This window comes from Balearica regulorum, chromosome 2, assembly GCF_011004875.1.
Source record: "Balearica regulorum gibbericeps isolate bBalReg1 chromosome 2, bBalReg1.pri, whole genome shotgun sequence".
Lineage (NCBI taxonomy): Eukaryota > Metazoa > Chordata > Aves > Gruiformes > Gruidae > Balearica > Balearica regulorum.
The window spans coordinates 113,274,820-113,814,034 of NC_046185.1; the positions used below are offsets into that span (position 1 = coordinate 113,274,820).

At 40.6% G+C, this 539,215-nt stretch overlaps 4 protein-coding genes and 1 long non-coding RNA gene across 33 annotated transcripts; 3 read left to right on the plus strand and 2 right to left on the minus strand.

The window, feature by feature from the left end:
- Nucleotides 1-972: 972 nt before the first annotated feature.
- On the minus strand, nt 973-59,663 carry LRRFIP2 (LRR binding FLII interacting protein 2). 21 transcript variants are annotated; one of them, XM_075745420.1, is made up of 27 exons: nt 59,397-59,663; nt 47,789-47,893; nt 38,244-38,330; nt 36,715-36,765; nt 35,164-35,217; nt 33,337-33,402; nt 31,376-31,417; nt 30,351-30,416; nt 28,845-28,919; nt 28,083-28,130; nt 27,952-27,996; nt 26,536-26,583; nt 26,381-26,434; nt 23,595-23,702; nt 21,141-21,185; nt 20,334-20,447; nt 19,825-19,896; nt 15,211-15,381; nt 14,527-14,619; nt 12,379-12,471; nt 8,384-8,485; nt 7,987-8,119; nt 6,981-7,030; nt 5,536-5,656; nt 4,419-4,498; nt 2,645-2,749; nt 973-1,898 (listed from the first exon to the last, which is right to left on the minus strand). In XM_075745420.1, exons 2-27 carry the CDS (start codon nt 47,876-47,878, stop codon nt 1,788-1,790), a joined length of 2,124 nt encoding a protein of 707 aa, XP_075601535.1. In that variant the 5' UTR covers nt 47,879-47,893; nt 59,397-59,663; the 3' UTR covers nt 973-1,787. The 21 variants fall into 21 exon arrangements, with proteins under 21 accessions (XP_075601535.1, XP_075601533.1, XP_075601539.1 ...); XM_075745418.1 differs by lacking the exon at nt 59,397-59,663 and adding an exon at nt 58,417-58,974; XM_075745424.1 differs by lacking the exons at nt 33,337-33,402; nt 59,397-59,663 and adding an exon at nt 58,417-58,974.
- On the plus strand, nt 59,169-79,737 carry LOC142600506 (uncharacterized). Of its 2 annotated transcripts, XR_012834028.1 has the most exons (4): nt 59,169-59,413; nt 66,958-67,130; nt 68,159-70,627; nt 71,085-79,737. It is a non-coding gene; the product is annotated as an uncharacterized LOC142600506 (long non-coding RNA). The 2 variants fall into 2 exon arrangements; XR_012834027.1 differs by having other exon boundaries at nt 68,159-79,737.
- A 221-nt stretch (nt 79,738-79,958) lies between these two features.
- On the plus strand, nt 79,959-156,089 carry GOLGA4 (golgin A4). Of its 7 annotated transcripts, none has more exons than XM_075745387.1 (26): nt 79,959-80,280; nt 91,408-91,503; nt 101,229-101,327; nt 106,730-106,795; nt 107,954-108,268; nt 110,299-110,346; nt 110,776-110,832; nt 114,403-114,501; nt 115,012-115,150; nt 116,618-116,805; nt 117,795-117,878; nt 118,797-118,944; nt 126,077-126,255; nt 127,324-127,455; nt 128,429-128,584; nt 129,502-133,796; nt 134,554-134,675; nt 135,748-135,878; nt 138,551-138,664; nt 140,157-140,177; nt 140,356-140,424; nt 141,044-141,119; nt 145,366-145,469; nt 150,557-150,643; nt 153,174-153,237; nt 155,346-156,089. In XM_075745387.1, the coding sequence occupies exons 1-25, from the start codon at nt 80,194-80,196 to the stop codon at nt 153,201-153,203; spliced, it is 6,942 nt and encodes a 2,313-aa protein (XP_075601502.1). In that variant the 5' UTR covers nt 79,959-80,193; the 3' UTR covers nt 153,204-153,237; nt 155,346-156,089. The 7 variants fall into 7 exon arrangements, with proteins under 7 accessions (XP_075601502.1, XP_075601505.1, XP_075601503.1 ...); XM_075745390.1 differs by having other exon boundaries at nt 126,077-126,180; XM_075745388.1 differs by lacking the exon at nt 153,174-153,237.
- Nucleotides 156,090-173,554: 17,465 nt separating this feature from the next.
- On the plus strand, nt 173,555-410,268 carry ITGA9 (integrin subunit alpha 9). The gene is made up of 28 exons (XM_075745395.1): nt 173,555-173,896; nt 183,191-183,318; nt 184,615-184,721; nt 191,985-192,108; nt 200,378-200,445; nt 202,314-202,443; nt 204,003-204,088; nt 206,701-206,769; nt 209,988-210,125; nt 212,277-212,382; nt 213,854-213,948; nt 216,877-216,967; nt 217,519-217,564; nt 220,591-220,745; nt 233,104-233,264; nt 299,474-299,629; nt 312,843-312,919; nt 328,481-328,631; nt 352,652-352,738; nt 354,164-354,243; nt 357,534-357,623; nt 360,366-360,474; nt 363,230-363,337; nt 379,721-379,846; nt 380,448-380,567; nt 382,290-382,391; nt 389,397-389,516; nt 405,279-410,268. Exons 1-28 carry the CDS (start codon nt 173,727-173,729, stop codon nt 405,375-405,377), a joined length of 3,099 nt encoding a protein of 1,032 aa, XP_075601510.1. The 5' UTR covers nt 173,555-173,726; the 3' UTR covers nt 405,378-410,268.
- A 70,024-nt stretch (nt 410,269-480,292) lies between these two features.
- Nucleotides 480,293-506,684, minus strand: NEUROD6 (neuronal differentiation 6). 2 transcript variants are annotated; one of them, XM_075745367.1, is made up of 2 exons: nt 506,591-506,684; nt 480,293-482,225 (listed from the first exon to the last, which is right to left on the minus strand). In XM_075745367.1, the coding sequence occupies exon 2, from the start codon at nt 482,202-482,204 to the stop codon at nt 481,191-481,193; it is 1,014 nt and encodes a 337-aa protein (XP_075601482.1). In that variant the 5' UTR covers nt 482,205-482,225; nt 506,591-506,684; the 3' UTR covers nt 480,293-481,190. The 2 variants fall into 2 exon arrangements, with proteins under 2 accessions (XP_075601482.1, XP_010298481.1); XM_010300179.2 differs by lacking the exon at nt 506,591-506,684 and adding an exon at nt 483,641-483,910.
- Between the last annotated feature and the right edge of the window lie 32,531 nt (nt 506,685-539,215).

A 539,215-nucleotide genomic window follows, 5' to 3' on the forward strand; every position in this document is an offset into this window, starting at 1 on the left:
CAGTTTTCCCTGCGCCACCTGGGGGTGGTTTAGGGGAAGTGAACCAGAAGGAGCTGTGCTCCCTGCTGTATGCTATGTAAGGTTTTAGCAGAGTTTTGTACATGTGAACACTCTCGAAACCCCCAAAGGATCCCCTTTATCTTCAGAATACACACCATTAAGAACAATTAATAAAGACCCTGATAGTTTCTTCTGAACAAGTACACAAAGGAATGCAAAGAGTTAACAGCACTAACAAGGATCTGTGATCACCAAACTACATTTGTAGGCTCCTATTTAGTGAGCCTAGGGAGATTTGCTACTCAGAAGGAGGTTTCTCAACAGGGAAGGCATGTTCTCCAAGTCCAAGAGGCATCCAGCATCCAAACAGAAAAAGACAGAAAACTTCAGTTTTGCACTGTAAAGACAGCTGTTCCTTTGGAAAGCAGGTCTGGTACAAGCAGCTCTAAACCTCTGGATTGCAAAGGTCCTGAAGCCTACATTGCTTTGAGAAACACTCCTGAAGGCTAGCAGTTTGCAACAGCAAAGCATCGGATAACGAGTCCGAAAGAATGATTCCTCTCAGATCAAATGTTGGGCTCCTACTGGCCTCAAAGTCTAACACAGGAGCAGCACCACTTTAAATACTTCGGAATTGCCAATGCAAGTGCTGCTTATTTCCCACTTGAGATGTGCCAGCTTGAAAAGAGTGGAAGTTCCTAATAGCATTCACTGTCCATAGAAAGTGGGCTACAGACAAAACTCCATGGTTCCAGAAAGCACCTTCTTCCTTGTACTGCTGCCCCCTCCATGGCAGTACTGTCAGAGTAGCAGACCAGGTTAAGAAATCAGAAAAAAAATTGTCAAACTCACTATTTCAAAGACAAAAAGATACTTCTCAAGAATACGAAGATCAGAATTTACTATTCTGCAAAACTTTTCCTCTGTCCTGTTGGTATCTCAGTATTTAAAAGAAAACACAAAACATCTGGGTTTGGTCAGTAATGTGTCCATTTAATAAACTCCTTAGCCACATTTCCCACCCCTTCCTCCCACCCTTAAATTTCAATTCACACTTAAGCAGCAGATGACATAATTTGATGGTGTACAACAGAAGTTTTTAAATCCACACTCTTAATACTAAGAGTATCAGAGCTAGTATTCAACAAAATTACCTAGGAGCTCAGATGTGCCCATGCAAAAAAAAGCAGATTTTTATATACAGGCCTTAGTTTTTCTTATAAATTTAAATATTTTACAAAAATGCATTTTCAAAATGTATAAAGTTTAGTGAATACCCCAAATGTATCTTAAAATAAAATGTTATCTGATTTCAAAGGTTATTTGAACAATGAAGTCTAAATTGCACCAGATAAAAGGCACTTGTGCTGTGTGATGTCTTGAGCAAATATGTTAGTTTACAATACAGTAAAACAGTGTCGTCTTGAACTCATGCAGTTGTCTCCGAGCATCAAGCATCATTAAAGCAGCCAAAAGAGATCGTGAGTAAACTTGATTCCACAGTTATAAAAACGTTTTCTGTCACTAAGTTGAACATACAGCATTGTGCTCCAGCTCTGACTCTAGAATCAAACGCTACAGAAAAATTGCTGTCATTCACATGGGAATTCAAACTACATTTCATTCTCTCATAAGTTACAAAAAGATGTATGCCATTTAATTATGAAACTAAAACACCAATGAACAGCTCAGTGTTCAAATAGTTTGTGCCAATGAAAGTCTGTATTTAAAAACAAGATAGGGGCTAGTTATTCAAGGAGCAGTGCATCATATTTTCAATTTCCACTTCACTGCTGAGCTAAAAGCGCAGTCCTGTTTGCCTTCATCTTCTCCAACCTTTTCATTAAGTGGCTATTGGTCATCTCCATCTCTTCTATCTTATCCAGTGCTGTTCTTAACTATAAAATGAAAGCAAAAGTTATGATTGCTTTAAGTTTAATTGGACTTTCTGCTGTTTTTAAGCTTTGACAGAGGAAATAAAATTAGGAATACAAATATTGTATTATTTATAAGACTGCCACATAATTTAAGACAATGCTGTCATTATTGCAGCCAGATGAACCAGAATTCAACTATTAAAAAAATAATTGGGAAGCACTTGAAACATGAAACATGTACTCATGTACAAAAGAGCCAGGTGCCTGCAACTTCCCTATTACAACATGCTATTTAAAGGTAAAATCCTCTCCGCCACTGTTACTTGCTGATGGATATATATTCTCATGGGTAGCAGGCCTGATGCTAGTCATACAGCAGCTCTTAAGCAAGCATGATCAACAGTGCAGTGAAATACAGCTTCTTCCCAGCTCCCTGCGATGTGCATCCTGGAAACCTCCCAGGCTGGCACTTGATATAGGGAGCATTCAGGTCCCCGGTAATTTTTATGGAGGGATTAGTTTAAAATAGTACAAGTTAACACATTTACAAGAAAATACAACTTTAGATTGTTCCTGTCAAGGAAATACAGCATTGAATTGCAATTCAGTATTACTTTTATGTGTCCAGTTGTCTTCTGGACACAATACTGATAGACTCAGAGGCCTTCTCAAAAACCACTTAGAAGCTGTAACCGAGGATTACAAAAAAGAGCTTGGAGACAAAAGACAGAGCAGTTCAAGGCTGAAAAGGAAATCCAGTTAATTACCTCTCGCTGAAGCTTCCTTTTCTCAGCTTTGAGTTCATCTTCTACTTTTTCTGCATTTTCTGCTGCATTTTTATACCTTGCAACCTGCCCCTCAAGTCGTCCAATCTGCAAACCCAAACAAGATAAAAGGTAGGATTATCCAGGTGTTCCACCCTGAGCTAACCTGCCACCTTTCTGAAAAACCACTGTAACAGAAGGCATCTTGTGAATTATGCATATCTCCCTCTGGAAAAAGGAGGTTTAACTGTGTTAGCAGCAGCCATAACTGCAAAGAGAGTATTTAAAAACTAATAAAATGTTAAAACAGTAAAATAAATTGTGGGCAGAAACTTGGAATACCCTTCACTGCCTGTCCTTCCCTGGTGAGGGTCACAGGAAACAGTAGAGAATGGAACATAGTATAGGACACAGCTGAGAAAGTATGGAAGGTTAAAGAGCTCCTCCAGAGAGAGGAGTTGGAAAAAGAAAAATCAAGAATTGGTGAATATATGTGATTAAAGACAAAAGCTGGGAAGTTGAAAAGCAGAGAACACATGAAAAGGTGCAAAGTAGAAAGGAGACTGTAACTGTTAGCAAGACATAATGCAGGAGGTCTTGAGCTCAAAGCACAGAGTTCAGCAGTAAAGAGGGGGCTCGAGACAAATCCTGGTTGCGATCTGCAGGCATTAAAGCCCACTTGCTGGATTGTTACGTTTACAGCTCTCTGCTACCTGCCAAATCCATAGGACAGGCTAGTAGCCTGCTGCTGTGCAAGGGACCAACTATGCATCTCTGATTATAATCCTTCAAGAGATTTTTAGGTGATCTACAGAGATGCTAACTATAATATCATGTTACTGACTTACACCGATTTACTCACACTTTGAGATTATGTGAGATACAGATTTTATACGTAAACTACTCAATTTCAGAGAGCGATGTACCTTCTATAGTCCATAACTTTTTTACAAGTAATTAAGCTACATAAACTGATTTTCTTGAAATAGTAAGCTTCAGTCATCTTCATATTCTGCTGTACATTCATGTCTTAGTAAATTAACTCCAGATTATCTTCTCTTATGGTAAGACTACTACTCCACCTGGAGTACTGCGTCCAGCTCTGGGGGCCCCAGTACAAGAAAGACATGGAGCTGTTGGAGGAAGTCCAGAGGAGGGCCTCAAAGCTGATCAAAGGGCTGGAGCACCTCTCCTGTGAGGACAGGCTGAGAGAGTTGGGGTTGTTCAGCCTGGAGAAAAGGCGGCTCCAGGGAGATCTAATTGCGGCCTTCCAGTACCTGAAGGGGGCCTACAGGAAAGATGGTGAGGGACTGTTTATCAGGGAGTGTGGAGATAGGACAAGGGGTCATGGGTTTAAGCTGAAGAAGGGTCGATTTAAATTAGATGTTAGAAAGAAATTCTTTACTGTGAGAGTGGTGAGGCACTGGAAGAGGTTGCCCAGAGAGGTTGTGGATGCCCCCTCCCTGGAAGTGTTTAAGGCCAGGTTGGATGAGGCTTTGGGCAACATGGTTTAGTGGAGGGTGTCCCTGCCCATTGTAGAGGGGGTTGGAACTAGATGGGCTTTAGGGTCCCTTCCAACCCAAACCATTCTATGATTCTATGACTATGCATTGGTATGGAATTGCAGGAAATAGGAAAAAAATACAAACGTAGTGCCATTCTGTTCGAACTAAAAAACAGACAGTAAATCAAATAATGAAATATGTTTTCATAGTATTGTAAAAGCCTGCAGAACAAGTGTAATGATAAAAATAAATATGAAGAAAGATACACTTACATTTTGTTCCAAGGTAGTTATATCTTGTTCAGCTTTTGAAAGCTTAAATTTGTATTCGCTAATTTGTCTGTTGGCATCTCCTAGACAAAAATTAACATAAATGTATTACTCAAAGCAACTCTCTAAACTGGCAGTTTTCCTTTTTAATTAAAACTCATTTAAAAAGACCATTTTATTGAGAAGCCTGTATACTGGACTATAAAGAGGTAAATGATCTTTCAGAAATCTTTGAGAGTAAGGAAATATTTTTCCTGTTATTGAGAGAACACAACTACTGTCTCTGTAAGAGTGTGCATTAGATCTCAGATGTATAAATGAGATTCAAACCTTTTAACACACACGTATATTTAGATCAGCAAACTCACCTCTTAGAAAAGATAATCAACACAATAACTAACACACTGCAAAATGGGTCACATCACCATAGATGTAATACCAGTAGCATTTAGCGTAGACATCTGGAATAACATTTGCACGATAGGGAATGCACGATTTGAACCTGCCTGACAAACTCCAAGGAGCTTTGCAAATTATTTCGGTGTTACGTTTTAGCCTTGACATTGCCAGTGCTCTGTTCACATTCATTGCCACAAGTGTATTAAATGATAATCTGTCAAACAAGTAAAGTTTTCAGCTAAAGAAATAGCTTGCTTGAAATGGAAAGTAGCTTAGTGCTTCTGTGAAGCAACACTGAATATTGTATTAAACCATAATAATTTTTCATGTTTTGCTTCAGAGAATAACAGTATTTTAGATTAAGTTTCTGTATCAAAGATTCAACAAAATAAAAAAAAATCAGGTAGAATATATTAACAAAATATCTCAGCTAAAATTCTATCATCTAAAAATTGAAATTGTTCAAGTAGTGGCACCCATCCTAGGCAAGGTCATGAACTGAAAAATAACTTCCCAGAATACTGTTATTCAACACTGAAAGAGACATTAAGTTATTCTGCAGTAAGAAATTTCCTGCAAGGAGATACACCGCCAAAAAACTAGCTGCTCAACAATATATTAATTCATGATATTACTATTGCAGAATAATATAGGAAAAGGAGTTGGAAGAGCGATTCCTCTCCCCAGTAAGAATACCTTTAAATGTTAACCATATACCTACTCTGCATTTCAATTAACTGCAAGTCAGAACCATTCTCTAAGCTTAAGATATCTGGATTCATGCCATCACTTTTAGAATATTTCTGTCGTTCTTCTTCCAACTGCATCTTCAGTTTTCTAACCTGAAAGAGAAGTGTTTTCTTGTGAAAAAGAGACTCCAAGTAGTTCAGTAGTTGCATATTTATAAGCATTCAATGCAAAAAAAGCAGAGCAGTCCTGAGATGCCACTGGTCACGATAGCTCTGTAAGAGGGAGTAGGCAGAGCCACACAGGGGAGACAAGGAAGCCAGTCCCTGAGGCCTGAGGCTGCAGTCCCCCATCCCCATTGCTGGGCACGTGCCCCCTGCATGTCAATGCACAACCCAAACCCACCAGTTTGGCCAGTGCTGCAGGGATCTCAGTGCAATGCGGGGGCGCTCCGTAACTCTTAACAGAGCTGCCTTTCCAGAGGAGGAGGTGGCGTTAAACTTCTACAGTATACCTTTTACACTCTGAACAATAATAGTGACTTTGCAGAAAGAATAATCCACAGCTATTTTGGGGTCCTCTCTTTTACTCCACCTGGAAGGAAAGGTCCTAGGCAAGTCTGTAGTGCACAGTAAACAGTTCCATTTTATGCTACAGCAGCTGTCTCCAGATTTTTCCAGTAGTCAGGGAACATAGATTCTGCAGCTATATCCTCAGACTAAAGTAGTAGGGGCTACTTTTTTGACTCTTACCAAAATATTGTCCTATGGATCAGCAGTATGGGTGCTATACTTGCAAAACTCCTATTCATGATATAAATTATTTTAACCATGAATTTTACAACGATATGGGGATAAATATGCATATACATTTATATACATATATTTAATAGCCTTGATTTAATACTAGAATTTATTGGCATTCTAAACCAAGCATCTAAAGTACATTCCCAGCAAAACCAAATGTGACATCATTTTAAATTTGCAATTTGTATTCTTAACAATTGTTCAATGGCTGTATGTTGCCTTGAGTCCTCTGTTCTCAATACTGAACTTTATTAAAATACAGCTACTTTGATAATATTAATTTTCTATTTGAGTAACTGAAATGATCAAAGAAATAGTACCACTTAGCAATTTGGAAAAAAAAGCCACTTGAGCTTATGAGAATGTCATTTCACTGACTTTAGTATTTCTGCATAAGACAAAATAAAACAACTGTAAGTACATGCACTAATAGTAAAGCCAGCAGCAAGTTAGATTTCAGCTAACCAGTTACTAAAGTGAGGGTGCTTTAACTAATCAAAATCAGTCACGTGGTTAAGGACAATAGTGAGAGGAGCTGGTAATTTCTGGTAGCCAGTCAGGTAAAAAGTTGAATATTTTATTTTGCTTTGGTGCTTAATATTTGTTTATTGCTAATATATTACTACAAAAGAATACACAAAGGTCTATTCCTGACAAGAATAGCTTATTTTACCTGGGACAGTAATTCTTCCTTTTCTCCAGCCAGTTTTCGTAGCCGGACATCTAAAAGCAAAGAACCCAATTAAAAAATCAGAAAAATCGGTAACTAAGAACATATTTTTCCATAATTTTTTGTTCATTTTCAAATCAAAATGCTCTTCAAACTTAAAGCTAATAGCACTGGAAACATAAAACCTTGGTATCTCACTAATAACATACCAGTCTTTAGTTAACAACAGAAAAAAGGGAAAAACATTTAATTTACATTATTAGTATAAGAATTCTAAAAGTAAAACCTCTGAGTTAGCAGAAATATGTATCAAGACTAATCTCTGTCAAAAAAAAATGTAGCATATGTACAAAAATGCAAGTGTATAGAGATGTTTCTTTGCATGTTAACTAACGAAGTTTTACAGTGGATTGACTATAACAACTTGTTCAACTTTACAATAAAAGCAAGTTAAAATAAAAGCCCCCCAAACCTGTATCCTTCTGTTGTCTGTATCATTATTTGATTTTTTTAAAAACTTTTTTCTTCCTAATGAATGTGATAAAGGCTGCACTTGCTTTACACTAATAAAGGCAGAAATATTTTAAGAAAAGGCAAAGAACATACCATGCATTGTTTTCTATAACAGAAGTTCTTTCATTGATTATACATACTTTCAAAGAATTTTCATGAAACACAATGGAAAACATCCTAATCCAAAAGACTACACTTTTAGGCAAGATATTTTCTGACAGTAATAAAACAGAAACTGGACCAAGAGATCTAATCAGTTACAAACAGCCAAGCACATACTGTTGTTTTGTTGGTTTTTTGTTGGTTTTTTACTCAAAAGATACATCTTTTTACTCAGCATAAAAAAATTAAATGAAAAATAAAATTCACAATCTTGAAAGTTGTGTAAGCACGTATTCCATAAGCATCACAGGTATCTTTTGTGGCTGTAAATCACAACACACTGAGAACAGGAGGGAAAGACTTCACTCTATAAAGCATGTTAGGATATTTTTACCTAGTGGTCCTTCTCCTGCAGATTCCAAGACTTGAGCAGCTTCCTGCGATACAACTGTTATTGCACCAACCATTGATTCATGGTTTACATCACCATTTGGCGTGCCATCTGGAATTATAACTAATCCATGTTTCTAAAAATACAAAAGAAAAAAAAGCTACTCATACAAGAGCAGTGCTAAAATATAGTAATTGGATAGAAAAGTTTTTAAAAAGCTTTTCAAGTTGAACAGTTTGTTTGTTGAACAGTTATAACAAAATGCGCCATTTATCCTAGTCTAAAGTCAGGTTTTGAGACTGCACAAGAATAGTCACCATTCTTCCTCTTCTTCATTGACCTTGATTTCATGCCCCATTCCTGGATTTCTGTTACTGTAAAGTAACTACTACCAACATACCTCTCCTCTCTTCATTGTTTCCTTCAGGTCAGCCAACTCCTCTCTGAGCTCATCTCGCTCATTCTTAATGCAGTCAAAGTAATCTTTCTGTCTTTCTAGGGCCTGGGTTCAGGCAGATAGCAAGAAAAAGAACGGCACAGAGAAAAAGCATATGACAGATAGCAGAGAGATTTTCTACAAGTAAATACAAAGAGCTCAATAAAAGTCAAGGAATTAAAAGGGGTATTTAACATATAAAGCGTACATCTCTGATAACTACCTTCTATAAGTCACATATCTAGCCTCATTGCTGCATGTTTCTCATGACATAATTTTTTTTCCCAGGTGAGTCTTAGTAGATTCTGTAAAAGCTTTTGATTTAGTGGCTTCTATTTTTGGTAGGTTTTGATAAACTAAATTGAATACCAAAACAGAAAGTGAATCGTGTTACTACAGGCACTCTGTGGCCAGAAATAAAATTTGCTGGAACTCAACTGGCAAAGATGCTAAAACATTACATTCATTGAACTAATTTCTCTACCTTTTATAGGCTATAGAATTAGAAATTATACCTCATAAAAGACCTTGGATATATAAGTCTGTCATCCACTTACAAATACTAGTTTATTTTCTACTGAAGTACTACAACCACCCTTTACTAAAACCAAAGCAATCAGTTTTAGAGGAGAAAAAAAAAAACAGCAAACACTAACAGCACTATTTTAGCACAAGAAAGGATTGCAGCTAAGAACAATATGGACATATATGGGTTTGCCTACCTATGCTGGAGCTGTGTTACCTGGCAGTTAATCAGACATTTTCACTTGACTGGGCAACATCCCAGTAATCAATTCAAATTTAATATTGCATGCATTACAATTAATCCTGACCACACAGCAACTGCAAAAGCGTTCACACATTTTGCCAAGAAAATTATCCAACTAAACCTTGCGTCATGCATGTATGTTTAGGAATGGACTGATATCAAGAAAGAAATGAAGGTGTATACCGTTGTATTGTAATTGCTCCACATAACAATTGCAGTATGCTGAATTTTAATCATTATCTAGAATCTGTATACTACAGCAATGCTTTAATGCATTACTCAATTTCAACAGAAAAAATAAGAAGTGCCATTGTACTTGATTTATTAGCATGTAAATGTAACAATTAAAATATAGGTAATTCAATGTGTTGTGAAAGCATCAGCTGTCACATCATCGTTTAATAATTCATAAGATGTCCTTTTAGTTCCTAGCACAAACTAGATCTCTGTAACTACATCTATAAACAATGTGAAGAACCTTAAACATTTTGTGTTCCACTGAAAGATACATACACCTTTGCCATTTCTGAAGAATAGCAGCAGAGATGGAGGGGGAAGTAGGCTCACCCACTTCAAACAACAGACACAAAGGCCCAGAATCATGCTGCAGATGCAGATCCTGTGTACTTGGCAGTGCCCTGGGCTGCTGCTGACCTTCCCAAAACATCCTTTCTATCCTCACCCCCTATTCACAAGTGTTGGAAGTCAGAAAATTTTGATGGGGAATAGAAGTGAAACTGATATAACCACATATCTACCTATGAAGAGATTAATAATCATTCAATTCTGAAAAACTTTACTAAAACTGCTAGTGTTTGTATGCTCAGGAGTTACAATAAATTACATGGATTTTGTACTAAATCTACTCCCGCAATTCTTCTGTCGTGGAGCAGGGAATAAAAATCAACACAACTAAGCTCTGCAGGCATGTTTTAACATATCAATATCATTAAAATCTGGTCACTTGGCAGAAAGCAGATTTGTCTGGAGTCCTGTTTACTAAAAATACCAAAAACTTTCAGGAAAGCTATACCAAACTCAGACACATCATTGCTAATTTCAAATTGGCAATACGTGTACAATTTGGAGCCACCAAACAGTTAAATAGCTGTACATTTCAGGAATCTAATGTGGAAATTATAGTTTAGTGTCCTCAAATTGATCTAATTTAAGAACAAATACAACTGCAAATTTCAATCACTTTGTAGAAACAGGACAATAGAAGAGGGCAGATGTAAACCAAACTCATGCTACCTCTGTTCTGCTTGCCTCCCTTTCTTCCGCTGAGGCAGCATCAAGTCATACATGAGGCAGCATCATACATTGTAAAACTAGGTTACAATTCCAGTTATAAAATACTCCTTTGTAAAGCTTCTCAGAGACTTATGAAGCTGGAATAGAGTAAAAAATTAGCAAAACTACTCAGTACTGGGGAGAAAGACGCAAAACTGTGCACTAAGAAAAATATGTAAATGTTTTTAGATAACAGAAGTGAGAAAGGAAAGACAGCAGCATTTTTATGTTTTAAGAAGGAAGACATCTCAATTCAGAGAAAAAAACTAGTAAAAATCCAATTATGGTGTTTACAAGAACACAGAAACTGGCAGGAAACTTTTGGCTAAAGGAAAAAATATCTTGTCAATCTGGCTGGTAGCTACGCTTTTGAACATTAGATAGATGGTATTCTCTGTACTAACTCTGGCAGTTTATTTGAAAGAAAAAAGTGCTTGCACAAAAATTTGCACAAATTGGGACAGTTCAGTACACAAAGGTGATGACTAAGTATGGAAAGCATATGGTTAAAGATAAAAAAGCTTTCAGAAAAATGTTCAGAAAAAACTTAAAAATGTTGAAATACTATTTTATGATGGAAGAGAGGATTGTAATATGGATTGAAGGACTGAAACATGAAATAAATATGGACTGATAAAAGACAGTAAACCGGGGCTTTTTTAACTGGGCACCACTGGTAAAGAGACAACTTTTCAAAGTGACTTGAACTCCAAATACAGCAATTTTCAAAGAAATCTGTGTATGTTAAAATCTGGTGTAAAATTAATTTAGAAAGAAACAATCCCAGTGTTACTGAAAAGCAGGCAATTCCTTTCTAAAGGCTATCCAGTTATCTCCCTCTCACCACCAGGCAATCTGCTTGTGGCCCAGAACAGCCACAAGTTCAGAGCCATGTAGTTATCACCGAGGATCAGGCTGACTCAGACAGTTGTACCACTTCTGTGCTGCCAAGAAGCAAAGCTGTCAAACCCTGCCTGACCTACATTAACGACGTAGTGAACATTAACACAGTTTTTCCTGTACCACCTTCATTTCTATGCAGGAGCTCCTCAAAAGGTCCCACACAACCACTGTTTTGATTCCAACCCTCTATTCCAATAGTTGGCAACGCTGGTATTTTGTGTGTAGTAACACAAAATCAGCTTGGTTCAGTGTTGCCTCTAAGCTAACCAGCCTTAGAAAGATCAGAAGTGCAACACAAGTTGGCTGCAGAAGTCATTTCAAGATCAGATTTTTTTAGTACTAGCTGTGCCAAATGCAAGCATGATCTACAAATATTCACTAGGGCTTCTCCGCATTCTGACCTGCAGCTCTTGAGGTTTTCCATGATTTGGGGGTATTTTGTCTCTCTCATGCCAGGTAATGTAAAGTTGACCATTTTAAAATCCACTAATTCTTACACAAATTGTTAAGATGACAACAGAGGCGGGAGTCAAAGGCGAGCAAGGTTTGAACTGTTCAAGTTTTGAAAATTGTACTTGCCTCTAAGGAGATTAAAAGCTTTAAAACCAATTTCAAATCTGTATAAAATTATATTATTGCTATGTCACTACAGATCAATATAGAGCCAGGCCATTGTTATGTTTGTTAAGAATACTGTAACGATGACTTTTTCAAGCCCTGAATACAAGTAAAAAAAATATTTTGTAAGAATTATAAAATTGTATGCATAACAGTTTATTATGTTACGGATTTCATTAGTATTATTCATCATTATGGAAGTAAAGATGAAGTGGAGCTCATTTTCTAAATAGGAGAAAGACTGCAAAACATTTTGAATATTTAAATTGGGAGTGACCTTCATTTCTTTGGAGTACACAGCATTCCTTGGGGTGTGGGGGGCATCCATCTACTTCTAAAATGAAAAAATACCTTTCCCCACATATTTGATTCATACCCCTATTTTTTTATCTTTCCAATTAATTGTCTCCTGGAGATCAAACACCTCTTTGGTTATGGAGTCTATATTCTGCTGCATGCGTTGATTCTCCTGTAGTAATTAGGATGAGGGAAGAATAAAAGAGGAGAGAAATAAGGAAATGGAAAAAAACCCATTCAAATACATAAAGGAAATTAAATAATAGAAGTCAAACGAAGAGTTTATGAGCATGAAGAAAAAGGTTACAACTGAACGTAATATATTCCTTATGAATTCATGCAAGAGAATGGTAATTATTTTATTTAATCAGTGTTGATCAGATAATTTAGTGCAGCTAGAGCTACTTTTCTTTAGTAACAGTTCCCACTGCAGATCAAGAATAACATCCTTTCTATAGGAAAGTAATCACCCTGTTGCAATTTCTAGATACCTTGAAGTACTATTTGGAAGTGAACGCTAATGTTAACAAGTAGTTTTATTAATGTTTTACAAAATACAAAATCTTCTTGAAAGTATAAAGAAGGAAGTTTGAATTACACATCCAGGAAATGAGATACAGCTGCTAACTGCTTTCTGATACTATATTAACACATATCAAGTGTGGTTCTATTTTTTAATCTAACACTGCATTTTGTTGCTTGCCCTGCAAACATAACTAAAATTCTTTGCTATGCTCATATAATTATGGATTAAGATGACATAAGAATTTTTAGGGCTAGAGACAGTTTTTTGCCCTCCTAATGAATGAACTTCATTTTACATCTGGGAATGGAAAGCCATGTCTTTCTGCATAAAGCTAAATGGCTTCAGCTAGATTTTCTGTTAGTGTTAATAGATGGAGAAGTTGCTCAAATAAATGGTAAATATGGGTCAAATCTTTGAAGGGACTGCATGCATTTGGTAAATATTCAACATATATGATACATTCTATGAAAGCAAACACTCCAGACGAATCTACTGTATATTCTTGATTTTCATACTTAAAAAACCCAACAAAAACCCAAACAAAAACAAGAACTAAAGAAGAAAAAGTGTGAAGTTTTTTTTTTAATTTGCAGTGAAAAAGAGAATCTGGTTGTAGCTCTGTTGCTTGCTCTGAAATTTGGGTTTTGCTTGTCAGCATTTATCTGCCACAAAATGCTACTACTTAGGATAATCTTACTCCTTTTCTTCTGCTAGTAAGTCATATCAACTCCAGTTAGTGAAGCATATTATTTTCTCAGTAACCATAACAGATCTGGGACTTTTCAGAGGTCTTTTGGAGTTACTGTACTACTACCTGGAGAGCACAAGACCTTAATGGGGAAAGAAATTGAACAATGAAATGCAATATTATATAGCTTTTGAAAAATCAGGTAGTGGAAACTTTGGCCCACACATTTAAAGATCATCAATTTTTACTGAAACCAAAAAGCAGTGGGAAAATGACATACTAATTGAACTATGACTTATAATGCTAGAACTAAAATCAATGGGAAATGGACACCTGCATATTGTTGACTATGTAAATTTGTGGATCATTTTAAAATGAAGATTGATAACAGCTCTGGGATTTTAGGGCACGTTGATTTGTTTCCATAAGAAAAGGGTGAGAGGGGGGAAAGAAAAGGGTGAGAGGAGGAAAGAACAGACCGCACACCGAGCAACATGGTTATGACCCGATAACATGCTGACCAGCATTGCTATATTTATGCTTGACTGGTAAGCAAACAAGCATTCATGACTGCAAACTTCAATGGCTGATGCTCACGAAAATCTGAAATAGCTGAAATGGAAACTTTTGGGAAAGGCAAAGAATAACATTTGGTATTATCCGTGCATCAAAACTTCTGCCTATATAGAAAGATTTTCACCATATGAACATTAGTTCTACCCCCACAATGAAGAAAAGATGCAAGAAACATTCTTGAGAACACCATGATTCTCACAGCAATTAAGGATTTTACAAGATGTAACACATTTAAAACATTTGTAGAGGCATTTTCAATTTTATAAATTTAGAGAAATTGGTAACTTGAATTCTACCTACTAAACCAAGATAAATTCTTTCTTAAAAGTGCAAGATAATATTTAAGCTCATTTTGTGTATGATGGCTGTTCCCATTCAAATCTTACACTATATTTATTTGCACAAGCTCTATCATACTCTATCTCATACGAACATACCTCTATCAATTCATCTCTCTGTCGAAGGCCCTCTTTAAGTTCATCCAACTTATGCTGCAGAATACTGCATGTGTGTTTCTGTCTTTCCAATTCCTGTATTAAATAATGATTTATTTTTATTTATTTTGGGTTTAACACTCATTTTCAATATAAAGTTTAAAACAGTTAAAATATCACTTAACATTAAGAAATTACTGCAACAATTTGAGAAATTCTGCCTACCAAGATAAAGGCTTAAACACAGTATTAATGATAAAAGCTCAAATATTGAATTTACGTAAATATTACTGGAAAAAGCTGCCACATGGGTCTTCCCTTTCCAAGAAAGTTGGACTGAACATGTCCTATTCAATTTAAATGCATATTTTATCTTTAGTGTATCACATTAAATATTTTTTTCCTAAAAGATGGTGTCAGTGTGTGTGGGATGGGACGTGTTTTGGGGGTTGTTTGGGAATTTTTTTGGGGGGAGTAGGAGTGGTGGGTTTTTTTGGGGGGAGCAGAGGGGAATTTTTTTGGTTGGTTGGGTTGTTTTTTAAAAACACAACACTGAAAACATCTTTGGCCACTGAGATAGACTCTTCTACTAATCCAAAAGTTTTCAACGGTTCTTACTAAGTAGTCCAGGTTTCTATAATTTATCTTTATCATCAGAAAAAAAAAAAGTCTTAAAAAAATCAGTACCTTTGACTTCTCTTCGTTCTCCCTATAGTACTCTGCTATCTGTTCTTCTTTCTCCTCAATGACGTCCTTTAGAGTATCCACTTGGTAAACCAAGTTGTTTTTCTCGTTGTCTAGTTGAGCATTGGAAACCATAGCTTTCTTGTACTTCTCTTCAACTTCAGCTAGTGAATCCTGTATGTATTAGAAAGGCTTACATTAATCTAAATTTTTGACTCATTGTTATAATGTTAAAATACCACCATAACACTGAAGAGTGCTATCCATTATAAAGTAAAATTACACAACCATTTTTGTTTTTGAATTATATTCGTGTCTTCTCTTCAGATACCAAGTCACAGTTCAACTTCCATTATTCAGGTTAGGTCATACACAACAATGAAAAGTTATCATTACAGAAGTATGAAAATTAGAAGATAATATTCCACTTGCATTTTCTACTCTCCCACTTTCACAACTCACAGGGATAAAGTAGTAATATCACAGCTTTATTGTATTTTCAGTGCATGCATGAGAAAATACTTCAGAATGAGGCAACAAATCTGACAGAACACAGACAGTTAAATGACTAAAAAATATCACAGAATATCTCGAAGAGTAGCTTTAACTTAACGCTCATTATTAGTGCTCTATTACTTCAAAATTTTAAGGTAGTCACATTTTTTCAGTAATAGTACTTCTGTTTAAGACATCTTATCTTTCTTTTTCTTACTAAGATTAAAAAAAAAAAAGCATGTAAAGATTGACATGCTTGATTCTCTTCCTGAAGGTGCACATATGCCTTGCTATGTACCCTCTTATGCAATTCTCACATTTACCAAAATGATTTTATCCTATTATATTTTTCTATACTGTAACAAATGTCAACTATTCAAATACTAGAACAACTATCACTCCAGGCACTTTTAAACATGCAGTGATTTCAATATGCATTCTTTTAAAAAAATACAAAAATTGAGTTTCATAGAGTCCTAATTTAGAATTGAAAAAGAACTATTAATCTGTTCCCTTTCGAAAGTATATCTGTGCCTACAAATGCCCGAGTATTTAACGTAATTTGTTCTGTGAAGGCATAAGTAGCATAACCTCCATGTTTAATTATTTGTATTAAGACAGCAGAAGTACTAGCACAGGAAGGGCACCAGGCTTGGGTTTTCCAGAAAACAGTACAGTAGGACTGAGGACTAAGATTTTAGGTGAGAAGGTGGTAACAACATAAGTTTCCTAAGAAAACCAAAAATGCCCAACCCCTAAACACTATTCCATGTTATAAATGTCCATTTTGAGAAAGCTGTCCTTAAAGTAGATATTTTACCTTCTATAATTTTATCGTAATTATATGTGCTTATACCTCTCTTCCATTCACTGAATTCTGGAATTTTGTGCTGAGAAATACAGTATTTTAGAAACCTCAGAAAAAAATAAAGACATACCCTGATAGACCACAGATCAGAAGAGACAAGAAAGTATATGTAGTGAAAATGTAAGAAAGGTACCATTATCAATCTGGGAAGCAGTAAATAGCAAACAGCAAAGAAGATTCAGGATAAGAGAGAAGAAAATAATTAGGAAAAAATAAGAATACATGTAAGTGCATTCAAGTAATTCTTAAGATTAAAACTGCAGAAAACATTTTTTGTGATGTTGTAAACATGATAAATCTTGTAAAGATTGATAAAACACAATGTCAGTGATAGCAAATGTTCCAAAGAATAATTCAATTTAGAGGAAAAAAGGAAAATACTAGGATTAAAATGAATGCTGTAGTCCTTTTATGGGGAGATACAAAATCTAATGAGAAATACAACTAGGAAAAAATTCCGATTTGATTGTTTCTGTGAGTGTGGAGTCACAGTAATTTAGGTCAGCACAGATCTTTGGCTGCCATCTGGTCCAATCTCCTAATTAAACAGGGCCAACCAAGATCAGGCTGCTGATAGCCAAAATGAACTGGACATGAGCTGTCTCCAGGGATGTAGGCTGCAGCACCTGGCTGGACAGCCCATTCCTGTGTTGAACTGCCTTCCTTGTGAAAAGTCTTTTTCTTGAGGTCTAAGTGGAATTTCTGCCTTTACAATGCAACTTCTGTCTGATGCATCTTGCCCTGTCACTGTGCTCCTCTGAAAGGAGTCTGCCCTGTTTTTTTCTACAGCTTCCTATCTGGCAGCTGAAAACAGCACTGATACTGTCGCCCACCCCCCAAGACTTATTAAATCCCGTTGTCTCAGCCTGTTATTCTATGCCATGTGCTCCAAGGCTCCAGCCTTAAAAAGGAGGCTAGGTTGAGGCTTAAATGATTGGATTAAACTGCCTTTAATCAACACGGGGATAAAATTTGCATTTATGGAAGAGGAATACATTTATTTTGAGACAGAAAAGTAAGAATTGTTTCCCAGAAAGAAACCAAGCTATGCCTAACAGTCTCCAACCAGTTAAAAAAACAGAAACCAGAAAGGAACATTGCTAAGGCTTCTTTCGATTTGTTCCTTCTTTAACTATTACATATGTTCCCTATGATTCAAGAATTCCATGTAGTTTCAGTAATCTTGCAGTTTGGTGAGAAATATGGATTTGAAAGAATTTCTGAAACACTTGAATGAGGCAGTGGGACGCCTAAGGATGAAGGAGCGGGAACAGGCTGGAATGAAAATGAATAATAAGGCTCTGCACATAACCTAAAGCTATGAGGAAATACCACCCACAATTCTATCAAGTAAAGCCAAAGGGCTATGCAAATTAGCCTGCTTGGCTAAAACAGGATGATTAAATCCAGCAGACATCAAGAGTGCTCTGTTAACTACATAAAAGAAAAATTTTGAAGAAAGAAGGAGAATTCCTTTCTAGTTGATGCAAGGGAATACAGAGAGAATTAACAAAACTGAATCAAGACCTAACTAAATCAGAACTATCCACATTCTGCTCACACCCAGCACATTTGTACCCAGGTAAAAACCACACTCTTAGCAACACAAGGGATGGGCAGCCACAGAGATATGAAGGTAGTATGATTACAAATCACTTACTCAACCACTGAAAAAAACACAGAAGACATGTAAAAGCAGGTATCCTAGTAACTCTTCTAACGTACACAGGACAAAACTGCTAAAGCAGAAGCTGAGAAAAAGGTAATGCCTTCCTAATTAGAAAGAAAGGTTCCTGAAAGTATCTCTGTGGAAGGCAAATTAACTTAGGAACATATTATTCAGTATTAACAATAAAAGTATTAACAATAGTATAAAATGCATTTTAATTTTGTAAGCCAAGCATAGATCAAGATCTTACTGTCTATTGCACGCCTGTGCTCTTTGGTAACTGCAATGGATTACAATAAATAATAGTGCATTAGTAATGATTGAGAACAGTAGTCATGAGATGCTGGCAAACACGCAAAAGTGTGAGAGTTAGATCCGTTCTGAAAATATGATGCAAACTAATGTTTTATTTAAATTTAGTACAACTAGAGCATCTTGTAATCTACTGCTCTTTGAAGTCCTTTTAATATTCATATGGCAGTATGATTAAAACAAGACGTACTTCATCTGAGCATATGGCTATGAGATTCAAAGTTACTTATCCTCTAAAGAGGAAATAATTTTTGCTACACTGAACAGCTCAGATTACGTATTTTCTCTTTACTATACCACCTAATATGTCATTTAATCAAGGAAATCCACAGAAGCTGTTAAATGTATCACTGTTACATGCTTTAGTACAAGCAGCATTCATTAAATTCAGTCTATATGGATATAAAATAAATATGGAAAGATGTCTTTAGTTTTACATGGAACCATTCACAATTAGATAACAGGAAAGACTCGAACAAATATCCTGAAAAAGATTTGTAATACATTTGCTGTATTCACTTTCCCTTGAACACAGCAGAGGGGAAAACAATAATACTTTAACTGCAAACTGTTAATTGTGTGAAAACTTACAAAAGAAAAGCAAACATACTAATTTAAACAAGTGAAAATACAGACAAATCTCATTAATCTAATACTAAAAATACCAACCTATAATTTAGACAAAGAAAACAGGAATGTAAGCCATAAGAAAAAAAAATCTTTCATAATGGCAAAGGATTAAATCAAAATTAATCTTCTACAAGCAATACGCCTGCCCAGATTCATTGTGGTATCTCTTTCAAAATTATTACTTTGGTTTGGCTTTATAGGATACAGTATTTGCTGAAACTTGGAAGACCAGTTCTTAATTTCTTCAGGTCTTTGTCATGACTATATCATATTTCTTTCTTCCCCATTCAACACACAGTAATTATTTTGAATATCCATTTATTTGCTAACAAAAATCTGAAAAACATAAACTGAACCTCTCATCTTACCAGAAAAGACCCACTAAAAATGTGGAAGTTTAATACTATTTTAACATAAACCAAATAATGGACATATGATTCAAATGTACATGAGATAGTATATCTTAATAATTTATTCACATGACAAATTTAAGCTGATACTCTGTATGCATTAGAAGTTAGATACATGCTTTAAAAAATTTAAAAACTTGTTAGTAAAGCCATATGAAGTTAGTAGAACCAGTTCTATCTCCATTACCCAAAAATACCCATACAGAATGCATGCTTGGGAGGAGCCCTGATACCTTTAGTTCTTTAAGTCCCTGCATGTATCTCCCTTCTACATCGTGTATCTGGTCCTTAAGATCATAGATATCCTGCAGGACATAGGAATGAACCATTGCATAAGAAGTATGGGGACGTAACGTATAGTTTAAAAAGCATTAAAATGTTTACATGCATTTCTGTCAAATGCCAAAGCCTGTAATATTTCACAGAAATTATAATTAATTCACAATAACTTGATGGAAGTTAAGATTTTGTTTATATCCCTGAATCCAAGCCATCTCAAATAGGACAGAATAGTTTCAAATTTGACATAAAGTCATATTTTAATATAAATGAAACAGTACCATAAATATTTATGAACACAAATACCATTACCAAGATACAGAAATCTTTCATGATTAAAAATTACATCCTCATAACTTTTTCGTACTATTAAGAAACCAGAAGTTCTGTAGCACAGAAAAAACTCCTCCTAACCACAAGTATGATTTTAAACTAGCTCCAAATTCTCTGAAAATGCAGTTACCCGTAATTCACTGAGGGAGGCATCAGGATCCACCAAACTGCTTGTGTCTCCACTTCCTCTCCTAGATGAGTTGCCACTCAGAGGAGTTGCACTTGTCGAATTGCGAGATGATGGCTTAAAAAGGGAAAAACACCGTATCAGGAACCATACTGTCATTTCTGGTATACCTGACATTACTCTTTATAAATTGCTTCATAGTCATAGAACTCTTTTCTCTCTTGTTTTTGCTGTTTCTTAATATTAAATTATAGGCAAAATTTTCCATTGATTATTTTCCAGCACTTATGTTTCATCGTGGTGAAATGTTAGTTTGTCTTTGATGACTTATCAGTTATCATAACATTACGGTTTTGAGTCTTCTGTTCAGAAGACTTTCATAAGGAGGCTGTTAGTGCTGAAAAACTGTAGAAGTTTAAAATATTTCTAAAAATTATAATTTCTGCCACCCAGGATTCAGAAAGCCTCCAGCGGAATCTACTATATGATTTTTTTTAGCCCTAGCCTCTTAAAATTCAAGCTCTTCTGCTAAATATTTCTCACACAGAAAATAAATTCTATAAGAAACTAATGCTTGCTAGAAGTAAACTAAAGCATAAAATTATTTCCTTGGGAAATAAAAGATGCAAAGCATTAATTTTGTAGATAAAAGAATATGTCTAAAAATATCTCTTTCCAAGCTCTTAAAAATGACTAAAATACACTCTACTAAAAACACACACAGCATTTATACTTTTGGAACTATTTTTATACTTGTAAATTTATGGATGAATACTGAGTTTCAATAATTTTTAAATTAAAAACTCTTACCCTTGAAAATATTTCTGAATGGGATTTTTCACTCTTTTCTTCCAGCTGAAAGAGAGATGTGAAAGTGATCACAATACACCCTTTAAAATAACGGTCTACTGAATCACCATCTTCTGTTCAAAGACACTAAGAAATATTTAAGAACAAAAACTGAAACAATAAAAAAAGAAATTCCAGAAGTTAGCATAGATCAAGACAGGAAGAAAAATATTCAGCCTGAAAAAGTAGTTTGCAAAATAAATGACCGCTTATAAAGGAAAAAAACCAGAAACTTTTAAAAATGTTTTTAAAAGGCATTACCAATATTAAACTACTTAACAACAAAACTTGTTTCACTATTTTAAATTTCAACAGAGTAGTGACTACAACACTCAGTGGCATAACAAACTGGAAGCTTCATGCAAGTGCACTTCAGACAATCAGTGACACCAGTGTGAACATCCTAGTTATTAGAAAACACATTTGTTCCTTAAATCTCTTTGGTGAAATCTGCAATTGCATCAGGACAAAAACAGTTTGGGTAAAAGCCCATAACTAAAGTGTACTAATTAATAGCAATCAACAAAATAATTTGAATACATATTTTATGTGTATAACCCTAAGGAAAAGAACTATCACCCTCTCCTCCCCCTCTTTCTTATTTAAGAAACTCTGATATTGCAAACTTATACTGTAGATATCCATATTTTCTACATTTCTATGAATCAAAATAAGTGGAATTACATGAAGACATTAACATGTTGCCATATTTCCTAAAACCAGTATGATACATTGAGTGTGGTATCTCAAATATCTGGCTTCTCTGAAAACAGCTGTTTTTCTCCCAGCCCAGGGACAAGAGATTTGGAAGTCTGCTAGAATCACAGTAGAAATAAATGTTACTTTATGAGATCTCTCTTCTTCCTTCTATTGTGGTTTCTACAGAAGCAACACTGCACTTCCATGGCAAACTCACCATCTCCAATCATGTACTGAAATTGTAAATTGCAGATATTTGTTACCACTGTGACGGTAAAATGATGTTAAGAATCCAATTGATCTGAAGTATCCATTTAGAATAACTTAAATGAAAATATAATTTTGGAATCTAATAATACATAATAATGATGATGATAAAAGCAACTGAGAAGGTAGCATAATTGCCAGTCTCAGATTCCACATTTTCTTTTAGCAGAGCATTAATTTTATAAAAGCAGATTTCTTAGAGAGGGAAATAAAGCGCTAAAATTTAAACTGGAGAAATGATTGGTCTCCGTCATGCTTTGAGCATGTACTGATGATATATACTGTGCATTATTACAATATAAGTTACATAGCACTGTAAGAGTATTAAATCATCTAAATGCAGAATCACAGCAGCAGTGGTTGGAAGGTACTCTAAGCAGTTACCTAGTCCAGTCTCCCATGCAACGCAGAACTGCTGCCAGCAGTCCAGGTGAGCTGTGGCTTTATCTAGCCAAGTTTTACCAGCTCCTGAGGATGGAGGCTCTCCAGCCTTGCCGTAACCTGTCAGAGTGCAACGCTGACCTCCTTATGGAGCTTCTTGCAGTGGCTCATCTGAACCTCCTAAGCTGCAGCATAAGGCTGCTACCCCTTGTTGCACAGCTTGGCGCAGGTATGAAGAGTTTGGCTCTTATCTAATCAAGCAGTTGCAGGCTGCTGATCACCATGTAGCATCCCCTTTGCCCAACTAAGCAAGCCTAGTTCTCTCAACCTCTCCTACTGCCTGTGCTAACCCTGACTGTTATTTCAAAGACCTAAGATGCCTAAGAACAGAAATTTCCCTATTTTTTCCCACTATTAAAAGTTTTGTCTGCAAGTAACAAGAATATCTAGAACTTACAGTAGCATAAAGAGAAGGCAGCTAGTTTTGTTGTGAACAATGTTCAGACTAAAGGGACACACAGGAAAACAGTCACGATAATTTTCCTGTAACATTTGACTCTATTGACTTGGGATTGAGTACAAGAGCATAGTCAACAATGAGTAATCCAGTAATGCATCCTGACAAAATCTCATCTTGGATGAATGAACACTAAAACGCACTGAAGAGGGCACTGTTGTAAGCATTTATTTTTGTCACTAAACCAAGTAGTAATATTAAAAAAAAAAAATACACAACCCCCGCTAAATATTGTTAATTTCCATAAGAAAAAACCCAAACATTTTACATTTAAGAGATGCTTAAGCTTATCACACACAAAAAAAACGTGAAGTGTCACATGCTTCTAGGAACAGGCAAAATTCTTTCTAAATAAAGCAGCATGCTTTTTAAAAATTCAGACTCCAGACATTTTTATGCAAAAAACCAGCCCCAACCCTTCAAAGCTATTTGCCATTAAATAACTCTGAATGCTTTTACAGTATTTATCTTTCAGAGTATGAAAAAAAAAAAATCCATGGTTAGTAAGTTTGCTGTATTCACCACAGTATAACAACAAATATTACACTCACACTATTCAAACCTTGGACATCATCTGCATCGGAAACAATGCTTCCTCTGCGGTTGGAACGACTAAAATAGTCAGCAGCAGTTTCACTTTGATCAGAAAAATCAGAGGACTTCAAAAGATAAGGAGAGGTGTGAAAGAGAAATGAAGATGATACCACAGAATGAACAAAAGCTTATTTAAAAAAAAAAAAAAACAAAACCAAAAAACAAAACCAAACAGGAAATCCTAACTGAAATCTCCATTATTGCCATTTATTCTTGCTTTTCTAACAGTTCAACAGTTGTAAAATCTTAATTACTTTTCTGGATTTATGCTGTTTTAAATGTGTCTACATGAATAAAACATGTGCCACACTGATATGAGTACTTTAGTCAGCATATGCATTGTTTTTAAACACTCTCTTCATATATTTATTATTCTTATAGTTTACAGTATCTAAACCTAAAAGCAATGAAGATTATCGGTTCATTTTCCTCATCTGGAGTAATATAAAAAACACAGATACAAAAGGGTTTAGTACTAATATAGTGCCAAACAAGCTATAAAAATAACTTTTAAAAAATATTTCTATATCATAAAAACAGATTATATAATATCAGAAGTTGATAAATAAAAATTATTTTTCTCTACAAATGTTATCTTTCTTCAAATCAACCCAATCCCAACACTACTAGTTTTGCATAAGATCTGGACTTCATCTAATTTGTAATTTTAAGAGGCCTCACAATAGAAGACAAGCTCTACTCCCCAAAGCTGTATGTCAGACAGGCATCTAAAAAGGTCAGGAAAAAATACTAACGCTACACAACACTGGCAAGAAAAGGCAAAATACATCTAACCACATGGCAATCATTACAATGCCATTGGGAATTCAAGTGAAATATTTAACTGAGAAAACATTATGCACATTAAACGTAATATTTAATGAGAAGGTTTATCAAGTGTTGTATTAATAACATTCTACTTCAAAAAGCAGAAAGTTACTATGAACATTAAATTTAGTTTTAAACATGATTATAAGAAAGAAAATCTTTAAATGAAGTTTGAAAATATATTGTCCTTATTGCATTCTCACCATTTAAAAAATAATTTCTTTGTACTTGATGTACAAAAGTGATGTAGCCTCATCATCTTGTGATTAAAATACAGTGAGAAGTCTTTCATGCAAATGTGACCAGTTACATACAAAACAGTTTGCTGATGAACACCTGTGTCAGCCTACAAATTTGTATTTTTTCCTCACTGCTATGTTATGTTCTATTTCTCTGACAAAGAATTTTCTGGCTATAACTATATCCACATTTTAAATATCTTTATTTAAAAAAAAACCAACAAAGTAAATACATTTTCACAGTCAATAATTTGGCTAAACTTTCTTATTTCACAAAGTATAAAGATGCTGAATAGAATTCTGCTTATATGAATTATGTTTACAGCAAAAGAACAAACAACTCAAGGGCTATGAACACAATCTAGGACAACACCGCGCTCTTTCATTCAAAACCAATTTATCTTTGCTGTTGAAAAGTCCATACATCTGGGAAATCACCTTTTGCACTTCTAATAGCTTTCCCAATGGGTTTATCAAAACTGATACAGTTTAAGAGGGAGATGCACCATGCAGTTTTTCACCAGCTTTCTCTACTCTGTTTCCATCTTCTCTCCTACTTTCTCTTTTGATTTCCAGTGAGTACTGAGCTGACTTCCAGTGCACTACCCACAGTGCAAGCAAAATATTAACTGTAGAAAATGAAAGTTAAGATTTTCACTTTATCTAGTGTGAGTGAATGGTCCCTTGGCATTATTGGTATCACATTACATACTCAAATCTGATTTTCTATATATTCCTATATATGTATAAAGTACATACTTTTAAGAAATGAATCTTAATGTTAAGAGAATCTAAGGAGACAAGTAGTATTTTCACAGTGCAAGAGACTTCAGAGATGGATGTTATTACCTCTTAGGTTTTGGAACTTCATAAAGCAACAGCAAAATTCTTTTTCCTACATGCTTAAAAATTCACTCTGGCCATCTGTTGTAGCTAAAAAGATCCAGTCTCTGACAAACCTGTTTTTATTTGTTTAGTCTTTATAACATTGCTAAGAATATGTGAAAAATGAAAACAGAACTGTTTCAATTTAACCCATACCAGAACACTGATCTACTTTTTTTGCGTACCATGACAAAGGAGCAGTTGTACCAATGAAACCAAGAGAGTTGTTCTGCAGCAGGAACAGCATAGAACTACTTAAAATCACTTTGCAGCACAAAAAGCCATCTTTTGAATGACCATTTTAACACGGTACAGATCCAGGAACAAATTTCTGTCAGTTTTGAATACTGGTCACCATAAAAATGATTCAGCTACTTCTTACTGCATGATGTAACAAAGTTTGCATTAGTCCTCTTCCCAAAAAGAAAGACTTTTTCCACACGTATTGTAGTAACAGTTTCATGTGTCTGCCCAGTTACGACATAACATTGTGGTAACCCCAACAATGTACTATACTCCAGTTTCCAACTGCTTCCAATTATTCACATTACAAACATTTAAAAGATGTTTAGAAAAGCAAATTCCTTATTGCTTCCATACTTTACTGTCTTACTGCTAAAATTTTACATCTTGCTAAAAATCACATCTCTGAGAAACTGCTTTTTTTTGATGCAGAATCAAAGAACTGAGTCTGTGTGTTGGGTCAGTAAAATGATCCCCAGTGTAAATACTCATCATCCTTGTGCGTTAGTATCAAAGCATTCAGCAAATCATGCAAGAGGAACGCTCACCACAGGACTGCTTCGAACTGAGCTTGCTCTTGAAGAATAACTGTATTCAGATGGCTAAAGGAAAGTTATGAAGTAAATTTTCACAATTTCTGTAGATTTTTGACTCCAGAAAACAAAGATAATAAAAGAAACAATCAAAAGCCTGTTACACTTACAGTGCGAGAACTATATGAGCTATGTAATCCATCACCACACAAAGATGCCTGAGAAAGAGGGAATGAAATACCATTTATATTCAGTCTCAGAAATAATTATGCCACTCATACACTGTAATTTTTACGCACTGTACTCTGTCTTATGCCTTCTGTGCATTTTCCAGTTAACATTAGACTTTTTGAAAGGACAAACAACTTTAAAAACATTTCCAGCGTTCCTACTACTAAGGATGTCTACTTCTAAATATAATTTCAAGAATTTCCTTGAAAAATAGCCAAATAGTTCTAAAAAAAAATCAACTTAAATATTTTCAGAAGAAAATTAAATATTTAAACTGCAATCTGGTTTTCACTGTTCTGAAGCCTTCAGAAGTTTTAATCCACCCTGTGAACTGAAGCCATGTTGTATGTACACTTATCAGCTTTACTTTGTGCTCACCCATGCAACTTTCCTTGAAGGAGAATGTTTCAAGGTGCAAGGCTAAAATCTATTTATGCAGTGGATAATAAAAGCAGCTTTAAGCAATACAAATGAAATTTTTAGAAAATTACAGTCTCATGTTGCTTTCTCTATCTATGAAGGGATTCCTAGCAGAAATTAAGAATTATACGTATACTAGAATTATATGTGAGAGCACTCATTATGGTCTCGTTCTTTCAATGGATCTTCTAATGTTTTCTCAAGAATATGCACAAAGCCAAAAAAAGTAAATTACCTGTTTGCGAGGAGTGCAGAACAAGACCTCACTAACTACATAAAAATATTACATAAAAATACTTGTTGATTTTCTACATAGGTTTAGCATGTCTCTAAATGGCAGTATAAATTGGATTTGAACTACTTCAGCAGCAAAAGGCATAAAGTTTCAGGCATGCATGTCACTTTTTAAAGATGGCAACTTTTTGTAGGGCTATCTTAGCCATTCTTATGACACTTCTAGCTACTTTTTTATTTTGTAAAGATGCAGATTAGGTTTTCATCCTATTACTTTTTATGATTACTAAATTTAAACATGGCATTTTATTTGAAAGTCTTTAAAGTGCATTTACCACAAATTTCTGTAATCTCCTGACAATTATTTTCCCCATTCAAACGCTATACCTTTTTTTAGTATTATACATGCAGTTGTTATTTAGTATGTTTGGATTAACTTGTTCTAATCCCAGTGTTCTTCATTGTTGTATTCATAAACTTTATGCTTGTCTGTAAAAAGATCAGTAAAACAGCAACTACCAAAATACTTTAGAGAGGCAACTTAACAGTGTTAAAAACATTAAGCTGAATGCCTCTGCAAAATGACACACACAAGCTGCAGCTTTGTTTAAAGATATGAAAAAAATGCACATATAATACTGTCAAGCCTCATGGCCATACAATACAAATTTAAGGCAACCATGCAAATGGCGCTTACGGACCAAACTGATACTTCTTATCAAACCAGTGTTTACAGAAGGAGACACCTATGAAGAAAAGTGTATTTTTTTTTATTTCTGAGGGCCATTCAAACATGTAAAGATAAGCAGACATTATTTTACATTGTACTAACCCTGTAACTCCTAGTTGTTGCCACTGGATCACTGTATAGAGAAGATGACTGTAGTGTGAAGAATAGAAAGTCAGAAACACTTTTTTGCGTACATTAAATTTTTTTATCTATTGCTATATATTCCCCAAAAGTTCTAAATATGGAAATACTAAATTTTACATCTGTAATAGACAGGAACTTTAAGAAAAGTGTGGATAAACATTCCAAGAAAATCCATTATCTTGGAAATCATAATCTAAAACATGAAAGCAATCTAGCATTTTTATCAGATTTGTAGAAGAGAATGATAAGAAATTAAGTAGTTTTCAAGACACATAAATTTCCTCTAGCTACTTATTTAAACCTGATCATGACAGTAGCTGCAGGTACTGGAAGATACCACCCATCTCACAACAGACCATTGATTTATCATTTATATTACTGTAAAAGAAAGTAGGTGGTGGTTTTTAAAAACAGGACTTTGAAAAAGCAAGTGTTATAGCTGCTAGTTGTTTCCTTTATATCATACAGCAACCATGAAACAGAAGCTATTTTACATTTTAAACCCTATATATGCAGAACACAGTAACTTGCATGTTATCCATTCATTTTAGAAAAGGCATCCCTTAGAAGCAAGAAATACAATTGTAACTATTAGCTGTAATAATTTGCAGTGTTACAGAAGGAAAGAAAGAAGTTTGCTTCATATAGCATAAGTAAGCAAACACAAATACAAGTATGTTATGTACATTTTCAAAATTAATATAGGAAGAAGAGACAGACCCGAGTATGGTAGGAAGGAACTGGTTTACTATATCTAAGGCTGCTATAATTTCTTTGATCATAGTAAATTCCACTCTGTGGGGGTGAAAAAAGGAAAGAGAAAACAAAGGTCACATCTGTAGATCTTGTAAATAAAAGTTCTCTCTCAACATTGCTCAAATGTTCCCAAACTTAGAACTTGTACAGAACATTGTAAAAATTTTCCCTGTGGTTGACCCCAAATACATACAACTTTCCGAAGCAAGTAAAGCGTAAGAAATCCAAAAACTACTTATGTACTCTGTGTATCATCATTATCTGTATTTTTAAATGCCCTGCCCAGAGTAGTAAATACTTTGGGTTTTTTTTGTCCCTAATAAATAAGAAAACTCTGAAAATTTTATCTAAATCCTGACAAGTGCAGCATGAAATACATGAAAAACATATTGACAAAACTTGCTAATAATTAGCTTTTTTTTTTTTTTAATTAGATACCATCCTGAATCAGAGTGTTTGGGGAGACAGAAGGACAGAAATTTCTAAGACTTTAATGGGGGATGGATGTTTATGTGATCAGCATTAATCTGTACCCTATCGCTGTTCTTCACCCCATGCATGCACACTGAAAGCCTAGCGATTATACTTTGGCTTATTTCTATTGGTTTTTGACACTGCCTACAGATTGCATATGTGAGGAAAAAATTAACATACACGTATAAAGAAGGAAAAACAGAGAGATGAAGATATGGCAAATAGTAGTGCTTTCAGAACGTAGTACTTTGTATCTCAGTAGGAGGCAGAAAGATTCATATTACTCATTTATTTAAGAACTGAGGGAACAGGAAAATAGTACCTCAAAAGCGCACAGAGAAATGCTGTAACACACATAAGTAAATATAAAAATTATTTCAGCCTTGTCTCAACACAGGCACCCACTGCTGCTTTAACTCCCCCAACGCCTGATGCAACTGCCAATTCATCAGTGCCAAAACCCTCCAAAAAATGACATCAAAAAAATTTACTTTCTGGACACTATATGCACATAAGTTACACAGTGAACTTTCTAGAATAGTTTTTGGAATATCACAATAATACACATGCCTTTCTCAATGGTTCACTGGGTTAACACCAAGGTTTATGTTAAATCAAATCAGCCTTACTCTATTTTACATCTCCAATTAAAATATCTCTAATTGATAAGGGACAAAGTATAAGTAAAACACCTATCTCCATCCTGACTGAATAAACTTTAACACAAAGAAGTGCCACTTTTTAATATTTCCTAGAGCCTTCCCCAGGCCTCCAACAGAACATCGTTTCTACTCAGCTGATTCCATTCATGCGATTCCACTGACACAAATGCAGTTTCAAACACTCAACTTTACGTCATAATTTGGTCAGTACTTTTTTCCCCCTGAAAACATGTATGCATATGTCAGCAAGCTAATAAACTTATCCATAACTGTATTAGTATGTAACTCTACACAGTTAGTATATTTATAACAAATATTATTGCAGAAAACTAACCAATAAATCTTTATGGGAATAAGCAGCTTTCTTCTTTGAACTATGAGATTCACTGTAAGCATGACTCTAAGAATAAAATTTAGAAAATTATTATCGCCATATAACAGCATCTTCCATCTTAAATATAAAGAAGTCAAACATAAGGATTTAAGATATTTATCACCTACAATGGAAACATGACAGAAAATTCTAACTACGTGATTAAACTAACAGGCCATACTTTTATCTCTCTGTAAAAAAGAACTATTAAGTGAAACCATAACCAACCTTATCTCTCATTAACAGTCTTGGCTTAAGCCAGCATTCACATTTCACAAAAAAAATGTAAACCAAATAAACTAAAAAAGCTTAAGATTACAGACTATTTTAAGCATTATCCTGCATTTGCCTATCTGTGGCTAATTCAGCTAACACTGCTGTTTAAACAAATTCAGTTTAAGTTGCTTACATATTCCTTTTAGTGGTACTTGGTGCTTGTCTCTGCTTAAAAGACACATACAAATCTTACTTGGCATAATACTAATGAGAATGTAATGCACTTCATAAGAATAAGAAGGAATTTTTTTTAAATTTTTGGTTTTTTTTAAGTAAAACTATGCAAACCACCTGCTTTTTCTCAGGACTGAAATAGTTTTCCATTAGATTAAGTAAAAGTTTGTATATGGAAATTGAGAATACAAATACATGCACATATACGCTTTTTTTTTAAAAAAAAAGTATGTCCTCCAAGTCTAGTCTGTATGTCACTTCACTACAAAATTTAGAAATAACAGATAAATACTAAAAAAGTGCTTCCTGTAAGACAGCTGTCTGTAATATATGACTTCATTAGATTTTTCTCCCAGAGAAAGTTTATACATGCATTCTATGGAAAGTGTTAGAATCATACCACTATTCTAGGTCTGAAAGTGTCATAGTCCAAATTTATATATTTTAAAATCAATAATTTAAAGTATCCAGTTAGTCATTACACTTTAAAGCACAAAAGCAGTCTTCACTCAAACACATGCAAAGTTTTAACATACAGGAACTGAGTATCTTGTAGATCTATCCTTAGCACTGTCGTACTGAAGTAAAAGAAAATGAAATTAAAATCATGAAGTTAAAAAAAAAAATTAGCTGTTTTTTCTTCAAAGTATGACTAAGACTTAAAAGGAAATTACAAGAGAATGTGTTCTAGTAATTATGAAAATGTATACATGAAGGAATGCCATTTTTCCACTCTAAAGGGCATTCTGAGGCTGGAACACTTTTCCATAAAAACTGTTTCTTTTCTCAACAACATGAGACACTGATAAGTGAGATAATTTTGGACAGCAGTAGGTTTAAGAAATGAACAGTAGGTTTATGAAATATTTCATCTGGTCTTGGCAACAGAATTTTAAATAATTAAGCAGAGCACGGTAGATTATATTAAACTGAGACGGTATTTGTTAGGTTATATGATAAAAGGACTCATTTCCACACAGGCAAAGGAGCCTGGAGGACCACCAGTCATCCCCACTGTCGAGGTGTGAAACCCATCATGATACGAGGGCTCACCAGGGCACCTTAAAGGCTGAGGGAGGTTACTGCCTACAGAGGATGCATCTTGGGATCAGCGGAGGAATAACGGTGTTTTCAAAAGGAGCAAGCATGTGAAAAATGAGTAACAGTGGGATGAAGGTGCCACCTGTGTGTAAAGAGACTGCTTGTCTACCAGATTCCACAACTCTTAATAATATACTTATGAAAACAGCTTTATAATAATAGCTTAGCCAGTGTCCCCATGTTTCTTGTCACTCAAGAACAACAACATTTGTGGAGTTTATACTTTTTAACATACAAATCTTAAATTTCAAAGCAAGCTTGTTTTTTCCAGTTCATTTAAAATTTCACAGGTATAACTTAACTATTCTGACTGTAGGTAATGCACAATCCAAAGTGTTATTTAGTATCACTCTAAGCTTTCTTAAAAAAACAAAACAGAAATTGAAGGTAGTTTGAAAACATTACATGATATAGTATTAGTACACTAGAGTATTAGCCAGTGTAATTTTCAACATGAGAACTACTGAGAGGATTACAAGAAAAAAATTATTCTTGTCTATTGATATGTCTGAAAACTCCTTCTAGAGATCAAAACAACACCAAAAATTCCCAGGGTTTAGATTTTATATTTGTTTATAATTAGTATAGGTCAGGTTTAGTTCATATTATTTCATATAGTTTTCGTATTATTTCAATAATTCCAATATAGCCAATATTCATAGTAAATTAAATAATAATTTAATATTGTTAATGTAATTTACAGACTATGGTACCTTTTTGTGTTGCTAAAAGTATTACTACACAAGACCCATAAGACACTGTACCTGTTTTAACCAACTTAACCATTTTTTTTAAACAGTTTTTATCTTTAATTATTACCTACCGATAAGTAATCTTGCTATCAGAAAATGGAGATAGATCACTCAGATAACAATTATCATCACAACACTTAACTTACACCTTAACTAGTAACAGCTTAACAGTCTACTAACAAATATTTCAGTTGCCTAAACTAGGACTACCACAAACTGTACAAAAATACCCATTTCTGACAAGGTAAAACTTCTGTTTGTATTCCAGCCTTGACTGTAGGACTAACATGGCAACACAACTGAGAAAAAAGGTTTCCTGCCATAACTTTTAGCAACATCTTTGTACTCATCAAGGTTGATGCACAACCTTTGCCACTATTTTACTTCTCTTTTGAGGACATTAAAAGAGAGAGACTGGACAGACTAATTGCCTTCAAACTTGAAGTTATCTTCAAGACAGAAAACACTTTAAGCCCTCAAACTTGCTATCACAAAGTGTTCAATTACATCAGTCATTGCAGCAGGCCAATTAATACTGTTTTCCATAGAGAAACATGCTTTCACCAAACTACTGCTTTGGTAAGTAGACACAGAAAACGTTATAATGTGAACACATCAAAGCATGCTCATCCCGGGCTACACACCACAAGATCTCTCCTTCTGGAGGTACTTGCTCTGCTCCTGTGAGACCCACTGACATCCAAAGAAGTCTTAGGAATGAAATTGTAAAAATATATCAATATATAAAATATTTTTAAAGCTCTAAAGGTAACTGTCTAACTTCACTGAAAGGCACAAAACTGAGGCAGTCAGAGAAATTCTGGGTAAGCCACCCCACCCCCCAAAACGAACTCAGTTATCTGCTGAGATCAAGTCCTATTCTTTAGTCAAGGGTAAAATATTTAATCTCCTCCTTAGCATATTTTGTCTGTTAACCAAGGCAAGAGCCGATCTGAGCAAATCTGTACCAGCTCGTAAGTTTATAAGTGTTGCCACATAGTATAACACTACATACTTTTTCTGTAAACCATTTACTGTTTGCAAAGTAGTCAGCAGTACCTGATTTAAATGATTTGGTAAAAATACCTATAATCAATTGCAGAAACATTTAACACCAGAACTGGCAAGACATTACACGAAATTCAGTTAATCAAAGATTATATTTAATTGCTGAAATCTCTTAGTAAGTGACAATCACTTTTTTTTTTTTGAAGTCACACAAAGAAACAGCTTATTCCACCTTCCAAAATAAACAAACCCAACCCTTTTATTTTAATAATTTGTCCCTCTCCTGGCCTATATATCCAGATTAATGACAAGCTGATTTCTAGGCAAATCTACTAAAATCAGGAAAGTATTTGCAAACCCTCAATAAAACTTTTTTTTTTTTTAATAGCAACATCTATTAGCAGTCTTTGGGATATCTTACATCATTCAGGTAAGACTTCACCACTAACAAATAATACAGCCCCACATTCTCAAAGAAATAAAACCCTGCATCATACCAAACTCTTCTGCTATCCTAAGGTACTACTACTTTTTCTTCCACAAATATTATAGAAACACAGTAATACTTAAAGTGCAAGAAAAGACACAACAGTGAGCAGATGACCTTCAGCATCAGTTTGGAATGAAAGCGCAAGTTACAAATCAGTATTTACTCATCTTCAGTAAGTGGCATTGATTCAGGATGACTGAGTCAGCAGTAGTATTTACTTTATTAAATAAAATTTGCCTTTTTGCAGAATTTATGAGAGGGAAAATGGAAAAGAGATTTCCCCCCCCCCCATTGGAATTACCTAAATTAGACTGGTGTTTGATCATTAATAGCACCTTCAAAACTGACCATGAGATTTAATGTGTAGTAAGTAAGCATAAGACAACTGACAACTTATGTAGGAATCTTAATACTCTACCATTTCAAGACAAGTCAATTCTTACAGTTGGCAATATCTGAAGCCTAAATGAGTACAATTACTCAGTTTTTTAAAAAGGAAATCGATCATATTAGACTGAAATAAGACTAAAAGATGACACTTAAAACTCATCATTAAATATGTTATTCCAAATAATCGATTGTTGAACTACATACATTTCCAAACAGTTTCCAAACACATATGCAATTATTTTCAGCAACGAAAATAGACTGTAAATAAATGTATGCAGAAGAGGAAAGAAAGTACGAGGTATTTATAGTAAAAACTTAGTCAAAGAATTAAAATGCAACAATTGAGATTCTTTTTAAATGCAAAGATTGAAATACATAAAAATAAACTACCTTGTTAACATTGATGGAAATAAAATACCAGATGAACTTTAACATTATATATGACTTAAAATACTGACTCTAAAACTGCTACTACTTGGAAGACTTAAAGCATCATCTGCTCCCTAACAACATGAAACCAAAACACAAACTTTTTTTTTTTTTTAAAGGCCATGATGGAAAAATATACAGTTTGAACACAAACCAAATATGAATGTCGACTGGACCGGTGAGAATACCTGGCCCTCTCTGAATCTTCCTGAGAAAGAAGAAATGCAGAGTTATTTCACAGAAAGGAAAAAAAAAAAAAAAGATGACGACAAAGTAAGAGCAAGCAAAGGTGAGAAACATGCTTTTAATGCTATATATTATTTTGAATAATCCATTGTGGCAAGTGAACTCCTTAAAGTCAGAACAACTGTAATTTCACCTGATTCGGTTAAGTATAACAACACACTACATTAGGAGATGTAAATAACAAAGGTTAATATAAGTAATAATTATTGTTCAGTAGTCAATCTTTCTTCTGTTTACTGTATTAATACAGAAAAAAGTAAAAGATTTTTTAAACTAAGAAATTAAAGTAAAACAAAAAAAAGTAAAAGCCTTACAAAATTACAAGAACATTAGTAAGAAATTTACTATATAATTACTACAGTCAGATTGTGAACATTTTACAAAGTTACTTTAGCTGTAATAGAGATGACCATTCTCAGTTTCCTCATACATGTTTCAGATTTTCTCCTCTATTATAGGAACAAGGCTTCTTAAACAAATTGATCAATTTGAAGTTCTATAGGTAATTCTGCTTTACAATGACAGTTAAAATAAGTACTACAGTAAATATTGAAAACAAATAACTTATATGTGAAAGGCGCACAGTTCTAGCATTTCTCAACAAAAATGCTGATTAACTGCCATGGTAGTTTTAACTATTTGAAATGATGGTTACTCTCGGTATGAATTACTTAAATCTTGATTCAAAACATTCACAAAGTCAATGCTTCTATGAAAACATAAAAAGGAACTCGTATCTCCCATGTGCCTTTTTAAGAGTTTGTGAAAGGAACTTTAAAGAAACATCACACTAAATTAGTATAAATTGAACTGCAGCTTTCTCCAATTGTAACTCAACTATCTCTACTCCTTCCTGCTTAGTGGATTTAATCTTAATAGATGAACAGTCAAATATTTTATCATTATTAATTGAAAGCAAGGGGTAAAAGGATGCAAGTGATGCATGGGGTGGAGTCTTTTGGATTTGGGGAGGGGGGGTGTCTGGTTTTGTTTTGTTTTAAAATCTTTTACAACTAGTTTTTGTAAGTCATAGAAGTGACTTAATCATCAGTGAAAAGACTAGCATTTGCCACCTTACTTAAAGGGGAAACATGCAATTCTGCTAATAAAGAAAGAGTAAAAACCCCAAACTGTAGAAACTGAAATAACACTTACTATTGGAAAAATCTTTACCCAGATTGAAACTAATGTAATTGCATTTTAAGTAGATTCGTGACTTTAAGCAAGCAAATGGTGGAAAAAAAAATATTTCAAGAAAAGTACCTCATTTCATAGTTTGTCTTTTGCTGCCATGAAGTACTCAGCATATCCACATCCATACATAGTTTATATGTAATTGTTTTCAATAATAAAACACTTTGACATGACACACAGCAAGCCATTAGTAAATTACTTCCTCCAAATCCTGTGTTAGTGCTCTGAGTGGCAAAAACATGCACAACAGGTGGTTTTAGCCTACCATCCATTTCTGGATATGAGCCCATTTTCTATCATATGAATGCTGAGAAAACTACAGAATGTAAAAACAGAAACCAGAAAGACATTTACAATATAGATCAGTCACCAAACAAGACTGGCTTCCTATATAAAAAAAATCGGAAAAAGTTAATTGCCATGTAATGTTCAGTATAATATCAGATACCTATAGCAGTTACAAAACTGAAAGTACAGAATAATGAGAACCATGTAAAATTGAGGCAAAACCATGTTTTGTAAGTTGCACTTGTTATTACCACAGGAAAAAAAAACCCCAAATATCAGCATTTACATGGATTTGAATGTAATCATGATAAATAATAAATTCTCAATCTTTTGCATGCTATGTCAAAACCTGAATCAAATGGAATAACACTGAAATAATCAGACTGCAGAGAATCTAATTTCTAGGTTTTTAGTTCAAGAAATGCAAACTTTTTTTTTTTTTAAGGAGAAATGTGTGGAGCAACACACAACTGTATGTGGAAATGTCTCTATTTTTTTTAAAAAAAAGACTCTGAAAATAGGTATTTATTGTGAACACTTTTGTATAATCCATGAGAAGAAATTGACTGAAAACTGCACATACAAAGTCACACATCCAAATCATCCAATTACTAAGTATATTATAAATACATTAAAAATAGAGCAAAATAATTCTCTCTACTTTTTCATATAGTTATTTATCCTATACAGAGGCAGCGTACATTTTGGTTATAGTCACGTTTATTAATTATGCTGTGCTGCCAGGTATCCGTATTTACATGGACCTTTTGCATGGCAACAAGAAGCAAAGAAACTGCCACACGTGTTAAGTAATTGTTCTTATAAAAGCAAAAAAGTCACCAGCTGACTCAGCCACAAATCTAGTAATTCAAATCTAGACAATATTAAACTTCACATTAGAAGTTGAAAGCTGTTTCTCTCTATGCAAAATTATTTATGCAAGCCTGAATTCTGGACATTGTCATCATGTTCTCTCTACTGCTCATTCAAAAATCAAATGAGCAGTAATAAGAAAGCCTTATCCTTTTAAATATCTAAAGATAAACATTTAGATTAATCTTTGTCCAATCTTGATTGCTAGCATTGAATTTACTGCATTTGTTAAAGGTAAAGCATCCAAGCATCTGAATTTGCCTATAAAGCTAGAATTTAAGTCACATTAAAAATATTTTATTTTTCATTTGAAAGCAAGAGTGCTAACATGTATAGCAGATTTTTTCCACAATATGAGCATAACTATTAAAGAAGTTCAAAATGAACGTTCAGATTAATATTTTCTGAGGTGCTATCCACAGGTAAATACAAAGCAAGTTATCCTTTTAGATATAAAACCTAAGGGGAAAGAGGAGGGGGTACGAGGAGAGAGAAGCTAACAGTTCCCTGATGCTGAAAATACTATCATGCAGCTGAATTACACCAAAAGACAAAATGCAATGCAAGTACAGAAATAAAATACACTAAGAACTTTAGTAAAGGTTTGCAGTAATTCCTGATGATTTATATTACCTCTTTTTGCTGTCGTTCCAGCTCTCTCATACGTATATCTCTTGCTTCTGCTCGAGCTGCCCGCTTGGCTGCAAGCCTGGCTTCGGCCTACAAGCAAATTGAAAATACTGGAAGTTAAAACCACATTTTTTTGTATAATGGTTTGAATACTCAATAATCTCATCACAAAATTAAGATTCTAACATCACAATACATAAGTAGTGAAGAAATCAGAGTTCTCAGAATGAAATTTCAGAAAGGATATATACCCAAGTCTTTACAGATATCATTACTAGTCAAAAGAATTACATGTTGATAATAGAACTGAGTTCAGAAAAACTGTTACTAAATCTAAAAATTTGTGTCCTGCAGACTTTAACAGGGCTTTGCCTATGCAAATGTGCTGGTTTCAGCTAAGATGGAGTTAATTTTTCTTTCTAGTAGCCAGTATAGTGCTGTGTTTTGGATTTAGAATGAGAATAATATTGGTAACACACTGATGTTTTTAGTTGTTGCTTGGTACTTGTAGCATCTACACTAAGTCCAGGACTTTTCAGCTTCCCAGGCCCTGCCATATGCACAAGCAGCTGGGAGAGCACAGCCAGGACAGCTGACCCAGGCTGGCCAAAGGGATATTGCCTACCATATAGTGTCATGCTCCGTATATAACTGGGGAGGCTAGCCAGGAGGTGGGATTGCTGCTTGGAAAGAAACAGGGCATCAGGTTGGGTTTTTTCCTTCTGCACATGGTAAGCAATTGCACTTGTGCATCACTTGGTTTTTAATATATATTATTATTCTCTTCCCTTGCTATCCTATTAAACTGTCTTTATCTTAACCTCTCAAGTTTTGGTTTTGTTTGGTGTTTTTTTTTTTTCCATTCTCCTCCCCATCCCACTGCAGGGAGAGGAGAGTGAGTGGCTGCGTGGTATCTAACTACCGGCTGGGGTTAAACCACGACAGCATAGTATTTAACAGGCATGTATGCAGCTGCAGAATCTTTGGCCACAGAAAGACACTAAAACAAAAAAGAAAGAATCAAAACAGAGATATTAAACCACTACTGTTCATGTCATATTTAAAGGCTCTGCTATCATTTGAAATTATTTCAAAAAGTAAACATAACTTAGAAGTCAAATTACTTCCAACAGCAATCATAAAATCAAATCTATTATTGGACAAAATGTAAGAAAGAAATTTAAGGTTACAGTTCCACAAGACCTAACTTAAACATTCACCATCATCAAAAAGGGACTTCCCTACCTCTCTATTCAAGCCCTTATACTCCCATCACCTTCCTTGGACACAGCTCCAGTGTTCAGAATCTGCTGTAAGCCAATTTAAATAACTACCATAGCCAAAAGTCAGCAACAATAACAAAAAGTAGTTTTCTGCTGTGTTAGTGAAATGAATTGTCTTGTACTGGGATCCTACGAACACCAGCCCCAGCAAAAGGGATGGGCAGGACAAACAGTAGTGAGATCTCCCCCCTTGTGAGATTTTTTTTGCCAGTGACATCTCCTGCACTGCTTGTGAAACCTGGTTATTGGCAGATACAGCTATGTATTTTCTTCACTTTCTATCCAGCCTCAACCAAAAAAGAAACACACTTTCAGACCCTAAATGCTACCTCAAATTTAATCAAGTTAATTAAGTACATAAGGCAATGATTTTTGACATAAAGCTAATAGTTGAGAAAACACAAGCTCGATTTTTTCATGTGTGAATAATGAGTTGATGAAAATTTTCTCTTAAATTCTTGAAATATTAAACCATTGAAGACAAGTTTTCCACTGCAAATTCCAGTTGTCTATCTAATGCTAATTAAAAACTTATGAGAAACACCAGCAGCCAAAAAATCAGAACTCTTAACATCCAAAACATTTGATTTTATAGAACTTTTTAAAAATGTAAAATTCAATGGAATTTTGCCTTTGGTTAAGGATAGTTTTTTCCTGCTTTTGCCACTATCACAGCATAGGTTTATGTAAAACATTAGAAACCTGCAAAATTCATGACAATTGCAAATAACTATCTTTTACTGTGCTTCATGAAAAAGAAAGAAGTATTTAACTCAGTTTAAGATTAAACTACAGGTACAAAGATATTTATCAAATAACGACAACAAAGAAAGCAAACACATTATAGCTTTATTACTTAAAACAGTTTGGTTTAACTTCAAATGACTCATTAAGACTGTTTTTCTATATTTTGCATACTCAGATGAAATGATTCCAAGTCTGTGTCAGCACTTTTGACTGCCACGATGTAATCCTTTTTTAGAGCAGCATAAAGCTACTCTTATTCCTACCTGATGACAGCACACAAGAAAAGCAAGGGAATTCCCATGCAACAGGAAACCTTTTATTGCTTGCAGCCCTACTCTGTAATTGTCCGCAATCACAGCTCTATCCCACAAACTATCTGTTCACACAGATATGTGTGCAGCACAAGAAGAGAAAGGACTCAAACAGCTGATATGCCTGGGTTTAGTTCTGTCTATAGATCAGTAAATAGACACGTGTAGCCTTTAGACTCTGGCAAGGCTTTATTATTAAAGACAAAAAGTTCATTTGTTTACTGATTCACACACGCATACACACACACAAAAAAAATCAATTCACATTTCACCACTCTCTCCTAGTCCTACAGCCAAAGACCTAACTTTCACATTCCTACAGTAAAGAGGGGAGACTCCATTTCTTCCAATTTACTAAACCCTTGACAAAATACAGGAAAATTCTACAAACATTTGTCATAAAATAGGTGCCTGACATGAAGGAAGAAAAAAATATTATCTTTTTAGAGAAAATTTTTAGAAAAAAAATGTTTTGGTATTACATTAATCTGAGCAACTAGATTCCTCTAAAAAAGTACAAAATTTCAAAAATACAAAGAAGTTGGCAAGTTAACTGAAAGAGCAGTTCTTGGGCTTCTTTCACCAAAACTTAAAGCAAGAGACAAATTGCATTATTGTTTGAAAGGTCATACCAAATAATTCTTTAGTCTCAGCAGAATTGTTGGAGAGCAGACTTCAGGTTATTAATAGAGCACTCATACAAATCTTCATAACTATGTAATTGAAATTCAAAATTAACATTAATAAAGAAGTAACCATAATTCAACAGTACATAGTTTTCTTCCTGGGTGCTACTGTTCACTGTTGTATTACTGAAGAAAGCCCATAAAAATTGTGAAACAAATTTCTACCAACAAACTCTTCACAAATTAAATTCCTCAGCTACATTGAAATAAAGTGTTTAAATATCTACTAAGGGAAATACAGTGCCACAACAGCTTTGGCGAGTGAACTGAGTTGAAAATATGAAGCTGTTTGAACTATAGAAGCAGCACAGAAAGGAGATCTAGACTATTTTTTATTTTTTTGGAGAAGGGAGAGGAAAAACCAGCAAAAGGACAGGCAGTCAAGTTATAATTTGATTGAAATACTAATTTAATTAGAAAAAAAGAGTATTCTAAAGACATCACTAATCCTTGCTCAGAAGAGCTTGGGAGTCAGAACAGGTTGCTTTCTACAGCTAGCATTAAACAAATTATAGCCTTAGAAAACTACAGACTAGCCACTACAGTCTTGATTTAAGTTTCGGTCATTATTCTCTACACAGTCTTTAGACCAGACACACTTAAATAAAATATATTATTTATGATAAAGATATATTACAATATCATCTAATTGAAGTACAGCTTGTTAAAATGATATAACAAATCAAATTCCTATTTTCCTGAAGTAAAGTTAATCTGTGGACTGTCCAAGATGTAGCAAATCTGACACTTTAAAAGCTTCTTCCAGCTGCTAAAAAGGAATATGATAGCTGAATTTACTTAAAAACTTCAACTGCAAATAAGAGATGAGGTTTCCAAACCTGTTAGAGCCATACCAGTACACTTACACTGGTGGCTAAAATGGAAAGAAATTGCTTGGTTATATATTCTGCAGGGCAAGTAGGAGCCATTAGGTATAGTTACAACAATTTTGCATCGAATTTTTTAAAAGAAGTGATCGAGAAAGGAAATAGAGGACTACAAAGATCTTTGTAACAAAAGAATAGGAAAAAAAAACCACAAGGAAGAAGCCCTCAAGACTTTGTTTGGAGAGGAAAAAAAGGATTAATAACTCAATCTGTAATTTTTAAATTTTTTTTTGTGTATGAACACACTCATACTACTCCTTTTCTTTTACCTTCTACTCTAAGGACAAATATGTGAATTTAAACCAAGTGCCATATCTGTATTTCTTCGGGTATTAGCTCTGAGTGACAAAACAAAGCCATCTGCTCACCGCTGAGTTCTAGAATTCTTCTTTTCCAAATAGGTATCAAAAAGCATTACATGCAAAAAAAAAAAAGGTAATGTTTCCTTGCACCTGCGTAAGCAGCATTTCATTCTAGAAGAATATGATGATTCTGGCTGTTTTCAAGCAGTTAAGCTACCACCTTGAAGCAGTACTCACTTTGATTAGGTTATTTTATTGCATATGTTTAGTAAACATATGGGTAGCAGGAGAATGTTCTCCTGCCATTACAGGTGACATGGTCAGTTTCCTTATTTTCACTGAAAACCCAATTACTAACAACTACTTACAGTCATTTAGAAAACCATCTCTGCTTATTCCATTTTCTCTCTTTTTTTTGTTAATACATAGTCTGCCACAATCTTTTGTAAACCTTTCAAACCATGTTATCTCAACTTCCAAGGATAATATTTAGTTCTTCAGTTAAATCCAAGGTATTTTGGCAAGAAAGAAAAGAGAACAGGAAAAAGACCAGATTTTAATTTGAATGCCTTTGCGAGGCTGAGTCTGGAATCACTCCTTTCTGGTGTGTTTTTCCTTAGTCTCTTCACAGCAACAATCTAGTTTTTCACCAAGATAAGCGTAATAGTACCCAGAATTGATATGGTAGAAGCTTCCCCCCATGTTGAACAAGGAGGAGCATAACATCTGTCTCCATACCATAGACAGGCATCTTTCTCCTTTCCCTTGCTTGCAAGAAGGAATTCACTAGAAAGAAATAGTATTTCGGTTTTAATTTTTATACTGTAGAGAAGGCGATTCATTGATTAGCTCAGATTCAGGATAAAAGCTTTGTAAGGACAAAATGTAGGCCATACTAAAATATGTTATTCACCTCTGAAAATAAATGAATGCTCTTCATTGAAAAATTACAATTATTTTGTCATCACGGGCTACAATACGTATAACTTCTCTCTCTCTCTCTGTCAGGGATACGCCGTTTCCAAGGCGGGAGGCCCAGGCAAGTTAAGTTTTTCTTGTGCCAGGAGATGGCAGCAGCGACAGCACCGCCCCCGCCCCAGAGTTGAGGTACCTGGCTCCGTTCTACCGCGGGGAATCTGACCCAACACCAGCACGTTCTGCCAGCTCCAGCAAAGTATCCGGATGGGCATTTTCTATTTCTTAAATACACTAGTACATACTGCAATATAAAGTTTATTTCATAATTTTCTACTTATTCTTATTTCTCTCTTCTGTTGCTCATTTCTTCTGTAGTCTCATTTCCACACTTTCTACCCTCATCTCCTCATGGAGCCAAGGCAACACCATCACTCATGTGCCAAATGTGTTTCTTATATCTCCTCGGAAGTATCTTCCTTCCACTTATTTCTGATGTGCCTACTCTTTCTCCAGTCGCCTACAAAGCAGGACTAAAAACAACAAAATCTTAAGGTTCACACGATTTAAAGGTTTAGGATTCTTTGTTTCTGATGCTTCTTATTCTTTTTCGTTATTATACAGATCCACATATAGATCAGAAAATCTCTAGAATACCTTATCTCTTATAAAACATTCTTAACCACTATTAAAAACAACAAAGTTTTGAATTAATACTAAAGTAGAAATAGCTTAAAAAATTAAGTCATCTCTTATTAAAAAATACATTGAAAAATCATCCAGCATCTACAAAGACAAGATGTCAAGAGATGACAAGAGTCAGATTCTTCTCACTTTCTGGCATGATGTTCATTGTATCTGAGCTTGAAACGAAGTCAATGTAAGAACACAGAAGTGACCGAAACCTCTGTTCTTGCATGTAAGGCTGGTCTTGGAGAAAGAGGTCTCAAGTAATCATAAGAGGTACCTGGTGACAACAGGTTACTGACGACTGTTTTACAGACAAATTGTGATCATTTTAATTACAAAGGCAAGTGAAGCAATGATGCAATGTCAGCTGAAGATACTCTGTCCACAAGACAGCTTTATAGGCAGAGAATCTCCACAACAAAACTGCAGAGAAAACAGATCTTGAGATCATGTCAGCTGTATCCAGCATAGACCGTGAATATAACCTTAAGAATACAAACCTCAGTTTTTATTTATTTAGTTATGTGTTAAACAAAAAGGATTCCCGCATAAGAACCTAATCTGGACAGGAGCCTGAAGTCACACTAGACAAACCCTACCTGTTATTTGGAAAGGCAGAACTTTCTATGAGACAGAAGAAACTGTCTTCTGTACCAGCTAGTTTATATTCTTTGTCAATCTGAGAAAGCCAACAGATTCGGAATCCATTATAACAGCTAGAGAAGGAATTCTTCATATTTTCAGGAGATAGGCATTTTAATTTATTTTTTAAATAAGAGATGAGCCTACTTCAAATTAACCTTGCTATAATCCGAAGACACTTGCCAATACTCCACTTTAAAGTACTTGGGTGCATTGACATTCAGAGTTCCTTTTTTCCTTGCAGTGAACACCTGGACAATATAACCTACCACCTGTTTCTACAGCTTTTGAAACAAACATGATAAACTGGTAATCCTCCCTGTTGTACCAAGGTAAGACTTCCAAATTGATCAACTGCAATCAGTCTCACAAGACACTGAATAATATAAAAAGTGCATTGTTTCCAGAAAAGGATGCATAGATCCCTGTCCCTGGATATGTACATCACCTTTACTCTTCCTCAGTTTCAGTGAACACAGGGAATTCAATGCCAGGAAGGATAACACACAACAGAATACAGAGTAGGTCCTGAAGAAAGAGGTCTAGTAACTCAGAATTCTTGAAATAAGGCAGTAATTCACTCCAGTGTTGATGTTTTAGCATACTTGTGCGTTGTTTTAGTGCAGAGGCATTGCAGAGCTTGTCTCAATGCAAACTCCTACAGCAAGCAAAAGCTATGAAAGAGCTCTCAAAGTAAAGGGGTGGAGACACAACCAACAGGAAGAGTTTTCTGATGTGGAGGAAAGATGGAGAAAATGAAAGAAATCTCACAAGGAGGAAGTAGTTTGACCAAGCCCCTCAGATCCTTTGATAGTGCCCTTGTCTTCTATAAAATATTTTTATATAAGATGACACATCAGATTCAATCAGTGCAGAAAAATGAATACATAGAAATTAATTTATTGATCAGTACCAAAGAATTCTTTACACAAAATTTCCTAGAAAGCAGATGTTTGTTGGTACCAAAACAAGAATATCACATTTTTGACATGTCCCATAGTACAAGGAAATCTCCATTTTGTCAAATTAGAGTGGAGAGAAAGAATTAGATTAGTGCTTTCTGAAATCTGAACTTTTGGGGGAAAACCCCTGAAATTTCATACACTACACTAAAATTTTTGCTAGTATCACAAACTCTGGTAATTCCTACTGCCATTTTGTGACTGCTCTGAATCCCAGAGCACTTTCACGCAGTTTTTCCATGCAGATCACCCTAAGTGCCGGACTTTTGTTTCAGCATATTCTGTTCATCATCTCTTGATACCTAGAACACCTTTTATGACTGTTTTCCTCACAAGGCATCTGACTTCTGGATTACAGGACTCAATTCAACTGTTGTAAGTAACATCTGCTAAAAAGGTAATTTCAGAAGAGGAAGTTGAAGAACAGAACACTCTTTGACAACAAAAAGATAAGCAAGCCATGTTGCTGAGATAATGGCCTCAGAATGATAAAGTACATCTACTCTATATATTCATGTACTGAGAACTGGCATGCCCTATGTCAGCATGGTAACTGAAAACTTTTCCCCAGCCTCAAATGATAAGGCATATGTATGGCACAGTAAAATCAGATGTTACGTGAAGACAGAACTTAATTTGGTTCACTGGCCTCTGCTGTTGTATCCTAAGAAAGGTATTCCGTTCCTTTAAAGTAAGAGTTTTCTCCAGAGTAAGTTGGTTAATACTATGAAATTACAGCTACCAATTCAATGACAACAGTTGCTGTCTGACACGGGATCTAAGGACCAGCTTATCCTACACAGACCTCTGGCTGTGAGACCTAGTATTAGTTTAATTCATCATTAAGGGGGGAAAAAAAAAAACCCAAACCTTCACTTTTGTTTAATTTACCCTCATGCTCAAATTTTCATTGTGGGGCTTAGCAATGTAAGAGAACAAAGCCCCACAGTAATTTTAAGTAAGATAATACTTATTTCACCTTACTATTCAGACCTTTTTTCCCAGGCTAAGTTGCAAGCTGATGTTACTGTACTGGAACCATGTAGAGAATACTCAAAAGAAATTTAAAGCCAGATTCCTTTTCCTTCATTAACCAAGTGAGACTGTACATGACCCCAAGCCCCACACAGAACATATCTGGTAGGGCAAGAACTTCCATTAGATTTGGTGTGAACATAGCTTTCTGAAAAGTTACCAACTAAATGAAAACTATCTTTCTTGTGACAGAGCATTCCCTTTGCCTTCAGTCACATATATATCTACATATACTATACACACACACATATAGACAACAATTTATATTACAAGGTCAATTAGAATTTGCATTTTGCATTCATTTATGTCAACTAAGGTGAACAGCTTTGTAGATAGTGTAGCTCAAAGCTTCTGTATCCGTTTGTATACAAACAGTACTAAGGCTTTTGTTTCCAAGTCACAGCATTTCCTCCCAGAAGAGCTCAAGTCCAAATAGACATCTGTAAGACTCTAAATTCCAGCTGCCTCCCTCCTATATCCGGTGGGATAAAATTCCCCTTTGTATACAAAATTCCCCTTTATATCAACTTCTTGTTAATTGCATTTTGGCCAGTTACCTCCAGCTCTCTTTTTCAGGTGGTGACTCTGATAACAAAGTCTGGTAGAGTGTATGTATTAGGTTTATTTTGACAGAAATGTGACTTTTCACATTTAAACACAGTATATGACAAATATCTTTTAATAATGACTATTACTCATTCAATGCTAATACACTATACTTACCATCTCAAGAATACTACACACTGCAATAGGATAAATGTGATTTTTTTTTTTAGTTTTAGATCTGAGACAGCAACTAGATTTCTCATTTATCTTTAGCTAACAATTATTTAAAGTATGTAACTATCTGTAGAAATATCTGCTAAGCTTAAGTGTGATCCTGTGAAGTTACATTAATCATACAACTAATGTATCATTGTAACTACATTTCAGTAAATGATTTTTTGATCAAAAATACTCTTTGTATTAATTCTCACATTTTTGGCTAATTACACTTTATAATGCACAGCTTAAAAAAACTTTTTTCTAGATAATGAGATTGCTTTCATCCCTATTTCTGAATTTAAAACAATTTGAAATTCACAAACCTCTCTGGCAATGTTACTCAGAGCTTCATCTTCTGCAGAAAACCTGTCTTTCACTGGAGTTCTCTTCCGTCCTGATCCAGGAGTTCCCATGTTTATTCTCTGGTTCTGTATTTGCAAAAACAGACAGGAAAAAGCTCAGTTTTCAGATCTGGAATTGAAAACAAACAAACAATCTACACCCCAAAATGTAATAAATTTTCCAGTTCTTTAGCTAAATAGTACTCAAGAAACCTACATGCCACTGGCACAAGTTTCTCCAACAGTTGTATTTCTGGGAAAACTATCACAGAATCTTGTGGCAACTTTATAGAACACCACTGCACCCTACAAGGTGCACACACAGTGAAAATTTCTACTGAACAGGACCCATCAGTTTACCTACAGCTTCAAGATTATGCACAACTGTGAACTGCTTCTAGCTCAATGATACTTACGTATCCTGTCACTTTTCACAGCTCCTGAAAATAAGTATCCATTTAATTGTATGGACTTGGAAGAAAACCCACATGCAACAATGAGCTCAGAAATTAAACTTACAAGATCATTAGATCTCTCCCTTAAAAATTTAAGATATATTCAACAGACAAACTTTTCAAAGCAACCAAGCAGGTAGATGGGGCTTATCTACATTTTAATGCAGCTGTTCTCATTCAGCTGCAACAGAATGAGAACTGCAGTCTTCTACTACAGTAGAAATAACAACATTTCTCAACAAACATACTTTTGCCTAACAAGACTCCTAATTTGGTAAATGAAGAAACATGCTAGCGTCATACATCCAGAATAATACTTAAGATACCCTCTTAGTTTTCTTCCAGACACCTTTGTTATCAATTGCAAAAATACAAAAATCACCAAAGCGTAGCACATACAGCCACAGACAGCAAAACTTTACTCAAAAAATCTAAAATTCTTTTTTTCAAATATCCTAAAGAAACCCTACTTCCAAACATCCAGGTGCTTCCAAATGTCAGATCAGAATTTGGTGGTAGTCTGGCTATTTGATGTAAATGAGGAGAGTGCCCCACAGCAGGTTGGGAAAACACCTTATTTAGAATGAAACTTTCTTCATGCAAGTAGGGAAGGTCTAGTAGGGAACTACTATTTGCTATCCTTTTGAAACTGAGCTGGTGCAAGAACTATCTTTCACACTGGGTCTAATCACACTGGGTGAGGAATGGATTGAAAGCAGCCCTGAGGAGAAGGACTTGGGGGTACTGATTGATGAGAAGCTCAACATGAGCCGGCAGTGTGCGCTTGCAGCCCAGAAAGCCAACTGTGTCCTGGGCTGCATCAAAAGAGGCGTGACCAGCAGGTCGAGGGAGGTGATCCTGCCCCTCTATTCTGCTCTTGTGAGACCCCACCTGGAGTACTGCGTCCAGCTCTGGGGGCCCCAGTACAGGAGAGACATGGAGCTGTTGGAGCGAGTCCAGAGGAGGGCCACGAAGCTGATCAGAGGGCTGGAGCACCTCTCCTAAGAGGACAGGCTGAGAGAGGTGGGATTGTTCAGCCTGGAGAAGAGAAGGCTCCAGGGAGATCTAACTGCAGCTTACCAGTACCAGAAGGGGCCTACAGGAAAGATGGTGAGGGACTGTTTATCAGGGAGTGTAGTGACAGGACAAGGGGTCATGGGTTTATTAAGCTGAAGAAGGGTCAATTTAAATTAGATGTTAGAAAGAAATTCTTTACTGTGAGAGTGGTGAGGCACTGGAAGAGGTTGCCCAGAGAGGTTGTGGATGCCCCCTCCCTGGAAGTGTTTAAGATCAGGTTGGATGAGGCTTTGGGCAACATGGTTTAGTGGAAGGTGTCCCTGCCCGCAGCAAGGGGGTTGGAACTAGATGATCTTTGAGGTCCCTTCCAACCCAAATCATTCTATGATAATCAGCAAACGTTCAAGAATTCCTTGCAATTTAATCAAACTGGAAAAAAGAACATGAGAACAGGGGTGGGGGGTTTGTGCAAGTACCTTTTTTTTGTTTGTTTGTTTTTTTTACTTTGTTATTTTTATACAGCAGCCACAAAGCCAAAACATCCTGGGGTACTCTCTGGCACTCAAAGACATCAAGTAGCATCACAGCTATCTTTATTTGTGTTTTAGCTTCTACACTTTTTCTCCCCCACCTCCCTGCAACTTTATGCCACTAGTCCTCTCTTTTCCATGCAGGCAGGCAGTCTTTTATTGTTTCAAATTCTGCAGGTATTTTACTATTCATTATGTGCTTAGCAAATAGAATATTTCCCTCCTCTAATGAGAGAAAAGACATCAAAGACTTGAAACTAGATTTCATTTCCAGTTGCCATTCTAAGACCAGAACTAAACATACTCAGTACTGCAGGTGCACAAGTCCATTGTGTAAAATCCACAAAGGAGAGTTTGCAGATAAGTAGTAGAGAAATAAACTCACAGTATTTGAAGGGGTCAGAGAAGATGCAGTTCTATCATCCAGTAATGAACACACTCCTGATGTAGAAGGGTGGACATAAGTACCCCCCTGGATTCCATCCATTCTTCTACAGGCTGCTCATTCATTTTGCAGTGCAGAGTGTTTGGATAAAATATAGGCATTTGGACCAACAGACAGGACTCACCTGCCAAGAAGTGTTTTTACCATCTGCCTGTGGCTCATGGTTCAATTTATTTGTTACTGACCCACAAGATGAATTTTTTGTTTGTTTTTTTTGGCTTTAATTCTGCTGTTAGATAGCAGCCCACTTTCAGGAAGAAATACAAGATTCCAGCCTCATTCTTATCAGAGGTTGGGATGCGTCTTGGAGGTAGGACAGTAAAGCTGCCCACACTCGGAAGAAATGTCTCCAAAAATCTGCATCTCTCTTCATTAATTCTTATTGGCTGGCTTCATTTTTTTTTTCCTCCTTAAAACCAAGATAGGGCCCAAAGTAGAAGTTGCATCAACACGTAAAATAATACTCCCCTACTACAGAAGGTTTTCACAAGGTTATATATTAGGGGAAAAAAAATAAATCAAGAGATTATGTTATTACAATAAATCAGTTCATGTAAGCAACACAACTCAAACCTATCTACAAAAAAAAAGGTCACTAAGCATGAAATGAAATTGTTTTCATGTGTATGTTTAGAGTTGTATTTCTTAACTAAATATTTACCACATAAGTAAAAACTGCAGAATAAGGGCACAGACTTGAACTGCATTTGTGGGCATCCTTTAAACAACATACCACTTCTTTCTAATAGGCAAACAACTTTGTTTTGTTAATTCAGTGAGACTCTCTTTGCTGGCAGACTGATTTGGGGAATGGAATGTAATAGGTTATATAGCTATTTTTAGTATAGTTATATTCAGACTAACAATAAGTATTAATGTATATACATAGAGTAACAAACTTAAAATTAGACACTGATGCTTTAAATGAGCAAAAAATACTTTATGTCAGTCTCACTGTAGCATAATTGTGCCAAAGCCACTGTGGAAAAAGGCGAGTGTCGCATCCCTGCCGGCCATCTGCCACGCTTCTCACCTAGGATGAGCACATAACTCCTGACTGAGCCCAAACCCAAAGCAGGAAGCAAGGACAGATTACCAAGAAGGTATACAGAGATGTTACCTTCGCATACGAGGATGACTTCGGAAAGCCAAAGCTCAGCTGAAATCAAAACTAGCAAAGGCTGATAAGGACAAAGAGAAAGGCTACTCTAAGAACACTGGGAACAAAATGAAGACTAAGAAAACTGTAGGGCCATTCCTTAGTGATGCAGGGGATGTAGTTGGGGGGTGCTTGCAAGGCCCACCCTTGGCAAAAGGATCTGGATAATAACAAATGTAAAGATAGGAATTTTTGTACATGTGAATCAAATATGCAAAATTGTCTGACAGGATAGTTACCCAAAACTGTTCATGTTGAAGAGGATCATCAGTTAGACTGAACAGTAACTGGGGATTTAGAAAGAAACATTAGAAATAAAGGAGCCCTCTTGCAAACAAGCATAAAAAAAAATATGAAAGTCTGTACCAGTAGGAGAGACCTTGGAGAAGAAACAGCATCAGTCAAAACCTGGTTTGACACTGCCAGAAGTCACCCTGACAACTGCATAACAATCTCTGTCCAGGTCAGACAGCACAGCATCCCTCCTGGAGGATGCAAGGTCCTGCTCTGCAGCTAGCAGGTGGTCAGTACACGGTGCAGTAAAGGAGGAGAACCCACACCTTAGGCACATGAATGTGAGCTTGTGAGTTGCGCTCTCACCAGTATGTGCATTAAGACATTGCAGAGAACAGCACAAGTACACACAGATCTAGAGCATCTACATCTCCAACAGGAATCATGTGCTAATTAGGGAACCCTGGAGTTGAAGAACAGAGGGTAGCTAAACATTGGCCTAGAGAGGTTGTAAAATCTCCAGCCCTGAAGATATTCAAAACTGGACTAGACAAGGCTCTGAAAAACCTGCTCTAATTGACCACACTTCAGGCAAAGGGTGACTTCCAGACATCCCTTCCAAAATAAAAGATTATATGATTCTGTTGCTGCCAGTTTTGAAACTAGACTTCAATATAAGCTTTCTTTCATAAGATGTTTTAATATTCCTTCAAGGGTCTTGTCACAATTTCTTCCATTCCATGTAACTTCTAATTGAGCTGATGCATGTCAGACTATTTCATGTCTTATCGTACAGTTCAATACTAAATAGATCTAGTCCTATTGCTAATAGGCTAAATATACTAAATGTATATTTTTCTGCAAAGTAATATCATAAGGTGCCAAATATTTCACATGCATGCAGAAATACTTCTTAGGTGGGAAAACTTATTTTGCTGCTTGTTGTAAAGAATTTAATATATGCCGTAATATTAGAATTTTCACAGAAAATAACTAAAGAGAACCCCAAACCAAAACACAACCACACAAAGAACAGTTTGTTACACTGGCCTGCCTAAACTATAAAAGATAATAAAAGTAAAGTACATTATAATCTGCTACATTGACAGTTCAGAATTCCTGAGTCACATCTATTATATGTTTATTTCTTAATAAAGTAGGCTGGGTTACATGTCCTATTACATGACTGATGAAGTGACATCCTGTTGTATTTCATTCAAAAAAAAAAAAAAATGAAGTGTCTGAAGTCCCCAAACAAACCAGAAGACCTGTGAGGAAATCCCTCAAGTTCCCTCTCATTTGTCTTCACTTCAGGCATATATAAATTCTATCTCTTCCAAGTCTTTGCTGTCTACTTTTCTTATTATTACTTCTGACTGAAGGTTCTCTTTGTTTCTTTTAACTTCCTAAAAAAAAAAAGTGTGACCTGTCTTACATAAAAGAGAAGCTACACTACAATTTAAGGCCCCATCACTCGTCACCTTCAATGGCACCACCTGTTCTGACGCCTGGGTCTATGCCAGTGTATTTGGCATCACATACATGCAAGGCATTCAGATACTACAGTGTGAACAGGCTATAAATAAACAGACTGAAACTCTCCTTTTCTCTTTCAAGTAAGGCCACAAGATAATTAAAATTTACCTTTGTAGAAACAAACTCTGTTTATTTGATCCAACAACAGAAAAGAGCAGCCCTGCTCTAGAACACTGGCTGTTAAAACCACCTTCAGTTTCCTAATTAATATCGGAACATAAGCCAGCAGCCCCTGCATTTCAAGCCCAAAGCAACAAACACAGCATTTTATATCTTTAAAGTAGTAAACAGTTTTAATCCTGAGAAGGATTCAGTTTCAGTTGGTTACTTGCAAAGTTAGTGTTTTTACCTGCTATAGAGCTTTAAACATCTGAATCAAGTGGACCATAAAGGAGGCTCTACGGGATACTGCAGTGGTGCGAACTGCCCCTGATGCTGGAAATTGATATCTTTGACATATGATAAGACAGATAAACACTACTGGGAAATTTTTCGTTATAAAATATCATCTGAATGTAATTTCACAATATTAGAGTACATCAATGCCTGGGTTTGTTACAGAATTTTAACTGCCTCTTAAAGAAGGCACAGTATGAAGCATTTTCTCAAAAAAAACACAAAGATCTTATAGAATATGTAGTAATAGTTTGTGTGATCAATTTCAGTTATAAGTTGATTCAATTTAAATTAGCGGCTAAATTCTTTGATAAGAACAAAAAGGCAATGAAGCCAGTGGGAGAGGGGAACATTAACAGAGTAAGGCTGGAATTTCTTGAAATCAAACAGTCTAAAAACCTAAAAGAATCTGAGTGAAGGTTTTTGAACAAATAATGTTAGAAACACGTTAATAAATGAAGAAGATGAATGTAAGAAGCAGGAGGAAAAAACCTATTCCTCACCAGAGAGCCAATCATAGGTTGCTGATAAAGCACAAATAGTAGTAACTCATTTTGATTTTTGACAGTTCCACAAATGTTAAATATAGTAAAAAAATATACTTGTGAAATAGACTAAAAAGAGCAAAAGCTTTTTCAAATACCTAACTAAAAAGAATGATCTAAGAAGCAGAAGTGCTATGCAATGATGATGGAGTTGAAATTAAAGAATCTAAATATACTTCATGAGTTAACTGAACACTTGCTCTTTACTTCAACCAACGAATACTGCTGAGCGAAGGTATGGAAGCTACCATACAAGCAATTAAAGCAAAAGTTCTAAAATTTAATGTGCTCAGCACACTGGAAAACCCAATCCAGCCATTTTAAATAACTGTCTCATGAAATTGCAGCCCCAGCAACACAAAGCTACGAACAAGCCAGAGGTATTACTACTGTAAAATAGTAGAAGTAGCATTCGTATTTGAGAAGGAGCAGAAAGAATCACACTGGAAATCAATCTTATTTGCTTAAGCTCCAGTACTTTGTCAAAGTAAACTCTAGAGACGACACAGAAATAAATGTACCTAGAATAAAAATACATGACTTTACTCAAGTTAAAATCATGCAAGACTAACGTAAGAGTCTTCCCCAGAAGAATGCCCCCATACAAGGGTACACTCTTTGGAATTAGCATGTCTGTCCATGGGCCAAAAAACACCTGAGAAAGAAGAGGCGCTGCATGACCACAAGGTGACCATGACGCAACAAAGTTTATGAGGAGTGAGACAGGGAAAGACAGGGTTTTAATGCAATAATTTTAAGGACTCATTAGAATTTTCATTCAGAATAACCTTGTTCAGAAAAAGATTAACTGAAACTAGAGCTATTGCAAAAAAGAGATGAGTAAAAGAGCCTAACATTAAAGGGAAAAAGAAAAGACTGAGAAAAGCATATAATTACTGTCTGCCAAAAGATTACAGTGCTTACCACTATGATGGAGGCAAAGTTATTCCAGTTCATGAATAGAGTTTCCATTTCAAAAAAAAGTTCAGCTCTAATCACGGCACACTTCGGAAACTGTTGGCACAAAGTTTCTGTTCTGAGCGGACAAACTCATGTAAGCTTCTTCAGGAAAAAGTTACGCTTTGGATAGTTGACAATTAATCCGGTACAAGCTCTCAACTGCACAATCTACCCCTTTAATGCAGCACATTTGCAGTTTATTTGACATTTTAAATTCTGAGAAACGCAACTTTTTATGGTTCATGGCATTTAGCAACTGAATGACAGTTCCTTAGAGGGGGCTGAAATCCCTCAGTTTGTTGGTGTTATGAAGCTATAGATGAACAGAAAGTCACCAGTTAAGACAATCAAAAAATATTATGCAGTCTGCAAAAGCGTTGTCTGATGGAGCCATAAAGTGTGCCTGGTTGATGCTGGTAAACTTACAGCAATGCAAGACAGTAACTGTACCAATGTATTCTACAGCCCTGTAGTCTTTGCAAATTACCAAAATTGCAAGACAACATCACACAGCGATGCAACTTCAAGCAGTAGCACTTATTTTATGAAATATGAGTTCTCTGCCAGTCAGTTGCTAACAGTTGCACTTGGACATGCCATTACTCCACAAACATTACATACAGGATATTATCAGCAATGACAAGAAGCATCTGCAAAGCTTTTATAATGGTCGCTCACCAGAGAATCTCTCAGGGCACAATGTAAAGCATACGCAGGTTTCAGAGAAGTGGTGTAATACACTTGGACTTTTCTAGAATCGGTGCTACCATAAATGCTGACAATCTAGGAACAAACTATGAAATCAACCATGATTTTAAAATATGAGGAAATGACAGTACTATAATGAGCACCATGAAAAGTGACAGGAATGCATAATAAAAAACAAAGTCACAAGAATCTTCCATAAGAGTTTATTCTAAAATGGATCAACCATCATTTTTACACTGTCAACTTTTTCAAAATGAGTGTCCTTTCTGTCATTTTGCAAAAGAGTGATTCATTACTCATTAAAAAAATCCCAACCAACCAAAACAAACCACAGCTACTATACTGAGGCTCCATTTTTTTTAATGAAACAAACAGAGCACCCCATGGCAACAGCCCACAATCAGTAACAAGCTGCAACTATTTAAGCTATTTTTCCATTACCAACTTAATACACTCCTACACTCTTTTCTACTAGTGCTACAGTTACAGTACAACACAGAAAAACTACTGAAGCAAGCAGGACAAATTCTCCCAGGTACCCCTTAGAGCTTTCTCCAACTGCTGTTTCCTCTATCAGCTGGCATCACTCCTGCTGATTAGCCCTCTGCTGTGGTAGCAGGCTGGTGGGATGAGAAACACTTGTTCCCACCTGGCCCTTTGGGAGGTGCCCCTCCACCTCTTCCCTTGGAGCAGCTCTAACTCTACATGCCTAATACAAAAAAAGCCAAAACCCACAAACTTTATCATCTTCACAAGCAGACAGCACTATTTACATAATTATTTTCAAGGATATGTAATGCATAAACACAAACTGTTCATTACATACACTTACATGTTACCTAGTTTCCAAATACTCAAGATAACAAATTTGGATTACTGTCTCAGAAAGCATGCCTAATCATTTTTATAACACTACTAGACTGTAATGACTCAACTCATAACTATCACCACACACCTTCACATCAGGATCTTACAAACACAAACAATATAGTATCAAATCTGTTACTGGTTTCTAATCCTTTGCTGGCATGATATATCAGAGGTATTCACTTATATGCGATACCTATATAGGTTTTTTGGGTATATGCACATGACATCTTGTGCGCTATATGAAAATCTAGACCTTAACATGTTCTACAGATCCTCCCTACTTGGAGTCCAATTTAAAGAGCACTTTCTAAAAGTTTCCATGTGTTAAAGTACTATGCCATTTTCTGAGACAATGAGCCATTAAAAAAAAGAAAAAATAAGCTCCTTTGGAGTCAGTTCACACAGAGTACTGATGTTTAGGGCAACAAGCTTACACCTGACACATTTCACACAAATCTCTCATATTCACAAGTTGTCAGCTACAGTCAGGAATTCAGGTAAGACTGACCTCACACTCCAAAGTAAACATCTCCAAACCCACACAACACAAAACAATGGAAAAAGCACGTCATTTACGTCAAACTATTTTGTACTGCTAGAGCACCTTTCATCTGTTCTTACATCATCACTAAGCAATTACATTAACCAAGGAAGCAGATGTATACTAAGAAGATAACTGTTTCTAGGCCCCAATGCATTTTATTACATCACTTTACAGTCAAGACACAATGAATGTTTAAAGGATTCACCAGACAAGCACTGATTTAATCCTACAGGAAATTTGTAACAAAAAAACTGCACACATCTCCAAAGATGTTTGGTGCTAACACTGTTACTTTAAAGGGGTAAAACTTATCCTAGACCTTCCTCATTTCAAGCCAAAAATGTCTGTAAGTCTCTCTGCAATGAGGGAGTCACTGAGTAGATCATACAAATTCAACGTAGCACCGCTTCATCTATAAAACATTTTTTATTATCAGTGAAATACATAATACTACCCTTCAAAGTATCATGCTAGGATTCAAACTGGAAATCACTTGGAACACACATTCCAGATCACAGCCCAGAGCCGTTTTCAGGCTCCTTCCAAACTCACAAATGTGCCCATCTCTCCTATCATCATCAACAGTCTCTTTGCAATTATAGCAGCAGGGCGTACTAAGAATAAATAAATAAACGTGCTCTGAAATAAGTAAAAGCCTGACTAAGCATCAGAAAGCCTTACTGAACCCTACCATAACTCTCTACCAAGGAGGCACGCCCTACTGCTCTGGGGAACACCGAAGCTGTGGAAACGTGCTTCGAAGAAGTGAGAGAGAGAAAGGCACCAAAATAGACACAGCTGTGATTTCAGGGCATCTTCCTCCCCCTCATCCCGCCGTTTCCAATCGGTATCGCGAAGTGAATGGCACCTTCCCGCCGGCCTGCCGACCGGGGCCGAGGGATCGAGCCCGCCGGAAAGGCTCGGCGGTCCCGGCTTCCCCTTGCCCGCCCGCATCAGGCCTGACAGCGGTCACAAAGACAGTGGCCGCACACCACCACCCCACGCTGCCGCCGTTATGGTTTCCCTTTCTGTTCACCTACCTGACAAGGGAGTCCCGGCTGAGCCGCCGTGCCCTCCCCGCTTCTCTAAACCCGAAGAACCGGGTTCCCACCCTGCTTCCCCGCCCCGTCCGGGTTTCTATGTATATGACACCCTTCCCCCCACCCCCCCGGCCCTCACTCTCTTCTTGCCCGGGCCCCAAGGAGCCTTACCTGCGGGCCAGCCTGCTGCAGCACCGGAACGCCTTAATAGGGACGGAGGGGGTTGTTTCACTTTCCCCTCCCCACCTTCCACGGGTCCGAGGGGCTCGTGGGTCCCGGAATCGCCTCAGGCTCCTTCCTTCCCTCACTCCCCACGCCCAGAGTCCAAGGAACAGAGGCAGAAGCAGCCCCAGGGCGAGCGAGGGTGCCCACCGGGCACGGTCCGCCCAGGGGCCGTGGCAAGGCAGCTGCTTACTCACTTCACCCTTCCCTAGCCCCCCTCTCGCCCCTTCCCCGTGAGGGGGCCGCAGGAACCGGAGCTTCAGGCAAAGACGAGCCGCACCGCTCCAGGCCGCCCTCCTCTTCCCCGCCCCGCACTATTGCCTCCTCCCCTTCAATGCCGGGCGGTTACAGCCACATCGGGAACCCGTGTAGCATACAGTAGTTAATTTCAAACCTCCCGCAGGATTCTGCGGGAAGAGGCCAGTGCTAAGGAGAGGGAGGGCGGCTGGCAGCCCTTACGGCAACAGCACACAAACCACGGTGCCTCCAACACCGGCCCGCAGCCCCTTCCGCAGGCCGGCGAGATGAGAGTGCGCAAGCGCCGGGTTCGCGGGGGGGGGGGGGGGGGTACGCGCGCATGCGCAGAGCGGGCGGGCGCGGCTGCGGGGGTGTTGGCGGGCGGCGCTCCGGTGGCGGGGTCCCGGCTGGCGCTCGGGGAGGCATGGGCGCCGTGTCCTGAGGCGTTCTTTCAGCTCAGGGAAGGCAAGACAGGGCAACAGTCAGCCCCCGACGTTAATACGCTGCCGGAGGAGAAGCGCCTTCTTCTCTCTCTCCGCCCCCCCCTCCGCCATTTCTCTTTTCCTCAGCAGGCAGCGAAGGGAGGGGGACTGCACCCTGTGAGGAGGGCTGCGGCGCCCGCTGTCGGCGGCCAAATCTCCGCCTCGCCCCCCCCCCCCCACCTTATCACCCGGGCAGGCCGGCTGACTCACTGCTGTGGCGGGGAGAGGTAGGTCTGCGACCTTCTCCTTTGCGTTTGCTTCTCGGTTTTAGCTGGGATTTGTTTTTATCGAGCCTTGTTCCCCAGGGAATGGCCCAGCGAGAGGCCCGGGAGGCTGCAGCTGCCCCTGCAGAACCGTAGCGTGAGTCGCTGGCTTCGGCCGCCGCCGGGCCCGTCGTAGCAGCCCCGCTGATTTTGCGCCCTACCGAGTTGTGCGCCCTGCTCCCTCCATTTTCACCTGGCACGCCGCACAAGGGTTGCAGAAGATTTAGGTGGATGGGTGCCAGTCAGGGTTTATGGGTAAAAATCCTGTGCAAGCATTTACACCTTATCTTATGCTGGCCCAAACACAACTGGACTTCTGTACTATCAAAACTTAAATATAAGCAAGCATCAGAGTCCCTAAGGGTAACATATAGAAAAGAATTACTATACCACTAAATGTACTCCCAATTTATACACAGAGAACCAACTACTGTTCATGAACATATTGATGAGCCTCTGCTGTGAAAGACTTGGGATCAGATCTGTAGTCATTTGCTTTTCAACACCTTTGTCAGTAAACACAGGGTGTCTCTAAGAAAGTAAAGATGATCAGAGATGTGGAAGAGATGGCATTTCACATATTAGAAATCACATGGGAGTGAAAAAGCAGTATTATTTTCAATGACAAGCCTAGTGGTAGGACTCAAGAACATTTCACCAGAGCCCTTGGCAGAGGTCAAATGTTGTCTTACTAAAATAAGCTCAAGTGGATGGGCATAAAGTAAACAAAAAGAGACATGCAAGTGAATTAAATCTAGTACAGTAGACATAAAACAACTTCCTTGAGTTTAATTAGTATTTTATAACTTTCTGTCTCAGAAACCCTATACCGTCTCAATCTCTTTCCTCACTTGATCATACAGCATAGCCTCACCATGCTTATTTTTAACATCACATTGATTTCTGTAGTTATAGATGATGATCTCACTGCTGGGAGATGAAGTATAAAGTTTTTCATGGAACGTCAGTAGGAAAGACAAAAAAAAAAGCACTGGCTTAAAAACTACATCTTTATTTGAAGTTTATTCTTATAGAAGGACTCTTCACTGAGGTTTGGTCTAGCTGGTGGGAGAAGTCTTTTGTTCCCTCTTGAGTGGAGGGGTTAGTGTGGAATCTTCTGAAGTGTGGGATGATTCTCTGTTAATATATTGCTGTATAAATGGGTAAATGTTTTCAATTGTTTGTACATTTTTCTCCAATGAAGTGTGGGTATTTGCGTACGTTTAGTTGTTTGATATTATAGGCTGCACATTTTTCTTTAATGATATAGCAAAATGCATGTCTCTGAGAGCAGACATGCATTTTTGTGGCTTGAAAGAGCAATTGTTTACTTGACTGAAAAACGGTGCACGGTATACACAGTGCAGTTGCTACAGGGCAGTGGTACAGGATGTCACAGTAGCAATTCTGAGTTCAGCATCATTAATGAGTAGTTAAATGGTCAAGTTATATACAGTTTCGTTATAAACCTTTAATTAGAAGCCAGAAAATGAGAAAGTTACATTTGAACTTTTGCTGTGAAATGGCTGCAGTTACAAAATATACAAGTATTTATGAATTTGCCTTGAACAAATTCTTACTGAAGCTACTATAAAGCTTGTTCTGTTAATAATGAATTTCTGCAAAAAATAAATAAATGAATGAATGAAGTATAACTCGATCTGCCTTTGAATATATTTTCTCGTCACTGTTGTCTTTTTATACAGCGGGTTACTTCAGATTCCTCGTCATACAGAATTGAAGCTGCTGATTTACTCTCTCCTTTCCCTTTTCTCTGGAAATCTCTCTTTAAAACTGTTTTGCTCAGTTGAGCCATGGGTGAAATCTTAGTTCTTTTTGGAGTGATGGTATAGAAGGTATATCTAGGATGAATCTGTAAGCCAGTTGTATGGAACACTTTCAACAATGTCAACTTCCTGCAATAATTTGTATACAGTTTTAAAGAGATTTTGTCACTGAAACAACTTTGATGAGAGAAAAATGTGTTTTTCTGTGTAATGTTTGCTATTTGTGCAGTTTTGAATATGTTCTTTTTTTGTCCCTCTCTTTAGCATTTCTAATCTTCCCATGAAGCTTTTGTTTCATGATTATTGCAGCTTCTGGTTAAGAATGTAATAGTGATGGCACAACTGTAGGATTATAGTCTAACTTAATCCCCGATGCCATGTGATGTATTTTCCCTCCTGTGTCCTCCCTCTCTCCCCCATCCTTATGGAAAGAATAACTTCCAGCTATAAGTTTAACTGGTAGATTGGTTTAACATATCATTTTAAGAAGTTCTGACCACCTCTGTCCACTTATTTCTCTCCTTCCCATTTTGTCCCCTTCCTTTGCTGTAGTTTGCATCTCCTCAGTTCAGATACCATCACTCAGCAATTCATTTGGCACAACTGAACACACATCGTTTTTCCCAGCTGTAGTAAATCCTCTTTTGGAGATTGCTCCCTCCCTCCCGACAAAAATGATGTTATACTACTCCCTTGTGACAGGTAGAAAATCAACTTTGTGTGGCTATACTGTAAAAGAAGTGCAAACCCCTTTTGTAAGGCAGGGAGCAACTTTTGCTTGTTTGTTTGTTTCAATTTTCAAAACAGTTATTGGACGTGTTTACAGGAGGCCCTTTCACTCCTGTCCTCCCCCACCTTTTGTTAAGAGTTTAATTTCTGCTAAAGATACATTTCTGTCATCAGATACACAGACACTAATATATATTAAATAGATGTTTTCAATCTCAGCATTTATATGTTTTTTTAAAAATTCAGGAGAAAGAAAAAAAATGCATTGGCTTCCTTGGATGACCTTTTGCATGTGATCTTCTATGCACTGATTTTTTAACTTGGAAATTATTAGGACCCAGAATATATCTACAAAATATAAGGTCTGGGGAACCATAGCAATCAGACAGTTTCTACTGTAAGTTAAATGGAAAAGTTACAGACACTGGGAAGTTTATAATTCAGTTACTAGACTAGTAAAATACATTTTTAATTACTGAAAAACTAAATAGATACAGCAAAAGAATGAGTAATCCTGTGGCACAGTCAAAAGATCTTTAGAATGATTCAGTACCATCTCCATTGAGGCACTTGTCTTTATTCAACGTAATACTGATTTTTCAGTTACATTCAAAGCAATAAGTAATGGATTGCATGAATTAAATGTAAATGATGGGGAAAAATTAAGATTTTAAAGAGAATATTTGAAATAGTTATAAGGCAGAATGCATGCTGACTGTATGCTGAACATAATCACGAAATTCTTTATTTAAATCTTTTGTAGAATTCAGTGGAGTACTGAGGGACTATTATCAGGCTTCCTCTGTAAGGTTTTTGCATATATATGGAAAAAAGCATTCAAAATTCTTGAGTGTTTGTTGTGGGGATATGCACATTTCACAGCTGTTTGTGTAGGGGTTAATATAGACTACAAGTTACTGGTAGTGCTAGGTAACTGCAGGTCAGTGAGATTTAGTTTTTCCCTTTACCTCATTTACTTTTAATAGTGTAGAAATCTGTAGGGCACAGTAGAAATTATGCACATATAATGCATTTTGATGGGGATTAGCACACACCAGTCTTTTTGGTGCTCTCCAGCAGTAGAATTGCATTGAGTTCTGGTTCAGATCCATTGTGTCCTCAGCAGGGAAAGAGTTAGACTTAGTCTGTTGAATAGCTGTGGGTAGACATAACTGAAAAATTTATATGCCAGTGTTTTCCCAGAAATCTACATTTCCAAGTAAATGCAGTCTTTTTTAGAAAACATCTGTTTTAACACAGATTTGTTAATTGACCAAACAATTGAAAACAGAATGCTCCTTGCTTTCTAGATTTCTATTTTCACTGTTTTGCTTGGGTTTTGGTTGGTTTTTGGGTTTTTTAAGTCTTTTAGAAATAAGGTAAACACTAGAATATTGTGGTTTATGTTTAGAATGTGTTTATAGGAAGACTTCTTTGTAATTGCTATGGATTAGTATCCATTTTTATACAGTAACATTTTAAGCACTAGAGTGCTCTGAACAGTGTCCAAAGATCAGCTTGTTAAATAAGAAATAAGGGGAAGATACTGGCATTATGATGTTCGATCCCATTTCGATGTAGATAAATTATGAAATATCTTAATAAGGTTTGTGGACTGAGAGTTTGCGAGAAACTATTTTTTATTAAAATGAGGCTGTATTATGAAAAATTAATTTTAAAATTAAAGTTTTACTTTAAAATTTGAAGGGTTTTGTATTATACATAGCGGTATATTTAATTTTCATAGAAAGCTTTTCATTATTATTCCACTGTAAAACCAACTAGAGTTCCAAGTATCGTTATTCTGACAGACCTGATAGATGTACTTCTAAATGTCTTTACATTCAGTTTGATACACACAGAAATACGGATGAGTTCCTATGCTAAATATAATTATTGGAAACTCAGTCTGAAGTTATGATATATTCTCTGTGTATTATATATCCCCCAAAAGAGGTTGTGTAAATGCTAGTTGATTTTACTGTTAACACACAAGCCGCATAGAGGAAATCACCTCATCCTTACACAGTTGTGTTGAGTTTGCAAAACTAACAAACAGTGTCTATATTAAGCATAAGTGAGTAAACACGTGGATCTTTTAGTATGTACTCATATGTTTTTCTTAGTCATTTTTCTGATGCCTGGGTTGTTTTTTTTTTAAGTAGAAATGTCATTACAATGTAAAGTTTAAATGTTACTTTTCAATACATTCAGATTTTATAACACACTAAAATCTAATGGGCATTTATCAGAACTCTCCTATGCCTGATATCCCCACAACCCAAATTATCTTCACCTACTACAGTGTTCCCACCAGGTATGCAGAGGTGAACAAATTATTAATATAAGTAACTAAGATATATCTACTATTTTTTTGTCTTTTTTAGAAAATACAATAAATATTAAAATACTCTTTTATTTTTGCTTCCTACCTGAAGGAACCACTTTTTTACAATTCTCTTCAAGATCTCAAGTACACAGGCTCTCCATATAACAAAAATAGCTTTCACTAAGCCTTCATCTCATTTTCTCCAGCAACAAAGTTGACCTTCTAATGCATTTAAAAAAACAACCAAATGGAATAATTGAGAGCCAAATTGAGAGAGATGCTTCTTTTCCATTAATATAGAGCCTGTATGCTGCTGCTTGCTGCTTCAGTGCACTACTTCTCTCTTGGTGTGTATCTGACGTTAATTTGCATAATTATTTGAAGGTGAAGGTGGCTGCTTCCTTCATACAAGTACTGTTAAATTGGAGAAGCAAGAGGATGCTGAAATTAAAATTTTAAATGTCAGGCTCTGCACTGCACTTTACTATAGAGATTGTCAAATCTGTATATTGCTCAGAGATGCCAGTCAATGGTAACTTTGTATCCTTCGTCATTTTTATCCAGTTTTTTTATACCTTCTGAGCAGACAGTGTCACTTCAGTCAATAGCAGCTCTGGATACTCAGCACTCCTGAGAGAAACAGCCTGTTCAAATTAAGCAGATTTGGTTTAATAATTCCATTTACTAAATTGAAAATCAGCATATGTCTAAGCTTTGGATGACTGGAAATTAAGTAATATTTGTCTATAAGGTACGTGCACCCAAGATCTAGAGCAAAACCAGCTTTGCCAAGCCATGATTAAAGCAGATAGTAGCTCCAATGTTTGAATTTTTAGGACTATCATACTACACAAAAAAAAAAAAAAAAGGTAAGTTCCTATTCTTAACATCACAGAGAAATGCTATGCTAATGGGACTCAAACACAAGAAAACAACGAGGAAGAAGAAAAATTCACAAAAATGTTCATAATAATTCATGTAAATTAAATACAGTTTAAACCACGTCTTACTTGTCTGTAAAGTCTAACCTGTTGACATTTTTCTTTAATCATTTACTTTACACAGGATTGTAATATAGCATATACCTCTTCAGTCTTTCTCATGACAATATGTGGATCTTTTATTCAGCTAGAGAGTGAAGCTACTAGAAGACTCCAAATGTCTAGTGTAACACTAGAACTGGCCAAACTGAAAAGTGGATATATAATTTGAAAATACTTAAGTTAACTAAATGAAGTTGATAATATTCCTTTAAATGTACATTGCATTTTAGAGCTTGAGCATAGGATTACTTCGATTTTGTAGCAAATTTATGTGTACTTCTTGTTGAATCTTCTGAGGGCTATGGCAGCTCAACCTTTGTGACCTAGCCAAAAACCTTTGTGACCTGACCAAAAAGAAAGTTTTGTGTTTCTCTATGTAATGTGCAGTTCTGATCTAAAAAGCCATTAACATTGTGGAATCCTGTATTTGATACATGAACAAGAAAAGATTATTTGCAATTTCTAAAGTTTTGTTGAGCCTTTACAAGGGCTTTTTAAGACAATCATGCAAGTAATCATGATTGTTAAGGGATGTCCTAAATTACACCTATGCAACTCTCTGAGATTTCTTGAATTATATTAGCAAAAGTCAAACTAATTGAAACAGAGTAAACAAAGCTATAGGTGATGCAAGAGAAAGAATCTGTTGTTTCTAGGCTGAGCAAATGTAAAAGCAGTATAAAAGCAAGCAAATGTCACTCCAGGTATATACTGGGCAGTTCTGCTTCCAGGCATGATTTAATTCTGAAGGGTGACACGTCAGCCTTGCTCAACATTTCTGTAGCATTTGAAAGGAGGTCCAGTAACTTTTGTGATGATTCATCCCTGAATATTTTGTACACTTACTATTCCAACCAACTCCACTGAAGAAGAGAGAGAGAGCACACTCAAACTGGATTATAGTTTCTTGTGCAGACTTGTTTATTAGCATCCAGTTAAGAGAGCCAGTTGGTTACTTATGCAACCTCAGCTCAGCTTGCGCAGGTGTCACCAAGGGCATCACTTTTAAAAAAAATGGGATTGCACAACTGTAGTGAGGACACTGTCAGGGAGAACTTTTGTTATAGGAAGTGAGACGTGAGCAAGAAATAATGCTGGGTGACTACAGGGAGCAAGGTTTAGTTTGTGGCCCTGGCAATTTGGGGAAAAAAAAAAAATCCCCCCCAAAACCCCCAAACTCTCTACACGACTACAAAAAGCATATCTGGTGTCAGAACCAAGGCACAATAAATACAGATTTTTTTCATACTGTTTTTACAGTAATTTTTCAGAGCAAAGCTATGCTTTGAACCACACCTTAAGCTTTTATGCAACAACTTAGTTTTGCTACTTTGTTATAGACATCAGATTCTTTACTTACTGAGGGCTGAAAAATATTTTTAGGATTTATTCATAAAAATAGAACGGGTTAATCCACCAATTTAAGAATCCTTCAAATCACCAACAGAAACTGTAACTTTTGTTTATATATATAAAATACGTGTACATGCAAAATATATGAATAAAACAGAACATCAAGTACTAATAGATTAAATATTAAAACTAGGCTAAGTGGAATCTCAAACAGTTTGCAGTGTCTAATGAGAAGCAATTATTTAAATAACCATTTCATGCTGTTAGGTTACTCCTTCTCTGAAGATGTCACAATATTCTCCTAACTCTCCATGTCTGCTTTACTTCAAAACCTCTGAGAAGAAATTTAAATAGTCACCAGACCAGCGTAAGAAAGATGTATGCTGACTTTTCAAGCTTTGCCGGTTTCCTGAGGGAAATACCACAGTTCTCAATTCCTGGTAAGCAAGACAGCCACATTCATTTTTAGAACAACGAGTTCTGCATCTGCGTTTATCTACATTTTGTACATTAGAGAGAGGACATTTGGCTGCGTTGCTTGTAAAAGATGATACCAAACATAACCAGTGGGATGGTAACTGGCATTTAAACATGAAGATCTGGGTCAATACAACTGAAATTTAGTTGCTTGAAACTACATAATAGCTGTGTCCCTTATAATCTGTCATTGGTAAGTGTAGAAGTAATGTCTGGAATATAGCCTGGAACAGGAAAAAAACCTGGCTTGTTTACTATAATACATTGTTACTGTTAAAACATGCATGGCTTTTCCTCACCAAAAAAAAAAAAAGGGGGAGGGGGGAAAAGAAGCTTAAGAAACTTTCATACAGGATGAGGAAAAACAGTAAAAACTATCTTATTTCAAATTAGGTATTTGAGGGTTGTATTGTTTGTCTTTGTCAGATTTAAAGGAGTAGCATCCAGAATGGCTACTAAGAGAGGTTTTGTAAAACATTACCCCAGAAATTACTGGAATCAAGAAAACAGTTGTAAAGATGACGTACTGAAATTCATCTAAGCTTTTCTTAGGTGGCATTAGTTTACTTACTGGCTCTTTTTTTTTGCCAACTTAATATAAGATTAAAGGGCAAAACTGAACTAAACTGTCTTACATCTGCCTTTGACTGTGCTAGGTTAACATGAGAAACGTGAGAGTTTGACTTGGAGATTTTGTAAAAAATCCGGAGTCTTTTAATTTGAAATCATTCCCTTGATAATGACAAAAGTGAGAGCCCAAAGTAACACCAGTGGCTCCCCCAGCTGCTCTGACGCCAGCCCAGGACTGGCAGGGTGCTAAGTCTGTGCAAGGGCAGCAGGCAGTGGGAGGCACCGTGGCCTCCCAGGTGCCCCGACCCACGAGCGTGAGGGTTCAATGCCATTTCTGGCTGGCCACCTGGGAAGCAGCTGCTCACCACACTAAGCCAGGCAGCTGGCCGAAACCCAGGACTGAGAACAATTTTTACTTTAGCAGAGAGAAGACAAAGGAGTGGAGTTTGCAAGGGTGTAGTAAAGGTAAGAAGAGAGAGGAGTAGGTGCAAAAGTATAAGCTCTCCCCAGTCAGCTGATGAAAGCTGCTGCCGTTTGCGGCCTCTCACTGGCAGGGAGTAGGCTCTTGCTGCAGGTGGCTGTAGTAACAGCGCTTGGAAGATCAGGATCACAAAGATATGAAGGTTGTTACACTGGGGTACTGAAGACCTGATACTTGCATCAGTGTTAGGCAGTACCACTGCTCTCGTCTCTCAGTACTGTGCTTATCTCTACAGTGATGCTATTTTTCTGATCCTTTGCCTCTTCTGTATTTGTACTGCGAGGTCTGACTTTGAGCCACATTTTGAATTCTGTTAATAGTTTATATTTTCAGTATTTTCCCATATTTCCAAATATATCAATGAACAAAAATATACTTCAGTATATAAAATACAGCAGTCAGTAAGATGATGTTAAAAAGCAAACAATTCTTGGGTTTGATTTAAAAACTAGAAATATTTTCTGTGTTGACTAATGTACCTGATATGTTTCTGATTCTCAAAGTGTTTAATTTCAGTCAGCAAGCCTTTTAAGTGTATTCGGTATTTAGATTCTTCTCCCTTCCCTCCTAAAAACCATATTCTCAGGAAATATTGGAGGCAAACCTCAGTTTTCTGTGCTTTCAGTATTTCTGTCCTTGAGCAGCCTTAAGCTTTGAGCAGTCTTTGTGTTAAGCAAAACAATAAAATTCTTCCACTCCAGCAAAAATGAAATCAGTTTCAGTAACTAGAAATAAAATTACTAGTTGTCATTAATGGAGTTTATTTCATAAGAGTTACATTTCTTGTCTGCAGTGGTAATCTTCTTAAATAAGCATAAGGGAACTCTCTCTCCTTCATTATTTCCTTTGCACCATATAACAAAGCTTTTGGCTTGATCCTTTCTGCTTTTGTCTTCTTAGGGCGTCTGCATGAATGATGCAACTGGATTTATTCCTATGTAATTTAGTGCTAAAAGACCCCAAAACTTCATTCAAAAAGTGCAAATCTTTGAACTTAAAAGTCAGAAATTTTATTTACTTTTGGACAAAGAGTGATTTGAAGACTGTTCGTGTACCTGTCTCTCTGCTCTGAATTGTGTTTGCAGTCTACCACCTATGTTCTCTTCACTCTGAGGCTCGTGTTGAGCAACTGCTATGTTTACCTGTATGAAGTCTGCTTTTCCAGTTTTGCTTTGAAAGGCTAGGTATTCTTGCTGAAACAGCAACTTCTCCTTTGAATTCCAGAGAAATACCACCTTGATTCTGAAGTATTTCAGGCTGCTTAGGTAAGAGAAGGCACTTCCAAAACTGCTTGATATCTTCATGGCTGTTTTGCAGGGTGTAAGGTGATGGCAACAAGAGAATGCTTTGTAAGTATGACTCTGTACTCTAGATTACTGACACCACAGAAGCTAAAGCAGCCTCATTCACGGTGGTTTGTTATTTCATAATAGTCTGCAGTTACCTCCCTACACCTAACTTTCCTAACTTTCCTGTGTGGCTCCTGCTTGAGCACATGCTAAATGGACTACACCAGAAGACCCCAAGCCCCACATGGCTTGTGGGCAGTATATTACCCAATGAGACTTTCTGACATTGTTCATAGCTGTAAGAAATGAGAAGGTTGTAACAGAGGTTGGCAAGAACAAAATTTGATCTTACCTGCAGTATGTTACTTGCTTAGTATTGTCCCTAATGGACTAGCAAAAGTTTGGACCACTAGACTATAAAGAATTAAATATCTAGAAAAATATTTTGAATAATAAAATTAATGAATGTATGAACCTTCATACTGTGCTTAATTAGATTAACTTGAAGAAAGCAATTTTTAGTACATGGAGGAAGAAGAGAAAACACTGCATGAAACATTTTCAGTGCAAACTATTAGAGTACGCTTTGAACAAGAATTATATAATAGCATAATGTGTTACGACAGCAAGTGAAGAGTTATCTTTCTTAGAGTATCTGAACAGAGCCAAAAGGAAGTTGTGCCTTCCTTTTAAGTATTTGTGTGCATATTTATAGTATAATTGTGAAATTTTAACTGACTGCAACGCTTTCTCTGACCATAATGGGCCTTTTCTCTTCTCTCAGCGTCCTAACTGCAAGATTATCTTGGTGCTTTGGATTGTGGCAGTTTATATTGAAGAATGAGTTGAACAGAGGTCTAGGGAGCTACATGATGTAGAAATAACATTTCTTGCTATTTTGGGTAGTTACAGAGATGAACTGAATAAGGTAGGATAATAGAAAAACAATACGTGATACTTTACGCTTGGAAATCAAAGACTAAATAACATGTTTCTATTCTAGTCATTACCAGTAGGAGATAGAATTACATCTCAGTGTTTCCATGAGTTCTGTGTTTTCTGACCCAAGTATCTACAGCAGGCCCCCCTGCCTGAGCACAAGGTCTGGCCTTCATCTCTGGTAAGTAGTTCAGTGTAATACTTCTGTGAATAAGTATTATCACATACATTTAATATAAAAGATTCTCAGAGTAAAAAATCATACTGTAAATTAGTAAACAGTGACTTGCATTGTAACTCTAAGTTTCATCGGTTGCATGCAAATTGGTGCTATATCAGAATAGAAGCTCACAGTGTGGCTCCTGGTGTCATAAGAAGGACCTGGCAGTGTTGGAAATAATAATCAAATTGCCTGAAATCCTTTAATTTAGCCAGACAGAGTAATAAATGACACAGTTGTCTTGCTCTTTTTATGTCAAGCTAGTTGGCTTTATGTTGTAGTACCAAACTTGTACAATTGCTAGTATCTTTCTAGAGCTCAGCTTTCAGATTATGAAGATAATGTCCGTCTGGCCCAAAGACACTGAATGCAGTTCAATACTGAGGCAGTCCCCATCAACTGAGCATCTGTCTCACAGGTATTGTTCCAAATGAAGTTTCAAGTGCTGGAGGACGAGGTTAGCTTAGTTTTTCTTGATGTGATAGTTTGAGTACATACTGCATTTACTATGAATTGAACTGTATAATTGCAACCCTTAGGTTAACACCCTCTCCCCTTTCAGAACAGGAAAGTCCAGGTGGTTCGAAGCAAATTAACAGAGGACGTACTTATGTGAAGACTTGTCACTGTTTTGTGGGTTGTTGGGGTTTTTTTAAGTGTTTTTTGCCTCTGTAAATGTAACATTGTAATACTTCAATTACAAGCATCAGAGTTTATTTTGGATAGTTGGAAAACTGGTACTTTGCCACTTAGAAGGTAAGTGATCCATTTTAATAGATACACTCATCAATAAGGAATATTTTGTATTACAAATTCAATAAGGAATATTTTATATTAATAATTAAACATAACTATACTGTGAGCTGTACCTGGTATTTGTTAAGCCAAACCCAATGTCTCTGGCCTTTTTAAAATAAGCAGGGAAAAACTTCATGTGTGCAAAAGAGGAGTGTGGAATCAAAGTGACAAAATAAGGTGAGCAAAGTCTGAGAGAGAACAATTTGATGATTAGAATTTGAGTTTAATTTGAAATAGTGCATGTTAACAGATGAAGATGCAAAATCACATAGTTGGAGCATTCTGAGCAGTTTGGTAATTGCTTCCTTTTAAATAATAGTTTTGTCAAGTCAAAGAAGTGCTTCACATCTCAAGAGTCTGCATTGGCAGTATTTCTTTGCAGACAAGAGGGATAATAAATAGGAAGTATGCATTGTGGTTTAACCCCAGACGTCAGTTAAGCACCACGCAGCTGCTTGCTCACTCCTCCCCACCAAGGGGATGGGGAGGAGAATGGAAAAACAGACTCATGGGGTGAGATAAAAACAGTTTAATAGGATAACAAAGGAAGAGAATAAATAACAACAACAACATCATTAATATTAATAACAACAATAATACAAGCGATGTACAAATGCAATTGCTTACCACCTGCGAAAGGAAAATAAAACAATCCGACACCCAGTCTGTTTCTGAGCAGCAGTCCCGCCTCCTGGCTAGCCTCCCCAGTTATATATGGAGCATGATGCTATATGGTAGGAAACATCCCTTTGGCCAGTCTGGGTCAGCTGTCCTGGCTGTGCTCTCCCAGCTTCTTGCACACCTGGCAGGGCGTGAGAAGCTGAAAAGTCCTGGACTTAGTGTAGACAGTACAAGTACCAAGCAACAACTAAAAACATCAGTGTGTTATCAATATTATTCTCATACTAAATCCAAAACACAGCACTATACTGGCTACTAGAAAGAAAAATTAACGCTATCTCAGCTGAAACCAGGACAGCATGTCAGCCTGTTATCCTTATACACAGGTGAGCTCCTACAGATGATGAAATAGCATGAGAATACAGCAAGGGGAGCATCTTTTTTGATTATGTGTATATGCAGTTAAGTAGGGATTTTTTTCTAGACCACGGGGTTAAAAATATTTTAAATGCTATGTCTGGCAATGGTATCAAATGGTCTATGTTTCAATCCCATATCTGCCACTAAGTTGCTGTGCAGTATCTTGAGTTTTCCAGAACTCACTTTACTCGCCTGTAAAATGACTCATGTTTATTTTATGGGCATGCCACCAGACCTACCATGCATTTGTTTCTAAAGCACTTCAAGAAAGCCAGGTATCATGTATGTAAATCAAGACTGAATAATAACTCTGCTCCTGTAGTAGTTCAGCAGAGTTGATGAAGTATTCACTGTTTTCAACTGAAAAGTAAGTTACTTTTCTTTATGTAGAAGTGCCCTGTGGGCCTGTCATTGAGAAGTAGGTCAGACATGAAAGGGACTTCAGGCCTAAAGCCCTCAGGTCTCTTCAACCAGATATTCCACCCTACTCAGTGGGTGGCAAAACTTGTAGTAAATCCAGGGAGCTAGAAAAAGGGGTTAAGGAGGATGAGAAACACTTCTCTCCAAAACATTTGAAAAGTAAGAGTAGTAGGGATTTTAGAGTATGACAATACTAAAGCAACAATATACCGGTATCAGGATATTCTCTTGAATGCTGACAAGTTCCTAGTCTGCAATTGGTTGAGCATTCTTAGAGATATGTTACATTCATAACCTTTGTATGTCCTGAATTCAAGCAGTAATTGATAGATCTAGCTACATAAACCTATTGTCTTTGTGCTTTTATGTGTAATGGCTTTGTGTAATGTAAGCACAGAACAAAAATGTGTATTTGTTCTGTTCTGTAGGTTTTAGAAACTGTGATGCAGGAAAGTAGTATAATTTTTCCTAAATCACTGTTTTCTGTATTCTGCATCCATCAGTTTCATAAATTTGATGCTGTAGAAGGAAAGTGAATGTTTTCCTTAATGACCTATCAAATTATACAGTATAGTAATTGGGAATAATACTTCCTGATTCTCCTTGAAATAGTTGCTTACCTTGATAGTTGCAAATGTTATTCAGTAAGCTTTTTTAAGAATCTGTCATGCTATGACTCAGTGACTTTCCTCAGCAGTGAATTCTGCTGGGTGTAGTGTCTCCAGTGATGTGGTTTTAGATGTTCTGCACTTTAGTTAAAGGGATCACACAAATTAAATTAGTTTTTTAGCTCTTCCCAACTGAATAACCTCAGTGTCTCAAGATCCTTGCATGTATTCTTAGCCCTGCTATCTAGAAATGATTAAGCAAAATCATTTGCTGTTTCTTAATGACAGTGCTTAAGGGGAAAATATTATCATAGAATCAGAAAAATCCCAGCAGGGAGATAATTGTGTTTCATGAATGCGTATCTCAGTGTTCTTAAAAAGCATCTAAGCAATAAGCAGTCATTCCTTTGACCTTTCTATCAGCAGTTGGGCAAGCAAAGAGGAAAACTAACCATTTGTTTACAGGAAATTGGGTAGCATCACTGTTCTTCATTAAAATACCAATAGAAGCACCGAGATGCAAAATAACTTGCCCAGGGTGGGTGACCAGGGCACTAGAAGATCTGGGAATAGAACCCAAGTCTCCTTGAAACCAGCCCACTCCTCTGCCTTCAGGAGCAAAATATTTTCTCTTTTTAGATACAAGGTCCCTGCCTATGTAGATTTGTTGGGATTTTCTTTTTTTTTCTTTAAGTTTATATTGTGATTGCAGAAATAAGAAAGAAAGTACTCAAATGAGAGTCTGCTGCCAGCTAATTTAAAATCAAACTCCTGACTAGCATCACTGTTGATATAAAGGATCTGCTGTTTTACAGTATCATTGGCTCCCTTTTTGCATGCAAAGCTTTTAAAGTACAATTAAAGTGAAATGGAAGTTAGGAGAAAGGTTTTGACACTCTAGACAAAGCAGAAAGGAAACGCCACTTAACAAGGTAGTGATAAAATGAAGATTTTTGTTTTAGGGGAAAGTAAGACTTTTTCAGGATCAAATCCTCGCACTCGCTTTTATATCTCTCCATGTCTTATATGCCCATTCCCAAAAAGATGGCTCACGGTCTTTCAGCTGAATAAATCCAAATAATTTTCCTCCTCCTGCAGTCCTAACTAGTGAGCCAATTTTATGCAGTGTTTCTTAGTAGTCTTCAATGCCTGAGCTTGCACTTTGAACTTTTGGAAAGAGAGGTGTGTGGTACGAAATGTGATCTCTGAACAACTTTCTCACTATAGCAGAGAGGTTCCTGTCCCTCCCAAGGTGCAGAACAGCAATGCCTGTCAGCTTTTCTTCACTCTGAAGTGAGTTATTCCTCGTCTTGTCAGTTTGAACAACTGCAGCCTTTAGGCTACCTTTCAGCTTTCTCAGACAGTGCCCTTGCTCTTTTCATAGCCTTGTGCATTTTAAACTCACAAATCTGACTTTTCCCTCAAGTCACTTACTATCTTTATTCAAATGACTATCAATGAATTTTTTTGCTCAGTTTTACCTTCACTGAGATCAGACCGATATCTGGGCACCGCAGGTGAATATATGACTACAAAAATAAGCAGCAAATAGACTGTTTGCTAAGCAACCATGAAGTCAGCTACACGGTAAAGAAATTTAGTATTTGATATCCAGCAAGTTACTTAGAGCAGCCTATACTTTGTACATGGGAGGATTATAGAGCTGATATATAAACTTTAGTTTTTGTCAATTCCCTGACCTGAATGTTTGTAAACTCTCGTTCCACTGTTGGTATAGCTTTGCATTTATAATACTGACAATGACTCTAGAGAGGCATAGTTATAATCTTCTAAAACACTGTCATCTGGTGGTGGTTGTAAGTCACAACATTTAGGTACAAAAGTAAAAATAGCAATCAAATCAGGCTAGACAAATGCTCTGATTATCCATTTTATTCATATTAAAGTTTTTAGGGTTCTAATCACAGCACTATAAAGGTTTTACTTGCACAACTATTTCTCCTCGTTCATTGGCTGCAGGTACAATGACTTGTCACAGTTTTCACTGCACTATCAGGTAACATGCTGTCATTTGTAACCTTTGTACTGAAGTTGATCAAAATACTTCCTAACTGAAACTGATTACCTGTGCACCTCTGTATGATACACTCTCTGACTGCTTTAATGTCAACATTAATTAGTATTTTGAATTTTATTAGTAGGAATAAAAACTGGAATTATTACCAAACACAGCATTCCATAAACTGTCTGTAAAGAACCAAAGGTCTGGACAGCAACTCCTGTTACATGATTAGTGCTCCCATCTGATTAGGTTTGTTTATTACCAGTTCACATTCATTTATTTTTTAAAGTAATGTCAAATATTATCCAGTAGGAATAATAGGAATATTTTAACAGCATGATGATGATGTAAAGAAAAAATGAAATATGGCAAACCTTTCCAAACAAAATATGAACCAACATTAAAAAGTTACCAGAAAAGCTACATATGTTATATTGCTTTATGTCTTTTCATATTTGTGATGGATGACTATTGAAAGAACTAGCTGCTAGCAAATTCGTACATTTTTCACAAAGTAATTGGAGTTGTAGGTGTGGAAAAGAGTGTTGAAAGCCATATTAATAATTTATGCCCGTGGCTTTTTTGTGACTTCCAGAAAGCTGCAGTAATTTAAAGACAGCATTTTAAAAATCAGATTAGACTGGCTGGAGGCCATGGGCATGAATACTTCAACCATCACTAGCAATTGAGATAGTCACCTGTTGAGGTATTATCAATTCTTTCAGTAACAAGTTGCTTGTTAGCTGAACTTGAAGTAGCGCTTAGTGGGATTACTTCATTTTAAAGTTAAGCAAATTGCTCAGGAACATACAGTCTTTGCCAAGCAATCTGAAATAACTCTGGCAATGTAAAGCTATCCAGCTCCTGCCTGCCTCTGTCTCTTGCAGCAGCTCCTGTGCTCAGGGGACTCAGTGCAGTAAGTCAGCAGAAAATGATTTGCTCTTTTGTCAGGTTAGTTTTCTGCAGACTCAACACGCAGAAATGACTAAGGGAAAGGTCTGGCACACACTAGTGCAAGCAAAAGGTATGGAATGGGACTGCAGCTATGTGCGGGCTACTGTCGCTGACAATTAGAGAAGTCTAGACTGCTATGAAAACAGTCTTTTACATTTATGCTCTATTCCCTTTCCCATGAAAATACATTTACAACTGCTATAGATTTAATTTGGAACGGACCTTTATTCTTAATTATCTACCATAACCAGTGCTGTTTGCAGAAATACATTTATCTTTCACAGACACTACAGTGAGGTGGTTTTTCTTTTGTTTTGCCTATGTTAACTGGTGTACTGAAGGAAGATAAAAAAGGAAGGGCAAATCTTCACTTTCAACTACTGCTTTTAACTTCACAAAGAAATCTACTAAGATCATATTGACCTTCTAGAAATAAGGTACTATTCATTTAAGTAAGGGATTTTGACACCGTGTGTGTGTGAGAATATGGTTCCAGACATCACCTCCAAGACTTCTGTGGCGTTTAGAGTAAATGCTTTGTATATTGCAATATGTTTTAATCAAACTTGCCCAGGTGCTGAAACATTTAAAGCCTTTTTAAAAGGCTTATTATAGTATTTTGCAGAATTATTATATATTTCTTCAGAATGTGTATACTACCACTTAATGTGGGATACCACTTTGTATTATGTAAGCAACACTAGACACATCCGTGTATCACAAAATATCGCTGGTTTGTACCAATTCAAAAGCACAGAAATTCACATTGTCCTTGATTTTTTTAAATGGCACCAATTTATATATGATTAAATGATACATACAAATATTACTTCACCTCTTCCTAAAACCCAGGTTAGGCACCTCCTGCAGAGAACAGGAGGTGATTATGTACATTGCAATTTACACAACAAAAAACCCTTGCTATAGTAAAAAAATCCCCATGAAAATATCTAACTGCAATATGATTACTGTGTTGGGTTAATATTATTGCAACCCATTAATAGAGTTCCACTTAATTAATTCATCTTACCATTTTCTGTAGTAACTAAGACCTTAGTGTAGGAAAAAATAACCTATCTTTTATCATTATTTTTAGTCTCATATTTGTTCTCTTCTGCATAGCCTTTAGTCCTTTGCAAGCATCTGCATTATGAGAAACAGTCAGAACATACTATCTCAAGCTTTAAATTTTCCAGGGAAATACTACAGAGCTCTCTTTTGTGTTGGATAAATTTTATGAAAGAATTAACAAAGCTCTGCTTTTCTATTTGATAGCTGTCGGAGCTAGTGTCCTTTCAATTATGCATCTATCCATCAAACTCACATACTACATTTAGTGACTTAGGTTTAAAATTAGAGTGTAATCTGTGGATGCTGAAGAGAAGAAGAGAACATGAGCTAGCATTTGTAATAGAGCACATAGGTGTGAGAGAATCACGGATTTAGTAGGAGTCTGAAGGTTGTTAAGAGGGTTTCCCAAAGCATTCATCAGGCAAGGCCCCTCTCACTTGCTAACCTCTGAATTGCACAGCCATGCTGCTGCATGTTGTATTTAGAGGGAAGAGGCTACCTGACTGAAGTAGAGAATTTTTGCTTTTTATGGCTGCAGTAAACTTAATTGCCCATTTTATCTCATTTCCTCATGGACTGCTATTCAGGTGGTTTGCCCCTTTAGTCCTGGAGACTTTTTCCTATACCTCTGTTTCAAGCTCACCTATAGAAAAGAGAACATAAAAAGCTTCAAAATACTTACCTATTACAGCTTGTAGGTTTGGATGAGTTTTTTTTAAGGTATTCCAAATCAACAGTTGTTCTCACTAGAAATCAGCGTGCACAAGTCACTGCTGCCATCTGATGTATGCATAGATGTCTTAATGGGAACACAAAAAAAGGATCATTGCCAGTCTCAGTTTATCTACAGCTAAACAGACTGCTGAAAAGTACTTTTTTTTTTTTTAAACATGTAGCAAAAAATTAGGAAAACTTGGAGCAGTTTATGTTTGCTGTAGATGTATCTTGGTTATATTTTTTTGGTCAGTGTACAGGAAGCGATCCATTTCCTATCCACTTTTTTCCTCAAATTACTTAAGGATGGGAGGAGTGTATTTCAGTGAAAATATTTCTAGACGTTTGTGGTTACCACATACAGGCTCCTTAGTCTGGTGCTGTACAGAAGACGACATGGTTCAGTGTTTCTTGCAAATAGCATAATGTATTTCTAGCCTTCATACCACATCACTGTCAGCACAGCAAGTTTCAAAATACCCCCCGTTGTTGGAGAATGAATACCAGCTACTGCTGACAGCTCTCTGCATCCACGCTGACGGGACTGAACACACACACACACAAATCTCTTCCAACTGGGGCCCTAAAGCCATAGGTTTTAACTTAAAGCGGCCAAGAACATTTCCTCCCCCTAGTTTCAAAGAATGACAACGGTGGGAAACGCTGCGTTTCCACCTTTAACGGTACTCTATTTGTAAACAATATACCTCAGGTTTACAAACAGAAGGGTACTCCAAAGGTTTCAGGGTGCAGTAAATGAAAGCAACGTCGCTTTATTATCAGCAGGTAGGTTTTCAGGCGGTTTCAAAAAGCAACTTCGGAGCATTTCATAGTCAGAAGCTTTCGTAAGCCCTTGTAATAACAAGGTGCCCGATTCTTCGGCTTGCGAAAGCTTGTGCCAACGCAGAGACCCTGCGCCACGTAAGGGCTCACAAACCCCTATTACCAGCGTTCTGGCAAATGACGTCTCTGCACTGATTTCCCATGCCCCCTTAAGATGAAAATGATGTCTTGGTAATCGCTTATCCAGCCATCCGGAGAGCAGTCCCTATGGAAGCAAAACAACAGAAAAAACAAGCGGCCGGGGCGGCCGCACCTCCCGCTCCCCGGGCGCAGGTGGAGCTCCCCACGCCCGCTCCTCGCACGCCCCTGCCCGCGGAAACGCGCCCGTTGCCCGTAAGGGAAGGGGGAGGTTGGGGTGCACCTTCTCCCTTGCGGGCCGCAGGAGCGGGGGGGTGCCCCCCGTGCGGCCTGCCCTCCCACCCCGCGGGTGGCGAGGGTTACGGTAGCGCATCGCGCGGTCACGGCGGCCCCGACACCGCTGACAGCGGCGGCAAGGCGACGGTTGTCGCGGTGGCCGTTACCGCTCCGTTTTCCCTCCCTCCTGACGGAAAAGCGGTGACGTGATCGCGGGCGGGCAGTGTCTCTCCTCCGCCCGTGCTATTCCCAGCAGGGCACCGCCTCCCGCCCCGCGGCCGCCCGGAGGGAGGTGGAGGGAGGCGGCACCGCCCCGCCGCGGGCCCAGGCGCCCAGTGCCGGCCGGGCAGCACACCGCCGGCGCCCGCCCCCGGGGCTTGGGGAGGGATGGCGCAGGGAATTCCGTCGGGAAGTTTGTTCCTCGCTGCGCCCCGTACTGTGCCGAGCGCTGGGCTCCACGTTGGCTGCGCAGGCGCAGTAGGCGCGGCGTTCACCTGCTCCGCGGTGGGGGGATCCAGGAAGGAGAGGCGGCGGCGGCGGCTACACGGGGCCGGGGCGAGCGGAGCTCAGTCTTACCACCGCCACCCTCTCCCTCGGCGCCCCTCGCCCGCTGCGTGGGAGGCGCTGCTTAACCGGCGGGGAGTCGTACCCCGCTCCTCTCGCCGCCGGCCCCCGACTCCCCCCTTCTCCCTCCCGCCACCATGTTCAAGAAGCTGAAGCAGAAGATCAGTGAGGAGCAGGCGCCGCCGCGCGGGGCGGGGGGACGCGCAGCCCCCCTCCCGCCGCAGGTACCGCGGGCGCTGGGAGCGGGCCGCGGCGGGGTCGGGGGAGAAAGTGCCGGCCGGGTCGCTGTGAGGGGCCGGGACGGAGCCCTCGGTGGCTTCCAGTGTCCGGCCGGGCGCCGGTGGCCTTTCACCCGGAGGAACGGCGTGCCCGGTGGGGTAGGGCTGTGCTTGGCCCGGGAGGGCCTTGGCGTCCAGCTGACAGCGGGTCGGACCGGTCCCGCCGGCCTGGCCGCGGGGGAGGGTCGCGGAGCGCAGGCTTTGGCGTCCTGCGTGTGGTGGCCGGCCGATGGCTGCGGGATGGGCCGGCCGGCGAGCGCCGCGCCCCGGCTCTCTGTCAGCGCCGGGCGTCTGCGCTGTAACTTCGACAGGCAACTTTGTTAGCGAGCCGCCTCTCCAGAGGCTTCTGAGACTGTTGTTCTCTTTGGCCACTCTACAAAGACTGCGAATGTACAAGCCATCTCTTGCTTGAACATCAGACAGAATGAGAGAGAAGTGGGTTTCTTCTGTAGCATTAAAGGAATGACATTTTTATGTGCGTTGGGTAACAATCCAGCATTGAGATCGCTAGTTTTCTTTTTCTCTTATCTTAATGTTTGTACTTTCAATTCCTGTGACTCCCTTCTGTTTCCATCGTTTAGAGGGCTGGTCTACTTATCTTGACCTTATTCTTACTAATTTTTTAGCTGTGGAAAAAATGAGAGTATAGTATAAAACTGAGAGCAAAGCATTTTTTCCTTTTTTTTTTCATTAATACTTTAATTGGCTGGTTTAATATGTACTTTCACAAAATTATGAATACTGTTGGATTCTAGAAACTACTGTTTTTAAATGGTAGTAACGCACATTAGATATGCTATAGTGCAGAGTATCTCTGAAAGTGACAATGGCCAAAAAATGTTTTGATGACTTCATGCATGTGTGGAAGCAGAATAAACTCTGCCAGTTCAAATTTGGGTAGAAAGACTTTGGCAAAGTTAACTTTGTATTGGTAAACTTTGTGCTGAAAAATAAAATGCCTGTGTCTTTTTGGCTTTTTACTGGGTTAAGTGTCCTTTGCCTCTTGGAATTATAAAAGAATAAAACTGGTATAAATTCCGTATCATGTGAATGTTAAGCTACAGGCAGATAATTTGGTTAATTTTACAAATAGGCGATCAGTTAGCTGGGCTTGATCTGAATGTAATTTGAACCACTGGGAGATCTGACACTGCATAGTCTTGGTATTAGACCATGGTTTCAAAACTGCTGACATCCAGCTATGTAGTATTTTTTAAATCACTCATTTCTCAAATAGGGTCAGTATTTTTGGAAATGGACCTACTGTAAAGCTTTATGTAGCTTGTTGAGTTTTATTTTAAGCCCTTTCGTAGCTGTTAATTCTGGATTTTCTCTAGTTAGTGAAGGTAAGTACTTTTTTGTCAGTGACAGTTTAGAGTGCTGTCTGGAACTGGCATATTGTGGTGAACTTTTAGTACAGTGTAAAGAAATTGAGCTGTAGAGCTTACTGTTTTCAATAAGCAGCAGCTAAATTATGATACCTTGCACACAATGTTGTAACCCACTTAGTTCAGGATACTCAGTGCATGTGTTAAAGGGTCAGTGCTTGCTGAAAATCAGCCTTGTAGATAAATTTGGGCCTGAAGCGCACACGTGCACCCAACAGGATAATATATTCAAGTCTTTATTTGGCTGTTAAAACTAACATTGACCAATTAAAGAAACCTAACACAAGAGCTTATGATAAATGATACTTTCACCTAGGCATACTGTGAGCAGAGTAGATGATGTAACTCAAGGTTGCCATGAATGGGAAGGCAGAAAATGAAAATGGATTTTTACTTTTGTGTGTAAAAAAAAAAAAAAAAAAGTCTTGGAGTATTTCTTACTCTTAATTGCTCTCAAGGAACACTAGAGGGAAACTGGAGTTAAATATTATCCTGGTTTACAAGAAGGGCATGAGAAAAGACCCAGGAAACTACAGAACTGTTAGTCTAACCTCAGTTCCTGGAAAAAATATGGAGAAGATCATACTGGGTGCTGTTGACAGGCATTTAAAGAAGAACGCAAACATCAGGCACAGTCAACATGAAAAAGTCCTGTTTAATATCCATCTGCAATAAGGTCACCTGCCTAGTGGATGAAGGGAAGATGGTGGATGTAGTTTTTCTGGGTTTCAGTAAGGCTTTTGATACTGTCCCTCACACCATCCTTCTGGATAAGTTGTCCAACCGTGAGATGAGCAGGTTCATGGTGTGCTGGGTGAAGAACTGGCTGAAGGGCAGAGCTCAAAGGGTTGTAGTGAATGGGGCTACATCTGGGTGGTGACCAGTCACCAGCAGTGTTCCTCAGGGCTCAATTCTATGGCCAGTTCTGTCCCATATGTTTATCAACGATGTGGAGGCAGGAGTTGAATGTGGCGTTAGCAAGTTTGCTGATGATCCTAAACTGGCAAGTGCTGTTGATTCTCTCAAGGGACAAGTGGCCTTGTAGAGGGATTTGGACAGATTGGAGCATTGGGCAATCAACTGAACAAGACCAAATGCTGGATTCTGCACCTCGGACGAAGTAACCCATGACACAAGTCTAAACAGGGAGGGGAGTGGCTGGAGATCAGCCCTGCAGAAAGAGGTCTGGGAGTGCTGGGTGATGGGAGGCTCAGCCAAAGTCAGCAGTGTGCCCTGGCAGCCAAGAGGGCAAACCGCATCCTGGGGTGCATCAGACACAGCATAACCAGCCGGTCAAAAGAGGTGATTATCCTGCTGTAATTAGCACTGGTGTGGCTTCACCTGAAATACTGTGTGCGGTTCTGGGCCAAGGTGTCCAAGGAGGGCATCAAAGCTTGTGAAGTGGCTGGCAGACATGTCCTTTGAGGAGCAACTGAAGACTCTGGGCTTGTCTAGTTTGGAGAGAAGGAGGCTGAGGGGTGACCTCACTGTTCTCTCCAGCTTCTTGCGGAGGGGAAGTGGAGAGGGAGGTGCTGATGTCTTCTCCGTGGGACCCTGTGCCGGGGTGTGGGGGAATGGCTCCAAGCTGTGACAGTCAGGGGAGGTTTGGACTTCACATGAGGAAACATTTCTTTACCAAGCGGGTGGTCAAACCCTGGCAGAGGCTTCCTGGAGAAGTGGTTGGTGCCCCACGCCTGTCAGTGTTTAAGAGGCATTTGGACAATGCTCTTAAAGCATGGCATTAACATTTGGTCAGCTCTGAAGTGGTCAGGTGATTGGACTAGATGGTCATTATAGGTCTTCTCCAGCTGAACTATGCTATTCTATGTGCTCACCATGAGTCACGTAACGATGAGACTGTTAATTGCCTGAAATGCCAGGGGTTTTTCAGCTGCAAAAACACTTTCAAGAACACAGAACACAACGGTTACAAGTGGAAACAGGATTTTATTTTTTTTTCCTGAATCTTTTCAGAGCCAGTACTCACAGGCATTAAGACAATGCGCATGTGTAGCCAGGAGCAGGCTGATGCATTCTTCCATTTAGAAAAAACATCCCTTGCAGTCTGGCAAAGGCAAGGCACAGAGCTGCAGAAAGGAGCAGCAGCAATCCAGGACAAGCAGTCCCTCTTTCCTGAACAATGACAACGTGAAGAATGAGGATCAGGACTGACCACAAGCAAAAGAAGGAGAAGCAGAGGTGTGTGGTACCATGGGCTATTTTGCAAAGATTAGTGCCTAGCGATGACAAAAGTGTACTTTTGGCTTTCCAAAGCTTGCTGCGCTGTGCTTCTCGGTCAGCGATGCGTGAAAAGCACTTTTGTGCCTGCCCTGCACTTGGATTGCCCACAGGGAGAGCTGCAAAGTGGCAGCTGCTGCTGGTGGTGGTGCAGCAAGGCTGGAGCCCTTCCAAAAACACAGGCTGTCTTGCAGAAGCAAGAACCCCTGGGGAAAGGGAGCCAAGGGAAGAGCAGAGCTCGCTCCCACGACGAAGGTGCACCGGGCAAGCGAGCCCGAAAGAGCCAGGGGCCGAGAGAGTGGCACCTTGGAGGTGCAAGAGCAGCAGGCAAGACCCTAGCCGAAAGGGGCCAGAGGAGACCCGCCAAGGGGCTCTGCTCAATGCTACAGAGGACAAGAAGCAAGCCCCGGGGGCCTCCCTTGGGGCCCGCCCTGCGGGTCTAGAAGGCTTCCTCCCCCCGGATGCGGGGCACGAGGGCCACCTTCGTGGAGCATGAGCAGCAGGCACCTGGCCAAAATGGCCCAAAGCAGGCCTGGCAAGGGGCCGGTGCTCAAAGCCGCGGAGGAAGGCAAAAAACCCCCGGGGACACTTGCTAGCCCACCGGGGGGAAAAAAAAGCCTTCCTCCCCCCAGCTGCAGGGCACGAGAGGCCATCTTCGTGGTGCATGAGCAGCAGGCAGTGACGGAGCCCAAATGGAGGGGAGGAGCCCTGACAAGGAGTGGTCCTGCTCAGTGCTGCAGAGGAAGGCAAAAAACCCCCGGGGACCAGTGCCAATCTGCCCCGGGGGAAAATTCCTTCCTGACCCCAGCGGCGCTGGCGATCGGCTATTCCCTGAGCACGTGAGCAAGACCGGCCTCCTCCTCCTCCTCCCACAGGCAGGCTGGTCACGCCTCCCAGGAGAGAGATGCCCCAGCCCTGGTCTCCCTCAGCCTGCAGCCATCTCAGGGGCTTCCCAGAGTGGCTAAGTGCCCCCGGCCTGATCGACCTTGGGGGCAAGAATCCTTCCCGTGGTTGTCCGGCGGGACACCAGCGGGTGCTCCAAAGCACCGGGACCCCTTGCAACCTCTCTGCATCCTCCCCTTTCTTACGGCTGCTGCCCCTGGCTCCAGGGGGATGAAGACGGCGAGCTCTGCAGTGCGTCTCAAGAAGGCATTCCCTTGCTCTGGCCATGGCTATCCAGCGGAAAAGGCCTGATAGCCCCGGGCACCTCCAGGGGTTGGTGGTGGTTCTCGTCTGCTGACGGGCTTGCGTTTGTTCCCCCAAGGCTGCAGCAGGATTTCCATCCATCCATGCATCCATCCATCAGATGGTCTTTGAAAGTGGCCCTGCCAGGAGCTGTCCTTGCAGCAGAGAGTCTCCATCCAGCAGGCTCATCCAGCTTCTCTTCTTCGTCAGCCGAGGAATTCCACTGTCTCCACAAGAACTTTCTCTCAGATGGCTTAGAGCTGCCCGTGGGCCAGCTCTGGCAGCGGCACACGGGAGGATGCCCCTTTTATCCTGCCCCGGGGCATTGTGACTGCTGCGTTGCCGGGCGCTGCCACTGTGACATGGGGGTGCTGAGGCCCCCCATGCGCAGCCCCGCCCACCGCAGCCCCGCCCAGCATCCTAGGGAGGAAGAAAGGAAGCCTTTTGGGGTGCTGGCCCCGAGGCGGTCCCCATGCCCAGGAGGCCCAGGGAGCTGTCCCTGCCCTTGGTGGCCTTGGCCTGGGCACAGCTGCTGGGCATCCCTGGCAATTCATCTGTGCCTGCAGGCTATGTCAATAAAGAAGGGCGTTTGTACCACAGGCATTCGCTTGGTCGTGGTGATGCTAGAGCTTAGAGAAAGGGCTTTAGTTCCCTCTGCATGACCTCTGCAGAGACACAGAGGGCGTGCATGATGTCCTCAGCATTCCTTACCAATGCGCCAAGGGACTTGTGCTACTACACTCTTTACGGTGAGGTCTTCTTCTGGGAAAGAAGTCCTGAATTGCTTTGTCTTCTTGACCATATTTTCCCTCGCGCTTCAAGAGCTCTTTTCCTCCTTTGGCCTTCATCCTTGATACCTTTCTTGAAAGCCCTCTCAGCCTTTGTCTTGCTCCTTCCAGTCGTCGTCTTCTCCTGGAGGCCTGCCATGCCGCTCATCAACTGCTTAGTCTTTGTCTGCCTTTGTCCCAGAATTGGGGATTTTGTCTTTCTCGAACCCGAGGAATGCGAAACGGCCGTAGTGGTACGGGTACAGGAGTGCTCAGCAGGGCTTTGCACACTGCTTGCCTTTCTTGCCTGACACACCAGAATGCATTTGCCTGGATCACACTGGTGGTGGCTCCTAGTACCCCTGAGACCTCCTCATGCTGCCAGCAGGAGCATTGGCCTACTCCAAGGTTTCCAAAGGGGAGCAGAAACTCCTGGTGCTCCACCTGACGTCGCGTTAGCTCTTTCTACCCTGCAGTTCTTCACGCAGGGTTTACTGATGTTGGGGCTATGTCTTCTGGCAGAGCTTCAGCTGGTCGGGAGGGTGGGGGCCGTAGAAGCATACCATGAGACAGAGCCTTTTCTGCCTCAGGGATGCCATGGAATCCAGCATACGATGTGGCCAAGGAAACCTACCTTTCCTGGGCGATGCTTTTCTGCAATCCAAATTCAAAAGCCCTGAGCGTGAATGTCACTCTCTCCTACAGCTGCTGACAGCCAAGCGTGAAGGGTGGAGCCCGAGAGCTGTGTTAAGGGGGCTTTTGCCCAGCGGTAGCCTGCTGGAGTCCAGCTCCAGGCAGTCAGGGCCAGCAGATCCAGCCCCGCACGGGCCCGCAGAGCACCAGACGGGCTGCCTGGGTGGGCTCCGAACATGAAGCTGGTGCTGTCAGTCCCGTCGCTTCCAAAGTGGCTGTCTGCCTCCTGGGGAAGCAAATAGCCCCAGCCGGCACGCAGCCAGCTTCCGTTGTGCAGGTTTCCTTGGCAAAAGTGCCAAAGCAGCCCAGGCGCTGCAAAAGCTACAGGAGAGGTGTGTTGGGTTTGTGTGGCAAGGTTTTGGTAGTGGGTGGGGGCATGGGCTATAGGGGTGGCTCCTGTGAGGAGCTTCTAGAAGCTTCCACAGTGTCTGGTAGAGCCAATGCCAGCCAGCCCCAAGGTGGGCCCGCCCCTGGCCAAGGCCAAGCCAATCAGCGCCTCTGTGATAACATATTTAAGAAGGTGGGAAGTTTTTTTACATCCGGAGGGGGAAGTGCGGAGATGTAACATCAAGGTCAGTGCAGGAGGAGGGGGGAGGAGGAGGTGCTCCGGACACCGGAGCAGAGATCCCCCTGCAGCCCGTGGTGAAAACCATGGTGAAGCAGGCTGTTCCCCTGCAGCCCATGGAGGAAGGATGAGGGGGTGTAGAGATTTCACCTGCAGCCCGTGGAGGACCCTACGCTGGAGCAGGTGGAGGTACCTGAGGGAGGCTGTGGCCTGTGGGAAGCCTGGGCTGAAGCAAGTCCCTGGCCGGACCGGTAGACCCGTGGAGAGGGGAGCCCACGCCAGGGCAGGTTTTGGTGGCAGGACTTGTGACCCCGTGGGAGACCCACGCTGCAACAGTTTTCTCCTAAAGGTCTGCACCCCATGGAAGAGACCACGCCGGAGCAGTTCGGGAAGGACTGTAGCCCGTGGGAGAGACTCCATTTTGGAGCAGGGGAAGGATGAGAGGAGTCCTCCCCCCAAGGACAACGAAGCGGCAGAAGCAACGTGCGCTGCACTGACCGCAACCCCCATCCCTCTCCCCCCATTTCCCCCCCCCGCTGCTGAGGGGGGCGGAGGTTGAAGCCGGGAGTGAAGTTGAGCCCGGGAAGGGGGGAGGGGTGGGGGGAGGTGTTTTAAGGCTTGATGTTATTTGGTTTTTTTTCATTGCTCTATTCTGTTTAGTAATAAATTAGATGAATCCCTTTTTCTAAGTTCAGTTTGTTTTGCTCGTGATGATAATTAGCTCTCCCTGTCCTTATCTCGACCTGAGCCTTTTGTTAACTTCTCCTCCCCATCATGCTGGGGAAGGGGTGAGTGAGCGGCCGCGTGGCGCTCAGCTGCCGGCTGGGCCTAAACCACGACAAGAGGCAACCCTGGCGGGTCAGGGCGACACAGTTGGTGGCACTGCTGTCTGCGGGGATCTGCTTTAGTCTCCAGGAGTGTGACTGACGGTTGCTGACGATTTGTGAAATGACCTGTGCAGGCGGTTAGTGAAGAGGAAGGTTGTTGCTGGGAAGGCTGATAGGGGTGAGGAGGTGGCTGGCCAGGTGGCCATCCGACACTAAAAGGCAACAGCCTCTCTTTACGAGGCCCTAAGCGCCCGTACGATAGCTGCCCAGGAGGACTGAAGCCTTTGCTTTTTAGATGTGCACCTGACACCACCTGGGACTGTCAGTGTAATGACATTCGTGATGACATCATTCAGGTAGAAAGGAACTTCTTTTTTTTTTCTTTAGTAAATGAAAGAAACGATGACAATCTTCTAGCACACCCATGGTAATGAGTTTGCAAAACTGAGGCAATGAGTGCAGAAAGCTGCCACACTATGTCTGCTCATTTAAAGAATCTTAGCATTTTGATGCAAGCTCAGTTCGATGAGACAGGCCCTCGTGTGTGTCTAAACGTCGATCTGAGAGATCAGGCACAGCAAGACTAGAGATGAACTCCCTTGCCATGAATATCCCCTGTCCAGAGGGCTTTGAATAGGGGAATCTAATTAGCGTATAACAATTTAAAAAAAAAAAAAAAAAACAACTTGGCAATACTTGAGTCAGGCCCCACAAACTCAGGCTTCGCCTGTCTCATGCTCCAGTACAAAAGAAAACAATTAATAAAATAGTTGGAATGCAGAAGCAGGATAAGAGAAGCCGTAAATTAGGGAATAGTCCTTGGGTATGAACTAGAAAAGACACAAAGTTTGAGGCAACCTGATAAAGGGAGGCCCAACATGCCAACAAGCCTGGGACCATCTGGGCAGGATGGATAACAAGGTCGCTGAGCTTGCAAAACGGGGATAATGAAGAAGAGGTCACCCAACTCTGTACACTGAAGAAGAGGAGAAAGAGGAAGATTTGAGGAGGACGACCCCTGACGACCACCTGAGAAAGAAACTGCGCAGGCGTATCAGGACATTAGCATATATTCAGGAGTTCCCGGAATAATAATGAATATGTATTAAATGTATCAGAAACCTAATGAATATGTAAACTCTTTTGTAATATAAATCACGAACAATTTGTTTCTCGTCGAGACGCACGTTCGTGGAAATATCCCGGTGCGACTCCCAGCGCTGCAATAAAGGATACCTGCTTAATAGTCACATTGGCTATTGAGTGAATTTTCTTTGATTCAGCTTTAAGAAAAACATGGTCTCTCAGTAGCAAGGATTTCCAACAACAAACCTATGCTGTGAGTTATGCTTGAAAATAAACTGGTAGCCAGTGCATTTTAGGACCGTGCTTTCCACTCTGCAGAGGGCCATGCAAGTGAAATTCATGCTGACATAGCACATCCTGAAACAATTAGCTATAGCCCTACTAATTGCCTTCCCATACTGTGGGAGATGCAATCCCATCAACTGGGCCCCACTACTTTAAAATGATGTTAAGGTACTTGAAGGTGTCCCAAGGAGGGCATCAAAGCTTGTGAAGGGGCTGGCAGACATGTCCTTTGAGGAGCAACTGAAGACTCTGGGCTTGTCTAGTTTGGAGTGATGAAGGCTGAGGGGTGACCTCACTGCTCTCTCCAGCTTCCTGCGGAGGGGAAGTGGAGAGGGAGGTGCTGATGTCTTCTCCGTGGGACCCTGTGCCAGGGCACGGGGGAATGGCTCCAAGCTGTGACCATCAGGGAAGGTTCAGATGTGACACAAGGAAATATTTCTTTACAGAGGGGGTGATCACACCCCAGAAAAGGCTTCCTGGAGAAGTGGTTGGTGCCCCACGCCTGTCAGTGTTTAAAGGCGTTTGGACAGTGCCCTTAATGCCGTGCTTTAACTTTTGGTCAGCCCTGAATTGGTCAGGCAGTTGGACCAGGTGGTCATTGTAGGTCCCTTCCAGCTGAACTATGCTATCCTGTTTTACCTTCTCTATTCTAGGCACCTTCATTTACATAATCTTTCTGTTCGTTGCATAAGATCAACGAATATTTGTGATGCAGAGATTAGTGCCACTGAAACAGCTGTAAATTGACAAGAAGCTTGGATGCAGCAGTGAAAACTTTAGAACCATTAATGGCAGAGTGAAGAGATACCTTCATATTCTTTCTAAACAGTAGCAAAATAGCCATGAACGTTTGGAAACCATTTTCCTTCTGCATGGTGAGGGCTAGAAGCAAGCTTCTTTGAATCACTGGCATTAGGTTAGGGAGGAGGAATAAGGAGAGTAGGCTGTTGGCATGAATAGATTATGGTTTTTCAAACCTTATGAATACTTTTTGTGTGAAGTTTTTCAGCAGGAGATAGGGTTTTCGTGGTGAATGGTCATTTTATTCTAGATGAGGTGTTTGATTTTTGAGTTATATTTTCAGGTGGGAACACTGGGTCCCACCTGAAAATGGGATACATTTAACTATGACTGATTTTGGAATAATCTTGTGTTTTGTATGATATTGGAGTTAATTCATTACTATCCAAATTCACAAAGTGTACTGATAAATTTAGGCTATAAAGTGATTGTAATTCTCGAAAAACCTGTCCTTTTTCGTAATATCTTTTCAGTAATCTGATACTCTGTCATTCATATTTTAGAACATTATATTGTATAATGTACCGGATGAGAGACCTTGCTAAATAGTTTCTTTGTACATAACATCTTGTTGATATTTTAATATTCAATACATTTATACTGAAGTTTTATATTTTAATTTTGAAGTATGAGGCCAGCAAGCTATGTCTGGGTTGGGTTGGTGTGACTTGTTGCAATCTCACTCAGGTTGAAGTTGTTCAGTTTCTTTGAATAGATGTTCTGTGCTGACAGGAGGAAGTTCATATTGACATCCTAAAATGTGTCGTGTTCTTCTGCCCTTTTTTCTTTGTTTGGATTCAATTTTACAAGGTTGTTTGATCTCTTGTCAGTTTTTTGTTTTGTTAATTTCTTAAAGGAATAGGATGGTACTCCTTATGTAAATGTCTGAATCCCTGTCAGTTTGCAAAACTGTTAAACCTTAAGCAACTGTACTGTGTTGCTAAAGGAGGATTGAGTTTGAAATATGGTCGAAGAGGACTATGGTCAGAACTAATAAAAATAATTTTGTTGCATTCTCTTGTGACTGATTCATGGCATACTCTGTTCTGGAGACTTTCTAGTAAGGTAGAACTTGTCACAGACAGTACGTGGAACTGGTTGTTTTCTTTAAAAGGTAGGTCTAGACCAGGATTTACTGAGATGTTATAGTTAATAATTGTTGAAGTAAATTATGATAGGGAATAATTAGTTCTGGACTTTAATATTATCACTTGTTGATACATGTGATCTCCGTGTAGGTCCCTTCCAAATCCCCTCCACCAACTGGCAACAGAAGCAGGACATCTTCATTTACAGATCAAAATGATGAAGGCACTTCAACACCAGACAAAGAGGTCAGTTGAGAACTGTTTTTCTGTGGTTTTGAACTTTTAACTTAAGAAAAAAAAAATAATCTAACTTTGTGTCCTTAAGGTTTTTTTTTGTTGTTTTTTTTTGATTCCTCAATCTCACTATTTTCTGTGTATTAATAGATGTGAATAGTCTAATTTTTAGGTTAAATACTGAAGTGTTTAATATTAGTGAGGCAGAACTTTAAGCTGTAGTGGTTAACCTCCAGATTAGGAAACCTTTTAAGTCCTTCTTTAGGTCTTAAAAATCTTACCCCTGAACTGAACTCCGGAAGATATGGGATGGAAGTTACATTCAGAGAGACTAACTTTATTTTTCATGCCTCTCTTGGTTGAAAAGTTGGGGGATTCCAGTTAACTGCACAGGTAACTTTTGGTAGATGAACTTAAATGCTTAAACTGAGCCCTTGTGAATGTTTCTAACCATATCAGTAATAATTGTCAAATTTTTAAAAAACAACCAAAACCCCAAAAAGACCCAGACAACAAACCAAACAGGCTAAATTATCAATCATAAAATATCATAAAAATCACTGTCAGAATGATGGGTAACCATGACTCCCGTAACAGAGCAAACAGAGGAGATAATCTGCACTTATCTTTGTTCATATTTAGCAGGATGACTTTTTTCAAGTGACTTGATTAATAAAGAAAAAACAAACAGCCCTGACTTGGTTAATGTGAAAATAGGCCGGTGGAGTAAAATGGGAAACTTCTGTGTTTGTGTGACTTTTTGTCAGAAGAAATCTTGACTTCCTAGCCAGAAAATTCAGTTGCTGGGTTTTGCTACAGATAAGATGTATTTTCTTGCAGTGGGACCATCAACTTTATTTTTTAGCACCATTTTCTTCAGGAGATGATCAGTTATAGCTGAAGTCTGTCTTAGATTCTGTTATGAATGATACCAATGATTACAGCTTGGCAGTTTGCTTCCTGCAGTGGTAATAAAAATGAAATGAAGAGTACCTCAGGATTTTGGTTTGTATTTTGGAAATGCAGTATTGAGTTTTCTAATACATGCTTTTTTAGTCTACTTTTATATATGTATATGTGTAATGACTTCCCTCTGTCCCTGGAGAGAGGTTTTTTTGTTAATTGATGCTCTGTAATGTCAGCAAGTGGTGTCACGCAGGATAAATTATTGAGTGTTTCAGTAAGGAGAGTTTGCTGGTTTGTTGGGTGTTTTTGCTTGTTTTCCAGGAAAAACAACCTGCATTTCTATTCTTAATGCACAGTACAGAAGTGGTATATTGCTGCATAAGAGCTACCACTGTGGTCTAGAAGGAATGCGTTGATGCCGAGAGTTGGTGTCGTCAGTGACCAGTGCAAACATAAAGATTCCCTCCTTTTACTTACTTTTTTTTTTATTTTATTTTATTATGTGTATCCATTGTAGAATGTGCTAGAAGTTAAAGGACTGGTTTGGTCATGGTTTTCACACTTTTTAAGCAGCAAAAGCTTAGTGGAATATGAAATATTGAAGCAATGACACACAGTGATGTTCCTCTCTCGACTGATTCACTGATTTTTGTCTGTCATTAACTTAGTGCTGCCTACACAAAAGGAAGAAATCTTCCTCTCTCTTTTCATTGGGAAATAAAGGGAAGGACTAAATGATAACATTCCTCATCATTTATTATACAAGTACCAACTGCTTTTCTGCTCAAATGGTATAACTCACACATTGAGTGAAAGGGAGAATACTTTTCCTTAACTTGTATTTATTTTTGAGAATGTCTGCTTTTATTCCAGATATGAAAAAGGTTTGTGAGCCTGAAGGCCTATCTTATTTTTTAGTTTTATCAGTTGATTTAGTAAAAAAAAATACTAGCTCTCTTCACAATTCAGATAACATATTTAAAAAATAAATTTCCAAATGTTGACGTGGCTACTGACACGTCATCTGTATGTATCAGTGCTTTCTGTAGTGTACATCATTACTATGGAGAACTACATTTTCTTGTAGTGCTTCATTAGATTCTTGTTGCCCCCCAGCAGACTTTTTTTCAGACTCCTTTTCCAGACAAACAGGAGAAGCAAAGAATTCCCCACAGGGCATGCCAAGTTATGTTGGAAGAACATTATGCTCTAAATGCAGTGGTTACACTGGAATAATCAGAGAGGCAGAAGGAGAAATAAGATTAAGAATGGAAACAGAGTACTAAAGTGACCTCAGATTTACAGTTATGCTTGGGCTTGGGGAGCTACTAAGAGAATTTTACTTGTGAAACATATCCTGTAATTAAAAATACAGAAAGTAGTGAAGCTGCTAAGGTAATGAAAATCTCTTATTTTTTTGTAAGGACTGGCTTTACGTCGAATGGGAAATTTTACTAAAATAAAGATAAACTTAAATGATCAAGACATGAAATCTCCTTTCTCCAAATATTTTTCATAAATGTTAACAGAATAATTAAAAGCGAATTTTCTTTGAAATTTGTTTGTTGCATTAGATCTTCATAAAAATCAGTTCAGTGGCAGTATTACTATGCTTAGAAAAGCTGCAGATATTACACGTTATCTCTGTAAATATATGTCCTAATTATATGGGTGTGTTAATGTCTTTTGGGAGACAATTTTTTGCAGTGTTCTCATTTGATCAGGCAGATGTTTTATGTACAGGTGGCAATGGCATTACAGTGAACTAAAGTTGGACAACACTTAATACGCTGAAAATGCTTGGTTTTTGAAGAGTATCATATGCTAAAATGTTCTTGTGGTACATGAATAATTGCTAACCTTTTTGGTACTGAAAGCTAAGCAAAATTACAGTGTTTAGTAGTTCTCTTGTATGTTCTCTGTCCTCCCTCTGGCCTATTACGTTTTAGTATGTCTTTAATAGATCATGTTTTCAAATTTTCAGTGCTATAATATCAAAGCTGCAAGTATTGCACGTGAAAGCTTTGATTTAAACTCAGAATATGTTTAGAATAAAAACAATATCAGAGTGAATTACAGTTGTAAATGACAGCATTAGTCTGATCGAGGAATTATAATAAAACGTACAGACAAACAATTCTTGCTTTATATTCTGCAATGATAAGATTTTTAAATTTTTTTTTAAAATTCCAAAGAATTCTCAGTTTAAAAAAAGTAACCTTGTGTGCTCCATTCATGGAATACTAGGTAAGTTTCTTTTTCTTGCCCAGTTGCTTCTTCAGCTTCTGTTTCAGTGGAGCTGTGGATCTCCGGAGGCAGTGTTACAGAGAAGCTCATAATTTTTTTGTGTGTAAGGAAAAAACAGAAGTCTGTCTAGTTCTGTATTTTGTTCTTGCAAGTAGCCCATGAAATATGACTACAGTGTGAGGTGAAAGAATATATTGGTGCTTCCATAGAACTTCTTCAGACAATTTGCATATCAGATGCTTTCTGAGTTGCTGTTGGTGCCATTTGAAACAGCCCTGGATGATTAAAACATGTTTACTTAGTGCTTCCAGTCTTTTCTAGGGAAATATAATATTTCATTTTCAAACTGTTACTGTGTTGAGTCTTGAACAGAATTTAAGGTGAAATACATCAATCACATTCCGTATAGTTACTAAAAGTTCAAAATTTTCTTTCTGTTCTATAATACACTTATTACAAGTCAGGCCCACCTGCAGAAGATAACAAAGCTAGTTCAGAGGCATCTACTGAGAGCAAACAGCTGATAGCTTGCTGTGGATGACTTACCAGTCATGCAGATCCAAATATCACTCACAACCTCATGAGTGTTATGGAAGTGACAGCAGAGCACTATATATATATATCTATCTCTATATATCTTCTTAGAGCTAAAGATAAACTAGCCAATGTACTTTTCTATCTCCTTTTAGTGCTATATAATGATTATGTTTTTAAATTAATTGAAATGTTTTTCTAGCATGGGCTGTTAGTAAAGTAGGACAAGTAAAACTGAAATAATATTCCTTCAGTACCTCTGTTAATGCTGCATCTTTCCTGTATTCATATACTTAATTTGAAATACTTCTAAATAGACATTGGCATGCGAAGAGGGCAGTGGTTCAGATATGTCTTTTTTTTTTTTTTTTTTTTTCTTTCTGAAACTACATTTTAAACTAAATTTTGGAGGCTGTATAACCTAGTTTGTTTCTAAAGCCTGGATTTTACAACTCCTGATGTATCCACCAGGATGTTTAGGTTGCTCATCAGAATGAAAAACAAGAAAATAGTTGTATTTGGTTTCTGTACTACTTCTTTCTGAAAATGTAGTTCTGTACTCTTAGATTCTGGGGCTTTTTTAATTGCAGAGAGAAACTGTGAACTTTCAGCTCTTCCTTCAGTTTTTCCTATTCTCTGATCACAGTAGGGATGAGGCTTAAAAGGTTATATTGAAAATTGCACAGACCTTCTGTAAACAAATATTTGTGTAAATCAGCAAATTACTGAATTATTCATGACTTTTTTTTGATGTTCCTTAACTTGGACAAATAACCACATTTATTTTTTTATTTTACCATGAGGAATGAGTTACTTGTCAGTAAGAGTTGAAACTCTAAACCTTTAGCCTGACATCCCTGGCTCCTTGAACTAGATGAGCAAATACGGGCTTGTCTCTTACAGGCTTATAGTCTGATCCCTTTCCCTCTGTCTTGCTGCGCTTGTGTACAACATAGCAAAACTGTCCACATAAAATTATAGAAGCTTTTAAGCATTAACATACTACAAATGCACATATACCATGATGTACTTCACTAAATGTATGCGTTTTCAAATTTGCTTGATACCAGGTTGATCTGAAACTTGGAACCACTGGTTCTCTTCTTGTTTTTTCTGAAAGGGAGTAATGGCTGCCTTTGGCAATCAAACATATGTGTATGTAACATGCATTGACTCAACTACTCCCATCACCACAGCAATGAGACTTGAGTCAAACTCTAACCCCTGTTAAATTCTGGGGTTTGTTTTACAGCATGTGAAGGAAGCCCTTTGATCTAGGGAACACATGTACTATGGCCTTTGTGCCCCAGTCATCAGAATCTTAGCAAAGGAAGATTTGAGCATGGTAATTCTTCAGAGAGGGGAGGAATAATAGCAAGAATAACATGAACATGGTTCTGAAGTTCAGAAAGTCCATAAAGAATAAGTAAGGCTGCTTAACATGGGCCAGACTTGAGGCCTATAAAAACTGTTCAGAATTTTAGAAATACAAAGAATATTAAAAAAAATAATGTTATGTATTGTTTTTTAGTAATGCTGGAGGAAACATAGCATCATCTGGTGTCAGGCTTCATCACCTAATTTACCTCATTTGTAATTTTCTCTCCATGATAGGAATGTTTGTTGGTCACTAAGATTTTACTGGGGGGGGGGGGAGTAAGAGTTAAATATTGTGACAAAAGATCAGCAACATCATAGCCTTAATTTGGTACCTGAGATAAAGGTCAGTATGGGGTAGGGAATTCATTTACCCTGTAGTATGCTTGAAACAGAATGTTGGAAGATCTTAGTAGGGTTTCTATAGCAAGCTTCAAGCATGATTTGATGGCATTCAGAGAATTAGAGATTTGTTAAAGGATTATTCAGATCTTTGCATATTCTGTCTGTTTCCAGTATGCTTCAGCCGAGTTGGATTCCCTGCTTGTCTCTTTTTATTGATCACATTACTGACATAATCCTAGTGATACATTAGACAGTATAGCACCAGATGCATTTAATGTTTCTGAAGATACTGAGATAATTCAGAGTGGGTTTTAGGCCAAATCCTGAAGTGCAAGAAGCCATTGTGGAAACATTTATATCTGTTTAATTTTGGCAAACTAGCAGGTTGTTTCTTGCATTTTTTCCAGGTGTAGGTGAATTTTTTTAGTGTCTTTGTAAACCCTACCCCAGTTAGCCAGACAGCTAGTTTTAAAGCCATACTGAATAGTTGATTAAAAAAAATTAAAAAGTACAGATCAAAACACATGTATATTTTGGAAAGCATTAGGTAGTCTAAATATATAGGGCTCATTAGACAGCTCTGCCTTTAATATAGCTGTATAAACATAGCAGGTAATGATCTGCTGGAGTAACAAAAATACTGTGAGCAAGTATTTAAATATTTTCATTGCTGGGTACCCAACATCCAAGAATGGAGAATGAACTGAGGAGATGCAGCCAGTTCAAAATGTGCTAAGGAAATACCACTCTTGGACCATCACTGAGTATATTCTGTCTTTGGTAGCTATTTGAATTGTGAAACTCTTGTCTTGGCTACTGGGGAGGAAATATTTTTGCGATTTCATTTTGATACAGTGATTAATGTTCTGCCTCAGTATTGTCATCTTCTGCCCTTCTTTATTCATAGAGTTGGCTCCTTCCCTTTTGTGTTTGCCTTTACTCAAGCAACAGTAGGGTGAAGCTGAGATGATTTAGTGACGTTCTTGCCTCAGGGTTTTGAATAACATCTTTGAAACTCAATAGTATTGTTAAATGCATTCTACTGTTTGGGTAAACTATTAGTTGTGATAGAGAACCTAGAGTTGTATGTCTGCAAATTCAAGCAGTACTGCATCAATTTATATTCTTAAGGGATTTTTTTCTTTCCTTTTCTCAAAACCTCAACAATTAGTAATGTGGATTGGGATATTTTAGGCTATGGATAGCTTGAATCTCCTGATCTTGCTAGAGAGGAATTACATATACTCCCTATAATTTGCCTACCATGTAGTTTGAGTGATTTTTAAAAATTGACTCTTTCCATTGTTTAAAGCTCTTTTGTCATCTTACCATAAGTTTTGAATTTTTTTAATTAAGTTTAGTGTTAAGACACTACTTTTAAAGCTTCTTGTTAGAACTTGGCTGCACTGATGGTCATGGACTTGAGGTTGTGATTGAAAATATAACAATTCATGAGTGCTAAACATACTGACAGTCAATTTTTTTTTTTTTATTTCAGGTGAAGAATAATTTATTAGAGATTAAATAGTAATTCTTTTTAATACAAGTTGCTTGTACTATTTAATGGAATTTGGATTAAGGAAAATAATGCTATGGTGAAATTTCACTACTTAATATTTTGAGAAGCAAACATCAGCATACTGTTACTACAAAGAGATAATTTGAACCATCTATGATTCCTGAAGCTCTTGATGGTCATGTTTTTAAAGGTGACCTAACTAAGCTGAAGATAATACATGTTACATGTTGATAGCATTCATAATCCTTTGGTTAATAGTATTTGCCATAATCCATTTATGATTGCCTTGCAAATTGTGTTTCACCATTGTAACTGGTCTTCTCTAAACATAAAAAGTAATTTTTGTCTTAAAGATTTCATCAACATTTTACTTGTGGCTGAGAATTTATGTATTTCTAATTCACAAGGCCACCAGGCTGGCTTGTAGTACTGCTGCTGTATATGTGTGTATACACTTGTGTATACCTAGCATTCACTGTTTCTTTTTCTGGTATATACTTTTTCAAGAGGTACATGTACAAAATGCATAGCAAGGCCAAGGCTATGAGCTTCTACAACCACTTAGGAAGATTGTCTGGAATCATTAATACTTCTCTGTGTTCATTAACACTTTTCTTGTCAGCTTCCTTTTTGGTTTTTTGGTGGGGTTTTTTGTTTTTGTTTTTTTACCTAAAAGCTCAGATGAGGAAAGAAACTTAATATGGGTTTTACACGTTTGAATAAATCTATAGCAGCAGTTTTAACACAGGTTACTCTTAGAAATTAGACTTAGACTTTTTACATCCACTTCGGAATGTGGTTAGAGTTTCACATTACAAAGGTTTAGGTTTTGTTTTGCTTTATGCTTCATTGGTCAGATTGCAGGTTAATGCTTCAAGAAGCAGTCCTGCCTACCCCCAGCCAGCGGGGCCTCTGCCTCTCTAGTATCTGACCATACAATTGCGTGTCAATTTATTGATTGGATGGCAAAGTTTATCTTCTAATGTGTTGAGAGAGGGGGACTTGGTGACCAGTCTGACCAAACTCAGCATGTGGTTGCAACCACAGGGGATGTACTGGGCAAGTGTGCCCAGGCTGGGAGGAAGAACATTGGGAGCAGGAGAAATGAGACCATCTCTTTGTTAGCAGTTCATGTTTGTAGTAGCTTAAAAGGGAGAAGTTTAACCTGAGTTTCTCAGACCTAGCTAGTTCATGGCAAATCAAATAAACTGTTGGAGTACTTGTCCCATGCCAGCTTTGGGAATGCTGTGACAAGGGCAGCTGAAGAATAGAAGTTGGAATTAATTGTCGCTGTACTTACCAGTTTGAGAAGTAAAAGTTGGGCATAAATTTTAGAATTAGTGCTCTGCAGATACCCTGTCTGTAAAGAAAGTTTACAATTTTGGAGTGTTTGGGGTTTGGGGGTTTTTTTGACCATAAACCAAAGCTTCTTTCCCTTTGTAGCTCTAGAAGATCTTCTGATGTAACTCGCAAAATTCTTCAGTAATGGACATTTGTACCGGGTGTGTGTGTCTGTATATAATATAGTGAATCACATAAGAGGCAATAAAAGCACATTGTTTAGGTTTTATTTTGCTTTGTTTTCTGCAGGATTGGTAATTTAGGTCTCATTTGCTTGGGTTTTTCAGTAATTATTTGGGTTTTTTCAGTAGAAATAGATTAGAGAAAAGACAATAGGGAGTCAGTACCAACATTCAGAGGCTATTGTGTATGGCTGTCACTGAGCATTATGCACTTAATACATTTTCTGAAAGGGTTTGGTGGACGCAGATTGCAAGTCATGTAGCATTCCAGATCTTACACATGAAAATATTTTTCCCCTCTCAATTTGAATTTAATTCATCTACTGGAGCACTGGAGTCAATGTAACAGTCCCTAAAAAAACCCCAACACCTCACCAAAAAAAACCAAACAAAAAACCACCCCTAACTTACATTATAATAGATTTGATTCCTAAAAATACTATTTAGTAACTTGAAGTAGAAAAAAATTATTCTGAAATAATAAGAAAGAAAACCCACATCATGTTTTGGTTCAGTCAGCAGACACCACGGTTCTGAAATCTCAGGCTATAAGAAAGATCAACCTTGAACTTTTGTGTATAAGTGAAATCATGAGAGGAATATTTTTTGAAATATGTTCTATCATCCTAACAGTTTGAATTCAAATTCCAGAATCTCTTTCTCATCATGTTTTTAGTCTCTAGGAATTTAAATCTCTTTCTTAATACTGACTTGATGAAACGGTTAATTCAACTTGTGGTGTTTTTACAAAATAGTAGTCTAGTAGCTTGAAAAATTTTGTAAGGATTTTTTTTTTAATGTAGTTAGAATTGTCGTGTATAAGAGCACTAGAAGGAAGGTAAATAGTCGAAAGCATGCAATTTATATTGTTTATAACTGAAATACTGATAGAATTTTTAGAATAATGAGTTTTTCATGCATAACAGAGCAAAGAAGGCTCAGAGGTATCTGAAGATAAGTCAAAAGTTTAGAAAAAATTACAATATCAGTGCCTGAAACATTGTCTCTATCTTTGGCTAAATGAGGATTTTTTTTTTATTATTATTATTTTAAATTGTGTGTTTCTCTACTTCTACATGATCAAAACTGTATTTTGGCTGTTCTGAAATGGTCTAAATGCGTATTTTCTGGTTATGTCCTGCCTTTATAAATATCTGTTGTCTCAAACTGCTGTATTGTTTTATGATGTTTTAAATAGCATGGAAAAATTGAGTAAAATCATGCAACGTTCTTTACCTTATTACTTGATTTATTTTCGTTTTCCTACTTTTTGCATTGAATGACAGCTGCTAGCCGGGATGATAGCAGAACCTGCTTTTCTCTCTGAGTATACTATCTTTGCTTTGGATCCCACCCAACAACCTAAGCCACAGAGTGACGGTGTGGTGAGTCCTCCCACCCCTCTTAGTGATGCCTAGCAGAGGGAGGAGAGTACTGTACTAGAAGGCAAACCTAGTGTTGCTTGTGGCTTGTTCTCACAAAGACATCTATCTTAACTACCCTGTCGCTAACCCTGCACTAAATTTCACAGACATAGTACCTGATAGCTCCTGGCTGGTGTGCTGTACGATTTGAATTTATCGTAACATAAAAAATTAACATGTTTTCTGTTATACAGGTAACCATACTCTGCACAGGTCTTAAATAATTGTTGCACAAGTTTGTACATTTGCTTAGAATTCATTAATGCCATTGAAAGTCTTCCTGTTCATTTTTATGTATGTCTGTATGCATTTCAAGATAAATGGAGATGATAAACATTGAGATTGTTTTTGTCTAAAATTTACATGCTTTTTGCTGCGTAGAGTGAAAACCTCACAATGTCATTCACTACTAATGGTAGCAGGAAATAATTATCTCACGTAGAGACTTGAAATTCAGCTACTTCTAGTTGGTAACCTGGCAGCTATTATTGTGAGGATAAATAGCCTTTTTTTGAATAACCAGATTTTATTTTAAGTATACATTTCTTTGCCTGGAAATGTTGTTTTCACAGTATACAAGTGGAGAAGCTCAGTGGGAAGAGAACAAGGAGTGGAGAAAAAGAAGCAGGCATAGGGAGGAAAGGAGCCTTCTACCTTCTAACATATGCACATACAAAGCTGTATTATTCTCATTATCGTCACAGGACTGTGATGGCATCTTTCACATGCTTCAGAGGGATGGCATTCCTAAGTCCATAGTGATTCAAAACACATGTTTCTGATCATTTTTTCACTTACCCTGTGAGGCAAGGGGGCGAGCCCTGAGGGGGGGCTCTTGCTTCTGGCACCAAACGTCCGGCTCGTGCTGGGCATGACCTGCTCTGGGGACAACAGCAGGTGGGGAGTTTGACTGGGGCAGTACACCTGTCAAAGCATAACGCAGATATCCTAAGGCGAGCTCAGGGAGGACAGAAACCTCCCGTGGAGCAGAAGGGCAAAAGCTGTCTTGATCTTGATTTTCTGAACAAATACAGACCGTGAAAGTGGGACCTCACGATCCTTCTGGCTTTTTGGGTTTTAAGCAGGAGGTGTCAGAAAAGTTACTACAGGGATAACTGGCTTGTTTGTTGGAGTGCGGCCAGAGGAGGGCCACGAAGTTGATCAGAGGGCTGGAGCACCTCTCCTGTGAGGACAGGCTGAGAGAGGTGGGATTGTTCAGCCTGGAGAAGAGAAGGCTCTGGGGAGACCTTCCAGTACCTAAAGGGGGCCTACAGGAAAGATGGTGAGGGACTGTTTATCAGGGAGTGTGGAGATAGGACAAGGGGTCATGGGTTTAAACTAAAAGAAGGTAGATTTAGATTATATGTTAGAAAGAAATTATTTTCTATGAGGGTGGTGAGGCACTGGAACAGGTTGCCCTGAGAGGTTGTGGAGGCTCCATCCCTGGAAGTGTTCAAAGCCAGGTTGGATGAGGCTTTGGGCAACCTGGTCTAGTGGTGAGTGTCTCTGCCCGTGGCAGGGGGGTGGGAACTAGATGATCTTTGAGGTCCCTTCCAACCCTAACCATTCTATGATTTTATGATTCTATGATTACTTTGCTTTTCTAGTTTAGCAAGTGCTTTTTTACCATTCTTACAGAGACTGGAAATGACAAGCTGTAACAGGATAGAAATTTGATAAGCAGATGGACATAGCACAACACATTATGTTATGTTGGACTTGTCTCTCTCAAGCTAAGCAAGATTAGACTGAAACAATGATTAGAAGGTGATTTGTGGAAAGCCTTCATTTGTTGTAAAGGGTTGCACTTGTTTAGAGCATGCCCTTAGACCACAGGTTCATTACTAGCCCACTCATGGCGTTCTCAAGATTGAGCTTTTTGCTGGGGAGCAAGGAGAACATTCAGACTGTGCTGAAATCTGTAGTTTTGAAAGAGTTACTAGATTTATTAATTTTTTTTTCAGTTCTGGGTATTTAAACTATATTCCAGGTACAGTGATCATTACTTAAAGTTTCACTGCGAATTTATTTAAGCTTTTCTACACTTACAGCAGTAAACAGTTGTGGGCTGTTTTTCACCACACTACAGAATATCCCTAGTACAGTTGCATTTCAAAAAACATATTTCTGTGAATGCGAAAATGTTGTCTTTATCTTTTAGTATAGACTTTAGTGACAGTAATCACTGACTTGCATATTTATATACAAGACTGCATATATAGCAAATAATTATAATGTAAGAGTTGATGTTAATGTGTTACCAATGTGTGTTAATAATGTTACCTGTAAAACTGATTTTGTTTCTGAACTTTTTGAAAGTTCAAGAGGTGTACTTTCACAGTAAGAATTGGGGGACTGGAAAACCATAATGCAAAAGTTTATAGGGAGGAGGAGGGTCAATTATATAAAAATATATATTAAAAAACCCCACCATTATAGACATATGGGAAACCTAGGTAAACTAAAGATGCAGGAGAGGGAAAATTTCATTAACACACACAAATTCATATTAATTCTGCTAAAACAGACTAGTATTTTAACTGTGTGCGTGCAAGTGATGTGTGATCCAAGAGAGTGAGCATCACAGGAAGTGACTATAATTGTGGATTTTTTGGCATAGGTGAAGTTAGTATAAACTCTTTACTAACTAAACTATGTGGGGTTTGTTGCATAAAGGAACAGTTCAAATATTCTTGGACAGAGAGGCTTTTTAAAGAAACATTAAAGGAAAATGAGGGAAGAAAATGTGCACTAAGCTCTCCTTCCTTCCTCCATGATTTATTCAATTTTGGAATACCTGAGAAAGAGGGAGAACAGTAAAATGTTTTTAAATGCAAACATATAAGCTTTCACTATTCAGGCTTATGAATCTATTTATACATTTGAGAAATAAATGAGATGAATTAGTTTGCATTTCAGAAATAGAGAAGTAAGGAAGCACAAGTGTCACTAGAATGCCTTGATGTGCTCCAGTTAAAACTGAGCTCTAGTTTATACATCTTAATAACAAAAAGCAACCTTTTAATTAGAGATTGTAAGTATAGCTCTCTTTGGATAGAGAGATAGTTGCGTATGTTCTGTGGGTTCATGGAGGAAAGACTTCTGATGTTTTCCAGAAACCCTGACATAACTCTGCTGGTTTTAAGACTATCAAAATGCCAGCCTGTGCTCTGTGCTTCTAGTTTTGCTGAAACATATCTTAAGGCTTATGAAAGGCTAGGGCTTTTAAGCTCTTCAAAGCCTCTTGAATCTGTACTTATATATAGCAACTTCCATTCATGCTTACCTTTCACTGTGTGGACATTAGAATATGACCCTTTGCCCTAGAGCACAGTAACTTAGAATTGCAGCAGCCAGATGCCTCTGGTGGTACTCATTTTATATAAAAGTTTATCAGTGCATCCTTTTTATGATTTATGCCAATAGAAAGTGTAATCCCAAATACAGGTTTTACTTTTTTTTCCACACAGATTGAGTACAAAGATGTCAGCAAAATTAATGGGAAAATTTTAAAAGTGGAGACAGTTTAGATTTGAAATGGCATTCTTAGGGATCTTCATAGATCCTTAAATGGCAGCTTTTTAGGTATCTTCACAGAAAAGAACAGCATCCATGTTTTTCATATTCATAAATACCTTATTAGATTTAATAAATCTCCTTATCTTATGTTTTTAAATAGATCTTAAGTGTTATTAACTTAAACTTATGAATTAGATGTACAAACCATTCCTTTAATTCTTTTTGTGGGTATCAGAATATATGATTTTTGAAAGAAGTGTTTGTAGTTAGTTTGTAATTCTTGGTGAAGTATTTGTCTTCCTCTGTCAGTCCAGTACTAGCACAGTAGATGCTCTGTGAGTTATAAAGCAGAAGATAAATTTTTATTTGGATTACCCTTTTTATCAACTTTCCAGTTAGGAAATGAAAAAGAACAGGTAATGGAGCCGGGAAGAAAACATAGGAGTGCTTTAGTTTAAAACCTGGTAAGAGCTCTTAATCCACTAGGGAATAAATCCACCACAACAGAACAGTGCTCTTGAAGCACAGTGCAGATTTTGTTCAAGCCAGGTGAAATGCAATTTCCAAATCCAAACAGACTTCTTGTATGGCTGGTTATTGCTCATTTCACTTTGTCTGTATCTGGGTGACTGCTCATTTCTCTGGCTTCCTTAACTGTCTGGATTTCTCTTTCTTCTGTGGTATTTTTGTACTTCCTTCATTTTGCTCCACGTCAAACCTTTCTGAAGCTCTTTTACACTGAGTCCTTCCTCTTCTACATTGATGTTTATATATGCTTATCTGCGTATCCACACAGAGTAGAAGCTGTGAGGGTAATCATGTAGCAGATACATGGATGATTATGATTGATATTTTAGTTGTATATACACCTTAGATTTTACAGCTTGCATATAACTATCAGAGTGCATCTTGATCAAAAACTAAAAGTTACACTGCTTTTAGCTGAATTCCTCATACTTTGTTCGATATGTCTCAGTGCTTTTCTTCTATTGGAAAAAAAATTGTCCAAGATGGTTTCTAGCATGTTTTGTTACTTCAGTTTGGCCTGGTTTAAACACCAGAAAATCATCTGGATTTGTACAGGTTAGAAAACACCTGAACACAGGACATAGGAAAAGCAGGATAGACAGCCTAGGAACAGAAATGTCTGACTTCTGTTTAAAACAAAACAAAAACAAAAAACCAACAAACAAAACCACACAAAAAACTCCAATCCAAAACTATTGTTTTCTCTTGTGTTGGTTTTGGAGTTTTTTTGATGGGCTTGTTTGGTGTTTTTCTTTCTTTGGGAGTGCAGAGGTATGCACGTGTGAAGTTTTGCACAAGGTGTTGCTAAATTTTCTTCCTGTGCTGGTTTGGAATCTTAAACAGCTTGTTGCCAGCACTTATTTTTCCAGGTAGTTTACATACATACATACACACACACCCCCATCCCCCCCAAGGTACTTAAGCAGACAGTGTGATTCCACTCTTACTCACGTCAGCTGTAAACACTACTGGTCATCAATTACATTTTTCCTGCTATCATTTTGTCTTTTTGGTGTTTCTTTGATTTGTGCATAAATGTTACATAAATAATCATTATGAATAATTTAATTGGAGATGTCAGCATTTGCAGATGTCTCATACTAATCCATGCACACATAGCTGCTTTGTAGTTCTGTATATTGCAGCAATCTGTTTTGAATTTAACAAACTAGCTTGTTTGCATGAAGACATCTTAATAAACATTCAAAAGAAAGTACTAAAAACACAGGCAAGGAAAAAGCACAGATGCTATTTGTGGGAACCAGTGAATTACAGTCCTTGTCTATTCCTTCTAACAATTGTTTTTCCTCCTGTAGAACTTAACTAAACAACCACTTCCCAGATCCACAGAGAACAACGGAAGTGGAGCAGCTTCCCCGCAGGTATGGGGAGGATGTGGGGGGTTTATTTCCTCATTTACTGCCATGTTGTCTCTGCGTTATGTTGGCTTAAGTGCCCAGTATACATCTTCATGTGGGAGTAGGGATGACAAGTACTAGTCTGTCAGGGTACTAGGGTGTTTTGTTTGTGTATAATCCCATTAGTTGGTATTAAGTGTTGTCACTGATGCGTGGAGCCTTTTTTTTGTAGGGGCAGGTTAGCAGTATCTGACGGCGTGCTGCAGGCTGCCTGTGTCAAGGTGCGCTTGTTGCTCACGGACACAGCCAGCGCAGGATACGCTGAATTAAATTCACTTTCAAAAGTAGAGGGCATATTGCATGGCTAGAAAGCTAATTTCTAGCTGAAGGAAAATAACTGGTAGGCTTAAAAAAAAAAGTTGCTAGTGATAAAGGTGGAGGTCATTCTTTAATATGTCTCAGAAAAAGTTAAGCTTGCTGGAGTGGGGTTAGCAGTGGATCCTAACACGTATGTCCCAGCATTTGATTGTGAGGGCAACATGATGTGGTAATACTTTCAAATCACTTCTGTAGCCCCAGCAGTATGCGGTACCATAGCACAGAACCTTTTGTTTTAGAACAGCACAGGTACTTTAGCTGCATAAATCAATAATTGCATTTTATGTAAAAATCATAAAGCCATTTAAAATAAAAGGACTGTTTAAGACAGCATGGTAGAACTAGCTATTATACAAGGACTTTCACAATAAATTTGTTCTCTTAATCATAGGAGAATATCATTGTGTCTTTGAGATAAATACAGTCTTCTGTTTAATACATCAAGAAGTGAGTCACACTTTTTTTTTACATTTGGGTCAACAATAAGTGCAACTATTAGGTACATATTCTTCACTTTTTTAAAAGGGGTTACACAGAAATACCTTCTTTTAGAAGTTTAAATTGAAGCTGTAGTTTATTGGATTCAATTGCTATCTGAAATTGCCCACATCTGGTATTTGCATGCTTGATTTCTCTGCACAAGGAGATTATTCTTCTAAGGGAGTGGTAGCTATTTGGTGTCATGCATGTGTTAGGCAACAGTTGTTCCTTTGCCCAGGTCAGCTCTCTCAGTTTCCTGGGCTTTAGTGTGTCTGTCTGCCTAAAAGCAGTGCAGAGGTAATTACTTCCTTTGAATTTTTGCAGCCAAACGACACTCAGTCTTTTGCCCAGAGGCTTCAGCTCCGAGTTCCCTCCATGGAGTCTTTGTTTCGAAGCCCAGTAAAAGAGTCCCTGTTCCGGTCTTCTTCTAAGGAGTCCCTGGTACGAACTTCTTCAAGAGACTCATTGAATCGACTGGACTTGGATGCATCTGGTCCCACCTTTGATCCACCTTCTGACATTGAAAGTGAAACAGAAGAGCCTCCAGGAAATATGGACAGCCTCAGCAAAGAGCAGTTGCTGCAGCGGCTGCGCAGAATGGAGCGCAGTTTGGGCAACTATAGGGGAAAATACTCAGAGGTAGGCAATGTTATTACTGACGTACCAGGGCAGAGAGGGGAAAAAGATGAGGCTAACAGATAACTGTAGTAGCAGATAATCTTTTTGTTTTCCTGTTTGGAGCAAACGGATCAATTTACAGCTAACATGGAAGTTAAGTTCTTGTTGTAAGTCTAGTTATTTTTGGCCTAGATAGGCCAATATTTTTCTGGTAATAAATATGGAAATCCTTTTTTTCTCTTGTTTGTAAATAAATTCATGTCATCAGCAATAGAGATTAATTAGTAGTTACTCATAATTAAGCCTATGATGGTTTCTACTAAAAGCCGATAGCAAGGGCTGGAGTTCAGTACAGAGGTGAGCATGGCTTGTACTTGCATCACAGCAAATTTGCTGTTTTTCTGAAACTTGTTCTTGAAGTACACACTGTATATTCCATGTACATGTGATGAGCATGCATTTAGTTTTCAATAAAGAAGTTCTACTCCCCATAATTTCCAGGTATTCCCTGGAAGGAATTCACTGAAGGACTATTTCTTTTGCTATTTTAGTGAAAACCAATCATGTGAGTAGTTTTGCTACTCATTTTTCAAATTGTTGGGAAAAGTAAAGCTTTCCAAGTGGTGGTATTGGATATTTTTTTTTTTAAGTATGAATGTGTTTTGCATTTAAAACTGACTATTTGCATTGTTTTTTACAGTTCTCTAGATGTTTGCTGCCCTCAGATACAAAAATTACTATGCAGGCTTTAGGCTATTACTGTCAAAATCCCTGGAATCTAAAATATGTATATGGCAATTACAGTATTCAGCATATGCCTGAAAAAAACAGTTGTTTTCCATTAATTCAGGAATTGTCTCCCATTATTTTTTCCTTCTCTTCTGGCTAGTATAATAAGATATATTTTCTAAAAGTCTATGTAAATAGTGTTGTCAAAATGAGAATTCTTCAGTTTGTAGGTTTGTTTTGGGATTTTCTTGGTTTTTTTAGTGTAGTCCGGCCAGCATGTCTTAATTTTCTCTATCAAAAAGGCCTGGGTTTGGGGTTTTTTCTGGTTTTGTGAGTTTCTTTAGATCACTTGGAAAAAAATTGTTTTGCTGCAGCTTGGAAGAAAGTAGATTCAGCGTATAATGAGAAAGATAGATAAAACTTTATTTTTCTTGTTTAAAGTAGGATACAAGTAGGATAGCATCTCAAAAAATTTGGTAAGGGAAACCATCCGTACTAGTTCTAGTTTTAAGTGCAAAATAAGTATGACTGAAATTAAAAGTAATTTTGAATTCTGAAAAATCTTAATTTATTTTAAACAAGAATTTTAACTATCTTTTGACTCAGAGATTTCTGGGTTTTGGTGTTTTGGATTTGTTTTCCTTTAATTTTTCAGATAATTTGTAAACGGAACATTCTGGTTCCAAGTGCCGTTATGCTACTTCAGCTTTGGACAGCTTAGGCAATTGTGATCAAATTGTTAATTAAACTAAATTGTGCAGATACTCATTAAGTTCTTTTCTCAGCTTACAATGAGAAATATTGTCCTCTTCCAGTCTTTCTTTGCTGGGTATATGCAAAGCACATGGGAAGAGAGCATTCAGTATTACACAGACTTTTTTGCTACACTTGTAAGTGTATTTTTTTTCTTAATGCATACTCATTGTAAATTTAATTTTAGTTAAGTTCTCTGGGGTGTGTACCCTTACAAATGTACATCCCTGTGGGGTAGCTGTTTGGGATGTAACTTTCTGATACAGCTGGTTTTTTGACTGGCCGTATTGAAGCATGGTTGTTGTTAAAGGTCTTTTTAGTGGAGGGAAAACTGCATGAATGCTGAGTAACCTCATTGTTTGTCACACAGGCTTTATTTTTTTTAACACGTTGCGGATGTTTTATAAATGGAAAAAGGAAACATTGAGGAAAATTTAGGTATGTTTCTGTAAGAAGAGCTTTTTCAAGTGAAGAGTTTGAAAATGCAGATAGTGATACAACTGAGCAAGTTATTTTCATAGCTATAAGCAGATGCAATATCATCATTATACCCAATTTGTGTATTTTAGCTGGTGTCAGCTTATCAAGTTATCCAGCGGGAGAAGAAGAAGCTACAGGTAAGCATTACTTTTTATCTTCTCTTACCTGAATGCTTTTCTGAATCGTAACATGTAGTATGAATACAGATGTAATTTTCAGTGCATTGTGTGTGTGTTTATACAATATGTTGTGCATATATATGCATGTGTGTGTATAACAAGAGACTCTCTTAGCTGGGATTTCTAAGGAAGCCAAGATAATATTGTTTTGTCAAAATAACTGAAGCTGTTGTACTGTATTGTATTTTATTGCATCAGCTGAATTCAGGTGGTAGATTGCCAGGCCACAGTTGGCAGTTTGTGCTAATACTTCCACATCAAGTTTGATTTGAAAGAGAAATACAAATCATTAATTCTTCTGCTGAAATACAATTCTATGAATTTATTTATACTTTATATATAAAGTTACATTTATTACACCTGATGTTTATTCTTCCTTTTTTTAAGGGCATTCTGAGTCAAAGTCAGGATAAAGCACTTCGCAGAATTGGAGAACTGAGAGAGGTAATTTCTTTTATTGATTATTTGCTTTATACCACACATACGTAAGATCTTTCTCTGCCTAACTTTTGATTTTTTGGTTCACTTTACAAAATATATTCTGTTGCACAGCAGGGTTTTTTACCACTTCTTTTCATTGGCTTGTTTCCCTTTCAGCAACTTATTGTCATACTCTAAGACAGAGCAGTTTATCGTACTGCCTGAACTGCTTTTCTTTTCATTGTGAAATAGGTAGAAATGTGTATGGTTCTTACAGTATTGTTGGGCCCAGCAGTAGATGTCCCTGTGCAATTTGTTGCTCTTCTAGTATTGAGAAATACTAATGTTAGGTAAATACAATAGGCACTCTTTAATAAAGATTTTAATGGCTCATCTTGATCTCAATTATAATATTTACAATTTTTAATAGATTTTCAGTATAGTTTAATTTCAATCATAAAATCAGGTAGGTTGTGTTATGATTATTGTCTCCTTAGGATATAGTGAAATTAAAAGGAGAAGTTCTAATGTATTTGGTAATGGTAATAAACACATTGGACATAATTAAAAGACATGTACAAATTATCCGGTAGAGCAAATTAAAAGGGCAAATTCACAAAAGCCACATTGTCAAACCCTGGTGAAGCAGAATGTGAAGGTAGAGCCTTTTTACTGCTCCAGGAGCCAGGGTGGCATCAAGTTCGGAGACAGGTGTGCAAGGGCCTCTCTGTCCATGCTCTTACCTCGCTTGGGAGCTGGGTACCAGCTCACTCAAAGTCACGGGCTTCCTCTGTGGCTGCACTCCTATTTTTGGCATGTGCCGTGCAGAGCAACAGCCCTGGTGTGGAGACTGGAAGAACCATCAGACCATGGCGAGGTCCCACCTTAGCCTGAAAGCAAATTAGCTCCAGGCAGTTGGGCATCTTGCCCTCAGACAGGGGCCTAGGTTGGTCCCTTCAGGGCGAGGGATGGCAACTGAGCGTCAGACGTGCAGGTACCCGAGGCTCATGCTCACCTGCGAGAGACTGTCCCTGTGTGACCAGTCAGGCAGCTAGTCACTTCAAAGGAGGCCACTGGCAAATTGCGAGGGGCTCTTCTTCAGCGATGCAGGGTGTGATCCAGGTGAGCAGGCTGTGAATTGTGTGTGCCACGTGGGTAGCGTTTTGGTTCAGATCCATGCTGCTTCTGCCCCAGTAGCTGAGAACAGCAGGCCAGTACTAGGTGTGCTGTGCTCATCCAAGCCAGAGCCTGCACCTGGGCTGTCGCCCTGTCCTAAGCTAAACTGTCAGCCCATAGGAGGGGAAAATCCACAGCATTACTGACAGAAGTGGCTTGCCAATGTTTTTTTTTTTTTGTTTCCAGTTCACTACAAGGTCAAATGAAAGAAGCTTATTCTATGTTAAGTCTATATCAGCATGCTCCAGTAGGTTTAGTTTTCCAGCTCATTGGTACTTGGTAAAGTTTGGAAGGCATAGATACACCAGAGTTAAGGCTTTTGATTATGAAAAAGGGTTGGATGTGTGTGTACTTTTTCTTCCCACTTCTTCTGTCATAGTCTTTCTGATTCATATATATGTATGTTTTATATATATATATTTCTGATTTGTGTGTGTATATATAAATTTGTATATATATTTGGCATAAAATTTAATTTTATTCTTATAAATCTTGTAGATTTAAAGATTTCTTGAAATCTAACACTGACATTCTTTTTTATTAATTGTAAAACCTCAGAAAGTAGTTTTTTGGTCTTTTGGAAGCCCAAGTGTTATAGCATTAGATAAAATGGATTTAAAAATTACAAATAAAATGGTATGTTTCCATTGTGGAAGCTAAAATGGTACAAAATAGATTCACAGAATGGTAGGGGTTGGAAGGGACCTCTAGAGGTCATCTAGTCCAACCCCCTGATCATTCATTGGTGTAATAATATGTTATCAGAAATTCATTTTAAAAATACTTTTCTTCATCATACAGTCCATTTTCCCCATAAATATGTTGAATCAGTTTCTTCTGAGGGCCATGCAAGAATAAACTAAGTCTCTTTTGAGACCAAGTTGACAGTGTGAAATAGCCCCCTGCCTTTTTGCTTACCTTAGTTTTTTCCTGTTAAGAGTAATTCCTCAACAGCAGTCTTCAAGCAGTCTTCAGTGTTATCCTTCTCAGACAAAGATCAGAAGAGACTTTGCGATCTGAGGAGGACTATTTCTGTGTTGGTTTCAGTAAATCTCTTTGGCACTTGTTCTTGCACTGAGCTGCTTTGCTTTGAAGGAGCTGCTTCTAAAGCTCAGAAGCACGAGGCAGAAGTGTGATCCTGAGGTAATGCAGCGTTAAAAAGTGGATGTAGTTACATGGGACGAGAGAGGAATAGTTTTCCCAGTGATGCCTTCTAGCACAGTCCTGCCTGTGTGTGGCTGGGCAGGCTCAGCTCGCGCAGCTGTGGTTCTCAAAGCTGGTATCAGGCTCAGCCATGGCAGCTAGGATTCACTGTTGGAGGTAAGGGATAAGCAGCAAGAGAGTATAAAAGCAAGATTCGGAGTTGGAGGAAAGCAACGCAGGAAGCATCCATTGCCCTGTGTTTTGTCTCTTTGCTTTTTCATCCTTTCTTTCTCTATCATCCTCTATCTTTGCCTGGCTATCAGAACACATGTTTATGAGTGGCACTTGCTTTTATACAAGCGGTATTTGTAGAATAATGGTCACAGAAGCATTAGTTTACTGGGGTGAATCACTGGGAAGTTATATATGCATGAAGTACATATATTAATAAAAAAAATAAAGTACAAGTTTGGGAAATTATTTACAGTGCATGCATGAAATGTGTATGGTTCTGATTCAATAAGCAGATGTGAATTAATTTAACTATAAATACATTTATTTTCTATTAGAACAATAATTATTTAATGATATTAAAATATTTAAACTTTGAAAGCCTAGGAAGTAAATAAACCTCCCTAAGGCAGTATTTTACAAGATTATGTAGATCCTAATGATGCACTTAAGCAACATCTACAAGTTTCTAAAGGTGTTCAGCCAAATGAATGCAAGTAAGTGGGAAGTAAGGCCACATATTTAAGTTCTTTGGCATTCTCTGGCTTTCTCATTTGACAAGCGTTTGAGAATTAAAAAAGCCAACTTTCTGCTCTTAGAAATGGCATTTGTCATATTAGAATGCTAACATATTGAATGAGCATAAGAGAAATTTACATTTCTACTGTTTATGTTGACTTAATTTAGTGGCTAAAAGAAGAATCTTGTTTACCAAAGTGCAGTCTTTAACTTCCAGGAGAAATGTGTGCATGGAAAATGGTTTTCAGGAGCAGGCTTGAAGTGATCCTTACACAAATTTATTTTTAGGAAGAGAGAATCCTTGGTAATTTTGCATAAAATCTAGACTCTTACTGGTTTAATGCTGATATTATAATGGGATGTTGTGTGGAACTTTATATAGTAAAAGAAATACCCACTTTATGGTTGTATTCTGGGGTTGCAACTGCAAAGAGGTATTTTTAATATTCTATCATAATGTTTTGATAAGCCTTTTAAATTCACATGTCAGTTTTCATTTGAGACACGTTTATTTATGATTCTCAGGAGCTCCAGATGGATCAACAAGCTAAGAAACATCTCCAAGAGGAATTTGATGCTTCCTTAGAAGAAAAGGATCAACTTATCAGTGTCCTGCAAACGCAAGTAAGATACCTTACCCAACAGATGTTCTTTAAAACTGCTCTTCCTACTTTTTTTTTTTTTAAAAATATGTATTTCCTATAATGCATGTCCATATTTTATTATAATTGCTGCAATGTTGTAAAGCTTCTTGAGAACTTATGATTATCTAGAAATTAAGTGCATCTTTGTGGGAGAGGATACCTTTGTAAAATCTCACTCATTAAATATGATTGTTTGATCTGCACTTAAATACCTTTGTAATCAAGAACATAACATTAGCAGATGTCTGAGCTAAAATTGCTTTGGCAAAGTTTGTGTTTTGCTTAATTGGTCTTTGTTTCTCCACTCATAATGGTACTATTTTTGTTAATTGGAAACATAATTCTAATTTTAAAAATACTAAAAAAATTCAGACAGATTTTTGCTTTTTCTGCTTGCTGATACCAATTTTTAACTCTTCCAGTTTTGAATATGAAAACATGATCTACTTAGAATCCTTGGTTGTATTAACAAAAAGAACATTTTGTTCAGGTATCATTGCTGAAACAGAGGTTACAGAATGGTCAGATAAGCACTGAATTGCCTGATCCAAATATCCAATCTGAACCACAAGCTCAAAGTCCAACAGAAGGAATCAGTACAGAAAATACTGTGGAACCAGGAAGCAATGGTAGGTATTGTGGCTTTTTCAAGAGATCTTGAATTTTGGGGAATGAGCCTCCTGCTATTTATGATGGAGTAACAATACTTAGGGCTGAACATGTCATAGTAAGGATATATTTTCTAGGAGACAATTGTTTTGAAAACAGTGTGGCAGCTAGAGGACAGGATAACCCTTCTAAGCTACTAAATTTTCATAAGAATTCAAATCTGATACATCTCGCCTTTGTCAATGATGACAGTATTGTAATTATTGCTTTTGCCAGTACAGTTTGTTACTGTCCCCACTTACCATTATTAAGAGATTCTGCCCCCCATAAGCAAGGACCTATCCCTGGAGTTGAGAGACCAGTTGCCAGTCTATCTCTTTCTTTTTTTCTTTTTCTTTTTTCCTTTGTCTTTCTTTTTTTTCTTCTGTTTTGTTTTCTTTCTTTCTCAGGAAAAACTAAAAGCAAAGATCAATTTTAATATTCAGACTATTGAATAATCTAATTGTTTCTCACATCAGGAGGTTATTTGAGTTATGGGACTCCCAGTATTGTGTATATTTGATTACTGAGCGAGGGACATTATAATGCTGATATGTAATGTATATAATGAAAGTGTAATTCCTTGGTATCTTTCATAAAGGATAGGCTTCTGACAGCGGTGAACACGCATCTTGAAATGATCTTTGTTCAGCATCTGCCATGATTTTTGTATGTTAGGATGATATGAAGGGTTGGTTAGATCAGAGATTTTCTTACCCAGCGTCATGTCTTTTGTAGTGCTTAGTAAGTATCCAGTCCCTGAGAATCAGGGTTCAAGATGTTTCCTGTGCTGGAGTCTGTTTTGGGACAATAGTGTGTAAGACTTACGGTTGCGAACTGAACGTCTGAATTTGTCTGATCCTATTTTCATGCCAAGTGCTCTTACAGCCTCCAGAGCATCAGAGCAGAACACACAGTGAAATACTAGGCAATGTGCTAGCTATACAGAGAGGAGTACAGCTTGGAAAGATGCTAAACGTGGCCTTTATCCTGACGAATGTAGTATTGGCAACCTGGATATATTAGAATTAACATCATACTCAGGCCTGGGAAAGCAGGAATCTGTGTGCTTGGCACTTGAGAAACGTGATTTCATTTGCTTTGTGTTTTTTTTTTCCTGCTTGTGATGATTCTGTTAGTAGCAGCGGGCAGGTTTATAAATCATGATGACTTTTTAATTGCGTAGAAAACCTTGTTGAATAATAGTATGTTTTTGAAGCTTGTATAGTAACTGGGGTTTTGTAAATTAATTTGGGGTAAAAGACTGTATTTACTATTCTGTGTATGTGTGGCATGTTTCTGGCAGATACAGTAGTCACTAGGAAGTTTTGCAGACTTTGCACAACTTTCTTTAGAGACCTGTGAGTTGCCCACAACGTGAATGATGAATGCAGATCTACGTTTTGGAAACAGTGTGCATATGATATTGTTGGTATGTTGTCTTGTAGAGGGTAATGAAGATTCTGTTAAAACATTGGAAACTCTTAATCAGAGGGTGAAGCGCCAGGAGAATTTGCTGCAACGTTGTAAGGAGATGATTCGGTCACATAAGGAGCGCTGTGCCCAGTTAACCAACGAGAAAGAGGCACTTCAAGAACAATTAGAAGAGAGGCTTCAGGAACTGGAGAAAATGAAGGTATAGAAAATGCTCTTTATGGGTAGCTACTAAAACACAGTAAGAACTCCAGTATTTCTAAGATTTATTAATAGGGCAGACCATTAAACAAACTGTCCCTGTATTTTTATTTTTTTTTTTGAGTTAAAGGTGCAAAACCCACCTGGAATGAACACATTGAGCAATTACTCAAAAAGCTGTAAAGAATAACCATCAAAATGGTATCAGAAATAAAGTAGCTGTGGGAAGCTGGGGTGAGGAAAAGACTCTTAGCACAGAAGCCAGGAAGTGAGAAAAGTGGAGCAGAGCTAAACTGTTAAGACATAGTGGAAGAGGCATGAGTTACGTAAATGAACAGAAAGCACAGAAAGGCAGGACAGTAGAGAGCACAATATAGTGAAGGTAACATAAGTGCAGTCCCAAAGCCAAATCAATATTTTGTTCAATTTTCTTTTTAATGCCATTAATGCCAAGTGTGGAATAAAAGTAATGTGGCTGATGGTAATGGAAACATGAAAATATGAGAAGTATAGCTGTACTCAACTTCAGTTCTGGAGATCAGATTCTCTTCTCTGTGTTGGTCTCAGTTTGAAAGAGCTCTGAAAGACTTGAGTATTTTAAGGACCTTTTCCAGAACAAGGCCAGTAATGAGCAATTATGTTTCATTGCTGAGATCCTCTTGTAAACCGATATGCAGGTAATAGAGCAGGTGCCTTAGACACCTTTTTACTGACCATTTTGCTGTAGCAGCTCTGACATCCATGTGAGAACTATGGAGGCTGTAACAAAGCCTCCAGATATCTGAATTAATATGGAAGCCATGAGGCAGCCTAGCACTGGGAGATTTAAAAGTAATTTAAAGCTGCCTGCTTTAATTTCCCTGTTCTGTGCTCTTCCTCCAAGGCATAGTCCAGGGTAAGAGCCAAACTGAAGCTGTTTGTCAGAAGAAGGTATTTTCTTACAGATGGCAGTGCTTTAAACTGTGGTTGGGGTCTTTTTTTTTTTTTTAGGACCTTCACATGGCTGAGAAGACTAAACTGATTACACAGCTGCGTGATGCAAAAAATTTGATTGAGCAGCTAGAACAAGACAAGGTAAACAAAAAACTTTTTTTAAACTTTTGTGTAATTTTTGAAGAAGATTGTTTAGAACTCAGAATATCTGGCTTCTTGGTATTAGAAGCTGTTCTTAGTTGTCTGACGTGGTTTAGTTTATATTTTAATGAGCAAATCATTTAAGGTACCTGAAAATTTTATTGTATAGATACTTTAGGGTATTTGTCTGTTAGGTTATACTTAATACTGCAAGATGATGTTATCTAGGATGGAGCAAGCATGTTGAATACACTCCTCAATGCCAGCTTTAAAAACAAACAAAAAAAAACCCCCCATCAAAAAACCCCCAAATCAACCAACCAAAAAAACCCACCCCAAAACAAAAAAAACAACCAAACCAAACATTAATGAAGATGAGATACTATGTAAATGAATTAAAAAATGATCAATGAAGGAAAAGTAACTGTAACTCCTTAGGAATATGAAGACTTTCTCAGTTTTTTATTCCTTAAAGTTGTTTTTTTTTATCACAGTCTTGGTACTTGGAGTAACTTCTGGTGGTGTAATAAGCAACATCATTAACACTTATTATATGTGCATGTTATCTAAGGAGAAGCACACACACTACAATGCTTTTAGTTTTAATTCGTTTACAGAGTGCATATTTCAAAGAAAAGTATCTCTACCAGAAGGAGAAATTTTTCTGATGGTCCTTAGTTGCTGGAGGAGTTCTTTTCACCACTAGATAAATTTTGGCTACTCTTCAAAATAATTCCTATTCTTACCTCCTTTTTGTTAGCATTTTCTGTTTTCTGACATAGAAAAATACCATGATCTCTGGTCTTGTAGTAATAGACTAAAGTTTATTCCTGACAAGGATGCATCCTGGCTTGAAATTGTTTTAGCTATATGTTTTATTTATTTGCTAGCTTTTTATCACAAGGACCTTTTCCATAGGGCATGGTAATTGCAGAGACAAAGCGACAAATGCATGAGACTTTGGAAATGAAGGAGGAGGAGATAGCCCAACTGCGTGCTCGGATCAAACAAGTAACTACAAAAGGCGAGGAATTAAAAGAACAGAAAGAAAAATCTGAAAGAGCTGGTAAGAAATTCTGGAGATGACTAGCTTTCACATTTAAACGTGAGAAAGCTTCAGCGTGGTCTTCTTGCACTCTTTCATCAGTTGTTGTTTGGAATAGATATTAAGAGATGCTCTCTTTCCTGATGTTCTACATATCACCCCTGCTAGTGCCATTACTAACTTCACTTCTGGTCAGCAGAGCTTAGGGACATTTTTGACTGATTTGTGTCTGTTACCAATTCAACTGGAGTTAGGAAGGAAACTGCTGAAGGCAGCTGTACTTTCCTGTTTGCAGGAGAATGATAGAGTTTTCCACTGGTATAACTTCAGGAGGAAAACTTGTAACTATCTATAAATTATCAATATAATGCCATCAGTATTTTACATAGAAAACATAGCAGTGAGTGTATAAGAGTTTGGGAAGAAGTAGAAACAAGAGGATGTATTACAACCACAATAAGCATTTTATTTCAATAATCAAGGTGGAAGCATTTCCTTTTAGTGAAACAGCAGTAAGGATTCCATTCACTTCAGGCTTGGAACCTAGCAGTTATGTAACTATTACATGTAGTTTGCTTTTGATGGAAATTAGGTAACATTTATTAGGTGTGCTTGCAGTTCCCCTTTTATTTGAAACTAAGTTAAAAGGTCAATCCACCCCACCTTTGTTTTTTAAACAGTGAAATTGTTTTGCACTATATCTATCAAAATTCTTTTAGAAGAATTTAGTTTGCTCTCACAGGCATCTAAAGGAGTTCACACTTTTGGCAAAAGCTCAAGTGTGGTTAGTTTGCATAAAGCATTATGCATATTTTCTTTCTCTAAAAAGCTACGAGAAGTTCAAACAATACAGTTCATAGCAGTTTATTTTAAATCTATGTAGATTTAGTTCAGAACTTTCAATTTGAAACACTAGTTTGGGTAGATCGTTCTGCTGTGATACGGAAAAGCAGCTTGAACATCCATCTTGTGAAAGTAGGAAACATTTTGATTAGGTGCCTACCCTTTCAGGTTGTATGTGTTTCTTTAGCTCTGGAAATTCATATTTCAGAAGTCAGTCCTGCTAAAGTTGGATTTTGTTCAGTTCTTGGAGACTAGGAAGCTTTTCTTCATGATGAAAAAAAAACAAACTGAAGAATATTTTAATACTTCTGTAGATACAAAGTTATTGTCATAGTTGTTTGAAACACAGCATTTTTTTTTTTTAAAGCAGTAGAAACCTCTTAATTATGAACTAATATCTACATGCTCTGGTTAATACAGTAGTTTCCTCAGGTTTGTGTAGCCAGAAGCTGAAAATGGGTTAGATATGATGCTCTGGATACCTGGAAAACAAGTAATTTAACTTATGAATAATGTGTTGAGTACACTGCACTCCTCTAGAGAGAGATTTGTGTGTTAAAAATGCTCTCTTTTAAATAAAATTTTAAAGTACTTCTGGTAACTTTTATGGTGCATAAGCATCCACTTTACTTTTGAGTACATTTATTTTTGTACTCTGTTAAGCATGCTTATATAAATGTTGGAAACCTTGGAAAATTACTTAATACTGCCTCTAAGAGAGGCAAAATTGTAAGATGACCTTTGTTAGGTTCTCTTATTACTTCCTTGGCTCTATGCATTTCACAAATGTTGTGACGTACAGTGGAAGTGTAGTTCAATACAGTTGAACTAAATTGTTCAGACATTTGAGAAAACCACCATCAATGTTGGGAGAGCCTGAAATTACTTCTAGATCACAATCTTTGAGTTGTACCAGTTTTAAGAATTTGGCGGTTTCATGTTTTGAGGTCAACATGTTTAAAGTTCTGTTTCTTGGATTGTTAATGTGGGATTACTTTAAATTCTAGACTTCTCTTTTTCTATATCATGATTTAGTGAAGCATTGACTTCATGGAATATTGTATTTGTAGAAATACTAATTTCATTTATGTTATGGCAAAATAAGGATAAGCATAATGCACTCACACTTGGAATTTACTTTCATAGTGCTACATTATAGGCTAAAAAGTGGTATATTTTTCCACTTAATGTTTTTAACTTGGCTAGAGTTACGTGTCTGGCTTTTTTCTTTGTAATTCAGTGACTATAGTGAAATGCTCTAGTGTTTGATTTAATGTTAATGCATTTTTGTGTACTGAAATAGTGAAAAGATATGTATGCTTATTTTGTGCGTGTTGTGTAAACTGTAACTTGGTCTCCCCAGTTGAAGTTCATTTTTTTTTTGTAGTTAGAGGTACATTATGTTGAAATCTCACAGAGCATCTTGTTTTTGTGCATCCACACATGCCAATAAGTGAATCATGGTGCCTTTCCCAAGCCTTGTATGAACAGGACTGGGGTAAGGGCTCTTTTTTCTTACATCACACATTGGGTGCTTAAACTGGGCTCTAAAATGTAAATTCTGTGCTTCTCAGGCACTTTTACTTGAAGTAATTGCAACTGTTTTTTGGATTATTTTTTTAATGCTTTGCAATGTACATAGATTATTTATGTTCTACTTCACCAAACTATTTATAGTATTTGTAAATTTACTGGTAAACTGAAGTTTGTTTCTCCTGAGACTACTTGGCATAAGTCCTTTCTGACTTCTCAGGATGCAGATTATTGACTTATATTCTCTACAGTAAACAAACAAAAAAGTCTTTAGAAAGCAGATTCATTCTGCTTTACTTCGCCATTCTTTGTAGGTGACATTTCTTTTGCAAATTTAATTAATGTTTGCTTTGCACCTTTCTACAGAGAAACAAGAAGCTTGGACTGCGCATTTAAAATCGTGCCTAGATGCACAAATCAATTATACGAAATGAAACAAAGTTTCTCAAACTTTTGACAAGATGCCTGCTCTCAGCCCTTAATAAGAAAACATGTAAATCCCTCCTTTGCCATCCCATTTAGTGCTTTCTTTGCAATTTTCAGCAGTAGATGGCACTATAGTTGAAGATAACACATCTGCAGTGCCAGGAGAGTAAGCAAGAAGTCTTTCCAGTATGGACTGGCAAAAGGAACTGAGACTGGTACTTTGGATTAGTATATGTAAAGCAGTCAACTCTTTAGCACGTGTTTTATAAAAACAAGTTTTTCAACCTTGTACTTCTTAAACTCTGCTCAGGCTCTTTTTGTGTAATTTATATACTGCACAGGAAGGTTTCCGATTTGTCTGGCTCGATCACATGAATGGGATTTTGCAGGACTCGCCTGACACCCCATTGGTGTGCTTGCTACTGTTTCTGATTTGCCGCTGTGTCTTTGTGGGACTTCATTTCACCAGTACCTGAGTTAGAAGATCTTCCCTCAATAGTAGCTCTGCTGGTTGGGGAAGAACGCGGGCAGTGCCTTTACTCTTTGCATTCAGAATAGGTATATTTGGATAAAAGCACAGACTGTTATTCCAGGCTTTTATCTATAGTAAAATTAAAATCTCCCATAGATAAAAAATAATAATTTAGACCGTGTTCTGTCTAGTTGATGACAGTTTAGCCCTCTGCTGGTTTGAAACTCGGTTGTGTCATGCTACACTAGAATTAACTACTTCAGATAAAAATGTTCTGTTTTGCTGAAGCGCTAAAAGTGCCTGAGATGCATATAATTTAACTTTTAGAGAGCTAAGTGTGTTTCTGTGAAGTGTTGCTTCTTTGTGCTTTCATACCTCCTTGATGTTTTATCCATCAGCTTTTATCTAGCTTTTATATTAGCATCCTGCTTGCGATTACAGTGATGCAGCTGTCATACTGCATGTTGCTCAGCTGTTACATAGCAGTAGTCAATCCTAGTGTGAACCTGGATATTCTTCTTGGCAGATTTATGGACTATGGCAAATGCATTCTCTTTCCTTTTGCAGAAGTAACAGGTTTCCCAAATGAAAATAAGGTATATGTTGCTCAGAACAAGAAAACGTGTGTGGAAAAGTGAAATAATTTAATCTTTTACTTACAGGCTTTTTTTTCAAACTATACTTTGCAAAGGTCTGTAGGGTTAGTTTTTGTTGTTTTGTTGCACTCAAAGAGTTGTGGTCAACGGTTCAATGTCCAAGTGGAGAACGGTGACGAGTGGTGTTCCTCAGGGGTCGGTACTGGGGCAGGCACTGTTCAACATCTTTGTCGGCGACATGGACAGTGGGATCGAGTGCACCCTCAGCAAGTTTGCCGACGACACCAAGCTGTGTGGTGTGGTTGACATGCTGGAGGGAAGGGATGCCATCCAGAGGGACCTTGACAGGCTAGAGAGGTGGGCCTGTGCAAACTGCATGAAGTTCAACAAGGCCAAGTGCAAGGTCTTGCATGTGGGTCGGCGCAATCCTAAGCACAGCTATATGCTGGGTGAGGAATGGATTGAAAGCAGCCCCGAGGAGAAGGACTTGGGGTGTTGGTGGATGAGAAGCTCAACATGAGCTGGTAGTGTGTGCTTGCAGCCCAGAAAGCCAACCGTGTCCTGGGCTGCATCAAAAGAGGCGTGACCAGCAGGTCGAGGGAGGTGATTCTGCCCCTCTACTCCGCTCTCGTGAGACCCCACCTGGAGTACTGCGTCCAGCTCTGGGGGCCCCAGGACAGGAGAGATATGGAGCTGTTGGAGAGCGAGTCCAGAGGAGGGCCATGAAGCTGATCAGAGGGCTGGAGCACCTCTCCTATGAGGACAGGCTGAGAGAGTTGGGGTTGTTCAGCCTGGAGAAAAGGTGGCTCCAGGGAGATCTAATTGCGGCCTTCCAGTATCTGAAGGGGGCCTACAGGAAAGATGGTGAGGGACTGTTTATGAGGGAGTGTGGAGATAGGACAAGGGGTAATGGGTTTAAGCTGAAGGAGGGTCAATTTAGATTAGACATTAGAAAGAAATTCTTTACTGTGAGGGTGGTGAGGCACTGGAACAGGCTGCCCGGAGAGGTTGTGGATGCCCCCTCCCTGGAAGTGTTCAAGGCCAGGTTGGATGGGGCTTTGGGCAACCTGGTCTAGTGGAGGGTGTCCCTGCCCATGGCAAGGGGGTTGGAACTAGATGATCTTTGAGGTCCCTTCCAACCCTAACCATTCTATGATTATATGAAAAACCATTTATGATGCTGTAATACTGAAGCATGGACTGAAGACTTGGACAGTTTTGCTGGCTGTGTGTGTTTTTGTTAGGGCTGAGAGGAGCATCAGGGAAGTCGATGACGTTCTCCAAATGTACTTGCACAGGCTGAGTTCAAAACTGAGTTGTGCCTGGGGTGGCGAGGGGGAAGGACTTGAGTCCTATAGGTCCCAGGTGGCAAATACCTTGATGGAGACTGTAAAGAACTGTGCTTGAAAAGTAAGGAGCTGTAAGCCTTGTGCATGCTCACATTATGTTTTAGACTGTTTTGCTGTTTGAAATAATCTCTAGTGCTCTTACTTTTTTGTATTGAGTTTTAGTATTTATTATTTAAGTAGAACCAGGAGTGAAAAATACTTCGGTATTGCCAGGATCAATAACAATCCTGTTTTGCCCTAAAACATGATTGTTGCTGTGAGTAGTAAGAGAAAAGCTTCCTCCAGAAAACAGAAGAAAATTCTGGAAAGGTCAGAATTTGAGTGAATGCAATTTTATGGGTTATATTACTTGAAAACCTATTTGCAGCATTGCCTCAGAAGTATAGATTGTGGTTAAAAGCTTCAGTTTTGAATGTTATCAGAAGATGTGGAATGGAAATTATTATTCACTTCTCAGACTCATGCCTGAATGTTATTAAAGATAGTTTAAAAAAAACAAGGATTACAAGATTTGCTGTGAATGCCTACTAAGTAATGAATCACTAAGTAAGTGAATCAAGGAGACTAGAGATATATGTGTCTATTATGATTTTTTGGGGGGATAGAACTAAGTGGAGGAAAGCTTAGCATACTAAATAACACTTTAAAAATTACTTTGTTCTGTCTTCTCCCAGAATAGTATCCAAGTAGTCCAGGGTATAGTAGAATAGTATACTTTTAGGGTTTTTGTGCTCTGATAAATTACAGTCTTGATATTGGCACTGTGATTTTGAATTTTACAGAGGTGTTTTGCCAAAGTTCCTTTATGCTAAAAATTTAACCATATAATAGACTGTTCTGTGACTCAATTTTCCTTTCGTATGCAGCAGGGGTTTTCCACATTCACGATCTATTCAGGAAAAGAGATTTCCCTAATAGTGATCAAATTCTAGTCTTGTGTAATTCTGTATAGATTTTGCCATCAGTTTCAGTGAGGAACTCTGATGCTGGTATTGAATAATAATAAATAAACCAGCTCACAACACAGGAATTAATTTGCTTTCTTTTTATATCTAAATTATCATCTATGAAGTGAATAAAGTATGTTAGAATACTTCTCCTTAGCATGGGAAGAAGCTGTGGAATTATTGCTTCCGATTTGTAAATTAAAATGTATTTCAGCAGACGTGTGCATCTTATGCATATGTAAGTGAATCTCATCACTGCAGCTTGAGTGTTCTTTTGAAACATCTTATAGATGTTCTAGTTTTCTAGGAGCGAATCTTAATCCTTTTTTCTTACATTTTATTTGTGAAGGTTAGAAGCACAGGATGGTTTTCATAACACACAAGCATTTTTTCAGTGTCTCTGAATTGCGGATAGTAGTTACATTAAAAGTAAATAATGAAATATGAAATTATGGACTACACTAAAGCCACAGTTTAGGGATTACCTAGGTTGTACAGTTTGAAGTGAACAACTCTTAAAAACTAAAGTGCCTGGTATTGTACTTCAGCGTTCTATTCAAGAAGAACTCTTCCTTGATTCAGTAAAAACTGACTTAAATAGCAATCATTCCTGGTTTATGCTTCCATCTGCTTGTTTTAGTGGAAGAACAACTGGTGAATTGCCCTTTTGTCATGCATCTTTTTTCTTCTTCTTCAAAGTTATTCAGCACTTACAGCCAGAAGAGGAACCGTAGGTTTATTTATATGGTTTATGTATTTTATGGTGGTTTTAGGGAAAGAAAAAGAAGCTACAAAATGTATTGGAAGGCATTCACAGCTATTTGTCAGTTCTCTTTCCTTTCTAGATAATAAACCCATGTGAATTCTTGATGGATTCCTAGGTACATTCTTCTGTTACTTGGGTAACTTACAGTTACTGAGAAGTCTGTTCTTCTGTCAAGGGACATAGGTATTTCTTGACTATCATACACTTTTTTTTTTTTGCAGCTTTTGAAGAGCTTGAGAGGGCTCTGAGTATTGCCCAAAAGACAGAGGAAGCCCGGAAAAAATTGCAGGCAGAAATGGATGAAAAAATCAAAGCAGTAGAAAAGGCAAGTGAGGAAGAGAGGGTAAATCTTCAACGGGAGTTAACCAGAGTGAAACAAGAGGTGGTTGAGATTATGAAGGTAAAAGCTGAAACTCACCCTGTATTATTGGCTTTTAATCTAATCATTCAATTACAATTAAACTATAGTTGTAAAATACATTCGTATATCAGAACTTTGTTATAATTTTTTTGCTATGTAACAAATTCTGTAAAAATTAATTTCTAGGATTATTTATTTATAGATTTATGTAAAACAAAATGGAAAACTCCCTATACAGATTTTTTCTTTAAAATCAGTGTGTTTAGAGGCATGGAAAAATGAACAGTATTACTCTTTGTTTCACAGTATTTAATAAAATACTGACTAGAAGTACACTTGAAGGGAGTCAAGAAGAAAAAATTAATGGCAGTCAGATCACACATCTCCACCAGGATTTTGGGTTTTAATACTAAGTACTTTTAATGATTATCCTAGCCCAGTATGTGTCAACGTTTAAGAACTTGTTGCCAAACTGTTTGCTAGTTAAGAATTGCTAAAATTTGCTTCCTCTGGTGTGTTCAGGTAGGAACTGCAGGAGTACTGCACATGCCTTTAAAAGCTGTAAATTTGGACACCTTTAAATTGCAGTTCTTGTGCTGACATTTGTTACGTTCTTAGTTTTTCTAAGTGAAGACACTGATGATTTAGGGAGATGACTGACTTGCATTACATTATTCTTAAATAAAGCGCATATGTAGGTTGTAGGTAGCTGCCTACATAGAGTATCACCACTTGACTCTCTGGATCATGAAATAAGAATACAGGGAAAGCTGCAGACAGAAGTTCCTTTTCCAATTTATTATCACATTTGAACTAAAATTGAAAATGCTAAGTTCACCTTGGTAGAAGAGTCTTTAGAAAATGCAGTGTTTCTTGTAGTAGAACTGTGAAAGACTTGAGAAGGAAGATGGGTAACTTCAAACTTGAAAATAAGAACTGTCAGGGCTTAATATTAAGCACTCCCAGTAATTGTTACTTATTCAGAGGGAGCAAAGAGATGGTTGTGGTTTCCTCTCTCTGTTGCACTGCTTTTCTTATTAAGAAATAATACAAAATGTTTTGTTATTTAATATTTTTAAATTAGTTTTTTCTGACTTTGATTCACAGAAGTCTTCAGAGGAACGTGTTGCTGAACTGGAAAAATTCCATAAAAAAGAAATGGCTACCAAAGATCAGGAGCTACATGACAGATTACAGGCCCAAGAAAAGGCATTCCAGGAGAAGATGAAGGCAGCTCTTGTAAGTATCCCTAAGATGTGTAGAAAGACATTTCTCCAAGTGTGAGGTGGGGCTAGAAGTCTTAATCTCACCCTAATCAGCAGTGAGAGTCTTTCTGCACTCAAAAATATGAGTGTACTCCAAAAACCAAAGAGCTCAGAGACTTCAGCAACATGAAAGGAAAGCAACTGCAATGATCCAGACTGAATAATGATAATTAATTGCTGTCACTGCTCACTAACAGCTGCATTTTGTGGGAAAGACTTTTTTTTTTTTTTAAACTCTTCTTCTTAATTTCTTCTTCTGGATCGTTGGTGATTAGTCACAGCAACTATAGTGAATGAGGCTGTTATTTGAAAAGTGTTGGTATCGTTATGTCTGGTTATGTTATGTGTCAGGATTAACTTTTCATAGTATTTGACCTCAGAAAAGAATTTTCTTCTAGGTCAGACTGGTAGGAATTGTTGGGATTCTTTGCTCTTTTTCATAAGCTGTAATCCACTTTAGATCATCACGTAATTTTACCTAACGAATAGTAGATTCTCTTTTGTGCTCCTCCATGATGGTTGGTGACTAGAACTGAGGGATTTTGACAGTCCCTTCCTGACTACATTTTTCTACCTGTTTCTCAGGTTATTTTTGTAATTATAAGGAATAGAAGCTTAAAAAACTTTAGCAGTGGAATCAAGTGAAGACAGACCTTTATTCCTCTAAGGTGTTACTCTCAATTAATCATGCTAAACCAACCAAATGAAAGGCTGGATTGCAGTATGTTTTTCATACAAAGGGAAGTAGACAAATGGTTCCCAAGAAGAGAAAATGGAAGTGATTTATCACGATTTCATTTTCACAGATGAAATACAAACTATATGTGGAGAAAATGCATGTGATTAGTGTATGACTCCTATTAACTGGTTTGTAAATATCCTATTATACTGTTTTTTGAAGGTGTGATGGACATGTTTATAGTTTGTTTTAATAATTTTTGATACAGGAAAAAAATCAGAGTGAGTGTTTAAAAACCCTTCAAGAGCAAGAACAGCAAGAATCCCTAGCCTTAGAAGAATTAGAGCTGCAGAAGAAAGCGATACAGTCAGAGTGTGACAAGAAGGTTCAGATGATGCATCAAGAAGTAGAGACTTTTAGAACTGTGAGTAAAGATTCCTAAAGGGTAAACGTTTACAAGAATTCCTTTCAGTATATATTTAACTGTGACAGGTTTACAAATACTATGGATTCATTGTGATTGGGCTGTTTTAATCTCACAATGCTTCTTGTAGTGACAGAAATTTAATGTATTGCCATGGTATGCTGCAGCCCCTAGTTTTTCACAAGATTAGATGGCAAAAATAGAGATACATTCGCTTTATATCATGGCGTGGGATATGAATTTATACATAATTTTTATGTACATTATGCAGGAGAGTTAAGCTTTAAACTGTTAAACTTCTGGGTACTGCTACTATACATACACTTACAAGGATACTTGAGTAAGTAAAAAATTTACTTAAATTTTTGAAGTGTCCTTGGCTTTATGTAATGGGTAAGATTGTATTATCTGTTAATACAAGTTTGTACATTATTCCACCACTCCCAAATATTAGTTTGGAAGTTGTGCCTGTAGAAGCATTTTAACTTTACAGCAGCATTTCCATGAGGGCTGGAATTAAGATAGATCAGTAGATATGTACAAGGCTCCATGTAGACTTCCGATACCGTTCTTCCTATGTGTATTAGTACTTTAGCTTAATAAGAAAAAGTGAACATATCTCTCATAAATATCATGTGAATTATTTTATTTGAATTAGTTAAATTTGTACAGGTTTTTATTGTATCTATTTTTACTGCAGTGAAAGAGATTTTTTTTTTATTTATTAAGTAACTCACATAATAGAAGCAAAGTTAACAACAAATGAGATGAACGAAAGGCTTATATAAAAGGTTGATATTCACTAAAAAGAATGGAGTGACTTGTAGTTATGTGAACCTGCTGGGATTTTTTAAAAATTTCATCAACTCATTACCTTTTAAATATTCATATTCTTTTAAAACTGTATTCTCTAACAGAGGATTCTTGAACTGGAAAGTTCTCTTGCAAAGTATTCGCAAGATGACAGAAAACAATCAGAGGAATTAAGTACTCTGATGGAGTCTGAAAAAAAGCAGCATAATAAGGAAATCAGTGATATGGTTGAAAAACACAAGAAAGAATTGGAAAACATGAAACAGCAGCAGGAAAAGCTTTGGACAGAAAAACTTCAAAACTTAAAGCAACAACAAGCAACTGAAATAGAAAAAATTAGAGAGAAACAGGAACAAGAGATAGATACAATTTTGAAAGAGAAAGAAACAGTTTTCCATGCACACATAGAAGAGATGAATGAAAAAACATTAGAAAAACTTGATGTGAAACAAACAGAACTAGAAGCTCTGTCTTCAGAGTTATCAGAATCACTAAAAATGCGTCATGATTTAGAACAAGAGCTCTCAGAATTGAATAGTAAAGTGTGTGAAGCAAAGCAAGAGTGGGAAGGAAAGTTGGAAGAAGAGAGGAAACGGCACAAAGAAGAAGTTGAAATGATGTTAAAAGAGCACGAAATATCTATTCAAGGAGTTGAAAAAGAACTCAGAGAGGAACTCAACCAAATCAAGCAGTCATTGGAGGAGAAAGACAGACGTCTGGAGGAACTAAAAGCACATGAACAGAAACTAAAGGAATCTGCAGAAAGATCTGAAGCTGAACTTGTCCAAGTGTCTACAAAGCTAGAGGAGCTTTCGGAGTCTCATCGGAGTACTTCTAATGAGCAGGCAAAGACTTATGAAGAGGAATCAGCCAAATTGCAGCAGAAGCTGACAGATCTTGAAGGTGAAAAATTGCAACTTAGAGATCAGCTAGAAAGAACTGAATCCCAGCTGGATAAAGTCAAGAATGAATTAGAGGCATACATCTCTCAGGTACATGACCTGAAGCAGCGTTTGCAAGAGCAAAGCAATGAAAATACACAAAAAGTAACATCTCTAACACAACAATATGAATGTCAGCTGGAGGATCTACAAAGAGAGGCTGATGAGATAAAGAGAAGTCTAACTGAGAAAGAAAATGAAATTGAACACGTGAAGAGGTTACAGGACAAGCAAGTGGAAGAACTTAAACAGAAACTGTTAGCTGCAGAGGAGAGAATCAGTGCTTTACAAGGAGAATATGAAAGTAAACTGAAACGTCAGGAGAACAAAATGGACAAAATTAAACAGAAATCAAAAGATATGCAGGAATTGTTCAAAAAGAAACTTGCTGAGCAGGAAGCTAAACTGAAAAAGGAACTTGAAAACAAGCAGTTGGAGTTCAGTCAGAAAGAGAGTGAATTCAATGCTAAAATGTTGGAAATGGCACATGCCAGCTCAGCTGGAATCAATGATGCCATATCAAAACTGGAATCTAATCAGAAAGAACAACTAGAGAGTCTTGCGGAGGCTCATAGGAGGGAGTTGGAAGAAATTACCCAGAGTTGGGAGAAGAAACTCAATCAGCGGGTTGAAGAGCTCCAGGAAAAACATGAAATGGAACTGCAAGAGAAACAGCAGGAAGTTGGAGACCTGAAACAGAAACTTGCCACCTTCAGTGCTGAGAAGGAAGGCTCCAGAACAGAAATAACCCAACTGAAGGAAGAACAGGTGAAAAAGGAGGAGTCCCTGAAGGAATTGCAAGAACAACTGAGGGAGTCAGTGGCTAAGGTGAATGCTTTGTCAGGTAAGGAAAGTGACCTGAAAACACAGTTGAAAAAATTGGAAAGAGATCTTAATCAGTCCCTGAAAGAGCAGTCAGGACTTCAGGAACAGCTCAGTAAACAGAAAGCAGTTGAAGAAAAGGACAAAGCCAAAATTACTGAGCTGGCTGATACACTGAAAACACTTGAAGAGAAACTCCAAACTGTGCAGTCTTCTCAGTATAAAGATCATGAAAATTATCAGAAAAAAATAGAGGCAATTCAGCTAAAAGAAACTGAGTTTAAAAAGCAGTCAGGAGAACTTGCAGCCCAGTTAGATGCTTATTGGAAGAATGCTGAAGCTTTATTGCAAACAAAAAGCAATGAATTAATTGAAAAATGTAATGAAAAGATTGGCATAGTAACATGCAAAATTGCAGATTGCGAGCGCCGAACTGCAAAAGTTAAAGAAGCAATATTAACTAAAACAAGTAAGATTCCTGAACTAGAAGCTCAACTTAGAGAAGTAACAGAGCATCATTCTGCTGCAACTACTTCTTTGCAAAAGTCAATGCAACAGCTGCAAGAGAAGGACGATATAATTATGTCCATGAGAGCTGACATTGAAGGACTTGTAACAGAAAAGGAACAATTGCAAAAAGAGGGAGGGCATCAGCAGCAAGCAGCATCAGAAAAAGAAACTTGCATAACACAGCTGAGGAAAGAGTTATCTGAAAATATTAATGCTGTCACCTCAATGAGGGAGGAGCTCCAGGAAAAAGAATCTGAGATCTCTGCTCTGAACAGAACAATTAATGACCTTAATGTTAGACTTGAAAGCATGATAAGTTTAACGGAGAAGGAAGCAGCCATGTCTCTGTTAAGCAAGCAACATCAAGAAGATCAGTTGCGGTTATTAAACCAGGTACAGGAGTTAACGTCCAGAGTTGAGACACTGAGTCAAGAAAAAGCATCGGCTCTTGAGCAGGTAGATCATTGCACGTCCAAGCTGTCAGAGTGGAAGATGAAAGCACAAACCAGGTTTACACAAAATCATGATACTATTAAAGATTTGCAGAGCAAACTTGAATTAAGCAATACTGAAGGCAATAAAAAAGATGAAGAGCTAAATAAACTGAAGGAGCAGCTGGCTAAACAAAGCAAGAATCTCGATAGTTTAAAAAGTGAATTGGAACAAAAGCAAAACAGGAGGGAAAAGCAAGAGAGTGAGTTAACAGCAAAGTTAAAAAAACAAGCAGCAAGAATTGCTGAGCTAGAAGAGCACATTGCGCAGAAAACTTCAGAAAATGATTCCTTGATGGAGGAGCTGAAAAAGTATAGTGAACAAAAAGATACAGAGCAAAAAGAGATAGCTTGGCAACTCCAGCAAGCAGAGAAGGTGGCTTTTGAAAAGGACAATAGATTTAAGGAGGCTGAAGAAAAAGTGCTTAATCTTGAGAAGCAAATAGATTCACTGAAAGCTGAATTTGAAGCAAAGGAGAGGGAATTTGATCAAATGAAGTCAGCGATACTTAAAAGTAAAGAGGAAGAACTGAAAGAATTAGAAGAGAGACTGAATGCAGAGAACAGTACTAAGCTGGCAGATCTGAAAAAGAAGGCAGAGCAAAAAATCGGTTCTATTAAAAAGCAATTAATATCTCAGATGGAAGAAAAAGAACAGCAATTTAAGCAAGATAGAGAAAATCAGTTAAGAGACTTGGAACAAAAAGTGCAGGAGAGGGAGGCCAAAATTGAGTCCTTAGAAGAAAAAATTAAGTCAACAAGAGATTCCACAGAATTAGAGAAAGAAATGCTGCAAAAAGTAGAGAATGTGAAAGCTGCTGTAGAGCAAGAAAAAAATAACATGCTTGAGAGTGTCCAACAGATGTATGAAGAGAAAATGCACGTGTTACAGAAGGGCTTAACCGAGAAAGATGAATTATTGCAAAAGTATGAAAAGGAACAACGAGAGAGTAATGACTCTCATCTAGAACTGCAAAACAAACAAGAACTCCTCCTTAAAAAACTAGAATGTGTTGAGAAGAGCCATCAGGAGGAGCAGAGTAGGACTGAAAGCCTCAAGAAAGAACTTGAAGAGCAAACCAAAAAATATGCATTGTTAGCGGATGAGCATGCTTGCTGTGGCGGTGATTTAGCAAGCAGTAGGGAAGAGTTAAAAGCTAAAAAACAAAAACATCTTGATATGGAGAATGTAATTGGAGATTTGCAGAAAAAATTGCAGGAAAAGGAGACAGGCAGTCAGTCTTTAGAACAGAAGATAAAAGAGTTGGAAAATAATCTAGTGAAGGAAAATGAAGCACATAAGATTGAGATGGAAGATATGAGTTTGAGATATGAAGAAAAGCTAAAAAGTTTACAGCAACAGTTGGATGAAAGAAATGACAGTCTGAAAGCTGTTGAGGAAAACGCTGAAGAAAAGGCTAAATCTAGTTTGGAGCTGCAGAAGTTACTAGATTATATGCAGAACCAGCAGAAAGATTTGCAGACTAAACTGGAAGAGACTGAAAGGGAGAAACAGAAATTACGCAAAGAAGTGAATAATCTTCAAAAAGACTTACGTACTCTACGAAAAGAACATCAGCAGGAGCTTGACATAGTAAAGAAGGAGTCCTTAGAAGAAATGGAGCAGAAAATCAGGTAAATTCTTTGTTCCTGATCTTGTTATTTCTTTGCTTTATCTGTAGCCACTAAAACCTCAATAATACTTTTTAAAGTTCAATTTGTAACAATGAAAGAATGACCGGTATTTTCCTGTGATTTTTCTAAATAGACTTGGAGAGACAGCAAGAAAAGAGCTACTTGAAAGTAGCACTTTGTGAAAACATAAAACACTATTTGAGTCATCAGTGTAAAAAGTGGTTTGTCTTTTGGCATAGTAATACTGCTTTTGATTTGGTTTAGTGATGGTCATTTTCAGCAATGTCAGAACATAAAATATAGTTCTGTTTTCCTCAAACAGGAAACCAAAGTTATTAAAACTTAGTACTGAGAGCTTCGTGTTCAAATGATATTGAGAATTGTTCATATGTATTGCACAAAAATGTGATATACTGCTTGGCACTGTAATGGTTTCTCAAGCAAGGAATTCCCTAAAAACTCTGCTTTTGTGCAGCACATTCTTTACTTCCAGTTCTTCATCTTCCTCAGCAAAAACTCCATATCTTTTTGAAGGGTTCTATTCTGGTTGTTTTTTAAATGAGACACCTGTGCCTTCCAGGTGAATTCCATAGGAGGGGAACAAAAAGCCTCCCTGAATCCCACAGAATTCGTATAATTCAAAACTATCCCATTCCAAAATAATTTTGGAGAAATTCCCAGATCTCTTACCTTGCTAAACTGTTCTCACATTCTCTTTAAATATTTCCTCATTGTATTTTCTGACATTTTTGTACAGATGTGAACAAGAAGACATTGAATTAAAGCACAACTCCACCTTAAAGCAGTTAATGAGAGAGTTCAATACTCAGCTGGCTCAAAAAGAAAGAGAATTGGAAACAGCAGTAAAAGAGACAATCAGTGAGTGAAATACTAATATAACTGTAATCAGTAAAATAGCCAGAAAATCAAATCTTCAGATGTTTTGGGGAAGGGTTTTTACCTGGGACTCTGATAAAGACAACATGTGATAAAGAGAACATGTGTGTTATGACTGCCTAGATAGCTCAGGAAAAGAACTTCTTTTGCTCAGGAAATAACATACAAATGTCAGTTGTAGCACAATTAGGAAAATGCATATGTGGCTGTTCTTCCTGACCCTACAGGATGGATCTTTGATCTAGCACTCTGTTTGCATCTGTCATGGCAAGAGTTACCCGTGATAGCCATACGTACCTATTTTTTTATCATATGTACAAAAGAAAAAAAAAAGCGAGTAAGGTTTTAGAGGTGAAAGCACATTGATAAGTTTTCATTGTAATACTACTTTGGCTTCAGCAGTGCAAACCTTTAATGCTCCATTGTGGAATATATGACCCTGAAGGGTGCCTTTTAGAGAAACTTGGATCCATCTGGGAATCAGAATGGAATTTTCTTAGCTGCACCTTGCAGACTTCATTCACTGTAACCACTAACAAGTACCAACTGGATACGATGTGTGATTGCTATATGATGTACTTATAACTATAGAGTACAGCATATTTCAGCTTCTCTGTCCATCTTTAGCCACCATAGTGTAAGTCGGAGGTTGGAGAAGTGAGCAGAAGGTATCTTTTGACTCAACAGTTAATGGAAGTACTCCCTACAACTGAGGAATTTCTGAAGATTTGCAGATGTTTCTATCACTTCTCTAGATAGAGTAGGAGATAGAATTAGTTGATAAATACTGGTTGTGATCTTAAATTTTAGAGAAAAGTTCCAGCATCAGGTAGAAAAAATTGGTCTGGATACCAAATGGCAGGCAACAAACTTCACACATGTTAGGATCAAGTGGCATAATTATCACTGACAGTGTGGAAAAATGAATTTGCTTGACAAGTTTTCCTTACAGATGCCTTCCACAGTTGTCTTTAAGCTTTTTTGTAATATTGTTGTGACATAATTTAACAAAATAAGTATGATTTTCTTTTTATATTGCCTGACTTTTTTATAGGTAAAGCCCAGGAGGTAGAAACTGAATTGATAGAAAATCATCACATAGAGACAACACAGTTACATAAAAAAATCGCGGAAAAAGACGATGATCTAAAAAGGACTGTGAAAAAATATGAAGAAATCCTTGAGGTATCTTTCTGAAAAGTGATATGACTACATACATTTCAAATTAATGCTTCCCCTTTTTTTATTGCACAACTAGACAGAAAAACTGTAATTCTTTTTATTAACGATCTTACTGCTTTAATTGCACCTGATATGTGAAGTCATGCAGATGTAATTCCTCTCTTTTTTCTGATGCATTCAGTCTGTACGTGTGTCAGAAACATGCATGCTGTACTCAATGTATGATCTTGAATGTTTAGGCTAATTTGACTTCCGTGCAATTGGAGGATATGAACACTGTTATTTTTTGCATCTCATTGATGATAGCAATGACAGTTGCCTGAAATGGCAATAAGCTGTATTTTGATATTCTAAATTTCAGACTCCATGTTTCTTTTTTAGGTAATGGTATATGTGTGAGTGTTTTGTTTCTATTATTTTTAGGGAAGAAAAAAAGTTTAGAGAATTTGTTACCTTTTTTGCTGAAAAAGTATTGCAAACATCTCAAAAGTTAAGAAATATTTATGTTAAATTGAGTGTATTTCATATTCATTGAGATCTTTGATAGCAATAGAAACATATGCATCAGTGGATGTATGGGTTTTCTCATGTTACCCTAAAGTTACCAGTTATTTTCCCACTTATACCTGACTTGACTCATGATAGGTTTGAGAAATTTCACATCAAGACTTCAATGCAGAGGTTTCTCTGTCATAAATGGTAAGAAATTGAAGCAAAGATAATGCCAATTGCAAGAATGAATTTTGTTCCTATAAATTTGTAGCTCTTTGTTGCATTTTAAATGTGGTTAATGATGCTAAAAATTAGTCTAACTTGATTTGAGTCTATATCCTTAAAGATGAGCAGGAATCATTCAGTCTGTTAAACTTAGTATGATTTATTTGTGAAGTGCTCCCCTGGTACTTCTCATGCTTTATCTGTTTTTTTCTTATCTTTCATAAAAACTTTTTATCATTTAAGATTTCATGGAAGTCTCCCTAATTAAAGGACTTGTAAATCAGCATAGCCTGTAATTTGAGGCCTAAGTCTTTTTTCTTCAACTAAAGTATAGAATTAGAGAAAAATGAATGTTTTGCTCCAGTTAGATATTTTATATTTAGCTCATGGATAGACGTAAAATAAGCTAGCTTCAGGTGTGTATTCTTTCATTTCTTGTAATGTCTCCCATGTGAATACAGGATAGGCCTTGTGGTTAAGATTTGGGAAATTATGACTTTATTGAAGTCTTAGTCTATAACTGTAATTAAATCCAAAAAGCATGCAGGTTTTTTCAGAGTATGCCAGATGCTGTACAGAACGTAAGTTCTTATTGTAAATACAGATTCTATAGAATGTGGGAACCCCACGTGATCTCTAATTATTTCAGATTTTAAATTATAATCTCTATTCAGAGGTTTATAAAAATAATGGCTCACAGGTAGATCCCTTTTACAGAAGTGTCATTCATTGTTTTAATTTCTTTTCTGCATTTCAACTACCTTCTATGCCTAAGAGTGATGTGCATGCAATTTGTGTTTATTCCACTGAACAGTTAGTCTAGAAATTGCAAGATTTTAGATTCTTGATGTAAAAATCCTCAACCAAACCCCCCCAAAACTCTCCCACAAAAAAACCCCAAAAAACCCCCAAGCAAACAAGCAAAGGAGAAAGAAGCAGCTGAATATGCCAGGTATTGAGGGTTTTGAGCCTGGACCAGGTTCCTAGTTCTGCAGTTATTTTCCAGTGAATATTCTGTGTTTCACTATAGTTTGTACTCCTGAGATTTTGAATGGAACAAAATCTTGATGAGCAGTTATGTTCTTGATAACAGTTGATTAATTGTACTAATTTGATCTGAAGTACTACTGCATAGCACAGGGGGGCAGCTCACTGCCCCGAGCGGTTAGCATGAGTGAAACTAGACTTTTAGTTTTGTTCAGCAGTGGAGACATGCGGTTTGAGTCAGAGTGCTGTTTTATAAGCTCCCGGACATGTTATCTCACAAAAAGGCCAGAGGGGACACAGTTTGAAAAAATACTTCTTTTTGAAAAGTGCCATATGGGTAGTTTAACTTGCTAGGATTTAGGTCATCGTATTTTTCTCCTATAAATGTAGTCTTCACGCGGTCATAAAGCATACAGGAAAAGTTCATTTCCTCCCTGCCATTGTTGCCACTGCTTCTGTCCTCCACGTTGCACAGTGCCCTCCAAACCCTTGTGAACGAGAAGTCATTGTTTCTGAAAACGTGCTTAAAAATGTTTTAGGAACATCTTCGTGAGAGGTGGTGAGGAAAGGATTTTAGTCCTTGTCACTTCCAGAGTATAGGAAGTAACTCTGTATCATCACGTGTCCCTTTCATTTAGGTCATATAAGTAAGCACAATCTCTCCAGTATTACACTTACTGGATTATATTCAAATGCTGGTTTAGTGCCTGATAGAAATAGGTCTTTTTTTGTAATTTTCAAAAAACTAACTGTAATCCTAACTATGTAATCTTAATTGCTGAAAGCCTGCAAAATCTTAAGTTTGTTTCTTGCTCTTTTCTGTAGTCCTGTGGTGTAACTAGCCTTTACATTGAATTTCAAGCATATTCTTTGTGTAGTATAACTCTTTTGTTGATTGCTTTCTGTCCACTCTAGTTAAGATTTTGAGTGGTTAGATGATTAATTTTTTTTTTTTTTTCTGTATTTTGAAGGCTCGTGAAGAAGAAATGACGGCAAAAGTTCATGAGTTGCAGGCACAGCTGGAAGACTTGCAAAAGGAATACAAACAAAGGATGGCAGAAGAGGAATGTTGGAACAGTGACAAAGTGAGCTGGCACTAACATTTATTTTTATATCTTTAGGTGTGAAATGCTTAGTCTTCATAAAATTCTGTAGTTTGCCCTTAATTGTATTTTCCCTTACAGTTTCTATTCTTTTAGATTTTAACTTCTTCAAAAGTGAACCTCTTTAGAATCTGCAGTATTTGATACTACCTTTTGTAATGGTGTGTTAAAAAGTCCAGTTGTGTTGTGATTATTAAGGTGGGGGGTTTTGCCCTCTATGTGTGGTTTTTATGTTGATTTTACTGGAAGCCCTTTAGAAGGAATGGAAATAACATTGGGTCATATTTAGTGTGATTTTTTTTTTTCTTTTTTTAAAAATCAAATTCCAAAGGGCTCTGAAATAGTGCCTTGAATATGTCAATTATGGACAGAGAGGCCTTCATTGAAAGAAGACTGAGTGCATGCTTTTGAGACCACATGTTAGTGTGAGGAATTCTTTGTTGAAAATACTACTAGTTATTACTACACTGAGAAGAGGAAAAGTGTTGGGATGTAGAAGTATCAGAAACTTTCTCTCTCCATGGGAAAATAAATGTCTGGCCAGGTGACTGAGCTCTTCAGAAGCAAGAATTACACTTCTGAGTTTAAGATCCTGTCCTGGTAGCCCCCCCACTACCAAAACCTTGCCACTCAAACCCAACACAGATCCATAGACGAATAATTTTTCCCCTTATGTTCTGTTTGCGGAGTGTAGGAAAATCTACAGGTTTCATGAACCTACAGACATGAGGAGTAGTCTTTCTTTTCAACATAATTCCAAACAGGCTCCAGAAGAAACAAGTAGTACGCACCACTTCTGTGTTAAAGTTTAGGCTACCTTAAAAAAAAAAATTAAAAAAAAAATTCACACACAAATTATTTGATGTTAAAATGATTTTACAACCTTGAGTTATACACATGACTACTAAAGCATTATTTTCCTTAGAGTTGGAACATTGAAAGATTGAAATTTCAGCTTAGAATTGTCTCTATACTTCATAAACATTGATATTTTTGAAAGATGTAGAGCTCATGAAGCTCTTAGGCTGAAGCTATTTTCAGATCAATGTTTGAATTTGCAAATGCAACTTGGAGAATTAAGGAAAAAGATACAATATTGTGAACAGTATTATGTTAGGATTGTCTGGCATGTGCTTCATATTCATTCAGTTATCATTCATCTCCAATATACATTTTGTAAAGATATAGAAATACTAGGTTCTTGAAGTTACATTTATGGTAATTGTCTTGCAGAATCAAATGAGAGAGCTTAAATACAAGCTTTGTGTACTGTCAATACAAATAAGTTAAACTGTGTTATAGGACTACTTATTTTTATATGTGTGATTTGGTTATTTCAATTTTTATCATCCTCAACGCACCAAATCAGAATTGATTGAATGATAGTTGTTTCTTTTTTTAGCATGTCCTGTGCTTGATATACTCTGTATTTTTCATACATTTTAATATACATTTTTTCTTGTTGTTGTTCTAGATCACAATAACAGAACTTCAGGTAAGTCTGAAATTGTATTGATTTTGCTCTCTAGATAATTCTGTTTCACAGCAATTTGAAAGCAGAAATACTTCCTAGAAGTTTGTATGTGTGTTAAAAGAAGAAAGAGATTTATTGAAAAGGTACCTATGACATCTTCAGCAGTTTCTTGATGATTTCCATATGTGACTTCTTTCAGGCACAGCTTGCACAGAAGACAACACTAGTCAATGATTCAAAACTGAAAGAGCAGGAGTTCAAAGAGCAGGTAAGGGTGCTGTTTGAGCAAGTAAAAAGTATTCTTGTTTGATACTTTGTGCTTGCAGTATTAAAAGGTTTGTTCAAGTGATGATGTAGCACATCTCCACGCAGGTGCTATGGAAATAATACGCATCTAGAATAGTTTTGACTTACACTTGCTCTCAAAAGATCTGTGCACTTTTCAAAGTACTCCTCTATCCCCTGAGAATGAAAATACCACATGCTTGTGATGCAGGTTATCAAAATATTTGCACAGTGAGAAATGGAACAACACACTTGATGAAATAATGGATCTTTTTCTAAACTAAACCTTTTCTGGTGTCAAGTACAATCTTTGTCATGTTTTCTTTTTTATGTATGCTTATGTCTATAAAATATACAGGTGTATAAATACATATATATGCATAACATTTGCTGTAGATACATGTATAAACACATGTACACACATTTTCTTGAGTAGTTTAGGGACAGTTTTTAATTACACAATTTCTAGTGTTTTCCTTCCTTAAAAAACAACTCTATTTTGCTTTCATAAAAGGAGATGATATTTAGCTGAAAACTGCTTCAATTATGATTATATTAGCTGCTTGGAATACCATTTATCATTTTGACTGTTCTCTATTTAGATTCACGTACTGGAAGACCGGCTGAAAAAGTATGAGAAGAATATGTACGTTACATCAGTTGGAACACCATACAGAGGTAAGCATGCAGTTTTTGTCAAAAATAAGTTATTTCTTTGTTTGAAAGATATGCTTTGGTTGAGATAATTTATTAAAATGTCAGTCTCTTTAAAACACTCATATATTTTTGACATTTTATCCTGGGTTTGTCTTGTCTGTTACAATAGATGTATGATTTCAGATGAGCAAATCACACAGCATTTTGTTTGATGGTTTTTTTCATGTCATACAGTTAAGAGCTCTATATCAGAGTTCTTCAGCTTTCTGTATCTCCAGGGGGAGTGGTACAGGCAGTGGCACTAGAAAGTGCATGGGGAGGCATTACCCATTTGTCTTGGCTAATTAAATATGCATTTTATGACTCTCTAAAATTCTGAACAATACAAATATTACATTTTATGGATCTTACTTGTTACTTTCTGGGCATTTACTCTTCTTGAGATTAGAGTTCCTTTGCAAGATCTCCAGCTCTGACACAGTAATAAAAAAAATAAAGCAAATTAAAATCCTGTTTCCACTTGTAACCTTTGTGTTGTGTCCTTCAAAGTATTTTTGGAGCTAAAAAAACCCCTGGCATTTCAGGCAAATGACAGTCTCATTGTTATGTGAATCGTGATGAGTGCAGGGAATAGAAGAGAACAATCATGCTGTGTTATGCCTACAGTTCCACATGACTAGCTCTGACCTAGGTCTGAAGGCTCCATCCAGGACTGCAGTGCAGGTCCCAGGCCCATCCAGGAGTGGAGTCAGGTGGGCATCTAAAAAGCAAAGGCTTCAGTCCTCCTGGGCAGCTATCGTACGGGCGCTTAGGGCCTCGTAAAGAGAGGCTGTTGCCTTTTAGTGTCGGATGGCCACCTGGCCAGCCACCTCCTCACCCCTATCAGCCTTCCCAGCAGCAACAACCTTCCTCTTCACTAACCGCCTGCACAGGCCATTTCAAAAATCGTCAGCAACTGTCAGTCACACTCCTGGAGACTAAAGCAGATCCCTGCAGACAGCAGTGCCACCAACTGTGTCGCCCTGGCCCGCCAGGGTTGCCTCTCCTGTAGCTTTTGTAGCGCCTGGGCTGCTTTGGCACTTTTGCTGGGTGGGGCTGCAGTGGGTGGGGCTGCGCATGGGGGGCCTCATCACCCCCATGTCACAGTGGCAGCACCCGGCAACGCAGCAGTCACAATGCCCCGGGGCAGGATAAAAGGGGCATCCTCCCGTGTGCCGCTGCCAGAGCTCGCCCACGGGCAGCTCTAAGCCATCTGAGAGAAAGTTCTTGTGGAGACAGTGGAATTCCTTTGTGGAGGCTGAGGGAGGAAGAAGGGAAGCTGGACGAGCCTGCGGGATGGAGACTCTCTGCTGCAAGGACAACTCCTGGCGGGGCCACCTTCAAAGACCATCTGATGGATGGATGCATGGATGGAGGGAGGGAGGGATGGAAATCCTGCTTCAGCCTTGGGGGAACAAACGCAAGCCCGTCAGGAGACGAGAACCACCGCCAGCCCCTGGAGGTGCCCGAGGCTATCAGGCCTTTTCCGCTGGATAGCCATGGCCAGAGCAAGGGAATGCCTTCTTGAGAAGCACTGCAGAGCTCGCCGTCCTCATCCCCCGTGGAGCCAGGGGCAGCAGCTGTAAGAAAGGGGAGGATGCAGAGAGGTTGCAAGGGGTCCCGGTGCTTTGGAGCACCCGCTGGTGTCCTACTGGACACCTTGCCCCCAAGGTCGATCAGGCTGGGGGCTCTTGGCCACTCTGGGAAGCCCCTGAGATGGCTCCAGGCTGAGGGAGACCAGGGCTTGGGCATCTCTCTCCTGGGAGGCGTGACCAGCCTGCCTGTGGGAGGAGGAGGAGGAGGAGGCCGGTCTTGCTCAGGTGCTCAGGGAATAGCCGATCGCCAGCGCCGCTGGGGTCAGGAAGGAATTTTCCCCCGGGGCAGATTGGCACTGGTCCCCGGGGGTTTTTTGCCTTCCTCTGCAGCACTGAGCACGACCACTTGTTGTCAGGGCTCCTCCCCTCCATTTTGGCTCGGTCACTGCCTGCTGCTCATGCACCACGAAGATGGCCTCTCGTGCCCTGCAGCTGGGGGGAGGAAGGCTTTTTTTTCCCCCCGGTGGGCGAGCAAGTGTCCCCGGGGGTTTTTTGCCTTCCTCCGCGGCTTTGAGCACCGGCCCCTTGCCAGGCCTGCTTTGGGCCATTTTGGCCAGGTGCCTGCTGCTCATGCTCCACGAAGGTGGCCCTCGTGCCCCGCATCCGGGGGGAGGACGCTTTCTAGAGCCGCAGGGCGGGCCCCAAGGGAGGCCCCCGGGCCTTGCTTCTTGTCCTCTGTAGCATTGAGCAGAGCCCCTTGGCGGGGCTCCTCTGGCCCCTTTTGGCTAGGGTCTTGCCTGCTGCTCTTGCACCTCCAAGGTGCCACTCTCTCAGACTCCTGGCTCTCTCGGGCTCTCTTGTCCGGTGCAGCTTCTTAGCAGAAGCAAGCTCTGCTCTTCCCTTGGCTCCCTTTCCCCAGGGGTTCTTGCTTCTGCAAGACAGCCTGCCTTTTTGGAAGGGCTCCAGCCTTGCTGCACCAGCAGCAGCAGCAGCTGCCACTTTGCAGCTCTCCCTGCGGGCAATCCAAGCGCAGGGCAGGCACTTTTCACACACCACTGGCCGAGGAGCGAGCAAGCAAGTTTTGGAATGCAAAATGATGCTTTTGTCATCGCTGAGCGCCACACTTTGGGAAATATCCAATGGTACCACACACCACCTCCTCCTCTTCTTCTTCTTCTTGTGTGTGTGGTCAGTCCTGATCCTCCTCCTTCACATTGTCATTCTGGAAAGAGGGACTGCTTGTCCTGCATTGCTGATGCTGCTTTCTGCAGCTCCGTGACTTTGCCAGACTGCAAGGGATGTTTTTTCTAAACAGAAGAATGCGTCAGCCTGCTCCTGGCTACACATGCGCATTGTCTTCATGCTCATGAGCAGTGGCTCTGAAAAGGTTCAGGAAAATAAAATCAAATCCTGTTTCTACATGTAACTTTTGTGTGATGTGTCCTTGAAAGTGCTTTTGGAGCTGAAAACCCCCTGGCATTTCAGGCAAATAACGTTCTCATTGTTACACAACTCATGGTGAGAGCAGGAAATGGAATAGAATAGGTTATGCTGTGTTATGCCTGGAGTTGTGCATGACAAACTCTGACCTAGGTGTGAGGGTTCCATCCAGGAGAGGGGCTCTCTGCAGTGCAGGTCCCAGGCCCATCCAGGAGACAGGGGCAGGGACGGGCACACCTACAAGATGGCTCAGGCAGGGACTGAAGGCCCCAGGCTGAGCTGAGACACGTCCCCGGGGCCCTTGGCAGGAGACGGTGCAGGTGGGGGTCCCAGGGGAGGCAGGTTCTTGGTATTCAGTGTCTTCTGCTCATGCAGGGCTGGGAAAAAATGGCTTCAGAGATTTCCTCAGCATTTTCTGGTAGTGAAAGGAGGAGTTAGGAAGAAGTGTAGCATAGAAGCAGTATGATTCAGCTGGAAGGGACCTACAACCACCACCTAGTCCAACTGCCTGACCAATTCAGGGCTGACCAAAAGTTAAAGCATGGCATTAAGGGCATTGTCCAAATTCTTCTTAAAAACTGACAGGTGTTGGGCATCGACCACCTCTACAGGAAGCGTCTTCCGGGGTTTGAGCACCCGCTTGGTAAAGAAGTATTTCCTCATGTCAGGTCCGAACCTCCCCTGACGGTCACGGCATGGAGCCATTCCCCCACGCCCTGGCCTTGGGTCCCAGGGAGAAGATATCAGCACCTCCCCCTCCACTTCCCCTCCTCAGGAAGCTGGAGAGAGCAGTGAGGTCACCCGTCAGCCTCCTTCTCTCCAAACTAGACAAGCCCAGCGTCCTCAGCCACTCCTCAGAGGACATGTCTGCCAGCCCCTTCACCAGCTTTGGTGCCCACCTTGGGATATCTTCAAGGACCTTCTTGTTCTTTCCAAGTTGTGGGGCCCAGAACCACACGCAGTATTTGAGGTGAGGCTGCACCAATGCTGAATACAGCAGGATAATCACCTCTTTTGACTGGCTGGTTATGCTGTGTCTGATGCACCCCAGGATGCGGTTTGCCCTCTTGGCTGCCAGGGCACACTGCTGGTTCCTGTTGAGCATCCTAGCACCCCCAGACCCTTTCTGTATCTGCTGTTACTCCATTTCAGGTGCACAATCTGGGGTTTGTTCAATTTTATGCCGGTTGGTGAAACTTAGATTGATATGAGTGACTCTCAGTTTAAACATTCTCTTATTTTTGTCTACACAGATGGAAACCTTCACCATACTGACGTTTCCCTCTTTGGGGAGCCTACTGAGTTTGAATACTTGAGGAAAGTGCTCTTTGAATATATGATGGGTCGTGAGACAAAGGTATGGAAAGTTGTATAAGGTGACATATGATTCAGGTTAGAATACAGTTTAACATCCTTGCTGTATAAATTTGAAGTACTGTGTGTTTGGGAGTCATTACATGCTGTTTATTACTGACACAGGAGTCGATAGGCTTTCATGGTTTTTTTCCAAAGAGGCATGATCCATACCTTAAAAACTTTGTCAGCATGCCAAGATGACTGGCAGGGGGAAGGGAGGTTGTCACATCTCTCACCAATGTAACTGTGAAGACAAAAACCTTTATAGGTAGGTGTGGTTTTACTACCAAAAATCCTGTGGTCAGTCAAGCTCATGCACAATATTGTCGAAAGTCCTCTTTTGATGTTACCTTGACACAAACATAAGTAACAGTTGGATTAAATAATAGTTTGTTAGCCACTGTGAAGGTGGTGAAATATCTCTTCATTTGTTTTTTGAAAGTTGTTTCATAGGGCTCCTACATCTGTATACCTTCTCTAGATTAATTTACTCCTAAAAATAGTGAAAACACTGCACAGTAAGCTTCTTGTTTTATGCTGCAAGCTCGTGAAATCATTCCTAAGTTGGAGTTTTACTAGCTTGTAGCAATACTGATGCCTACAGATTGACCAGGTTCAAAAGAGGTATGTCATAATACAAATATTTTTCTTGGATAATAAATGCTATGTGGATGAATTTTTTTTCTATTTGTTTCTTTCTTCTCCCTGGAGTTCTTCCATTCTTTGTTGCCCTGCTTTCAACTTGGACTGCTATTAAGCACAGAGGTTTTATGTAGGTTTCTGTGTTAATTAGCATTTTTCTATTGTGCTGTGTACAGAAGAAAACTTGATCTGTTCAGGACATCTTGTCCCTATGGGATTCCTCTTTCTCTCTTTTTATCCCATTTTTCACTTTGATATTAATTCCTTTTTTATTAAAAGTACAAATCCTTGATCCAAAAAAGCCAGAATCACTAGTTACCTTCTGTTCACAAGCCTGTGGCTCATTGGATGGCTCTCCTACTTTAATAACAAGCGACTGAAATCAGTTAAAAAAATTGGTACTTTACTGGATTTTGTGATTTTGAATTGTGAGAGACTTAGACAAGTGAAAATGCTAAAAAACGTCAGTGACGTTTCAGCCTCAAACAAGTCTTGAGACAGCTGCAGATGGCTATTGCAGATAGCTGATGCACGTAGCAAATTTGCATTCAAGAAAACCTAATTTCAAACCCCTTTTTCATTATAGCTATTTGTTACTGATCTTCAAAACATTACTATACATGCCTCAAAACTTTGGATTATAAAGTTGTGGGGATTTTTTTTCTTTTTTGACAGTGATACACTAAAATTTGCAGTTGATTTCTTCAACAACAGCAACAACCAACAGTCAGTGCTAAAATAAATTGACTTTAGTGACTTTAGTTCTCTCTTCTGTTTTTCTTTTATTTGCTTTGATTAAAAGCTATATGAATAAATATATATAATAAATTTCTGTATGCATTTGTTTATTTGCACTGGAGATTACATTGTATTTAACCAGAAGATGCCATTACAACATTGTCTGCACACTGGCTCCCAAAAAAAGGATGAATATTGGGAGGAGAAAAAATAAATCAGAAAAGATAGACATTTGGTTCCTACAATAACTTGAGAAGGCATTGTTTGAAAGTTGATATGATTGAAAGGGGAAGTATATTTAAAGAACCAGCAGAAATCATTTTCAAAACACTACAATTTTTAGCTTTGGAAAGTTAGATGTGGATAGATAAGGGAGAATGACAAAGTTCTTAAAATTGAATGTGATTGTATTCCTCTCTATTGTGTGTTCATAGTAATTTGATTACCCCTTAGCATTTTTTAATTGAAGGTAAATGTTCTGATGTATTGCAAGAAGGGAAGAATTTCTGATGTTACCTTGTTCTGTGTTACTAGCTGATCAAGATTGTAGCTGTACTGGCATTTACTAATGGCAAATTAAAATGGAATGAAGGCTTACATTTTTACTAATTTAAATATGAAGATATTTTGATCTCTTCACTTTTGATTCAAAAAGTACTTTCAAGTTGATTTCATCTGCTAGTTTTCTTTCAACCATTGGATGTGTTCTTGGAAGACACTGAGCTTAGTATCTGCTCTCATAGGGATTGTACCATATAATCTTAAATGTATGGAACTGTGTCTTGAAAACTGGTTTCATCCTGCTCCACTGACTGGAAAACCATAAACAATGACAATGTGATTGATAAAAGCTTTAATACACAGTCTAAGTGTGTTAGTAAAGTATTAACATGTGCTTTTTTCCCTGACAGTCCTTGAGTTAAAAGATCTGTATTGACATTTACCTCCTCGGTACAGACATACCTTACTCTCAGCTTTTGTTTTCCTGTACCAGACAAGGCATATTTTTTCTAATTTTCTCTGGGAAGATCATTCTGGTGGCCTTTCTCTGTGCAAGGTCTCCTTTTATAGTGGAAATATGTATGCCAGGTCTCAAAGGTGGTTCAGCAGTGGAATTGGTAATTGCTATAGACATTATTTCCTCTTTATTGAAAGGAGTTGAAGACAATCTGTAGACTATCTGGGATGGATTGCCATTTATGCAGCCTGGTAAATGATCCTGGAATATTAAGTAGAACCATTAATGAATACATCAGTTGTATTATAGTGCTGGAGACATAAGGGAAATGTTGAGGGCAATGGCTCAGGATCTAAAAGTCAGAATTGTGGTCATAACGTGTATCCTGTAGCCTATCACATTCTTTGTAAACTGCATGAGTCGTCTTCACTGGGGGATTTTACTGTCTTGCCCTCCAGTCCAACTTTATTTTTTGCCTCGTCCTTGGTGGGATATATGAAATGAGAGTGCCAGCTTTTTTCTGGGCATGCCCCTTGTTCAGAGTATCTGAACCTGGAAATACAGGGCATAAATCACTAGGTCAAATAAAATAATATTTTCTATAGGCACGTGAACAGTTGTACTGTCTAGCTGTACTGCACACTAAATCTTGCATCTTGCAGAAATCCTAGATGCTCTACTTGTAACTTCATTGTGCTGTTTGGAGTCTGTTCTGAGGCCAGAAAGTCAGTCCAAGGGTTGTGTATCTGTAATAAGTGTTTGTGTTGATACTAACTAGGTACATGGAAGAATGTAATGGAATATATATGAGTCAGAGATAGTGAATGTATGCAGGTATTTTTCTGGCACCTCAACCCGCTCTTGTACATTGCAGAAAAACAAGGAGTATTTCTGTAAAACTTTGATTTTGAAGGTTCCTCCTTTGACCAACAGCTCTTGAATTATAGAGGACACTGATCAGTATCATTATAAAAATATTATTTTCAGAGATGACATTCAGATATGCCAGCCTCACAGAAAGAAATGGGAATGCAAACTATCATCTCTTATAGGAGAACTAACTATTACGTTTGGGAAAGCTCAGGGCCTTTCTATATGTAGATACAGAAATGCACACAGAGGAAGATATTTAAGTGTGTACTCACACATTTAAAGAGCTATTAGTTGTTTGGGTTTTTTTAAATAGTAGAATAGACTTAGAGTGATAAGGTAAGCCTATAATAAACATATTATCCTAAGTTCTTGTAACTTTGTTTCATAACTATGCAACTGTGAACAACATTGAATAATTCTGTTTCAAAATCCCCTGGTGGCCTCAGAAACTTGTAGGTGATTTCAAGTCATTGCTAATGATAAATTATGAAATGAATGTTTTCAGGAAAGAAGGCTTTAAATAGCTCCTATTTAAGTTGACACATAAGTATCTGTGCTTTCGTAGAGTCTTTGCAGTGTTTGTAGATTATTTTTTCTTTAATATTTGCATGCCATTGTGTCCTGTGGAAAACTGTCAGGAGAGGGCTTTCTTGATAGCGGTGTTACAAAGAGTTTGAATAGATTATAAGCTCAATATTTTCTAATCTTTTAGTCCTAAGTAATTGTGATGAGGATTTTGGCAAAAAAAATCAGAAAAGTGTTGTGTTATGTTTGTGGCACTGAACACATTCCTTTGTGTATCTGGCAGCTGCAGTAGAGGCATTTACTTCTTAATTGTGGGAATTAATATGTTAATATTAATATTAATTAATAATAATATGTTAAAATTAAGCTTTTTAAGCCAAAAGGATTCAACAGGGCTCGGTTTGTTTTGCTTTCTTTTCATTTTTATCCCTAGTTAAGTTATATACTCAATTATTGCGAATGAGGGTTTTACCTCTCACTTTTAGCTGCAATCATTTTTGTCCTGCAACTGCTTTGTTGCTACAGCCTCCCTCTTGATTCCACACATGAGACTGGTAATAAACAGTAGACATTGAGAGCAGCAATCTTATCTCATCCACATTCTTTAAGAGCAGCAGTTACTGCTTTTGTAGCAATCACCTTCTGTTTGAGCTACACTGCAGCTCTTACTTTGACCTTTCTTGTAAAAGTCACCTGGACCTTGTTTTGTGCCTTTTGGAGTTTCCCACTCATCTGTTTATAAAATGGATGTAATCATTGCCTGTTTTGCACAAAGCTTTGTTATTCTTGCATTTCTGTCTGAGGGTGTCTAAATGATTTGCTATTTAAATATGGGGTTACTGTAGACCCACTAAAAATATTTACACAACTGGAGTTCCACATCTGACGTTTGGATCTGTTTTCTCAGTGTTTTGTTTCTTTACAAAATATTTGGATGATGTGAATATAGTTGAATCCATAAGGACTCTCTCGGGTGCCATTCACCTGAAATGGGCTTTTCAGAAAGGCTGCATTAAGATCAAATGTGGTAGTACCAGTATTTGTAACGGTACGCTGTCTTAATAATGAACTCAATTATTTGAGCATAGATACCATGGAGCTTACATCGTACTACAGTAGCTGAAGTTTGTGACAATGTGAAATGAAGACCCTTCATGGTTTTCATATACTTGACATAACATGTCATGCATATACAGTGTGAAACAAGTAGTTATTTCTTACTCATTTCACTGTGTTTTCCATTGACATTACTAAAAATAGTGTCTGGTATTCTTAAATGATACACATTTTAAAGTATTGTAAAGCATTTTAGTGCATATGAAATTACTTATAGATGACCTATTTCTTTTTAGACAATGGCCAAGGTTATAACAACAGTGCTGAAGTTCCCAGCAGATCAGACTCAGAAGATACTAGAACGAGAAGATGCTCGACCGTTGGTAAGTTATCTGAGTAAACCAAGTTTATGCAAGAGATTAGGTTGCAAGAATAAGGAATTGGAAACTTTTCCCTGTGTCTGCATTCAAGAGAACTCTTTTTTTCCCTCCTTCCCTCTTCTTCAGTGGAATGTCAAATTTCAGCTGTAGATTTGAGTTTATAGCAAAAGTGAGGAAAAAAAAAAAACCCAAGCAGATTTTCTTAACTAGTATGTCTCATTGGTTCAGCCATATTTCTGATAGCTATGGGTACAACAGAACAAAGCAAGTTTAGTCATCACTATTCTGCAGATGAATTTTCTAATCAAAAAAGTGATCTGACAGAGAATTCATGTTTCTTTAATACAGAAGTTTCTGTGAAGTCATACCAGTTTTAATGATAAGTATGTCAAGAGACATTTTTCAGCCCTGGAATAAAATTTCTGGGAAAAAAACCAATAACCTATTTTGCTTGTAGAATAGAAAACTGATTAGCTCAATCACCTGGGATATGTGTGTTTGAAGTGAGATACGTACATTTTTATTTTAAGTGAGTATCCTAACAAGACTGGGGTTTTGGTTTGGGTTTTTTTGGGTTTGTTTTGTGTTGTGGTTTGTTTTCTTTTTTTTTTTTTTTTTTAAGACCTTGCTTTAATTTCGTACTGAAAAACCATCAAAATATGTCAGGTTCACTCTGGGTCAGGACAGGGCAAAAATAAGAGTCTTAAACACTTCACGTTGATTTTGTTTCATTGTTTTTTTTCTCAGTTTCAATACACTACTTATTATGTGGCAGTTACTTAGTATTTACCATCTGATGTATTTACCAGAAAGGTGAATTGGGTTTGAGAAGCAGACCAAAAGAGAAGAGGATCTGAGCATAAACGTTTCTTTGATATTCCTGTTACTATTGCACGTATTGAAACTATTTTTTATTAAGATAAAAACTACAGTAGTAGTTTTCTCTACATTTTATCTGGAGTCAACAGTGATCAACAAACAACTCTTTGTGGATCAGCTTAGTAAAATATTTAGGAATTAAAGTGAGAGGAGGAATTGCATTCTGTGTCTCTCACTGGCCTCAAATTTATATTTATATTGCACTTGCAGAAACAGAATAAAATAAAAAATTTAACATTTTTACATTTCAGTTGAAGTAGTTACATTAAAGTCCTGTTGATCCATTGAAACAAATTTTAAAAAAACTTCTACCATTTCATCTGCTTGAAGTATCAAGTCTGAGGAAAGTGTTAAATACTTCAACATTTTTCTGTACACTTAGTAGGTTTGAGAGTGTCTTGCAATCTTGAATACTTAAAATATTTTTAGAATGATATAAATGGTTATAATACTGCAGCTCCAATAAGTATCGTGCTTCCCAAACGTGATTTTCTCTTAATGCTCTCTCTCTGACCTCCAAGTAGAAAGCTAACGTCTTTTTTTTTTTTTTTTTTTTTGGCAAGCTAGAGTAATATTTAGGAAATATTTTGAGTTCTCTGTTGGCCAAAAGTGAGGTTAGAGATACGGACCTTATTTTACAGTCCCTTCAGCTTTTTGATACTTGAAACCTGGTCTTCCTAAAATAGACATTCACAACTTCTGATACTACATAAAATTTTAACTTGAATTCATCCAACAAGTTTTAATCCTTGGTATTAAATTTTGGCTAGAACATACAGTGAGTTTTTTTGCAGGTTGCATGTGCTTTGATTGTTAAGGATATTGTCATTCAAAGAGCTTCATGCCCTGATCAAAAACTTCTTGGGTTTCACATAGAAGTCCCTTCTTGGCTCAGATCTAACCAATGAATTTTCTCCTTTCCTAATCCACAAAGAGATTAAATTAGACATCTAAGGGAAACTCAAATATTAGGATATATTATGGAGGATGTAGTAATTTTTTTTCTTCACTTTCAAAGTTACTAGGCTTGTTTACTGAAGAACAGATTATTTTTTTGGGGTGAGTCTTTTGTAATTCTGTTTAGGACTAAAAAGTTGGAGGGATCTTCATAAATTATTCTGTCAAGAAATATGCTTGGGTTTTTGTATTTTATTTATTGACATTTGCTAACATGGCAGTAGTGTTTCTCCACACTTAATATTGGAGTGATGCTGGTATTTGAAAATGTCCAGTATATAGATCTCATGAGCAATAAAGTTCTGAACTACATCATAAATGTGCATTGTTAACGTTAAGCTTGGTTGTTTCTGTATGTTTGTTTATGGGCAAGACATCTGTAACTAATTTTAATGTGTAAATTGTTAATTAACTGTGCTACTGGAAAAGAGTAAGTGTGTGTAGTACTAAGTATATGTGAGTAATTATTTACCCTCTTAGTGGGCATATATTTAACAGGTTTCTGAAAAATTTTAACAAATTCCTAGGTCAATAAACATATGCTAGATCAATGTGTCTCCTTCACTAATCTAGCTTTTACTACATAGTTATTGCAATCTAACTGTAGCAATCTCCTCTGTAAGTAGATGTCCACAGAGTTCTTATCTACACTATTAACAAAGTAGTCCAATAAGCTGTTTTCTTCCTGGCTTTGTAGTTTGCCTCACCTCGCAGTGGTATCTTCTGAATATCCCATCAGTCTGTGCTTAGTTAGCATGTGGGTGAGTGAAGCCTAATACATACTTGTTTTATTTAAAGCTGAAACCTGTAGTATGAGATTAATAATTTTTCTGCCTTTTTTTCTCGCCTGCTTTTGTTTGTTAAAAAAAAATCAATTTTTTTGCTCTATATGATAAACTTTGTTCTACTCTTAATCATGTTTTGCTTTACAAAGCCAAGTTTGAAAATTGTAAATATTGATTCAATACCAATCTTTTTTGAGTTGTAAGCATAACTTCAAATGTTGATTGAGCTACAGAAATCTCAGTTGTAGAAAAAAAAATATCAGGTTTTAAATCAATTAATATGTAATACTGAATTTTATTGCACTTGGCTTTGTTCTGTCTTTATTTACTTTGTGAGCTCCTTTTTTGAATAGGCAAACAAGATTTATGGGAGACATTCTCTACTGCTTGAAATGAATTATTACATAAATATGATAATAGATTATTTTAAAAGAGATTGATGAAATACTTTCTGTAGAGGAATTTAGGATATAATTGCATTTAATCATCAGTACCTTTCTGAATCAGAGCTTTGGCTTGTTATCAAGAGAAGCTAGAGCAGAGAAATTAAGGAGAACAATTTGGGGAGCTTTATGCTCTCAGTTTATTGTGCCTTTTTTCAGGTTTTATTAAGCTACTTTCATTATGAATCTGCAATGCTAATTGTAGCATTATGGAAAAGCCTCAGCTGATTTCGGCCTAAAGATGCAGGTTGCATCAGACTAGCCAAGTTAAACAAGCAACGCACAAGCAATAGCGCTTGAGAGAGGAGTAGGATATGGAAATACCCAGGTAAAACTTTCTGCGCTGCCTGATAAGATTATAATCATCTGAGTTGTTAGTGTTGTATGTTATTTAATGAACTCTTCAGATGAATTCTATAGGATACGATCAGCCCAACTTTCCTTTTCCTCCTTTGCAACTGAAAATCTTTGCGCAGTTGCCAGGAATTGATTCGGTGCCTGTGAAGCAATCACTGTCTGTGGGCTGAAATGCAGCGGTTGGCCCGCACCACCGCTGGAGCCAAATGGATTAATTTAGGCTGTTTCCATTGCCAGTGATCACAATGCAGTTGACAGGCTATCTTCCTCTCTTGCAGTCACGCAAATATTGCCTCCAATACAAAATAATATCTGTTTCAAAGGGAAAAAACCTATTCATCTTAGCAAACAGTCATGGTTTCTACTTTATTCTGTGTTCTTTTAAACTTTTGAATACAATAGCAGATGCACTTTATTGCACTTAAAACGCAAGAGAGTTTGGAGTGCTTGCCTCCTAGCCTTGATCACTTCTTGACAAAATCAGCAACTTTTTTTTTCTAGCCCTCTGTTGAAAATAATTGAATTGTTGGTAATGACAGGACAAAACTATTTACAACACTGTTGCAGAAAGCATGTTTGAAATTTAAATTCTCGTTGTGCTGTCTGTAACGCTGGCGTAAAAGGTTCAGGCCTTCTCAGCTGCATTTGAAGCATATTGCAGAAGGGCTTGATTTTGACCTTAATGTCAGCAATTACCTCTTTTACTTTCATAACAAGATAATGTGTATGGAAACTATTCAGACCTCATTATTGGATTGTAGTTTCTTACCTTATCTCAAATATTTTTGTGACTTATATCAGTACATAGCCAGCAAATGGGATAACAATCTTGCATGTATAAAACTTATAATTAAAATTAAGGGGATGCTGACTTCATTGTGAAAGCAATAAATATTTTCCTGGTAGAGGAGGCTTTTTGCTACCCCCAAAATTTTACTTCATCATTTCAATTTTGATGACAGACCTTATGCAGAGAAGACAACTTTGTTTTTCATTGGATTAAGATGCAATGATGTGATAGACTATTTCCGGTGAGACTCCTGACTGTTTTGCTATAGGTTTTTTGGTCTTCATCATGCTTTCTCAACTGTTCTGAAGATACTGGAATAGAATTACTTGCTTGAAATCAGTTAAGAATTTCACAGTTTGACTTACCTGAAACTCTTCCATCTCCTATTCCTATCAATAAACAATGATGTCATTATTATTTTAATGTTAAGTGCTTCTAAGTTACTCTCAATAAGGTAACATTTGTTCATTTGTTCTAACTTTTCGTTCTTCTAGTCATGGCTACGACCATCTTGAAGAAGTTGTGATGAGAGTGTCTCATGACACTGCTGCTTAGAAATAAGTTCATATCTCTGTTGTCGTCCCTTGAGAAGGGACACGAAGAAAAGCTATTATTCAAGGTCACAAATGGAACAGCAAGAACCAAAACTCAGCACCACCTTTGGACCGTGAATATAGTTAAAACTGCCTTGACAAGAAATGCTAATCAGGGGTTATCTGGTGATGAGTCTTTCTCCTCTTCTATTGAACACTGTCTTCTATTTTGTGTTAAAGGTTATTTTTTTAAAGGAGAGAAAAGACTTTATCCTAGGAAGGAATTGCCCACTACTGTATCACTATACAGGCTTTACTGGGTGTTTTTTAAGAGTTGAAATAAATGGTTTGTTTCTTCTATTTATTTTTTTATTTTTGAATGAATTGTGCAATACATTTTTGGATGGGTAGCGGTTGAGGTGATTTTCCTGATGAACTAGGCACTCTTGATGACTACTCTCTCCCGATTTGATCTTATGATTGTTTGCTAAAGGTCACTCCTATATGCTTTTGCCTACAATAAATCCAAATGGCAGTACCTCATTTGTTTACTCCTAGCTTTTGTACTTATATTTTCTGGAGAAAAAGTACGTTACTGTAAATTGTAAATAGTTAATACATAACTGTATCATATGCTGATCTGTGACTGTTGACAGCACTAATCTGACAAGAGCTGAGATGAAATAAAGTTTATTTACTGTATAATTTTGGAACTTCTTTGGTATTATTTTTCTTTTGAAAGGATCCACCAGTTTTATTCTTATTGCTGTTTGAGACATCCTTAGCTGAGACATTTCCAGGCTGAAATCCCTCTCATAAGAAGAGCTCTTCAAGTACATTGAACTGTAAGAAGTCATTGGAGACTTTCAAATTTTCAAGGGATCACAACCTGTGAAACAGACATGTGGTGCACCAAAAAGCTGGTGTGAGAATATAGCAAGTAGGGAAGTTTGCTCTGTAAAAGGTTTAAATTATCTATTTTTGTTCTTTTAAATAATACCCATCTGGTCATTTTGGCATCTAAGTTGTGATCCTCTGAAGCGATATGCAAGTACAGATAAATTTAACTTGTTCTCCAGCTACTTTGATACTTACCATATCAATAATCATCATCTGTACTGCGTATCCTAGTTTGCCAGGATGGCTCAAGATGATCAGTCCTCCATGAATATAATTTTTAACAAGTGTTTGTAGGAGCAGCTGTCTTCTAAATAGCTCATCTCTGAACATAAATGGGCCTTCTAAGTATTCCTCCTGCCTGAAAGAGACTTCTGAATACTGTTAGGAAGGGATGGTTAGTTGCTGATGCTGTCCAGCCTGGAACGTGCATCCTGCTACGGGGATGCTTAGCCTGTTCCTCTGGATGCTCACCTGTTGGCCAAGGAAAACTGTGGGTCCTCCTGACCACAGAAACAGGTTTGGCTAGTGTGTGGTGTCTGGTCCAAACTGACAGATTTGATTTGTCCTGCTCCCGGTGTCGTGCTGAAGGGCACTACCCAAAATTTTGTATTTCTCATACTGCTCTCTAGATAGTCTCAGCTTCATACAATATCAGAGTTGCGATTACCTCGGCATCGTTGGCATTTCAAGACTCTGCATCCCCAATATTCGCCTTTGATTATCTGTGAAGTTCAGCCTTTTCTCACCGAACTCCCCCCTAACCACCCATGAGATCCAGCCATTCCTCACAACATGATCCCTTTTGTCACCTTCTTGTGCTGTTACCTGTCAAGTTCAGCCATTTCTCTTGTCATGTCCCCTGGTTTTCCATGTCCTGTCAGTTAGCTTACCCTCAGGCCAGGGCACAGGTAGCAGCCTAATATTTGTGTGTGGCTCCAAAAAATAAGTGCAGGCCAATTACATGTAGGATGTTTGATAGAGTTGGGTTTGTTTTTGTTTTATTGGTTTTTTTGGGGTTTGTTTTTGCAAATGCATTGGGATTCACCTTTTTTTTTTTTTTTTGTCACCTGCAGGAAAAGAAATTAAGAAGCTGAATTTAATTGCGCAGTTTTGTATCCTAACAAAACTGGGAGTAGTGCAACAGTTTGAGTGCTCCAAGATCTGTTGTGGCCACCAGGTGTCTAAAGAATACATTTGGCTTTAAATTACTGTTTACAGTCTAGAGGGACATGGCTTGCCCTCGATAGTTAAGGATCCAGGGTTCCATTTTTTATTTCCTACTTTTCATGCTGGTTTATTATTTATAGCTGCTGCCTTTTTTTTTTTTTTTTTTTTTTAGCTTTTTCCTTTTATCAAATGTACCAAATTTGTTTTAAAAATATTTTTCTTTGTAATGGTTTCAGTAATATGGTCTTCTCTTTACTTCTGTTGTGTAGCAGTAGAACATCCTCCAGCACATTGCCTGACAGAGCAGCAGCCTGGACCAGACTTGACGTGGGTATGTTTGGCTGTGAAAAACGCCCGTTCCTCTCGTAGCTGGCCGAGGATTTGTAGGATTTTGCAATTGCTATCATTACAGCAATCTAAAATGTAGATTTGAGTTTCAGGTTTCCATGTAAGGTATACGTTGTCTTAGGCTTTGGGAAATTAAATGCAGGGATCTGGCAGTGAGTATCACTATGATCACTTACAGTTCTCTTGTCCTCACAAATAGGCTATTTTTCACGTTTTCTCTTTTTGTTCTTTTCCCTTTCCATGAAAGATACTAGTTAGAGGCTGTACTTTGTCAAGCATGGCCTCAGTGCAGTAGAGCAAACTGAAATAGTCTGTATAATATTCATACAACATTGGATGGAGTAAATAATTTTTTTTTTTCCTTAGGTGACCTAATTAAAGAACACAAAGGAGATTTAGAGATATCCTTGATTTATTTTTTTTTCAACTAAAATAAGATTACTCCCCAAATTCACAGTTTGGAAAAGTTAAATGTGGTGGGTTTTCCCTTCTATGTATAACTTATAAGCAATCACATAACTATTCCTTAACATAACAGGGAAGAGTGTTACTAAGTACAAGAGTTTTGTCAGACCGAAGTTTTAACTGCTGATAGATTTTATTTTTTTTAAGAGAATATGTAAATAAGGCATTTATTTAGAGTTTAAATAAAGGAAATGAGTTAGAGTGAAAGCATGAAAATGAGAGCTTCACTTTGAGTAGTGGGTTTTTTTGTTGTTGGAGTGTCATAAAATAGTGCTAGTAGTGCCAATGTGACTATAAATTAATATACTCCAGGCCACAAATACTTGTGATTATAAAATATCCTTGTTTAGACATGCGTAGCTAAAAGCCAAAGACTGTGTCAAAGTTTTGGCTGCCTTTTTAACAAAGGTTAGAGGATCTCAAGCTTGTTCAGACTGGATTGTTAAAAGATGCTGCTGCAAGAGAACGTATTTGGATTGTCTTGTGTTGAACTTTCCCCCAGTTTTACATGCAATATACATCGTATTTAGAATTTTATGGACCCATACACGTGCATAGAAAAAAAATGTGTGGATCTATTCGTAAAAATAGGACTTAAAATGTTTATCAAGTGTCTTCTAGTGTCCTAAGGATTGTTAATTTAGATGAAAAATACTAGGTTTTTTATTCCTGTATTATTTCAGTACCTAGGCTGATATTTATTGGCAACGTACTATTTCAAACTTTTTATAAAATATTATGTATAAATCCATCCAACTTCCAGTTCTGCCATTTATAGTCTGTCTTTCTGTAAGCGATACTAAAATTCATTTTTTTTCCTACATAGTAGGTGATATCTGGTTCTCTGCTCTAGAATGAGGATTCCAGACTCCAAAAACTAGGATGAATACTGGGAAGATTGGTTTCATTTTGTAATTCATACTTATTGTCCATCCCTATGTGCTACAGAAAATATTTTTTTTTCCTCTATATAGAGAGTTTGTTAAATTGAGAAACTTATTTTTCGTTTGCTCTTTCACAATGCCATTACTGATTCATTGTGGAAATCAAGATGAGCAGAAGCTGCTGGCAGCCTCTCCCCTGCGTGTGGGGTATCCAGACACAGCTCTATCTATATGAATCCTTGTGGTTTTTCCTAGACCCTGGTCCTCAAAATCACTACTAGCATGGGATTTTCAAGCTCTGGTTGTGTGTATTCGTAATGTTGCAAATTAGAGATGCTAGAACAGAAGCAAGCAGTAAGTTGCATGTTATTCTACATTGCATTTATGATCTCGAGTTGCCACCTTTACTTTTCTCTTCTCTTGCAGGCTCTCATTTATACTGATTTTAGTCTCTTCCTCTGTTTAACATTTAGTTTCCTGTATGTACTAGAGTAATTTTAAAGGCACATTGACTCAGAGAAATCTCTAGAGATTTCTTTCATTGTGGAACAGTGACAGCTATTATTTCCTATTGCCACTTAATGCCCTGTGACATTTCAGAGCAGCGGTAATTAAGCCCATGGTAATTACATGTTACCTTTATGGCTGTGCTAGCACATCGTGGTGCAGCAATGGATGATGATGGAGTTAAGTGTGGTGCAGACATCTGCTCTGACACATGACTTGCTCCTCTTGGTTGCAGCTTCTAGAGCAGCCCAGGTCACGTCATCACCTGGTGGCCATGGGGCAGATGAAGCAGGTAGTTGTTTTCTAACTAGGTGTGTTGCCAGAACCAAAGCCACTTCGATTTGGCAGGTGGCTTTTCCAAACGGAGACCGAGGCCTGTGTGGTTCAGGGTCTGGAGGGTGCCTTGGGGGCTGATGCCGAAGCAGATCAGCACGCCTGTGGCAGAGACGCCTTTGCCCACTGGGCTGTACCAGCCTCTCTCTCTGGCTGGGCAGCTTGAATCTCCAGCGTTTCTGTAAGCATTTAACTTCACTGAAAGGAAAAGGGATGAATAGCAGAGTGTATGCTGTAATCTTTGCCACTGTTTATATTTTGGAAACTTTAGTGGTCCAAGAAAGTATTTAGCCTTCTTATTTAGATCTATGATTCCTGGTTGTTATAGTGCTGATGTCTGCAAGAAAAATAGCCATCACATTTAGCGGCATTATGCATCGTCCAGTTTTATTGGAGTAAGGGAAGCACTTAGAAGTTTTCTAACTTGGATGAGGCAGCAGTGTATCTTTTGCAAATTAATCAAAATGATCAAACAAACATGTACAAATTTAGAACAGGCATCTCTGTGTGCAGCCAACATGACATACGCTCTGTGGTTCCTTAACTGCGAGTTTCTTCTGCTGCTGTGTCTTGCCAGTCTTTCTCACTCAAGCCACAGGCTCCGGAGAAACAGCTGAAATGGAAAACTAAGAGAACGAGTATCTGAATGAGGAAGAGAGAAGTAGGTACAGAGTAAAGTTATTTGGGATGTAAGATTCATCATGGCAGATCAGATGAGAAGCATTGAACACACTACAGGTTTTGTGTAGAAGTGGAAGTAATCTAGCGTGAGCGGGCACAAGCTGCTGAGAAGTAGACCTCCCCACTGCCTGTGAGATTTTTGTGCCACAAAGCATGAGAATTGCTGGAATGGAATATCCTGTTTTAATGTAACTGTAGATATTCTGGTTCACTTACAAATCTGTATATCTTTATGGATACTACCAAATTATCATCCTTGCTGATGAAACCAATTATTCTGGAAATGAACTGTGGAATTGAAAATAAGAGACTTTTCTTTATCCCTTAACAAAATGAGCAGTACTTCCCTGTGCCTAGAAGTGAAAAAGCCCATAGATTTGAAAAGCCCATAAATTTGGAGGTGGTTTATAAGCTGAAACAAATTGCGAACTATACAAAAAGAAGACATAGCCAATCTAACAATTCTTATTGGTGTATGTTGCAGTGGTGGCTATCTAGGGCTTATAATATAAAGACTAGTATGCCTTAAAATAATGGTAATTATTTCCCCTCCTCATAGCCTAGGCTAGGACCAGAGTTACATGGCCCTTTTAGAATTGCGATTAAATCAATGCGGAAAAAAAAAAGGAGGCAGGAAGAGGTGAAAGACTAGGGTCTTCCTTTATGGTAATGAAAACAATAAGTAGGCTGGGCTATCTTCAGAGAGCAAATGTTTTGCTTTCCCACACTGAATTCTAGCTTCGACTTCCCCGAAAAGCATTTCCACGTAGAAAGAAACGGCCCTCACCTTGAAGCCCTGCAGCCATGGCGAGTGTTATCTCCGTGTTATTTAAAGCACAGCAGGCTTCAGCCCCAAGATTCCAGTGCTGTTACTCACTGAATTAAATCTGATCCAGGCTCAAATTCAGTACAGGAGGAGTCTTGCTTAGTTAAGTGTGGATTCTTTTTTTCCTTCAGCTTCACAGAGCACGTTCAGGACGTGATGATTCTCAGGGTATTAAACTTTTTGAGATGAAGTACAGTTTTGTCTATTTTTATGCAGGTCCTGCCATGGTGGGAACCTCATTTCTAAGATGGACCAGCAGGCTTCTCTGACAATATTGCTATAAATACAGGGTGAGCAGGAGAGATCCAGGTTGCCTGTACTTCTCAAGACGAGGATATCCCCATGCTACCTAAAAAATACTACAGGATTTTTGCCAGTCTTACAGCGCTCTCCTTATTCAGCCAGTGAATAAATATGAAACTGCCGTGCCAGTCCCTGGGAATCAGGATGTGCCTTTATCTGTGGGCCTGACCGACCTGCATCTGTAGGGAGTTTTATTGTTCTTTTTTTTTTTTTTTTTTTGAATGTCATTTGCTTAATACAGTGACAGAGGAAAAGGGGAGAATGCACCAGTGTGAATGGCCAGCATGAATAAGGTCTTAGAAGGAGATGCCTGGTTGCTTTGTGCACGGCCGTGCATAGACCTGCCATTTTTAGGCTTTTAAGCATAGGCAGATAGAAACACCTGCTTTAGTGACTTGTAGTGGTATGAAAGTGGTTTTTTGTGGTTTTGGTTTTGTTTTTTTAAATTTAGTGATTAGAGACAGCCTTTCTGCTTGGAGAGCTAGACTTGACCTCGCACTTTCTGGATGGGTGTGTGTGGACACCTCGATAAACCAGCAGGGCAAGCCAGAAGTTTTGGCAGAGCCAGCGACTTCCTCCAGGCAAGAGCCCTGCCATCCTAGGGAGCTGCCGGGCGACAGCCGGTGTTGCGCTGTACAGGTGGTCTCTTCAGCTCCTCTTCTGTGTGCTGGTTATGTGCAACTATGCATTAAACACTTTATTTCATTTGTCTTTGCTGACCCTTTCCAGGGCTTGTGCATCAGTGTCTCCTTGGAAATAAGTTTTTTTAAACAGGCAGAAGGTAAGGGTGACTTTCAGTGAGCTGCTAGACAGCATAGTGTGGGGAGACAACCTAAGGGGCAAATGCATGAAGTCACTGGCTTATTTTTAGGTTGAGAATAAGAGTGTGTATTTCTGGGAGGGATGCTGACTACACGGAAGCCGGAATTAATGTTTACTTTAGATAAGCTCTAATATTGACTAAAAATAGAAGTCAATTTATGTATTGTTATAGACATCCTTCAGCAGGATCCTGATGGTTTTCAGAAAGCCCTTTGTGACTGCAATAATGGCATACTATAGTTAGGGAATCAAATAAACGTGGTGGACAAGAGGAGGTAAAAATAACTTCAGTTCATGCCCTTTTGACAAGGTGACAATTAAACTTTGCTTATACCTCATGTCACTGCTGCTGCCAACTAATTGTGAGCGTAGTTTGTTTAATGTGTCACTCTGGGATGCCTAGACTAATTTATCATGTGTCAGGGAAAGCAAGGTAATTAAACATCTCACCTGATTTCATGTGCACTGCAACCAGCCCAACCAGGCTGGTCCCAGTTTTGTCAGGGATGTGGCTGAGGACAGAAGCACGTCTCGCTCTCACCTGGGATGCACAGGTCTGTAGGCACTCACAAGGAGGGTGAGGAAGCATCATGTACTCTTAATTTTTTCCGAAGGTTCTGCTTTTCTCTGAAATCAGAGATGAAGCTGAGCTTAGGCTGTTTATTTCTTATGGAGGAGCCTCTACCAAAACCCCAGTCTCACAGCTTGGGCATGACAGTGGCTGTCTCCATGTTGGAAGACATCCCAAGCCTTTCCTAACATTGCTAGTGCCACCTGGTCAGTCCCCATCAACTGAGCGAGAAGGGTAGGGGTGGGCAACTTGGTTTTAATAGAGTGGTGAGTGACTTAGTGGAAATCAGCACGTGAACCACGAAAATTTCCTGTAGACCTCCAAATTTGTCTTATTTTCTTGCTGGTCTGTGGGACAACAGGGTTGTTACTGCCAAATTCCTCCCAGAACCTCTCTTATACCAGGGCCAGTCACTGAGGTGTGTGAATAACGCCGCTCGTAAGCAAGAGAGCCTGCTGTGTTACCACAACTGCTGTACTTCTCACATTATTTGTAGTGAATATCAATCTGGAGATTGCAAATTCTTTGCCTTAATAATTCCACTGATGCAAATTTAATTATATCTGCAAAAAATTTTGTCCTAGGGAGTGGAGGGTTTGAGGGGTTTGGGCTTTTGTTTTTTTGGTGGGGTTTTTTTGGGGTTTTTTATTTTTTTGTTTGGGTTTTTTTTAATCACTGGCATGAACACAGCATCGTTCTTGCTATCTGGATGCTGAAATTCAGTGTTTTTCACATTACTAAGCTGGATAATTATGCCTCTTCTGGCATATTTCATGCTGATAACAAGTCCTGTGGAGTCCCACAGTTTACTTTTCTGAACTGCTGTGTCTGTGCAGCACACACCAAATTAAGCCATAGCATAGTAGATGATTTGGGACTAACTGGGTCACAGAAGAGTCCTGTGTATCCCAACTTATTTGGTTAAGGGCTCAAGCTTTGACTGCCTACACACGCCAACTGCAAAAAGTGTCTTTTCTGTGGAGGGAGAGCAGGTTTGGATCTCTCAAAGATAATAAATAGGTTATTGTTCACCTGAACTTTTCACACAAGCAATGTATGATAGTTAACATGTGGAATAATAAACATTAAGTGGCTGGCTAATGGAAAGCACATGTGCCAAGAATGCCAAGAAAAACCTTTGAAAGCTGTGGTGCAAACTGGACCTGTCGACAAGTGGCGAAAGCTTGTGTGACCAACCAGGGTCTCAGAGTAACAGATTTAAAAATGGAGGCTAAAAAGGAAAGTAGACATACCACTTTGATGTGTAAATCAGTGAGATTTAGTATCCTGTAGAAAAGTGGTGGATCACAGGATCCACCATCTGGCCAGTATTTTATGACTTTCTAATATCTACTACCTGCTTCCCACTTGTGATTTTTGTTTTGAGATAGTGAAATGAGATAAAAGAGAGAAAATCCACTTGCATTAGGCTTAAAAAAAATCTAAGCAGTCCAAGTCCATTAAAGCTTCTGGGAACCCTCCCCTGAGTTTCAGTGGGTTAGGTCCAGGTTGTTGGAAAAAGCCTCTGTCACTAGACGTTCTCTAAGAAAGGAAAATCAAATGAAGGACACAATCAACAGTGTCTTTTAATTATATACCTAATAGCATTGTGTTAAGCTGTAATTTTAGAGAAAACTAAGACACATAAATTTAATGGCATGTAAGCTGGTATAATCTTTAAGTCTAGTTAATTCTACTTAGAGAAAGATTCAAAACTCTCTCTCTGAAAGTAGGATAGGTCCTGTTTTATACTCCTGCATTTGTTTTGCAGGTCTTGTCATCAGCTAGCCCTTTGAATATGGTCACGGTGCAGCTAGAAGGAAGGGTTAGCTGTCTGTGAAGCAGCGGTTCCGTAAGTTGCTGTGATAGCATTGCTGAAATACAGGCTGCAACATGGCTTTCCCCACCCTGGGGAACAGTAGACTCTAGCTGTGCTAAGCATCTGGAAGTGCACAGGTTGAAATCGGTGGGATTTTTGTATGGGAAATGATGCTTGCAGAACTTAATTTACAATTTATCCTTTTCAGCACAAGGTTGCGGCATGTTGGGTTTCCTTACGAGATTGCCCCGTTGTCCTGGGGATCCTCTGGGAGAGGGGGAAGAGCTGTTGGTGGTTTGCAAAGCAGATACTGACCAGGGAGAAGGCTAAGCTACTTAAGGAAACTGTGATAAGGATCCATTGTGTCTCTATGTCTCGCATACCCAAATTCTTGTTAGCCTGAAGTTGATGTAGAAACAGCAGGTTTTGCAGCAGGTCTAATCCCCTCCTGGTGCCAGACAAAGAACAGCAATCAGTAGGGGGATTTGATTTATCATTTCTCTTTGATGTATTTCTCCAGGTAGCCGAGCACTTTTTCCAGAAGTCCCAAGGCTAGCAGTAAAGAATCAGTCCTCTGGAAAACAACAACAAAAAAAGATTCTTTTGTGAAAATTCACAATTTCAACATTCACCTTTACTTATAATCCCCATGAGGATATTAAGAAGACTATGGAGAAAAGCTGTAGGCTGGGGCAATGCCTTTTGAAAGCCAGTGACACGTTTTTTCTCCAACTTATTCGATACATTCAACAGCCTCTGCTAGTCTGAGTTTAAATTTCAGGCATGGATGACATCTTGCTTGTTAGCCAAGAAATAGTGAGTTAGATGAGCCTGGCACGATGCTGGCAAGTAAGTTCAATTAAGAACATATCAAACTTTCTTAAGTATGGGGGTATTCATGAGTTAAGTTTTAGGGCTGTTGTTAGGCTAGCTTTGCCGTAGTGAGGTTAGTGTTTCTGGAGTTTCTCTGTAGTCATGGATGAGAGAGGGCTCTTGTCTCTTGACCGTTTTTGAACACCCAGCTTCAGGTGCTTTGAATTCTCCGCTGGTGGAGCTTCACTTCGTAACCATAGCTCTCGTACCTTGATAGCCTGTCCCCATCCTCGCAGCGGTCCTGATGGGCATCTGTCAGTGGAGATGAAGGAAACAGAATTTCTTCAACGTTTCCTTTAAGAGAGGCGCGGTGGGACTGGCACAGCGATTTTAGGGGTAACTACCTGAGTCTCGTTGCACATGCTTTTAGAATGCATGGCTTGGTTTTGGATTTACCTATTTTTATCCACAGGTCCTCCTTATAGCCTCTCTAACATATATAAATCAAAAGAAATAGCACATAGAGGATTTGATTGCAGCATATTGCCAAATAAAGGTGCGTCTCATCTCGTTATGGTGATAAAAGCTTTTTGATCCATTGATCCCTGGGCTGTGGTAATGAGGTTCGATTGACTCTGAGTGACTGATCTCACTGTTGTCGGTGTGAAATAAAAACCCATAGTGACAGGCCTACTAGCAAGACCAATGCTAGCAAACAAAAAGCAATTCAAAGGAAGCCTGTGTGTGTTTGGTTTGCAACGCGTGGGTTGTGTGTACGTTTTAAAATATATAGTATATGAATATGTACAACAAGGTTGTAATTCTAACCACGTGCAAACAAACATATGACGGCTGTCAGAAAATACGAGAGGTGTAGAATGTGACGACCACTCGGTGTCAGCGGTGTATCCGAAAGGTAGCCTGAGTCCCAGTTCGCCCTAAGCATGTGCAGAGCTTCACGTCTGTCGTTCAGTTCCCCTCAGGTCAATAAAGCACAAGCATGCACTCATATTTAAGCATGTACTTAATGAAGCACATAGCGTAGCTGAATAGCGACTGCTGAGTGGAGGTCTGTTACACAAGTATGAAAATGCAGAGATCTGGATGGACTAAAGGAAGAAAAAACCCCAAACCTTGATCAAATGGGAAAAATTTACCTGATGGATTTTTTTTTTTTCTTTTACTTGGCTCAGATAAATTCCTTCAGTTACTGATATACAGCATATGATAAATGTTTTACATTATATGATGCATTTTCATTTGGGCACAAACTGACTATAAATCAGGCTGAAATATACCCCAGTATTGAACACCAGGGCAAGTATTTAAGTGCAATGGTAATGCATAGTTTTCAAGGGGGTAGAAAAATGGTGAGGCAGGATGACTAAATAAACTGGATCGCTGCTGAAACAGTACAGTTTAAGAAAAGAAATCCCTTAAATACCTAAAAAGGGACAATTGATTTTTGCATATGAGGCTCTGAAAATTTTGGCTTTCCACTCTATTTTAGCTATTTTTATGAGAAGATTTTTTTTATTATTATTATTCTGTGCCACCTAAGATTTGCATTGGTTTTGCCTTCCACCCAGATAAAACTTTTTGGATTCTCAGTCCTTTTGGAAAAATCTAGTAGAGCTCTACGAGACAGGTGAGAGACAGTGGTTGAAGAGCTAACAGCAGCAAATAACAGTACCAGTGAGAAAATAATTTTCCTTCTTCCTTATTTACTCCAGCTGGAAAACTAGCTACAGCTAACAGAAGAACAGACCGGTAGGAATTAAATGTATGTATTACGTGAGGAGATCAGCGTAGGCACCTCGTTCAGTTTTCCAGTGGGAACTCAACCTGAACGTGCTACCTAGCAAAAGTAATTCCTCTTGCATTTGATGTGAAAATTGAGGGTGACATCTCCTTAATTTAATGGGAATAACGTAGGAAGGTACAATCGCAGGCTAGATTTGCTGGTAAATCTGGATGCTGCAGACTGCTGAAGTGGTACAAGTTGAGATGTAGGCAGCTCCTCTCAGTGCGACTGTAGTCATTTTGGAAACACAAGCTTCGTCTCTGTCAATCCAACCGTTTCCTACCTCATTCTCTGTTAGGCAAGTGAATGTGGGGAGTTCCCTCTTTATCCAAAATATGTGACATTTATCATATTTTATGTCTATATATTAATATTTTTGTCTTTTGTAGTTACTCCTTTTACATATTTGTTACAAAGCAACACCCCTTTCCCTGACAGCTTCAGCAGTGATGAGGGCTTGAAAAGAAAGGAGGGAAGAGGAGAAGTCTTTTCCATTCTCCTTCCAGTGCAGTGAAAGGTGGCAGTGCTCTCCTCTCCCCTTCAATGGAGGAGGCAACCACAATCAATCTTTTGCACGAAGCCATGGTAGAAGAGGAATTAAAGAGGATGCTCTTTACCTGGTAGGCAAGAAAAGCTACCAAAAATGTCTGGAAAACTTCTCATCCACTGAAAGACTAAAGAAGTTCGGTGTCCTGAGCTCCTTACAGCTGAGTCTGGAGGTGGATTAGATCACACAGCTCTGTGGGAACTGGCTAAAAATAAACTGCAGTATTATCATGAAGACCTGATTTACAAACATAGTTACTGATCTCCTCGTATCGAGCTCTTACCACAGAAATACGGAGCATGCACGTGAAGAATCAGCAAGCTTCACAGCCATGATGGGGAAGCTTTAACACAAGTTCATTTAAAACCCCCTTGCTAAGCACCTACTGATATAAACGTATGAACAATGACTGGGAGAGGCAGCAGCCTTTCTGTTAATGAGCTTATGGGATGCCTTCCCATCGTTAGCACATCCCTTCTGGTGGATGCTGGGGCGGGAAAAGGGGATATAGCCCCATCCCCACGCAGGAGCGCTCTTTTTTGGGGGCTCAAAAAAGCTGGTGAAATAAGCTCACAGCAACTGTATTCATAAGTCGTGGGGAAGTCACGGGAAGTCAGTGAAAATGCAGAGTTACTTGTGGATATAGCCTGGCTTAAAACAGACTGTAAAACCTCAACCACAATAATACCACGGGAACGCCACACAGCACTTCGATACAAATGCGAGGAAAGGCAAATGATTAGCATACCAAAAAGCAGTGTCTTAAAAATAAGTAAGGTATTGGTAGAAATAAGGAAAACTATATTCAGTTCAGTATGTGCAGCACAGGAGCAAAATTATTTTTCTATGTATACACACACACACATACATATGTAAGAAAAAATAAAAATTATGTGCAAAGTGGCATTTTGAGAGGAGAAGCCTCCAGGAGGGAAACTATCTGTTAACACCCAGTCTTGATGAACCAGGTCTGTAAGCAATGCAGACACAGGGCATTTGCTTGCTTTCTCTTTCCACAATCAGAACATTATTGCCTTGTTGTTTGGGTTTTTGTTTTCCTGAGCTCTACAATTCTAGTTATTAATTAAAAAGTATTGTCGAGGGTACTGTTTCACTGACAGTCCTCAATTTACAGATAACTTTTCTAATTTAAAAACTAATCTGGAGACTGAGCCCTGCCAAAATACAGCATGTTAAATTCCAGTTAAGTACTTAATTAATATAGGTGGGTGTAAACTACAAATGAGCCCTATGGTGCAGGCATGGAGCCTCCCTAGACGATGCAAACATCAAGGTTCAAGCAGCGAGAACAGGGATATAGAAATGCAGGTGCAGCTATTCCTAGTTTGAATGGTTTCTTCACAAAGGATTGGCGTATGATTTAACGTGTTACTCCTTGTTCTCAGCCCTTACTTTTACCATCGTATTCAGTTAGCAGTACATTATTACGCTTGTCGCTGCAGTTGGATGCTTCCCATTGCTTTCATAAATGGCATGCCAGGATTTTATCAGCTAAACCTATGCCAAGGAGACAGGCAGTTTCTGTTTCTGCTCGGACTGACAAAATTCCCATCGGATGAAATGTTGTGAGATGACTTCAGTATTTGGATGCACAGTAAAAGAAAGAAATGGATGGAAGTATGGTGTTCCTGGCCTTCCTCTGGATGGTCTTCCTTGCCAAGAATGGAAAGCTGAAATTTTTTATGGACTGACACAGTTGCGTATTGTATCACTTCTAGTTGAAATAAGTCCTCCCGAGAGCGCTCTCCAACATGGGAGACAAGTGTTTCATTCACCTCATCTAGCTGCTTTGCCTCCCTCCTCCCTCTGCAGATGGATGAACCCGTCGCTCTCTCCAGCACGTCAGCCCGCGTTTCCTTTAATTTTTGTTGGAGAGCTGTCTGAGCATCATTCAGCACCCGGGTAATTAATTGAAAAGCTCCATCACTTTCTTGCTTCAAAAGGCAGAGGATTTGGCTTGGTAGTGCTAATGGGATTGCATGTCATTTGTGGAATTTGCTTAATCACGGCATATTGACTTTCTGCCTAAATCAGATTACTTTTATCCGTATTGATTGCACAGTTATAAAACCCCCGTGAAAATCTTTTCATTAAATGTTATAAATCTTCCTGATAATATGATGTAAATGCCCCGTTGTTTTCACCTGGTGTTCTAACGAGCAAATCGGTTCTTTCAATTTGATCATCCACCAAAGGCTGAAGTTATCGATAAGTGACTTTTCCTTTTTATTTGATATTGAGCGCTGTGTCACTTAGATTTAAGACTGGCACATGTTCACTTCTCCATAACCCTGGACATCATACACGAAGAAGAGAAGACTTACACTACCCAAACCTTTTTACAAGCCACCTTGAACAAGAGCTTTAAATAATTATATTAGGCTTTATGCAGCAAATATAAAATACCTTGATGTCTGGAAACCCCCCCTCCATTGATTTTTTTTTTTTTTTCACCACAAAATTCTGTAGTTATTACTTCTCTATTAAAATTGTCCCTGGAATATTCCTATGCTAATGTCCGCTTCCTGGCATCATAGTCAATGTCAAAAAATGGCAGTTTCTAAACAGCAACATATACATATGAAACCAGGGAGCTTGCTCTGAGGGTGATGCTCAAGGGCGAAGCTTACGAACAATCCTCATGAGGATGCTCCCCTGCAGAAACAGGCTATGCTTTTGAAAGAGCCACGTGGATATCATGAAACAGCTTACCACAAGATTCCCTCCTTGCCGAACCCTTTGCAGAAAATCATTAAACTTTCACCCAGAGCTTCCTGCACTGAAAGACAATTCGACCTGCATCAGTGTTTTCCCATGCCAGCTTTCCAACAGCCCCAACATCCAGCACTGTTCCCTGGAGATCGCTGTTGTCATCATGTGTTGGTTTTACGTGGCAAGGTTTTGGTAGCGGGGGGGGGGGGGGGGGGGGGGGGGGCTACAGGGGTGGCTTCTGTGAGAAGCTGCTAGAAGCTTCCCCTGTGTCTGATAGAGCCAATGCCAGCCGGCTCCAAGACGGACCCGCCGCTGGCCAAGGATGAGCCCATCAGCGCCTCTGTGATAACATATTTAAGAAAGAAAGACAGTTAGAGAGCGCTTTTGCAGCCAGAGAGAGGAGTGAGAAGATGTAAGAAACTCTGCAGACACCAAGGTCAGTGCAGAAGGAGGGGGAGGAGGTGCTCCAGGCACCGGAGCAAGATTCCCCTGCAGCCCGTGGTGAAGACCATGGTGAAGCAGGCTGTCCCCCTGCAGCCCATGGAGGGAGGATGAGGGGGTGTAGCGATTCCACCTGCAGCCCGTGGAGGACCCCACACCGGAGCAGGTGGAGACACCTGAAGGAGGCTGTGACCCCGTGGGAAGCCCACGCTGGAGCAAGCTCCTGGCAGGACCTGTGGATCCGTGGAGAGAGGAGCCCGTGCCAGAGCAGGTTTGCTGACAGGACTTGTGACCCCGTGGGGGACCCACGCTGGAGCAGTTTGCTCCTGAAGGTCTGCACCCCGTGGAGGAGACTCACGTTGGAGAAAGTCGTGAAGGACTGTCTCCCGTGAGAGGGACCCCACGCTGGAGCAGGGGAACGATGAGAGGAGTCCTCCCCCTGAGGATGAAGAAGCGGCAGAAACACCGTGTGATGAACTGACCGTAACCCCCACTCCCCGTCCCCCTGTGCTGCTGAGGGGGGGCGGAGGTTGAAGCCGGGAGTGAAGTTGAGCCCGGGAAGATGGGAGGGGTGGGGGGAGGTGTTTTAAGATTTGGTTTTATTTCTCATTGCTCTACTCCGTTTTGCTTAGTAATAAATTAGATGAATTCCCTCTCTAAGTTCGGTCTGTTTTGCTCGTTATGATAATTAGAGAATGATCTCTCCCTGTCCTTATCTCGACCCATAAGGTTTTTTTTTAGTTATACCTTTTCTCCCCTGTCTAGAGAAGGAGGGGAGTGATAGAGCGGCTCTGGTGGGCACCTGGCCCCCAGCCAGGGTCGACCCACCACACATCAGAAGCGAATTCCCCATGAACCGTCACGTGCCTTCGCAAGGAGGACTGGACGTGGCCACCTCTCTGCAGCTGCCTGCCAGAAGCCGCCGTTCCCGTCCTGTTGGAGTTCCTGGCCTCTCTGCTCCTGTGTTTCCGAGGATCTACTCCACTCCTCCCAGTGCACCTCCTCATGGATGAGGGGGGCACATGGAATTAAATAGCCAAAGCCAAGGCTGACAACAACCGATGGAACTCCCAGTTACCTCTGAGGGAGCATTTCTCCTCCACGATCCTGGTCTTGATCCTCAAGAGGGATCTAAACATGATTTCTCACCGATCCAGACTGCTAAAATGTATCACTTTTTACTGAACAGTAAAAGGATGGGCTCTGTGGGCCCAAGGGTTTTCTAGCACGTGACTCCCTTCCCCTTCTCCCGCAGGGTGATACGTTACCCCATCTTACGCACCAGAGGAGACAGGCTTCTTGGCTTTGCTCTTGCTCATCTTGTATTGCATGCTTGACTGATTATTTTTGCTCTCAGGTAGTCTAACTATAAAAATATTAGAGCAATCATTTTCAGCTTTTACTTTGCCACGAAGGTTGCTGCTTCTTTTTCGAACCCGAAGGACTTATGCTGGAAAACACAGGTCTGATTTCCCCCTCCCCAAAGCATTTTCACTCCTGTTGCCGTGATAAAAGACACCGCCTCTCCTCATGGCTTCCCTTTTCCTGGGAGGATCTCCCATTCGTCTCAGCGTGATGCGACTCAGGCCCTTCTTCTGTCACCCTGGACATGAAGCGTTCCTCTCCATGTCCCAAATTGAAGCAGGGCTGATGGCCCCAAAGGAGCGGCGGGAGGCAGGACCGGTTCCTCCACCATCTCTTTCTGTCCCTCGGCTTTGTCACTTCCCTCTTCTCCCTCCAGACCCTCGACGGCCATCGCTCCAGAGGTGCGTGTGAGGGCAGAACCGGAGCGACACGCGTGAAAACGGGGCGGGGGGAAGGTGGGAAGGTGAGATTAGGCCACAGCTGAGGGGCTGGTTCGTGGAAGAGGGGGGTGCTGAGGGGTGGCGGCAGGGCCTCGCGGGACACCCCCGGGCGCCGCGGCGGGAGGAGCCGGGCGGCATAGACGAGGACCGAGAGTTTCGGAGCAGGGATGCCAGAGGGCGGCGGGGGCGGGGGGGGGGGGGGGGGGGGATCAGCACTCCGTGTCCCCCGCCGGGGCCGCCTTTACCGGCGGGCGGCTGCTGCGGGGCGCTGCCCGGTCCCGCGGCGGGTCCCGCCCGTGGCCGCCAGGGGGCGCCGGAGCCGCGGAGCGGACGGGGCGCGCAGTCCCCGCGCGTCGCGGCGCGGGGCGCAGCGGAGCCGCGGCGGGGCCGGGCCGGGCCGGGCCAAGTGGAGCCGAGCTGAGCCGAGCCGAGCCGAGCCGCGGGGCGGGCACAAAAAGCGCCGCGCCCGGCCGCGCCGCCTGGGAGTTGGCGCCGGGGGCAGGCGCGGGCTCGGCGGGCCGGGGCTCAGCGCTGAGCTGCGCCGGGACGGGCGGTTGCCCCGGGGCTCGCAGGATGCCGGAGGCTGCGCGGCGGCGTGGAGCGGGGGTGCTGTGGGCGCTGCTGTGGGTGGCCGTGGTGCGCTGCTACAACGTGGACGTAGGTCGCCCCGTGGTTTTCCAGGGACCTAACGGCTCCTTCTTCGGGTACTCGGTGCTGCAGCACTATCACGACAGCACGCGGTGGTGAGTAGCGCGGACTCTGCGCGCTCGGGGGCGGTGAAGCCGCGGGGCGCGGGCGGCGGCGGGGATGCGGCGCGGTTATAGCGCGGCCGGGGCATCCCCCGCGGGAGCCGCCTCTGCCGCCGCCCGGGAGCGGGACCCCGATGTGGCTCCGCGCCCCTTGTGCGCGGGAGGGGGAGGGTGGGGGGTTCGCCCTGATGTAAACCGGGGTCCCCCCCCGCTGGGCGGTGTTTTTTAACGCGGGAGTGACCTCCCCGGGCTGGCAACTGGCGCTCGGCATCGCGAACTCGGTGTCCTCAAGCGCCAGCGGTCCCTCGGCCGGTGGTTCGGCGCTTTGCGCGGCCCCGCTTCCTTGGGGGAAATATTTAGCAGCTCCTCTCCTTGACAGAAAACGCATGGGGTATGAAAGATGATAGGTCGTGCCGTGTTAAACGGGAAGAATTTTAGTAGCGGTAACCTCCAGCGGGAGCAGCGCGTTTAGCATCGGCAGTGCCGATCTCTCCGTACTTCGCCTTGGGAGGAAGAGAATCCCTCCGGTGACTGGAGAGACGTTTCCAAATCAGGAGGCGTTTGTCTGTCTCCCCTCTGTGCCCGCTCTTGGCATGAGGGACCGCAGAGGAAATGGATGTGTAATTTTATTCTATTAATTTTTTTTTTTAAAGAACAATGATAGAAAGTTTGTCTACATCTCAAAAAATTATGCAAACTGGCAAGCTTCTTGTTTTTCCCGTTGACTGAAAAGAGCCTTGGAACAAAGTCTGTCTCTCTCTTGTCTGGGTCAGAGGCTCTTTGTTAGAATTAAAACTGATTTCTCTTAATTGGACCTAGTTGATGTCATCTGGTGTGCTTCTAATGTGAGTAGGAGACAGTGCTGCCAATAAATGTCCACAAAGCCTGTCTTTATCTTTTACACTTAGATATGGCCCGATTACTCAGCTGTTGATGTTGGAACTGTGGTGCACTGTGATATAAATAAATGTATTCATGCCAGCGTCTAGTTCTTTAAAAATGAATTTCTTTCACACCCTTTAGTTCACAAGTAGATGTGTGCTCAGCCTTTCTGCATAGTGGCTTTCATGGAGCGTTCATTTTTAAAGACTTATCAGAAGACTTCATAGAGGAAAAGCGCTCTGGGAGGAGAAAAGCTCTCAGTTTAAAGCAATGCTTAACTTGGGGCAGGAACCAACAAAGGATGTGAAGGCTGAAAGCGACTTGTATTCAGCAGAAATTGCTGGGGATTCATGGCGATGTGAATGAAATGCTGATCTGGTGGGGTATGGTGGGATGAAAATGATATAATTTGTTGCTCCTTGTGTAGATGTCTATCATTCTGATCGGTAACGTGAATTATCTTCAGATAGCACCTGTTGGTGCGATTTTTTTTTAATTTTTTTTTTTTTTTGAAGGGGAGGTTGAACAGGGAGGATAATCTCTGTGGTATCCCACTTTGTTTGGAAACGATGCTGGACTAGCAGTGTTGGGTGTCTGTCTGAAGGCAGCCGTCTGCAAGAAGTCTGGTGCTCAAAAGTGAATACTCCAGCTATGCAAACTCCAGTTTTCTGAAAATGGATCTTCTTCACCCAGAAACAAAAAGTATCTAAGATTGAGAAGTGGTTTGAGATAAAAAACTTGTTAGCCCTAACACCTAGAAATGTTAACAGCAGCTTAATGTGGTCACCATCAGCACTGGGCTGCCAAAAATCATGAAGGTGGGAAAACTTCTCTCTTCACTGTGGAACCAGGGAGCTTGTTTTCACGGGTGCTTCAAAATCCTGCATCCAACAGAGGTTGAGATAAAAAATTTGGGAGATACGATTTTTACAATCTCCTTGACTCTACTTTGCCATATGCAATTGTGCTCTTAATGTGTGCGTGCAGCCCAAAAGTCAAGGGACAGCAATGAATCTCTCTGCTCTTGAAAGTATATGCAGCCTTTTTCTTATTTTCTGAAGATGCCATCCCCTGTACTGGATGGGCATATTCTGAGTGCAAGTGGGGTTTTTTTACATACTGCAACATAATATCAATTTTAAGTGTTTAACATATTTCTTCTGGAAGGCTTAAAGGATCTGGCCAATCTTCCTTGGCATTCAGACCATCAAAGGGCTGAACCCTTGTCAGTGCCTTTAGCTATGCCCATTTCAACTGAGTAGGGCATAACGGCTTCCAGTTTTATATAGTTCTATTTTAAAGCATATTTATACTATACAGAATCTTATACATCCCTTTAGATCATGAAGTCTCTGATTTCAAGTTTAAAGTGGTTACCAGTTGCAGGTTATTGAAATACAAGATACAATCCCATTTTATTGGATGGGTGCAGAGGGAAATGCTTAGTAGAACTCACGCCGTTTTTCAGATTTGTCAGGGTTTTGTGTGTGAAGCTTCTGTGTGCAAAGCTATAGAGCTATTTTCTTAACTGGCTTGTAGGCTTACTGGATGATTTTTAATTAATTTTTTATTCCCTTGTCCTTCAAATGTGATATTCTGGGGCAAAGCTGAAGTCTGCTATAGGGAATATGTAGTAAAAAATGTTTTCTATTCATCCCATTCTAGCATATAGGTGCTCTTAATAGTCATAAGGTTATTGTTTGGTTTTGTGTGCCAGTTTTCTTGGGCAGTAGTTAAGCTAAGTAAGCTTTAGTCAGTGATATTTTGGGCATTCATGACTTGTCTGGTGAACTGTGCACTATGTGAGCCTGCAAAAATGGGATTGATCATATCTGAGGCTCACAGGGCTCCCGCCTATCTAAAATTATTTGACATGTTAATATGCTCTCAAGCATTTGAGAGTGTTGTCATGATAGTTCAGGGTTTCTTGTTCTGAATATCGAGGCCTGGTATTCACCTAATGTACTTCTGACCAGGAGAGCTTCTTAGCTGAAGTGTGTTATTCTCAGTAGCCTGTGGAGGACCCGGCACTTGGGTCACAACAACCCTGTGCAACGCTACAGGCTTGGGGAAGAGTGGCTGGAAGGTTGCCTGGCAGAAAAGAACCTGGGGGTGTTGGTTGACTGTGGCTGAATACCAGCCAGCAGTGTGCCCAGGTGGCCAAGGCGGCCAACAGCATCCTGGCTTGTATCAGCAATAGTGTGGCCAGCAGGACCAGGGAAGTGATTGTCCCCCTGTACTCAGCACTGGTGAGACTGCACCTCGAGTATTGTGTTCAGTTTTGGGCCCCTCACTTACAAGGAGGACATTTAGGTGCTGGAGTGTGTCCAAGGAAGAGCAATGAAATTGGTGAAGGGTCTGGAGAACAGGTTTTAGGAGGAGCAGCTGAGGGAACTGGGGTTGTTTAGCCTGGAGAAAAGGAGGCTGAGGGGAGACCTTTTCCCTCTCTACAACTCCCAGAAAGGAGGTTGTAGCCAGGTGGGTGTTGGTCTCTTCTCCCAAGTAACAAGTGATAGGACAAGAGGAAATGGCCTCAAGTTGTGCCACGGGCAGTTTAGATTTGATATCAGGAAAAATTTCTTCACTATGAAAGTGTTACCAAGCATTGGAACAGGCTGCCCAGGGAAGTGGTTGAGTCACCATGCCTGGAGGTATTTAAAAGATGTGTAGATGTGGTGCTTAGGGACACGGTTTAGTGGTGGACTTGGCAGTGTTAGGTTAACAGTTGGACTTGATGACCGTAAAGGTCTTTTCCAGCCTAAACAGCTCTATGATTCTATTTATATGAGCTAAATATTCTTGCAGGAGGAAAGAAAAGGGGGATATTTGGTTTGAAATATTACGTCAGATAAATGTGAATAGCCAGGCCGGTACGCAGCCCTCGACACAGAAATTATAGTGGAATATGGGTATTCAGCCTCCACAGCGACAGTGCCTTTAACCTGTCTGAAATAGTCAATTGCAACAATGCTTCTCTTTCAGAGTTGTTTTTGCACAATTTTCATCTCAAGAAAAGTGTGTCATCACAGATGTGCTGGGGTTATTGTATTTCTGACAATGTCTCCTTTTCCTTCCTTAAGCAGGTTTTATGACTGTAAATCTTGAAAGGTTTATGCGGTTCCCTGTCACTGCCATTTTCAGTCAAGTAAGGAACCAGGTGTCTGCTTGCATTTGGAGCAGAGACAGGCTGAAGTGCTTCTGTTCTCCGGATATAATTTTGAAGCTTGGAGTAAAGACCCTACAAAGCAACAAAGAATGCTGCTTTCTCTGCTTTCCTTCAGACAGTTTAAGAAGAAACAAATGTCAATTTTGCCCCAATAAAAAAATGTTAATGATATGACATCTCAGATCGTTCTTTTTTAAAATAGGATGTTACCTTCTCTCTCTCCTTTCCCCTCCCTATGCCTCCTTCTTGCTGACACCCCCAAATCCCTCAGCAATCCTGGGTAACAACTTTATCCTTTCTGGCAACGTGATCTGGCACGAAAAAGTAATGGAGTCAGTTTAGTTGCATGGTGTCCTACTGTGAGTTTTGCAGTAAAGAATGAATCTGGTTTCTGTACTGTTGCTTCGTTCCTTTGGCTCTGCTCTTCACTGGATTGCGCTGCTGCTGAAACATGAAGGCTGTTCTGTATCTCAGGCTGATGGATATGCGTTGTTAGCGCATGATGTACTTGTGTGCAACCGGAAGGAAGACGCGGGAGCAGACTGACCCCATGGAGGCTGGGTGTTGTGTTAACAATGCCGTGTTGCATAGACAATGTAGTGATGCTGTAGGTGTTGCTGTAGCATTTCGGGGAACCTGGGCTTGCTGTTGTTAGTCACAGGTCATCCATCTTCCACCCAAATAACAGCCCTCCTGCTTCTTGCTCTGCATTTAATGGATGAACCACTGTTGGTTTTATTTTGAGGGCTTAGCAATTGACAGAGACTTTTGTGATGAGAAGAAACTCAGCTGGGATACGCTGGTGGTGCACCCTCTTCTGGTGCTGCTTTTGAAATCAGCTGTGGTATGCAAAGATATTTAAAGCCTTTTTTTCTCTGCCACTTAACATTGCAGTGAGGTGAGGTACCTACACTCCCCAGTCCTTGAGCTGTGATTGCCTAATCGCCGCTGGCATGCTGTAGGCTGATGCTTAATGTGCTTGGCATCTCTCCATGCCATCGGTCAGCTCGACACTTTCGTTCACTGTTCCTTCTGCTAAATGCAGCACTTAATTTCCAAATCTGTATGTCCCAAGGGTCAGTCATCACAGAAGTGATAGTTACTCTTCTGCAGGAAGTAATTTTAAGGAGGTGTGGATTTCCCTGTGGCCAAGAAAGCTTCTTGTCATCCATTAATATTGGCTGCTGCGGCTCCTGCAATGTGATGGTTTCTGGCCATGCAGCTGCGTAGTTGTCTCCATATAGAGGAGGGTGTTTGTCCTTGATCGTGCGAGTATGAATGCAAGAAGAGAAGGTTAAATGGCCTCTCTGCCGGCTTCTCCTCATGTTGGCTTAGAGCCCAATGCTTCGTTCACAGACCCAGTGGGATGCGGCCCATTCTAACAGATTTCTGTGCATGTCAAGCAAAAGCAACCCTAATGTAGCCCCAAACCCTGCTCCTACGGCCCTCGGTTCTCTTCCATAGAAGGTAATCTCTTTCTCTTGATGAGGTTTCCCCTGCAAGGTGTCTTCATGTAGCTACTCACAGATATCCTAGGGGCTTCCTGCAGAGTATTATGGTTGTGGTGAGAACCTGGACTCATCAATCCTCTCTGCAAAAAGCACTGCCCACATCATAAGCCTTTTGGCAAAAGGCTGGAGAACTGCTGGTGCTTGCTTGCTGACAAACCAAGTAGTCCTATAGCAGCACTGGAAAACTGTACCACAGAATTAGGCTATTTTAAACGAGAGCTGGTTAAACTAGTTGGAATATGTTGGAAGGTTGCCTGATAATAGCAAGAGGACAGGGTTGTACTTATGCTGGTTGTTTACGTATCTTATCTTCTGTGTTTATGCCAGGCAAGACTCCGCAGCCCTGAAATACAAGACTGTATTAGTCTCTAAGGCTTTGTTTTAAGATGTATTTCTGTTTCTATATGGTACCAGAGAAAACCACCTTCTCTGGTTGCAGCATTGTTTCATAGAGATTGCAAAAGATTTCAAAGGTGTTTTGATATCTGGGGGAGATAGAAAACAAGCGTTTGTTTTGCTCAATGAGTCCCAAAATATTCGGATGCTAATGAGTCTTCTATCCAGGTCTTCTGAAAAGTCTCACGACAGTTAAATAGGAGACTTTCTTCCAACAGTTAAGCTGTTACATACAGAAACTAATGAAAGGACTCTTTTTCTTGACAAAGGAAATATTCCAGTCTCAAACCTTTGAATAAAACCAGAGTAAGTGGTTGTTGTGGTTTAACCTGGCCGGCAGCTAAAACAGCCACACAGCCATTTGCTCACTTCCCCCCCTCTCCAGTGGGATGGGGGAGAGAATTGGGGGGGGGGGGGGGGGGGGAAGGTAAAACTTTTGGGCTGAGATGAAGACAGTTTAATATGACAGAAAAGGAAGAGAATAATAATGATTGATAGAATACACAACACAAGTCATGCACAGCACAATTGCTCACCACCCACAGATCACCAATGCCCAGATAGTTCCCAAGCTGCAGTCTAAACCCCTGGGCAGCTTCCCCCAAGTTATATACTGAACATGACATCATAGGGTACGGAATATCCCTTTGGCCAGTTGGGATCAGCTGTCCTAGCTGTGTCCCTGTTCAGCCTCCTCGCTGGTGGGGTGGTGTAAGAAGCTGAAAAGTCCTTGACTTGGTGTAAACACTGCTCATCAACCAGTACATCACTGTGTTATCAACACTATTCTCATCCTAAATCCAAAACACAGCACTATACCCACTACTAGGATGAAAATTATCTCAGCAGAAATGAGGACAGTGATATGTGGCAAATAACAACTTGATCAGCCGAAAAGCATGTGAACCAACAGAAAACCTCCCATCTCCCTGAAGGTCACCGTCTCAGGGCAAGGGTGAGCATGAGTCATGCCAGACGGAACAGGAGATCTGCAGAGGTTTCACCGGCTGGGGTCTAGGTGCAAGAGTGAAAGAATGAGGCAAGATCCTAAGATGACAAAGTGTGTGATATAGGTGAAATATCAAATATGAATGTATGGACATTCAGGACAATCCAAAATAGATTTGCTTTTGGCACACACCACCAGTTGCCTTTACTGGCTGCTTCCTTCTGCTCAGTCCACATGAAACAGCAACAGACATTTCCTTTTTGAAAGGGATATTTGCTCAAGACAGTAGTATTATCTGTGCCAGTAGCCTACTCAAACCATTAATTACCATTTTACCCATTAAGCTTTTTAAAGAGCCGAAGAATCTTTGTGATTTAGGCTCCTTCATCTCCATCTTGCATTCTGCAACCCAAGGTATCTTGTGCGCTTATTGCTGAATCATATTTACTTTTCTTAGGTTAGAGCAAAGCTTCTTTTAAACTGAAGATCAGTGTGGCCTATATTATCTTATTGTTATAACAGGTCATAGAAACAGTTTCTTGCCATTTGCAATTTGAACCCATAACTCTTTAAGCTAGTAATATCCTCCCTTATTTATTTTTGTTAGACCTCATGAATGTCAATAACTGAATGACATGCATTCATCGCCTGTGTAAATGAAATGATTGGCATTTGATTTTCTGCCTGCCGCCTGCCTAGTGGGATTTCCATTCGGAGCTATTATTTCAGGCTCCTTTGCGCTCACTCCCCAATGTGTGCAGGCTTTGTAGGTTTTAGCAACTTAAATATTTCAGACATTAATTCTTCTCACTTGTGAAAACATGATGTGCATTGTAGAGTGCAGCCCCATCAAACTTCTCCAAATGTAGTCTGGGAGAAAACGATCACTTAATGTAGGGGATTCTCTTCTTTTTGTAACCGTATTTCCAAATGCCGTGGGATGATTTTGTCACATCCAGGCAATTGTGTACCACAGCAGTAGTGGGGATGTGCTGCTTAGGCTGACCCTGGACACCTGCATGCCTTGTGCCTCGGGTCTCCCTGTGTTTACTGGAATGGTGATGATGGGTAGTGGTTAGGGATGGAACTTTAAATTAGAGGATGAAGGAGAAGGTGTTTAAAATAGGGAAAGGTTCCATGTTGGGGCTGGTGCTGGGCTGCCCATCTGTGCTGTGGATGGGCTGTGTATGCGGACTGACTTTGCACCAGTAGCTCTCTATCCCTTTAGTGGGTAAACCAAGAGCAAGGAATGTCTTCCTGGTCAGCTGCTGCCTCCCAGGTAGCAGGCTGGATCCATGCAGGCAAGTGCTGGAGGCTCAGTCTTTTAGAGATGGTCACCCTTAGTTTCAGCCCTGGGCTTAACTTCACCAAGGATTTTGTTACACACAGAAGCTCTACCCTGCCTCACAGTGTAAGGGTATTGGCAGAACTGATGCTGAACTACCTGGTGGCCTCCACCGCCCTCCCTGGAGCTGCCTTCCTCCTGCTTAACCTCCCTCCTCACCCTCGTGTGCCCAGGTCCGGGCTGACAATCAGATGAGAAAGATTGTCCCTTTAATAAGGAGGCAGTAAAAGGCCTCCCTTAATACTTGTGCTTCCTCTGTAATCCTCCTCAAAAAGCATCCCTTAGGGCATGAGCTGCCTCCAGCTTCTAAACAGTTAACTAGATAATAACACAAGGGATTAAAAAGTGCTCATCATCTTTCAAGGGTATGTTAAGGAACAGTATGGTCAGAGCTGTGCATTGGTGCTTCCCAGTTCTCATGTGGGATAAATAGTTCAGGTAAAGGCTTCACAGCCTTAATGATGAATGTTGGTCGATGGCAATGCATTGTGGAAGAGATTTACTCCTATGTTGTTGGTTAGGGGTTTTTGTCTTTTGGTTTTTAAAGCTGTAATTACATAAAACATTCTGAGAATGGGGTGCCTCAACTTTCTCAACAAGCTTATTAATCTTTGGCTGGCTGGCAAGCCCGCAGGTTCAGGTTTCATCCTCTCATGGGTGTGTGTATTAACTCTTGTGGGTTCTTGGATTGATAGGGATGTAGCTAAAACTGAGGAAAAATGGATGCAGCTGCTGTTGTCCGTCCTAATACTTTCCTAAATGCTTTTGGGGGGTGGGGTAAGGAGGATTGCTTTAAATGTGTGACAACCCTAATGGAAATTTAACTTGTTAAAGTATTTGAGGCTTTACTGGGGAAAAAGGCCTTTATTGTGTGTGGTGTTTTCAGTTTGTGAATCAATGTCATCATTTTACAAGGTTGCTGAAAAAAGTCCTTTTGCTGAGGAAGCTCTGGCAGTGTGAACCTTGCTGTTGTTTATTTATTTATTTATTTAATTTTCTCCTGAAATTAATCATTTGTTACTTTGCTTTTGGTTTCCAGGGTCTTGGTTGGTGCTCCCAAGGCAGAATCTAAATACAGCACGTCTGTTCAGTCCCCAGGAGCAGTGTTTAAATGTCGAGTCCATACCAACCCTGACAGAAGATGCACAGAACTGGATATGGGGCGAGGTGGGTAGTTACGATGCTTGGAGGGGAGAACGGGGGAACAAAAAAACCCCTGAACCATCCTAAATGGCTAGCCATCCTCCTGCCAACTTCAAAGAGGCCCCAAGACTCTGAGAAGGATTCATCAGCCTCTCCTGATGGCTTTTGGATTTTGAGCACCAGTAGCAAAGATGTCATATTCTCTTCAGCATTGTGAAATAGCATCCCACGTGGTGCTGGTGTCCTCCCAGTGCCCCTGCTCATGCTTTCCAGCGAGTAAATGGGCAAAGGTGGACTTTTTTTCCCCTGCTTACCCTAAGCCACTGCCTTTTTTGCACCTGCTTCAGCGTGACTTTGCAGTGTGTCGGTGGGTATGTAAGCAGTTGGGAGCACTGCTGCCTACTCCAGGCAGCGCTGAAATAAGGGTGCATGGGATGACCCTAGGCTGTGGGTGCATGATACGCGGTGTTATTAGGAACGTGGAGATCTGTGAGTTCCCTTGTAATGCAGCAAATCATTCCTTGGGTTTGCTTTTTGGGCTAAAGGAAAAAGTTTCTCTGTGAGAGCTGCGCTTGTATGCTGTTGCACCTGATCAGGATCAACTTTGGTTTCTCTGACATACTGTCTGAATCAGGGGAAGGTGGAATCCTAAAGTAAAACTCCGATTTAAAACTATATGTGATGGATTCTGATGGAGAAAATTGAAGCCTTTTAATATTTTGGTTTGCTTGGTGACACGTGTGTTAAAAGGCATATTGGTATTGTTCACCTTTGTTGGTTCACCTTTGTTGTTCATTCATGATTGGGTCAAGTAGAATTTATTTTTATGATGCTTACATATGTTAAAACAGTGTTTTGGCTAAGCTCGATTTGTCCTGCTACTGTAATGTAAACTGTCTGTCATGGATTAGTGAATGTTGCCTGACAGGACTAAATATTTAGGCCTCAATTTTTCTTATGTGCCCCAGATCTCATTTTCAAGAGTAATTTTTGCTTTGATTGCATTCTGCAGGCAATCCCACATCTCTTCCATTGACTTCAGTTGGATGGTTTATTCAGTTAGAGCTGTGGATGTGCTGTAATAGCTTCCACCTGTTTGGGACAAGGTCTGTCCTCTACTATGTATTTGTACAGTGCCTAGTGAGAGTGAGAGCATTGCCCCAATTAATGCATACAAGAACTAATAGTCAGAATGAAAGGGAAAAGAAAAGCTTGGTCAGGCAAACGTTTGATGGGCAATCTCTTTTCTTGTAGGGATTCTTTGGTGGGTATTTAAAACTCATGTCTCCTTGCCTTGCTCTCTTTCCCCTCTTTCTGTAGGCAATTCTCGGGGCACGCTCTGTGGAAAGACCTGCAAAGAAGACAGAGATGATGAATGGATGGGCGTGAGCCTGGCTAGACAGCCGAAGGCTGGTGGAAGTGTGCTGGTAAGTCCACTCTTTTCTTTGATCTCATTAAAACCATTGCTGCTGTCTGACTCTAATGCTAAACACATCAGGATTAATGTGTTCGGCAGTGACTGACAGAGTCCAGCTTTACGGGCAGCAAATTCTGTAGTCCCTTCCTTCAAGCGGAAGGAAAAGTGAGCCGCAGCCAGAAAGCTTCATTTATAGAGGGAGGACTTCAAAGCCGTCACACCTGACTTGTGTCACCCAAGGGCTTCCTCCTAAATCTGAGGGATTAAATCTTTGAACAGAATAAATAGAACTTTGTCTGGGAGATACCTGCTAGCTTGTTGTTTGCCTGTGTTTGTGTAGGGAATATTTATGCATCCATTTTCCCTGAGCATATGTATTGTGTGTCAAAACTCACCATGAAAAGTGTAAGATGAGTCTTTGTGGTGATATTTTTTCTTTACGTATATTAATTTTCCATTAATGAGGCAGAAGTGTTGACAGTAGAGATGACTTAGTTGTGTGTGGGTGGCCTTGTTGTCTTTGATATGGTTACCATGCACATAGACAGGTCAGGGAGAGCAGATGCGATCCTTAGAATGTGGAATTTCTCTTTGCAAAACAACATTTCCTGTGCTGAAAAAAAATTGTAAAGAGAGCTGGGCAAAAGCCTTTCTAAAATACATGGATATATTATGATCAATAGTTGTCTATGTTTATATCCGCGGTTGGGTTCTGACTGTCTACCCGAGTGAGTCTGTCTGCAGGAATGTTAATTGAAATTAAAAAAAAAAAAAAAAGCATCAAAATGTTGCACCTATTATATGTGGCAGGCAAATTTCAAGCTCATCTCAGAGTAACCATAACAACAATCGTAAACATCACTGTTTGGGAGTTGAAAACTTGCAGTATGACCCCATCTTTCCAGTGAGATAGGGGACTACCCCAGTACGTGTCACCAAACTGTCACAAAGCTGCTAGTAAGAATGATCTCGTACAGTGATGACTGTGCCAGCCACCTGTGTAAGCCAAGTGGACAAAGCTGCTTCACTCAAATGTGTTTTTCTTAATATGTGCTTAGAGACCAAACATGCCCCAAGTCCTTGCACACCCAACTTCCCTATGGGGGGGCAGGTGTTTTTTATATCTTCCTGCGATAGCACTATGGTATTTTATCTGATTGTCTCTTTTGGTGTACAGCTTGCCAGTGCTACAGGGGCTGGCTGAGGCTTTGCTTTTCCTGGATGTTTTAAATGTGCTCAGCAATAGAGGGGGAGGGGAAAAACAGAGTGGCATACATAAAATACACTGTACAGCAGAGCACAAAATTAAGGCATTCGTGCTAGAAGAGCAGTGTAAGCATGTAATGTTTTCATAGAATCATAGAATGGTTAGGGTTGGAAGGGACCTCAAAGATCATCTAGTTCCAACCCCCCTGCCATGGGCAGGGACACCCTCCACTAGACCAGGTTGCCCAAAGCCCCATCCAACCTGGGGATGTTCCCTCGAACACTTCCAGGGATGAGGCATCCACCGCCTCTCGGGGCAACCTGTTCCAGTGCCTCACCACCCTCACAGAGAAGATTTTCTTCCTAATATCTAACCGAAATCTACCCTTCTTCGGCCTAAGGTCTTTACCCCTCGTCCTATCACTATGTCCCTTTGTAACCAGTCCCTCTCCATCTTTCTTGTAGGCCCCCTAAGGTCTCCCCAGAGCCTTCTCGTCTCTGGGCTGAACAGCCCCAACTCTTTCAGCCTGTCTTCATAGGAGAGGTGCTCCAGCCCTCTGATCATCTTTGTGGCCCTCCTGGACTCGCTCCAACAGCTCCATGTCTTTCTTATCCTGGGGATCTCAGAACTGGAGAGTGGAGTAGAGGGGCAGAACCAGCTCCCTCAACATGCTGGTCATGCTTCTTGTGATGCATCCCAGAACACGGTTGGCTTTCTGGGCTCCAAGTGCGCATTGCTGGCTCATGTTGAGCTTCTCATCCACCAACACCCCCAAGTCCTTCTCCTCAGGGCTGCTCTCAATCCATTCTGTGCCCAGCCTGTAGTTGTGTTTGGGATTGCCCAGACCCATGTGCAGGACCTTGCACTTGGCCTTGCTGAACTTCCTGAGGTTCAATGGATATCCTGGTCTGTACGTGTGCTCAGGGTCCTGCGTGACTACTGAGGAGTAACGTGCACTGATCAGGATAACACTACCTCAAGACACAGCATCCTCACCCTTTTCCAGTCATTGGCCTTAACTAGACAAATTGTTGTCCCATTTTCAGAAGATAGCACATAAACTTCTCAAGGCAATGCTGAGACATTTTTGTCAAAATTAGAGTTACCTTAAGAATAATGATTTCATTTATTTTGGTTCAAACAGAAGCAGGTTGCAGCTGATGTCTAGAGAGGCAACACCTAAGTGAAAACAGCAAAGGAAGGGAAAGCTGGTGGAAAAAAAGCCAGGCATCTAGCAAGGCTGGGGCTGGCTGCTCGCTAGCTGAGGAAAGGCTGCAAGCGTGAGAGATGTGGGCAACCTGTGAGGGCTTAGTTTTGGGCTGAGTGGATAGAAATTTTAGACATAAAGCAGTTAAAAGCAAAATGTAGCTAAAGTAAAATGCACAGCTGGTGGTGTGGTTATTCTGGTGCCACTTAAGCTGATAAAACGTCTCCACAAGTTACACTGATTTAAGGAAGTCCTAAACCAGCCTTCTGACAAGGTTATTCTGCCCTCACCACGTAGATTGTGTCTGGATGCTCAAGGATGTTTAAATGTCTAATTCTCATTGATTTCATTAAGATATTTATCACCAAAGCACTCTGTCTAAAACGACTAATTAAACATCTGTGCACATCTGTGTGTAGACAGAGCCTGGAATGAAGGCATACAGATTCTTTTGTGGATGGAACATACCTGGCTGTTTCAGGACATTGTTACTCTCTGTTTTGAGATACCTTTTTAATGAAAAAGATTCATGAATTTCCCATAAGCAGATGGTATTTAATTCATGTGCTCTTCTAGTTTCAAAGATCAGGATTTCTTTAAAATGCAGTTGTCTTTGAAGCGCCTGTGAAAAGAGCTGGTGTTATGAGAAGATGTGTCTGAATGTGTGTTCAGAGCCGCATCTGCCTATTTTAGCTTTTTAACAAAATTACTAGCTAACTCTTGTGAGCGATGCCCAGTAGTTATGAGTATGTGCAGTCTATATTGTCAGGCATTACAACTCTATTTACTGCATTTCTCTCAGGGATTTCTTTAAGTCAGAGTGGTATGTCTGTGTTCAATACCCCTGGATGGATATTTTTTTGGGGGGGGGTATAAATATAGGTAGTCACTCTTGACATCCTGTGTTTGAGGAATTAGTCCCACAGTTTAACTGTGACTTGTAGGAAGAAGGTGTTCCTTTTGCTTTGAAACTCCTTAGTGGCTAAAACTTCTGTCTTATCAGCCTTCCCCAGTTGCCTGATAAAAGTACAGGCTTCAGTGGAAAGATGGCAGTAGGGAAGGTGAGGAGTGTGCAGGGGGCTTTAGCTGATTTTTGTAAAGTCGATTGTGTTTGAGCCCATAATGTGCCAGGATGTTACTGAACCAGAGTTTTATGTTTGTGTGGTGGACTAAACAGAAAAGCATCGAACAATGAGGATTTAAACAAATGAAGAAGTAAGATTAGCTAAAAAAGCTCTGACTTTGCAATTCAGTGGCTTCCTGTCCTTGGGTATGCCGTCAGTCAATATTTGCATTAATCTAAGTGCTGCAATAATACAGCCAAGATTGCCAGCTCTTTCCAAACTGAAACGGCAAAAGTCCTCCTTTTACTTCTGTTGGGACAGGAACCAGGGACAGTGCATTACGATTTGGAGATAAGCCACATCCTTCAGTCTTGCTCTTCCTAAATACCTACCACATCTGTCATTACTCTGATTTTATGAAGTGTCACTATTTTTCATTTTAAGTGGTTGACTTACTGGCACATTTAGTAATTTTGTGTGTGTCTGTAAAAAACCCATCACTGCAGCAAAGCCAAAGTCCTCCTAGGGAAGAGCAAACCAGAAATGGTCTGACAGTGGTATTCTAAAAGTCCCTTGTTTGGGCTTTGACTTTAGGAGTCAGCAGAGGGCTCTGTAAGGACTGTGGGCAGTCGGGCTCGGACGTGAAGCCTGGGTCTGTCATGTTGCTTTTCCTGTGGTGCAAAGCCTGTGCTGGCATTCAATATGCAAAAGAGGAAAGTGGCTGCAGTTCTGAAATGGCCTATTCATTATACTGCGGTAATGCAGTGTCTGCCATCACTAGAGACCTCTGTGTACTTTGCCCAGAAACTTTTTATTTTGCTTCAAGAGTTTGCACCCTTTCTCTCCTGTTCCACGGAGCTGGAGCCCATGCCCCAGCAGCAGCTGCTGAGCACCAAAGCGTGTCGATGGCCTCTTCGTTGCACAGGGGCACACTGATGGCTTGCATCTAAAAAGGGTGTCTAAGCTGTCAGTTATTTGCAATCACCTTAGGAAAAAACAAAACAACAAAACCCCAAACGTCTCTGCAGCATCAAACTCGGGCAACTCATCTCTGTTCCCAAGACCTTTTGAGACATGTCCCATCAAAAAAGGAAGGCTGTAGCCACCTTTGGTAGCACATGACCTTGCCTCAGCAATGTTGAATAATGCAGGGACCATGTACTGTAATCCAATTGAACATTTTTTTTGGGAAGGCAGGAGAACCAAAAGCATCTATGGACAAGTTTTGCTGTGGCAGTGAGACAAATGTACTGCTTGCCTGGCTGCAGGGAAGTGAGTTTTGAGGAAGAGGAGCTGCTGAACTCCTGTCCACTGCAAATTCTGCAGCTGTGTAGAATAGTAAAGTCTGGGTAGTCTGGGGCAACCCATGCTGAGATAACCAAGGTGGAGCTCATTGCTTGCAGCTATGGTTACGAGCTGTCCACAGACTCAGGCAGTCAATGGTAAACTGTAGTGAATACACAGCATGCTGAAGGTGCAGAAAAGTGATCATTAGAAAAACAAACAAACAAACAAACCCCAAACCCTAACAGATTAGGTAAGTGTGCCCAGAATTGCTAAACTGAGCCCATAGCCTCCAGTTGATTTTGTACATATTTCTTATGCAGCAGCTCCTTTTTTTCTCCTTATGCTGTTCTGTCTGTCTCGGCCTCTGCACCTCACTCCTGAGCAAAGCCTCCTGCTTATGATGAAATGCTGCTGCTTTCCCTGACTCTGTCATTTGTGCTCCTCTGGGAGAGATTAGTAGGTTAATTTATGTGAGTCCCTTGCAGTTTCCAAGATATAAAATGTCAAGGAATTTACAATATCACAAACCTTTATTTATCTTTCCATAATTTTAAAAAGTACTCTTGGTCTGTTTCCGTTTTTAAGTTTATATCTGGAGTTGGGGTTGACTTGACTGTTGCTTTAATGGTATGTGTCTTCATGGTACTGTCTTTTAAAAGGGCTGTGCATGTGTCTATTTGTGCTCGCAGCACAGATTCCGTGGGAGAGAAGCTATTTCCTGGTTACTCTGAAAACAAGCATTTCATGTGTTGTTTTATGTTTTATTGTTGAATTTTGAATGAGTCGTGCGTGGGGATTAAAATCATAACTGAGCTTCCTTAAAGCCAGTCAGGGAGTCCTCAAAGCTGCTCCTTACAGGACTCCCCACGTACGTTTGGCTGTCGAGCAGAGTGCCATCAGAAGCATCCTTCGTGCCGTGCATGGCAGCCCGCACCACACAGAGCAGCACAGAGCTTTCCATAGCCCCCAGAGTCACTTGTTAGCCCTCTGTGATAGCCATCTTCAGGTGATAACGTGCTTCTCCTCAAGTACCAGAAATTAGGAAAACAATAAATACCACGCTCCACATGTAGCACTGCTAGTAGCAGAGCAGGCTTTTGCACAACTGGTTTTGCTCTGTTTCAATTAAAAATAAGAGAATAGTATTACCCTTATATGTCTTTCTGGGGTTAAGTATATGGCAAGGGGACTGTGTTGACTGCTGGATTGAATTTTGAGTTTCCCAGTGGTTGATACACTTCCCACGTCTTTACCGGATAGGTGACACAACTGTGCCTGGTTTATGGAGTTTTTACCATGAGATGCTTCCATGGGCAATGTGCTCAGCTTGGAGGTGCTGAGGCAGAAGATTGGAGTAGCGCAAAGGGGAAGAAAAGAGAGGATGTTTCATCTGGGGAGGATAGGGTCAAATGTGGGGACCATGAAGGGAGTTGACGCGAAGTTTCTAGGAAAAGCTGAAAGTACGTGGAGGAGATGATTTGTAGCATAGAGACTGCTCTGTGCCCATGGGACCGAGCCTTAAATGATATAAATTGACACATCTACACTGACTTCAGTGACTTAGACCAGCTGGAGATATGGCATGGCATGTGTTCAAGTTCAAAGCCCTTGCTGTTGCACACTTTTAGCTCCATTTATTCCAGCTAACCCCTGAGCATCAGATGACTTGTGGCTTGTCTGGCAGCAATGCAGTGTTAATTTTTGGAGCAAGTGTGTTCTGGAAAGGTGTGAACCAGGCTCCACATTGTTTGTATGCATGCCCGTGTTTGGCAGTTGTACTGAGCAAGTGTCCTGGTGAGACTGGTTTAGCTCTGATTTTACAGGGTGATCTTATTCTTTACAATGAAGGGAAAGGCACCTCGATCTCTGCAGCTCATCTGCACCTTGATTGAAGTTGCCACTCTTGTTGCCACAAAATGTCTGGCATTTTCACTTAAATTCATTACTAGTAAGCAAGGCCCAGCTCTTCTGTCACCAGAAACAAAGCTGCCTTTTCCAGCAGGACAAGCCTTTGACTCGCACATTTGTCCTCTGGTGCGATAACCTTCTAATATGGTCTTAGTAACCTTCTGAGTCTTAGCATCACTTCTGATCCTCTTATGTCAATTCTCAATGTCTTTATTACCATTTTCCCTCTGTATCTCGCTTGGCTGGGTTCTATCACTACATCTTCAGTTTGGAAAAGCTTCACTGGCTGTGAGGATTCATACACAGTGAAAGATCTTGAAATCTCCAGCATGGGTTCTGTCTTGTTCTGAGACCTGCTGTTTTCCTAGTCATGCACACATTAAGGCTGAGATCTGAGCTGCTGGGTCAGACAGCGTCATGAGCTGCAGAAGATAATGGTGAGAAGATACTTTGTCTAGAAAGAGTGGGGTTTATGGGGAGGACAATGGGGCAGTGAGGGGGAAGGTGATGCCGAGAGGTCCTGTTCGTGCATGCTCTGCCTTGGTCAGAGGGCTCTTCTGTGACTCTGGGTCAATAACACATGTGATATGATCTGTTTAGGCATGTGCACACCGCTGGAAAAACATCTATTACGAGACAGAATACATCCTGCCCCACGGCTTCTGCAACATCATTCCCCCCAACCTGCAGCCCAACGGGAGGAAGCTCTTGCCCTGCTATGAAGGTAAGGAGTGTGGGGGCTGGGAGTGGGTCTCATCTCCATCGCTGCTCTCTCATTTTATGGCTGCTGTGTTTTCTTTTTATTTCCAAAGCCATCCATTGGGTTTTGGATGAAGTCGGGAGAATGACACAATGACTGAATGGGTCCTGTGACTTAGTGTGCAGGGTTGGACTTTACTAGAGAAATAATACATTTCTGAATTGTGTTTTTTGAAGCAGCAGCTCTCTCTCCCATACGTGAATAACTGGTAGATATTGATCTGAGCTTGGCCTTTTGTGCTTTGCTGCCACACAGAGTAAAAATCCTGAATTATGTTGCAGTTGGGAGCCAATTTGCCCATCTTAAGGAAATATTTTCATTTTTGTGCTTTGATATATCAGAGGACTGGGGGTGGAGGGAATGGCTGCTTGACACCTTGCTCATTTTGGGGAACTTCTGCAGCAGTTTATATTAAACTGTTTCGGGTGCTGAAAGGTGTCTTGGTCCCTGTTTGGATCCTCCAAAGGTCTGGGTTTAGGGGGCACGGAGAGGGAGTGGGTGGCTGTGCCTGTTGATTCTGCTCCAAATCCCAAGTGTCAACATTTTAATTTTCCAGCTCTCTGGTGCATTTGAGACTCTTGTATCATACTTCCTTTCCTAAAGACTTCAGAAGATAGCATCTCCTCAGCCAAGAGCAATTAACTAAACCAGAGGCATGAGTGTGTTCTTAGGAAGAAGATAGGGTATCTCCTAAGATTTCTCAGCCTTCAGAGAAATGTTTGGGAGAAAACATCTTCTTGGTTTCTACTGTCTGTCCCAGGCATTGTTGTTCCCCTCTTGCCTGAAGGAGCCTGAGGAAGCGTGGGAGTTCAGAGGACAAGATGCACCAGAGTTTGTTGTGGGCAAGACCACTAATTTTATTTATTTATTTGCTTTTATTCATTATCCACCCCCCCCTTCCCAAGTTGGCAGTGGCCAGCAGCAGGCTTGCTGCTGACATTAGTAAGTGAGAGAGGTATAAGGTGGTGGATGTCCTGGTGAGTTTCTCTGCTGCTGACAAGTGGCCGACTCCCTCTGTGAGACAACTGGGTCCCCTCCAAGCCCACTCTTTCTCCTGAGGCAGCTCCTCACCTCCCTCCGGGCTTTGCTTGGGGAGCTGCTGCCGCAAACCTACACACCTTCTGGAGACGGCACACAATTTCCCAGCCCTGAAATTGGTCATTATTTGAAATGTGATGGATTTTGAGTCTCTTGACCCAGCCATGCCAGTTGCTCTGCAGCAGAATACAAGTAAACTACGTAAGCCTTCCTGTTGTGAGCACCATCCTGCTGTATTTGTCTTATTTTATTTATTTATTTATCTATTTATCTATCTATTTATTTATTTATTTATTATTTATTTCCCTTGTTCCTGTCAGCGAAGTCAGGATAAGGCCTCACACAGGGATAATGCACTGCAAATAACCCAATATTAACTTTATGGTCAATGCGCACATGTGGACGGACTGGGGGGGCTCCCTCCGAACCTGTGTCACTGCTCCTGCATGGCCTTAAAGACGGCCCGCCTGAAGCTGAGGCGGGGAGGTGGTTTCTGGAAGAGATGAACCGCTTGTGTTTTTGTGTGCGTCATGTCTTTGGAGTAAAAATGTTGCTAATCTGACAGGATATTTGCCAGGAATTGCTAGAAAATAGAAATGTGTGGGCCTAGTACATGCAGAGCAGCCAGTGGAAAGTTGGCAGGGCTGGTGCAGTATGATGTTGGCTTAATTTCACTCCATGCTAGAATGAAAATTGGAGGTTTGGGACTGATTTTCCCCCCTCCCCCATCAGACATGAAATCACAAAGTATCACGAGGGATGGCTGCATTTGTTTACTCCTGGATATTTTAGGTTTCAATAAAACAAGCTCAAAGAGAGAGACAGCCGTGGTATGTCACACAGAGGGATTCGTTGTTTGAGGTTTGCTGTGAAATAAGATTGCAGTCATCCTTGTAACATTTTTCCTTTGCTTTCTGGAAGCAGAAGAAGAAATTCTTCTCCACTGAGACTGAGGAACAGCCCGAAGGAGAGCAGCTGGGAGTCTGATAGTGGCAATAAATGCTGTGCGTAATGCAGCTGAAGTGCCGCTACACCGAGCAACTCTGCGGCCATTGCCAGGAGGCTGCCAGACTTGTGGTTGCAAGCCCTGTGCCAGGAAGCGTGCCTTTGCCTGCCGAGGTCGTGGTGTCTCGTCCTTCTCCGGGACTTGCCATGCATGAATGTGTGCAGGCAATCACGTGCTCGTTTCCAGAAGCCCCATCATTAGCACAGCTAAGGCGATAAGCCCCGTGAGAGGCTGGCGCGGCTGCATGGTCCACGACCAGAGCTGGCTCTCGCCTAACTGGCAAAGGGTGCAGGCCAGTTGAGTGCACAGCAGTCTCCATCCATCTCTGTGTGTGTGTGCACACCTCGAGATGGATTATTAGCTTGTATAACAAAAGTCTTGTGCCAGAAAGGGAGAGGAGTCTGACCTTGGGACAGACGCACTTAATGCATACGATATGTTTTCTCTCCACATAAAGCAGACTTAATAATTAAAGACAAAGGAGGAAATGGAAATTTCCTGACTGGATGGTAGTGGTGCAACAACATAGGAGTCTTAATCCATCTTATTCTTGTCTAGCTTCCCTGAAAGAGCTGACAGAAGTCTGGAAACGATTGAGAGCTAATGAGAACAGCAGCAAGCCTAATAGTTAAATGCAATCTCTCTGAGTAGGAACTAATCTGGTTTATATGAGCTGGATGTCCTTTGTGGTATAGCTGGCATATGGAGCCACAGTCTTCCAGGCAGTGCTTTCACTTGGTTATTTTTCCCATTGTTTTAATCACCTTCCAAAAAAAAGGAGCTGCCTCTTCATTCCCCTGACATGTTCAGCTTGCAAAGAAGAAGGGTGGCCACGTTTGCTGTGAGAAGCAGCCCAGCCGATGGGGAGAGCTACTGGATGGTTTCCTACTCCTCTGTGGTAGGAGTTGGTGGTGAAGGTGGGGAAGACTGATGGACCCTTTGGTTAGTAAATAAGGGGAACATGCTCACATGCCTCGCCTCTAAAAGGGATAAGCAAGTTTTCCCACAGGGTCCAGACCACATTTGGTTTTCTGGGAGCCATCAAAACATCCCTGCTTTGTGGTGCAAACCAATACCACAATGCTAGGTCAGAAAGATTGCTACTGTTTCTTCCTAGTGTAGTCGAACACTGTCAGATAGGAAGGAAGAGGCTTCCAGTGCAAATGATAGTTTAACTGTCCACTTTGCTTCCATCTGTGAAGATGGTAGATACAGGATTTTATTGCACCGTGGTGTTTATGTTATGGCCTTGAAGTTTACTTAGAGACTTTTAGAGAGGTTTGCTCAGAGAAGAAGTTGAGGAACATTTGCCTTCAGAATCATCACACATCACAACCTATCCTTTTTGTTTGTATATTGTTTTATCCAATTACTTCTTCCTTGGCCTTACTTTTCTTATAACCTGAGATCACCATGGCTACAAAACACCACTCTCTTTTCTTTTTTGCTTTATGTATTTATTCATGGCACATCTTCAAAGTCGCAGAGGCAGCCACCTCTTCCAGATTCAGCCTCATCTTACTGCTTTGCTATCAGCTGTTCCCACAGCAGTTAGTTTAGTGGCTTGCGGTCTCTGTAATCGGGGGTGCACAGCAGTCTGCGGGCAGGCGAGAAAGAGCAATAAAGAAGTGTAAAAACAAAGGATCTGTTCATGACAGCAGTTATTGCCTGGAGCTACATGGAAACTACCGAATCCACTGTATGCAATATCTAAACCTCATGCAAATATTGCTATTCAGGTGTGCAAAAGCTGTGAGCTGACACAGCGGCTGCATGATTTCCTGCTGGTTGATCGTTTCACTGCATTGATGGATGGATGGCAGTGTCGTACAAGTGACAGGTGTCACTACTGTGCACCAAAGTGGAGAGGAGGTAGAAGCCATCTTGGTTTTCATGCCTTTTGGGCTCATCTGCTGCTTGGCAGAGGCAGACCGGCTCTAGGGAGGATGCAAAACTCTCCTTTTGTCTCCATCTGTGAGGCTGGATGTGACCGTGCAGGATAGGGGGCTGTGACCATGGGTGTGTGGGTGGAAAGGAGCCCTCCTTGGGCATGGAGGGAGGGTACGCTGCTGGAGATGGGAGTTAGGTGGGCAGCGAGGAGGGGTGGTTTTGTGCTGAAAGTTATGCTGGAATCCAGGAGCCCAGTGTCTGTCTGTCTGGGCTGCTGGCTCCCTTGGGAGGACTGTGTCTGAATTCGCCCCAAAACATGGTGCTGATCTCTGCTCTGTGTCAGGGGAGCTTTAAATGCTCAAATAGTCTCAATGTCTGGGGCGTTTGGGCCTCTGTGCTTCCGTTTCCTCCAGCAAAATGTCACTAAAGCTGTTTTCTCTCTCAGAGGTGTTAGGAAAAGAGGTTAATTGGTATGTGTGATGTTCTCATACCCTATAATGATAAGAAGGAGTCTCAATACCTGTAGGAAGGAAGGACGATCATTGCTTTGCATCATTGCTCTGTGTTGTGCTGCATTATTGTAATGGATCCATTTATTCTTCTGTAAGCTCTGTTTTTTTTTCCTGAGGAGTATTGTCAGGTATTTATTCAAGTCAAAGTGTTTTGATGTCTTTTCTTCAGTTCACAGAAGCACTGTTATATCCAAACTCTGAATTTACTTGGAATGCTGCAATCCCATCTATCCACTGTTACAAACAAAGCATAACTAGTTATTTAAGTGAAATGTAGGGCCATTAGTTCAAGCAGATAGTACTGGCAATATAAGTGACTAAAAAAAAATTGATCATCACATAAAGCCATGAACAATGTCTGTGAAAGTATGAGCTTCAGTACGTGTACCAACTCAGTTTATTGTACAACCATTTAAACCACCAAATCTTTCCCATTCCTTATGCACCGCAGTTAATAATAATTCGGTTCATTTAAAGAGTAATTGTTTTTCATTGCCTGACAATGAAAACAGTAACTTGTGTGTTTCTGTTCCTTTTCTAATACATGTATTGCTGATGAAAATCAGCTGTGCTATATCCTCTGATGTTGTGGCTTTTGTTTCAAGTTACTCCTAGATCTGAATTTGGTCTTTCTTTGTGCATGTATTATTTAATCAGAAGAAAATCTTCTGTTTATCTAACAAAACGGAGCAATTTTGCATGTTTGTCAAACACAGCCGCATGAAGCTATGGATCCATCTACCACCCTTGAAAAGCAGCCTTGTTCCATTGCTAAAACTGCTACCATTCCTTCTGCCATCCTACAGTTTTGCATGCGCTGGGGTTTTATTTTCAGCCGTATTCAGGGGACGGCTCATGTGGGCTGGATCACTCACAGGTGCGTGTGGACTGGGCCTCTCAGGTGGCTGGAGTTATGCGGGGCCATGGTTTGGAGACCTCACCCAAGTCTATGGCAAAGCTTGGGCAGCGGGGGAAGTCGCTGTCATGTTTGAGGCTTTTACATGTTGCTGAATTGTGAAAAAAGTTCTGGAAAGCCTGTTTATAAAAGAAGAGAATGAGAAGTTTGAAAATCCAAAAAAAGAAACAAGTTTTATTTGCCCTCCTATCCCACACTGAGGCATTTCCCCCAGTTATGTTGTTATTTGCCTGACCTAAATCTTGCACCGTGCAAGTTAAATATCCTATGGCAATTTTCCTCTTTTATTTTAAAGCAAATGGAGCCATGTGCTTTTTGAAGGAGGCACTTAAGGAAACTGTGAGCCAAGCATAATGCAATTTTATAGGGAAATATAACATTTTAAATCCATCAGATTGTCAGCAGGGCCCAGTCACACTGGTTGGTTATGGGCCTGACACAGAAAGCCATCGAGGCTTGCGCTCAAAAGAAATATATGCGTTAAAAGTCCTCTCGCCTTGTGTCCTAGTCGAGGGGCTGATTTGGCTTTTAAGAGGCTGTGCTCTGGCCTGGGTTGTGAGCAAGACCTAGCAGGGGCCACGGCCTCTAGTGCCTAAAGGGACGGTGGGTGCTGTGTCTTGCGGCAGGCTGGGCACCTGGCTGGCTGGCTGGGTCGGCCATGGCTGTGCAGCCCTTGGGGTGGCTTTTTAGGCAGGGCATGGTGCTCACTTGTGCTGCCTGAGCGTTGGCCTAAGGCCCTCTAGCCCTCCATCAAAAAATACATCTATATGCTGTGAAGTGGGATTTAGGAAGGTAGTCTCTAAAGCCTTGAGCTCTGGCATTACAAAAGCCTTCTAGCAAATTTAGCAGGTAAGGCAGAAGGATACTTCCAGACCTGCAGGGCCACAGTGGTTAGCGGCGTTTTATTTCGAATTACAAGCACATGGGAATTACAGCAGATTAAGTGCAATATCGAGAAGAGGCAAGGTCTGTTCACACTTCAGTACATCATGTAAAGGGAAAATCTTGGCTGGAAGTGAAAGCCTCTGAATGGGACGGACGTGGAACTTGCTGCATTTCATCCTTTGCAAGGGTGGGAATCCAGCCATAGCGAAGGCAAGGCCTTTAGGACATGCACAGCATTATTTTTCAGGAAATGCCAGAGGGAGAAACCTCATCTCCTTGGCTCTCTGAATAAAAAAATGTTCATATCAATAAACAATTTTTTTTTTCCCCAGGCAAGGAGTGCCTGGCTCTGTGAGAGAGTGTATGAGGAGAGCTAGTGCTTCACAGTCCCATCACTTTCTGAATAACCATGAGCAAACATGGGCTTCATTTCTCAGTGGAATTGTTGTCGTGCATTCCCACGAGGAAACCCAAGTGTGCTTCTGGCCCTCCTGGTCTGCCGGGATACACATCTGCTTTGGCAGGACCTGGCCTCAGCTGAGGATGTTTGGCATTTGGGCTGTAACAGGTGGATCAAGTCACTGTTCTGCATGGTCTCTCCAATTAAACCTCTCCCTGTGCAATTGGTATGACCTCAGCAAATTCCTTAAAATCTGACTATCTTTATGATGTTAGGAAGAGACAATATATAATATATAAAGAGGGAATAGTGTGCATGTGTACACACTGTTTTGAAAAAATTCTATGAAAAGGCAGAAGTTTATAATGAATTCCTTTTGGTCTTCAATTAGATAAAATGCAACTCAGAAGGAACTTGCTTGGTGCCAAAGAAGCAATTTGCTCATTGATTTCATTAAAATTTTTATCATTTAGCAATGAGTTAATGGTGCTTACTTTAAAAAAAAAAAAAGTAAATTCAAAATTACCAGGCTATATGGTGAATGTTTTTGGAGCCTGGATTACTGTAATGTACAGGAAGTGGCAATATACTCAAGCTGGGCACTCATTAGTATGGTAAATATTTGAAAATAATGTTCTGGAAAACACCTGCAATGGTTCTGATCCAGCTCAGAGTTTCAAATTCTCCTAAACTCAAAATGTTTGGATTAAGGCAGAGTGGAAGCGTGGAAAGTGATTTTCTTTTTCTTTTTTCCTCCCCTCTTCTTGCCCTCCCCAAAAAAAACCCCAACCCAAACCCAAACTTAATGTATTTCTAAAAATATTTAAATATTTTTTCCCTCTTCTGCAAAAAGTTAAAGTAAAAATTCATCAGGTTTGGTAGGGGAAACAATTGCTACATAAAATACAGAAACAAAAGTATAGTGATGCTGACTGGGTCCCCTGTGAACTGGGAGCTCTCAGCAGGTGGCCATGGAAAGCAGCAGACCTGAGCATCCCCCAAATGAGACTGTTGTCTGATGACTTAAAAACGCAGTGCCCTCTCCTCACTTGCTCCCGTCCTCCTGGGGCCAGTGTCCTGAAGGATCCCTCCATGAGAATTTTTATGGTAGCTTTGGTGGCTCATTGTAGGGGGGAATCACTTATTTCTCTGAGGAAGTGACAGGCCTGGGGATTAAACCTCCTGGTGCAGAGTCAGTGGCACACAGGCATGGGCATTGCCTTTTGCACCCTTCCTTCTCACCTGTGCAGATCTAGCCACGTGAGGCAGGGGCTTCTGCCGATGCACCTTTACCAGGGTGACATTGCTGCTCTTAGCATCATATTACTGTGATACCGCTTGTTTAGCAGCTCCATAGGCAGCATGCTGGATGTCCCCCCTTAGTTTCAGGCCCCTCGCTTTCCCTGTGATGCAGGTGAGGATACTACCATGGTGCACATTGGTGGCAGATCCGTCAGTAGAACCTGGGAGCTCTGTGTGCTGGTGTCCCTTGAGGCTGCACATGCAGCAATGCAGACGGCTCAGGTGGAGAGTGTGTCCCATGCCAGGGATGACCATGGTTTCTCTTGTTCTTTTCTCCCATCTAGAGTACAAGAAGAAGTACGGGGAGGAACACGGCTCGTGCCAGGCAGGGATTGCAGGCTTCTTCACCGAGGTAAGCGGGGCACACGCATGGAAGGCACGGGGTTGGGGAACAGCTCTCCTGCCACATGCCCCAGGACGGGGGCCCCAAGCATGGCTTGGACAATGGGCTAAGCATGGTCCCTTCGTGCCAGCAAACACCCTCCTGCCTTGTCCAGCCTCCTGGGCGCCTGCATCTTGCACAATGTTTGCCCAGCGGTTTGTATGCAGGTGTATGTGCAAGGTCTGTGGACAAGAATGAATGAATTGACTCTGGGAAATGTCCTAAGGGAATATTTTTATTATGTACATCCCAAAACTTGCACAGAGGTATCTCTGTGGCTAACGTTAACTCCTTACTTTAAGTGATGATGTAAAACAGTCATCCCTCAATGGCTTTGTTTATGTATGTGTACGTGTGGGTACATGTGTCTATGTGAATATATAAATGCACATGCACATACATACACATACATAAGATAAACACTTTTTTTTTTTTAGTTCTGCATTAGTTCTTTATTTCAAAAAGATGGAGAAAAAATAGCATGGTAAAATATGTGCTTCAGAGCTGTTCTAAATACTGGACCATATTCATTCTTGAACAGAAGTCTATTAGTTATGTCAAGGATGAATTTGTTCCCTTATGTATATATTGATTTTTTTGTAATATTTCAGGGTTGGGGTTTTTTGGGAGTTTTTCTGTTTGGTTGGTTGGTTTGGGTTTTTTTTAAGGAAAAAAAGATATTTCAGTGTCAGGCTCCTTGTTACTGTCATGTCAAATAGATATTCACTCCTAATTATATATGCACTGATCTGCAGAATTTATTGTCCAGGCTGCTATAAGCAGAATAGAGGTGTCGCCTCTGAAATGGCAGAAGGTGATTTCTGAGTAAACTGGAATGGCAGGCAACGTTGCCACAGTGGCACTGTCTGATAACTGGATGTTCATCCAGCAGCAGCTGTTTCCTGGCTTGTCTGCTCTCTCCAGCCTGTTTCTGTTCCCATGCTTTAAATCTTCCTTTGCTACTCTATTTCAAAAGATATCTTTGAACTTTCATTGCTTCAGCCTGATGGCAGCTCACTGAGCAGGAAATGCAGATAAATGGCTTTTTGGGTCAAACAGGCAAGCCTCTACCGTACATTCAGCACTGCTGATGGTAGTCATTCCTGCCGGTAAATGATCCCCTGACCTCGAGGGCACGGCCCCTCCCAAGGCAAGAAGCTGTTGCCAAGCTCATCCTGCTCTTTGGTTGAGTTTGCTGTCCTGTCCCTTGTAGTCTTATTAGGAAAATCCCTTGTTTAATGTCTCCCCCTGACTGAAACTGGTCACTCACTCAAAGGGGGCCCAGGCGTGGGAGCACTTTCCCACAAGGATGGAGTTCACCCATGACCTTGCACGGAATGGAGATGTGAGGCAAAGCAGCTGTCCTCTTGTCTCCTCCAGGGATTGAGAACTTACCTAGGCTTAATACTTCTCAGGCTTAATTTGGTCCCTTGATGGAGGTATTTAAAACCATGTCCAAGAGCCAGATTTCCCTGCAAGCATGCTGGATGCTTTGGGGCAACATTTTCACTCTCTCTCTTGCTTTTTGATTCCAAAACATTATCCATGAGTATCTACCTTTGGATGCTGGATCAAACTTTGCCTGATTTCTAGTCTTTTAAAATCCTGAATCACGTTGAGTGTCTGTAATTAATGAACTATAGCTAGGTTGTCTCTTGAAGAGCAGAGTGTATCTAAGGACAGAGGAACACAAAATGTTGTAACCATGACACAGAATGGAGATTGTTACTATCCTGTCCCTTCTCCATTACTGTGTAAAGTGTGAATTTTTGTCCAGTTTTGATTGTTATCTTTTTCCCCATTCCTTCCCCAACACCCTTCTATTTTTCCTGTTGTAGGAGCTGGTCATCATGGGGGCACCGGGATCTTATTATTGGACAGGAACTGTCAAAGTACTGAATCTCACTGACAACACATATTACAAGCTGAACGATGATGCTGTGATAGCCAGGCGGTACACGTACCTTGGTAAGCAGCTTTCTGGTGCTCACTGTGAGAATGGATCAGTCCAACATATTTCAAGGCTTTGATGCTATAAAGTTGATACGGATTTTTTTTTTTTGGTGTTTTAGCATATTTTTATGAAAAGCATGAAAGGAAGAACATCTGAATTAATTAATTACGTGGAAAGAAACATAAGTAAAGCAGCAGTCAGAACATTCCATTTTTGTTTACTTGTTTTAAAAAAACCTTTGCTGTATTTTTTTTGACTAATAAAGAAAATGCGTTTTGACTGAAAAGCAGGTTAGATGGTAGTGGGCCTCCTACATTCCTGCTTTTGCCTGGTGACAGACAAATTATTTGTCATTGGTTAGGCTGCGTGTCTACTTACACCAGGCTTTATAATGAGTACAACACATAATTACAGAATGTATACTGCATGTACAAACTTAGTTCAGCAAAAATAGCACCATGTAAGCAATTCATGTGAGTCATTTGCTATAGGTTTGAGTACATGTTTAACTCAATTGGTTTTACTTGCTCTAAAACCAGCTAATGTCCCAAAAATACTTAATTTAAAGGCTTCCACCTAGTCCCCCATGCCTAAGACTGCTGAGACCTATAAGGTATTTCAAAGAGTCAGTAGTCTGATATTGTTTGACTGAAGACTTGCACTGACCTCTCTTTTTCCCCTTAACCTTTAGTCTATAGAAAAATAATACTTGGAAGATGTTGCTTGGTGATATCTAAATGAGAAGTGTATATATACATATTTAAGGACATAAATAGGTTTTGCCACTGAGAGACTCAAATTATAGTGTTTACCATGTAGACAAGAGCCTCATAATTTACAGCAGAAGAGCAAGGCAAATACAAGACAGCCTTAGAAGGAAAGTACTCTACTCTTAGTTATTATACATCATTTTAATGTATCAAATAAGACTGAATCTTTGATCTCTTTCTTTCAAATAGACTCCTCCTTTCTTTGATCTATCCTCCCATTTTTCTTCTTGCCTAAAGAAAAATCTTTTTAAGCCATTAACTTCTCTGACCTCTTTGCCTACTGTCCTCTGCTCTCCACGCCCCTGACCAAAGAGGCACGTAATTTTCCAAGCCTTCCTGGGCAGTGATTTTAGCGAAAGGAGGACACTTCTGTCTGGTTGATGTAGGACTGTCACTCTCTGATGTGATACTTTCTTTGCGACGATGTGGTCTCTTTGCTCTATTTGTGTGTGCCTGTTCCCGTTTTACTGCTTCCCTTTCTGGACTCGCAGTTACCAGTCTGCTCCCTGTACCTGCTTTGTGTGTTCCTTGACCAGCTCCACACCCACCTTTCTTCTGTCAGCTTTTGGAAGAGTACTGGAGGGCATACTGTCACTTCCCACCACTGTGAGCTTTTGAGCGGAATATTGGTGCACCCAGGGCAGAATGGTTGTTGAACACTAACAATGTGCAGCCCAGGAGGAGCAGTGATCCCAATGAATGTGATCCAGCTGGCTGACCTGTTTCTCAGGCTCTTCCCTTTCATGAGTATTTATTTATTTATTTCCTCTCTCCCCTCCCACCCCACCCCATCTCCCGCTCAGGATATGCCGTGGCAGCAGGTCATTTCTCTCAGCCGACTACCACGGACATTGTAGGAGGAGCTCCCCAGGATGGAGGCATCGGAAAGGTGCGGCTTTTTGTCAAACAATAATATGGTCGGGTGCAACGGGGCAAAAAAAGTAATAGTGATGTAGTTCCCACATGTCTGAGAAGCCAAGAGATTTTTGCCTACAGGCTAGTTTTGGAGCACTGAGCAGGCGAGAGATGAGGTAGTTTAATGAAGTCATCAAATTTTCTCGACCTGTCCCTCCTGGTGCCTCACATCCCTCACCCCTCTCTTTTCTCTTCTGCCACCCAATCCTTACAATAGTTATTTTAACAAGACACAGGCAATGTTTCTTTCACACTCCTTTTGTTAAGGATTCGTAGCATACAGGTATCACTTAAACCTTGCCTGGAAATGAAAAAACTTGGAAAAGAGAGTTTGTCTTCTGCTTGTTTTCTTTATATGTTTGACTGTTTCAGTATTTACTTCAGAGTAGCATCTCTAATAGCATGAAAAGCCCTTTACTAGGTGATTTGATGTCCCTTTTAAAACTTCATAATATGTTGATGTTTAGTGGATTAGAATCTGGGGTTTTGCCAGCTTTACTTAGAAATCTTGGTGATGGTCTCTTGAGAAGGAAAAAAAAAAATGGTTTTCTGTAGGCAAACATATGTTCAATGTCCCAAAGATGTAAGCAAGTGAATGGCTAGATGGAGATGGCTGCTGAGTTAGGTGTGCCTGGTGTTCCTGTGTCAAGTACCCGGCTGCTGTTGGGGGGAGCTGGTTGAGGATGAGCTCTGTGACCCTTACACACTTCTGAACCAAAGGTGGAGAGGTGGGAGTAGGGAGAGGGAGAAAAGGGATGTAAAGGATTTGCTTTTGTCCCTCTTTCTTCAAAATCCAATCCTTTTGGGACTTGCTGCCACCATGAGCTTAAGCAGAGATGTCCTGCAACCTCCTTCCATCTTCCTCCCTCTGGTTCTCCTGCTCTATAGGGACATGAGTTGGAGCTGAGTCATAACGATAAGGAGTGAGAGGTCCGCTCTACGAGAAACACTATCCCTCGGTTTAGGCAGATTATTTTTGATAGTAACCATGTCCCAGGGGGTAGAAATGCAAGTGGGTAAAATGGAATAAAAGTAGAGGATGCACTTGGTACATATACCTGATCTGGCGTGACTAGGATATACGGGTTATAGTAGCCACACAGTTGTTACTGGGAGGACATGTGCATGGGAAAGACATAGTTTCCTTATCCCAGGTGCTCTGTTACGGCTGCTCCAATGCACCTTCCTTCCAACCTGTTTTCTCTGTGGAGCTGATTTAGTTGTTGTACAGGGAGGCGGGGAAAAAAACAGCTGCTAACATGAGATCCATGAGAAAGCAGCTGGCTCTGTAGTTTAAAGACTACTGCTCTAGTTGCAAAAGCTCCCATTATTCTCCCTTGGGATGGATTGTGGGTAGCAGGAACGCATGGCAAAGGAGCGGTAAAAGGTGTTGAGTACAGGACATTATGCTGAGCAGTCTTGTGCTTTCCACACTCTCTAATAAGCTAATCCTTTTCACTTCCCTGATTGATAGAAAGTGATTAGCATCGTCACCCTTTTCACTGAAGGTAAAGCCAAGATACTTAATGAGACTGAGTCATTTCTCCAAAGTCACCAAGAGTGTTATTAGTTAAGACTCAGTTTGGAGTCGTGACACTTGGCAATGTGCTCTCGCTGCTAAACATGCCGCTGCAAAACCTGGGGAGTCCTTTATATCTAGAACGATTGTCCGCAGTAAATCTGTGCTGTGTTCTCAGCTGAAAACAGCTTTGAACTCTGTCTCACCACCTATTAATAACTCACCACCTATTCAGCTATGTCATGTCAAGTGCTTGGCTCTGCCACGTGGGAAGAGATCCTCTGTCCTGCAAACTGCATGAGCACCTGCTAGGAGAGAGCCTGTCAAACACTGGAAGAGTCTCAGGGCTGACTGAGCCAGCCTTTTTGCCAAAGGGTGTCCCTTTCTACAAGCCATGCATTTTAGGTCTTAAATTTTGGTACAAGATCTGTTATTGAACTTGTATCAATACTTTTATCCCTGAGAGTTCCTGGTTAAACAGTTTCCTCTGTGGAAACGAGCAACGAATGGTCTATGTTTGAATAGTTTTCTGATTTACAGATTGTTTCAGACAGAAACAGTGCAAATGCCTTGGGTGGTCTGATTGGGATTTCTACTCTGATCTTTGCTAAAGCATCATGAAGTTTGCAGTGCAGTACGTGCAGGCACATGTCCTTGAGAAGGGAAGACTGGATAAGGGAAGGGGAGCAGGGTTATGCCTTCTCAGCCTTTTGCCCTGCTCATTTCCAGACAGTCTCCAGATGCCACTTGTTTGAGAGTTGGAAAATTCCTTTACTAGGTGCTTTTACATACTCGCATGTGCACATACACACATACGCACCAAAAAAGTAGGTGACGGTACTATTCACGCATTTCTCATGAGAGGCCTGTGATTCATCAGGAAAATGCAGAACTCAATGTTTTGTCTTTTAAAAGAAGACTGAGCAATAAAGTGGTAAATAAATTGGATCTTGGCAATAGCCGTGGCTATGATTATGATTTAGATATTATTTAGAAAGCATCAATGCTGTACCAGTATGTGCTTTGTAGTTAGTATTGGTTAACTTTTTTCTTTTTTCACTTTTCAGGTTTATATTTTCAGAACAGACAGACGATCAGGCTCTCTAATAAAGATTTTTCAGGCTTCAGGGAAAAAGGTGAGCTTTTATGTACATGTGTTTTCTTTTAAGGGGTAGAAAAGGGGGAAATAATGGCAGGGTCATCTCAGAGCATCATTTTCATTCCACTGCTTCATGAGTTGTCAAGGAAATTCTGTTTCTTCTTATCCTCCCAGAAGAGCTAAATCTATTGTACAGGCCAGCTGTATGCCCCCTCTCCTGCAGCAGTCATGATTGCAATGTCTGCTCAATGCCTATGTGACTGAAATTAAAGCTCTTGCTGAAAATTGTACTAGTGGTTCTCTCTAGCTGTACACAACTGTAGCAGTGCCTTCTGAGATGTGGGACATGGGGCACCAGGTGAGCCTAGAGATTTCCTCTTAGTAGATGTTATTGGGAGATATGGGTAGCTTGGAGCTTAGTTTAATACACAAAACCCAAATCTGTTTTACTGTGTCCTGCTGTGATGTGGGATATTAGAGTTATGCTGTTTTGTGGAGGAGCAGCTTCATTGCCTCAAGAGATGATGACTTCCCCCTTCCTACCATGAATCAGTCCTGCATTTTGCTCTTAGGACTGATGTCTTAGAGCTGAACCACCCCCTCCCACCCCTCCATGAAATTTAGTGAATGCTAGGGAGATCCAGCTCCTCCTGCACAGTGTTGTGTTTGAGTGGGGAACAGCTTGTGTTCTTCACTGGGGGCTTGCTGGAGACATGTTGCAGGGGAAACAAAGTGGAAGGTACGTCTATCTATAAGTAAAAACAAAAAGATGTCTTATTTGGGAATAGTGCAGTGAGGAAACAATACCCCTTACCTGAGGTTGCCTGTGTTCTCCTGGAAGGAGAGGAGATACAGAAGAAAAAAGTTACTGGTGGCTTCTGGCTCTAGGAAGACCTGCCACTCTAAGAAGGATCTGTATCATCAAGTTGGGAGTGTTAGCATGTATTGTTGCTTTTTCCCAACAAAACACAGTTGCGGTCTTTAAAAACATGCCTGGAATAGGGAAAAACTGCACTATATGTAGATAGATGGTGTGACTTGTATTTTAGGCCCTCTCCAAAATAAGTCTTTCTCTGCACTAGCAGAACTGCAGACGTCTTGAAAGGAAAAGACCTCCCAGTTCATCCAGGGCATCTCCTGTGTTTGATTGCTTCCTGTTCATTTCTTTCCCTGTTGACTTTTAAATGGCCCTCAGGATGTGCTGCTGGAGAACTATTCCTCAGCCTAATAAACAGAGCTATCAGGAAGTTTCCAGACCTCAGCCAAAAACTTTCCTTTTTCAATTTAATTGCGTTATTCTTACATGTAACTTAACTAATCAAGTATTTACATCCTTCAAGTACTTCTAGGCTGTCATCTCCTCTTTCCCCAGTAGCACGTCTTCTGCAAATTCTCTAAAATCCAAATGAAAATTTTATTTTAAAGAGAAGGCTGTCCTAAATCACATTTTATTGTTTTGTGATTGAAATATAACCAGACGTGCTCAGCAATGCGCACTGCCTGGGAATGAGCTCTCACAAAATGCTGCGTCCTTCCCAGTGGTGTGAAGGTTCATTGTTCTGACATTCTTGTTAGACAGATGTTAAAAGCAGGCCAGTTTCTTCCTTCCCTTTTTTTATTGCTGGAGGCTGAACTAGGAAATCAAATGCAGACAAGAAAAAAGAAAATGCAGTGCCTTGTTACAAATGTTAAGTGCACAAACTTCAGGTTCTCACAGCGCCGTGAACTCACCCACGCTGCAGACGTACCATATTGCAATTAAATAAATAATAGCCTTTCCCTGAAAACTGCCTGAAAACATAGCGAAATGCTTTTCATAACTTTCGCTCCTTACTCATGAGAAATTTGTTTTAAAACCTTAGTGGACTAAAAAAAATAAACAAATAAAAAATCCACAGGGGAACTTAAGCTACAAAATAACTGGAATCAAATGATGTTTGAGGTCTGACCTTAAACCCACACAAACACAAAAATCTGAATTACAAACTGAAACTCTATCCTTAACTCACCCCACTGTATATATTTAGCAGCTTTTAAATGTTATGAACTGCATAGAATAGAGTTGCTGCTGCCCATCTCCTAGCATGCCCAGTAGCTCTGGCTCGTGCAATTAAACTTACCATGTGTGGAAGGTAGTGGGTCAGAGATCTGCAATGAGGAATGTAAAAGCATACAAGAAATGTGATTCATTCTTTTTAACCTAAATAATTATTTCTGTAACCTCAATTTTTCCTACTATGTAAACAGCTCTGACATTCAAATAAGAAGTGGTATCTTTCCAGTTTTCCTGTGAAGTTGCTTTTAATTTTGAGACTATGGTTTGTAGTTGGTCTCAGAAAGTACGCCTTGCGGTACCTTAGCAGAAGTGGATGAAATAAGGGTGGAATATCATTCTCGCTTTTGGTTTCCTTTTTGTGTTTAAATGTGTTTTGAAATTTGTAATGTGGGTGCCAGTTGGGAGATTCTTAGCATTTAATATTGACCCATGTAAAAAATTATGTAATGAAATTAATGTATTTCTAAAATTTAGGCAAGTAAGTTTTATCAAGCAATAATAACTGGAGATTGAAAGTGGCTTAGATTTTTTGTGCATCAACTGAAAAGCTTTTATTGAAAGTCTTCTTTCTATGTCAACTCACTTGCCTGTACGTGAGAGGAAAGGCTATGATCAAAACCCACGACCAGTAGTGCTATTTGAAGGTGATTGATACAAATAGATACAAATAGAGCAGGGGAAGACAGTCCACAATCAAGAGGTAATTTTAGATGCCTCTTTTCATGGATATCCTGCCCCTTGTCTATTCTTCTTTTTTAATTTTCTTTATTTCTTTAAGGTATCCCCAGAAGAGCTGTGGTACTCACCTTCAAGTCTCTTTAGGAAGTCTGGTGCTGAGCATGAATAATCACTAGCCAGGTCTTGGTTTGGGAAACTTAGTTCACCCCTTCCTGGATTTAAGTATTTGACAAGTGAAAGCGAGGCTAAGAAAGCTCTTTAGGTGTCTCACTTAAGCACATCCCAGGGTATAAATTTTATTCTGTTGGTAAAACATTCAAGCTGATGCACTGTTACTGTAAAAGTGTTTAGTTCCTGCCAGAATTATCCCCTAAGCTTTCTCTGTAGGAGTGCTTGTGAGTGATAAAGCAGCAAGTCATCATTTGAAATTAAAAAAAAAAACCACCAAAAACACGGCTAATGATTTCCTCCTGTGTGTGGGCAGATACTGAATGCTTTGTTGTGACTCGGCTTGGTTACAGATGGGCTCTTACTTTGGCTCCTCCTTATGTGCAGTTGATCTGAACTCTGACGGGTTGTCAGACCTGCTGGTCGGAGCACCTATGTTTTCTGAGATCAGAGATGAGGGTCAAGTCACAGTCTATATCAACAGAGGAAACGTGAGTATGTACAGGAGATGACTTGGTAAGGGATGAGGGTGTGGGTCCGGGCGTCCTTTCAGCACTGCATGGTGAAACTCAATGTCTCAAATTATGGGGTTCTGGATGTCTCTAGCAGAGCATGTAGTCACAGAAACCATCTGGTATCATGGTTTCCCAGACACCAGCCCACATTCATTACAGAGCTGTGAATCTTTTGAGGAGGTCTGGGAAAGTTTCTGGGTTTATGTTGAAACTTGGTGGTATTTGTGGCTTTACATGAACTTGACGCCAAAACCAAATAAGAGTCAGCAGCTTTTACTGAGTTTTCCTTTGTGTTTTGGGTGGTCACTGGGACCTACACATCAGAACAAAAATGTGTGAGGATATAGGAGTTCTAGTAAAGAGAAGCTACAGAATGAATTCACTTTATCTTTACCTTATGCCCCATATATAACCTTTACTGGGAAGTTCTTATCAGTTGGTACTGTTGGATTTCACGTGACCCACCAGCAGTCTTGGAAAAGCCTAAACTTTCTTGCATTGGCAAAACAAGATCATTCTTATGTCGTATTTATAAGAAAACAATGATTGTTTACCTGTTATTATGTATTTAATATTCAGGTCCCAAACTTGATGTCTGAAAGTAGGAGTTGTTATGGACTAAAATGAAATTGATTTGCTTCATCAGTAGTTTGCAAATTTTAATGTATAGAATTTGTTTACGCTAGACTTAACATTCACCACAAGTCCTATAGGCAGTATTTGGGAGACTTCAGAATTGGTTTTGGTGTAATTTTATTTTCTATTATCACTCCTCCTTTAAATGAGCTTTACTGTTCCAGTTCTTATGTTGCAGGGCTGGTGCTGGGTCCTCAGGATAGGGTCCAGAATGCCAAGCAGATAATAGCCAACATTTCCTGCTTGCAGTGAGAGCATGCATGAGTTAATTTTTATCTTTTATAAAACAATCAAGAAGCTAGTAGGAGTTTCTTATACTCCTGCAGCAAGAATTATTTACAGAAGCAATGGCTTGCAGGATTGTGGGTTTTATTTTGGGGTTTGGACATTTTAAACTCTGTTTCATTCTGCAAGCACCATTACTTAAGAGGTCATTGCAGCAGATCAGAGACAACTGCATCATAATACAAGTATGCATAGTGATGCTAGATTTAATACACTTATATCTTGCCCTTTCCTGTGAGGACTGCAAAGAAATGAGTCGCACATACAGGCCTGCCTGTCTCCTCTCTGTTGTGTTTCAATTTCATTATGTGGGATTTTCTTAAAGTCAGCAACTCCCTGCAGCCAAGAAAAAGATTTTATTACATCTTCCAGAGGGCAGTTTACTCTCATTCACAAAGGAAGGAGAAACAAAACAAAACAACCCTTGAGGTGGGTTCAGAGTTGGATTGCATAACCAAATTTTGTTTTCTTGTGGAAATGTTCTTTTTCCCTTGAGGGAGGACTGCAAGAAACTAAAGCTTGTGTATCTGACCAGAAAGTGGGTGGGCAAGAAATACCAGATCCATATAAGGCTTCTCATGGCATAGGAGTACAGAGCTACTTTATTCTGAACTTTCCTCTGTCTCTTTATTTCATTAAATCTCTTTCCTTATTCTTCATTTCAGAAGGCTTTTTGGGGACTTTGCTTTAATCCTTCTGTCCAATATTTAAAAAGTTCTTCAAATCCAATTGCCCAAATGTTCTTTGCTTAGGGGAATATTCTCCTTAGCTCACTGAAGTTTAGCTGAATAAGCCTGGACTGAGGATTTCACTCCTCAGATGTAAGCTACCATTAGAGCAAGCTCTGGGCTGTACGCTTTCGGCATCTGGAAACCTTCATGAGCTCACCAAGCCCTGTGACTGCATTTAGTTACATCACTGAGTTATTGTTTAGTTAATTTAGCATTTTAGTTATATCACTTATGTACTCCTTTTTTTCTTTTTTTTTTCCCCCTTAAAACTAAAAGACAGAAGATTGTTAAAAAACCCAAATGAATTAGATTTTTGGTGCCCAGGCAATCCGTGTGCAGTGAGGGCAAGAGTCAGACTGCAGCCCTGCCCCAGGTGCTTCCTGCAGCATATGTATGGGCAGCTCCCATGGGGAGGGCTCGCCTCGCCCAGGGCTCGCACCATTTCCCTGACCCTGTTTTATTTCCTACTTGCTAGGGAGTGCTGGAAGAGCAGCTTGTCCTGAATGGTGATGGCGCCTACAACGCACACTTTGGGGAGAGCATGGCCGCCCTTGGTGACATCGATGATGATGGCTTCCCAGGTCAGTGCGATTTCCTCCTGGGCCGTTTCTCTGGAAATGCCAGCGGGGCTGGTCGCACTGCCGGTCTCCTCACATGGCCGGGTGCTGCATGGTGTCCATTGCTCCTCTGGACCCGACCAGCACCTGGGCTCATGCTAAAGATAAATGCGTTTGCGTAGGTTTTGTCTGCTAAAGCCTTTTGTAGCTGATTGATTGTCCTTGATGTAGGTTTAGTCCATGTCCACGCAACTCGCACCTCAATCTCATTAACATTGCTTTTCTTTCCTTGCTGTTGCATTTTCTTCTTCTCTGGTACGGTTTATAAAAGGCTTTAGATACCCATGCCGTGAACAAAACAAAAGTCTATGTCTGATTTCTTTCTTCTTTCTCATTTCCTTATGTCTTCAAGCCTTTCCAGTTTTGTTGACATAGTTGTGTTTCTTATCATGAAGTGTAATTAAGTAGCTTCTCACTCCTAATAGCATGTACTCTATCAATAATTTCTCTCCTTTGCTTTACCACTGCTCCTTTCACAAGCTGCTCAGTGTGAAGCCCCATGCTGTGATAGCAATAGGTGAGAGCAAAGTGTTGATACTGGCACCTTTTCTCCCCTGATTTCTGGCAGTGCAGATAAAGGGCTTCCAAACAAAGGCTGACTAACTCAGTGTGTGCCTGGATTTATTTCTTCCAGGCCACTCAGGGCGTGGTATCTCATTAAGCCTAACCCAAGCTCATTGCAGGTTGTTCTCACAAATGGTGGGCATGCTCCTCCTCTGCACTTGGGCATGCACTTGCGTTTTCTTGCTGCTGCTTGTGGATCAGTTGTGTTGATGGAGAGACTGCAGAGTGAGTTGGATCAGTCCGTGGGTATGAAACCATCAGGAAGAGTTTAATTTTAGCAGCTGTGTAGTCACTAGATCCAGCTAGGAGAGGAGAATGGGAGGTGGGATCACTGTTTCTGCAGGAGTTTGCAGTTAAATTGGATCAAATGTAATTTGAAAGTGCACCCTCAGCAGCCATTTTTATTTCCTGCCAACTCATTTAGTATACCCAGCCTCATTTTGGAGCCTTGGATTTTCAAGCAAACTTAATGTAGTGCTACAATAAATGTTTTGCCAATGCTGTCTTGTTTTACAATGCTGATATTCCCCTGGGTTGAAGATTTTGATATGAAAGGATTCTAAATTAACTTTTTGAGCATGGTTGCTGGTTAGTAAACACACATTTTCATAACAAGCACGTGTTTCTAATTAGGCACAACATAGCCATATGCGTGTGCAAATTCATATACATTTGTGTATTTTTTTAAGTTTATCTTAACATGAGCTCTTCATTAAATCAAACAAGTTCCTTCTAGCCAGGTTCACATGAGCTGCTGCTGATCTTCGTCATGGGAAGCTATTTTCTTATGGATAGCTGGCTTCTAAAATTGGGAAAAAGTTGGATTAATGGAATGGATTGTGAAATGTTTATAATCTGTACTGTTTTACAGATGTTGCCATTGGAGCACCTAAGGAGGATAACTACATAGGAGCAGTGTACATTTACCATGGGGATGCCAATGGTATCGTACCTCAGTACTCTATGGTATGTGACACTATCGTTTGCGATACCTATCTGAAGTCACTTTCCCAGGGCCTGAAGAAATAAACCATACTTAAAGGTCCCTTTATAGGTAGCCTCATCATAGTTCTACGTCCTTTTCTCAGTCCTGGTTTGAAGATGGCTCCTCCCAAAGTTTGTCCGTATCTGTAGGGTAAAATTATGCTGTAGGGTAAAATTATGTTAGTCAGGAGATATTTTTCACTGTCTTTTGTTACAGTTATCAGCTGTAGCTTCCTTCTTGAAGCAAACACAGTCTTGGAGTTTGAATGTCAGTTTTTAGAGACAGTACTGCTGCAGAGGAGAAATGAAAACCCTGGAGAGGTTCAGCACACAAATTATGGAGAGGCAGGTGGGGAGTTGGGGGGTTGCATTTTCTTCCTGCAGAAGCAGGCTTAGTGAGAAGGAAGAGGTACTGAGTTTTCTTCTGTGCCCCACAGAAGCCTCTTTACCCATCTTGTTTGCCCTGTCCTTGCGATGTGACAATATATCACAAGGCTATTCCTGGGTGCCATTCCCCTGAGCATTATTACGAAGTAAAATCTCGGCTGGGATATGCTCTAGTATCTTGCGCAGAGATGACACAGTGCGATTTAGCTACTGTAGCCAGGCAGTAGAGAAGATAAATTTATGCTCATGCTGCCCAACATGTGTCCCCTAGTCTCTGTCTAGCACATTTCTTTTTTTCAGAGAGCCTGAATCTTCCCTCCCTCCGTGTGTTTGAAGTTCTGGTTGTTTTGTTTTGTTGCTGGGTGGGATCCTTCGCAGTAAATCAGTTTAAGCAGAAATAAAGAGTTTAGTGGTTATGTTGGAGACTCTTCTAACAGACCTTAGAAGTTTAGTCCTTCTTGCTTTTACCACATATATGCTATGCATGGCTTTTTAGAAAAAAGGAAGTCAAATGACTCTTTATACTTCTAAAATGCAGTAATGTGTGGCATGTGGAGGATTCCGCCCATTTCTTGCTAAGATCCACTGGTTGGGAGGTTCTTCTCTGGCTGTCAGAAAGCCTGGAGCTTTCCAGCCCTTGTTGAAAAGGATCAGATTTTTTTTTTTTTTTGGTCATTCATGGGAAAATTTTACAGTTTTGAAAGAGGCCAGATCAGCAGGGTGGGAAGAGAAACATCCTGCTTGCGATCTCTCCCTCCCCATTGGAGAAAGGCCAGCAGACATGGCGCATGCCTCTCCGCTTGGTCAGGAGGGTAGCATGGTACCGTGGTCATTGACTCTTGATATCATTCCTATCATTGTCCCGAGGCAGCCAAGGGGGCACCACTTAGGGGCAGTATCTCCATGCCATTTCCCAGTGTCTGCTGCAGGGCACCAGACACACCACCGGTTCATCTCCCATGTGCAACCAAAAAAGCTGTGCAACAGCTTCAGCTCTTTACCTACCTGCCCTGGATTTGAACCCAAAGGTGAAAGACTTTTTGTATCTTATTACTGCACCCTTGAGCCATCTTAATGCCCTGGATTTCCTTTTTTAAATAAGCTGAGAGAGGTGGTGGTGGGGGCTGCAGGATATGTTTTCACCCTTTTCATTTTGTTAGCCTTTTCCTACCCTTTTCTTCATTTAAATAGCTGATCAACGTTGTTCCCTGATGTCCCTTCAGCAACTTTAGTGGTGGCTATGAGCAGAAGCAGCTTAATTGGCTTTGTGGCCTGCTGTTTTCATTCATGGCACTTAAAAGCAAAGCAGCATTATACCTCTGCCTTCTAGGCCGTAATAGCCTGCAGATGTTCACTGGGATGTTTGCAGGCGAGATTTACCAGCCTAACTGGGACCTTCCAAAAATGCGATGCAAGTGTAATGTGGGGAGGAAGTTACTTCCATTTGTCTTAATCTTATCTGCCCACGTGTAGGAAAAGGAGATCTGTACATGGCGGAGCACTGGTTTCTCTTTAAACTGGCTGTCAGGACTGCAGGATATCTTTCTTCCTCTCAACTTGTCTTTTTTTTCTGTGAATTTCCTGTCTGACATTTTGTCCAATGTTATGTCCTTTTATGGGAGGGCCAGGAAAAGCAGGTCTCATGTCACAAGGTGTGAAGCACCACCAACAGCCTTGAAATTACTTCATGGGATAGGTTTCCTTTGTCTGTAACTTCTGCAGTCAGATGTTGGTTTGAGTTCAGGTCTTGCATTGGTGGCCCAGCATAATGAATGAGAGCTGGGAGACATCTGATTGCCTCCTTAGAAAATGAGATTTTGATATACTAATTTGCTTCAGACAAAGGCATTTACAATTCAAAATGTTTAGAGAAAGTTTTTTGTGTTAGTAATTAAAAAAAAAGAAGCTATGTTAGAAGTTAATTAATCTTTGCGTTGGGGAGGCAGAAATGAGATACTGCTTCCAAACTGACACAAAATACTGCATAATAGCTGATGGAAACCAGAATGTCCAAGTGGGATGAAAATTAATCATTTTGACTTTGAGTATGCTGGCAAACTTTGTGAAAAGGAATGGCTGTGCAGGATTTTCTGTTTCAATTAATCATTAATTTTATTAAGATGCCGCTTAAAACTTTTATTTACAGAAATGAAGGTAATGCAAAAAAAAAAAAGTAAAATCTCTAGGGTGCAGTTAAATTTCCTCCCCCCCCAAGAAATCTGTTTGATGTGTTCTTTATTTTGCTTGGGTCTGCATGAGGGTTGTAATGCAGGTGTGTTTTTTAATCCAAGTCAACACTGGCCTCCTAGCCCAGAGCAGAAGGGCTTCCTGCAGTCAACAGCCTTCCGGCTCAGGGCTGCGTGGGTGAAATGCGAGCCTGCAGATGTGCGGCATTTCCAGCCCACAGAAAAGAGCCTCGGTGACCATGAAAATCAGGCTCGAAGGTTTTTTTGTTTGCTCTTTTTTTTTTTTGAGGATTCTTTGTGTTATTGACTGATTTCACTCACCTGTTTTCTGCTGCAGAAGCTGTCTGGGCAAACAATAAACCCAATGCTACGGATGTTTGGCCAGTCTTTATCAGGGGGAGTCGATATGGATGGCAATGGTTATCCAGGTATGTCTGCTACTCTGGCAGTGAGAGCACTGGGGAAATACAGCAGCAGGCTGAGAAAACAACGGAGCTGGTTGTTTCTAGGTTGCTGGTTCCTGTCATTGCAGGAGGCCAATGAAGCTGAGCATCTTCTTCCCTTTTCCCTCTGTTATTCGAAGCTCCTGATAAGAAATTGAGTCAATTGCTTGATTCAGGTGTTTGGGCAGTCATGATGAAGGACTGAGATTTTAAAGCAGAGGATTTCAGTATCTGGCCAAGGTTGTAAGTTACCTGGAAGCTGCCCAGTCATGATGACAATCTTAAAAAAAAAAAAAAAAAGTAGACAATAACATAATAATAATAATAAACAACAAACAATGAAGTAGGAGTGAAGTAATGTCACAGACATAATCCTCCAGTTATAATACTTATGACATAATGAAATTTGAAGGGACCAGCTAGCTAATATAAGTCAGAAAAATGTTTTTTTTAGATATATGCTCTGTAATTTACAAACTGAGAGAACTGAATTCTGTGCCTCCTTTGTAAATGTCTCAATGTTACAAAAATTTCAGATATGACCGTTGGAGCCTTCTTGTCAGACAATGTGGTACTTCTGAGGTGAGATCAATGTCTTTTTCATCCTCTGTTGTCTTCTTTTTGAGTCTGTTTTCTGTTTTCATTTGACCACCATCTTATGTGGTCTAAGTCCTTCACCACTCCAATTTTCTCACTAGTTTATTGTGGTCAGAAGCAGCAAGCTGGATTACTTTTTAAGCAGAGCCTTAGACATGGATGGTGTCAAAGAATGCACAATCTAATTTAAACAGCATAGTGAGGGATGACAATACGTAGGACTCCCAGGGCTATGAACAAAACAAAGGGTTACAGCCGGAAGGAGATATGTTGCATCTTAGTGCCTTTTTAGAAACGTGGCCCTGAATTTGTGAGGCTTTTTTTACATTTGCATAAAGTAAATAAATTATGATTTAAGGGAATGTGGTTGAGCAAAAAGCCAGCTGCATGTGATGCCAGGATGTAATTTTGCGAGTTATAATGGGATGCAGAATGAAATAAGAGTCTTCAGGGAAATGAAATACAGAGACGTTTGCAATGCACATGGGATTTGGGCTGCTGTTTCGAGTGTGTGGGTTAAGTGCAATTGTTTGTTTCATCTGATGGAGACAGGTGTGACAGCTTGGTCCACCAAATTATGCAGGTGGAGAGTTAAGAGTAGGAGCGGACTTGAGATGCACAGACCTGGGGAAGAGAATGGGAAGTTTGAATTTTGCCAGTAGCTCCATTGTTACACTTGTTAATATTTAATAGAAAAATGTTGTCAATACCTGGATGTCATTAGAAATAGTCACTAGAGACTCCTGCATCTTAATGGAAGATACAGGGATGTGGTGAGACTGGCAAGACAAATGATGGAGCTGCAGAACGGATGCGCCAGCCTGCTTCCTGTTCAAGGCAGAAAAAACTTGGCTCTGTTTCCATTTGAATTAGTTAAACAAAATAAAAGGAAAAAGGAGAGGGGGGAAGAAATGCCTCTGATGATCAGCATGGCAGGTAGTCAGGTCTTCTGAAGAGTTTTCTGTTCCTTCATCATGCACGCAGAGGAAGGCAATTGCTGCTTCTGTGAAAAGGTGTGCCATGCCCCAGATATGATCTCGCAGCCCCGTGTCTTCAAAACTGCTAGAAAGAAAACTGTGCACATTTCTCCTGCATTGTTGTTATTTGCAGGGTGGGGAAGGGCAATCTGAAAGGCTTGCTGTGATGTTTAAAACAACATACATTGCAACAGCATGGTGACCTCTGTCCACGTGTTCAGTTGCTGCCTGTGCGTTTCGGTGATTAGCGCATGACTGACTGACTTTATGGGCGGCCTGCTTAATTACTGCTACTGCCAATTTACAGTGTGTCCCTCTTGCTGTTTAGATTCAGATTAGGATAAAGAAATTAGCTTTTTTTCCCCCCTCGTCCCTCCAGAAGTCTTTGTGAAGTCCTTTGGCCAAAACCAACAAATGTTTTGCCAAGTGATATTAAAGGCTCTGGTGGAAGCCACAGTGACTTGGGGCAGATCGTTGTTGCTGTATTGCTGGTGTGTGTATATGGCTGTTTGACAGATACGTTGTCATTCGTTTTTTTCCCCAGTGAATAACCAAGTGAGCTAATGTTAAGGAAAAATCACACGGTGCATCATGGCTGGAGAAATATTTTTTTCTAGGAGAAACATTTTTCCAGATCAATTATACCATTTATTCTTTTATGTTTTCTCAAGCATTTGGAAGGGGTTTTTTTCCAAGGTGTGAAATCATCCTAGGAAGCTCACTCTTTTTCCTCCTTTTTTTGTTTTCCCCCATTACTGTATATATTTCTAGAGTTAGCATTTATCTTCATCCTCCATCTCAAAAGGCGAACTTGCACTGTTATTTTCAGGCTGTGGTAAAAGAGTCTGAGCAGCTGTCTTGGAGATTGATGTGAAGCTTGTTCCAGTCAATATGAATTAGGTGTAACCACAATCCCCGCTCTCTTCTCCCCCCTCTCCCCTGCCTCTAAATTAAGTGGCTTGTAGAATGAGAGTCCTGAAGTGGTTTACTTACATGGTCTGGCCTTGCATGGGCACTGGCTGCTGGGACTACACCTTAGAAGTGAATCTGCTGGTTGCTGCACATTTTTTTTACTACTGGAGTTGGTTTTGGAAGAACATGTTCATGTTGAACATGTACAGAATGGAAACCAGGAAGAATAACACTCGGTGCATTTTTGGGCTGAAGTCCTGGGCGGGGGATGGCTCAGGAGAGCCTGGGTTTCTGGGCTGCTTTTCCCAACCAAGCTGGCGGGGCTTGTGTTGTGCGAGAGAGGAGACCCACCTGGGCCCTGATGGTGCTTGCCTTGCTCTGTGATTCTGGCCAAGGCCTTCTTCAGCCGGGAACAGTCGTAACAATAACCTGGTGCTGGAGTTACAAGGGTAGAAAGCTTTTGTTCACTGTGCACCGGGTAACTCCTGAAACAGAGTCCAGCAGCTTGGAAAGAGTATTCAATCCTTACCACTCACCAGGAGGGAATTGGCCAAACGTTCCCTCCTGCAGAAAGCATGAATTTGGTGTGTCTGTTGTCTCTCTCACACTGTTAGAAGAATTATGTATGAATCCATCTCCTACTCCTATGCTACCTCCTTGACTTTCAGGTCACCAATTTGACTGTACACCTTCTCTGGAAACCGAAGGTCTCTGCCTACCCGTTCCTGACCATCCAGGCTGCTTAGCAAGCAGTCTCACTTGCATGAGCTTCTTGTCCTTGGTTGCTGTTGTGCTAATTCTGTTATCCACTTCAGTCATCAGAAAGGTTTTATGCAACTTTTGCTGGAGATTATTATTATTATATATTATCGGTTTCCCCAGCTGCCTGCCTGCAGTCTGTATCTGAACACTGAACTTCAAGCTGACATTATGGTTTTCATTCAGACACTAGTAGTCCTTGCCAGCTAGGTCAAGTGCTCATTTATCTTATAGTTCAAAAGCAGTCTCTTATTTTTCATGTCTGCTTGATATTGTGCAGTTTACTAAATGTGCTTTATTTTCCTTTGGCTGAAAACTTCTCTCCGAATGATCACTCAATTCCACTTCTCTGTTGATCTCCAGATCCAGGCCTGTCATTACCATGGACATCTCCATTTTCCTGCCCGCGTCCATCAATATCACAGCTCCTCAGTGCCATGATGGCTTGCAGCCACTGAACTGCCTCAATGTCACAGCGTGCTTTCGCTTCAGTGGCAAGCGTGTTCCTGGAGAAATAGGTAAGGTACCTGCGCCAGCCCTGGGCACGGGCACACTAGCAGCTTGACCTGGGGTCAAGGGCTCCCTTTGGAGTCAGTAACAGAGCTTTTATGTGAAATAAGTTGTTTCAAGGTAAGCTGGGCAATACCATTCTAGAAAGTTGAAGGTTCCCTGGGAACTTTCTTGAGCATGTTTTTACCTTCTGATGAGGCTGACATAATACTGGGGCAGTTCCTTCCTCAGTGAAAGGAGGGAAATGTGTCCTTGGGCTTACTGCAAGGACAGAGAACATGGAAGTAATTGATGCTTTGTAAATTAATATTGCCTGTTTACCTCTTGATAACCCATTTCTGTATCCATATCCTCTATCAATGTTATCAGAAAACAGGTGTGATTTGCTCTGGATTAATAGTTTTTGAAAGTCTACAAGGAGCTCTTGAAACAGAGCACTATAAATCTGAATTCCTACCAGACATGAGCAAATCCTTTTCTGTGCATCAGTTTACCTGTCTGTAAAATTATTGTAAATAGCCCAGTATTTTACTGATGGCAAGAGTATCTTCCAGATTAGTTAGTCTCTTAAAACACATGGAGTTTCTCAGGTGAATGGAATTGTGTCAGGTGTGTAATTGTGCAAGCCTTTACATCTTGGCTGCATTAAAATATTACTTATGTCTTTTACATGCCAATGTTTACAAGTCTTAGATACTGTGTGAAGTGGTATGGGGATAGATACAGCGTTTCTAATTATTGTAAGGTCTGGCTTTATTTAGTTCAGCCATGATGTTTTACCTTCACCGTGCTTTTAGAATGGCAGAGGACTTGCAGTGTGCTGCTCAGGGAAGACGCCTCAGCCTCACAGCATGCTGCATCTCTGCAGTCAGTCTTGTGAGGAGCTGGGGGAAGCAGCGACTCCTCCTGCTCTGTGCCCCAGCCTTTCCGAGCCATTAATCGAGAAGGGTGAGAATTGCATCTGTGCATCCCAGTATGCAGAGCCTGCTGCAGTATTTGGATTTAAATTTAGTTGGAAAAGAAAAAAGCTTCTTCTAATTCTCCTGCCATTCACGTGGAGTTAGAACTACAAGCTGCTTGTTGAAGTTGCTCTCTGCAGGTTGTCGCTTTGTCACCTGACCAGCTCAAAAATTGAAGCTACTAAATTTAAGACTCTTCTGGATTCTAACATATTGGTGCAACTGAGACTTCAGTTTCAATTTTTGCACTTTTTCCTTCCCTGTAAATGATCACTCTCAGCAGACAAATACATGCTTTGATAAAGTATTTTTTGTAGTGCCTGCTACTCTGTCAGTTAAGAAAATACTTATCTTTGAGTGCTCCAGAAGTGTTAATTCCTTTCTGAAAATCACTGAATAGATTTTCTGAATATCTAGGTTTTCTTATGTTCCTGGGGGTACTGTTTAAAATGCTTCCTTTGCTTTCATTTCATATTTCTGGACATGTGGCTAAGAAATGAGCTGCCTTTTTTTCCAATCTAAATATCTGTTCCCCTTGTTCGCAAAAGACCTATCTTCCTGTTCATCATGTCTTGTAAGAGCCAGTTGAATTCCTCTGTGTTGTCATACAAACTGTACTCCCGATCATTTGTTGTGGTGAAAGCATATGTGCATCTTCTTCGACGAGTAACATCCATCTCGTGACAAGGAATTTTTTTACTTTTAAGTAGATGATTATAAAACTTCCAACCATTGTCCTTTTATACAATGCTTCTAGCAAAGTGATTTGTCTTGAAAATATTGCAGCCAGAACTATCTGATTGTATATAACCCCTTGGGGATATGATTTGGATAAAATATCTCAAATAAGCTTTCAGTTTGTAGTCTAACAGTCAGGCCATTTTAATTATGTTGCAGTTGAAGAGTATCAATTAACAAAGGGTGGAACAATTCATGGAAATATTGCAACGGTTCCTCTCTTGCGTGGTTAAATGTGGGGGAAAAAAATAAAATATCCCTGTAAGTACATCGTGGTCCAGTTCAGATTCTGAAAGGCATAACGAGGTGTTAAAATACTATGTCAAAGATTTGTGGCTAAAAGTGTTGGGCTTGTCTCATCTTCGGATATCTGGGGTTGGTCTATCAAGTCAGACAGTGAGAACACAGTGCTCCCCAGAATCACTGCTCCCCTAAGGCTTGTCAGTGTGGGCACTCAAGACTGCTGCTTACTGGTGAAAAGCTGAGCATTGCTCTTGCTTTTGGGCAGCTGAAGTTGGTCACCTACCTCACAGTATTCAGAAAGTCAAGCTGAATGTGCAGGCAGCATTCTTCTGTGGCAAACGTGTGTCTTCAACGTTTATTTGAACATAGGGTTATTTTATTAACTGGCATGTGAAGGAAAAGTTGTCTTCATCTAGCACTGCCTCACACTTGCTTATAAATCTTGCCCACTCTTCCCTTCCCTTCCCTTCCCTTCCCTTCCCTTCCCTTCCCTTCCCTTCCCTTCCCTTCCCTTCCCTTCCCTTCCCTTCCCTTCCCTTCCCTTCCCTTCCCTTCCCTTCCCTTCCCTTCCCTTCCCTTCCCTTCCCTTCCCTTCCCTTCCCTTCCCTTCCCTTCCCTTCCCTTCCCTTCCCTTCCCTTCCCTTCCCTTTCTTCACTGTGCTCCCCAGGAGTCGCGTAGCAATGAGACTATTATTTGCCTTAAATGGCAGGGGCTTTTCAGCTCCAAAAATGCTTTCAAGGACACATCACACAAAGGTTGCAAGTTGAAACAGGATTTTATTTTATTTTCCTGAATCTTTTCAGAGCCACTTTCAGAGCATACTTTTGGCTTTCCAAAGCTTGCTGCGCTGTGCTTCTTGGCCAGCGATGTGTGAAAAGCGCGCTTGCGCCTGCCCTGCGCTTGGATTGCCCGCAGGGAGAGCTGCAAAGTGGCAGCTGCTGCTGCTGGTGGTGCAGCAAGGCTGGAGCCCTTCCAAAAAGGCAGGCTGTTCTGCAGCAGCAAGAACCCCTGGGGAAAGGGAGCCAAGGGAAGAGCAGAGCTTGCTCCCGCTAGGAAGCTGCACCGGGCAAGAGAGCCCGAAAGAGCCAGGGGCCGAGAGAGTGGCACCTTGGAGGTGCAAGAGCAGCAGGCAAGACCCTAGCCGAAAGGGGCCAGAGGAGCCCCGCCAAGGGGCTGTGCTCAATGCTACAGAGGACAAGAAGCAAGCCCCGGGGCCTCCATTGGGGCCCGCCCTGGGGGTCTAGAAAGCGTCCTCCCCCCGGATGCGGGGCACGAGGGCCACCTTCGTGGAGCATGAGCAGCAGGCACCTGGCCAAAATGGCCCAAAGCAGGCCTGGCAAGGGGCCGGTGCTCAAAGCCGCGGAGGAAGGCAAAAAACCCCCGGGGACACTTGCTAGCCCACCGGGGGGGGAAAAAAAGCCTTCCTCCCCCCAGCTGCAGGGCACGAGAGGCCATCTTCGTGGTGCATGAGCAGCAGGCAGTGACCGAGCCCAAATGGAGGGGAGGAGCCCTGACAACAAGTGGTCGTGCTCAGTGCTGCAGAGGAAGGCAAAAAACCCCCGGGGACCAGTGCCAATCTGCCCCGGGGGAAAATTCCTTCCTGACCCCAGCGGCGCTGGCGATCGGCTATTCCCTGAGCACGTGAGCAAGACCGGCCTCCTCCTCCTCCTCCCACAGGCAGGCTGGTCACGCCTCCCAGGAGAGAGATGCCCAAGCCCTGGTCTCCCTCAGCCTGCAGCCATCTCAGGGGCTTCCCAGAGTGGCCAAGAGCCCCCAGCCTGATCGACCTTGGGGGCAAGAATCCTTCCCGTGGGTGTCCAGTGGGACACCAGCGGGTGCTCCAAAGCACCGGGACCCCTTGGCAACCTCTCTGCATCCTCCCCTTTCTTACGGCTGCTGCCCCTGGCTCCACGGGGGATGAGGACGGCGAGCTCTGCAGTGGGTCTCAAGAAGGCATTCCCTTGCTCTGGCCACGGCTATCCAGCGGAAAAGGCCTGATAGCCTCGGGCACCTCCAGGGGTTGGTGATGGTTCTCGTTTCCTGAGGGGCTTGCGTCTGTTCCCCCAAGGCTGCAGCAGGATTTCCATCCATCCATCCCTCCCTCCCTCCATCCATCCATGCATCCATCCATCAGATGGTCTTTGAAGGTGGCCCCGCCAGGAGCTGTCCTTGCAGCAGAGAATCTCCATCCCGCAGGCTCGTCCAGCTTCCGTTCTTCCTCCCTCAGCCTCCACCAAGGAATTCCACCGTCTCCACAAGAACTTTTGCATGGCTTAGAGCTGCCCGTGGGCGAGCTCTGGCAGCGGCACACGGGAGGATGCCCCTTTTATCCTGCCCCGGGGCATTGTGACTGCTGCGTTGGTGGGTGCTGCCACTGTGACATGGGGGTGATGAGGCCCCCCATGCGCAGCCCCGCCCACTGCAGCCCCGCCCTCCGACCCTCCACCCAGCATCCTTTGGAGGAAGGAAAGAAGGAAGGCAGGCAGGCCGGCCTTTGGGGTGCTGGCCCCGAGGCGGTCCCCATGCCCAGGAGGCCCAGGGGGCTGTCCCTGCCCTTGGTGGCCTTGCCCCGGGCACAGCTGCTGGGCATTCCTGGCAATTCATCTGTGCCTGCAGGCTATGTCAATAAAGAAGGGCCTTTGTACCACAGGCATTCACTTGGTCGTGGTGATGCTAGAGCTTAGAGAAAGGGCTTTGGTTCCCTCTGCATGACCTCTGCAGAGACACAGAGGGCGTGCATGATTTCCTCAGCATTCCTTACCAATGCGCCAAGGGACTTGTGCTACTACACTCTTTACGGTGAGGTCTTCTTCTGGGAAAGAAGTTCTGAATTGTTTTGTCTTCTTGGCCATATTCTCCCTCGCACTTCAATAGCTCTTTTCCTCCTTTGGCCTCCATCCTTGATACCTTTCTTGAAAGCCCTCTCAGCCTTTGTCTTGCTCCTTCCAGTCGTCGTCTTCTCCTGGAGGCCTGCCATGCCGCTCATCAACTGCTTAGTCTTTGTCTGCCTTTGTCCCAGAATTGGGGAATTTGTCTTTCTCGAACCCGAGGAATGCGAAACGGCCGTAGTGGTACGGGTACAGGAGTGCTCAGCAGGGCTTTGCACACTGCTTGCCTTTCTTGCCTGACACACCGGAATGCATTTGCCTGGATCACACTGGTGGTGGCTCCTCGTGCCCCCGTGACCTACTCATGCCTCCAGGAACACTGGCCTACTCCAAGGTTTCCAAAGGGGAGCAGAAACTCATGGCGCGCCACCTGACGTCGTGTTAGCTCTTTCTACCCTGCAGTTCTTCACGCAGGGGTTACTGATGTCGCGGATATGTCTTCTGTCAGAGTTTCAGCTGGTCAGAAGCATAGCATGAGACAGAGCCTTTTCTGCCTCAGGGATGCCATGGAATCCAGAAGATGATGTGGCCAAGGAAACCTACCTTTCTCGGGCGATGCTTTTCTGCAATCCAAATTCAAAAGACCTGACCACGAACCTCACCTCTTTCCTACAGCTGATGACAGCCAAGCATAAAGGGCGGAGCCCGAGAGATGTGTTAGCCCAGCGGTAGCCTGCTGGAGTCCAGCTCCAGGCAGGCACGGCCAGCAGATCCAGCCCCGCACCGGCCCGCAGAGCACCAGACGGGCTGCCTGGGTGGGCTCCGAACATGAAGCTGGTGCTGTCAGTCCCGTCGCTTCCAAAGTGGCTGTCTGCCTCCTGGGGAAGCAAAGAGCCCCAGCCGGCACGCAGCCAGCTTCCGTTGTGCAGGTTTCCTTGGCGAAAGTGCCAAAGCAGCCCAGGCGCTGCAAAAGCTACAGGAGAGGCAACCCTGGCGGGCCAGGGCGACGCAGTTGGTGGCACTGCTGTCTGCGGGGATCTGCTTTAGTCTCCAGGAGTGTGACTAAGGGTTGCTGACGATTTTTGAAATGGCCTGTGCAGGCGTTTAGTGAAGAGGAAGGTTGTTGCTGGGAAGGCTGATAGGGGTGAGGAGGTGGCTGGCCAGGTGGCCATCCGACACTAAAAGGCAACAGCCTCTCTTTACGAGGCCCTAAGCGCCCGTACGATAGCTGCCCATGATAGGAGGACTGAAGCCTTTGCTTTTTAGATGCCCACCTGACTCCACCTGAGAATGTCGGTGTGATAACATTACTGATGACGCCATTCAGGTAGAAAGGAACTTGGTTTTTTTTCTTTAATAAATGAAAGAAATTTTGAAAAACAATCTCTGAGCAGACACATGGTCATTAGTTTGCAAAACTGGGGCAATGCGTGCAGAAAGCTAAAAAAGCCAACCTGCTGAAACACAAGAGCCTGGGAACAACCGTACTCCATCAGAGAGAAGGTCCATCTGGCCCAAGACTCTGTCTCCAGCGTGGCCAACCATCGATGTCTACAGGAGAGCATCTGAGGTGTGCTCATCTCTGACCCCATCTCCTGGATGGGCCTGGGACCTGCACTGCAGAGAGCCCCTCTCCTGGATGGAACCCTCACACCTAGGTCACAGCTTTTCAGGCACAACATAGCATCACCTCTTCCCTTCTCTTCGCTTCCCTTCCCTGCCCTGCCCTGCCCTGCCCTGCCCTCCACACCCCTCCCCTCCCTCTTTCCCCCTTCCCCCCTTTCCCCCCCCTTTTTCCCCCCCTTTTTCCCCCCCTTTTCCCCCCCTTTTCCCCCCCTTTTTCCCCCCTTTTTTCCCCCCTTTTCCCCCCCTTTTCTCCCCCCCTTTTCTCCCCCCCTTTTTGTCCCCCCCTTTTTGTCCCCCCTTTTTTGTCCCCCCCTTTTTTTTTCCTTTTTTTCCTTTTCTTCAAGTGGTAGTTGCAATTCTACTGGTCAGGTACCAGCTATCTGAGGATCTGTGTTTATTGATACTGCTTGATGCTGCCAATGACAGTATAATTCCTATCTATTTTGTGAATACTGTTTGTAAACTGTGGTCTTCAGAAATATGCATTTATTCCTGAAATGGTTTTGTCTGAATGAAGAGCCATGCTCAAGCGAACCATGTGCTCTGCACTGTGTGCCAGGCATTGTCTGACCCTACGCTCTGCCGCAGCGCTTGCTGGAGAGCTGAGTGTCTAGTCGTATGCCCACCAACAAAGACAGCCTCTGGTACGTCTTGGGTGTGTGAGAACTACGGCATTTTAAATTGTCACTCTTCCACCTCAGAATCTCACTCAGGCTGTTGTTCCCTCACTTGAGGGGCCATTGCTTTGTCTCCCCTGGGGTCTCTGTATCTGAGGGAAAGGCAGGGATGAAAGAAAGGCCTTTCCTAGCCTGGATGAGCAGGCTTCAGCCTGTTCAGACCGTGTGCTTCTTGGTGACCAGGACAAGAAAACGGAGGCTGCTGGCATCTCTGTGCATCAAGTGCTGCTTCTGCATTCATCCGTGCAGGAGAATGGAAGTAAACTTGTGCTCACAGTCTGGATAATTTCCTCTACAATAATAATAGTAACAACAACAACAACAACAATAGGGCCAATATGAGAATTAGGTGAATTTTAGTGGCTATGAAAATTAAGGGTTGGGTCATTTGGCTAGAGTTAGGCAGATGCGCTAGAAATTGCTTCAAAGTTTCTCCTGTACTCTTCACTTCAGATGTGCATCACTTTTGTGTTGGTCCATTTCTAGGGTTGTCCTCTGGTCCCAAAGACTGGTCCCTCCCTGCCTGAAAGACTGCTGTGAGATTTTGTGTGGGATAATAGGTTGTTTGTTATTTTTACTCTGTTTGAATAAATTTCTAGGACTGAAGAAACATGCCTGATGAAGGTGGACACTCCTCTTCTTACCTATATCCTGTTGTAGTTTCGTGCAGGAGTGTTATTTCTGTCTGTGTCACATTTTTCCAGTCTGCTTGGATGCAGGCCTGAGTCAGTGCTACCCTCTGAATGCCTCAGAAGCAGGGATGCTGTAGGGGTGTGGTGTTCAGTGTTATGGAGCAGCCAGGATGGCTCCCTGCTTAGCAGCTAGGGACAATGCTATGAGAGAGGATTTGAAACAAGGTTAGAATCATAGAATCATAGAATGGTTAGGGTTGGAAGGGACCTCAAAGATCATCTAGTTCCAACCCCCCTGCCATGGGCAGGGACACCCTCCACTAGACCACATTGCCCAAAGCCCCATCCAACCTGGCCTTAAACACTTCCAGGGAGGGGGCCTCCACAACCTCTCCGGGCAGCCTGTTCCAGTGCCTCACCACCCCCACAGTAAAGAATTTCTTTCTAACAGCTAATCTAAATCGACCCTCCTTCAGCTTAAACCCATGACCCCTTGTCCTGTCACTACACTCCCTCATAAACAGTCCCTCACCATCTTTCCTGTAGGCCCTCCTCAGGTACTGGAAGGCTGCAGTTACATCTCCCCGGAGCCTTCTCTTCTCCAGGCTGAACAACCCCAACTCTCTCAGCCTGTCCTCACAGGAGAGGTGCTCCAGCCCTCTGATCAGCTTCATGGCCCTCCTCTGGACTCGCTCCAACAGCTCCATGTCTTTCTTGTACTGGGGCCCCCAGAGCTGGACGCAGTACTCCGGGTGGGGGTCTCACAAGAGCAGAGTAGAGGGGCAGGATCACCTCCCTCGACCTGCTGGTCACGCCTCTTTTGATGCAGCCCAGGACACAGTTGGCTTTCTGGGCTGCAAGTGCACACTGCTGGCTCATGTTGAGCTTCTCATCAATCAGTACCCCCAAGTCCTTCTCCTCAGGGCTGCTCTCAATCTATTCCTCGCCCAGCCTGTAGTTGTGCTTGGGATTGCACTGACCCACATGCAGGACCTTGCTCTTGGCCTTGTTGAACTTCCTGAGGTTCACATGGGCCCACCTCTCCAGCCTGTCAAGGTCCCTCTGGATGGCATCCCTTCCCTCCAGCGTGTCGACCACACCACACAGCTTGGTGTCGTCGGCAAACTTGCTGAGGGTGCACTCGATCCCACTGTCCATGTCGCCGACAAAGATGTTGAACAGTGCCGGTCCCCGTACCGACCCCTGAGGATCACCACTTGTCACTGTTCTCCACTTGGACTTTGAGCTGTTGACCACAACTCTTTGAGTGCGACCATCCAGCCAATTCCTTATCCACCGCGTGGTCCATCCATCGAAGCCATTTCTCTCCAATTTAGAGAGAAGGATGTCATGCAGGACAGTGTCAAATGCCTTGCACAAGTCCAGGTAGATGACGTCAGTTGCCCTTCCCTTAGGTTTGCAGTAAGGGGAAAAGGAAAGCTTTTTGGAAGAGAATGGGGGGGAATGTCCTATGTATGTTGTCATTTGCTGGGGCAATTTTTTTTAATACTTTTGTTACTTAAGAATTTTCTCTTCAAGCAAACTTCATGAATCATTTTCTCCTCGTAATTAGTGGTAGAGACAGCAAAGAAACACATTCCTCTTCCAATGGCTTTTTATATGATCTAGTAAGTTCTTAATTTTCTCCATGTTGTGCCTCTCCTTCCCCCCAGCAAATCAGTACTATAGCTAGTAATTTAACAAGCACTTTTGGGCGTGCTTATCCCTGCTGGGCATTTTGCCGCCTGCTTTTTGTGTGCTCTAGCATTATCTGAGTAGGCGAGGAAGGGATGTGCCAGGGTGTGTAACCCCTCCATTAGCACAGCCAGCTGTGATTCCTGGTTTAGCTCACAGGATACACTGCCTGATTTCAATCCCTCCTCACTTCTCTCTGCTTGAGGGCTGCCTTGAGCCCTATGAGAGGATGACTCTTGCATCATTAATACGTATGTGCCACTTTTAGGATGAAAATTTATTATGAAATGCCTACTGCCATTTACTTGGTGCATGTGTTACTGGCTGGAGGAACTTGCCTGGTCTGCTGGCTGGTGGTCCTCTTGCACATATGACCAAAAATTTCTCAGAGGGAGCTGTTATCAAAGCTTTTAGGCATTTAACTTGGGTTATGGAAAAGGAATAGTCCTTAAAAGAATCAAGCCCTTCATCTGAGCTCATCAAATCCATACCAATGTTTTGTTTTGATTGTTGGATTTTGGGTGGGCAGATCCCCAGAAACATTTCTAACCAGATGCGCTTAAATTTGCTAGATAAATATTTGAAGGCATTACCTGGAAGAGTTAATTTGCTAATGAAAACTTGCCTCTCTGTCTCGTGCTGGAGTGAGCAGGAGGAGCTTATACCACCAGCAGTGCTAAGTTTGGTCGGTTATCTCCCCACCCTGGCTGCTTTTTGGAAGCAATGAAGTTGGGGGGGGGGGGGAACCTTACTCATGATATTTCAGTTTTTCCACTTATGTGACATCATTGGATATAACATAGAAACAAGTTGTCAAAATAAAGGGGAGGCGGGGTGGAGGACGGGAACTGTGCTGCTTGATTGAAAACATCCACTGCCATTTCGGAGAGACGGTAGCTGGGATCACTTTGCTCAGAGGCCTGGTACGGGGCTCGTGTTGGGATGCGTGTCCACGCCTGCAGTGAGGAATTGTTCAGTGTCAGTAATATGTTGTGCTTCCTTTGGAGAGCCTTCGAACCTCCCCAAATGCCCCTGCAAGCTCTGCAGCCCTGCCTGCCTTTGGTGCTCCTCCTTTGAAGAGGGCTTTGTCTCCCCATGCAGCTTTTTGTCTCTGCCTACGCAGGGCCTGGATTTGCAAATGGGTTTTCTTGTCTTTATTCTTGGGATACTGGTACAGACCTCAGCATGTGTGCATGCATGTGAGGTCTTGAAAGCAGAAGGGAAACAATTGGGGATGGGTGTGGGATGTGCACACTTCAAAAAAGAAAAAAAAGTTAAGAAAGAGACTGCTGGGATTTCAAACAGGCTAAACCCTGTGTTTCGGTTTAGGTGGTGCTCTTTAGTGGGACTGAGCAAACACCAGTGAGAGTTTCTGGTGCTGAGCTTTGTCAGAGTTTGAAATACTTTCAAGGCATTATCCATCTAAGCAAGTTATTCTGCCAAAAGCAAGCAAAAAAAGTTCAGGTGAAGCCCTGTGATGGTAGTTATGCTGATTCCTCAGTTGTGGCTTTTCATACTACCTACGGTACATCTCTGGTTGCTTTGTGTGAACTTGTGAATTAATTTTTCATTAGAATGCAACACACTGCAAATAGAAGTGGGGTTGGTTTGAATTACATGAATTATGAATGTTCACAGAGACTTTTGCACCAAGTTTTACAACATATTTAAATAAACTCTTCAAGCTAGTGAAATTTTGGTGGAGAAATGATTGGAGGTGATAGCATTGTCAGCCATGTTAATTTAGAGAGATTAGGATTTTCATTGATTTAAAAAAAAAACAAACACCACCACAAAACCAAATAAAAACACAACAAAACCCAGCAACGAACCCTTACTGAAATTTGGTATAGAAGACCTCAGTCCAGGAATATGTTACATTTACAGTGCTTGTTTATAAAATTCTGGCTTTAAAGAAGTTTACATTTAGGGGGAGCATATTATCTGGCATCAATCATTTGGGACTTAAAACATAAATAAAAGCCAAAGCGATAATTTGGCAAGCACCCTACATATGTAATAAATCAGCACAGGAGCTGGTGCTGGCTGTTGTTAACAAAGATTATCAACTAATTAAGCCATTTATAGTGAGCCAATCTCATGGTATTCCCATTATTGCCTTGATAGCAGCTGAAATCAGTACAGCTATGGTGTGTGATGAGTGAAAGGACTTTACAGCCAGTGTTTCCCTTGGCTGTAGACAGCAGCAGAACAAGTGTTCATGCTTCTGTTGCAGTTTCATTGCTCCTGTTCTCGCATTTACCAACAGAAAAGGTATAGGCTGCCTGGATTATTCACGTAACAAATAAGTTTTCTTTTGGATACAGATATGTTCAGTCACAAACCAATTGATTGTGTTAAGCTACCTATTCTGTAGAACAGCAGGAAACAGGATTTACAGATACAGCTCATTAGTCTCTGGGTATGTCTTCTGTAAGCTGCCAGGGATGTGTAACATCTAAGAGGGGGATTACTGAGTGCAAGGCAGTGACCTCTAGTTAAGGTCTAAATGCTAAGATGACTGCAAATCAACAAAAGTAATTGTCAGGAAGTACCACATCCTGGTTGACATTTGCATGGTTTATGTTGTTATAGAAGGAAGACAAAGCTTGAGGCTTCTGCTGTTGTTTATGTTGTGTTTTTGCTTTTTCTGTTAGCAACATAGTTTAAGCATTTTTCTTTTTTTTTTTTTAATGAATGTGCATGTCTAGCTGTATTTTTACACATCATCTTCTATGGAAAGGATGGGCTGGGGAACATACCAACACGAAACCTGGGTGTATGTTAGTAATTGGATTTGGTTTTGTGCAGCCACAGGAAACTTAGTGATTGATTGAGGGCCTGCAAGTGTTGACCTTTCTTCAAACACACATGTCCCACGGGCAACAGGATCCATTGATAGGTGGCTAGAAAATAACTATTGTTCACTGACATCCTTTGTTTTCTTCTTCTTCCTTTTTAAAACAGGTTTGAATTATAACTTGACTGCTGATGTGGCAAAGAAGGAAAAGGGCCAGCAACCCAGAGTTTACTTTGTGACTTCTGGAGAGACAGTGGGGCAGATCACAGAGAAGTTACAACTGTCGTACATGCAGGAAAAGTGTGAGCATTACCTAGCATATGTCAAGGTCAGTTCATTCCTGTCCTTACTTACATTGGCCTCGTTGCAATTCCACTTTTTTTTTTTTTTTTTAATATTTAACCAATTAAAGTGATGCTGCTTGGCTTCAGATGTTCTTTGTTTTCCTGAAAAATGGATGAAGTTTTTGGGGTGGAAGCTCAGAACATCTTGCTTGGTATGATTTGTCAGTCTGAGCACCATTGGGCCTCCAAGACCTGGTGCCAGGAATATGTATTTCACTTACTTTTGATCAGGCACATTTGCAGGGGATTTCTTTGTTCTTTTGGCTTGGTTTATTGCTACACTTGTTATACTCAAGGAGGCAAAGTTTTGTTTTGGTAGGAGCAGCAGGTTTAGTGTTTAGTTTTGTGTAAGGCCTGACTGCACAAGGGGGTGGTGATGCAATCTGCATGGCAATGCCGGGAAAACATGGGGTCTGTCCTGAAGGAGTTGGGCTCTTCGGCTTGAAGAGCACCCTGGATTTCATCTGAGCTTGACAGTAACAGTGGGATAACTTAATTTCACATATGTCATGGTCCTAGGGATACAGAGAGTGCTTTACAGACATGCTATGACATAGAGAGGGTCTGTTCTTCCTGCGACAAACTCTTCATCTAGTGTCTGCTAGGACCATAGTTATTTTTGCTTGGCAGCTGTTGTTGAAGAAATGTCACCCTGGTGCCATTCTGTTTGCAAAGCAAGCATAATAGTTATCTTCTCAGGTGAGAAATGTATAGAATTGATTTGAAAATTATGTAGGAAGGAGATTTATCTCTTAAACTGTGTATGTCTTACAAGCACTAATCTGTATCACCAGTCTAGAGGGCAGTATGAGGCAATATGGTTGTGTGGCTGAGTAGCATATCCTCCTCACTGAAGGACATATTCCCATAGTATGACCTAAATTCAGTGGATATCACTTGGCACTCTCTTGTTTTGAGAATCGAGCAGGTCCAGACATCCCTAAATGTATAAACTTTTCCAGGAAGCTTCTTTGTACCTAAAAACTGTGAGAATGGAGATAAAATTTATCCTTTGACTTTATCAACATTTTTTGCATGGCTGTTGAGAGAAAATAAAATAAATAAAGGGACCACCATGGAGGAAATTATGTACTGTTTAGTTGTGTGGATCTCTGGGAAGAGACTAGTTATGATCCATGGGTTTTTGTTTCTAGAACAACCTTTACTTTCTGCTGTGGAAAAGCTCATTAAATAAAAGGTAGATGTAGGAGATTTAATGTTACTTAGAAAATGTGACTGTGACTTTACTAATTCTAGTCTCTCTCAAGTGAGCACATCTGGTTAGGCTTTAATGTATTGAGTTCAGATGAAAAGGAGCGTGTCCCTTTCTATCTTAACTCAATAACCATTTCTTTCACATTAGTCCTGGTTTAGTTTTTGAGTACAGAACAGAATTTGTTAAAGGGCAACAAGCCCAGGAAACTATTTTATTTATTGTAGCATTTCTAGCTGATGCTGGGAGTGCAAAGGTAAGAACTATTTTTCTGGCAAATTCTTGGGAAATTTGACTTTTATAGGTGAGAGAAACATTTAAACATGTTTAAAAATACCAACAACTTAAAGCAAAACAGCTGGTTAACAAACAAGGCTACTGGCTTTCTATATGATATAAGCAGCTATTTTTCACAGTTGGAAGAATAGCAGGAAGTGGTGTTTGTTCATGTAAGGGAGAATGTGTAGTAGTGGAGAAAGATAATCCCTGTGCTTTCATGGGAAAGGTGATATGATCTATGAGGCTACATGACATTAGAAACATCAAAGAGAGCCCTGCAGACTCTGGAGGAATGGAAATGGGGTCATGATCTTTCACTGCTATCCTTAAGTAACAGCTAGTAAAACAAAAACCCTGAAAACAAAAAAAACCCCTCCCCAAACTCTGACCAGAAATCTCCCTGATTGCATAGTTTCATGATGGAATGGGTGATAAAAGATATGGTCTTAACATATATGAAGTATTTCACTTAGACTTTCCTTCTTCCTTTTATTTTACTATATGCCTGACAAATTTGCCTCCATGGCAAACGGGGTTGTTTGCAGTTGCATCCTTAATCTGTTCATTTTATTATTGTTCATTTTGAATTCCCAGTGATAAATAGGTTTATATGGTAACATTAGGATGTCAGTTCTGGACTACTGGTGATCAAGGATAGAGAAGCTGTTCGGACTTGTGCGTGGCCTCGTGCTAGCTTGACAAACCCTACTGGGTAAACAAGGTGTCCAATCCCAATGGCACGTGGCAGAGCTCCGCAGGTTGCGTTAGTTAAATGAAAGCCTGTGCCAGGCCTTGCTGGATGAAGTTGTCTTACCAGCATGTAGTTCTAGCATGTTAGAGGCATAAAACAGAAAGACTGAGAAAAGTCACAGAAAAGCTAGAGCTATACAAGCTTGCTGCAGTTTCTTTTGACAGATTTGATCTTGAGGCCCCAGTGAAACTGGGCACTGAAAGACTTGCAGGCTGCAAATAAACTGACAGGGATAATCATTAAATTGTTTTGCAATTGGTAAGTCTCAATGTTTTGAGCTTGATTCCTTTCCTATTTGTGGTCCCCTCTCAGGACAGGAGCTACTGTTCTTATTGCTACTAATGAATTTGAGTATTAATGTCTGTCTGTCCTCATAACTGTGTGACTGAAATAAATAGATCTTGGAAGGCTTGTAAGATAGCTCAGAACTTGATCTTGTACAAGGCAGGCTACTGAATTACAGTTCAAGTTGCTAGAATTATGGTAATTCATTAGAAAAATTCCTTTTCCTGCTTGAGAACAGAGAATGAAATGGAAATGGCTTGGGACTTCAGAATGCTTTGGGTTTGGTTTTGTAGTGGGTACGGGGAAGTAGAAGAGAGATGCAGTTTTCTGATTCTTTTTCTTTCTTTTCCCTCTCCTCTCCATTGGAACATGTTTGATTTCTTGTTAAGAAACTAATTCTTTAGTATACCTAGACAGTAATTCCAATACTCACAGTGCCTCAGGTTTCATCTGCAAAAGCTGCATTTGTTTTAATTTAAACAACCTTTGGAGGTTTGACTGATACGTTCAGTAGAAAATGGATAGCTGGTGCAAGTGACTATTAATTGAAATGTTCAGGAGCATCGCTGTTTTTACGTAGCTGATCCCCGCTATCTCTTGGCGGTGCTCCACTGCTGCACAGTTCCTTCTCCAGCCAGCCGGGGGTGATAGTGCTGTCAGTCTCCTTCAACAATGGTAACAGTAGTAACAGGAGATAAACACAGTACGTGGTAACCTGTCAGTTTTGCTGGAGGAAAATGAAGCAAAAGTTTTAATCTGATTAACTTTTTTTAAAATGGATTTGCTTTTTGGTAGAAGGAATGGCAAGCATAAATGTGAGAAGATGGAACGTGGTACCAAAAGGAGAAAGACCTGAGGTGCAGAAGTGGGTAGAAACAAAAAAGATGAAGAAAATAGACGGGTTTGGAGGCTTTACAAGTGTCTGCTTAATTTTAGTATCTAGGCCTGCAGCTGAAATGTAAAGTTTTCTCTTGGGAACTGCACTTGTTTGATGGTGCTCAGAAGACTTGAGCTGTGTGTTTAAGACATGCTGTTTTCAGGGCATCAGCTCTGAGGAAACATTGTTTCCCGCTTCCAGTAACTGCCCTGGTTGTTTCCTGCTTATGTGGGCTCCACTAGTATTTAGGATAAATTTACCTGTGGATAGGACAAGAGAATTTGACAGAGACGGCAAAGCACATTGTGCCCACAGATTATGTAGGGTCAAATCTGGTTTTTCTTGATTTATCCCAAAGGTGTAATGGTGATGATGGTGAAAGTCCCTTGCAGTATGATTCCTGCATTTATTAAAGAAGCACCGTCTGGTTTCTTGCCCCACTGCAGGACAGCCAGCTGGGCTGCCTGTTGCTACCAGTCATTGCTGTCTGTGTGCAGAGTGAATGTTGTAATAGCTTCAAACACCATCAGCAGTCCTGGCACATGATTAAACCAGACACAGCATTTATATTTTCCAGAGATCTTTATCTTGGGGACTGTCTAGTTGTTTTAAGCAGTCTCATGTTGCTCATCGTATTAACTCTTAATGGATCCGGTTGTAGATCATGGGAAGGATGGGCTGAGAAGCAACAGAGGAGCAGTGGTACCAAAGGCTTTTTATAATGGCATGTAGGTGAGGAGCTCATGCTGTGTTTGTACAGGCAAGTTTGGAATAAAATGCCATCTTTTCAGCAGAAATTGTGCAGCTGTGTTTCGTTCACTGCTGAATTCTGTAGCCAAAATTTTGCCTTTTTATAAGTATGTCTCTGGCCTTTGTCTGCCATGCGTCACTGTTACCTCGGGTCTCTAAAAGTACTCTGGGTGCTGATCTCGCACAACTTCATCTCTAGTGCTTGCCAATTTTAGTCACTGTCTGTGGTGATATTTCTCCCTCTGTAGCTGTTTGATCTCATCTGAGGGGGAATGTGTGTATTGAAGTCTTTTATTCTTAATCCATAGTAATCTGTTTTTTCCTAGAGTCTGGGTAGCAAAGCGTTCAGTCTCACCATCACGTGATGTAGAGATGGTATCATCTGCAAGATGAACTTTATTCTGAAAGTTGTCTGCCTGTGAATTAGCATCTCTACATTAAGATTTGGCTGGTGGTGTTACAGGAGACAGAGACAGCCAGAGACACTCCAGAACTTATCTTGGTCTTAGTTTCTTTTGGGGTTTGGTTGGTTTTTTGGGGCTTGTTTGTTTGTTTTTTTTTTTTTTAAATTGGGCAGGATTCTCCCATAGTGTCAACCTAGAGCCTTTTGAAGATGGGGTTTATCAGCAGAGTTTGCTGCTGAAGCACTCAAATTACGTTTGGTGGCTCCAGGCTGAGCCTGGTTGCTCACATTCGGCGAGGCCTTTCCTGAGATGCTGGTGCTGCAAGTGATGATTGTGTATTGGATGTGGGTGATAGCTACTGCTTTGAGGAGGAAGTGAAAACCGGTCCCTCAGCGAGTGCACCTTCTGGGTAGTGGTCCATCTGGTCCTGCTCACCTCTCCCTGAGAGAGGAGAGAAATCAGAGCAAGTCAGGGGATAACACTTGAACCAGAGACTGCTTTCACAGCAGCAACAGCTATGAAAACTTAGTCACGGTTATCTAGAATTTCACAGGGTTTGGACCACTGGGCAGACAAAAGGAGTGGTGACCTGTTCCAGCCTGCAGCAGGAAGTTTATTGTTGCTGCAAGAAAGACGAAAGCTGCTGTGTAGTTTTGCCAGGAATGATGACCACAGTGAGATTCAGTGCTAAGACCAAAAGCAGAGTTGATATCTTTGGGTTTGTTCCTTTTTGTTGTTTTATAGAATATTTTATTATTTTTTTTTTACCCTTTTGCTGAGCCAACTGGAGAAACTGTCAGGCCAAGCCAGATGCAGTCATAGTGTATGTTCAGTCATAAAGAGCTGTGGGATAGGTTGGGTGATCACGAAGCACAGAGGTTTATTTACAGAAGCATACTTTCTGGAACAATTCTGTTTTCCAAAACTGCGCAAAGTGTGCTCATAATCTATTAGCACACCTTCCTCCCCTCCAGCAGAGCAAACTAAATACAATCTTAGCAAAATAAATATAGCGTTTTCTGTTGCCTTACTCCGTTGTCAAGTGATCAGCCCTCTCTTTTTGGATACGCTCCGGCTGGCACTGTGTAGAGCTGATGTTTCACCTTGAAAAATGAGCTAGAGAGAAGAGAAACTACATTTTATTCTAAGTAGCTCATATGGGCAAGGGAAGAACAGTTGTTAGCTACATAACTTTGGGTGCCTCTTAAGTACAGGGATTTAGACGTACCAGAAAGAGTATTAGGAGTTGATGGGAAGACTGACATCTTTGAGCTCAGCATTAACGGTATCAAGATTTATATAATGTTAGTGACCATGGAGTTGTCTTTGGCTTTTCCAGAGGTTTTTGCTAGGTTCCCCAAGAGCAAGTAAGATTGTCTTTCAAGGGTGAGCATAATATACTCCAGTTCAAAACTGTCCTCCACCATGTGGCCTAAGTGAAGCTGCCAAATATACCTGGAACTAGCATCCTTTCAGAGGGGACCTCATGCTGCAAACGGTTAAGTGTTGTTACGATCTGCTGGGGCCTGTAGTGCAGCTACGTAGGAGAGCAAATTGTGGCAGATACTGTGCTATTAAACGTTTTGGTGGGCAGCGTAGCTAGTAGGGCTGTTTGGTAGCCCAAAAGGTCTTGTTCCCTGAGGCCAGTGGGAAGTTTTCAGCTGTGAGCTGAAGGCAGAGGTTTTGCACGGATGCCCTCCCCTGCCCATCTTCCCAGGTTTTTAAAGAAGCCACGTTTATTCCCCTCATACTGACAGGGTGGCGAATGTCTCCTCCTTTCTGGTTGGAGAGTGTCTTTGAGTGTTTTCTGCTCTGTACAAAGTTTGTGCATTACAAAAATAATGAAACAACAACAAAAAAAAGCCATTCCACTTCAAGTTTTAGCAATGTTTTTACTTTAATTCACTGTTGATCTTCAGCTTTTGCCAGCGTGTATGAAAAAGGCCAAGTACACTGTTTATGGCCCAGGCAGAAACTTGGTTGCTCTAGTGGAGCTGCAGTCAAAGTGCCTGCTTAATCAAATTCATGGATCCACATAAAGAGATTTTATGTTCCTAAAATGAAATAAATATCATCTTGAATGAGACTCAGTGAGTAGATTTACAGCACAACAGCTGCTGAAATTCTGCTTTGCCTGCCTTGTATTTCTTTTTACCTGCCTTTTTTTCAACTGCATTGTTCCCTGCTAAACCCTAAAGGGATCCAACACTTTAATTTTGAGCCCTTTGATAAACTTGTCCCTTAATATATTCTGTAATGGGAAAGAAATACCCTTTTTTCCCCACAAGAAATCTCTCAAAAATACATATTTCTTAAGTTTTATCAAAGTTGAGAATTACTTTTATTGAATGTAAATTCTTAATGAAGCATGACACTTCATTGCTGCTCTTAGAAATTAAGTAGCAGGCATATGTCTGGCTTTACTGTCTGCCCATTGATGCATTTTTGTCCAATACTACAGTTCCTCAGAAAGAGATTTCATTTGCAGATTAAAACTTTTGGAGACCCAGGAGGGGCAGAATTAGGCCTGGATGGAGCATGACTCTTTTAGGGAGGAGGATACCAGAGGCCATCCATGGAGCTGTTGTCTGAGAGAAGTCATTGCATTTCCCAGTGATGGCACTTTTAGGAAGTGAATGGCCAAACAGAGATAAAAGAGGTGTTGCACTTTGTGCTAGGAAAAGTCATTTCAAAAGGCAGGTAATGATGGATAGGAATATTTTTGCTTTCTCTGGCACTCCTGGTTAACCAAAGGGCTTATTTTCTCAGGTGGAAAGAAACAACAAAGAAGGCAACACTACTGTTTTAGAAATTTTCTAAGCTTGTGTTTTGTACAGAGTGATATAAACTAAACACATGATGGCAAATTGTGCCGTAAAAGTTTATTAGTACTTCTTTGGGACAAACTTACACTGGAGGTGAATACGCTTAATGCTAGAGTCTTGCTGCAGAAAATTACAATAGGGAAGAGCTTGTTTGTCTTAGTGGTTTTCCTGTTTATAACACATAGAGGAATATCAGTCTGTGCGGTAATCTCGGACACACACATGTACATGGTTGGCTTATCCTGTCCAAACTGGGGACTACCTAAAATTACCACCCTTTCATTTTGCTGCCCTTAGGAACGAATGAGCAAGGCACTTCATTGGGAAACATTGGAGGCAACTTCCAACAAAAAACTTCTCTAGGCTAAAAAGAAAACAATTAATTTTGCTGGCTGTGGCTTCTGGGTATGTTCCAAACGTATAACATTCTCGTAGTCAGAACAGACTTGAGTCTCCTGGGAGACTCTTGCAGATGCTGGGTTTGGTTTGGTTTGGATGGCAGCACGTAATGTTAATCCAGTGCCCTAATTCATACCGAAAGTGCCTGACAATGTGTTTGAAGAAATGTGGGAGTAATAGGTTGCAGGCATGGAGCTTTTTTGGCAGAAAATGCCTTTTCTCCCTTTCTCCCCAGTCGTAAGTTCAGTTGTGGAACTGAATTAATCTTGAACTCCTGAGGTCCAGAAACAGTTGAGGAAAGGCCCATACCCTGTGCAGTTACCCTCACCCCCACTGGCATTTCCATATGCAACAGTGTAATTACAGATCCCTTTGGTTGTGCTAGTGATCAAAAGTTACATCCCTGGTCATAGGCTTTCAGTTTCGTACGTAATTTTAATTATCGATTCCCCTTGTAGAGCTCCATGACCTCTCCTGGAGTCCCAGTTATTTTAGGAAATGTTTAGTATTCTGTGCCTGGAACCTGCATGTTGTTCTACACCGGCTGTGCTCCTCCAGAGATTTGAAACAGGTAGTTATCCAGGACTTCAAATGGTTTTTCACTTGCCTACAATGTCTTTGACAGAATGGGAGGTACTTAAGCTTGTTTCCTGACTTTATACACAAGATGTTCTTATAGATTGGATGCATTAGGTAAATTAGCTTAAGCTTCTTCACTTTGTGTTATGATTTTACAGTGGCCTTTTCTCCCATCAAATGTTTATGGCCCTTGTGCTTGCTTTCAGTGGTCACTTTTGTTTTGAAAAAGTTATCATCTTTGAAAATAAGCATACTTTTGAAAGCTATCCTCAAAGCAGTGAAGTAATCAAATTTTAGGAATACATGCAAACCAATTTTTCCGCCGTTGGCATCCTCTGACTGGCTCACAGTATAATGTGCTGTTTGTCTGATGTTAAAATTTGTATTGCTGCATGTGAGTTACACAGCTTTAGAAGAGCAATTTTCAGAAGGGAATATTGTAAAGGCTGTGTGTAACATAACTAACTAATTGATTCTTAAGCAAAAACTCACTGTTACTGCACTAGCAAAGTTTCTCTGATCAGATTCCACCAAGAACATAATGTAGCAACTTCAGTGTTTCACAGAAAATTTAACCAGAGGATCTTCTAGTCTGCCTTTATTGTTAAGTTATTGACCACTTTTTCTGCCTAAGTTGCACCTATTGGTGTTCCCAATAATGCAAGTGGTTTCCTGTAAATAAAGTCCTCCTTGAAATTATTTGTGAACATTTATCTTCTCCATGAAAAACTGAAAAATACTTAATCATGAATGGCTTTTGCATGTTTTTTATGTAAGTTGGATTGTTTTATTGCCATCTTGTTGCTCTAGCTATTTTTAATCTCCATTTATGCGTAGGTTTTAAGGCAGTGAATATGTTTTACTCTGTGATATGTGAATGTGCCTAATACTATAAGGCGAGGACTGGGTGATAACCTGACTGTAATAACAAATAATAATGAAAAGGAAGAGAATCCTGCAATAGTTTATATTGCTTTGTTTTGTTTTGTTTGGTTTTTGGTCCTGGGAGAAGAATCAGGTCTGGTGTTAAATTCTAGACTGAAATGTGAAGAGTTAGCTGTAAATCTAAGGGAATCTAATGCAAGAGTAAAGTAAATTTACTACTGCCTTCTTTTGGCACACACACTGCATCACTTAAGACTTCCTTAGATGACAAAATAAGTTAAAAATACAACTGGTTAAACTTGTCATGACTTAGTAATTTTCATCCTATTAGCAGACACACAGCATCTCATTTGGCAAGACTGACTATAAGGGAACTGACACTAATGTCACTTTGGTGAGAAGTGTAAAAAGTGAAAAAAGTGTAAGAAGTGAGAGTGTAAAAATAGAAAAAAACTAACAAAGAATGTAAGTTAAAACAGGGTATGTCTTATATCGATTTATACTTTCACATATTTTTGACCTGCTGGGATATAGAAAGCACCAAGTGAAATGTACAATTAGCCATGAAAAAGAGGTTTTGGTGAAGCCCAAGCGTATAAGGACAGGGCTTTTAAAATCCCTTCCGTGTAAGAGACTAAGCTCTGTCACTCTGCATGGATATTTGGCTTGTGTGCTCTTGCTCTGGGAGCCAGCAAAGATGTGAAAATTGAAAAGCCAGAAAATTCATCATGCTCCAAGGAGTTTAAAAAAAAAAAAAGTTTTAAAAAAAGAAAAGTTGAAATATATGTTATAAGTTTTTACCCTCTTGCATCTCCCTTTTTCACTGGGGACAGGTAGTGGATCATGGATGCTTTGAGAACTGACTGGACAGCTGAGGCTGTCTGTAAGATATCTTGAATGTTTTTAGGAAGTTTTGAGGTTTTCAGTCCTTAAATAATAACAATAACAACAACAAAAAGCGGCAAGTGTTCCTGCAAGTGCAGAAGCAGTAACAGTGTTGGAGTGGCACAATCCGTAAACTTTGGTGTGGGGTTGATTTTTTTTTTTTTTCCCCCTATTCGAGCTCTGCTCTGTTCTTTCAGGTACAAGGTCTCTGAGACCAGACTGAAAAATTGAAAAGCGGAACCTTTTTTGTTACTTTTTTCTCATAAGGATTTTCTTTATTCAGAGAAAACAGGTGCTTTCATGCATCTGTAATAGCTATAAGCTACTCCTTTTAAATCTTTGAGCAGATCACTGAGTGGTTCTGAATCGCTCTTGATTATGTGCCACCAGGGGAAACAATTGCTTCATGCCCGGTGAAGTGCGAAAGCCTGACAAATTCACATGGTAACAAACCCAATTTTGTATGAAAAATGTTACCCTTGTGAAAGTGAGCAAGTGAGTCCAATTCCCATTTGTGGTGCATGACCCCCCCACCCCAGAAGCAGCTTGCCTGGGAGAGGCTGGTGGTGGGCCTCCATTCACTGAGCTCTGGAGTTGACAGTGAAGAGGAGGCCTGAGCTCCCCTGAGCTCCCTGTCACTTGGAGAGGTTGGTGGGGGGGCCCTGGCACACATGAGCATTTAACCCATCCACTGCTCGATTGCAGGAAGGGAGCTGGAGGAGGTGGTTTCCATTTTCTTGTGTTACACATGGGATTATTTCCATGAAAGCTGCCCCTGTCCGCTCTCGAATTGCAGCAGCAAAAATCATGAGCTGGCTTTGAGAGGACGAGCCCTGGAGCATAGCCAGGTTCAGGAGCCCAGACCACAGTCTGTGCCAAGAAAACACAAGCACTGCAACAGAAATCAATGGCAAAAACTATCCCAGGCTTCAGCAAGGGGTGAGGATCTCGCCTGGAGACCAGAGCACACCCTACTCACGTAAGACAGCATTTTCAAAGCCTTTCCTGAACCCACTAGGTACTTGTGGTGTGGGGGAATGGGTGAGTGTTGAAGCTGGGATAGTACTTCCACCTCTGGTGTTTCTATTCCTGATACACTGGGGCAGGTTGTGCTGCCTGTATCTCTGCTTGACCGATACATATTCAGTCAAGTGTGGCAAAATGCATCCCTGAAATGGAGATATTGCATGAAGCTGTGCTGTGACACCGTAGCCATTGCAAGCAATAAATACTATCCAAAGCACTGGTTTTTATTTGTCCCTTCCAAGAACTTGGACAAATGCCAGAATTTATTTTTAAACTTTATGTAAGTGACTTAAATATTTGTGACGGCTCATTTTTCTTTCCTTACTATTTTGGGAACAGTCTTAATTTTGCCCTACATTGTTTCTGTTATTGTTTGTTGGGTTTTTGTTGTTTTTTTCTTGTCTCCCCTTCTGTAACAAAATTATCCTATGTCCTGTGTTGACTGAAGGCTAGTGGATTCAGCACAAGGTTGCTTGCTTCAAGACAGCTATCTAAAAATCTGAGTTTTCTGACTGCATAATCTGTATATATCTTTCTTTTGGTGTTAACACTGTCTTTTTTGTCTTGAAAGGAGTACTCCTGAGTGCAGCTCTGGAGAGCTGCATGGTGCGCAGCCAGCTTAACAGTTAATACTTATGTGTGATTACTATTAACCTCTTACTCTTGTAAGCCATTTACTTTATGTCTGTCTCTAAGTCTTTAATGCAGTGGTTTTTATAGTGTTAGCCTTGAAAATGCTGCTTAATAAGGTTCTGTAGATCTCTTCCTATTGCTTTTCTGACTACCAGTACCATTTGGGAGCCAGTGCTCCCACCTGTGCCAGAGGCACAGAAACCGCCATGATTCCTCATTGATTTCATCCCACAAAGTCAATGGGATTATTAAAGTACAGCAACACATCTGCGTCATGATGATATTTTCTAAGACCTATTTGTCTCTTTAGTGACTGGTTATATCAGTCCAGGTTTTTGGACTGCGAGCCGTTGGGATCAGGGACAGCCTTTGGTACAGACCCTCGTATGAGCAGCAGCAGTGTTAATGGCTGTAAACAACCAGGGAAACAGTCACCGTGATGGATGAGGAACTTGTTTTATTTGGATGTTTGAGGGGTTGTTTTCTTAAAATAGACATCCCCAAAATAATCCAAAAGAGTATATAAGCTGTCTAAATCTTTTGAGAAAGTAAAGTTTAGACTGGAGATCCCACAAGAGAAGGTTATCCTCTCTTATACTTCCCAGTTCTGGCTTGTCTGTAGATGCATTGTAGGGGCATTTCTGGGAACATGTGTGCTCTCATCCTTCTAGTTTCAATTGGAACCAGAAAGAAAAGAAAGCTCAGAAATAATGGGTAGCTTATTAAGAAAAAGAAAAAAAAATCCAAAGCTTGAAAAGGCTCATGTAAAGCTTTGTATATGTATTTTATTTTTGATATAGCTGAAGTCTTCCATCTGAACAGTGCAGTATTCTGCTGGTGGCTGAGAGGCAGGAAATGAAGTACGAAGAAGAAACTGAGAGCATTAGTGATGTGTATATTTACATATATATATCTCATATACTTCTAATGTCAATATACAAGGACTGTTTAAATGAATTTAGGACATGAAGATGTGTTTCTAAGTAAGTGTCATACTTTTATCATCTTCCTCTTCAGCTTAATTTTTTTTCTTCCCAAATTCTCTAAGAAGTTCTCCAAACATAGGTGTAGAGATCTGTGTTACATGTGATGTAGAGGGAAAGCTAGTCAGCCAGATAAATACTTATGCTTTGCAATATATTTTAGCAAAGGACTCATTACAAAATAAATAGATTGATACCTGGGAATCTTCTTCACAATAAAACAGATGTCATTTAGCGTGTTGGGTTTCCTACTGCTAAATCTCTTCTCATTCTGCTGAACGCGTTCCTCCAGTGCCAGGCTGGATGATAGGTGTAGGCCATGAGACAAGCGTTGTGTAGCAGTTTGCCTTTGCCAACAGCTCAGCATTATCCAAAAAGGGCTTGATTTGTGATCCCTGGAGACCATGACATCTAGGTTAGCTTAGATTGCCAAGAAGCTTACTGCCAAACTTGCACTCCGCCTAGGAGCTCATTGGTCTATGGTGGACCTACAGCTGACTCTAGGCTTTGACAGAGGAATTTGGTGTACCTCTATTGCAAACCACTTCCTCTCTTTTAAAACCTTTTTGTCCTCTGAGAACTGTCAAAACTGAGCGTCTGTAACTATAGGTTGCAGTGTTTCAGATGGGTGTGCTAATTTCCTTAATGAGTATTTAGTTGGTAATAACATAGTGAAGGAGAGGTATGGTCAGGTTTTGCTCATTTGTTTACATCTTGCAATTTTCTTACTCAGCTTTGTTGTCAACATTTGATCAGTGCTCCACCCTCAGAAAAGTTTTTCCTTTTGAGATGTTGCAAAGAATTATTTTTGTGGATGCATACTGCTGAATCTGAGTATGAAAGACAGGACTACATCAAGCTGTGGGCTGCAATTTATTATGTATATAGTAAACACAGATGATGGAGGTCTTGACCCACAAGATTGCTTCACTAGACAGATGGATGAAACTATCTTAAAAACATGCAAGTTTATTTCATTCCCTTAGGAAAGGCCTTTGGGTCATAAAGTGTCTATGCAAACAAATCTTTATTTTTACTATTATTATCACTAATTTACTAATATTTTGACTAATACGTACAACTTTTTAGTATGCATTTTCAGCTTATCTTTCATTTTATGCAGACCACCATTTGTGTAACTAAGCCTTTTGCTGTTCCCCTTTTCTCTTCTTTTACTTTGGAGCAGTCTTGCTCATATGAAGAGAGTGATGCTGGTTTTTACGTTAATTATATTTACAGAAACCATCTCTAATCAAAATTTGATTGAAAAAGAAAGCCCGATTAGAAGGAAGCTTATAAGACATCTTCTCTAGGAAAAGAAAAACAGTAAGGATATATTATAGTAGTGTTTAAAAATTCCTTACAAGACGTGAACTTTTACCATGCTAGTCATGAACAAAAGCACATTTAGGAACAGTCCTTTCCCCTTCGGATGCGATAGTCTGTCAGGACTGCTCTTAGCCTGTGTGCTTGAGAATTGCCGCTTGGTGTTCCAAGGAGAAGTCACTGAGGGGAATGAGAGATGGCTGCAGCTCTTGCATACAGTGTGTTATATTCCATACTTATCTCAGATAGGTCTCTTTCAATCCTGAGTTTTATGAACGGAATTGCAAGGGGTAAAGGGATAAGTATGCATGATTTTTACCAGCCAGTGGCTGGGGAACTGTGGCATTATGCCATACCCCCTTAAAGTGTTTACCACCACATGCAAAACCAATGTACCAGGCCCTTTCCTATGGAGGCAGTGGTGAGCATGAAAGTGAGCATGGCATTGGGAATCAATGCTGTGCTTCAGTGAGAGGGCAGCTGTGGAGTTTACCACAGGACCTGTTGTAGCTATATAATACACATGGATGAATTTTGTTTAATCAGTTCAGTCTATACCTACAACTGAATAAAACTTTGTTACCTTCTGTATGTTTTCATTTGTGACTTAAAAAGGTGTATTAACGTTTTAAAGTTGCATTTGCAAATGGATCTCTTCAGTTAACAATATTCAGGTTTTTGTTGAAGCACTGTAAATAGCTGCAACTTTCCTTTTTTGCATACAAAAAAGTGTTTTTTCCATGTAATTTCTTTCCCAAATAGCGCAAAGGGACTAAGCTATGATGCTGAGCACATTTCATTCCAGGTCAGTCATTAAAGCTTGTTACCTCATAGCACTGTAGGCCCCCTGGAAGAAATAATGATTCTACTGCAGGGGAAGGTAGCATGGCTTAAGACATTTTTGAGGAATTTGTCTGGGACAAGATGCCAACAGTGGTCATCTGAGAGAAAAAGTGACAGCAGCACTGGAATAAATGAGACTGACGTGCATGACTGGGTGATGTTCATTTCATCACACTTTCCATGTCTGTAGCTATTCACCTTTGGTTGGCCCTTACAATTAATGGTAAGAAATAAACATTTTTAGGGCATGATTCCCTTGGCCCACTCCACATGTGTGTGTTAGGGTGAGAGAAGTCAGACTCCATTGACTAGGTCTCCACTGGCTCACAAGAAAGCCAAGGGCAACTTTTTGGAGGTAGACATCTGTATTCCAGATGTCTACATTTAGCCAAATGACTCCAACTCAATCTAGTCTGGTGTTGTCTGACATTATTTGCAAGTTAAGAAGGAAAAATGCTTAGTTGGTAACGATGCACTGATCTGTTTCCAATATTCTATTAAGTGAATCAGATTGAATTTTAGCCAAAGGACTGGAATAGAGAAGTGGTACAGTCAAAAAAACCACTTTCCACCCACCCCTGCAGTCAAATAACAAGAAAAAAAATAGCTTTTCAGCTATAAATTTGTACTCAACCTGGGACATACAAGGTCTAGGTGAGTGAAAAGAAATGAAAGCGAGCAGAGCACAACTGCTGTCCTGTGTTCCTGTCTTTACTGTCTACTGGTCATGGGGTAAAAGACATAGGAGTCTTTTATACATCTGAATCCTACTAATTTTCTTCAGTGATGTGATGGCTATCCATAATCAGCAAATCTGTATTCCTGTGTTACAGCTTGGTATCCTGCCTTGCTTTTAAAATGGCAACCAATGCATGTGGGAGCTCCTCGTAGCCTTTCTGTAGGTTGTTGTAGTAGTAGTTGGATCAGAGCCCCGGCGAACAACCCAACAGCTGTGAAAGATGTTAGCTAAATGGTTTTAAATAGTTTATATTACTCTCACTGAAGAGCTTAGTGGTAGCATTGTTATGGTCTACTTCTTTTTCATGTTTGAAATGCCTGTAAAGTTACCTTGTGTTTGAAGCCAGTCATATTTTATACCTCATCTTTTGAAAATTGAGTGGGCATAAGGGTAAAATCAGCTTTGTTGGAAATGACATGTACGTGAATTCTATATTACAGCTCTCTTACAATTTTTGCCATCACTTAAGAGTTTGGAGAACAGATTGTAAGGTGTGGAAGGCAGATGGTGTGACATAGGAATGTTAATGCAAGGGGCTAGCTGAAGTTTGTGTTCAGACTCTGCCAGGATCAAGTGCCATCAGCTTTTTATTCTTAGCAATGTCCACAGCTGTATTAAACACTTTTGCAAACAAACCTGTAGGAGTGCAGGCATAATAAATTCAGGCATTACTTCTGCTCTAAGCATTCAGAGATGCTTCCAGCTTGGTATGGAGAGGAATAAATTTCTTCTATTCCTCTGTGAAAAACCCTTTTCCCTCCCAGATAGGAATAAAACCTTTTGTGGGGTTGTTTTTCTTCTTTTCTTTTTTTGGAGAGGACGTGTGTGTGTATGTAAGGTAGGGTTTAACCAAGAGGTGAAAACATGCACAAGGTGTTTGGGATTTTAATAACTGATACATAATGTGGCTTTGAGAGCTAATGAATAGATTTATTCTTGTGTCTCCATTGCTGTGCAATTAGCCGTATCTCCAGAAAGTTGCATTACACTTTTTGACCCCTCAAGAAATAAGGTGTTGATGAAATGTCTGTTCTCATGTTCGCATTAAACATTTGAATTGAGATTTTTGTGTCAAGATTTTGCTGACTCACTTGCTTTATAGGATTTAATACTAAGATCTTTCAGATCTGTCTCCAGTCATGGGAAAACAGCTAAAACATGTGAATGAGCATTATTAAGTATAGCCATAAGAAAATTCTTCTCTTCTTCCCCCTTGTTTTGATTTTTTTTAAAAGTTCTGGTTGGATCTAATTGTTTTAGATTATTTTTACTGCCTGATAATTAACTAGATTCATGACAAAATAAATCATAAAACCCACTTAATCCACCCCTGAACAGTTTACCATTTAATTTTAGATCTTCTGTTAGAAAGAAAGAGATTGGAACAAAGAGAGCAGCACTGTCCTCTGGCAGACTGAACTCTAGTTTCAGAGAGAGGTTCCTGGAGTGGGAGAAATAGTGAAACGACCTTTATTTACTATGACAGGAAATGATGTTTGGTACAAAAGTATGCACTATGGCCTTGGAGGGTGCCTAGCTGACCTGCTGTGTAGATTAAAATAAATAAAAAATTATGTTCATGAAAAATATTAGTTCCTTGTGGAAAATTTAGCAGCCAGTCTGTTGTTTTTCTTCATGGAAATCTTCAATTTTCCATGGAAAGTAAGCATTTTTGCAAAAAATCCACTGTTTTTCCCTGGAAAGTTTTTACTTATCCTCTCAATGAATCATTACCACCTCCTTTGTTGAGCTGAAATGAGTAACTATTGAAACATCTATGTAAGACCGAAGTAATCTTGGTAGTACGTGTGAAGGCAAAAGAACATGTAGGGCTTGTCTGGGTACTGGGACAAAGTGGTGGTACTTGGTGAGGAGGAAGGCGTTATGGACAGTAATGAGAAATCATTGCCTTTCTATAGCAAACAAAACTTTTGGTGAGAAATGGCATTTTTGCTGCAGCAGATGTACTTTGGTCTCTTTCTCAAGTTTTGTTGCCCCATAAATGAAGGACTGGGTTGCCTTTGCCATAGGAAGAGGAAGAGAGCTGGAGGAGAGGCCTGGAGAGGAGTTGTTCTTGCTGTTAGTGGGTGAGCAAAATAATAAATAATCTGCAGCAGTGACTTCTAATGTGGGCAATTACATTCCTACAACCATGGCTGCCATCCCATGCGCCCTGGTCCAAGCTACAGAGCTGCAACAGCCTGGATTTTAGGTTATCAGCAATACAAGGAGGCACCTTAGTGGTTACCAGTCTGCCAGTGATGAGCACCATCTCTGAGAACCCACACACTTGCAGCACTGCACAGCTTGTGCACTTCCAAGTTCCTCTCCCCTTCCCAGGAGAGAGCATCCCCTCCCTGCAGGGCCCCTGGCAGAAGGGTCACACTGTGCCCGTGGATCATGAACCTGGTATTTCCATCACTGGGTGGCAGATGTGAAAATGACTCCTTGAAAAGTTCACTTGACTTTGGCTGACTTCAATCTGTCCTGTTTGCTTAACTTCCTAACTGCATGGTAAGGAAGTTGTTAAAACACACTCTCTGTTTCTTTCCTTCCCAACAGTGTTCATCATAAAAGCTTTAGAAGTGCAGAGAGGCAGAGACGGAGTTTCTCTCGTTCTGTGCCAGCTTCTTTCAAGGCCAGGCTGCCATGATAAAAACAAATATCTTTCTGCCATTCAAGCACTGCTTTCAGTGAAAAATGATGGCACTTTCAATTTTTATTTCTGTAACCCTTTGGCTTCTGCAATGAAACTTAAAACTTTCTCCATGTCTTTGGCTGCTGCTTTTGCTGAATTAGTATCATGTTTCCTGCCTTAACCGAACAGCAAGGAAAACTTCAAAGGAAACAAGTGGACAGACGAGGAACATGTCAGCAGTCAAGAAAAGTCAAGCAGTTTTTCTGCTAGCGAAAGGACATTTTAATCTGCAGGGCCTCCACTACAAGGATTGGGTAGGGGTGACGGAGGATGAAGCAGAGCTGGTACGGGAACGTGCCCATTTCTCCCGGTAGCAGTTTGTGTTTATATAGGCAAAGTGTACTCTGTGTTTATATGGCCACCACCGCAAGCATGACAAATCTAATTTGCCACCTTGTGAATGGAAAAGTTAATCTCAGTAAGGTGGTTTGTTTTTAGTTAGTCTAGAAAAAAGTAAAATGAAGGAGAGGCAGAGTTGGCCTCACTGTATGCTGGATTAAAAAGTCTAAATTTGTGTGTAGTGCGAAAACTTCTGGAGTTTATTTTCATTCTGTTTCCTCTCTATAGTAAACACTGCTTCTTTTAGTGGAAAAGCAATTTCTTCTCCTTAGCACAATCTTTTGACTGAAACAGTATTTTGAGCTTTTCCTTTTACAGATATCTTTGCTTCATTTTAACACATCAGTATGACTAATATGTAGGATATTGAGCCCTGACTGCATTGCAAAGGGGAGACTCATGTCTTGAGACCCTCACTGCTTCTTCTTGGGATGTTGTTCCTGTAACACACTTCACAAGGGAGAGTTAGTTCAGGTTGTAGCGATTATTTCCTCTAAACCTGGAAAAAATACTTGTAGCTGCTGGTGGGATGAACTTCAGATTAGCACCTCAATATCAGTAAACTCAAAACTTTCTGAATTACTTGTATTTACTCAACCTAAACTTCACCTTAAAACAAGTGATTTTGCATCATTCAGGATGACTTCATTCCTACTGATGAGTTTATCCTCACTGCATTCTTGCTGACATCAGCAGGACTTGTGGCCTCTGTTTGCAGATGAGGGAAACAGAGTCGGAGGTCTTTTTGCTCTGCCTGCTTGCCATGTAGCCATCTGGTGCAGCAGATGAGGCAGGGATGTGCTAGGTGAGAGGAATGAAGGTAATGCCAGGCCCAGTCAGATACTAGCAGCTTCTGACAAAAGAAGGGAGCTAGCTTTTGGTTATACCTACAGGGCCTTCCTGCCTGTGGTGATGGCTCTTCATTCCTAATGGATGTCCAGAAAACCTGCAAAAATTAGTATTTCTTGTAAGTATTTCCATGCCAGACCTGCGTGTGGAGAAGTGTTTCAGTGTGTCAGAGATGCTCCTGTGGGAAGTGGGTCCTAATCATGACAGCAGGCTCCCCTCCTGCCTCTGGGCTTTGGCTTTATTTCAAGGTTTCAACTCAGACCTTGGAGATGTTTTTATTATTTTTCCCCCCTTTGTTAGACTTACCAGCGCATCTCAGAATAAGATGCAATAAAATAGTTCATGGGCCACGGCATGTTGCCATGTGAATGAATGGTGGCTTCTAACAGTTTCCTTAAGAAATAAAAAGAAAATAGTGGAAACTTAACTTTTTTTTTTTATTTATTTAAAACAAAACAAACCCCAAATACAAACTAAATAAAGCTTTATAGTGTAAGCAAGTGGCTGATGTTTCCCTGCTGGTAAAATTTTGTAGCCCTCATTTTATCTGTAAACCAGGCATAGCAATAATACTCATGCAGAAAGCTGCCTTGGGGCTGTTGAGTAGGGCTTGTAGGGAGAAGGGACATTACTGAAGATGCTACTCATGCCTATGTTCTTCTCCAAGATCTCTTGCAGGGATGCCCGCTTTTTTTCTGGGCTGGCTGACACAGGGTGGGTCTCACCACATTATTCATCCCTGGTCGCCCTGGGGTGGTCTGACCATTCTTGTTCACTGCAGTGACATGCTGTGTGGTTGCACAGTGACTGTCTGGCAGACCTGTGCTTCTGCTTACCCAGTGCATCTTGCCTGAACTTCATTGCATCGTGCAGCTGTTGCAGCACATCCCAGGAGGTTGCCAAAGGGCTTGTGCAGCTGTAGCTCTTCCACCTTCTCCTTCCTCCTCTCCTTCCAGTCTGGGGTCACCTTGTTGCTACAGGGTCTGGGATTTGCATCCTGCCATGTAACCTCGTAGGAAAGGGAAGGGTGTGAGCTGGCAGTAGCAGGCTCAGCGGGGCAGGTTCCCACAGACTGTCAAGACCTGTGTGTGTAAAAAGTGATGACGAGAAAGTACTGTCATTGATTTCCAGGTCGGTACAGGTCAGTACTCATAGGAAGGGAAGCTTGGGAAGCAGTGTCCAAGTGATAGTCAAAAAACCCGGTAGAATTTAGGATAGTTCAGGATCAAAATGTGACAGGGAATTTGTTAATTTAAACAAATTATCTTCAGGCACTGGAGTGCTAGTTCTGTGATATGGTTTACCAAAATGACGTGAGCTCTGCCTTTTGCTACTTTTTTCATAGAATCATAGAATGGTTAGGGTTGGAAGGGACCTCAAAGATCATCTAGTTCCAACCCCCCTGCCATGGGCAGGGACACCCTCCACTAGACCACATTGCCCAAAGCCCCATCCAACCTGGTCTTAAACACTTCCAGGGAGGGGGCCTCCACAACCTCTCTGGGCAACCTGTTCCAGTGCCTCACCACCCTCACAGTAAAGAATTTCTTTCTAACATCTAATCTAAATCGACCCTCCTTCAGCTTAAACCCATGACCCCTTGTCCTGTCACTACACTCCCTCATAAACAGTCCCTCTCCATCTTTCCTGTAGGCCCTCCTCACATACTGGAAGGCTGCAGTTACATCTCCCCGGAGCCTTCTCTTCTCCAGGCTGAACAATCCCAACTCTCTCAGCCTGTCCTCATAGGAGAGGTGCTCCAGCCCTCTGATCAACTTCATGGCCCTCCTCTGGACTCTCTCCAACAGCTCCATGTCTTTCTTGTACTGCGACCCCCAGAGCTGGATGCAGTACTCCAGGTGGGTTCTCGCAAGAGCTGAGTAGAGGGGCAGAATCCCCTCCCTCAACCTGCTGGTCACGCCTCTTTTGATGCAGCCCAGGACACGGTTGGCTTTCTGGGCTGCAAGTGCACACTGCTGGCTCATGTTGAGCTTCTCATCCACCAACACCCCCAAGTCCTTCTCCTCAGGGCTGCTCTCAATCCGTTCCTCGCCCAGCCTGTAGTTGTGCTTGGGATTGCACTGACCCACGTGCAGGACCTTGCTCTTGGCCTTGTTGAACTTCCTGAGGTTCACACGGGCCCACCTCTCCAGCCTGTCAAGGTCCCTCTGGATGGCATCCCTTCCCTCCAGCGTGTCAACCACACCACATAGCTTGGTGTCATTTTTGCATGTAACCTGGCTGAAGGGAGTGCAGCTGTATGTGCAAGTAAGGCGAGGAAACCTCCTCCCATGGCTTCTACCCAAGGAGTTCATGGTTTTTGTGTGAAGATTTATAGCGGTGTAAGAAACATTCCTCAGGATTAGCATGATGATATTTTTAGGTATCAGAGTTGCATCAATTAGTGTGTGAAGGAAACCTTGACAGGGAAGGAAGCTGAGAGAGAAACTCCCATGCCTGCAACCATAGCACTTGCAGTTGCACAGCTTCGTGTTCAGCAGTACCCATGGCATAAAGCAGCTTATAGAAGGCAAAATTGTCCCAGAAGGTTTCGATCGCAGAACTGCCATTTCCCTGGCCCCCAAGAGGAAGAGAACAGACCACTTTCATATTTGTTCATAAAGCCATGTGGTGGGTTGCATTGCCTGTATCCAGCTAATTCCAGTAGGTATGAAAAGGATGTTGCAGGGAGTCTGGCCTTTCTAAGATGCCCAAATATACTGTATAAGATTGCATTTTGACTCTTATGAATCATAGAATATCCTGAGTTGGAAGGGACCCATAAGGATCATTGAGTCCAACTCCTGGCTCCTCATAGGACCAGCCGAATCAGAGCATATGACTGAGAGCGTTGTCCAGACACTTCTTGAACTCAGTCAAGCTTGGTGCTGTGACCGCTTCCCTGGGGAGCCTGTTCCAGTGCCCAACCACCCTCTCAGTGAAGAACCTTTTCCTAATATCCAACCTAAACCTCCCCTGTTGCAGCTTCATGCCATTCCCTCACGTTCTATCACTGGTCAGCAGAAGGAGGAGATCAGTGCCTGCCCCTTAACTCCCCCTCGTGAGGAAGCTGTAGGCCGCGATGAGGTCTCCCCTCAGTCTCCTCTTCTCTAGGCTGAACAAGCCAAGGGACTTCAGTCTCTCCTCATATGTCTTCCCCTCTAGACCCTTCACCACTTTGTTGCCCTCCTTTGGACACTCTCCAGTAGTTTTATGTCCTTTTTGTACTGTGGCACCCAAAACTGCATGCAGTACTTGAGGTGAGGCCGCACCAGCGCAGTGTAGAGTGGGACAATCGCTTCCCTAGACTGGCTAGCAATGCCGTGCTTGATGCACCCCAGGATACGGTTGGCCTTCCTGGTAGCCTGGGCACACTGTTGACTCATGTTCAACTTGCTGTCGACCAAGACCCCCAAGTCCCTTTCAGCATGGCTGGTGTCCAGTGTGTCATCGCCCAGTCTGTATGTATAGCCAGGGTTGCCCCTTCCCAGGTGCAGAATCCAGCACTTGCCCTTGTTAAACCTCATGCGGTTGGTGATTGCCCAGTTCTCCAATCTGTCCAGATCTCTCTGCAAGGCCTCTCCACTCTCGATGGAATCAACAGCTCCTCCCAATTTGGTGTCATCTGCAAACTTGCTCATGACACCTTCTAGTCCTACATCCAAGATGTTTATGAAAACATTAAAAAGAACTGGCCTTAAAATGGAGCCCTGGGGAACCCCACTAGTGACTGGCCACCAGCCTGATGTAACCCCGTTTACCATAACTCTTTGGGCCCAACCCATCAGCCAGTTGCTCACCCATTGCACTATGTTTTTGTCAAGCTGTATGCTGGACATTTTGTCCAGAAGAATACTGTGAGAGACAGTATTGAAAGCTTTACTGAAATCTGAAAAAATTACATCAACTGGCTTCCCTTGGTCAACTAGATGGGTGACCTTGTCATAAAAGGAAACTAAGTTTGTTAGACAGGCCCTTCCTCTCACGAACCAGTGTTGGCTGTGACCAATGACTGCGTTGTCCTTCAGGTGTTTTTCGATAACTCCCAGCATAATTTTCCCCATAATTTTACCAGGCACTGAAGTGAGACTGACAGGCCTGTTATTACGAGGGTCTTCTTTCTTGCCCTTCTTGAAGATTGGGACAACGTTTGCCACCTTCCAGTCAACTGGCACCTCTCCAGATTTCCAAGATTGCTGAAAAATAATTCAGAGAGGTCTCGCAATGACATCAGCCAGCTCTCTGAGCACCCTGGGATGAATCCCATTGGGCCCTATGGACTTGTATGCATCCAGGTGGAGCAGCAAGTCCCACACAAGTTTGGGGTCAGCTGGGAGTTTATCGTTACCGCAGTCGTGGTCCTCCAACTTGGGGCATCTGGGGTCCCAGAGCCTGTCATCAGTGTTGAAGACAGAGGCAAAGAAGGCATTAAATGTCTCTGCTTTGTCTATGTCCCTGTTTGTAAGGTGACCATTCTCGTTGAGTAATGAGCCAATATTCTCTCTGGTCCTCCTTTCGTTATTAACGTATTTAAAAAAGCCCTTTTTATTGTTCCCCACAGTACTGGCCAGCTTCAACTCTAACTGATCTTTGGCCGCACGAATTTTCTCCTTAAAGAATAATTCATCAGTGGCGTTGTCCTGGCTGGGTGGTCTATAGTAGACTCCCACAGCGACATCCCCCTTATTTGCTTGTCCCTTAATCCTTACCCAGAGGCTCTCAACTGTGTTGTCTCCGACTGACAGCTCCACACAGTCCAGCCCCTCTCTTACATAGAGCTCCATCCCCCCACCTCTCCTGCCCTGCCTGTCTCTTCTGAAGTAAGATAGAAGGTCTCAGTCTGGGCATCTCTACATGTATTAGATGCTGCTCTCCTTGCCCCAGGCTTCATCTTCTTCTGCTTTCTATTGCAGGTCTGTTTGTCTGTCTGTGCTGCTTTCTCACAGCCCTTCTTTTTCCCCTTCTTCTCCACGACAGCCAGAGCAGATCTGGTCTTTGATGTTTTTATGGCATTGCTGCTTTCCCACAGTATGTGGCTGCTGTGTCTGGTCCGTCACCAGTCCTCCTAGGCAGTAGCTTAGCAAATGCTTTGTTTAGTGACTGAACAAACTTGCTCTCTGTCCCATGATTTCCCTGACATTCATTAACCATTTAATGCCACCATGTGTAATATTGCAGAATGGTAGTTTTGTGTCCTGTTATCTAAGAGTACAGTCTTGATAGTATTATCTAACAAAGACATCAGTGTAATCAGAAGCACTTTTCCTTATGTCTAAGCTTTGCTTTACATGGCTTTCTTGAAATCATGGGCTGCTGTCATGCAATAATTTATATAAAGCTACGTGAAGTCTTCTTCCACTCTCATAGATTTAGGTAGCAGGTCAGCTCAGGAGATTTTACGAATTACTTTAGCACCTTTCTTAAAGAGATGAGCACAATACCATGTTTTGCTATTGGCAAGTACTACCTTCATCTACTTACCTTTTTTCCTTCAGTTAAATTTTACGCTTTTGGTACAGGGGCTTTATTTCTTGTTTGTGTTAGGACCACATCATTGTCTTCTACTATAAATGAGATTCTGTATTCTGTGGTAATGCCCAGTTTCTGCATTGTCCAGAAAAAGAATTAAAGTTTCTCTTTTTTTGGACGTATTTAGAAACAGTGAAATGTTTACTTTTTTTAAAATCTCATTTTTCTAGGAGAATTCTTTAAAGCCTAGGGTACTGAATTAAAAAGAATGAGAAATGTAAGATCAAAAAGTAGATCCATCTCCTTTTGTTCCACTGCCCCTCTCAACTGTTGTGTTTCAGTTATAGTACTTACAGTGTGCCATATTCCCGTATAATAGTAGCAGAGATAATTTTTAGTCAGTGCTCCAGATAAAGGTGAAAACTGTCTCAAAATTCCCTATTTGTGTTAATACATGGCAAAGAAAAATGCCACTCATTAAAAAAAAAAAAGCTTTCCATCACATTTGGATAGGCAGGGTAAATTTTGCTTAATGATCTAATCCTGCCACCCATGCAGGGAGATACACCCATATGTGTATATCTCCTGAGTCACCAGTGGTAGAGAATGCAGTTGCTTTCTCAGTTCTTCATTTTCATCAGAGCATGTTTTCCTGAGCATCCCATGGGCATACTGCACATAGCGTTATATGTCACCGTACTCCAACACAGTGTAAACAGTATGATTCAGGACATGAAATAACTGTGAGCCCTGGCCAGGCACTTCTTCAGCCAGTCTTTTGCTAATATAACTTGTTCAACAAAAAAATTAACTTGTTTTTGAAGTCAGTGAAGGTCATTCCTTTTATGAGGCAGGTGTCTGATTTTAGTTCTGAGCTGCAGACACAGGTTTTTATTGTTATGCTTAATGTTTATTTAGACTTAAAGATGTCAATTTGGATGCATTCTAGACATACCAAAGAGGGGGTTTTCTGCATCAGAAGATAAGGGGACACATAAGGATGCTCTAACTGCATAGCAGTAGCACAGCTATAGCTTCAGCTTCTTGCCATTTAGAAATAGATGATAGACAAAGAATCCATTCTGAAGAAGCCACTTTAATTGTTCTACTTGATTAAGAAAGATTTCAGTCATGCCGTCATGTATGTGACTTGAAAGAAAGGTTCAACTTGGATGGATTTCTGAAAGGGGAAGATGCACCGGAGAGTTGAATGCTAAGATGTGTGGGATAAGCAGTGAGCCAGGTGCTTAAAAGCTGAGGGGGTTGCTCAGTCAGGTCATAGCAGTGTTGGCATCAACTGTTCACAGGAGACAATCTAAGTGCAGGCAGCAACGTGTTGCTCAGTGTGGATCAGCCTGAATCTTTTCAGCAGAGCAGACCCGCTTCCAGATGTCAGTGATGTCTTGTGATCCCCCGAGGATTTTTGTGGGAACCTGAACTTTGCTTTAGGTAGACAGTGAAGTTCCAAGAAAATTTCAGGAAAGTAGCCAGCCTGCTGCTTCCGCTTACAGACTTAGGCTACAATAGAAGAATCAGAATGAGCATATATGGGGAATTCTGCATGGAAATCGATGAACAAGGTTGTGTTTCTGCTAGGGACTTATTCTGGGGTTGGTTGCTGTGGGTGATTTTCAGTGTGATGAAGTCAAAATTGAGTCCATCTACACTGTGCTGTATTTTTGTATGTGCTAGAGGTACCATGTGGATGAATACTCAGTATTTTTCACATCTATAACTTAGTGGTTGTCTGTAAATGAAACACTTTTTATCTTTCTGCAGGAGTTTTGGTTGTGTGTGTGTGCAGGTAATATATTGAAGACTCCAGAGAGCTCCCTTTTCTAGAAACCCCTCTTGGTCCTTAATTTTCTTTTTCTGTTCCAAAGAAGCCCTTTACTTTTCCTGGGCAGTTGAGTGGGCTCTCTAAGGAGCTCACCCATCCATTGCCTCCTTTTCGAGGCATGGAATTTTTAAAAGGCTTCAAAGGTGTGGATTGTGTACAAAGAAATGTATCAATGGTGTTTGCTCAATGTTAGTGTATTTTGATCAGAAACAGCACATTCATTTCTGAAAATGCTGCTCTGTTCTTTTGCTGAAAATGCCTATTTGTCAAGGAAATGAATTTTGTCTTTCAGGAATGCAAGCTTTAGGACACATGGAACTCCTAGCTTGTTTGTTTCTTTGTTTACCAAATAAGAAATACATAGAAAAGAAAAGCTCTTCAGAACATACTAAACTCCTGCTTGTATCTCAGAGTGTGGTGGGGAAAGAAGACCTTCTGGATGAAATAGCCAATCATGAATTCATTGCTTCATTTAAAGAAGCTGCCCTTGCTTCTCGTAAATCTTTCATTACTTTGGGGTACAGTGGATGTTTACTATAGTTTTGCAAGTCCTGAGTCAGTATATTCATATCCAGTAGCCATGTTGTTGTATGGATTTATTTTTACGAGGGTTTCCAGTGCTTTCTGCAAGTGATGATATCCACAGCCCTAAAGATTAATCCTTCTGTGGCAGAGACCATGAAGCTAAGGATTATTGGGAAGGTCGTAAGCTCTCTGATATATAAAAATACTTTACCACGTAGTCCAGGAAACCTTGTATGAATTACATGAAATTAGGTCTAAATCAAAACTTCCCATAGCATGGACGTTTGAGGCAGGACTATTTTCTGTCTGTTCCAGAGCCAGACCCGTAATGAACTCTTCACTGGTGAAGCCTTGGCCAGTTCTTAGCTAGAAGACTGTATTAGCCAGTTTCTAGAATAAAAATGTGGACTCAGCGAGAGATTCATTAGACACAGCAGAGCAAACTGGTTCAAGTTAGATAAAAACATCTGTGCTTTTCATATCTAAGAGAATCTCAACATGTAATTTAAGTGTCTTTTTTCAGATTACTGCCTTGCACACTGCAGGAGGTGGGTCTGCCTGAACTGTCCATAGCGTTGCGCACCTCTTTCTCTTGAATGGTACCTAACAATGTAAATTAAATTATTTCTCTAAAGTGGCTATTACCCTAGCTTTATCAAAATTAGATTTCATGTGCCTCAGGTATCTTTTCCATTTTCTATATGTTTCTGAATTTCATCATGGTCTTTTCTAGTTTTGGCTAAACTTAATAATTTGGCATCACTTGCCACTTCAGTGCTTGCTTGTTTTTCCTGATCATTTAAAATTGCATTAAACAATGGTCCTCACTCTTTGAATGCCAGACAGCACTCTTAACCTCTTGCTATGTCTCTTCTATTAATGGTTTAATGTGATAAAAATTCTGACATGAATCATCTGACATGAATCATGCAAAAGGCAATGCCTGGAGCATGGACTTGAGGTTCATAGAAATTAAAGCTTTTAGAAACAATATCACATCATTAGGAATTTGCCCTCATTAAGCTCCACAAAAACCAAAAGTAAGCCAATAGAAAGGCAAGAGGTGCAGGTAAAGGCTTAAGTTTTAAGACTGATTTTTAATTATTTATTTTGTTTTTTACAAGGAAGTTAGTTACTTTCTTAAAACAAAATGGTGAAATAATCACTTTTTTCTCCTCTCAAACATATTCCATGCTTTACAAATGACTTTAGAAGCACTGAAATGTCATCACTGAGCATCTAAAGATAGGAAAGTGTCTGCTTGTCTCCATGCTTTGGGTGAATTCAGGTCTGGTCTGGTTCTTTGCCTGGTCTCCCTCAGCAGACAAACAGACTCCAAAGTGTTCAGTGGTCCCTCCAGGGGCCCCCCATGAGATAGTAACTTGTCAAGTGTCGCCTGTTTGACAAATGCAATATTACACATGCCTGGGTAGTTTCCACCTCCAGGAAAGAAATCCTGGTGTTTGATCTCCAAAGCAAACATCCCTACTATTTGAGCTGAAGGGATCACTTTATTAGTTGCTACCATTAGCAGTCACCATCTCCTTTGTGAACCAGCCAGCAACTAGCCAGTGTATGACAAGTACTCCTGACCACCCAGTTTGTTGTTTAAATAATCCAGAGAGTAGAGAGTTTAAAAAAACCCTAGGCCTTTGCACCACCACCACCAAACTTGGCATGTCCTGAAGAGCTTTGTTTGGAGCTGTTGCTGTTTCCGTAAGAGGAAATATTGTTGTATGTTTGAAGTCCTGGGCTGGGAGTTCAGAAATCTAAGTTGAATTCCTAGCTGCAAAACAGTAATCTAGTGTGAAGCTGGGAAGGCACTTAGAATTTTTCTTTGGATTTCTGATCTTTGTGTTACCCTCCTCTCTTGCCCTTGAGTCATCACGCCTGTTTGCTCCACAAGCTTTTTGGACTTTGAGGACAATCTGTAACTTGCTTGCAGTTCCTATGGTGACCATTTGTTTTATGTATTTGTGTGTTACTGGAACCTTAATTCTCTGAATCCAGCTCAGAATTCAGTGTGGTTGTGCCAGAGAAATTAATTTGTGTTTTGTTTTTCTCTTTTTCCTTTGCACTTTGGTGCCTCTCCTCCCCCCGCTTTGGACGTTTTGGCAAAGGCAGACATTACCAAATCTCGCTGCCATACGCTGCAGCATGGAGAGCTTGAGTGAAAGTGTGCAGATTGGTTACTCACAACAGCCAGAGGTGTTGTAAGAGATGAAGCGCTCCAGGGTCAGAAGCCAAGGCAATAGATCACACAGATGCTTTTAAGTTGGAGGCATTGATTGTTGGCTTTAAAATTCTTCTCATCTTCCACGCATTTTGTGTGTGTGCATGCATATCTGCCAGCTGGGCTACATCAGTCTCATTCTGTAAATACATTTTTCACAATACTTACCATAGTGTTCTCTGTGTGGGACATTCTCTTGGACTGTTCCACTCAAATCTATTTTAGTGCTTTGTACAGCCACAGGTTAAACCTGTTACAAATATCTGTTGATGTTTTTCAACAAAAGCAGAATAAGCTGCTGTTTGGTCTGTTGATAGGAAAGAATTACACTGAGGGGCCTCAATCTATAACACCTCAAGCTGTGACCTTGCTGTATCTCCTAAGCAAAACAAGACCTAGCACGCTGGGAAACTGCATGGGAAAACTTGAAGACTGAAAAGCTGTAGCAAAGTGCGTGTGGGTCTTTGGGTTTTGGCCTTCCTTCCTCTGACCTAGCAATAAGCCAGTTGCCCAGCATGATAATGCTCTGCTGTTGTAGGTGCTTTTATTTCAAATGGACTAAAAAAATTAAGGCTTAGGTTATCCCTTCTGACTTAAGGCAGTTAACTGTTGTACAGTGAGGACCTCATTGTTGTAGTCTGGCTGTGTTGCTAAATGAGGGAGGCAGATGACTTTGGGTCTTGGTGACCAGAAAGAGTAGGAAAGAAAGAGAAAACACCTATGCATCCAGTCATGAGTCTCAATTGAAGATGTTGACCTTGGGATATCTCAAGCCTATTTTTCAGGAGATACCAGTATTATAGATGTTGGTAGAGCTGGTATTTTGTTTTCCTTTCCTTGCCTCCAGCAGCTGGTGCCAGCTTAGCCCCAGAGAACAACCAAGGGAGGCAGAAATGAGGTTTTGGTTAAAAGATGAGGCTGGAAGGCATGTATCTCACAGCTTTTTCTCTGAATGACTCTCAGTAACCTGGGGGATGTGTTTGGCAAAATCAGAGCTCCTAACAGAGTATGGCAGAAGGCAGCTGGTTGGAAAAAAGTTCTTTGTGGATGTCAAAAATTTACCTGGGTTCAAAAAGTGATCACATGAATCCATGGCATAATACTTCAAAGATAAATGCAAAGATACAGCCCTGGACTCAGGGAGCTTTTACAGATTGCTGGAAGCTGGAACAGTGTGTTGGGGGGTATAACTGTGTGCTTGGCCTTTGCTTATTCTTCTTTGATAGGATTTGCCATTGGCTGTGGTTGGGAATGGGCACAGATCGAGACAGTCCCCTGGTCTTACCCAATACTCTTACCCCATATTCTCATCCTCATGAATATTTTAATTTATTTACAGTTGAAATACCAGGGTCATAGGAGATTCTTAAACAGGGTTTTAATCAATTTAACATGTCTGCTGGTGCTTCAGTTGGCTGACAGCTGTTTTTCAGTAACTAGTAATATCTTCATCCAAGGCTGCACCCAAAGTATTTTACAGTGACAGGTAGGAAGATACAGAAAAGCTGTGCTTGTAGGCACAGCTAATAGGCAGGATAATTCACAAAAGGATAGGCTCTGGCATCAGAAGGGGCAAGGGCTGACCTGGGAGGAGGGATTTAGACCAAGTCTGTGCTATAACCCGAGGAAGGAATGAAAGACTTTTACAACCCAGAGAAGTAATTGTCCATGGGATGTGAGACTCTAAGATGAATGAGTTAAAGCTAGAGGGCTGTTCAAAAGAACATTTCTGCTTCCTGTAGTTATCCTTCCCAGTTTTCCATAAATGTCTCATTTAATAAAAAGAAGACGGTGGCAAACAGTTCTGCAGTGTTCCTTTGCAGGTGTGTATTTGTTTCCAGAGGCTGAGAGGGAGGAGGGAAAGGTTCTAAATTGACTATATTGTTATTAAACAATTCTAATTTTTATCACTGTTTGCTTTTAAGAAATCAGCTTTTTGCACTGCTTCCTGTTTCCATAATCAGCTAAAAGTACTCTTATTAACTGAGTAGGAAGCAAGTATTTTGTTAGGTTGCAAGTGACATGAAAGTGAAGCTGGCTTGAAAACCCTTCTTTCTCTGCTACCTCTTGTTTAACATTTTATTTCTTTTCCAACTTACCACTGCAGAGGTCCAGGATGAATATCTTGGCAATTGTCAAAAGAATGAACAAATATGTAAGATGTTCTTTTTTATTTTTAGTTTTAAAAAGGGTGGCTGTGTTTGTGTCTGGTCAACAGGTTCCTTGACAAGCCAAACAAATTCTTTTCTTTTGCTGGTTCTAAAAGCAGTCCTCTGATTTAATAAAAGGGGCAAAAAAGGCTCCCAAAGAGAGGTTGAAGTAACTTTCGAAGCCTTTTGTGATTTAGTATTTCACATTTTAAAAATGAGGGGAAAACCTGAACTCCAGGGGGAATGACTGGGCTGGGGAAGGTAGCGTGATTTCAGATGATATCATTAAGCCCTGGCAGACACATTGTGTCATGGGTCAGGCAGCTGACAAGTGCTCCAGAAAATCTGATTTTATATGGGATACCAAAGAGCAGCTACAGCTGATGGCTATGTTCATCTAATTCTCAGAAGGGAAGAAACATGGTGACAGTTGGCAATGCTCAAACATCTGAGAGCATTTGGCCCCCTCTCAGATTATGCTAACGTTAATAATGTTCTCCTTTCCTGGTATACACAGAAACATTGATGACAGTAGCTCAGGGATTCAGACTGCTTGGATTGTTTTCATCTGTGGAGCCCCAAGAGCTTCTGTTCAGGCTGAAGTAAGCTGCAAGCCATTCATCTGGAATTTGGTAGGTCTGCCTTGGTATAAGTCAAGCAAGGCATTTCCACCCAATTTGGGAACAAGTGTGCCTGACAGCAGATGAAGAACACAAGTTTCATTCTGCATGGTCAGTTTGAAGAGGGGGTGTGAATGAGGAATCTTCCAGACATTATTTCATGAAATATGGTGCTAGAGAGGAGGAAGATTGTGAGATCTTACTAGCTTTGCACCCTGGAGTCTTCATTGTTGTATCCTTCCACATCCCAGAAATTGCATCTTACAAAACAAAGGAGTGTCCAAACCAATGATGGTATCTACCATTTCTATATGCTGCATAGGGTTTGAGTCTCAAGGGACTGTAAATTGATTTTTTTGCAGCCATGTACCAAGTATAGGGCCTGAAAAAAGGATACTTCTACTCTGAAAAAAGGCAGCTAGCATTTAGCAGGCTTGAAGAGTGGTGGCTGGGAGCACAAATGGTGCTGGAGCAACATGAATAGGCAGACATGGAGACTTGGCTGGGATTTGGACAGCCCATTAGGACTGATTAAGGAGCAGAGAGGATGTGCCCTATGGCTTCAACGAAGACTTTGGTTTTCTGATTAATTTACAAAACAATACTTATAGCAGTATGTCATTTCCTTATCTCATGAGCACTGGTTAATTAGAGGCTATGTAAATGCTAAATGAGTTGAGGCTCAGCCCTACACTGGAAAAAGTGGGAGGTAAAAGAGAAAGAAAACTAAAAGAGAGAACAAAGATTGAATTCAACAGAAGTGGATTGAGAGCAGCCCTGAGGAGAAGGACTTGGGGTTGTTGGTGGATGAGAAGCTCAACATGAGCCAGCAATGTGCGCTTGGAACCCAGAAAGCCACCTGGGCGGCATCAAAAGAAGCACGACCAGCATGTTGAGGGAGGTGATTCTGCCCCTCTGCTCTGCTCTTGTGAGACCCCACTTGGAGTACTGCGTCCAGCTCTGGGGGTCCCAGTACAAGAGAGACATGGAGCTGTTGGAGCGAGTCCAGAGGAGGGCCATGAAGCTGATCAGAGGGCTGGAGCACATCTCCTGTGAGGACAGGCTGAGAGAGTTGGGATTGTTCAGCCTGGAGAAAAGAAGGCTCTGTGGAGACCTAATTGCAGCCTTCCAGTACCTAAAGGAGCCTACAAGAAATCTGGAGAGGGACTGTTTATGAGGGAGTGTAGTGATAGGACAAGGGGTAATGGCCTTAAGCTGAAGAAGGGTTGATTTAGATTAGATATTAGGAAGAAACTCTTCTCTATGAGGGTAGTGAGGCACTGGAACAGGTTGTCCAGAGAAGCTGCGGATGCCCCATCTCTGGAAGTGTTCAAGGCCAGGTTGGATGGGGCTTTGGGCAATGTGGTCTAGTGGAGGGTGTCCCTGCCCATGGCAGGGGGGTTGGAACTAGATGATCTTTGAGGTCCCTTCCAACCCTAACCATTCTATGATTCTATGTCCATAAATCATATGACAAAATGAGGAAAAATCATTGTGACTTCCTTAGGGGGATATCCATTTCTTACAAATCTGTTTGTATTCATTAGAGTCAGTGAACATACTGTTCTGGATATTGCATAAATGAATTTCTAAAAAGATTTTTACAAGCTCTTATTAGGTAGCCTTGTAGAAATGCAGCCTTCAGGAGGAAAGGTACTGTTGTGAATTACGAGTTGATGGAAGAGTGGGAATAAATAGTCTGGTTGTGTAGTTGAAAAGGATTACTGGGGTGTCCTGAAGAACTGTGTTGGGGCTGTGCTTCATAAGTGATAAAGGGATGAATGGTGAGATGACAAAGTTTGCTGATAATAAAGTAGTATTTAAGGTAGGAAAAAATTGCCAATGGTATGGCAATTCAGGATAGAAAAAACCAAATGATATTATTCCAGGTTTGCAGAAAGATTTTGCAGTGAATGAGCAATACAATGGCAGATGAAATTCCCAGTAACATACATGGCATAAGGCAGCTGTAAATATATGCGCACAATTATAGTGTTTAAATTGGTTAAAATTCAGTATAGAAATGTTGAAGTCATTGTGGCTAGCTCAAGTGGCAGCCAAAAAGTCAATTCTTGATCAGAATTTATTAGGAGAGAAGTGGATTGCCAAACTGAAAATTCATTTATGGTCAGGATCTCTCTGGTGCATGTGTATCCTGGGCACTGTCATCTTTTTCTGCCTTCAGAGAAGGATGTGACAAAGCTAGAAGAGGTATAGAGAAATAAGGATAGTTAGAGGAGCGGAATGACTTCAGAAGGTGATAAGGCAAATTCAAGGAAGAAAAGTCATGAAGGGTTAAAACAAAACATTTACGTAAAAAATAAAGTGTCTGAACTTAGGAGTATATGGTAGGAACAGTGGTGTTCTGTCTTCTCTTTGCTCCAGTAGTCTCTCCCTCAACGTCCTTTATTGACTCCAGTATATGCCATACATACTGGTTTGTTTGATCCCATACAGCTCATCTGGGCTCCTCATTGAAGCTGCATTTCTCACTGGCCATGGGAGGACCCTCATCACAAGGCTGGCTCTGTGCTCTTCTGGTCTGGGCTTTACCATCCAGTAATGCTATTCTACCTCCTATCAAGTGTTGTAATCTTTGGGCAAAAAAGTAAGCTTTTGACCAAAACCTGATAGTTACATCATGAACTTGGTGGTGTGCCCTGAATCAGGCTGAGAGTGGGTGTAAACTTGACTTGCTCAATTCACCCTTGTCCTGTGTCAGAAATAGGGGTACTTCATGGGGAAGCAGTTTGAGATTTCCCTTTTTCACCCTTTTTACAGTAGGGTCTGTGCACTCCTTGGTGCCTCCTCGCTTGAGTCGTCAGACTGCCTCAGAGGCAGTTAGGAAGGACCGTGTATTTCGTGCAGAGTCACCATTATGGGAAAGGTTTCAGAAATCATGCCTCAGGACTGACTGACAGAGAACTGCAGTGTTGATTGCTTTATAAACCTGATGGGGAGGAACAAAAAATTCATTCAAACACTCATGAGTGTCCCCTCTGATTTCTATGTTTTGGAGGGTGATTGGCTACCACTCTTGGTCACAGGAAATAGTTCCTACTTTGTAACTAAGACTTCATTGCTTCTCAGAGGTTTTCACACTCATTTGTTCATCTGGTCTTCTCTTGTGATGCCTGTCACAGTCCTGGCAGAACATGCTAAGGAACTCAGGTTGGTTTATGGTCTTTTAAAGAAGAGGGGGAAGCCCCCCTTCCCCCCCCCCCCCCCCCCCAAAAAAAAAAAAAAAAAAAAGGAAAAAAGGGCAAAAAAAGCACCTGGTAACATGTTCTTAAAGATCTCAATTACGGATTCAAAATGAAACAGCAAACTAAACTAGCATAAAGGAATGTCTTGTTTACAAAAAAAAAACCAAAACCCAGAACAGTGTGCTTGTGAAAGGGAAAAGTGGGAATGTGAGTGAAGACTCAAGCCATAGTCTGACAGTCTGTTAACATTGCAGGCATGAAATATGGTTGTTTATAGTATTTGGCAGGGGATTTCAGAGTAGATTCTTTGCTTTTATCTGCAGGGGGTAGGAAGTGCTCAGGCCCTCACTTGAGGTAGTTATAAATATTAACTTTATAAAACCAGTGTTGAAACTGTAAAGAAACCTGTAGCACCAGACAGCAGAACTCATTGATACAAACGTATTTGGGAATTGGCAGAGATGTCTACAGAAGAAAGGAAAAAGACAGAGCCTGAAGGCTTCAGTACTTATCCATAGTATCGATTGCAAAGAAAATGAGACTTCCAGGGCTGCATACTGTTCTGGTCTCGTGCTTTGATTCAGGCCTATCTCGTTAGGTTGCACTCCTCCATCGCATCATGGCTGGAAAAAATAATCTTAATGCTGAATTAAACTCATACATGTGGGTTTTCGCTGCTGTGTATCAAAATCGCTGCTTTTGTGTTCGCTAATCTTTAGAGGCACTGAATTCAGGAAAATGCTTTGGGAGAGTGGGAATGCAGCACGGTGATGGCCAGGTTGTAAACAGACTTTGTGTGTTTCACTTCTGTATCAAGATGAACTGCAGAATATAATGGCAGGATAAAGAGAACCAGATATTTGCATCATTATGAGATAACGTAATGACTATGTTTTACTGAAAGGAACAAAGTTTTAGTGGCTGAACAAATCCTCTGGCAGCAGCTTCTTTTTCCATTCCAAACACTTTTTTTCCCACTCAAACTGTAAGGAAATCTTGCGATGCTGCTTGTAAAAAGTAACACCGGTGAGTTGACATTATTTAGGGGACGGGAGGTCACGCCAGCTGCTCTTCAGCGAGTGCAACAGATGTTCCTTCCTAAAAAGGACATGCTGTACTCTTTCTCCAGTGTTCTGGTGTCTCCAAAATACTGGATATCAAGTGCTGCAGCTTTTCCGCAGAAGTCTTGGCATTAGGTATTTATAGTTACTCCTACACAGGATGACTCAGCCCCTCTTTTACACAAAAGAATACGGTTGGTTAAAGCCTTCCAAAAATTGTCAAGTGGGAAAACTTTGCAATTTAAATGGATTGTGCCCCTGGGGTTTCACCGCTGTATATTTTGATTCACTAATGAAGTCCTATGGTAGTCTTGATACCTTGGTTCTTTTCAGTGGAAACAAACAAAAAAAGGATGAGGATATACTCCCTTAATAACTTTGCTACTAAAAAAGCCCAAATCTGCTGTGAGGAGACGCTGGGTTGGTTTTAGGCTGCTACTGGTTAATGTCTGCTGCTTCTGATGAAATGCAGTAAGTCCACTGGGAAAGATGCTGTAAATGTAGTTAAGAAAATGTACTGCATTTAACTTCAGTTTCACGTTTAAACTGACCTTCTATATGGCCAGTCTCCTTGCTACTGTCCCTGGATTCCACCTGCTGTGTTATGTGATGCTTCTTTATCCATTTGCTTTGATAAATGAAGTAGCAACGTGTGTTTTAGATGAAGGTCCATTAGTCTGGTGCTCAGTCCTGATTTGGCCAGCTACCAAACAAGGTGATACTGGGAAACTGCAAGGCTACTGAGCAAAAAGAGTGGTTGCTTCTATATTGCTACCCCTACGCTTCCTCTGACATTTGGGATGGGATTTGCTGTTTGCAGTCCAAAGCAAATAACATTTAGCTAATAATACTTTGATTTACTGGAAGTTGGAGATAATGGGGAGGCAGTGTTGTCTTTGTGCCAGGAATTTAAAAAAGTCAAATTTTTAGTTAGAAGACCAAATTGCAAGATGAGTAACAGGCTTCTGGATGCATTCGAAAATGAAACAAGTGGTTTTTCATCTGCTAATTCTGGAGTTAATATACTTCTTTTCTGTCTGTCCCATTTTTGTTAATTTAAACAGTAATATAAAGACTATGGAGTCCTATCACAGCATTCAGTCACTGAACTTACATGCTTGTACACTTCTTTTCCTGAGACTAAGGACAGATGCCAGCTCTCTGCACGGTGTAGATGCAACATGAAGCCCCTTTCTCACCTGAGGTTTGGTTCAAGCACAGGTTTTGTAATTCACAGGATGCAGTGAATTAGCAAATTAAAGCACTGCAGCATTACAAAACTGAATAGTCCATAGTCCCCAGTCATGTCAACTGTAGTTTGCTGCATGCTCTCATTTCTGAGTTTGACTATATGAAGTTCATGGAGCATCGTGGAGCTCATTATCTGATTTTCATGTGACTTATGTTTGCACCAGGACAAATCTAACTGCTGCTACTGTGCTTTTAACCATTCAACTTCCTTCTAGTTTAGATGAAATAAACTGGAGAAGTCAGTGGGAGATAGATGACTTGTAGAATGGCGAATATTTAAAACATTTAAAATCTTTCTTTAAGTTTTTTTGGACAGAAAAAAGAGGATTTTGGTAGCCAGTCAAATCACATTTCTTAAACCTTGCCATTGACTAGATTCTAGTGACAGAAATCAGTCTCAAAGGCAAAAATATCAGAGATGAGTTACTCATGAAACCTGTAATCTTTCCTGTTTCTTTTTAATCTGAAAAGTTTTCAGGGTTTTTGTGTAAAAACAAACCTACCCTCCAGATAAGCTGTTTCCACTTTTGTTAGCAACTGTGCTGATCGTCTGGTAAAAGTCCTATGTTTCTTTCTGAACTAATATCCCATTGCAACTGTAATTTTGAAATTGTTTGCCTTATTTAGTAACCGTTCTAGTTTTCTTGCTGCTTTTTATCTCAGTGATTTTCCTGCGCTCTATAGCAGCACTCAAATGTCGTGCCAATGTTGCATCATCCATTATACAGCTAAATCTGAAAGTAGCATCACCAGACTTTTTGGTTTCTTTTTAATGAGAGCTGCAGTGGTTTTGAAAACTCTTGGTCTGGGAAATCTTGCAAGATGAAATCCTCCAGTACAGCACAAGCTCTGGAAGTGCAAGGTCTCCTTCAGTGCCCTGCGACTCTGTCTCATCATTGGACACCCTGTCTGCAGCTACTGCAGTAACTACATTTAAGATTTGCACCTTGAACCCAACAGCTGTAAATCAGGAATAAGTCCTAATTAACCTTCTCCCCTCCTCTGCAAGGTTGCTGTGAAATGAGAACACGTTGCATAGGGGGAAGAAAAAAAAAACCACCCCATATCCTATTTCCCACCTGCTGAAACAGCCTGCACCTGGGTTTCAGTAAGCCTAAGCCAGCTGTGCTGGTGGCCGTGCCATTGGTACACAGGGGCTTGGCTTTAGCCCAAGAGCAAGACCATTTTTCTACTGGTCAGATGTTGCCTCTGAAGCGTGCGGTGCTGAATACACAGTGGGGTTGTGTGTTATTCACCCAAATGCCGTGTTTGTCTTAGTGCAGTTTGCTCTGCGTGTAGTTTTCTTTTGTGATATGAGTTAAATGATGTGCGATTACCTTGGAGACAATTTAGTATTTCTGTGAGTCTCACGGGAAACAATAGCCTCATGCCTTGTTTTAGCTCAGATGGTTTCCCCTTGTTAATAAACAGGATGGCCATAGGAATTTAGGTTGAAAAACAGTACAATTAGCATTTGAAAGTGTTTTTCTTCAGAATGCCTTGCAGACATTAATTAATCCCAACAACATTTCTTTAAGATCGGTGAATAGCATTATCTTATTTTACAGATGGGAAGGTGAGGTAGCAAGACAAAATAATTTGCTCAAAACCACCAAGGAACTAAGTGTCGAAATCCTGGGGTTAAAACTCTATAGCTTTGGCTCCATTTCATGTAAGGTCCAACAGGAGCAACAGGACTGGGTCAGGGGAGACCATGGCCATATTGTGCCTTGTATTGGTCCACAGCAGTGGGGTCATCAGAAATAATTTGTATGAGAATCAGTTATATTTACTCAAAATGTTTGTTAGGTGGATGTAGTAGAATTTCTTTGTTGCAGAAGTTTTTTGTTTAGCATTCGTCTGAGCTGTTTAGATGTGCCCAAGAGGCTATGTAACCTCCAGAACTGTACAGATCTCCTGAGGGAAGTAATTTTTGACCTCTCTTCTCACTTTTCTTGTTCTTTACTAGACTGCCAAGGAAATCGGAGTCTAGGTTTGAAAGCAAAACCATGCAAGCAGCAAACGCAGTGAAATACTTTGCCCAGACTTGAAAGCTTCCTGTGGCTGCATTTTTCCTTGACGTAGGCTGTCTCCAGTCAGTAGATTTTGGTAGGTTTGGTAGAAAAAGGTATTTCTACTTCATGCACAATACCTTTGATACTTTGAAACTTGGTTTTGTCCCAGTTTGGAATGAAAAGGGCAAGTCTTGCTGGAGAAAGATGGTAACTACAATGGTGTATTTTCCTCTTCTCAGCATCGGCTGCCTTGCAGCTCAAGGTTCCTAGCCTTGAGGCAGTTTGCTTAGCTGGAGATCTGTGTATAAATATTTATGAATTTAAGCACAGGATTTAGTTTTTATGGCTGTGCCTATACTACTGAATTAAGCATCACTAGGAAGCTTTGCTCGCTGCTGTGGTTCAGTCACCTGTGCAACCACATTGTAGCATAGCTCCTGGCATGGTTTTGAACCAAACTAGCCTCCTCTAATGATTCCTGGGCAGCCTTTGGGAGCTGGCGTGTGCCACACATGGCTCCTGGTGGGTCGCGTGCATGAGGCTGGGAGGGAAGAGAGTTGCCAGATGTGTTTGCTTGTGGTCTTATCTGACTCCTCCCAGGGGAACTGCTCAGCCGCCAGAGTTAGAGCAGGGATGAATTTGGCCTATTAAGGATTTTTAAAGGGATTAAAAGCTCGTCTTCTGTTATTGATTTTTATTAAAAATAGCTCTTTCAGAGATCCAGGCTCATCTGAAGTGACTTTTTTTTTTTTTAAATTAGGCCTCAAGTTAAAAACAAGTCATTACGCTATCTCTGCTGGTGATTTAGCCCCAGAGGAGCAGCTGTGTCAGCCTGTGGGGCATTTCACACTGGGAACAGCATTAGCAGGCGTTCTGCCATCTCCTTTTCTCTGTCAGACTCCACCAAAGCCGTACCATGATTCCCCAATGGCAGCTCAGACAGCTATGGGATCCCCGAGGGACCAATTTTGTTAGTGTGCCCTTGCAGTTAACAAGAAAAGAGGAGGGAGGAAAGCAGAAATGGCATGTGTTCCCTGCTGTCAAACCCTGATGTCATGCTGGTGCTGCAGCTTATCCCACCTGGCCCCAATGCACGTGCAGCCACGAGGTGTGCCGGCCTCAGGCGTGGAGGATTTGCAGAGATGCATTTGGCAGTGGAGAGTTTTGGGTTGGATTTGGCAAGTCTGCAAAGGTGGGTGCTGCAGCCGGGGTGGTTTGCAAGGGTGTCTGTCTGGATCCAAATAGAGATCTGAACGCCCATGGCATCCCATGCTCATTTTCTCTCCATCTGCTTTTCCTCCAGTACAGGGAAACCCTCTGCTCCTCTCGGGGGAACTTGTTTTCCATGTCCAGCTGTGGTTGGGTTCTTTATTTATAATGCTGTAAGTGAGCCTGGTCATTAAAGCAGCAGCATTTTCCTGAGGTGTGTGTTTCCATTCAGGGGAAGCTCTCTGGAGCTACTCCAGATCACATGTGAAAGCCATTTTTCCATTTTAGCAAACCCGTGTTTCCTGCAAGCAGTTTCACCCAGCCCTTGTCCTGGTGTGGAGCTGCGCCCAGAAGGGAGGCACCGCATCGTCCCCAACAGAGCCCTGATGGCATCGGGCAATGGCATCCCCTCCACGTGAAGCCCCTCTGCTGCACAGTTCCTGAAAGCCAACCCTGTCTGTAGGGTTACACTTGGAGTTAATTTAAACCTCCAGCTGGTTTAATAATCCTCAAGGGGACATACAGGTAGTGGCCAGTCCTGGCAGACCTGGTGGAGACTAGGGATTAATAAAGTACAGATACCACCATTTATACTTGGGCAGGAAATAAGTCCCTGGGAAGTTTTGGGTCTGTGCATTTGGAGGCTTTCAGGATGGAAAGGTGCAGTGCCCCTTTGGTAATTTAGAGGGGAAGGACAGTAGCAGAGAGAGTGTTGATACAAACATGTCCCTGCACCACAGTGTGTCCTCCTTTGATGGGATGGGTTTAATGAGAGAATATATGATTCTTTCAGTCAGTGTATCAGGGTTTCTGCATCACTTCTAGAAGGCAGCAGTGGCCCAGTCTGTACCCAGGAATGTGTTTGGAGAATTAAAAAAAAAAAAAAATTGGAGAGATGTAAATGTATAAATACCATACTTCCAGAAGTCCCTCAAATTGCAAAACTACAGCTACATAGTTATCAGTAACTCGGTTTAAAGCTAGTTTAGCTATCTCTACACAGTTATACTCTTGGGATGTGACATTGATCATTAGATAACAATCTTTTTCAAGTCCTGGTGATTATGCCCATTTCTTTTATTCTGAATGTTCTTTGCTTTATCTGCACATTTAGGGAACTTTATTTTCTGACTCTGAAAATTTTGTCTTTTCATGTTCACATTTTTTATTGTAAGTTGTCTATATCTTGGATTTGCAAATAAACTACCTTTATTAAGGTAGTTTAAGCAAATGAACAGATCAAGAGGTTTAAATTTCTTTTTATATTATTTCCTTTCCCTGTCATTTTTCTTTATATGGAATGAGATTCTTCTAAAAGGCATTGCTTGGAATAGTTTGAAAGGCTGTGTTGTCTTCAAAGTATAAAGGAGGGATCACTTCTTATGAATATCATGCCAACCAGGGAAATGTTTCTTCATTATTATGTTGCTCTTGAGGGTTTCTTATCAGGTTGAAGGGAATTTGACAAGTTGCAGTTTGCACTTTGTCACAGGACATTTTCCGTAACATAAACAATGATATATAAGCAACATCTGACCTTGCCCAGTTAAACCCTCAGTGCCCAAAACTAAAGCAATTTTTCTGTGTAAACCCTAGAGGAATCGAGAAACTATCCCAAACCCAAGCCCTCTGTGTGTCTTGCCTGTCTGATGACTTTGGGAGCAGTCTTTGTTAGTTGGATCTATCAGCATTGGGTGGTTGGACAACATTTTGGTGGGATAACATTGTGCTTTGAATACAAGCTTTGGTGGCAAGCATGGTGACTTTGGAAAAATAAACTGGTATCCCATCGTGGTCAGCTTGGCACAAACAGAAAAGAAAATGTGTTTTTCTTACTCTGCTGTGTAAGATACATTGTGTGGCAGTTGCTGCTTTTGGGATAAGACTAGACAAATATGTGAGGCAGATATTCATATGGCTTAAAATAGTAGGAACTTTCTGATAATAGTAGGATAATTCTGTGTAAATGAATTTGCAAGAGGAAGAGATGTAAAGAAACTCCAGTACTACTTTTTGTAATGAGACCTTTTTCTATAGAGACTTAGTTTGGGTAAAAATGGGCTTGGTTTGATATGAGAACAAGTTACGGTAATTGTAATATGCATTTTCTCATCTTTCAGACCCCTGGAAGGAGGAATTTCAGAGTCTAGTAAAGCTATGTAAACTCTGAACGACTGCAAGTAAGCAGTCAGTTGTACTGCCAATAAACACTAATGCTTTTCCATATGAAATTCTGCTGTGAATTTCTTCAACTCCTGAAATACACTTTAAAAACGTTTACCAATCGTAACATTTATCTTTGGATTAGAATTTTTTCCATGTTTATCAGAAATGGAAGCTGAGTCAAGTCATATTCCGTGTGGTGAATGGTGGTTGCAAGGGAGAGGAAAATTGTAATGTAGGAAAGTTGAGACATTATGCCTAAAAAGCACAGAGAATAAGGAGTGACTGGGGTTTCCAGGAAAGAACAAGTTATATGCAGACATTGACGTGGTCTTGAGAAAAGACACTATATATAAGTGGAAAAGATAGGCTTTTTATAAAGTTACATAAATACCCAGAAGTTTAAAGATCAGAAAAATTCCATTTTTCAAGCTTTGAACACTTCATGCTACAGCATTAAAAAGCATATTTTTTCTGTTTATATGCTTATTGGGGAAGAGACAGTCTAGAACAAGAGGGTTGGTTTTTGGTCCTCCAAATGTGGTTGGTGGGGTTTTTTTACCACCTTATGCTCAAAGTATTTTTCTGTTTGGGATAGGAATTTCCATGGGAAATGGTTGTGAATCATCCCCTCATTTTTATTTCCACTTTTTTCCCCTCAAATTCAGAATTAATTATTGCTAAATAGACAACTTTTTTTTTAATTTTGCAATTCCTTTCAAACCTTCCTCACTTGCAAAGAGTTTTGAGAAAATTTTTTGTCACCAAAAGAGCTCACAATTTTTCTCCTTCAGTTTAACAGAAGATTTTCTAAACCTTGACTATAACAACATCCATCTTTCTATCTCAACAGAAAGAGAAGCAGTCTCCAGAGTCCTGCTTATCTGTAATTACAGCCATAATCTGTAGTAACCTTTTATCTCAAAGAAAATTGGTTTAAAAAGGGAAATGAGAAGCTATGGAAGCAAGGAATATAGACTTTGTATTTAAGTAGCTGACTGATAATTAAGTCATTTGGAAGAGGTCAACCAGTTCTTTGCAGTAATATTTTAAAGTCCAAGTGACCAAAAATAGCACGGTTTATTCTCTTGTAAACATGGACAAAATGATAACTCGTACATTGCTGCTTTTTCAAAATGGATGCTTGGCCATGGTACGAAGTGATATATGGATGTTTTTACAAAGGTTTATTTGTTCACTAAACCAGCAATTTATCTCAAATATAAGAAAGGTAAAACACATTCTCTTTTTAGTGAATTTTTATGGTTTGAGAAAAAAACAGCCCCAAAACACAAACCCTCTAACCAGCTGCAGAAGATACATGAAGAACAACTAAGGTGGCGCATTTAAAAAATGTGGTTTAGTAAGTGTGATCATATTTAATGTTTCCATATGATTGCCATTTTGACAACTGGGAATCCTCAGAGCTCATAAGCTGAGCCAATGCTATTCACATTTAAAATACTACCTGATCTTGCAGCCATGCTGAATTCTGGGCAAACAGTCGATCCTGCTCACTTTAGCTGCAAGCAGAATCATGAGACCAAGCCCTCCCCTGAATTGTCTAGTTCTGCTGGAACTGAGCATATCCCATACCCTCTGATCTCTCTCAGCATATAGTATGGGGACTGAAACATGTCCTTTTTTGAAACTGGGAAGTAAAGACATGGATAAAATCTTTAAAGTGGAGATTTTTACATTGCTAGCGTATCCTCTCACCCTAGGGAAGACTGGAACAATCTCAAGTTATTCTCAGGAATTTTCTTTGTGCTCTATTTATTGTGCTGAAAATCAACAATGAAATCTTAGAAAAAAGCAGATCAATGTAAATTCAATAGCCAAACAGAGCAAAAACTGTTTTCCTCTCAAAAAAATTGATTTTTAGCTGGGTTGCTGAATTTCTCTAGACTGTGGTGGAGGTCTGGGAGGTCAAGTTGGTTGCGTGCATTCTTCAGCCTACACTTTTCACCAAGGACATCCCCTTGCAACTGTGGTTGGCCTGAATTCTTGCATCTGCTTCTTCTCTTTGCCATTAGCTTGTGACACTCTTCTGATATACTCTGTGTAAAATAATAGCTACTCCATGGCCATAGGAATATAAACCATTATGGACCCTATTGCAGGATTGGCAATTGCTTTTTGTTTGTTTGTTTGTTTGTTTAAGATCATTGATTATTTAACTAGAAAGGAGGAGGATTCAATTTGGGTAGTGTTCCAGATGATTTACAAATATCCTCTAATTGTATTATGTTGCAAAAATACTGAGGAGCCTGGATCCCAGCAGAGAGCATTAATACCGGCTTTCATGTGTCTTCATGACCCCACCCTTCACCACTTTGATTAAACAGCAGGAAAGGAAAGAAAACCTCCCTTGTCACTTTCCAAAACAATTGCAGTACTTTTGTTCCTTTTGCTTTAGTTCGGCTTGCAAAAATTACAGCCTTGGCTTCATAGCAACTGCTATAATTACAGCTGCAAAAGAATTTCAATTATAGCACCCTTTTTTCACACTATCCTACCTTTTTGGCAGACTGCTTTTTGGGGAATGAAATATTCCGTGTGGCGTCGCTGTGAGAAGTAGAAGAAATGGGACTTTCTCTACTTGTCCTTGGGTTTGGGCAAGGTTGGAAAAATACACACCTGAGCTGGTTTTTGTTTGGGGTTTTTTTTGTGTGTGTCTTTTTAACATCTACACAGCTTGCATTCGACATGGTAAATGCAGCTGCTGAAGACAAAATAGGCTTCCTCAAGGAGTATATTTTAAAAGTTTGAAAAATCAAAGTGCTTACTAGTAAGCTCATAGTAATAAAATAAAGGTCTAAAAGGCCTTTGAGTGCTTTCAAGGGAAAGGCTTTTACAATTGGAGCCTGAAGAATGTCCTTTTTGTGACCAACTTTAGTTAGGGTCTGACACCACATAATTGAGGACACCCCAGGCACAGTGTGGTGGGCAGAGACAGCATATATCTTCCTCTAAAAGCAATAGAGCGCTGCCATCCTGTTGGGATTTGGGGAGTATCTGTGAAAGACATAAAGGTACCACAGTGGGGTAAAAATCCTTTGGTCTTTGAACAGCAGCTGCAGTAAGCGCCCATCCTGTCTGGGGGTGGGGGAGAGGCAGTGAACCCTGTAGATCATAAAATTTTGAATGTATTTTGAAAGGAGAGGTATCTGAGTAGAAAGCAAGTGTTGACATCTCAGTGTTTGATTCCCAGGTAAGCTGTCCCTCCGCCCCTGATGGCAGGCTGTCCTCAGAGCAGGGATTTACCATGAAATGTGGAGCTCCCACAGGGAAGCCCACTGCTCTGGAGAGGGGTGCATTGCAGCTTTGTACAGCAACGCCCTTGCAGAAGGTGCTTTTTGGAAATCCCTCACCAAAGTCGGGTGGAGCTCCAAGGCCAAGCACGCTGTGCTAACTTGAGGCTGAAGCTGCGTGCCAAATACCCAGCAGTACTTCAGTGGGTCTGACAGGGAAGTGGAGACAGCATACGGTGATGTGCATGAGCTTTTATTGAGCCTCTGGTACATTTTTAAGGGGTCCATGTTATTTATTTATTTTTTTAAATCCTTATTGCTCAACTAAGATTGTGAAGTGCGAATAGTTGGTTTTTGAAGAGACCAAGGTCTTTAAACTGACTCCCAACAAGATTGGGAATTGACTGTGAGATTAATGAAAAGGAGTGCACATCCAGCTTGGACTAAAAGGTGAATCTGGAGATACAAACCTGTTATCCTCCAGAGTGGCTTGACAATGTTGTGACTCCCAGTGCATGCTATGTTGTTCACTGCACACAGACTAAATGTGAAGACGCTGGTTTCCTATAAGCGTAACCTGGTGAACATGCTCTTTCCAACTGTTTACAGCTTGGAAAGCCTACCAAAATGCTAATCTGAGCTTTTTTTTTGCCTGAATTGGAGTCTTCAAGTACTACTGTGTATTTGCTTTTTCCACCCCATGAGGTGAAGGTGAGGTGAAAGATTCAGAAAACGTATGGCTAGATAGAAAGGATTTGATTTGTTAATCATGCAGCTGCAATTAGTTGGCATAGTCTGTGTTTGATTCACAGACCAGGTACCTGGGCCGTAGCCCTATTTCTGCCCCTGCACCACTGTGTGCTGTGCCCTCCATTATGCAGGACTGAGCTAGATAGTCAAAATGAACTGACTCTGAACAGACTTTTTAATGAGAAGGCAGCTGAGCCTGCTCTAAAGCCTGGCTGTGCTAAAAGCTGTGCCAGCGTAGCTGAGATAGTGGCCCTCCAGATTTAAGAGGTAGCCCGATGTTACAGCCAGATGTTGTGTAGTGTGGAAATACAGCTGCTATGATCAGAGGGGCAGATTGATACGATTGGTCTGCACGGTGTCCGGACTGTCTGCAACAGGGTTCCACGCAGAGGGCTCTGGGGATGTGCTTCACATATGTTGTGAAAACTGGTTTTGGTTTTCATGCTGAGATTTTTCACACACGTTGCCTCCACTGCTCCTCTCTCAAAAAACATTTCCTTCCTCTGTCGCACTTTGTACTTGTTTGCTATCTGGCTAGCCAGATATTTGTATTATATTAATAGAAAGAGGTAGTTTTAGGAAAGCAAGGGTATACTTTACACTTACTTCAGGTCAGAGAAACAAAACAAACGAGGCTGAACATAGGACTTTTCCAGTGAGCAGATGGGTAGAAAGTAAGGAGACTTAAAAACAGCACCAGGAGTTTTTAAGAATAACTTCCAAAGCGAGAATGTGTAGCATCTCCCTTTTTTGGTTTAAAAGATATGCAGTGTTATGTCTGAGTGCTTCGTATATAAACAACTCTTGACAGCATTGTGGTAAATGGCTGTGGAGGTGTGCGTTCCTTAGGCGGACCAAAGGCCAAGTGCTTTCATTAAGCAAGAAGTGCCACAGAAGTTTTATAAAGCAAAAATGGTGTTTGTCTGCCTTTCCCACAGCTGTCTCCATGCCTTTTTCCCTTGCATGGCACAGCTCGTCAAGGCCTCCTAACACTTACTTCCCTCTGGGTGAGGTTTGCAAGATCCAAGCTGATGAACAAAGAGTGGGTTGAGGAAGTATGGTATGGACTGGCCTAGTCCTTGCTCTGCTCTTAAAAGTATACATACATTCTTACCCTCCAAAAGTATTTGAGGGTAGGGATATCATTTTGCTGCCTTAAAATCTTTGGATATTGTGACTGCATTTTATTCAAGTGACAGTGGTGGACATGAAGATGAGTCTCCATTACAGGTCTAGGTTATACACAACCCTGAACGGTGTAGTCTGAGGGCCTGGTAATGGGTTGACAGCAGATAGCAGCAGCAGTGGCGGGGGAGAGCCAGGGACTGCTGGAAGGACAGAAGTTGGCTTTAAGAATAGGCTGAAAGCTTGTGGGCAAGCAGTGCTGTGGAGAGGAGCTTGGAAATGTTTTCTTGCTGTATGTTACTGCCGTATTCAGAGAAGTAGGACTTCGTGTATGCTCTCCATGTGAAAACAGGGAGTTCCTGACTGTATCTTCAGTCTCAGCTCCTAACAAATGTGGAATGGATAGTTTGGTTTTAAGAGTATTAGTTGGAAATATGTCCAGTCTTCACTGTCACTGACTAAGGTTCTCACCCTTCCCATCCCGTCCTTTTCAAACAGTCTGTATTTTTAGGTTGTCATGTGTTTGGGGGTTGGTTTGTTAATGTATTGTTTATTCTCTGTGGGGATTGCCCAAAGCAATTCCTAAGTAATATCTTGCATTCAAACTATACATTATGTCTGTCTCGACAGAAACCCAGTTTTAATTGTACATGGGATTTGTGTGTGTGTGTGTTTAAGAAGCAGTCCTAAAGCAAGCCCAATGAGGCTAAGCTTGAAGTTTCAGCATGATTAATAATAGAGGTCTTCCAGAAACTTTCAGGTGTCATGTTTTTGTAATAAATGGTTAGGACGTTACAGTACTGTGTAAAACACAGGGAAGAGAAGCAGAATCTGTTAAAGTTTTAGAAAATGGAAAGAAAACCAGAGGCCTGTTTTGAACTGCTACACTCTATAGGTTGTACTGTTGGCTGAAGGCTGGGTGGCAGCTCATGATACTACCCAGGATTTTTCAGAGTAGAGAAATGATCGGACCAAGGGCAGATTTTGAAAAATATGGACTCAAACTGCATCTGCATCCACGTAGGAACAAAATAATAGCTATATGTGTGGCCAGTTGGAAGGGTAGACACTTGATTTACGTGTCAAGCTGCACATTCATGTACACAGAGGTCCAAAGAAAATGCAAATGGGCAGATGCCATTTAGGCAGGGATTTCCAGAGAAAGCTAATTTAGCTAGTGCTTTGGCTCAATGTTTGAGTGTGACAGTACTTTGAAAGTTGTCATCTGAGACATCAGTATGTGAAATCTTGGTCTCAGGAGTCATTATTTGAACAGTTTATTTAAATTTTACCTATCGAGTTGGAAAGCATAAAAATGTTTTCTTTGACCAAATGCTTTAAAAATAGATATTAAAGGTGAACAGGTGTGAAGGATGTGTAAAATACCACTTTCAAAGCGTGTGTATTTTGGGTTTTGGCGTGTCACAAATGTGTTTCAGCACTGCACAGCTGCAGTGGGACAGTGGTGTTCACCTGCATTTCACCTCTGAAGCAATGGTTTCATTGATTAGGAGCCCAGGTTTTCACTTCTTTCTTTGTGTCTTTTTCCAGTAGAAATGGTTTCTGGCCTTTTTGCATTGAGTAACCCAGATTTTGTTTGAAAAAGACTGTTTTCCCCTTATTAGGTTTCCAGGGAAGGCGATTAACAAACCTTTTGTAACTGTTATTCTGAATCCTAGGGTAGTTGTGGCCTCTCTGGTGTAGCCAATTTTCATTTTAAATTCCATTTACATCAGCCAAGAAAGTAAACTGGCAAACCTTCAGTCTTTATATCATCTTTGCAAAGCAGATAACATTATTGTGGTTTATATAGTATACAGGGAATACCACAAATATCTCAATTATTATTTCCTAAAGCATTAAATTTTAACAGCACTATGTATATCTGTCTTGCTCAAGGATTTGATATTTTAGTAAAATGTTTCACCCATCTACAACAAGCTGGCAAATTGCTGGTAGTGAACATTTGTTAGTTTAGGATCCTCAGGAGGATTTGTAATATATTTTTATGTTGTTTTGGGTTTTTTGTTTATTTTTTAAAATGCCCTTTCCAAGGAAAAGATGTGGTTTGTTAATTTGGTCAGTTCTAAAGGTAGACCTTTGAGATTATAGGTGCTGCAGACCGGCAGTTAAAGGAGTGGAAAAGTCAATTGAGGCTATTTCTACATAACGGAAAGGGTTTTCCTCTCAGAGGCCTTGGAAAAACTTGCTGGAGGTGGATACCTACTACCGTAACATGATCTTTATTTTCCCTTTTTGTTTCCTTTTTAAATGTCATACGCTGAGAGAAGCCTCTTCTTTACTGATGAGTAGTGGTAAAAACAGGTTTCTGTGGAAAGAGAATTCCACCCACTTTAAATAAAAAGAAAACCTAAAAATCATTCCATATTTTTAACAAAATAAAGCTAAGTAAGCCTTTTCTTTTCATCCCATCACTTGTGATGTCTCATTTAATTCTTCCTTGCCTGACTGAGGTCTCTTTAAAAGGAATCAGATCACCTGTGGGCGGCCATAAATCATTTCTGCCGTCTAGATTTAAACACCTACTGTGTTGCATGGAGCTTTTTACAGGACATTTTTCCATTCTTAGTAAAAACCTTTGTGTCTATTGAGCTGCACTATACCAGTAAGTCTAGGGTGTAAATTTGCCTTCATGCTGTTATTTGTGGGTGTTTTCATGATTTCAGATTATGGAGATTTCAAGCTGTCACACTTGAAATCAGTCTAGATAGTGAGGCTGAGAGTAGGTGTTCGGACACATGCATTTATCTTTACAGAGAAAAGGAAGAGATGCAGTGCATTTTTAGAGAGATTTCTCAACTTCGATGTTGTTCTCTAAGATGAGAAAACATTTCTGAAATACTGCCTGGTTGCTGCATGGCATCTGTAACAGGGCCATCAGTACTTGTGGTACAGCAGCTGTACTTTGTCCCCTCAGAATTTATGTGGGAGTCCTTTCCTCTGTGATTATAGCCTCTTCAGAATAAAGTTGTGATGCATTAATGAAATAAATCCTAGCAATAATATTGGCCCATCATTTGAGGATGGTAATAAAACTCGTCATACACAAAGGCAAAAGTGCTTCATTAAATACTTATGCATTTTGTAAAGGAGGAGGAGAATGCACTCATATTTCATGAAGTTTATGCTGTACTTTTAATGCATTTGTAAATATGGACTATATCAAATACTGTTTACCAGAAATAAACGCATTACAATGGCCTGGAGACTTAAGAGTCCCAAAGACCAGCTGAAGAGCTCTCTGGCTCCGTATTGTTAACTTTTCCTAATTCTTGAATGCAAGGGAAATTCCAGCAAGCATTAAGGGTTTTAAAGTGTCAATATACCAAAAAAGGGTAGGAAAGCTGATCTGAAGGGCTGTAGATTGACATCACAGTACAAGCAGTATAATGGAAATGCCAATATGTCATGTGATTGCTCAAGAAATTAAAGGAACAAATACAGTTCAATTAAAAAAAAACAAACCCACAAAGAAAACCAACCAAAAAAAGCAACAAACCCCCCCTGAGCACTAAAATAATGAGATTGCTCAGTGAAGGTAACGAGGCAGATGTAATAGAGGTTTAAGAGCTTGCAATTTTACTTAGTTTTAGGCACAATGATTTAAAAAAAAAAACAAAACCAAAAAATCTGTATATATAAAGTCAATACTTGGACAGCAGACTGATCTAAAAAGGAGATGTCAGTGTAGGGTTATTAAGTGTGATTACTTCTAGTGACATTCTTCAGGGATCAATAGAAAGCTTAAAATCAATATAGTCATTAAAGATCTGAAAAGGAATACAGAATTACTTCTACATTTTGCAGATAACACAAAATTACTTGGTTAAAAGAGGAGGATAGGGATTTTTTTTATAAAGTGCTTTGGATCAGCTACTAAGCTGAGCCACTCAAGCAAAGTTTATTTTAATCCAGCGAAGTGTGAGGTCATACATCCAGGAATGAAGAATGCGGGTCCCACCTTGCAGAGGGGGAAGGGGCTTGTCTCCTGGAAAGCAGGGGGCCTTCAGAAGGATTTCAGGGTCATAGCAGACCGACAATTTAACATGACTTCCCAGTGTGATGGTTGGCAAAAAGGAGTAATGAGTTCTTTGGGTACACAAACAGATAGAATGGTACCTCGGAGCGATTCTTCTTCTGTATAGATCGCTGCTTTGGCCAGGGCTAGAGTTGTGTGTTCGCTGATGAGATGCTTTCTGTTTAGATGATGTTGTAAACAATTATAAATCCTGTTCAAGTGACCAAGGGAAGGCCTCACTCAAAAATCTGAACTAGTCACAGTATTTATTTTAATGAAGGCCAAGAGACACCTAAGGTCTTTGTAATCTAGCAGAGAAAGGCGTGACAAAAACCTGTGACTGAAAGGCGATGCCACGTGCATTTAAAGAAGCCAGACCCAGGACTTAAGTTCAGGAGGGTTTACTATAGGACCGAACTTATATGCATTTCTGGAAAATATGCTGTAACTAAACAAATGATTTCATATAGTGAAAAATTAACAAACAAAGTGTAATGTCTGGGATATACAAGTAGGCAGACTAAATGATACAGTCTATTACTGCCTCTTAGGATCATTTATTTTTACAAAACCAAGAATTTCAAGGAGCATCATTAGTATACTAGTGTTTGTTTCTGAGTTTCCTGTTGATAAAATAGGGACAAATTGTAACAGAGCAATATCAGTTTCCTGAACTGGATTTTTGAAGCAGTACCAAAGCAGATAGATAGGACAAAATCCCACAGCCAATGGGATAAAAAAGAGCGGGATGTGTTTTGTGTCTGGGATTGAAGATAAAATTTCTGAACAAGTAATACAGAAATTAAGATAAAGGTAAAAATATTACAACTTGCCAGTACCAGTGGGTTTGTATTTAATACATCCACAGCATAGTTCTGTAAATATAACGTGCTGCTGGTAAATGTCCAAGTCTAGGCAAAGCCATGTAATGTGAGTTGGTGCTGGAGCAGGCTATGCTGGGAGTCTGATGCGTGCTTCTGACCTGCGACTGTTTCGTGAAAGACTGTCTTTGTGTCTTGAATCTGACCACTGAAGCTTCCTACGCAGCTAGTTTTCTTCTGTTTTCTTTAGCTATCACTAAGCATTTAGAGGTGGCTGGTGGTGATTTTCAGGATTTGGTATGTGCTGCTTGTGGGGTCAGAGCTTTGACATCCTGGCCTGTGGCTTTGATTTCCTTTTCTTCTCTATCATCTCCTCATCGCTTCATCTTTCCCAAGCTCTGAGTGCCACACTTCTGATGCACTTGTAGCTCTCTCCAAATGCTTCCTGGCCTCCACAGTTACTCCTTGCACTGTCTGATGTTTTTCCTCTGACGCGCTTACTGTTCTCTGATCTGCTCTTACTTCAGCGCTGCGTCCCAGCCAATTTGGAAATGAACAGACCCTGGAAAACTATGTTCCAAAAGTTCATGCAGTCAGAAAATTAAAGAACGGCTTCACCCTGTCAAATGAAATAACCTCAGCTTTGACCTAGTTTCATAGCTAGGGTGAGCATATTTATTGGTATTAGTGCTGTACGCTGTAACAAAGCTGCTTCCAAGCCTGGTGCTGCCGAGCATGCAGCCTTTGAAAGCTGAGTTACCCAAGGGCAGTGATGCTGTGCTACATACTCCCAAACTGGAGGACAATGAAGAGTTCTTGTTCCCTTTGGAAATGGGAACAAGGGTCGAAGCAGTACCTCTGTTGGCTAGTGATGTTGAAAGCTGCCTGCTGGCAGGGGTCTGCCACAGTCAGTGTCAGAGGTGTTATCAGCCCCCACCGTGCGACTGGTTCTAGTTGAGACCTGGAAAGATGCCCTTCTCCACAGTATCGGCTCTTGGTTTTTAATGGGTTGCCATTTGCAGAGGAGGTTGTTTTGTATCACAGCTCTTTACAAAACGTGTACAGTGTGCTTGAGGTAACACACAAGTGATGATGGTAGGGAGGAAGACAGGGGTTATTTCTAGGATACCCAAGGAGAGTAGCTGGGCAAAAAGAGGAATTGCAGAAGAGATGAATTTCCTGATAATGTTACATAGTGCTCAGTGTGCTGTCATGTCTTGTTGAGGTTAATGTGAAGTTACTTTCTACAGTGAAAAAGTAGAATTAAAACAGGCAAAATCACAGAGCCTCCAACAGTTTGAATGTTGCTGAAATATAGTGCAAGATAGTTCTCCTTCTTGGGTGCTGGTGGCTATTACCTGCACACATTTTCAGGTATACTATGAGCAGTTCACAGATAAAGTGCTTGGGAAGTCAGACAACATTGCTGTCTTTGGAATCAAAAGTGATTTTCATTACCTGATAAAGATGACATTTCAGCCTCTCCGTTCTGGCATTCGTGGAGTTTTATATCTCAGCCAAATGTGCTGAACACACACACACAAAAAAAAAAAAAACCAACAAAACAACAACAACAAAAACCAAAAAAAAACCCCAAAAAACCAGCTCTTGGAGTGAGTCTGGTTGGCTTTGCCTCCATTAGGTAAGAAGAAGATGCTTCCATTCAAAAGAATAATCTGGACAGATCAAGTTTATTTTACAGCTCCAGAATACAAGATAATATCTAGTGCAGAGAAACTTGTCTTATTTATAAATTATTGTTATATCTTCCTAAAACCAGAATTTTTTAAAAAGCCAATCCCCAACACCTTCCCCCTTCTTCTAATACTTTCTCCCTTATTACTCCCATTGGTTATAATCTCTTTTAGACCTCTCCCCAAGGATTTGTGTGTATTTAGCTGGCAGGGCCTGCAGTTGGGTAGGGGCAAACTCTGCCAGCTCTGCTGGCATCTCTTCCCTTGCCCCAAACCACAGCACATTTCAGTTATCCATTTAGAGCCATTGCGTATTGTCTAGAGTAGTCTTCTGCATAGGCCATAAATTTCTGTTGCCATCAAAGTGTTACATGTTGTGAGAGACGGGGCTTTGAGGAAGTGCTGCTGTTGGGATGAGCACTCTTGTCCCGGTGGATAATATATAAAATAGTCAAAAGTAATAGAATGCAAGCTGCAGATGTGTAAAATGGAAATACCTGCACTTAGTATTCAGTTGAAACCTCATTATGGTAAACACAGTATTGCAGCTATAAAGGGCCATTTTCTTCCATTCCCTGTGAATGCACCTCCAGCTTCAGAGTAGAGCTCTCAGCTTTGATCTGGGGAACTGTATGGTTTGCACTTATTTGCGGAAACATTTGCCTTGTTTATTTTTAAAGCCAGCGGAACTCGAAGGGAAAGTTTTGTTTTTCCTTGGTTCCCCTGAGAAACATTCATTCATCCCGCTCCCGTCCGCAGGTTTAAACAATCACCCTTTGTCGTCGTACAATATCCTCCAGCCAGCCCAGCCATCTCTGAGAGCCAGGCAGTCGTATCCACTGACGTGGTTGCTGAGCGGGAGGCTCGGCCTCTTTGTGAATGATCAGTGTAACAAGGGGGAAAGCCTTATCCTTGCTGAAATGAATGGCAAGCTTTCAATTCGGTTCATGATTTCAGATGTAAATGCAGTAAAACGACCATGAGGTTCCTGAAATACGTCCTGATTCCTTCCTCTTCTTTCTTTCGGTTTTGTGTTGGTTGTAAGCAGAGGCTGGGAGCCTCAAGAGAGGACAGTGTTGGTGAAGTGGTGTTTGGATGATCAGAGGAGAATGGGAGAAGAAGAGGAACGTGGTGGGGAGGGAGATGACACGAAGGCAGGGTGTTACTTGAGGTGGTTGTCAGTGTGCTGGTATGGAGGTGTGTGCAAGATGGGAGACCTAGAGGCTAATGAAATGTCCTTGGAGTCATCCATAATGCTTGTGCTATGAAATGGATAAGTTTCCTTCAACTCTTCTTAAAGTTACTTGGTTAATAATATTAATTCCTATTAATTAATAATTAATTTGGTTAATTAGATTGTTACAGAATAGTGAATGAGAATTTGTCATCCTTAGAGATTTCATTGTTTCCAGAACAGTCTGGTTCCTTCGCCATCTTCAGATAACGCAGCTCATGTGCGTACAGAAGCAAAAGCACAGAGGAGTAAAGAGCTCAAACTGTGGGTTCTAGTTTCAGAAAGTTTCTAGCAGGTGCCTGGTATGTGAAACATGAATTGATACTAAGCATACAAGTAGACATCACAGAGGAGCTCTATTCACATTTTTAAATTCATGTGGCAGAGTAGACAATCATAACACTTTTTTTTTTTTACCCATATTGATTTTAAATCCTGCTTTCAAGAGGATTAGACTAATAAATACTGCATCCTCCGTTTAATAGTGGAAGAATAGACTTGGGTCATATTGCAAAACTCCTCCCAGGTCCTCATTGTGGAGCTATCCATTCTCCTGTGACTGAAAGAAGGATTTATGGTTTTGTGTGTAAATACCTCCATATTTAAGTAAACTATTCTTATCTCAATAATATGTCAATGAAAGTATATAAACACCATTCTTCTCATGCACTCAGCCTATCTCTCTCAGATGCATACAGGCATCTGTCTTTGCAAGACTTTCAAGGACCATTTCTCTCGGTTCTACTCACCTGAATTAAAATACTGTCAGTAAAAATGTCGATGATAACCTTCTTGCATCTCTATCTATCCTCTTCTACTGAGGATTATTCTGTTTACTTTCAATCCTGATGCAATGCTACTATTTTTTCCCTTTAGCTGTTTTTTGTAGGATACTGCGCTTAAGTAGAATGTTTCTTTGTTCCATACATGTGTTTCTTATGAAGCTGTATTGATAAAATGCTATTTGTAACAATGGTGTTGAAAGGATCATAACAGTGTATTGTCAGGCCTTCAATCCCAGTCACCTTAAAATGAAGTATCCATCAAAATATTTTTCCACTGCTATTGTGATGTTTCATAGCCATCCAGGCTTTCTGTCTTCCGCCCTGACTCTTCTAGCAGATATTCAGCCACCTTGACCATTTGAGATACCAGGGTTAGAACTGAGGGGACATCTGCCAGTTGGTACAAAGCTTTTCTCAAACAAATCCACTGCAAATCTGGGGAATGCAGCAGAATAATCCCATTCAGCCCATAGATGTTTGACCTACTGATAATAAGGTGACCTGCTAGATACAAGATGGACATACTTTATGACAGTGTAAGATAAAATGTGCCCTAGGACCCAGATCCAAGAAGGGGTGTGGATCCTGTCTCAGTTCACATAAACCTGTGTTAGATGCTTACTGCCCTGGAGAAGTGATAGGCACCTCCAAATGGGAGCTGGCATTTAGAGTCAGTCGCTTTGTGGGATGGTCAGTGGGAAGCTCTGAGGAGAGGAGCGCGTCCTATATCCTAGCACTCCTTTTGGCTCCCGTGTCCTCTACAGAGCTTTTGGGAGGCACCTTTTGATTACTTGACCATTGCCTCTTGCGATACTGTTGGAAAGGTGTTTCTGCCCCCTTCTTTTTTTTTCTCTCCCTCCCCCCCCCCCTTTTTTTTTTTTCCAAAAATGGAGGAAGGTTAATCCGGAGAGTGAGGGAATGTGGGGGAAATGGCTGCTCTCTCTTATAGAGCAGCTCAGGGATTTACTCACAGCTGCATAGAAGCAGGCTGAGCTTAGGCAAAGACAGAAGGGCACAGTGCCTTGAAGCATCCTCTGTGGGGCTGCTCTGTGCCTGTGGTCTGAGCTGCTACACACAGCAAAAGGGGTGTCAGACCAGAAAGAAGGGCTTCTGACCACTTCTGTGGGCTGTGGTTTTGGGAATGGGCTGGGAGGATCGATCCTTGACCCCAGTCCTTGGCTCCAAGGACAGTTTGTGTGTGAGATTTTGCACTGAAAGTTTGTTGGATGACACATACGCACAGCTGCTTTTATCCCTAGCTAGATGTATACAGTAAGACGGTGAGAGAGTGAACATGCAAGTACAGTATATGAATGCTAAAACTAACCATGATGTTTTGAGCAAATACTGTTCCTCTTGGTCCATGGATGTGCTGAACTTTTGGCAGACGTATCATCGTATACGATGACCCAGGAGCCAAGGATCTTAAACTCCTTCTCCTCTACCAGCTTCATACACAGAGACGTCTGTGTTCAGCTTATGCATCAGAGTTGGAGGGAAGTGCTGTATAAAGGGAAACAGGTAGTTGAATTAACTCATATTCTGGACTTGATGCATTTTAAGACACTCTTAAAGGAAATCTCTTTAAAGCTTGGTTTTGATAAAATCTTGTATCAGCAGAATATGAAATGTGGTAACTCCAGTGGAAAAGACAAGTATATGATAGGATTACATATGTGCAGGGAGAATCTGGATTTAATTATTGTCTCAATTCTGCATATAATTCCCTGCTGAAATATATCATATTTTCAGAAAGAGAGTAAAATAAATCAGTTTTAATTGTTACTCCTTCCTTCTTGGGTTCTCTTTGCTCACCTAAGTTCAGGTCTTCATTTTACAAATACCCATCATCTCCTAGACTTTCTAGGTATTTGTATTTCCATACTGTCAATATTGCAGGTAGCCAGTCATATGTTACGGAGTTTGTGTCCAGCCTGGTACCAGGAAAAAGCTGGATGTCTGAGCATTGTTTTCTTCAGAGGGGAGCAACATGATTTTAGATAGCTGAGGAATTTTCTTTATTTTTAATCTAAAAACCTCCAGTGAAATTCTGAAAGTGAACTATAAAAGACAGAAAGGGAACAAGGGGATAAAAACATAACTGAAAACATTAGGTCCAATAAAGACCCAACATTTCAAATGTTTAGGTAGGATGTGAAACTGTGTTGTCACAATGCATTTTAGTACTGAGCTGGAAAAACAAGGTCTGAGCTCAGTAATGCATAATATTGTATTTGGGTGGCATGTAGTGACTTTTACTGATTACCATAAAAGAATTATCAGTAATATGTTATTGCTAAGCCTTTTTAACCTTTGACATGGAATATTTACGCCATTGATCGCGATCACTTCTCCTCAGCTGATAGTGGGAACCCAGATGCGCAGGGATGGTGAGCACTTATTTAAACTCAGAGTGTGACTGTACCCAGCTGGGGTTTGGACTTGCAGCTCTTCCTTCGTTGTCTCAGGGTGTCCTCTCAATTCATGCAGGCTCCTGGGCGTCTGGTGTTTATTTAGCACCAGATTCCTCCAGGATTTGTTTTTTTCTCTCCCACAATGTCTTTCCCATTATCAGTGTTTGCAAAGAGAGGCTCCTGACCTGATGGAAACAGTTGTGTGCTGGAGTTACTCATTTGGGAAGAGGACAAAGGAAGCGCTCCCATTCTTTAAAACGTTAACCCTAAATAACGTTTGAGGATGTGACACCCTGCAAATCCTTTGCTCTTTTTTTTTTCCCTGCTTTAAACTTTGGGATTCTTCAGAAGCCTTGTAATGTTTGAAGTTTAGCAACAAAGACTATTTGCCTACTTGTTGAATTGTAGCTGTCACAAGATCATAAAAGAAAACAGAAGCATGTATTATTGAAACATCAGGTCTCTGATTGCCTTCATATGCTATTAATTTGACAAAAATTTCACCAATAATGTTGTAAATGAGCTTTTACCAACCAAGTAAACTTCTAGTTCAGGCTCTTCTGAAAAACAAGTTTGCAGTTGGGTTTCTTCTCCCTTTAACTACAGTATCATCTAAAAAAAATTATATATATATATAAAAATATACATATATATATAAACCCCACTTGCCTGCAGAATGGAAATGAGATCTTTTCTGGATGATTTTGGCATGACCATGTTTTGTCTGCCTTTGGCGCAATTTTAGCATTGTTTGCAATCTGAAATAAATTGTTACAAGTCCTAGAGTATCTTTATCAAAGTAAATGCAGGACAAAGGAAGGCTCTTGTGGGGACAGAGGATGTTATTCTTTTGCACAGGATTAGTAGAAGGTTGAAAGTATTAACTTGCACTGGGAATTGACACCAAGAGATCTAAACTTGGACTCAAGTGTTGCAATATTATATACGAGTAAGGAAGTTAAATTGCTCCTTACTCATTTTCAGGTACAAGAATGAGATGTACACATTCATTCATCTGAAATGAGTGGAAATCTATCTTCCAGTTTAAAGTCAATTTGTCTAATTGATATTTTCATTGAATTGCATGGCATTTAAGCCTTGTGTCCTGAATGACTCACAGTTCAGAGATGGAGGCGGAGACAACAGGAGAAGGTAATTCATTTTAAAGTCAAGCACTGTCATCTTATTGATTCAGAAGCCATAATGTATGTTTATTAAAATCTACAGCTGATAATTTCATTTGATAAATTGTGGAAGTAGTGGCCTTTGGCTCTGAAGGCTGGTGGGCATTTGAGTCATTTTTGATGTCACTGAACAAGGAACTATTTATCTCTTGGCACCAAGTTGAGGACTTACGTGGTTGTGACCTGCAAGCTGATTAAAGTGTTATGCTGGATTAGCATGAGCACAATGTCTTTATACATTTTACAGCATTAATATGTTATCTATTAAATCAGGATTGTCAAATTTCTTTTGTGTGTTTTAAGACTGTAAAAATTCCTATAGTCTATTATTAGTGCTTGTTTAAAACTTGAAGTAAGTATGTTTAGACTAAAAGTTTCAAGTCGAGTGTTTTAGAAGCCAGGTTCTTGAATTTATTCTTAGTCATCAAACTAAACAGAGCTTGATTCTCAGAAGTACTGAAAAGCTGTGCTGAATTCATTAAAAGCTCTGGAATCTATGCATGGGTTGATGTCCTCAGGATCAAATCAGAGGGAGTAGAAAAAAGCCCCGACAGATCAGAGAACTTTCCCCACAGAGAAAGAGGAGAGAAACTCCGGAAAGACATGAACAAGGATGAAAGCAAGGGGCAACCATAGAAGTCACCCTGATGGTTATGTGTATTTCTTCACTTGATGCTGTTGAAAATGACTTCATATTCATTGCTTTAAAGGACCATGTTTCATCCTTTACTCCTGTAGGACTCTTGCTCTAGATTGTGGGGATTATTTACATCTCAATTTATTTCTCAGCCCAGTGGCCATAATTAAAAAATGGAATTTGGCACTCTACAGACCCTCTGCTGGAGACTTTCACCTTGTAGAAGAAAGGGGATTAGATGTGATGATTTATTGGGCTCATGTACAGTCCCCTGAGTGTACTGTGGCACTGAGCCGAAAGCAAGCTGAAATGATATCCAGTCCTCTCTGGCAATCACTCGTACCGTGAGCAGAGTAAATCCTATCCCTTGACTAAACTCCTTTCTTGTTCCATCCAAATTTGCCCGAGTTCCTGATGTGTGCGGGCTCTTGGTAGCACAAAGTTACAGTTGGAGAAGGCAGTGGCTGCCCGCCAAGGCAGTGTGCCTTTAGGATGTTGGAATCTGTGCCTGTGTTTACGTTGTCACAATGAGCTTTAGGCTGTGCCTATGAAAAGCGCAGAAAATTATTTCTTACAGTCATCACACTCCATCTTCGAGAGGGAACTGGAAATGATGTTCAGAATCACAACTCCAACATTTGATCATTGCTCTGTGATTACTTTTCAGATTTTTAGGACCTTTTGGTACTAAAGCCAAACAGAAATGCAGTCATAAATCTGGCAGAGGCTTTGCTTGCTTGCTTTCTTCTCCCCTGCTGAGCTAGAAAACAAAAAGGAAGAAATATGTGGCCATGCCCAGCTTCTACCACAGCATTTAAAAAATGCGTATTTCTCTGAGGTTATTATTCTGGGAGAGGAGATGGCAAGCCTGCTCTTTGTTAGGGTGAGCTTTCAGGACCATAGTATCTTTTGAAACATCTCAAAGTGCCTTACTGCTTTCTTAGATGCTCCTCAAAGTGTGCTCTTTTTGGACTCTCAGTTCTTTGTCTTTGCTAAATACTAGTGAGGGATTGTCCTGTATTACCCTTGATAAAAACCTGGTTTGTTCATACCAAAACACCTTTTTCTTCAACTCTGAGTGATGTCATGCAACGTGCCTTGCAGGATAAGATAAAAGGTCCCTACGAAGGGATACAGCTGGCTAGGACTGTTTCCAGTTGCAGGAAGGGACACCGGGGACTGAAGTGTATTAATTTCTGCAAAAGCCTTATTGCAAAAGTGTCATGTTCAGAATGAAATCTGAAAGAGAGAGGAGAAAAAACCCACCACTGCTTGTGAGAAGGAGAAAACTACATAGAATGGCTGATGGCTTGTGGGAAACCCAGCTTCAGATCCCCAAGCTAATTGAGGCACAATGAAAACTTCAGCAGTTTAGTGACATCCAGTCTGTACAGAGTGGATATTTATTGCTATTACCCACTGAACCCTTGTTACATGGTTGTTTCTGTTGATAATGTGAGCTCCTTAGATATTGCACTTGTTTTAATGTCCTCCAGATGGTTTTTTCGATTAATGAAACTGTGCTGTCCATGTGCTATGATTTGCCAGGAATGTTTTTTCATGATGCAGAAGTGTTTTTAACCTTCGACACTTCCCTAGTATCATGGTGAAAAACAGTGAATGCATGTAAAAGCTGCTTGTGGAAATTATTTCCCATGACAAATCCACTTCATTAGGGCCATGTAACTCATACAAAAAGCAACACATACAGTTTCCTTTACCTGAAGGATTTTTCAGTCTGTCTCAAACCTGATTGTCATTGCATCTTTTGACTTCCTTTTAGAAATCAAGAATGCTGAAAAGCAATCTATGGACTGTGTCATGAGTATATGAATCAACCATTGGAACCAGTACATTTGCGTAGACTGAAAGAAAAAGAAACTGGGTGTATTTCCAACCTAAAATAGTACTTCTCTAGATTGGGTTTGAGCAAATATTCATTATTCTCTGTATGTGCTCACATCCCAGGCAGTCTGTGGTGTACCTGTGAGGCAGAACTGTCTTGTCTTTGTCTTACTGAGGACAAATCCCACAGACTGTCATCTTTGTATATGTATGATTGTGAGCAGAAGGGACTGAACATGTGGCAAAATTAATAACTGGGTAGCATTCATACTTTCATCCTTAATTAAAGACAAGTGGGTATGTAAAATATATTTCCCCAGGGCTGTGGTGAGGGAATAGCACACATGTAATTAATCTAGCTGCTGGAAGTCACAATTTCACCACTAAAGTGAAGCAGAAAGAGACACTGGCCAACAATATGGGCACACTCCAACATTCATTGAAGTCAATGGGAAACTTGTCTTTTGACTTCAAAGGCATTGGACTGAAGCCTGCAAGATCATATTAAAACACTTAGAAGTCATTAAGCACTTATTCTTGTCATACTGCAGTAATAGAGCTAGAAAAACTATAGGTGGATTTTAATTTAACCCACTCCCTGCACTTTTAATTGTTCTGTGTTTACACAGTTGGTTGCATACAGTTGGATTAGGTGGTGACTTGCCTGATGATTTATTGTGTTTCACTGTTGCTGCATGGTATGCTTTCTATATAGTCTTGTTTCTTTGTACGTGTAGTCTCCTTGTGTGCTGATACAATCCTCACAAGTTACTACATGTGATTTTCTGTGGGAGCAAAGCTTCTGTGAGTTGTAGTATTGTTATTTAGTGATCTTGGTATTGTACAACCCCTACACTGAGGGTGGGACTGTAGAAGGGGCTGAAGATGTCAGTGTCTCTTCCCCTAAGGGTATTAGCAGCACGCCAGAGGGTGCATGATCCTTTTTATGTGATGGGAAAAGGGTCACAGAGCTGCCTGCTGCCATCACCACTGCCACTGTGTCTGCAGCTCAATCTGTGTCCGTTACTGAGAAAGCACAAACTGCTACAAGCAATGTATGGTGTAGACTTCAGGTGCTCTGGGCTGCTGCTGGGCACAAGGCACTGGCAGGTGTTGGTAGCAAGGGAGAGAATTCAGGGGCTGGCTGGAAGTGTCAGGGTGCAGGAGGGTAAATGTCATCCAACCTGGTCTCTGCTGATTTGGGAATTTGGTTAGCGACTGATCTTTGTCTGATTTCCGAGATCTGTGGCCAGTCAGCATATTAGAGAGGGCAAATGGTTGCCTTGAAACAGACCAAACAGGGTGCTTGGAAAGCCAGTTAGTGGCCACATTTCCCACATCTGGAAGATGCAGTTTGAATTGCATTGCATCTCAATTACTTATTGTGGTTGGCAGGCTGTGTTCAGAGAAGCCCACTAACTGATGCAAGGCAAAGTTGAGAGCTGGCCCATTTGAAGATTTGTTGTACTTACTTATGGTATTTATTTATTGCCTCAATTTCATCTGCACTGAATTCACACTAAGATTTTAAGTAGATAAAACTTAAGAGGAATGTTTGCCTGTGAAGAGGTAGGGCATTTGCCACTTATGTTTTCTGGTAAATTGGATTTTGGAAGTCGGGACTGAACAGAGCACAGTGAGCATTTTGTCCTTGCACAGCAAACTGGCTTTAGGCATTGCATGTTATGACAAACAATATGAGTTTTTGTGGCTTGGGTTCCAACAACAAGAAAAGGTAGTCCATAAGAAGGATTCATCCCATCAGACAAATAATGTGGCACCATTTAATTAGAATCATTTAGGTTGGAAAGTATCTTTAAGATCATCGAGTCCAACTGTTAACCTAACACTGCCAAATCCACCACTGAACCATGTCCCTAAGCACCACATCTACACATCTTTTAAATACCTCCAGGCATGGTGACTCAACCACTTCCCTGGGCAGCCTGTTCCAATGCTTGACAACCCTGTCAGTGAACAATTCTTTCCTACTATCCAATCTAAATCTCCCCTGGCACAACTTGAGGCTGTTTCCTCGTGTTCTGTTGCTTATTACTTGGGAGAAGAGACCAACACCCACCTGGCTACAACCTCCTTTCTGGGAGTTGTAGAGAGGGAAAAGGTGTCCCCTCAGCCTCCTTTTCTCCAGGCTAAACAACCCCAGTTCCCTCAGCTGCTCCTCCTAAAACCTGTTCTCCAGACCCTTCACCAGCTTCCTTGCCCTTTTCTGGACATGCTCCGGCACCTCAATGCCTGTTTTGTAGTGAGGGGCCCAAAACTGAACACAGCACTCGAGGTGCAGCCTCACCAGTGCCGAGTACAGGGGGATGATCACTTCCTTAGTCCTGCTGGCCACACTATTGCTGATACAAGCCAGGATGCTGTTGGCCTTCTTGGCCACCTGGGCACACTGCTGGCTTATATTCAGCCTGCCTCATAATTCATCTGGTAAAAAGCCTAGAAACTGAAAAACTTTATTCCTTTACAAACTGAAAGTGTTACTGCGCTGAGAATGGGGGGAGTTTAGTTTTGCTTTCAGAACCATGCTGGAAGATGGCTTTTCTTGCCCCTGCACGTCTGTAGCCTTGTTTTATAGCCAAATTGGAATCTTCAGCTATTCATTTATTTTATTGATATTGCAAAACAACAAAGCAAGATGAAGTTTTCTTTTAATGGGTGGAGCACACTGGAAGTAACCTCAATCAAAGACCAGGATTTAGAAACCCCAGAGCTGAAGATTTACTCTTTGCTTCCACATTGTGCAGGACTAATGAAAACACATCCTAATTTATTTTATTTTTTAAGAAAATGTCTTGATTTTATTGAAAAACAGTTCGTCTATAGGTGTGGTGAATATGCCAGCAATCCAGTGGAACCACAAGTAGGTCCCAAAAGAATAACTGGTTTTTTGTTGACTACTTTTTAATCTTCTGACTTACGTTGGTACAATGTGCTTACTCCTGTTTGGCACAGGAGTAGAGAAGCCTGCTTCCTGTCTGCAGTGTTGAATACAAAAAATAATTAATTAATTGTATAATCGTCGTATATAAAAAAATCTACTTGCCTGTATGCATAGGTAAAATCTCTGGTTTCTTTTACAGAAAAGAGTCAAAGACGTCATATCTCCAATTGTATTTGAAGCTGCATACAGCCTTGGGGAACATGTGATAGAAAGAGGAAAAGAGGACAAGGAACTACCTGCTCTCAAGCCCATTCTCCGTTGGAAGAAAGGACAGAAGATAGCACAAAGGAATCAGGTCAGGTTTGGACTACACTATTTCCCTAGAAGGCTGGTGGCTCTGTCTGATCCTGAACTGACAGCAGAAGCAATTGCCAAGCTCTGGGTCATTTGTACAGTCCCTACTATTGCTGATGTCAGTGCTTCTCCATGATGTAGTAAAGATGTGCTGACAAGGTTGGGCAGCACAAAGTGAGGTCACTTGCTCGTTTCAAGGTGCTTGTGCTGTAAAGGAGGAGACTGAATTAAGGAAGGGATGAGACAGCTCCTGCTCCTTCTGGTTCTTCCCTTTTCTTAGGAAGTTCTTGTGAAAGCCTTGGCCTTGGCTTTCTTTCCAGACTTCATTAGTGCTAGAGGGACAGGGCTGGCTCCAGGAGGGCACACAGGAATTTGCCACTCTCCATAAGGGGATAACAGTGGACAAAATAAAGAAAATTTTTCCTGGCCCATTGTCCTCTTTTCTTGAGGGCTCCTCACATCGAGTCATGTGACAGGAGAAACCTGCTCCTGCTGCTGTTACTGCAAGACATGCTATGATGAAATAGAATGGTTTTGTTTCAGAGAAAGTAAAGTATAGGTGCAGCCGTATATTTGTTAGGATCCTATTTTCCTCTCCTGCAGTACAGAAAACGCTTTTGTGTTTAATTCTCGTGAGAGCAAGAGAATTCCCTTAATTGTGAAACACTTGTCATTTAGAGAGTAGAGATCCTTCCTCCCCATGCCCAAATTGTTCCCTAAGGAAATGAAGTGTATGTTATTATGCCACCTTTCTTATATGTCTGTCTTGACCTCACTAGTATCTTTGGAAAATGGTGGCCAATTTTGTTAGGTTTTGACAGGAGTGATCATGAGAGTGCTTATGAAGATATTAAATGCCTTCAGGGTTCATGAAAGCAGGCAGTCATGCCAAGGAGAGAGATCCCATTAGTGACCTTTTGAAAGACTGTAGTTTGAGTATGGTCCTTGTAGGTACAGGACAGTCTGCTGTGGAAGGAGCCTGCAGGACAACTCAACCTCCCACCGTGCCGGCACCAGAGCATCCAACCGTAAAGCTCAAGGCTCCACAGGGAAAACAGACTTCTTCTGTGGCTTGCAAAACTTCTTGTGTGTCAGAATTGCAGGATAATTTAGTCTGGAAGGATGTCTGTAGATCCAGTTCCTTGCTCAAAGCAGAGCCAACTTAAAAGTTAGATCAAGTTGCTCAGGGTTGCATCCAGTCAAGTTTATTTTCCAAAGCATGCTTACGGAGTTATGACCTGGCATTGCATCTGAATAGGAAACTTTTTTAAAAAAAAAAACACCAAAAAACCTGTGAAAAGTCTGTTTGGAGTCTGAGGCTTTTAGCGGTGGATTATTAGATCTGGTTTTTAACCCTGGGAAGTTTGTATCTATTAAGTGATGTTTGCATCATCATCTGTAACATTACTTTCTGATGCTACTCATAAGGATATGTTATTGTGCTGAAATTGCAGGTTCCTGAATGCAACTCAAAAAAATAACTAAAATGCTTAAAGAGATATGCTTTGTCATATACCCAAATGTTTTGAAATGTATTTGGCTATACTCCTTGTACTTAAAGAAATTAGTATTTCTTCAAGTATGCTTTATTTTTATAAATGTATGAATGAAAGATGCTTCCTAAGAATTACTTATTTTTTATGAAGAGGGATTGTGTGGCTGGTAAGTATCTGAATGCTGTATTGTTGCAAACATTATGATGGGAATTCATAGAGAACTTTGGAACTTGAACGGTGTGATGAAAACTTGAGTGTTACATGAATGAAACTGCTTGGATGTTTTACTACTGGGTTTAGACTCAAAAGGTCACATCTTGCCCTGCAGGCATAGTCTCAGATCAATATTAAAATACCTAAATGCTGAGATTATAGAGAAGAAACAAAAATATGTTGGGAATTTCCCTGAGTTGTTTTCTTGTGTAATTTGGATGAGAGGGAGCCAGTTTAACAATCCCTTTCCATTTGCTTTCCAGATGTTGTTCACTTAGCTTAGTAAGAAAAGGATTTTGACATGGGGTGTGCCTGCAAGTGTGCTTTCGGCTAAGGAAGTGGGCAGAGCTTCAGAGTTAGTGTGGCAGTCAGTCATGGTGACAAAGCCCTGACGGAGTAGCCTTGAGGCATGGTGGCGGGTCTTCAAAGACTGATTTCATGGGAAAATCAGAGCACAGTGTTCTCTTTCAGGATTCTTGTCATCTTGCAAGTAGAAATTGTTTTTAAAGACCAGAAGGGATAGTAGGAACCAAAGTTTATGTAATAAAGGATTTACATCTTCAAAGAACCTAATAATTCTGGAGGGACCTTACATTTTGGAAGTCCAAATTCAAGACAGATTTAGTGGGCTCTGTTTTCAGAAGATACAGCATGGGTGAGGGCAGATGGACAAGCTTTAGTGTTAGTGCTAGTACTGAAGTATTTAAATACAGCTAGCGGTCTGTGGTTTTCAAAGGCCCTAGATCCTATTAATCCAATAAGAAGTGGCATTTTGAAATCAGAAGTGTTGCATCCGTTGCCTCAAGGCACCCTTAAGATAGTGTTAGAGATTGATGCTTTGCTAAAAGCGCAAGTGTCTGATTTTTATGAATGTATGCAGGAGAAGAAACTGAAGTAGTGAATAGCTATAGAAATGGGAGGGAGCCATGACTGGGCAGGAGAGAGGGAGTCTTCCTTCTTTCAAGATCCCACTGCAGGTCTGCTAGACCTACTTGAAAAGCCACACATCTTGCAAATGTGGGCTTTACAGTCACCTAGATACAATTTTATTTAAACTAAAGTGATGTTAAGGCTGAAGTGATCACTTTCATTAGGATTTCAGTTTGTTTTTCATGAACCAGATGTTCCCTGAATGCATGCGTGACTTCCAAGAAGAGTGTACAGCCCTATGTCTCACAAACAAGGAGGTAGGAAAGCCATTAAGTGGCCTCTTGACATAAGAATTAAAGATTATATTGAGCATACAAAGTTCTTCATGGTGCTTTGATCCAATGCATTGTCAGCTTGGAAATAGTATTCATGGAGACCCACGAGCAGGAAGGTGTATCCCTCTCTGATGACATAATCACAGAAAAGGATTTTGTTGGATATTCATCCTTTAAATCACTATTATACTGCATATGAGAAAGCAGCGTGGTCTCGTACTACCACTTAAGACCAAAGCAGAGCTACAGTAGTAAAGGATGTATGATTTCATTCAAAATGCATTTATTTATTGGTCACCTTTATTTTAAAAGAATGCAAGTTTTACTGGAAGGCAGTGCAAAATACTTGCATTTAAACAAACAAAACCCAACAAAACAAAACCTTGACTGTTCAGTGAAGGAGACTGCTTTTATTCCTAAATGAACTGTGCTTGAAACAATCAAATATGGTAAATGATTCCAATGTCTGATTCATTTAAAGAAAAGGATCTTAACTGAAATTTCTGAAGGAAAAGCATGCAATTGTGGAACTTCATGTAATGGCCATTTTTCTTGTAAGCAAAGAGGCTCTGATACTTCAAAATGTAGTAATAATGTAATTAAACTGGCTTGAGGGACTATTCGGCCCAGGATAGAGTAACAGTTGATTTCTTATGGACTTAATTATTTTTTTCGTTCTTGTGTATGCTCACCAGCAACTATGGTTGCTATAGCTTGGTGTAATTATTTGTGGTAGCAAAAGCAAATATTAAGGGTTAGTGACATGTCTATTGATAGGTGCCTTGGCAACTTGTACAATTGTTGGGTGGAGACTGGCTGCATGGAGATTATAACTTTCCAAGTTGTAAGTGGCTAGCGAGCTCAGTTTTGCTCAAACAGAAAATGTCTTATGGGTCAAGATTGGGTGGGAGGGGGAAGAAACATTCTATTTTTTGAGTGTGTATTATGAACTTTAAAACTTCCCACCGTGAGGATGACTTTTCATTAGCTTCTTTGTTGCCTCCCAAATCCAGTTGCTACCTCCATCCACTGGAAAAAACTAGTAAGTCTTCTTACTTCAGGGAAATTAATGTGTATTTAGAACTTGGTTTGGCTTAGTTCGTTGTAAGTGGTTTGTACTATAACATTTATTTTTGTATACCCACTGTATAAATACATGTCAACCAAGAAGGAGAAAGATCTCTTGCCAAATACAGTGGGGGTTTGTTCCTAGTAGTATCCAGTAATGTATCTTAGAGTTCAAAATGTGGTATGCTTGAATTCTGCCTGTTCTAAATACTGTAATAAAATCACCTGCTGTTATGTGGATGCAGACACCATTTTGTTATAGGAAAATATTCTCAGTAGATTTAATTGCGTCAGTGTCTTCAGGACTTCAGGAATGGTCTGCCATAAAACTGTTTGTAAGTTATAAGGAGACAAAAAATGTTTAGGACGTTCTGTTCCCAGCTGTGTCACTAACTTGCAGTGAGAATTTGGGTACAGTTCCGCACCTCCAGGTGACTGAGGCTGCACATCTCTGGTATAAACTTCACCTTTTTAAAGCAGAGGACTGTTTTTTTGGAAATACTTGTGTTTGAAAAGCTGGTTAAGTATTTACACATAAATTAGCTTAGTTGGCAGATATGAGAAAGTCTAGGAGGATTTTTACAGAGCTGGATCATGTGCACCTTTAGTGACTTCTTGGTTTGCTGCACAAATAATGCCGTTCTCTATTTTAAAACATGCCCACATACCCCCAGTCTCATACTGAGGACAAAGCAATGACATATCATAGAATCATAGAATGGTTTGGGTTGGAAGGGACCTCAAAGATCATCTAGTTCCAAGCCCCCTGCCATGGTCAGGGGCACCCTCCACTAGACCATGTTGCCCAAAGCCCCATCCAACCTGGCCTTGAACACTTCCAGGGAGGGGGCATCCACAACCTCTCTGGACAACCTGTTCCAGTGCCTCACCACCCTCACAGTAAAGAATTTCTGCCTCACATCTAATCTAAATCGACCCTCCTTCAGCTTAAACCCATGACCCCTTGTCCTGTCACTACACTCCCTCATAAACAGTCCCTCTCCATCTTTCCTGTAGGCCCTCCTCACATACTGGAAGGCTGCAGTTACATCTCCCCGGAGCCTTCTCTTCTCCAGGCTGAACAATCCCACCTCTCTCAGCCTGTCCTCACAGGAGAGGAGCTCCAGCCCTCTGATCAGCTTCGTGGCCCTCCTCTGGACTCGCTCCAACAGCTCCATGTCTCTCCTGTGCTGGGGCCCCCAGAGCTGGATGCAGTACTCCAGGTGGGGTCTCACAAGAGCGGAGTAGAGGGGCAGAATCCCCTCCCTCAACCTGCTGGTCACGCTTCTTTTGATGCAGCCCAGGACACGGTTGGCTTTCTGGGCTCCAAGCGCACATTGCTGACTCATGTTGAGCTTTTCAACATCCCCAAGTCCTTCTCCTCAGGGCTGCTCTCAATCCATTCTCTGCCCAGCCTGTAGCTGTGCTTGGGATTGCACCAACCCACATGCAGGACCTTGCACTTGGCCTTATTAAACTTCATGTGGTTTGCACAGGCCCACCTCTCAGGACAGGCTGAAGTATAGTGTCCACACACACAGCGTGTTCCTGGTTTGTCAGTGGTGCCTTCTCAAGAGCAGAGATCCCTGTCTGCCTGCTTGAGTCAGGTCATGTCTCTGCCAGCAAACTGAGCTGTGCCCGGGGCGTTTCTAGGCATTATAATGACATCTCTACCCTGGTAAGCTGCTGGAACAGCTCTTGGCACGATTTTAGCCTGTGCCAACTACTGCAAACCATTCCCAGGCATGGGTCGGGAATTAGGATGCTCCTGTTTTGGAGGCCAGGGCAGTTTAATTTACTGGTACAGCTGAAGCCTCAGTACCTTAGTATACCCGTCAGTAGCTGGATAGGTGGAAAGTGTGAAGATTAATTGACTTGTACCCAGGCACACAGGAAACCTTTAGGAGACTGCAGGAGTCAACCTAATTGCCAGGTACTAGATGAAAGGTCTTGCCACTAAACTCTCCTTCCTCCTTGGGCTGAGTAAGCTCCCAAATTATCTTCTGCATTTGTTCTTGCAGAGATCCACTGTATGCCACCCTTCCTGCTTAATTGCCATTTTTCTCCCTTCGGTTGGGGTGGGATTGCTGAAAGTGATCATTTCCACTCCTCCCTCTGCCACCCCTTTGGTGGTGTCTGTCTCTTGCTCTAGACAAGTTTGGTCAGAGTCGGTGCTGAACTGGCAGGGATTGGGTGCTGTTCATGCCAGGAAATCTGGAAAGGGCCCACCCTGAGCATGTACTGGATTAGGCTGAGTATTGTATTTGCCTGCTTTTTTGTTGTTGAATGGCAATAAAGAGGAAAGATTTACAAGTCTGGAAGAGATTCAGAACTGAGCAAGAACAGCAGGTGTCCAGATGTATTGTACCTCTGAAATGTTTATAATTAGCAAACTTGCTGAAGTAAGAATGAGTGGAAATCAGTGCCTCTGATGGTATGCATATTTCTTAAGCAATTACAGGCTTGGCCAGTAATTGTCCAACTTGTTCATATCCCTGTTTAACAGTAGAGGAAAAACAACATAACTGAGAATGCGTAAGACATGGTTTAATCCCCAGGTTTAGATGTCATGGGCTTCCTAAAGAACAATAGCCAATATCATATGTCAATGCTAATATACACATGAACACATACACATATATATAGACCTTCATGTCTTGGCGTATGTGCTAGGGGAGGGTCAGACTACAGGATGATCCTGTCTTTGGTGGTAGGATGTGAATTATCTGATTTAGTTTACAAGTTCTTCAAATAAATAAGTAGAGAAGGGAGAGATGATCATGTAACTGTTTGCAAGCTGAACCCTAATTTAAAATCCTATTGTCATTATTATGCTTTTATATTTTTAATTACACAATTGTGTGATGAGTAACAAAAGTTTTTCCTCTTGTGTTAAAACATTTACGTATAAAGGCGTACTGGGTGAAGAAGATTCCTCTTATACAGTTCTACTTTTAGTAGTAGAAATAAGGAGGTTTAGAGTAGAAAACGTTCTCAAGTATCATTAAAGAACCCTCCTGAGATGATATAATGAATTATTCTGTAGTCATCCAAAGTAAATGGAAGACCATTTAAGACAAGACAGGAAATATATTTAGAAATGTGCTACAGAAATCCATCCTATAATGGTATTAGGAGATGGGATAATTAACCCAATAGGTCTTTCCCATCTATTGTTCTATGAATTTATAAGGTCTGAAGTCTTGTAAAATGAGAACACTATTTGGGTGATTTGAACTGTAAATTATTTAAAAAAGAAAAAATTGCCTCAGTCTGAAAAATGAGTCAAACTAGAAATCTAATAAAGCTGAAAGGCTAGGGGCATATTTCTGTTGCCACCAATTGTAATTCTTCACCCCAGGAGAATACAAGGACAAAAGATTGTGTTGTTAAATCCACTCACTGCTGTGAGGAATAACTAATACATACACTTACTAATTTATGCTTGCCTTCAATAGCTAACAGGTTTCATGCCTGGTCTTTTCTAAACAGCTGATTTCATTTGGGAGTTCCTGTTCCCCTTATATTTGAGTGTCCTCTATCCTTTTTAGCTTGGTGTTCCAGCCCAGTTTTTAAAATAACTGAAAGCAGGATGCAGCTGAAATAGAGGAGAAATAATTGTATTTGACCTTAAATGTCTTGACAAATGGCAATGTGCTAGTCATGAGCCGTTGGCCCAGAGTCTTCACTCAGTAAAGTGGATTAATTCCCCTGTAGCCTTCCCCAGCTGGAGAAGTTCAATTTACATGGCTGCACCCTTACTAGTGTAGTAAAACAATTATTACTGGCCAGTTTCTGTTTTTTTATACTAATGCACTATAAATGAGCATCTGTTTCTTTGCATGAAGACATGCTCTGACCAAGTCTACATGGAGCTGGGAAAGCTTGCTAGCTAACCTTGGTCCCCTGCACTACGTGGTCCTGGCATGGCTCTCTGGTTTCATAGCAGGATTCTTTTGAATGCGTATCGCTCCCCTGGTATTCCTGCCTTTGTTGTGTGTTCACTCCGCCACTCACTAGGGGTATTGTGGAAATCATGTGTTCTTATTTTAGCCGGCACATCTGATGAAATCCTGGAAAGTTTTTCACCCTATTAATTGCTTTTCTAGTGGGAATTTAAATCAGCCATTTTGCACTTGGCTCAGCAGGATATATGAATGGACCATTTCCAGGAGTACTATAGTGAAGTATGGGGTGTCTAGGGAGAGCCAGTCACTATTTCTTTTTCTGTGGTCAATAGATCTGTAACTAACAGCTTTATTTTGCAAGCAACTTGAAAATTTAAAGACAAAATAAATAAAGGTCTAAAATCAGGCTCCTGTGTCTACATAGGTCTTTGGCAACTTAAATGATTCTGTATTTAGGCACATTAGTATCTGAGTCATTGGTTTGTAAAGCTATAAACCAGAAAATAGTTCATAGAAAAGGCAGTCAGATTTGCTTACTAATGCTAATGAAAATTGGATCACATATCCTGGTCCCTAAATAAGGACCCAGGAACCCAACTTCACCAGATAACATAATAATAGTCATATAGCATCAAGATCTAAAAAGTAAAGAATTATTAGACTAACAAACTCCCTTATCCTACATCCTTTAAATAGATGTGCTTTTGTGTTACTAGCATGATCTAATTCCTAAGTCATCCCTGCACATATCATAGGGTATGGTGACATTTTACAGGAAATCAGTGTAGAGATTGGAATATTGTATTCTTAACACAGATTATTTTGCATAACCCAAGTTATCCTGCTGATGTATGTGATACAGTTTATGAAGGTAAAGGAATGCATCCTTGGTTTCTGAATGCCAGCTCCGCCACATTTTAAGAGGCGCACTGTCAACTTCTTGTGGCCTGATGTGTGAGGAAGTAGTTAAAGGCCTGATCCAGAATGAATCACTATTCTCTTATCCAGAGCATAAACCAGCATGCTTTCAGGGGTTATTTTAGGAATCCTATTTCTCCCCCTTCTCTTCAAACATTGTCCTTCAGCTGTCACTTTCCCTTTTCTGTGAAAGGATGGGCACAACTCTTACTGGAACACAGTACCGGCAACCTCTCAAAGTCTGGATTACACATTTTTGCAACAACCTGAAATTTCCATGTGCTTCCCTGAATTTTGGGAGGTTAAATGTCTTGAAATATTTTTTTCTTTGTTTATTGGATGATTTCCAGTATTTTCTGTGGGCAGGAGTGCCATAAACACAGGGTTTTTTTGTTTTCTCTGTTTCCTGTCCTCTACTCCCAGAAACAAAAATGTGTTTAATTTTAGATGGCCATTGAAAGAAAGTGAAGCAATTTAGCAAGCCGGGTTTGAAATCCCAGATTGCCTTTGCCTGAGTGGAGACTTGTGACCATTAGGCTGAAGCCAGGCTCCTTGCTTGTTTTACCTCCTAGCAGCATTCCTTAGCAGTCCACCATCAGCAGGAGGGGAAAGGAGAGTATCTTCATCCCCACTATCCAGCAGCTTTGTGCTTAGAATGCCTTAGGATGCAGGTCTTCATCCTCCTCCTACTTCCTGCAACAGAGGACTGTACATTAACCCCTGGCCTTTACCACAAAATACGGAATTTAATGACGCGGCAGAGTGGACACAAAAGTACTTGCTTTGAGGCCTGATCTGAGGGCCTGTCTAGACACATCCTCTTCCTTATCAGCTGGGTATGTCTCTCCTTACTGTACATTTAATTGCATACATATGTGTCCATTCACTCCTTATGATGAGTATGTCTTAATGTAGGCTTTTTGAGTTAAACTCTGGAGGACACAGGCAACATCCATCTCCACTAACCTTTCATTCCTTGACCTCCCAAGAAGCATCATCTTTTCTAGGCAGAAAAGTTGCCAGGCAGAATTTGAGAAAACTGTTCTTGCCCAGGGTGTTTGGTAGTCTGGTGGGAACCTCTGTGGAGCAATTCTCCATAGCTGCTCGGTTCTGTGCAGCAGGGGAGAGCACAGAGAGGAGTTGTGAACCCAGGAAACACTGAATTTGCTCTGTGCTTGGCTGTGGACCTGGTGATTGCAGGAAGTCTGACAGACGCACTGTGCATGCACTTTACATTAGCTTTGTGTTTGTACAGTAAAGGTGTGTCCTAGAAACATTGAGGTTATCCTGTCCCTGCTACTGAGCACACAAACATATATTTCTCTCCCGGAAATGCCAGACAGAATTGTGGTGGCCTTGAGATAAGAGATACAGCTGTGTTTCTCATTCAGGACAATTTTTGCCCCTTCCCCCCAACTTGAATTTTTTCTTGTATGTATGTCTTATGTGAAGAAGCTTCCTGACCATCTCTGATACCCATATTCAAAGCTGCGAGGTACTTGGTACAATATAAGTGGAACCCAGTAAGCATCAATTGAACTTCGGTAAAGCTACTGTTCAGAATTTCTCCCTTTCACTTTGGGTAATAGTAACTGCAAAAATTATGAAGCGTTTCCACAGTACAATGAATGTCTTGTTCTACTTCCCTTTTTCCAGTTCTGGATAATACATACAGCTTATTGGTTACCTTGTTCAACACTTTTAATATGTAAAGAGCTCTATAAATCCCTAAAACTGGTATTGTAAAGATGAAAACACTTTAAAGATTGCTTAGAGTTAAAATGAGTGATTACATTGTAGTTGGACCTGTGCATATTCCACTGTTCTAACAATATGCAGTGTTGAGTTAGGTACAGTTTCTGGCCCAAAGAAATCACAGCCCAAGTAGACCAAGTAAGGGCACAGTAACAGAATGTATAAGCAGCGTTCACAAATGTTATGATGACTTACAGTCTGTTTACTCCTTAATTCTTTAGGAGGGATTTGAACAGGCAAGAATTAGTCAACTGGAAAGGCAGAACCAGCAACAGGCTGGGGGAAGGGGAGGCTCAAGATAGCAGAGAATAAATTGGAGGAAGTAGATTGACTGTGAGAAGCCACAGGGTTGAAGGTCTAGCAGGCACACAAAGAGGGGAGGTGGAGTAGAGTCATGGCAATGTCTATTCAGACCAGGGAAACAGTGGAAAATAGCAAAATAAGCCACAGATGTCATTAGCCCACAATGGAAGTGGGCTGCTGAACCAGCTATGGCTGTATCGATGGGTCCTAGCAGCTGGCTGGACTGGAAATCCTTTCTTCACGTCAAACCTGAATGGGTTCAAAATCTTTCACAGAAGCAAAGAGTTCACTCCTACACAATTATGGATCTGGGGATTCATCATCCTTATTTCTTTCTCTCATCCCAGTGCTGTGTAGGAATTTGGGTTTCTATGGCGTAATGAAAAGCTCCCAATGTATTTCAAAGTAGCTTGCTGCATAGTGCATGGTGTGATGGAAGAGATACATGCTCAGTAGTTTTGTTCATTCTTTTGAGGACCTGCAACTATAGATTTAGTAACAATATTCCAGGATCATTAGGTAGTTACTTAAATGTACTTACAGTACTTTATTCTTTGAAACATGCAGGTCATATCTTTAATCATTCTGGTCTCTTTGCCAAGATTTCTGCAATGCAAATAGGGGAAACTGTCAGGCAAGAATATTTTTGCAGTTCATTTTTATTTCTCCTCTGAAGGTCAAATGGCCTTTCCTATATATAGCTACTATGTTGGTTGAGGATTAATTCTGAGGACTTTTGAGATGATACCTCTAAAACGTGACATGTTTTGAGAGGGATACTTTTGCCAGTTCCTGTCTCAGGGCTATTCTTGTCCTTTGTTGTGGTAGCCTTTATTAAGGAGGAAGGGTAAGTTCAGCCCTTGTCTTTAAATCCTCAGCAATTTCCACTTCTGAGATTCTGAGAAAGCAAAAGGTGGGAAAGGAAGATGAAGGGGCAACATAAATAGTCCCAAATGAACTGGCCACTTCCCATCTTTCTTCATTTTGCAACTCAGTCCAACCAACAGCATAGTTTGATATCTGCTAGTCCAACACCAATTAACTTCATAAAGGTCCACTCCTTTTTGAAGAGCTCTGACAATATAGAAAAAGAAGAGCAAGCTGCCTCCTTAGCCAAGGACTAGAAATCTCTGTGCCCTCTGGGCTTAAGATTCAAAGTCTTTCTCCAGTGCTGATATAGTTGGGTAGAGCTCTTCAAAAATGTACTGTATCTTCCTGCCCCACCCTGCCCCCTGAGTCTCTCCAACCCCATCTGACCATTATCTATGTCCTGCACAATTTGTTCTACCTCTGCATTTAAGATTGAAATATATTTACTTTAGTTATAAAAGTCACGGAGCCAAGCCTGCAGAAAGGAATATTCATATTAAAGGAAGAGACCAGTGGAGTGTTGGGTTTCCTAACTGAACAGTGTTGGCAACCCTCATTTTGGGCATTCGTCCTTTGAATATTTGGTAAGCTGAAGAGCATTACAACTCTGAAAGAATGAATCTTCTAGCCTGAAAAGTCTAGTCATCTGTTCAGAAAGGTATTGGTCTGTTCTTAACAGCAGGGAAAAGTAAACATGATCTTTACACCATTTAGGTTTCTTGGAGGACAGGAACGTGTTTAGCTATGACAAACTGCCACAGATATTTGCATAGGCTCCTAGACTTCCCATGTATTCCCCTTCTTTTTGCTGCTTAAATAGCATGCCTGTGTCTAGTGGTATTTTGTCCTTTCACAGTTCCTAGGTTTATCAATCTGTAATTTCATAAATTATAGTCTTCACCAGAGTTCACAAGATTGACAGTGGTTCCATTATTTGAAGCTATCACTGGTACATAAGTCTGTAATTTTCTGTTGCTTGAAGAACAGTAGAAATGTTTTCTACCATACATAAAATCTCAAAAAAAAAAAAAGTTTAATTCTTTAATATAGACTAGTGAATCTCCTTGGTGCATGATTTCCTTACTGCAATTCTTAGGACTAAAAATAGTTTCATAAATAGTTTATTTTCTGTTTCATTTTCATGCTCATGTGTAGGGACGAGGAATAAGAGTGCCAGAAATATTGTGAGAGCAGTAATTCTTGTCAGATGAGAAAACCTCTGAGTGAGTCTGGTTTTGGCGAAACTTCTTGTTCAGTTAGAAGAGCATAAAAATGGTTTTGATGAAGATGAGATTTGTCTGCCCTTGAGTTTCCTTAACACTCACACCATATATTACTGTATCACAGATTTTGGTGTGTTTGTTTTGTTGTTATTGTTTGGTTTGTGTTTGTTTTTTTTCATCCAAACATGTTCCTTTTTTGAATTTTGATCTTACTCCTTTCATGCTGTAACAGGTTTTTTTCTCTGTTTTTCACAGACTGTTTTTGAGAGGAACTGTCAATCTGATGACTGTGCTGCTGATTTGAAACTTCAGGGTAAATTATTGCTGTCTAGGTGAGTAGGTGAACTTGGTGAACTTTTTTTTTTCTTTTTCTTTCTTACACAGTAGTATGCTATTCATTTTATGTAAGATGGCATTGAAAAATCAAAATAAACACAGACATTTTATATCCAGACTAGAAGAATGATGACAATGATATCACATTTAGTGCAGAAAGTTCTTGAGCTGTACACAGAATCTGTTCCTGTGGTGGTGAGCTCTGTGCCCATACAGGGCAAGACACCTTCACCTTCCTAATCACAATAGACAAAACTGGAGAAAAAAAAAATACCATAGTGGAGGGTGCAGGGAAAGTAAACCTGCATGCCCAAATCAAGCACCAAAGTGGACCATGTCATTTTTCAAAATCAATAAAATACTGTTTATGACATGGTTGGACTAAAACTGCATGCAGAAAAGCAGTTTTGTTCAGAATAAATGTTGTGTGGAAGGTTAAAAAAACACCTCAGAACGCGGCAAATTATCTTCTGCAAATTATCTTTTTCTGTTTCTGAACTTGTGTAGTTTTGCTAACTCTCCGGAAATACTGCTCTCCTGAAACACTGCTCTCCTTTGTCAGATTCTTTTTCTTAGTAACTTGGGGAGAGGTGTCTGATTTCACTTTCTTCTGGGATAATAAACCTCATCAAACAGACCAGAGGTGAAGTTTATGTTCTGTCCCTTGTGACTGGCATTCCTAGGAAAATGCCTATTGTTTTGCTAGGATGTAGTTATTCAATTTCGGGATAAATCAAGCTAAAGGTGAACTTTACAGATCACTTCTGTTTCCTTTTTTTCAGCATTTTTCGCACATTTTTAGAGATGGAAGTGCTGATGCGAGTTACTTAATTGTGTGCCAGAGGTTTTGCTGTTTGATGGAGATGCTTTCTGTGAAATCCTTTGCTTTAAGGTCAGGAAAGAGAGGGGAAAAGACTCCTCTGCTTTAGGGGAGAAAAAGTAGTAATAGTCAGGAAATATACACACATTTTATATAAGTCTGCAGCATGCTGTAACCATACTTGGAGACGAAACTGAACCAAAGTCAAGTCTGTGAAGTTACAGACTTCTCCAGACACGACTGAAGTCCACAGGAATGTTTCGGGGGATTGGCTGGGAGCAGGGTTAGGTCTCAGGTTGCAGAGTCCAAGCTTTGACTGTGATTAGTCTGGATTTTTGACCTTTCGCTCGATCTTCGTGGTGAGCAAAATCTGTTGAGAGCTGGACACGTGTCTGTGTGGACTAAGGAAGCCATTTGAGGGATTTTGTCCTGCAGTTGAGGAATAATCAATAAAATGCAAGGGACAAGTCCTAAAAACTTGTCACTCAGTGTATAGTAATCACAGCAGTAAGAGCTGTATTTGCAATTGGAGCTTTAGACTGTTTATTTTTACGGCTGTTGTTTATGTTATCTTGGCAATTTAAAAGCCACAACCGTCAAAAAAGCTTAGGATATTCAAATGCAGTTTCTACGTTTGTATAGCAAAATGTTGAACAAATGCTCTCAGATCTTCTTTATTTAGTGACACCCTGAAGTCCTGTTTGAAGTAAACAGGATGTCGTCAAATCCATCAAGTCTGCACAGAATAGGTTTTCTTTTGCTAAAGGGCTGTGTAAGCTTCAGTTATTAAGAAGCAACACAATGGGTATCTCTAAAGAAAGCAGACTTTATTTTTCTATTATTATTGTGTGTAAAACTACAAAAACATGCTGTGGATTCTGATTTTAGAGATGTGCCTGCCTTGAAGAGTATGGTCATTTTTCCAGCCCCATATGTTTCGTGCTAAAGAATCCTAGCATCATTTTTCCACATTATTCATGTTTATGCTATGTCTGTGTACAAAGCTTTTTCTTTTTTTTGTAGAAGGAGCAAAAAAGGTGACTCATTTATTACTCTCTGTACTAAACAATTGACTTCATTGTTAGCAAGATTATGGCAATGCCTTTGTCTAAATAATCACGTCTGAGTAAATTTGGTGGACTTATTATTGGAAAGAATGCAATTAATGACACATTGGATTGAAATAAACAGGATGTTTATAGGAAGGCAGTGCTAAGTGCTGTCTCTCAGATCTATTGCAGCTCTTTGAAGATGTCACTAGACAGTGGATAGGGTGATCCTGTTAAGATCATCTACCTGGGCTTGCAAAAGACTTTTATTAAGATTTCTCAACAAAGGTTCACAAAGAAAGTAAGTTGCATAGGTCTGAGAGGAATGGTGCCTGAGCATTACTACCTAATCAAAAGGTATTCAGCAGAAAGGAGTAGTAAATAGTTTGTTTTCCTGGTGAGGAAAATACACAAGTGCTTGTGCTGGGGCCAGTGATATTCAGCACATTCATAAATGATCAGGATAATAATCTGCAAGGTGATAAAGTTTGCTAATCATACGAAACTATTCAGAGCAATGAAAAGAACAAACAAGGAGGAGTGTTTTCATGAAGCATGTTATTAATCTGGATTTTACTGTTGGGGATGTTGTAAATGCTGAGAGTTTACATGGTAGAGAAATAGCAAATATAAATGCTGGAAGCTGCAGAAATACATCAGCAAAATAACTCTGTGCCTGCCTTGTCCTTCCATAGGTCTCTTGCTTTTAGACATGGTTGGATACAGGGTGCTCTGCTAGATGGACTGACCTGGTCCGGCTGTCCTTACACACTTTTCATGAATTTGTAGTGTTAGAGCCAAAAGCTGTGCAGAGTGCTACATATTGTAAGGTATAGTTTTGCCCATTGCTATATATAATACGCTTTCAAATGTGTGCTGGTTAGAGCATATGTGTGTGTAGGAAGTTAGCTCAGATTACATTATCATCAAGAGAATTGTTTGCTGAGGTCACTCTTGCGAGCTCAGGAACTGCACAAGCAGTTCCAATTTAGAGTTCACCTGGGATGCGTTTGAATCACTGGAATTACCCAGTTATAAGATTGTACCCAGCTTTGAAGATGCCAAACCCACATACCAAATGACTAATAGGAGAACCAGCCCCTGCTGGCAAAAGCTAACCAGGTCTGCTCTGATTTCACTTTTCTTCGGATCCTCCTTCTCTTCTGAAAACTTATGTGCCCTCAAAGTGAAAGCACTGCACTTTGACAACAAATAGACAGCCTAGGATGTCAACACTCAGTCTAGGAAATGACCTAATGTATGGCCATTTATCCAAAGTACTCAAACCAAGCAAATCTGCATGTGTAACTTAGAAAGTTCACTGCTGTCCTGACCAGATGCAATTGGGTTTGCCTTGTTATTTCCTGTTGTTGAGGTGCTGCTGCACATGGAAATAACGCTGCTTAGCAAGCTGAAACCTTCCACTGTGAAGCTGTAGAAGAGGGTAAGGCAGGACTGCTTGAAAGAGAGTGACGACAAAAAAACCTTAAAGACTTCTAACTATCTGGAAGCTTTTGCAGAGATTTGGGAGGGTGCCATGTGGTGGTGATTCCTGTATTCTGTTTTGTTAAATACATCTGTTATAGTGAAAGGTGTCCTTGGAGGCTTGGGCTGAACACCAGGATAACATGCTGTACTGGAGTGAAGAAGAGTTAGAATGCATTTATTCTGGAAAGAAAAAGGTTTGTTTTCAGATAACAGATGAATCTCTTTAAGGCTCATCCATTTTCATTAGCATCAATTTGCATGTAAACCCATCCCAACTTCTTGTAGGGCTTGTGGGATGAAGGAGCCAAACTCTTCCTGCTTGTGGCAGATGGCATGTGGTACAAGAGTCATGGACTGTGACTCGGCAGGGTCACACCAGAGATTTGGAAAAACCTTCTTGCATAGGCAGTTCGTGCTGCATGGGAATGAGGTGTGCAGAGATGGTGTGTGCTGCCATCCTTAGTTTCAGGACTTGACTACGTAAGGTCCTAGCTGGGACCTTATCTGTTGTTGGCAATAGTCCTGTGTCAAGGAGGATGAGAATGCATTGTATGACCTCTAGAGATCCCTACCAACCAACTTTTTTGCAGTTTTCTGACTCGTCTCAATGTAAATCCTCTCTGTAACCTAAGCAAAATTGCCTCAACAAAAACTAGCTCTTTGCCAACATAGAAACACCTACCTAAGATGGTTATGGGTGTCTTCCAGTGCTGTGGCTGGAAACCTGCCTATGGGACTCCCCGCATCTCGCTTATGCCACCTCTGCCAGTGAGAGAACATGTGTCACGAGAGGGAACAGTAGTATCAAAGGCTGCACCTCACAAAGTAAACTGTGTGGATTAAACTTTCTACAGCAGACATTATGAAGTAGCCTATAGGAACAGCTGCAATGTTGTGTTCTACTATTGCTACAAATGGCCCTTTTAGTGGTTGGCCTGGACTTATTCGTAGAAGTATGAGTGGTGTTAGCCTAAAACTACAGGTGGCAACTTAAGAGTAGGGAAAAGAGAGCCATGGGGTGTGCTGGGCACTTGGTGCTGGGAGAAGCTGAAGGAGAAGAGAGTTGTTTCATCTTTCCAGTCATGGACTGTTTTCAAATCTATTTTTCTTAAAGAATAAACACGTGAGTTTTGGGCAGCACAGAGCAGAGAGACTACTCATTGCCTCCCCTTCAAAGAGTCTCCAGTGTTAAATCTTGTAGCTGTCACAGGAGATAACAAAATCTGGCAGTGCCCATGCGGTAATGCCCTGTGTTGAGGGGGAGGAGCGAGGAGGAAAGAGATTTCTGAAAGAAGAGAATTAAAAGTATCTTAGTGTAAAGAAGGTATTTATGTATGGCAAATGGATAACTTTAATGACACAACCTGAAACCATAAGAGAAATAGGAATAGAATATTTTGCAATAAACTTTATTTTTATGGCCACAGCTTTGGGACAGCAATAGGAAACCAGTTTTCCTTTCCAGCAGTACAGTACTGAAAAGCAAGGTGCAATCAGAGTGTTCTGTTAGCTATTATTTTCAAATATTGTTTAATATTAAAGAGATATTTATTACATATCATGCTTGACTTCAATGCATCACTTTGTTTTCTCAGCATAGCAAATGTCTTTTCCATCAGGTTTCTGTAGCATATAGCAGAGTTTTATTGAGCCTCTCCGTAGCTACTTGTTTAGAAGCTGAACTACATCTGTTTCCTCAAGATGTGGTGGGGGAAACTCTGAAGTAGGTGTTCTGTAGAAGATTAGACCTCCCTAGCCTTTAATAATCTGCTAATCCATTCTTCTGGTACTTTATATGGGAGAAAAGCACTTTGGTCTTTTAAGAAGAACCTGAAAGTGCTGAGGGAGCAGGGTTGACAAGAACACACATCATGTCTGACATACCAAGGCAGTTGCAGGTCCTGAGCTGGTCTATCCATCTGATTAGCACTATGCAAAGGGAATGGTAGTTATCAAGCCCTGTTTAGGCTGTAATGGGAACCAGGCAAAAACTGTGGAGAAGACATTTGAGTAACAGTAAGGGTGTTTGAAAAAACAGACTTTCTTCCAGCTATAATAAACAAACCAGCTAAAAACACCAGAGCAGAATGGGTGGTTGCTTCGCTGCGAGATGCAGCTAGGAAGGAAATCCTGTATGGCTGTGTAAATATACTGACAGCCCATGTGTCGCAATGAGTAGAGCAGCTTCACCAAAAACAAACAGTACAAGAAGAAAGATGAAGTTGCAGCATATCGTGTAGCTGCTGTGTTCCAGTGCGAGCTGTGTGCATGGTATGTAAATCAGGTTGTAAGCACAGGACTATGAGCCCCCTTGGATAGAAAATGCTGTAATAAATACCACTACAATAAATATTATAGCACCAGAAAATGCTGTAATAAATATTGCTATTCCTGAGAAGGTTCCAGGAGGAAGTCTGTCTTCCATACATTTATGTGACATGAGGTTACCTATCATCTGTCATTAGGAACAGAATTACTCACTCATTGGAGTGCTTCTGAGTGTATGTTTGGCTGTTTGGAATAAGCAGGTTGCTTTTATGTGTTGGTTTAGAGCACCCTTAATGGCCACCATTCATTAGACTCAAATTTATTTTCTTCCCCTACAGACTGGCTAGGCTTCCCCTATATACTGCTGCAAATTGTATATTTTGGAAATGTGAAATTGGAAGCAAAAGTTATAGAAAGCCAAAGGAGTGACAGGTGCATTTTGCAGAGATTTTTAGGGTTTTTCAAATTTGTGGGTTTGTGGTTTTTTTGAGTTGGAGTCAATGCTTTCAAAAGTTCTCTTGTGAAATGGGATTTTTGAGAAATGCCCTCTTCCAGTTGAAAGGTCAGATTTGTGATATAGGCTGTCTGTCTCTGCTTCTGTCAGTCCCTCTGGAATTAGCCAGGGAGTGGACAAAACCCCAGTCTGTCAAAAATTTCATCGAGTGTGAAATGTTTCCATTTTAATGAAATGGTAATTTATGAAGAAAAAATATTTTCCAGTTATCTTCTGATCATCTCCACAGAAGGCTTGTGGGTTTTTTTCCAAATAAATTCCTTCTCTGACTTACTAAAGGATTAACATGTTTTCTGCCAATACTCCTTTTGTTTCTGTGATCTCTGTTGTCTTATGTGTGGCTCTCTTGATATGCAGGTAAATGCATGTCTCAACCTCTCATTTGATAGGCAGGTAAGTGATTTGATGTTATCTTTTAGGATGTAATCTCAAAGTACTTAACCCAGACCTCACTGAAAGGACAAGGGAGAGTGTGCACTATTACTCTGTGGCCCCCCAGCCCTTGAGCTTGCAACTCTGAAGTTTATAAGCATATTACTTGTATTAAGGAAGAAATAACAGTCTCACATAAGTGACTAGCTATGCAACTGCAAAACGGGTTATTTTGCAAGTGCTGTGTATTGATGCAACAAAGAATATGCTCATAGACCTATTAAAATCAGTGGAGGGACTCCCGCTGGTTCACCAGGCACATCATCAGGCATTAGGCACCTGGATTTGAAAAATGAACCTCAGCAGTTTCATATCGACTTGTCAAATTGTTACAGAACCTGAGCTGAAAGATTTCAGAAATCGTAGATAAAAACATGTGTTACGACAGCTTTGTCCAATTTGCTTTTCACCAGCATAAGATGTAATGGCAGAGAACATTGGTTAGTGCAGTAACTGTACAGAAAGTCAATGTCTTCTCAAGGAAGAACCATCAACATAAACTTTTGATCAGAAAGATCAATTTGAGGGTATCTCATGAATATAGTAGTGTTTTTAAAAAATCAAAACAATTAATGAAGTTTTTCACTTATCATAGGCTTTTGTAAACCTATGGAGAAAAGCTGCAAGCCTGTGGTTTAATGTGGGAAGCAAAGCTGTTTCATAAATTTGACCAGGCTCACGCCTCACCACTTATCTTCCTTTGATCACACAACAGGAATTTGTTTGCAGAGAGGCCTCAAGTTTCATGGCATGCCCGTTGCGGTTTTATGCCCCTGAAGTGCATCTTAACAAAACAGTCATGATGAGGAAAAACAATATCCTTTCATTTGGAGCTTAATTACATGCTCTGATAATATCTCTTTTTCCCTTCCTCTTCATTCATAGCAGATGAAGAATTTGTTTTCACTTATTTTATCTTTCATTGAACAAACACTTCTTTCAAAAATATTTTCGACATTCTGTTTACCCTAGACAGGCTACCCTAAATAGCTGAGCTGCTCAGATGGAGCTAATTTTCTGCTTTCAAAAAACAACAAAAGAAAAATGAGAAAATTATATGGGTTAGCATTTCTAGTGCTAGGAAAGTGATCTTCAGCTTTCAGTCAGGACCTTGTGTGTATAAAGCTGTGTGTACCAACATGGGCATTTCCAACTCCTGGGACACAAATGCAGAGCCATCACTGATCCCACTGCAGTCATGCACTGCCCACTGGTTACTTGGTCATACCTCAGTGCTGTCCTAACTCTAGATCTTTGAGTTGTTTCCAGGGAGAAAAGAATGACAAAACATTGGAAAAATGTATATGAGTAGATTGGTTTCAGTTTTCTCAGAAAACCATGCCAAGTTTCACACTCTGATTTAAGTGATTTCATAAATTACAGTGTAGTTTAATGTTATTTCAAAGTAATTTTCTGCACTGTAAAGGGTGCAGTGTAAATTCTTATATCATTTTATGTATATTAGTACACCAATTTACATTGTTGTATATTTATAACTCTATTTGGAATTAAGTCTTTTTGGTGAATCCTGGAAGTTGAGTTCTGATTTCTAATTTATGTTTACTTTTATTTATCTTTTACCTACAGACTGTTGCTAGTGTATTGAATGCTGCATTTGTGAGGCACATGGAAAACTTTGGTGTAGCTCATCCAGGATCTGATTTGCAGTTTCCTGAAAGGGCAGCCCAGGAGAGCCAGCAATTATTTAGGATGTAGTACAAGTTGCAGTGGGAGCATCATCTCAGAAACGAGTGAATGTTTTCCCTTGTTGAGGGTGAATGGGGGTGAAGGAATGGTTTCTCAGTTTCCATCTGGTTAGTTGCACTCAGAGCTTCATAAATCTCTCCAAAAATAAATAAGTCCAGTTTGATAGCAGAGGGCAGTACTGTTCCTTTTGAACATATGGTGATTGAACCCATACAGATGGTAACAGAGTCATCAAGTGATGAGTGGTAACAAACCTCAGTAGTCCACATCTCATACAGGAATGCAGATTCGCTATCTCTGTTTTCTAATAACAGGCCATTGATGATCAGTCAGGGATACTGTACAAGCCAGTCTTGTCACTTCTTAAATACTGGTTTTGTTTGTAAGAATCACTTGACTGTATCTACTAGAGTAGGATTTTGCTGTTTGTTTTTTAAGCAAGACCCTAAAGAGATGTTGTTTCATATAATTTGAATGTATTGCTGAACTAATCTATAACCTGGCCCTCTTGTGAACATCCCAACATCAGTATTTTATTGACCTAAGAGTTCAAGTCACCATCTTGTTTCTTGCTCTAGCAACCAAAGTATAAAGCTAACAAAACAAAAGCTTAACTTCAGGCTGCACTATCATACATTAGCTGCCTCCAGAGGTGGAAGTTCTCAATACTGTAACAGACCACCATGAAAAGCAGATGCACCATTCTTTTGGATTTGCAGAATGCATCTTGGCTGATGCATACATGCATGTTTAGGTATATATACATACATATACACATACTCTTTTGTGATGCAGCTACATGAACTTTTTCTGTAGTATGTCCTGCAATTACAAAATCTGGTTAAGGCTGACATTCTTCACAGGTCACTAAGTAAATGGTGCTGGTTCTGCATGAGCTATAGAGGAAACATGCTGATATGAGTATTTGTTGCTTATCATGTTTGACACTTAGACATAACTTACTCCTGATGTATAACACCAGCTACTGCAAAACAAATTTCCTAAAGTAACAAACTTGTACTGTTTCTAACGTTTCATCTCTGATAAACTACTTTCTATTGACCACTGAAAGTGATTGCTGGATAGAGCACTGGTCTTTTTCTCCCTCATTGATGCTCAGCTGAGTATGGTTTTCAAATTACGTATTGCACCCCAGCATCCCAGGAATGGGACAAGCAATTGAAGCTGTCTAATAATAGGAGATCTATTTCTGAAGCCATAATTTCTACGGTAAATAAATGGTTTGTGTGATGACTTTGTTAATGTTCTAATTCCTAGAAACAGTATGTTAGAAAGTACTACTGAATTCATCCTCAACTTACAGGGCCAGATCTATGGTCAAGAGTCATCTATTTCAAGAGAGCTCTTCAAATATTTTAACAAACACAGAAAACATGTAGTATTTTTTTCTTTCACATCACACTGGTACATGCAACTTCCAGCTATGTGCCTGGTAGCGTTTATCTTTTGCATTTCTTTCTGCCCCTGGTAACTAGTTTTTGTTTGTGCTTCATGCTGTTTTACACACACATGCAGGGATAACTTCGTCCTGGGGGCACAGTACCATTGTTTTCAATGTGCTTGTGGTTATAAAAGGTTTTGGTTTGTATGTGTGTCTGCAAGAGTGAAAGATTAGATTAGAGCTTCTGTAGATGTCATGCCTCATTTTGCTTTCATGTGACAGTTTCATAAACCAGGGTAACTTCATTCAAACCAAAAGCTTCTCCCTGGAGTAAACACTGTGAAAACAGAGTCGCTCTTTCCCTTTCAGAGTCGCTCTTTCCTCTTCAATTCTGTTTATAAAGGTGTTTGAACATCTGGGTACAATTGAAATTACTGATAATAAAAGGCACCAGATTTCTGTAGGGTGACAAGATAAGGGGTATTTTTATTTGTGTCTTGTGCCCTGCTCTGTCCTTTTTACTTAAAAGCTTGAAGACATAGGCGGCTGGGAGTTATAGCTATTGTGTAGTTATGGAGGATTTATGTGGAGAAACTACATTTGGGGAAGAGAGGACAATTTCCATAGATGCTTTGAATTTATGGTAACTAACTGTAAGTAGAAATCACTCTGTTGTTTTAATACCGTAATAAAGAGCAAAAAGAATTTCCTATAAAGTTTTTTTTTTCCCCTCATTGTTTACTACTCAAATGCATTCATTCTTAAAATTAAAGTTGATGCTCTGTGCCATATTCCTGAATTGTGATATGTATGGGAGCTGAAGCACTAGAGATGGCAGGTCTGCTCCAGAAGGGTACTGGCTCGAGCAGTTCCAGCTCCTCGGCCCTGGGCTCACTGCAGTAAGTGCTTTTTTCATACGGGACATTCTGTCCCTTCCTACGGGGAAATGTTGGCATGTTGTTACTCTTCATAGGGAGCAATATTGGTATGATATTACTCCCAGACTGTGCTCTGCTGACACAGGACCTCTGTTGGCCTCTCCTTGAATTCTCTATTATGTTTTTCCCATCACCTGCATCTCAGCTAAACTGTGGTCATCAACTGCGTGAGGTCTCTTAGTGCCTTTGCTAGCGTAAGCTTCAGTGCGAGAGGGGGAAGGCAGCAGCTCAGCTAATGCAGCATAAACCCTGATATCTTGAGTGTGAGTCCTTAGTCTAGACTGTGAACTTTGCAGAGAGAATTGACCTTGAATGCACATGCGATGGCAAGACAGTGTAACCAAGTGGTGTAAAATCCAATAGTTTTTCTCCCTGTGGAGTTGTTTAAAATTTTTAGTTTGGATTTGCTTATGGATCTGCTACCTCTAACTTTTGCACCGAGACATCAAATGAATTCCCAGAAGATTGGCTGAGGGTTTCAGCTTTTCATTGGCCCTTGAGGTTTAAGTGTTTGCAAAAATCCTCCCAAAGTTCAGCTGACTCTGGAGCCTGTGATAAAACCCCAACAGGAGAGAGGTTTTCATGGTTGATGTAAACAGTTTGTGGAGACAAAAGTAATATTCAAGTATTATAGTATCTGTGAAGATCAGCTGTGACGCTGGTTGGTTAAGGTAGTAATCTGTTAGGATCTGTCGCAGGACCCATGTTGTTTACTCACACCTTTTACTGACTTAAAAGAAAAAGATGGGATTTCTATTTAATTTCATCTGATGGAGATGGAGGACAGATTGGACTTTAGTTATATGAAGCATTTTTACCCACGTGCAGTCTATCTGACCCCAGCTGTAAATTCCACTGTCCATCGAGCAATAGCAGTGATTTATCCATGTAGGTGCCAATTTGCTGTAAGGAAAGAAAGGCTCCTAATATAAAAGGGAAAGTTGGTGACCCGGACTAACAGGGTAAGTGCGACCCCATCGCATTCTTTGCCCTATGTACAATCTGCACAGGCTGAGAGGAAGTGCTAAATACTTTTTCAATTTTTTTTTTTTAAAATCTCTCTTGTGCAGGAAATAGAGAAATATGTCCCTGCGTACCTTTTGGAATGCAGATTATGTCTCCCTTGACCCACGTTAATAAAAACACCAGCATCTCGGGGGGGTGGGGAAATGAAAATTGCAGATCTTTTCAGTTTGCCTTTCCCAGCTGGTCTTTCTTCCCTTGCTGACCATAGCGCAATGATGTGGTGCAGGCATTGACAAAGATCATTAAAACATGCAAAAAAGGTGATACTTGTTTTATCCTGGAATTTAGTTTCCTTTTCTTAATCACTTAAGAGGAAAACATCAAATATTTCTGTTTACTTCTAATGTGTAGTACCGCGGCCAGTGAATTCAAAACCATGGCAGAAATTTGGAGCCTGATATTCAGAATTGCTTGTACCTGCAAGTCTGGGTCGTGTCAATGAAAGCTGCAGGTATTTAGTACTTCTGAATGTCAAATTTTTTTCCCTTTCCATGCAGACACTGATAGTTTGATGTATTTCATGTGCCTGTAAGTATATATGTATAATGTATATATAGGTCTACAGTCTACCCAGAACTTTTACCTGGTTCATTATTTGTGTGTATTACCTGATGTAATGAGATGGTGTTCTTCTGTCCAATTAAGTGATTATATCTTGATATTTTTTCCCTTCTTTTCTTCCTTCCCCCCTCCCCGAGTCTGTGTGTTTATTTTTAGCCTGTCTTCCTTGATGTGGGCACATTTATGAGGTGCTGGGGATGTTGGCCACTTTATAGTTCTCCAGCAAAATGTAAACTGAAAGCCATTGCTTGATTACATTTCCTAAATTGTTTGACATACCTTGTCAAGACGAAAGGGTAGCTTTACAATATTTTCTTGTTTCTGGCGGATGACAACAGTTCTTTAGTTATATACTTTCACTTGGCAGCTAAGCCGCTTAATGTGCAGCAGGCGCGAGAGGAGGATGGCACTGGGTTGGCAGCAGAGCTGCTCCAGCACCGCAGCAGGCTGTCCGCGCCCCATGACGTTATGCTCTCGAGCAGCAAACAGTGTCTGGGAGCTCCCCTGTGAGCAGGGAGATTCCTAATCCTCTTCTCACTGCAAGTGAACCTGATTCATTCCAGATGTACGTGGATTTAATGACTCAGAAAGCTGCTCTCTTAAAATGGGACTTACAGCACAATCTGGTATAACCTTTCAGAGGAAGACCTGAACTCCTCTGGCAGCCTAAAATCAGTGAGGTTTTTCAGAGTTTATTAGTGTGAGAATTTTATGTAGGAGCAACTACAGTGTGCTCTTAGAAAGTTAGTTTTCTTTCTCTGCTGAGGAAAATGTTGTTATAAACATAATTTTGGTATAATTTTAACAGAGGGGTGATAGCTTTGGAAAGGAGTAATGCAACCCAATGGTGTTTATTTTGACATTATTTTTTGGTGGGTTTAGTTTTAAATAGGATTTCATTCTGAGTATTTTTTCATTATTCAGTAGGAAGGAGAGTATTCTCAGTGGTTTTGACTTTATGTTAAATCTCAAAGTGCAGCTACTACCAATTCAGATAGGATTCTGTAGCGTGCAATGCATTTAGTAGCAACCCTGCATAAGATAAATATCTTGTAATGTTCCTTTGCTTACTGAAGTGATAATTCCAGATTTTGCTAATGGGTTTGATAGATGCTGATTAAGTTTTGAAGCGATTGCAAGAAGTGGGATTATAATGTTCATGAGAAATAATTCACAGGAATAATTGGTTGTTTTATTTCTTTGCTTCCAAATGTGCACTTTTGATTATTAGAAAATCCCAGCAGATTGTTTATTATCCTCATAATTTGTCTGCTTTTCAACAGTAAATATTGAAGTTGGGGCCAAAAGGTTAAATGCTTCCAAGTACTCTCATATAGTTGTGCCATTAATTTGGTATATAAGAAGCAACAACTCAAATTATTTGGACGTCTCAAACTAGTTTTGCAGTTGATCCTGCTCTGTGTACACTTTTGCAAATGTTTATTTGCGCTCACAGTTGGCTAGGAGAATAAACCATAATGTTTAGAAAACAAAGTGTCCAATTATTGATAGGATTGGTTGGCGTCTGCAGTTGATTGTAAGCGTGAAAAGCAGACACGTTTTGTGCAGACATGTCTGCCTCATAAGAAGCTGTCATTGAACTGTAAGCTATAATTTTTGGCTTAATAAATGAAGATCATTATGCTATAAATATTATCCATGTTACATGGAAAAGTCAAACTTGCAATCCACAGCCATCAGATTTGAAGCCTGAGTCTAGAACACCTTGTTCTGAACTTCTCACTGACCAGAGCCCCTGGCTGCTTCGGTATGTACCTTTGGAAACCCACACCTAGAAACTCCTTGGCAAATGCAGGGAGATGGAGCCCAGCGAGCTCTGCCTTTGGAGGTCTGGTATGGCTGTGATTGGCAGAAGATGCTGAAGGGTTCATAAGCACCATGTTCTCAGCAAAACTCACTGTTATGCAGATGCTCTGGCTGCAGTACCATGAGCAAGGCTGGCAGAGGAGGGCTGGTGGCACTAGAGGGACAGGCTGCCTTTAAACGTGGCTCTCATCCTCCACCCCTGCCATTTTCGGAGAGTTGCTGGTATGCAGAGAAGCAGTGTGTGCCAACATATATGTCCCTAGCGCAGCCATTCCTTCATGGAAGCTGGGTGAATGAAAGGCAGTTTGGTTGGCTACGGATTTCTCTGTGCCGTTGTACGCTGCTGTGTGTGCATGCGTCGTGTAGCAGTGTCTGGCAGGGTGAGTCGGTGTGAGGGTACGTTTCCTCTGAGGTTCCTTCTTCTGACTGTCAGGCTGGCTGTGCCCCAGAGGAAGTAATTTGGAGCATCTCTCTGCTGGGTGGCTGGAGGTCTCTGCCCTTTTCTGACCAGGTACTCAGTGTTTTTCACTGTGACACTGTCTCTGTTTCTCTGGGCTGTATGAATGGTCTTAGATTCCAGTTATGATAACTGTAGCCAGTTTGATGGTATTTTGGCTATTTTTGCTTATTGTTACATTTATACCTGGTATATTTCAGACCATCTATTACTGTACTTTTAGTTTCTAGACCTGCAGATCTGTGCATTGATACTATATTTTCCTGTGATATATCTTTAGCCTTCATTCTTCCTTGTTAGCTTGTCTTCTGGACAGACTAATATGATTAAATGTATACCAAATATCAAATAATAAACGTGTGTATGAATATTTATATTTGTCTCTGTGTGTATGTCTGTGTTTGTAATCTGTGATGCCTTATTACGATAGTGTATTAATTCGTGATGTACAGCTATTTTTTTAATTCCTCATTCCCTTGGTATTTCACTTATAGAAGATGACTCCACTGTGTTAGGTCCAGCATGAACACCCAAGGAAAGATCTGTGAAATTCAGTGGATGGTGGTTATAATTTTCATACATTTTCCCACTTACACTTGTTTCTGGATTTTATTTGACCCTCTTTTCTGTTTTTTCTATCCATAGCATAACTCTAAGAAGATTTTCAGAAAGTTACTAGAATGTTAGAATAAGTTTGAATTATTAAGAGAAAAAATGAAATAGCCTGTGTATTTGAATATAGGCATAATATCTTGCAATTGTTGCATTTCTCCTGTCCAATCACTTTACGGTCTTCAATTATTTTAGTCTCAATAAAACCATACTAACAATAAGTCACATTAAATAGTTTCACATGAGGATCATGGGGTTACAAGAGGCAGTGTCAGAACAGGACTCAGGAGCTGCTCATTCCCTGTACAGCCCCCTGCACACTGTGCTGGCCATTCAGCACACTCCTGAATTACCGACTGCTGAGCTTTCAAGCAGTTGAGTTGTAGCAGGAATAAAGAAGGACCAGAGTGTGAAAGTTGTGCAGAATTAAACTGATGTAATTGTTTCTGCCTACAGTGTTGATGACAGAACTGCCTACCTGGCCCTGGGAGCAGTGAGGAACATCTCACTTAATATTTCCATCTCTAACATTGGGGATGATGCCTATGACACCAATGTTTTCTTCAATTTTTCTGGGGAGCTCTTCTTCATCAAAATGTGGCAAAAGGTAAGAAAGACCAACCTCGCTGTAAGCAAGTCTCCTAACTTTAAACCAATTTAATTGCAAGATGTAGGGACAGGGAGTGGCCTGGTCCACGCTGCTGAGACATTTGGAAGTTACTTCTGGTTATGCTGGGCTTGAATTTCTTCCAGACTCTTTACTGAGTTGTTTGTTTGTTTTTCTTTTGTGGGTTTGATCTGTGTAAATTACACCCTTTGTGTTTCTGTAGAAGACACAACACTATTATTTGGGGTGCACTAATGAAAAAGAAAAATCGTTTGGTTGAGGTATTAAGGTATTAGGAGGTAGAGGGAGACTGGTTTGGAAACCAGTAGGGTACCAAATGGCACTAAAATACAAAGTGTGCCTCTAGTTTGAGTGGTGCCACACTGCATTCAGCAGTCCTGGTCACTTCCTGACCTGGGCTCCTAGGTTTTCTCCTCATTGGAATGAAGATACAAGGCTGTTCTTTGCTCATGTCCTGGTGCAAGTTTGGGTTGTGGCCAGGGCACATCACTACATCCAAGAGCTCAAAAGTGCTTTTGATTTCACCTACATGGAGTCAGGTGAATATTTTGAGGTTTAGTCTCTTTACATTTAGATTTAAATACTTGGATGTTTTCATTTGCATGAGTTCATTTAGAGATAATGATGTTGTTGAAATACAAACAGTGAATTGAGCTTTTTACAAAGTGATGGCCATAAAAGCTGAGTGTGAGTAATGTGAAAATAATTGTGCAAAATGGGAGCTGTACAATCGTAACAACATTCTGTCTGTTTGTTCCTGCTTTTCACAGTCACCTGTCTCTCTGCTGTAGCTTTCCTTTGCTTTGTAAGCCATAAGAGCAATATCAGAAACAGTAGTACAACTGTTGCAAAGTATGGGATTAACTCGGTCCATTGAACCAGTGACATTCGCCAATTATTTGTCATGTTTTATGACAGATTTCGGTTATTATAAACCTCTTAAGTGAACACATTACATAATAAACCAAAATATGATAATTTCTTATACGTGTTAATTCTCTTGGTGTTCAGTTTTGACTATTATGTTTAATACAGTTGCAAGCTTCAGAAAGTTGTCTATTATAAGCTTCATTTTCAGACATTATATGTTGCAAGTGTGCAGTTTATCAGGTGGAAAAAAGCAGGGGATAAAATAGAAGTGTCTTACACCAATACATAACTTCTCCTTAATGGAAGTTTATGTTTCAGGGTCTGGCCCAGCTCCCATTGAAGTCAGTGGGAGGGTTTCCATTCCTCTGCACTGGAAAAGAAACAAAGCTTGATGTGTGTTCTTTTAAAAGGTTGTTGTATGGGGTTTTTTTTCCTTTGTACTTACACGTTGAATATTTTACACACATGGATTATCTGGAACACCACTTGCCTTCGTTGTTGTTCTTGGCCAAGACTGTGAGGGAACAAGCTGAAGACGATGTGCTGTTTCCCTTGGTATTTTACCTTGAGTCTGGGTCTATAGCAGACTTGAAACATCTGTGCTGAATGCTGCCTGGAAGGAGCAGTTTCTGGAAGCAGATGACATTGTTGCAGGGTTATCTCACTACTCAATGTGTCTTCCGCTAATAGAAACTAGCATTTCTTTAAAAAAAAATAAAATACAGCACGCATCAAGGAAGCATGTAGGCATCCTTCTTCCTCAGGTCTTGCAAACAGGATCAGGGTATAGCCTGCTATTATTCCTGCCGTTCCACTGTTCTTATGATTGATTTGATAGTTTGGGTTTGTTTTTTTTCCGTGATAATTGTTTTAGTAACAGTTTTGAAAAACCAAGTCACGGGGTTGTGGTGGGCTATTTTACTTCCTCTCAGTCAGCTTTTGCTTCAGGACAAACTGATGTACTGTTGGTGTCACCATTTGTCCAGTTGGGAAACTGGATTACGAACTCATAGCCTCAATTACAGTGTTATGTTTTCCCTAAGCTCTTTGAACAATGATTTTTTTGGTAAAATATCATGGATTCCATGTTTTATAACCTACTCCCATCCCTTGACATCTATGCACAATATGTACTGTGCATGTACTTTAAATAGATTTTGTTCCTGGATGACCATTGCCCAGGCAAAAATCCAGAATGTAAAGCCAGAGTAAAAATGATGACTCCTAAGATTTCCCTTAGTGGAGCAATTTCGGAATCAAAAAAGCTTCTTGTTGTGGGAAACTTTCAGCAGCAACTGCCTTTTAATGAATAATGCTGCAGTGGAAGAGCATGGTCTCTTCCATGCGGTTGCTTGATCCTTTTTCTGCAAGGTGACTCTGAGAACAATGACCATGCGGTGGGTTTTCATAGCCTGTCTCTAGAGCCCTTTCAGGATGATGTGAATCCCCTGTTCATCTTCCCTGTGTCCCCAGAGGAGACATTCCTAGCAGATTCAGTGCAGTTTTGTTTCTTTTGATGGATTGGTTACAATGAGACCTGACACTGCAAAAGTTTAGTGCTGATTTTTTTTCAACAGGGTTGTTGAGACAAAATGCCACATCTCGTGTTTGAAAAGAAATGAATGGCCTAGCTCAAGGATAATGAAAGTAGCATTCCCTGAAGGGCATTAGTGGAGCTAACCCCTCTTTCCTTTCTGGAGACTGAGCTTTCATGAGATGTGGTGGATAGAGGGACTACCTGGTAGGGCTTTGCCACTTCTCTACGAGGTAGAGAAGTGGCAAAAAAAAAGCTTTTGCCAACTGATATTTAAGGGACTCCACGTATTCCACTGTCTGATTTTCCTGTTGCACTGCAACCAGTCCTCCCCGGCTCTGTGGATGAAGCCCCAACATTTTCTTTCCATAGCTCCTGACAGACAGTCCTCCTCTCGAGAGGCACAGTATGTGACACGGGCTGACTTCTCATCCCTGCCTGTGCTCCCTATAGCCTTGTTCGCTCTCTTGTCATTGCTCCCCTTTGAAGGAGGTTGTCTAACAGGTGCATGGGAGTGCTGCACTGCAGTGAATTTCATTATGTGTTCACTAAGAACAATATTCCTTTTGAAACACAAAGAGATTTAATCATGTTCTCTTTAAAACAGAAAATATAAAAAAGAAAAAAGAGAGAGAGACACCTCACATCATTGTCACTTAGATTTTTTTTCTTTACTGTTGACAAGGAAAACTTGGTCCCCTTTTCTGCGTAGAGACTTTACTCTTTTTTTAAAAAAGATCTTAAAGTTTATTGTCCAATAATCTTAATTCAACTTCAGGAAAGCATCCTATTTCAGTCTGAAAAATCCACTTAACAGAGGTGATACCACTTCCCTATAGAAGAATACACAGTGCTGCTTGTGTGCTAAGGAGTCTGGAAAAATAATAAAAAGCTATTACTACTAATTTTAACACCATTTTGCATCTATTGGAATTGCCTACTGGCTTGTGATGTTTTGCTGAAAATGCCTGTCAGCAATAGGCACTTTGCTAACCGTTCATTAGTTGCTGTTCAGCGTAGAGGGCTATTTTCAGTACAGTTGCAGAAAAAGCGCTATAAGCTTGCTGGCAGTGGCATTTGATATGGTAGGGCAGGGCCATATCTGTATTGAATCAGCTCAGGTATGGCATGAGATTTTATAGCAGTTGTATAAAAGTAGCATATATAACATAATAATAATAAAACCAACAGCAATAACCCAATATGTATAGCATTAATCTCTCCCTGCTCTGCAAGGGCTGGCAGGAATCTATCAGCTAGCCCCATTTCAGCGCTGGTTTTGGAGATAGTAGGTCAGGAAATCCCATTGCTGACCATCACTTTCAACCGTGGATTATTCCTAAATTTCAGGCGGTCTCCCAGCATCCAAAGCCAGCTGTGTGTAACTTTCCTGCCGGTTCTCACCATGGCTTTTACAAGGAACAGCTGAGTGAAGTTAGCAGGGCTGGGCCAGCACAGTGGGAACAGTGAGATTATAGCTACCTCAGGCACAGTAATTTCCTGTGATTCCTTCATGAGCGTGTACCTGAAACTTTGGTGTTGAGTATGAATATTGTTGATAACTGGAGTCATGCTGCTTATGGGCTCTGGCGTTTTTCTTCTGACAAGTGATGTGGTACTGTGTCTTTCTGGGTTAGCAGGGAAGTCATGCAATTTGGATATGAACTCTTTCTTCCTCGCTCCCAGAGCGCTTGCTGGCGTCTCTTTGACTAGGATTGCCCAGAAGAGCCGCAGACACAGCCAGAGTTTAGTTTTTTCCAAATTGGAAATTCTCTTACACTGGTTTCCCATACTGCTCATAGTTTCTAAGGGCCTTAAGGCTGGCAGGGGAGGATAGTGATAGGGCACGAAAGCCAAAGACACATGCCCTCTTTTGGATCCATTTGTACCAGTGGAAGAAAATTTAGGTCCTGTGCATTCATTATGTATCTTTTTCCAGCAGTTACTGCTCCTTCGGATCTGTGGGCAGACAAGTTAATGTGATTAGTCTCAATTCACATCCAGCTGGTTAGCAGAAACCTTTTAAATTAGTGGTTTGATTTAATCCAGCTGATTTTGCGTGGAGTGAGTTGGACTTGCTCCGGTAGGCCACTCTGCCAGAGGGTCAGAGGGGAGTGATGCCAAGTAGCATGGAAGCTGTGACCCCTGTGACACAAGTGTGTCTGGCAGATTGCCCGAGCCATACATCACTTATGTGAGGGGATTTGAACCCTTTTGCCAGGAGAGCTTTTATAGCCAGGGCTTGGGAATATGAGTAGTGTGGCAGTAACCATGCCACATGCTGCCTTGCTGTTTTTGCAAATCTAATACTTAACTTTTGCCCCAGAGTGCACCAAAACGTTTTGCATCCCTGGAGTGATATTGACCAATTTCTTAATTGGGAAGAAAAAAATAGGTGCAGTTCAAGCTATCTGGCTTCATTGTCTATTTTAATTTTCTTTTTCTGTGGATGCTCAATGAAAACCTCAACTTTTATGCTTCTCTAGGGATAAGTAAGGAGCAGCACCTTTTTCAGGCCCGGGGCTGTTAGAGCCTAATATCTAATATCCCCCTGCTCTTAGCAGGCAGGAATTGAAGGCTAGACTTCTGATCCAGACTTTCCACTTGGGATTCATGTATCACTCCCATGTTCAAGGAATGGGCACTGGAGACTGGGTTTAGTTGTGTAACTAGTAGTGATCGGAGTCTTCTAAATTTTTCTCCTATACTCTGATTTATCATGTATATTTGAATGAAGTCTTTGTTATTTTTCCCAATAAATTAACTTGATGAATAGAATGCAAAATTCCTAAAGTCTTCTGGCGAAATCCCAATTGGAATAAACTATTCAGAAGCCATGATTTTGCAGGACTTCAGATCTCCTTCTGCTCAGTGTTGGAAGAGCCTATGTGAGTTTGATTGTTAAATCCCATTTTCAGGAGCAGCTTAACACTTAGAAATCTCATTGAAGCTTGAAAGCATATAAGGTTCCAAAAGCCTAAATGACTCTGGCCTTGCAATACCAAATGCAGCTAACTCAAACTACCTTTAAAACCCCAAGTTTTTGCAGTCTTAAGCAACTTGCAGGGAAACAATGAGCAGCAGTGAAGGATCATCCTGAGCATTTCCACAGAAAGCAGCAAGAACTTCAGATTCGAGAAGTCAGGGCTTTTGATGATATACCTGTTTCTGTTAGGTGATGTTAAGCAGTGTAAAAATGTGTTTTGCAGTACAAAAATGTGCTATAATTTTTTGTGAGGATTTGGGAAAGGGGAAGTTGGTTGGTTGTCTTTAAACAGCTTGCGATTAGTAAGCTATTACCAAGCGTCTGTTTTTAAGGGCTTGTGATGGTCCTGGAATAACATATGGGACCACATAGATTGAGAAGGTTTATGCTGATCAGGTGGGGCTGTGGTCTCGATTACGTGATGTGGAAACTGTTTGTCCTGGAAGTAGCTCATCATGACTCTTAATTCGACTGTTTACGATACATACATAGTGGTTTTGAGGAATAGCCTGATGTGCTTTGTGTGACTCAGATTACTAAGGGAGGTTTTGTTTGACTGCCTAGCCCTTGGGGCTGTGAGGGGAATGGTTTCCTAAAGGAAGAACAGCTGTGTGGATGAATATAGTCATGGAGATAGACTTCTTGTAGAGGCTAGAAGGTAGCCTGTGCTATAGGCAAAGCCCATTTGCAGTGAATCCCAATTGTCTGCTGGTGTACCACCCAAGGTGGGGTTTCACCATGGCTGGGCAGCAGCAGAGATCCTAGTTTCCATCCAGGTGAGGGAGGGAAAAAGAGATCTGAAGCACTGAAATTATGAGACTTTCTCAAGGGGGTGGAGAATGGCTCCCTGGGCTGGAGGCAAAGCTGCCCACCCTGTTTCAGTCCCTGTGTGGCCCAAAGCTCACTGGCCAAGCTGCTTTCCCCTGCATGTCTTCAAGAGCTGCGCAGAGCCGGGAGCCGCTGCCATGGTTGCATCAGTGCCGGCCATGGGAGAGGGCTTTGGAAAAGGGATTTGGCTGCCTCAGTTGCTGAGGTCCAGCCACCCCGATTTAGACAGTTATCATGATAAACTGCATTTCTGGGAGAAATGGGAAAAACCCTTCGCAGGGGGTAGAGCCCAGTATGCAGTGAGCTCAATACACTTAATCTTGGATGTACTTATTTACAGGCTATGCTGTCCCTACAGGAAAGGTCGCCAATGACATTCCTGTGTCCCAGTGTCTCTCTTCATTATCAGCTTTTGCTGTTAAACTCAGTGGAAAGAGATTTGCCGACATTTGAGTTGAGAAATATATGGCACAAGATTTGTCACCTGTGCTCTTAGGATGAGGCTTAAAATCATCCAAACGTTGATATCCTCCGCAAAAGACTTAAGTAAGAATTGATTTGCATAGCTTTCAGTGGCTTTCATTACAACAAGAAGCTGTTGGGTTTGCATTTTGGTTTTGTTGTAACTTGAAGCTTAAAGTTTATCCAAGTTTCTGGTATGAAAGATCAGTTCTGTTCTTCCAGGAGTTTCATTTAGTCACTTTTAACACAGGCAGCTCAGGATGGTGCCGGAAAATAAACAATACCCCAAGTGAAAATTCAATAGAATTGTAAACAAATATATATACACACACTCACATATATTTACACTATATATAAACAAATACATATGTTTACATTATATGTATAATACACATGTATACATACATACATCTATTTATGTTGTTTAGTCCTGTGGCATGTTGTAGTCATGGTGCTGTATGGCTGGAAGTGGTAGCAATTGCTCTCTTTCTGCTAGTTGTTCAGATTTCCCTTGTGATGCTGATAGGATCTATAAATATAAACAAACCCCTCTTTGATTAATCTTATTAAACACAAGGCATGATCCTGCAATTATAATTCAGGCGTAGCCTCTCTGAAGTCAACAACAGTTTTGCTGTAGAAAGACTTAAAAAAACCTAGCTGCACAGTCAGAAAGATGAGTAAGGGTGTGAAGAGTTTTTAGCTGAAAATCCAAGGAGGGGCCAGCGCTGCTTAGGAAATCACGAGCTTTCCTTTCCTTCGGTTTGACAGTGGGGCCCTGGAATTTTCTGACTCTCTCTTTTGTGAACTCCCTGGTTACTTCTAGTGTGAAAGGAGAGTCCTGGCCTTATTTTTTTTTTTTTCCTTTATGTTTCCTCTCCCTCTTTCTTGTTCATTCTTTGCTCTTGCCCTTCCTTCAAGAGCATGGTGGGAAGGGTCTCAGGAGAGCCTTGATTTCTTCTAGGGAACTAGGTGAGGCGGGCTCCTTCCTCCCAGCATTTCCTTCCTGGAGCAGCTGACAGGCAGCGATGTAACCCTGGGTTCAGCCGGCATCAATCTGTGTTCCCACTAGCAGAAGCAGCCCCCCCTCTGAAGGAGGCCTTTGGGCCCCAAATCTGTTGGGTTTTGTTTTTTTTTTTTCTGAGAGGGAGCTTCCTGTGGCGTTTCATCAAATCCAGAGGCATTGAGCAAGGCCGGGAGGAGGAGCGAGAAGCATGTCAGTTGGCTCCATTGCAGGCTGTGGGGGTGAGCAGGGGACCCCCTCTCCAGGCTGTCTCAGTGGACCCCCCGCCCGGGCAGGCTGCAGGGGACGCCAAACCAGGCGCGTTCCCAGCCGGCAGCGCTTTTGCAGCCTGCCTTTGGGAAGAGGCCAGAAAACCTGCATTTGACTTTTGGCCATAACCATCTGCAGAATAGTAATGCAGTGATTTCCACTTAGCAAGGGAAAAAGGAGGAGCACACTAAGAAACTGCTCTATAAAGTAGAGCAGCACCTCTTAAAGTAAAGCCTTACAAGTGAACTGCTAAGCTTTTGTTTTAAAAAAAAGAAAATATACATTAAAAAACCTATTTCAATATCCCGGTGCAGTAAGTAATGAATTATACCTTTGCATTTCAGCAGTGTCCCTGGGTTATGTAGTATTTATCATGTCATCAGGTTTTTCTGTGAAGAAGTCCTGATGTGCCTTGTATTTGAGTTTGTGAAAGAGAAAGACCAAAACCCCCAGACCTGTGTGTATTTGCAAAAGGCATTTCCTGGGATTTCAGATTTGGCTTTGGTTGTTGGGAACTGTAGGTTGGGCTAAGGTTTATTAATTCCAGGAAAATACCAGTGCCAAACTCATATTAGTGCTATTACCTTAATATTATTCTTTACACTTGAAAATTACCACCAGGGAAGAAGGAGGGGGAGGGTGGAAGACTTGATTTTATTGATTGTGTTTCCTCATACAGTTTGGTTTAATTTTTTTTTTTTTATTTGTGAGGTTTCCATTTGCATTTTCATTGAACTGTGTAGCTGATGACATTTGAATTTATTTCCTGGACTTGTTATTGATTTAAGGTTTTCATTATAACACTAAGAGTAAATAGCTGTATTGCAGCTGAGTACAGCAGTATTCAGTGTAATTGATACCTTACACACAGACGGTTTTCTTACAGTACATGTGGGCATATATTATCCATACTTGAGAAATACCACTAGGAAATGAATGGTGGTTCATTTCTTTGATTTCTGATGCTTTTTTCTTTTTCTGCTTTTAAGAGAAGCATGTTTTGAAGAGATGTTTTTGTTATTATAGAATAATAATGTGTATAACCCATGGGTTACCTGTAATAATTAAAACCCAGTTCCCCTGTTAATGTTTCCAAGCAACCATGATTTAGTAGTGTAAGATACATGTGTGTGTGAGCACATATATACATCTATATGTCTAAGTGAGATGAAGGAAAGCTTACCCTAGAGTCCTTTCTTCTCCCAATGGCTTCCCTGTCTCTGATTTTCCCCTGGGTTATTGGAGAGCATGGACTCATATGCACAAGAATGCACTGCTGTTATTAAGCTTATCTTAATGTTCCTATGCACAGATCATGAGGGAATGATTAAAAGATACATGTTCATCCACAATTTTTGTTTAAATAAAGGTGTAATCAAACGCAATGCACTGCTGACAGATTACAACATAGTTTGGATATATGTGTAATGGTATGAAAAATGTGGGAACATGCCAGTGTATAATTCTGGACATGCTTTTTTATTTACTGTCAAGACTTAATTTTCTTTTCTGGATAATTACATTTTGTCTGGACAGGCATTTAATCCAACAAAGTTTCTGCAGTTTTAGACACACAAGCGCCTTTTTTTTTTTTTTTTTTTTTTTTAAGAAACAGCACAATCTAAATTACCACTGAATTTAGCTGAATGTGTGTTAGAGATATTTTGTGTAATAGTTTTAAGGTCACTTTTAAAATATATCACTGTGGACTCAGAAACCTGATTTTCCCTTAGTCTTTATTTTCCTCAGGGTTTTACTATGTTTATGTGGAACTTGAAGGACATGGCGAGTACGTGGAAGTTGCCTTAGGCTCAGTAGTATATTAGTGCACGTACTAGCTAGCATAGTGTTTTCAAAAGGTGTGCCTTCACATTTTTATGAGCAAAGGTTTTACCTTGGTTGGCAAACTGGTAGTGCATTACTCAGTAGGCACCATTTTGTAATGCTTTGCTACATGTGGATTGTGGATTTTTCCCATTCTGTACCTGAGTCTCTATTTTTCATGAAATCTTTGGTCTAACTTGAAAAACATTGTGGCAATTCATGATTCCTAAGATTGGAAGTTGTGCATAGGTTTATATTTTGTAGGTTTCTTTTTTAGGATGAGACTTGTAATCAAAAGATGCAGAGAAGAAACAAAAGTATGTCATGTTCAACCGTTCTTAAACATCTCTTTTGCAAGGGGTGCTCTGCGTTGTTTTTCCTATCACAGTTGGCTCACAGTCCAGTGGTCATCTATGTATGGACCTCTGGATGCTTGGCAAAACCGTTGAACCAGACCAGTAAAGGTACAAATTCTAAAATAAGGTGCAAGTACATGGGGAAGATGGAGTTAGGATTAGATTGAGTCCAAGTTTCCAGCTTCATATTTAGCTGCATTAATATCTCAGGAACTGTTCCTGATGCTGTGGCACTTGCAGCCAGCACTGGTATCCTGCTGGAGAGGAGCATCCAGACCAGTGCTCCAAATGGAGAGGAAGTAGCTGAGTCCATTTTCTGTTTGCCTTGCAGATGGTGGGAGTTCAGCTGGCCAGCTTGCTTCTCAGTTATTTTTGTTCCTGTTTACTTGTTGTCCTGTTGTTGGTTGAAAAGGCTGTTGTCTGCATCATGCCAGGAAATGACACTGTATGCCTTTAAAAGGGAGAGCTCTGCATCTCTTGGAATAAATGAAAAACAGTATTTCAAGTGATGGCAACAAAAGATACGTTTTTCGAGGTGGCTACCAGCTGGGGGAGGCATCTATAATCAGCTGAGTGGACTTAGCAGGGGTAATGAATTTTTTCTGCTATCCTACTGTCTATAGTAAGAAGCAAACAAAAGGGGTGCTTCGCACCATGTCTGGTCAAGCTGTGGCACTCCTTGCCACAGGGTCAGGTGGGTGCTAAAAAAGTGCATGACTACTGGGGGAGATAAGCAAGTTCATTGAAGAGGAATCCACAGAGGGTTAGGGAGTACAAGAAATTAACTCTGGCTCAGCACACCTTTGGATCAAAAACATTTGTAGGCAGGGAGAATATTTTTGGGGAAACAGCTCTCTATGCTTGTCCTGATCTCGTACACTTCCCCAGGTACTCGGTTTGGCCACTGTGGAGACAGATTACTGGGATGAAGAGCTTATACATCTTCCTGTAAGCCTCTCGGTGTGGCTGTGAAGATGATAATATTTTGCCTATGAATGTGCTGAACAGTAAGCAATCTTTGAAGAGCAAACAGTTCCTGCTGAAAGGGAACAGGTGATACAAGCAAATACAGGGGTGCGCTATTGTACTGTTACATGCCAATTTATTTAGATCCTATTGACACTGAATTTTAGATGTGTTTAGATTTGTGTTGCAAAAAGTGGGCAGCAGGAGTGGCAGCAGGATGTCCCTTGTATGGGCTCTCTGACTCAGTTTACTCCCATCCAGCGCTTCCCTGTTGCTAGACCTGGACACCCATGCTTGCAGTGCACCTCCTGTGGTCTGTCTTCTGCTCTGAGATGTTTTCAGATGCTCAGGGGCACTGGTGAAGGGGCAGTGGCCCCCCCTTGGGCTGTGCCTTATCTAAACTGGCTGTGCAACCCATGATACTGGTCCTCAAAAATAGAATAATAAATGATGTGTGTGACTAGAATGCACATTAGAAGTGATGGTTGCCATCCTTTCCAATATCAAGCTGGAAAACTCATGTAAAAGTAAATGGTGTGTATAAAAATCTACTGAAAAGACCCTGCAAAAGTAAGCGTAACCTGCACATCCTTGGCTCCTCAACTGTAGTATCTATGGAAGGTAATAACCTGTGGGGTATAAAATACCTGCTGTAAAGTGGCTGTGTTCGGGTCATTTGCAGTGTTGGTGTGTATTACTGATTTTGGCTCTAGGAAATAGTTTCTTTTGCTTGGCTGCAAGTACACTGTTACCTTTTTATTTTGCCTTGTGCCTTCCTAATGAATGGTGCAGTGCATGTGGGCATGCATGTGTGAGTGTGTGTAAGGAAGAAAGCAGCTGAATTTGTTCAAGAACCAGTACAATATGAATAGACTGAAAATATAAATACTTCTAACAATACCAGGTCGACTCAGGGATAATATATGTCCCTAATCCTTAGTGTGAGCTGTAGACCTCAAATGAAGTTTGATGTTAGCTTTTTTTTTTTTCTGTCTGTCCGTCTGTTTTCCCTAGTGACTGTACATGGTTTTTGAAATGCTGCATGCAAAGCAGAGCAAGAGCAAAGGGGCCTGTTTATTGTTTTAGCCAGAGAGTTCCAAGCAAGGAATTTTTTCCTTTCCTATTCCAAGCGATAGTTACATTTTTCTAGTATAGAAAGTACTTGTTATGTGAAAGGTACTTGTGTCTTAATAGAAGTTATGAGCCTAGTTCTTTAGTGAGGATTACAAAGGACAGGTGAAAACTGAGTCACTGGAATGGGTTTTGTTTGTCTTCGTTAAACTTGAACTCATTACTATCTTTCTAAGCCTGTATTTCTTGATAATTGTAGATACGAATTACATTGAACTATTCAGTAGGTAAGATGAGCTTCCAAAACTCTCCTGTGTTCCAAGCTTGATGCTTCACTTTGCACTTTTAGTAGTTTTTTTTAATTGAGGAGTGACATTAACTGCCCTATCCTACAAGCAGGCAGCCCTTTTGTCCTCGCTTTTCTAGGTTCTCTAAAGAGGGGAAATGACACAGCAAACAAGAAAAGCCAGTTTCGAGAGACAACTGATCATAATACAGTCTTAAATGAAGTTCATCTTGTTAGAAGTACCTTGTCATTGCTTAGCATCCTTTAAAGGAAGGAAAGATGGAAAGAGAAGGTCAATTTGCAAGAGAGAGAAACCAGAAAGGGATCCAAGTGCAAGCGGGGCTCCCCGACATGACCTGCTCAAGACAGGTTTTGCTTAAACACTGCAAGGGACAGAGGATTTCATCTGAATCCTTCCTGCAAAAAGAATGCTCTTACTTTTTTGGTAGAAAATGAATGAACTGACTTTGGGGCTGGTACTGATCTTCCTCCAACATTTCCCAGATCATTCTTCTGTGGAAGCAGGCAAATCCCCTCCCAAAGCCGCCCCAGCCCAAGACGAGTGTTAAGAGCAAGAAGAAGCATTGGCAGAAAGTGGTTGGGGGATGCTCTCAAGCCCTTATGTGCTCTTCCAAAGCCTGAGATAGCAAAACCCCCAGAAAATGGCGGAACAAGAGGCGGAACTTCCTTGGGAAGTTTCCGGTGCCTACAGTCAAGGTAGCTGCTTGGCTGCCTCCTTGCAGCCTTGCAGCTCAGGTGGTTCCTCCCCAGCGGGATCTAGGAAGCCTTAGATGCTCATGGGGATGGGAGGGAAAAGGCAGCTTGAGCTTTCTGATCCTGGGAAAACATTTGGTTTGGGTTGTGTTCAGAAGTTAGAGAGACCTTCAGGAGCCTGAGGTTATCCTGACTGAACCAGCAGCCCCCTGCGCTGAGAAGAGAGGTGTGAGTGCCAAGCCTGAGCTAACACATGTTCCCTGGGGCATGGAGGTAGCTGCAGGGGCCAGAACCCCAGCATGAGTTCCTGGACTGGTGGTGTCAGCAATGATGTCACTTCTCAGATGCTAATTGCTGCTGTGGGGGGGAAGGGTGGCCTCAGAAATGCAAACTTGTCATTAAGAGCCAGATTCCAAAAAATACATATTTGCTCTACTGAGAACTATTTTCCTCTGTGACTGCTTTTGTACCACTGTCTGTGGAAAGAATATAAAAGCAAGAATAAGGCTGTCATCTCTATTCCAAACTTTTATGAGACATAGTAAAGACATCACATGGAAAGTCTGTCTCCAGCCATTACTTGCCTGGGCAACTCCACTGGGGACACTGGTCATCCACCACTGTAAAATAGGCTACAATCCTGTACTTGGGGGACAGTCTATCAGTTTATCCTAAATAACCAGCTTTATGTGACTTAGTCATACAGCCCATCATGTCTAAATTTAAAGGGCATTACTTATGTTACTAATAACACCCAGGTCATGCCAAAGGGTGCTCAGTGGATGAGCATTGTTGCGTGGGCAGGTGGAAGTCTGATCTTTAAGCTGCTCCTGCTCTGCTGACAGAACATGTGTAGCCATACATTAACACATACGGAAAAGGGTTGTACAGTCAGGCCTGACCAAACTGTAGTTGAAACATGGCCAACCTCGCGATGAACAAGGGACAGTTGACCTAACAGCTCTATGGGGACAGTGGATCTTGGTGATGTTCCCTAGATTATTTCCTATATCTTGAAGAAATTAAATTCAGCACTTCTCAGCAACCGGGGAAAAAGAAAACATTTGGCTTGCATATCACATGTAAGTCTAATTGGTCTGTTAAAAATGAGAGTTAGTGTGGCAGCAAAGGAGATGAAACTTCTCGAGGTGGCACCAAATCCCCTTTCTCTTTATAGCTTCACCACCTGCCTTGCAGGTCCCTTAAAAGATGGGAGAAGCAAAACCACAATTGGGTTTTTTTGACCGGTTCTGATTATTTTGGGGCTTAATGACTTACACAAGCTGAGCAAACAATTTCTGCTGCTTCTTCAGCTTCTGAGACGGTGTGCTTTAAAAAACTGCTCTGCTAGCTTTTTGCCAGTTAAGGTAAATGTTTATGAGAGAGAAAGAGAGAGAAAAATAAGAATGTTGGTAATACCCAGTAAATAAAAAAGTTTTTGTCTTTCTCTCCCTTTTTACTCAAAGATTTGCTGTGTTGGCTGGGCTCAGTGAGCTCATGATCTATAAATAGGTTCCATCCAGGGAGGAGAGGGAAGAGGCGGGAGGCTCTAATTAATTATATAGAAATACTTGTTTTCACAAAATAAGCAGCAAATCCAAGATGTTTGAAACCAGGCTCACTGGGCTTGGGGGTGGGGTGTGCCTCCAGCATTTACTAGTGAGATCATGGAATAGGACAGGAAATCTCTCCCTAATGCCAAAGAAAACTTTTTTTTTTCCCTGTAGTTCTTTTTATTAAACAACTGTTGAGGTTCCCCAACCCCCTTTCAAGCTTATTTTCTGATAATGAATCAAAGGATCGTTTCATTACCAGAATACTGGTCCAGACAACCTGTTCCCCTGGATCTTTATATACACATTCGGTGGCACGCATGTCAGCGTACTTGGGTATGCAGTTTTGCTTGCTCATGTAAGAGGGGTTTGGCTGGTGAAACAGCAATTTGCGGAGTGCAGAATTTATGATGTGCAACATTCACATTTGTTGATCTGGTTTGTTAGGGGAATATCTGTGTGTTGAAAAGCAAGGAAAACTTTCAGTCCCTGTGACACCTTTAAAACAGACCTTTTCAATGCATGCACAAAATCTTTTTATCCCATTGTATAATTTGATTGGATATCCAATATTCTTCAATCATTGCATTTAAGAGGTTAGATAGTTGCTAGTTTCATGACAATGTCTAGCTGAGCAAGTACATATTGAATCTTTATCTCCCTCTCTGAATAGTTTTCCTAGCAGGTAATGATTAACAATAATTTTCACAGTATAGTTGCTATTGCTTCTGAATATCATTGACTTGTCCTTCATATTATTCACATTATTACTTGCATTCCACCCATGTTTGGAAATTATTTACAACAGAAGAAACCTGCAAAGCTCAGGCAACAGAGCTGTTATGTTAAAAGAGTAAGACCTATCTTCATTTCTTTCCATCATGAACATCTTTTTCCTCCTTCTGTGTGAATTTGTCACACACTTTGCTTTGGCAAGTGGAGAAGTGCATGCAGAAGAGTTTCTGCATGCAAGGTGTTTGCTTGAAGTTGCTGAGTAAACCACATGTCAAAAATTGGAATAAAACTCATGAGATTTTTGTTCTGAGAACAGAAACTCCCTGAAATGCACATGATTTTTTTTTTCCCTGGACCTTTGATTGCTTTTAAAGCCATGGACACCTGCGCTGGACTGCTGCAGTCCATCTTCAAAGCTACTGCCAGTAATAGGATTTAATTTTTTTTTCCCCCAGGTAGCGTTATGCACTCCCAGCTCGCAAGAGGCCCCGTGGCCTTCCCAGGTGACCTGGTGCCACCACCACGTGCCACCACCACCACCTGGGAAGCTGGCTGCAGTGAAGCAGTGCATCCCACCGCTGCTTACAGCTTTCCGTGTGCCTTCCTCTGTCTGACCCCCTGTTTGTCTGGTGTTGGGAGCTGGGCATTGACGGCAGTGGGTGTTGGAATGCTTTGTGCATTTGTAACTCCAGAAACAGATGATCAAAAAAAAAGAAAAACAAACCTCAAATCTGCTGGCTTAGTTTGTGAGATACTGAGATTTCCAAGCGTGAGCGAGTTGCTGATGCCTTCGGTGTTGGCTGTGGGCTGAAGGAGTTGGGGAAGGTCTGTGCCTGGCAGAGTCCAGCACAGAAACACAGAGGAAAGATTAACTGTCTGTTCAGCAAACAGAGTACTGCTGACAAAGAGGCAAAGCAGACATCAGACTGTTAGTTGTGCAAATGAAATGGAGGCCCAAAGGGCTTTCAGGGATGGATGATAATCAGAGCAACTTTAAGAGGTATCTGAGGTAGATCAGACCCACCATTTCAGTCATTTCAGATTATTTTGGCTTGAGGAGTACAGTGCCAGGAAGAGTTGCTGGTCGGTAATACCACTGATCCATTTTGTGTTCTTGCAGTTTTAAAATACCCAGCAAAGCCCCATTTTGGAGTAAAGTGTGGTATCTGTGGAATTTTGTGCTAGAAAAACCGAGCTGTTGTATGCACAAGAAGGGGCCTCCAAGATTAAATTACTCTGAGCTGCACTTGCTCGCACTCATAGGGAAACTCAGCCTGAGCCAGTCTTTTTATTTGAAAAAATCTTCAAGCTTTCAGGAGCTAATTGCTCTGTACGTGTGGGTAACTGTGACTTGCATGCTTTGGTGACCTCAGTTGCCATGGAAAGGAAGTACATCAGTATGCTTGGGGGTGGCTATTAAATGAATTGACAAATCTTCATATCCTTGAAGCTTCAGTGAAGGTATTAAGAGGATTGCGAGGCAGGGAGAGAGAAGGGTAGGAGCAAAGTAAAAATTATGCTCTCAACACATTAGGGAAACCCATAAGTTGTTGATAGTATGACTGAAGGGCTTAGACCAAGATTATGAAGAGTGATTTGAAAAAGCCACCTCAGTCATCAAAGAGGTAAGCCTTTATTTTAGGTTCCTGACATGGGAGGTGTTTGTGCTACCCAGCTTTGCTAACTAAGCATGTAGGAAGCAGATTACCAGCTGTGAACAGACATATGTTCAGTGATATCTCCCAAAAGTAAGAAGCACTTAAAATGCAGTTCACGTCTATATAATTGTCCTGTTGGGTGGAACAAAACATCCAGATGTTCATCTAAACTCTCATTTGGGAAGGTGTCCCTCTTCACCAAAAGTACAAATTGGAATTACTGAGGTATAAGTATGTGCTTTAAGTTGGGGTCCATGATGAGAATAAAAAACTGTACAAATTTAGCAAAACTGTATTTTTTCCCAGTGCCTGATGTAAGCCTCTACATTTGGTGCAGGTCAGAGAACTGACATTCCCATGTAAGTACTGGGGAGAGTTAGTTGTAAAGTCTATATACTGGAGAGTATGTAGTGGGTAGATAAGTAGTATCTAACATTTAAGACTTAGCATAGCGTGAAGTGGACAGTGCAAGTAGCCCTCCTTGTGGTATTTTCTTAGCATATTTGTTTTAGGACTTCTCAGATGAGGATACTGATCACAGTCCCCTGTGATGTCAAGTGTAGTGGTTCACATACAGGCATTATAGACCAAGAAAACCAATAACAAGAAGAAAAGCAATAACAAGAATGTGTGCTCTGGCAACAAGTGCAGGGTTCTTCAGTATTCACTCTTGTCATTCTTTTTTTATACCCTTTGGAAAACGTGCAGCAGCATCAAAAAACCTAACAAGTCAAATAAATTCTCAACATCTTCAAAACAGGAGTGTTCTGCCAACATATTATCAAAGCTTCCAGGACATTTTCTCCTCTGTTCCAGAGCATATGTGCTAGTAGCCAGGATTTGCAGGGGAGACTTTTGTCCTCTAAATAACAACAAAAAAGCTTTAATTTGAGTATAGCTAAGGAAAGAGATATATAAACTGCTGGTCAATGCATTTTCTAATAAGTTGGGTGGGTTTTCCTTCAAAAAAACCCAAACTAGATTATCTTAACAGTTCTGCAATTAAGATATTTTCAGTGCCTTTCATTAGTGATTTTAATCCATTCAAAAATAACAGCTAATCAAAAGAGTATTTAAAAGGGTGAAGTCAACTCTGGCACAGACAATCAACAGCATTCACAGCAGTACTGAACTTACCCTAAGTTCAGAAATTAATACAACTTTCTGTTGACTATCTTGGTATGATTTTATTAAAAATATCAGAGCCATATCCGGCACATCATTTTGAAAGTTTAGTTTTGTTCTGTTGCATCTCCCTGTTGATATTTCAGATGTAATACCTACTAGTAGCTTGTGTGCTTTGAAAAGCAGGGAGCTGACAGGCCATAAATGAGTGTTAGGACAGTTGAATTCACACCTTCTCTGTGAGAGCACTGGTGAGTGCAAAATAACACAAGTGACCTATACTTTTATATTTTTTTGCTTTTGCTGATAGTCATAATTTGGTAGAAGAGTTGTCAGGTAGATAAAAGCCTGGTACTGGAGATTGTTGAAGGGGAGTTAATGGGTTGGGGGAGATTACTTAAGGAGATACTTGAGGCAAGGAGCTCGCAACCAGTCATGGTTGGGGATGAAGGGTGGGAGCAAGTTGAGGAAGCGTGCTGATGACCTCATCAGTTCAGAGAGGTTGCTTTACGTTTGGGTAAGAAATGAATGACCGTAAGGATGGGAAAAATAAAAACAGAATATGATTTATATGAACTGCCCGATCAGGCTCAGGAAGGTTGTAGGGTTTTGATTGGACCTAAATGAGGCAGGGAAGGGTCAGGGTGTATCGCCTGATCAATAAGTCATCACATACAAGCTATACAAGACTCTGTTGGGGGAAAAAACCCAACATATGCAATCTGATTTGAAAATGATTAGTCAAGGTAAAGCTGAGGAAGTTTCAGTATCCTTCTTTGGGCTGTGCCATTTCACATATGATTGCCGGTTTTGGTCATCCGCATTCAGAAAGAGGGAACTCAATTAGGAGCAACGTGTTGTGTTGGTATGTCAACATGAAGACTCTTCCCAGAGGCAGTCTCTGACCTGTGACTGTGTTTTATCTAGAGCCAGGCAATCTTTCCTCCACCAGCAGTTCTCTCTTACTGTTTTCTTAAGGAATTCTCTTTTCCTCCTTTTCAAGTCTTAGATTTGGCAGTTAACCAAGTTGAAAAGGACCCTTCAAGGTCAAAGTAAACAATATTTAAGAAATCTTCTAAAAATGTTTGTTTCAGGAGGAGGGGGGACAAATGGCAGCTTTGAGCAGGGTTTGGTTCTATTAAGGGGCCTTTTCCAGGATCATACCTAAAGTAATCTGGTCTTACGCTGCAGCTGGCACTGGTCCCACCTTTGTACCATGAGAACATTGGGCCCATCAAATACTATTAAGGGAAGACAGACTTTTAAATGACAAAATACATGCAGTGAAAGACTTATGGTATGACCCGTACTAGTGCTGACAAGCTATTTTTCTAATGATAACTTACCTTAAGTGGCCTGAAAAAAAAGCGTGGTTCCTTTACAGTCCAGTTATGATCTCTGTGACAGGATAAGAGCAAAATCTGGGGTAGTTCCATGTGTTGTATCCTCAGATAATCAGCTAGATGAAGCCAACAAAAGGACATAGCTCTTGAGTATTCTGGGTAAAATAATGATCTCATAAGCCAGAATCCCTTCTATGTGGTCAAAATGCTTTACTCATGTTGAAATGCTTTCTAGACCAAGCTGAATGCATTGTTTTAAGTATTCAGCTTGATCTAGCTTATCTACCTGTCTGAAGCAAATTATTCTGTGAGACCCTTGTTTTCTTCTGTTTACATATTTGAGTAGTTTTGGGCAGTAAGGATTTGATGGACATAGTATATGTGTTAGGGACAAGAATATGAGGAGACATTGCTCTGAGGCACATCCCATGTTGTCAGCCTGAAGTCAGATATACTCAGAACTCCCACGTTCAGCACCTGCCTGTTTCTGCTGAGACAGATACTGGCCAAAGATGCTGGTGGACGAGACAGCTGGCGTCCCCCAGTGAAGACTCTATGGTGCATCAGGGGAATATCTGAAATAGCAGAGAGAGAGGGAAGAACATGAGCATTGCTGAAATTTCTCCACTCAAGTCTTAAATTTAGCACATAGCAACATTCCCAGGTTGCTGCAACATTACCAGCTTCCTGCACTACTTAGTTGAAACTACACATAATATTTACCCTTCAAAACACTTATGTCCAAAAATAAGGCCATTTTGTTACATCTCTGCTCATACACCTGATTACATGCCCCAGGGCTTATGTTTGACAGCATTGCATTATCCTGCAGAATTTAGGCTGAGTTGTTTCCCCATATGCCCCTTATAATGGAGTTAGAACTTGACTGTTTCATTGCTTATGTTATAATTATGAGGAACTTGTCTTTCTATGATAAAGGACTTTGAGCCACCCTGACCTTCATGTTTCTCATACCCAGGTCTGCATTTGTTATGCAGTAGTAGTACAGCTATTTTGCTAATTAGCTCACTGTTTATCTGATTGACTCTCCTAAGAATATGAAATGCTGTGAAATATTTCAGAAAGAAAACAAAGTTTTCCAGATAAAGCTACACACTGTCTCATTGGAAAGGAAACTTCCAACCCCTTTGGCTATGTTTTCTAATCAAACTAGAAACTTCTAGGGAAACTCATGCAATAAGCTGGATTCTCAGCTGGGTTATATTGTCATAGAGAAGCATTGCACACTAAAAGCGTTACCTAACATCAGTGAGAAGTGGCATCCAAAATTTCTGTAAGCCCTGAGTTCCGCTGTTGCTGTTCCCTATTTGTTAGACAAGACAGCACCCTTCAGCTTGCTGGAAGTGTGAAAATTGAATTTATCTAGTTCTTATGGAGTGCCCATGTGTTACAGAGCTGAACACCATAGAAAACCCCATGAAGAAACAATTTTCTCTCCCTCCAAAACAGTGGGCTGCAAATAATACCTGAAGCCAGACAGTGAGCAGTGAAGGAAAAACAAAATGTTTGCTCATTAGCTGAGCTTCTCCATTCTAATCACAGAGCAAAGCAAGGAGTCCCTGGGAAAAGTTTTCTGGGTAGCCTGTGTAATTTAGAAATGTGCAGAAGGCTGGACCAGCATGGTGCAGACAAACTTATTTCAGCTGTTTCCTATCATTGAACAGTTTGACATTGCAGCATTCATAGAATCACAGAATATCTCAAGTTGGAAGGGACCCATAAGGATCATCAAGTCCAACTCCTTGCTCCTTGCAGCACTACACAAAACTAAATCATATGACTAAGAGCATCATCCAGACAGTCCTTGAACTTTTGACAGGTTCGGTGCCCTGACTACTTCCCTGGGGAGCCTATTCCAGTGACTGACCACCCCCCTCAGTGAAGAACCTTTTCCTAATGTCCAATCTGAACTTCAAAAATGTTGTATTAATATTAATCATTAAACTGGATGGTATGCTAATGAAGCCAGAAGGTACTTCAAGTCAATCTTACTGCACCCATTAAGCTGTTGCAAGCAACAACAGTGAAACCAGCCAATTCAGTGTTGTCTGTCATTTCCTTAGCAGGCCATTATAAAACAACTGGCATCTGCCTGCCTGCTGTCAGGGCTGCAAAGACAGGCAGCCGCCAACGTGCAAAATGAAGTAGTACTGCACTTCTTCCAGTATCAAGATGAGAGTTCTTTCTGTTATCGTGTTTTTTGACATCTCTGAAGTGATATGGCCTTGAGGAGAGGAGGCAGCCTCTCGGGTCAGCCTGGTCACTGTCACCACCAGACAGCTATGTAAATAGAAACTCCTCTTGAATGAACAGAGGCTGGGAGTTGATGAAAGAGAGTTCATAGGTTGCCACAGTTAGACAGCAAGGGACATTTGAACACCACAGAAATAAGAATGTTCCCAGAGGAAGCAGCTGTGAAATTTTTCATTTGGTTACGCAGCTGCTGGGAGTTTGTGTTCACTTGATCACTCACATAAAACTGGAGAACCTCCCAGATTGCCAAGAGAAAAAGGCAAGTGAAGGGGATGCTTCACCATGAAGCACTTGGTTTGCTGTTTTGTGTTAAATGGAGGAGAAAATGTAACACAGCATATAAGGATGTCAGCTTTGTACAACTGAAGCTAGATACTTGATTTGCTGGGCAGTGCCAGCTTCTGTATTTCTGGAAATAGAAGCCTACTGAAGATTGCAAGGAAACAAATCCATAAAGAGCTGAATGTGGAGGCCACTGCTCTGGCGTTTGAGTAGTACTGGAGTAATATCATGCCATCGGGCATCTCCAGGTGTGCATGGATTTTTCTTATTACATTATTTTCTTTTCATATGGAACTGGTGAAATATGGTCTGAGTCAGATAAGAAAGGTAGCATTGGGGCTATAATTATCTATAAATGTGTGCCCTGATTTGAACCATGATTTTGAAGATAAAGGAGACCTTGTCTTTCAGATGTCACAGGAAATAGTTAAAAGATCAAGAATCTGAATGCTGTCAGACTTGTAATTAGGATAATAGTAATGTCTGGGTCAGAATGTGAAAGGCAGAGAGGCATTTCCCGGAGATACTTATAGCCTGAGCCCGTGGTTCAGGAAGCTACTTCCACACGTGCTTGTTCCAGCTGAGAATGCTACTCATGTAAATGCTTAATTTTAAGTGCATATTTAAAGCAGAACTCATATTTGAAGTGATTTGGGAAATGTGCATTAGGTGACAGAGCCTGGGCTTCACAAAATGCTGTAGATACCGAAAATAGGTCAAATAAATCACATTTCCTGGAGCTAAGAGATTCTCAGCTACATGTCTAGAATAGAGTTAATTTCTAGATTCAGATGTCTAAATTTAGACATTCATATTGTGGCTGCTAACATCAATACCATAGCTCCAGTGATGATCTAGTCAGTACTAAGGCCCAGTGAGATATTCAGCCCAGTCTAAACTAAACATCTGCATTTGGTCTGCTGAACCGTTTTCTACGTCCATTGACTACAATGGGAGCACTGACACCTAGATCACATAGCAATCACTTGTGATGTAGGCATCTAAAAATGCATATCAGATTCAGGAGATGAATCCCACTCCTAAAGTTTAGTGAGATGAACTTGTCCATAGTGACAGAGCATAAAACTGTTCCCTGGTAATCTGGCGATGAGAATGTACTAACCTGAAGACAGACACGCTCTAGAGCAATGAAACACCCTCCATTCCATAGAAGTATTTCTGTTGTTGTAGCAGAGTCACCAGTCAAGCAGGATAGGGCTCCTCTAACCATTTTCATTTGTATTATTGACAATGTTCATAGTCTGTCAATGTGTAGCATGGAAAGAGGCTTATCCCTCTACTTTATCTATGCCACCATGGTTTCACTGAAGAAAGTTGGTATCATCCTGTGGACCAGAGAAAGAGATCAGGGCAGTGAATGACACCAGGACCATATTAACGTTTTCTCCAGCATCTGTGCCTCGCATGGTTTGGTCACTGTTGCCCAGCTCAGTTCTCTCTTTATGATACTGGTACCTGAAAAACCACCTTGGGGAACCTGTATTCTGGACTGTTTGAAAGCTGTTTTTTAATAAGCAGAGGAACAACTGATGGTCTGAGTTACACAAGAATTTGGGCTGATCCCCTGACTCTCATGTATTTAGTCATGCAGTGTTTCCCTGCAGTCTGTCCCCCAGAGCAATGTTCTGATGGTTGTCTTCTTCCCAGTGCGAGTCTGACTGAGGTGGAGTAAGGAAGTGCAACACTCCATATTCAATGAGTATTAGTTTTCTGGGAATAACAGTGCTATGGTGGGAAATGTTTTGTTTTCTACAATACTTCATCACAATGGTATTTCTTAGTAATCCTCTTTTTCTCCCCAAATCTATCATCTCATGGTCTTTTTTATTTTCTTACAGGAGGAGCTGGGCATTGCCTGTGAGTTGCTGGAGTCAGACTTCCTCAAGTGCAGCGTGGGATTTCCTTTCATGAGATCGAAATCTAGGGTAATGTTGTGATATTTGCATTTGCAGAGTGACGGTCCATTCACCTCTTTGCAAAGGGGTGGCTGGAAGGGCAACTGCTCTGTTAAATGTCTGTGACTGATGCTTTCTGTAGCTTTCTAACCCAGATATCCAAGCCTTTCACAGTTCTGGAGGGTAGCTGTCCTCTTTCCCACCAGAGAGAGCCAACGACAGTACCCTGTGCACTGCAATACAATGCTCTTGAAAAATGATGCTAGAGTTGCAGCTAGGATAAACTTACATATTTCCTCAGCAGAAAACTGGAAAAGGACTCTCTGTCTTATTTATGTTGCCTTATTCCGTTTTTATTTTTGTCTCCTCTCACATTAAAGTGCAACTGAATTTGTACGAATTACAATGAAAATGTCTTAATGCCTTTGTCATATTATGGTGTCCTGGTAACTTTTAAAGGTAATTTTGTTCAGTAATAGAAGATGAACTTTCTCATAATGGTAATAAATCCAGCTGGGTTCTTTCTGTCACTAAACCGAGCTGTACAAATGACCAACCCAGAAAGGTGGGAAGATGAGGAATAACTTCAGCATGACCTGAACAAAATGAATCCGAAATTTTTCAGAACATTTCAAAAACTAATCCTTTCCATTTGAATTGGCATATCCTTTGACCCAACATGAAATTTTGGTTTATGTGTTTTATTGACTGTAACATGCTCTTTTCAAACATTTAAAAAGATTTTAATTAGAATGGAAAAAATAAATGCACTCACAAAATGTTATCTGGAATGTAAGAATTTAAGTGTTTTGCTTCAGAATGACATAGTTGGGTTATCTTCAGGTGTTTTTCAACAAGCCATTGAAATTAGCATGAATTTGGAAACTGTTTCAACTTGGCCAAAAATGTTTTGTAGTTAGGTAGAAACATTGTTGCATGGAAAAGTTAATGTAATGCTACAGTGGTCATCAAAGTAGATTCTCTTTTCAAAATTAGAACTCGATTTCATCCACTATGATGGGTGACCTGAATGCTACTTTAGCTTGTGCCAGTTGCTCCAAGTCTCCGTGTAGGCCTATGGCATGACCTTTGTTCCCCGAAAAGATCTCCTCACCAGCAAGTAACATGTAGATGGGTGCTGAGGTGGTTTCAGGTAGCGATCACTTTATACTGGACGACTCTTCCCCTGGCAGATGATCTCCTCAAGAAATATCTTTGACCAGCAATTGTAGTAAAGGCTTTTTCACAATGAAGGAAAAATCAGACTCTCTAGTATTTGAACAGACGCAATTGCTAAGATTTAAAAGCTATCCTACAGTAGAGGAGGCTCTTTTACATGTATCAAATACACTACTTTTGTACAGCTAGACCAGTAAAATATATGTGAAGTTTCAGAATAAATGCATTTGGAAACGATATACAGTATCTCTAAAATACCGCTTTTTCTTTGTGCAGTATGAGTTCAGTGTGATCTTTGACACAAGCCACTTGTCTGGGCAGGAAGAAACACTCACCTTCCTTGTCACTGCCCAAAGGTAAGGGAACCTTTGTATGTCTTGATAACTTGGATATTCTTTGTCACGTGAAGTGTGCATTGCATATGCTTGACAGTTGTGTGATACTAGTTGTCGACACATGTATGTGTAGTAAATGAGCTTGAATTACTGAGGCTAAGTGCATGTATTTTGAGAACGTAGAGGAACCATGTGATGTAGCTTCCTGAAAACTGAGGTAGGATCATACGTAGGCTGTCTTTGCCAGGCAGTTGCAATTCCAAAGGAGCATTTTGTGTTCTCTCAGTCGGAAGGCCCTTGTGTTTCTGTGCCCATCCCTTTGGGCCTCGTATCAAGCTCAGCTCAGCTGCGGTTGACAATCAGCACCAGGCAGACCCATTTGTTCCAGCATTTGAATGAAATAAGCGTGCTTGGATGCAAACCAAAAAAGATAAATGCTTTCATCAGATGGTCAGGGATCTCACTGACAGTTTCCAAAGTTGCGTGTCTATTTTTTCTCCCTGTGGATCTTCAGCTAGCTATGACAGACTGCGTGAAACAGCTGAATAGGGTACTTCCCCAAGGGCACTTGGAGCAAGCAATGAAGTAGGTTGATGCCAAGTATGCGTGCATAGGGATTTTATCTCAGGCAGAGTAAAAGGTCTGACACATGCTCTGTGCCTCCTAAGATGATGTGCCACAAAGAAGCAGACTCTATGGGTGATTCAGTCACAGGCACTGTCGGGGTGTGCATGGGAACTGACAGTAGCACAGCTGCATTAACCTGGGCCGTGAACTGCTGCTCAGACGTGCTGGGTGTGTGACTAGTTCCTGTTTCCGCTTGCTGCATGACTGGGCCAACTTCATAACCTCCCGTGTCAAAATCAGGATTTCTGGCCTGAATTCTCCTCCCCAATTGATGACACCTCACTAACTGGCTGGAGATGAGAGGTGAGATGTAGCAGTTGCTGAGTGACTGCTCTCATAAGGCATAGACCTCCCCTGCAGGAACAGCTGTAGGTGGGAACAAGATCCTGCAGACGTGGGACTGGTATGAAACACTGTAAGTGACACCTCACATCAGAGGGGCAAGACCATGTCTTGCACATTACAGAAGTTTTATTCACTGTGAGGAGAAGTTCATCATGTGTTCAGATGACCCCATGATGCTTCTAGGTAAGGGAGATGCATCAGTATCTGCTAGGTGAATGCCAACTGATGCAAAGATGGGTCAGCGCTGCTTTAAATTTGCCCAGCCAGTGTTTTCCAGATTTTAAACTGGAATTCTCATTTCCCTGCCCTGGATAGCACAGGGCTTTCCGCTGTAACCTCACTCCTCAAATTTCTGTGCCCTGCCAGTGAGAAGGGTTAGTCAGTGCCTTTAGATGGAGCAAAGAAATAAATAGTAGTTTGTACACATACTGTGAATGCTCAGAGGGGTTAAGAGAAAGTTTCTCATTTCAGAAGGATGGGCGGGAGGACAGTTGTGTTTTGAAGGATGCTGCTGAGCCTCCAAAGACAGGTCCCAGTGCTGATTACCCTCATTTTCTCTGTGACTTTGGGCAAATTGCTCAATACCTTGCTGTCAAATAAGTGCAATAAAATCTTTCTACCACAAGAGATACAGGGAGCCCTGGGGTAAAGTCAGTGATAAGGAAATGGAGAAGAAGTGTCTGTGCTGTAGCCAGACTGCAGTGAGAGGGGACATTGTTTCCACACAAAACTGGAGCTAGTCTGGCAGAAATGGCTGGATGCAGAGGAGCTGTGCCACGCTGTCATGGGAAAGTAAGTTTTGCCCTTCAAGTGGCCACTTGAGCCTGTCCCTTGAAGCTGCAAATTTGGCAGTAGCGTCTGTAACAAGAGACTGGTTCAGTAGTGGGGGAGATGAATTGGAGAATGGACTAAACATTACATTACATTTACTCATTTTGGTTAAAAACAAACAAAAAAACCCTCTTCTGTGCTTCCTGGCGTGAACTATTTTTCTAGAGCTAGATTCACTGAGCTGTATTCTTCTTTTCTGACAGTACCTTTGCTCCATTTGAAACAGATAAGCATGTACCCTTGAACCTTATATGGAATTCTACTTGCTCATTCTGCTTGCCTGCCACCATGGTATCTCAGTATTTGTGTTGGATGAGAAATATCTCCATTTTAGACTGTTCTTTGAGCCTATTCAGAGGAAAAGCTTTTATTAAACATTTTTTTCCTGGGACTCAAAGTTTGTGGGGTTTTCCATCTGGGCCATAGTTTTATTAGCAGACATGGCCAATGTGTCAGTTGCAGAAAGCTGTATCTATGCATGCATGTAGCCAGCAGGCTCTGTTTTTGTAATCTGAGCAACTCATCATCTGCATGGTATCACTTGTGATGTTACTGCCTGCTGTTGCCTCAGTGATACTGTCCTCAAATTGGATCATATCTTTTGTTTTGCCAGTTTGATTTATGAGTAAATTCAATGAACTGCAAGGCAAAAGTGATTCCAGAGTCACTGCTGAAGAAATTGGAAATATATGTAACATCTTTCAAGATTGTTCTGAGCTGTCACTCACCATCAGACTCACCATCAGAATTAGAATAATTACGTTTGCCTGTTGGACGTGCATTTCAGAAACCTTTCCCAGACTTCATACATAAGTGTTCACACTGGAGTAAACTGACTCAAATGAGAGATGATTGCTCACTTTTCTCTTTCCTTCCTTTTGACCAGTTGAGGCAACTGCCTTTGAAAATATAAAGTAGAAGTGCTTTCATTTGGCAACTAAGTACAGGAAGAGGGGATGGAACTGCTGAGAGCTTATAGCCAGTTCAGTACGAGGGTCTCACCCAAAAAGATGCTCATAGTGGTACCACATTGGGGCTTTGAATTCAATGTAGGTACAATGAGAGCGCAGTTTCATTTACTGAGTCAAGACCCTCTGTGGGGTGTATGTATCCCTCTCAAACTGACATACAGTCAGGCTGGGAGAAAATGAACCCTCGCATAAGTGTTTAAATGTCCTTGTTTCTCTCTGCTGTGTATGATGACTGCTGTAGTTCTGCATTGCCGATTGAATTCACACCTTGCTCCAAGATAGGTTTTTTGGTGTGAGCCTGATCATGTCACAGCTTCAGAGGAGCAGCCGCAAAACACATGCTTTATGTGTGTGCCCTCTCCAAGGTGGGATGAACACATGTAACTCTTAATCTTTAAGAGGCTTCTTAAGGAGAGCTGACATCACTCAAATAGAGGGGCTTAGAGTACAAGACAGAGAGATGGTAGCTGTGAAGCTGTGTGATATATTGCAAAGGCAGTCAATTTACAGCAAGTTTATTTTTCCTTTCTGGCACAGTGGAAACCTAGAGCGCACTGAATCTCTGCATGATAATACTCTAACCCTGTCAGTGCCCCTGATGCATGAAGTGGACTCATCTATCAATGGGTAAGTACCAGTCACCAAATGAAAACAACAATAATAATAATAATCCTAACAATAACAACTGAGTCTTTTTTAGTGAAAAACTGAATTCTTCTCTTTGTTTACATGTAGCCAGATTGTTGCTTTTTCCCTGTTTCCCAGACTCTGGAAATACAGACAACCTCATTCATTATCTGGGAATTTTATTTGACGTGCCTTTCATTCCAACACTGTAGCTCTTTCTTGCTCCTTTCTAGCTAATGCTAATTAGTTACCATCCCATTTATGGTAGGTATTTTAGTGATCATATTTGAATTAATGTGATTCTGTAGATATGATATACCTTAAAATAAAATAAAAACAGAACAAGTAAATCACATCTTGTTCCTTAGGGCATGTCTTTAAGAATATGGTTGAGAATCACCAGGCCAAAGGTTAGGGTCAAATGTTCTGGGATTTTAAGGAGCTTGTTGGATTCTAGCTGTTTGCCTTTCTGTTTAATTTCACAATCAGAATTCGCTTCTGTTTCTGTTCATTTTCCCACTCCCTCTGCTCCCTAGTCTGTGAGGCAGCTAAACACCAACTGAGGAACATCACTCACCCTTTGACTGAAATAGTTACATAACACATAGCCGTTGTCCTCTCCCCAGGGCTGCCCGTGTGCCAGTTCCTGCCTTTATACTCAGGGGTCTTCCCATCCACTTCTGCATTACAATCTAGAATGAAGGATTTGTGATCAGTCCCAACAGACAGACCATCCTCTAGCATAGGCAGTGCTCGAGTTGGAATTGGGGGACATGGTCACTGGAGGTGAATTAACATCCATGTAGACTGAGAAAGTTGACAGGCATTCGTAAACTGGGGAAACAAAAACTCATCAGCAGTGTCCCTAAGAGGTCAGTGTCTGTTTCAGCCACCATTTATGGCAACCCCCAGGGAATACGTATTGTCTAAATGACCAGTGCAGGTTGGCATCAGTGGAAGTCAAAGATTCCCTTGACCATTGTCTACATGTGTAAGAACAAAGTTACCTGCACTGACATGTCATTTGTCTGAAAAGCTGGGTAAACTTAGATTCATAGCCTAGTCTGGGTTTTACCACATAAAGCTGATTTCCCTTCTTGTTGCATAGAAATAAAATCCCTTAATTACTGCCACAATAGGCAGAATGGCTTGAGCCTGTTCTGAGAAGTGAAGAGCATTGTCAAACGTCACAAGACAATTAGCAAGGACAAAAATCTCCTTTATATTGAGAGTACAGTCTCAGCAGCATGTTCTGGAAGTTTTTGAATGCTTTCATTGTTACAGATTGTGTAGAAATGTAACTCTGTATCCCTTGCTTCTTGATGATTTGATACAGATCAATTTTTGTACAGCTTTACAGATATGAATGCTTTCATCTAAGTCCTTAGATCTGTCTGTCACCTACCTACCACCTTTGATACCTACATTTTTGCATGCCAAAAAAATCTGATTAAAAATTGGACTCTTCTCATTGCCTTCAGAATGTACTTTTTTAAAGCACAAGGTCTCTGAATTTCTAAGCCCCACCCAAGTCATGATGTGAATTTTTTTTTCTTTCTCATAGACAAGGCTTAGTTAATTCAAGTTTACAGAAATGTCCAACTACCAGGGAAAAGTTGGGTTTATTGGAGAGCACAACAGTCCCAGGCATGGTAATATTAGTAATGCTCTTTTTTGGACAGCGTATTTTTAAATCTTATTTTTATTAGCTATCCTGCATTTGAGTCTATGAGAGCAAACTTCATCCCTGGTCATAAATAGCCCGGAAGGGCTTGTACCATGTTTGAGAGGACCCTTCTGGCACAATGCCGTAAACAGGAGGAGTAATTCTGTCTCTCACTGTTTCCCCTAGCAATCCCTGGCATAGCAGGCAGGCAGGAAGAAAGGAAATGTACCTAAACAGGCTTAAAATCCTTTATCAAAAAACCCTGACCCAAAAGGACAGCGTGGGAAGGAAGCAGAGTTTTAGGCAGTCCCTCACCAAGGTTTGCCTAAAATTACACCAGGACCCTTTGCAGCCAGTGGAGCAGCATGAGATTAGGAGGAGGCACAAAGGATGCTTAAAGCCCTCCTAGTCCTCTTCTGCAGGATTTCCAAGTAACATGTTGTGCTTCCAAGTTTTTTTTGATAAAACCCTACTGCATTTTGCTTTGTGATAAGATGATAACAGTAGTTGAGGAGACTTGGCCTGTGCCACTGTAGTTGAAAAAGCAAGTTATATCCCCCTCTACTCTTCCCTTTAACCATCTGCTAATCATAAAGGTAGTGAAGCTTAGATAATTAATGAAGTGTTTATTCCTGCAATGCTATGTAAACGGTAGATAAAATTGAAATGTTATTTTAGTGAATATATAACTGAAAGTATTCCTATTAGTAACTGTTTCTTCAGATTAACTTTGTAGTGCAATGATTTCCTGTGTTATGCAAGCTATAGGACTTGCACAAATCATCCATGGCAGGGGGCCCTGGAGGAGAGATTTTGTGATAGGAAAGGAGAAAAAGAGATAAGTAATCAAAAGAAGTCTGCTTCAGTCATGGGATGTTAACCCACATCTGTTGACGTGCTGCTTGTGTAGTCTAGTGTTGTCAAGAGGAAATCACATCACAAATAATAGATTAATGTAAAATGGTCCCATAGAATTTCACATGACCAGAAAACAAGGGGTACAATTCAGCTTGCCACAAATATATTTAATTTTGGTGACAAACACAGCTTACTAAATCTTTATCTTGATCTTTCAGAGAAGTCTTCCCTACTTCTTTTTTCTACGGTGATTCTGTGGAAGCATCAAACTTCGTTCAGTTGGAAAACCATGAATGCCTTTTCCAGTCTCTCAACTTCACGCTGCAGGTAAAACTGGTCCTTATTTTGACTGCTTTCCTGCTTGACAGCACATTCAGGTTTTGCATCTCTCTTATTCTGAGTGTGGTATGGGCTTTGGTGCATGTTTCTGAATCACATCATGCCACACAATGCATTCTTGATTGGATGCCACATTTACAGCATGTGGGGATAGTATATTTCCTTATCTGAATACACTATAACAAGAATTGCAAATAGGGCGTCTCACTTCCATAGGAATGAAGCTGCTACCATTTGTTTCTTTTTTACCTTTCATCACGTGCTGAGTAAAGAGCTCTAGTTACTCAAGTGCCACATCTTGGATGCAGGCATAGGTTCAAAAGGGAGGAGTAATTCTTTTTAGTGGCATGGTCATTGAGCAGAGGAGTGGGCAGCCTTTATCCATGAGAACAAATGCATACCTCTGCAAGGGATTCAGACCTAGTAAATGCCCTTAGTATGAAAATGTTTATAGCACTACTGATAAGAGTACAGCACAGGGAAGAGACTCTGACACTAAGAAGACTAAAAAGGTGTGCGAAGGTTTCATTAAAACTCTTGTAGCATCTCGGTGTTATTCAAGTATTATCTATAGATTACACTTCACATGGCAGTTAGATGGATTCCTGATGTGGCAAAACATATGGATGATTTATTATAACAAACTCTTGTGATGCAGCCAAAATGAACTTGTTTCACTGCCATGACTGTATCTATTACAAGCACTTCAAATCCTTTTTGACCGCTAGATGGAACTAGGGAATGATAAATCATGCAGAGGTGGGGGAATCATTTATTGTGAAAAATAGTCTTTCGCCTTTTTCCCCCTTTCTGTTCTCCTAGGCATGAATGCCACTCGGCTCATAATGAATAACACATGTCTTCCTCCATGGACAGACTTTGGTCCAGAGCAATTAAGCCCCCACTGTCATGCAGTGCCCTTAGCTATTTAATGAAAAGGAGTGAAAGCAGGATTTCAGGACATTAAAGGTTTTGTGAACCAGGCTATTAATTCTTGTGATTCTGATTTCATTCTTGAAGGTTTACAGGTCTTTCCTCCTCCCTCCCCCCCCATAGTCAGTTATTGGCTAAAAGCAGATAAAGAACAGATGTACTGATGCTTAACTGCATGAATATTTTTCAATAAAATAAAGTGATAACAGGTAATGGAGAGAGAATCTATATATTGGCAGAGCCACCATTTGTTCTGCCCCATCTTCTTGTCTCTCATGCACACACTTACAGGTTGCAATATTAATATTTTTTTCATATAGAAGTAGAAAATTATACTGTAACAAGTCACAGATCTGCTCTCCAGTAACGTGGTAAACCTCATAACTATGTGTGTCAGAGAGAAAGGGTAGAGTTTCATAATGGGCAAAGCATGGTTTGTATCTGCTTAATTGTTTTTAATGATTTGCCTGCCATTTATTAAAATTCTCCAGATGGAGAAAAGTAATAGTTTCTTAACCAAGAAAAAGAGATGATTTACAAAAATATGGGGCTTTATAGCGGTTTTTGTATGTGAAAATCTATACCATGTCCAATATTAATAAGGAAACAGATCTATGCATCATTTCTTTGGGGTAACAAGATGTGCAATGAAAATGTCTTTTCTACATTAACTCTTGTATCTGATCTCAGTGAGATAATAAAGTGGGTTTTTTTAATGTCTAACATGAAACATTATGTTTGTATTTCATGCAGCATTTATCATGCCCCATTGTAGTGAGATTTCTCCCCCTGCCTGGAGCCTCAGGGTTTTTGTAAGGATTTGGCATTGTGAACCGATTCGCTTTATCAGTCGGGCATTTCTTCACATATAAACAGTGTTTGAAGAATGAAAACCTGTTGGTTTAAATATTTGTACTTTATACAATTAACAACTGATTGTGACATCTTTTGACAGTACTGTCTCAGTGCGGATAAATATTCTGATGGGCTTAATGTTTTTACTGTGTGCATTTATATATGTGGTGTTAGAAACAACCAGGAAATATTTTTCCTAATAAAAAAAATGTAGATAGACATGAAAACTTATTTTCATTGAAATTTTGCCACAGATTGTTTCTTTTCAGCAAAAACCCACAAATTTTGGAATTTTCACTGGATACGTTTCAGTGGTGGCCTGGAAATTCTTTGAGTTTTTGTTGAAAATTTGTGGGGAGTTTGATAGAAAGCCAATCTTTTCCACTAAGACTTTCATTTAATTGGAAACCCCAGAACCTGAATGGAAGTTGTTCACATGCATTTCCTGGCAACTCACTCAGCAAACCCGCAGTCTGGTAGTCACAATCATCATTACTTTGGCTTCTGCTCCATAAGGAAAACGTATGCAGAATATAATGCAGTGGTTACCAGATGGAAATGAGAATGTTAACTGAGACAGCAGTATTTCTTACAGTCTTCTGGATGGTGTTACCAAAACACTCAAAGAGTACCAGTAGTGTCTCTGTATATAAGGTAGAAGTCTCATGCTATTTGTATTGATGACTGGTAATTATCCTGCAAAACTGCTTCTCACTTGATATATGAGCTGTGCCTAAAGACTGTTAGATAAGCTAAACCTTTGACTTCATTCTGATACTTACAAAAGAAGTCTTAGTCTGAAGACATTGAAAAACTTGCATAGTATTTGAATTTTTTCAAACTTACCTATACTCCCAGCTCTGGTTTTACAGTAGCTTCCCATTTATGAGCAGTCATATATGTAATTTTATTTTTATTTATTTTTTATACATTTGTATGCATCTTTGTCTTATAGGTTTACAATGCTGGACCAAGCACTCTCCCTGGAGCTTTTCTTGACATTTCATTTCCAAACCGCCTCTCTGCCACTGGTGCTGAAATATTTCATGTTCAGCAGATGATGGTGAGTACATTATGATGTGCACTGAGCCCAGAGAGGCACTGAGAACCATTGATGACTGAAACAAAAAGAGAGTCCAGCAGAACTAGCTGAATCAGTTGCTTTTTTAGACAATAAAAGGTTCCTTGTATCTGTGGCCAGATCATCAGAAGTAGCTGAGCCCCTCCAGTTGTTGACTGCTGTCCCTCACCTAGGGCAAGCAGCTGGTTGTGTGTTCCTGGTTTCCTACAATGCGGTGTAAAACTAGGTCAGGCTAATCCTGAAGGAAATGTGGAGAACACTTCCCTGACTCACACCTCTAAAGAGAACTGAGTCTTAATCAGAGTCCTCCCTGATTAAATGGTGTATGTAATATCAGCAGGATGTGTTACCAAGCTGACTCATGTTCACTGTTCGTTTTTTTTTTTCCTGTGGTTATCTGCAAACACACTAGCTAGGTCTGAGTACATTATCAATATCTATTTTTCTATAGTCCATGTTATAATTTGCTCTTTTTGAGTATTCTTTTAACAAATGTAAGCAATCGAGAAATTTTTTCTTTCAACACAAGGTTTTTCAAAAGATGATTTTGTCAACTACAAAGAAAATCAAAATAAATTGTGGTAAAGGAGACACATTCTTAAATTTCATTTCTAATATTTATTTATTACTTTCAAAGCTTTTGTTAAACCACTAAAATACCATCATTTATACTGTGGTGGCCAAGAGGGGGAAACCTCACTTCTGAGGTAAATTTATTGCTGAAATTCAGAGTAATCTGTCTTTGTGAGATGGAATCAACTCTTCGGTCTACTTCAAAAGAAGTATTATACTTTCTTCGTTGTTAACTGCTCTTCTAGCATTTTGGCTGAAAAGTATTACCATCCCTTATATGCACATAACTGTGTCACTGAATCTGTGTAAATATAGATCCAATAAGACCTTTCTAAGTAGTTTTCCAAGATTTGTGCTATTGAAAGGTATGAGATATATATGGCTTACAGATGTCCACTAAAGACAGAATCACTGAGAAACAGATTTGGGATATGGTATGAGGCACCAGTATTGTACAGATTTGAGTCAATTCTCCAACTAGACTGAATTAACTTTCCAGCCTGTGTCTCGTTTTCCATGGCATTGCATTTTAATGTTTTATTTAGTCCAGTCTTACATGCAGTCTCTGTGTGCTGTGGGAGAACTTATGTGTCTGTGTGTGTGCAGCAGCAGCAGAGAGGTGGGAATCTCCTTAACAGATTTTGTCTGCCCAAATGTTGGTGTCTCCTCTAAAGTCAGTCATCCTCTATATTCCTGTATAGCCAAGAGAGAGGAATAGAAAACTCAGCCCATCTAACTTAGAGTGTGATGAATTCCTTCTAGGTATTGCTTGTTTCTCTCTGTGTTGACTCTTCCAGAAGTCTGGGCAAATTGTCTTAGACAAGACGCCTGTGTTGCGCGCTTGAATTAGCTGAGGTGTACACTACCCACCAAGTGGAGAAGGGCTAATTTCCAGACATAGTTTGTCATCATTTCTACACAACACCCTAAGTTACACTGACAAGGATGGGATGGATTATACAGTTTTGAGTAGCTGTTAGAAAAACAAGGCAAAAACCTTAGGTCTTGCGCTTAACTTGTTTTTCATTGCTGTTGTACCTCTGATGGCTTACCTAGAGGAGGACCAGCTGGGTGGTGTGGTCTTGGGCACTGTGCTAATAAATCCTTGCAGGGTTTGCATGCCTTTTCCCCAACAACAGGTTGTATTTCCTCCCGCATTATTTGACGTCTTTCATCTACTTTGCAGTTTGTAGAAATTTCAAACGGCTTTTGTGAGACCTATTTGCATTGCATGCTGAAGAGTAGTAGTAGGCAGGTATGGTTTTATGAGAGATGTCTGTATGATGGACTGGTATGTCCAGGGTCATTTCAACCACTGATTTTGGGTATATGGTCAGTAGGAGTCTAATGCATGACTTTTATTAACATGTCAGAGGTGCTCAAAATGTTAATCAAGCAAATCCTGGTAGTGGTTGTTCCTGCTTTACAGATAAATAATTGAAACACCAAATGGTTTGCCTGAGGTCACACAGGAAATTTGTGTCAGAGCCAGGCACTGAACCCATGTCTCCCAAGTCTTACTGTTGTAACAGGAAAAACATCCTGCTCTTTCCTCCTGCCTGTCTCCCACTGTTTTTATTGACTGAAAAGTGAACTAAAATCATGGAGCTTTTAATCTTTTCACAGACCAGTTATACTTAAACGAACAAACAAAAAACCCCTAAAAGCAGCACATTGGAATGAACTTCGGAAAATGGGTTAGAACAGCTGTTTTTCAAGAGCATTTTTGTACACATAGTCATTAAAGTTTTCAAGCTTTGCTTATTTTGAACTTCCCAGAATCTAGATCACGGTAAAGGTGATAGTATCCTTTCAGATAGTGCAGGTGTTTCTGATATTATACCTTTATACCTTTAATCCAGCCATTCTAAGTGTCAGCATTGGTAGACCTTTCAGAATAGCTGTCATTAATACAGAGAATTAGGAATTGTTGTTTATCTGAAACTGTTGATATAGCATTTGGGATTCGATGACATCATGGTTTTGGTTTTTTTAAAGCTAATAATTCTTTTGCCACTTCTCTGATGTACAGTGCAGCAGTGAAATTTATGAGTGTAAATGCATAGTAAAAGCACTAGAGTTTGTGTCTCAAATACACTTACACCACACAAGATAGTGCCAGGAGCTAATTCCTTCGTATTGTGTTGACTGATCTATTCTTTCAGGCACAAAAAATAATAAAAGGAAGAGAGTCACATATGGCCCACTGGAACGGTCTGTATCTCTGGGAGATGTTAATAGGAATTATTATCTTGCTGCTCTTAGAGGAAATGATAGCCCTCATGCTTCCTCTGTTCCTCTTGCTCTAAGCTTTTGGCTTTATTGTAGAAACTGCTTTAAGATTTTCTTCCAGAGAAATTCAGGTCACAGAGATGTTTTGACATTTGGAGTTCTGCCTTTAGACACCCTTCATGGGGTCTTGGGAGTTTCTGCAGCATTTCCCCCAACAAATCCCCTAATATATAAAGGAAATAAGTCAAGAGTAAAAGCCAGAAGTGAAAGAAAATGGATAATTGAAAGAAAACTAGGAAAAAAAAAAAAAAACCAACCAAAAAAACAAACAAGTCAACTCTCTCCCTATCAGAAATCGTAAACCAAAAGGAAATGCTAGAAATTTTACAAGTCATTTTAACTAGGGAATTTCATCACTGACTTTGATTTTATGTAGTAGATACTCAGATTCTGCAGTGGTAAATGATATTTTGGAAGCAGCTAAGACAAATTAGTGCTTATTTGGTTTCCTGTATTTTTGTATTTGCTTTCTTGCAGAGGTTTCAAGCCAGGTTGAAAACATAATAAATTAAACACCTCAGCTTGTTGGTAAAAGTGTTGTGATAGGAACGTTATAGGTGATGACAAAGCAGAGCTTCACCCAGAGTACAGCAGAGTTAGTGTTAACAGAAATGTATATTCTCCACTCTTCAAGCCATTGATTATCTATTCTTCCACAAAGGAAAACAGTGCTCATTATACTTGTGTGTGTTTTGGTTTTGAACCGAAAGATTAGTAATTTCCTTTGGGTATCCAGCTAATTTGGAGGGCAAGGGAAGTGCTACTTGACTTGCCAGCCAAGGAGCTGCTTTCCGGGGCATCCAAAAAGATTTTCACAATGGGAGTTCCTACCAAATTAACCAGGGTATTTCCTGAAGCTGTTGATAAATTAGCAATGTGTTCAGGGTTACTCTGATGCTGGCTTTATGGAACTGGATCAGGTTGTTGCCTTCCCATTTATTTTATTTCCAGCGAAGGTAAACACAATTATGAGGATCACGGGACTAACAGTTGGATACCGAGTTTGTCTGTTGTAACTGGAAGTCAACTGCAGTGCAAGCAGATGATCCTCACCCCTTGTCTGGAGGGACCAAGCTCTGCAGAGCTGCCAAGTTGCAAGACTCCAGTCAGACAATTGTCACCAGAATCAAAGATGCACAGTGTTAACCCAGAGCAAGTGCTCTGTGTGCTTGTGGGTTTTTGGAAGGAGCTGTTGCTTCTTCCATTGCATGCATTTTGCAGGCCAGCAAGCACTGATTTTTTTATTATTTTTTTTTTTTTTAAGAGCCTGTATAGGTGACTCAATACCAAGGATATAAAGAACTGTGGTGTTACCGTTGCTGAGATAAGAATCTTGTTGGAAACTGAGACGCATATGTTGCGAGGCAGTCTCTTCAAAGAGCTTGCAGTCTAGGCAATGAAATAAAGGGGAATTCAGAGGAAGGAGGGAGAAGGAAAGAAATACTGTCATCAATTTTCTGATGAGAAACTTCCTCCCTGCATGTAACTTTTGATATTTAAGTGTAGTAATTACTAGTTTAGTAATTGCTAGTAATATAATATTTTTAAATCACTATGTTCTCTTACTCTAGCAATTAATGGAGAGAGAGAGGCATAGAAATAACTCTGGAGAAGCACTTGTTGGTCTCCACTGACAATAGAAAAGCCATCTAGTCTCCCTGGGTTTCCCTAGGCATCTAAGCTTAGACTTTTAAGAATTATCTCTGGAGAGTGAAAAATGGGTTAAACCTCAGTCCTGTGAATTCTGCTTACATTAATCTTGAGTGTGCCAGTTAGCTCAACTCTGGTGCCATGTTCCCATCACTTTTTGATTAGGGAGCAAAATAAAAAGTCCTTCTTTTGGAAGGACAAACAGAAGTCCTCCAGTTGTCCTACTATGCTTGGCATATTCACTTCACACTTCTCCTTTCTTCTGTCTGAGTGGGTGAGACCTGGACTGTGTCTTTATGAAAGCTGGGTATCAGTAAGATTTAAAAAATAAAGAAAAGCTGAATTAGAAATGACTTAACAGCACGGAGGAGTTGAAGAGAATTCCTTTTCCGAGTTGCCTTTTAAGTTAATGGTTGCCTGAGCATGGGACTGTAGAAAAGCTTGTCACGTTCAATAAGGAAAACCGTTGAAATAAACATTATTCTCTTCCTGTGAATGTTGAAACAGAAAAAATAAAATGGAGTCAGTCCCAGAGCTACAAGTCTTTCTTGGCTGATGACAGGTTACATTTTTAAGGCCAGTTTTGTGTAGCACTCTTGTAATTTTTCTTCCTGGCATTTGCACAGTAATGTCTGTAAGGAGCAGGAAGATGTTAAGGGGAAGAGTTAAAGCTTGCTGTCTTGTTCCATGAAAGGTTCCAGGCTGCTGGAGATTTTTCTTCACTTGTATAATGAAAAAGAAATCTTTGCAATTTTAAAACCTTAAATGTGATTTCTGCTTATTATCTGTAGGTTGCTATCTTCCAGCATGTGAATAAAATGCTTTGGTGGCTGCACTGCTGAAGTTTAAAGGCATTAGCAAAGGAGGTCTCTCAGAGCTCTCTAAAGTTCTGGTAGTGCATGAGTGCTCCTTGAAGCATATATCGAGATTGTCAGGCTCAGTATTGCACGCTCCACATACAGGGGCAAACCTGTGTATCGTTATGTAGAAAAACTCTTGTTTGTTGGCAGCCAGTTTAAAACTGTTTAGTTTCTGTCTTTTGAAGTTTCAGGTCTTGGCTCTGAGAACATATATAGACAGTCTCAGCATATGAAAATATAAATATTTGCTGATAGTGCTTGATGTAGGAAAATTTTTTTCCAGCAGCAATTTATGCTGCTGCTGGTTGCCACCATTGATACAAGGTTTGTATAGGAACATTTTGGACTTACAGCAAGATTTATTTTAGCCCTTTGTATTAGTCATCCCCCCTGTAGTCTCTTCATTTCAGTGATTGCTATGCACATGCTCACATACACGTATTTTGGCACCATATTTAAAGGCATAGCTAGATTGCTGGAGGAAATTATTCATTCCAGAGAGTGTATTGTACAGAAAGTTGCTGACCTTCCTGCCTCCTTCGCTTTAATTACTTCTTTAAATGACTGTTCCAAAACATTATACTTAGGCAGTTGGAGGTGCTCCCCCCACTCCTGGTCTAGAGCATCTCTGTGATAGCAATTGAATCTGGCTTTGCCTGGGAACCCTGTTAGTTGCAGGAGAAACTGGTGCATCCGCCCTGTCCCAGGATGGCTGTGAGGGGAGGCAGGAGCATATGCTGTGGTCCAGCATGGCATAGTCGCCTCTAGGCATGGGAAACAGGACCCCAAAGCAGCTCAGAAAGAGCTCTCAGAAACGTCTTCCTAATGTCAGCGTGATAAATCAAAACTCTTTCAGTGAAGAGGAACTTAGCTCTCATTTAAGATTTCATTGTTATACAGGAAAGGGTGCTTGGCCATAAAATTAAGTTCTTTCCTGAGTTAGGACCTTAAAATAAATCCAAAGTGGCAAAAAAATCATGACATTTTTGCTTTACAGGAACCATCTGAATCACTGTACAAAAGCCGTGCCTCAGTTAGAGTTCACTGCATTTACAGTGCTTGAAAATGATCTTTTCTTACATTGCTGGATATTACCTTCAGGGTACAGCAAAACTACTTAACATGGCAGAAAGTGTAATGTGACTTCCTAGTTTAGATTTTTAGGTGAAACCAGATTTGGAGAAATTTTGTAACATTTTCTATTAATTGTCCAAATCTTCTAGCAATAAGAGTGCTGTAGCATTTGCATAAGCAGTGATATTTTTTTGCACATGCTAGATAAAGAGAGTGTTCATGGAAAGCACACTTTGAATGTACAATGATGAGTCTGTCTTTCCAGAAAGACTGGCTCTATAAAGGTCAGGGCCACTGAAACATGAACAAAAATGCACCGTGATTTACATATTAAATCAGACCATGGCAACACTTGACATGTTCACTTGTGGCATGCTCACAATTAGCTTCTAAACTAAATTTGTCAAATTAGTTATTGAAATTTTCCACCACTTCCTCGCCTCAAAACTCATGACCTGTCAATATAATGTGGCAGGCTAATTAATATTTTGGGTCAACTGAAAGTGTTGTTACTTTGTGAAATGCCTATAATTCCTATTTTCTTGGCTGAATATGTGAAATTCCAGTTTTGAAAAAGAGGGCTGCTTTGCCTTTTTATAAAAGTGAATTTCACATAAAGAAAGAAGTCTCATGAAGTGAATTGGGTATATACATTAGCTCTTATCAAATTCATGAAGGAAGGAGGTTTCATAAGATACCGCAGTAATCAGGAATTTTGCTGAGGTATGGAAAAAAAATATACAGTAGACTTTTTGTAAGCTTCCCAGGCAGAGAATTCCCTGATGAAGGAACTACTGAGTTGGAAAAGAAGAGAGTCTACAAAGTTTTATTTTATTTTTATTTTTTATTTCTTTTTGAAGGAGTGTAAGAATTATATCCTTTCACTATTGATGAAAATGTTCCTGCCAAAAAACAATGAAGGAATTTCAAGAAAGAGCTAATTGATTAATTCTTTTAACATATGCGCCTCACTTTAAATGCTGATTCATAAACTAGCCTTTTTCTTTTACAAATAACATGTAAGATTTGTGGTTTCAATGTAAATTTAGAAACTAAGGAAGAGTTAAAAACAATGGTATCTGTGTTTATAAACTCTAGCTCTCATTTGATGGAAGAAGAGTTTACCCCCTTGTTCATGTATCAGGGTGGAAATAAGTGTCTTTTGTTGGATTTCTCCCCTGACTTTGAAAGTTCATCATTCCAGTCTTGTGCGAGGTACTGGATATTATCAAAAGCATCAATAAACCATTCCTTCAGGGAATGAGAACTCTGAGGAAGTCCTGGAAACAAAGGAAATCTTCTACCTAACTTAAAACACACCACCACCACCCCACCTCCCAGGAGTTTTTTTTAGTGAGGATGACTCGTTTAATCTTCAAGTGTCTACAATAGATCAGCAAAATCATCCTCTTGGAGGTCCTACCTTCTCTCCACTGCCTCTAGAGCTTAGAGCTGATCTCAGATACCTTTCCAATACATTTGAATATCTGCTTTAGTGAAACATCCCACCGGAGCCCTACAGGGGAGAATGTATTTGTCTGCACAGTCTTCAGAACTTTTCATCCAAACATCAAACCAGCCCATGAGGAAAGACCAATAATTAGGTAAAGAAAAACTATGGGTTTATTTGTGTTTTCTGCACCATAGGAAAGGCTGTAGAAGGGGGTGTGCTGGAGCCAGGTAGACCCTAGCTGAAGGAACACTGAACTCCAAGTGGTCTCAGGGGCTTTTTAAATAGATACGTACCTTGAGATTTATGTGCTGCCTCATATGTTAAGCACTTCACAGCCATCACAGGGAGAGGTAATGTACCAGTCAGTGACTCTGTCTTGGATTTCAGCTGTTAAAGGCTGATATATAAGGAGCACATGAATATTAGAGGTAAACTGTTTTCCATGTAAGGTGGTGTTCGTTCACAGAAAGCTTGAACACAGATAAATCATACGAGTGGTTGGTCTTTCTTCTCACTGTGTAAATGTGGCAGTGCCCTCTGTCTAGGAAGGAAGCTGCTGTCTTGTAAGTCAGGAACTTTAAATCAGAAGATCTTTGCTTTTCTTACTAAACTGGAAAGGGTACACTAGTTCTTGAGAGTAGTACTTCTGGGGATTGCTGCTAAGTACGTGCAAAGTGGTTGCAGGGCCAAGATCAGGCAAACGTTGCAGGATTATACTGATCAAACCCAGTTAACAGGTTATTTAATTAAGCTGCAGGGTTAAGTGCATCAGGAAAACATTTACAGGCATTGCCATAAGCTAAGCACAGATTTATGCCAAATGTACATCTGGTGTTCTCCTTTTGGCTGGAGGAGCAGGAGCCAGAGCTACGGTGGAATACTCCTCTATCCTGATTTAATGCTTTAGTATCTCTACTTTGCTGTTTAAATCTTTTCTCTCATGGCCAAGTAAGTTTACCTAGTGAATCTGTGGAGACTGGTTTTCCTTGAAAGCATTGCTATTTTTAGTCAAAATCTTTCAAGGGTTGTGTAAAATGGGGTTAAATTGAAAAAAATTTTTCTGTTGTTTCAGTGGCTCTTAAATTTATTGCCAGAATCAACAAAACTGCTCTGATTCAAACATGTTTCATTATCTGTGAATATTAAACATTTTTGGCATATGGAGCAAGTACTCAGATAACATATTTACATAACTTATTTGTCTACTGTTGAAAGTCTGACCCTGTCTGGAATTTCTTGTCAGTACTCTTTTTTTTTTTTCTTTCTCATGTTAGATTAACCAAGCCTATCAATTCAGCTCTGTTCATCTACTACAGGGTGAATCAGTATCTTTGAATCAGGACACACATATACATTTTCCCCCTAATATTAGGATGAAATGTGCCATGGTTAGCAACAAAGACAAACAAAAGTGGATCTGTTATTTATTATCCAATTTACAAACTTAAACCACTGATTAGACATGCATACATAAATAAAACAATAAAAAAAACCTCACATAATAAGAAAGGAGAAAAATGTAACAACTATCTGGCAGCAATTTCAGAAGACTACGGCAAAACTGTCCTTTGGAGCCAGCATGCCTCAGGGCTGATGTCTGAGAAAGGCATCCATATCAGAGTTGAACAATGTTAACAATTTTGTGAAACAGCTGACCTGTGTTCAATTTTGTGAAACAGCTGACCTGTGTTCAGACCTTGAGCGTGTCTCCTGAAGCTAAAATTGCGGTTCCAAATATCTTGTGTCTCATGACACAAGTTCCCTGAACTTGCCCTTGTGTTTGGATGTGGGTTTGGTTCCATCACATGTACTCAGGGTTGGATTCCACCTTCACACTTGCTTTGTGTCAGCTTAGTGCTTCTGGCTTCCAGGCTTTCGCTAATAACTGGTGATGATTTAGCTCAAGAGGGGAATCAGGCTTACTGGAGGAGCCTGAAAACTTTAATACCATAATGAATTCCTTTGCATTAGTGGGAGTCTAGTGTTGTCTATAAGGAATGAGCTATAGATACCCATTTCCTTGCCTGTTTATCTTGTAAAATGCCAGTCATTAAATATGCAATTAGCACTCGGCTTCTTATATGCAGCAATGCAGCAGGGAGATTATGCGTAATGCTTTGTTGGAAGCAACAGCTAGTTTCTTCATGGCTTTCAGTCTCATTCTTCAAAGAGATTCCTGTCACATGCACATACTTAACCTCATGCCAACTGCCAATTTCCACTTCTTTGTGCTTAGTCCTCAGCTGACCTTTCCAGCCCCCTGCTTGGAAATTGTATTTCATTTCCCTCTCCCAGCCTGACATCTTGTGCAGGCTACAAGGCTCTGAAAAAAATGGAGAGTCTCACCTTTGATGCATGTTAAACAGGTTGAGGTTAAGTCTAGAAGGGGCCACTGGCTTTCAGGCCACCTGTGAAGTTTATGTTAGAGGCAGTACGGCCTGAACCCTTAAAATGTTGGCTAACAAACCCCAACAATTTCTTAAAGGCCCCAAAGGCTTGCTAGAAATTGCCATGTTCTGAGGGTAGCTACAGATGAGCAGAAATGATGTTACGAGTACCCTGAAGGTGGGGGGGACAGAGCTGATAGTAGAAGGGGAATGTGCTTAGGCAGCAGGTGTATTATTTCTCCTCGAAACTCCAAACCCCCTAAGCCCATGGCTGACCTGTATTAGAAATGGTAGAAGTGTTTCATTGGCAGCCCTATGTTATCATCTGTGTTGCCAGGGGAACATGTGTTGATTGTCCCCCTTGCACTGGTACCACCTTGTTGGAGTGCCAAACCCAGCCCAAGTATTCTCATAAATCCCTACACATGCAGGGAAAGTCAGAGAGGATGATCCCTGTGTATGTAATAAATACAACATGCTATTCCCATACACCCCTATTAAATATCCTGCAGGATTTTTAGGATGTGATGTGTGTGGAGTGTACGTCATATGTTTTACATACAACTGTTTCACTCTGAAATGTCCTCCTGCCACTTTTTCATAAGGATGGTGTAATCTGATATGGATAAAAATCATTGCTACTTTATGGGTTTGCCCTTGCTCCGTAGGACTTTTCAAATATTCAGAGTCCATTAAAATCGTCCTGTGGGAATTTCTTCCTTGTTGCAGATACAGCATTTTTAAAGCATGAAGTAATGCACATGCTTTATCCAGTGGTTACATCTTGCCTCTGAGAAGCTTCGTGGTTTGTGCTGATGACAAAAACTTGGTAGAGTAACCCATTGTATAGGCTGTCCTATTTAAACATTGTCTCTCAAGCTTGTTTATGGGCTCTTTAAGGGGACAGCCACTTCCAGTAAATTAACAAAGCTAGAGACTAACTTGTCTCTGAATGCGTGGCCATTTATGGGTAGGGTAGGCAGCATAAGGGATATTCTGCTTTTCTGCATGGTGATAGATTAGTAATAATATTAGCCTTTGCAGAGTTATGGTGACCTTTAGAGGCCTGTTGTGCAAGGTGCCACTTACAGTCTGTGTAGTACAAATGTTCTGGCTTGTATCTCTTCGTGTTTATGCATGTTGCATGTATGTGCACACATGTTGAATACAACAGGAGAATACACATACATATGTTCATGAGTCAGTAGTGATTTTCAGTCCCTTAGATTTTGGATGTCCATCTAAAACTCTCTAAAAGATGGTGATTTTTAGGTGTCACATGTCCACCTTGTGGAAGCAGGCCTGTTAGGTGTCTAAATGGGGTACCCAACAATAACGTCTCACTATTGAAAATTGTAGATGGCTATTCTGGCATCCAGCGATATTGAAGAATATCAATAAAGTCAGCTGTGCTGACTTTAATCGCTCTGATACTCCACGGTGGGAATATCAGAGTGGTATTTTTTAAGCTTTCTTTACCATTGGGCCGAGCAGTTTGATAAAAGTGCCTTTGAACTTGAGATAAAAGGCTAGGAAAAACCCAAACATATAATGCGTCAATGTTAGGTGTTTTGCAGTCTATGACAAAATGTTCTTAGAGAATTGGAACATCCCTACACATGGAAAGTCTGGTAAAAAGAAACTATTGTCAGTAAAAACTTGTGTGGGAAAATTTTACTTCTGTTCTTGATGTTGGTTTTGCCTCACGTGAAATTTGAAGACATTATTCAAGATGGTCAAAACATGCTTCATTCTAGTTAGAACAATGGTAAATCATAATAAATATATCAAGTTATAAATTCTTCATGGAAAAGTTTTTCCAGAATGTTTTGGTTTCCATCAGAAAACCATCTCCTTACAAATTTTTCAGTTTAGAATTGAAAATCTTAAGATGTAATTTATTTGCAAAAATAAGAATTTTTTTTAATTAGAAAGATTTTCCAGGAGTTGAAGGCTAGGATCAGTGGTTGGTAATAGTTAGTTCTGTCTTACAAAAATTTTACACTGTTACCCTGAAAAAACTTATTATATATATGGTAGTCTAGACTATATGTAAGAGTGTAGACTATTGTATATAGAGAAAAAAAAGTAGAAAATAATTTAAGACCTTTGAAATTATTTTTATGCCATTTTTTCTGCAATGTAAAGCTGTTCCATGAAATCTGCTGTCAGATTAAACAAAAAATATATATCACTTCTAGTTATGGAGGACTTTTGTATGGTCAAGACTGATGGTAGATTTTTGTTTCAGGAAGGTTTGCTTATGTAGAAATGTAACTATCCTAGTACATAGCAAACAATATGAATTCCAGGACTGCTGCTTATAGGAGTTAATGTAATATTGATGCTCATACGTGAAAAAAATTGAAAACTTGCTCTTAACAAGCATGCATAATGTGTATTTTTGTGCACCTTTGGAGTCATCACCCTTTGAAGAAGTTCTGCTGGGCTGAAGACTAAAGTGTGCCTTAGAGTGCTTCTTTACTAGCATCTTATTTCAATCCAGAAGTGAGGTTTTAAAGAAAAATCCCCAGCCCTCTCCACGCAGGGATCGATGGTTCACATCACACAGTGCACAAACTGGATTGCTTTTGGGACAAAAGAAATACAGAGGAGCACTCGAAGACTGCACTTAATCATTTGTGGCTGCAGCAGATTCAGGCCACACGGCCAGACTCAGAGCAAGGTAGAAAAGTATGTAATATGGACATCAGGTGCTGAGGATGCCATGCAGTTAGCCTGGTTCACCTTTTAGTTTGATTTATGTTATGTGCTAATGTAGACTTTGTCTACATCTGTCTGAGTACAGATTTTAGGTACGTTTACAGTACAGGAGATTTAACTGTATTGCCAGCGCACCAGACAGCAAGTGATTTTATGCGGGACTTAAAACAGGTAAGTACCTACTGGAAAACAAAATGAAGCAACCTTTAGCAGGACAGCTATGATGCAGCTCCTTGGAAGTCCCTCCATGGGAGGCTGCAGGGCTGCTCCTGCTTGGTGTCCCACTTGGGACAGGGTTTTTATTTCCCAAGCTGCGGTCTTCATGTAGGATTTCAGAGAGCTTCCCTTCTGTCCCTGTTCCCCCTGCCCCAGTTTAGTTGTTTGTTTGTGTTGGGAGTTGGATGTTGATTTTTCTCTGTATCTTCTGTATAGTCCCTGTACTGAGTACAAAGGCAATGCACATCTCTTTCCACATCCTCTGCGCTGCTCCAAAACCCCCCTTTTGCTATTTCTGTGAGATGTTAGATCCCAGGTCCTGGGAAGATCACTTTGGGGGTAGTCCTTTTCTGTTTTTTAGGCTGCTGAGACCACATGGAAATTTCCAAAAAGCTCTAGCATGTCATGTACTCTGAAAGTCCAAGACTTTGTCAAAGAGCCTGTCTGCCTACTCCATTTCAAAGACTTGCACAGTTCTTGCATCTATAAATCGTAAGCATTTGCTCATGCAAAGCCCTTAAACTTTGCCAGAAATTTTCATCTCTGTGTACCAGATTGAGGTTGGTCACAAGGAGAAAAATAAGTGGCTGGGGTAGCACCATGTTTGAACAAGGAGAGGTTCAGGCATGGGGCCAAATCCTGATTTGGATTTCAGAGATTCAGATCAGTCTCGGCATAATGCAGGCAGGAGCTTTGTACTAAGATTTTATTTAGTAGATTGATTTCCTAGAGCTGAATTTTTCATTGAAAACAAAGTTTAATGAAAAGTTACCATAGTTTTGTCTGACTGGTTGACTGAACCTTCCCTTTATGCATGTAAAAATTGAGGAAAATAAGAGATGGTGTGAAATATAAGTGTCTGACAGTGACCCTAACAAAACAACCAAAACAAAAAACCCCACAAAACAACTATGGCCAGTCCTTTGGAAAGGCTGGATTTCCTTCTAACTCAGCATGATCTACCCATTTCAAAGTTTTTTGTTACTTTTTTCCTAGTTTTGTGGCTCTGCTGTTTCTAAGAGTGCTAAAAGAAACTGAGTATTTTCTGCTGCCTTGCATCCTTCCTGCATACCGGCTGTCAGCATACTCTGATTGATCAGAGATACACAGATGAATACGACCTAATTCCTGCCTGGTTGAATTCCCCCAAATTCTGTAGGCCAAGTAGTAGTGTCTGCCCCCTTCTAGGAAGTCGTGTCTGCCTTTGGCTACTAAAACAGGCTGTAGGTGTCCTGCTGGTCTGTTCCGGGGCAGCACAGGTGACAGGAGGTGCTCGGTCCTTGCACATGCCTCTCCTAACGTGTGCTGAGACACTGAATTTAGTAGCCACCTTGTGTAGGATTGCTGCATAGTTGGCAGAGAAGAAAGGGTATTTCCAAGTTCAGACTTAGTTCTCTGGAGGTGCCTCTCTCTGTTTCAGCTGAAGTGTTTTAAAAAGAACAAGATGTAGCCAAGCTTTAGTTTAAGAAAAGATAATCATTTAGAGAAGAAAGGACCAGATTTATGTTTCTTTATGCCAGATAATTCCTTTCAGTCTTGTGAGATATTTCTGGTTTGGTTTGTTCTTACACCGTATTTGTACAGGATGTAAAGCAGGACTATTTGGAGAGTACGCCAAAAGCTGGGATACTGCAGAAGCTCATACTGTCCTTTCTGTATCTCTTGCATGAATCTAATGACATCTGTCCAAGCATCTGGTAATTCAAACTTAGAGGAAGAAAGAGCAAGTACTGAATAGATCTTGACTCTTTGCTGTTCTTGACTTAACATAAACCTTCTGGTTGATCTGCTTCTAATTCCCATGTGAAAGTTCAAAGAAAATAAATGTCAGTGGGCTTTGTGAATCTCTTACCTACAATAAATAATGAAAACTCATTCCAGGTGATCTGGACAAATGGAGAACATCATAGTCTTAATTTTCAGTTGATCCCAAGGAGACTGTAAACTGTGGGTAGCTACCTGTGCCTGTATCTGTTGGGAATGTAAGGACAGATTATGTAAAGACAGGTAATGAATATATACTTCAAAGAACAGATTATGAAGAGCTTGTGAGCCAGTGAAGCAGAGAAAAGGTGTATCTTACCAAGAGACATAGATATCACTTGTCTGGAAAATAGCATTTAATAGATAGACCTTTGGTTTTGGGGTTGGTTTTTTTTGGCAGTACTTTGGCTGACTCAGCTATGGACTGTTTAATGCAGAATCAGACTCAGAGCATGCAGTAATTTCATATCTATAACAACTTTTTTTCCTCCCTCTTTCAAGGTTTTGTGATTTGAATAAGGTACAAGTTTTTCTCCTTTCAGAGTAGAGGATGTGGGGAGTTCAACAGCAGGATGTGTAAGAATGTCACTTGGTGGTTTGTGGGAAAATCTCCCTCTCTCTCACTCTCACAGGTTTTAAGGATGGCGACAGGAGGAATTTGCTGATGTTGTCATAGTTTGTATTAAATTCCAAGAGATTTTCTTCAGTGAATATTCATAAGCTGCAAAAAGTGAGAAGGGTTTTCTAGTGCAAGGTTATCTCGATTGAAGATCATTTTATCAACGCTTGGTACTTTTCACTTGCTTCAAGTATCTACTTTTCTGGAGAAATGAATAAGCTAATGATACAAAAAGTTTATTTTTGTACTATGTATACTGAAGGTAGAAAAACAGATTTAGTGTCTAGGCTTGTGCATTTACACCAAGATTTCATTTATCTCATTAGTTCTGATATAAACTGTGAGACAGCCAAGTTGGCCAAAGTACCAAATAATACAGTTACAAAAAAGGTAATACACAGGGTAGACTTAAAATGCCATGTGATGATTTATATCTTTTGCTGAGATTTTTTTCCTCTCTCTCCAGACATGTAGAACACAGACACCTACACGTGAGCTTGGTTAGATACATTCATATCCTATCCAGTAATGAGAGACAAACATTTCCCGAGCACGGTTCATCTTGCTTAGTTTAGATATTTTCTTCAGGTCTGTTTGACTCCCAAAGCACTTATTTCTCTCTTTTGACTATTAATAGGAGTCCAGACATCCAGCTCAGATGTAGGTGTATTTTTATGGACAGGCTAATCCCACCTTCTTGTGTCATTTAGTTTAATTCAGCATAATAATTGTGATTTATAATTGTGCTTGCAGGTTGGTCAGGACAAAGGAAGCTGTTCTTTTCACAGAAACCCCAGCCCATGCATTGTTCCTCAAGAGAATGAAAATATTTTCCACACAATATTTGCTTTTTTCACAAAGTCTGGCAGAAAAGTATTGGTAAGAAAGTCCACTTATGGCAAACTTGAACATCCAGTGTATCTTACAAAAGATTTTGCGTGGCTTGGCATGAAGAACTCAAGCTGATAGTTCATTATAGAGCAACTGTTTGGTGCATGTATACTAATACTGATGTGCTGTGGGGATATTTAGTGATTTGAATTATCTGATTTTTAAATGGAAATAGGAAGTTTCAGGAAGCGCAGTGGGGAGGGAGTTACCTGACATGGCAGCGCACACTCGGTGACCAGAGGCCTCGCTCCCGTGTTTTGTCAAAGGCACGAGGGGCAGCAGGGCCCTGCACTGTGCTCAGTGCCTGACCTGCGCAAAGGGCTGATGTGCAGCACTGGCCCCGCTTCTCCTGGCCCCGGGCGCTCATCGGGCTCAGCAGCTCTGTAGAGAGCTGAATTTTACCTGACTTGCTTTCATACAGATCTCTGTATCTAGCTGTCTTCAGGTCTTGAAAATTGCTGCTGTTTCAGTGCAGGAGTGCTGTGTATTAGCAGTTTACTCTGTAACTTAGTCAGCTGGTATGTTTGCTGTCATTTGTCACTGAATTTTTTCCTCCTTTGCCTAACAGCTTTTTCCATATTTCCTGTAGGACTGTGAAAGACCAGGCAGGTCCTGCTTAATTATACGCTGCAATTTAAGCTCGCTAGCCAAAGCAGAGTCCTGTGACATAAGTATCTACACGCTGCTGAATACTGAGATACTGAAGAAGGTACGTGCTTCCTTTGTAGTCTGTCTAAAATAGCAATGTGAGCACACTTATATGCACCAATGGACTCAAAACTTGCATTCCTTCCTGTCTTTACTAGCATGTTATAAAAAAATCATGGTGTCAAAGAAAACAGATCTATTTATCAACAGCATATATGGAGGTGTTAATCCCAGTTGTTACCCATTTCCCATTAAGACAGAAATAAATTAAGTTCAGAAATTTATACATTGAGAAACAACAAATGAGGCCCCTAATTGTATGCGTGGTGCTAAGGCTACAGACTTCTGAAAGTTGATTTGATTTCTGAGAGTTTTCATTCTGAAAAATGAGAAGTGGAGTAAGTGCATGTAAACTGTGACCAACTATCTATCATTCCTTCCATGTAAACAGAGACATGGCAATTTTTTGTAATTTTTACATCAAATGATTATTATTCAAAGAAGATACATCACAACCATATTAATGCGGAGCTTGACATTTGTGACAGGAAACAAATGGTTGCAAGTTAATTCCTGTCTTCTTTGAAGCCGCTAAATGAGACAGCAAATCTTTTAAATGTCTAGTGATTTACTGTGTTTTGCCTTGTTTTCCTTTACTTACAAAAATGCTGACTGTGTAATTGTGGCAAGATGCTGTAAGATTATGAGGGTATAAGATAATCAGAGGAGAAAGCTGGTAACATGAGCCTACTAATATAAACCTGTCTTTGATAGCTGCTAGATTAAAGGCATTGGAGAGAGCCCTTATTAAAAAGCAGTTCCTAAAGCAATTGATAGCTGAGAGCTTTTCCAGCTGAAACCAACCAGTCTGCTAAAATTTGTTCATATTTAAAAACAGGAAATAACAGGCAAGGCCAGAAGTTTCAGGTATTTCTTACAAGCTTATAGAAATGCTGATATATGTAAGCAAGTAACTGAGTGCACACAAAATGTGCTTCTGGGAAATTCAGTCCTGGGAACAGCAAGGATTCAACCCATCCGCTGGATCCTTTCCAAGATGACCATTAGCAACACTCCTTGAAAAGACATACAGTGCTTACGCATGTATTTGGGTCAGTATAACCAATACATGCCATTTGCTGCTTATCACCTGAACAGCATACAAATGATTAACATATGAGTTGAAATGGTAGTTTATTGGAACGTGTCTGTTAAAATGCACTGTGTAAAATACAGGAGAAATATCTATTAGTAAGGGGAGGTGTACACTGAATATTTCAGATATTTGCAGTGCACAGATTCAAATAATTAAGAAGTTTTCACCTTCAGATATATTTGAGTTTATCCCAGGTTTCGTATATCTTTCTTCTGTTCACTTGAAAGACAAATAGGAGCTTTTCTCTGATGGTTAATATTGAGCCTGAGCATTGTTGATTGGCAATGTTCTGGTTTTTGCTTCTGTGGTAAATGTGGGAAACATTAACAGGCCAAATACAAATAATGTGTTTAAAGTCCAAGATACCTGGATTTGTTTTAATCTGAGACAATTTGCTCAGTTTTGTCTGTCTGTTATGAGCATAAAGTGTATTTTTTTCAAAGCAGAGTTTTAACCAGGATAGTACTTAACTCTCAACCCAACCTCCACTAAGCATTGTCTAGATGTGTTTATTACACTGGCAAATGTTTGGTGTTTTTGCTTGAGGGTTTCTTTGGTGCTTTTTTTTTTTTTTTTTTCTTTCTTTCTTCACCATCAAATTCAATTCTTCCTCTTTTTACTTCTCAGGACAGTTCATCAGTCATCCAGTTCGTCACAAGGGTGAGGGTGCGGGTGGACCCTGACCTCAGAGTTGTGGAGATGCCCAATGGGAGCCCAGAAGAAAAACCAGTAAGTAAATAAATGTGAAGAGAAAGGTTTCCTGACCCCAGTGGGCTGGAAATCATTGAGAGCTCTACTCAAACTGGAATTTGTGGCTGGGCTTGGGCTGGGCTAGCCCATGAGAGTGTCCAGACTTTGTCTGGCTAGATTAGCAGTGCTATGAACTGCGCTTCTGTGGTTTTGTTCTCTGTGATAACCATGCCATCGCAGTGAATGACGTTATGTGGAGCAGGAGGGATCTGTGTTGTACTCGCCAAAATTGTAATACCCTTGAGGTATTCATGCCAAAATTAGGTTTAGCTTCCTGTTCTAGGGTTAACATGTGCTTTAATTCAGATTTTCCTTGAAAACCTAGCAGAGACTTGAAACCTCAGCAAAGTCTTTTCAGATGTGCCAGTATGAAATATTTAGAAGTGTTAATATTTTGGGAGCTGTGAAAATGGGCAAGGGGATCTAAAGTTTCAGAGATTCATTTAACTGTTCCATTGTGCTGAGCTGGTGGAATTCATGTATGACCTGATACTGCATTTTGCGTTGATCTGCATGAGGGTGGAATTAAAGTTCAAGGTGAATTCACTGTGTAGTTTAGGCCGTAAGTAAAACTATACATGGCCACGTTTACAATCTACTGGAGAAGGAGGAAGTGATCGCTTTGGTTTCTACTACCAAGTTGCCTAGTACTTAACGCATGAAAATTGAACAGGGGGCCACACTCAAATTCAACTTTCTTTTTGCCCGGTGAAATTTTAAAGTTTCATTTCTTATTTTTCTTTCATGTGAGGATCAGAGGTAATCTGGACTACTTTCAATTTCTTCTCTTGTGTATTTTTGGAACATGATCTAGATCCCATCTCTCAGTTATCCTTTTATCCCCAATGGTTGTCATTACCACCAGCCCATGCAACCATTCTCTCACTGGTTCCATTTCAGTGAGTACTATTGAGGTTTGAGTGCGAGAGCATTAAGTTCAACACAGTTTTGGAAGACACTGACATCCCAAATTAAAGCCCTTATTCCAGAGATACTGGATTTAAAACTCTACAGGCAATGGAAGAATTGAACCTGCATATACTTACCACCTTCGGTCTGAAAGTCGAGACACCACTACAGTGACCATCTCCACATGTCTGCCACCCGAGACTTAACTTTCTATTTTATTAGGCCTGTCAGAAAAAGAAATTCTTTTATATGACAGGACCCCATTTTTTTCCCTTCTGTTTTATTTTCTTTGTCAGGTTTCTGGGCCATTCTAAAGAGCATTAAAAAATAGGCTTGGCAGTTGAAATGAAAAACATAGCCTTCCCTGGGAATGTGCCTTGTAAGTGACCTGCAGCCCTGAGTGTTAATACATTGCTTGATCTGTCTTTAGTTCTGCAGCTTGCACAGAGCAAATCTTGCAATTTTATGGCACAATTTCATTAACGGCTGGACTAACAACTGACCCTGATACCTATGCGCCAACTGAAATGGAAGAAGCCAGGATTGCTCTGCCAAATATTTTGATCTGTAAAGGGTTTTAGAATCTCTCAGGATGATAGGCACAATGGAAAATATGTGGGATTACTATTATTTAATGTTCAAAATTTAGAAATGCTTTTATCTAGGAATGCAAGCTCTGCTGTATTTCATTGTTATCTAATGCTTGGACAAAAAAAGAAAACAAAACAAAAAAACCCCACCCATTGTCCTTTTCCTGTTCCCGGAAAGCCTTTCATCAAGCCTTGAGTTGCAATGGTTATAAAGTGCACCGTGTGTGCTGGGAAGCTATATTAATCGTCAAACAAGAGCTTGCTCCTAGTTCCTGGGAAGCCCTAGCTGTAAAAGGAGCATGCTTAACATGAGGTAGCCATGTAACATCAATTTGTAATTTCAAGTCTTTTCTAATGTGAGTGCCATTTGCTCTCTACTTTATGCTATTTCCATATGTCTGTTGGCTTCACCATTGCTGTATGTTTTGCATAGGGTCATGTTCAGGGAAAAATTTAAGACATGTGGTTTGGCTCAAGGTATTCATTTTTCTCCCCTCTCTTTTCTTGTGAAATGCAGAAGGGAATAGTACTTGTTGCAAGCCACAGCTATTCAGCTGGAAGTAGAGACAGGAGAGATAAAATGTCTTTGTTCATACTCCTCCCTTCCTTTTTAAAGCCCATCCTGTATTCTTTTCATTGACCATGGACTGCTGTAACGTATCCGCTTGGATAGCAGCTCCTTCTGAACAGTTGCGCATGGACTTCCTTTGAGTCTGTTTATGAAAGTGTTCCCTAACAATGAAAAACATTTTCTTAGACACTTTATCATGGTGTCTAATTTGAAAAGGCCTTTTTGCTTTCTACAGCTAAATGTAGACTTATTAGCCCATTTAAATGGTTCTTTAGAACCAAGTGCCCTTCACTGGGCACTTTTACAATATCAGAGTGCAAACTATCTGTAAAGAAGACAAAAGGAAGACTGATATTTGTGAAGCTAGTGTAAGAAGTACCAGTGGTGGCAGGACCACTCATAAATATCAGCTTTGTCAGAAACTCTAGTAAACGATTTGTAAGGGAGATGCAAAAGCTTATGTAAATATCTGTAAGTTGTGTAGCAGGCTGTCTTTGAAATGAACCCATTTTTTAAAAAGATGCATTTATGCAATTTTCAGAAATCATTTCTCTGGATTGGGATATGGTTTTATGTAATTTGGAATGCCACATTTTCTGTCTCCTATTACAATAGGCTGTTTGAACTCTTATTTTGGACAAATCACATGAAGAAGGTGAGCAGAGTTTGGATTTGGCTCTGTGATGACAGTTGTATTAACATGAGTATATATTGGCTGAAACCAATGGCATGGTATTTTCAGCAGGCACACTTTCTTTTCTTGAGCATATGAGTTTCCATAAAGTTATGGCTCCCTTCTTTGCATGTGAGGCAAAACCAACAATAAGCTCCATGAGACCATGGTGGTCAAATACCAGATCCAAGGATTCACATCCTGTGCTCACTGCTCGTGTGCAGGAGGAGGAGTGCTCTTATGGAGCAAAAGGACTTCCCTCGGTGAATGCCAGTGTGGAGGGAAGAATAGGCTGGATATCACTATGTCAAAACCAGTCGAATGCCTCTGAATCTCCCTGTCTTAAAAGTAAGGGAATGTGAAGCTAAATAGGTGAAAGGGGAACCCCAGATAAAACGTATGCAGCTCCTGCAACGAAGTGCCCTGTAAAGCTGAAGGCTACTGTATAGTTGTCTGGTGCTATCAGTGCAGCACAGGTACGCTTCATAGAATCGTAGAATGGTTTGGGTTGGAAGGGACCCTAAATATCATCTAGTTCCAACCCCCCTGCTTCATCAACCCTTTGAACCTTTGTCTCCTCCTGGGTAGAGTTCACTGTTCTCTCATTTTTCAGCCCAGTCACCCCAGGTTTAATTCAACACAAGCAAGTGGTTGCGCTACCTGGATTTTATTTTTGTTCAGGATTTAGATATGGTTTTGTTTGTGATGATAGGCAAATATATTTCAGGGAAAACAACAACAAAAAAGAAAAAATTAAGTTTATGATTGTGAAGACCTACAAGGTGTTTTTGAGAGATCTTTATATGCATATTTATGCAGAGAGATTTTAAATGCAAATTCAAGTGTCTAAGCTGTAGCTGGACACCTGTGGTGCAGAGAGGCCTGACTTTGGCCTGTTTGCCTTCTCTGTGTTGGAAGGAGCAGGCTGTGGTACTAGACAGTTCTTGTGACATCCCAGCCTTTTGTTAATGCACATGGGAATACCTTTCCCACTCAGCTACCCACCACCACCCTGTCTTGCCTCTTAGAAACACTCAGCATTTTAAGGGACCTCTTCTCTCCAGCTTACCTTTGAGATGGGCACAGCATACTGGCCTGGCTGGAGCCAGATGTGTGCCTCCTCCAGCAGCTTCGCAGCCCCCTTTCCAGTGGTTATTTGCTGCCTTATTGTTCTCACCATGTTTCGTTTTTCATTTTGTTGTTTTGCCTTTCCATCTGTTACTGTAAGAATCCCTTTATAGATTTTCTTGTCTTTACGATGCAGTCTGGCAGGTAGAAACACACACTTGGGTAAAGGAACAGAACAATACACAATAGGAATAAAATACAGTTAATTTCCCAGGGATAGAGATAAGCAGGTAGCAAGGATACTTCGGGTTTGTATTTTTTGAGACCATCCAAGGTTTTTCTTAGTATATGTAAATAAATAATGTATAAAAAGGGATACATATACATATATGTACACATATATAGGAGAATGGTGTCTTTAGTACAAGTCCCCCCAATTATAATGGCACTTGAATGAACAAGTCAGCCAGCAGTGCAGTGTGGTTTGAAACACCAGTAATATTCTGGGTGATAATACAGAAATAAAATAGCACCTTCCATGGTGCTATGGTTCATGATACAAGTGCATAAAATTCGTTTAGTGTGCATAAGCAAAAAGAAACGAAAATTTTGCAATTATGTATTTCTAACCAGATTTTGCTGAAGTATGCTTCTTGGGGTTTATGCTTGTATGTTGATTCCAGACTGCCTGAAGAAACTGGAAAAGAAGATGTTGCTCTCTACCCTTATAGCTTGAGCTGTGACTGCAAAAGCTGCAGCCGAGCTACTCTAGCCAGTGCGCTTCAAATCTGAAATATGGGGCTCTTGCTGTAGAGATGATGTATGATTCGATCTCTGCAGCTATTCCTGGCTCTGGCTTTTGGCAGTATGAAGGACGTACAGGTCTATTTTGCTGGAGGTTATGTTATGTTAACATTTATTCTCTGAGTAGTGGAGAGAAGGTACCACCTCATTTCGCATCCAGGGACTGCCTGAAAGGTGTCTTGACTAAAGTCAGTAATACTTAAAATGTGAGGTTTTTTTCTTTTAGAGTCAGAAAGGAAAATAACATTAGTGCCTTATCATCTAAGAAGTAGAAATCTGACTTGTGTTCACAAGATGGATGCTAACTATAGTCTCTGTGAGAAATGGACTGCCACATCAGATTGTCTTTCCAAGCTGGCTCAGAAGTACAAGGAAGGCACAAGATCTGTGTTAGATCTCTCTGTTATTTCCCTTACACTCGTCTTGGCTATGAGGGAAACTCTGCTGCTTAGGAAACTTTCTCTGTTCAGCAAGATGTCTTAAAAAGTCTGACAAAGGCTTTGTGCTAATGTCCGAAATGCTAAAATTATTCTTGGGTGAAGAATTAGTCCATGTTCAAGAGCTATTTTGAGCATTGTGATACTAGTTATGGGAATATGTTTGGATAATGCTATCTGTGTATAGCTTCGTCCCTGTCCATTTGATATGTTTTCATGTCTCATATTGTCATCAAATGGCTGATAATATCTCATCAATAGAAAAAACCCAAAACCAACAAAAACAACAGTGTGTAAATCAGCTGTGTTTAAATTCCTCCTCTGAAACAGCTGTGGTCTTAATCAGCATTAGCCTGGGAAACTGAGACAAAGGATCTTTGAGTACTTCTGTCTGGGAACACCATGACAAAATACAGCCCTACTCACCTGCTTTCTCTCATCCATGCCTGTAATTTTTGTGGGTGTTTGCTGAGGTTGCATATGCTTATGGAAACAGAGGAATGTTTGTTAGTGGGATCTCGGGAGGCTGTCCTGTCCCATTTCCCACTCAAAGTAGAGCTGTTGCCCTCAATGGCTCAGAATCCCCATGGCTTTGTCTGAGGCTGGGAAACCTGCACGGCTGGAGAACCCAGAGCTTCTTTGGCCCCTGTTCCAGTGCTGCCATCACCTCCGTCTTGCACCCTTTCCTGAATGCCACCTTCAACATCCATATGGGTTGTATGGTATCACATTCCCTGTGCTGCCTCATAAATAATGTTGTTTGAATGGTATCGCCAGTGAGTGGAGGTATTTCATGGGTCTTCCATGGACCTCTTAAAGATGAGTACCTTGGCCTTGCATAATGGTATCTTAACTCCCAGATTTTCATGCACTTTTAACTACCAGGGGTTTTTTGTTTTGTTTAAAAGATTGATTTAACAATTCATATCTACGAAAGGGTTTTGACATTTTTAAGCAAAGATGATGAAAGTGGTGTGAAGGAGGGAGGAAAACTCACTACTATGCCTTCCAAAACAAATCAAAACAAAGCCAGACAAAGCAAATGTATTACCTTTAAAAAAAAAAAAAAATCCCTGCTGCCTCTCTGCATTTGCTGGATATTAAATTGTAAAATTTACCATAGAAATAGCCCTCACTGAGAACTGCTTTTGAGTTTTCCACTGAGGAACTGGTTTTGATTGAAATAAGAGACTGGAAATTCATATAGTGTATTTGAGTGGTATAATTTGCTCCCATTTTCTTCTTAAGGCAGATGGTTAAGGAAAGCTCTTTCTAGGATGTATTTTGCTGCCGTACATGCTCTACAAAGAGAGAAGAGAACAGCAAGGGACTGCTCCCTGTGTTCCCAGAAGAACCCGTGATTGCACGTGCCCTTCCCTCTTTCACACAATGTAATGTAGCTTGTGAAGCACAGCAGGGACAATTTGTATTCAATAGGGATATATACCAGTTGTCCTGTTTTTTGTGGAAAAAACAAGCTCAGTATACATGAGTGTTTCATGTGAAGCATCAGGGTGTTTGGCAGGGCTGGGAACATGATGAGTAAGACACACCACACAAGATGTCATGGCATTCCCTGCCAATCCAAAAGATGGAGTTTTTCATGCAAACCTTTGTGTACCTTTGGTGCCCCAGCACCAGAACAAACTCAGTGTCTGGGGTGGGGTGGGGGGTTGGCAGGGTAAGAGTTATTTTGGAGTGGAAGCTGATATCCTTTGGATCCAATGCGTGGCTACTCAAATTCCACTTGAAAGCTTTAAATCCCTTGCGAAAAATAGATGGAAAGCACGAAATTAAGGGCGCATTCCATATTTGTTTGACAGATGAAATATGATCAGTGAGGCCACCATGCAATGTGTTTAATAAGATGAGTACAAGAGCAAACAATACAACTTCCAATCATAAAAAAGTCTTTTTCTAATTGCTTTGTAGGTGGTCTTTGAGGCTTTGCACAATCTGGAGCCTCGTGGGTATGTTGTCGGATGGATCATTGCCATCAGTTTGCTGGTGGGAATTCTCATCTTCCTGTTGCTGGCTGTGCTCTTATGGAAGGTAAGGTAACAGATGCAGCGTAAACACCAAGGCTAGTCCCAGGAAAAAAAGCTTAAATTTATTCTTGCATTTAACATCCATTTGCTTTAGGAACTAAATAATTGTCCGCTCCATTATAGAAGATATCGGCCAGCAAAAATATTTTCATATCCAGGCTTTTGCAAGGGACAGGGAGAGAGTCATGATGTAGAGAAGTGAAAAAAGTGGATATTTCTCTTTTTTTAGGGCCTGGTTATTAAAAGTTGAAACCTCTGATACCATTTGAGGACAAAAGAGCATCCCTCTTAGAAACCTGCTGTTATCTCGCAGTGTGGTTTTCTGATGACAGAGGCTCACTGATTTCAAAAGGGTTTCCTGAAAATCAGGTCAACTTTGCTTGATGAGCTAAAAGATTGAGTGCATGCCTAGCAAAAACCGGTTGGTAGCTACTATTTTCAAGAGGTAGACACCCGAGGGAGAGGAATATCCAGCAATAAATTCTTCAGATCCCTCAAAGAAAGAGTTCCAGAGCAGTAAAATGCATTACCAGAGCAAGAAGCACAGGGGACCTGTTAAAAGCCAGGCTTCACACCATCTCTGATAAGATAGAATTCTTGTACCCAGGCACTGTTACATGGTAAAACTGGGCTGATGCTGACACTTAGCAGCAGCCATCTGGTGTGGTAAATATGAAGGGTAAGGAGCTTCAAGTGTTTTCATTCCTCAGTTCCCTGTTACCAATCCATAAATTCAAAAGGCCACGGTCAAGGTCAGGGACTGTCTTTGAGAGAAGTAAATCTCAAATGCACACATGGGAACAAGTCCAACCTTATTTTGCTTCCCGTGGCGGAGGTCCAGCAGCCTGATTCGCACTGTTTAACAGCATGTGCACTGCAGGCTCTGCTCACCGGCTGTGCCGGGACTGGAGGTCGCAGCCCTGATGTGCTGCGAAAGGACATATCGCTGCAGGTCGCGAGGCTGTAAAATGAATTTACAAACCTGGGCCAAAAACTGCCCATGCAATTCTTATTATAGATTATACAGATGTGTATATAGCTGTGTTATACATCTACTTCATAGATGATATAAATTTTATATGGGTTATATATTTAAAGTATTTTCATAGTCAGTTTTGAAGATTTTTAAGCATATATTGGCCAGGTCAAAATTGACTGTACTTCCCTTTTGGAAAACAATGTTTGACCACAGTCTAGAATATCTTGTAACTTGTTTTTCTGGCATGCGGGAAATGCTTTTGCTTTCTGTGGCACAAAGAGTGAAAAAAAAAGTCTGTGTAATTAGGATGGCAGAATAACCATTAGAACGGAAAAATGTGAGACTGGAAGAGGCCCAGGATTCATGTCCCAATGACACACAGTTTTGAAAACAGAGTTAGTGCTGCTGCTACCTATATGAGTGATCTCATACGGCTCGTTTCCTGAAAGTAAAAAGGTACTAGATGAACTGTTTGAAAATGTGCAATAGCACCTTTCACTGTGAGTCTCCATGAGAATCTGACACAAGTTCAATTCTTGGTTTCTACTAGAATTAATACAGTCCTTTGCTTCCTGGCTTAATCTTGAGATCTGAGCTCTTTTAAATTTTATAGGGATCATTCAAGTACACATGAAGAAGCTGCATTCATTTTTTTGCATGAAAGCCTTGCGGGAAATTCCGAGTGAAAGCGGCAAATAATTATAAGTAACACCAGGCTTATATCGCCCTTTCTGCATGCAGATGTTAAAGTGCTGAAGCAAAGCAAGGTGAGAAGCCTTGCCCAGAGTCCTGTGACAGAGATGGCAGTAAAAGCCAGGCTTTGTCAGCTGCACTCCAGTGCTTTATCCAGAGTGGCATGATAACTAAAGGAACCAAGAACTTAAGGTTTGTTTTTAGAGAAAAGTGATTAAAAGTGTGTAGCTGCTAGTATCAGCCAGTGTTTGCATTTAAGTCTTAGGCTGGAACATAAATATACATAAGTAATACGTTGCACTTACTAGTTGCTATATTTATTAAAGTTACTGGCAATATTAAAGTTGTCTGAGATAAAACTGACATGGGAAAGTTGCAGTCCTGCAGAGGAATCTTAATTGTCTGACTGTAAATATTTGTTAGACAAAATTGGCCAAGTATATCCTACAGTCATTCCTAAATTTTGTGTGTGAAGAAGTAAAAAAAAACAAAACAAAACAAAAAACCCAAACAAACAGATTTGTTTTAGTCTTTAACTCTGGAATGAAAGAAGAGATTTGAATTAGATGGAGTTTTGGGCATCTTAGAACCACTAGTGAGAACTAGAAATGACCCAAATTTTAGGACTAGAGTATAAATTAAATTATAGTTTTATTAAGAAAATAATCAGAGCTAAACTGTGGTCCTGGAAGGCAGCTGTTTACACCAAAGAGAGCAGGAGCTGGAGCAAACTCATTATACGGGAGCTGAGCACTGGCAGTAGTGCAGGGCTCGCTGGCGGAGACTGTGTCTCAGCCCTGTGTGGAAGGTACGCTCTCACTGTGTGCATGACTGCGCTGTGATGCAACACAACGGACAAGTCCTTGAACACGTTGGTATTTTGCAGAGTAAGCAGCTCCTTAAAGTTGCAGAAAAATATTAGAATACATGTAAATATTTCACATTAGATACTGCTGACATTAATGGCGTTACCAGGAGTGAGATCTCAGGGGCATTGCGGTCCCAAACCCTGTTTTGAATCAGAATAAGGTTACTGTATTAGGATGGTAATTATTTCATTATTTGTAGGTCTAAAATTGCACAGTGTAGGGGGTCCATGTCAATGGAAGTGATGTTAAATGCCTGGTTGTTTCACTTCAAATAAAAGCTTATTTATTCACATGCAAGACCACAGCCATGCTTATACACACAACACAACCTTTTTGGTGTGAGCTTGATCAGTTTTTGACTGGCTTTGCTTCTCTGTTTATTTTAGTATTTCATGTAGATACCATGTTTCCTCTGGTTTAAGTGTGTACAGATTCAGTGGAGGTGAGCAACTTTTCCCTGACTTCCGTTAAGATGCCATGCGTAAGGCAGACCAGCAAGAGTTGCCTCATTTTTGCCTATTTTGCTGGATAGTCCAATTTTACCCTGACACTTGTGTCTATTCTCGTTCATCCACTCCGGATGCCTTTGTGCAGGGATCCACGGGGACATGCTCCCACTCTTGCCGGTTCCTCTGCAGTGCAGCTCGCTCTCCTCACTCAGGCCTTGCCTGTGGTCTCCCATGTCCAAGAGGAGCAGGAGGGGTGCTCATGCTGTTGCTCACAGCAAAATATCTTGCTTTTTACTGCGGAGATTGGCCTGCACCTCTTTGGTGGCCTCCAGATGCTTGTGGAGAGTGGAGCAGGGGAGGAGGTTGCTTTGCTTCAGGCCAACTCCCCACGTGCTAGACGAGCCCGTGGTTTCACAAGCATTGGCAAGAGTTCAGGAGGGAAAGGCAGTCACGGCTGAATTATTTTGGGGAGTGCTGTCCCACACACGCTTCCCTCAGCTGTCAGGACTGCAGCCATGTGAAGGGACAAGGTCTCCTTTGGGCATAGTGGATTTATGCACGCGTAAACTGGGGGAGAATTGGCATACATGAAAAACTGAGGCATGATATATTAACACAATAAATATTCTATTAATAATAATAGTGCTTTACAATGCTGTGGATTGAAGTTTCCACATTTGAACTGGCTTGAGTTGTGGAGTGAATTATTCAATCCATATCATTTTAGATAAAGTGCACAGAAAGGGGAAAAAAAAAAAAAAGAAAAAAAAAAGGTTTGTGCCCAGAGGACGTCAAAGAGAGAATGTGGAAGCAAGTACCAGACCGGGCATTTGGGCAGCCGAGAGACCTGTGGAGCCAGTTGTGGAAGTGATTTGCAAAACAAAGATTTTATATTAATTGCAGTAACATTATTTTGTTTCTTTGTGGCATGTTTAACACGGGAGCTGGACTTGTATCTAAACTTATTTATCTAGACATTAAGCTTCTTTCTGAACTGAGCCTGTCCCTGTGGTATCCAAGCTCTGACTTGTCTAAAATGAGATTTCTGGCACTGTTTTATAGCTTTTGGATTCCTAGGGCAAAGAATTGATCTCTGGGTGTCTCTTATTACATAAGACCCTCTTCTGCTTCAAACCCTGGATTTTTGACAGGATTGCAAAGCTGAGGAAAAGCAGAATAGCACCCACATATGTTGGGTTTTGATTAGCCAGAGGGTTCCTGCTCTTCAGTACGTGCTAGGCAGAATGTTTTTGCCCTTTGTCTTAAAATGAGAGCTTGAAGACTTGGTTGGTTGGTTGGTTGGTTTTAGTTTTTAGGAGAAATATTGTGAAGACACTTCTATCTACTGAGCTGAGTTAGTGCAGGCTTTGAACTGGCTTTTTTCAATGGGCAGTATGAGTCCTACCAAGTGCTGGACTTCCAAAATCCTCATTTAAGCAGGGGCCGTATGTGTGGATGCAGCTGTTTGCTAGCACTGCTTTAAGGGACAAACTTCAAAATTATAAAGCTTTCTCTATGAAATATGGAGTTCTTTAAAAAAGCCAGACAAACCCAGGCATGTTTTCGAAGGTCCATTTGGGCTCCTTGCTTGGAGAAGCCTTATGACTTTTTTTCTATGACTGCACGAGTGTCTTTGAAAGAACACTTGCATTCCCTTACATGCAGTAGTTGCCATCGCCTCACTTATTGTTTCAGCATTCAGAAAATATCTGAAGCTACGACTAAAGCCAGCTTGAAATTCACCTATGGAGCAAACCCCACTGTTTTCCCCTTTTGGAAGCAGACACTTTCCTTTACTTAGGGCCTCAAACATTAAGCCTTTTTACAATGGGCCAAAACATACAGGTCACCATTTTCCAGCAGAGGAAAAAAAAAAACCCAACCAAAAACCCAACCTCTGCACTTTGCCAGTGGTTGCTCTGTATCCTGTGTTACAAGCCCCAAAACATTTTCTCTCCCTTTTATCTACAGCTCAGGTGACAGAAGCTAACTACCATTTCCTGGCCAGTCCTTGTACCGACTCCCTTTCCTGGTGGCCAGGTTTTGGAGTAGTAGCTCTCCTCTGCAATGAAATAAAACTGCTTTTTAAAGTTTTTTTATTTTTTTATATTCCCCCAGAGGTGCATAGGCACATACAGTTGTGGTACAAAACCTGTGGTTTTCAGTGTAGGTGAGAAGTCTGGCTTTTCTCCCTATATTTTTTTTTTTCCTCACTATATATCTATCTATATTTATATATATAACCTTTCCAGGAAGAACACATTTCAATTAAAAAAGTCTCTCAGGTGGGTGTAACCCACCCATTATCACAGCTGTATAGCTTCATATGTTGGTTTTAGAGGTGGGGACAGAGAAACCTGTTGAACCTGAGTGACATTTCATATCTTTGATGAAAGTTGTTGTGCCTATTCAGAGTTCATGTGCTTTTTCCTTTGTGTACATATAATTCCAAGAATAAACTATTATTTACTGTGGTGATGCTTTAAAATTAAGAATCATAATGGATGTTCAGATAAACAAGGCAGTTGGCTCAACTTTCTGTGGGAGCGCTTACTAGGGGCTAGTGATGGGAAGGGTGGATTTCACAGCTCACAAAGGTCTTCCCTGCAGAGATGTAGATGGATGCACCAGCTGCCTCAGAACTTGTAAAGGGAAATCTCTGCTTCTCCTTTTTCTTTCTTTCTTTGTTTTTTTTTCTTCTCCACAATCTCTCCTCAGTTTCAAACCATACAACACTGGTTTCTCACACTTTCTTACAAGTTCCTGCCCAGCTTTGTACTCTCATTTTTCAACTTTTCTCACTTATAAAAGTATGATCCCTACCTGCAGGAACTACACAGCCCATACCTGTCCGGTTTGTCTATCAAAACTGCAAAAACTGTGACTTCATTTGTGTTCTCTGAAATTCCTCTTTCTGTAGCCCTCAAATCATTGCATTCTGTAGAGTTTTAACTGACAAACTTTTAATTTTGTTGCTTTTGTTACCCATCCATCTAGTTGCTTCAAGCAAGTTGTTACATGCTAATCTCGTATGTAGGCTTTTCAGGGATACTACTTCTTTGACACAGATTCTAGGGTCAGTAGGTCTAGAATTGGGCTTTTTTCGGTATTATCCTGTTATAAATAATAAAAATGCAGTCAGGTGATAATTAGCTTCTGTGATTCAAAACCAAACCTATATTACCCCCCAAACATGGATGGATCTTCATTGTGTATAGCAGCTAGGAAACCTTGCGGGAATGGGGCAGTGGAACTTGGTTGTATAAATAATGACATTTTTCACCAGGAAGAAATCTGGTGGATCATTTCAAGTCTGCTTATGTTCTTAAAGAACAGACAAAACTGTGTTCTATTGTGTTTCCTTTTCTTGGACCAAAGTGAGCATCACAAAATGTTTGCAGACCCTTGGCTTCCCAAGACCAAAAGGGTTTGTATTCTGGCAACAGTGGCTCAAATGTTGGGTTTTCTACAGTGGATCATTTGGGTAATTTGCAGTGCTTTTTGAATCCTGACTAGATGTTAGAGGAAGATTGTGTTTGGACATCTTTTATTTGTTCTTACACAAGTAAATAGTTAATGCTGCTGTTGCAGCCAAAACACTGCCTTCCCCAGTGCATTTGCTGGCTACCATGTAATATTTGTTCACCACCCTTCAAGAGCAAGGTTGGCAACATTTCAGTGGTGATGCATGTCCAGTACTTGTAAAATGCCTTTGTTATTTTTCCAGATAAAATGAGCCATGTTAAATGTACAACAGTAATGTTGGGGCTGAGCGTTCTCTCTGGTCTCAGTGTCCTTCAAATGGGAGCTGTGCACGCCAGAGCACTTTGAGAACATCAGAGCCATTGCAGCTATGTTGCTCTCATGCTGGCACCGCGTGAATAAATTGAATCCACTGGCAAGAGAGAGGTTGGGTTGTGGTTCAGAACATCTTTCTGAAAAGAAGAAAGATAGCCATCATTTTCAGGAGCCCAAACCAGAAAAAAAAAATATGTGTGTAGACTGAAAAATTGCTAATAGGTACCTAAGGTTCCAAGGTTCCCCACTGCTGGAACACGACATGTGTATTTATTGGAAGTCGTTAGCATCCTTCAGACCCAAATGCCAAGAACAGAGAAAATGTGACTTGCATAGTCTGAATTCTCTCTTTAAGCTTGGTGTCACAGTGGGAAATGCTGTGTTATGACTTACACCAGCCGTACCCATTTCCTCCTGGTTCGGCTAAATCCATGAAAGTAATTTATTCTGATAATTACAGACATAGTACAACTTTTATTCAAATATTTTTGGCAGGTCAAATATATCAAAATAAAATTGTAAAGCTACTTTTTATTAATTCCAGAAATAGTCTTTAATATTTAGTCTCGGGTTTTCACACAAAGCCAGAAATATTTCAGTAGTTTTTCTTTTTCCTCTTTTTTTTTTCCCCTTTGGAGAGGAAATGGAAAATATGGATTGAGATATGTCTTAAATTAATTGCACTTACAGGAATGATATATCTAATTACTATCCTATTCCCTGCTGAGATTAAAGAAATCAGTATATAGTAATTTGTCCAGACGTATCTGCAATAGACATTGTTTTCTTTCTAATTTTTGAGACTGATCATCAGAGATGAACTTTGGATGATGGCTGTGTTCGTTCTATGACTTTTTTAAAAATGAATTACTTCTTAGTAAAATTTTGCAATAGGAAAAAAATCTTTAAACTATTTGAAAGTGTTTATAAATTTTAATGTTGGCTAATTCGCTTTTTGATTACACTTATAAGTATACTGGTAACATCTGTTGTGCAAGTTACTGTACAGTTACTGTCCTGCAAGAAGTTCATGTTTTCAGTAAACTCAAGTTACCAGAACTGAAAGATCTTTAGAAGTCCAGTCACTGGAGTCCTCGTCATTTCTAAAGTACTGTAAGTACTAAGTCCTTAACAAAATATATTATGTATGCACAAATGAATCAAATGCTAGCTGAATGAGTCTTGTCTGAGGCAAACTAGATCTTACCTACATGGTAAAGATGTTGCAAGGGTAGACACCAGAACTACCAGCTTTATTCACCACTTTAGCAAATAGGTCCACTAAAGCCAACTGAACCATTCCTGCAAGAAAAGTTGCACAGGTGGTTAGAGGAACAAATTATTGATGACTGGGCTTTGTGTTTAGAGTGGGGCGACACTCTAGTGTCAGTGACAACAGCAAGGCATGTTATATTAAAAAACCCCAAAGTACTAAATTAGATTGTCTATACCAGTGTCCATATCTGTGTGCAGTTATCTCTTTCGCACACCTAAATGCACCTCTTCCATGCAAGCTGCTAGTCTGAACTGTGTAGCTACTTTGAGGTACCTAGCCTTAGTGACTGTTTTTTGAAAATTTGGCCTTTGAGATAGACATAAAGCATTTGGTTAAATTAATAGTTTATTTAATGACTACTTGAGCTAAGTTTATGAATTGACTGTTTTTAGCAAAAAAAAAAAAAGGCACTTCAAGTTTTTCTTATTATTTCAACATTATAGAGTAGCAGCCTAATAAAATGTGTGTTTAAAAACTATGCTTGTTTTACTACTACAGCATGCAAAATAAATTTCCTTCTGAAATCTATGGCGGACTACAGATCTTCCCCCTAGATACTAGCAGTAATATCTTAAATCACGTAGCCAGGCTATATGAAAGTAACTTACTTAAAAGTTAAGTGCAATTTTGTGTACATTGCTAATGCTTTTTTGCCATAACAATGTCTATCTGTTGCAATACATTGGGATCAGATACAGGTACTAGGTATCAAATTCCTCCATAGTAGCTAAACAAAGAGTTTGTAGAGGAGAACTTTGAGCATGCTGCTCAACTTCTCTTTGCCTCAGTTCCCCAGCTGCTTAAGTATATATAGCATTGTGTATATATACAAAGTATATATTGTATGTGTATACATGCACACACACCAGCCACTTTTGGAATGGTGATGTTTGAAGCATACATATTTATTTTCTTGAACAAATGAGGACCTACATTACAGGAAAGTTGAGGGATTTGCCTCTCAAAAAGTCAATGGAAGACTGAATAATCAAAGCCAGACCACTCAAGTCCTCATGAGCTTACCTTAACCACCCTATCATCCTTCCTCCTAAGTATACAGTTTCTCCTTTAACTACAGGCAGGACACATGGCTGCTTTCCAAGCATGCCTTTTCCTCACAGGGGGGCCCAGGCGGTGGCCATTTGCCAGTCCTCTATGGAAAAGCTGATACACAATATCTGTTCGTGACCCCTCTCTGCTGTGGCAAGGGTCCTTTAATTGGGAGGAAGGAAGCAGTGCATCCTCTTGGAGCTGGTGGCTTGCCAGAATTATCCAGGGCCACACGAACCCAAGTGCAAAGTATTTTTTCCTGCCTCCTTGGCAGCAGTAAAGTGAGATGCACTTAATAACCAGTGATCGATCTCTGCATGGGGAAACACTCTGTGCTTTCAATCTCAGCAGCACTGCTTTGCAGAGGTTGGGGGTGTTGATGCTCTGCTGACTAGTGGCATCTTGCTTGGGGTGAGGTTCCTAGCTCCGCTTTGAACCATGATTAGCTGCATATTTTTCTAGCTGTGGTACTGTTTATCAGAGAAGGGAGAAGTGCCCAAGGGGCACACACCCAAAAAAAGGTGAAGAGAAGAGTAAGTTAATTCTTTCTGAAGGGCCACAGGGTGAATGGCTTGGAACCTCTGCCTAGATTAAAGAGATATGGCAGTAAAAGATTCATGATATAAGTCCAGGCTGTTCATCAGGTATGGCTTGATAGTGCTTACAGTAGATGAAGAAACTGTATAATAGAGGAAAGACAGCTTGTGGTTTAAGGCACTGAACCCAAAGTATCTTATCAAAGCCTAGTTCAATGGGAGATTTCTTCAGTGGTTCTTAAATTTCGTTTTATTTCTTAGTTACACCTATGTCGGCACTTAGTTTGCTCTCTTTACTTGTTGGTTTGTACTGTGGTCACTAACCTCCATTAGAAGACATTTGTCAGCAGAGCCATACTGATAAAAATCAATATTAATGGTGTGCAGCTTAGTACCTCGGTGTACACTAGAGAAACTTAATTGAAAAATTGTACAAAAACTGGCAAAAGTCTATGATATAGTTTTGGATTCTGTTTGAACATTGTCATTCACAAACCTCAATTCCTAGCTCAGTTATAGTCTTGAAACACTACTGTAAATCAAGACATAATGGAGATTTTTTTACAGCAGTGTGTAACTGTTCTTACTGATTTATTCTTGTTTTTTTTTAATGGATGATGTTAATGGGAAAAAGACTTTTAAAAAAATGCAAAACATAAATATTCTTCTACAATCCACATTTCACTCTATTTCTCTTTTTATTTGACGGGGAGAATAAGCCTCACTGGACATGATAAAAATGCTTTAGATATTTACCCAAAGTGAATATAACAAAGGCAGTGATATTGCTTCCCTCTGATCATCTGTGTTTTTTCCCAACTGCAGATTAAATTTTATTTTGTAATATCGTCACTCTTCAAACATAGTTCCAATTGGCACTCTAGAGAGATAGCCACAGGATGGTACCGCAGGAAATGTTGGGTAAATGTTTATACTTTCAGAGTTTAGAAAATATAAAGTCCAGTAATTCAGCCTTTGGATGTGCAGAAAATAGCAGCAGAAAAAAAAAAGACAATTTATTGTGATGTTAATTCAACACTTTGAAATCACTTTGACTGAAGTTTTCAGTTTGTGTGAGTGGTTGAAGAATGCAATTCTATGTGAGTGTTGTTAGATATGACTTATCTGTGTTTTTTAAAGGATTTAAACCTGACATGACAGCTAAGGGAAGTTGTGTGTGCTAGTGAAAGAGACTTTAAATACTCAAGGTTGAATAGAGGACTTGACAGTGCTGTGACATGGCAAGAAATAACTTCACAATAACAGGTGTAATTCCCCGGCCTACAAGTAACACAGATTTTCTGTTGCTTTATTGTTCAGTTTTGCCAGGAACATGCTTTCTGCTCAGTGTATACTGTAGATGGCAGTAAGGTTATACTAGAAAAGGGTACATGAGCTGGAATAACTGAATTGAAGGATGTGTGTAAAACCTATGGATGGTTTCAGGTTTTGAATCTAAGCCACCCATTTATAGCAGCTCTAATACTTACTTGAAGCACCTCCGGAAAGGACTGGTTATTTTTTGTCGCTTCTGGTAAAGACCAGGCCAGCTTTTTCTTTGCATTTTGTTTGGTTCTGCCTGAATTTGTTTGGATTTGTTTAAAAGCAAGCAGACATATTTGCAGCTGATCATGGCAGTTGTGAAACATGACAATTTGTGGATTCACGGACAATTCAGATGCTCTCTCCTTTCCCTGGCATGGGGCCTAAATCCATTGTGAGTGACACTAATAGCCCCAGGATTTCGGGACTGTCCCTTTGTTCCCAAAGTCTTCAATGGCCCTCTCTCCTCTGTGTTTACACACAGAAGAAACAAAGTAGGAAATGGTGCCCTTGGTGTAGCAGTTCCCCTCTGGTGAGGTCTGCCAGGGTTAAGAGTAAAGCATGGTGCATGCTGAGCAGTGTCCCACCCCTGAGTCCTTTCTGTCAGCCACGCTGATCCGAAAGGCCCATAACTCAAGAAGGTCTCCTCAGCCTTCCGAAATAATTTTCACCCAACTCTGAAATGCTGACAGTAGTTAGCTTTTCTCATTTCCTGCATTGTCTTTGGTGGTTGATGCCTCTTCTGTCATTATAACCCTCGAGCTTCCTACAGTACTTTCTCCTTGCCTCCTGTAAATATGTTCTCCTGTTGCTCGTCCTCTCATGAGTGCTTTCCCCAGGCAAAGGTTTACTGATCCAAATCTTGTCATCAGTCCTTTCCTTGCATGTGGTGGTGTGAACTTAGAGACTGCACAGCGGGGTTACGGCTCTGGACTTGGGTATTCCTTTGCCATATACATACATATGTATATGATGTCTGTATAAAAGAAAGGAGAGTTTGGGAGAACTGAGCAATATTAGAGACTCGTTGCCCATGAAACATGGGTTGGAGACAATTGGCCCACTGTAAACACCCATTCCACAAATGAGATCATAGCAATACTCCTGTTAAGGCTGAGAATCTCTCCTCCTCTCCCCACTGGAAATCCAGGACTGAGTCCCAGCAGTGCTGTCCTCACTGGGTTTTCTGAGTTCCCTTTCATTAGCCACAGAAAACAGATCTTCTGGTGTCACATTTGCCCCAGAGACAGAAGAGACAGTATATATTCAGCCCCATGTTGCATCAATTGTTCTGCTTTTGTCCAAGTGTCCTCCTCCTCATTACCCCTGTTATCTCACTGTATGTTAAATTCACTTTTTCTCTCCAGCTTGCCACAGGCACTTATCAGCCCTCACCATATGGGTTAATATTGCTGTCATTTTCAATGAAATCAGTTTATTGTAAGGAGATGGATAGGTGGGTTGTGTGGTCTCTTGTGAGAGTAATGTTGTGATTTCTTCATGACCACTACCAAAAATAGCTCTTTCTGGTGATGATAGGGACTCTATCACACTAAGTGGAAATATGCTGTGTTAACACTAAGGAACAGTATCCCATAACAAAGCAAGCACATCCTTGCCTTTCAGGGATGGGAAATATATCTAATCCCTGACCACTCTTTAAAAAAAAAAAAAAAAAAATTATCCTTACGGTCCAGTTTCTCCTTTTGCTTGCACTTAGGTCCTCTACATAATTTTAGATTATCCACATCATTTACAGCAAGTAAACATATATAGCTTTGTAGTGGAATCACCTCTAGATGTAGGATTTCATGCTTCATTAATATTTATTACGGTCTTCAGCTCACTTTTTTTGCCCTACTGGAAAGTTATACAAAAGCATTCTGTATCCAGTAACAAAATAGTAACATACCAAAACTATCATAACCAACTTTTAAAGATAATTCCTGAAGCAGATGTTCACAAACAGACAATTTTTATTAAAATAACAGTGGGAAGGAATTTGCTTTTGTTTGTTTGGCCCTCGAGGAAATTAAAAAGCCTTTCTATAATTTTGATTATAACTTCAAGAGAGGATTTTATGGTACCAAGGATGTGGTTGCGTGAAGGATGGAAACCTTAAGGGTTTAAAACCTGTTTTTAAAAGCTACCAATTGAACTTATTTTGTTAATCTTAGGAAACAAAGTCCTGTGGCAATTTTCATTTTCTAATGTGCAGAACACGTAGGTCTGTTATAAAAACTGATAATACAAAAATGGTACCCACTTCAACACATCTGCTCCCTGAGCATATTTAAGGAGTATCTGCAGATTCCTGTGACTAAACTACCTACAATTAATCCTACTGGGGCTGAACAACGGAGGAGTAGTAGGTTCTTACCCCCCCCCCTTTTTTTTTTAAATTATTATCAATAAATAATTCACCTCCATTTTAGCCTGTGAAGATGTAGGGAAACTGTTGCTATTGGCGTCAAGTCTCCATTGAGCTGAAGCATGTTGGCATCAATGGTGAAATTTCACTGGGTTTTTATGATGGTGCTGTTTTGAGCATGTCTTCTCAAAATACATCCTTTGCACTGGTATAAGTACAAAAATTACTAGTAATGATATTTTTCTGCTAAAGAAAGAACTTGATCTGATTTCTAGAGCAAATTTAAAGAATAGGAAACTAGAGGAACTCTTCTTTAATTCTCTTTTTCTGAATCCTTGCGTACACTGTTCTGAAAAATCCTAGGAGGCAAGGGAGATGTGGCCCTCCAAAATTCAACACTGTCCCTTTCGTGAGGTGGTTTTTCAAAACAGAACCGCTATTATACATGGTTTTGCATGTATTGAACAGCAGATAAAGCTTTGCTTATGATAGATGGGAAAGAGACTATGTCCATAGTTTGTGCACAAGACTATGAACAAATGACTTTTAAGATCTAGTTCCAGTTATTCATGGGGGCCTCCAGAAGGTCACGGGACCTCTAAAATTGAGATCATAGGCACTTATGGGTATGCCTACCTATTGTGTATTTATAAAGTGGTTGTAGGTGTGCATGTAATGTACATCTATGTACTCAGCAGGGTACACCTATCTCTAGATTAATAGCATGCCCCAGGGCTGTGATCCACACTTATCCAAAAAAAGGGGCTTGTTAGACTACACTGCAGCTTCTGCATCCTTTGCACAGAAGCCAAGCAGCAGAGGTAAGGGGTGGTGAGAGGACACGGTGTGTCTGGTCTTGTGTTGGTGTGGATTCAGGATGTAGTTGAGACCACCAGCAAGGACCTGGGCTTTAGGGAGCTCTGCTGGAGAAGCACCCTCAGGAGTTTGAACAAGTTGCTTTTCAGACCCCTGTGAGTTAAAATATACTTGAAGAAAATTAAAGTTGCTAAAAAAGCCCAACTTAACAGAAACTTAGTAGTGACAAAATAGCATAAAATATTTCTACATATAGGCAATTTGGGAATAAAGGATGGCAATAACTGGTTGATAAAGGAAGACTAAAGCATCATGTTTTACCCAGCAGGAGTAAGAAAACAGGTTTAGAGTGGTAGGAGTTACATAAATATTTAATTATGATGAACAAAATATTGATTCAATGGTCTCAATAGCACACTGCTAAGTTTGAGGAGTTATTCTTGAATGCTTTCCAAAGTCTGTTATTAAAATCGTTTTTGTTTATTTGAAAGACTTAAAAAACCAGAGATACGAAAGGTTTTTATCCAAACTGAAATGAAAACCACTTGCATTTCTTTAACTAAGTACAAGGGTTTGGGAAACAAGAAGATACGCAAAAGCGATTATCAGCCCTGCAGCATCTTGAAAGCTTGTGGAGGAGTTACTGTTGATGCTCTGCATTTTGTAGGATCAGGCTTGTATTTTGCCTTCTGAGCTGCAGATTACACAACTGGCAGCAATGGGACAAGGGAAATAATTTAGTAAAAAGAAGAGTCTGAAGCTATCTGTTTCCTCCAAAGCATCTTAAAGTAAATGATTCTTAAATAGAAGATTTGAGACCTGAACTTAGAGTGATTACTGGCAGGAAGAGAAGTACCTGTGGTTGCACAGCAGTGGGCTGATAGTTCTGGAGACAGGTACGCCAAAATAGCAGCAGAGCTCTTCAGAAAGGTAGTGGAGCACCTGTGATAGGTAATAGACCGTGCTGGCTTTTCTGGAAGAGGGTTTCTTATAAAAAAGGCTAATAGTTGGAATTTGGATGCTGGGAGGTGGGCGTACTGTATTCCTCTGATCTTTGCTGTTTTGTGCAGTTGTAGCCACTGAGAGTACAGTTCATAAAACTCTGGCGACATTTACTCAGGACCCAGGTGCTAGCCTGGCTTTAGGTTCAGATCCAAATTTTGCCTTAGTCTTTATTGGAAACCAATAAACCTGTATCTGCCTCTTCTGGTCTGTGTTTATTAGAAATACTTTACGTGCATTTTTTAAAAAATCATGTTTCATATAGGAGGACTCTTCCCTCAGAGTAGTTCATCTATAAGGAGCAGAGTACTTGTGAAGATTTGAGATCTGGTTTGATCTCGTTTATATTGATGTAAACAAGGAGCTATGATTCCAGATTGGCACTAGGAGATACTAGATATTAACACCTGTGCTATTTTTTCCTGCACACCATTTTCTGACAAAGTAAGTTTCAATTCTAGTGGAGGATGTCCCTGCCCGCAGCAGGGGGGTTGGAACGAGATGATCTTCAAGGTCCCTTCCAACCCAAACCATTCTATGATTCTATGATTCTATGATTTAATTATACTATTACTTACCACTGTCATCTCTTCTTGATTTGCAGGTGGGCTTCTTCCGCCGGAGGTACAAAGAAATTATTGAGGCCGAAAAGAGCAGAAAGGAGAATGAAGATAGTTGGGACTGGGTCCAGAAAAATCAGTGAACTGCCCGCAAAAACTAAAGCCCAGTCATGTGCCACATGCTTGCTAGCCTATAGGTCCTGCTCTCGTATCTTCCATATGTGGAAGAAGGAATCTTCTCCAGATTTTTCGGAGACCCCATTGATGCTGTGTCTTTATCACTCCAACAAGCTAGGGAACATATCCTGAGGCAACCACTGCAGCCGTGTCAGGTGACTGGAGCGATTTATACTTCATTTAAGAGCTGAACTTTGAACTTTGGTAACCAAGCTGCAGTGCAGAGCAATATTTATGAATCCAACTATGTGGTATACCCTCAGGGGAAGACTGTTACCTAAAAATATTTTTTATAAATATAAGCTTTTTATATTGATTATGTCTTTATATTTGTATCAATGTTTTATAGTTTCTATTGAATAGCTATATAGTTCACTCAAGCACTGATATCTGGCTAAATCCTTGGAAATACATATATGTATATATAAATCTTATTGTACTTTTAAACTTCAATGCAAGAGAGAAGAGAGATTTGCAGATAAAAGTAGCTGAAATCCTATATGCTTAATTCACAAGGCTTGGTAATGTTGTATATAGACCATTTAATGGCAATAAGCCAAAGTCTTTTCACTATCTCTTTTTTTAGTTGAATTTGGTGTTTGATTTATAAACTAAAGAACCTAAAGTATTACACAGATGTGATGTTCTGTATCTGAGTCTATCCTTTACTGGCCTGAATGGGAGAGGACAAAAATGCTTCCTCGGTGACATGTAGCAAGACTTGTAGCTTGCTTTGGCTCACTGAAGAAAGCATTTGGAAAGTTTTCTCTTGCAGTCTGTAGTGCTTTGATGATGGTCTAGCACTGTACAATTGAGATACCAGAAGGCTATAATTGGGCCAACCACTATGGCATTGACAAATTTGCTGGAATTTTAAATAAATAAATAAATAAATGGAGCCATATTAATATTAATGTTAAGGATAGTTTTAAAGCTACTGTTAATGACCGTGATCTGTTGCTATCAAAGCAAGTGATAAATTGCTACAAGCTATGAGAATTAGGTCTGCCTTGTGAGTTTTATACATGAGTCATGAGTTTGTTTATATGATAATGTTAAGAGAGATAAGTAGATGCAAGGGTTAAAATGTTTGGATCTTTGGATCTTGAGATTCTCTATCTGGGTGTTCCTAGTACTGAATGTCATCCTTCCAACAAGCATTAAGAAGGAAGTTTAGTCAAGGTGCAGACATTACAGGATCTCAGATTGCTACTTTGTTCACTGGTAATTCCTTAGCAAATACTTTGCTGAATTAGAAGAAACTTAGTTGTAATGAATTCAACCATGTTTCTTCAAAAAGCTCTTGGATTTCTGAATAGAAATAGTGGAACTCTGTAAGACTTGGGTTTAGATTCTACTTGTACTTTGCACCTTGTGTAAATAAGAAGTAAATGTCATATTGGTATAAAATCCATTTAAGGGGAAGAAGGGTCAAGCTCTATGGTAGAAGGTGAAGGAGAAGCAGGAATGAATGGTTGGAGGATGTCTTCTTCCATAAGGGCAAGGTAAAAGAACTGCTGGAGGTTTGGAAACTTGAATGCAGAGAACATGCAAGAAATCTGCTTGAGATCAGGCCTTGTTCTTGCTCTCCCTTGCCAAATTCATTATAGCTTCAAATTTAAAAAAAATAACCACATCCATATTCCTGTTTGCTTTCCCCCCCACCAACTGGCATTAAGTGCCTGCTATTACTACAGTATTGATCAATATTTATTAACTTAACTATCTGCACCCATTAGGCAGAAGATGGTTTTTAAGTGAATGAGGTGTATTGATTCAACATTTGACAAGAAAAGCTATTAGACTATTCAGATATCTGTCTTAAAACAATCATTGGTAATTTGACAGATTTTGTATAACAAATGATCGTTTAAGCCAGAATCTGAAAAAAAAAAAAACAACCTGCTGAGGCCAAATCCTATTATAACCACGTGTAGTGGACTGCAGATTTTTAATCAAAGTGCAAAAACAAAAGGCTGATGACCTTTGATTGCACTGTTGTATTAGAGGCTATTGAATTCCTCACAGCATGGTATTTCTGACATCAGTTAGTTTTGCTAGTATTTAAACCTAATGTGTCTATTTTTTTCTGTGGTTGAAAAATACCTAAGACTGACAGATAGAGGTTGGGTATGAGATTGAGTCACAAGTATGAATTTAATAAGAAATTGCTTAAAATACTTGCTGGAAAAAAAAAAACAAAGTCCATTAATTCAAATGTAAGAATTTTCAGTATCATCTGCCCTCTCTAAAACTGAGCCCCAAAAGATTACTAAAACCTAAATTTGCTGAAAAAATAATTCAGGGCACAAGTGAAACTGTTTATGAATTTAACTGAATTTGAAAGTTTGCCATCAAAAAAAAGGAGGAAATTCCCTTTGAAAAGTTGAAATGCCTCGTTTCCACTTTTTAAACAAAAAATTACTTTCAAATCTGCCAAAAATGCTTCATTACAGTATTTTAGAAATCAAGATTTAGTTATTCTTTGAAACATCTTTTTTTAAAGTATATGAAGAAAAGAGTTAAAAAAGGTAAAATACCCATTTAGCATATCATATTATGCTGTACAATTTTTTTATTTTTATTTTTTATTTGGCTCAAGGCAAAAATGTTATTCTTACTTGCTTGAAGTAAAAAACAAAATTCAATCCCATTTGATTGAGCCCACACTGGACTTTTTTGATCTCTGACTTGAATTGTCTACTGTTGATCCAGCACACGTTGTCACTCAGTGAAAACCTAGTTGTTGGCCATATTAGTGACATATTCTTGAAATAATCCATAAATTTGTAGTACCATCACTGTTAGGTACTCGGTACCTCTGTTGCCACAAATGCTTTTGGGTTTATATGTATACTAATTTTTTTCTTTTTTTTTTTTTTTTTGATCAAATTCCATTGGTGCTCTTGGTTGGTTCCACTTAGAATAGTGAGATTTGACAATGAAACATACCAGTACTTAGTATTAAAACCCTGTAGATGCACCTTTCCACTCCTTAAAAAGCAACCAACCAAACAAAAAAACCCACTAGTATCAGTTGGTTGCAATCAGTTTCTAACTGAAAAATCTTAAGAAAACATAATATACTTCAAGAATGTGTAGAAAATAGCTGTGCTATAGATCTGCTAGTTGTTGGGGTTTTTTTAAATTAAGAAATAGTGATAAATGTAATTGTATCAAAATCTAGAGACATGGTTACTTTGGAAATTGCCTCTAGGGCTCTGGAGTTTCCCATCTGTCGGCTGCTTGTTAGTTCCTTTGTGCTGTACTGCTTGCGTGGCAGAGCTGGGGGTAGTCACTGTACTGGTGACTGATTAACTGGTTCTCTCCAGTTAATCCATTTTGGGACAAAGTCATCAATTGTCTTGGATAACTTCATTGAAAGGTTTGCTGAATTGGCATTGCAATTTTTTTTGCAACAGGCTTACTTTGCACTGGCTCTAAACTATGCGGCTGGAAGCTTAGAAGTGGGGCAGTAACGTTTTCAAATGCATCATCTGGCACCTGAGTGATCTTTTGTTTAAGCCCCGAAGCTTGCAATGTGCAGGGTATCTTCTTATGGATAGTACCCTTCAAGTTGCTTTTATGGTAGGAAGAATACAATTTCAGAAAAATGTGATCAGGAGGAAAGGAGGGGGAAAATTAAGGAAAAATTCACTTACTGCAGAGCCCATGCTGTTGCAACCCCATTTAATTTCCATCCTGATATCAAGATGATCACAGTCATTTCAGAGTTTTGGTCGCCCACGGCACAGGGATGAATTTCACTTCCCAAGAGCAGAAAGCATTTGCCACCTTTCACGACATGTTTTGTGACCATTTCATTTGGAAAACCAAGTTTCTGCTCTTGGAAGTGAATTTCCATCGGTTCACCCCAAGCTATGGCAGGGCTAGTGTACTCTGAGGCTGTCACAAGTATGCTCTGGTACTTGGCCATTGTAGCTAACAAAAATACTAGCTATGTTTTTTCTGAATAAACTAGTCTTTAATTTGTTCAGTTACAAAAAGGAAGTCAGCAAATACTGTAGAAAATACTGGAGCAGCCTCCGAATTGAAAACGCCTCACTTTGAGGCATTTGGATAAGCACTCAAAGTAAGCACTTGGATTATCTGAGAGAGAAATTGTGCTTAATGTGAACCCCAAGACTCTAAACCACTTCAGCAATCCTTTCATCTCAAAAGTGGGAAAGGCTTTTGCAATGCCGAGCACACCAATGAGGACAACCCTCTCTGCCTTGATACGTGAATGGGAAGGACCCTACATGCAAGTCAGTGATGTGCAGGTTAACTCGTCTTCCTGAAAGCAACAGTTGCGCAAAGATTGCGTTTGGCAATATTTAGCGTTGACTTTCTTGAATGTCTTCTGTTTATGGGCACATTTTGGAGTCTTGCACAAGTTTCAAGCATAGTATCCATGTGGCGTGGGAACATATAACATTGCTTTCGCTAAAGGATTTAAGGGAGTTATGGAACTGATTTCTACCTTTGTCCAAGTTCATCCACTCGCTAGGGTTTCTTGGATATAAATGAAAGTAGAATTTGGTTCATTTAGTGTACATTGATTAAACTGGCATGAATACTGTAATTGCTTTTGGAGCATGGTTTGCATATGCAGTAGGGTACACACACCATGGTCACTCCTTTTTCTTAGAATGTCACTCCTTATGTATTGTAAAATTGTATGTTTCTTTTTGTGAACTTGTGGTTGGAAGAATGTGTTCACTCTTATTGATGTCACCTGTATTTAGAAGCTCGTGCTCACCTGTATTATAATTCACTTGCACTGTTTTGGAAATGTCAGGTTTACAAAAATACAACTTTTTGGAATAAAAAGTGGCTGCAAAATTATCCTAATAATATCGTTTTGTCACTTATTGTCCTGTCCAGCTCAAGTATTTTTCCTTTAATCAGGTGAGACATTTTCTCATGTATGTTTGAATTAAATGGTATATGCGTGTGTTTATCTGCGTGTGGATAATGGACATATTTTGTCATAGTTTTATGACTTGTATAAAATCAAGCTCTTTGGAGACTATAACTAGCGTGACTACAATATTGTAAAACCATGGAAAGAAAATAATAGCAGTGGGAATTATTTATATTTCAACAGTATTGCTCTATCAACATCAAATAAACCCCCACGTGGTGGTGATACTGCCCGATGATAAGAGTGTCAACCTGTATAACTTGAGTTCTGTTTCAGTCTGTATGAATTTGGATGAAAGTCAGACTATTCAGCTTCATGTATGTTTTTCTGCAAGGATTTTTATTCCCTGAGTAGCTAAGTAAGACACTTGAAAGGTTTTCTTCAACTGCATACATCCCCATGCTTGCTTTGTCAAAGGGAGTAGAAGCTGTATAGAAGCAGTAAAAGAAGCTGGTTGATCTCCATGTGGAGATCCTCTTTGTGTTTCTAATACCTGTTAGAGGTCCCATCAAAGTTTTCTCATCATTTTGAGGATGGGTGAAGCCTCTGCGGTAAAATATGAACTGACCGGAACCTTCATTCTAAAACAAAAGCGAAAAACCAAACCTGAAATTTCAGGTTCTCCCTTTCCTCATCTTCGGCTCCATTCTCTGCTTTTCGTGGAGACCCTCTGTGTAAGTGTTTAAATGTTTTCCTGCTGTACAGAAACAGCCTGTTTCCTCTGCGTTAGGCTGTCGGCTAAATATCTATGGACAGGGTGGGCAGAGTTAGGACCTAACCTGTGACTGGTAGAAGACCGTGGCTTTGTGTACCACAAAGCCAAAGGTATTTAGGGGAGCTCCAAGTAGATGAGGGTCCTGGCATGTAGGTAGCGCCCTTCGAAGTGAAGAAAAAAAAAAAAAGTTCTCAGGAAAGCTTTCTGCAGAGGAAAGAAAGTATTGTTGGGCAAAAGTTGGTAGAAGGATGCTGCTGCAGGGAGGAATGCAATGCACAGTTTGCTTTTGGAGCTTAGTGGAAGCTTTAGTGCAGCAGCAGCTGAAATAATAACCAGAAGCTTTTAGGTGTACTAGTAGCTTTTTGTTATTGTGTAAGCATGGGTGTGTGTGTAAGCAGTCGTGGCTGTCCCCTCCTGGGGACGGAGGATTGATGAGCTAACAGTGCCCTCTGTGGGGCTCGCTCGCCTTTTTTCTTTTTAATTTAAAAACAACAACGAACCAGCAGTCTGTACATTGCAGGATTTTTGTGTGTTGCCTTCCCCCCTAAGTGGCTTTTAAGAACCTCTTAGGACTTCTATGACAAAGTGGCTTTGTTTTAGGGAAAAAAAAAAACCCCAAAACCCAAACCTTTTGCAGATTTGTTTCTTCCAGTTTCACCAAGAAGGGAAGAACTAGATCAAAACTAGATGAAGATTCAAGAAAAGGAAGCTGTTCTTTTACCATGGAAAAAACCAGCTCATTTGTTAGCGCGCTGGTCAGCCTGGCTCGTGTAGGACTGGAGTTGGTCCGACATTTTGGCTTCCTACACCGGCCATTGGCCTGCTCTTAGGATTGGACGTAACGGGAGCTCCTCTGCTACGTCTTTTCCATCTAGTAGTGAAATACCCCATTGGAAAGAGATAAGTTACTTTTCCCCACACCTTTTGGGTCTAGTGGGGTGGATACTGACCTGAGTAGTCCTAGGTAAGGTGTTTTGACTTGAGGAAAATTTTGAGTGACCATAACACCCTAGATATTGAGTGCCAGGATGACTAAGGAGAGCGTTGTGGGAGTCATGAAAGAGGCAAAGTAGAACTTAGGGTCCTCTGGCCCCAGTTGGCTTGCTACCAGAATTAAAACACAACAAAAGCAGCTATCACTCCTGAACATCCAGGGTTTTAACATTTTAAATGGCTGCAAATGGAGATTTTATTTGCAAGAGGTTTTGACAGAAGTAAAGCATGATAGTGAGGAAATGAATCATCGTAACAAAAGAGCAATGGAAATTAGTTTTTCATGTCTTAGCCACGCTAAAATTTCCTGTGACTATCTGAAAGGATTAATTCATGGATTTCCAGTTCATTTCTTCTTTGCTTTTGATGTAGTTAGTGTCGTTTTAATGCCTGAACTTCTAGATGTGCAATGTTTTGGTAAGTTAACCAGCAGTTCAACAGCTGTAAAGAATCAGAAATTAATGAAGTAGTAACCCTGAGCAGAGATTTCCCTGCTGCAGACATGTATTCAGATATGATATATTGACTTTCATGAAATTATTCTAGATTTATACTAACACAAGTGAGAAGGGACTCAAACAGGCTCCCTTGAAGCTGAAGGACACACATCATGAGACAAGCTTTGCACTAATCTGCATAAGTGGTAATGTACAGTAATTTCTGTCGTTTAAAAAGTATTCCTCTGGGTTTGCTATCTGAGAGCTGTGTAATTCAATCCTAATGATGCTGCTCCGTGCTTTATTCAGAAAGAGAAAAAGAATAGTAAAAAAGTGATCACTTTATCCAGCAAAGAGACCACTTCATAGGGAGGATGTGGTCTGTCCTACACCAGTCTCTCAATGTAGATGGGGCAGTTGAGAACTGGACATGATCTGTCCCTTTACCTTTATCTAACTTGAAAAATCAGGCTGATGGCTAAAATTCTTATGTATTTTGCTGTGTTGATTTTAGCAGAATGGCACAGAATAGGAAGCTGGCAATAGAATAATTGCCTAGTAAGAGATCAGAATACCTGCTCAGTATTAAGTTCATGAAATTTATATATTGGTTGCATAGAAGATGATAGAAATGGGGTAAAATACTTTTGCCCATTTTAATTTTCGGGGTGGGGGGGGTGGGGGTGGATGAGAGACTGCATCTAACAGTGTAAGAAAATACAAGTTTTTTGTGACATTCCCAAATGCCAACATCAAGGTAGCTTGTTAGCCTGTTTCTTAGCTCAAGACTGTGTCCATGACAAGGCTTCATCAAAGGAGAGACCTATGCTTCACCTTGACCAGGTGGCACATGTCACCTTACAGTAACCTTGTCTCATACTCCACTGCCTTCTCCACTGTGCTTGTCCCACTCTCCCATCCTACAGACACTACCAACTTTTTCACCTGACCTCTTCTTACATTTCTCCTCTGCTTCATGTTATTTCCCTTTTCTCTCAATTTGTCCAAATAAGAGGGCTAACTTAAATTTATGTGATTTTTTTCAAAGTGACTTACACTTACTTTGAAATGTGTCACCTTGTTTCATACCCAAAGAAAGATTTGTCCTTCTGAAAACTTGGCAGTTTTCCCAACTGTATCAGTAGTTCTGAGGCCTGTGGGAGGTTGTGTCAGGCACTGTGGTCCTTTACTCAGCTTCTTTTGGATGGATGGACGGATGTGTGACCAATAGCTAGATACACGTGTATATGACTGAAAATTATTTTGGATGTAGACAAATCATATAAAAAGGCCAAGCCTGCCAAAGCCTCAGCCCTTCAGAATAGTGTAAACATTTTGTTTGGAAATTCTGAAATGCAATTAGGAACATGGCATTGGAAGGTCCTCAAGTCCAGTCTCCTATTTTCTTTGGCAACTACTCTATGTATTTTGTTTTATGAACTAACTGAACAAGGTCCAGTAGAACCACTTAAATTTCTTTTCCTTATTATTCTTGCTAGAAGACTATTCTAGCACCTCATTTTGATGGTGCTGTTAATGGTCATTTTCATCCCAATTTCTTCTCTTGCCAACAAGGTCCTTTAATTTAAATAGTTCCCTTCCTTCCTTCCTGTTCTGAGTTGATCTTTCTTGATTATGGTTGACCAGAAGAAGACACTGTTTTCCAGCTGAGGTATAAAATTCCTTGTCCAATGCCTTGTAGATCACCTGTACATAATACTGGCTCTCCTGGCTCCATGAAGGTTACCAGCTCTCTATGAGATGCCTTGAATGATGAAGGACATAATTGAAAACTCTAGCACAAATGACCTTTCTCAGGAGCTTTTAATCTACCATTTTGTGAAGCCTGGAACTCAAATATCATATGTGTCCCATGGAGAAGGTTGTTACAAGCTCAAGGGAACCATCCCATGGCTATGTCTGGAGCTGTAGATCTTTGGAGCATGATGCCTTCATGTTTGGTGAGCTGGAAGAGAATCAGAGAGGTTCTCCATGAGAAGCTTTAGCTGTATTTTGACATAAATTAACTGAAACTGATATAAAAACGCATAAAGCAGTTTGACTTCAGTGAATCTTTTAATCAGAAAATTCCCAACTGGTGCAGATTGCATGTTAGGTGACCAAAACACCCATTAGTCTTATTTATGTTTGGAGTCTTTCCTAAGATATGATGCACTTAAAGCACCATTAATTATTGTCTAATTATTTTCAGCAATGCAGTATGGGCAGAAAAAAAGTGCTTTGAGATGGTGAAGTTGTCAATTATAGCTGATAATTAAGGGGCCAGGTGCATGTTTTATATAACAAGATAAATATCTCCCCAGATGTTGAGTATCTGAAATTTCGTAACCAGACAGGTATTTGGTACTAGGTGTACCAAAGCGGCCTTCAGTAGGTGCTCATTTAAGATGGACCTTTTATTTTTTAATTTATTTTGTGTGTGTGTGCGTGCAATAGGGTTTGGATTGGCATATGAACATATTGCCCATTGAATGATCTGCTCTTTATCTCTCTGATTGCCAGCCTAAGTTATCTTAGTATGCATTGGAAATGTTATTTTAATTGATTTCTTTGGTTAATTTTCTGACTAGCATAGCTGTCATGTTCTTCTGAGTGCTGGCATACCATACAGAGAACATAGTCTTACAACAGGGTAATAAAATCCTAGCAGTGTTTTTAAAAATAATGATTTATTTTTGTGACAGGTAACAAAAGCAGTGATATACTATGAAAAGGACACTATTAGTTATTAAACATTTCTGTTTGGAATAATCTTTTCTTCAATAAAATGAAAAATAAAATCACCCAAATGAAAAGCCCACATATGTTCTAAGGAAAGAATAGTGTAGGCTAAGCGCCATGAAAGAATCTGGAGTTACTTCTTTCTGTCTTAATTTCTTTCACTAGTTAACTCTTGATGTTGTTATTCCTTGAGAGAGTAGCATTGGGTTTAGGCTAAGGCTCTTGGAAATTGCTCAAGTACTATTTACTAACTCAGTTGGACTAGATGTTCATTGTAGGTTCCTTCCAACTGAACTATTCTATTCAGTTCAATGACTTTTCAATTACCCAAGACCTACATGACTCTGATTTAAATGTAGTTTTTTATTTATATATTTATTATATTTATAGCTGTAAATTTTTAGAGGTTATTTCCGTAACACCTGGTGCAGAGAACTCTAGGTGGATTAAAGTGCTTTTGTAATGGTACAGAATCCTACGACTGTCATGAAGAAGCAATGTGTGCACCTTTATACCGGCAAAACATGTTGGCCCTCAGTGGTTAGGGTGTATATGTAAATGGGGGTGGTTCTGGGATGTGGAGAATACACAGGAAATACTCAGACTTTACCTCATTGATTTTGCTTTCAATGTGAAACCAACTGACATGTAAAAGAAAAATCCTCTAATGGCTATTAAAAGAAAATAGATCACCTCTGGCTCAGGAAATCCCAGTGATTTCTGCACTGGAGGTAGGACAAGTGTGCTGGGGAAAAGTCAGTCTCCACTTGACCTGCTCTTGTTTCTTCATGTTTGCCCCCAGTGTTGGAGACAGGATGCTGGGCAAGATGGATGTATTGGGTCTGGCTGAGATGGAGTTAATTGTCCCCATAGCAGCCCTCACAGCGCTGTGCTGTGTATTGGTAGCTAGCAAGGTGTTGATAACACACCAGGGTTTTGGCTACTGCTGAGCAGCGCCAGCACACATCAATCTGTCTCTCCAATATTTCTCCCTGCCTAAGCAGTGGGGGGGGGGGGGGGGGGGGGGTAGGCAAGATCTTGGGAGGGGACACAGCCAGGACAGCTGACCCAAACTGACCAAAGGGATATTCCATACCATATGACATCTGCTCAGCAATAAGAAGCTGAGAAATAGGGGGAGGAACCGGGGGGGGGGATGTATTCCATTTTTTGATGTTTGTATTCCGGAGTAACCGCTATGCGTACTGAAGCCCTGCTTCCCAGGAAGCGACCAGACATTGCCTGCTGATGGGAAGTAGAGAGTAATCTTTTGCTTTTTGCTTTGCTTCTGCACGTGGCCTTTTGCTACGTTAAACTACCTTTATCTTGACCCACGAGTTGGGGTTGGTTTTTTCCATCTTATTTTTCTCCCCTCCCTGCCCTGCTTGGTGGAGACCTGCTGTCCAGCCAAGGTTAAACCACCACAATGGACCTTAGGTCTGGTGCAGAGCAGGCATTTGTACATCCTTATGGCTTTCAGCTGGCCTCCATCAGCAAGGCAGGGGCGGGAAATTCTTCAGATGAGCTACGGCACCACACATGTCCTCTGGCTTCCTAAGGGACCTCTTTTTGGTTTGTTTCAGTAGTTGTAATAATGATAAAAAATAATTCTTATTTCCATAGAAGTAGAAAAAAAAAAAAAAATCCCCATTTCCATGTAAGTCAGATGTCATCTGTCTTAGAATAGTAGAACATAATAACAGAGAATAAGAAAGACTAAAAGGAGACTGGGGATTTTTTAAAATCTTGATCTTTGTGTCTTTCCTTTTGCATTTGGAGGGTGGATTATTCCAATAGCTCTTTTGCCTCCCCAAAAAACTACTTCTAAAGAAAATTACTGTTTCAGACTAAACCTATGAGAGGCTCCCAATATCAAATATCCCAAGTATCCAATACCAAGTACTCCAAAGATCCAATTTCCTAATGTCATTTTGAGTCATCTCAAGCCTCACCAAAATGATACCTAATCATTCTGTTAGTTTCTGTCATTTAAAGTTTTTGCTCCTTCTGGCATAGCTCTTTATAACTTGTTTTACTGTCTAGCATTCTCACATCATATAGTCGATAGCAAATACCTTCCCCCTGCCACCCTGAACATATGTTACTGCAGCAAAACATTTCAGGTTGTTCCCAGAGGAAAACTGTCCTTCAGATGCCAATCAACAGTATTAATAACAACAACAAAATGAATTCTACTTTGCTTAGCTCATCCTAAAGGCTAAAGTGCTGCTAAAGGCTAGTCAGGAACATGATTGAAAGTTGAAGATGTCCATCTAAAGAACATTGAAGAACTGTAATTTGAAATTGTAACTTGAGTCTCAAAACAGCGGGTGATGACTGCTTCTTCCATGGCTTTGTGTTGCAGTAATCACATAATGTGAAGTGCTAATAAATGTTTATGCTTTGTTTCCCCACTCTTTTTTTTCTTTTTTTTTTTTTTTCCAGCGGAGAAGTAGCACTTTGAGAGGTGGCAGAATGAAAGCTCTGAAGGACCAAGTCTTCTCCCTGGGGAGCAGGTAGGCCCTCAAAGCACCACCAGCGTTGTGATGAGTGTTGCCATAACAAGCATTTGAATACTGAAATAACAAGAGATGCTGTGGGAATGTGAAGCTGGATCCTCATTTTCACCTGTGAGTAAAATTTTGATGGGACTGTCAACGGTAATGTGGACGTGCATGTGCTGCGTAGCAGAATCAGGCTTAGTCCTTGAGCCTGTTACAGCAGACACGTCTAAAAGGAGAAGTTATGACTAAATAAATAATCAGTTTAGTGCTGGCATATTTTTACCAGGGACTAGGCAGGCATCAAAAACTCATTTCTTATAGAGCACCAACACTTCTCACCTTAAATTAACTACTGGGCAATTTTAAATACGTACTTTTAAAGCTGAATAACAGCAGACTTATCTACCTGTCTCCTGAGCTGCTGTTGTTTGTACACAGATGTTACACTAGTGCCCAGATGTTCCAAGCTCTAGACCCTGTTGTGTGAAACAAAAGAAATGCTCCAAAGGTCCTATAGAGTTAGAAGATCCTACAGGATTTTGATCTTTATGCTACTGATTGATCTCAATGATGTAAAAAATCTGCTAGTCATTGAAAACTCCATGGTCAACACAATGAGTGTGAAAGAAGAATGAAACACAAAATATTTTTTTTTTTTTTTTAGCGAAAGTGACACTAGCCCTACAATTTAAAAGCAAGTTGTTCTAGTATGATGTAGCATTCTCTTTGTCATTCCCTTCTGAACATGCTTTGAATGATAGCTGTGGTTTTAAAGTAGTATCCATTTTGGTATCAGACAGATATTTCATTGTAATTCATATTTACTAGTCTGACCTAAATTGCTAAAAAATGCACCACCTAACTTTGCCAAATAGTGAGTCTATGCCCTGCTCAAGCAGTGGTGTGCTGTAATAGCCTTAAAACTGTAGGCTAGGTTAAGAAAATATGGGTCATATCTTCTAACATAATACTCCCCTCATTTGTCCTCAATTTGAGTCACTAGTATATTCAAAGCTACTTTGGATAATTAGGATAATCTCCGTAAATTGCTTATCTCTCATGATGCCTACAATAATAACACAACAGCATCCTGCTGTGTCGCTTACTGTAATGCCCCGTGTCTTACTGTTTCATCCCACTCTACTTTCCTGTATTTATTCGTTTTATCGACCTGGTGTCTGGGGCTGTAGAAACTGCCAAATTGATAGGGCAGGGATCCTTTCTTCCACTGTTTGGCATGTCCTCAGGTCAGTCTGCAACTTCAAACACTATATTATGGGTATAACAAACCTCAGACTACTTGAAACCTGGATAGACCAGGAATCCTAGACAGAAAAAAAAAAAAAAAAAAAGAGAGAGGAAAAAAAAGAAAAGTGAAAAAAAAGAGAAAAAAAAGAAAAAAAAAAGTTAAAATATTCGGCTGTTAAAAAACCATCTTGTTTAGGTTAGGTGCTTTCATTTCTTCATGGCAAGCACTTCCAGCGCAGCCACAGCAGACGTAATTGGAGCAGCCGAGTGAATGTAAATCTGAGGAGGATTAAGCCCACTGTCTATAATGCTCATGTAGCTCTGGAGCAATCCAGCAGTGATCAATTCATTATCATTACAAGAAGCATGCCAAAGAAAACCTACAGGCTATTGAAGGCAAGATGACTGTAAAATTAGAGATCAGACCAACTCTAATGTTCACTAATGGACGTGAACATTAGCCTTGCAGCTTTAGCCAACTGCTCTGAAAGAGACCCTGGTGACATTTTTGGATAAAGTACATTAGGGATTGGAGATTTTCTTTTTTTAATTTAACGTATTGATTTATTTTTTATTGGGAGTTAAAGTGGCTGAGGAAAGGAAGAAATTGGAAAGGATACTGGAAGTGGAAAGGAATGAAGATTGCCCACTGGCTTGTCTTAAATATTCCTTTCCTAGGTTTTTGCAATGTTCAGCAAAGGAATCTCTGAGTGAACATTTTCTCCCCACAAAACTTTATTTGTCTACTTTACAGTCCAGCGCTAGCGCTGTCAAGCACTACATGCCAAATGAAACATTGGAGGTAAAACTGACACCATACAAACTCAAAAAAAGCCAAGTTTATGTGTACACAGAGCTACTTGCTACTAGTGAGCAGGTCTTAGTAAGTAGAAAACCCAAATAATTTCTGCTGTCTTGACTGCTTTATTTTTTAAAACTGTGATAATCTCTTAAAAGAAATTAGGATTTTTACAGTCTTTAGGAAGCAAGTAACCTCTGCAGAACACGTGTAAGAACAAGTGACTTGAAAGATACCTGGATGTGTAAGCAGCGGTCCAATTTCCCTGTTAGAGTCAGCATCGCATCAAGAAAGTTAGTCCTCTTTGATTCATTTTTTGGTGCAGAAATGACACTGAAACAAAAACTTATTGCACTCCTTTTTTTTTCAGCCATGCTGCATTCATTATTCTGGCTAAACTCCTTTTATGCTATTAGCTACTCCCAGGATTAGTTTTGCCCTTTTTTAGTTCTTTTATGCACCACTTTATCATGTTAAGTTGTAACAGGCTCCATTATATAAAAAGTAGTGTGGCCACAGCACTGGAAGCTACATGCAAAAGCCTGGGCAGAACTTTTTCACTGACAGCCGCTGGGATTTTGGGTTGGTTACACATTTCAGGCATTTATTGTCTTTGTGTGGACTTCAAAAAGGACATTAAGAGAAACGCAGGGCTGTTGAAAAGCTGTCCTTTGACTGAATTTTCTGAAGCCTTTAAACAGAAATTTCTGTTATTCGTGCCAGACGTCTGTGCGGTCGCATACTACCACAGAATATTTTGCATCTTCCTCGTAACAATTCTCGCAAGTGCTCTATGCAGCTAAGAGGGACCCACTGCTCCTCCCTCGGTAGTTTGCCCAGGGATGCTGCCCAAGGCGAATGATTCCCCACGGTCGTAGCCCAGCGAGCACTGGCCGTGATGGCATGCAAAGCCCAGGGTTACAAGGTGAAATCTGGATCGCCCTCACTGGCTTCACACTATACCCTTCCCAAAGATATGCCTGGAAAATAAAGATTTGGGACTGGGGGGAGAGAGGAAGAAGTCAGGGAAAAGCTCAGCATTATGTAGGTCATTGGCTAAGCTGCCCCCAATGCAGTTTATTTTTAAATAAATGCTAGGCATGAAAGTTTTCTGTGATAGGTATGTAGTCTGTATCTTGGAGGGGATGCAATTGAGACATACTTCTTAATGCTAAATGAATACTGCCCCGGTGCTGACTGAAGTGGAAGAAATCTGAGACGCTCCCCAGCTGTATGTTGTGTTTCCACACTGAGACTTTTCCCCCTCCTTCCCGTACTCCTATTTTATCCATATTTGTTATTCCACTTTTCTTCTTCTCAAATAATATCTCAATTGCTCTAATAACAAAATCCTGAATAAAATAACAGGAAACTGAGGAAATAAGAGGCATACTCACCCCTTTCCTCGAGAAATTTTGCTACAAGGCATAAAAGAATCACATAATGGAGGCGAGGCAGAGTTTCGTCTTGCCCGATCCCATGTCTATCGTAAGCTGCTCAGCTTTACCTAGTTACGACTGTATTGATGGATGCCTGTTACTTTAGGGGAAGGGGGGGAAAGCAAATCTTACATTTCTACAGCAAAAAGCAGAAAACGCTTGTGTTGAGAAGCAGACAAAAGCTGGGAAAGAGCAGTGAAAGGGCAGTGCACTATCCTTACACAGCTGCACAAATGAAAACTCAGTACCAAAGCTGCTTCCAGGAATCGAGCTTAAGTCGCCTGTGCCGCCCCATTAGAGAGCTGCCCTTCTGTGTGTTTTGGGGTGAAATCCTGTCCCTTTGGGATCACCACAATTCTTTATTGTTGATTTTGGCAGGAGCAAGGACTTAACCTAAATATTTTATGGTACCATCACATAGCATAACATCTTATAATTCTTGGGGGGGAAAAAAAAATCAGATACTCATTTGTGATGCCATGTGGCAAAGGATATGTCCATATGGCCATGTTCACAGCAATCAAACAGATAATGCCACTGAATTCAGTAGGCACCATCATGGCACAGCCCTGCGGAGGCTGAAAGAGGGGAAGAAAAAAAAAAAAAATCATTGATTCAAATGAGGCCAAGATTTCACCTCATGTTTTTAGTGTAGCAAATGTTATTGCAAACCCACACAGAGCCAGCGTGAAGCACAAATTACCACAGGAATTTGTCATATTCATTACCAGCCTAGCATCATTAGTTTATATGAGTGTAGGCAATTAGAAGAGAGGTTTCAGTCTCTTTCTTTGAAAATGTGAATTTTATTAACAAAATGACAAGCTTTCTTTCAATGAAAGCAAGTTGCATGCTGCAGGAAGAGTCATAAATTTGAGGAAAGAGCTGAGAGCCAATGTTTAATGGAGGCAGCATCTCTCCACAGACTAGAAAACAGGCAATAACTCAATTCCTCCTGTACTTGGGAATCTGGTAGAAGAAAAGTAACCATGGCTGAGGAGATTTCATTTATAAAGGCAGATTTAAAGCTACTGAAGACAGAATAAAGACACTCAGGGTGGACCTTGTCAGACACTGTACCTAGATTTGGTTACTTTCCATTGATTACTCTTCATTTTTTGGTTATTTGGTGACACCCCCCACCCCAGCCACCCCCATATTTGATAACCCCTGTATGTGAAGCAAAGCTGCACTATTTATTGTGGGCAATAATATTTCTCCCAGCAAATGAACATATAACTGATGAAGATGCCTGCCTTTTCTCCCACAGGAGTTAGTCCCACCCTGGCACGTTGCTATTAGCTCAAGTCTGGGTCCATCTGATTTTTTTGAGTATCAGTGGGAGAAGAGAAAAAAAGTATAATAGCAGTTTTGTCCACGGATGCATAATTATGTATGTTTGAAAAAAAGCTACACGCAGGCAACAACAACAAAAAAAAAAAAACCACACCAAAACCAAAACCCAAACCAACCCCCAACCCCAACCCAGTCTGCAATCCGGTTTAACTTTCGCACTAGGAGGTAGCTGTGTTTGCTGGGGTTCTGTCAGCGCGCAGGATGAGCGGGAGCTGTCAGTGCGGGTAATCCTGTTCTGGAGCGACCTCTCGTGTTATGTCGGTTAACTTCTGTTGGGATTATTTGTTTCTTTTACCCAGTTCCCAATAAGGTTATGAAAATATCAGCAAATTGCTTTGGATGATGGTTTTGCCGTGCGCAGCAAGCTCAGTTACACTCCCCCCCCCCATGCTTGTTGCTTAGTCAATACGCTGCATTGCACTGACTCCTTTTTTTCCTGAAATCATCCCAACAGCAGTAGCGAGAGGATTTCCCCCCTCTTTTAAATTAATTTTCATGTATATTCACTTCTGTTCGGAGTCTTCACCTTTCAGTGAAATGACCAGATGTCTCAGAAAGCCTGGAGCAATGCTGGCATCAGGAGACTTCGCCCCCATCGTGAGTGACTGCAGACTGAGATGCCAATATGTTCTGGTTTGTAATGGATGATTGATTTGCAAGGCTGTTTTGCTCTGATTCTCCATTGCTTAAAGAAGCATTGGGCTTTTTTTTTTTTTTTAATTTTTTTTTTTTTATACCAAGCAGTATTTCCCCTGTCTGCAGTCTTGTGTCCAATAAATCCAATCATATTGCTCGTCTAACTAGCTGCTCTTTTGTTTGTTATTTTATTAATATTTTTTTTTCCTTCCAGAGGGGTTCATATTATTTGAATCTTTAATAGCAGTAAAATTACATTGGGGAAATAACCAGATCAGTCACCTAAATACCTTTGCCTGTACAAGGCTCTTCCATGGTGGAAGGAGGTGGAAGCCTGCTCCTCAGCAGCCATGTGGACAGGGCACCACACTTTCTGTCTTCTCCTTTGGCCCGCTACTGCGCCTCCTCTTCCTCTCATCTCACACATCGGATCCAAATGTCTAATGTCCAGACTTCGTAAGGCTTTGCAAGTTGTGTCTTCAGGCACCATGGACACCCCTGTGGTGAGACACCTCAAGTTCTGCCAGGGTGTTGAAGAAGACGTGCAGCCATGCTCCACCTGTGCTAGCATCAGAAAGTCCTCCATGCCCGGTGAAAAGATCAGAAAATTGGTTTTCTGTGTGTAACCCCGCTCTTTATGAATGTTCACCTCTGAAATACCAGTATGGGCCAGGCCACCTCTGGGGAGAAGCCTGGGAATAGCCAGAAAGAGCCTGGAGCTTGGTGGCAGCTGGCACAAGACTGTAAGTGGGATTTAGAAGTTACAACCTCCAGTTTACAGTCCCCTGTCTTTTCCCTGAGAACTGGAGTATAGCTTGGTTGAACAATAGTAAAAATCAGTAATTTAATGCATTCCAGTTCCCCAGAGCCTTTTGATGCATGCTACAAATTAATTACACAACTTTTACAAATAACAGGGACTGAGCTTTTAATTCCTCGTGCAGTGGGGAGTGTGCTAAAACATAACCTGCCGGCACACACGTTACTCTGCCTTACAGACTTTTTATACTGGTCTGGCAAGAGAAAGGAGTCCAAATAAATGGTAATTTGGATTCTCAATGTTTTAAAGTGGAAACGGGCTCTCACAGAACAACACACACAAATGATCTGCCTTTAGATGCCAAGGATTGCTTTTTTATTTTTTAAAAAATTATGTTTCTTGCAGGACTGTGTCTGGACTTCTGGGTAGCAATAAAAGAATGGAAGGCAGTCGCCCCTCGCATCCTTTACTCACTAAAGTGAGTGTGAGTTTTACCACTGTGTTCAACAGACAGAGGTCTGACTCTATTTATTTTAAATTTTTTTCACTCTGAGATCATGTTCTCACTGAGTTTATTACATTAATCTGTTTTCTGAGCAGCAACCTCTTTGTGTCAAGTTCATATATGGAAAGACTTATTCACAATTTCCAATATCTGGATACACTGGAGAGCTCCTCGTGGAGGATTTTTGGATGATCCTCAGGAAAAAAAAAAAAAAAAAAAATCCTCAGGAGGCTCCTTTTGTGTAGAAGAAAAAAAACCAAAAAACCCGCTTTTCACCCAGAACTGGGGGAATCCTGCAGATGTGCATCTTACCCCTAGAGGTCACTGCGACCCAGGGATTTCAGCGGGTCCGCCCTGGCACCCAGCGAAGCTGGTGCCCGGGTGATGCAGAACAACAACGTTGTTGTGTCCTGCTGGCTGGGGGGGGGTCTGCAGGAGGTTCGTAACTCTCTCTTTTTCCACTTTGACATTTCTGAGTTTCGAGGCTTACCACTAGGAACCAGCCAGTAGAGTCAGCTTTTTTTTCAGATTAAATTTTGTTGGTTTGGGGGTGTGTCGTCCCCCCCCCCTTTTTTTTTCTTTTGGTTTCTTCCTTTGCACTCAGAAAAATGAAGGATAAATATGGCTAATATGTTGTTAATTATTTTAAATTCAAGAGAAAATTCACCTTGAGCAGGTGAAGATGATGACTTCTGGGTTCTTCAGTGTAAATTCTTTGTAGGAGTGAGTTTTACTGTGCTACACAATTTAGGCTGCATCTGATTTAGCTTTCTGGCACATTTACCAGTATCTCCCATTTTTTAAGTACATGATTTGAGATTTTTTTGAGTTAACTCTCCAGTTTCGATGCAGATTGCTGGTAGCTCTGAGGCTCAGTATTTTGCAGACTGGTTCAAAACCATCATGCTACTTTTGCAAGGATTTTGTAGAAAGACTTCTTCACACTTTAGTTTTACTTTGCCTTTTGGAACAACTCAAGATTAGCTGGAGCTATGCTGTTGGTAGCATTCTAATGAATTACAAGCTAGCGTTTTAATTTGATGGAGGGAGAGATACCAAACTGTCCCACTTAAAATCAATCTTTTCCAGGTCTGCTAAAATTTTTGAAACACCTTTGAAATGTGAGCTTCTTTGTCTCAAATCTAGATAGATATATAAATATATCTCAATATGGAAAAAAGTCTAGGAAAAAAAAATCTTTTCTGACTTTTCACAATACCGTGATCATATTCTGCCCGCAGAAATTTCCCTAAGTTCTACAGTGAAGCAAGTATATGTAGCCAGAATAAGTGAAAGAACAGTTGGCCAAAACTTCCTCCATAGAGAGCTTTAAACATGGAAAAATACCCATGGCTAGAGATAAGTGTATTGGTTGAGCTGGGTAGGCTACGGTCCCTTCTGTATGACATGCGTTGTAATTGAATAGAGCAGGATCCCACCTTTGCATCATACTGCAAAATATGCAAATTTCTATGAATAATGGATTTAATCCTATTAGAAAAGAGATTAAAAGTAGTTAAACATGTCAGCCTTGATTCTGCTCTATGACTTGTTAGCAGAGACAGAAGTATATGCTTATCTAGTTGATGAACTGTTGTGGCATCAGCAGCCACAGCCTTCTCTTGGGAACCTGCCATCTTTGCAAAACCTGGCTGTTATATTTTTCCTTATCTGAAATGATTCTTAAAATAGCATCAGCTATCTAATACTGTACATTCTGGTGATAATCCTATGCTCATTTGTTTTGGACTGGCCTAGTGCTTGGAGAAGAAATCACAAATCCAGAAAGGATGACTTGCATTTTTTGCACCTGGCTTCACTACTGACTTTTGGGAAGTCCACTAGCAAGCCATTTAAACTCTTGACATTTTGATTTCCTAATTTACACAAGATTTGGCATAGCTGCACTAGTAAGCATTGTGTGGGAATGACCAATTACTAACAGAATTTGGGTAATCTTATTTGGACAGTATGGACATTGTAGAAATTGCAGGCATTCAGTTACCGAAGATTCCACTATCTGACCAAATAACTGTGATAAAATATCACAGTGTTGTAAAGAAGACACATTGCGAAGTATGACATAGTTATATGGAAAAACAGAAGAAATGCTACTGCCATAATTCACTAAATAAAGATATAAACACAGAAATTGACCTTTTCTGGGTTCCCAAAAGGAGTTGCATATATTGGGGGTGGGTAGGGCATACACATAGCACTTAATGGGGTGGAAGAACTTAGTTTGGGGAGGGGAGGGAAAGATGGTAATGTACAGCTCTGATTACTTTCTGTTTCTTGAAAAAAAAAAAAGGGAATGATGGGGAAAAAATGTGAATTTTAGAGGTCAGTTGAGTTGAATAGAGCAGGGCCTCCTCTGATAAATGCTTTATGGGCAGCTCTAGCACAGGGAACGTGGTGATCTCGGTTGGCTGCAGTGGAAGTATTCATGCTGTAAGAGCTTTGGTGTCCTCCTAAAGCAGAGCCACAAGACCACAGAGCCACAGCGGTGGAACATCTGGATAAGTTAAAAATGTGTGTATTCACACGTAGTATGTGGGAACCTACATGTGTAGTTTGCTAATAGGCAAAGTTATCCCAAGAATCAAAGTTCTAAGTAGAACTTTCTTTTAATCTTCAAGTTTTGCATTTTCTTTTTTTATTTTGATTAAAAATATCTTCTTTAGTTGTTGCTGCTTAAAGGCTTGGCAGTCGTGACCCTACAAAAGATCGTTATAATCCTGTTGAAATATGAAATCTCTAGAAAGCATCTGAGAGGCTACTCAGCCTCAACGATTCAGTCTTTCCTTCGGCATGGAAAACTTTACTTTTTGTGAGATGGGTTTTCACCACGTGACAGGCCCATGCTCTTTCCTGTAGTGTTGATTTATCATCTATCTTCCTTACTTTGCAACTGTTTTTACTCACAACTGTCATGACAGAGGTTGAGACCATCTCATTTTTTAAGATACAGTGGCAAAAGTCCTCCTGCAACCCGCCTGGCCTCTGGCTGAGAGGTGGTACCACTTGGGAGAAAGCAATGTCCTACTTTCTGGATTTTTCCACTCTTGTTTAGTGAAGGAACAGCATGTTTTATCATTTAGCCATGACATGTGATGGGGGCAGGAGATCCAGAGAGATTCTCAGAGCTGCCAAATCTGATGCAGTTCTGTAAGGATATTTCTTACCAGTGAGAAACCCTCCCATTTCTTGCTCCTTTCTCATCACCAAAAATGTATCTGTTCCTCTCTCTAGGTCAGCCTACTTCGTGGCACACTCGCAGCGCTGCTGAAGAAGTAGGACGTTGAAGGGGAGAAAAAACATCAAATGGGAGGGTTTCATGATTCCTTAACTAGCTCCCACCAGAAAGACCAGCAGCACTGGCTCCTCTGCCTCAAACTGTGCTTCCTCATGTCTCATTTGGGACCTCTGGGGTTTCTGCTGCTATTATGGGTATAACAAGGATGCTCCAGCAGAAAGCACCGGGACAGTCCTCAGGAGCCATAGGAGAAGATGGATGGCTGCTTGGGGGGTTGTGGTCCAGGAGCAGGTTGTGCTCCCCAGGAGCAGGGGGTGCTCTCAGAGGCCAAAATGGCGATACGTGTGTTTTTGGCAGCTACTGCAGTGAGAAGCAGAGAGCAGCAGAGTGCAAGGTGTTGACCTGAGAGTGAGACCCTGCTTCTAATACACCACTGCGGCATCAGCCGTATGTCTGTTTAAAAGGGGGATTTTACTGCTGTGTGGCAGGGAGGAGGAGGAGGAACCACCAGGAAGGGTGAAGAGCAAATACGGAAAAAAACCAAGCGCGGGTAAAGCGAGGCATGCAGCCAGGCCTGTCTCAGCTCCTTGCAAAGGGGCAAACAGCTGCAGAGAGCCTGAAAATGGGGAGAAGGAGGAGAGAGAAGGAAGAGCAGGGGTCCAGGGAGCTGGTCCTGCCTGTGCTGCTGACAGGCTTGGCATCATTCCCCTCTGATGTGGCACCTCCCCTCCCACCCGACGCGAGGGCACCGAACTGCCCAGAACAGACGGGAACTACCAAGTGAAAACGCCCGCCTTTCATGCCGGAGGCTCAACCCAGACGAGGATTGTTTTCTTCCCAGTACGTCTGCCGCGCTAGACTTAAATTCACCTTGTCAAAGAGCAGGCACCTGCCATTTCTTGAGGAAAAAAAACCACAACAAACCGCGTTCCCTGCCTTGGTCCCTGGGGACCGGTGGAGACAAACAGCGCAGCAGCTTGCTGGGGCGCTCGCTGTTACGGGGATAAAATGGAGCAGCAGAGGCCTATTGATGCCCGGTAGAAACAATAGAAACCAACTGCTGCGGTGAGAAAGCGGCCATTTGCCGTGCCAGCTGCAGCCAGGGACGGTGGAGGGAAGGGACGGGAGAGCACGGGGTCTGTTGGGATGCCGCAGCCTCCAGCCCTGCTGCATCCTGGTGTGACATCCCTGTTCTGCCACGTGTCAGTGGTTACTAGATGGGGAGAGAAGCGAGGAAAGGAAAACAATGAATGATGTTGCCTGCCTTTCTTTTTATCCTTTGAAAGCTGTCCTGGTAATAGTTTTCTTGCCCCAGACTTGAAACGTCCCAGGTAGGTGTCTGGAAGCTGGTGCCCAACGTGTGTTGTCCTGAGCGTCCATTTTAGGTTCTTGTGCTGTCACTCAATGCACTTTCTTTCTGGAAATCTGACTTCCTCGCTAAATTTTACACTACTGTGGACTTTCTATTCCTTGAGGGAGTTGGTGTGGGCTTGTCAGCGCAAAAATAAGGCAGACATTTCCTAGACCATAACTCTGGCTGGATTATGGCTTGGTGATGCTCTGAGAGGGTCCGTGTGGCTGGCTGGCAGGGCTGTGGGCTGCCTGCCCTTGCCTCTGCATCGGGCTTTTTGTGCGATGCTAAATCCTCACTCTGTCTTGCTAAGCAGAGCTCTCAGACCTACCAACAAAACCCCATTCATTTTGGTTTGGTACATTAGCACCACAGGTTGCGTAGGATTGCATCTCTGTTGGAGAATGACGTCAAGTCTGGGACAGCGTGTATGGCGGAGTGCACTTTTTTGGCCTGGGCTTGCCAAGCTGCCATGCAAATTCAGCTTTAGGCAGACGTCAGTGAAATCTGCAGACCCAGGCTTTTCCCCAAAGCTTTACATCATTAAGCTTCAAGCCTCGCTCGCAATTTGCTAACTAGATCTGTTCCTAACGTGGAGCAGCGACAGGAGCGTGTGGGCACTGCTGTTCCTCAGCTGTTTAGCCACAATAATTAGGTGTTGTAAGGGATGGAGGATCGATGGGGAGCTCCATGCATTGTCACACACCACCAAACACTCCTGAGATGATACTGTTACAAACTTAGAGCGAGTACAAGAAAACTGACAACCATGAAAACAAGGGAAAATTAAAGATTTGGGGGCTTGGTCCTTTGAACAGGTATATTACTACATGAGATTCTCAGAGGACTATAAAAAGTGGGCAATGGTCTGTTCTGCTCATAGCTGTGGCCAGTCTCCATTATTTTAATGGAAGAAGGTGAAAAGATGTCCCAGAAACCATGCTATATGCCAAAAGATGAGGGTGTAATTAAGAAAATGGAGTTTCTTCTGGGCCATTAAGGGACCAGGAAAAGCTCTGAAATATGGAGATAATACCCTATAAATGTTGCAGGTCACTGGTGGGTGATGGTCTCCTTCCAAATACCTTTGGAGATCTCATCACATCAGGGACATAAGGATTCAGCTCAAAAGTTCCATTCTCTGTTATACCATCCCACCAATAAACTTTCAGGGCAACCTAAATGAGACAATAGGAATGTAGTGAGAAGATGGCTTATATCGGACATAGCTGGGGGAAAAAAAATGGCAAAAACTTGCAGACACATCAGCATTTCTCCTGCCGTCTTCTCCTGTGTGTTGATGAACAGTTTATATAGTTGGGGAAAAAAAACTACAAAACCCCACAATACCAGCCCCTGTAGTAGCTGTTCTGTAAGGCTCATTGCTAGATAAGAGCATCGACTTTGTGGAGAGAAGTCCTGCAGCCCACTCTTCAGAAGCATACGTGGGGCTGTGGAAGTGCATGAGGAAATCACAGCAAGCACGTCATCCAACTAGCCCGATGGTAACAACTGGGAAAGCAAGCAGTATAGCTGATAAACTGGAGAAAATGACTTCTCGGTTGTACCTTTTTTGCTCTGCATAATAGTGTTATGGGGAGAAATGAGTAGATGTCAAAATGATCTTACTAGTTATTTACATATTCATACACAAATTTCATAAAAGAGTTTCCTATCGGGCATATTTATAGGAACTGTGAATTTGAAGTGAATATTAAGAGGAAAAATAAAACCTTTAAAGGCAATCGTTTACTGGCATCCTGCTTCTGAGAACCACTGTGATAGGGAGACATGAACCAAGTACCTTGTGTTCCAGTAATAACTAGTTGAATATGCCCAAACTGATGTATCAGATGGCTGTTCGAAATGGCTTATAAGCCATGTTCAGTTGGGAACAAAAATGGTAGCAAAATTCCTCCAGTATTTGCAGTAACTGCAACAGAGAAACATACCAGAAGTGGGTAGAAAATGATTTAAAAAAAACCATAAAAGTGGTACTGACCAAAAAGAGGGGGAACACCCACATGTCATTTTTTTCCTAATTCTTTAAGAACTAAAAAAAACCCCCAAAAACCAAAAGAAAACACAAAAAAACCCAAACCCGAAACAAGAAAAAAAAATCCCAAAAGCCAGTCTCTCAGGGACAGATTGCAGACAGAAGACATGAAAATTTGTTAAATAAATTCAGAACTGTGAAGTACTTGCTCAGCTTTATTCAATCCTCTACTGCATAAGAAGAAGGCAGTACTTGATTCTTCTACCAGTTTACTTCTTCAACAGATTCATTCATACAGTGAAATCTTTCTACTGCGGGAATAAAGGGAGAGAGAAAGAGAAATCTCTGGTCGGTACATCAGGTTTTCCATCTAATTTGTTCCCGGTACATGGGAAAAACATAGCAGATTGCATGTTGTGTTTACTAAAGAACATACACGTGCATTTAAATCACTTAGGCCTTCCTTTTTTTATGATGCAATTGTGAATTATGTTCTTTTTGCATTTGTAATTAGAGGGCAGAACAGATGCGAAAGCTTAGTTTAAAGTGACATGTCCATTAAAATAACCTAGACTACCGAGTAATTGTTCACTGTAACTGGGGAATATGCCCATTGTAATAGTTTTTCTATTCCAGTTCCAACATATTAAGGGACACAAGTCCTCAGCAAATGTTACTCAGATGGTCAAAGTTCCTGAAACAGGGTGGTACTGGACTAGTTTTTGTTTGTTTTGGAGGTAAAAAATTATGCCAACACCACTATACCTTATTCTGGTACAAAGCATCAGACTGACAATTCCAATTTGTGAGAAGTTCCCTATTTTTTCATAAAAAAAGCTTTTGTTTTCCTCAGTGGGACTTTTGCTCACAATGGAACAAGGCTACAAAATATATTAAAATATTAACTATTAGGCTTTTCATTTAGAACCAAGACTAAACAAGGACTCAGATTTTTATCAAAGACAGCTGCCCTGTAATCTGTAGTTATGCTTGATTGAGATAGGCTCTGACAGCCAACATAACAATAGACAGACCATTCTTTAACATATTAACCCTTGTGACCTAATTAGCCATCCAAAAAATGCAAATAAGATCCTCAGCAACCTTTTTAACCATTCGCTTCTCAATGACATTTGATTTTCCTTTTGCAATGTCAGTGCGCTTGTGTTAAAATTTTAAAGATGTTTAGCCTTTCTGCGGAACAGATGCACAGATTAAGCACTTGCACGCCTCTAATTGAAAACCTCTGTCTTTAGCCACCAGTGCTCACAGCAACATTTGCAAGCTCAAGGTTGAAGATCTTGGCTAAACAGAATGTTAACCATCCCAACTACATCGTTTACACATTTGCTGATGATCAGTAAATACAGTTGAAATTGTAAACAGAGGATGGGAGGTGGCGGTGAGGCAGCAGAAGGAAAAGAAGAGAGGAAGGAGGAAAGGAAAAGCTGCAATCATGGTGCCCTATTTACTTTTGCAAAGAAATCTGTATTTCTCTGAGTCATTTCAAAAAAGCTTAAAAGGGGTAATTCACATGACACAACAGAATATATAATAATGAGACTAAATCTCTACCTGTGAATTGGGTTTTTTAACTGGCATTATGTTATTTGTGCACGTTAACTGTAGTATATCTTCAGCATCTGTCTTTTTCCCTTTTCCCCTTTGAAAGCAAAGTCATGATGTCAGTCACTGAAAGTTAACCCTGGTCTGTTCTGGTCAAGAAGATTTAGATCAATATCTGTACGGGAAGGTCTGAATTCAGTTTACAGTAATTCCCATGTGGTTAGTTATCGCCCCTATCTGATTCTAGTCATGTGCTTATTTGCAAATGCTGTTGCTCCCCTTCCCGTTATGTTTTGTAGCGACTCACGGACTGAAAGTACACATCGGTTTGTTGGTTGGCTTTTTCGGCTTTTATCGCTTTTACTCTTTCTCCACCTCCATGTGGTGCCTCCGACCAGCACTTTGGGTGTACACATGGTTCTTCCGTGAGCTAGGCAGGAAGCCCTCCATCCCAGTATGTCTGTTATTTCTTTATCACATAAGCTTAAATATATTGCGTGCCTGTTCCTTTGGACTGGGTAATGGAGTAATATCACGACGAGGAGTCGTGGGATAAGAACCTGATGTTCGCTCAGCGTGTGTTAGCTTAAAATGCTCTGTCGCTGAAATAAACGTAAAAACCCCTGCAGTCTAAATTGTTGATGTAGCTGGTTTTTTGGACTCTCAAAGACATGTATTTCCTAAAATTTTGAGTGTCTGGAAAACCATACACTAGTGCAAGCACAAAGCATGTCAAAACTTCCACTGGCATTCACTGCAGAGACCAGCAGATGAAGTCTTGTAAGAAGTACAGAATAAATCAAAACACGATGAGCAACACCTCGTGCGTCCAGCCCTCAAAAAATCTCTAGAGATGCTTGTCTTTTCATCTGCTGTTTGGTTTTTTGAGAAGGGAGGTCTCACTTGCTGACTTTTTTTCCTGGTTAAAGATTTACTTTTTGCTTTCCTTTTTATAAACTGGAGGCTGAAATTGCTGACACAATTGCGTGATTCAAAAGTACTGGGATTTCGAGAGAAATCCCAAATATCTCATCGTTGGCAAGAAACTCACAGGAGTGTCTTCAGCTGAAGATGTTTGTGATTTTTATGGTGAGACTTGTGACACACTCGAGCATCTATCTACCCAAGAGCGGCCGCTGCGATTGCAGTGTACCTGGGCTGGCTTTATTCGTGCTATCTGGGGATGCTCAGAAGGAGCTGATCTGTCTCTTGCTGTCTGTAGGGTGGTTCTGCCTCCACACGGCTGCTGGTTTAAAACTAGCTTGGACCGTGGGCAGAATGCGCCGTCTTTGTTGTGACTGCAGCGCAGACACATATTGTGTTTCTTCGCCTAAAAGAACAGAAGACAAATGGGGATTTGTGGCAATCTGCATTAAGAGGTTTATTCACTGTAAGTGTTAATGATAACTGGAGAAAAATAACGTGCCAGAGTGTGGTGGCAGCTTACGCTGTCAGAGAACACATCTCATCACACCTCTGACCAACACAGCTGTGCTGTCAGAACGGGATGGAGTTGGCCTTCGTAGGGGAAGCGAATGAGAAAAGAAGGCAGCAACCATCGGCAAATAGTGCCGGAAATACTGAGCTCTTGCCCGATTGCGGCTGCGGCGTTGACGACCCATGTCCCTCTAGCAAAGTTCTGCCCCTCTTTTGGAGATCTGTCACAAGAACCTCACATCCTCTGGACTGCCTGGCCATTTCCAACCGTGACTCCAAGCAGCGCTCGCACTGAACCCGTGTGCCTTGATTTGTGCAGTTTGTGAGTTTAGTACAGTCTTTCCCACAGAGGGAAAATCACAATGAATGCTCTAGTGCACAGAATGAGAGTGGGCTACGATATTAATTTTAAGACTGCGACAGGATTAGGTATAGCTCTGTAGCTTTGCCAGTCTTAGAAGAGCCAAAATCTGCCGTGACTAATTCACTGATAAGTCTATTGCCATTTCTTTTCCCCCCTTTTTTTTTAAATAGGCTGAGTTGGATTTAGAAAAAAGGAAATGAATTGCTGCAGTAGTGTGCTGAGTCAACTCTCCTTATAAGTTTCTTTTGCAGCTGAAGGCTCAGATGTAGCAAAGTTTTACTTCTTAAGGTTTCATCACCACTGTTGCTACCTCCATGCCACAGCCATGATTAACAGTGGAGACAACAATAGAAAAGGCAACAGAGGAGGCAGGAGCGCAAAGGTTGTCTGCGTCCTCAAGGGGAAACACCCAGGGGAAAATGGTCCCTCAGGATACATTAAAGTACTTCTCTGAGGGTTGATGGGGGAGAAACATTGCAGTGCAGCTCCAAATCAGTAAAAGCTGGCTGCAATTTGAGTGGTGCTTTTTGGAGGGAGAAAGCAGCAGGAGAAGGCGATAATGAGATGTAATGGCTCAACTTCTGCCTAAAGTTGCTGTTGGAGGTCAATAGTGCACTCAGGCAGGGCAGTAAACCACTCTGCATTCTGGATTTTACATAGTGTGAGAAACACATGGAAGCATTCTTGCTGCTCTGGTGGCTTGTAAAAAACACCAGGGCTCAATGTCATCTGGATGGTGAAACTGCTCCTGCTGTCCATGCCCAGGAGGTACAGACCTCCTTCAGGTGCCGGTCCAGAGCTCAAATTGCCGCTGCAGCTCTGCAGAACACGTGTCCTGTGCGGTGGGCCAGACCTCACAGACATGGCAAGAGCCCGTAGCTTACAGACGAAAGAGGAGTTGCTGATAGCCCCACTGTGATGAGCTTGCGGGCCCTAATATGTCACAGGTGGGTGCTGCTGCCGTCAGAAGGGGAAACAAGAGTTTGTGAAGAGCTGGCTGGCAGGATTTGGTTTCCAGCAGCAGGAAGAGCAGCAGCGCAGGAGCTGCTCCTTGCGGCAGGTAGGGACGATGCCTTTTTGCCTCTTTTCACACTGGGGAAAGCGAGCTGCGCTCCTCCCCTTTGCTGGTGGGAGCTGATGGGCAGCTGAGCCTCCGGGCCACCGGACAGCAGGGAGGCTGCCGGTGCAGAGCAGCCAGCGATCTCTCTACAGAAGATGACAGTCTGGCTTCCCAGAGCTGAGCATCAGGCATCTCGTTGACCTCTAATTCTACTGGCTATGCCTATGGGGAGATAGGGGTGGATTTTTCTATGTAACATATTTGTGGAGGGAATTTTAACTCTTATGGGACAGTAGTGTTCTGCTGTAATAACTCTGAATAAATACCTATCTTGAGTTATTTCCTTTTTGTCTCTTGTTTTGAATTTTTTAAAAACCTTCTTTATTTTACCTCTGCTTTGTCCTAGATATTTCTTCTTGACCTTGATCTTCCATCACTCTTGGATTGCCTAACATTGTCTGTATGGCTAAATCCTTGATGCTCTAGCAGTGGAGTCATTGAGTGCCAAAGAGCAGGCAACTAATCCCAAAAAGTGCTGGTGAGGTCCAGAGGAGAAAGAAATACGAAGCAAAGGCACAGGAACCAGAGCTGCTCAATGGAAGGAGGCTCTCAGCTGCTAAGCAATAGCCCTTTCTTCTTTTAAAATTTACTATCAATGAGGTACCTGTGGTTCACCCAAATTTGCTCATTTAACAGAGCGTACAACCACAAATATGTTGCCCCAAAGAGATTACCTGAAAAACTGCTGCTTCTAGACTTTGGTGGTGTTTGCCCAAATTACGTCCATGGTCTGCCAGCTTTACACTTTGTGTGTGATGGAGCCGCTAGCGAAAGACCCAGTTGTTCTAAGCAGCTTCGAGAGCAAGGTTGGGCCTCCCCTTACCAGTGGGTTGTGAACTGGGAGGAAAAGTGTATGTTCACGGGGCACTTACAGTGACAATTACCAGCTGTCACAGGGACAGTTGGGTGCAACTTTTAGGCTACGGAAAGGAAGGCAAGCTGGCTGCCTGTGTTACGCAGAGCAAGGGTCAAACAGCTGGGTAATCCCAGGAGCAGGAGGTGTCCTTCATCTTTACAGCTGCTTCTGATAGACTTTGAAGCCAAGGGTGTAGGTTTTGGATAGGGAAAAGTTTTTTTTCATTTCTTCTCTCCTCTCAACTAGAAGTACTGCATTGCAAATGGCTATAGAAGGAAATATGCGAGAGGGTAGTATGCACTTGATTTTATTAGTAAAACCTTTCCTGACAGTTACAGAAAACAGCTGTTGCCCTATAATGACACAGTTATAAGTCCCTTTTTTTAAACACTGCTATATAATTGTTGCTTCTCCTTAATTTTTCCATTTTATCGTCACTGTTTGACAATTGTTGTTATGTTAGATATTTTCATTGACTTGACATTTCTCACAACAGCTAGAACAAAAGCGATTTGTTTAAACTGTAGGTGGTACCATGAATTAATAGCTCACTTCTATTATTGTGTTCCCGTTAACTGGAAAGACAAGTCATCTATTTTATGAGTAAAACAGTTTTACCTTGGAATATTTCAGAGTGAGCAAGGACAGCCCTGGACACCTACGGTGTCTCAATCCGAGGGTGACAGACATTGCAATAGCATACACCCTGTCTTCAGTATGCTGCTGTCAGTCACCGGTGATGGAAGCTATTCGTGGTCCATAATAATGCACAGCTGCTGTGCAGGAGAAATACCATGGCTAAACAAACATGGTGCGGTGCTAATCATTTAATTGGTTTTAGGCATTCTTAAAGTTCTGATAAATTCCTTTTTATAAAAAGAGATTATTCTTCTTTCCAGAATGTTAAAGTGATTTCATGGGTTGTTTGTGCAACCCTCTTCCATGCAAATCATCCTTCTTGTGGACTTCTCTGGGGCTATTTGCAGGAGTGAAGATACCAGCACGGTGGCTTTCCGTGTTATGATGTTTGCTGTTAGCAGTTTGGAAACACACCAGAAAATGATGAGGTTTAATTTCTCACAGTCAGGTCCCTGGTAAACTTTAAAAAGATGAGAGCAGGGATATGTTGGGTATAATCACCCAGCTAAGTGAGAAGCAGTTTTTAATCAAAGTATTCACCAGTTCACTGGGCAAAGGTTAGGGATATAAAACAGTAGGGGCAATTGCTTCAGGACAGAGCTTCGGGAAATAAAAGGGCTATGCCCATTGACCAGTCTTTCCCTCCACCATCTTAAAGTCAGAAATATTGTAGAGTCCCCCAGCTACATAGTGGAAATGAAGTGCTTGCTCTGAATACCCAGTGAGGGGTATGTATTTGATTTTAGGAGTGGGATTGGGTCTAGGTAATTAAGAAAGCAGTTATATCCCTGCTAGAAAAACAGCTCAGGACTAAAGATTGTCTTCTTTTGGGATGAACTCTTACCTTTTGTTGAGTCCATGGTGATTTTGCTACTTTCTTCTGTATGATTGGGATTTCACCACTAATATTGTTTAACCCATCTTTCATTTAAAAAAAAAAAAAAGAAATGGAAAAGCCTTCCCCTCTTCTTTTTCATATACTCATGCAATATGCCCACTTGCACATCAAGTGTTTTCAGTAACTCTTATTTCTTGCCTTTGGGCTTGATTTCAAAATATTCAAATATATTTGGCTTTTGTAACTTTCACTAATTAAACCATCTAAAGCAGATGGAATTACAGAAATTACAGGGTTTAAAATATCATCCTAATTGGTTTACGATCTATGTGACACTACAGTGCCATTCAGACTGTGTAATGTATAAGGACTGCACAAAAGAGAAATCTTGCCAATTAATTTTCTTAAACTCCATTATCTGCAATTTTCCCTTCCTTATAATCCCTTTTCTGCTAAGCTTTTCCTGGTATCCTTGTCGCTGTAGGAAGGCAGAAAACATCCCATGGTCATATTGGGACTTTTCCTGTTTGCTGAAAAAACAAACAATTTATTTTTCATGTGCAACAGAATAGAGTAAGTGAATAATAGAATTAGTGAACTTAAGAGGAACCAGCAGCTAAATGCTGTGGAGTTATAGAAAAAGCCTAATGCATGTTAGAAATGTAAAACAGTCATTGTGCACTCTGACACATTTTCAAATGATGGGGATTTGAGAATGGATAGAGAAAGGTCCTGTTTTTTGAGAGTGTAATCATGCGAAGTTGTAACAATACCATGCTTCTCTTTCACAGGAAAAAAAAAAAAAAAATCCTTCTGTTTCTTTAAAGTATCTCATTTTGCCATTTAGACATGATTTTTAAACTCACGATTCCCTTTCGTTGCCATGGTAACGGGTTTTGGCCCTCATGGTGACAGAAAAAGTATCTCAGTTCTTGTTCCTCTTTGAACACATATGTTTCTGCGTATAGCTGTACAGGCAGAGGGAAGGGAGGTGTGAGGAGATCGCACCTTTCAGAGCAAGGTAACTCCCTGTGCCAAACCCAGGCTGCAACCGAGGAAATAGCCTGCAGCAGGGACAGATTTATCCCTCCCCATCCCTGTGTGGACTCGTTCAAACTGCAGCTCTAATGATGCCAGATAGGTTCCCTACATGCCCCCCCACCCCCCCACCCCGGCACCCCCCCTTTTCCTAGGTGACATTTTAGGGACTTTTTATATATGGAGCAAGTATTTGAATGAAATCTGGTTTTAGGGGATTCCTACGGAGCTGGCTGCTAGCATCTTCTAGCATTGCAGGGGTCGATTAAGAGAACCAATCATCTGGTTTTAAAGCTTTAATAAAAAAAAAAAAAAAACCAAACACCAACCTGAATAGAACAGAAAAGCAAGAAGGAAGGAAGGAAAAAAGAAAAAGTGGACAAAAAGTAATGTTAAATAGCATGGAGCATGACTAATGGCACAAGCATGTTAAAATCATTGGGAAAATGTCCTTGGAAGACAAATGAATTTTCAGCAGAATAATTAACTTAATTAACAAATTTGCATGCATATTCATCAGGCTATTGAAGTCTTTCCAGCACAGCTTGATGAGCATTGGTGTAATAATTGTCTCATTTACATTCTGCAATCTACTACAATTTGGGGCATGCAAAAAAAGCCGACCTCTTCCCTTTGACTTTCTTTAGGACCCTGACCCTCTTAATAAACACATGCAAACAACATGTAGTGTCCATTGCTTAGCCCTGCTTCCCACCCTTTATCAGAAAACCTGCTCCCACTCTGCCACGCTTTTCTCCCTTTCACTCCCCTCTTCCTTTGCTTTATTTTTTTTTCCCTTTTTTTTTTTTTTTTTTTCTTTGGCCCAGGTTCTCTGTTTTGCCTCTGCTTGCTCTCCTGGGTAAATCTTGGCACCAGTTCTGACTTCAAATCTCCTGGGCCGCCAGACTGCATCATGTAAAAATTGCCATTTTCCTCTATCTCTGCAGGGCAATCTTTAAAGGCAGTAAGGTGTGACGCTCCAGACTGGCAGCTTGGCAAGAAAGAGCCCATGGATACCAGCACACAGGAATCTGGAGGGTTCACTCTGACAGGCAGTCAGTACTGGGAACAAAAGGAATTAAAAAAAAGAAGCAAATATATTTTTACATATTGCAGGCATATGGCCACAAGACCAGCAGAAATATATTTAATTACTGATCTTTTGCGTTAAGCAGAAATAATGTACCAACAGCAGTACCTTATTTTTTTTCCCCCTTAGATTAAAAAAAAGTAAATGAAAAGAGGCCTCTAGAACATAGTTTGTTAATTGTGTTGCGTTTCAGGTCCATTTATACTTTTTACCCCAATTTTGCAATCATTTGCAAATAGAATCTGATTGCTTGATTTTTAGACTAGCATGATTATTTTAGCATGATTTTCTTTTTGGATGTGGATGGGCATTTTTAAATGCAGCTAGGCCATTTACCAGCCTTTTTGTTGCTTGTTTTAAACCAAACACTTCAACCATGCAGTACAGAGTCCCTATGATGCTTACAACTAACATTAGGTGCAAATGCAAACTGTGTTACAGCTGACTTGTAAGTAGTGGTGTCTGAACGTGTTGTATCAAATGACAATGTAAGTCTCACTGTGGTACATGTGTTTCAGGCTGCGTTACAATACTGTACCAGCTATTTTCTTCAGAACCTACAATCACAGTAAAAATATACTCCCTGACTGCTGGTTACAAGGTTCACTGGTAAAAAAATGGGGGGTCTAAAGCAGGATGGATATGGAAGGCAAAGATGTCGGTCCAGACTTGCGATGCAAAACCACCAAACCTGTTGGTCTCTGCGTGCCTCCTCCTCCCTTGTGAGATGCCCACGTGCCTAGAAGTGGTCTCGCACCCTGCACTACACCTCCAAGCAAGGCAATATGGATTTCCAGCTTATTGAAGTACAAGGATCCACAAACATCTCTGTTCCACTATTTCTGTCTCTTCAGTGGCTTCAGCCAGAAACATATGTTACGAGCCTGCCTCGTGAATATCAACAGGATTGGACCTTTCAGGAAACACTGGTGTGGCCATTTCCTTCTAAAACAATGCTGCTGCTGGGTTTTTGTGCAGCAAATCAGAATTCTCAACCTGAGGCAACCCAATATAATTCCCTTCTTGATCTGATAGTTTTCAAGCCCATCATCACTTAAGCAAGTGCTCTAACCAACTAGGTGTAGAGCGTGTTGGCAGGAGAAGAGGACATAAAATCAAAGAATCACAGAATGGTTTGGGTTGGAAGGGACCTTAAAGATCATTTAGTTCCAACCCCCCTGCCATGGGCAGGGACACCCTCCACTAGACCACATTGCCCAAAGCCTCATCCAACCTGGCCTTGAACACTTCCAGGGATGGGGCATCCACAACCTCTCTGGGCAACCTGTTCCAGTACCTCATCACTCTAACAGTAAAGAATTTCTTTCTAACATCTAATCTAAATCTACACTCCTGTTGTCCACTAATATCCAAAAGTCTTCTCCTCAGGGCTGCTGTCATCTCTAGGCACTACCTAAATACCTAAAGTATATCTATATAATGGCAATAAAGTTATAAAGGTAAGACCTCTTTCAAGAATGTAAGCTGCACTAACTCAGTCGATGCAGGTAAATTCCACCATCAAAGTATAACAAGAATGAGTTAGAAAACATTAACAATTAAGTTATCTGAATTCGCTAGGATGTTTATGGTCCCTTCAAGTACATAAAGTATGGATGACATTGAACACTGGGGAGACATCGGCCAAAAGTTACAACTTGGTCTTGTTTGGCTTGTAGAGAATAGATTAATCTCTCTTTAACCTCTGAACAGTGCAGCATATCCTCACCAAACTTGAATTCTTCCTTTACAAGTATTGGATGAATTTCCAAAGACTTTCGTATAAAGCCGTTAATTAGCTTGCCAGTGAAAATTAGTTAAAAAACTGGGTTATTTACAAAAGTTAGCACCCATGTCAGTCTTTCCTTTGTCCCGAATGGTCCTAACAGCGTAATAACAGTCATTCAAAACTTTTCATATAAAGCTAATTTGGATCTTGTTCTTAGGCTGTGAAGAAATTAGGCTGCAATTAAGCAAAGTTATTAACATTTATTGTTTCTAATTGTGATGATTGTTATAGACTGTGGATGTGTCTTGGTCAACGTTTTTATAACTCTTAAATAGAGTCTATATAATATGACTAATTCTGCCAAGAACCACATTTCCACCAATGTTAATTTGTTTGCATCAGTTCTACCGATTTCAGTGGCTTCAAGGAACCTGCACATGTCAAGAGAGAGAGTTGCTTTGTCCGTTTGTCACTGCCCTGTACGATTACATTACTGCATGGAGATGGGCGATTTGAAGGCTCTCCCAACACCGCTGCTTTTGCATTCCTGCAAATTGGGGCAGTAGCACTAGAGAGAACTGAGGAAGGATCACAGTGAGAAACCTTAAACAGAGACTCTGAGATGTACATACTGCTCTGGAATGTTAAGGCATTGAAACAACCCTATCTCAGTCCTGTGATCACAAAGGGAAAAATTCAATTTTTTTCCATGAAGAGATAATCTAATCTGAATTACAACAGGAAGATACCAAAGATGTCATTTTGGGGCTCTAACTTGAATTCTTATTTTGCTAAATTAATCACACGGATTTGTAGCATGTGGTTTAAGGATAAGTGGAACACTTATAAATATTTTATTTATTTGCAGCTTTACCTTCTTACACTAATTTGAAGTTTCAATGAAAATAAAAACATTGGTTAAATGTTTATTTTGATACAAAATTTACCATTTTTATTTTGGCACTCTGTAACACTGATAGATAGATGGATAGATAGATAGATAGATAGATAGATAGATATAAAAGGTTACTGTGAAATTTAAATCTCAGTTAAAAGAACAATCCAAACATTTTGTTTTGAAATTTTAAAGGAAACATTTTGACTTCTCAGGAAAAAAACAAACCCTTTTGTCAGCTGAGACTGTAAATCGGCTTCAATGCAACTGTGAACAGGGTTCTGCTGGTTTTTGCAATGGTTTCCAAGCTGCTGTTTTGATGTATTTTTTTATTCAGAGAAACAAAACTACCAGCTCTGAAGCTGAGCCTGGCAGACCTGCCCAACACGAGAGCAAGAGCGAGCCCAGGGTTGGGGCTGGAGCTCGGGATTTCTCCACTCCTTGTCCCAGCGGCACGCTACAAACCCAAGACTCCAGCTTTCCTTCTCCTTTACTCACACAAGAAAAATAAGACCTGCTAATTCTACACCCTGTGGGGTAAAACCCACCAACATCTACCAGGGCTGAGGCTGCAAAGTGCAAAGTGAGCCCGAGTTACGCAGCATTACTCTCTCTCAAGGGGGCCTCTCATTACGCCTTCTCTCAAGGGGGCGGGCATGAGAGGCAGGTGAAGTTAAAGAGAAAGGCCAAGAGAAATTGCTGCCCCAAACAGAGCAGAGATCTGCATGTCTCTGATGCTCTGCTCCCTCTCCACATGCTGATGTCAACAGGAGAGTTTAGGGCAACAAGGGAGAAAATAGTATTGGAGTACAGACTCTCATGGAGCTGACAGAAGAGTTTTGCCCGTAATCTCTTTCAATGTTAATTCCTTTGCTGCCCTATGCCTACCAAAGGATTTTCCTTTTATTTTCTAGCTAATTAAAAACTTCACTTCATCACTACTAATGGCTCCCTCTTCATATTCACTTAATGAAGTTAAGAGTTTTAAGAGTTTCATTTGTCCAGTACATCATGTTTTGTAGAATAATGTTTGGGTTTTCTAAAGTACGTAGTAGCATAAGCTTATTAGGAAGCAGAGAGACTAGTAGAGATCATGTCTGCTAATTTTGTGTGAGAGAAGAAAAGGAGGTGACTTTGCATCCTCTACATGTTGTTGGTTGATGCTTTATTTTGTATGTACATGATTATCCAAATTTGCCTTTCTATTAAAGAGGAATTGCCTAACAACTAATGTGTAGTTTATAATAGTGAGGAAAATTTGGGTGCCCTAAATGTGTGACTGGCCATTTGGATCAGCCTGTGGTGCTGACAGAGAATACAGGTCTGTTTTCATAAATGGATCAGATGTGATACTGATCACAACTGTATCACTCGTCCTTATGTTTGTGGGATGTTGTTAGACTTACTATAATGCACCTTGAAGATGAGCAGGGCTATAGGTATTCAACAATACAACTGTTATAGGTTTTTTTACTATTGCCCATTTTACAATGAGGATGTAGATTTGACAACGCTAGGCAACCTTGCTATAGGTCTTGTTATTTATCTGACTTGTGCTAAAATAATCCTGACAACAACTTCTCTGGCTTGCAGCTGTGAAGGGTTTGTGCCATGAATTGTGATTCCTTGTCTCTTTCTGAGCTGCTAGGATACACTGCTTACCACTAGCTTCAAAAGCACATTGTAATTCATAGTTTAAAACTTGCTTCTTTTCACACTGTCAGTGGTTTTAGCTGGACATCTTCTGTCTCCTTAATACCTGCCGGCATGGTGACAAGTATTTTAAAAGCTGAAAAAAGCAGTTTACTCTTACCATCCCCTTACTTTTGTACTTTCAGTACCAAAATCACTCACTTGATGAGCTAAACGTTCCTTGGTCTTCTTATTATTTGTAGTGTCTTTTATGATTATCAGGAAGTTTTAATACATAATAAATAGCTACTTTGATGTCATTAGAAAGCAATTTTTAAATGTGATGGCTGCAGCCTGCGTTCACGTTCTGCATCTCAGGGCCTGTATCTCAATCGCTTTGAATAGTATTTATCCAGGATTTGGCTGGGGAGTGTGAGGAGGCACCATCTCGACTGTTGGCTGCTTCTTACTGCTGCGTCCTACTGCAGTTGCCTTCCTACTGCTGTCAAAAATTTGGAGGCAGGACTATCTCACCTAGCAGGAACATTTAAGGGTCAACTTGAGGACTTGTGCTTTTTGCTACAGGAAGGAGCAAGATTTGGAGTAGGGGGTTGAGGTTTGGGACAGGGCAGGGGGGGCTTGAGAAGAGGAGGGCCTTAGACTATATTGTAGCTTTTCATAGAGGGAATAGCCCTGGCTTGCTTTAAAGCTGTGACTGGATTTTTCTGCATACCTGCTGCTTTCACTGACTTGACAAGAGGTATGGAGCCTAAATCTGTCAAGAGTCTTTGATTAAATCTCAAGATTTAAGATCAGATGTCACCAACTCTTTCCTATTGGTTGTGTCTCTAGTAGTAAACTAAATGTGGCTAGGACTATTGTCTGGCCCCAAGGTCATCCGGCACTGGGAAGCCTACAGCCACATTATTGATACTTGAACCATGCTGAGGAGTGGCTTGGGGGGTTGCTGGTTGGCCCAGGCCAAAACTGGGCTGCAGACTGTTCTGAGAATTACACATTCAGCTTTCAGAGGCAGGGAAGTTTCCTTTGCACTATTTAATTTAGTAGCACAGGCTAAGTAGCACCTTAATTGTCTGTTTTGTCCACTGAATAATGAAAATAGAACATGGTAGCCAGCGAATGAACAGTAGAAGCAGAGCTTTGGTGTTGGACGCAGGCAGTCAAAATCAGGATTTCTGTGCTCATTAGGAAAACACATGTGAGCCTGGTAGATTAGATGGCCTATACTCTCCACTGCTGTAGACCACCTGATGATTTAACATTTATCTATTGTCAGCAAGAGACCAGAATACCAAGCCCCATCCAGAGCTTCATATTTCTATTTAGTGTGAAAATAAAAGCCTCTGGCAATAGTAGAGAGAGTCTTCAGGTTACAAGAAAATGGGTACTTCAGAAGATGTCTTACTTGCTCAAGAACAAATAGTGTAGTAGGCAGCTTCTCAAACTTCTTAGTAGGATTTTTTTTTACACCATACTTTGTGCATTCTTGTCATGCATTGCCAACATGCCATATGCTTACAACACATGGTAAAAGCATGGGTAAGAAAATGTGATTGTGACATGTAAAGACAACTCTGGATCCGTAATACTTTTGAGCTAAAATACATTTGTGCATTTGTTATATAAGTTTAGAGGATTTTTTTATCAAGCGCTTTGGATGAATATCATTGGAAAGGATAGAGTCACTCCAACTTAGCAGACTGCATACAAAGAGAACAAGGACTGTATCAAGTGGTTAGCAGTCAAGATTTCAAGGCTGTAGTCCATGCTTCGCCACTGATTCTCAGAAATTAAGGCTAGTCACTTGAGTGTCCTATGTCAGTTTACCACTCTGTAAAAGCAGATTTCACTAATTACATGTGCATACTAAAGAACTGAACTATATTTATGATTTAATCATGTAATGGCCAGCTTAGGTCTCCTGGTTCTCTGTGTATAAAGAATGGCAGCTCCTATGTCTATCTCCTATCTTCATGCTATAACATGAAGATATATGGCTATAGCATGAAGAGATAAGATAGAAAATGAGTGGGAGAGAAAAGGAGCTAATGAGAGGTAAAAAAGATTTGCCTAAGGTCAGTCACACAACACTTCATGACAGATTTGGAATAAAATCCAGTCTTTCTGCATTCCCAACCAGTTTCAGACTCACTAGACCTTGCTGTCTTCAGCTATCACTGTTACTCCTCTCCCAGGAGAACCAGGCAACCTAGCAGCTGTCCTTGGGTACTGGCATATGGGGCAGGCTCCTCTTCAGAAGTTGTTGCAGGAGTTTGTCTTTCCAAACATGCCATAGATAAACCCAACTGCATTCAAGAAAAGTAGGTGATAGAAGAAAATGCAAGATAAATTGCAGTTAGGGACCTTAACTTACTGACAAAGGTAGGAAGATGGTCTCCGTAGGCTCCGCCCGTGGTCAAGCAGAGAGAGGGGCTCTTTTATAGGGATATTCAGTGAAAGAACATAACTAAGGCGTCTCAGTCAGATTGGTCTTACATCTATACATATGTGTAAGTGTGGCCATTGAGGCCTGGAAATTAGTGGATAGAGTTGGTTGAAGAACATGATATTATTTATCCCCACTAAAGACAATAGTATGAATGCAAGATTAACTGCCACCAAAGAACATGCAGCCTTCTCAGAGATGATGCATATGATACAGCATTTATCACAGACACCCAGGCAGAAGACACTGCAAATCCGGTGTCAGTCCAGACCTCGTTTCTCTCTCTGCCTCCCTTCTCTCAGCAGGCCACTGGGCTCATCACAAACTCAGAGAAGAGAGAAAGGAAGGCTACACTTCATTTATCATCCCTTCAAACTTTAAAACCCAAGCGGTCCCTCAGATCAGACACGTTTGATTTAATTCATTCATCTAACAATAGAAAACAGAGCCAAGCCTAACATACATTTTTGTTCATTTACTGTGCCCCCAGAGGGTTCATAATGGAGTTTACTGATACCTTGTTGGCAATGATGGTGAAATACTCCAGACTTTTACCTCCAGAGATTTCAGCTTTCACGCTGACAGAAGTGCAGATATAAAAAAAAAATCACAGAACTGATGTCTTCACTTCCTATCTGCATTCCTGGGGCATAATACATTTACTCACGTGCAGTTTCATGGCTTGCTTAAAGAGACTGTACTGCAAATATCAAATATATGAGTCTGCTCCTCCCTGCCTGATGAGAAAGACGGTTGTGAAGAACTGGTGCCACTCATGGCCAAAACTCGTAATGCCTTCATCAGGAAAGGGGGCTTCCTGTCCTCCTTTGAAACTGGAATAATGCAACCCACACTAAAGAAACTCATTTTGGGTATGTCAATACCAGCTTTAGGTTCTCCCCGCAGAGTGCCTTCCAAAAATAGTGGAGGGTTCACTTTTGTCCCATAAGGACACGAGTTTTGTCCCTGCAGAATCTCCATATGCAGGTATTAGCAAAATGTAAGGCAAAATAAACTCAACCATCAGACATATACAAGTGACAGGTAAAGCCCTCAATTGCCTTTCACTACATGTGGCTTGCATTTTCTTCTGTGGTGACCCACTGCTTTAGGACAGTGTTGGCTGAAGCGATGTTTGAGAAGCTGCATGATTTATGAATGTTTGTGGAGTTTTCTTGGAAAGGTTTCACATAATTTCATTTTTCAGTATTGACTTTTAACATTTCTGCTTGGCATCTGTATGTGTTGGCGAGTCCTTACTTAAACATGTTTCTGTCACTTTTGACCGAGCACAGTGCAGCTATGCAATGTGGTCTGGTATTTAGGAAACCACCAGAAGGACTCAACACTGGAACACATTCAAACAACAGAGATGTTGCGTAGATGCTATGCACTTTGACGCCAGGTGACTTGGTGAAGAGCAAATCTGTTCTCAATTCTTGATCCCTTGTATTCAAGGCACTCAGTCGTTATCTTTTTATTTCTAAAGCAACCATTTACAGCTCCAGAATAGAGACTGTAGCAACAGCTCTGTGTTAGAGCCCCTGGGAGCTCTTGTAAGACTAAACCTCGTTTGTGCAGAGCTAACAACATGGTGGTGGTGAAAAAGTTAACAAGAGCCTGAGAACTCAATTATCCCCAAAGCTGTGCAATCTGATTGAATTATTGACGCACCTGATAGAGCAAGAGCTGGGAGGAGAGTTGATAAGAGGCTGAAAAAAAGGGAATAAGCGTCCAGGGCTTTGACCTCATCTGGTTTTGTTTTGTGACCAATGTCCTGGCTTCTGTGGTGTGCTCATCTCCATGGGCAAAGTAATCCTGCCTGCTCTCCAGGCACCTCGGCTCTGGAGTTACAGGGGGCGTTTGCCTAAATTTTCCGGAAAAGTGAGTCCCAGAAGAGCCATCCAGCATGGAAGACTTAGACAGAAGAAGGTAAAGCATTTTTTGTTATTTGTTTTTGTTTGTTTGTTAGTTTGGTTTTGTATTTTTTATAAGCAATGGAAAATAGACTTTTATGATACCAGTTAACAGGAAAAATTAACCAAAAAAAAGAGCTATTTGGGACACTATAATGTTAGAATACAGTGGGCAGGTAGTTGCTGATTTAATTAAAGATGTACTTTGAATTGGAGATCTTAAAACAGAAATTTAGAGATTGTTTAGACCCTGAATACAAAAGGCCAAAATCAATTTCCAGGCTTCAGCCTTGGTGCTACGTCTGGTCCTCTGTACACAGATAATTCTCCTAACGCTCTCCCTGGCCTCAAGCTGCAGGAACAGGGTGTCACGAGCCTGACAGGAATGAATCCCCAAAGGTGACCACAAGCCTCTCAGTGCTCTAGGACAGCAGTGGCAACCTGCACCCAGCCGTGATGCAGCTTTCTAGGATTAAATCCCCCAGATCACCATGGAAATACTTACAATGAGAATTTTGCTCTTTTCATTTTGTTGTCAGATTCAAAACTGGATCCCTCCTGTTGTCAAGGTTTTTGAACCTTGAATTTTAATTTTGATGGATTTATCACCAGCCACCCTTTGCACACGGTTGTTTCCATCTATTTCTGGACATACTGGCTGTGCTGGGATAGCAAACGGTAGGAGAAGGTATTAACTTAAATGAGCTACATGAAACAGATTTCTGTCCGTGTCCCCTCGGCATTTCTTGATAACAACACTGTCAACAGATCTAAACATTGTCAAGATGTGTGAAAAGAAGCTAAGTTTATGCCTGTGACTAGAACTTTTCAGAGAATGGGCTTCAAAAAGTTTTCATGTTTTTATTTTTTCAACAAGCAGGCAAAATTTCCCTAGAAAGTAGATACTTTTTGTAAAAATTTAATTTTAGTCAGGAAGCTAGTTTTTCTGTTGGAAGAGTTTTGTTGGGAAAATGTTGACAGCCTCTTCTTGGTGAGTAAGTGGTTTCAACATTTCATTACATAAATTAGTATGTCTGCTAATGGAAAAAAGTTCAGCTTAGACTATTAAGAATTTTAGTGGATGGCTGTGAACGCGTTTTCACCAACTACTCCATCTTTTTTTTACAATGCGGATGACTCAGCCCTCATCAGGTGCTCTGTGAAGTAGATATTTAGGGTAGGTCGACAAGAAACAACTTTGTATATAAGGCTAAAAGATGTTTTTACACAAAAGACAAAGTTAATGTCTGCATGGGCTTGTAATTCTTTTGCATAAAGCTGAGGTACCATCACAGAGTTTATCACCTTTGGCACTCACACAACAAGTGAGCACCCTCGCTTTCCCAACATAAATTTTCCCCAGCAGGCTGTGTGTACAAGAAAAAGCGAAAGGAAAACACCACACACAATTGTCCCCTTAGGGAGAGGAAGAAAGAACAGTTGTGTGACACATGATTGTCATGTTGCTTACTGCTTTACTGGAAGGTGCTCTGATACTATAGTGGTAAATGCAATGCAAGAGATCAAATAGAAGTACTTCTTGTTAAATTGTTAAATTCTTACTGCTCTTTTTCTGGGATTTTGGCAAAATGAGATATATAGGTCCCCACATACAGTTGTCCAAGCAAAGCTTTTATATAACTAAACAATAGATGACAATGTGTAAATGCATTTCACTGAAATTCTTAGCTTGTCATTGTAAGTAAAGTATTTCTGCTAACATAGGAAATGCAATTGCTTTTGTAAGTTTATATACATTCTTTACTGCATTAAATACATTCCACCTTACTGTATACTAATGTTTTGCATTTATATACGTTTCTGTAGTATATACATTTGTGTACGTCTGTGGCTCAAAGAGGTTTTGAGCTTTTATGCATGTTGATTCGTTCCAAATTGTGGGCTTGATCCAACATTTAAGCAATGAATGTCAAATTTCAGAGAACAAGTGGTTTCTCCTCACACCTTTCCTTCCACGTGCAGAAACTTGCATTCCTGTAAGTTAACTGGGGCTGACTTTGCCTGCACCTCTGCTCTGGTGTCCTGGCTCTGCTGTCTGCTCAAGTGCTTGTGAGCAGCCCCGGCGATGGGATGGGGGAAGAGGAGGTGCTCTTGCCTGTAAGCAGGAGAAGGGGCGGTAATTAAAGGCTTTCTTTACCCTGCAGTGAGCGTAACCTGTTTGATAAGAGTGGTTTTAATGGGCCAAATCACAAAGACTAAGGTGTGGAATTCAGGTTGTGCTGAACTTCAGTGAAACTCCAAAGGTGAGCCAGCCAAACAGGTTTTATATATATACGTGTGTGTGTATATATGTATGTATGTATATAAAATCAGCAATAGCATATAACACACACATATATATGCATTTGTGGTGGATGATTGCATTTTATCTCTGACTCCAGAGCGGGCTCCTTGGCACTTCTCCGTCAAATATCTCAACAGTCCGTTTTCAAGAGGAAGGGTGAGTTTGAGGTCCATTAAACACAGTGAAATTTCCTAATGTATCACAAGTAGAAAAACACCTGTGCTAGGCAGAGTAACTTTTTTGTTGAGTCACTGAATTAGACTCTAAGTCAGCATGCTTATGTTCACTTATAAATCACTTTAACAAATAAGCAGCATCTCAAACTGTAATTTGCTTTCTTTAGATAATTTGATAATTGCTGCAATCCTTACAGTATTTATACGAGGAGATTGGCAATTCATAAACGTTAAATTATACTGTATCTTCCTATTTGCCAATTGCATAAAATTAGTGAACTAAATCTTGCAGCTATCAGAGTAACATAGCTTAAGCTACAGTAAATTCTGAAATACAGCTATCCTGTGCAATGCAGCTGTAAATAAACTAATGTCAAACAGTGTGAAGAGACACTACCTGTTATCTGGAATGGGTACAGCCATGTCACAACTGCAGTGCACCAGGGTAATTTGCTCTGCTCCTCAGGGTTGTTAAAGACTTTCTAACTAAATTTTTCCAGCTGGTTTCATATTGTTAGGAAAACTGCCTTTTGTTCATGCTTGGTTTTGGAGAACTACCTTGTCTCAGTTGTTTTATAAAATATGCTCCTGTTCTTTATTATTCCCCGTGACTAGATTTTTATTCTTAATTTTTTTATTTGTTTAATTATTCAGGCTGGGTTCAAAATATCTGCTGGTATGGTTTTTTCTTGAATGCTTAATCAGTGAATGCATAAGAAAAGCCCAGAATTGCAGTTTTGCAGCAATTCCAAGTTAAGGGTTTTTTGCCAGAGGAAAAATAAAAATATGTATTTATTATACAAATTCTAATGATCAAAGACCTAGATAGGCTCTTATGATGTTCTCTAACAGCTCGCACTTATTGAAATATGCTTATGACTAAAGCCATCTTCATTTCAGAACAAAACATGTATATCGTGTCTTGCTGGAATCCCACCTACACCCCTCCTTCCCTGAAAAACAGAGGTGATGTCCTCCTGCCTCTGGTATTCCTTTCCACAGAATCCGCTCGTGGCCCTTTCCACGCCTTAGAAGCTCTGAGCTCCCTTGATAATAAAAGGCAGAATGGAATTTTTTTTTCTATTTCAATTTGGCTTTTTTTCTCACTCGAACGTGGTGTTCAGAAACGCCAGCGACGAGCAGCGCAGCCCGGGCTGAGGCGAGCGAGGCAGAATGTCAGCATATGGATTCCTCAAGCACCAATCTGGTGCACAACTCTCTTATTAAGCCAGAGAACAGGACAGGGCACTTGACCCATCAATGTTACTTTGCACAGAAATTGCTCCTTGGAATTGATGATCGCGATAGTCTTGAGTTTCCTGCAGTGGTTACAGGCTGAGTTGGTAAGTTGCAGAAGTATTTCTTTACCATCAGATCCCAGTGAGAACTGTGGCATGTAGAGCTGCTTTTGAAGGTCCTATATTTGAACCCTGTTTTATTCTTTTTTTTTTTTTCCTTTTGAACATAACACAAAATTGAAGTTGCAGTCTCATTTCTTGAATACAAGCATACAGTTAAATTTTCAGGCAGGAGTTATTAGCATTTTGCCTTTGTAGTCATTTTCTAATCATTGTGCAGATGAAGTATTTCAGGATGAGAAAGTTACTGTAGTTTTTTAGCAAGTACCTCAGGCAATTTGCTGACATATATCAGTGCACTTGTCAAATGCTTTGACACAGATGTCTAGTTTTGGCAACCACAGAATTTGAATATCCTACCCTGTACTTATCTATTCATAGAGTCAATTCAGATCCGGTGTAGGTGGGTGCAACTTCATTGACTTCAACTGTGAGGCAGCCGCCTGCACTCGAGCTGAATTTAGGCTTAGAGAAGTATGCCCGAGAACAGCCTGGAGAGCACTCAAAATGGTCCTCCGAGACCTGTTGCTGTCTCCGCCTGTGAGCGGGGATGTGTCGCAGGCGTTACTGAGCCAACGGGGCCAGCCGTGGTGGCGATGGGTGGGCCGGCCTTGCCCTTCCCCTCCTCTGCAGGAGGGTAATTTGGAGTCGGAGCCAGCCCTGGGTGGTGGGGTGGTCTTGGTTGCCCTCGTGCTCCAACACCCATCCTTAACCTCTGGCTGTCACGCTGCTTCTCCAGTTGGCCCAGGAGCAACTGTAGAGCATCAGACCCTGCAGAAGGATTTTGGCCACTGTAAATATCTCGAACATCAAAAAGACTCTTTGTTCTCTCTCTGGCCAGCTATTCTAACTTCTTGCAGCTACAAATCCCCAAGATTATAAATCATTACTATTACTCACTTAACTGAGCTGCTCACTAGTTTCCCAGTAGGCACTGAGAGGAAGGGTTTATTTTCCACTCTTGGAGGAGCAGCCACCCCAAACTATCCGAATGATGGAGGTCCGGGCTGGTGGCACAGAGGCCCTTTGTCTCCTCAATTGGTCCCAGTCACTTTGGGTACCCGCCAAAACATACAGCTTTCCCTCCGCTGCCCCAAGACCCTTCCAGGGAGAGTTTCACATTGCAGAGAGGACAGCCAGGAAATTAATGCCGACAAGATCAGCCTTAACGTACCTGCTAATATCCCATGGGTCTGTGGTGGCTGGTGCTGCCTCTGCAGCTGTCACTTCCCCACTCAGTGATCCTCCACACCGTGAAATACATTAGCGTGGCTGGAGGAGAGAGGGCGGGCACGTGTCCCTCGTGTTGCTGGTGATCGCTGCCTTCTGCTCCATCCCAATCCAGAGCCTTTGGGTTCCCTTCCTGTCTGTCAGGTCAGGGGGGCCCAGTGAATGCATTGCAATTTGGAGTAAACCCCCAGTATTAGTGTGTTAATACTGCCAGACACTCTGGGATTTCCTAAAGGTTTGACTTGTTTTAGCAGTGCTGTGAGCGAAGAATAAAAACGTTCTTGTAGATGCTTGTTTGTGGGTAGATAGAAACACAATTGCCATGGTATATTTGGGTTTGTCACTGCATATCATGTCCAGATTTGATTTTTCTCAAGATGGTCGTGAAGTGAAACCCAGTGGATTGACACAATGTCTTCGCTTGTAAATCATTGCGCTGAGCTGCCCTGCTTCTATCGGAAATAATCACAAAATACAGTGCTACATGACACAGATCATCCTTTGGTTTGAAGAACACAGTGTTAATTTTATGCTCTCCTTTCACATAAACACCCTCACTTGCACCTTAACAAGCCCCCAAACATTGGTTACCAAACGACCATATTATATCAAACCCCCCCTTTTGTTCACTCGCTATAAAATTGAACAACTGGGACTGAGAGAATTTGGCGTCGGTCCAAAACATGGCTAGATGCATCTGCATTTGGCTCTGTGCCCAAAGATATAATATTCAAATGTGAGTTGTCCTTAATTTTTGTTTAAATCATCCTTTTTACATTTTTTTTTTTTTTTCTGGGGAGGGTACAGTGCTTGCAAGATGTTTTCCCCTCTCTTTGTCAGATATTATTTTTTTTTTTTAAATGCAATTTCTACCTCTTCTTTCCCCATGGAATTCAGAAGAGATGAAACCCAGTGGGACTATTTAGAAATTAAATAGGTCCCCTAGAAACTACTCTTTCAGAAACACTTAACATTTAATAAAGAATGTTACTATTTCTGTAGTTTCATTTAAACATCCTACAAAGTATAGTGGGGAACTTTATTTCTCTGATTTTTTTCATAAAAAGGGCTCTTATTACCTGCAAAATTCTAGGGGGTTTCTACTCAAACACCTTTAGTTGTCACTGCTGATGGTTAATAATTATAAATGTGCTATGGACAATAAGGGCTTGGTACAGATTGTCGGGGTGGACCTTCTCTGACTGCAATGGGCTTTGAGTCAAACCGGAGTAGATCTTTGCTTGCAATGGAGTTGCACGTCAATCCTTCGTGTGTGAAGCTGCCCGCAACTGAAGCAGGGCAGGACCTTGAGAATCGGCACAACACAAAATCAGCTGCAAATTCAATTTTGTCTTGCACTTCGCTGTTCATGCTGCCCTAAATTCAGTGACATAAAGGTGTGGTGCAGGTCAACAGAGAGTGTGAGCTTCAGCTGAGGAAACATTTGCTGTATTTTCCGTGCTTTAGTTGCTGTTATTAATACTGATAATGCTTAGCCGCAGTACCAATTAGATTGGTGTAAGTAGAGATTATAATGTGGTTAGGGATAACACAATTGACGATACGTGTATTTAGTAAACAAGACTGTCAGTATGTATAAAACATCAGCAACATGTTAAAGCTTGATATTTCATAAGACAGCAGAGCATGGGGATTGCTTTGAGACAGCAAGCTGAAAAAACATTTCATTTATAAATGAAACGTGTTTTAGTGTTATAAACCCCAGCAGGCAATTCACTCATTGGGGCTAATCATTCAAAATCTGCTCTTCTTTGGTAACAAGCTGAAAGAGAGACGGAGAGGCATTTCCAAAGACATTGGGGGGTTTCTTAGTCCTTAAGAACAAGTTTATTTTAGCTTTATGTTTTTTTCAGATTTAAAAAAATGCTGTCTTCTATATCTGGAAAGTTGTCCTAAAAGACTAGATTTATTAATATTTGCCAGATTTACATGAACTGTTATGTAAATAATGACAAATATGGAGACTTAAAATACACACCTTGTGATGGAAGAATTAAACATTTTCCTTAGCTACCAACAGCCTTGAGTGAGGTATTCAAAACCAGGTATGGTGAGTAATTGTAAATCAAGTCCTTGAGTAGCTGAAGCAGTTAATGAAAGAAGTTTATTCTTATTGTCAAAGTATTTCAGAGACTGAATTTCTCCCTGTCACTTCTTTGGCTGTTGTTACTGCTCTCTTATGGCATCAGGGCTGGCAAGGTGGACTACCAGCATGCTTAAGCAGAAGAAGAGGTTTAAGTCTTAGTAAGTGGATGTAAAAACTTGAGTCAGTGTCAGTTAAAGCTGATCTCCTAAAGGAAACCAGGTGCAAAAAATTTCATCTCGTCATTTATGAGGGATCAGCTTTTAATGAAACTGACTCTGAAAAATCACCCACCCCTGGCTTGGCTTTTTCTCCTCCTCTTTTCTCCCTATCTTCCTGCAATGGTACAAGACTTTTTTTTCCAGCTGTAATTGTAAATACGATATGAACTTGGGAGACTACAGTAGCCATGCATGTGCCATATTCAGCATTTGAAAAGAATGCGATGAAGCAAAGTCCCAAGTGAAACTATTTAAATACTGTAAAATTCTGGTCTTGGTTGTCGCATGGGTTGCAGTTGGTCAACATTGGGAGGAGACCCAGAAAAAAACCAACACTATTAAAACATATTGAGCATAATAGCATGTTCCCTGATCCTTTTGCTAGGTTCAAAAAATGTCTTAGTACAAAATGGAGTTTTGCTTAAAGGTACTGGCAAGGTGACTCTTATCTTTAAGTGGTGTAATGAAGCTCACTTAGAAATTGAAATATGTAAATGATATAACAGAGTTCTTTTGTACTGACCTCACAAAAAAATAAATGTTGGAAGTTGTTGACGAGGCCAGAAATACAGCCTAAGAAAAAGTGCTGAATGTAGTGATAGAGAAGGAAAAAAAAAAGCAAAGTAGACCTACATCTGCGTGGAACAAAGTAGTCATACCTTCATATAAGTTAGGAGGGAAAAACTGGGTACTTCTTCTAATCTGATGTTTTCACTTTCCCAAGATGTTCTTACTAGAAGATCTCATAGCTAAATATTTGTTCATATTGAATCTATTCCCTATACATTTTATGTCTGGCATGGTAACTTCCACAAATGAATTATCACAAGTGTGAGCTATTTCATTTCAAGTAAAGATTTTTACCAGTAACTGCTACTCTCCATTAACCACCAGCAAGGAGGTTGCTGGAAAAAAGCATCAAAATAATATCGCCTCTCTTAAAAAAAGACAGTGGAGGCAGACCTAATTTGTATATACTGCTGTTAAATTATAGAGCAGCACCAATGAAGCATGAGTTGTCACCTGCTGACATTTTGTTCAACGGACGGCTGCAGAGCACAATGTCTGCACGGTTAGACACTGATGTCAGGCTCAGTGGAGGCGTAGAGATACGGAAAGAATAAAGATCAGAAAAACAAATGCTTGGTATTATTTGAGCACCTGGGTCAAAATGTCAAAGATTCATTACATTTCTCCAAGGAGCAATGTAGTTTGCATCCACACCAGGAGGCTGTAGCTGCAGATGATGGGGATAGCGTACAAGGTAACCCTCCAGCTGCATGAGGCTTCCACTCCCACCTGCTGTGGGTCTCCTGTGGAAAAACAGGTAGCAGCACCTCAAAACACCAGAGCAGCGAGGGCACGGTATCGGTCGCTCCTACCAAGAGGCACTGAGATTAAGCCGGAGCAGAGATCCCTGTCAGAGCTAAGCCCCGGGACAGGGAGGTAGACTTGAGTACTTCTCATTGCTGCCTCCCAAAAGTCACATGTGGATGTGGAGGTCCATGTGCCGCTGCAACTGAATGTTTCCGCTTGAGTCAGCAGGTTGCTTATAAGCAACTGCAGATGTGCATTGTGTTCATGTTGATTCATCAGTGTTATTTTTAAGTTTGACATGGAGAAAAAGTGGGGAACTGTCCCTGGTGAGACTCTGCCATGAGAGCTTTGGACCCAGTGGCTGTGTTGCTCAGAGGCTTGTGTTTCCCCATGCTGACGGGCTGCCACTCAGTTACAGCCTGTAATGGGCTGCTTAGCTTCAAGTCATTTCTGAACAGCGCAAGTATCATGCAACTTCTGCTTATTCATTATCAACAAGTGCAGAGGCTGAAATGCTTATGATTGTGCTTCAGTGCGGATGTTATTTTTTTTCTTTTTTCTTTTTTTTTTTTTTTTTCCCTGCTCAGGCTTATTATGCATCTCTTGCCCACTGCTGTCTGGGTCTTTCCCACAGCACCTTCTCCATCCCACTTCCCTATGGCAAGAGCTACGCCGGCTCTCCTTTCAGCTGCCTCCTCCACAACAGTCAGGATCCTGTGAAAGCAACTCAAAATCCTTCCATCAGATATTTGAGTGACTGCATTATGGATATCATGGATCACATATGCCCGTCATATCACTGGATTGTGCTGTCTACTGCTAATTTTAGGTTACAGATTTTCTCAGGGATTAATGAGCTTTTCTATGGCTCGGGCAGCTCTAACTTCACCTTTGGTGCCACAGGGTTACTGAGAGGCAGACACAATCTCTTCAGCTGGCTAGTTTGACTGCCATTTTTTTCTAGAAATGGTCTAGGTCTAGCTCATGACAAATCTTTTCCATCCATTTTTCCTTCTAGCACCTTTAACTTTTGTTTTCTCATTAAAGACATGGCATGTCTAGAGAGACTTTTTTTTCTTCTCCGTGGGAATGAAGGACTATTTCACCGTAACACTTCCCTTTTCTTGGTGATTTGCTTTCCCTTAAAGCCATGGCAGCCATTTCTTTCTGTCCCTGCCCAGTAAAGTCCTGAGAAGCTTCACAGACTGCAGCAAATGCCACTTTCTTTCTGAAATCCCTCTGCACTTTTAAGGCAGCTGTTAAGTTATTTCACCCTAGCAGAAGAGGTGATGTTTGATCCTTACAAGATAGCTGTTCAATATTGGATTCCAGTTGCAATATTCTAGTTAAAGACAAACATGGAAAGTTCATTATCTAACATACATAATGTAACAGCCACAAAATTAGGATAATGTAACAGAAATTATGTGATTTCTGAGTAGAAAAAAAATCTAAAATGAAAATCCAGTTACTTCTCAGTAACGGCTTTCGAAAGTAAATCTTACTCAGAAATTTTAAAGTTGTTTCTCAAAATCTGAGAACTGTTTTAGGAGATCCCAGCTATAAAGGCTCTTTCCATCTGGTTTCCTCCATCAGCCTATAGCAGGTTAGAGAGCTGCATCTCACTTTGCCTCGTGGGGTCCAGCCCTTGCTCTGCAGCTGGCGGCTCCCCCAGCTCACAGGCAAATGCCTTCGGTCTCCTCCGTCTGAAGTTCATGGGCAGCCAAAACGTCTTTGAACAAGCCTTTGACGCAAGTGGTGTTTTTATGTTCCTATCCTGAAACATGACTAGCCCCTGCCTACCACTAATGAGAACGTTAAGACCAATATCATGCTAACGCTTCATGTGCAAGGGCCAGTTCTATGGGCATGGCAGGGGTCAAGGTGAAAAAGTGATGATTTAGTGCTTTTTCAGCTCACAGATGCTTACTTGTCATTGAAGAGAGCACACTAGAGAAGTGATGCAGAACTACTCATCCTTGCAACTCCTGCATAGTGTAAATGCAAGTTACCCTGTGGTTTGTTACTGGAATAGGGACGCATCTAACCCTCTCAATGCAGACCTTTATTTTAAACCCAGAGAGCTCTTGGGTCTTCCAAAATAGCTCAAAGAAAAGGCCTATGTAATTTATAAAAGAAACAGAGATTCTTTTGATATTTTGGACTCCTCAAATCAGGGAAATGAAAGGTATTGTTGCTATTATTTCTTCTCTGTTCTTCCTTCTTCCCACCTCCCCACAGAGTAAGGTTTTTGACTAATAAGCAAATGATAATCACACTATTTCTCTAGATCGTCTTTGGTAGAAGGAATATTGAAAAGTTAAGAAACAAAAATGCTGTAAGGGTGTTTCTCCTCCTCGTTAACTTTCCTCTGTATTTCAGCTTTCCACCACCAGTAATTCCAGAGGAGATTTGCATTCCAAAAAGGTAATTTTAATCTGGCATTTCTGCTCTTCCTACAAAGACCCACTTATCACAACATACACAGGGATAGATAGGGGTTACTCACCTGAAGTCCATCTTAATTTAGTTTATAGATACATTTTCTCCCTTCCCCAACACCTGCCCTAAGGTGGCAAGTGAGATGTAACACATTAATCAATACAAGTTTTCTGTGGTGGTCTAAAAAGAAGTATGGGAATAGAGTTGAGAGACTGTACTATAGTTTCTAAAATACATATGAAACGCATGACTGAGGTCTCCTGCAGTATGTTGTCAGCTTTTAGGAGTTTGTAATTCTTTGCCAAAATGACCCTAGAGGAGGGAGGGAGGGGAAGCAGCTAAAATAAATGAATATTCAAATTCTTATTCCTGTTAAGCATACAATTCTTCACAAGTTTCAGTGAGTTTAGGTGCCAAGGCAGAAATGTGAACCCTGGATGATCCAGAGGTAACTGCGTGGCCTCCTAAAGGAACTTCTGACCAGCATGGAGACAATTCCAGTCCCCACAGGAGAGGACTCTTACCCTTTGGGATGTGATTCCAAGATCTCTCATCTGTGTAAAACGACTGCACAGCAGTTTGTCAAAACAGTGGTGGTAAAATGCTATTTTAACATATGCAATAGTCAAATGTTTTACTGGCTTGACTTCTGAGGAGGTAGGACCCTACCTTGGAGTGTACACCTGGACTCAGTCTTGTCATAGGGATCTTATTTTACAACTTGTGTTTGCTTTTTAACAGCCATGAAGAAACCCCTGGTCACACACAGTATTTATATGTTTTGGTACCTTTCTTCATATTTGCCTGTGAGCAACAGGTCAAGAGCAAGACAGTTAAATACCTCTAGATGGGATCTAACCTCATGAATTTTAAAGTATTCTTCAGCTCAAAAACTTGATCATAAAGATAGTATTTGCATGCTTCCTGCATGCAGTTTTGTTCCTTGCTAGTTTCTGTATTGTGTAAATTACACTAAATAATTTTTTTTTTATAAGAACTACTCTTCTAAGCTCAGCCTGCCATCCGAGAGTCCAAATACCTCCTTCTCTTGTTAACCATCACCAGTGGTAAAAATGCAACAGGCCATATTTTCCACTGCCACAGCTTTTCATTCAAGGTTACACTTGACACAAAGTTAGGGTTAATACACTGCCCATGTATTTTGAAATTAGTTGCCAATGCTGCTTCCTAAAAAAGAAATAACCAAGCTCATTCTTTGCTGTTTTGTCTCTGCAGGGCAGGCAAGGAGCAGAAGCAACAATAGCAACAGCAAAGATTTGATGCCTAAGCAGATATAATTTAAAGGTAGTGATAAAATATTTTCTAAATGGCTGCTTTTGTTTTTCATTTGGTGACAATTACTCTCTTTATTCCAAATACTCATGGTATTGAAGGATTTATGCATAGTTTCTTTAACAACATGAAGGTTCTGTGTGATGTCTTCCCGAAAATAAATATCACCACATATTCTTTCCTTTGTGAAATATGCAGCTTTCCCATAGGAAAAATAATAAAATTCCCTAATAACTTTGTTAAATTGTTTGCAGGTGTCAGTCATAAGAATAGACATGAATAAACCAAAATAATGGTTGTATAATATTAAAGAATCATAAAACAGAAATACAGCATGAATAAACTGAAACATCAAGGGGTCTTGAATGTAGTTCCAGTCTTTTGTTGCATATGGTAATCTCTGGACTGAGCATGCATCTCCCTTGTTCTAATGATACAGCAACCTGCTACAATTTCATTTTAATAAGGACTAGATGTAGGGTTTTTTTTGGGAAAAAACATTCTGCACCAAAACAGTGTCAAGAACTATGTTCCTGATATATTACAAAAGATATTTAATAATGTGCTCTGTCATCTAACATAGAGAAGTATTTTGATTCCCTAATATAAATTGTAGTAAACTTTCTTTAGCATCTGTGTACACGTGTATTTTCACCACATAAAGCTTTCTAGAATTCTTGACATTTAGCTTCAAGCATAGCATTTTTTTTTAAATTATTTTATTTTTGGATGCTGCAATGGCTTTCTTAATAGCCAAAGAAAGAGTGTTTCTATTGAGAGGTGGCTATCTATCTCACTTTTCCATGTTGACTCATATACAAATGCAGTTGCATGGGTTATTTTCCTTGACTTCATGTACGGTACTGCAGGTAAGAGAGACTGAATGAGTGTGTTCCTGCTACAGAGAGGTAAAATAGAAAAAAAAATCCTTTCTGTGGTACTTTGTTAGCTAATTTAATTTTTCATTTTCCACACTCAAGATTTCAAGAACAAATATTCAAAACATGAAAAAGTTACATGCCTCAGTAAAATGTAACAGATATTGCACATTTCAAGCAATTAATCAAATGTATTGTCCAGATTTCCAATGCTGTACACAGCTGTGTGTGCGCAGCAGGACACCCATCACCAAAATATTTTAGCACTTGGACAAAAACCATCATATTGCAAAGCTCTCCGTAAGCATTGTCAGTGATCTGCACTTATCCAGGCTCAGGCTTCTGGTGACAGAGGAGGGTACAAGCAGCTGACATTGCAGCCCTGAAACTGCTCTAGCCTTAGAGCAAACGAAGCCTTCTGCTGAGCATTTTTAGAGTTTAGGAGAGGTTTTGGCTGTGGCGAGGGGTGCTGCAGAGGTTCCTGCCACCGCAGGCACGCCCTCTGTTCCTTCAGGGTGGGCAATGCAGGTGCTTCGGCAGAACAGATCCTTACAAGGAATACTTTGCTAGACTGCAAAAACAAGACCATTGCCCTTTTATACCACCCTTACGACACCCTGACAACATCACTCCCCTGAAGAGCTGGAGGCTGCCTTGGTGCAGCGATGCTATGCTTGTAATCGTAAGAGCAAGGGCTAAGGCAACATCAACCTGGCCTCACCAGAGATCCTAGAAATATCTTGCAGGGGGTTCTCCCGACATTGCTGTGTGCAGAGTACTTCCATGGAAAAGGCATGGCTTTGTATCAATGAAATGCAGAGTGCTAAGAAAGTGCCATGTGTAGATATTTCCCATCCACCCTGTCAGCAGCCCATTCTGTACTCATCCTGGAAACTGCTCTGCTAATAGATTGGCTCCTGATACGGTGTCTGCAGTCCTTGAGCAATTATTTTTGCTCATTTTTTTGGCTCAGAGCAAGGACAGCTTTCTGTGAAGTAAGTGCTGGCTCAAGCATTCTCTGCTTTTTCCCTGGGTGTGTTTGCATGTGTGTGTGTGGTGGATATATAACGATGCGATATCTCTGCATCTAGAGCCTGGTGATTTTCTCTTGCAGTCTATGTCAAGTCATCAGGCATAGCTGCGTGGTGCCATGACATAAATCTCCCTTCAAAAATCAGTATATCGGTCGTAGACTGAGCTGAGCTTAGCACCCATCAACAAGCAACAGCCGTGTTATTCTGCTGCGGCATTAACTCATCGCTTCCCTCCAAGACAGAAATGTGAACTGGGAATTGGGGGGCAGCACCCGTGTAGAGGGGTCACATTCAGTCCAGCGGTTCAGCCACAGCGCTGGAGAAAAACCTTTACATCCGGGGGTCACCTGGGCTGCTCTGGGGGGTGGCCTGATCTTCGATGGAAGAGGCTTCTTCAGCGTCCTACGACCACTTTGTAAACGTATCTGGTTGCACAGGTGGGGTTTTATTTGCACGCCTGGCTTTTATTTGTGACAGTATGCAAATACGAGTGTCCTGCACCTCCAGCTAATGACAAGGAGTGGAGTTAATTTTTAAGGAGAAGCTGTATAAGCACGGCACAGTTAAAGTTCTTGATGTAAAGAAAGTCACCAATTCACAAAGGAATTTGATTACCTCTATCCATTATACACACACAGTGAGTGATCGTGCTACTAACCATCTGTCATCTATTTCATTTGCATCATCAACACCTGCCCTGTTTATCTGCTACATTCTTTTCTTCGCTGAATTCTTACACTGCTTTAATAAAATACAGAAATGTTATTGTTAAAAACCAATTAATTTACAATCCTCCATAGAGATAGTATTACTTATAATTCAATTTAGCTTCTAATGACCTGCTTTCTTGCAAAATGACTTAATTCTAGTGTCAAAGATTAGTTATTAGACATTACCCTGCTGCACCAGTCATGTACTGCTGAGACAGGCAAAGCAGCTCTAGGTGTCCCTGGTCATTAATCAGAACTCGGAGACATTTTCCCTTTAACTCATTACAGAACCTGATTTCATCTGCCACTTTAACTCTTTGCTTTACAGGGTATTTTGAATCTACCTTTCCTTGTGTTTTCATATTTTGGGCCTACAAGGGGGAGAACAGAGCTGGAAGTCTGATCGCTTCGGAAAAAGCTGCCGTTGCCCCGCGCTTTCTGCTGACCCTCCACTGAGGAGTTCATTTTGCATCCCAACCATTATGTGCATGGGGCTTGAAAAGCAGTACGTACTTTTCCCTACATCAGTTTTGGGGAAATTAACACAACTGGATTTTCTACACAATTATAGCGCTGGGTGTACTTTCCTTCTTATCATGAGAAACGTTATTATAAACACACACCACGGAGACCAACCTGCTTCCACGCGAGTGTGTTGGCAAGGCAGCTACCGCCAGCCACCTCCTTCCTGTGCTTCACAAAAAGCGTCGTGAAAGCCAAAACTGGCCAAATCCAGCCAATTCTCACAGCACCAGCCGGGCTCATGGTCATTCAGAAGAATGGCTGGGCTTGCAGTTCACACGTTGGTGCTTCATATACAAAATATTACATGCAATCTAGGGCTGGGTCAAATACTTCTTTCTCGCTATATCCCAGGCAAGGGTTAGCTTTTCTTACTCATTACAAGTATGGCTTCTTCCTTCTTCTCAAGTGGCGTAGCACTTTACAGGGAGTAACCCTATTTGTGGGGTATCTGCAGACTGATACAACAGTAAGGATGGATTTGATCTTTGGAAAACAGTCTAAAGTGTTGTTCTGTGTCTTTGTGGTTTTTTTTCTGTGATGCGCAAGAGAAATACCTGCCATTCAGTTAAATTCCAAATCTTTAGAGCATTCTGGCAACAAAGGGCATAAAAATTGCATATACATATGGATGTATTATATAGAGAAATGAAACCTTTTAAACAATTTATGACAACTTAAGCTTTTGAACAATTACATCCAGAGTATTTTTAAAATGCATAATGAAGTTAAAACTTCAGGCTCATCAAAACCTATTCATGGAGATGGCACAACTGGCAGGATTCAATGTGGGAAAGGTTATTTCTTCTATTCACAGCCAAGTCTATATGCTGCAGTACTACTTCTAATGAAATCTTATTTTTAGCATGTTTAAGTGGTGCAGCTTAGAGTGGGTGAAATTTTTTATTTTCCCAAAATACAGTCACTTCTGTCTTTCAAAAAATGAGAAGCTACCTAGTGTTATAAAAGGCAAATAATGTCTCATCTGACTTCTTGACAACTGCATGCCACACTGGAAGAATAAGAGATGCTCATTATTTTCCTAAAGCATAGGAATTGGCTGTACAGTGTAGGCTGACGAAACTTCAACAGCTGTCTTCTAAGAAGCAGGTTTTTTTTCACAATAGACTATCAAGGGACATGTGAATAGTACACCAGACTAACTCTTAAACAACAGGCATTCTTACAAATGATCAAACTCAGCTATGAGCGCCTAAGAATAACCTCCTTTGGATGGCAGGGGTGGGATGTTGCTCTTCACGTACTGCAAGTGCTAAAGCCGTACATAAAACATTTTGTTGGGTGAATGCTCTGTTTATATAGCTTACAATATTTGCAGACAAAATTCATCTGAAACACTAATGTCTTAAATACAGTCAGGATCAGCCCTTTGGACAATATGGTAAATCTCTTTGTATAAGCATCCTTAACAGCAGTGCTTTCCAAATGATATAGACTTAATGCTTCAATCAGGCTAATAAATAATTCACATTTCTAAATGGTTTCTACACAGGGTGATGGAGCGTTGTGGTAGGGTAGGAAACATCCAGCTAGAGCCTAAAATGTCTTCAGACATAATCCTAAAATAATTCTGTTTTCAAATGGTAAAAGTTCGTGCCTCCTGCTCAGGCAGCACATCATCAGCATCCAGATCAGGAGTTATGCCAAACTAGCTGTAATCTAATATGGAAATGAGATGTTGGCCTTGATATTGTGTCATTCTTCTGAATGGGATCACCTGCACCCATATCTCCTAGGAGGAAATTTCAAACAGAGTTAGCTCCTTAAACCTTCTAATTAAAATGAGAAATCCCCAGGCTTCCATGACTCAGCCTCGGAAAAAGATTATTAGGAATTTAATAGGGAAAATATCGCATCTCAGACCATCTGTGACCCAGTGCTCTGTGAGAATTTAAAGAAAACTGGAGGGAGGAGGTGCACGCTCCAAAGCACACTCTAGGAGTACTTTGTTGGAGCTGCAATAAATCAACATAGTTAGAGTACAGCCTTTTTCAGATTTAATTACTGTTACATAATTATTAGCAAAGCAGTCTCCTCTGAAACTGTAAAACTCATTACATCAAAAATCCCCAAGCTCCTGATGGAATTTATGAACTAGTTACTTTCTTCCTAGCTCTGGGAAAATGCAGTAGGATGCATTTGGTTTTGTCTCCAGCATTTTTGTTAGTATGTTGAGCTATTCTCTTCTTCTTAGTTTTGGGGAACATTCCCTATTTGCCTTTTTTAAAAAAAATTTTATTATAAAACATGTTAATTTTAATTTGTTTGCTTTTCTACTCCTGGCATGGAATCTAGAGATAAGCACATGGGGACAGATACCCCTTCCCTCTCACTGAAAGGGATTCGCATCTCATTTCCTCCATCACTCTAGTAGCCACTGATTGAGCTAAAGTACGGATTCCCTCATGGACATGCCAAAGAACAAAATTTTCATTGTCTTTTCCCAGAGGTTTTGCTGTGAATACACAGCTTTAAAACCTGCCAATGATCTGAACAAATTGCCACCAGGGAAGGCCATTTGGAGTCTATATCAAGCAAGCCTGAGGCCAACCCTTCCCTGACCATTGCTGCCCAGTTCGCGAGCCTTGACAGCTGCCTCCTGGCTCTCCTGTAGGATAGCAGAGAGACGGCACGATGCACTAATGGACAGGCTGACCCTTAAATCCATGACATCACCTTATAGATAGAAGTAATAAGAGACATCCCCTCAGAGAGCTGAAAGAACAAGTGAAGAATGGCAATGGCTCCTTCAGGGTCCCATTATTTCACAGCTGGTGGGGCTGGGCTGAGCCAGCAGCAGGGTCTCAGCCCAACCAGGAGAAAAAAACTACAGCAATCCTCCTTTTCCTGCTTCTTTCCTCAGCCAGGAAATTGCATTTCTTAGGAGATCTTGTGCTAGCACAGCTCAGCCATCAGCCCTGGGAGGTGCTCCTAAAGCTAAGCCTGACTTTGGCTGCTTGTGAGCTCAGGAGTCACAAGCCTAGAGAAAGTATCATAGTATGTTCAGGGATTACTCACAGATAATCAATGCTTTTGCACTACAGCACAAAGCTGAAATCACATTTACCTCTTGAAATTGCTATGATAATATCATCATCAGATGGGAGAAGACTAGCCTGCTTTTTCTTGAGCTGCTTTGGTAAGTTTGTGGCACCAGAGAGTGACTGCTTTCCCTGCATTTACCTCCTCCGAAACGTGACTTTGTGGTTGTATAAGCTGACTTGCTCTTTTATGCAAAATTGCAAATCTTATCATGGCAATTTTATAAATGCCCAAAATTTCTTGGCTCAATCCAATTTTGTTTACCTGTGGACATAATAGTGATATAACATTTGCCCGAAGGTTTAAACTAGTGACTTAGAAAACTTGAGATACTGAGCTACACTGGGTCAGGAATATAGGGATATTCACTTTTGCTTTGCATTTAATATAATTTAATTATCTTCACAGATATTTCTCTTGGTAGATATTACAGGTTGCAAAATAACAAAAAATCCATGCAAGACAATAAAATATAACTTAATTTTGCATAACATTTTAATGTGATCTGAATCCTAAAATGTTTAATAGAGTTAAATGATACATTTATAATACCCCAAAAGAGAGATTAGGGAAGCAAGCAAGAATGAATAGAGCCCTCTTTCCAAAAAGAGGGATATGGCTCAAGGATCAGGATCTGCATTCCACATGGCATCAGCTGAAGTGAAGTTTCCTGCACTACATTTCTGGTAGACAATAGATGAACAGATGGTTCAGAGAGGAAGAGAGAAGGATAGAGACAGTTTGGAAATGGATTTTTAAATGAAGGAGGAGTCAGTAGAGTTTAATGAAAATAGGATTATATGGCTGATTTAAAAAAAAAAAAAATTTTTTTCCTCCCCTAGGAAAAAGCAGTTGCTTGAAGTGTTCTGGAGAAGTAGGTCTTGAGGAGATCATGAGGAGAAGAAATTACAATAGTTAAGGTAAGAGGAATAAATAGTGTAATCCTTGTTGGTGGGCTGAAGAAGAAAACATTGTATATGAAACAGAAGATAAATATAGTCCTAGTACCATCCATGGAGTTTATTTGAATTGAAGAGAGCTCTGTCCATATCTAGGTCAGGGAGAGAATAAATAAAAGCATCCTTGAGGGTTGTCTCCTTATCTGAACAAATCTTCTGAAGCATCTCACTGGAAAAATTGTACTGCGCTTATTTTCTTGGGCACGTCCTTACTTTGTGAAAGATGGGCTCAGGATGTTTATTGGCATGGAGGCAGAGAGCATGATTTGGGCAGTTATGTGGGCCACTGGGTAAAGCATCAGACTGAGGTCTCAGACACTTGAGCAAGTTACCATAGCTTAATGAGATCCTGTGTAGCAGCTGAGCTGTTGCAAATGTAGGGTAGCACGCGCTAATTTAAACTATTTTCACTGGGGCTCAGCTGATGCATGGCAACCATTAAGCCAAGGTAGCTCAGTCATATGTCTGAAATCTGATTTAAGGGATCTGGGTTCAGCTCAGTTCAGGAGCTAAGTCATCAGGCTTCTGCTCACTTTGTGACTTCTTTGGGAAACCATTTCATCTTGGTTTTCTCATGCATATAGCAGTAGTAATGGTGCCAACTGCCAACTGTGAAGTGCTTTGAGGGAGAGGAGAGGAAAAAAGGGGGAATGCTGTATGAGCAGGATATTTCTATTTGTTGCTGGGTAGAAATGTGGAGTATGTTGAACTTTGGCTGAGTTTAATGCAAAGTTTTCATGCTTGTCCTCGTTAATACCTTAGTAAATCCAATGTGTTTAAAAGGGTTTTGCTGGTATAAATGAGGGTGGAATCTTGCCATAGGGACCTAGCCTTCTGTGGGTGAGCATGCACGACTTCAGCTGAGATTTATCACAATTCCTGGGAAGTGCTGAGAGAAGAGCAGAAGAATCAGGAAATGTGCCTTTTGCTTACTGCTTACTCTCTTCGGGTGTTTTGGAAAGTATCAGGCGCCCCTATCCTCCCAGGAAAAGTGTGCAAGTGTCTATTTTTTTTTAAAATATGATATGCTTTTTAATCATTTAATATTGAGAGGCTTGGTTTCTCCCTTGTTTGAAATGAAGGTGCTCCCCTGTGGAAGGATTTTTATTCTGTCTTTGTGTGGTGATCATAACATGTGGCACTCCAGACAGCTATTCTGCTCAGAGCTGAAAAACACCAAGCATTTCCTTTAATACTACCAATAAACATTTGTGTTATTTTTTCCATAAAATGGTACTCTAAGCATCGTGCCAGTTCTTCAAGTGACAGATTCTTTTGGAGGCGAAAGAAAAGTATCAGTATTTACTGGTTACCATAAGTATTTCCAAACAATTTAAGAAGCACAAAGTCCTAAAATATTTATGTATGCACATCAGTTACAGTACTCTGCTACCATTTATTGGGCAGAACGACAAAATACATGTATCAGAGTTACGACTGCCGTGATAATTACTTGAGGGAATCACTCCATAATGAAAATTAAAAATAAAACCACAGTATCATGTACAGTGATTAAATATTTGTGGAATGATTTATTCTACAGTCATGGAGGTGGTTCATATTTCAAAATATTTGATCCATAAAATTAACATCTTGCTGCGAAAATGGTCATCATATTCTTACAATAACAAGTTTAGAAGTTGCAGAGGACAATGCTTCTCATGTACTCACAATCAATTTCCTGTCTTGCCCCACCTGTTACAAAGGACTCTCAGACAATAAGCTTGCAAACTGCTACAAAAATCATCTGATATCACTCACGTGTGCATTTACAGAGGATGATAATGGGGAACAACAAAGCGAGAATCAAAGATCTTGGTTTGGGGGTCCCGCCTCGTAAGCATAGGCAGCCTCTGCCTTGTTATTCATCAGACTAAAGATTTTCAACAGAGCTGTGCTAACCCCCTCAGCTACCGCTTCTGGGCTGGCAGTAGCAGCTGTCTCTTACCATTATGCCCCGAGGAAGCAATGGCATTTGCCAGCAACTCCCTTTGTGTCTAACTCATTTCCTACACTCTCTTCTTTCATTTGCATAGTCAACTGGTCCTTACGCCTCAAGAAAATCAGGAGAGCATCTGAGGAATAAGTTGTTAGAAATGGAGTTTTTAAACATCACACCAGGAGGTGCGTGCACAGACCTCATTATATTCCCAACAGGTCTGCCAGCTCACGAGAACATAACACACCAGAGAGAGACTCTCTGTGCTAACAGTTGACAGTACTAAAATAAAGAAGGCAGCTCCCTCCCTCCCATCTCAGGAAATCATTGTGCAAATGCAGCGATATATTTCTATAAGCCCTCTTTCCATTGCAACGCCCTTCTGGACAGGACTTACTGATGTCAGGAGAGCTAGAAAGAGTAGGACTCAAGTTATAATAGACTGCCTGCTTCTATTGTGCTTCCCTCCATCTGTCTCCCTTCTTTCACAGTAATTTAGCCTGGGGTTGTCCCAAAAGTGTCAGTTAGAAATTAGTCAAAATAACCTGAAATCCTAGAAGAGGTTAGATCAGAGACTTGTTTCACTGAACCTCTTCAGAATCAGGGCTTCAGCATTGTTAGTGCTTTGATCTCTGATGGTTTCTCCTATCTGTGGTTAGCCGGGCTGCAATGTCATGCTGATACCTTTGCTGCCCAGGAGAGATCTGGCAAAGATGTTTTCCAGGTGAGGGACTGTGTTGACATCGACCACTCTGAACAACCAACAGCTAATGATGCCTCAGAGGTGTCTCTGATAAATGACAGTAATTGAGACCTCCCCTTCTCATTCTTTTTGACTGGCCCAGTGGATATTTGGTAAGCCTGACCTCCTAGTTCTGGGTGGTGTTCATGCCTTTGTTAGGTGCTTTCAGTCTATTACTTGATGTGTTGTGGTCTCATGATGTGAAAGGCTCTTTTTTTGCCCCGGATCCATGCCTTCTTATTCTGAGTTTGGACATGACTGGGGCTCTGCTTCATGCGGATTCCCAGCTAGAAGAGGAACCCAGGCACAGCTGAACAATGCTGAACCAAACCAGCTGCTGACTTATCAAACAAGTGGCAAGGGTTCAATCGCAAGTGCTGTTAATGAAAAAATGGCAATTCTGTGCCTATGATCTTGGCCTTATTTGCTGTTGACCTGATGCCGACTGCCATGCCACAGCTGATGCCGGTTGCCTGTTTGAATGCAACAAAGAAAGCACACCGGGAATCTCCAACAACGTTACTAGCAAAGCTGGTCAAGAACACTTGCAACAAAGCAAAAGTGCTTTGAAATATCTTGCTTTGGTTACGAGAAAGACTTCATTGGGAGGGTTTTTTGGAGGAGGGGGAAGAAGGATGGAATGAGTATTGCTGTGACCTGTGTGGGCTTGCAGCCTAGTGACTATAGCTGTGACGTGAGATGCCAGTGTTCACGGCCTGCTCTTCATTGGAAAGGGCTCGGTTTATTGTTCTTGCTCTCAGTCAGGCAATTGATCAATCAGACTTGAATCTAGGGGCATAAATCCACTGTAATCACTCTTCGGTGGGCTTTGTTAGGCAACGGTGAGCTTAGTGTTGCTGGAGTTTGGTGTGGTCTTAGTACCTGAAGTACGTAAGGGATACAACTTTGAACAAGCCCTGTCGCTCATTCAGACATGACAAGGTTCTGCAACAAGCCTAGTGAAAATGAAATGTATGTGCAACATACTGCCTTTATCTAGTTGATGTGTTCAAACTAATCACAATGTATGCACAATTCTGTGTACATTATGCAAAAACTCAACAGTACTCCACTAACAGCCAACCTGTATGTCACTGTCAAAATTTAGGCTCTTTGGTTGTTTTTAAGCTTTGTAGTCAATGCTGATGTATCATCTTGTCACTATTTTTTGGTCCTGTTGGCTTCAAAAAGAGGTACTGGATGCTCAGTGCTTTGAAAAAAAAAGTGTCTTCATGGTCAGGAGGCTGAACTGGTAATAGCAGTCTGACTATGGATGACTTTTTTATAAACACTGGTGTAGTGGTTTAATCTGGCCAGCAGCTAAAACAAACACACAACCGCCCGCTCACCACCACCCCATCCCCCCCACCCAGTGGGATGGGGAAGAGAATTGAAAATGGAAAAAAGTAAAACTCGTGGGTTGAGATAAAGACAGTTTAATAGGACAGAAAAGGAAGATAATAATGATAAAAGAATATACAAAACAAGTGATGAACAGCACAACTTCTCACTACCCGAAGCTAACACTCAGCTAGTTCCTGAGCTGCCCTGCCTCCCAGCCAATCCCCAGTTATATATGAAGCATGACATCATATGGTATGGACTATCCCTTTGGTCAGTTTGGGTCAGCTGTCCAGGCTGTGTCCCCTCCCAGCTTCTTGGGTGCCCCTCACCTTCTCTTTGGCAGGGCAGTATGAGAAGCTGAAAAGTCCTTGGCTGCTTGACAACAACTAAAAACATCACTGTGTTATCAACATTATTCTCATCCTAAATCCAAAACATGGCATTACACTAGCTGCTAGGAAGAAAATTAACTCTATCCCAGCCAAAACCAGGACAACTGGTTATATCTGTGGTTCTATGAATGCACGTAGTCTTATGTAGGATATGATAATCCCAAATGGCATTAGTGGGTTTGGACCTGTTTGGATTGTTGTGCCTATGTAGGAACTGTCTAGAACAGCTTTTCTGCCAGTAAGCACAAGCTGACTTCACATGCCTACAGACCATTCTGCAAATGAGACTCTGTAGTGACCAGGGAACCTAAAATTGAAGCCATATGGAAACTTACTGTGCATATTAAATTGCATGCAGCAGTGTTAACAGCATTTTGATTTGTGGCTGCAAGTAATAAATGAATTATATTAATTTTGTAGCTGCAAGCTAATTTCTCCAGAATTACTTTTTAATAACCAGCATCATGTTCACTGGTAAGATTTAAATACATTTAGGAACAAATCTGAGGATTTTTTTCTTTAAAAAAAGTTAATGGTAGATTATAATTTGAGACTGAGTTTATTTAATAATTCTCTAGATATTTCAAAGTAAAATGTCACATAGCAATTGAGTGACCTGGAGACCAGATTAGCTATATGTGATGCAGAAGCTGTAGGTGAATCACAGGTGAAATGGGTAAACTAAGGAAAGACTGTGTTGCCTACTGCTACCTTCACACATACTGGCCTGCAGCAAGAGAAGGTGCAGGTATAACACTGATCTAGGATATCTGAGTACAGGAATTATCCCTCCTTGTGTGCGGTCCTTCCTTGCCAATAACATCCTTTTTGGAGGAGGAGTTGCTTCCCAGACATCTTATTGGTGGCTGTAAGAAGGCAAAGGATGATGGTGAGTGTATGCTTGCAGTCCTGGATTGCTAGAAAAGTGTGTGGTCCCATGTAAAATATCTTCTCTTATGCCTTGGTCCTTTAATAAATATTTCATATATTAATACTGATGCTGCTAGTATTATTTTTGCCCAGAACAGTGCTGAATTTGAAGGGAGGGCACGTCCCAACACACGGATAGGAAAAAGAGTATAGGGAATATGACCACAGTAGCAGTGAGATATTGCACTCAGGCAGCTTGTACTGTTAGTCTCTCATGGAGGCCACTAGGCACAGCCTAAATGAACCACTGAAGAGCTTTTCCATAAGGCTGTGCCTGTGGTAGAGGCCATTACTCATGGCGGAGTCACCATCTTACAGAACACGCTGACATCTGTGTGAGTACCTGAGGGTACGGGGAACCCGTGATTGAGTAAGATGTGGATGTATTGTACAGCAACATATCTCCTCTAGGGCATCTTTTGCAGGCTCAGCTGTTGTGAAGTGCCTGTTAATCCAGCATGAAGGCTGAAGTAACTGTTATGGGGTAGATGACCTGCTGTGCAAAGCAACTGCGTCGTTCGAAACAGGGATAGGCGGAGTTGTAGCCAGGACACGCTTGCTGTCCAGGCAGAACACCCCAGCACCCCAGCCCATGTTTAACATACCTGTTCCTGAAGAGGTAATTCTCTGAATTTGTTATGACCATGAAATTGCTTTTTTTTCCCACGTAGAAGCCAAGTACTTCCTTACCAGTGTTTCCACTGGGTGCCACGGTGCATCATGCACTGAATTACTCTATCCGCTAGGACATCCCTGGTTGTACTTCTGGTGGCATTTATTTGCATCCTGCGTCACTCACCATGTAGGGGCTGTGTTTCCGTGGTTGCACTATTTGTCGTTCTGATTTCTGGGTTTAGTTATCTTAAGTCTCTCCTAAAAAAGAGAGCGTGAAATGAGGCACAGGGGCAAGGTTATCTTTTTAGCTACATTTGTATTATATTATTGTATAAGGGAAAAACCTGCGTGTTTAGAATAAATAAGAATATATGACATTTAGAAGTGGATGGAACATGATGGTTATGACTAGTTTGAATCCATGGACTGAAAGTATGTATAGCTAAACACCTAGGAACTGGTGGCTGGACATACATACTGGCTATTCACTCACTGTCTATCACACTAAATTTTTAGCCCTTTTGACATCTAAATTAGTATAACTACATGCATTCAGTCAAATAATTTCCCCATTTCCTGATGGAGCTCTGCAAAATCTGCTTCTCAGTGGGTATAGGCATGACTCTGTGTGTGCACCGATGGGTGTGAAGTCAACCACAAAGGTTATTATATCTGTTGTGGGGAATATATTTACTTTTCTAAAGTAATAGCCATTATCAAGACAAAGATGCCAAGCATAAGCTTCATAAATCCAGAGGGAAAGGGCTTTGCATCGTGACTGACACAGGCTCTCCCTCAGAATTTGGAGATGGAATCTCAATACTTAATTATTAAAATTAACAAGAGTCCCGCTCCTGCTGTTCTCGATGCCTGGACAATGCTTTTCTTTCCTGCATGCGCTCCTCCTGGCACAGGCCAAATATCCACTAGTATTCATGTGAGCTTCCCCCTGGATTCTGAGGAAGATCCCATCATACTTTCTTTGTTTGCAAGCTGTCTGCCCAACAGAAATGTCATTTCAGTTGCATCTAAGCATTATGCATCTGCTCATGTGGCTGTAAATAAATAACGTGGTGGATAAGGCTACGTTTAGCTTCCCGTGTGATTTAGTATCCAATCTGGTATCTGCTGAACTCCCATGGAACAAGAGCAGACCCAAGCCCTCACGTTCCTGCTTTCAAGAGTACAAAATTTATGTTATAATCTCTGATTTAGCCTGGATTCTCTGTCTGTATAAGGACCTCCAATTCAGTTGATTATTATAATTTTAATTTGCAAACAGAATGTCCAAGCACTTGAGAATTTATAACCTTTTAGATATGGGTATACATATAGACCAGGAAATTTCATCAGTTCGAAAAATATGATTTCACATATTAATCAACTCCAATTTAAAAAAAAAAGAAAAAAAAAATAACCTGCTTAATAATGCTCTACAGAAATGCAAAAAAGCCTCACCCCAGAATACCAGAAAGTACAATGTTCACTAGGGTGAGGTTACACTGTATGTCCTAGAAAAATGACAGAACATAAAGGCTGCTTTTCTGTTTGAATTTTGGGGTTTTTTTTAACCTCCTGAAGTAGTCCAGAATTTCAGCTACAGCTAGATCTGGCTTGTTTCTGTATGGTATGTTCTACGTACATGGTGTCCTAGCATTAATTAGTGCAAGTAGCACAGTTACAGGGATAAATGTGGAAGTCTAAGGAGCTAGTGACAAAGAACAGCCAGGAGAAAAAAATGTTTTGGGGGAGAAGGGAGAGGAAACCTCTTTCCAATTCTGTAACAACCTCTGTGGATGATGCCAATTCAAAGCCAGTTGCAAGTCACAGGGACTTCGCACTGCAGGCATTAAAAAAAACCAAACTTTTTTTATTCGTGTGCCCCCACCCCACGAGCTCTTTTGCCTGTGAATTTGGCTTTCCTTTCCCTTTTCCTAGCTCCTTCTTGCACATCCTCTGGCGTAAGGTGAGAAGCTCCGCGGGAAAATAGGCCACCCTCTTGGCATAACGTGCAAGAATATTGCGAGGCGACTCGCTCAGGTCTGATTGTGCGGTGGAAAGGGCTTGGGAGCGCGATTCTGCATGGCAGCCCCGTGCGCGGTAGTTAGATGTGGATCAGCGAGACACGACAGGTCTGCCCTTGAGAGTCTGCCGTGGCACGGCGCCAGCTGCTCGCCACGCTGATCTGTGTCTCTCCAGAGCAAAATCACAACCTGCTGCCATGGTTCAGCTCTGGGTCAGACCCACAGCCAGATTACTGAGAGGGGTTTGGGTTTTTTTGTTTGGTTGGTTGGTTTTGCTTTTAATTTGGAAATTACTGAAATTTTATAAAGGGACCTGTTTTTATGACAATTCAGCCCAAAGCAGTACTATCTCTGCTACTTGTACATCAAAAGCTGGAGGATTTTGGTATCAGGATTAAACCTGCTTTGACCTTGGGTACGGACCATAAAATATAACCATAGACTTGAGTTAAGCTAGATTCACAATCTGAAAAACAAAACCATGCAGTTACTTTTTAATTTAGGCAAGTATTATTTGCTTTTGCAAGGAAAGATTCCGCGATGTGTTTCACTGGGATTTCATTCATCTTTATTGATGGCATTTCACTTAATTTGCTGCCATTTGAGAGCCCTACAGGCAAAGGGGAGAAGAGAAGAGTAAAGTAGGAGTAAAAATGGGAGAGGGAATTGCTAGTGTAGGAAAAAACCTGCCGTCACGTTTGTGCCTGTGCAATCTTCATACATTTTAAAAATCTTTGTGCAGATAGCTATGAAGTGAAAGAATGCAGACAGTCCCAAAGGGAGCACAGCCAGGATGTGTCCTAAAACGAGTGTATTCCTACTGTAATGCAGAGGAGCTTTGAGATCTCCTCTGAGCTCTGGCAAAGCAGTGGCTACCCCTCCCTCTCTCTTTGTGGTCGCACTGGGATTTGTAGGACTGTGGGGCTGGGGCCACTGGTTTTAAATTTTACTCCTGATGAGATTGTTTTTTTGAGACGGAGTTCAGAGGTACAGCCTAGCGTTACCCAGTCCATCCTACTTGGTGATTACCACCCAGTGTTGCAGAAGAAAGGGTGCAAACCCTGCAGTACGCTGTCATGCCTCCCACCCCTTTTCCAATTCAGGCGCATCCCTGTCTTCGACAGGGCTGGCTAAAATCCTGGAACATGATGTTTAGTTTCTTTTCCAGCATTTTTATTAGTAAAACAAATATTTTTTTTTCCCTCACCCTGTTCTGACATCTTTGGACGTCTTTTTTTTTTTTTTTATATCCTCATGTAAGAAACGGTATTAGGTTAGGTGGATGTTTAATCTGAAGCAGTACAGCCATTCTTAAATAATTAGTCTATTTCTGATACCGTAAAAACATACAGTGCTTTTTAAAAATCTCACTAAAATGTTACTCTGGGAAATAATAAATGGCAAAGAGTTCCGCTGTGTAACAAAACAACATATGAAATAGCTTTTCTTCTGCCAGCTTTGGGGTTCCCACCTCTAAAACTGACAGAAGGCTTCATTACTCTTGTGCTAGAGGACAGGGGAGAATAGAAACTTCTCACCTAATTTTTCTGGAGCAGTTGTTATTTTACATATTTCTATCCTCAAGGAAGCGAAGGCAGTTAAGAGGAGAACAAGGCAGGCAGAAATGAGCAGCTTTGTTTTGCTGTGTGAATGGGGTTGAAAGGAGAAAAACCTTATAAAGCAGAGATTGGGTAAAGAAACCCACCGGCTTTTATTCCCATGGGTTTAAAGACCAGAACTTTCTCAATGCTCGTCTTTGTTCTCTAAAATAAGGTAACTTCAAAGGCTTTTATAAACCACGTCAGAGCTCGGGGCACCTTATGTTCTGTGACTGGCCAGTGAAGGGGCACAGAAATTTTTGTCGTGTGCATGAAAGAGAAGGTATGCGAGAGAACCTGCTCTCAAGGGAATCCCCTAGCTCCATATCTCTAAATAATCCATACCATTCCAGACAGGGAATGTCAAGGTTTTTTATACTGTCTCAATATTTTTCTATGACTTGCTCTGTTATTTATTCTGGACTGGCTTTCCAATTTGCAATGCCCTGAGCAAGCGTGGTGCCTGCCTTGAGCTACCAGAGGGGGAATCTGGCTGTGAATTGCCTCCCCATCTGTCGTGGAGTGAGCGAGAAAGATCCGAACTGGCAGGGATATGTTTTTTTCCCCTTTCCCTTTGCTTCTGCTGCCAGAAGGGGAAACTGGAACTGGCCCATGAGTTATTGAGTTAATATAGGGCCACAGAGCTGGAGACCCCCAGATTGCAGAGCCTGAAGTCTTAACACCCCTCGGGTGCCTGATGAATGTATTGCGGCAGGCATTTCCTTCCCTTGGTGCCGGACTTTACAGCTGCTTCCTCGCTTCACTCTCAACTTATGCAAACGCACCCTTCCCTGGTGCAGCAACACTGCTCTGAGGTGCTCGGCTAACTCTCAGTCTCCTGGAGGAGGCTCCTCTTGCAAAACTTGGTTAGATAAGTTTTCTGCTACTGCTCAGTGGGAGGACATCTCCCTCCCCTGTTTCTGGGCCCACTTGCTTATATATCCTTGTGATGTATTAGTACATCTCAGCATCTCTTCGTGTGAATCTGTGCCCAGTTCTGTGTGCTTTCTTCTCCTTGAGTGGTTTCTTCCCTCTTCTGCCCCCTCCTGTCACCTTTCCATGCTTTGCTGAACATCAGCTAATTCTGAATAACAGCAAAAGCAATCTATTTTACCCTCTTCTCTTTCCCCAAGCCCCTCCTATATTTGGTGCAAAACACCTGGGGAGACTTTTGCGTTGACAGTCATCACCATCACCTTTCATCCAAGGCAGAAAACTGCTGCCTGTACCTTCCACAGTTCCTGACCCTGATGGAAGGTGGGATAATCCTAAGCCAAACCCCCTGAACTGTGGCTGAAGACTTTGCTTCAAAAGGCTCTGTTCTGGGCCTGATATTTGGGTCTAGAGAGGGTGTTGTTCAAGCAGAACCCCATGTCCACCCCCCTCCCTCTGCAAGCTTGGGAGCATTTAGAGCCTGATCCAAACTTTGGGACTTGTTACCCCTCTCCAGCACTTGGGGTAGCCTGGTCTTATTTAGAAGAGATGAACGTCAGGCTGCTGTTGTCATGAAGGACCTGCAATGCTTGACGGGTCAGACTGTTTACAACAAGTCCCACTTGTGAAATTAGGCAAATTATCAGGTAAAATCGGCCCATCCCCTCTTTATCAAGCTGCCTACTCGAGTGAGGGTCTGAGGTTCATGTGCCATTAACAAACTGCGACCCAGACTGTGATTCAGCTGGGGTCTCCAACTTGCAGGTGGAATTTGCACTTTTTGTATAGGTTTTTTTTTTAAAAAAATATTCCCTGCTCTTTCACAGCATAGCATTTTGGAACTTCAGGTGAATGCTTGTCAGGTAGCTGCTATTTATCCCTTGAAATCAAGAGGTCTTGCTCACTCACAGGTTTAGAGGCTGTTGGCTTTTAGCTCAACTGTTCATTCATTTTGTCAGTCGCATAGCTTATTGAGAGATAGCTCTGAGCGGTTAGAAAACAACCAAGGCTCAGCTGAGTTCGACTCTGTTAAGGTGCGAGGGGCTGTGCAGACCTCCGTAGCTGCTGTACTAATGTGGGTTGCGGACACATCTGTAGTTTACTGGTGCTGTTTATTAGCCAAGACTAAGTTTAGCAATGCTCAAGGAGTCCTTCCCTCTGCAGTTTTTACGCTGCCCGTGCTCCAGCACCCCTCCACGAGCCAGAGCTGGAGGGGCAGCTAGTGGCCCTTTCCTGTATGAAATTCGGCGTTTTGTTGAGCTATAAAGTTAACCTCCTTCCTCTAACCTGTGTTTCATTTAGCGCGCAGCTGTTTCAGTGATATTTTGGGTCTGCTTTTGCTGTGTTGCTAATACATCCTTCTGAAAAGAGCGCGAGGTTCGCCCTGATAATTCATAATTTCCATCCCCAGGCTCAAGCACTACGGGGGTGCGGGGAAGAAAGCTGGGTAGGCAAGACCAAAGGCAGCTGTATACTGTGAAATAATAAGTATCAGGCAAAATACAGTATCACAGCTAATAGATGTATTTTAAAAGTGGAAACATCTATGTTTAATTGCATTTAAAGTACGTAGTGAGAAACCACAGTTATACATTGTTATAACAAACCTTTACATCTGAAGTCAGAATAATACAAAAAAAAGTGCTGATTATATATGGTCAAAATAACTGAGGCAAAATTTCGACAACATCTTCTAAAATATTAGCATGTGACCCCTGCCAGCAACACTCTAAAGGTCAGGCTGAATAATGTCAGTGACAATCACTGGTTTTCCTTAGCTTACCCCAAAACAACAACCCAAAAAACTATTTTGTTTTTTTGTTTGCTTTTTTTTTTTTTTTGCATAGCTTTCAATATTGCTGCACTCTCACCTCTGCATATTGCAAGCCCATCTCAGTTCTGAGATAATTTCTTTAAAGTTCTGAATATTTTTAATCCAGTTCTCCTCAAATACATAATATATATTTTCTACCAATTATAAATACATCATTTTTATTAATCTGATTTCAGTAACATGCATTTGTATAATTACTGTACAATCAAAATAGACATTGACTTTACACAGTGTGTATGCTTTTATTTCAGCGCTATTTTTCAGACACACTGCTCAACAAATCAAGCAAATAGGGAAATAAAAAGAAAAAAAAAAAAGGAGGGGGAAATAACCTCTGGGAGGAAACAGAATCTCACAGTGTTTACAGACAAAAAAACGAAAGGAAAAATACTTATCGGAAAAAGGGTTTATTAATACATAGAAAATCCCCACAATAGTTGAAACACACTTTAGGAACTAGTAAACACGTTAAATAGAGTTGTGCCAATTACGCAGTGCCCAAGCATCTGCTTGCTCTTAATTAGATGGGGAGGTGAATGACCACTGTTTATTTTCATTTTCCTCATTAATTATGAAAAACTGCATTTAATTCATCTTGCATGGTGAGAGACTGGCTGCGCAGATGTAAGTCGTAAGGGAAGTGGCTCTCTGTAGGCAACCTGAACATAGAGCTCTGCCCAAGGGGACCCCTGGGTGGCACTGCACAGTAATGCATGCCGTAATTGTAATTTTTGCCATAGTCCAAGCTTTCTTCTTGCTTCAGGGAAAATATCCCATTATAGTTAATTGGGGGAGGACTTAAGGGACCTTCAAACTGTGGGCTGGCGCACTCGGGGGAAGTGCTTTCATAGAAGGACTCGTAAGCGCTGCAGTAATTGTAAGGTTTCATGGACTTGGAGTTGTCGAGAGTCCCGTGCCCCGGGGGGGTGCCGAGCTCGGGGCTGTGGTAGGGGGGGTAGAAGGTGGAGTAGGGCGAGCGGGTGTGATGGGCGCCTTCGCCCGCCTGGCCCATCAGGAAACTTCTGGCATTCAGCTGCAGGCATCCCGCCACCAAGTTTGTAGTTGGCTGGGACAGACCCTTGCACAAGTTTTGGACAAAGGTGAGCAGGTCGGGTCTCTTGCCGATTCGCAGGATTTCAGAAAGAGCCCAAATGTAGTTCTTGGCTAGTCTTAAAGTTTCTATTTTGGACAGTTTTTGTGTTTTAGAATAACAAGGGACCACTTTCCTTAAATTGTCCAGGGCGTCATTAAGGCCGTGCATCCGGTTCCTCTCTCTAGCGTTGGCTTCTTGTCGCCTGAATTTGATCCTTTCCATTCTTATCTTGCTCGTCTTTTTTTTCCGAAGGCCCCTTCGCCTCGGCAAGCCGTTCTCATCCTCCTCTTCCCTCTCTTCCTCCTCCTCCTCTTTTTCTGTGTCTTCTCCAGGAGATCTTTTAATATTCTTTCCTCGGAGCACGATCTGCTTCGAAAAGCTTTCTGGGTTCTTCATTTGCTTTTGGTCATCACTTTCTCTGGAAAACTTTCTGCACATCTGGGATTCTGGCATTACAACAGACTCATCAAACGGTAGTGTTAACATGGTTCTATAATCTTAAGTTACCTGAAAAAATGCCAGCACAAGATTTAAATATTTCCATTTTTAAAGTTTGCCGACTTACACACACATCCTCATGCACCTTTCGTGCATCTGCGTGCACGCTCTGTGAATATGAGTGTGTATGTGTATATATAAATGCACAATCTATATTTTTTGCATTAAATGCCAGTTGCAAATGCTCATTTTTTAAAAAAATAAAAGCTTTCCAGAATTTCAATATCGCTCGAAACATTTGCAACTAAAAATCCACGTTTCTCACAGATAAGTATAGAGTAAATCAATATTTAAAACGTACAATTAGCTCACTGCTCATTTATCTTATTTTTAAACAAGCCCTTCGAACCCTTGCCACCGTGGAATTCAAAGAAATGCAAAACATGATAAAGCAATACAGAAATTTCATTAATCTAAATTCTCCTGGGTGAAAAAATGAGGAGAGCGAAGGCAGCCTTAAAATTGAAAAGTGCCATATCTCTATTAACTGATAGTTAAATATTTTAAAATCACTTTTTGACTTACATTTCAAAGTTTTGGGTTTTTTTTTTCCCATCCACATTTCTTCCCTTATGAATCAAGATATTAAACTCTAGTAAGTTAGAGTGGATGAGAAAAAAATTAATGGAACATCCCCCCTCCTCAGCTAGTAACAGAATTAAAAACAAAGAATTTTTTTCTAAAGATATGTATGAAAATCACATATTACTTATTTCATCTTAAGACAAAAATCAGAATGATCTAACCCTAAACGTATTCAGATTAGAGTTAGGAAATAAAATCCCCCTACCTTTTTTTTTTTTTTTCCTTTTTCCCAGCAAAAATTCTAATTGATATTACCTGTTTAGTTAGAATCAATTTATTTGCTTTTTATCTTTTTCTTTCCTCCCTTTTTTTTTTTTTCTCCCCCGTCAGTAGTGGTGGGGGGGGAGGTGAAAAATTCCCTGCACGCTATAGCAGTGTTTATGTTCTGCGAGGCTCAGATGTCTCCCTCCAGCTTGTAGCTGACAGGAGCGGTCTGTAGATTCTGACTGCAATCCTGCACGTGTGCTAAGAATCCAGCCTGGAATAGGAAAATATTTCCCTTTTCCCAATTATTTTGCTTTTGTTTGCAGTTTGGGAGCAGCAAAAGCTTGGACCCCACAGTCCTCAGAGAGACAAACAAAACGAATGCAGGGACTTTTTTTAATAGAACAAAACTAAACAAAAACCCCGGTCAAAGACTAACTCTATCAGTATTGTCTACACACTTGCAACATTACATAACACCAATGAAAGTATGCAATTGCATCAGAAGAATAAAATGTTAGGAGGAGTTATTAGACAGTAAATAGCATACATAAAATACAAGACAATGATACTGTATCTTTAAATACTTGCATGCACACCCAGCACCAACTGAAATATATCTTTATTTGTATTACCTTAGCTTTTTATTTCATTCAACAATCAGTTTTCATTTTTTGCCTTCCAAATCTTTTCAGTCTGAATGTCGCATCGTCTCCTGGAGTCTAGATCTGTGTATATCTGCACTATCTCATTGATCTCTAAAAAGTGACATTGATGCCAACTGCCAGAGCTGGTACCCATGCCATCTGCTAGTGACGTCACGGGGCAGAGAAAACCACGTGAGCCTTTCTCCTGGGACCTTCATTCTGCACTGATCATCTGGCATCCCTCTAAGTGGGTACCAGCATTCATGTATCAACACAGAAGGTTAGAGTGATAGGGAAAAAAAAAAAAAAAAAGAAAAAAAAAAAAAAAAAAGAACGAAAAAAATCTGCACCAGCATTTCACATACAGTAGGTGCATTTCCACTGGAGCTGCTTCTTTTTTAGCAGTCTAGCTGCACAGATAGATGTGCCAACATTTGGTGCTATCCCTGCCTACAGGTACGGCTGTCCTGTGGTTGTTAATACGGTATTGTTTATACAAAAAGTGCTGTCTTGTATTGATCCGAGTCCCTCCGGTGCACCTGGTACCCATGGAGAAAAAAAAAAAAAAAAAAGGCAAGGAAGGGAAGGCAGGAATGGGGAAGTAACGCCTGTGCTAGAACACACAGCACAGTCACAAAAAGTAGTTTTTGTGCGATGCTGCTGGGAGTGATTTTTGGGGTGTGGGTTATTTTGAGTGCGGTGTGTTGCCCCAGAGTGCAGGATAACTGGGGCAAACCTCTTGCTGGCTCTAAGAAATCCTCCCCTCGCATCCTCGTTGCTTTTCGACATTCCCAAAAGAAAAGAGGCATTTGTGGGAAACTGGACGTACAACGTGAAGCTTTAACAAGCGATGCCTTGTTTTGGAAGCTCGTGGCGGGGCTCACTCGTCCCTGTCCTGCCCCGGTGCGATGCAACTGGGGTGCACCTGCGCCTGGTGGGACGGCACACTCACGGGTGTAACTTGGGGTGCTTGGAGGGCTTCCCGCTCTGCCAAATTGTCTCCGCCTGCCTGGCCTTTTTGCGAATCCTTCCCCGAAATCTCTTTTAAAAACTGAGTTATTTCCTTTGGAAACACACTTCCTCCTCCTAAATTTTCCCCCCTGCTCTTCCATTTGCCTCCCTGGCTGCTCCTTTCTTCCTGCCCTTGTTCCCGTGTCGGCTGCCTCTCCTGTACTCCCTGCTCTTCCTCCCTTAACCCTTTTGTCTCTTTCCACGGGCAAGAAACTGTGAAATGAAGCTGACAAAGCCTCTCGGCTCAGCCTTGCCATGGAGCTTATGGCAAACCCCACCTTGGTGTGTTTGGGGTTTGTGGTTTGGTTTTTGTTTGTTTGTTTGTTTGTTTTTTTGTTTTTTTATTTAAGGAGTGGCATGTCACATGTAAGGGATATCAAGAGAGTTACAGGGGGAACGACGTGTCATCTTAGAAACATTTTTTTTAAAGTTTGCTTTCATTATTATCACGTATCACTGCTTTTTAGTGACTAAGTAATCTCTCTCTTAAAAAAGTGAGCGACTGAGTATGCTTTTAGTATTAAAATAATCCCTGGCAGAGCTGCTATTGTTATGGGTCTGTGTCAGCGTTTCCATTATAAATCCTGTTTTTGAAGGGTTTATAACTCATCTGCTTTAATTCACATTGGGCCCAAGCTTGGCATTAATGTTCTCAGCCCCGATCCAATTATTTTGTTTTCACAAAGTTTCATTTAAATCTGTTTGGGCATTTTTTGATTAGAGAGGGGAACAAAAAATAAAGCAGCAGCACAACGATGTGTGTGTGGAGACCGTGTTATGTACATCTATGTGTGTGTGCTCAATGATTTGAGAGTCTTTCATTAAAAAAAAAAAAGCCCTCACCCCCAAACTTTGCATTTTTTTACAGAAGTGAGAAATATCAGGTCATTCATTCTTTACAGAGCTCAGGCCTCCTTTTTTTTAAATTTTTATTTTTTAAGGTAAATATATTTGAAGTGACAAAAATGTTAAAACTTAAGTGGCAACTGTTCAGAAGGAGCAAGAGCTGTACTATTCATAACATTTGTTCCATTTTATCCCGAATATTACAATCAGTGTAACAGAGGAGAGGGTAGAATCCCATTATTCTCAATAGGAATTTATGTATTAAGATTTATATTGTGGAAGGTCCTAAGGGTTGTCAACCTTTTCAAGGATTTTGCATATTCAGAGTATTATACAATGCACGATAATCTAAATATGCAAAGTCCTGAGGAACCAAACCCTGTTTTGATGCATACTAAAAATACTATGAGAAATTGAAGGAAAGGTTGACATTGTAGTGGCTCTGTGTAAAGGCAAGGACCGTTAAAATTTCCAGTTTTATCACCCAGCCTCCAAAATACACTTTTATAAAAATATTTGCTCCCTCTTTTTTTATTGCTGAAGTAGGGTTTTTTTAAAAAAACTACTTAAATGTTATTGTAAAATGCATTTTTGAATGGCTCTTCTACTGCTACTAAAAACAAAATAAATGAATTAGTTTGTGTTGAAGGATTCCCTCTGTAGTAGTAACATTACATTTTTGCAGATTCTTAATCCATCATTTGACCTTTTTAATATTTTCAAATAAATAGTGGAGAAACAAAATAGCTGAGATATCAAGGTTTAAAAAGCCTCTACTGTGCATGCATAATAACTTTTCATAAGGATTTTACTACGCATTTTGTATTATGGATCCATGATATGCAAATGTGTACTGCTGTTAATATGCATTCACAGCATACCCCATAACTGCTGCTTTGCTGTCTACTGTGAATGCATGTTAAGAATAATACACAAAACACAGTTAAAGGCACTCTATAGAACGGCTGCACAGCACCAAATATGTTACTGAACACATACCACGATTTTTTTCCTGTGCCCAAGCTGTATAGTTTTGAATTATAAGTGACTCTATTTCAAGTGCAATATTATTATAATACATTTAGCACAGCCAAACATTAATAGATTCACTGAAATAGTATTGAGTTCAAAGGACTGCAGAACCTCCACAGTGCATCAGGGGGACTGACCCAAACTGCACTGCAATCAATGGGAGTCCTTCCAATAACTTCAATACGCTATCATCGGATCTCTAGGGAATGTCTCTACTCTTTTCTTTTTTTATCTTTTTTTTTATTTTTTCATTGTTGTCTCCCACCCTCCCTGGCCCACATCTCCCAGTTGTGCTGTAACAGGAGAACGGCATCAGAATTAAGGAACTCTAATGATGTTTGCTCAGGACCAGTTTGGTGTGCTGTGGTCTGGGTCATTCACTGGTAACAATGGGACCTCGTGGGCAGCGAGGGACTGTTCAGAAAGGAAAGAGCTGGCTAAATCTTTTTCTTTTCCTCGTTTCCTCATCTTTCTAATGTAAGCACTAAAAAGTCACAGCAACGCTGCTCCTTGCACATATAAAGTCACGGTGACAATCCTGTGATGCCAAACTCCCTCCCTCACGACCTGGTGAGAGTTTTCCTTCCTGCCACAGCACCCAACGTGCAGCCCAAACAGCTGGGGAGGACCAGAAGTCACCCCCCCCAAACCTGCACACCTCTGGGCAGGCTCCGGCGGTCGGTGTCTATGCCAGAACCTGACTGTAAGCCTGCAGCGAGGCTGGACTGTCACCTTCCCTCGGTGGGAACCTCTGCTGCCTTGGGAGCGAGACTGGGGGGAAATGTACGTCTAGTGCATCCTAAATTGCAAAGTCAGACCACGAGGGGCAAACACGAGGGTATAACGGTATGAAAAGCAGTGGCTCCTGGCTCCAGTCTCCTCCCGAGTTCTGAGCTTGGGATGAGGTGGGAATACCTGTGTGGGGTTTTTGTTGTGGTTTGTTTGGTTTTGTGTGAGGGGTTTGGGGGGTTTTGTTATGGTTTGGGTTGGGTTTTTTACAAAAATAGAGCAAAAGAGGATGGTGTCTTGGGCAGGGACTCTGGTCTGCCAGCCCCAGTGAGTCTGACTGGTGAGAACTGTGACCCTCTGGTGAAGGCAGGACCGCGTTCCCATAGGAGCTGCCAGGGAAGGAACCAGACCAAGGTGCCATACGCATGTTGTATGCCAGCCGCATATCCTATGTGCAACTCAGGGACCGAAGTGATGTGCATCCCTGTTCAGGGGTGACCCAGCCCTTTTCTGTCTCTCTGTATCCCCAGTACACCGCCACAGACTGTGAACTGCTTTGTGTTCAGAGGGGAACCTGACGTTCCCATCAAGTTGGCTAAGCCCTCTCCCACCAGTGCTAATATGATGTACAGGGATATACGTCCTTCTCCCAGGAGAGATTAAGGAAGACGCTAATAAGGACCCCTGGCTTCAGAGAACTAACCTACATTAGTTCAAGAGGATTCAGTTTAGTCTGTAAATGTGATTTTTAACCCATCTGCTAATGCTGCAAAATATTATAAATATGCTTTGCTCCCGTAATGAGGAAGTACGTCTTGCTCTGATCAGACACCCTTAGTTTTATGTTTTGAATAGACTGTTAAGGACAAATATGAAAGAGCTGCAGAGGGGTTAGTTACTCTGTTTTAATGGGAGTTGCTTGAGTAAAATATGAATTTAGAGTCTGAAAATGGACTCTAATACTAATTGCTTATGGTTATCCAAAAATGAGTTTGTGACCAGAAATTGCTCTAAGATTTCTGAAACACATGGCTAGAATGGATCTGATTTAGATATGACATACATTTGGCATAATCCTATTAATTTTGAGCTGCTCCTGGCTTACACTAATGTGAACGAGTTGAGACAGGCTAAATAATCTTAAGATGGAGAATATGGGTTTTTTTTTTAAAAGTTGTTCTACCCTAGAAAAGCATTGGCATGATATAGCTTGAAAGTTTTTTTACCAAATTAAGAAGTGATATGTACCTTGCAGCAATATGGGATTTAAGGTACTTCTCTCTCTGGTGAAAAATGCTCTAATCAGGCCAGACGCGTAGCTGTGTCTCTTCTTGAAACTGCAGGGGGTTAAGATCATTCCTATTGCTTTGTGGTGTGAAGCAACCCTATAGTACATCTGAGAAACCAGGGGTTTTTATTCATACTTGGTGACTGGGGTTGTCACATTCTCTGCTACCCTACCTTGAGGATGCTCCGAGATCAATAAGTTCGGGAGCGTTTAGAGGCTGCAGCAGGGACTCTTGGCTGTAGCACACATTCTGATGCTGCTGATCAGCATCTACTCTTTAATGGCAATCTCTGTCAAACAGCTAGTTAGCAATGCTGCTTTTTTCCTCCCTTTCTTCCGCCGGTGCCTACAGTGATTCACAGGCACGCTTCCTCCGTGTTTCCATTTTGAGAATGTCTCTGTCCCCATCAAAGCATGTTTTTTGGGATGGACCTTGCAGCCCGTCCCTTCTAGAAGAGGTGGTGTGGGTGTGCGTGACCCCAGAAGAGACCTGCACTGCTTCCCCTTCCTCAAGCAGACCCCATAGCTATGATGCATGTTTTTTTCTTCCATAAACTGGGGCACTCCTTCCTTACAAAACCTCTGAGGCTGATGGGCTGCTTTCCTCTCGCCGCTGCAAATCTCCCCCCAGCAAGAGGCACTTGAAGGGACATTCTCTTTAGATCACCTGTGTGGATGTTCCCGATATAATTTTTCTCCCTTCCTGCAGCCTTCTCCCTGTGAGAGGATTATCTGTCGCGCAGGGAGAGACAACGTGCTGAGCCCCACGTGGTGAGGCGGTGCTGGGGCAAAGCCCCTCTGGGAAGCGGTGGAAGCACTGAGCGTGTGGTGACGGTGCCGACTCGGTTAGAAGAGCAGAACAGCCTTACAGAAAGCGCATGCTGAGATGAGCAGTTTGCTGAGGACTGTGCAGCATGCTCTAAATAAAATGCGAGATGCAAGGAAATAGAGAAGTTGAATTAACACTGGCTTGACGGCAGTGCAAAATAAAAGCTAAGAGTAAAGTCAGCTTCTGGTGGACAGTTCCCTCCCAGGAAATTATAGGATGTTTTATAAGGGGAACTTTGTAAAAGATCCTTGCAAAGTTTATGAAAAACTCTGACATTTCCATTATTTGCAGCAGACCTTTGAAACTCAGCAGGGAGAAAGCCCTCAGGCTAGAGAAATGACTTTTCTTTACCCCCATGAAATTTTATCCAGGTTCAGGTGAGCTCTAAGCTCCTAAGAATCATCATTTCCTTTCTCTTGCATGCACTCCTCAGGCAAATTTTAGCAGCATACTCAAATAATATCTGAACATCTTAGAAAAAAAAAAAAAGACGACCTTAGAAATAACAATTCCTTTAAACTTATTTTGAAAGCACATTATTAAAGTTGAGAAATTGAGTAGCTGACAGTAGGAAATGCCAGAGCTATAGTTGCCTATGAAATATCAATTCTCTCTCTTATGTACAAATACACAGGTAGTTTCTTAACAGCGCAGCTCAGCAGAGGTGCTTGTTTTTATGAAATAATATTAAGTGTGGGGCAGGATGACTCAGGCTTACTGTAATGGGAATATCTCCTCATTTTGGTTTGCTTTCTATTATCTGAATTTATAACCCTCTTTGGACAGGGCTCTTCCTGAGATACTGGTCTGATGAAGATAAGTAAACTTTCCATTCAAAAAGCAGAAAAGCTGTGCAATCAGGCGTCCCAAGCTGTTAATGAACTATGGCCTCCCTCATATTTCCCAAATCTGCGTTACACTTTTGACTCCTCCTAGCATCTACAATTGCCAACCAGCATCTGCGACATGTGATAATGCATGCGCTTAAAAAGCTCACTGGAGGTCTTTTCTTATTGAAAAGAAAGGTAACTTTGGGTTAAAAAACCCCCTAAGCCAGCGTCAGAACTAAACGTTTACAACACTCCTATGAAGCAGGGAACTGCTACTTTCCAGAAGGAAAAAGATCTTACAGCACAGATCCTGAACTCGTTCCACTGATTTAAAATGCTCGATGCAAATGTTAGGAGTAGTCAAGAACCTGATGTCTGATAAACACTCCAGAAATTATTTTTTACAAGCAGGCTAGATGCAGTGTACAGTCACTGAATCCTCTAGCCTTCCTGCTTCTTCTTGCTACTTATCTTCATGGGTTTGAAGGCAGTGGAAGATGGACAGTAATATATTTTGGAGGATCTTGACCATCACGTTTTACCTTCAGACAAAGAAAATTTGTCACAGCTGAGAGTGGAAGCTGGGTCATTTGAGATATTTTACCCACAGGATCAATTTTCCCTTGACAGTACTGGAGACTTGGTGGCAGAATTTGACCGCAAATAGAACAGGATTTTATAAAACTGTTTTCTGGATTCAGTCCCCAAGCTTCTGAGAAAGTGAAAGGCACAGCCAATTTCAGCTCAGCTGTAAAAGGGTGCTGAATTCAGATTGGGCTGTAATGATATTTTTCCAAAAACAGTTTGGAAAATTGATGTTTAAAGAACACTTTTTCAGTGATGAATGAACAATTCTATTACTTCTAGCTGCAGATCTACTTTTAGAGTAACTGATGCTTCTCATCTTTATAAAAATCCATTTTATTATGTTTTTCACCAAATTTCCGGGGCAAGTGGACACACTGATGTTGTAAGCTGTAAATTTCTTAGATCACCATTGCAAGCCTAGGACAGCTTAAAGAAGACAAAATTAAGAATAGAGTGATGGTTCCAGTCTATTCAAGCACACACCTGAAAGAAGTAGAGCTCAAGAGAGGGTTTTGCTTCTACCTGCATATATGTTTTTGGTAAGATCTGTGGACATCCTCTAGGAAGCAGCATTGTCTAACAACAGTCAATAAAATTTGCCAAAATCAACAAAAAGTTATGATTTGCCATAAAGAGTGGTGAGGCTGTCACACATTTAAGTACAAGCTGAAGTAAACAGTATTTTCAGTAATTTCCATCTCTTACGTCTGTGTAACCTCTAAGGAGTTGTGTAAGCCCTACAGCGTGCCAGCTTCCTCAGCCACCAGGCATCATGAAAATCCGTGCTTCATGCCACAGCCTTGCGCACACAGTGTTGTTTTTGGAGGTAACTACTCTGCAAAGCGGTCTCACTGTACAGGGTGTGCAAAGGACATAGAGCAGTATCTTTTGGCAGCCTGGAGTTTTCCTTTCAGTTCTTGGGCTGGCTGAGGACTGCTTTGGATCCCCAAATAGTTTAAAGCAACCATGGCCAGAATGCACCTGGAAGTTTGGCAAAAAGCCCTTTTCTCTGGCCACATTCCCTGTTCTAAGAAGGAAGCCTGAATCCTGCTTGCATTTCCCCTCTGTTGTGCTAGTCGCCATGTACGCTGACTTTCTACCTGGCTTGCGTGGCCTTACTTGGGGGCCTGACCCTTTAAGCTCTTGAGGTAATGGGAAAAGGTCATAGAAGACGTAGTTTGCAAAATGCTAAAACAGTCAGTGATCAGCAGAAAGAGTACTGAATATGCATATATTTTTGCAAGATAGGAATCCTTTCTTTTCCTTTTTTTTTTTTCCCCTCACCATGGTATTGTTCTTCATATCAGCCACTATCTATTTGGTATTATTTTGGTTTCTTTGTCATCATCCTTAATTCAATTGCTATTTTTGGAGAAATATTTATTGCAGTTCAATTCATTATTACTGCAACATGACCAGGAGAGAAAAAATATGCACTTTACAAAGTATTCATAGATATTCATTCTGAAGAGTGTACTATAGTAAGTTCAGGGCCTTATTATTGTGTTCAGGAATTTTATGCATGGCTTGGGTTGAAATTTGAAGTGTACTTTCTGCCTAGAGAGGCGTGCTGGCTTCTGCGTTCTGCATTTGGACCTGTAAGGCATCTCACTATGTAAAGCCATCTAGGCAAAATTTATCTCAAAAGGGTACTTTGCTATGAATTTTGAAGACAGCCGTGTAGAGAACATTTGCTGTCACCAGCAGATGGTGACTGGAATAGCTGTCTCTCCCCGTACCTCTAAGCCCTGGAACAGTGTGAATACAGGCAATGCAATAATGATTTGGTGAAGCGATGGAGGAAATACACTCGGCATTACAGCATGGGGCCAAACCCTGAGAGATTCAGAGCTCCTGCACTATGTCTTGAAGTCTGGGCATTGGAAGAGTAAAATCAGTGAGGTTCAGGTTGGTGGGGTTTGGAGTAAATATTGCTTTCCGTTGTCTGTTACTCATTTGCTTCTTGCGGCACCAACTAACATCAATGAGTTTTTTTGCAAAGACTGCAAACGCTCTGACTCCCGTGGAAACAGAAATCTTGATTATGAACAAGATATTTGCAGTTTGACCTTGTAACATAAAGTGGCAGAAAAAGGAACATGTTTTCTTTCTGAAGATTGCGTCTTCTTTTTGACATAAAACTTTGTGTAATAAATGCATGATAATGAATTTTCGTTCTGAGAATAAGGCATTTAGGAAAGGTAAGAACTTGAATTAATTTCAAAGGGATTCAAAAGGATTCTTCTTTTCAAAATCACATATAATACATAAAATCAAAACCAGAGCATTTTTTCTTCAAAATGAGACATTTCAATTGATATGAAACAAATATTTACTGAAAATTTTGCATTGTGAAACACTTTTTTCTTTCTTTGCTTTTGGTTCATATCTGAAGGAAAGCAAATTTAGAAATGTGAGCTTTCTCCAAACAAAGGAATGTCTCAGTTTGCCTATTGCACCAAAAGCCCTATAGCACCTGAGCTAAATCAGTGTTTCCAAAAGGCAGACCTCTTTCAGCCATGTATTCTGGATTTGCAGTTTTCACTCTATTAATCCATTTCTCTGCCATGTACTATATCTTATAATTCAGATAGCCTATTCTTGTTATTTAACTACCATATATAGATGTTTCTGCATGCTTCTCAAATCTTTCTTTTTTTTTTCTTTAATCATCAGCAATTCTCTGAAGTAGCAGTTCAGACTCCCCTATACCCTCAATTCCATTTTGCCAAACACAACACAAAAAAGATAGCCTTTGTTAAAAAGTTTAATGTTCTTAATTAGTAGAATTGTCAGACTAATTAGAATACCAATTAGAATTGGCAGGGCTATCGTTAATTTAGAAGTGCTGTGGTCTAGTGTTAATCGCTATTAAACCTTATAGTTTGTGAAAGAGAAGGAGCAAGGAGATGAATACACACATGCACACAACCTCCCTCCCCTCCCATTTTAAATGTTAAGGGTCCATAACCATAACGATCCGTGCTGTCAATGTGTACTTAGGGACTGTTTAATCCACGGAGACGTAGATGCAAAGTTAATAACTGTTTATGCACAAAAGTAGCATTGCAGAATAAAAACTTGGAACTTTTTGTGTGTGTGTGCTACTATTAAAATGGCAAAATCCCATCAGTGGCTGGAGCAGATAGATACTCGAAGCACCAAGGTCTTCTTATCAGAAATGTGCAAGACAAATCCACTTTACTTGCTTTTACTTTTGGTACTGTGAAAGTTACTTTGCACTTCTTGCAGCACATGGCAAATAGAGATCTCACAGCACTGTACATACTGAAATTAAGCTTCAGTGCCTGCTGATTCAGTGAGTTTATCAGTGTTTCAAAGGCGGAGGAGATATCGTTCAAGTTCCCATGGTGAGTCAGACGTACAGTGGGAAATATACTGAGAGCTCAGCAAATTTCGGTCTCTGGATCTCACACACATGCACATGTGCTCTTCCCATTGACCTAATTCTAACTTTTAAGTGGTGAGAAGATTGTGGAACAAAACAATTTTATTTTTTTAACCTCAAAGGAAAATAAAGGAACTTCTATTCAAACTATGTACTTAGAACATCTGTTCCAGACTGAAACCATAAGGGACAAGTTCCCAGAGGTGGATGCTGTGAATATTCCTGTGAATTCCACGCACACCACTACCACACGCACAGAGCCCAATTTATATCTGCAAGCGATTAGGAAAAAAGGGTGCTCAGGTGGCTGGAGAAACACGTGAGATCCTGATGCGTCAAAGTCCCAAGCACAAACGTAACGTTTCCTAGGTGCAAATATATTTTCGACTTTGATGTTTTCTCCAGCTGGGCTGATTGTCTTCTGAAATCTCTTGCCAGTGATAGATTGAGGCAAGAATGATGGTACTGATTGTTATCTATCTGGGGCAATGGTGGTATGAGCTAGAAGAGGATAGACTGAGGGCAGAGCAGAAAAAAGAAAGGTCAGTGACACTGTTGTCTGTGGAGCATGCGGGTGTCCTACTCATAATGCAGCACAGCGTAAACATTTTTCTGTTCCTCTCCAGCCTGATCTAGCTCAAGTATTTCTCTATTTACAGCACAGCTAGTTCACAGTCTGATAAAATCCATCCAGACCCAACTGTCCTGCCTCTTCTATTCCAGAGAAACTGAATAATTATTTTTCAAGGAAGTCAGATGTTCATATTGCATCTTGTAAGTGTGTGGTCAAGAAACCTTTGCTTGGTCAAATGGCATCTTGCACGCTAATGCTTTATTTAACCTCTGTTTATGTAAAGCTGTAGTCAAATATGACATGTATGTGTATCTTTGCTCTTGCAGAAAAAAAGTGTGAATTTACGTGCTTTATATAGGAAAAGGGATGTAAGAATCAGCTACAAACTTAAGCTTCGTAGTTCCTATCATGTTACTGCTCAAAGCTAAGATTTGATCCTGGATAAGTAAAATGCTGAAAAAAATAATTAAGATACAGTAAAAGAAATTAACTGATGAAAAAACGATTTAACTGAAAGCCAGCATTTTCATTCAGTTTTTCACCAAGTAACCTAGGTAGTGAATGTTAAAGAACTACCTACAAAACCATTTTGCTCTCTGCTCTTTAAGTTAGAGTATAATTCAAATGAGAAATTAAAAGAAGAACTAAAAATTAGTAATTAGTTAACAACAACAAAAACTTTTCTCCCAAAGCAAACTTTTTTAAGCATATAAGAATCCTCCCAAAAGTTTAGCTGATTTAATTTTTTAGGGATTTTTTTATTGACCATGAGTGGTTTTTTTCTTTATTTAAGTACCAGTACACTCATTTCAAAGCTTTGGTTTTGAGCTGCCTAAACACTGTAGGCAACGTGGTCAAGCCAACTTGAGACCACTAGGACATTTAAAATCCCATCAAAAGTTTACTCCAAATCTGTCAGTCCCATTTTCAGTGAGAGTTTTTCAGATTAGGGAACAAAAAGGGATTCCTGTCATCTCAGGCTGCTGCAACTTTTGCTCTCAGTCACATATTTCATGCCATAGCTTCAGGTCTTTGCCACTTAATCTTACAGAACCCTAACCATTATTATTTCTGTTTTGTCCAGGCAACCATGATGATGCAAAGGATGACTGTGAAGGTAGGGGCTTCTCACTGAGCTCAGCTCCAGGTGGACTTCACTCAGCAACAGCATCATATTAGATGGGTGATGAATAACAACCCAGCACGTACATGTGAAGCTGTGCAAGGACTCGTATACCCCCAGCTTCCTGCTCACTAGCTGCCTGAGTGAAAGCCAACTAAGTTTGCTTTTAGAGAGTGGAAAGAGGAGGCACCATCTTCTCCTGGGGTGTCTAAACTAAGTGCAATGAATCACCTTCTACTACTTTCCATTAACTCTGTGCATGTTAAACAACATGCTTAGGACAGACAATTTTTCTTATGGCTGATGTTAGTTAAATCAAGGATCATAAGATCATAGGATATCCTGAGTTGGAAGGGACCCATAAGGATCATTGAGTCCAACTCCTGGCTCCTTACAGGACCAGCCAAATCAGAGCATATGACTGAGAGCGTTGTCCAGACACTTCTTGAACTCAGTCAAGCTCGGTGCTGTGACCACTTCCCTGGGGAGCCTGTTCCAGTGCCCAACCACCCTCTCAGTGAAGAACCTTTTCCTGATATCCAACCTAAACCTCCCCTGTCGCAGCTTCATTCTGTTCCCATGGGTTCTATCAATGGTCACCAGAAGGAGGAGATCAGCACCTGCCCCTTAGCTCCCCCTCATGTGGAAGCTGTAGGCCGCGATGAGGTCTCCCCTCAGTCTCCTCTTCTCTAGGCTGAACAAGCTAAGGGACTTCAGTCTCTCCTCATACATCTTCCCCTCTAGACCCTTCACCACTTTGTTGCCCTCCTTTGGACACTCTCCAGTAGTTTTATGTCTTTTTTGTACTGTGGCACCCAAAACTGCATGCAGTACTCGAGGTGAGTACCAGCGCAGTGTAGAGTGGGACAATCACTTCCCTAGACTGGCTAGCAATACCATGCTTGATGCACCCCAGGATACGGTTGGCCTTCCTGGTAGCCTGGGCACACTGTTGACTCATGTTCAACTTGCTGTCGACCAAGACCCCCAAGTCCCTTTCAGCATGGCTGGTGTCCAGTGTGTCATCGCTCAGTCTGTATGTATAGCCAGGGTTGCCCCTTCCCAGGTGCAGAATCCAGCACTTGCCCTTGTTAAACCTCATGCGGTTGGTGATTGCCCAGTTCTCCAATCTGTCCAGATCTCTCTGCAAGGCCTCTCCACTCTCGACGGAATCAACAGCTCCTCCCAATTTGGTGTCATCTGCAAACTTGCTCATGACACCTTCTAGTCCTACATCCAAGATGTTTATGAAAACATTAAAAAGAACTGGCCTTAAAATGGAGCCCTGGGGAACCCCACTAGTAACTGGCCACCAGCCTGAGGTAACCCCTATTACCATAAATCAAGTTCCACTGTAAGTCTTTGCAGGGTCAGGGCTAGAGCAGGTTGGAAATCCTTTGCCAGAACAATTTCCTTGTGATAAAGCTGTTCTCACAAATCAGTCTTTTCTTGGGTGTGTTTCACCATTAGTGAAGTCTGTTGACTATCTGCTCAGAAAGCCGAAACAAGTCCTTTGTGCATCAATAGATCTGTTCATTGGGCTGCCCCAAAATGTGTATTTCTCTAGTCAGTTAAATGTTAATGTGTCCTGTCCTAGAAGACACATTGGGTCATAGAAGCGGTGGTATAGGTCCCAGTTCTTCTTTATGGCTTTTGTTCTGTGGCCATAATACATTTTCCAGGGTGCAGTGCAATCCTGCCTCTGGACAACCATCGCTCTGTACAATGATTTGCAGCTGGGGCAGGAAGCTGGGCTTGCAGGGGGCACTTGCTCCTGAGGAAAACTCCCACAACACCAAGTATCATTGGAGAAATAGGCATTTCTCTGTTTTAAGTGCCTCACACTGTGCTGCTGTTTCCTGCTTTGTACCTCAAAGCTGAAAAGGTTCAACGTCTGAAATTTAAATATAGTTTTTCTGTTGAAAGTACTGTTAGGGAGTATATCAACCAAATATTGCAACGTTGGGATCGAAAACAAACACAGAAATTTTGGGATAACTCACTGTAAGAATACTCTGATTTGCTTTTTTAACTATCTCAAGATGCCTTCAGACACAACTCCATTTTACCCTGTCACATAGCTGGCTCAGTGTTCCTGCCACAGTGTAGTACAGTGAAGTATCCCCCAACCAAGGTGAACAAAAGGACTTTGAAATACAATAAAAGATAGTAAGCCAGAACTTTTTATCTCCTGTAAGGCTGTGGTCATTCAGTTCCACTTTTCTGACCTGCACCAGTGGAAGTCCCTGTCCCTGAGGAACTGACCTGCTTCACACCTTGATTTGCATTAGAGATGCTTGTTGCTGCTGCCTTCCTGGGCAGGTGCAACCGCAGCATCCAAGCTCTGGGCTCCCGCTGTTGCTATATATTGCTACATCCCCCTGGCCCAGCCTCACGTCCGGTTCCCCACACAGCTGCCCTCTCTGAGCCATGGTAGTGGTGCTGCATCGATGTGGAAGCAGAGACGGAGACATCACTCTGCTCCTCTACATGAGATGAACAGCAGTCTCTGCTTCTCCGAATATCTTACCACTTGGGTGAGAAGGCATCCTTGTGCTTGGAGTGCCTGGAGGCAAAGAGCTGTGGTTGTGGAGCTTCGGTATAGACAAATGATTTTCCCATTTTACTGTTATTTCCCCAATCGTTATTTTTATTTTTTGCTTAGGTGGTTTGCAGTTACCATACTTATTCATTCTATTGTTTGCCTTTAGGGCTTCTCTGTGCCTTTTCTCCACCATTAGTCTGTTCTCCTTTTTTTCCCCCAGTGATTTTATATGTAATCTTCATTTTAATCTACCCTGATAGTTGTCCTCTTGTCCATTGTAGATGCAATTGTTTCTAAAGCGATGAACAATATTAATTAATTTGCTTGGTGCAAAAGACTTTGTGTATTATGCCACCTCTTTTGCTCAAGAGATCAAGTTTTCCTTATCGTTTTTTCATCCCCTTTTTATTCTAGCCTTATAAAGAATTAGGAAAAAGATTAAATCAACTGCCAAAAGCCATCCATTCCCATAAAAAGAAGGACCACGTAGGAATATAGTCCACAGCTAAGAACACAGGAATTTCTCCTGTTTAGACCTAAGATTGGTCTCATCTCGTATTTATTTTTTGGCAATAGCCATTGCCAAAGAGAGACCCCTAAAGTGTGTACATGAAGGTTAAAAAGAGATTACCCTTGTTAAGTCTCAGACCATTCTCTAACAGTTGCTGAATTCTGTGAGCCCTGAAGCATGACCCAAAAACGTTATTGTAATTAATTATGGTAACTCTGATATGCATATCAATTCCTTTTTGCAAACATACATTTCTGAAATCCACTTCTTGTGGCAGTGAGCTCTCTAGCCTAAGTACATATTGAGCACAGTCCATTTAGGATGCTTTATTTTGTTTCTTTCTGTTTAAAACTCCTAAAGTGTATGAGCAAATCAGTCACATCACAGATCTAGCAAACCAGCAGTGTTTTAGCCTTCTTTTTCATCACTGAGCCTTTTATTCCTCAATTTAGAATGAACAGGACCTTGTTCAGAACCCATCACAATTCTCGATGAATTTCTGGCAACGGTTACTGTACTGCCATAAGGTTTCCTACTTCTGCGCCCTTCCTCCAGACATCACTGAGTCAGTGCGCAACCGAGGACAAGGCTGCAAATTAGCTCAGCGTGGTACACGTTCTGTTGCACTGGGGCCACCCGTCCTTCCCTCAGCAATGGAGGGGGGTCTTTAATCCTTAAAAAAGAAAAAAAAAAAAAAAAAAAAAAAGAGAGATGCTGGAAAGCGGTGCCCCAGCGCTATGCGTGTGGAAAGCATTTGCCTGGAAGCAGCAGAGTGACTCTAGGCAGGTGCCATCCTCCTCCAGAGCGGGGCAAAGGGACATCACTGTAGTGCTTGTTTGTGCTTTGCTCACGTTAAATTCTTTTTAAATAGGGCACTAATAAATAGTGAATAATATAGAGCAAAACTCTAACAGAAGTCAATAGCAAGTACACTGGTTTACTTGCCAACAAAAAACAAAAGTGAAAATGTTAACATGTGAATGCCGCTCTCTGTATGAAGAAGTGCCATGTTCCAAGCGTAAGTGCAAACTAAAACCCCATTTGTGTGAATAGCTAATTATAAGGGTGAAAACACTGTCAATCTTAACACTCATCTGGGTTTCATCTTGGATGCCAAATGGGTCTTGCTGTCCTATATGTTAAGAAAAGTCTTAATTTCACAGCCCTGACAGGAAAATAAATATCAGCCAGAAGTAACAGAAAGGGAATAAACATAGACTATCATGATGGAATTTTTATTAGCATCATTTTTTTCTGACTATATGTAAGCATTCTTCAGAATTAAGTATTGACAAAACTTTCTTAGCTATTACACAATTTAAAAAAAAGAAGAAAAAAAAGAAAATTTTGCGCACAGCGCCTACCATGAGGAAGCCTACTGCAAATTGCAAAAAACTCGTGTGCTGTTGAAGCTTCCTAATTGAAACTAACCTATCAAAGGGTCTAGAGACTTTGTCAAATGTCTTAAGTTGTATCTCATGTCCCAGTGCAATTACAATTTAAATGTAACTCTTTTAAAGAACACTACTGACAAGCAGAACAAAGTCCCATTACCTCTCATACCTATTCATTATTAAAGAGTTAACCTGTGGAGTTTTGTCAAAATCTTTACATATTAATCTCTGAAATGTTGTAGGGTTTTAAAAAACCAACCAACCAACCAACCAACCAAAACAAAACACCTGTTTTTTAAATATCAGCTAAAACACATGGCATGTGGGGAGGACTGTACTCTATAACAAACAATTTGGATCCCACGTGATTCCAAGACCCTGCAAACCTAGAATGATCACAAAGGTGGTTTGCTTTTAAATAAATATTTTAATTTACTTGATGTTAAATGGCATATCCACTAGTGCATATTAGTATTTCAAGCAAAGGTGGCACCTTTTAAAAAATAAATTTTATCTTTGACTGTTCTATAAACTGCTCTGTCAATTTAAGTTGTTTTAGGGTTTTTTTGTATTTCCTCTCTTTCCCGGAACCTAAGTCACAGAACTTCAGATTATCAATTCAACAATATTTTATTCCAGTGTTTGGATAGGAAAGATAAATAAATAAGAAGCTACCCTAGGGTTCCAAACTATGAGAAAAATATACAGCTCAAATTCTGGTTAAACCTAGCATGATAAAGGCTCTTGGAATTTAATTACCTGTAAACCTCATTTGTTGTTTCAATTTAAACCAAATAATTTAAAGCATAAAGCAAAACATTTGCTAATGCTTTTTTTTTTTTTTTTTTAACATCAGAAGACTTTTTACATGTGAGATGCCTGAATCTCAGAGATACAAGAGCAGCACTGTTGACTTTTATGACATCTTTATCTGCTTTTCAGCTTATCTCTCTGAGGCGGATTAACCCACTTGATCATATTCAAACTCCCAAGAAAATGCTCTGTGAATGTTTCACATTTATTGAAATGACAGTATGTAACAGTGGAAAGTAAGCAAGTGGAGGAAGAAGAAACCTTCCGAGAGCTGTGGGAGATGCTGCATTTCTATTTAGCCTTAACTTGCGTGAGATAAGAGGATGCACCTTGCTTAACGCCTTTCTAAATCTCTCGGGAAAGCCTTTGGCTCCTGGGACGCCTGTGATGAACCGTGCACCATAGCATTGCTGTGAGTTGGTGTAGCTCCGTATGACGAGGGGACTCAGTGACTCTCTTTTCACAGCCAGGTGCCGTTGGGTTTGTTTTGCTGCGGGGGTGTGTTTTTTTCTCCTGTCCTAAAAGGAGGAAGATGTAGAATAAGCCCTGACACACTGATCTCCACACCCTGACAGGCTTTGGTGCCTGATCCTCCACCAGCGTGCCGCCCTGCGTGCTATTGCCGGGGCACGAAGTCAGTGCGGGGACCTCTCCGCACCTTCCAGACGTCGGCATGGGGAAAGAAGACCACAGATCCCCTGGGCAGACCACCGGCGGGGGAGGGCAGCAGAGTGACCCTCCCTATCCCGGGGCGCGCTGGGGAGGTGAGGGGTGCAAGGGAGAGGTGGCGCTGGCTGGGGAGCTGAACGTTCCCCGTCGAAATGGATCAGAGCCAAAGTAAATTTCAAGGCCAGGGAAGGGCTCTGCAAGCAGTTTCTTCTTCAGCTACTATTCATTTTTTCCGGACAACCCATTCAAATGCGATCTAGAGAGGCTGCAGGACTAAAGCATATATAGTCATGATGGTTTTAGCAGATCCAGCTTTCTGGGATTTGAGCGCAAGCTTTAGCAGTCCATTCAGGTAAAGCAAACCAAAAGCTTTCCTCCAGATTATCTTTCATGTATGTATAAACAGCATTTGCTGCAAAATGTGTGAACTACGGAGCTCAGAGTCACAGCCTGCAGCACAGCAAACTGGCTTTTCCTGGAGCTCATAATGTGATAATTAAATTGCTAACAGGCACCTTAGTGATGGCATTTGCTGGAGATGTGAAAGCTTTCTTACAATCATACCTTTCTGTAGGGGACTCATCAGTAGAAGCAGAGCTATCAGAATCGGGGTGGTTTTTTATATATTTTCTTCAATGAGTACATTAAATTTTTATGTGGAGTGAAATGGGACAGGACGTGTTTCCCTTCCACTGCACAATGATTTATTACCCCAAAAAGACCGCAGAACTAATTAGCAGAGTAATTAATTAATATAAATTTGCATATTTGCATTTGCAATTAGTGCAGCCGACTGATTAGTCTGAAAATGGGAAGTTTGACTCATTAGATGTTAGTGTCTGCTGGACCGGAAAGCGGCTGCCAGATGAGGCGAAAAAGCATAGAATAAGCATGAGCGTGTGCGTGTGTGCGCGCGCACGCAAGCTCATTATGTCTTTTGTTAGAAGAACGGAGTGCAAATATGTGGTCTAAGATACTAAGACTGCTAATTTTTTAAATTTTTTTTTTATTATTTTTAATCACCTTTTCAGCTGTTTTTTCCCATTAACTTACTTCCTGCAATGAGCCACTGCAACCATGAAGCTCACTGATGCTTCTGAACAGTCAAATCTTTAAGGGAGGGTAGCTGCTGCAGATCTCCTGATTTAGGTGCCGAAGGGGAGCTGTAAGGAGCCTCCTTGCCGTGTGATAGATGGGACGGGGATATTTCCCCTCTTCCTAGTTACATTGTCTAACCAATTGCTAATGCAGAGAGGTCAAACTCAGCGGAACCCATAAAAGCCCAGGATAAGTGATTACCTTTCCAGGTTGCTGTGCTGTTGTCTTTTCCTCCTTGAACACCCTTGTGGGTGTGCCTCTTTCTATACATCTAAACGGCCCTGCTCTGCATACCTGAGCTTGGTATGCCTGGACAGCTGCTGTCCCAAGTTTCAGTGAGGTTTGAGAGAACATTGAAGAGAGACATGTTTGTCTGTCGGGTAATACATCCAGATGCCAAAATATCTGTAGGCTGATTGCTAATGCTTCTCTCAGGGTGCCAGAGCAGAGCTGGTTTTCATGAGGAAGTCCTGTTACCTCTTTGGGGCACTTTACATCACTCTCCCCACTACAGCTGGAGGAAATCTCCAGTCCTTTCCCAGTGAGACTGATCGTCTCCTCTTTAAGATTACTGTGACTGGGAATGGGGGATGAGATGGGGCTGGCCCCAAAACAATCCTGTGAAAGCTCACTGGGTCCTTGTGCACAAGCTTTGATCAGATTTTAGCCGTTGGTGCCTCTTTGACGCTTGCGTGGGTGTTGTGGAAGATTCAAATGGGTATTGCTCATCACTTGCCATCACCGTGCATTTACAGCATGGTGGAGTTCAAGGCTTGTAGCAGCTTCCTCTAGCTCCTTTGCTGTATCACAGCAAGTCACATTGCTCCTTCTGTTTTGATTTTTTTTAAATACTAAGCTTATAAGTTTATCTACAGCAGTTAGAGATGTAGTATATATGCAGTTATACTTTCAATAAAGTATATTTCTATTCTGTTGAAGGAACGAGTTTAAGCTAATGTACACTTTGCAGGTATAAACTCTGTCCCTTCTGGTATACCTTCATTAGTTTGTAAAATCTAAGTGCAAACTGGGCCTAAGTCAACAGGAATCTCTTATAAACCTGAATCCATTCATTTTTGTGAGATTTGCAGGTGTTGATTTGCTCCCAATGTGCCCCTGGCATATTAGGTTCATGCAAGATAATTCAAAACATAATCATCCCTATGAAATGAGACAACCCCTATTTTTCCTTTATACACCTACACCCAGGCACTATAATTTATTACTATAATGTCTGTTTGGGGATTACAAGCAAAATTACTTTTTTCCTGCTACCAATCAGTGAATTTTAATTGAACTTTTACCAAAAAAAGGAATAAATTCCATCAGTATTTGAAAATAATTACTGATGAGTAAATATTATTTCTATTACTATTATTTCTGAGATATTGTTTCAATTATGAAATCCAGTACTAGTAAGAAAGAATTTGTGAATAAACATTTGATGAAGAAAGAACTAATATGGATAAAGAATGTTAGTTAAAAGAATCTTTTTACCACTACAGGTGAAGATATAGGTTTTGCAGTCATTCTTTTAATAAGAATATTTTTCAAAAATTCGGTCATACTCAATTGCATCACAAACATCTAGGAGAAAATATGAGCAAAAATAAAATTTGTCCTTCGTGAATGTCATCTCAGGTAAAAATCGAACAATTTGTAGGACCAAATAACCAAACTTACTTTTGACCAAAATCATTACTACACTTGAAATGTAACCAGATTTCCAAACACATTCAGGACCTACAGAAGCAAATTGGTTCCCACTGCTGTTTTCAGTGCCTCGCTCCCATCGAGTTGTCTATCTGCATCCTTTGGCACTCTTTAAAAATCTAGCCCTGTAGGCAGGTGAGAGTCTTTTCGGACATGGTTGCACACATGTATGTGAGGCAGCCCTGGCCTGGGAGCCATGACATGATGTTATGTAGGTGTTCACCCTGATGTAGGATACGCTGGCTGTTAGCAAGGTGTATTATTGGGACTCAGCACCACACACACACAGCTATCCTCCTGGCGGGTTAGGATTGCTTGGTACTCCATCAGCCTGAAGTGTGGGCAGATGCACGGCTCTACATGTCTGCAAGCTCCCAAGTCACCGAGCTGTTCTTTGTTTTAATTTACAGACAGCTGTGAATTTGCTCTTGGATCTAGACTGAAATAGCATCTTCCCATATTTGAAGCTTTGCATTCTGATACTGTCTCCAATTCTGACCGTCGAAACTGTGCTAAAAGCAAATAATGCTCTGGCCATTTAGGGAGATCCTTTCCCCCCTCGCCCCCCTAAATGCTGACTCAACAACTGAGCTGTTCACCTTCTTCCTAAACTCCCCCGTGCAAAATAGCAAAACATTCTGTTTTTATGAGGTCCAAATGTTTCATTTCAGCTTTATTGAAGAGTTGCATTTTGATAAGCCTGTTTGATTCCAACCACAAAGTAAACCATTTTGCAGAAGCATGACGCATAAGCAAACAGAAAAGTACAGGGCGTACGGTGCCTGCAGTTGGAGAGCACCCCCAAAGAGACTCGAGCAGCAGCAGTGACACAGCACTCTTCTTGGCTACAGTACAGTACAAAGAGAAGGATCACAATGCAGCAAGCTTCCTAGGTCTAATTAGCTGCATAAGGCCAAAGGAAAACCTGTGACATTCAAAACTGATAACTGGGGAAAAAGTAATCTGCATTCATGAGATGGAAAATGGGCAAAAGCCAGCTTCCATTTGGACTCTAACATTGCCTGCATCAGTAGGACTAGCGAAATATGGAGGTCTTCCATCCCCCCAAAGTGTTGGAGAAATACAGATTCAATATAGATCCAAAGAGAAAGGTCAGAGTCTCTCTTTCTATGTGATTGACAGGCTGGCACATCAGTCCCAAGACAGGAAATGGTTTAACTTAATAAAAAGCTTGATATCTGTGCAATCGATTTCATAGCGGAGGCAAGTAAAATGGGATTTTTCTAACAGCTAAGAATTTTTTGCCCACAAGCGTGGGCTATAACTTGGAAACTGCAAAAATAAGTCACCTCCCAAGGTTCTGGTACCGACAACTCAGGTATTTCAGCAGCCACTTCCACGAGCAAGGTGCAAAGAGGTAAAGGAACCTCAGTGTCTGACACAAGAGTGTGATTTAGAGTAGCCAAACCTCTAAAATGGGTACAACAAGGATGAAAATTACAGTCTAGATACGTACTGATCACTGCATAAAAGCAACTCAACATTTCAGGGAGGCAGCAGCTCCCTATGCTACAGACTGTTATTTATCAAGACTCCACAGCATATTCTGAATATAACCTGCCCATCCTGGGCGAGGCAGGTGAGTCTGGAAGAAGATGATGAGCAGCCACAACATTTGGTAGGAAACACCTGCTGGTCTGTTATCAGCACATGAGATTTCCTTGGAAAAGGGTGCACGAAGCATGAATGTTGACAGGAAGTGAAAACATATATGACAACTTAGAGGTATGTGACCAAGACAAGAGGGAATACCGCCACTCAGCCAAAATTTGGGAAGCATAAACTAAACCTGGATGACAGCGGAATGTAAATCACTGCATAGCAAATGAAGGACTTCAGGCACCATGAATGAAGTGAATGCCATAAACCAACCTCCTCTAAGAAACTGGAAACCATGTGTTGGGTAAGTACTTACCGATTAATACTGGGTACCAAGATCAGCAGAAGTCACAGTGCCTCCATAACAGCCAGGATGGGGCAGTGATCTGGAACATGAAGGACGCTGTGGCCTTGGGAGAGAAACAAAATACTTTATGAAAACAAGGGAAGTCCCACCACAAGAAAGTGCTTAACAAGCAGCAGTTGGAACAGCATTAGTGCAAGAAGAAGTTCCACAGTGAAAAGATTGAGAGCACAGATGTCAACACAGCAAAATAATGTTTAGATGGAAAAATTGGATTATCGCTGTTGTCCCTGGGTATCAGGAGCTTAATCAGCACATATATAGCTGTGCTACTACTGCTGAAACAGATCACAGGTCCCGAGAGGACATTCCTGACAAACCTCTGGCATCTGCATGGCCAAGACTTCATTGCAGCACTTTTAAGCTGCGAAAGTGGTCCTTGAAAGCACAATACAAGCCCAGAAGAAAAATTCCTTTAGGAGATTTTTCTTGACTGCAATTGTATTGGGCAGCATATTGCAAAAGGGGAGGAAGAATTAAAGGAGCATCTATGTATGCTGCAGCAGCACTTACCAGGAAAGAAACAGAAAGCGACGACGTAATCAGTCTTTTGAAAGAAGGGATCATGTCAAGTGGCTCTGTATGAGAATAAGTTCCTTTTACTCCAGAGTCGAAATGCAGTGAATTGTGGAAAGTGTAGCAAGCTGAGTCCAAAGAAGCTGTGGCCAGAGCCAGAAAAAAATACTCCCGGCAGACACCTCCATATAGCACTATCCAAAACATAGTTTGGAGACACATCCTCCCAGTTCAACGTGTGTGCACTGATAGGTGCGTGCTAGCACACAAAATACTGGGCTTCCTCCACATGGCAGGACTGTTGCTGCAGGGGACCTTTGAGCGCGTGTGTTGGAAAGTGAGGCAGCAGCTGCTCTCCTCTGACACAGAGGAAAAACTATCTGATGGTGAGTGAAGACAACAGAATTTTTTTGAGGCCGCTTCAAGAAAAGCAAGGCCGATAGATAGTGTATTACCACCAAAGTAATCCCAGAAAGCAAAGAAGAAATTTTGCCTGAAGGCTCTTGAAGATTTTGGAGGATGGGTGTCTGATGCACAAACAACTAATGGTTTGCATGCCACGCCGTCCCAGCGGCGGCTAGCCCGTGTGACTGAAGAGGAGCCAGATCGTTTCCTCAGACAGCTGAATGACTTCAACATACCTGATGAGGTTTTCCCCTGACTCCAGCTATGAAGGTGTTGCCCATTTCATGGCCCAGCGCTGGAAAGCTCAGCAAATTATTACAACTTCCTGGCCGGAGGAAGGAGGAGGGAAACCTCCTATGACTAAAGGTCATAAGGAGGAAGAAAACCTCCTTTCTAGCAGAGGAAAACCCTATTGGACAGTATTAGGTTGATGTGGTAGTCACCCAGGTGAAATGCAAAACATTCAGTTAGAAAAAGTAGTTATCAAAGTGAAGCTGCAGGCTCCAGGGAATTGCTAATATTAGTGCGACTGCTTCTGATAATGAAAACTCAGGCTGCAATGCAGAAACTGTGAGTGAGATTGCTAGCACTCACAAGAAGAGGAAAGGGAGAACACAATTATAACCTCTGTGATCATGATCGGTCAATGACACTACCAGTGTGTATTCAGCCACCCAGCTTTCTGTAACTGCCCAGCTATAGCCTCATTTTCCAAGGTATCATCCATAGTCAATGAAGAGAGAGAGTGTGACACTCTTTTAGAGGGCAGTCCTGAGCGCTTGCTGTAGGGTCCTGGACTATGCCTTTCTTTGACGATGCCTGTTTCCCGTTGCTGACCATGGAGAGACCTGGGGAGTTCAGCTCTGTGGTGGGTGCTCTGTGGGAAGCTGCCTCGTGGTAGGTGTTGCGATAACTCTTCTTACCGTGTCTTTGCATTCAGAAAGTAGTACGTGCTCCAGACGTTGGAGGAGTTTCCGGCTCAAACTGTTCTGAAGTAACAATGATGTCACCAAACTTCCTTGACTTCTTGACAGGGAATAGTTCATGTCTATGCCCAGTGAGATGGCTGACGTCCCTCTGTTAGAGGGACAGGCTCCTTGAATGTGGGTGCCTATTTGGGTTGCAGAGAGCAAGGGGTCTGCTTGTGAAAAAACTTATTAAATCAGCCCTTCTTTTCTTCTGTCTTGTGTAAAATCTTCATGGCTGGGAATGGCCTGAACCCAGGCAATGTCGGTGAAACAAAAGGGTCAAAGCTGAAATGACCTTAACTGGTAGCCACTCTGCAGTATTCCGTAGAAAACCCCATTATTGTGAAGCCGAGACAGAGTGCTCTGCAGGTCCTGGTAGCTCTCTCGGGCGGAGCACTTCTAAAGAGATTCGTCAAAATGTCTTACTTACGCAAGCAGGTGTCTTCCTCACCCCAGGGAGAAGCCTTCCAGTGGCAAGCCTTGCGGAGGGGTCAGGGGAAAGCTAATTAAAGATTAAGACTACAGGGTTCAGCCCTAGACCAGAGGAAAGGCTGCACAGAGTTCCCCAGCAACAGCAGCCTTAACCAGGGGACTTCCAGTGAAGGGGAACCCCCGAGAAATTTCCTTTCAACCACAGCACCAAACACCGCTGTGTTTCGTGAGAGAAGGAAGGCATCTGAATGCAAAGACAGGCTCACAGAGAAGAGCACAAGTAGTCAAGGCTCATGTGTTTGGTGCAGGTCTTACACAACCAACTTCTGCCTCTCATTTTCTCATAATTAGGTCTTGTTCTCACGCATATGCAGTACAGCCTTGTGGTTTCCCTCCTGATCCATCAACTACCAACGAGATGATGTATATGGAGTCTCTGTGGGAAGGAGAGACCATGACAAAATAGGCGGATGGGGGTATCATTTCATGGAGAGTGGGCTGGAAGTACACTTTCTCTCTGGGTTGCTCCAGCAAGTTTTAACACACCTGCCATGGCTGAGCATGCCAGAGCTGCATCTCCCATGCGTGGGTGGCATGTGCAGGAGATAAAAAGCTTGAGGGGTCCAGAAACACTGGTAGTGGCACAAAGAGGCTTTCTAACACAAGGTTTGCAACTTCATCCAAATTGTACTGTGAGCTTGGCAAAAATGGTTTCAGAGAACCATCTGGTGGTGGTTTGGCATTCTGTGGGAGCTGAGTTCCTAGTTAGTGGCCAAACAAGAAGAAAATTGTGGCTACCACTGGTTTTAAAGATCTTCTTTTGTGGTTACTTCAGCACAGATATTTAGATCGGAATGAGAATGGAGGTTGAACTGTCTTCTCCTTTTTGATGATGACTGTGGGTGGGGAAAGCTTTGTGGTGCAACATGGTGGATTCATGGAACATGAATCTCCATACAGCATTTTTGATGGTCAAGCATTTGATGTTTGGGGTCCAGAAACTGCTACTCTGGCCTTTCTCATAAGAGTCAAGAGATATCAGGCCAAGTATGGCTGAACATGTATTTTCCTTCCTGCTTTGTACGTATTATTACATATATTACACGTGATTAAAGTGACAGTACTAGAGCGTTAAAAATGATGCTGTAGGTCTTCATACGAATACCTAATTTCAAGGATGACAGAAAGCAAGAGTTTGAAAGATGTACAGTACATCTTTTCCCCATGCCTCTTTCTTCTAGGAGAGAAGAAGAGAGGTGCTGAAGAACCATTATATCCCACTGGCAAAACAAATTAAAAAGTCTTCTATTACTCTGCTTCCTATGTGTACCCCTTCAGTGTCTGTAAATATTCGCAGTTAACAATTATTGTGCTGTGAAAGAAAAATAATTTACTTTAAAATAGCACAATTTGGAATGTAGTGCAGCTACCCTACCTGAATGTTGTGTTAGAAGGATGAACCAAGCTTCACCAACACCTCACACCATCCAAATTATGGCAGTAGTTCTGCTTGCTGTTCTGTTGCAGAAGTTTACTAATCACATCATAATCTCTATAGTCAAAAATAGGGAACTGTTTTGCAAAAGCTTGATTTAATCTAAAACTTGACAAACCAAGTCTCACTATTATAGCAAGAGCTAGATGAGTAAGGTTATTTTTATAAAGAAGATGATATATGTCAGAGTGGCAACAGTATTTGATTCTCTAGCTCCCATCCTCCCGTGCTGGGATGTGATGGTGGTATGAGGTCAGAGGGTGGGAAAAGCCCACATTGCTGGTCATTGAACCTAGAAGGCCTTAAATAATTTAGTTTAAAATGCTACTTTATGAAATATTTGTTGGCAAAATAATTTTAGGAAATTTCCTTTCTATATTTATTCCAGTTCTTCACTGGAGCCAGTTCTTCACTACCATTCTTTCATTTATGTGAAATAATCTTTTTTTTTTTTAAGGACATTGTAAAAAATATGATCTTGAATATAAACACACAAGCATTGTCACAACAGAGAGGCTGTAATCTTTGACAGGGAAGCAGTGGGAATGGGAGGTTCTGGGGTAGTTGTAGAAAACCCCTTCTTGAGCCAGGTCTGATAGAGAAGGATTCATAGCATGGACCTGCACTTTCAAAATCTCAAGTCCAACTTTCAAGACCAGCAGCAATATAGAAGCCTAAAGCCCGCTGACTTTCAAAAAGGGAGAGGTTTTTTTTAATAAGACACATATTATTCTTTTCATTATCTAGGTAGAAAATGATGCAAGATGACCCCTCATTAGATTTTTTAAAAATGTCTGGTGATTGTTTTGAGGTGAACTATTATGGCCTAAATACCAGAAAGGGGTAAGCAATCCAGGCCATTTGCTGTTTGAAGTTGCCAGATCTGAGCTCTGTATACAGTCATTTGAGAGCAGAAGCAACCATGCCTAAGCTGGCTGACAGAGTGGGTGGTCAGAACATGATCCTCTGCAATTAGCTTTGTTTCAAATCAGTCAAAGTCAAGAAATGAGGTGTTTTTGGAAAGCTCCATGAGATCTGCCAAATCATGCCACAGTCACTTTTTCAATCACTGAGGTATTTTGGGAAAGTTATTACTAGTGACTGAACCAAAGAACAGATGAGGAATGAGCAGAAGAGGCAAGAGAACACATAAATGGTGACATAGGTGACAAATAGGTGATGATTAAAGGGAGAAAGGACGAAACTTCCTCAGAACATATCCTGATCGCAAAGCTGTTTTCTTGTAGATATTTGTGATAGAGTGAGGTCTTCCAGAGTTATCTGTCAAGGGACAATCTAGAAGAAGAGTTCCACACAGTATATAGAATATAAAAATTGTCAGAAATGTCTGTTGGGCAGTAAATAAAAATCTGTCTATTTAATATATATATATTGAAAGTGAATATCTCAGAACATATCTGGGGGCTTTCTCTTAGTTTAGTGGCATTAGTAAATTATGTCTTCCCTTGAATGATGATCGTGATTATCTTGTGCATATTTTTTGCTGTAGAAAATAGATGGGACATACTGCACTTGTGAATACATTCTTGCTACACCCATATCTGATGACAGGGTACAAAAGAACTACAAAATCATTCTAGTGAGTATTAATTGAAATTTATATGACTATGTTTGCATATGCAAAATATCTTCATTGTATGGCAAAAGGTACAGTGAGGAAGGCTTGGCATTCCTATGGATATGAACTATTTATTTCAACACATTCACAGAATGTGAGTCTTGAATTTATAAATATGAATACAAGCTCCAGAAACCTAAGTCTCATATATAGACAGGAAGAAGAAATTAGAATATTGTCTAGAAAATCACTCTTGTTCTGAATGAGCCTCCACTGTAATCAGATTAGTCAAGTCTACTGTAGAAGAAGCTGTTTCCCCTCCCACTTTCAGTGAAATCACATTTATGTTTTGATGCAAGTTCTGTTCCTATAGACATATTTATAATACCTATCTGAAGAGTGTCTAGGAGAGCCTTCTTATAACTAGCAGAGACTCTGTCTTTATGCATGGCTCCATAAAGAAACTCTGTCTTGCACATGCAGTTGGACCAGACCTACTGCACAGGCAGCGTAGGAAGTCCAGACGTGCTCACCACTCAGCTGTGACACCTTTATAAACTGGGCTCATTCCTTAATACATTAGTGTGACTGTAAAAGGCTCTCTGTTAGGGTGTATGGACAGCTTACACGCCCGATCTTGCCTAATGACAAAGTCAATCATGTTCTGGAACCATAAAGGGCTATGTTATGTACTACATATGACATGAACAGAACAGAGGAATCCGGGGTCTAAGTTGCTAACAGCATTATTACTATGAAGTTGGCTTTAAAATTTATTTACAAATCTAGTTCATTTTGTTTATGGTGTGCTTCTGAGCCTAATGTAATCATTTAAATCCTGAAACTGAGACAAACATCAAATATTGTGAAACTTGCTGAAACCATGAGCTCTGACAACACTACCTTTAAGCTGTCTCTGCAGTTTTATGTTAATACACCTACAATGTATTTATGCACCATTATTTAGAAAACCTACCAAAAAAATGGTATATTCTGACATTTTACCTGTTTTCTACTTCACTTTACATTTCACTTCAAAAGGGCATAGTGTGATAAACATTATCTGAAGGCCAGGGTCTGAATTCCTGGCTCACACTGAAGAACACCTTGCTCCACCAGCAATTCCAGAAGAGTCAGGCTTTAGGTGGAGAAGGTCACTAAATCAGTGTGAGGGAATGAACATTAATTGTCTACCAGGTTAATGTACTCCAGAACGTGAAAACCAGTCATGTTGCCAAAACTGAATTGTTTAATTTTTCAGTTTCTTGGCAGGGATTTGGTGATTTCCCATACGCCCAAAGCATGACTTTGAGGCCTAAAGGATTTGAGTAGATGATCCAATAGCATCAATGTCAATGATGCGTGAGAGGATCCTAAATTGGTAAGGAAATAAAGGCTGCTTGTGTAGGCTTTTTCCAGTGCTAACTCCTGTGGTACCAGGATAATTTTATTCAAGTATCACAGTATGAGAAAAAAATCTGCCCTGGTAATTGAAACTTTACATCAGGCAATCATTCATTTTAATATGTCAAATGTACACATTACAAGAAACTGTTGAAAAACCCAGACTGGAAAACCCCAGGCCAAACCATATACCTCAAGATTGAAACCGATTTAAATTCCAAGAATAAGTAGCTGACAAAGATAATTTTCATAGATTAACATTTTTCACCTGGGTTTTATATATCTGGAAGAAATATACACTGCATTGGTTATGCATTGATCAAACTTTTATTGTGCCAGCTGTACTTCATAGACCTGAAAAAGTGATTCAAGCAAAACAAAAGAGAACATAAAAGCACAACTATAATGGTTTTAAATCCCAAAGAGGCAATTACAAGTTTGATTCTAGTGATGCAGCTGGACTGCATTGGAAAACTAAACACTTTACACATATTAAGTAGATATGAAGACTAGGACTAGGACTGTAAATAATAAATCCATCCTGCAGTTTTATTTGTAAAGTACAGCCCTTTTAATAAATTGGGATAATACAGCTATAAAATTCACACCAATTCATGTGTAAAACGTAGTTTAGCAGAGCCAAGGTGTGGTAAAACAGATCTTTTTAAAAATAATTTTTTAAAAAGTTGCACAATAACTAATCATTTAAATAAAACAACTGGAAAGTGGACTAAAATAATGTTGCAATAGGAATGAATTATGATTCTTTAACCTCTGCGAGTGTGTTAGGGTACAATATAGTGGTTTATATTCAGAATATTTCTTGGCCTGTTTTAATAAAGAAACGCCTGGTAGATGGACTACCTGATATTTATCTGGGGGCTAAGGAGAAGAGTAAAGGGCAGGGCAGTACAGCACCTAACGAACCCCCCCAAAGAATGGTGCGAAGTTTAAAAACCTAGTGATGCAGATGGCGACTGGCTGGTACGAGCAGAGGGGAAGGAGGCATGCAGTCGCCGCTGCAGGCTCTGTTCCCAAAAGCAGCCTTTGCGTTCAGGGTATGTGCATGGGGTCTTTGCCTTCAGGTCAACCACTCCAGCTAAATGTGACACGCCAAGTATAAACTAGTTCTGCAGGCTGCTTCAAAAGGCACTCGAGAGACACTTCTGGAAGGCAACTCATCCTAAGGGAAACTGCTTCGGGCTCAGATGGATCATCACTCTCTACTGACTATTGAGAGACCCTGCATGGGTGGTTTCAACTGGATATCTCCAGCTGGGTGAAATGAGTCCTTCCCTCAATAGGTATTATAAGGCTGATCCATCTTTTCTCTGCCTCTTCTTGTGTGCTGGGCGTATGGCTGGACAGAGCAAGCTGAGGCAGTTCCCGGGCTGTTTGGGGAAATTTTGCATCTGTCTGGAGTAAGGTCGGCCTTGTAGTTCTCTCTGGATGGAGCAGGGTGTTAAGAGTAACCTCCTTTTCTAAAGGCCAGGATCAAACACCAGAGTTGGGGGGGGGGGGGGGGAATTAAAAATCTAATTATACATTTATTGTCCAACATTTTGGCTCTCAGAATTAAAGCAAAAAAAAAAAAAAAAAAAGAACTGAAGCACAAAATGAACGAGAACAGAAGGGTAAAAATTAGCAGATCACAAGAAAAAGAAATAGGACACAAAATAAGTCTGACATTTTAAATTTAATGATTTTTTTCCTCTTTTGGAAAAATGTCGGTTCATTGAAACAACAATAAAACCTGCTTGTAAGGAAGGATCAGTTTTGATGGTTCTGATCTAATCTGAAACATTTCTGGGGGAAAAAATATTTTCTTGAAAGGTTCCCTTTTAATATTTTCAAGAAGAGTTTACTGTTTTATAATTCAAAACAATGCTTTCATCACAATATTTTAGTTAATTTATAGTTTAAAGTATTAAAAATTAACAAAAATAAAAATATAATAATATTATTTACCTTATATATTTTAACAATTTAATCTTAGCTATTTCTATTCATTTTTCTTCTCAAACAGCATTATTTTTCAGGTTTTTGGCTTTTTACCAAAATTCTGAAATTTCTCATGTGACGGGAAAAACATTTGTGGCTTAGCTTAATGGTTAAAATCTAGAAAGGTCTGTGGCTCAAATAATAATCAACGTCTCTCTGTCAATTTTTGAGTGAACTTCAGTGAACTGTGAGTTGATGCTGCTTTCCATGGGAGCCTGGTGGGTTTGCTGCTTCTCTTCACCAGAAGCAAGTCTGGGAGAACGATGTTAATTACGCCCTAATATTTATAAAGCCACCTTTCCTGAGAAAGTATTATTCAAACTGGTATTTGTCACCGTTTGTCCTTAACGTTTGAGGACACTCAGAGGACACGGATGTACACCCGGGCGGTGGAGGTGTGTCAACTGGCAGACATGGGGACAGTTTGTTTCTTGCTTTATAAATGCATGTTTAGCTTGTCTGGAGCTGCTTCTGGATGTATTTAAAGTTTGTGATTAATACCTCTGTCGATAGCGAGGGAGAAATCAGACAAGAAGCTACAGCCCAGGTCTGCAGAAGTAACGGCAGGCATGGGCTGAGATCTTACAAGCATAGCTAGTGCCACCTATAGGTACAAGAAAACTAAGCGGTGGAACTGTGGTCTGCTTTGCTGATGAGGAGCACCGGAATAGCATCTAGATTTTGGCCACAGGGGTGGTTGTCTGTACTATGTGCAAGGTTGGTAAATGAGTTCTATTTCTTTATTCTTCCCAGGTTTTTCTAGTATGGACATGCTATTGCTCTAGCTGGTGACTTGAAGCTGCAGAAGTAAATTGGGTAATGTAGATGATTGAAAGGGAAATATTACACTGAATTGTTTCCTTCAGAGGAAAGAAAGAAGAAGAAGAACAACCTATGATTTCACGTTTTTACACTGTAGCTAAAGGAAGCTACAAACACCTGAGATGAGGGGCACGCATTTAGGTTCAGTTACTCCTTCTCAGCAGGACCAGAATAGAGCTGAGAGTAGCTGAACTAGAGTTGACTAAGAAGGAAAAACAAAACTGCACTAGGGGCACAGTGAATTTTTAAGAAAAGTTTCAAGGGCTGTTCTCTAGCTTTGCAACTATTATGATTATTACTACTATTTAAAAAAAAAAATTCTCAGACCATATAAAATATTGGTATAACACACTCTTTTGCAATTAGGTAGGAATAGTTTAAGGCTTGACATCTAGCCCTGGGCACTATTTCCACTTCCAAATTTTATCATTTTCTGTAGATTTTAAATCACATTGTCTTATCCTCTTTTTGGTGAAAGATCTAGGGGATCAAGCAGGATAACGTGAAACTCAGATCATGATAAGATTTGGTAGAGAGTTTCGTGCGATCCCATGAAGATTTGGGGCCAAATACGTTGGCAGTTGCAGAACCAGTCCCTGGTTTCCTAGTTAGGAGAAATACTGAAACTGTTGAGCTCTGAATGTTCCTACAGGTTACATGTGGATTTAGGCAAGCTCAGTGCCACTAAAAATGAGAACAAAAGTGATGCCAGATGTAAAATTAAATTGATTTTATGTGTGGGGAAACTCATTCAATAAAGAAAACATATAGGAAAATATAAACTTCACCTCCTTTTTCAATTATATTTATTATAATAACAATTTCTTTAAAATCTTGACTGGAAATGTGAGTCTAAAGTTGACTTTGTCCTACGTTGCTTTTGTAGCAACTTTCAGCAGAGTTTTAAAATTTGTTTTGCAATGTGGGGGTTTTTTCCAGCATAGGTCATGTATCTTGTCATTTTTCTTTACTGTTTTGTTCTGTCCCTGTGTGAGGAACGTGACATACCTCCCATGAGATTTTGTGTTGCCTTTCCTTGTTTCCTAGTGCTCATCCTTGGTATGTGCCATGGCACTTTTTTTTGGTCACTCTTATACTCTGTGTTCTACTTCTATTTCTTGATGTGTAGGTACCACGCTTTGTACTACACCTTGGATTACTAAGGCTAAAGACAAAAAAGATTTTACTTTTCTAAATCTCAGGACATCTTCCCTAGCTGACACTTTGTGTGTCATTGCTTTTTATTATCAGCATGAAGTGTATTATTGCCTGTGGGATAAGCCAGAAAAAAAAACAGCGTGGCAGGCCTTCTGTGAACCTTCAGGCTTCCAGTCTCTTCTCTGATCATCTTGTCTCCACTCTTATCTCTAGCTGATGAAACTTTGAACATGGCTTTCCTTTTTTTTTTCTGTGTCTTTTAAAAACAAATTGGGCTACTGTTTTGTTGGTGAGGATAAGTAGATATCTTCTAGCTTGCCAAATAAGAAAGAGTGATCCTCATATCTGTAGCAAGCACAAGTGATAGTTTTAGTAGAGTTGCTGTTAAATATCACTGTCTGGATTTAAATGTTTGGACAAAGATTAGCTGCCAGTACAAAATAAATAGCATGAATGTTTAATCAAGATCTATCATTCCTCCTGGTCAGATACTGCCTTTTTTGTTTAAAAGCCCAGTATAATGGAGACACAATGCCTACTGAGAAGTCCTATGCCTCTGTTAATAATTGGATTGTTTTAAGCAAAATCCATTTCATACCGTAGTGCACAATCAGAAGTGAAAGAAAATAGAGTTTAATCTGTGGATAGAGAGGTAGAAGTGTACTTTACAGCCCCTTTAAAAATTACGTCTTTAAAGTTGGGGTCACGACTTTCAAAAATACAGACATTTAGTCACTAGAGGGAGACATGATCTCGTATAACCTAGAGCACATCTACCACCACGAAGAGATCAGTGATAAAAATTCCCATTGCGAGGAGACAGATGTCAACCAGGCTGGAGTGCTACCGCCCAAGTGAAAGGCTGCCGGTTTGTTAAGCAACTGGGGGCCGTAGGGGTTGGAGAGAGTGAAAGAAGCCTTAATGGACCCACCTGATCCTCCAGGACAGCATTAGCAATGCCTTTCTGTAAGACACATCTCATATGGGTTCCATTGAGAAGATCACCTTTAACTGAAGTGAGCAGAAACAGCTTTAATCACATCTCCAGCCAGTGCTGGTCTGTGTCACGTTGCTCATCTTTCTCCAGAAACCTGCAGGGTAAGACACCATTTCTCACCCCAGAGCAATGGCTGGGTGGAGAAGCGGAAGGTCAACGCAGAAAGCCCTGTCTCTCCTCAGGAGCTCTTCTGCTGTCAGAAGCGGGCTGGCACATGTTACCGGCTTCTGCCGCGTGCTGCCCAATAACCATCTATTCCCCCACTGTTGCCTTTGGGCTGAGCAAAGGTGCTGCTCGGGGGGAAGCCGGTGAGGGAAGGAGGTGCAGAGAAAGCTCCTGGACCATTTGTTGGCAGGGATGGGAGAAGACCTGTTTTTCTCTCGGTTCAAGACCCCGTAGGGGACAATCTGTGCAACCATTTGGCTGGAGAGAGCGGTATGTTAGGCCGGATTGACAGGGTCTAACCCCAGTGAGTTACTTTAAAATGAAAGCTTAGGTGCAAACATTAGAGGCAGATTTTGTGCCCACTGGGAAGTGCTTTGATCAAAGCACCAAGCCCAGCACGAAGTCTGCACAAGTGTTGTTATTCATCCAAAAAACAAACAGAGCAAGCCAAAGGCCCTGTCCACACTGGGATCAGGATTGGGCTAGCACCAACCATGTTGCTGCTGATAAAACCACAGGGAAACATCTCTACATCTGGAGCTTCTGTTTGGTGTTAATCCATACTGGGATGCTGTTTAATAATGTATTTAACTAGAGTACTGCAAATGTGTGGTAAATGACATTTTTTACCATTACATTAATAATAGGTGTTATTTATCCTTTATTGCCCAGAAATAGGACTGCTGTTAATATTTCCTCGAAATAAATGTTTATGGAATCATTAACTCTGGTTTTATTGGCCATATTTCTCACAAAGCTTCTGAGTCATACCTTCAAGTCTGCTAGGATTTGTGATCCTATTTTCTGTTTGCTTTGTACATTTTGTCTGTCTGTGTAATGTGAAGAGAGAATTGCAGAGTGTAAGATGGAGGCAAGTATTCTTTATTTTAATTAAAATGCTAACATAAGAAATTATCTTATTGAGTGATTGTGTTGTAACACAGCCACTTGCTCTGCCATACAGTAGTTAAGTGTGATTTGATGCTTCCTCTAGAATGCTTCCTATTCTCCAGGGCTTATACTGTAGCCAAAAAAATTCCCTTTAAGCTGAAACTTGGCACGCAAAATCTCAGCTAAACTTCAGTGCTGCTTGAAACTTAAAACATGAAACTAACTTTGCTTTCCCATGTTCGGGTTGCTTTGGGACACTATACCTGGTGGTTCCTCATATCGTTTCTTTGTGGAGTGACTGAAGAGCTCAATGTCTTTCTAATATTACAAATGAAATGTTGCTGGCATTAATTTGTAATGGGAATTCATTACTGCTGACTGCGGAAAAAACCTGAATCATAGGCCAGATGAGTTCTGGATGGACATACATATGTCACTGCACGTGAAGAAAAAAAAACCAATTCTTTTTTTGCCAGGTTTTGCCTGTGTTGCCCTTCCTAAATGGAAGTCTCTTACCGCTTGTGGAGGGGCTGTGACGCAGCCTCCGTGGCTGGCCCTTGTTACACAGAGCCATGTCAGCTAGTTGGATGTTCAGTCTGATCCAAGTGTGAGCCGTTGTCTCTTCTCAACAGCACAGTGAACAGGGGGATTGAAGAGCCTTGATACTGTGACAATGGCGTAAGTTTAGATTCTGCTGTAGACCTTAACAAGTATTTTATCTGTGGTTATTTATGTGTAAATAATGGCAAGCCAAGCTGAGCACACTGCCTGTTCCCGTGCCTCTGACTACAGAACGCTGGCCATAATAATATGATTAGCTAGTTAGATTTGGGTAGATTTTAAATCTTTTGATGAACATACATATGATGTATGCATACACACAGGAGAAAAGAGTCAATCCTACTGTAACCTGAGGATACGGAAAGATTGAGTCTAGCACATCTTGCACACCTGGGGCCAACAAGTATCTGTGCAGCAAGGTTACAAAGTTGAACAATATGCATCTATCTAATCTTTTTTTTTTTTTTTTCCTAGTAAATTGTGTACCTGATTGATTTCAAACTGGTTTTGCAGCATGCTTTTTCAAGATCTTTACCATAAATTTAGTAGTTTCAGATGACTGGGAAGTGTTTTCTAACAAAATTTTTCTCCTGATTTTATTTATATTCACCCTTTGAAATGTCTTTGCACATAAAACATGGAAGAGATGGTGTTTATTTGACAAAAATGTCTACGACTATGAGATGCCTATGAAAAAGGTTTCTTTTGATAGAAATAAGGAAAAAAAATAGTTCTTTTAGTATAGGAGAAAAGGAGCACTCAAAGTTTTTGCAGTTGGAGAAGTACTGACTGGCATTTATGAACAGGGAAATAAACTATCAGGTAGAAGAATTTGTAGTCATTTAAGCCAGTCAAGAGTCATAAGGAAAATCAGAAGGACATGACAGGACCTAACATAATGGCAGATGAAACTGGAAGTTGATAAATGCAAGTAATTTTTCTTGGGATAATGAAGGGAGAATTTGAAATAGCTCATCCATTTTTGAGATTACAAATTAACTTCAATACTCAGGAAAAACACTGATACCACTGAACATTGGTCAGTTAGAACTAGTCAGTCTGTAATAGTAGCTCAAAACTAGGCAAAATGTTAGCACCTGTAAAAGTTGGACTATAAAACTATGTCTACCAGTTGCAGTTACAGAACAGTGTGAACCTGATAATGTCACTGTGTGGATCAGTGGTGTGTTGTCACCTGCAACACAGGATCAGAGATGGGCTAATACAGAAGATGCGGAGCTTCTTTTTTTTTTTTCCCCTTTTTTCTTTTTTTTTCTCCAGACACCTCTTGTATTGCATTTGTAAGAGTCCAGTGCTTATGTGTCAGTACAGCTTAGGAAACCTGCTTTTGGCAGCAGAGACTCAGAAACTGATGTGGATCTTCCTGGTCTACCATTTCCATGCCCGTCGGGGTACAAAGTTGTATAAATCCAGAAGAAAACCTCAATTACTAGTTTCTACCTTTCTATGAGTCACTCATTCCCTTTATGTGTCTATTTTCAGACACGAAACCTCCAGTGATTGGAAGGAGGACCATTTCCATGCCATGTCACTGATCCTAGAAGAAGCGGAGCATTTTCCCACCCTCTCCAGCAAAGTATCCACTTACCTGCTCAGCTTTGAGCACATCAGTGACTTGAGGGTTCTTGCAGGAACTCACGTGCATGAAAATCCTGGGCAGGACCTGGGCAAGCAGAAACTCGTAGGACCTCATGCTGATGTGGGAACGGTCTGTCAGAGGACATCGGGGCGCACTAGCGGGCATGCTGTGTTTATATCGAAGAAGAATGGCTGTTAAAAAATGAAGCAATGGGACCTGACTCTGCTCTCAGAGATTATGGGAATCACTGGCCTGAAAGAGATGGAGCGACATTTATGCAGAAGTGGCTTAAGAGCGATAAAACCCTGGTTCGCAGCCTTTATGGGGTTGGTCTTTTCATATTTCTGAGAGCAGAATCGGTGAACAAGGTGAGTTAATAGTACATAAGTAAAATTGAAGCCTACAGCAATTAAATTAAAAGCTAAAAAGATTTGGAATGGTAAAACTGAATACATTTTAATTGAACATAATTCTATTGAAGACTATTAAATTACCACAGTGGAATAGAAGCACAAAAAACCATGATAATGAGTTCCTGAATGAAAATTTTAAATGGATAAACTGAAAAATTGCAGGTACCCCGGTGTATGACATGCAGAGTGCTCATGATATGAGAACATGAATTATTTATATCTTCTTTAAATGTAGAATGTAAATTTGTTTTGAATTAATTTCTATTGGGAAATCACTACACAGTAAACATAACTGTCTCTTAGGGCGATGTTTTTTTCCTTCTAATTATTATTATTATTATTATTTTATCATATTGTTGTTTGGAGAGGGGAAGAAAAAATGGGAAATTTTATGGTAGTAAGTCATTTAAGTAATGGTTATATTGCAAAAAAATGCAGTGCTTTACTTTGGGGTGAAATATACTGTAAGCTAGACAGCTGTTACAGTAACTTAGGACACATAGACTCCAATTTGACGTTGCTGTGCTGGGGCAAAGAGGTTGGCATCTCCTTGTTTTTCCTACAGCACAGTAAGTTGGTAGACTGGTATAAGACATGAAAGGGTCCGACTAGTTCCTTAATACTGTTGTGGTCCGTGGGATGCAGAGGCAGGTGCCAAAGGTTATGCTAAGGCAATAATGACTATAGAAATAATCTAACAGTGGAGGAAAAGCTTTTGTGAGCAGGGAGAGACTTGTTAAAGGAATGAGCCACCATTATTGTTACTTTTAATTTCTTTTCTTTGTTTTTACTTGTACAAGTGTGTTCAATGGTAGGGGAATGTATCACTTTAGGGGAATTAGGGCAAACAGGTTTGTTAATACACAGATATGCTCAAGGCTTGCCCGTTGACATTATTTTATTCACATGATTATTGCTTCACCTCTGCAATACTCCCGCTGGAGCAATGTGCAGGTAAGTCTGGAGTAAAGCCACTGGGGAATTACGCCTTCCCAGCTGTGTTTTGTACTCCTAAGTTTAAAAAGTTTGAGGCAGAGAGCTCTTTCAGTGGGGCCTTGTGCTTGGGGGTCACTGAAGTGTCTTTGTCTAAAGACAGAGTTACCAGGACTGAAGCTTTTGTAGCTTTCCCTGACCTTTGCAACCCCTGCTGCTCATTTGTCATGGCACTTTATCGGGCCATCTCTCCCACACCAGGGAATAATGATACCTCGTGGATAATTTTATGTAGCAAACAATAATTTTGAGTCGCAAGTGGAAGATTAAAAATATTAAATTAGTTTGCTACAGATAATGCACTATTTTTTTCAATACTTGTAACTTTGACTTGCAACCCATCTGGATCTGCAACTCCTCACTAGCCGCAAACTACGTTCTGCCCATTCTCAGTCCTCTGACAATGGGAAGATGATGAGCTAAAAATGTAAAGATTTTTGTTCTTATTATTTTGGAACAACTGCTCTCTCGTTTTCTGCTGTTTTCTTTTCATGGACCATTAGTAGCTTCCAAAGGCAATATCCTTTCACTGTCACACTATGCCATGGGGTGCCATTTCAACAACTTCAGACGAGGGCATTAAGTACAATTCTGGATGAGAGTCAGAGCATAACCAAATAAAAATAATAAAGGAAAGCTTGTAAGAGCAATTTGGAATGCTGTCCTGTGCTGAATTCATTTGCAGCTTAGCAGAGAGCTACCAATCACTGGTGATCAGCGCAATACTCCGCAGCACCTTATTTAATTGTGAAGTATTTCATACCCTAAGAAACATCACTGTTCATTTGCTTTTCCTTTTTCGGTGATCATCTTAGCTGAATGCTGAGCGGTGAATCAGTGGGAGGGGAAGAAAATTCATGTTTCTAATTCGAGGAGAATAAAAATGGACTTCTTGTTGTTCCTCTCCCTTCCCCCTTGCAATTAATCTAGAGTTATGCATATCTTAGGATAGTTTAAAAAAAAAAAGTCATGGAAGGAGGGGAAAAAACCCTCATAATCCTTCGGTAAGTCTCTCAATGCATCAAGGCCAAATTGTGGTGGACATTGCATACAGGTGCAAGCCAAAGCATCCTCCTGGCCAGCAGTAGGACTGTGGGGTAGAAGCAATTTCCTATAGCTCACCTCCCAGGGAGACAGAGGAAGGACCATTCCACAGGTCCTTGCAGCATCCCACGCTTTGTGGAGGTCTCAGGCTACCTACATTCATTGAAATAGCCCCTAACTTGGCACTGACTGATCTGGCACCGGCTTTTGTGTTCAGTGCTTGAACATATTATTCATTCTTTATAGTGGTGGAAAATCCATAAGGTGCACGATGAATGGGCTGCTTGGAGCTGGAGCCGAGGCAACTGCTGACTCTGATGCTGCATTCCCTCTCTGCACCTCTTTGGTGGTAATGGATATGCCACTTAGCAAGCGCTGCTTGGAAGTGTGGTGCAGAGATCCGTGTAGAGCTTGTCAGCTGGAGAGCAGATCAGTCAAGAGGTTTAAGCATAGGACTGGGAGGTAGCTGGGATGGTTGCTGTCTTGGCTATGCTGATGGATCACTTTGGGCTAGGTACTTAACATCTGTGTATTCTGCTTTCTCCTTCTGTAAAAGAAGGCTAATCTCTCTGCTCCTGGATGTCAGAGTTTTCTCCGGTGCTGGCCCGTGTATAATATCTTAATGCCAACACAGAAAGTGTTGGGAGACTCCGTGAAGGTTTGTAAAGCACTATGAACTTGTGTCTGGCTAGGGGTTACGTGTTGCCACTGCCTTGCTACCAGAGTGTTTGCATTTGACTTGCACCTTACGTAAAATACAGTTTTGTACTACTCTCTGTTCTGTTGAACAACGTTGAGGCTCATGTAATTTTCTCCCTAATATAGTAACTGTTTCACCTTGACATGGTAGGCTCGACAAGGGTGTCCAGTGCTGGAGCAAAAGGCAGACTGGATGTAAGACTGGAGATGCCAGAGCTGTAAAGAGCAGGCTAGGGCAGTCATTCACCTGTGTCAGCTCCATCAAAGTAGTACAGATTACTGATCCTAATGAGGTGGTGGGGTTTTTTTGTTGGTTTTTTTTACTTCTCTGAATCTTTTCAGACCCTTTTTGAACTCATGCAGACTCTCAGGATCTCCAACACCACTCCACACAGAGATCCGCAGCCTGACCACATCCTGTGTGAAGAAGTATATCTTTTGGTTAATTTTGAACTGGCCATTGCTAGTTTTATTTCATATGCCCTGCTTCTTGAACAAGAAGACAGAGCAGAGGATCATTCCCTGTATCACAGCAGCACTTATGGTTTTATAGATTTCTTTAGATGCCCACACCATCATCCCATGCCAAGGTGGAAGACTCCTAGTGTATTTAGTCATTCATCTTACAAAAAAGTATGTCATACAAAAGCTGCGTCCTACTCTTGACCATCCTTGCCACCGTTCCCTTTACCTTTTCAGTTCCACCATATTCTTTTAAGGGAGGGGGCACTAGAGTTGCAAGCAACATGCATAGGATCAGCACGTTCTGGATATATTAAATGCTATACGTGTGTCTTTGTTTTGTCCTCTGTGACAAGTCTGTCATTCATGTGCTCACACTGCAATTTTTTCAGGTGTGGCAATAACATTGTCACAGTGGCTGGGTGTATATGAGAGTCCTGGTGCTGCGTAATAGAACAGATACTTACTGTCACTGTAAGTCTGGGCATGGGAGGAAGGAGCCGTCCAGACCAGCATGGCTTCCTCTCCATTCTTCTTCTTTGCCTCTCTGCCTGCTTTATGATGCCCCACATTTTATTCGTCACCTTGGATTGTTTTCCTCTAATTGTACATTCGCTAGAAAAGCAAAAAGCCTCTCTAAAACTGCTGGACTGAAAATGAAATATAGGATGGCTGCAGGCTATGTTTTTCTTTGCTGGGAAGCACTACCATGATAATTGTTTCTACAAAAAGAAACTACTATTCTGGCAAAAAAAAAAAAAAAGACAAAACAAAAAACAAAAACCCAAACACCCTCTGTTTGCTTGAACCTACCATAAACTATTGCTAGTAATTATAGAAGCCGACTGCACAACAGCTTAATTTGACTTAATTGGCAATTTTTTAAAGCTGCAACACAATAAAAATAGAAAACGAACTCAGTGCACAGGTTCTGGAGATGTTAAATTTCACTTTACAAAAAAGCTGTAAACCTTCATGCAACGTGTTGGCTTGTAATTCACTTCAGTTGGTTATATTTTTTTTCTTTTCTTTTTTTCTTCTGCTATGATGTGGAAGTCTAGAAATATGCAGCAGTGTCTGAAAGAAGACTAAGCTTTGCCTTTTGCACTCAGTGCTGGGTTCCAGTCTGACAGAAATGTTTCACAGTGAAAGATTATCAAGAGGAAGAGAGATCATCTGCTAGCCTTATTACTTTGTTAATAGCCACAAGGTTGGGTTGTTGGGGTTTTTTGTTTGGTGTTTTGGTTTTTTTTTTTAAAGTGACTAGTAATTCTAAACAGAAAATTCTTTTGTTGTCCCCAAACATTTAAGAAAATGGTGTTCTACTAGAGAGACAAATCCTTTTTGAGTTACAAATTTACCCATTGTGGGTTTAACTTTAAATAGATTAGTAGTCCCCTTTAAGTCAATTGAGCTTTAGTGGGTATTACAGAAAATTAAGCCATCTGTACACACTACCAGTGAGATGATTTAATTACACAATGTTCTGATATGGTAAGAGAACAATTTATATTAAGTCAATGTTTATTTATTTGAGCGTGAGCTGAGGACTGTATATTATAATATACAGATATTATACAAGTTGATGTGATGACAGAATGAATTGATTTATACTGCGAGTACCTAAAGGATGCAAATCTATGCATAGTTAAAAGGATCTGCAAAAGTTAAGAGTTCAGACTTTCATCCACCACCCCATTTTATACCTCTCCTGTCCCATATGAAGCATTAAATCTCAGCTGCTTGGAGAGTGGCCATGGCCACAGCAGTCCCTCAGAGGTCACTGAGGCCCTTCTCCAGGGAAGTTGCTGTAGAGAGGGGGAACTTGGGAACGACCTGAGGGAATTAGCGATGTTGGAGGTGATCTATAATAACCTGGATGACAACCAGGCATCCAAAAACCCGGATGAAATCCAGTGCACGCAGTCCATGTGGTGAAAGTGTGTACGAAATGCACCGATGTCATATGCCCACACCCTGGTGATAATGAGCTGGACAGACACAGAGGCACCAACTATAGATGAACTGACCAGACAACTCCGAGAATATGAAGATAATCTCACTTCCTCCATGTGGGCCTGTGTCTCGGTTGTGGACAGACTGAACCAAAAAATGTCCAAGCAAGCCGAAAAGAATAGGTCTTCCTCACACACTCCAACCAAGGTCCCAGCTATTTTTCTGTTCAAGCGGAAGGGTACTGGTGGTGCACACCATGTGGCACCCTGTGGTTCTTCCTGTGTGACCAGGGGGAGGACATGAGGAAGTGGGATGGTGAACATACCTGGAGACTAGAAGCTCAGGTACAGGAACTCCAAGGAAAAACAACAGCCAAAAAGAATCCATCCAGGAAAATTACTGCTCCAGTGTCTGTTGGGTGTAGTAGAAGGGCAGATTGTACTTTTGACCCTGATGAAGGCACTTTTGGTTTGCAGTTACAAAAACCAAGCAATGAAGACTCTGACTAGGAATAGAGGGGTCCTGCCTTCAGCCACATGGAGGAAAGGGACAACCAGTTTTACTGGACTGTGTGGATCTGATGGCCTGGCACATGAGACCCACAGGAGCATAAAGCTCTAGTGGACACCGGTGCACAGTGTACTCCAATACCATCAGATTACAAAGGGGCAGAATCCATCTGTATTTCTGGAGTGACAGGGGGATCCCATGAACTGTCTGTGTTGGAGGCTGAGGTAAACCTAATTGGGAATGAGTGGCAAAAGCATCCTATTGTGACTGGTCCAGAGACTCCATGTATCCCTGGCATAGACTACCTCAGGAGAGGGTACTTCAAAGACCCAAAAGGGTCTTTGGGTACAGCTGCCTTGAGTACGGAGAAGATTAAATAGCTGTCTAGCTTGCCTAGTGTCTCAGAGGATCCCTCTGTGGTGGAGTTGCTGCACGTTAAAGAACAGTAGGTACCAACTGCTACCATGACAGTACACCACTGAAAATATCACACCAACTGAGACTCCCTGGTTCCCATCCATAAATTGATTTGGCAACTGGAGACTCAAGGACCGATTGATAAGACTCATTCATCCTTTAATAGTCCCATATGGCCAGTGCAAAAATCTAATGGAAAGTGGAGACTAACAGTATTGAGGCCTGAATGAAGTCACACCACTGCTGAGTGCTGCCATACCAGAGATGCTAGAACTCCAATATGAACTAGGGTCAAAGGCCACCACATAGTATGCAACAATTAATAACACCAATGCGTTTTTCTCAATCCCTCTGGCAGCAGAGTGCAGGCCACAGTTTGCTTTCACGTGGAGGGGTGTCCAGTACACCTGGAATCAACTGCCCCAGGGGTGGAAACACAGCCCCACCATTTGTCATGGATTAATACAGACTGCACTGGAACAAGGTGAAGCTCCTGAACAACTGCGGTATATTGATGACATCATCGTGTGGAGCATCACAGCAGAGGAAGTGTTTGAGAAGGGGAGAAGAATAATCCAGATTCTTTTGAATGCTGGTTTTGCTATCCAGTTTTTAGGACTAAAATGGCAAGATGGGCATTGTCATATCCTAATGGATGTGATCAATAAAATATCAGCTATGTCTTCACCAACTACCAAAACAGAAACACAAGCTTTCTTGTGTCATGTGTTTCTGGAGAATGCATATTCCAGGTTATAGTCTGATCATAAACACTCTCTATCAAGTGACCCGGAAGAAGAATGACTTTGGGGCCCTGAGCAGCAGCAAGCCTTTGAACAAATAAAACAGGAGATAGTTCATGCAGTAGCACTTGGGCCAGTCCAGACAGGACAAGATGTCAAAAATGTGCTTTACACCTCAACCAGGGATAACAGCCCCACCTGGAGCCTCTGGCAGAAAGCACCTGGAGACACTCGAGGTTGACCTCTAGGGTTTTGGAGCTGGGGATACAGGGGATCTGAAACCCATTACACTCCAACTGAAAAAGAAATATTAGCAGCCTATGAAGGAGTTCGAGCCGCTTCAGAAGTAGCTGGTACTGAAGCACAGCTCCTTTTGGCACCTCATTTGCCTGTGCTCAACTGGATGTTCAAAGGGAGGGTCCCCTCTACACATCATGATCATCATCACAACTGATGCTACATGGAGTAAGTGGGTCATGCTGATAACGCAATGGGCTCAGGTGGGAAACCCCAACTGCCCAGGAATTCTGGAAGTGATCAGGGACTGGCCAGAGGCCTGAAACTTTGGAGTGTCAGCAGAAGAGGTGACTTGTGCTGAAAAGGCCCCTCTGTATAAAAAATTACCAGAAAACGAAAAGCAATATGCCCTGTTTACAGATGGATCCTGTCATATTGTGGGAAAACATCGAAGGTGGAAAACTGCTGAGTGGAGTCCTACAAAACAAATCTCAGAAGCTGCTGACGGACAAGATGAATCGAGTCATAAACACCTGGGCTAAGGAGCATGGCATTGAGTGGGTGTATCACATCCGCTATCATGCACCAGCCTCTGGGAAAATCGAACAATACAATGGACTATTAGAAACTACACTGAGAGCAATGGGTGGTGGGACCTTCAAACACTTGAGATGATACACATTTAGCAGAAGCCACTTGGTTAGTTAACACTAGATGATCTGCCAGTCAACCTGGCCCTGTTCAATCAAAACCCCTGTGCACTGTGGAAGGAGATAAGATCCCCACAGTACATATAAAGAACTTGTTGGGGAAAATAGTCTGGGTTATTCCTTCCTCAGGAAAGGGTAAATCTATTGTTGGGATTGTTTTCGATCAAGGACCTGGGTGCACTTGGTGGATAATGTGGAAGGATGGGGTAGTCCAATGTGTACTTCAAGGTGATTTAATCCTGGGTGAAAATAATCCATGATCTGAGTTTTATGTTATGGGGATTACTATAGCAGGAAACCCTTGTTGCTAGCCAGGCTAGCAGCAAGGGGAGTTCATTGCAATGTTAAACCCTATAACCTGGCCCAAAGGGGCCAGGGGTGGAGAATGTATTAGAAATACCTTTAAATTGTTGTAACCCATAATTTGAGTGGCATGTTACAGCAATTACTATAGCAGGAACCACCTGAACCAATGGAGGACAAGCCTTACAAGAAATAGTGCAAGGGCAGCAGTGACCTGACCTGAACTGGCTTTGATGCCCAGTAACTCCACACAACACACCACCTCTGATGTCCTGAATGCCCACCATAACAGAGGGAGCCCAAAGTCATGGACTGAATTAACTCAATGGATGTTTTATGGACATTTATGGACATTTTACAGACATTTCGCAGAGGTGGTCCATAGACTAGGGGAATGATATCTGTGTATTGTGTCTAAGGAGGTAACAGGGGTGGTGGTTAAGGAGGATAGAGTGGGACCTGAGCAGGAAGTAAATGGTGTGGAATAAGGGGTGGAGAATGTGCTGGTTTTGGCTAGGGTACAGTTAATTTTCTTCACAGTAGCTAGTATGGGGGTATATTTTGGGTTTGTGCTGAAAACAGTGTCGATAACTCAGGGATGTTTTTGTTATTGCTGAGCAGTGCTTACACAGAGCCAATGCCTTTTCTGCTCCTCACCCCACCCCACCAGTGAGTAGGCTGGGGGTGCACAAGGAGTTTGGAGGGGACACAGCCAGGACAGCTGAGCCCAACTGACCAAAGGTATATTCCATACGACATTATACTCAGCAATAAAACTAGGGGGAAGGTGTGGGGGGGTGGGGTGTGCTTCTCGGGAACTGGCTGAGCATTGGTTCGTTGATGGCGACTGTCCTGGTTTTGGCTGGGATATAGTTAATTTTCACAACGAGCTGGAACGGGACACGGCCAGGGCAGGTGACCCAAACTAGCCAAAGGCGTATTCCGCACGGTATGACGTCATGCTCACCATAAAAGGGGGCTAGTCGGGGAGGGGCGGCTCCGGGAGGCCTGAGTGTGGGCTGAGCATCCGGTCTGTTGTCGGGTCAGTGAATTGCATTGTATTATTACCTGTTTTGTCTATTCTGTTATAAGTACTGTTATCGTTACTTCCCTCTCCCTTTGCTGCCCCGGTAAACTGTCCTTACCTAAACCCACGAGTTTTACCTTTTCCTTCCCGTTCTCCTCCCCATCCCGCCGGGGGAGGGGTGGGCAATCGGCTGCGTGGCACTTAGCTACCGGCTGGGGCTGAACCGCGACAGGCAGCCACTGTTTTCATTTGCATCACTTGTCTTTCGTGGGATTTATTTCTCTCTTTTTGTTATTTGCATTACAATTTATTACCATTATTATTTTTGTTGTTATTGTTACTCAATTATTAAACCACTCTTATCTCAACCCACGAGCCTTCTCACTTTTACCCTTCCAATTGTCTTCTCGCCCATCCTGCTGGGGGATGAAGTGAGTGAGCATGACACTAGGGCACATTGCAGGTAGTGGATGATTCCTAATGGCTGTTTTCCAGTTGACTGGTTCACCTCAACTGCAGGCCAGGCAGAAAATCAACGAGTCAATCCACTCACCCAGTTCTGTGGAGAATCTGCTCTAGACTTTGATGTTAGTCCTCTGTTGGTATCAGAAACCAGACTCCGCGCTTTGTCCAAAAGAGCTCAATCTCAAGAAAGATGAGTATGTGAAGCTGATTTTAAGCTACATTTGAAGTTCTTTAGTCCTAGGGTTGGTGCACGTTGAAGGCCATTTTAAGTTGCCTGGCTTCATTTGACCTAGCTAGTCACCAGTAGATAAGTTTGCTTCCCTCCTGTGTTAGTGGCTGACAGGATCTCCGGTTCCCCAGTATAGCTTTTGTAACAATGATGGTTTGACTTGATGGCTTAAACTGATTCAGAAGTTGTCAGTAGAAACACAAGAATCATCCCAGGTAATGAGGAAAAATGAGTTGTACCTACAATAAAGCGTGTACAAGATGCACACTTCAGTGGAAAATGGGTATAGATGCCATAGCACTTAGGCATTCCTGGAAACAAACTTTAACTACAGTCCCATACTTGGTGTGCTCGGTGCTTATTTGAAAGAGTTATGCTGGATCATTAGTTCTCGTATTTTATGGGACTCTCAGTTTGGTTTCTATACGAGCTCCCTACAGTGATGGTGCTGAGTACCTTGGAGTAGTTTAGTCCTGAATCAAAGAGGTACTGCAGGTAAATTCTGACATCATGTGGTGATACATACATATATATGCCATTACTTTGTTGTTTGTTTGTTTTTTCTTTAAAGTCTCATTACATTATGGAGAAAGGAACCATTAAAACGTGGAACTAGCTCTCCCGTACTGTCCAGTCAGCATTTAAATCCTATGGGCCAGATTTGTCTATGTCTTTATGGCTACAGACTTTTCAATAAGAGCAGTAGCATGCTGAATACTCTCTGCACTGGTTAGAAAAGAAACAGGGAGGAGAACATTTGAAACTCAGGTGCAGTATAAAGCTACAGGAAATTTCTAGTAGAAAATGGTAGGAGCTGCCACACAATCTAGCTTTTCAGAGTCAGGTTTAGCTTTGTTTCATTGGGAAGATGTTGCTAGCAACAGGACAGGACTGGACCTTTTAAATCATTAACACTCCTAACCTGCATATTTATTACCTGCCAACTGGCAACAACAAAGTGATTCATCTGATGTGTTCATCAAGCAGCAGAGAACCATGCAGCCTGATTCATAAGATAACATAATGGGGAACGTGCTGTTATCCACTGAAATTCGCGGAGGGAGCTATGGGAGAAAGTAGCAAAATACTAGCTTAAGGACTGCGAATGGACAGGGTCCCCTTTTATGGGTACCCTTCACATTATTCCCAAGGCAGATGCAGGTATTTGTCTTGTTCTGATGAAATGTATCTCAAGGCAGCAGAGGATAGCATACATGATATAGAAGTTACATGACAAAAAAGTAGATTTGTTGATGTCGTGAGGATAAGCAGTCAACCACAGAAAACTCTACTATCCAAACCACTTTCCCAATGTACAGTCAGGTCCTAACAACTGTGATCCCAATTTAGTGGTTTAAAATGGCAAGAAAAGTCCAAACCTGGAGCATTCACCTTACCTTCATGTTGGCTGCATTTTAGCCAGTAACCTGTTCTTTTTTATTTCTTCTAAACTAGAAGTACCACAGAGGTGGAGAAAAAAATCATTAGTGTTTGCACTTCAAGGGAGTAAAGCAGTATGTACTCAGAGGTGCACAGAGAATTGAATGATTGTATGATTTTTTTTCAAGGCTCGTGCAAGGCAAAATATGGATCTTGTTGAAAGTTATTGTCAGGTTTTTTTATGACCTGAGATGGTTTAATGTCCATAACTGGGATATGCCAGTTGCCACACAAATGAAACACTGGAAGTTTGGATCCAGGCATGGCTTCATTGTTAGTGAAGATTAATTTACATGTTGATTTGCATACGCTTATTCTCTCTCTTTCCCCCCCTCCCCCCATTATGTCTGTGTTTGAAAAAAAATTTTTCTTAGTGTGTGTGAGTGGTTCCCCTAACCTAAATATTCATTTCTTTTCCGTGTACATTGACATTGCCTCTGGCTAAGACAACTGCATAGAGCCAATGAGTGTGTAGGGTGGAGAGAAGAAGCGTTTGTCTTTCTGGGTTTCCCCCCACCCCAGACATTAAGGTTTCATTTTTTATTTCATATGGGAGTTGCAAGCACATGCTAAGAGAAAAGCATGATCCCAACCATAGCAAATATTCAGCCCTATCAATTTTGCTACCAGGTTTCACTTACACCTGTCCGGAAAACTGGACCAATTGACCCAGAACCGCAGCTGGACTGAGTCAGTGTTGCTCTGCTATCTTCAGGGGACCTATAGCAGCTACCGTCATTGCTCTCCGACTTACCACAACTAAGGATGTGGCCCCACTCTTTTATAAATTATTTCAAGATGTTCAGAGTTGTACTTCTGCCAGTGAGTCAGCGCAGTGGGAAGCATCTTGGACATGGTGTCTCTGTGCCTTTTCATTCCTGTTATTGAAACATCTCTTGTTCCTCTGAAGGGACTGACTCTCAAGAGCGATCACGCGCAGTATGGATAGCCTAGCTGTAACCCAAGGAGGTTATATAGGCAGAAACGTAGTGCAGATAGGATGACTTCTCGACACCTCAGTGTATGGTTATGTTTGCATTTCCTGGCGTATTGCTCTTTTGTAACTACTTCAGGGTTAAGTCTTTGACTCAAGAAGCTTGTTTGATTCTAACACTAAAGTTTTGGCTTTCTGCCTGTACTTTCTAAACTGTTGGGCTTTTAGGGGGATGGGAAGGTTCAGCAGAATGTCTAGCAATACTAAGTGCTGATCTGAATTCTCTTGGATTTAAGAAAAAGTCATTCTATTTATTATGTACAGTGCGTTTTTCCTAGCTTTTCTGACTCTACATAAAGCTTGGCATGATGTGCTTAAACTAATACAACAGGAAGAATTGTTGAAAAACTCATTTGTGAGTTGTGGATCGTTATTTGTTATTACCTCACTCAGAGTCCTCTAGAAAGTGAGCTGCAATTTACCGTGTGTTATTATACTACTCAGGTGTTGTAAAGAACTCCATTTTTAAAAAAAATGCAGAGAAGTAGACCACCAATAAAAGGCAGTGTTTCCTATTTAGTTCAAATAGTTATGTGCCAGAGATGTGTCCACAATGATCAGAAATACTTTGTAGTGATTTTGTACTCCTTAATGTACCATAGGTTTCATGCTTGGATTTTTTCCCTTTCCCTTTCCTTTCCACATTTGATCTGAATAGGTTACTCAGGGTGTCTTCTTAAGTTTCTTAATAACCAGATGGGATTTGGAGCTTATTCTTGAATTTCGTATTGCATGCTGGGTGCCATTATAACCCAATGGCTTCCGTTCGTGCTCCTCCCATACACAACCCTTGTTATGAAAGACATAGCTCCTGCACTCAGGAATTAATTGCAAATGAATTCTTTGACCATTAATGACAATTCATTCTCAGAGGTACCATGTAAATTTGTTAACGGAATGAGGTTGAGATGTCTCCAAACAACAAACCTGATAATTTAAAACTCCACGCCTCAGAAACAATTTGTCTAATAAACCCTCCATTTCTCTTCCACCCATCCAAGAAAGTCTTGCTTAAACAGATTTCTTGTAAAAATTTAAGACCAATGAAGGATATAATTTTTTTTGCTGATCACTGGATTTGTAATGGATTTTTTTCTGGTTTTGGGGTTTGGGGTTTTTGGTGAGGTGTTTGCCTCAGGATATTTGTCTCATATTCACTAGATACCCTTTTGTGATGTTCATTTCATAGCAGACACCTCATTATTCTTCACCTTCTAGGATGTCCAGAGAGCTTCCAAAGACTCAAGTGGGAAAGGATTTTCCAAGTGTCAGAAGCTGCAGTGAACATGAAGGTGAGAAAAGAGTTTCTCTTTCAAGTTTTAGGGGGTATGAGAATCAGTCTCAAGGGGGGGATCATTTATAAGTGTTTTCTATGGGAAGAAATATGATTCTTTTCCCAAACTATGAGCATTAGATGTACAAGCTGGTGAATAATAACAAACTGTGATATACATTAAATTTTGGAAGTAATACTTCAGTGATGGCTTTAATGCATGCATTATAGCAAGTACTGAGAAAGTGATGACCTGATGAAGTAGGTAATAGTGTATGGTAGGTGGTCTTCTATCCCAGGCAGAGGAGGACATCTTGGAAGACCTTGATTTAATTTTTGGCTCTGTCACAGTCCTTTTATGTGACCATGGACAGGACATTTCATCTGATAGTGACTCAGGTTGTTTAATTCTGTCAATTTATTTCTTGTTTCATTTCCGTTATGAACTCGGTAAGAAGGAAATGCCTTACTCTGTGCTCCACAATGAAAAAGAAACTTGAAGAACAACAATGTAGCATAACCAAATTTTATCATTTTAAGAGGCTGACTCAGTTCAGTGAGTAGCATGATGAACTCTGAAGGGTATGTACTTCATGACGCTGTGTGTGGCCTGAAATCTTATGCAGAGGCAGATTGAAATCCTGATATTTTAATGAAGCTTTAGGTATGAGGAATAATACACTGTCATATTAAATGACGATAGTGAGTTATTTCACCAATTTGCAACTTCCCATAACACTGTAAACAAAAATTAAAAAGCCCTACCCTTGGAAGACTTTGAAAAAGAATGAAATCACACAAAACCCCTTGTATTTGAGAATAGCCTAAATAGAAGAGTTGCAATATTATCACAATAATTTCAAAGTAAAAGGATAAAGCTAGGAAGCCAAGTATTTCATAATGAATGCAGCATATAGCTTTTAAACAGGGCTAACATATGGACCACTAATGTGAATGTGAATGCAAATTAGATACTTTTGATTGCTTGAAATAAAGTCAGCAGAATCCAAGCTTCAAAAAGCAAATTGTGTGGATTTAACTACCTGAGTGCCACAGAAAGAATACTATTCCTACAATATTTCCATATGAAACAAGGTAATGAAGCTAATTAAGCTAATTCTAAGGCAAGCTGCCCTAGATAACTTGAAGATGAATTGTATGTTTTCTCTGGCTTTTTTTTTTTTTTTTCTTTTGGTTTACCTGAGTTTCTCAACCCTGGTTTGTTTAACCTTTTGAGGCTACTCCGCTGATTTTGTCACCCAAAAACTACAGGCGCTTTGCAAGGTATCTGTCATTTTTAGAAGTGATACAGCTTACTACATTTATCTTGCTTTTGAGGAGAAGCAGCACAACTGGTGCTGGCTGGAATAAGCAGACGTTGGGAACTCCTCAGCTCATAAAGTATGATATAGCAGATAGTGTGATAGGGCTTCTAACATGTTCTGGCTCAGAAATAAAAGGAGAAGATCAGAGGTTGCCCTAAACCTTGGAAGTGCTGGTGTAATGTAGCTGAGCAGGACATACCCTGTACCCAACCTTGCTGGGCTGTGAGCAATGGGAAAACTGGAGAGTCATATTTATTTTCTCTGTGAGTCATTGCCCTTCATGCAAAAGCAACAAGCTGCTCTTGGTGAGAAGAAAAAACAAGAGGGCTGCCTACAACCCTGCATCTGGCATGGCTCACCCCTATGCAGCAGTGTGCTGGATTTGGCTGGGATAGAGTTAATTTTCTTCATAGTAGCTGGTATGGGGCTAGGTTTGGATTTGTGCTGAAAACAGTGTTGATAACACAGAGATGATTTAGTTATTTCTGAGCAGTGCTTACACAGAGTCAAGGCCTTTTCTACTTCTCACACCACCCCACCAGTGAGTAGGCTGGGGGTGCACAAGAAGTTGGGAGGGGACACAGCCAGGACAGCTGAGCCCAACTAATCAAAGTGACACTCCATACCATATGATGTCATGCTCAGCATATAAAGCTGGGGGAAGAAAAAGGAAGGGGGGGATGTTCAGAGTGATGGTGTTTGTCTTCCCAAGTCACTGTTACAGGTGATGGAGCCCTGCTTTCCTGGGGATGGCTGAACACCTGCCTGACAATGGGAAGTGGTGAATGAATTCCTTGTTTTCTTTGCCTGTGCATGCAGCTTTTGCTTTACCTGTTAAACTGTCTTTATCTCAACCCACGAGTTTTCTCACTGTTACTCTTCCAATTATTTCCCCCATCCCACCATGGGCAGAGTGAGTGAGCGGCTATGTGGTGCTTAGTTGTTGGCTGGGGTTAAACCACACCAAGCAGTGATGTCATACCCTCTCTGGGAGCAGCAGTTTACAGGTTCGGCAGGAGCTGCTGCCAGGAGCTCTTGTGATGGGTGCCCGTGGGCTGCATAGCCTGGAGGGGGAAGAGCAACCCCAGCCAGTGGGAGCTGGGATATCTCCATTCCAGCTCCACATCCTGCTTGCCCAATTTTCAGCAAAATCTTAGCCTCTACCAGAAGAGTCAGGAGACAACTTATTCACCTTACCTCCTGATCCCACAATCTTCTTCTGTCAAACCATCTCTCCCTCATCCAGGAACAGCAGGCTGTGCTCCAAACCACCATCCCCCAGAGTGAAACGAGCTCTTTAGCTCCCCTCACAGCCAGCATTGCTTCACACCATCAGACATCTCAGCTCCCACCCTTGACCTGACCATGCTAAACATGACTACATCCGCACCCATTTACTGCTGATACTTCTGCAGCTGCGCTGGGTACTGCCCCAACACCTTCTTACCACATCTGGAGATCTCCTCAGTGCGTTAGCAGCCAATGCTGTTTTCTAACATCCTTCCAATGCTCAGCCAGGTACATGGGTACATTAACTAGCCCAAATACCTACTAGACCTGCCAGGTTTGGGGCATTTGCATTAATTTCCCCTTATCGCCATAACTTAGGGAAGGGTGTACTGATCCCAAACTGAAGTTTAAAGGAAGAGGAAAATGACTAAATGAGCTCATTTACATCTTTGCCAATCACTTGCCAATTTGCAAATATGTGAATTAGCGCATTCTGAAATTTGCATAAATTCACACATGGAGCTGTGCAAGACTTGGCAGCTATGAAACAAAAAAGAAAAAAAATGTATTAATGGCTGTGCAAAAAGGAAAGGAAACTGGTTCCAGAATATAAATGTCTTTATGACTATATGAAGAATGGGGAAATGACTTTTGAACTTAAGATTGCTTGTTAGATTCAGAACTGGTAAAAACAAATGCAACTCTGTTAGTATCACTGCTACCCATTGATATAAGTCCTGAAACTGGGCTTCATGATTCAAAGCATTGACTTGGGCCCTCTTCTTTCTTGGGAAACCGTAAAAAACAGTTGCAAAGACTGGGAAGAAAAATTCTTACAAAAAGAAAAACGCGGCACACAAGGCATTGGCTAGTGTTAGTGAAGTGTTTTGAGGGATTCTTTAGCTCCTACACTGCATGTTTCACACCAGCATTACTCACCCCTGGCTGCACACTTGCTATCTGAAAATTATTTTGATTAAAGCAAATGATGTTTCTAACTTATGGCTGCTGAGTTAAAATTTAAATTGAGCCTTGAAGGGCTTCCTGGACCACTGCTGTTGCATTCATGTTCACATGTAGGGCTTAAGCTAGTGAGGCCACTGAGCCCAGGCT

What these genes read in the sequence shown, in the direction of transcription:
- LRRFIP2 (XM_075745420.1), bottom strand. Translation starts at nt 47,878, where the DNA reads ATGGGAACTCCTGGATCAGGACGGAAGAGAACTCCAGTGAAAGACAGG. An exon ending in AAACAATGAAGAGAGGAGAG is followed by an intron (nt 8,120 to 8,383) that starts GTATGTTGGTAG and finishes TTGTATTTTTAG; the next exon opens with AAACATGGATTAGTTATAAT. An exon ending in TAACTACCTTGGAACAAAAT is followed by an intron (nt 2,750 to 4,418) that starts GTAAGTGTATCT and finishes TTGGGTTTGCAG; the next exon opens with ATTGGACGACTTGAGGGGCA.
- GOLGA4 (XM_075745387.1), top strand. Translation starts at nt 80,194, where the DNA reads ATGTTCAAGAAGCTGAAGCAGAAGATCAGTGAGGAGCAGGCGCCGCCG. An exon ending in GTGGAGCAGCTTCCCCGCAG is followed by an intron (nt 106,796 to 107,953) that starts GTATGGGGAGGA and finishes GAATTTTTGCAG; the next exon opens with CCAAACGACACTCAGTCTTT. An exon ending in GGGAGAAGAAGAAGCTACAG is followed by an intron (nt 110,347 to 110,775) that starts GTAAGCATTACT and finishes CCTTTTTTTAAG; the next exon opens with GGCATTCTGAGTCAAAGTCA.
- ITGA9 (XM_075745395.1), top strand. Translation starts at nt 173,727, where the DNA reads ATGCCGGAGGCTGCGCGGCGGCGTGGAGCGGGGGTGCTGTGGGCGCTG. An exon ending in AGATAGCACAAAGGAATCAG is followed by an intron (nt 299,630 to 312,842) that starts GTCAGGTTTGGA and finishes TGTTTTTCACAG; the next exon opens with ACTGTTTTTGAGAGGAACTG. An exon ending in TTCCTTGTCACTGCCCAAAG is followed by an intron (nt 354,244 to 357,533) that starts GTAAGGGAACCT and finishes TTTCTGGCACAG; the next exon opens with TGGAAACCTAGAGCGCACTG.
- NEUROD6 (XM_075745367.1), bottom strand. Translation starts at nt 482,204, where the DNA reads ATGTTAACACTACCGTTTGATGAGTCTGTTGTAATGCCAGAATCCCAG.